This window comes from Sarcophilus harrisii, chromosome 5, assembly GCF_902635505.1.
Source record: "Sarcophilus harrisii chromosome 5, mSarHar1.11, whole genome shotgun sequence".
Lineage (NCBI taxonomy): Eukaryota > Metazoa > Chordata > Mammalia > Dasyuromorphia > Dasyuridae > Sarcophilus > Sarcophilus harrisii.
Window position 1 is genome coordinate 38,012,461 of NC_045430.1, and position 576,716 is coordinate 38,589,176.

Below are 576,716 nucleotides of genomic sequence, written 5' to 3' on the forward strand. Positions count from 1 at the left end.
ATAAAAGATTCATTTTATTCATCTATCCATTCATTTTAAAAGCATTCATTTATTAAGCACATACTAGGTAAAAGGCACTATACTAGGTACTAACTAAACAAAGACATAAATGAAGTAACCCTGCCCTCAAGGATCTTCCCTTCTTTTGGGACAGGGATTCTTAATCTGGGGCCCATGGACCTGAATCAGGGATCAATTTCAGGGAGGCCAGGAATTTGGATGGGAAAAAAAAATCTCTTCTTTTTTTTTTTTCATTAACCTCTAGCTCAAATTTGGAATTTCCTCCAATTATTAATATAGGTGGCAAATATTTTAAAAATAAGGTAGGTAGGGGTGCAGTGGATAGAGCACCAGCCCTGAAGTCAGGAGGACCTGAGTTCAAATCTGATCTCAGACTTCCTAGCTGTGTAACCCTGGGCAAGTCACTTAACCCCATATTGCCTCAGAAAAAATAATTAAATAAATGAATAAATAAATAAAGTAGGTAGATGGCAAAGTGGAGACTTTAGTTCAAATCCAATCTCAGATACAGCTGTGTGACCTCAAGAAAGTCCTTCAATCTCTATCTGCCTTAGTTTCCTCATCTGTAAAATTGGAACAATAATAGCACCTACCTCCCAGAGCTATTGTGAAGACAAAAATGTGATTATATTTGCAAAAGTGCTCCACAAACCTTATATTCCTATGAAAATTAAAACTATTGAAAAGGAGTCTATACTTTCATCAGGATGCCAGAGAGGTTCTTGACTGTATAAAGAATTGTACTAGAGAAAACAACATGTGTTTTCAGATGGGGTATACACTAGCAAGTGTGGGAATCAGGAAAGGTTTTGTATAGCAGAAAGAGAGTGTGTGCTCTAATAAGAACAATCTTTGCTTTAGAGTGGGTGGACTAGGTTAATATAGTTCAGAATTAAGTTTGAATTTTACCCAAGAGGCATTAAGGATCAATTGAAGGTTCTAGAGCTGGGGCAAAACAGGATCAAAGGTGTGAGGAAGGAAGCAAATCTTTTTTCTAGTTTATTTTTTTTTAATGATCCTGTTTCTGCAAGAATGAGCAAAAGTAAAATCTCTAGCATCTGCTGAACATTCTGCTGTAGCTCACAGTCCTGGGTGGAAATGACCAAGTTGGAAAAGACAGTATGTTCATTTTTCTACCTTCTGTTTGAAAATAAACTTCCTAGATCATTGAATCACAAGATCTCAGTGAGGTGGGCCATATTCAGAGGATACCTATATCTAGTAAAGCCTCATAGTTGGCTGTCCCCAAACCCACCTATAACATTGTTAGGGAGTAATTGATCTTCTAAAATAAAATTCCAATTATGCACCCACTTGACCCCCTCACTCAGCCAACCCTGGCCTGGCGATTTCTACCAAATTTCAATTTTTTGTAATTGTCCAAGAAGGATCCCGCTTCCTGGGGTGTGGAATGCGACATCATATGGGAAAGCCTATGCTAAGAGAATCACCGTGATGCTTTCTCCATAAAGAGATTTGAGGGAACCAAATTTTTGAAGCCAAAAAACTGAGAGTTTTATTTTGTCTGGCGGCATTACAGATTTTCCATCAATGGATGAGCAGAGCCCAGACTTTGCCAGCTCTAAAAATTTTGTGAATCTCAGATTCTTCCTCTGGTACAGCTAGAGTTGAAAATGCTATAGCTAAGGTCAGTTTCTAGTGGGGGGAAAAAGAATGAATGACAAGTAAAGGTGAGAGAAGATAAATTGAAAGGATTAAAGGAAAGGGGCAAAAAGGGTAGATAAATGTACAGAGGCTCCTTCCATAAGCAGGCAGCTTTAAAAAGAAAAAGTGATTCATGATGTTGAGGATGTCAACACTGTGTGGACCCCATCAAATTGGCAAAGATAGCAAAAGATGAAAATGGTAATTGGTAGAGAAGCTATTAATGCACTGTTGGAAGGGTTGTGAATTGGGCCAACATTTCTGAAAAATGTTTTGGAATCATACTAGAAAAGTGTTTCATCCAATAGTATAACTACCAGACATATTCTCAGTTAGGTAATATAGAGTTGTGGTCCTGAAGTCAGGAAAACCTCAGTTCAAATCCTGATTCAGACAATTACTAGCTGTGTGAAGCTAGGCAAGTTAGTCTCCAATTGCCTCAATTTCCTCATTGGTAAAATAGAGATTGGGAAAGTTAAGTATTATAGTGGATAGAGTGTTGCACTTGGCATTAGGAAAACTCATCTTTCAAGTTCAAATCTGGATTTAGACATTTACTAGCTGTGTGATCTTGGGCAAGTTACTTCACCCTGTTTGCCTCAGTTTCCTCATTTGCAAAATGAGCTGGAGAAGAAAAGGCAACCACTTCCAATATTTTTGCCAAGAAAACCCAGAAGAGGTTACAAAGAGTCAGGCTTAACTGAAAAATAATTGCAAAACAAAAATAGAGACAATAATAGTCCTTCCCTCCCAGTTATTTGAAAAATCAAATGAGATAATAAATAAAAAGATAACTGGCATCTACCTCAAGGAAGTCAAAGGAAAATGTCATGTGTGTGTATATGTATACACACATATGTATATGTGTGTATATATATATATGAATATGCATATATATATATATATATAAAACTTACATAGTGGCACTTCTTGTTGTAGCAAACAATTGGAAATAAAATGGAGGCCACTGAGAGACTGGTGAAGAAAATCATAGTGCCATTAAAAAAATAATGCATATGAGAAATCTGGGAAGACTTCTATGGGTTGCTGTAAAATGAAATGAAGAATAAAATGTATAAAATAAATAACAAAAACATTATGAAAGAATACAGCATTGAAAAACTGAAGAACTCTGAGCAATTCAATGACCAACCGTGATTCTTGAGAATCAGAGGTGAAACATGCTCTCCATCTCCTGACAGAAAGATGATGGACTCAGGTTATAGAATGAAATGGACATTTTTAGACATGGCCAAGAAGGGAATTTATTTCTCTTGATCATGTTTGTTTATTCACTTATTATTCAGTTGAGGAAAGGAAAGAAGAAATGCTTGTTATTTCGAGAAATGAAAAGAAATTGCTAAAATAAAATAAATAATGAATATGAAGACTTCAGAGAAACTTATGAAGACTTGTCTATGAACTGATAACAGAAACAAGTAGAACCTAGAGAACAATTTGTCCAATGACCACAATGAAAATACAGTAGAAGGCATCAGAATTCTAATCAGTATCATAAACAATTAGGATTTGTTGATAAGGTTTTCTGAAATACTCTCTTCTACCATCTTTAATGTTTTGTTTTAGTCACTGGCTCTCTGAATAGGGAGGAGGTAAGGAAGATCTTTGAAATCAAAGTAATAACAAAAAAGATATAAACTTACATAATGACATAAAATTAAAACAACTTTAGAAGAGCATCAATACAACATTCATTTAAAACAAAAACACACTGTGTAGATCTACAATCCTTGAGTACCTTTCCTGTGAAGGGGAAGGAGTGAATGCTGACTTCTTTCTACCAAGTTAAACTAATCACCTGAAATTACATCACTATGCAGATTAATTTTTTTTTTCACATTCAGCATCTTTTCAATTTCCTTAGTTGTTTCTGCCCCTCTGATAGCAGAGACAGAGGATGGAGAAATAAATTCCTCCCAAAAGCTCAAAACTTTGCAAATTAAATCTCCAGTTTCCATCAGCAGCCCTGCACAGAGCATCATGCCCCCTCATGCAGAGCCAGGCTCCCATTCCAAAATTCCCAGTTTTCTGCTTTCTTTTGTGTGTTGTATTCCCCTATTCAATTGTAAGCTCCTAGAAGGCAGAGACTATCTTGCTTCTCTTCTTTGTATCCCTGCCACTTCACACTGTGCCTGACACATTTGTTGTTATTCAGTTGTGTAATGGATCCCATTTGGAATTTTTTTGGCAAAGATAACAGGACGGTTTTGTTATCATCTTCTCCTGGAACAGTAATTGTTCAATAAATGTTTCTCGATTTATATTGATTTTAGTGATTTGATAAGGCAGTGTGACTGTGACAGGATCAATCAACTGAAGGTCAGATGATGGTATTCAAGTCTGAACTTTGCTCTGTCTGTGTGACCTTAGGTAAATAGTTCTGCCTCTGATCTCATGTATCTTGAGATGACCTCAGAAATTCCCTCTCACATCTTATGCCCTAACCATGGCTGCAAATCATCCTCCAGGACTGAAAGCACTTCTCTCTGGGCCATTTCAATGGATTAGTTTTCTGGGGAAGGACAGGGTAGAATAAGACAAAAAGAGCCAGTCCAGAGAAGTTAGCAGTATGTGGAACTGTCTGGAGCCTGTCTATAGCACAGCCTACATCAAAAAGCAGCTGATATATCCAGCAACCTTGGAGATATCCCTTTCTTTATCTTATCTGCTACTATTCATTTAAAGAATAGAGTCATTATTAATTCAGGGTCCCTGGGTTCTGGCAGCTCGGGTCTTTTGAGGTATTTAAACCTACCTGCCAGGAGCCAGTTAGCTAGAGAGATGGGGTCTGGGAATACTTTGACAAGGATTCTCATGGGGGTGATAGGAAGGATATATAATAAGAATAATGACAACAATAGACATTTATACAGCCCTAAAACTTAGCAAAACCCTTTATAGATATTATCTTATTTGAGCCTCAAACTGAAAAGGCAAATCTCTTTATAGAGGAAGAATGAATGATAAGACAAGCGGGAGAAAATCATGTGTTTCTAGTTAGAAGGGATCTTAGAGGTTATCTAGTTGTCATTTTAGAGAAGGGGATATGGAAGCCTGTAGAATTATATATAAAGAATTTAAGAGCCTTTCTAGCCCAATCCCCTCATTTTACAAGTGAGGAAACTAAGGTAGTAAATGGAAGAGCTGGGATCTGAACTCAGGTTAATTAATCAGTCAATAAGCTATTCTTAAGCTCCTACTATGTGATAGGCACTGTGCTAGGTACTGGGGATACATATAAAAAAATTAAATAGTCCCTGATGTCAAGGCACTTAGCATTTTATATATATATAATATAATCCTATATATTATATATTATGTTATATATATAAAATAAATTCAAGTTAATCAAAAGGACATCTATTACAATATGGGATGGGAATAGAAAGGGCTTCATGTAAAAGGTGGTGTTTGGGCTAGGTTTGAAGGAAATGAGGAATTCTAAGATGTGGAGGAGAGAAAGGAACACATTCCAGACTTGGAAGACACCCCATAATCAATCTAAAAGTACTAGAAAAGGGTGGAAAAGGTGTTTATGTATTTTCTGGACATTTCCAGCCCTGTTGTCTCCATTCCTGCTATTACTTCCCCTCCCTTCTCAATAGGAAATTGGATGTGAGTCCTTGACCCAATCTGGAGTTTGATATGCCAGTTTGGGATTTATCTTGTTCAATTTCAGGACTCCACAGATTTCTGGGATACCTCCAGTCAGGCTACCTCTTGTGTCCCCTCTCGCCACTCTCCACCCCACTCTATTTCCATCTCCCCTCTATTAGTTGTTTTCCCACATTAAGTCCTGTTCAGTTTTACTTGACAAATTACTTTACAAATTTTTTACAATTTACTTTTCAAATTACTTGTATTTGTATCTCTAGTGCTTAGCAAACTGCTGGCACTAAGAGCTTAATAAATATTCTATTTATCTATCTGTCTATTTCCTTTTCTCTATCCATCCATTTATCTATCTCTCTATCTCAATCTACCTATCATCCATCTCTTTTTCTCTATCTAATCATCCACCTCTCCATGGATCACAGAGTCAAGTCTTGATTGGAGTGTGAAGTGGATTTAAGTAAGGTGCACAGTCATCTGCCTCCCTCTCTTTTCCAGGATCATCAAAGTACAAGATAAAAGTCAGGAGGACTGGCAATGGCCCCAGATGTAGTAAACGACTTTAGTGTCTTCCCTGTCTGACCAAGCTTTAAGTGCTCTACAATCTCTGCTTCAGCAACCTTTATGGCCTTTGGAACAAATTGTTCTCAGCTGCTCTTTCTACTGGGGGAAATCTTCCATACTTGGGGTAAACATCCCTCTGTCAGTCTCTCATTGACAGATTTGATAACTGGCAACTGCCCTCACCCTGGTTTAGCCTGTCTGCCAAAATTAGTTCCACTGGAGTGTGACCCCTGTGTGTGCTCCAGCTTCTTGGAGCTACAGCTAAGGGTTAGGTGACAGATGGACACCAAAGGTAGATGAACATGTCTGAAAAGAGCAAGAGGTGCAAGTCCTTCCTGAAAACCCCATACTCCTCAATTCACTCGTATATCATTGGTCTAAAACTTCAAGGTGTCTCAAGAATCAATTTAATGCAAATAATTCATTTTATGTAAGTAGAAACTGAGTTTGGGGGCATCAATGTGACTCGCTTAAGATTATAGAAGTAGTAAAACATCACAGGTAGATTTGAACCAGGCTCTCTAGCTCCAGACTCAATACTCTTTTCATTGTACTATGGATAGAAAATTATTTTATGCCAGATCATATTTGACCAGATAGATTATAGAAGGGTATAGGATGATGGTCGATTTTCCATAATTTGTTTTTGACTACTGACCAATCAATATCATAGATGGTAGAGTTAGAGTTGGGATGAACCTTAGAGGCCATCTGCTCCAATTTCCTCCTTTTACAGAGTAGGAAACTGAGGCCCAAAGGGATAAAGTGACATTTGCTCAAGGTCATACAGATGGTAAGTAGCAGAAGTGAGATTTAAATCATTAATTCAAAATTCAGTGTTCTTTCCCTTGTCACACATTAACTCTCAAGTGACAAATAATAGTACTTTTTTGACAGCCTCTGGGAATGTCCTAAATGCAGGTTGGCAGAAAAGGCTCTGTTACCTCCTCCTATGACCCAATCCACCTTATTTATCTCCCCTGATTTGGCAATGCTGCTGGTTTGCTGTTCTTCAGGTTTTCAGTTTCCAAGGAGATAATAATTTTGGTACAGTTGGAGAGAACAGAACGAGAGTGGCTCCAACTTGACACTATATGCCCTGCTTGGAAAGTCTAGCCTTAGAGAGCTAATTTGTACAGCGCTGTCTATCTCCAGGAGACTTTTGGAATGCTACAGGGCTCAGCAACCTACACAGATAAACTAACAAGGCACAGCTTCCTCCCGGAAAGCTGAGCTAAGTCTCTTTTTCAGATTGAAGGAGAAAATGGTCGTTTTGATAGCAAAAGTTTCTCTTTTTCGACACTGTGCTTCTTTAATTCCCATCCTACAAGACAATGAGCATTTATTTCTTTTGGAAATTTTGATTCTTCAGAGATTGTAGCATCCTACCATTCACATCCTTCAGGGGAAGAATATTGGTGTTTGGGGGAAGTCTATACACAATAGTGCCCTAACTTCTCTGACCTTCTTTAAGTCTCAGCTTGAATGATACCTTTTGAAAGAGGTATTTCCCAGTCCTATCCACTGCTACCGCCTTTCCTCTGAGATTGCCTTCAATTTATCAAGAATATATCTTGTATGCACAAAGTTTTTGCATATTATTTCCCCCATTAGAATGTAAGCTCTTTGAGGTTAGGGAATGATTTTTCTTATCTTTGTATTCACAGAGCTTAGCACAGAGCTTGGTGCATAAGTAAGTGCCCAATCAATATTTTTAAAAACTTAGAACAGAACAGGAATATGAGTGACCATAAATAGCTATGAATAGATTGAATCATCATTTGGAGAAAGCTTTCAGTTCTCATATTGGATATGATGGCCAAATCATCGGGTGCATCCAACAGGAAAGGTACTTCACTCCAGGTGACCTCTTATTTAGTATAACCCAAATTACAGGTGATTTTTTTTTACTCTAAGAATAAATGTCAAAAATAATTCAGTCCCATCTTGAGTGGGTGGAGAAGAAGCACTGAATTAATTTGGACATGTCAAAAATGTGGTTTTTTGATTTTTGAAGCTGATTGTTGTGTTCAACTTGTCTCACTATCTACTCAAATTTATTGAATGATTTTTCCATCTTATCTACTTTCAATCATCTTTTCCTCATCAGCTAACTCAAATGGAGGGAGGGGGTTGGCCAATTTCTTTTTCCTGTCAGTCAAGAAAAGATGATTAGAGTCTAAATTAGGGTTCTGATGTTATAGGAATAAAAAAAAAATACATGGATTTGAGTGATGTTGTAGAAATGGAAAGGATTTCAATATAGCTGCTGCCTAGTCAGAAAAAGAAGTTTTAAGAAGTACAGAAGATAAAACAATCAGTAAGCATTTTATTATGCACCTACCATACAAAGGACATTGTACTAGAGCACTGGGGATACCCAGACACAATGGAAACTGTCCCTGCCCTCAAAAAACTTACATTTTATCAGAGAGAAATAATATATACAGATAAGTACATATAAAACATATACAGAGTAAAAGAAAGACAAGGTAACCTGTATATACAGAAGGTAATTTATATTTGTAACATATATACAAAATACAACAAATCAACCAATAACCCTTTTTTAAAGTATTCTTAACAAATGAGATAGCACACATATGCTGGAGTTAAGATCTGAGTTCAAATTGGATCACAGATACTGCCTGTGAAATCCCAGGCAAGTCACTTAACCTCTATTTAAGTTTCTTTAGTTTATAAACTCAGTTTCCTTATTTGTAAAGTGAAAATAATAGCACTTACCCCTAGGCTATGATGATCAAATGTGATGATATATATAAAGCTCTAGGCAAATCTTAAAGCATTATTTTATAAATGCTAGCTATTATAAATAACTAGCCATAGGTCAATCAATTAATAGGCATTTATTAAGCATCTATTATGCACAAAGCACAGGGAATATAGCCAACAATCCTTGCCCTCCATGAACTTACTTTGCATTTTCCTTTTTTCTTTTTTTTTTAATTTTAAAGCTTTTTATTTTCAAACATATGCATAGTTTTCAGCATTCACCCTTGCAAAACTTTGTGTTTATTTTCTCCTTTGCTTCCCCCTACCCTCTTCCCTAGATGGCAAGTAATTCAATATATGTAAAACACGTGCAATTCTTCTCTACATATTTCCACAATTGTCATGTTGTATAAGAAAAAATCAGATCAAAAAGGAAAAAATGAGTAAGAAAAATGCAAGCAAACAACAACAAAAAAGTGAAAATACTATGCTATGATTTACACTCAATCCCCACATCCTCTCTCTGGGTGCAGATGGCTCTTTCCACCACAAAATCATTGAAACTACCCTAAATCAATTCGCTGTTAAAAAAGAGTCACCTCCATCAGAATTGATCATCGTATAATGTTGTTGTACAATGTTCTCTTGGTTCTACTCACATCACTTAGCATCAGTTCATGTAAGTCTCTCCAGGACTTTCTGAAATCATCCCACTGATCATTTCTTGTAGAACAATAATATTCCATAATATTCATTGTATTTTCCTTTTTAAAAATATTTTATTTTTTCCAAATACATATAAAAATAATTTTTTAGCACTTTTAAAAAATTTCCTTAAATTTTCTTTTACTTCCTCCCTCACTGAGGAGGCAAGCAATTTGATATAGGTTATACATTGTATTTGGAAGACAGAAAATGTATACATATTAAGTATAGATAGACCAAATGGTATATATAGTAAGGCCTGAGTTCAAACTGGCTATGATATTTTACTGCCTCTGTAAGTCACTTAACCCTTGTTTCCTGCACACAGGGAATAACAGCACCTGCCTCCCAGCATAGTTGTGAGGATCAAATGAGATAATGAGTATAAAGAACATACCATTAGTACCCAGCACATATCAAGCATTATATAAATGTTAGCTTTTATTTAGATATAAATAAACTATTAATATTTAGGAAGGAAAAATTAGGAAAATGCCAAAAGGTCCCTTTAAATTCTACAATACTGCAATGAAGGCCTAGTGGTCCTCATCTTGTTTCTAATTTTTTCTGGACCTTATCAGTAAACCACTGAATATACCAAGTACTATCTACTCCAGTTGAGTATGATTGTTGATAGTCTGGTAAACTCGGATGATTTTCATGCTCTTAACAGAATTGATATGTCCATATCCTGAAGATTTTCTCATGCTTTGTACATTGAAGATAAAACTGCTCAGATCGGGAGTAAACTGCCTGTTTCCGTGGTAGCAGGACTGTGTCTGGAAGATAAATCTATAGCATCCTTTTTGGGATCCAGCCAGTAGTGCTCCAGGAAGTTCTGAATGTGCTATAAGTAACAACCAAAGAGATGGGCTCTTCTTTCTCATGTACAGTGCAGGCCATGGGGAGAGATTGAAGATTCTCTAATGCTGATGGACCTCAGTGGATCTTTGGAAGATTTGTAGGGAATCATTTCTTTGAATGATTATCTCATTTTGATTCTAGTTTTTCACATTCATATTTTTCAGATGTGTACTTAAATCCTGAAGATGGAGCTTGAGTACACAAGAAACAAGAAAGGAATAAACTTAGAAGGGAATATAACTATTTGCACACACTATGAGTAGATAAAGATGTATACTGGAATAGCTAAATTAATTCAACTGTCCTCTTCTTCATGAAAAAAAAACAAACAAAAAACAAAACTATCTAGCCATTCGCGCTTTTGAGACTGCTGAGTGGTGCAGCAGACAGAGTGCTGGACCTGGAGTTAGGAAGATTCACCTTTCCGAATTCATAGCTGACCTTATTAGCTACCTACTAGCTTTCTGGTCCTGGAAAAGTCACTTTATTTTGATTGCCTCAGTTTCCTCATCCTGTAAAATGAGCTGAAAAAGGAAATGGTATCTTTGCCAAGAAAACCCCAAATGGAGGTAATGAAGAGTTGGACACAACTGAAAAATGACTGAACAGGGATTCAATTATCAGCCCATAATTTTCAAATCTACTCATTGAGCTAGGTGGTACAGGGGATAGAATATTGCCCCTGTAAATAAGAGGCTGTTCAGTTGCAACAGACTCTCTCTGAAGATAGTGGAATGGTTTGCCATTTCCTTCTCCAGCTCATTTTACAGATGAGGAATTGAGTCAAGCCCTGAATTCAAATTCAGCCTCACACAGACCCTAAGATCCCATTTGCCTCTGTTTTCCCATCTGTAAAATGAGTCTGAGAAGAAAATGGCAAATCAGTCTGGTATCTTTACCAAGAAAACACCAACTGAGGGTCCAGTGGATAAAGTACTGGCCCTGCAGTCAGGAAGCCCTGTGTTTAAATCCAGCCTTAGATACTTAACACTGATTAGTTGTGTGACTTTGGACAAGTCACTTGACCCCAATTGTCTTGCCACCATCAAAAATGAAATCATGAAAAATTGGATATGACTGAAAGTGACTTAACAAAAATTCTAGCATTCACAGTTCCCTGAGAAGGATGCACTCTTAGCACAGAGACTGGATCAGACCAGATCTGAGACTGGAACTTACAAATGAAGAAACTTTTAATTAACACAATGCAGGTCATCATTTTTTCTTTACACAGAACCTTAGAGAAGTACCCAGATGGAAATAAAAGGTTAGCACAATGGGTAGAACCTAGTAAGAGCCTGAGGGGGGTTAGTGAGTAGAGAACTGACCTCAGCGCCAGGAAAACACACCTTTAAAAATGAGTAAAACCTAGAAAAAATATTACATCATGAGGGAAGGGAGGATGTCACGCTACAGTCAATAAAAACAAAACAAAACAAACAAAAAACCCTGGTGTTTTGGGTTGGCAGCATTTTTCGGATATTGTTTTTAAAATGAGGTGGCGATGAAGTGTAGAGTAATAATAATCCTGTACTATGGAGTGTGTTTAATCCAAATAGCTCCCAAGATGGTCTGCTTACACATTGTAGCTGTTTCATAGGATTTAAAGGAATTATTTAGTTGCCGGAGAAGTGCGACTCTCCCCCAAAAGGAATTTAACTGTTGTTTCCCAGCATATAACAATGCTACCATAGTGGTTAAGTAACAGCGAGCGGAGATTATTGCATCCAATTCATCACTCACAGTGAAAATTGGGCAAAAGGATGCTTGCTCCTCTGCGATGGGTGCTCTGTGGTCTGGCGGATTTTCTCTTGGTGATTCTCCTTCCAAAAGCTCACTTTTTTTTTTTTTTTTTTAACTTTTCTTGGGGGGTGGAAGGAAGAAAGGAAGCTATATATGTAACTAGTTGGCAGATAAAGAAACTCATTTGCCTACAGTCTCTCAATGGCTCTGAGGTGAAATCCAAAGCATGAGAAATAGTAACCTTGGTCTAAATAAGGCTTTCCTCTTCTGCTTTGGCCCCAGCCCAGCCCCCCCAATCCCGGCTTCCCCAGACACTATTTCCACACTTTGGAGGTTTTGTCTGGCATCTGATATGAGCTGGTTTTCATTTTCACCAGCAGGACAGAGAGGGTGTTGTTATCTGTTTTCAGATGAGAAAGTGAGGAATGGAAGTCTGGGAAATCTCCAAGATAGAGCACCTCTTGCTTCTCCCCTTAACCAATATTTGACACCTTTTTTTTCCCCCTCTCCAAACTAGCATAAAAGCCTTTCCTGTTGGGATATTTACCTTTTCCTACTCTTTTTCCCCCTGCTGTCTATCTCTCCAATGTTACCTTATGCATTTTCTAAATACCTCTATACAGTGTGTCCCCTGTTAGAATGTAAGCTCACTGAGGCCGGAGATATTTTGCTTTTTGTCTTTGTATTCCCATCATCTACTGCTGTATATGACACAGAATAGGTGTTTGTTTTCTTGACCGGTACAAGGAACTCAGGAAAGGAGGCTGGCATTGAATTCAAAGGACCTGTGTTCCAAGTCCCATTCTCCTACTCAAAACTCGTGACTTTGTCATGTTCCTTCTCTGCATGTCACTTTTCTCATCTGAAAAACAAAGATATTACATGTCAAGAGTTCTAAACCTTGGGTTTGTGAATGTTTATAGAGATAGATATAGATATAATTTGATCAGTTTCAATAGAATTGATTTCTTTTGAAATTCTATGTATTTTATGCATTCCCAAATGTTCTTAGAAGGGGTTCATAGGCTGCAACAGATTGCCAAAGGATTTCATGACATACAAAAGAATATCCCCTCCCCCATTTTTGAGGTTCCTTCTCGATCTAAATTTATAGTTTTATGAATATGATAATCCAAATGGGTTATTGACCAACACTTCATCCTTGAAGACAATGCTGCTTTTTGAAATGCTGTTACCTGAACTCCTCTAATTTGGGAAAAGAAAAAAGGGATGGGTCTAGACAAGAGAGCAACTGGGAATTCCATATGTGAAAGGTTTAAATTTTTCCCACACATGACTCCTTTTTGCTTGAGAAATGTTTGTGACCCTGAGTAAATTATAAACCTAATATGTTTATAAAATAGGTATACAAATAAAACATTTACTGTTAATAAATCATAATTTTGTGACTCCCCCCATTGTTACAAGACTCCATATGGGATCTTAACCTACAGTTTAAGAAGCTGGGGCTTAGATGATGCACAGAGCAGGATGATCATGATGGTACAACACCTTGAATTCATGTTATACAAGGATCAGTTGAAGAAACTAGTGATATATATATATATATATAGCCAGAAGGCTGTTTTAAAGTATATGAAGGGATGACACCTAGAAGAGTATTAGACTGCTCAGTTTGGTTCCTGAGGGCTGAACTTGGAGCAAGTGGGAGTTAAAAGACACAGTTAGAGCAGTCCCCAAAGTGGAATAGTCTATCTGGGAGGTCGTGGGCTCCCATTCCTTAGAATCCTTTCGAGTTTTTGAGCAAAGTCTGGATGACCTTTTGTCTAGCATATGGTAGAGGCAATTCTGGTTTTTTTGGTTTGGACTGAATGTAGTCTTTGAATTCCTTCCCAAATTTAAAGTTTTGTGATTCAGTAATATCTGGTGTTTTATTCCTAAGGTAAGTTTGCCTTTGGAGATATGTATTCACACTAACTTTTGTTTTTATTGAGTTGTTCTAGTTATGCCCAAATCTTTTTGGTAAAGATACTGGAGGAGTTCGCCATTTCATTCTCCACTTCCTTTTGCAGATGAGGAAATTGAGGCAAACAGGATAAAACGATTTGTTCAATATAGTAGATGTCTGAGGCTAGATTTGAACTCATGTTCTCTTGAAGACTTGGCTCTATCCACTGTGCCCCTAACTGAAGCTTATCATTAATTAAAATCCCTAAGTCTTTTTACAATCTGAACTGCCATTGGGTCATATTCTTTGCCTGGTGATTTTTTTTTTTAAACCTATGTTCACACTTTTACATTTATTCCTTTTACATTTAATCTAGGTTCAACCTATTGAATCTATTGAGACCTTTTTGGAAATCAGTTTTGCCATCGAATTTCCTAGTTACAGGTCCACCTGAAATCGGATAAGCACGTTGGCTATTTCTTCCTTCAAAATTTATTTAGACTTCCACAAACATTTACTGAGCACCAAGTCACTGATTTCAAAACATGTTGAACAAGATTGAGGATGCAAACCCTTAGCATTTTAGCAGAGGCTCTTTCTTATTTGATGAGAGTCTACCTTCCTGTTGCCATACCTTGCTGCATAACCTGAGGTTATCCCTCAAACATCCCATTCTTAGCTCTCTCTCTTAGCTCCCTTTGAGGCTTTGGAAACTTTCCAGATCCTGCCAGTTATTCATTCTTTCCCTTTGTTCCCACAAGACTTTACATTGATTTATCTGAGTTCAATAGAATAGAAGATGCTTGAGGGTTGAAACTGTTCCATTGTTGCCCTGTATGGTACAAATGAGGTGTTTAAATTCTTGCTGTTGGTGAAGCTGCCCCTCTAGGATGACTTCAAACCATCAATCAGTACTCTTTTGAGTATGGTTACTCAACCAGTTCCATATTTCTGAGGTTTACAGGGGAGAGGAAACTTAAGCTGGGTGGTGCAGAGGGCTAGACCCAGAATCAGGATGACAGGGACAAACTATTTAATTGCTCTACATCTCCTTAGGTTTCCATATATATAAAACAGAGGGTACAGCACAAATGAGACAAAGTATTTTGTAAACACAGGCAGCCAGGTATCAGAATGGAGAGATACCCTGGGCCAGTAGTCAGGAAGACTCATCTTCATGAATTCAGATCAGTCTCACACACTTACTAGATATGGGATCCTGGGCAAAATCACCTTAAGTGCTCTTTACCTCAACTTCCTTATCTAAACAATGGGTATAATAATAGCACCTATCTCCCAGTAGAGAGGATCAAATGAGATAATAATTGTAAAGTGTTTAGCACAGTGTCTGGCACATAGTGGGTGCTATATACAGCTTAACTATTTAGTAAAGCACTAAATAAATGTCTATTATTATTGAGGGGGAGGGAGAAGGGGAAATAGGAGCAGAAAGAATAGGAAGAGAAGGAGGAAGAGGAGAAAGAGGGAGAGAGGAGAAAGAAAAGGAGAGGAAAGGGAAGAGAAGAGGGAGGGAGAAGGGAAGGAAGAATAGAAGAAGAAAGGGAATAGATGGGGAGTGTGAGAAGGAGAGAGAGAAAGAGAAACCGGAGACAGAGAGAGAGAGACAGTAAAAGAGAGAGAGAGAGAGAGAGAGAGAATGAGAATTTGTTGAATGAATGAAATGCAAATGAGCCTGGAATGAAGGTGATCCTCTCCAGGATGTCTTCAGGCCTGGAGGCCTCCCCTGGTGGTGCTCACTGCCTGGCAGGTACCAATTGGCATTTCTACTCAGCTGGGGAGAGGGGTGGGCAAGAGTGCTATTGGTTGCAGAAAAAGCATTTAAACATTTGTATGCCCCCTGCCAGGCCCCCTCCTGAGGTATCATCATTAACTGATGCTGGTTACCTGGCATGAAGCTGTTTTAATGGGCTCAGGAAACTAGCTCCTGGTGGCCTTTGAAACTGTATAATTGATCTCCTTTCTCACCATTTGGGCAAAATGACAAGAGGGAGTGTCAAGTCAAAGGAAAGCTATGAAAACAATTAACCTGATGGGAAATGGGCTAGCAAGAGCAAGTAGAGGAAGTCTGAGGTTCAGTGGAAAGAATCCTCTTGGACTTTTCCACTGGTTTGCAGCATGATTACATGCAAGTCATTTCCCCAATTTCATCACCTGAAACATGACAGCCCTGGATTATATGTGATCAAAGATCTCTTTCAGGTCCAATCATCTACAATTCTGTGAAATGAGGATAAATATCCCACAGACAAAGAAGGATGGGGTAAGGGATACTTGCCATATGCAGATAAGGAAAGGGAGAGGGTGAAGGGAAGTGTGTAATAGAATGCAGTTGTACCTCCAAAAATAGCATTAATGAGGAATTCAAAGGAGCTTGGGAAGAAATGTATGAACTGATACAGAATGAAGCGAACAGAACCTGACGAATGGGTCACCAGGAATTGTGTGTAAATAAAAATGATTTAGATAGATACAGAATAACCAACATTTTTCAAGTATAGTTCTTCAATTCCTTCTAGACAGGGATAGTAGCATAAATCAGTTCATTACAGAGTTTTAGAACTGGGGAGACACCTTAAGCAGTAAATTGAAGCATGGACTCGGAATCAGGAAGATCTGGTTTCAAAACCAGGCTCTGACTGGCTGTGACCATTTCCTGTCTCCAGCAGGCATCAATTGTAACCACTAATCATGGCCCTGGGTGGCATTTCCATGGGGCTTAAGGGTTTGCAAAGTGCTTTATGTACATGTTAGCTCATTTGATCTTGTGAGGTAGGTGACTCTATTATCTCCATTTTACAGATAAGAAAACTGAGTACCGGAGATGGGATTTAAATTGGTCTTCCCCAAGACCAATTTTTTACTTCCCTCTTCTTGATAAGGTGGTGGGGGCCTACGGATGAAGGACGTTTTACACCCTATCTCCCGGCTGTGTTGGTTAATTTTGCCTAACTGATTTTCCTTCTGTTACAAAGAACGAATCAGTGAGGGGAAAGGTTTATGATGTGAAAACTAAAGACATCTATAACACTTTTGAAACTAAAAATTTGGAGTGGCGGTCTGGGATCCCTAAGAAGGCAGGAGAGGAGATTATTTTAAAATGTAGCAGGTGGGATTTATGTTGAACAGAAAGAAGCTGCGTTGCTAAGAGAATTACAGGCTCTTTTTATATGCTGGAAGTCTCTCAGAGTCCAGGGCGGCCCTTCACAAAAGGATGGGCTAAGCAGAGGAGTTCCTTTCCAGAGTATGGGACCAGACCTAAGAGAAGGCATTCCTCTTTCCCATTGCCACTTCTTCCCGGGTGCCTGACTTTAACATCCCTACTCCCCAGAAACGCAGAAAAGCCCTTCCCTGATACACCGCAGCCATCTCCCGCTCTCAGAGCTCCCCCCAGACCTCCAGCTTGCCTGCTTCCAGCTGCCTCCCTCGCCACACCTGTCAGCCACCCTTGTGTCCTTCTTGGCTAGAGCCCGATCTGAACCCTCCGGCCGGGTGCCCTCCCCCTTTCCCTCGCTCCCTCTCCATGGCCTCGCTCCCCTCGGAAACAAAACCCGGGCGTTGGAATAGGGCAGCGAGCGCGTTGACAAGCTGCGAAGGAACCAACGCGGATGCCAGGGTTGTGAGCCCGGAGCCCCCGGGCGTGTGAAGTAGAGGCGACCGGGGCGGCAGCGGCGGCAGCAGCAGCAGCAGCCACAGCTCAGCTTTGTTATGAAAAGATGAAAGAGGCCACCTACACAGTAACCCAAATCACTAGACCTCCCCCTCCCTATCTCGCCGAATCAAGAGGGGAGGGCGATGGGCGTGGAGCTGGGAGGGAGGAGGAAGAGGATGGGGAAGGGGGCCGGGGGCATCCCACTTTCACAATGGCTCCGTAAAGTGCGCGACCGCTCCAAACCTCTCCAGCCCACCCCTCCCCGCGGGCCTTTCTCCCCTCCACCCTTCCCCTCCCTTCCCCTCCCCTTCTTCTCCTCCTCCTTCTCCTCCTCTTCCTCCTCCTCCTCCTCCTCCTCCTCCCTCCGAGCGCCAGCGCTGAAAAGAGGAACTCTACGGCTAAGGAGAGAGAGGAGGGAACCAAGGGGAGCGCGCACGGCTAGTGTTGCTGCTGCCGCCGAAGCTGCCTGCACGGGCTCCCGAGCCGCCGCCGCCGCCGCCGCTTCTCTCCCTCCTCTCCGGCGAGACGCGAGCATGGGGCGGCCACAGGAGCTGGAGCCGCCGCCGCCGCCGCCGTCACCCCCGCCGCCCCCCGCGCGCACTTGAGCCGTCTCCACCATCGCCACCGCCCGGGGGCCGCCCAAGCCCCATGGAGGTCTCCGGGAGGAAGGGGCCGGCGCGCCCCCGCCGCCCGGCCGCCCGGCCCCGGCCGCCCCTGCCCCTGCTGCTGCCCCTGGCCGCGCTGCTGCTGGCCCCGCGGGCGCCCGCCCTGGCCGCGCCGGAGGGAGCGCCCCCGTGGCGCTCGGAGCAAGCCATCGGGGCCCTGGCGGCCAGCCGCAAGCACGGCGTGTTCGTGGCCAGCGGCAGCTGCCTGCACCAGCTGGACCACACGCTCCAGAGGCAGCTCTCCCGCCTGCACCAGGAGGACCAGCCCGGCAACTGTTCGGAGCCCGTGGCGCTGCCGCCCCCCGCGCGGCCCCGGCCGGCCAGCAGCTTCAGCAAGCTGCTGCTGCCCTACCGCGAGGGGGCGGACGGCGGCCGCGACGGGGGGCTGCTGCTCACCGGCTGGACTTTCAACCGGGGCGGCTGCGAGGTGCGGCCCCTGACCAGCCTCAACCTCACCAAGCTGCTCAGCCGGCCCGAAGTGGTGTCGTGCCACCCGCGGGGCTCGACGGCCGGCGTGGTGTACCAGGCGCCCGAGGACCAGCGCTGGTACCTGGCGGTGGCGGCCACCTACGTGCTGCCCGAGCCCGAGGACCGCCCCCGGTGCGGCCCGGCGGCGTCGGACCTGAACACGGCCATCACGCTGCAGGACACGGAGAAGTTGTTCACCGAGGAGGACGGGCAGCTGAAGCTGCAGCCGGGGGCCGGCACCCTGCACTTCGTGGACGCCTTCCTCTGGAACGGCAGCGTCTATTTCCCCTACTACCCCTACAACTACACGAGCGGCGCCGCCCCCCGCGCCTCAGCCATGGCCCGCATCGCGCAAAGCACCCGAGTGGACTTCCAGGGCCAGGTGGCCTTGGACTGCAACCGCGGCCACCCCGACGGCCGCCGCCTGCTACTCTCCTCCAGTCTGCTGGAGCCCCTCGGCCTCTGGGCCGGGGTCTTCAGCGCTGCCGTCGGACCGGAGCCCGACGCCCGGCGCTCGCCAGCCACCACGGCGCTCTGCCTCTTTCGGATGAGCGAGATCCAGGCGAGAGCGCGGACCTGCAGCTCGGACTTCCTAATCCCGGAAAACCAGAACTGTGTAAGTGCGGGGCTGGCGGGCGGGCGGGCGCGCGCCTCGGTGCTGGGGTGCGCGAATGCGCGTGTGCGCGAGCCAGCAAGAAGGAGAGGGAGACTTTAATTGAAAACAACTAGCCACCAGATTTCTGCATCCACCTGCCTGCCAACCGGGGCTACCTTTTCAGAGGGCTCCATGCCCATCCCAAAGAGCCCAGGGGCTTAAAAAAAAAGCAAGGAAAGAGCGAGCAGCTTGGGACCAGAAATCCTATGAGATCCTGCTCAGTTGCATTTCCCTAGCATTGGGAGCTGGCTGTAATGCCCGCCTGAGGATGGCTCTCTCCAATTCCGAGAGAGGAGAGAGGGCACACCCTTCCTACCTAATTTTTTAGCCTCATCTTCTCCCCCCCCCCACCCCCCCACCCCTTTTAGATGTAGACTCTGCTGCCTTTTTGAGAAGGGAAATGGGATTTGATCCTGGTCATTCTTTTCTCCTCCCGTCCAAGCTTCCATTCATTCATCTCCTTTCCCCTTCGCTTCGGACTAGTTACCAGAACACTGCCCTGAGGTGGGAGGGCTTTGGAAGCAAATGGCATGCATGTCACGCCCAAGCCCTGTGGGGACTGCTGGTCGTATTTATGAAGCTCTGATCCCCGGGGAATCCTTGGATTTCTTATTTGGTCCCAGGGTATTCGGACTGAAAAGTTCCTGCCGGGTGCTGAACCTCTTCTGAACGCTTATTCTAATGGGACGATGAAATAGGGAGTTGACGGGGGAGGAGGAAGAGGAGGAGGAGGAGGAGGAGGTCAATGTCTTCGGAGAGGTCCGCTCACCTTCTTGAGTACACGGGAGACTCGAGGGACACTCAGTGTCAGAATATTTCTCAGTAGTTTTTGGATGCCACAGGCAGTGGGGCCCCTAGCTGGAGGGCAGCCTGGAGTTGGCCTTGCGGAGAAAGAGAGGAGGAGAAAAAGGGGTGTTCTGCAACATGTGTATCTTGAGTCCCCGGTTTGAAGACTGATGTCTCCCTGGGATTACACTACCCTTGTGGCAAAATACAGATTGATAACTGATTCAGCCTTGGGCTCCAAATGTAGACACTGCCTTCAGCTCTCAAGATTGGCATTTCTTTGACTGGGGAAATCGAGTAGCAGTTCAAGAGCTGTTGGTGGATGGGGATTACTAGAACCTTTGAATGCTTCCAGGGTAGCAGAGTTTTTTTGTCCACAACCAGCTGGCATTATCTCCTCTGCCGACAGATCCTGAGAGGGTAGCATGCTGAGAGCTGATGCTCTTATATAACTGGCCAGAAATCAAAGACCAGAATTGGAAGGCTACAGGTGTTTCCATTGTTTTGATATAAAATGAATCTGGAAGGAAGGGGAAAACTGGTCTGTTTGAAAAGATCTCACTTCATCCACTCTGGGTCTTAGTTTCTGCATCTGTAAAAGGGGATTGGGAAGCCTGGTCGATCTCTAAAGATCCATCCTATCTCTACAATTCTCGAAGTATGTAGCCTGTTGATACAGAAAGATGGCTGGGTTTAGTGTCAACAGACTGGAGTATAAAAATTATGGTTCTGCCTACCTGTTTTTTGGGGCAAACTGATTTCCTTCTTTGGGTCTCAGTATACATGAAAATTGATGAAGTTGGACTAGCTAAAGTTCCTTTCACCTCTTTATGTCTGAACCTATATTTGTGGTGTTGGCAGGGTGTAAAATTGATTGTCTTAATTTTTTGAGGAGGATTGTTCTTTGTCAGAGATGATACAGCAGAAAGAAGAGCACTAGTTCTGGAATTAGGAGACCTGGATTCAAATCTCACTTCAGATATAATTACTACCTGGGTGTGACCCAGAGTTTCCTCCTCTCCCAAAGAGTTGGATTGTCTCTGAGATTCCTCTAAGCTCTTGATATGTGATCCTATAAACTCCTAAGAGCGAGTGATAATTAGCTTTGTTTTCCTGATGGGGGAAACTGAGGCAGAAAGAAATCAAACTCAAATGTCTCAGTAACTCTTGTATCAGAATAAAAAACAAGTCCTCTGATGTCCAGATCTGTGTCTCTAAGCAACGATTCTGGGGCATGCAGCCCCCTTCACTTAGTTTCTAGATTTTGTTTTTTGTTTTGTTTTGTTTTGCTTCTAATTAAGTACGTGCATTGGGCTTTAAATGGCCATGTCTTGGTTTCACAAGCATAATTAATATTGAATACCGTGTTAGGTCTTCACGCTGTCTAGGTTGGCAGAAGATCTGCTTGTCTATTTCTCTCCGATGATTCGGGACCCTTAAAATATTGCTTGATATTAAGGCTCAGGCAGACTTGGTCTCTAGGGTTAATTACATAGCAGCTTAGAAAGCCCCCAGCAGATTACAACTCTGGATGTCCAATTCTTGCCATCTGACAGCTGTGTAGACTTGTGGAGCCAAAACATTTCTCCTGGCTGCATTTTCCCCACCCACTGGGTTCTAGATGACTTCCTTAGTGCCCTTCCAGACTTAGCAGGTGTCTTGGATGCTCTTGAAATTAGGAAAAAATCCCTACAAAAACTTGAACTGAGTCAAGTGTTCCTGTTTAAAGGGGTAGGGTGGGGTGGAGGTGAGATGGGTGGGAGTAGGAAGATGAAGCTACTTACCTCCATACATTCTCTAGCTTTTTATTTCATTTTGTCTTTGTACCATACTCCTCTCTTCCCCCTCTCCCCCCCATCTCCTCCCCGCCCCCGCCCCTCCCCCCCCAGTCCCCAGCATTTAGTAGTCACTTAATAAATGCCTATTGATTAAACAGGAGAGTCATCTTTCTGAAATTGCACCAGGAATCAGGACAACTTTCTCAAATGCTGGTTAAAATCTGAATCAGGGGGAGGGAATTGTTTAAATGGGGCCCTTCAGGCCTTTTGCCTTAGCTTGTTACTGTTATTATTTGTGAAACACTTCCCCGTTTCTCCAATCAGAAGGTTCTTGTATAAAAGACAGGTTCTCCACCCGGTGAGCTTGTCATCCAAGTTAAATAATATATTCTCATTCAAACAATAGCATCCAACTGCTGCACAGGTGGGGGCGGAGGATTTTTTTTTAATCTTCATTTAGGTAAATTTCTCACTGATAAGTTGCCTTTAAAAGCCTTAATGGAATTGAATTTCCAGAGGAATTTGAATGAAAAGTGGTTTTTCTTGAAGAAGGTGTGTGTGTGTGTGTGTGTGTGTGTGTTTAAAGGACAAGGCAGTAGGCACAGGTGGGATCAAAACGGGACCCACTGTAATGGAGTCCCCTTTTTTACTTGTTATTCTAACAAGTGACATTTTTGATCCTCTTTGCCCTGGATTTTATTTTCCTGTACCAATACATTTGGGAAAAGCATATTTAATTAATAGGTGACTCAAGCATGAGGCTTGAAGCATGATAGATGGAAGCTAAATAGATTCCAGCAGCCATCCGTCTTCAGAACAGGCATCAGAATCAGAGCAGTAATTCATTGGCATGGAGTGAGTAGATTTACTGGGTTCTTTCTTGTGCCCTTGATGGCTATCTAACCACAGTTTATGATAGGTTTTGCTGATTTTTTTTTTTTTTTGGTTGTTTATTTGCTTTCTTCTTATCTCAAGATTAATGGTTTCCCTTCTAATACCGAGAATTCGTTGACCAACTGCCCTGCTTTGAGGGAACCCAACCTTGTTTCCTACCCCTAGATCATTGTACCTACAGCTATCTACTATGCCTGGAATATACTTGGTCTCTCCCTGTCTGTCGTCCCTTCTCCCTTTCTGTTTCTTTTCCCTCTTCCCCCTTTCCTTTTTCTCATCTTTTTCCTCTTTCTTCATCTCCTTTTTCCCCTCCTTCCATTCCTTTTTCCCTTCTTCCTCCCCTCCTTTTCCCTCTTTTTTCCCCCTCTGTCCCATCTCCCCCTCCCTTTTCCCTCTCCCTTTTTTTTTCTTTCTCTTCTTTTTCTCCCTCCAAAATTTGGAACCCCTTACTTTCCTTCAAGACTTCACTCATGTATATTTTGTCTTGACTTCTTATATATATATCCCCAACTTATATCCAGCAAAATGTGAGCTCTCTGAGGACAAGGACTGCTTTCATTTTTTTATTTCTGACGCCTCTAAGCCTAATATGGGTCCTGGCACCTAAAGTGGGCTATTTCATGAATGCTTGGGAAAAGGAATTTATCTAATGTGGACCAGAAGGTCTCCTTCTCAGGTACTAATGTAATGTCAAAGGGCTTTTTGTTCAGCACCCTTGAAGACATATGAGCTCCATGGTTTCCACAAGGACGATGGCACCGGGATACTTCTTGGCTTTGTTTGTTAGTCTCTGATGGAGAATCTTAGTTCCCAGGGAGATGAGGAATGCTAAACTTGCAGTTACAGGACTGAGTTCAAGATTCAGCCCAGCCAGACTCCTTGAGAAAGTAATTTAACCTGTCTGATCCTCTTGCCCATCTTTAAAAAGGGGAGATGGTGCTTAATGACCTCCAAAGTCCTCCTAACTCTAAGATCTCTGTTCTTATTAGCTGGAAACTGCATTTAGATATTTGGGAAGGGAATATAAAGACAAAAAGAAACTGTCTCCGCTCTCGAAGAACTTAGAACCATTGTTCCCTAGGCTTGAATTGAGATGATGTATTTGATGGGAAAGACCACTAAACACACCACATAGATCATCTCATCCACTTTCCCAGAGCCTTTAATGAGACCTGTATTCTCAGAGCAGGGATCTTAGCTTTGGCAAGATCATTCACATTTCTGACAAGGTGAGAGGCAGGTCATGGAGTGGAAAGGGGCTGGATTTGGAGATCAGATTCCTACAGTATCTTACTATAGTCTTATGACCTTTTATATGTTACTTCACCTATTGAGCCTCAGTTTCTCCATCTGTAAAATGAAAAGGTTGGACTAGATGGCTTCTAAGTTATCTCTCAACTCCCATCTCTGATCCTTTGATGGCCTCCTTTGAGCTCTAGAATTATTATTCTATATGCATGTGTGTGTGTGTATATATATATATATATATATATATATATATCATACTTATATTTACATATAAATACATATAGACGCACTTATGTTAGTATCTTTGGAATGGGCATAGAGGTCAAGTGACATACTCAAACTTAATGATAGTTGCAAAGAATGAAACCTAGATGGTCAGATTCCAAAATTATTGTACTTTGCCATGTCCATCCCATCCTCCCAACATATATACTACCTTTCAGATGAAATGTCTAAAATCAAGCAGCTGACAAGCTAGGATGTTAGTGTAATCCATCCAGTATCTTCTGCCTCCATTTCTATTATTTTCCATTCTATACTCTGGGAACTTTTTTTTTTTTGGCTGAGGCAATTGGGGTTAAGTGACTTGCCCAGGGTCACACAGCCAGGAAGTATTAAGTGTCTGAGACAGTGTTTGAACTCAGGTCCTTTTGACTTCAGGGCTGATGCTCTATCCACTACACCATTTAGTTGCTCCGGGAACTTCTTGATAGAAGTCTATGTAGAAAGAACTCTGGCTCTAGAGTCAAAGATCTGGGGGTTGACATTACTTGTGTGATCCTGGGCAAGAATTTTAAGCTTTCTGGGCCTTACCCTCTCCATCCTTCAGTTTCTCCTTCTGTAAAATGATGAAGGTGGATGAGATGAGCTCAAAAGTCTCTTCCAGATCTGTCATTCTCTCTTGCTATTTCAGTGAATCCATAATCTCAGTGGCTCTTTTGGCTCCACTTGTGGCTCATAATCTAGCTATGTTTATTTGTGTGTGTGTGTGTGTGTGTGTGTTCTCTAGTCCTATACATGGCATGGCATAAAAGGTGACTGGGGTTCTCTAAGACAGAGGCAGGGGAACAAAAGCTTTGGCGACTGTTGCCAAGACAGAAAGGCTAGTCTGGCTCTCACTGAAGGGCTAGTCTAGGTAAGTTAGTTCAGAGACATCATCACCTGGATATGGACCTTTTTGTTTGTTTGTTTGCCACAGTGACTCGTAAAGTCCATCTCTATTAGCAGGAGCACCAGTGCCAGCGGCAGCATAAATCTTTGAAAACTTGAATGCTATACATATATATGTCTCCATATGCATCATATATATTCCCCTCACATACTACCAATTAGAGATTCACTTGGGTTAACAAGCTCTTCAGATGAAAACCCACGGAAAATGAAAATTTCACCGGGATGAATGTAAAGTTAAGGGAAAAAAAGTTGTACAAGTGGAGAGTGGGAAGACCCAGAGGAGACTGCACTTTCCAACAATCAGTCAATCAACCAGAATTTATTATTAACTTAACTATGTACCCAGGTACCATGCTGGGCTGTAGAGTTCCAAATACAAGAAAGGCCCTTCTAGGAAGTTACATTTTACTGGGAGGAAACAGCTCTTACATGTAAGAGTAAATATAATGTATTCTCAGAGTAATTACAAGGTAGGGAAAATACTAATAATTGGGGAAATCAGGGAAGGTCTCTAGGAGGAAGTGGTAAGATTCCATAAGCATTGATTTTGTTTGTAAATATGGAGAGTTAGAAGCTGCCTTCTTGTAACATGGCATTCATTCATTCATTCATTCATTCAGCAAATTTCTATTCTGTATGCCAGAAATCTATTACTATGTGCAATGTTACAACTTGTTACAACAATATTACAACTATGCAATGACTTCAGGTTTTCTCTGTTATAAAGGAGGGTTCAACCTGGAGGGGACAAAGAATGATTGATATAATGATAAAGGGCATCAATAAAATGTACTAAAAATTAAAAATACAGAGGCAGCTAGTTGGTATAGTGGATAGAGCACCAGCCCTGAAGTCAGGAGGACCCGAGTTCAAATCTGCCCTCAGACACTTAATACTTCCTAGCTGTGTGACCCTGGGCAAATCACTTAATCCCAATTGCCCCAGCAAAAATAAATAAACAATCAAACAAATAAATAAATAATGCAATAATCCCTTTCCTCAAGGAGCTTACCTTTTACTGATGAAGAGACAATATGCATGTAGAGAATTAAATAGAAAGTGCTAAGGAGGGAGTGTAGCAAATGGAAGGGATAAGAAGGAGAGGATGTTTTGAAGGAAGGTACATTTTTTAAGTTGGTGAGGAGAAGTGTAGGGGCAATTATATGGCACAGTGGATAGAACACTAGTCCTGGAGTCAGAAGGATCTGAATTCAAATCTGTGCTCAGACACTTAATGCTTACTGGCCATGTGACACTGGGCCTTGAAAGGAATCCCAATTGCCTTGAAAGGAGGGGAGTACAGAACTATGGGGCACTACCTAGTCAAATATGGGAAAATAGGAAATGAATGAAAAAATATTTATTGAGCACTTAACTATAATCCAAGTACCGTGCAAGGAATGACAAGAAGTTTGGTTTAGCTGGATTGTAAAGTGCACAAAAGAGAATAATATAAGTCTGGAAAGCTAGACTCTGGAGGGAAGCTAGGAAAGGCTTTAAATGCTAGCTTATGAGCATTTTAATGGCTCACCAGCTTTATGGAAGCCAACGGTGGATGTGTCACAGCTGCCAAGAACACTAGCTCGGTCTTGGGTGACATTATTAGAAGCCAAATGTCCTGATCTCTGGACATAAGAATCCCACTGTGTACAGCCAGGGGCAGACACATCTGGAACACTGGGCCATATTTTAAAAGGGACGTTAATAAATTGCAATGACTCCAAGTTTTCTCTGTTATAAATGAGGGTTCAACCTGGAGGGGGTAAGGAATGATTGATATAATGATAAAGGGCATCAATAAAGTATATTAAAAATTAAAGTAACAAAAAATTCATGACTTAAAGTGGAATGTTCCCCCTGGGAAGGGTATCACAGCAACCCTGTAAAATAGAGAATTAGAAATAAGGGGAAACAATTATAAGTCTCCCCAGTCAAATGTGTCTGCTTAGCATTTTTGAGGACTGCTGGTGCTATAGGTTACCTGACTGCCCTGTGCAGATCTCTGGTATACTCATCATTAGTCAATCAATAAACATTTGTTGAATGCCTACTATGTGCCAAGTCCTGTGATATAGAAATATAAGGAAAAAGCAAAAGATATTACCTGTTCTTGGAGGCAACCTTTGGAGGAGATAACATGCCAAACATACAAATAGGCTACTTACAGGATAAAGCAATAACAGGACCGACTCTAGAATTATGGGGCATCAGGAAAGATTTCTCTTGTAGATAGTTGGGATTTTAAATGGGATTTGAAGAGAATCGGGGAAGCCAAGAGAAAATAATCTAGGCATAGGGGGACAGCCCAGAGTCAAGAAAATGAAATGTCTTGTTCAGGATATAGCCAGGAGGCCAGTGTTGCTGGATCTAAGAATATGCAGTAGAATATAAGGCTTAAGAAGATTGGAAAGGTCATTCAATGTAATGGTTAGGGTACAAAAGTTACTAGAAACTTAGATCTGGAAGAGAGGTCAGCTCAATCGCATTGTATTACAGAGGAGGTCACTGAGGCATGGATTGGTGAAGTGACTTCGTCCAAATTCACACAGGTTGCTAAGGAGTTGACCTTAGGAACTTTTTTTAAAAAAGTTAAACAGGGTTAAGTGACTTGCCCAGGGTCACACAGCTAGTGAGTACTTGAGGTTGAATTTGCACTCAAGTTCTTCTGACTCCAGAGCCAGTACTTTATTCGTTGTGCCACATAATTGTCTCTGAACTTGGGAATCTTATAGCTTGGAATTCAGTGGTTGTTCCAATTTGCTTTGCCATCTGGGTTAAAGTCCTATTTTAAATATTTATTAGCTGTGAGACTGAATTTCCTTTGAGTCTCAGTTAAAATTTTGTTTTTTTATTTTTATACTGTAGATGTAATTTTATCAATGTAGATCAATCATGGCTGAGAAGGATACTCCTATCAATGTAGACTGAGAGAGTTTCTAAACCATTGAGAAAATGAATAATGGGGTCACCAAGGCAGTCTGTCAGAGGTGATATTTGAACTCAGAACTTCTTGCTTCTAAGGTCAGCTATCTACCCAGGCTGCCTTTCACGAGATACAGTTTCCTTGTCAGTAAAATGGAGGCTATTCTAACTCTGGCTGATGGGATCATTGGAAAATTAGGTGGGATAGTTTTTTTTTTTTTTTTTTTAAAGCACTACCTTTTAAAAAATTAAAATAAAAAATAAAAGTATTACCTTAATTAAATGTTAGTCATTATTGTTAAATATTAGATATTGTCATTGTCATCATCATTCTACTATTGTCAAACAATGTCCTGTATCTCATACTTGGTCTTGGCACCCTTGATTCTCTCAAGGCTAGATTGTACAGTGGGAAGAACACTGGGCTTGGAGTCATAGGGTTTGGATTTGAGTCCATGATGCTGACACTCCATGTAATGATAGGCAAAGTCATTTCAGCTCTCCAAGTCTTAGTTTCCTCATTTCTAGGAAGACATATGGATTTTGGGAACACAAGACATAAGAACAGAAACAATAATGTTCTTCATCAGATTGTTCATAGGATTATAACTTCCCTTAGAGAAGAGACTCAGAGTCTATGTAGTTTAATCCCCTTCCTTGACATATGAAGCAGCTCAAATTGAGGCAGGGGCTGTGACACATCCAAGATAGCACAGGTAATAAGCATCAGAGTTGGTATTTGAACCCAAGTCCTCAGTGCTCTTTCTGGCATAGGTGAGAATCAAATGAGATGATGTATGTTGTTTTGTGAACCAGATAGTGCAATAAAAATGTGAGTTATAGTGTTCTTTTTTCATTTTTTTTTCATATAAGAAGTATCTATTAAGTACTTACTGTATAGTAGGGTTAGAGATAAAGAGACCAAAGAGTTCCTTCCCTCAAGGAATTTATATTTGATTCAGTACAACCAGCATTTATTAAACATCTACTATGTGTAGGCACTGGACATAGAGAACGAAAAAAAAATTTTTTTTTTCTGTTCTCAAAGAGCTAACATGTATGGAGTGAAGGGCAGAGGATGTACATAGAGAAGTGAATACAAAGTATATGTAATATAACTACAAAGTAATTTCCAATGGAAACTTGGGGGAGTAGTTGGAAAAGATCTTACCCTCCCTTTTTAGGGAAACTCCTATCTTTCCAGTTACTGAGAGATACAGAGGAAGAGAGTGAGCAGAAACAAAATCCAGCCACAGCTACAACAAAAACTAGGAGGGCAAAATCTTGTTATTCAACTAAAAATGGTGATTTCAGTTGTAGGAATGTAACATCATCAAATGAGATGTGCCCATGGGGACACAATGAAGGAAATAATGAGGAAATGTCTTCAGAACCAGTTCAAGCAAAGTGTAAATAACTATTCAAAATGAACTGCCAAAGAGATTCAAAGCAAAAGTAGAAATAAAGTTGAGCTAGATTTGTTTTTGGGTGGAAAAAAGACCCAGAAAATCCCCTTAGTGTCTGGAAATCCTGGGTTGGAAGGATCCAGTGTTTTGGTGCCTGGTTCCCCATCACCTAAAGTCTAGGCCACTGGAGTTGTCATCAGTATTGAACATTGTGGGATGGGTTTAGGGAATAACATTCTATATTCCTTTTTGGAAGAAGAGGTTGGGGCAGGGAGGTGTGGGAACAGACCTTCATTGGCAAAGAATCATGGGCTCTCAGCCCAGTATTTCTTTCCTGATTAGATCCTCTGTTTGTTTTATTCTACAAGCATTGATTAAAGTCCTATTGTATTAAAGGAACTGTGATAGGCTTTAGGAGTATAGAGTCAAGAACAAAACAATCTGAGAACCAAAAATTTAATTCTAAGAGACCTTACGGGTCATCTAGTTTAATTTTCTCAGTGTAATTTCAAAGATGAGGTAATTAAGGTATAAAGGGGCTAACTAATTTGTCCAGAGTCAGACAGATCAGGGCTTCTTACATTTTTTTCCATTTGTGATCCCATTTTGCCAGAGATTTTATGCAGTCCAGGATACATAAAAGCAGATCAAATGTTTGCTGTTAATAATTCATAGATTTATTTTAAAACAATTCTTTGGTATACATATAACTTTACCACTTATTAAAGATAAAAGCATATTTGCATACTAATGAGATGAAGGTTTATTTTTATATAAAGAATTAAATCAGCAAAATATTTGATACTTTTTACTGTTGCCAAATTTTTTTATGATCCCCACAATCAATTATGTGACTCCCTGTAGGGTCGAAACCCACAGTTTAAGAAGCTTTGAGATAGACCATAGATTTAGAGCCTGAAGAAGCCAAGTCCAAACCCCTTATTTTAGAAAGTGGGGAAAATGAGGCACAGAGTGATTACATGAGTTTTCCTGCACTTGGATCAGGCTGGTATCAGGATAGGATTTAAGTCAGATCTTTCTGTCTCCAGAAGCAATGGACCATACATACAGTATTGTCTATGGGGTTTTCTTGGCAAAGACTGTAGTTGTTTGCCATTTCCTTCTCCAGCTCATTTTGCAAATGAGGAAACTGAAGCAAACAGAACTAAGTGAGTTGCCCAGGATCACACAGATAATAAGTATCTGAGGCTGGATTTGAACTTAGGTCTTCCAGACTCCAGATCCAGCACTCTATGTACTGGCTAACTCTAATGTACTAATACCAAGCTGATAATGGAGCTGGAATTTGGATCTTGGTCTTCAAAATCAACATTCTTTTCTGTGTGCCAGGCTGAAAAGGGGGAAGGAAGAGAAGGGAAAGGTAGAAATTATCTTTTGCCTCTTTTTGTATCTCTAACACTTAGTACAGTGCCTGGCATAAGGGGTGCTTATTAATTGTTTATTGAATTGAATTGAACTTATACACAGATAAGTGAATGCAAAACAAAGATTAATACCAAATTCTCCTCTACCTCACCCCTCTTTTTTACTCTTTTGTTCTTTATTTTCCTCCCTTCCCCCACCTTGGACTTGGCTAAGTTGTGCCTTTACCATGGAACAGAATCTTGGAGCTGGAAATGACTTTCAAGATTGTTTTATCCAATCTCCTCTACCCTCTCTCCCAATTTTAGATCATTTGCTCCAACTCTCTATTTAACAGGTTGTAGGAATCATAGATTCAGAGTCAGAAAGGACTTTCCCCCCATTTTGTAGATGGGGAAACTGAGGCACAAAGCCTAATTTGCCTAAGATCATCCCACCTTCTTCTGTGATCAAATTTCACTTTCTGCAGTTTTCACCAAAGAATAATTTTGTACAAGTTAGATTTTTCTTGATCTTGACTGTTTTTGCCCCATTAAAAAAAGTCCTCAATTTCACAAACATCATCTCAAATGAGACCTTGCTCTGAAGATTGTAGAAAAACTGAATCTTTCCAGGATGTGCAGCCTGTTTTTTTTAGCTCTTTCTTCATCTTCTCTCTCTCTCTCTCTCTCTCTCTCTCTCTCTCTCTCTCTCTCTCTCTCTCTTTCTCTCTCTCTTTCTCTGTCTCTCTTTCTCTGTCTCTCTCTCTCTCTGTCTCTCTCTCTCTCTGTCTCTCTGTCTTTCTCTCTCACACACACATATGTGTGTCTGAATTGTGTCCCTGAAACTTGGTGATTAGATATGATGGAGAGAGGATGAATAGGACCTCTAAAAGAACCAAGAATACTTCAGATGTGGAGAAGTTTCAAAAAGCCAAATCAAGATTGGATTTTGTCTCTAAAGGACAGCTGACAAAAGCATCATTAGGAGGCATTAGCCTGGTTAGGCACCAAAGGCCAAGCAAAGATGGGCATTCAGAAATAAATTATACATAATAAACTGGCCAGGAGAGGCTGAGAGCTGCCTGCCTGATTATGTCCTAAGGGGGCAGAGAAGGGTGATGTGGAAAATAGACCATAAGGGAGAAAGAATATTTCTTTGGACACAGGGGGTGTTCTTGGCCTTTTTGCTCAGCTCCACAGGTGTTAAGTATCCCTTTATGCTGGAGGTTTCCCTGAAGTCAGCCTTTTTTTTTTCCTTTTCTTTCTTCTTTCTTTCTTTCTTTTTTTTTTTTTTTTTTTTTTTTTTTTTTCCAAAATAAGCAAAGAAAGTAATTCCTGGCTAGAGGTCTCTACTCATTCTTTCAAACTTGCCCCACATCCTCCCTTTCTTACACATGCCGAATGGACTTCAGGATTTTATTGATCACCATTCATGGCTCCTAAAGGTTATCTCAGATCTGCTTTTTATATTTCCATCCGCTTGGGTAATTTGGTAATAAATGCTTGTTGATTGATTGACTCTCCTAGATGACAACCTTAGGGGCTCTCTCCTACTGACAGGCACTATTCTCATGCATGGACAGTGCCATAGACGGCAATGCTTGTCTCTTCTATCAAGATCCTGATTAACAAACATATTGGAGAAAATGTTAGGCTGCAGAAAGCTGGACTAGTGGTGATTTGTTAGGGAGAGGTCCAAATTTTACAGTTGAAACGAATCTCAAAGACTAGTTCAATCCTTACATTATAAAGATGAAGACCTAGAAGAGACTGGCCTAATCACACAGAATTAAGCCAAAGAGTAGGGTATTTAACCCAGTTTAACTCATCAGTGGTAGCAGTTTTTTTTTCCTTCTCTTGTCTCCCTCTCTCTATTCTCTCTCTTCTTCTCTCTTTCCTGTCTAGCTCCTTTTTCTCTTTTCCCTCCATAGTATTTCATCTGATGATGTTATAATTTCTCAGGAATTTATTAAGTTGTTCTGGAGAACAGCTAGGTAATGAAGTGGATAAAGCTCTGAAAGTCAGGAGGACCTCAGTTCAAATCTGGCTTCAGGCATTTACTAGCTGTGTGACCCTGGAAAAGTCACTCAAGTTTGCCTCAATTTCCTTATCCATAAAATGAGCTGGAAAAGAAAGTGGCAAACCACTTCAGTATCCCAAAATGGGTCATAAAGGGTCTGACAGGACTGAAACAACTCAACAACCACTTCTGCCAAACCTCTTATCTCCCACCTACAACTGCCTATTGAACACCATCCTCCTAGTCCCTCAGGTTACAATCTGGGTGTCATTCTTGATTCCTCACTCTCGGCAGCCCCTCTAATATCTATCTGTTGTCAAGTCCTGTTAATTTTATCTTTGAGGATATGAACAGACAATTTTCAGATGATGAAATTGAAACTATTACCACTCATATGAAAGAGTGTTCCAAATCACTATTAATCAGAGAAATATAAATTAAGACAACTCTCAGACACCACTACACACCTGTCAGATTGGCTAAGATGACAGGAAAAAATAATGATGAATGTTGGAGGGGATGTGGGAAAACTGGGACATTGATGCATTGTTGGTGAAGTTGTGAATGAATCCAACCATTCTGGAGAGAGCAATCTGGAATTATGCCCCAAAAGTTATCAAACTGTGCATACCCTTTGATCCAGCAGTGTTTCCACTGGGCTTATATCCCAAAGAGATATTAAAGGAGGGGAAGGGACCTGTATGTGCCAAAATGTTTGTGACAGCCCTGTTTGTAGTGGCTAGAAACTGGAAAATGAATGGATGCCCATCAATTGGAGAATGGTTGGGTAAATTGTGGTATATGAATGTTATGGAATATTATTGTTCTGTAAGAAATGACCAGCAGGATGAATACAGAGAGGTTTGGAGAGACTTACATGAACTGATGCTGACTGAAATGAGCAGAACCAAGAGATCATTATATACGTCAACAACAATACTGTATGAAGATGTAATCTGATGGAAGTGGATTTCTTTGACAAAGAGACCTAACTCAGTTTCAATTGATCAATGATGGACAGAAGCAGCTACACCCAAAGAAAGATCACTGGGAAATGAATGTAAACTGTTTGCATTTTTGTTTTTCTTCCTGGGTTATTTTTACCTTCTGAATCCAATTCGCCCAGTGCAACAAGAGAACTGTTTGGTTCTGCACACATATATTGCATCTAGGATATACTGCAACATATTCAACATATATAGGACTGCTTGCCATCTAGGGGAGGGGGTGGAGGGAGAGAGGGGAAAAATCAGAACAGAAGTGAATGCAAGGGATAATGTTGTAAAAAATTACCCTGGCTTGGGTTCTGTCAATAAAAAGTTATTATAATAAAAAAAAATTATCTTTGAAATATCTCATATTTATCCTGCCCTTTTATCTTGACATGGCCATTACCCTCATGAAAGCCCTCATCACCTTATGCCTGGACTATTACCATAATCTGCTAGTTGTTTCAAGCCTCTTTCTTCCCACTCCAGTTCATCCTCCATTCAGCTGCCAAAGTGATCTTCCTAAAACTCAGGACTAATGAGTCTCAGTCTCTCTCCCTTTCCCCTCTTCTCCTCTCCCCTCTTCCTTCTCTCCTCTTGCATCTTTCCTCTCCTCTTTTCCTTCTTCCCTCTTCCTTTTCCATTCTATCCTCTTCCTTTCTCCCTTCTGTTCTCTTCTCTCTTTCCTCCCCCTCCCCCCTTCTCTCTCCTTTCTCTCACATACATACACCTAACCACACATACCTTCCCTCAACTCAGTAAAAGACATCCATCACCTCCAAGATCAATATAAAATTGTCTGTTTTAATGTTCAAAGCCCTTCATAACTTGGCCCCCTCTACCTTTCCTATCTCCTTATACCTTACCCCTACTCCTACTTTTATGTCATTTTTGATCCATTAGATTATAAACTTTTTAAGAGCAGGGATTATCTTTTGCCTCTTTTTTTTTCCTGTATCTCCATCACTTTACACTGTGCCTGCCACATAGTAGGTACTCAATAAATGTCTATTAATTGATTGACCCCTTGATACTGATCTTCTTGTTGTCCTTCCCACAAGCACAGAATCTCCTGACAATGCATTTTCACCAATCATTCCTCCTCATATCCATTCAGCTACAATTCTACCTTCTACAGAAAACTTTTCCTGATCCCCCTTAAAAATTGAGTGCATTCCAATTTATCTTGTATATCATGTGTTTTTTACATACTTTTTAAAAATGTTGTCTCCCACTCTGAGATACTACTATATACCTCAGATGAGAGAAAAAAATAATGACGAATATTGGAGGGGATGTGGGAAAACTGGGACACTAAGATATTGTTGGTGGAACTGTGAGTGTATCCAGCCATTCTGGAGAGCAATTTGAAACTATGCTCAAAAAGTTATCAAACTGTTCATACCCTTTGATCCAGCAGTGTTTCTATTGGGTTTATATCCTAAAGAGATCTTAAAGGAAGGAAAGAGACCTGGATGTACAAAAATGTTTGTGGCAGCCCTCTTTCTAGTGGCTAGAAACTGGAAACTGAATGGATGCCCACCAATTAGAAAATGGTAGAATAAGTTATGGTATATGAATGTAATGTAATATTATTGTTCTATATGAAATGATCAGCAGGATGATTTTAGAGAGACCTGGAAAGACTTACATGAACTTTCCAACAATGAGATGATTGAGGTCAGTTCCAGTGATCTTGTCATGAAGAGAGTCATCTACACCCAGAGAATTTTGGGGAACTGAGAATTGATCACAACATAGCACTTTCACACTTTTTGTTGTTGTTTGCTTCCATTTTGCTTTCTTATTTTTTTTCCTTTTTGATCTGATTTTTCTTGTGCAGCAAGAGAATTGTATAAATATGTATACATACATTGGATTTAATACATATTTTGACATGTTTAACATATATTGAATTACCTACCATCTAGGGAAGGGGGGTGGAGGAAAGGAGGGGAAAATTTGGAACACAAGGTTTTGCAAAGATCAATGTTGAAAAATTATCCATGCATGTGTTTTGAAAATAAAAAGCTTTAATAAAAAAAAAAAAATTAGATTATAAGCTCCTTTTAGGACAGGGATTGTCTCTTGTTAATTGTATCTGCATCACTTGTAGTGCCTGGCACGTAGTAGGCACTTAATAAACATTATTGAATAAGTGACACGAATAGACTCTTACCCTAACTTGGTGAAATTAGAAGTTGGAAGGAAGGGAAATGAATCTAACAATCCCTGTTTTTCTAACCCCCAGAAAGGTGATATGAACAAGGACTCTTCACTAGGGACTTAGATTTCCTGTTTGTTGCATTATCAAAGAAGTATTTTTTCCCCCAAGAGGCAATGTAGTTTACTGGTATGATCAGAATATTAGAAATCTAAATTTGAGAAACCTTAAAGGTCATCTCATTTAAACTCTTCTTATTTTACAAATGAGGAAACAGGGTTGCAGAGTTCAAATGACTTGTCAAAGGCTGAACATGGTAAGAAGTGATAGGGCTGGGATTTGAACTAAGCATCTCTGACTCTAAAGCCGTCGCATTTGGGTTTGAATCATAATTCAGTCAGTTGGCAAGATCATTTGTGTCATCTTGGAGCAGTCATTTCACTTGTCTGGGTCCCAGTGGGAATGGCCATTAATGGCCCAGTCCTGGGAGCAGCACCTCAAAGCTTGTGGGACTGGGTCTTCATTTGCTAGTTCTTCCTCCCTCTCTCCTTCCCTCAATCCTTTCCCTACCCCCCCGCCCCCTCCCCGGTCCTTTGCTCTCATAAGAGGAGGACTTTAAATCCTAGGATCCTATATTCTCATCATGTCTGCTCTTCACTAAGGCCTGAATCTTACTCTTCTCTTTTCTCTGAGGATTTTCTTTTTCAAATGCTGAGAGGGTCTGCTGGAATCACCAGGGCAACATCAACATTACAGGAGAAGCATGAATCTGTAGTTTATAGGTTCTGGCTGGAACGGAAAAGTCACTTTCACAGTGAAAATGGCAAATTGTGCAGGAAAAGACACAAAGTGGGGGAATTGTGTGTCACCTGACATTCCATACCAATGAATATTACACGTGGGATTGAGATTGTATTTCACAAAGGCCTTAATAACTTTGGCTTCACTAGGAGATGGAAGGTCTCCCAGAGATTTCCTTTCTTTGCTTTTGGAGGAAGGGGTGGTAAAAGCTAGAAAACATTCCCAAACTAAACTTGGAGCTACTGCTTCTGAATTTGGGATGGTACTAGAAGTTAGGGCGCTTTTTAGGGTTATGGTGCTGGCAGGGATTTGGAACTGTTCCTGACTCGTGATCTTTAACTGATAGAGAGCAGAAGTGTCAAATGGAGGACTAGTAAAATTCCGACTATGTGGTTCTGATCTGATTTTAATGTATTGATGTATTAATTTTAAAAAAGAAGTAGATAAATGTGTGGTCTTCTAAGTCAATATATAGCCCACAGGGATCCTTATGTTTGGTTTAATGGCCCCTGTTTCAATTTGAGGTTGACACAATGGTGTAGACTATCCTAGGAAGCATAAATAGCCTTATCTACTTGGAGTCAAGAATATCTGGTTCAAATCTTATCTCTGATACTTAATTTCTAGAGACACACACACACACACACACACACAGAGTTATAGACACAGAGAGACGGACAGACACAGACACGGACAGGTGGACGGAGACAGAGACACAGACATGGACACAGACAGGCAGACAGAGACCCGGACACGGACAGGTGGACAGACAGACAGGCAGAGACAGAGACAGACAGACAGGCAGAGAGAGGCTGACACAGACACAGAGACTAATAGACATACTTTTGATATTTAATGTGTACATAGAGGCAGAGGTAGATCTAAAATCCTCAGTTTCCTCATCTGTTAAAAAGAGAATTGGATTCAATGATCTCTAAGTTCCTTTCCAGTTCTAAATCTCTGATCCAATGATCTGATTTTGCTGTTCCTCATCTAATGATGAGCTTGGTTTTAATGGACACCATACTTACAGGGCGATTGATCCTAAGCCTATTTTAGACACAGCAATTATTGAGAAATACAATGAAGCAAGAGGGCATGAGGATGGGTGAGAAGCTAATTCTGACCCATTTCTTTCCCCCGTTAGCCTCTGGGTTCTTTCTTATTAAGAGACATTTTTCACATGCACCCTATCAGATGGCAATAAAATCTTTCCATAATGACATATTTCTTAGATCTCTATTGATCATTCAGCATCCTTTAGCATCTTTTTTCTTCCTTCTATGCCTCTGGGTAGAAGAATATAAAGGCTCTTTAAGAAGATAGAGGTATTAGAAATGTTTCATTCTGGTGGTAGACACCATGTCTAATTCTACATGTTTAACTCTCTGGGGTGTTCGCATATTTAATTTTTAAAAGTACCCATGGTCTGAGGATCATGAGTTCATAATGATCATAAATAGACTAATCCGGGTCTATTTTAAAGTGGTTTTTTTTTTTAAATTGCAAAGGTCATAAGACTTTTCTTTTACTGTTCATAGTCATGAGGCTGCCTTATCTCAACAGGAATCTCTTGTTCCTTACCTCAGACCTACAGAGATTTTTAAAAACATTTCAGTTATAATAGGATAGTGCTTCTTCTTCAATTGCACAGAAAGTATCTTTTAAAAGGGAAAAAAGTCTCTAATGTGTTTTCTGAAAGTTTTCCTAAAGCTGAGTTTACTATGGCATATATTATGCAAATGAGCCAAGCTTTTAGATTTTTTTTTTTTGAAAAAGCAATCCTGGCACACTGGAAGGCTCTTCACTCAATGGCTTCTTCCCTTTCCCTTTTTTATCTCTCCCCACTTTATCTTTCCCCTTTTTATTTCCCTCTTTGTCTCTTCCCCCTTTTTATTGCCCCTTTTACTCTATTCCTAGCTCCCATCCCCTTATCTTATCTCTTTTTCTCTTTCCCCATTTTATCTTCCCCTTTCCCTGTCTTCTGCTATCTCCACTACCTCATCATCCCTCTCATCTCTCTTTCTGTTTTCTTTTACCCCTCTTTATCTGTTTCTTTCTCCCCCTTTCTTCTCCCTCTTCTTCCTCTCTTTTGTTCCCCTTTTCTCTTATTTTCTTTCTTCTTCCTCTCTTTTTCCCTACCCTCTCATCTTTCTTCCTTTCCCTACATACCTACCTTTCTCTTTTTGTCCCTTTTTTCTTTGTATCTTCTCTCTCACTTCCTTATTTGCCCTTTATTCTTCTCTGCCTAGTTCTCACCTTTTCTCTTTTTGATTCCTCTCTTCTCTTTGCCTCTCTCTTTTTATCTCTCTCTTTCTCTCCTCTTCTCTTATTCTTTGTTTTTCTTTTCTCTCTTCTCTTTCTCATTCTTTCTTGTTTCTTCCTCCTCTTCCTTTTTCCTCCTTTTTCTTCTTCCTCTTCCTTCTTCTTTCTTCTTTCTTTCACCCTCCTGTTTTCTACCCCCCCCCCCCCCCCCCTCTAACTTCAATAGGGAATTGATAGGCAACACTTTAAAGGCTTCAAAAAATCAATTTGGTTCATGAATCCATTTAGTTTAGATGTTAATGAAACTTGGTGGGTTTAAAAATAATGAATATTTAATAAGATAGAAATTGAAAGACAAACAGTGTTAGTAGCTACCAAGTATGGTGAATAGGGTTTAACTTCATCTTCTCACCTCACCCCCCAGAAAGAGGGGGTTCTTACCAATTGATGTCAAAGTTGATGTCAGAGTTCATTGCCTGTTGTATTAGTGGCTTGAAACCTACTTTTGGAAACCTCATTGTAGTTAGAAACTGTATAAAGTGAGAGTTCCAATTGTATTGACTATCTACTATCTTCACCAGATCTTTCTGGCCTGAAATCTCCCAGAGATGTGTGCTATAAACTCATTTTCCTGCAGTCGAAGGCAGGAATGACTTTGGCAGTGATATTAAATACTTTTTTCAAAGCAGTACATCTATTCTAACTTTGAAAAAAATAAGCAAACAGATGTGAATATCATATTTAGTGTATTTGTATTCAGTATATCCAAATGCCACCAATTTGTACTGTTTTCCATTTTCTCCTAAATTGCACTGTCTACAAGATCACATCACCCCATCCCATTAGCCTGGTATCATAGAAAAAGTCTGGGGTTGGAGGTTGGGGTTCTAGTTTCAAATCCTGGCTTTGCTCATTAACAAGTGAACAATAACTGTACCTCCCTGGAAGGATTATTGAGAGTATCAAATAAATTAATCTGGGTAGTGGTTATTGTTTATTTTTGAAGAAGAATAAAATGACATCAAATGTGTTGGGATCAAAGTACAGTGTGTCCAGCTGTGACTGATCAGACCAATAGTACAGATAACATTTGGAGTGGAGATGATTCTAAATTTGGGTCGAGCACTTGGTCTGATTCTCCATTAATGGAAATAATGAATCCCCTCAAGTGAGCACATGTATTCAAATTCACACTATTTGAAGTTATAATTATGTAAAATGTGGTGCTTGGTTCCTACCCAATGGAAATATGCAATGCAAATTAGAATGAAGCCACCTCTTCAGCTTCTTTATTCACACTAATTGGGATTTAGCTAGATAAACAGGAATATTATTATCATTATTATGATTATCTCTTCACCCTATGTTGCTGGATTTTATAGAGAAATGATGCTGAGGCTGGTTCCTATTTTGCTATGATTCTTTGATATTGTTGTTGTTATTGTTATTTTGTGACCTCTGAGATAGGATGATTTGGGATCAAGTTCCACATCTTAAATATCTATTCACATATAATGACTGTGTGACCCTAGGTGTGTCATGATATCTGAGAGCTCCAGATTGCTACCCATCTGCATAGATAGTGAGTGTCCCTGTCAGGAATCACATATTGGGAGCACTGAAATGAAAATATTAATATTAATAGATGATGGTGATTCTATGACTATATAAAGTGGTTTCTTACATTGACACCCCCATAAAGTTCCCTTTATATATACTCCCTGGAACCTCCCTTAATTCCATGCATATTCATTCCTTTCCTTTATCATCACAATCTAGGAAAATGGCTCATACCTTGTGGAATGGCCCTTCACTGGGACAGAGTTCTTAACATAGTAGCCTTAATATATAGCTCAAATCTTGGGAAAAAGTGAGAGGTTTGGAGCTGCTGGCAATAGCATATGACTCAATTTCTTCCCTCCCAATTCAACACTGTGTGTTCTCCCCCTCTCTCTTCTGCTGGCAGTCAAGTAGAACTTGGCTTTCCATCCTAGCATTGGAATCGCTAAGTGGATGGGCCCTTCTCCCACTGTTGGCAATCAATACATGCTAATATAGTAGTAAACAAATGGTTTGCTTTAGGATCTGCCTGTGTGGTGATTTTGTAGGTGAAGACTGGACTGCAATGACCATTTTCATGTTCCTTTCTGGAAAACAGGCAAGCTGCCAAGAATTGAGAGCCCTCCTGGGAGGTGATGAGTAGCATTTTGGAAGTTTGATTAACAAAACATTTAGAAATTTACTGTTGTTTTTTGTCTTTTTTGTTTTGTTTTGTTTTGAATGTCTCCGTGTATAGGAGAAAGACGCAGAACCAAATGCAGTCCAGCCAATTGAGTCCTCAACATTAATTCATTCGGATTTGACGTCTGTTTATGGTACCGTAGTCCTGAATAGGACAGTTCTTTTCTTGGGAACCGGAGATGGACAGTTACTCAAGGTTGGTACTCAGTGATTCCTTTGCCTCTTATTTAACTGACATGGTTTTTTTGTTTGTTTGGTTGTTTTTTTTTTTTTTTTTTGGGGGGGGGGGGTTAGTATTATATCATTGTTTCTCCAAAAATAAGTGGATTGTTTTCCCAGATTATATAGAACGAATAGTGGGAAAGAAGTTCATAAAAATCTCAATGTGCCAATTCCAATAAGTATGCAATAAGGCAGGGCCTTTTCCCCTGAGGAGTTCTAAGATATTTTCACTTCATTACTCACACAATCCCTGTGTGAGGTAAATGGGGGACTAGTCCCAACTCTTGTCACTGACTCACAATTTTCTAAGTCTTTTAACCTTTCCCTTTCATCTTCTAGATAATGGAGATGTATAATGTACCTGAATTATCTTTCCCTCATAGGAATGATAGATTATAGAGCTTTAACAGAAGAAGAATCAGGTGATCCTTCTCTTCCACCCACTCTCTCCCTATGGAGGGTGGATTTTACAACCCCTTTTCCTAAAACACACCAAAAAGCTTCTATGGATCTCACGAGTCTCAAAAACCCTGCAAAATGTTAACTCTGATGGATTTAATTTTCTTAATGTTCAGAATGGAAATATACAGGGGCAGATGTGCTGTGGTGGACAGAGGGCTCCCTCAGCCTTTACTTTCATATATTTCAACTTTATGAACTCAGACAAAGTCACTTGGTCCCTCTTTGAAAGTATAAGTAACTGATGAGGGGTCCATGTGTTTGGGGGAGGCAGGGCTTACAGTGGAGCTTCCCAGAATGGTGGGAAGAATGGTGATTAAAAAAAAAGTATATTCATATGCTTAATATATTTATATACACACATATACATATATATGTACATGTATGTATGTATAATGTTTGTTCTATGACAAGTTTGAGAAATTGACTAAAACACATAATTAGGTACTCGTATGTGTTTTCATAATCAGAATTCATACAGACATCATTGGAAACACCAAATATCTATTCCATGTGAGTCACAGGGGCATAAGAAGCCAGGAATGATAGCCAGATTTTTGCTTTCTAGTTCAGTACTCCTAAAGTCCCAATGTGGACTGTCATTTTACTCTAAACTTGTAACTTTTAGTTTCGAATTCTCCTTTGGCTATTGTCACATCCCATTGCTTCCCTGACATTAGATTCTAAGCTTGTTAAGGACAAAGACTATGCCTTATTGCCTCTTAACTCTCCAATTTATAGAAGGTGCTTGATTGGGTATATATAATGGGCATTATGTACATATAATGGCTGTAAGTATTATAGGAGTTATAAGAGACTAAAGAGGTCAAAAAAGGACCCAGGGGCAGATGGAGCTATATCAGTATCCCTAGTACCTAGTACACTGTATTTTGGAATATTGAGACTTGATCTATTTTGTTGAACTGAATTTAACTCAGTGTTTTGAATGTCAATTTTCAAAACTAATCTACTTCTATAGAATATAAGCTTCCTGAGGGCAGGGATTCTTTCATCTTTTTGTGTTCAGCACCTAACGTCAGTGTCTGAAAGCACTTAGGGAGTCACTTGAAGCTTGCAAAACATGTTAACTCAATTTTATCATAGAAGACTTTTCTTTTTTGATCTTTTTTAAAATAATATTTTATTTTTCCAAATACATGCAAAGAATGTTTTCAACATTTGTCTTTGCAAATCCTTGTGTTCCAAAATTTTCCTCCCTCTCTCCTCCCTCCCCCTAAGACAGTAAGGAATCCAGTATAGGTTAAACATGTGCAATTCTTCTAAACAGGTTTACATATTCATCATGTATCAGATCAAAAGGGAAAAAATGTGAAAAAGGAAAAAAACCAAGCAAACAACAACAAAAGGTTGAAAATACTATGCTTTGATCCATATTCAGTCTCCATAGTTCTCTCTCTCTATGTGGATGGCATTTTCCATTACACTTCTGTTGGAACTGCCTTGAATCACCTCATTGAAAAGAGCCAAGTCTCTCTTGATGATGATCAAGCCAGTTGATCATCACATAATCTTGTGTTTTGCTGTGCTCATTTCACTTAGCATCAGTTCACATAAGTCAGGCTTTTCTGAAATGAGCCTATTCCATTACATACTTATTCAACCATTTCCTGACTTATGGGCATCCACAGGATTTTCAATTCCTTGCCACTACAAAAAGGGCTGTACATTTTTGCACATTTGGGTCTTTTTTCCCATAGAGGACTCTTTGTAAGTCCTGGTTGATTGATTTTAGGGAAATCATTTTACTTTTCTGAGACTTAGTTTCCTTATATGTATGAGGGAATTGCTGCCTTAGATTATCTCTAAATTAGGAGTTTAATTTACCTCTAACACTCTTCCAACTTTAAAATTCTATGATTTTTATACCCAGCTATGTCAATTCCCTGCTCCAACCAGACCATTTCCTGAATGAAGAAACCTTCATTTTCGTTTGTATATCTTTGCTCATAAAGGCTGAGCTACCTTCCTCCTCTCTGCCTAAATAACCTCCCAACCTGTTCAGCTTCAGTGCTACCTTCTCACTCTAATCCTAGGTGATAGTTCCTACCCTGCAGTTCTACTTCTGGCTGGGCCACTTATTTTAGACTCATACTATCTCGTGCTGCTCCAGAAGACAAAAACAATTGTTTCCCCAGACTACTCAGTAATAGCTATAATGGAAGTAGCACTCTATTCATCTTCCTATCTCTCTCTTTGGCCTTTTTTCAAAATGAAGGACAAACAATCACAATCTCTAAGTGTCTGAGACAGTCCTATGGAGTTCTTAACAAATATTTATTGATTTATCTTTGGCTTGTTTTGAGGAAGACTCATTAATATGGGTAGAATTTGTGTTATATTCAGACACAAGTTTTGGATTCAAATTCTGTTTCTTCAAACTTAGTAGCTGTGTGACTTACCTTACCTCTCTGATCCTCCTTTCCTTCTACAAAAATGTATGGGTTTATAGATTCATAGGGATTCATAAGATTATAAATTTAGACTATAAACCATCTTATAATCCAGTCTCCTTGTTTTGCAGATGAGGAACTAACACCCAGAGAGGTCAAGTGACTTTCCTAATGTCACACAGATAAAATGTGGCAAAGTTGGATTCTGAATTCATATCTAGTATATTTTCTACTACACATCTACCAGGATGACTTCTGAGGTTCTTCTTATTTTGATCTGTGACACTCTGGTCTGTGGTTACTCCCTTGGTCAAGGCCAATTACATCACTTCCTTATATGGTTTCCAAGAGCTGTTATGACCAAATTCTTATCTGCTTCTGGTCAGCTTGCTGATGAGCCTTCCAGACTTAGCCAGGCTGGTCCTCAAACATCAGCTACACTCTTACATAGTACATCACTGGCTCTTTCTAGTCTGGCAGGGCTATTAAAAGAATAATCTAATAATATGAAGAATCATAGTTAGGAACAAGTTTTTATTGCTGCTCAATTTAGCATGAAATCTCTTTATAATTTTTTCACACCTGCCAGAGTTGGTTCTCTGATGACTTAGCTTTCAAAAAACCTAGGGTCACCACCATTCCATGGTGAAGGATCAGAAAAAGTGTTTTTTTTTGGTTAGTTTAGCAGTATATTGTTATTATTTCTGTGGTACTAGAGTCATTCCTAAAGGGCTTGTAAGTAATAAAGAACTGAATTCAAATACTGTGTAGAACTGAGTTCAAATATGTGTCAAATAGGGCCAATAATAGCCATGTGAAACTCATGTGGGTTCCTCTGTATACAATGCTTTGTAGAAACACCATGTGAATTTTAATTTTTACTAATATCATCACTGTCAGCATTATCAATTTCCCCATGACAAAGCGGTGATAACAATTTGTAGCCAACTTTGATCCATGAAATGGGCAAAGGAAATCTCTTTAAACCATCTTCAGGCTTCTGCAACAACTGCATTTTAAAATTTGAGCACTTGCGATCTAGTCTTTTGATGACATGCTCTTTAAAGTTCCAATTTCAAAGTCAGAAATCCATACCCCACTAACCATTACCAAAGTTCAAATTCTGATGCCTCATGATATGGATGGGACTCTGAATATCCTGAGGCTCTCCATTTAGACCACAAGGTCCTGCCAGATTAAAAAGGCTTTGAAATCAGAACACATGACAGCTGGCATCTGTCTCCTAAAGGAAACAAGGCTGGTTGAGTTCAGAGAGGCTCATGACTGGATTGGACATCAATTGATAGATTTTTTTTTCCTTTTAGCCTCAACAACTCTCAATATTGTCTACAAAGTTGTAGAAGGATTACAATCAGTATTGGTGGAGGAGTATAACAGTGGAAAAAATAATGAAAATAAAGAATACACAGTAGAGAAAAGTATAAAAAATTGCTAAATTTGGAGTCAGAAGTTATTGTTTAATCATGTCCTACTCTTCAATACTCCATTTGGGATTTTCTTGGCAAAGATGCTGGAGTGGTGGGCCATTTCTTCCTTCAGCTCATTTTGACAGATGAAGAAACAATGAAGTGACTTGCCCAGGATCACACAACTAATAAGTGTCAGAGACTGGATTTGAACTCAGGAAGATGAATCTTCCTAATTTCAGGCCCACCTTTTATCTACTTTGTCACTTTGCAGCCCTATGGAGTAAGAAGATCTAATTTCAGGTCCTATCTCTTTCAGTTATCAATTGTGTGATGTAAAATAAGAAATTTGTGCTAGATAATAATAATAATAATAATAATAATAATAATAATAACTATTAGCATTTTTATCAAGTCTTAAGACTTTCAAAATGCTTTGGAAATATCTCATTTTGTTTTCATAAGAACCTTGGGAAATAAGTATTATTATTATTATTACCCATGTTTTACAGGTGAGAAGTTGAGGCTGGAGGAAAGTCACTTGCCTAGGGTCACATGGCTAGGAAGTGTCTAAAGCAGACACTTGGGGTTTTCCTTATTCCAATTCATTCAGCTACCGAACTGTCTAAATGCCTTCTGAAATAAATCCTAAGGGCTTTGGAGAAACAATCCAATGAAGAACATTTTGACAGTTTCCCCAAGCCTATCCACTTGTTAAAGATTGAATTTGAAGTTAACAAATGCTCCACCAAAAATACAGTAAAACATAGTAATACCTAGAGCTCTGACTCTTGGTTTTCCTGGGGAGTGAGAGAGGTGGAACTTAGGCATTCTTCTGAGTTGCTGCAAAGGGGAATTAAGGAAGCAGATAGACTGATTTAAGTTTCTTAAAATACATCCCCTCATTGTTCTATAAGAAATGATGATCAGATGGATTTCAGAAAAACCTAGAAAGACTTACATGAATTGATGCTGAATGAAATGAACAGAACCAGGAGAACATTATACACAGTAATAAGAAGATTGTGTTCTGATCAACTATGATCGACTTAGCTCTTTTTAACAATACCTTGATTCAAGAAAATTCTAAGGGGCTCATAATAGAAGATGCTGAACACATCTAGAGACAGAACTATGGCATCTGAATGCAGATCCAAACATACTATTTTCCCCATTTTTTTCTTTCTTGTCTTTTTTTCCCTTTCATTCTGTTTCTTCTTTCATAACATGACTAATATGGAAATATTTAATGTGATTGTACATATATAATATATAATCTGTATCAGATTATTTGCTGTCTTGGGGGGTCGGGGAGGGAAGGGAGGAAGGGAAAAAAATTTGGAAGTCAAAATCTTACAAAGATGAATGTTGAAATAAGCATCTTTACATGTAATTGGGAAAAAATGAAATATTATTAAGTTTTTAAAAAAAGAAAGACAAAAAAAAAGCCCTCTGTTCTCTTCATTGAATACTATTAGAGGTTACTTTGGGTTCTATCACTGAGGATATCCCATTAGGGACATTTTATCAAGATTTAAGATGTAATTCAGTTCTGTGTCTTTTCCTGGCTTATCTGAGGCATATTTATTGCTTTTGCACACCGGAGGAGAATTGGACCATGGACACATACAGACACTGCCAGTCTCCTAGCCAAGCTCTTCTACCAAGAGGGATATGATTGACCGATTTATAATCTCACAGCTGGGCAAAGGAGACAAAGCATGAACTGGGAGGTGTTCCAGAATGGAAAGATGAATGGAGGGGGTGGTACAAAGTTAGGAGATTGATGAAGTTATGGTTAGCACAGCCCAGAGATTGGAGAATTCCAGGGATGACTGCTTAAGGCTGAGCAGGAGCTTCCCATTGTCCTACTTAGAGACAGAGTTTTCCTTTGAGACCATATGTCCCCATTGTTAGTCCATCCACAATTCTTTGCAGTGATGGAAATCTCTCTACAACAGGAAGTCTTCTTCTTTGGTTAGTTATCATCCCCATCCCCAAATCTCCAATTCTTGTTTTTCAGATTTCTTTTATGTGTTGAACTTTTTGTATTAGACCATAATGTTTAGAGGACAGGAACTGTCTTTTTTTTTACTTATACTTGTCTTCTGAGGTTTTATTCATTTTGTTCCATTGTTTTTCAGTTGTGTCTGACTGTTTGTGAGCCCTTTTAGGATTTTGCTGGCAAAGACTAGAGTGTTTTGCCATTTCCTCCTCTAGTTCATTTTACAGATGAGGAAATTGAGGCAATAGTTAAGTACCTTGCCCAGTTATACAACCAGTAAGTGTCTGAGGCCAAATTTGAACTCATAATGATGACCCTAAGCCCAAAACAAGTAATAAATCTTTGCCTTAACTTTCACTGTGCATGGATCTCTTTAAAAGTCTGGTGAAGGCTCCAACCTTTCTCAAAGAATTTTGTGAAAACATTTTTTGCATGATTTCATATCTAGAATTGATAATAATGTCAGGTGAGAATAATAGAAAATAATAAAATTGCTTGCCTTCTCAATGACATGGGGAAGGATTGAAGAGAGGAAAAGGATTAGGAATTCAAAATTTTAAAAAATTGATGTCAAAAATAAGTAATTAAAAAAAATAAAATACAGAAATTTAAAAAGGAAATAATTCATGCTAAAATATAGTTACCAAAATATTTGAAAATACAAAACCTCAACAATAAACTACCCAGATCCCAGGTTTAGAACCCCCACAGTTTAGAAGCCCAGTCAGAAGGATAAACCTGCAATTCTAAACTAAGATTCTCTCTCCCTCCTAATGCCCTTCTCCCTTTTCCTAAGTTACTCACAAACCATCATTTCTTTAAAAAAAAGAGTTATGTCTAATAGCCTGAGGATTTTAGGGAAGCTTCTCTGGGTTTAGAGAAATGACTTCTCAAGGTTTGGGGTAGTAGGGCTTATGGGAAGTTTTTTTCCCCCAAGTCTTCTGCAATGTTTACAGATGAGGCAATTTCCAGGTTTGACCTCTAGAGCCTAAAAACATCTCAGAACTGACCAAAAATGAAGTAGGAGTGAGTTCCTCTCCCTAAAAGCTGTTCACATTTTGGATGACCATTTACTTGTTGGTTATGTGCTGCTGCCTCTAACACTTTGAATGAAGGTTGAGGTAGATGTCCTTTCAATATTCTTTCTAAAATTATATATCTATCAAGTGATTTAGTAATTCCTCCTTGTCTTTTCAAACTCCTTTTCAGAAATTCAGTCAATCAGCAAACATTTTATTAAAGATTTATTATATGACAGGCACTGTGCTAAGTAGTGACAATACAAAGAAAGACAAAAAACATGGACTCTGATTTTGAGGAGCTCAGATTCTGATGGAGGTAATATGTGTACAAGATAAGTTGGAAGAAATCTCAGAGAAAAGGCACTCTCAATTAGGGGAAAGAAATCTCAGAGAAAAGGCATTTTCAATAAGGAGGATCAGGAAAGCCTTCTTTTAAAAGATGGGGTTTTAACTGAGGCAGCAAAACTGTAGGAAGAATATATTTTACTAAAACTGTTAGCAAGGAGCAACTATATAATCATAGACAAATTACTTAAAGCTCTGAGCATCAATATCCTCATGCATACCATGGATCTATTCATACCTTCAGTGCCCACCTTTAGGATTGTTAGTTTGAAATGAGCTAATAGATGTATCCAAGGGAACCTTTCTCTTTTCTGACTGTCTCAACCTTTATTACTACTAGAAAAAAAAGAACCTCAAAGTACTGGAATGATAGGGAAAAAGAGAAGAAAACTTGGGATTATCCACAAATTAGATAATTGTTTTCTAAATGATCAAAAAGCTGACTGTACTTGCTCATATGGGAGTCTCTGCTTCTTTGAATCAGTGACTGGAAAGAGTTTTCACCCAACTTCTGTTCTCCCAACCTCAAACTCTGACTTTCCTTTAATATAAAACATGATAGAGTATTGATAAAATTTGGTGGCCACTTACAAAGTATTAGATTTTTGAATTAGAGCTGAGATATCAGATGACTTTTTCACTTGTAAGTGGGTGGGAAAGGCTACTGTCTCCGACAATATTATCTTTAAAACCTGATTCAAGGAAAGAAAGGAAGTTATAATGTTAAGAGTTTTCTCTTTGCTAGTTTCTGCCTTTATTATTGCTCACTCTATATGTGACAATTCTGTGGGCTACCACAGTTTTAGAGGTAGAAGAAACTGTAGGTGTTATGTAAACTAAAGCACTTGGGGTGGTTCCATCAATTGGGCAAATGTATTAAATGTTTATAATGTTCATTTAGGATACTGTGCTGGGCACTAGGAACGAGATGAAATAAAACAGTCATTGATGAAAAAAAAAACCCAATAATAACAACTAAGTAACAACAATAATAACAGTAACAACAGTTAAGATTGATAAAACCCTTTACTATGTGTGAGGCATTGTGCTAAGAGTGTTATGCTTTTTCATCTCTTTTTATCCTTATAACAACTCTGGGAAGTAGATGCCATTATTATCCCCATTTTACAGATGAGGAAACTGAGGCAAGCAGAAGTTAAATGGTAATAATTGTAATATCCAACATTTATTTTTTAATAGTACCTTATTTTTTCCCATATGTACATAAAGTCAATTTTTAGCATTCGTTTTTACAATATTTTGAGTTCCAAAATTTACAAAATTTTGAGTTTGCACATAGAGGTTAAATGACCTGCTCAGTCATCCAGTTGCCTGAATCTGGATTTAAAATCGGGTATTCTTGATTTTAAGCCTTGGTACTCTATCCCCCAGCATCTTAAAAGCATGGGATCAAGACCCCATATGGAGTCTTTGTAACTGAATGTGGGAGTTGCACAATTATGTTTATTATCAGTAAATGTTTGATTTGTATGCCTTTTTTTTAGACACTGTATACCCAGGGGCTCTGAAGAAAAGGAGGGAGTAGAAAAAGTTGAAGAAGCCCTGTGGTCTATCCACTAAGCTGCCTAGCTTAAAGAGTTTACATAATGCTCTTGAATGAATATTTCCAACCTGGGGTATGAGAAGCTTATCACAGGGGGTACTGTGTTATCTCTATTATCTTCTTGAAATTAATCATTCTCTTTATTTAATTTCATTTGTACATTTGTACAGTAAATTCTAGAATTTATTTCTATTCATGTTGAATAAAAGAACATGGGAAACATTAAAGAAAATAAAGAGGAACCAAAAAAACCCAGAAAGACTGGGAATCCCTGCTGTAGAGGAAGACTGGGTTAACTAGCTCTTATCCCCCCAACACCTAAGTAAGATCCCCTAGAGCAGGGCTTCCTAAACTTTTTCCATTTGTAACCCTGGGCAAATAGATATATAAAATATGTATACAAATCAAACATTTACTGATAATAAATCATAATTACACCATCCTCACATTCAATTACATGACCCCTATGGAGTCCCAACTTACAGTTTAAGAAGCTTTGTCCAAGAGTAGCTATTATGGACTAATCTTCTAAGATGGCCATTGTCATGAATTCCCCCAGAGGGAGATTATTAGGTGAGACAGGTGAGTCCCGCATTCACACACCTGATTGTCAGACCTAGGATAAGAACTCAGGTGTTTTGGCCACCTTCTCAGGTTCTGTCGGTACTGCGCCACTCCCTCTCCCCATCCTGTCTCTCTTTCCCTTACTGCACGTCTGGTCTGCCTCTCTCCTGGTTACTTCCTCTTTGACTTCCTTTTTGTGCAGGAATGCACACTATAATTTTTCAATTGTCAGCGTCTCTACTGAGATCAGCAGAAAAGCGGGACTGACTGTATTCAGCTCTTAGGAATTCCTGTTGCATGGGCTACAAGTCAGACTTTCAAACTGTGTTTGGGAGAAAAACCCACCAAATTCTTCACAAACCAGTAAAACCCGTCTTGTGGGCCAGAGAGGCCTCTGAGCTGATTCTGCTGCATTCTGAAAAGTGATTCACTTTCCAGGGCTGAAAGAAGCCTAGAGTCTTTTCTAAACAGTAAGAGCTGGTAATTGATGCTATGTTTGGAAATTTGCTCCTCTGATACAGGCCCATTAACCTTGACCTTTCTTATTAGCACAGCAGATAAAAAGTCAGGTGAGTTTGGAGAAGCCTTCTTAATGAACTCTATAATCAATCAACCTTTGATCTGAGTATTTCTGGGGTCTTAGAACATGTCTTTCCATTTATAAATCCTATCTCCCTTCCCCATTTCCCATTGAAAATAATAATAGAAACTGAGGCTCAAGAGGCTTTTACTAGAGTTTGTTGAAGACTACTTAAGCAAGTAAATAGGAAAGGTCACTGGAATTATATTCTTTAAAAGGAAAATTTGTTTTATTTTAAAGGCAGACAACCTATGTACCCGTGTGATTGTAGAGTCATAGATCATTGTAGTATAGTAGAAAGGGTTCTGGTCCTAGGTTCAAATCCAACTCTGCTGCTAACTGGGTAATTTCTATGACTCCTAGAACCTCACTGAGTTTCAGTTTCCCCATATGTAAAATGAGAGTTGGATTAGATGACCTCCAAGGTCCTTTCCAGCTCCAAGTCTACAATCTCTGATTAAGAAACTTGAACCAAAACACTGATTTAAATATATTAAAGTTATTTCTCCCTGACCATTTCCCCAAAGCCAATGTATTGATAAGTAGGGGTAGCACTGTGAATGGGAAAGAAAATTGTACTTGAAAGTATAGAGATCTGGGTTCAAATTTTAGCTTTTCTGTGACCCTGAGTATGCTACTTAATTTCTATAGAACTGGCTTAATTTGCTCAGCCCTTATCACTAGATTCATAAGACCATAGAAGCAGAGCTGAATGTGACCATTTAGCTCATTCCTTTCATTTTACAGATGAAGACACAGAGGAACAGAGTTAAGTGACTTATCCCAGGACCCAGATTATGCCTGCATGATGATTTATCAGAGAGATAGCATGGTATAGTGTTAAGTATCTTCATCTGTAAAATGGGTCTATTCATAACTACAGTATTTACTTTTTAGGGCTGTTAGGTTGAAATGAGTGAATATCTTTATGTCAATAAATGTGTCCTGAAAGGGTCAGAAGATCTTACCTTCTTGTCCTTCTTCTTCTCTTTGGTCTGATTCACTTTTGTTACTAGAATTAAAAAAGAACCTCAAGAGAGAAGAAAAAAAAAAAGAAAACTTGATGGGCTTTAGAATTAGGAGACCTGGCTTCTACTCATAAGATCATAAATTTAGGTTAAGAAGTGACCATCTCTAGCTAGATCCTGATTAGCACAGCTAAGGAACTTCCCCTGAAATGGTTGCATGCGTTATTTGAATTCTTACTGCCTATTCTATGGGGCTTGAACTATTTTTATTGTTGTTGTTGATCTGTTTTTCAATATTGTCATGACTTCATGGGGTTTTCTTGGCAAAGATACTGGAGTAGTTTTGCGATTTTCTTCTCCAGCTCATTTTATAAATGAGAAAACTGAGGCAAACAGTGCTAAGTGACTTGCCCAGGTTCACAAAGCTAGTGAGGCTGGATTTAAACTCAGATCCTTCTGACTCCAGGCCTCCTGCTCTACTTCCTGTGCCTATTTTATATAATTATTATAACTATAAATGGCACAAATTCAAATACATGGAACTACTTTAGAGATTTGATTATAGTTTCATTATTTGTACTAAGTAGGACCTAGCTTCATTTTTCAGTTTATAGACTGGGACAGGGAGACTGGGGAAGACTGGGAAAATAAAACTTAGTCAAGATCACTCTGATGGTAAGCATTAGAGGCGATATTTGAACCCACTTCCTCTGACTAGAGGTAATGCTGTCTTAGCAGTACCTGGGTTTATATTTAGAACTACAAGCTTTCATTATAATTTCAATTATGAGTACAGTTATTTATACAAGTCTCTCAAGCTTCTCTTCTCCATTTATTGCCTTGATTTATCCATTCCTAAGGGAAAATTTAAACACAATTTCAGGGAGACTTCTTTTCCTTCTGCATCAAGACAGAGTACTAAACTATTTAACATTCAAGAGATCTGCCAAGATCTGCCTCAAATTCCACTAATCTGCTAAAATCTGTCTTTGATTGGCTTTTATAACATTGAAGGAAAGATTGGAGAAATTGAAGAAATCATCATTCCTAAAACACAGAAATGACTTTTTGCCCCTCACCTGAAGTTTCTAGAAAATTGGTTACAGAGCCAAGAGTGGAACCTGAGATCTGGGGGAGATGGGAGTAGCTCAGGATTAAGGGAGAAAGTGAGAGATGGCAGAAATAACTTGGTGATTTATAGCATCCAGATATGGAGGTTTATAAATAACAGATTATTTAGAGAGTGCTCTGAAGACCACCTTTCCTTCCACAAAACTCCAGTTTACTCTCACTAAAGATTTGCGCCACCCCCGCCCCCCCTAATTTAAATAGACTCTACATCACTCTACTTACAGAACCTAGAATCTTATGATTCATCTCATTTCTCTCTCTGCAGGTTTAAATTGATTTAAGTGATTACAGTCATATAACAATCATGAGTGGTTTACCTGAATTTTTATATTTTGTGTATATTTTTTTGCCTACCCCTCGGAGTACCCTCATAATGCTTGAATTCAGTTATCTTGCTTCTAATGGTGATGGATTTGTTTTTTGAGTGAGAGTCTTAAGCAGTATCTCCTAGGAAAGTGATCAAAAAGAGATGGCCAGTGAGTGAGATATAAGAAGTGAGATCTGGTGTGGTATAGCACAGCTTCCCAGACTGCTCAGCTTCTTCTTCCCAACGATATTAATGAAGAAAGAAAGAACAGTGTTTTTTATTTTTTTCTCTCCCTTATTTTCCTCATCCTGGTGACATTCTTGTGGTAATAGTTTCCTTGTTCTGATGACATGTAGCATGGAGTCTTTACTTGGTGACGTTTAAGACTTTTACCAAAGGTGGTTTCTTTGCATGCAACAAGTCTTGTGATCATGACAGAGGGGACTATATGGCTTTAGGAAGGATAATATTTAGGGGGGGGGAAAAGCTACCTCCCTCCCAGCTTGATTTTAATGCCAAGAGAACTTGGATTCTGGTCTAGATGTAGCAATAAAAGATCAAATGACTGAGAACAAAAGTTTGATCTTCTGAGCATATAGATTTCATTGTTGTTGTTCATCCTTCATTCTCAAAGGGGACCAATGACATCATGAAGGTGATGTCTTGACTTGCAAGTGAATTGTGTTTAAGTGAGACAGAGCTATATAAAGTCATTTGCCTCATTCTCTTCTCCAGACTCATTGAAGTCCAGTGTCAAGACAGAATCAAGATGACTGGCAGTGGCCCAGGATGTAATGGGTTATCTTGACTTTTTAATATTAAAGTCTTTCTTAGGTTTCAGTTTGTCTAAGGCAAGGCCCATTCGGTTTATTAAGCAATGCATGCCAGTTGACTAACAAAAGCTTAGGCTTCAATCCCTAAATACAAGGAGAGAGAGACTTTTATGCATAAAAATAATTAATCAAATAAGGCCAGTTAATTAAAAGGGAAAAATACATTAGACAATCTGATTACTAATTGAAAGAAAGATTAGGGACTTTCTAAATTGAGAAAGGGAGAGTGAACAGTGTAATTCCCTGAATTCAGAAAAAAAAGATGTTCCACTTCTGTGTCTAAACAATCAAAGCAATGTGGAAACAATAACTGATCACTGTGGAGCCAGTTTTCAGATAAGACATGTTAGTTGAGATTTACAGATGTGAGAAAAGTTCTTGCATCAATCATTGGGTCTGGTTAGCACACTTCTGTTTGCTATTTTTGGTTAGCACAACACAGGTCCTTCCTTAAGATACTTGAAGTGGCAAGCAAAGGTGGTCCAGCTTTCCAGCCATGTAGAATTAGGTTTAAACAGTGTGCTAAAGTTTTCTCCCAATTCCCCCAATTGAATGAAGTTTTCTTACAAGACAGAAATTGAAGTAGATTCATAATAGAATAGAAACTAAGTTAGCTCAAGAATTAAGTCACAGGATGGAGTCAAATATGGTTCAGTTCTCACAACTTAACTTTGCTGTTCTAATCCCTCAGTTCCTCATAGGTTCTATTCATTAATAGATCATAGGATGATTCGTAGTGAGTTGGAGTCTTAGTGATCATCAGGTCCAATCTGCTCATTTTACAGATGAGGCAACTGAGTCTCAGTGATATTTAGTGACTCGCCTACCATCCAATAGCTAGTAAGTATCTAGGGTAAGATTTGACACTGTATCATCCTGAATTCAAGTCCAACATTCTTTATATTATACTATGCTCTCTCTTCAGCAAATCATGTAATCCATCTGGGACTCATTTCTCTTGGGTGTAGTAGAGTTGAAAGAAACATAAGACCCTAACCCTAGAGAAGTGATTCTTAATCTTTTTTGTGTGTGTCCTGGGGTCCTTTGGCAATCTCAGAATAATTTTTATTTAACTGCTTATCATAACTGAAGGAAGTGCTAAGTTAGCCATTATTGAAAATAATGTGGAATAATGTAATTCCCCCTCATTCAAGTTCATGGACCCCCTGAAATCTATCCAAGGATCTCTAGATATACTAATAAGAAAAGTTAAGGTTAATGGCTGTATACCAAAAAGCAAATTTTCAAAAAATATAAATTACTAGCTCTTATCATTTAGACTTCTTTGCCCAGATTAAGAGCCCCTGATTAGAAACAAAAGGAATTTTAGAGGACATATTTTACAGTTGAGGAAACTGACGCCCCGAATAGTAACATGATTCTCCCCAGATCACTTCATCTCTCTGGGACACAATTTCTTCACTTTAAACAAAAGGGATGGTTTAAATGGGCCTTTGAGGCCCCTATAATTCTAAACCTGAGCCCAACTTGACTTCTGTGATCAAGAAATAAATCTGTATTCTGTATATAGAAGAGCCTGGCCTAGTTTAGTTAATTTTTTTTTTATTTTTTTAAAAAAAAATTGTTTTAAAAAAATTAAAAAATTTAAAAAATACTATTTTCTATTTATTTTTAATACATATTGCTTTATGAATCATGTTGGGAGAGAAAAATCAGAACAAAGGGGAAAACCATGGGAGAGGAAAACAAAAAGCAAAAAAAAGAAGTGAATATAGCCTGTGTTGATTTACATTCTATCTCCATAGTTCCTTTTCTGGGTGCAGATGGCATTTTCTGTCCAAAGTCTATTGCAATTGCTTTGGATCACTGCACCACTGAGAAAAACCAAGTCTTTCATAGTTGATCATCGCACAGTCTTGCTTTTATTGTGTACAATGTACCCCTGGTTCTGCTTGTTTCACTCAGCATCAGTTCTTGTAAATCTTTACTACTTGGTGTAGTTAAGAGCAAATCTTGAGGTTCCATCTGGGAGGAAGTGCAGTGCCTCAGAATCAAACCCAAGACCCTGCCCACAGAAGCATGTGTGTCAGCTGAGGCTGTTTGCTGTGGTTCAGAATTCAGATTTATCTGCTGCTGTTAATCTCCCTTTTCTGCTGCCATGGACTACATTCATTTCAGAGGTCCCACCTGCCTAATCCACCTCCAGAAGGAATTTTCTCTGACATTGTTTGCCTCCACTTTGAACTTGACAATAGGGAGAGTGGGGAGTTCTTTTGTGGAAAGACTCTTTAAGTCTTTCTTGGGGAGAGGGAGGGAAGTCAGCAGGACTTGATGTGGATTGTGAATAGAATTACAGTATTGAAAGAGAAACATTTCCTTCTGATGTGATTTGAGGTCTTTCTAAATCAAGTATTTTGATTGGCTGATTTATATAAATTTATTGGTTTTCTGTTTGCTTCTCTCCAGTGGAATATAAGCTGCTTGAGAACAAGGAATGTTTTATTTTTGTCTCTGTGTCTCCAGTGCGTAGCACATTTCAGGTGCTTAATAAGTGTTCATTTTTAAATCAATTTATTATGAAAATCTAAGCTCTCAAAAATTGATTTATTAGGGGATATGAGAGAAATATGCAAATGTTTTCTGTGCAAACCCTATGTAATAAAAGAGAAGGAAAGGGAGTAAAAGCATTTTATCCTATGGTTCCTGCCCAGGCGGAGTTTATGGTTTACTAGGAGATAAAGAAAGGAATACATAAATGTCTTCCATAAAGCTTTATGTGATAAGGAAAAGGGAGTAAGCATTTATTTAACACCTATTGGGTACAAGTGCTAAGCACTTAACAAATATTATCCTGTGTCTCTGTCTACAGGGATTCGTGGTTTATTAGGGAATACAAGAGAAACGTATGTCTTCTGTACAAGCTTTATGTAGTCTTAGAAGAGAGAGGAATGAACATTTATTAAGCACCTTTTATGTGCCAGGCACTTTGCTAAGCACTTTACCAATATCTTATTTGATAAGTACCACAAAGGGCCCAGAAAGCTCTTTTACTATATAATATGAGACAACTCGCTGTGTAGACCAGGGGTCCTCAAACTACGGCCTTCGGGCCAGATGCAGCAGCTGAGGACGTTTATCCCCCTCACCTAGGACTATGAAGTTTCTTTATTTAAAGGCCCACAAAACAAAGTTTTTGTTTTTACTATAGTCCGGCCCTCCAACAGTCTGAGGGACAGTGAACTGGCCCCCAAAAAAGTTTGAGGACCCCTGGGTAGGCTTTAATTTCCACTTCAGGAATATGAGAGAGTGGAATTCAGAACAGTGGAGAAAATGGTAGATCTGAATTCAAGGAGCCTGGATTAAAATTTTGGCTCTGTATACTTACCATTAGATTGTAAGGTCCTTGAGGAGCATGATTATCTTTTTGCCCCTTTTTGTATTCTCCCAACACTGAGCAGAGTACCTTGTATGTAGTGTAGGTACTTAGTAAATGTTGATTGATTATGACCTATGTGGCACAGGGCAAGTTGTTTTGCCTCCCTAGGGCTTCTTCCAAGATCTCCAATATTCTTCCATATCTGAATCCTATCTAAGCTACAGTTATCAGCTGGAGAGATCAGGGAAAAGGCAGCAGCATCTAAGACAAGAATCCACAGTATTAAGAAAGCTTTCCTTATATCTATTTTAAATTCCTTAGGCAGTAAAGGAAGCCCATTTTTTGTCCTGTCCTTGGTGGAGCTGGGAACTGGCTACATAACCCAACTAAGGAACTAAAATCAAAAAATGCTAAAAACTTGCTTCCAAATTTGCCAGGTTAGACCTAGAACCTGCAGTGTTCATTAAAATAGGAATAGCATTATTCCTATTTTCCTATCCTTCATTAATAGGTAGTTCATTAAAAAAAAATGACAAGACCTTGATGTTGGCAACACCCTACCATATACTCTGTGACTTGGACACAAAATTGTGGGTGATTTTCTGCCAGTAATCCAAGATCCAGGGAGGATTCTGGGTCTTCTTTGCTAATGTATTCTGTGGTCATCACTAACCTGAACTGATCACAAAGATGCAAGCTCTCATTTATAGAGATAAAGAAAAAGGGAGGTCTAAAGTGGTTGTATCTTTTCCCAAGATAACACAAGCACATTCAAACCCAGTCCTATTCTCTTTCCAATATACAACTTGCAATCTTATTAGAAATTTTCTTGGGGTAGAGTCACAGCCAGCATGTGTCAGAGGAAGGGATCCAATTCAGATCTTCTTGACTTTGAGGCTAGTTCTCTATTTATTGTGAAACTCTGCCTTTTCTGTCAGTGCTGTTCCTTCTGAGTGAAAGTGGTTAAAAAAAAAAAAAAATTAATTCAGCTCCACAACAGAATGGCAAGATGTCTTTAAACTCAATTGGGGGGGGGGGGGGAGAAAATGGGATGGATTCTTTCAAATCAATACCTCTGGTATCATGAATCACTCAGAAATATGATTGTGAGTTCTACCTGAGCTGTCTCATTTCAGAAGCAACCACCGCCTTTCTTCCCCTTGTCCGTAGCAACAGAATTTGAGCAACACTTGAGAATTTTTCTCTCAACCTCTTCCCCCCCCCCCTTTTTTTTGGCTGGCAGACATTCTGTTCTCCTAAACATCTATTTTCCATAATGATAGCTCCTCTTGCATGGAGCTATTTGAATCTCAGCTGATTAATCAAGCTTATAAATTAGAAATAGAAAAAAAAGAAGAATATCCTCAAGTCCATGTTTCTGTTACTGCCTGCCTATTCATCTGTAAATATCACTTACTTGATTGTATCTAGGGATTTATATAGAATATTTTTATATATCCTTGAGATATGGGGCTTTCCCTCTTTCCTGGGGAACCTAACTGCTAATTGTTCCTATTTTATTTGTTTTTGTTTTTGTTTTTTTTTTTTTTGGTTTGGGGGTGGAGCGTGTGATTTCATCAGAGTAGAGACTCCAGGTCTATAAGTCTTTCACTTTAGAATTGAAAGGAAATTTAGAGGTCAGTCATCTAGTTAGTGATTGGGAAACTGAGACCCCCTATGACTTTTTCCAAATTCACACAGGTAAGTAACACTCTTAGGAAGTTGCCAGGGACACTGCATTATACCATATTGTCTCCTTAACTGTTTTGTGAGGTGGTGATGTAGCATATTTCTATCGAGTTAATGAGATTTATAGGGTGTTCTGCTATTGAATTTGGAAGCAGGGCCAGGTAATCGAACAGAGAGTTTCAAATAACACATCCATTTGGTTTCTTTTTAAATACTAATGAAGGGAAACCTAATGATTGGTTGTGGGGAAGAAAGATGGTAGGAAGCAGACCCTTCTGGGGAGCAGGAGCCAGCCAAAGGAATATGTCAATAGGAACCAAACAGTTCAACAGCCAGTGAGACAGTAGCAGCTTCCCAAATGACAATAGGACCTCAGCAGATACAGTCATCAGAACTAATTACAAGGTGCTCTTAGGAGAATAACTGTGGAAAAGATTATAAGTCCGAATCGATTTTGCTGATATACCCAATTATTACTGGCGAAGATATCTATGAGAGTGAGATGATTCAGGGCAATTCCAAAAGACTTGTGATGGAGAGAGCCATCTGTACCCAGAGAGGACTGTGAGGGCCGAGTGTAGATCACAACATAGTATTTTCATCTTTTTTGGTTGTTCTTGTTGTTGTTTGCTGGTTTGTTTGTTTTTTTCCTCTCGTTTCTCCTTTTTGATCTGATTTTTCTTGGGCAACATGACAAATGGGTAAATATGTTTAGAAGAATTGCACATGCCTACCAGTATTGGATTACTTGCTGTCTAGGGGAGGGGAAAAATATGGAACACAAGGTTTTTGCAAGGGTGAATGTTGAAAACTATCCTTGTATATATTTTGAAAAATAAAAAGCCATTATTAAAAAAAAGAAGAAAATATCTATGAGAAGTATATGGTATGACAGGTAGGGAGCTGACATTAAATTAGGAAGACCTGGATTCAAGTTTCACCTCTGTTAGTTCTGACTGTGTTATCCTAGACAGGTCACTTATTACCCCCCAAGCAACTGGCTAAAACTTTGTTAGTGAAAAATTTCTGATTTGTATTAGTGGAGAGAGTTTCTGTACCATGAATTACCACGTCATTCTGAACACCTGGATCCCAAAATACAACAAGGTGAGAAGGAAGGATGGCACAGAGAATCGGCCTGGAGATCAGAAAGATACCCTGCCCCCCCACTTCAAGGAAGCTGCATGGTATAGGGCAGGGGTCCTCAAACTACTCCTGCGAGCCAGATGCGGCAGCTGAGGACGATTATCCCCCTCACCCAGGACTATGAAGTTTCTTTATTAAAGGCCCACAAAACAAAGTTTTTGTTTTTATTATAGTCTGACCCTCCAACAGTCTGGGGAAAGTGAACTGGCCCCCTATTTAAAAAGTTTGAGGACCCCTGGTATAGGGGATAGAGCACCAGCTTGGAATCGGGAGGACCTGAGTTCAAATACAACCTTAGATACTTACTAACTTGTGTGACCTGGGCAAGTCACTTAATCCTGTTTGTTCAGTTTCCCCATCTATTAAATGAGCTAGAGAAGGAAATGGCAAACCACTCCATTATCTTTGCTACAAAAAACTAAAAACAAAGAGTTGGGCACGACTGAAGCAACTGAACAAAATTTAAAATTAGTGTTTGCTTCAATCATGCATCTAGGCAACAGATATTATCCTGAGAGAGGTTCTACAGGTTTCTGTGGACTGCCAAAAGGTCTCTGTGACCCAAACAATATTAAGGACTGCTGCTCTAAATGCTATAAATTATAGATAAATTGTCAAGCTGCTTCAATGAAGGGAATTTCTCTACCAGCAATTCCCAAGGAACTCCTAGGACTGAACCAAAATACCTGTACAGATAGACACACACATGCTTATATGTGTGTAATATATATGTGCATATATATGTACTGTGCATGTGGATATATGTGTGTATACATGTCTATGTTTATGTGTGTATAAATGTGTGTGTGTGTGTGTGTGTGTGTGTGTATAATCAGTGTGAGAGGCAGCAAGTGTCTAGGTTGAAATTCCATTCTGCTGCTTTCTCACAATCCATTGATCAGTTTGGCTTTTTGTGGAGAGACATCCTTGGCTACCCCCCATTCCATGGAGAGATCTGATCCCACCATCTTTCTTCTCCACAACTAATGACTCTGTTTCCTTGGTTAGTCTTTGGGGAAAAAAGCAAATGGATGGAGCCTAAGCAAATCCCTGAACCTCTTAGCCTTCCAGGCAAGCAACTGCCTAAGACTAAGTTTCAGAATAGATGCACCCATCTATGAGTTCCTATAACTCAGGAATGAATTTTGCCTTTCTGTGCATCCTCAGCTTATCACAATACCTGGAATATTTTATTTGTTATTCAATTATTTTAGTTGTATGCAACTCTTCATGACCCCTTTTGGGGGATTTTCTTGACAGAAATACTGGAGAGCTTTGCTATTTCCTTCTCCAGCTCATTTTACAGATGAGGAAACTGAGGCAAACAGGGTGAAGTGACTTACTCAGGGTCACAGCTAATAAGTGTCTGAGGCGGATTTGAACTCAGGAAGATGAGTCTCTGTATACTATGAGAGCCACCTATCTGCCCTTTCTGGAATACAGTAAACACTTAATAAATGCTTAGTGGCTGATGATAATAGTAGATGATAGTAATTAGACCCACAGTTGAAGAAGATAACTGGTCGTTGTTTCCTCTGGGAGAAGGTAAGGTCCATGAGGGCAGGAACAGCTTCAATTTGGTCTGTATGACTGCAATATCTGACACAATTTCTGGCATGTATTAAATGCTTCCTAAGTATATTAAATGCTTGTTAACTGACTGATCTACATTGCTGAAAGGATTTCTTTCCATCAGTTGCTTAGACCAGTGAAATCACAAATCTAGATCAGAAAAAAAATCAGTATATAGTATATGTGCCTGCATATGATATATCTGTATACATGCACATATGCGTATCTATATCTATTTCATGTTCCTTCACATTTTAAAAATATGTATTTTTTTTAAATCAAAGTTGTTTTTTTTTTTTCTTTTCAAATTTAAAAATGGATATAGAATAATTGAAGAAACACAGACCATCTTATAGGACTGTCCTTCTCCAGTTTGGTGCTAATGAGCTGTCATCCATAGCTCCTGATAGCGAACCCTGAGGGTTGGCCTGAATACAGAATAGTGTACAAGGAACCTTCACGTGGAAAAATCAGCCAAAAAAATAGCATTTAAAAAGCCGATCGGCACGCATGTGCGTGCATTATTTCAGGGCCATGGGCACGAAAAGACCCTTCTGCTTATTATTATTACCATTGTTGAAAATCAAGAAATGAAAAAGCTGTCTAAGCAATGTATTACTGTAGCACATAGCAAGAAATTGAAAGGAGCGTCGTTTTAGGATTACAAGCACTGGTTTTGTCATCTTCCTGTTCAAAGAATTTAATAGAAATCTCATTTCTCTTGTTAAAAAAAATAGGTTATTCTTGGTGAGAATTTGACTTCCAATTGCCCCGAAGTTATCTATGAAATTAAAGAAGAAACACCTGTTTTCCACAAACTTGTTCCTGACCCAGAGAATAATACCTACATCTACCTGGCATCTGGAAAAGAGGTAGGTAGAAATACCCACCCGAGCTCCTGACTTCTAAATAAAATTGTTTAATTGATGTCGTTTTCCAGCAGCAAAGCATTCCCTTTGAACCGCACAGTTTAAATAGTGCTTGGAGACTGAATAGGCCTGCACCAATGCACAGGAATCAAATTTTAAAATCTTACTGTCAGTAAGTAACTAGGAAATATTACCTATTTAGACATTTTTATTATTAGCTATATTTTCAGAGCCATGGTTTTCAAAGGTGGGGGTGTACTTGCAAATGGGTGCACGAGGAGGGTAACTGAATTTGCCATTCTTGCTGGATTTAGCACTTTTAATAATACCTGTATGACTGACCTCCCAGGGCAGTGGTGGCAACATGATTAAATTAGATTATGTTTGTCAAGGGCTTTGAAGAATATTCAAGCGCTTTATAAATGTCGGCTGTTGTTATTATTATTGTCTCCAAGACGGATGGCTACATGGGTTTAGTGATCTACCCTATAGGGCATTCCTGTGAATTAGGTGTTGGAGATGAATGGCAGACCAGAGACTCATGCACCACGCTGGAATACAAGTTATTTGTTTTGTTTTGTTGGAAATAAAATGTGTGTCATGTTTTACTTTGCTATTTAGGTCACTTGGTTATTTTAGTAATCTCACCCTTCTGCATGCACAAATTTATGAGGTAACTTGATAACGGTGGAAAGAATACAGAACTTGTAATTGTTGGATCTGAGTTCAAATACATCTCTGCTACTTTCTATTAGTGTGACAGTAGGCAAGTCACTTGAATGCTCTGTGCCTCAGTTTCTTCAACTGTCAAAGGAGGAGGTTGAATTAGATGACCTCTAAATTCTATCTCTGCAGTATTTTATGTGTACAGAAAGATTTGAAGTTGAGAAAGCACTCTGACCTCGGTGAGCTCAGGAGGGTGATTTGATAATACTGCTATCCAATTATTTTGGGGGGGCTGAGGCAATTGGGATTAAGTGACTTGCCCAGGGTCACACAGCCAGGAAGTGTTAAGTGTCTGAGATCAAATTTGAACTCAGGTCCTCCTGACTTCAGGGCTGGTCTCTATCTGCTATACCAACTAGTTGCTATAAGATGCTATAGCATCTTTTTTGGGAAAGACTCTAGAACTCCAGTCTCTAGATCACAGTAGCCTCAAGATGAGATAATTATGGATCATCCTCTCTTTATCTGCCCTTCTTGCTATGGGAGCAAAGAGATGAAGGCCTGGGGTCATTTCTGAGAATGCTGTGGGGATGGTCTGCTTTGTGGTTCCCTTCTCAATGTCTCCATTATTTTAGTCTCCACAGTATCACTTCCATTGACTTCTAAATTCCCATTGATCATGTGAAAAATAGGAAACCTGATATTAAGAATCCTATAGCTGTATTTCTTAGCAAACCTCCTTATTGCTGAGGAATTTCAAAAGTTAAACTCATACACATTTCTTTTATGGGTTCCACAGCAGACAAGCTGGTGAGTTTTTGCCATCACGATGGTTATAATTCCAAGCTATTGTCATCTTCACTTCTAGATTAGAAGAATTCGTGTGGCCAACTGTAACAATCATCAGTCCTGTACAGCGTGTCTAAGAGCGATGGATCCCCACTGTGGTTGGTGTGAATCTCTCCAAAGGTATTTCCTGGATTCTTTCTTACTTCTCATTTTAGAAAACAAAAATCTGACAGTAGTTAGTATGTAACTCCCTAAGCCCTGGGCATATAAGTAAAAAGAGTCCCTGTATTTTCAGTCAAATAGGGATGGGAGTCATTTATAATAATCATCAATGTCATTTCTGCCATGTTTGTCTTGGGCTACTCCAGATTACCTGAGTTTTGGGGACCTGAAATTATTTTTGCCTTTCTCCTTCAGATCATCCATCAGGGCTCCTTGAAAGAGAGACAAGAACCTTCAAAAAGAATGAGGATAGAGGCCCTTGGACATTTTAGACAAGTCATGAACATTGGAATTATTCCTTTAGCCCTGTCGGAGTAATGGCAATAAATATATATATGAAGAGTAGATTATGGGGAAGGAGTTGTCCAGATAGTGAAATATTTGAGCAGGTAGTTTTCCTGTGCTTGTAGATGGTTTGGAGATGAAGCATTTATGATTTATGGTCTGGGGCCTTATCGTAGGTTGAGGTGAATTTTCCCTAAATCACTTTTTCAACAACTATTTATTTTTAATTTTTAATAGCTATTTTCTAAATACATGCAAAGATAGTTTTCAACATTCATCCTTACAAAACCTTGCATTCCAAATTTGTCTCTCTTCTTTCTCCCCAACCCCGTCCCCTAGATAGCAAGTAATCCAATATAGGTTAAACAGCAACAACTATTTATTAAGGTTTTACTATGTTCTAGGTTGAGACTGCAAAGACAGAAAAGGAAAGAGTAAACAAGTATTTTATATTTTGTTGGGGAAGTTAATCCACTCACTCATCTACCAATCAGAAGAATTTAGCCCCTTTCCCAGGAAAAGGGAAGGAAATAAGCATTTCTTAAGCATCTACTATGTACTAGGTATTGTGCTAAGCACTTTATAAATACCATCTCATTTGATACCATATGATATAGGAGGTGTTATTATCCGCATTTGGGGAAACAGAGGTGGACAGAGATTAAGTGACTTGCCAAGTCACACAACTAGGGACCCTTCCTGATTCCAGGCTCAGCACTCTATCTGCTGCTTTCTGTCTAATTGTTTAGAGTCCCAAAACAAAACCCTTCAGGCTATGAGTAATCATTGAGCATCTCTGGGGAACCAAAAGTACCTACTGTGTGCTAGGAATGAAACAAGAAGCTTACATTCTAATGAAGGATGTACCTATATAAGTACATACAGAATAACAGAATAAGAATAAATATAAAAAATTTTTTTAAAAAGAATAAATATAAGTAAAAATAAGTAAGTGCTCCTAGAACTAATTGAATTGTTATGTCAACTTAATTCTGAGAAGCTTTAATAACCAATATCATTTTTGCCATGTTGTTTGCCTGAGTTTTAGGGACTCGGTCATATGTTTGCTTCCCTTCACTTTGGACCCATTTTTAAGAGGGAGGGAGAGAAGAAAGAGAGAAGAGAGAAAGGTTGGGAGACAGAGAGAGAGAGGGAGGAAAAGAAAAGGAAGAGAGAAAGCTGGAGGGAGAAGGAGGGGGGGGACAGGGAAAAAAAGGGGGAAAAGGAAAGGGAGAGGGAGAAGGAGAGAAGGGGGGAGGAGGAGAGAGAATCAGAGACAGACACAAGGAGACAAAGAGAGACAAAGAAAGAGAGAAAATAAAAAAGTGTTCAAAAAGAATAGAGACCTTTGAACAAATCATCAGCATTGAATTTATTCTTTTAGCTTTGTGGGAGTAATGTTGCTACTGCTGGTGTCATCTTGTGATTAGGCCCAGGATGGGGCTGACATCCTGTCTCTGTCCTTAGGCATGAGATGCGTGTTCTTTGTCTTGAGTGATGATGGTCTTTAGGGCCCACCCGAGCTCCATGGCGACTTGTAGCTACTTTCCCCTGCCATGGCAGTTCCTTGCATCGCTGGGACTGGCCTGGTTGGATCCGCCGTTGCCATGGTAACCCAGTTCTCTAGTTCTTGCTATAGAACCAAGGAGTAAAGACATTGACATAGCTCAAACAAGGAAGGGAGGGGGGCGCAATCCCTGTCAGTTTGGCGCTTTCAAGTTTGTAAAGGTTTGGGGGGGAGCGGAGATAAAGCCGTACGGACCTAGAAAAATGCAAGGCTCAAGGGAAAGCACCCAGGGGTGGGGAGGAGGATGAGAAAGAGAAATGGAAGACATGGAGGAGGAAGGATGGGTGGGCAAAGATGGAAATAAAGGTAGGAAGGATAGTTCACAAAGTCCAAAATGAACAAAAGAGAAAGAATCCTAAAGGTTTATTGCAAGAAGTTGAAACCGGGGTTCAGCATCCCAGTAATTGCCCTTATCACGGGGCTGTTCTTCTTCCCAGGGCTGTGTTAGCAAGAACTATTGGCAGAGAAAAGAAGCCCAGCCTGGGAGCTTCTCATGAATAATTGTAATTGGGTAGGAACATTTTCTTCTTCTCGGCTCGTGTCTCTCGCCCAAGACCAGGGTTTGAAAAATTAACTGATCATGAAAACGCATTTCATTTGTGCCAGCCCCGCCAAGCACCTTGGCGCCGAGTTTTTGGATCTGTTCCCCCTGTGGCTCATTTTTTTGTCGTTTTTCTTTTTTTTTGCCTGGGTTTGTGTACTAGGGGTGGAGATTTAGGGGACTGGGGGGATATCAGTCTCAGGGGGATCTCACGGCTGGAGGTTGTGTTTTCTGTTACTAGGTCCTAGAAAGGAACTATATCTGTCCCCCATTTGCCCAAGGGGAGAGGAGACAACTTTTTTTTTTCTTTTAAAAGCCCTGAAAGACCTGTCAGAGGTCTTTTGTTCTAGTAGAAAAGATTTGGTAATGACACCCTCAGGGAGCAGCTTTCCTTTCCAGACCATAGGCCCAAGAGGAGTTTTTAAAATGTCCAGTGTAGTCCTGATTGGCTTTAAAAGGAAAAAAAAAATTACAAGAAAAGGTAGAGTGATTGTTTGAGAGACTAGTCTTTCTATTGAGTGTGTGAGTCTCTGTGTGTGTGTGTGTGTGTGTGTGTGTGTGTGTGTGTGTATATGAGAGAGAGAGACAGACATAGACAGAGAAAGATAGAAATGAGAGAGATGGAGAGAAATCAGAAAGAAATGAGAAAGAGAAAAAGAAATGAGAAAGGGAGAGAGAAAGAAAGAGAAGGAGGGAGGGAGGGAAATGGGGTAGTAAAGGCTGGAGATAAGCAAAGGAAGAGTAATGGGATGGGGTGAGGAGAGAGGTGGGGGTGGAGTTTTCAGGAGAGAGTGGGTTGGGATTGAGGAAGCGAATGAGAATATGAATGAATGAGGACCTTTAGGTAGGTTAAATCATCTGACAAGAGGTCAGAACAAATTATTTTTAACCTCCCCTTTTGTTACTAGGCTAGATAAAAACAGAGGCAGAGGGCAGGGTTCCCTCTCTTCTTTATGTCTAATTATTTTTAAATGATTTAATAAAGTGGACTTAGATCTTATTGTATGATATTTTATGGTTTTGACTATTGCAAAATGTTGCCAGGATAACACCTCTCTCTATATTAAATGTAAGGGTTGCTCTGTTGTGATCCAAAAGAAACTTCCTAAGTGTGAGATCTGATGCTGGAGTCATCTCCTTAACTATATTATAAGGGGGCATTTGGACATGGGGTGGGGGGGTGGGGTTTCTATTTTAGTAATTATGTCTTTTAGCCTTTATTAATTATGTACTTTGTACCAGACACTGTGGGTACAAAAGGGAAAGGCAAGTTCAAATCTGGCCTCAGATGCTTAACACTTCCTAGCTGTGTGACCCTGGGCAAGTCACTTAACACCCCCCCTCCCCCCCGAAAAGCTTATATTCTTATAAGGGAAGCAACTTGAAGATCCTGTGTATGGTATAAGTATAAGATATTCTTAGTAAGTAATAGAAGGTAATTTTAGGATGAAGGTATTTGGAGTGGGGAAGGGGAGGGAAGTGAATGGAGAAAGACCTCCTGTAGAAGGTGGGATTTGGACTGAGTGAGGAAGAAGCACTTTCCAATCATGGGGTGCTTCCATTGTTAAGGCAGAGAGACACAGTGTCTTGTGTGAGGAGCTACAAAAAGGCCACGAGGAGGGAATGTACCCTGACAGATTTTTAAAGGGCAAATAGAAGATTTTATATTTAATCCTTTAGGGAATAAGGAAGAAGTTGTATTTTGATTTGGAGTTTGGTTGGGAGAGGGTGATATGTTCAGATCCACACTTTCAGGAAATCAATTTGGCAGCTGAGCAAAAAGGATGAATTAGACCGTGAGACCAAACACCAGGTTAATGCAGGTATGAGGTGATAAGGGCCTGTACCAAACTGGTGGAAATACTGGAGGAGAGAATAGGAAAATATTTGAGGGATGTTAGGAAGGTTAGAATCAACCAGATTTGAAAACAGATGGGAGGTATATTTGGGTTTTGTGAAAGTGAGGAGCTAAGAGTAACAACAATGAGGTTGTGAGTTTGGGTGATTGGGAAGATGGTACCTACTCCAGCAATAGAGGGACATTAGGAAGAGGGGAAGCTTGGTTGAGGAGGAGGATGAATTTGAGAATACCTGAACTCCAGCTCTAAGCATCCTCCCAGCCGCCCCCACAATCATTATTGGCTTCCAGATTTCTCCAAATGACCCCGCTCCTAGCACTAGTTAAGATTAGGTATTCCAAAAGGAGATGTTTTCTTAGAACCAAGGAGCCATCCCACTGTGTTTATTTTAAATGTCACAGATTTATTTAGAAAAAATAATTTATTTTCTCGAGGGAGGAGGTTTGTAGTTCTAAGCCTACGTGTTTGGAAAGAAGAATGGGAAAGAAGGGTTGCTTTTGATCAGGTTGAAAAATGGGCATCCTATATAAACAGATAAAGGCAGTTAGGTAAACAATGAGCATGGAGATGTCTGGGGTTTTTATTGTTGAAACTTGAAAATCAACTTCAGATGAATTTGTGTGGGTGGAAAGTATGTGTGTATATCTGGTTACCCATTAAGTTTTTATTAGGTACTTACTCTGAACAAGGCCTTGGGGATACAAAGACAAAGTGAAAAATCTCCTGCCTTCAGCACACTTACATTCTAGGAGAAAAACACAATATTTTTGAGTCTGATCTTGAGTATCTTCCAATTCAGTATCTTATGAGTCTATTTACAGATAGTCTATTTTACTCTTTATCTCTCTTTTCCCTGTCCCCCCTTCCCCTCTCTGTTTCTTTCTGCCTCTCCTCTCCCCCATTATCTGCTATTTATTATTAAAAAGAAATTTCCTAATTCTTATCCCTAGAATTCTAAGCCAGATAAATATATATTAGTCCTGGCAATGGAGGCTTCCTTCTGCACCTAGTCTCCCACCTCTCTATTAAGAGGAAGTATATTTCACTACCAATGTTGAAGATGGCCTATTTCCTAGATCAGCTTTCTGATGTCTTTCAAATACACAATCATTCCAATGAGGAAATTGCTAAGATTCAGTTCAACAGCCATGTTTTAAGTACCTATTATGTGCTGTTATTGCCAGTTTATAATCAGGTTGCATTCCTGAAGCCCCCATATAAGGTGGTTGCTTGGATCTCAGAATGGGCTTTCCCATTCTTGTCACTCCATGAGAGACTATTTAATTCCTAATTATTACAGCATACTTCCCATTCCTTAGGCCACTGGGTTGAAAAAGAATGAATGAGTCCTTTAGAATAGGGCTTCTTAAATTTTTTCTACTGGTGATCCTTTTCGCCTATTTATTTTTACAAGTCAGCAATTTTATTTTTTTTATAGCTTTTTATTTACAAGATATATGCATGAGTAATTTTTCAGCATTGATAATTGTAAAACCTTCTGTTCCAACTTTTCCCCTCCTTCTCCCCACCCCTTCCCCCAGATGGCAGGTAGACCAATGCATGTTAAATATGTTAAATATAATATATGTATACATGTCCATACAGTTATTTTGCTGCACAAGAAGAATCGGACTTTGAAATAATATAAAATTAACCTGTGAAGGAAATCAAAATGCAAATGGACAAAAACAGAGGGATTGGGAATTGTATGTAGTAAGTAGTTCGTGGTCATCTCCCAGAGTTCTTTCACTGGGTGTAGCTGGTTCTATTCATTATTGAACAAATGGAGCTGATTTGCTTTATCTCATTGTTGAAGAGAGTCACGTCCATCAGAATTGATCATCATATGGTATTGTTGTTGAAGATACCTAATGCATTTTTACTCAACCCTAGGTATACATTTGTAACCCTTCTCATAATAAATCATAATTTCACAACCCCTACATTGTTATAAGACCCCATATGGGGTCATGACCCACAATTTAAGAAGCTGGGGTCTAGAACAGAAATGGGGGCCACTAAACCACACATGAGACTCCTCATAGGCCACATATTTGATTGTTTTGAAATATAATATCTGTTTTATTGTATTTTATTTTGTTAACCATTTCCCAATTACATCCACACTTGGGAATGTTGTGTATTTCATATTTGATACTCTACTTTAGAAACAATTAATATATTAACATGTATTAGATGCTTACTATATACCAGGTACCATGAGGGTGCAAAAAGAGGCAGATGATAATTGCTACCCACCATGAGTTCACAATCTAATTAATTAGAAGACTGCTACCATTTTGTTTTGAACTTTTGGTGTGTGTGTGTGTATATATATATATATACACACACACACAAATTTGTGATAGATTTGATTCCTATCAAGTAATGTTTTCATTTATCTTTTTTTCCAAAGAGCATTTATCAATACCCTTTGTTTTTTATGTACTGTTAAATCGAGATAAGCTGTAGAGAAACCTTCTGTGACTATGGATGTATTGTACCCTCCCCTCATGTAGTTTTCCTATTCTGTCCAGAGAAGGGAAGATATTTCATCATATATTCTCTGGGACCACATTTCTTACAGTCACTCAGAGTTTAGCTTCCTTTTTATGTTATCATTACTTAAATTATTGCAGTCTTTGTGTATGTTATTCTCCTGATTCTATTTATTATACTCTCCATCCATTTGTATAAATTTTTCCAAGTTTCAAAGTATTTTTCATATTCATTATTTCCTATTGTACAACAATCTTCCATTATATCCACATACAAAAGTCTGATGAGCCAATCCTCAGTTGATGGACACTTATTATATTTTCTAGTTCTTTCCTGCCACATACACAAATCCAAAAAAAGAAGCTATATATTCATAAAATTCTTCCAGTTGTTCTTATATACCCAACTGAAATTACTTTGTATTGACATTCATGTACATATTGTTTTCCCTAGTAAAGGGATTTTTAACTCTTTTGGGACATGGCACTTTTGAATCATGGCACTGTGAAATGTATAGAATTTTCAAAATAGTAATAATAGCTAGCATTTCTGCAAGGCTGTAAGTAGTAACTACTACTACTGATGATGATGATGATGATAGCTAGCATTTATAGAGTGTTTACTCTGTGCCAGATCATGAGCCTAAGCACTTAAGTGTTGTCTCATTTTGTACTCACAACAACCCTGGAAGGTTGGTGCCATTGTTTTCCTTATTTTACAGATGAGGAAACTGAGGAAGATAAAGATGAAGGGACCAGTGTCCAGGATCACACAATTAGAGAAATGTCTGAAGCCATATTTTAACTCAGATCTTCTTGATTCCAGCTCTACTATTCAATAATAATAATAATAATAATAATAATAACTAACATTTATATAGTACTTACTATGAGCCAGATACTGTGCTGAGTGTTTTACAATTATTATCTCATTTCCTCTATTGATATCCCTGTATTACATTTGAGGAAACTGAGATAAGTAGAGATTAAATGAGTTGTCCATGGTCATTTAGGTAGTAGGTGTTTGAGGCTATATTTAAATTCTCCTGATCCCAGACTTAGTGTTCTAGATGCTGTACCACTAGTTGCCACTTATTTATATCTTATTTCTAAAATATATTTCATCTACCTCCCTATCATATGTATGTATATTTATATGTGTATATGTGTATTATATACATCCATGTAGGTGTGTTTATTCATATATATGTGTGTATGTAAATCCTTACTGACTCTACCATGTGTCAGGTCAAAATTTGGCTGAATATCAGAGAAAAAAGAGACTTCTCTTTTAGATTTCCTTTATATTCTGGGCCTAATCCTTGATCGAAATTTGGTGCTTGTAGAATTGCAATATTTTGTGACCCAACTATTCCTAGCTGCCCAGTAATGGACACAGTTGGGGTTTTCTTTGGGAAAGTTTGGGAAGCTGTACTGGTCTGAGCATCCCTTTGGACCTGCTAAAGGTCCAGAAGCAGGTGGGATGCTAGCCTGCGTGGTCGAGACTGATATGTACATAGAAAGTGGGAAGGAGCTGTTGCTGTCAGGACCCCTGCTGCTTCCCTTTTCATTTTACCAATCTCCAGAGGATAATCCGAAAGTCCAGGGGTCAGCAGGCAAGGAGTTGAGATAAGCTGCAATGTCAACAGCCTTCCAGCGAGAATCAGAAAGCAAATACAGGGACATCAGAAGGTCATAAACAAGAAGACTTGACATTAATAAGGAAAGGTGAAGGAAGGCATTAGTCTCAGTGCTTCAGCGTTACCATTTGGACCGCCATTCTAGGAAACAGGATGAGGGGATGGATGCATTTGGGTTATCCTGCATCTTCTCGAGCGGATGTGGTTCTCATCAGCTTCTGGCCAGGTCTGAGTCTGAGCCCCTTAAATCCAGCCTGGTGAGACTAAATACCTATGCTCAGCTTAGCTCCTGCTGGGAGGGAGATTCCTAGAACTGGGTCCTCCACCATTTTTCTTTTAACTTTTGAGACAGTTGCTGTCTGGAGTTAGAGAACCAAGGTCAAATCTCAACCTTGGTTGCTTGCTACCTTGGGCAATTCACATCTCAGACCTCAGTTTCCTCATCTGTAAATGAGAAGATTGGATTAAGTGATGTTCACAGTCCCTTCCCACTGAAATCTATGACCCTGTGATCCACCGGGAGTATTTTTTCATTGGAGCAAAAGCAAAACAAAACTCAAGGGAAGGCAGCTGTGGTATAAAATAGATGCCATTATTCTGCCACCAGCAGAAGAGTTGATCTAGCCAAGTCAAAGCCTGCTCCTCATGGAAGGTAGGAGACAGATTTTGAGGCAAGTTTCCTCATTTTTACTACACTGAGATGTGAAAGACAGTCAACAATACTCGATGGAACAAGGAGGAAGTGTGCCCCTCTGGATGTCAGCACCCAGTGTCAAAGCCCTACTAGTTATGACTCCAAGTGCTTGGATGTTCATTAAAGCAGTGTTCATGGGCCTCCAGGATATTTGACTTACCCCAGAAATTGCTGAAAGAACCCCACACATTTTAGTGGAGGAAAAGAGTTCTGGCCAAACAAAATTTCACAGTCACCCTTAACTGCCCATGGCACGGTTCCTGCTACAGCCAGGAAGAAGGCAGTTGGTGTAATCCTTCCAAACGACTTCTCTACATATATTGTCTTTTAAATTGATGTCCTCTGAGTTTGAACAAATACCATTAGTAATGCCCCTCTTAGTAAATATATGTTTTAATGGAATGGATTTTTTTAAAATGACCTTATCTTAGGCAGAGTGTACTTCCATAAGCACATATTGATTTTGCTTTTAAAAATTCCTTAAATGTTTTTGCTTGTCTTTGTGACCTCTCATTTGTTCTGTACCCAACCCAGTGCCACTTGCAAACAGATTACCTGGAAATTCATTCTAAGACACTTAATGGGCTTACCATGCTTTCCTAACTTGCACCTAGGCAAAATTATTCACTTTTGTAAAAAGAATGCTTCCCAGAAGGTTTTATTTGGGTTTAGCAAGTTGAAACAAAAATACCAACTTTTGGAAGACCCGATGCTCATTAAAAAAAAACAAAAACGACCCCCAAATGGCAGACAAACTCCAGATCATCTCCATGTTAATGGATTGGTTGGGGGAGAGGGGTGGTGATGGAATAGGTAGGAATGGGATCTATGTTTGCTTTATTCATTTGTATGGAAAACATAAGCTTTATGCTTTCCACAAACTATTTTGTCTTTTCTGATTTCAATATAAGCTCCCTGAGGGCAGGAACTTTTTTGGTTTTTGTATTTCTATCTGAGTGCTTGGCACATTGTGAGTACCTAATCGGTAAATGAGCATGTAGATAGTGCAGTGGATTAAGAGCCAACCTTGGGGTCAGGAGGATATAAATTTAAATTTGCCTCCGACACTTAATAGCTGTGTGACTCTGGGCAAGTCACTTAACCCTGTTTACCTCAGTTTCTTCATCTGTCAAATGAGCTGGAGAAGGAAATGGCAACTCATTCCAGTATCTTTGCCAAACTGGGTCACAAAGTTGGACACGACTGAAAAGATTTGACAACAATCATTAAATGTTTATTAAGTAGCATGAGGGATATGAAAAAGAGTGAGTGCTTTTTTCATTCATTCAGACTTGAATTCAAATTTCACCTTTATCATTTGTTTCCAGTTTGATTGGGAAGAAGTTGGTTCACTTCTTGGGATCAGTTTCCTCAAAGCAATGGGGTCAGACTAGGTGATCTGCAAGATCATAGGGATTCTATAATTAAGGCTTCCTTTCCAAAATGCCAAAACTATTTCACCTGTCATTACCCATGGGATGGGGGGGAGGTACAGTGGACATTGTGCTAAATTTGGGATGGGAGTACTTGGGATCAAATCCTGACTCTGCCACTTAGTACTAATGTGATGTGGGTCGAGTTGCAAATCAGAAACTGTCAAAAAAAAAAAAAATCTCATCTACTAGAACCAGTTAGACCAATCATCTCTCTCCAGAATTCCATCTCTCCATCTTCCCTGGGAATGTGTAGTCGGGATGTCATAACCCTCCCCCACACACACAAACAGCAGCAAATACAGTGAAGACCAAAATTGAGATTATTCTTAGACAGAGACATCCTGTCTCTCTTTTCTTTAGAAAGAAGGACCTTGGCAGTTGTCCCAAGGTATATATCTTCTCTTTAACCAGTCCCTCCTCCTAGTACAAAGGCTTCAAGGTTGTCTGTTAGAGAGGAAAGAATAAGGGGGAAGGGACAGGAGTTATAATTTTTCTACAGCGGGTGTTGCTGGCCCCCATTGGATTCCTGTCCATGTCTGTCTCTCTAGCCTAACTTAGCCAGGTAACTCATTAGATCTCATTACAAAAATGAATAATCTATTCTATGAACAGAATTAGTTTAACTTGTGATTTTGGCTTCACACAGACAGATTAAGCTGATATCCTGTCTCTTGAAGTAAGCCATAGGATTTTAGAACTGGACTGCCCATCTAGTTTAATTCATAGATGAAAAAGAATCCCTCTCAGTAGCATACCCACCTCTCCCATGACCCCTCTGGGAAAACTCTTAATTATTATACTTTTCCTTGACATTAAGTTAGTATTTCCTATTCTACTGATCAGTCAACAAGTGTCTGTTATATGTTAGATACTGTTCTAGGTGCTGAGGTTCATTTAAAGAGTTTCCATCCATTAGGGAGAAATAACCTTTATATATAAGCAACTTATAACTTCTACCCATGGAAGTTCCTTTTCCCGTTTTATACCCTTGGGGCCAACTCTCAGAATCTTCTCTTTTCTAATGTGATCATTCCCAATTCCTTCAGGTTTCAGAGGTTGCAGAAAGTAGCAGAAAAACAAGCATATCGATCCGGTTGCCTGGTGAATTTGGACCATGTAGATTAATATTCTAGCTAACTGAAATCCCAGAGTCCTTCCTCCTGAAGAAAACATGCTAGTGTTTTGGACCCTGAATTATCCAGCTTATTGTATCATATGCAAACTTAGAAAGTACCTGTGATGTCTTCAGAATAGGGATCTCCAGGTATCAGCTTTTCACCAATATAGGTCACACAGGGTAATGCATTTGTGACTTAGTGATTAAGGTTAAGTCTTTGGGATTTCCCTAAGGACTGGCGAGTGGAAACTCGCCACTGCAACTATTAAGTGGGATTGGAATGGGGGCCTTCACCATGATGTCTCTCAACTCTCCATATATTACCTCCATTTCTTTTCTCTTAAGCTCTGGGAAGACCTAAGTATTATTTTCAGATTTAATATAGTATGAGTCTTTGCTAGTTGTCTCATGTTTGGAGGTTCAAGAGACCTGAGAGACCATCTCATCCAGTATCTTCATTTTATTGATCAGGAAACCGACTAAATGACAGGAGTTTAACTGATTTATCTAGTAGGAAATGAAAGGATGTGAATTCATAATCTACTGCCACTGTGCTGAGTTGAGTATGCTTTCCATTGCTCTCTACTGGAATCCCTTCTAAATCTTCCTTGTATAGGATAACATTAGAAAAAGTTTGAGATCTGTTTTTTCTGAGTTTTTCCAGCTAGGTTTTATTTTTATTATGACTTTTATAAGTATTGGTATTTCCCTTTTCTGTCTACAGACTCCTTCAATTTGATGGCTGATCAATCATTGTGAATTCCTATTTCATAAACTGAATAGAGAGGGGCATTTGTCCTTTCAAAGGACTGACTTCATTACCAGCTTTGAATTTGGAAGAAATTGTTATATTTTGCCTTGCTTAGGACCTTAAGACATAAAACATTCATTTCAAATATCTAAATAAATGTCCTTGGAGATATTACACGTCCTAGCAAGGCTCTGAGAAAGATGCTACTGTTGTTGCTTTCCTTATGTTGGGGGTTTTTTTTGGTGACAAAGTTTTCTGATATTACTATGATCTGGTCACCATAACCCACCTCCACCCCCACTCCCCACCTACTTACCTGCTATTCATTCATCATATTCCTTGAGAAACCATCCGCTGTACTTGAGCAATTAGATTAGAGGAGGTTGATGAAATTCAAGCAGGAAATAGCAGTTTCTTTTCTGAATTTGGAGTTTCCATTTCAAGCTTGAGTAAGTAGAGCCCAGAGGTCCTTATCTGATGGAGGCCTCGGTCCTATGAGCCACAGATCTTAAAAGACCTTTAGTACACATTTTCTGGTGTGTGACATCCAGTTTTCTGACCCATGTGAGCATCTAGCTTTCCTTCATGTTGGCAGAAAAAAAGATTAATAATTCAAGAGGAGCCCAGCTTAAAAATAGTTATCTAGACATGCAGCAAAGATGTAGTAAAATACTTTTACAAATAGAAACATTAATCTAAATTGGTGACCAACTTATCAGCTGAGCACTAACACCCCTAAGGAAAAAAAGGAAAATGAAATGCTGTCATGGAAAGTGGGGGGATGAAGCCCAGATGTCCAAGAAGTAAGCTGATTTATGTACAAACCTACCTGGCATCTCAAAGAGATGCCTCAGAAATGTTCATGGAGTCTCTTTTAGAAAAGCCATTTCCCTTGGGGATGACCTGCCTAATATACTTGCAAATATGGAAATGCATTGTAAACTTTATCGGCTCAAAGAGGGAATTGGAAGGGAGCTTAGAGGTCATGTAATCCAGTTTCCTCATTTTACAGGTGAAGAAACAGAGGTGAAAAGAGATTTAAGTGACTTGTCCAAAGTTAACCAGGTATTAATAAAGCTGGGATTTGAAGCCAGGTCATAGACCTTTCCAGTAGACCATGTTTTCTCTGCCTTGTGATTAGCTGATCTTCAGCTATCTCCCAATACTCAGTATTTTTCAATAATCCTCAGCCCCATAGACCACTTATCCTATGCTAAAGCCCTTATTTGTCACACTTTTTCCTTTTTCACTCTAGTGAATTTTGGTTTGTTGTTGTAGTTGGATAATTTTTTCAGTCATGTCCAACTTAAATGAACCCCATTTGGGGTTTACAGATGAGGAAACTGAGGTAAACAGGGTGAAGTGATTTTCCTAGGATCACACAACTAGGAAGTATCTGGTGTCGTATTTGAACAAAGGAAGATGAGTGTTCTTCACTCCAGACTTAATGTTCTTTTCACTGGGGCTCCACCTAGCTTCCCTATGAAATTCGGTTTAAATATATATTAATAAGATGGAAACAATAGGTGATCCATTGGCATCCAAGATGAGCTTAATGGAGTCCATCAGTATACTGAATTGGAGAGATCGCTGGATTTGAATTCAGAGGGAAAACAGTTCAAATCCTAACCCTAATCATGTCCACCTGTGCAGCATTAGGCATTAATGGTCCCAGTTTACCAGTCTGATAAATGAGCGCTTTTTCTAACTTAAATCTAAAATTTAAGTATTGTGGAATGAACTGATTTTTTTGCTTAAAAAAAATCATTCTTGAGTGAAGTAGAGCTCAAAAACAATTCGATGATCTTTTGATAATTCCTTATGACAATTTAATTCATCATCTTTTATTAAATGACTACTATGTGCCAGGTGCTGTGCTGAGCTCTAGGAATACAAAGGCAAATAGTAAAAATAGTCCTAAATTATTGCTAACTGAATTGGATCACCCATAAAAAAAAAACAAAAAAACAAAAACAGTAAGAGATAGTATGTTATGGATGACTTTGAAGTCAGAGTACCCACGTATCAATGGAGAAAGATCTGAGTTCAAATCCAGTCTCAGACATTTATTGCCCATGTAAATATCATGTAACCTTTGTCTGCCTTAGTTTCTTCAACTGCAAAATGGGGATCATAGTAGTGCCTACTGCCCAGGGTTGTTGCGAGCATCAAATGAGATATTTCTATGCACTTAACACAGTGTCTGGCACATAAATGCTTGTTGTTATTATAAGGCTAGCCATGATGTGTCTAAATCCCACTTCCAAAACTGACTCCCTGTGTAATCTTGGCCAAGGCATGTGGTCTCCCTAGGTTTCCTCCTCTGTAAAATGAGGTGTTTTTCATGATGTCCTCTGACATAGTTATGGCTTCTGTGTGGGATCTTGGGCAAATCGCTTCATTGCTACGGGCCTCAGTTTCCCCATCTGTAAATGAGTACATTGGATTAGGTGGCCTGTGAGGTCCCTTCTAGCTCTAGCTGACCATATAAGGCAGTGGTTCTCAAAGCATGGTCTAGAGAATCCTGGGGATCTCTGAAACCTTTTAGAGTGTCTACAAATTCAAAAATAGTTTTTATTTGCAATATGGTAAATATCTATAAATATAATCCAGATAAACAAAACCGCTTTGGAGAGATCCTCAATAATTTTTAATAGGATAAAAATAGTGAAAACAAAAGTTTGAGAACCACTGATATAAGGCATTGCAAAAGTCTTAGTGCACCTGAGAAAGATGCTACAGCTATTGTTGCTTAACCTACACTAAGACTTTTGGGACACTTTTTCATAAAGTCGCTGATTTGTTCAGCTGATTATAACACTCTACAAGTGATACTAATCCAGCTGTCAAGTAGTTGAGTATGTTGAATAATGTGCTCCATGGTTACAGATTATAGGCTTGATCTTGGCCAGCTGCCTTGGGAAAGCATGCTACTACTCACCCAAAGGGATCTGGATAAGAACATGTATATATATCAGTCCCAATCCAAGACAATTCCTGGGGGAAAAATATTCAGTTATTCCCTGGGATGGCCTGGTTGTGCTAGGTGCCTTTACTTTGGAAAGATTAATAGTATTTAATAGTCTTGAAGTTTGGAAAACATTCCATTGCCAGTCCTGTGGTCAGCCTCAGGTATTGCCTCAGAATTGAGATGCTTGTTAGAAATGGTTAACCACTGAAAATCTTATTTCTCAACATCCTCCGCCTCACTTCAGCTTTTTGGGAAAGTCCAATGTTATAACCACTGTCCTTTCGCTATAGAGCATAAACATTAGTGTTTGAAACGCTGTATTTGATTACTAACACTGACATTCGTTGCCTTATGAACTTAGTAGACCCATAAATGATACCTTGTGCTGTTCTAATGTGGCTCCCCAGAACACTGAGATGAGAAATGTTCCCCAGTTCCCAGTTCCCAGTGGAGCTTCCATACTGTCTACCAGAGCATCTAGTAGATGAAGTCCTTCAGAGCGCTCTAGTTCTACCTCTGGTTACTGTGTATGTGTATGTATGCATATGTGTGTAATGATGGGTATATGAGGTCCTTTCAAGTCTCTCCAGGTTCTGGTATCCCTTCTTAGATAGATATATACAGATATCTTAGATAGATATAGCACATATCTATCATATGTAGATACATATATGTATGTATGTATATGCATGTGTACTTCTATTTGCATGTATATATTATGCTATCTTATTAATAATAATAATAGCATCTATATACCATGTTAAAGTTAGTGAAGTTAATAAAAATGCTTTACAAGTATTTTCTCATTTTATCTTCACAACAATATTCCTGCATATTCCTTGAGGACAGGGATTGTTTGAATTTGTACTTAACATGGTGTTTAGTATATGATATATATTCATTAAATGCTTGTTGATTGTTTGATGGAATAGTAAGAGAAATGTTTTTGGTGCCTCCATCTTTCCCTATTTTTTTTTTTTTACCTCAGAATGATGTTGTCATCAAGAGTGATTATGTTTCCAGGCTTTCCAAAGCACACATTTATAACAGTGCTTTTCAAAATATATACATACACACACATATATATGTATGTGTGTGTGTGTGTGTGTAAATGGAAAAAAGAACAGAAATCAGCAACAACAATTACCATTAATCAGTTATTATAATAAGGAGACTAAGTTACCTTGGCCAGCAAACACTGAATCTGTTTGACTACCAAAAAGATTTTTTTAAATATACAAAGAAGAATGGTAGAATATATATATATATATATGTATGTATACACACACACACACACACACACACACACACACACATATGCATGCAACACCAGCAGCTAAGTGGCGCAATGAATTGAGCACCAGATCTGAAATCAGGAAAACCTTGATTTCAAATCCAGCCTCAGACACTTATTAGCTGCACGGGGGTCTTGGGCAAGTCACTTAACCCTGCTTGCTTCAGTTTCCTTATCTGTAAAATGAGCTAGAGAAGGAAATGGCAGACCATTCCAGTAAATGGTCAAAAAAAACCTCAAATGGGGTGACAATTGGACACAACTGAAAATGAATGAACACCAACAAATATGCAATACAACATATTTGTGTGAAAAATATATGCATGTAATATACATATGTATATGTATGCATATGTACTATATATTATATCTATCCAAATATTTTATATAATTATGTATATGAGTTATGTATCTGTGTATAGTATTTCCATTACCCAGAGTACATAGGATTGGCAGATGTCAATAGTCAAAATTTACCTCTCTGTGGGGAGGATCTAGATGAATGAGAGAATATATTCTAGTTTGAGTAGTTCCATTACCTTATGAATTTTGTAGAAAGAAGGAGGTGCATTATGTGGAGGGAGAAGCTTAGGAACTTAATCAGTATTTATCAGATTGTTTCTGTAGGAACATGTACTCCAAGGTCCAGTGATTGGCTTCCAGAGAAACTTTTAGAACATAAATGATTCATTAAGTTAGGGACTTCCTGGAATATTAACTTCCAGTTAGGTGATGGTGTTGCAGTGAGTTGCAACAAAGATTAGCTACATCCTGGTCTACACAAGAAAAAAAAAATCTACTCCTAGCATGAAGTTGATGACTTCTTGGTAGGAGGAGAAGATCATTTCACAGGTTGGTGACAGTTGACCACCATCCTCATTCTCTGGTATTTTCTTTTTCAGCATTGGGCTTAGTATGGAATAGTTTCTCCTAGAATATTCATGACTATTAAGGGGGACTTTGTCTTTCTGTGTCCTGGCCAAATGGGGAAAGAATTAATATCAGCTATCTGTATGGTAGGAAGTGATCCAGGCCTGGGACGTAATCAGTCTAATTTGTGCTTTAAGAAAAGCTAAGTGAGTTTGAGCCCCCAAACATTATCTTCATGCTATTCTAACTTAATTGATAGCTGGTGTCGAAGACAAGACATAATCACTCTGTCCAGATTTAATCACATGGCTATTTTTAAAAAAATGTGTTGGACAGCATGTGGTAAGGCAGAAGGAAGCAAAAATCTCTTGAGAGTTTATCTTTTTCCCTTCAGTTCTTTTCTAAGTTCTGTATCATATATCCTATTGCCATTTTGTGGCCAGTGATAGGTCACCCACTTCTTTGGTTTCTACAAGCAAGTCTTAAGCCCTCAAGAAAAAAATACAAGCGTTGAATTCTTATATTTGTTTTGATATGCTGTTAACATGTAACTTTGGAGGCTATATGGATAATTAACAATAACAACAGTGACTCACATCTATGTTGTTCAATCATTTCAGGCGTGTCTTCATGGCCCCATTTGGATTTTTCTTGGCAGAAATATTGGAGTGGTTTGCTACTTGGCAGAAATACTGGAACGGTTTGCCATTTCTTTCTCTAACTCATTTTACAGATGAGGAAACTGAGGCACATAGGGTTAAATGACTTGGATCACCTAGCTTATTAAGTGACTGAGACTGGATTTGAACTCATGATGAGATGAATCTTTCTGATTTCAAGCCCAATGCTTTACCCATTGCACCATTTAGTTGCCAACTCACATCTACAGAGCATTTCAAATATTACAGAGTGCTTTTCTTTTAACAATTCTGAGAATGGAGCCATGATATTAAGTCATACGCCATCAACAACAAAAGACCAAGGATATATACAGTGGAAAGGAACAGGAAATTCATTAGAGATTTCTTTATGTTTGATCAAAGCTTATTGTTTTCTATTCTGTACTGCACAGGTTATAGGATAGGTGCTTAACAAATGCTTATGGAACCTAATTGGAATGAATTGAACTTCCTAGAAATCTATTATTACCAATTTACTATTGAACTGGACTGGACTTGGGAATTCATTGGTATAAAGACAGGACCTGAAATTTCATTGATTTAGTAATAGGAACATGGACAGGATCTAGGATTTCAGGAACAGATATATGGACTGGAATTGGGAGTTCATTGGTATGGGGATAGGACCTGGGATTTCATTGATCTAGTAACAGGGATATGGACTGGACTTGGGATTTCACTGGTATAGGGAATAGCTAGAATGGAGGTGATACAGGTATTGTGTGATGAAATATGCAAATGAGGCCTCAGAAAAAGGTCTTGGTGGATGCTGGTGATAATCTCTTCATAATCTTTTGGTGGATAAAAATAATAAGCTTTTATAGAATAAGGATTAGTAGGTTAAAAAATGGGGATAATGTTGATGATGTAGGGTCTGGATCTGTAATTTTATTGTTTCCAGGAAATTCTTGGGTTAGGAAATGCTTTGTCAAGGAAATTGATACTTTCTCTGAAATTTAGAGGCCTAGAGAGTTGTCAAGACTCTAGAACACTGAGAGAGTAAGTGATTTACCTCATGTTACAGTCAGTATGTTTCTGAGGTGGTATTTGAATACGTGTCTTTTTGACTTTCTGAGTTAAATATGATTGAATCCAGTCACTTTATTTTGTCAATATGGAAATTGAAAGACAGAAGTTGAGGAACTTGCCCATCCTTCAACTAGTAAGATCTCCTGGTGTCCAGTCACAGCTAAGATCAGAAATACTCATTATTAGATTTTGCAAGAGTGCAGCTAGAGTGTGTAACTGAGGGAATGCTGGGCAGGGAGTCTGACTCTGGATTGCCTCAGTTTCCTCATGTGTAAAATGAGCTGACGGAAATGGCAAACCAGTATCTCTGCCAAGAAAACCCCAAATGGGGTTGTGAAGAGTCAACAAAACAACAACAAAAATGTATTTTCTGGCCATAGCAGCTTTCTCAGACCATTTTGAATTTGTAGTGGGATTCTACTTGATTCTCATAGAGGAAATACTTAAACCAACATAATCATAGGTCCCCGAACGACGGACGTGTTGGTACTCATAATGAAGGAGCAGCCTTTCTTGAGCTCAGAAGTGATTATCCTCCATAATTCAAGTATAAACAAAAAATTCCAATTCATGCATTTCTTCATAATTTTCCAGGCGTCATTTTCTGCATCCTGTTTTTAGCCATAATGTGCCCATCTGAGTGTGTCCTCTATGTCTGGGTATACACTGTAGCGTACCTTTCTAACACCAATATCTGGGAATGGCCATCTTTATTATAGCATTTATGTTGTTATCTTTCAGGGGATACAATTGGACCTGGGCTAAGCTTGAAACTGTGATAACAAGACTTTAATAAGGGACTATCAAGAACTCCTGTGACCTAGTCCAGTATTCTCTTCTAATATAAACATTTCCTTAGAATCATATAATTTTGGAGTTAGAAAGGGGGCTTGAAATGTTCTGCTCCAATATTTTCATTTTATAAATGAGGTAGCTGAAACCCACAAAAGGGAAATAACCTGACCAGTGTCAACTCATTAGATAGAATTGAAATGAGAACACAGATTTCCTAGTTCCTAGTGTCTTTTCCTAAATTTGTCCAGAAAAATTTAATTTATGTGTGTGGGTTTGTGTGTGTATACATAGACATATATTTATATGTCTATGTATACACACACATAGATAGGACTGGATCTGTTATTTTATTGATATGAAATGGATAACTATATCTAGTATATGAATATATATTATTAATATATATACATCTTTTTTATGGAGAACTCACACATGGCAAGAGCTCACAAGATGCTCAGAAAAAGCAATACAAGGACACTGTCAAGATCTGTCTTAAGAACTTTAGAATTGATTTTATGACATGAGAGACACTGGCATAGGACTGCCCAGCATGGCGTACCCTCCCCAGAGAAGGAGCTGTGCTCTATGAACAAAGCAGAATTGATGTAGCTTAGAAAAAACACAAGATGCACAAAATTAGAAAGTCCATCCCAAATGTTCCAACCTGTGGCAGAGCATTCTGAGCTCTGATCAGCCACAGTTGGACACATTGTAACTCAATATAGGACATACTGTAACTCGACTCTAACACAGTGATGTCCTTTGAAAAGAACCAAAATGGTAACAACCAACCATATGTATACATATAGCTATATATATATATATCTGTGCATATATACATAGAACAGAAAGAAGGGAAGAAACATTTATAGAGCACCTACTGTGTGCCAGACACTGTGCTTTTCAAATATTTTCTTAGCTGATACTTAAAACAAGCCTGAAGAGTAGGTATTATTATGAATACCCATTTTACAGTTGAGGAAACTAAGGCAGACTGAAGGTTTTTTTTTTTTAAGTTTCTTGCTTAGGGTCACATAGCTAGTAAGTACCTGTGCTCTGATTTGAATTCAGATCTTCCCAGTCAGACCCAGTGCTCTATCCACTGAACCACCTAGCTCAACACATTTGTATATTATGGGCAATTTACAACTTCATGTTGACCTAATGTAAATACAAAGCACTCCTACAGAGCAATAGAATCATTTTATTTGGACTCTGAAAGACTTCAGAAGCCATCTGGTCCAACCTCTTCATTTGACAGATGGGTCAACAGAGGCCCAAAGAGTAGCCTTTCCCAAGATCACAGACATAGTAAATGATAGAACCTGGATTCAAATTCAAGTTCACTAGTTCTAAATCCAACTTTCTTTCTACCGTGCCATGTGGTCTCCAAGGAGGTAAAAAGATGGTAGGGTCATCTTGCATTAGAAGAAGTTGAGCCAGCAGAATTCTGATTAAGTGACTTGCTGAGTAACAGAATTTCTTTTGAACCAGAGACATTAGAGAACTATGTGATTTAATATATAGTATTTCTAAGTCTACAATACCCCTAAAGCAAGCCATATCAGAGTTTTTATGTACAAATACATTTGGATGTGGAGTGGGGAGGGGAGTAGAGGGGACAGAGAGGGAGAGGGGGAGAGAGAGAATATACACACAGCTATATTGAGGTAGTGAGTAGGAGGTACAGGATTCAAACCCAAACCTTTGACTTCAAATCTAGCATTCTCTCCACTGTATTTTGTAGAATTTGCTTGTAATTGGCCAGATGAACCTGTTTTAGCATTTAAAAAAACAATGAATTTTAATTAAAGGTCACCTTTGAGTTAAATAGTGGGTTCTAAAACAATTAAATTAACTGCTTTAATATTCTTATTGATTTCACAATGAGCTTTTAACCAATAAATAAAAGTATCCTCTAATTTGAGCTTAAAAAAATGATGCTACTCATTTCTGAGCTAAGTACTTTTTGAGGCAAAGCAATATAGTGGAAAGAATATTGAACTTGGAATCAATTTGCCACTAGCTGTGTGACCCTGGGCAAATTACATGATCTCCCCGAGCTATGATAGCCTTGTTGACAAAATAGGAATCTTCGTGTTTTGAGTGTTTTTTGCTTTCTGCCTCACTTGGATCATAATTTTGAGAAATCTTTGCAAACCCTAAAGTACCCTATCAATGCTGGTTGGTGTTAATAATAATTATAAATGCCACTTAAGTCCTGCTCCAAAGCCACACTGACATGCTGTGGAAGTGAGCCTGAGTTCTTATAGAAAAACATAATTAATTTTTTTTTTTCAGTGAACAAAAACCTATTTCCTTTTCTTCCTCCCTCTCCTCCTTTGGGGGAAAGGGGGAGATGGAGCAAAGCAAATCCTTGGAACAACTATTCATAGTCAAGCACTACAGATTCATGCATTGGCCTTGGACCAAAATGTAGGTTCTATTCCCTAAGACCATCACCTATGTAGAATTGAAAAAGTTGGGAGTACAGTCTCGTGTGAATTTTATACCTGTTATCCGAGGAGTGACAGAGCTAACTTCAGAGACTACCACCAGATTAGCTATGGTGGTTCTTGAAAACTGCCTATTGAGATATAGAGGTCGCAATCTGTGTTGATGGAGGGTTTACTGACATGTATAATTATAGATCCATAAAGTATTGAAGCAATAATAATTAACTTCGAGTTTCTTAAACCTTCTGTCAAACATGACTGCATTTGAGCAGGTATTTTCATGACATTTGGGAATAGGCCAGTATGACCTTCCAGATCCATTGACCTTTTCTCAATCCTTTTATGTCTTGACCTCTGTGCAGCCTTTGACACTGTCGATCACCTTTTTGCCTTCCTTTACTCCCTCTCTCCAGGCTTTCATGACACTACTTTCTCTTACTTCTCCTCCTACACACACAGGAAAATCAAATTTAGTTGGAGGTTGCTTTGTGTCACTGTGTGTAGAGTGATGAGGGCCATTTATGGTCTATTGGATGGAGTATTTATGGAAATTCTTAGTGAGATGTTCTCGGTTCCAGGGTTGAAGCTACTGTTTACCAGGTGATTTTGGGCAAGTCCAATTCTTAGAGATTCACTGATTCACTTTTCTCATCTGTTTAAAAAAAAAAAAAAAAAAGATAATGATACTTATTTGAAAGGCAGCTAGATGGAAGGAGAATTGACCTCAGAGTCAAGAAGGATCTCTGGCTCATGCTAGCTGCTTGGCACTTTGCCAAGCTGTCTTGTTGGGCAAGTAACTGCCCCTCTGGCACTGAACTGCCTTGTAGTACTAGATAAGGGTGCTAGACTAGAGTCAGGTGCCTATCTTAGGTAGGCAAGTGCTGGGATGCTGGACAAAAAAATAGGCTGCAGATTCATTTCTGAAATTTTTATGGCTGAACATCTGCCAGAGGTTGTGTATGAGAATCCAGGGTCCCTTTCATATACCAGGATCTGAGGATGGGTGGGAAGAGCTGAGGGAAGGCAAAGTGAGGATGGGACTAGGTGGAGTCACCCTTAGTTTTCCCCAGATCTACATTCAGTTTTCATTTTAATGTTTTATTTTTCTTGAGCTAAGAACCTTGGATATATATACAGGCTACCTTGAGCTTGAGCTGACAATTATGACAGAACTCTTTTTTAATTGTTTTTTTTCTGGTTATACATGTAAATTAAAAATTTTAAATACACATTTCTTTATGAATCATGTTGGGAGAGAAAAATCAGAACAAAAGGGAAAAACCACAAGAGGGAAAAAAACCGGAAGAAAAAGGGGGAAAAAAAGTGAATACAGCATGTGTTGATTTACCTTCAGTCTCCAGATGACAGAGCTCTGTAAGCTATATAGAACAGTGGTCTGCAAGTCAGAAGACTTGAGTGTGAATTCTGACAAATTCACTGTATAATCATTTTATGATTCTGAACTTGTTTCCCCAGCAGCTAAATGGGGATAATTGTTTACAAGGTGGTTATGAAGATTAAATAAGATAATATATGCACTTTGTAAACTTTAATGCATGATATGATTGCAGTTCAACTGATATTTAATAATCCCTTATTGCAGACAAGATACTAGTGACCCAAGGGTGAAAAATGATAAACTCAACTTGAGCTGCTTTTTTAGTAGCAGGAGAAATATGAAATCTCCATCAATAAGGGTGATAGAAGATAGGTAGTACTGATCACCACAGAGAACTGGCTTGGATTCAAGTCCTGCCTTTGGATATGGTGTGATTTTGGGCAAGTCCCTTCATCTAAGGAAAATTTCCTTAGGGGTACTTCTAATACCAAAGAGATTTGAAATAATAGATATTAGATAGAACCCTTGTTCTACACTTGGACTCAAAAAACCAAATTTATATCCTGCATCAGACGATAGTTTTAAAGCACTACACACAATGAATGGCATATAATAAGTGTTTAATAAATGCTCATTTTCTCCCCCCTTCCAACTGCCAAAGGATCATATGAAATAAAATATTGTACACTCACGTACACACACATACACTCTAATGAAAATCACAAATTGGGACCAGCAACACAATTCTAAGGTAAAATGTTATTAAGACCAAAAAAAAAAAAAACCCAAGATGAAGAGCTCTAGGAAAATTTGAGGAGGGCGCGGCAAACTATTAAGTTATTAATAGCTAATTTTACTTGCTAAAATGTGGGTGCAATAAAATACTCAAGAAATTTGAATAAGTGTGGGTAGCACGCTGTCATGATGAGTTTCTCATCTGCAGTTTTTGAGAAGTAATAAGATACTGTTAATGGTAGACCATCTGGTAAGACAATCTTGGTGCCATGGTGAGCTGTAATAGAATTTCTCCTCCAGCATCTATAGTAGCCAAACATTTTGGGTGGGGTTTTTAAGGAAAAACGTTAGCTTTCAGGTGAATATTAAGGATGAAGATTTCAGAACTGGAGAGAATAATTTTGGAGCAAGTCATCATTTGTCAGGGGACCTGGGTGGAGTGATTGTGTCACAGTTCCTTCTTTTTGCAAAGTTGGGGTGAAGTTGAGTTTTTTTTTTTTTTTTTTAAGAGGAATTTAAAAACCTCAAATATTAGCATAAAATGAGAAACTTTTAGTGTTGGCTGTCTATAATGCACTCCAAGAAGGTGACTTAATGCTTTCAGCCTCTCTCTCTGGTCCTGGAATACTAAAATATATCTCCCTGGCTTTGGTAAAAGTCATTCGTTTTGTAGGGAAGCAGGCAGAAATTAGGTGGTGGTGCTTCTAACTCCTAGCAAAACAAGGCTGAAAGGGCCTATGTCATCTACTTAGAAAACTTTGTAGAATCTGGAAGACTTATCTTCATGAGTTCAAGTCTGGTCTTAAACATTTGTTAGCTTTGTGAGTTCACCTTGTTTGCCTCAATTTCCTCAAGTGTAAAATGAGCTGGAGAAGGAAATGGCAAACCCCACTAGTGATCTTTGCCACGAAAACCCCAAATAAGATCACAAAGAGTGAGATCTAACTGAAATGATTGAACAACCACAAAAAAAATTGGTCATTAATTAACAAGCATTTATCAAACACTTAAGCAAAGAAAGGCAAAAGCTGCTCCTGCCCCCAAGCAGCTTATATTATAATTTTAGGAGGATTAGGAGGATAAATAACTAGATCCATATAAGATACATATAAAGGAGATTCATGTGCTGTGTGTATATGATCCTGGGCAAGTCATTTGCCTACCCTGAATCTCAGTTTTTTTTCCTCAGCAATGGGGCTAGCCATTTTGATAGTATCTGCCTTCCAGGATTTTTGTGAAATTCATAGGATTTAGAGAATGATGGTACTTTGACCAATAGAATGAAAACTTGAAGAACATCTTTCTCTTTTTCTTTGTATTTGTATTCCAAACTTGTGAAACAGTGCCTGGCATGTAGTCAAACCTTAAGAAGCATTTCATCTCTCTTGATCTATCTCTCAGGGTCCTCTAAGATTAATTTCCCACAAGAGATTGGACTAAATGACCTCGAAGGTTTCTTCCAGCTGTAGATCTTTGACTTTCATTTTACAGATGAATGAACTGAGTCCCAGGGGAGTTATGTGATTTGCTCATGGTTTTAGAAATAACAAGTTACAAGTAGTAAATAGCAAAGATAAAATTCAAATATAGATCTTCTAATTCCAAACACAATGCCTTTTCCAATGTAGCATGAAATAAGCTAATCAATGGGCAATTGACAAGCATTTATTTTTTTAAGTTCAATTTTATTTTATTTTCACTCAAATTCTTGGCCCTTTCACATTTCCTTTCTCCGACTGAGAATTCAAGAAAAACAAAACCCTTTACAAACTCCTGACTTAGCTGTGTTTCCCAACATCTCACTTCCAATATGCCTTCTGAGTCCATTGTTACTTTTTTATCTGAAGATGGTCATCATCGTTCATGATTTCTCTAGAATTGTAGTTGACCATCATATTGGTCAGAATTTTTAGTTGTTTGTACTTGCAATATTGCTGTTATTGTATAAAGTGTTCTGGTTCTGCTCACTTCACTTTGTATCAGTACATGCAAGTCTTCTCAGAACTCTCTGAAACTATCTCCATTCTTTCTTTTTTTTTTTTTTTTAAAATAATAGCTTTTAATTTTCAAAATACATGCAAAAAGATAGTTTTCTTTCTTTCTTTTTTTTTTTAATAGCCTTTTATTTACAGGATATATACATGGGTAACTTTACAGCATTAACAATTGCCAAACCTCTTGTTCCAATTTTTCACCTCTTGCCCCCCCACCCCCTCCCCTAAATGGCAGGATGGCCAGTAGATGTTAAATACATTAAAATATAAATTAGATACACAATAAGTATACATGACCAAAACATTATTTTGCTGTACAAAAAGAATCAGACTCTGAATTATTGTACAATTAGCTTGTGAAGGAAATCAAAAATGCAGGTGTGCATAAATATAGGGATTGGGAATTCAATGTAATGGCTTTTAGTCATCTCCCAGAGTTCTTTCTCTGGGTGTAGCTGGTTCAGTTCATTACTGCTCCATTGGAAATAATTTGGTTGATCTCATTGCTGAGGATGGCCAGGTCCATCAGAACTGGTCATCATATAGTATTGTTGTTGAAGTATATAATGATCTCCTGGTCCTGCTCATTTCACTCAGCATCAGTTCGTGTAAGTCTCTCCAGGCCTTTCTGAAATCATCCTGTTGGTCATTTCTTACAGAACAGTAATATTCCATAATTTTCATATACCACAATTTATTCAGCCATTCTCCAACTGATGGACATCCATTCAGTTTCCAGTTTCTAGCCACTACAAAAAGGGCTGCCACAAACATTCGTGCACATACAGGTCCCTTTCCCTTCAAAAAGATAGTTTTCAACATTTACCCCTGCTAAACCTTGTGTTCTAAATTTTTTTCCCTTTTTTCCTCCACCCTTTCTTTTACATACCAAGCAATCCAGTAAATGTTAAACATGTACAATTCTTCTATGCACATTTCCATATTTATTATGCTGCACAACAAAAATCAGATGAAAAAGGTAAAAATAATGAGAAAGAAAGAAAAAAAAAAGTAAGAAAACAACAACAAAAATGATGCAAATATGTTGTGATTCACAGTCAGTCCCTATAGTTCTCCTTCTAGATGCAGATGGTTTTCTCTATCACAAGTCTATTGGAATTGACCTGAATCTAAAAATTGATGTTGAAAAAAGAGCCACGTCCATCACAGTTGATCATTGTATAATCTTCTTGTTGTTGTGTACAATGTTCTCTTAATTCTACTCACTTCACTTAGCATCAGTTCACGTAGGTCTCTCAAGGTCTCTGAAATCCTGCTGATTATTTCTTACAGAACAATAATATTCCATAACATTCATGTACCACACTTACTCAGCCATTCTCTAACTGATGGCATTCACTCAGTTTCCACTTCCTTTCCACAACAAAAAGGGCTGCCAGAAACATTTTTGCACAGTCCTTTTCACTTTTTTATGATCTCTTTGAGGTAAGGCCCAGTAGAGAAACTGCTAGATCAAAGGGTATGCACAGTTCAATCATTTCTTAAGCACTTGCTGTATGTACTAAGTACCAAGACTTGAAGATAAAACTACTGAAGGATTCCAGGTGTGGAAGAATGTGGTTGAATAGATCACATTTATTCTCATACCTAAAGTTTTTCTGAAGTGCTTTGTCTAGCACCCCTTTACATGTAAAAGTATTTTGGAGGTCCCTGGGTCATCCCATCAAGATTCCAGTCTTTCAGAAAGGAATCAGAGCACACATCCGGGTTCCTGGGAGATGCCACATTACTGTATAATTGTCAGCTACTATTATTATTCTATGAAATACAAATGAAGACTTAGTCCTGACCCTCCAGCAGCTTACAAACTCATCGAGGAGACAAAACGAGAAAAGCTGCTATAAGAAATAAAAGTCACACATCTATAATAAGATGGCCTTTTGGGGTTCCTTCCAACCCCAAGATCCCACCAAAGAGCAGAGCCTCAGTAGTTCATTGAATAGAAAGAAATTGGCAGGGTCCTCTTTTCTTTCCATAATTAGCAAATTGTGATATTTTTAAAAATGGGTCATATATATATATATATATATATATATATATATATATATATAGTGCTTAAAAGAGATTAGCTCATTTGATCCCCAAAGCAACTCTGTGACTTAGAGAACTATTCTTATCCTCATTTTATACATGAGGAAATAAAAGCTGAAAGAAGTTATAGGATTTGTCCAGCTAGTTAAGTGCTTGAGGTAAGATTTGAATCTAGGACTTTTGACTCAAAGTCCAGTAAATCACATGATTTTTCTACATGTCATATTGTTTAGTCTAAGAGAACCAAAAGATTCATAGTGGAAAATGCCATCCACATTCAGCGAGAGAACTATAGAGTCTGACTGTAGATTGAAGCATACTTTTGTCACTTTTTTTTTCCTTGTGGGTTTTCCCCTTTGATCTGATTCTTCTTTCACAATATGACTAATGTGGAAATGTTTAATATGATTGTAGGTGTATAACTTATATCAGATCGCTTGCCTTCTTGGAGAAGAAGGAGGGCAGGGAGGAAGAAAAAAATTTAGAACTCAATCTTATAAAAGTGAACATTGAAAACTATCTTTTTTTTTTTTTTTAAAATAACTTTTTATTGCCAGAACCCATGCCAGGGTAATTTTTTTACAACATTATCCCTTGCACTCACTTCTGTTCCGATTTTTCCCCTTCCTCCCTCCACCCCCTCCCCCAGATGGCAAGCAGTCCTATACATGTTAAAGAGGTTACAGTATATCCTAGATACAATGTATGTGTGCAGAACCAAACAGTTCTCTTGTTGCTCAGGGAGAATTGGATTCAGAAGGTAAAAATAACCCGGGAAGAAAAACAAAAATGCAAGCAATTTACATTCATTTCCCAGTGTTTTTTCTTTGGGTGTAACTGCTTCTGTCCATCCTTGAAACTGAGTTAAATCTTCTCTTTGTCAAAGAAATCCACTTCCTTCAGAATACATCCTCATACAGTATTGTTGTTGAGGTATATAATGATCTCCTGGTTCTGCTCATTTCACTCAGCATCAGTTCATGTAAGTCTCTCCAAGCCTCACTGTATTCATCCTGCTGGTCAATTCTTACAGAACAATAATATTCCATAACATTCATATACCACAATTTACTCAACCATTCTCCAATTGATGGGCAACCATTCATGTTGAAAACTATCTTTACAAATAATTGGAAAAAGTAAAATACTCTTAAATGTGTGTTGGGAGTGAAGGAAAATTTTCACTGTCATATTGTTTGCATGAATGAGTTTATAACTTGTTATTTGGTAATAATTAGGTTTTGGCTATCCAGGACCCATTTAGGACACTGACAATGATTCTCAGTCTAGTATTCTAACCACTAAAACCTTGCTACCTCTCAGCCTAAAAGACAGTTTCAGTGAAATAGTTTATGCTTGTGATTTCAGTGGTCTTCCATTTTAAGATTCCCAGGATCCAATTTGGATACCTGACACAATGCTTATACTTAAATATAGCTGAATTGTGCCTAAAATCTAGTAATGTATATACAATTGTGTATGTTTGTGTATTTTTGTATATTATATGTATATGTATACATATGTAGGTATGTTGTGTGTATGTTTGTGTGTGTATATATATCTATATCTATATTTATAATCAATGTGAATGTTATTTTTGGTAAATTGCTTTTTTACTCTGCTGTTAGGAGGGGTGGCTTTCTGAGTAGAGGAGAAGAGAATGCATAAAACCAAGATAATATATATTTTTAAATTGACCTTTCTATTGTAAAAGTTTTCTTTCAAGGGTAAACAGAGGGCCTCCTAGAAAACCACAAAGCCTCTATGTGAAAGGCTCAGATAGCAGTTTAAAGGACACATACTCACTTCAGGCACAGGAAAAGGAAGCTGCATTAGTACCATCTCCCCTTCTATCCTGAAGTCCTAGTTCCTTTGCTGCAGGGACTCCCTGACATTGAGAAGGAGTTTAATTTGAACTTAACATCCGTGACGGACTACTGAGCCATCGGGGGTCAGATAGATTTATGGCCTTGGAGAAGTGCTGATGAATGACTCTGAGCTGGGCTGTTGAGGAAGGGACCGACCAAAGCCGTGGAAGGGCCTAATACATGGGTGCCAGAAAGCTGTAGGTAACCCCATAAAGCTTAGTGTAGACTGAAACTTGCCTACTTCCTGTTCTTTTACCATGTTCAAAGTAGCTCCTTCCCCCAGCTATAACAAAGATTTCAAAATGCTTTTTTAAAAAAAAAAAAAAAAAACCAAACCTGTGTAAAGTAACACATCTGTTTTAATGTATGTCATTTTTAAACCTTAAGTAATCCCCAGTGCTGAATATTATTAATTATGAGACTGCTTCTCAAAAGCTTGATTTTTTTTTTTTTTTTTTTAAACCACTGGCAGGTCTACTTATTCTCTCTTTATTTTTTCCTTAAAACACAACTCTAGAAGCTATAACTTGGAGGGTCTATATAATAACTAATCTCAGCTTCAGAGGACTGTGAAAAAACTCCCTTCCTTTTCTCAGTAGAAAGGTGTGAACTACAGGTTGGAGTGAGGGATACACAGTCAGATGATGTAAGGGTTGCAAAATGTAGGGACAGTTAGGAGGTTCCTATGTCATCCCTCATGTTCCTCGATCCAGCTTTATAACATAATGGAGCAAATTAGTGGTTTTACTGACCATTCTTGTCCCAACAATTCTGTGTGATAGACGGCACCATTTTGCAGATGGGGAAACATGTTACAAGTAATTAAACTAATAAAGTTGATCAGCATAGGAAGCAGGATTTGAACCCATCAAATTCAGCATTAATCTAATATCCTGTGTAGGGTGCTATACCCATAGTCTCCCATTTCTTCAAAGAAAAGGGAAGAGTTTTTTTTCTCATTTCTTTGGGACCAAACTGAGGTTTTCTAAGCTGCTACAGAGCACTACAATCTATGAAAACTCCTGTGTAATTATAGTGACCCATCCTGGCCAGGAAGAAGAGAGAGGAGAATTTATCTCCCTCTGTTCTAGCTCTGCATATACTTGAGACATACTTGAGTGGGCTAGAATGCTAGTATTGGAGGTAACTGAGTTTTAATCCTGCCTTAGACATTTCCTACCTATATAAGTCTCAGTTTGCTCATTTGTAAAAGAGGTATATGCACTAAGTTGTGCAATTCAAGTGAGATAACATCTATAACGTATTTTGCAAACTTTAAAGTGCTATTTAAGTATCTTCACCACATCATACTGTGCTTTCTCATGTGTCCGTTTATTCTGTATAACTGTACGTGGGCATGCATTTATTTAGCACCTACTGTATATGGAACATATGAGAAGAGAGCATTTAGGACCAAGCTGCTGAGTCCATGCTGGATATGGAAATACAAAGACAAATGAAAACTCTCTCTTCCCTCAAGGGGTTTAAATTCTAATTCTTTGTTATAAGGAAGTGTTTTTGTAGGGGGAGGGAATGAAGGAGGGATGCAGTAGGAAATATAGTAATCAGAAGTGACATTAATATTAAAAACAACATACACAACAAAAAATTCAGTGAAACATGGAAAAAAAAAAAAAACAAAAGCTTTAATTTTAAAAAGAAGCTTAAATTATAATAATCATATTGGTCCCAAAAAGAGACACATGAAGGTACCTCTCCTCCTGTCTGCAGAATTGTGGATGTGGAACACTCCATAAAATGGTAGATTTTTAATGTTTTGGATTTGTTGAATTCTATTTCCCTTCATCTAGGAGATGGAGGTAAAGGGAAGAGATGCTTTGGGAACTAGCATAAATATATTTTTAAAAAACAAGTATCATTTAATCAGTTAAAAAAAAAAGATTTATGGATCTGCTCCATTCTCTCTTGATCATTGTGTTGTTTTTGTTCAGATGGATGTCATGCTGGTTCAGGGCTATTAGAAAACCATGTGGGCCTCAGGCTCTGTCCTTCTTGTTAGGTTAGGCCGTCCATCTGGTAAAGCAGGGGCTCTCGAATTAGCATGCCCCAGAGTGACCCAATCAGCCAGGCAAGCTGGTGATCTCTCAGCCCCGCTGTGTATCATCTGTTGGTCAAAGTTGTTGGCACTGACCCTGGTTTCAAGACTTACCAGGGGGAAAAGGGATGGAGAGTCCAAGGAATTGGGAGCACAGCTCTGGCCTGTGTTCTACTTACTCTTCTTGAAACAATTCAATGTTTGTCTCTGCAGACTTGATATAACAAGTGGTTAGGGAACACCTTATCGAGACTTTGGCCAGACTGTGCCCTTGAAATATTTTTATTTAATTCTTTGCTGTAGCCTCTAAAATATTTTGTCTTGTTTTTTTTTAACCACAAAAATAAAAGGCATAAACACAGGTCAACTGAATTTAGAAAAAGATTTTGGAAGCTTAGAAATTTCACAAAAGACTAAAGCTCTCTTTGAATTTGTTTCTTCATGTTTCTTAAAGTGACCTCTTTTGTAGAATACATACTCACTTATGGACTTGGGCTGTGTTTTGTTGTAGCTCAATTTGAGGGACTGTTTGGGAGCCGAGATATTGAATTGCTAGGTACATGCTTGCTCTGCCACTGGGCAGCAATGAAAAGCGGCCCAGTCAGCCAGCTAGCTTTCTTGATGGATGCTTTTAATGTTTTTAGCATTACATCCCTATTCTGGAAAAAATCAATAAATTCCAGCCTGGTATTCTGCACTGAGTCAATCAATCAACAAGCATTTATTAAGCACCAACTCTGTGCCAGGAAGATTAAAAAGCCTGACTAATGCTGAGGGGGTATCTTTTGTTGTTGTTGTTAAGGTGTACTTTTCAAGATGATTGTAAACGGGTCGGCAATACTAACACCTGGCTGGACATTTCATCCCCAAAGTGTCATAACATCCAGATCTCTCGAAGCAGCTACAGTCAGGTAAGAGAAAAGACATATATGTCTTGACATGCATCTTTGAATTCTTTTATGACTTCTGCACTTCCCTCTCAGCACGTGGAAAACATACATTATCCCCCAAACAAGCATTATGGGAGCCCAATGTGAACGTGAGCTGCATTGTAAGAGATGAGGAGGCATTTATTTTCATGTCATAGGTTTAAAGCTGGAAAGGACCTCTGGGATGTTCAAGTCCAACATCCCTTCCCCCATTTTTTACCCTTCTAGTAAAAGGTGAGATTCAGATGCTCAATTCAGAGCATGAATTCAAGGAATATCCCAGGGCTGGAACTTCATCTAGCTGCAGATCCAAAATTCCTCTTTATCACGGTGTTACTGGGTATGGGGTATGTGGGAGAGGAGGAGCATAAGTTTGAGTTTTCTTTCAAAAATAAAACCTCATGATACCTTTTATTTTGACTGAGGCAGGATTAGAATTCAGTTCTTCATCAGTATTTCCTAATATTTCTCTCCCTTAAGAAATCTTTCCAGGGACAGCTAGGTGACACAGTGGATAGAGCACCAGGTGCTATTTAATAATACATGCAAAAATAGTTTTCAACGTTCACCTTTGCAACACCTAGTGTTCCAAATTTTTCTCCCTTTCCTCCCCCCTCCCTAAGAGAATAAGCAATATGATACAGGTTAAATATGTGCCATAGTTCTAAACATATTTCCATACTTATCATGCTGAGCAAAGAAATAGATCATATGAAAAGAAAAAAAAAACATAAGAGGGGAAAGCAAGTTATAAAATATTTTTTATTTTTTGAATTGTATTTAAAAGCAAAACCAGGAAAATCCTTAAACATAACTCGTTATATTAGGTACATGAAAAAGAATTAGATCCAAAACCTGATGCCCCATGTCAAAAAGAGTCAAATTATTTGCCTGCTCCCTGGTCACTTTCTGTGACTGATTTCTACTGTTGGCATGGAATCGACACAGTCACTTGGCAAGAAGTCTCTGAGCCTTTCCCCATTGAGTTGCAAAATCCCTGGACCTGGGGGGAGACAGAAACTCTCCTGCCCTCTGTCAGGCTAGGAGATATATACTGGCCAAAGGCTGAAGCAGACACCCATTGGACCTGTCTGTCCCCCTCACTGCGAGTGACACAGAAACAAGAAAATCTTCTGGCCTCTCCCTTTTCCTTTGTACTTCTCAATTTCCAGAAACCAGAACTGCGTCACGATTTTAACATTTCATAAAGGGGAGCCATATAGTTTAATAAGTGCTAAATAATGAAACAGTTCAAGCTTTTTCAGTTACAGCCAAGCCAGAGTGTGTCATTTTAGACTGCTGTTCTCTGGGGTCAGTGCCCAAACACTTCCATGAGGAGGTTTTGGGGGCTCCCCTGAGGTGTTAGTGTCCCTTCTGTCCCATTTCTTGCTGAAATAAACATAATCACAGAATTTCAGAATTTAAAGGGACCTCAAAGGTCATCATTTTGTATTGAGTCATGAAAGTTTAGATTTAGCTAGAAACTTTAAAGTCTACCTCATTTTATTTTTTAAAAAAATTTTAATCTTTTTTTTATCCATTCACTCATTCATTTATTTTAGGAATTCTAATTTTTTTTGGGGGGGGGGGACACAAGCTATGTTATTTTTTTAAATGACATTTTATTTTTCCAAATACATGCAAAGATAGTTTTCAGCATTCACCTTCCCAATACCTTATGTTCCAAATTTTTCTCCTTCTCCTCCCTCCTCTCTAAGAAAGCAAGCAATATGATATAGGTTAAACATGTGCAATTATGCTAAACATAGTTCTATAGTTGTCATGCTGAGCAAAGAAATAAATCTGATAAAAAGAAAAAAAAAAACATGAGAGGAAAAAACAAGTAAACAAACAAGAACACAAAAAAAGAAGTCTATCTTATTTTTTAGAGGGAGGGAAGAAGTGACTTGCCCAATGAATGGCATAGATCTGATGTAGAGTTTCCCTCACTCCAAAAGTGGTGCTCTTTCCACTGTATATATTAGTGTTTGCTTTTCTTTGTACATGAGATCAGAGACATGAGAACTAAAGTGGACCTGGGAAGTCATCAAGTCCACTCTTCCCCATCATTTTGACAGGTGAGGAAATTGAGTCTAAGAGAAATATAGCACTAGAGCTGGAAGAAGTATAGTGGTCATTATGTTGAAATCTCTTCTTTTACAAATGAGGAAATTGAGCCCCAGAAGTGGTTTGGCTAAGGTCACATTGTAAGTAGCAGAATTCAGGTCTTCTCATTCCAAATTCATTGCTTTTTGCACAATATCACAGTTTGATATAGAATGGACTTATCAGAGGGCAATCATAAAGCATTAACTCTGCCCTTTTATCCCAACCATTTAATTTTTCATTTCTCTTACCCTTCCCACCCCACTATACCCCATCAGTACCTTTCCTCCATCATCTCTACTTATCCCACTTTCTCCCTAAAGCCCCTCTCCTTCCTGCACCCCATCATGTAGTAATTTTTCATGTACATCCATAGAATTACATCCCTTGGAATTTAAGCTCCTATTATCTTCATAGCCCCAAAGCCTTATACCATGACTGGCTCATAACAGGAGCTTAATAAGTGTTTGGTTGGTGTAATAGATAGGGTGACAGATTCAGAATTATGAAAACTTGAGTTCAAATCCTGCTTGAGGCTGATAACAGGCATTTATTAGTCACATAATGTGACTCAATTTCTCCTCCAACTTTAGTTTAGCCACCATTTGTAAATCACAGGAGGCTAAGTACCTTTGAAGGGAGTGGGGAATGATGGAATCATAGCACTTAATTGATGGATTCCCAGCACAGATATTGAATTCACTGAGTATAATAACAGGAAATGGATGCCTCCCACACTTCTTGTTAAATGATTCTTTTTCCCAGCTCTTCCCTTGCTCTTGAAATTCCCACCTACGTGCATGGATTTTACCTGTCATGTTGACCTGAAGCTTTAAATGCTTTAGCAATTTTAGAATTGTCCAGGTAATAACCTTCATAGACCTAATGGCCTTCTTTTCCCCTTGGACACTTCATTGTAAATAGAGTTGATCCATTTGTCTTATTCCCCTTACCTTCTCTGGGTGTGTGAAATGTCTTTTCCCATAAATTTTCCAGATTACAAAGGTTATATTGAGGATGAAAATATTAAATGATAATAAGTGGCTTTCTGATTTCATTTCTTTTAAACAACAACAAAAGGCTTCAGTGTCCATGTCGGGAAGCTTCTCCACAAAACATTCATGGTGTTCAGTGAAGAACTCGGGTACTAACAAGGAACTTTGCAGGGCTAAAACCCAGCCCCATGGGACCTGTTCGTGTAATATAAATACCTCCAAAACAAAGGAGAAAGGTATGCTTGTTATTTTAAACAGTTCAGTTGACCTCCATGAGTGCTGAATCCTTCTCTAGAATCCTTTTATAATAAACAATACTAAAGGTGAGTTGGAATTGCCTGGAGAATTAGAGTTAGAGAAAAGTCTAAGGTCATTGTGGGATCTAGGGTGAGAACAAGGGTTACCATAGAATTCAGTAAAAGGAAGTGGGACTGGATAGTCTTAGCACTTTTGTGTCAGGATTTCACACATACAAAACTAAGAGGTACCTTAAAATTGTCAAGGGGACATAGGGAATATTTAGTAAATAGCTATTATTAACCTCTGTTGTTTTGATCTCAGTCCCCTCATCCCTCCCTAGCCTGGTGCCTTTTCCTTATGCTCTGACATATCAGTGTCCTTCCTAAAAAATTCCAGTTTAGTCTGACCAAGGTCAGTAATGGGAACAAAGTTAAAAAGGGTTGAAGAAAAAGAAAGCACCACGATAGCAATTTCTGGGAGACATTTATCCTCTGGGTTTTATCTGCACAAGCAAAATGAAGAAGAGAGACCTTCTAACCAATTCTCTGATGTAGATAATAGTGACCAGAAGAAAAAAAAAAAGTCTGTTTCTCGATAGTTAGATTCAGGGTGTTTTGTCTTGTTTTGTTGTTCATGGTTTAGATCTGGGGAAATGTATGGGCTTGGATTACTTGGAAAATGACCTTTGTTCCCTGTGCTTTGATTTAACATAGATAGTATTCTACTTACTTTTCTCATAAATATTGGAGATAATGTTTACTGTGATCTCTTTTTAGTGGGCATTCTGCATTAAAAATAACTCAAGTTAAGTAAAACATATGATCCCTAGACACCGTAAGCCAACTGTTTAAAAATTAACTAAATGTTTCTAAGCCAAGGGTTCTTAACCTTTCTTGTGCTCTGGACCTCTTGGCAGACTGGGGAAGCCTATGAACCTCTCAGAATCAATTTTTAATGCACAAAATAAAATATAAAGAATTACAAAGAAAATCCAGTTTACTGAAATAAAATTGTCAAGATATTATACAAATTCATGTATCTCAATTTAAGTCTTTGTTCTAGGTCCTTTAATGATGGCTCTCCTCTTTTTGTAATTTCATTCTTTTCCATTAGACCCTATCTTACATTATTTCTATCAGTCAAGAAAACATGACCTTCATTGCTTGCATTTAGTTTTTGAATTTCCATCTCCAACCTTTTGTCCATGTGATTTTTCTTAAATAAAATGATTGTTCCCCTTTCATATTAAACCACATACCTCTCTTCTTCCTTTCAAGCACTGGCATTTCTTTCATGAAATTCTTCCAGATAAGCTCCACCTAATCCTGACTTCCAATCATTTCAGTAACCCCTCAATATTCATATACTCCTTTTGTTATAGAAAATTATGTCTGTTTTTATGTAAATCTCCTATTAGGCATATCTCTCCCTTTATGGGAAGCCCCCTTAAGGGCAGGGGCTATTCCTATGTGGGAGCCAGTGTGTTTTATTCTCTCCACCCTGTATAATTTAGTATATATTTTGTGTTTGTTTATTTGTATACATACCATATTACCACAGTAAAATGTAAGCTTCCTGAGGGGAGGAACTATATTTTTTTATCTGTTTACTTTTGGGGTTTTTTGCTTGTTTGGTTTTGACTTTGTATTCGTAGGACCCAGCACAATGACTGGCACATTTCTTAAATGTCGAATCCAGTGTCTTGATTCCAGAGTCTTTACCTGAACATTGGACATTCACGAGTGCAACTAAATTCATCTTGTTTTGCCCTGTGAACATGTTGATGAAATTTGGCCCAAGTTACATAAAGTCCCGCAGAAATATGAGTGACAGCATGACAGAGTAGGAAGAGAGCCCATCAAAAACTGTTTCTTAAGCACTTAATTTGTGCCATGCATTAGGAAACAAAGTTAAAAGATAGTCCCCAATCTTCAGGAATTCAAAGCCTACAATAAGCAAACAGTTATGTACAAATACTTTGTACATCCCAGAGATGTCTGAATCCCAGGGATCTCTGAAACCTTTTTGGAGGGTCTGCAAATTCAAAATTAGTTTTTATTTCTTATGTGGTAAATATCTACAAATATAATCCACATAAACAAAACTCTTTGGACAGATCCTCAATAATTTGTAATAATATAAAGATATTGAAACAAAAAGTTTGAGAACCACTGTTGTAGGCAACCCTGTAAGACAGGCTGGTGAGAAACTGTTTACCTAAATCAGTAGAGAGTTTCCTTCCCAGGAAGCCCTCCATGCCAGTAAGATCACAGGTGCAGTCCCTAGATGTCCTCTCTCCAAGCAGCTATGAAAGGATGCAGGAACGATAAAGAAGTGTAATAGTCTTAATTTTTTTTTAAATTGGTTGGTTTTGATTTATCAGCAATATAATCTTTCTTAAATTGCTTCTTTGGGGGCTTCCTTCTTATCAGCGGGGTTTCAGAAGAAAATGGAAAAGCATTCATCAGTGGTTTGATGACAGCTGACTCAAGGAACTTGATGGATTTGAACCTATTAATGCCTGTTTTGCACTCACATGTCAACAATTCAGTCTCTGCATTAGGTCAGCATTTCCCAAGTTGCAGCTGTGCTGAGGCCCCTAGTGTTCTACGTGATATGGGAGGGGTTCTCTAGGGAAAGTTCACAGCTGCTGATCCTTGCCCCTCACCCCTGAAATATTGAATATGAAATTGGTTATGTACAAAAATATGGATGTCCCAGATTTAGGGGTAGGGCATTGCATTCGATTTTATTTCCTCTTTCTTTTTTTACCCTAAAATTCCCCTGATCTCTTTGCTTCTTTAATCTGAGTATATGCTGTATCCCCACGGTCCCTGAATCAGTGTTTTCAGACTCATCCATAGATTTCAAGCCATCAAAAGCTCCCATGGCCAAATTACTGTGTCAATTTGGCAAAAAAAAAAAAAAAAAAAAAATCAGTCAATCAACTAGTATTCAAGAATTTACTATGTGCCAGCCACTGTGCTAAAAGTACTAAAGCTTCAAAGCAAAGCAAAACCATCTCCCTTGATCTCCAAGAGACCAGATTTTAATAAGAGAGAGAAGATAAAGGAGTAGGTGAATGATAGCCTCAGAGAGGGAAATGCTAAGAAAAGATGCCCAAAGTGCCTTTAGTTCAGGGCTATTCTTGTTCTGGGTCTGGCTCTGCCAACACTGGCTCCAAACTGATAGTCATCCCAGTAGGAGTCAAGAGATAGAAGTGGATTTTAAAATGACTTCTTCCAGTGGACTGTCTATCCAAACTGGACTTGGAAACTACACTGAGCTCAAATGTGTGTGGTGATACCTGAGAGAGAGAAACAGACAGACAGACAGAGAGAAGGAAGGGAGGGGGAGAGGAGCAATAGTAGAGACCCAGAGATAGAGAAAGAGAGAAACAGAAAAACAGAAATAGATACACAGAGAGCGACAGGGAGAAAGGAAGAGAGAGAGATAGAGAGAAGGGAGGGAGGGGGAGAGGAACACTCGTAGACAGAGACACGGAGATAGAGAGGGAGAGAAACAGAAAAACAGAAATAGATACAGAGAGCTACAGGGAGAGAGGAAGACAGAGGCAGAGACAGAGAGAAGGAAGGGAGGGGGAGAGGAGCAATAGTAGACAGAGATACAGAGATAAACAGAGAGGGAGAGAAATAGAAATAGATACACAGAGAGCTATAGGGAGAGAGGAAGAGAGAGATCGAGAGAAGGAGAGAAGGAAGGGAGGAGGAGAGGAACAATAGTAGACAGAGATACAGAGATAGAGAGGGAGATACACAAATAAATACACCGAGACAGAGAGAGAGAGAAGGAAGGGAGAAGGAGAGAAAGAGACAGAGAGGGAAGGAAGGGGGAGAGAAATAGAAATAGGCACATAGAGAGAGACAGAGAGACCAGAGAAAAGAAACAGAGAAAGACAGATAGACAGAAAGAGAAGGGAGAGGGAAAGAAAGAGAGGGGGAGGGAAAGGAGAAGGAGGGAGGGAGGGAAGAAGGGAGGGAGGGAGATCTAGCAACATCTGGAAAGTCTATATCCTGACATTGGGAAGGTACAAAGGGATTTTTTTTTAAACATTTGCAACTGTCTTTGAATCTATCACTTAATTTTTTATTCCCCTCCTTTCTCTAGATCTCTTAGCTATCACTGTATCCTACACTTCGGATGCCTGGAATTTAACAGAAAGATTCAACTTCACCAACTGCTCATCTTTAAGAGAGTAAGTGTCATTTTAAAAAATTAAATATTCCTCCATACTAATGAAATCAATCCAGTTTAAGGAAGCTACCATTCAGGTGCCTACTGTGTGTAAGGTAGGGTGGTGTGGAGGAAACAGAGATGGTCTCAGAGTCAGGAAGACTGGATTCATGACCTCCCTCTGATGTTTCCTGACTATGTTACTCTGGATAAGTCATTTTCCAAGATCCTGAAACAAATCTCTGAGACTCTTAGGTTGAAGAAAGATATTGATCTGCACAGATATAAGGATTTCACTGAATAATGAAATTATAGATTCAGATATTCTCTCAAATATGGGAGAGAGTGCTGGATGTGGAACCAGAAATTCAGATCCAGCCATTGAAACTTAACTAGCCATGTGATCTGGACATATATAACCCTTAGCCTCTCTGGTCTTTAGTTTCCTCATCTTAAAGGGGAATTGAAGGGATTGGGGCTAGACATTATCTCTAAGATCTTTCTTTCTAGAACTATGATCCTATGATCCTTTCTGAGACTTAGCCAACTCTCTAAAGATTGAAACTGAGACCAGTAAGCAGACTGGTTTAAGGAATTCCCATATTGTCCAAATCATTGATCCTTGACATTCTTTTTCTAGTAAAGAAAATTCCAAGCTGATGGCTTACAATGGCAGGGACATGTCCTTGATGATTTTTTCAAATGTAATTTTTTTAACAAGTGTGGTGTAGTCAAAGAGAACTAAGGAATCAAGATTTGGGTTCAACCTCTGTCTCCAGCAATGTGACCCTGAGAAAGTTACTTAATTTTTCTGTACCCTAAATACCATCACTTAGCATTTTGTTAGTTCATAGAGGTAGTATAATATATATGACTTTCAGAAGTGTTTTTTGGCCTTACACTTATAATTCTTATAAAGCTCTTTGCAAATTTTAAAGCACTATATAAATGCTAAATACAATAATAATAATCGCTATTATTATAATATGTGAGGTATGTTGGTATGAGGAACTCTTTTCCACAACTCAAATTCAATTTTTTTAATGAATAAAAATCAGTTTTCTCTCCCTCTGTTCCCACTTTTGAAAAGGAAAACAAAAACCCAAAATCTTTATTTTAAAAAAAATCTTTTTAATTAAGAAGTTTATCATTATATATTTTAATAATAAATGAAATCAATAAATTACTAATAAAATCAATGAAATGTAAACTTTAGACTATTTTCAATCAATAAAAATCCTCTCTACTTTCTACCTCCTCACCATTGAGAAAGAAAAAAAATCTTTCTCAATCTACATTCTGAATCCATCACCTCAGTAGTTAAGTAACATGTTTCATTATGGTTCTCTGGAAAAACTATTGGTCATCGTATTGTTCAGAGTTTCTAAGATTTTCAAAGTTAAAACAAAACCCCTGTTGTTACAATATACAATATAATCATCAAGCAAAACAAATTCTGATTTTGACAATGCCCTTTCCCCCAAAGATGTCTCAGATTACAAATTGACTATGGCTTAGTAGATAAATATTTAGGAATTGGTTGAGTCTTTGAGAGATCATATCACTTGCCCAGTATTACATGACTCATTTTTTGTCAGAAGAGATATTCAAATTTAGGTTTTCCTTTGTTCAACCTCAGCGATCCTCCAACTCCCTTTGCTACCTTAGGCTGCCTCTAAACAAAGAGATCAGGAACTAAATTATACAGCCTATTCTCACCTCATTTTCATTTTAATAAATGAGTATGTGCAGACAAGAAATGAATGATTGCATTTTAATATAACAGAGCACTTTGGTTAAAGGACCATCAGAGTAATATACTTTCCATCATTTAAGACAGAACTTTAACTCCTGTATAATAAAAGCTGTATTGCTGGGCACTTCAAGGATTGCAGAAGTTGAGAGGGAGCATGGATCACCATCTTCACCTACTTTTACAGATTAATGGCCAGGAACATTAAGTGAAGACCTGGGTCTCTTGTACTTACTAACCATAGCATCCTAGGCAAGCCATGTAATCGGGTCCCCTAGAGTTGGACCAGTAATTTTCAAGCACTGAAGTGTTTTTTGGACAAATTAGCTCAGACTTTGGTCACACAGCTAACTTCATAGAAGGAAGGAGGAAAGAATAAGCGAGAGAGAGGGTAAGAAGGAAAAAGAGGGGTGGGGGAAGAGGGGGAAAAAAGGGAAAAAGGAAAGGGGAAGAGGGATTATTCATTCATTTCTTAACCAGTTACTCAATGTCTGGCAAAGATAAACATGAAAGATCTGTCTGCAAGGAGCTTATATTCTATTGTGTTCTTCCTCTTGTCACTACTACTCTGGAGGAAAGAGAAGTAGACCATTTCTCTTGAGGGAAAGACAAGAGGAGGAACTTCACATGGGGAGAGGAAGAATGGGGAAAACTGTGGCTTCACTAAACTGGGGTCAAAGGCACTTTTCTTAGCTATAGAAGGAGTAGTAAGGGGGGGTGGGCAGGGAAAAATAAATTTTTGCTAAGGTTGAGGATGGCAGTTGCCATTTGGATACATGTCCTAGCTTCCTAATTTTCCAGCTGGAACTCAGGATTCATTTTCTCTTGCAAATGATAGAACACGATAGTGCTCTCAAGCTCCATAGACCATTTGCTTTATGGGCTAAATGGTCTTCTGTGGCCTGGCCCAAGAATTTTACTAGTGGTTTCTAGGGACAAAGGCCTTCCAAATTGGGGATGGAAGGAACTGTATGAGGGTAAGGTCAGTGTTAACACTCTTTGGAAAAGAAAAATAATAAAAATGATGTTATAATTTATTATAATGATAAATACATGATAAATAATATCTCACTAATAATAAAAACACTAGGTTAAAGGTTCTTATGAGGTGAATAAATCTAGTGGGAAACATTTAGAAAACTAAATTTACCAGTACTTTAGTCAAGTAGAAGCCAGCTTCAGAAATACTAAAAAATAGATGGAGATTTAAAAAATACCATTTGTTTAAACATGTAGGAAGCTATTGGGAATGCTGAGGAATAGCTGAATAGAATATTAAAGCTGGAAGAATTATGACTGTAGAACTGGAAAAAACCTCAAAGGCTACTGAGTCCTAGCCTCTTAATAACTAAGGACCCCAGAGGTGAAATGAGGTCATATGCTCATACATCCGGAGCTAGAAAGGATCTTCTATTTGAAAAGGCTAACCTACTCATTGAAAAATGAACAGACTGTGGCCCAGAGAAGTTAAATGATTTTCTTACAGGTAGAAACTATTAGAGTTAGAATTTGAACCTACATCTGATTCCTGAGCTCATACTGAACTCTAGATTTACAATGAAATTCTGCATTATCTAGTCCTGCCAATCCCTTAGAGCAGGAGTTCTATATTACTATAATTTTACATTTATTATTTGATTTTCCCCCAGTTATACATAAAATGATTTTTAACATTTATTTTTAAAACTCTGAGTTCAGATTCTCTTCTTTCTTCCTTCCCTACTTCTCCACATTGAGAAGATATAAAGTTAAACAAAACATTTCCATAAAAATCATGTTGTGAAGGAAAACATAGATTTCCCTCCCCCTTCAAAAAAACCCTCAAGAAAAATAAAGCAAAAAAAAAAAAAAAAAAGTATACTTCAATCTGCATTCAGATACACTCAGTTCCTTCTCTGTATGGACAGCATCTTTCATCACAAGTCTTTCAGAGTTGTTTTGGTTCATTACATTGTTGAGAATGGCAAAGTCATTCCCAGCTGATCATCCCACAACATTGGTTTTAGTTTGTACACAGTCTTTTTACTTTGCATCAGCTCATGGAAGTCTTTTCAGGTTTTTCTAAGAGCATGCTATAGAATAGAATACTTGATCAATTTTATATTTTGATAGGCTGGTGAAGCTCTTGGACCTCTTTTCAGAATCATGTGTTTTTGTTGTTGTTGTTGTTGTTTGATTTTAGTGGTATTTAATTGTTCCAAATACATGCAAAGATAGTTTTCAACATTCATCTTTGCAAAACCTTATGTTCCACATTTTTCTCTCCCTCCTCTTCCCTTCCCTGCTCCCCAAGACAGCAAGAAATCTGATACAGATTAAACATGTGCAATTCTTTTAAACACATTTCTATGTTTGTCATGACAAAAAAGAAAAAAAAAACAGATCAAAGGGTAAAAAAAAATTAGTCTCAGTTTCCCCATATTTAAATTAAAGTTGATAATAATGCTTGCAGTACCTTTCTTGAGTTCTAAAAACCAAGTGTGATCATGTTTGTTAGATGTTTAACAAATTTTAAAGTCTATATACATATCAAGGTTTTTTATTATTATGATTATTATTATTAAGCAGATGATTCCCTAATGTACTTTTTAATTACCTTGCCAAAACCCATGCATGTTAAAATGTTATTAATTAATGTTCCTTATTATTATTATGCATACTTCCTTAGTCAGAATATCTTACTAACCATCCTCCCCATTTCCCTACTGTCACAAGAAAGCAAATTTTCACACCGTAACTGCTGTGTTGCAAAACACAAGAAATATCAGTTAGGTAACAATATACCTCAAGCAAGTTCTGTTTTGTGTTGAGGACCTGGGAGCACAGGGAGGAAGCTGAAAGGGGAAGAAACTCCCTGGGATGATGAAATCATAGCTTCAGAGCAAAAAAGAACATCACAGGTCAAATCCAATGCTCTTACTTTGGTTCAAGTTTTTTATGCTCGACCTGTGTGGAACATTCTGATTAGCCACAGTTGGACACTATAATTTTTTTTTTTTAATTATAGCTTTTTATTGACAAAACATATGTGTAGGTAATTTTTCTTTTTTTTTCCATTTTTTTTATTATAGCTTTTTATTTACAAGATATATGCATGGGTAATTTTACAGCATTGACAATTGCAAAATCCTTTGTTCCAATTTTTCCCCTCCTTCCCTCCACTCCCTTCCCCAGATGGCAGGTTGACCAATACATGTTAAATATGTTGAAGTATAAGTTAAATACAATATATGTATATATGTCCATACAGTTATTTTGCTGTACAAAAAGAATTGGACTTTGAAATATGGTACAATTAATCTGTGAAGGAAATAAAAAATGCAGGCAGACAAAAATAAAGGGATTGGGAATTCTATGTAGTGGTTCATAGTCATCTCCCAGAGTTCTTTCGCTCGGCATAGCTGGTTCAATTCATTATTGCTCCATTGGAACTGATTTGGTTCATCCCATTGTTGAAGATGGCCACATCTATCAGAACTGGTCATTATATAGTATTGTTGTTGAAGTATATAATGATCTCCTGGTCCTGCTCATTTCACTCAGCATCAGTTCATGTAAGTCTCTCCAGGCCTTTGTGAAATCATCCTGCTGGTCATTTCTTACCGAACAATAATAATATGGGTAATTTTTCAACATTGACCCTTGCAAAAACTTCTTTTCCAACTTTTCCCCTCCTTCCCTCCACCTCCTCCCCTAGATGGCAGATAGTCCCATACATGTTAAATATATTAAAGTATATGTTAAATACAATATATGTATACATATTTATACAGTTGCCTTGCTACACAAGAAAAATTGGATTTAGAAAGAAGGTAAAAATAGCCTGGGAAGAAAAACAAAAATGCAAGCAAACAATAACAAAGAGATACTATAATTTGATTCTAATCTCGTAATGCATTTTGGTCCTCTTGGACAAAAACCAACTAACTCATTTTAGAACTGAGTGCTGGTGACTTGCTCATGCTCACATGGGCAGATTGGAGATTTGAATCCAGGTCCTCTGACTCTAGGTCAAGAGCTCTTTGAATATACAAATAGCTTCTGTAAGCCCTGGTCAAATCACCATTCTCTTCTTCATTGGAGTATAGATAGAGCTATATATATGGTATAAGTATATATGAGAGAGATATCTATATATGAGGCAGAAAAAGCCTCAGAAGCCTTCCAATCCAGTCCTTTTAGAAAGTATCCAAAGTAGGATTTAAATACAGATCCTCATTCCACAGTGCTGCTGTATCACTTTGGGAATGTTGTGGAAAAGAGGCTTGTCACATAAATGTCTTGAACTTAATATTCTACTCCTGTCATCAAAGGTTTTTCTCCCCTTAATATTCATGAAAGTCCTAAAAGAACCTTTTTCTCTTGGGGTTCATGTTATATATCCCAGAGAAACAAAACTCTGTCATGAAATTTAGACGTTAATCCTATTCTCCATGTTGCCAGATGCCCAGTCTGTGTTGCCGCGACCTGTGCTTGGTGTGAAAATGAGAAAAAATGCATCCATCCTTTCACAGCTTGTGACCCTTTGGATTACAAGAAAAACCAGGTATCTTGTTTGTTATAATTGGTAGAGTGGCAAGGTTTCTTTAGAAAATATACGTTCAAATATTTAAACTGAAAGAAGATCCATAAGAAAACCAAAACCAAAACACTATAATGGATGGAATGGCCAAATTTGGCCTTGGAGAAAGGGTGAGAATCTTTGCAGAGATGGGAATATGTGGGTGTGGAATACCTCATGGAAGATCAGTTTGTTGGTTGGGTTTTTTCTGTTTCTTTGTTGATTTTTGTTACACTTGAGAGCTTACTGGATAGGGAGGAGAAAGAGATGTATTCAGAAATGAAGGTGATATAAAAACAAAAAGTATCAATAAAAACAATGAAATTTTAATCATGTTTCATATGTACATATACATGGTGTGTGTATATATATATATATATATATATATATACATATACTTATTTTTCATAATTATAGAACATGAGAATATTCATAGATATATGTATAATATTGTGTGTGTGTGTATATAGATATAGATATGTGCGCATATACATGAGAACATAGTCTCTAAAAGAAAATTGAAAGTAGAAAGCTGTAGACGTACCTCAAAAATGGTGCAAATTCCAGGTGCTGCTTAAAAATAGCATCATAAATCTTTAGTTAGGAGATACCTTCATTTTACAGATAAAGTAACTGAGGCACAAGATGAAAGAATAAGAAAATGTTAATTAACTTCTCTATAGGCTTTATATAAATCTCTTAAGTTGTAGAGAAAATGCTAAACTGTATTAGTAGAGAGGGGTCCCCATACCAGTGAAATTATAGATCCAGATTCTATTCTAATTATATGTGCGTATGCTTACATACATGAATTCACACACACCAGTCAGTCAGCAGACATTTAATAAACACTTAGTGTGAGCTAGACTCATAGGTGTTTGTGATCACTGCAGCCCTATCCTATCTTACTTATCACAGACCTAATCAGTTATTAGTCTTTCTTGACATTTAAAGAATACTTTGAAATTTTTTTCAGAATGTCTGTCAAGCATCCAGAAAATCACCTCTTTCAAGAACAGGAGCATATCGGACCAAGAAGAATGTAAAAATAAACCAGAACTCACAGGTTAGAGCATATGATATGGGCAAATTAAAAAAAATTTTTTTTTTAATTTTAATAGAATTTATTTTTTCAAATATATGTAAAAATGTTTTTAATATTCATTTTTGTAAGACTTTGTGTTCCAAATTTTCCTTGCTCCTTCCCTTCTTTCCCCACTCCCCAAGACAGCAAGTACTGTGATATAGGTTAAATAATTAGGTTAAATATGTCCTTTTAAACATTTCCATATTTCTCATGTTGTACAAGAAAAATCAGAGCAAAAGAAAAAAAACACCAAAACCAAAACCAAACAAATAAAAAAGGTGAAATACTATGCTTTGATCCACATTCATTCTCCATAGTTCTCTCTCTGGATGCAAATAGCATTTTCCATCCCAAATCTATTGGAATTGCCTTGGATCACCTCATTGTTAAAAAGAGCCAAGTCCATCATAATTGATCATCACATAATCTTGTTACTGTGTACAATGTTCTCTTGGCTCTACTCACTTACACTTAGCATCAGTTTGTGTAAGTCTTGCTAGGCTTTTCTAAAATCATCCTGCTCATCATCATAATAATATGCCATAACTTATTCAGCCATTCCCCAGCCGATGGGCATCCACTCAGATCCCAGTTCCTTGATGAGTAAATTTTAAAAAAACACCAAAAAAAACCATTAGAAGCTAATATCATTGCAGTTATTCCAAGTTTTCCATCCTACCAAAATTGTTTTTTGTCTTCTATGGGTTTTAAACTAGTTTTAAAAAAAAATTAATTGGCTCAATATATCAAAGGCTCCAAACTCCGTGAAAGAAATTAGAACTCCTTAATTGTGAAAAATGGTAGTCAGTTTTGAAAAGGTGACCTTGTGATCGACTTTGGGAGTACTTCCATAGAGAAATATAAGTTTTGGATGGTTGGGTCAACCACAGCTGGCAAATACTACATTTTTGAAAGGTTCATTTTGCCCTCTGTGGATTGGTGAGAATGATGCACTTAAAATGAGATGTTCACTCAGCTTTGCTGACCTTTTTTCTTTATTTAAATAAAGTCAATGAAATCAATAATGGAGATCCCAGCAATAAGAAATATGCCATAAAATATGTCTCTCTTTATCCCTCTTTTTCTCCCCTTCCTTCTGATTTCTTTACTTCTATCTCTTCCCTTTGTTCCCCTCTCTCCCGCCCTCCTTCTCTTTCTCCTTTATCTATCTCTATCGTCTATCTGTATGTATGTGTTTCCCTCTGTCTGTCTCTCTCTTTCTCTCTCCATTTCCCTCTTCTTTTTCCTCCTCCCTAGAAAGCTGTTAGAATTTTCAAGACCTTGAAATTCCTTGACTTCCTTTGTTCTTTGTAATGTTTCAGAAGGCCTTAGCCCAGAGAAATATCACTACACCCTTTTATTTAAGAAAGCCAGCTCTTCACCAAGCACGCGGAATTCCTGAGAAACTCTCATCAATGTCAGTAACTTAATCGGGGAGCTAGCTCGCTGAGAACTTTTTCCTAGTTTTGAATTTTTTGACCTTATCAGAAGTGGAGAGGACATGTGACCCTGGTTAGCTCATCTGTAGCTATTTAAAGGTGGATTACAAATTAATAAAATGTACATTCCTGGTTATTTGAAGAAGGAGGAGGAGAAAGGGGGTGGAGGGGGGTGGCAGTGACAGTGGAGGAAGGAGAAGAGGAGGAGAAGGATTTGGATACAGTTGAAAATACAAGGACTCTAGAGTCTGAGGATCTGGTTTCAAATCCTTTCTGTTATTGGCTGTGATCTTTGGATAATTACTTCACTTTAGGCCCCTATGTCCTAGTCTGTAAAAGGAAGGAATTGGACTAGATAATTTCTGAGAACTTTTTCCCCCCTGAAATCTAAATCTATTAGCCAATGAGGTTTGTACCTCAGTGTCTCCAGGAAACTCCTGAAGCCTATAAATTATTTGTAGCACCCATCTGCCTTGGCTGGGATCTTCCTGATCTAATGTGGCCACAGACTTGGATCAAAAAAAGTCAAACCAAAACAAAAGTAGTTGAATCATGTGAATCAAATGATTAAAGACTTTTAGGACCAGCACTATTTCTATTTTCCAAACTTTTAAGGTTTATCTCTCTTTCCCTTTCTTCCTCTCTCCTCCCTTTCCTCCCTTTCCCTCTTTCTCTGTCTCTCTCTGTGTCTCTCCTTTCCTCTTACTCTCTCTGTCTGTTTATGTATCTATATCTCTTTATCTTGCTCTCTCTGGCTCTCTGTGTATGTGTATATATGTACACACATGCGTGCATACACAACTACATATATACAGAGACAAAGAGAGGTTTAGTCCTGGAAGGGCCCTTGGCCACCAACTGGTTCAAATTCTTCTTTTTATTTGTGAGGAAATTGAGATTGAAAGAGGTGAACTAATCTGCCCAAGGTCACATAAATAGTAAATAGGAGAGTCCAGGATTCGAACATAGGTCTTCTGACTACGTATCTCTTACCTCTTCCCTCCCCTACACCATTCTGCCTGTCTGGGGGAAACAGGACCCACAAGATATCATGCTTTCTCTTCAGGGGCTTTGTATTTGTGTATGGGGTCTCCTACAACCCTCTAGTTCTTCCCTGTTCTCCTCCCCTTTTCTGTTTTTTTTTCCTATTTCTGATGCTAAGCTAAGCTCTCAAAAACATTGCTTTGAAGAAGTAGTTTTTCTTCCTCTTGTCAATAAATGGATGGGCCAGTCTTCCTGCTAATTGCATTACTACTAAGAGGAGCTCCATTTCATCTCTAAGTGCTCCTGAAGATACATCCAGAGCACCTGGGAGAAACCTGATCTACCTAGTTAGCTCTGAAGGCTTTTCTGAGAGGGAGTGGACCACTTGGGAGGCAGAAGCTTATATACAATAGGGCCTTAGAGGTTTGTCCTTTCTAAACAAAAACAACAACAAATGAGTCCTCGCTGCTTTCTTGGGTCCCTATAGTTTGGCTTCCTGGCCCAGTGCCATCTTTTGCACCATTACTCTATCATAGGTTATGAAATCTCCAAAACCTTCCAGGCTCCCGAAGCAAAAAGTACAAAGTAGGGACTGGTTGGAGCTACCTCTTTGGGGATTACCTAGTTTTGTGTGGAAGCCTAAAGAAAAGGAACAGAAGCTTTGGATCTCATCAAAGACCCCTCAAAAATATTGATTTAGATAGCTCAGTGACTGGAGTGCTGTACCTGGAGTTAGGAAGACTTGAATTCAAATCTCGATTAACACATTTGATAGGTATTTGTTCTTGGGCAAACCATTTAATTACTATTGGCTGCCCTCAGTTCCCTTCTCTATAAAATGTGATAATAATAACACCTCTCAAGGTCAATTTTGAGGATCAAATGAGATTATATTTGTTTTTTTTTTTTTTTTAATGAATAATAGCTTTTTATTTTCAAAATATATACAGATAGTTTTCAGCATTCACTTACAAAACCTTGTGTTTTTCTCCCTCTTTTCTCCTCACCCCTCCCTTAGATAGGAAGGAATCTAATATATGTTAAACATGTACAATTTTTCTATACATATTTCTACAATTATCACGCTGCACAAGAAAAATCAGATCAAAAAGGGGAAAAAAAGAGAAAATAAAAAGCAAGTAAACAACAACAAAAGGTAAAAATGCTATGTTGTGATTCACAACATAGTTCCTGTAGTCCTCTTTCTGAATACAGATGGCTCTCTCTATCACATATCTATTGGAATTGGCCTGAATTACCTTATTGTTGAAAAGAGCCAAGTCCATCAGAATTGATCATTGTATAGTCTTGCCATTGCTGTGTACAATGATCTCCTGGTTCTGCTCATTTCATTCAGTATCAGTTCATATAAGTCTCTTCAGGCCTTTCTGAAATTATCCTGCTGATCATTTTTTATAGAATAATAATATTCCATAATATTCATACACGTATTCAACCATTCCCCAACTAATGGGTATCCACTCAGTTTCCAGTTCTTTGCCACTTTAAAAAGGACATGAGATCATATTTGTAAAGTGTCTTGTAAACTGTAAAACACTATATATATGTTAGCTATTATTATTATTAATATTGTAATTATTCTAACAATTAAAGAGGACTAACTATGGACAAAAAGCTGCAGAGAATCAGATTGTCAATCAGTGTCATTTCTGACACATTGTTCATATTGTCCACTTGTGTCCAGTCCTTATATCTCTGTGAACCATGCTGTCCATAGGTTTTTCTTGGTAAATATCCTGGAGTATAATATTCTTCTCCAGTAGATAAATGCAAACAGAGATTAAATGACTCACCCATGATCACATAGCTAGTCAATGTCTGAGACTGGATTTGAACTCGGATTGTCCCAACTCCAGGTCCAGTGACTATTCACTGAGCCACCTAACAACCTCCTTTCTGGCACATAGTAGGTGCTTATTGACCGACTATAAACAGTAGAAAGAATACTGGATTAGTTTCACAGAATTATAGAATTTAAGAATTAGAAGTGACCTCACTGCCCATTTGTCCCAACCTACACATAAAAGGAATCCTCCCCATAATATATACAACAAATACTTGTCTAGTTCTTGTTTGAAGACCTCTTAGGAAGGTGATCTTGCCTTCCATCAAGGCAACCCATTTGCCTTTTGACTAGCTCCATTACTGAGTTTTTCCTGACATCTGGCCTCAGTTGGCATTCAAAGCCCTTCATAAACCATCTCTCCAGTCTTCCTACTTATTACTTCCCTACACATAATTTTCAATCTAGTGATTGCAGCCTCCTGGCTGTTCCATGAACAAGATTTTCCATCTTTCATTCCTGGGCATTTTCTCAGGCTATCTCCCTTTCTGAGCTTCCTTTAAGTCCCAACTAAAATCCCATCTTTTAGAAGAAACCTTCTCCATTTCCTCTTTAATTTCAGTGAATTTCCTCTTGTAATTATTTCTTATTTGTCTGTACATAGCTTGCTTTGAATATATTTGTTTTGTATGGTGTCTCCCCCATTAGATTCTAAGTTCCTTGAGTTTAGAGACTCTCTATTACCTCTTGGTAAACTCGGCTCTTTAGCATAGTATGTGGTACACAATAAGTGCTTAATAAATGCTTATTGAATAAATGAATTGGCTGCCTTATGTGCCTGAAATCACTTAATTTCCCTGGGCCTCAGTTTCCCAATGCTTGGGTTGGACCAGAAGCCTAAGAGTTTCCTTCCAGCTCTACATCTATGAACTCGTCTCTGAGTTATCATTCCCCTCCAGGCCTTCCACAGACATTCGCTGCTGTAAAGGCGTCTGCTTGTCAAGCTGGGAAGCCAAAACTAGGAAATGTAATTCAATCAACAAGCATTTCTCTATTAATTGTTTGCTATATGACAGGCACTGTGCTAAGCCTCTGAAAATATAAGACAAAAATGAAACAATTTCTGTCCTCCTGAGGTTATATTCTATTGGATAATGCAAATTAGAATGTAACAAGTACATTAAGAGATGCAAAATTCTGAGACGGGTTTGTAGGAAGAAGAGATCATTTCAGCGGCGGGCACATGCTGTGGGAAATTATGGTAGTGAGTTGGAAGACATTTGGGAAATCAGAAATCTCAGGGAGGACTATGGTACTTGACTTGGCTTTTATAGGATGAAAGTATTTCAGCAGGAGATGGAATCACAAAGGAATGGGAAGTGGAAGGGAAGCATGAAGGGAAGGTACAGTTTTCCTGGGGCTGTTAAATTAATCAATCGGTTATTATGAACTTGAGTGACAGAGTGAATAGTTAGAGAAAAAGTTGGAATCAGATTCTTAAGGTCCCCGCAGGCCAGCATCAGGATTTCATTCAGTAGATCAGTGGTCTTTGGAGAGGGGGAGGGAGGAAGAGAGATTCAGACTTGTAATTATTGGTATCTCTTAGTGTGAAAATGCCCTAATTCTCACTCATTTTTGAGAATAATCTGAACTACTTTTTAAAGTACCACTCTATATTCCCCAACATTCTACCCTTTCCTTCCTCATTTTAGTCTTTGTTCACTGGGCCCCTAGAACATGCTTCCCTTGTATTTTAAGTGGAAATTTAAGTGGCTTGTCAAGCTCATGGAGGTAGGAGGTATCTCAGGTAAGAATCCAATTTCTAGTCTGCCAAAAATGGACCTCTATTTTCTTGGGCACGTCATTTTCCCATTACTCACCAGGCCATGTTACCTCTCAAATCACCTCTCAAATCATTTCCTTTGAGAAGAAACAAGTTTGTGATTGGAGAGATCCTTAGTGCTATTGAAGCTCATCATGGCTTTAACAGTTCTATCAATTCATTTGAAAAGGATTTATTAAGGACCTACTTAATATGCCCACATTTTTGGAATTTTTTTGAACTCGGTTCCTCCTGACTCTAGGGTTAGTGCTCTATCCATTGCACCATCTAGCTGCCCCCAAACCTTTTCTTTTTATAGTTGAGGAAATTGAGACTAAGCAAGGGTTAGTGCATTGGTGAGAGCTGAACCAGAAGTCAGAAAGATTAAAATTCAAAACCAGTCTCAAATACGTAACTAATTTAATCTCTGCCTCAGTTTCTCCATCTGCAAAATGAGGATAACTTCCCAGTTATTTATATATACTATATATACAATTATATAATACAAATTATATAAAATAAATAAGAGTAAAAATATATAAATTATATATATGTGTAAATAACACATATAGTAGACATTTTAACTTTATATAAGAATACATTATAAATATAAAATAAATTTAAAATATGACATTTATTTATATATAAAATGTTTTATATAAAATGTATTTGAAATACATTTTTCTACATTTTATAGTACATTTCAGATATATTTTTATAAAAAATATATCTGAAATATAAAATATATTTTATGTGAATATATTATTTGTTATCATTTACACATACATATATTGTCTAAATACATTTCTTATATCTATTTTAAATAAATACTTAATATATTTAAATATATTTATATGTTGAAAACTGTCTTTACATATATTTGGGAAAATCAAATACTATTAAAACAAAATAAATACAAATTTATATATATATATATAAAGTGTGTTTTTATATATAAATGTATTTAAAGCATATTTATAAATAGTATATCTTACATATAAATGTTTTATAGTAATAATTTAAAATAGATACATACTTATAAACAGATATGCTTTTATATATTTTTATATAAAGTGTGTATGGGTGTAATGTGTTTTGCAGATCTTAAAGCACTAGTCTGATTCAGCTACCTTAAATGCTGGCTATTGATATTGCCCAAGGTCATAATTGATAAAATTATGCATTTAGAACTGGAATAGATCTTAGAGGCCAAGAGATCCAACTCCTTCACTTTACCAGAGTTTCAGGGCACTTTAAGTGACTTGCCCAAAGATAGCAAGTATTGTTGGAAGGGTCTAGAATTGGGGTTTGCACTTGAATGTTTTTAGGTGATAAATTAGTTTTTATTTTGGTATGGAACACTACAGGATATGATGGGTGAATGGAGTCCAGCAAAAGACCATGTCTCTGATGGCAATCCAATATCTAAGTGGGTCCTACTGAGGAACAAACTGACCCTGTAGAATTATCTTTCACCGACAGTACTATCTTGTACAAACAGAGCTATTCCATACTGACGCCCACTGTTGCCTTCTGTAATTTGGAACTATAGATGTCAACTCTAGAGGCTATCTTGTATAAACAGGAAGACCATGACCATCAATTGATTTACTGATGTATAATATCAGCATAGTTAACATATCTTGTTTTGGATCCTTTCCCATAAAAGGGAATTGTTAATTCATTCGGATTTGTGTCCCCTTATTAAACTGTCATAATAAAGTTTTTGCCCCCTCACCTGGAGATGGTTTGATTCTGGGAGTTCATTCCCCACTTTGTGACTTCTTATACCTTATTATGACTTCTTGTTGGACCTCACCTGTTACTACAGTTCTGTAGGCTGATTAATTTTCACACTGACCATGATCACAGGCTGCACTCTCACCTGCTGTGAACCCAGTCCAAAAATCATGAGATCTATCTCTAAGGACAGGATAGCAGTGGGTCTAGACCAGCCCATCATTTGATCATGGAAAAGCTTCAACATGTGTGACCTCTTGTTGATGAAGCAACATCATTATTTTCACGTGGGAAATAGAACTCATTTTGTTCAGTTGCAGAATTAGTAGCGCTGATAGGACCTTGTATTTTGTGTATGTGTGTATTTATATAAACGTGTGTATGTACACAAATGTATTGTATATATATATATATATATGATTACCCTAATGCCTTGTATTTTATATATTTATTTTTATACACACACACACACACACACAAATATATATATGTATGTATGTATTATTTCCCTTGAGGGAATATAAGCTCCTTGAAGCCAGGGCCTGGTTCCTTTTGGCTTTTTATCCCTGGTGACCTTTGCAGACATGAGCGTCTGATAAATTCTTGCTAACTGATTGCTTACTTATTTCTCTGTGTACTTGTTGTTTTACTTGATAGTCTATAAGGTTCCCGAGGACTTACTGAGTAATGATATTAAGAAGCACAAGCAATCTCTGGCTAGTCTGATGGTGGACTTGGTCATCTGGTGCTAACCATTATAACTTGTTGTTATTTTTTGATTCCTGCGGTATGATGACTTTATCCTCCCAAAACTGATGTGCTTCAATTTCCTGTTCTCACCAGTAAGTTTTAGAGATTTGTGATAAGGCTGTGTGATATTCAGATTCACACCTCTAATACTTATTGAGTGTCTCTGGTTTATAAAAGTGTTCCCTCTTCAAAAAATCCCCAATTTTTAAAAACTTAATAGCAGTTTTTTCAATTACATGTAAAGATAAGTTTTCAACATTAATATATGTAATATTTTATGTTCCAAATTTTTCTTCTCCCTTCTATCCTCTTATTTCTCCCCAAGAGAGCAAGCAATCATCTTAAATATATTTCCATATTAGTCATGTTGTGAAGAACAATCATTTAAAAAAGGGGGAAAACTTTGAGAAAGAAAAAAAAAAAACAAAATAAAAGTGAAAATAGTATGCTTCGATCTTCATTCACTCTCCATAGTTCTTTCTCTGGATAGGGATGGCATTTTTCATCACTATTCTATTGGAATTGCCTTGTAGCACTGTATTACTAAGAAGAGTTAAGTCTGTCATAGTTGTTGATACATTGTTGTATTTACTGTATACAATATTCTGGTTCTGCTCACTTCACTAGGCATCAATTCATATAAGAATTTCCAGGTTTTTCTAATATCAGCCTTCTCCTCATTTCTTAGGGAATGATAGTATTCCATTACATTCATATCCTACAATTCCAAAGAATTCCGATTCTCTGTCACTGGTAAAAGAGCTGCTGCAAACATTTTTGTACATGTCAACCTTAATCCCAAACTCTTTATTTATATGTTTGTATCATAGAATTTTCTCCCTCTGAAAATTGTGATAAAGAAAAACAAAAAGCAGAAATATCTGATGCAATGATTGAATTTGATAGTGTAGACTGTGAACTCTGTGCTATGAATCCCTATCCCTTTGCTGTAGCATTATTTGAAAAGTTTTTGTATTGGATATTTCCATTTCTTCACCATCCATTGTGTTTGTAATACAGCTTTGTTATGACTCCTTAGTCACTAAATACCTATTAATTGTAAAATCCAGTGACTCTGTTTCCCCATCAAACTTTCATTCTCTTATATTCCTCCTATTTTCAACAGACTTTGTCACTTCTGATTCTTTTCCTTTGACTTCAGAAGGGCCATATTGAATTCCTCCTAGCCTCTTCTTTACCTCTTAATGTGGGTGATGCTCTAAGGTCTTCCTTTGGTCTTCTCTTCCATTTACACTGTTTCCCCATAAAATGCTTTTACCTTTTTATGGAGACCTTGCATATCTGTATGTGTAACACAGTTCCAGATTCACATCTGAAGCCATCTTTGTGGCCTCTTGACATTTTCAAATCCACACAACTACAGCCAAGCTCAGTTATGGCATGATGGACTGGAGGCATGAAAACCAGGATTCATATCCTATCTCTGATAATATGTGTATGTTCCCACCTTGGGCCTCAGTGTCCTTATTTGTAAAATGAGAAGGTTGAGCTAGATGGTCTCACTCTACATGTGTGATTCTATGACCATTTCCCTCTTATACTTCTGTCTGTCTGATATCACCAACAACTCTTTTTTTCTTTCACTTTGCTCATCTCACCTTTCCTGAAGGTTTCTATTTCTATAGCATCTTTTAATGAGCCCATGGAGGGTGAGCTTAAAACCTGACATTTTTATTCAATTACAAAAAGTCATTATTTTACCTACTTTGTTATAGCCCTTAGAACATTAAATATAAATGAATAATTTATGATAAACAAGACAATGGCTTGATTCAAGACTATTTCTATTTGATGGCAGCTAGATGGTTCAATCTAGGCCAGGCCTGGAAACAGAAAAACTCATCTTCCTAAATTCAAATCTGGCTTCAGACACTAGCTGTGTGATCCTTGTCAAGTCATTTAACCCTGTTTGCCTCAGTTTCCTCATCTGTAAAGTGAGCTGGAGAAGGAAATAGTAAACAACTTCAGGAACATTGTAAATCTGAATTCTAAAAAAAAAAGAATGATACAAATAATGATAGCTCACATTTATATTCTGCTTTAAGGCAAATGAACAAGATGAAATGTTGGTCTGGAGAGGACTTATTTATATAGTGCTTTAAGGTCTTCACACTCATTTACTTTTCTCACCAACTTTGTGTTGCTAACTGTGTGACTCTGAGTGATTAAGTCACTTAACCTCTGTGACTCAGTTTCCTCTCCTGTTAAATGAGGGGATTGCCTCCCCTAATGATCTCAAAGGACTCTTCTAGCTCTAAATCTACATTTAGATCATTTCTAATTTGGTCATTAATTGTCCATTTTTACCATTTGATCATTCCTAGTTTTACAATGCCCCACCTTTGAATTAATTTTGTGCCATCTTTTCCTCAGGCATAATGATTTTTTGGTACTTGATTATCATATTGCCAGTTTCTTTCAAAACCTGTTTTACTATTGATCTACCATTTCTATTGACCATTGCCACATAAACTTTCATTTGTAAATTTCATGAGCATGTTACTTCTTTCTGTTTCCTGGTTATTAGTGAAGATGTTAAATAATTCTAAAACCTCCTGCTAACCCCCCAGGTCCCCTCAGGATACTTCCCTTTAATTAGTTTAGGCACCTTTAATCTTCATAATGTCCTCTGGATTGAGATTTCCAGCTGGTTTGAAATTCATGTGACTTTTTATCTAGCCCAGTTTGAACTAATTTCACAAGTCACAATCTGTGAGACATTCTATTAAATGTTGACTGATGTCCAAGCTTTCAAAGTGATTTTTTTTAAGTTCAGCTTTATTTTTCTCCTAAATCAGATTAACTTAGTCCAATTTGGTCTTAACAAACCAGAGCTGCTGATTGCTCACAGTCTCATTGTTCTATGAGATGTTAGCAACAAGTTCCTTTAGTAATGTTATTGTTATGCATTGTATTAATGTCAGATTTCACAAAGGGTGCTGTTCTTGCTAGAAATAGACTAGTTTAAAAATGTTATTTGTTGGTCTTGTTGCTATTTTCTTGTACTTTTATGTTTCAGTTTCTCAAAGGGAAAAAAACCAGCTCATTTATTTGTGATTCAATAACTCATCTAATTAACTCACTTTTAAAAGGCACCTTCTTATTTAAGTTGTATTAACCGTGTGGCTTAAGTTCTGCAAAAAGCCATAGTATACTGTGGCTTTGCAAAACACACTTTCCATTGCACTACCATTTAAAAATAATTTTCTCGCACCATTAAAATAAAATTGCCAAGGAAACGGTCGACTTTATGGTTAGCTTCTGGCTAGTGAGTAGCTGTAACTGTCACACAAAGGAGCATTTTGATATATGGAAATTCCTGAGCAACAAGATGAGGGAAAACCTCCCTGACACATTGCAAGAGAGGTTCTCTCTGTAGCTACCGTGATCACTTTTCTTCAATTCTGTTAAATCACTTTTACATGTGAGGCTTTTATCCCTCACTACATTTCCTCCAGTTGGGTTGTGAATTTTGAGGACATAACGGGGAAAAAAAAAAACCTGCCTTTTAGAACTGGGCTGTTGGGTGTCAGAATTCTTTTGTAAAAGAAAAAAAAATTGGTTTGTCTGGTTTCTTCGACTTCCTGTTTGTGGAGAGGTTTTCTTCATGTTTTCTTTTTTTCCTTTTGCTGCTAAAGTGTAAGCTGGTCATGCTTCTAATAATTGTTAGAAATTAGATCTGACCTATCTTGGTTTTTTCCCTGTTTCTTGTGTATTTTCGATGTTTGGTAGCTCTTTAACACAGTTATTATGATTTAGAAAAGGTCTTAGGAGCAAACCAGGAGGAAGCTAATCTAAGACCTTTTCAAGAGATAGGGAGGCAAACCATCTGCTTGTATGAGATAGGTAGGCCTGGATTTACTTGCCTCCCTAAAAGGCTCAGGAAAATTCTAAACAATAAGATCCTTTAAAAAAAATAGCCTTCTGAAGCAACTAGGCAACCTTTTTCTCAGGAAACATAATAGCTGAGAGGACAGACATAGTAGGTACTCTAAGGTGTTTTCTCCAAGTACTTGTTGCTGAAATAATTCATCTTTAAGGCGTTATGCATTGAAGATGAATATTGCAGGGGAGGACAAGCTATGTCTTTACTTAGGCTTTACCTAAGGTCAAAATCAGTAATACAAATAAATATGGGGTGGGAAAGGACTGGCTAGGACCAAAAGACTTGGGGATGATAGTATTGCCTGATCTAAGAGAGTGTTTTGTTTCCTGAAGAAAATGGTGCAACTGGGAAACCAGTGAATTTTGAGTCAGAAGATGTAGGTTCAAATTGCATATTACTTTTGTGGCTTTGAGGCAAGTCATTTTAGCTCTCGTGACTCAGTTTCCTCATATGCAAAATTGAGAACATTGGAGTAGATAAATTCTGAAGTCCATTTTAATTCCAAATCTATGACCCTATGAAGCCTGGAAGGCAATGGTGATTTCTAAAGAAATAGAATGAATATTTTTGTTGACTTGAATTTAGCATACAGAAGATCAAAAAATAGGCCTTCTGCTACATTCAGCATTAGTAAGGTCTTTATGAGAGTATTGTGTCCAGTTAATGTGTCTGCACATATATGCATGTATGTGTGTGTAAAAGATATGAAGAAACTAAAAAGGGTCTAGTATGGTGTAGGGGAAATTAAATTTGAAGTTGGAAGATGGCCAGATATTCAGGCAAAAACAGCTAGGTGGTGCAATCAGTAGAGTACCAGGTCTGGAATCAGGAAGACTCATTTTTCCTGTATTATTCAAATTTTGTTAACAGGATCGCAAAGAGTATGATATGACTGAACAACAAAATCTTCAGCAAGTTAGGAGACCTCTGGACCTCAGTTTCCCCATCTGTAAAGATGAGGTCTACAGTTCTAATCTTAGGATCTCAAAAACAATCAAAGTATTAGAGGTCTGGGGGAAAAGCCTTACTATGGAAAAAGGTTAAGGGATTTATTGATAATCTAAAGAAGAAAAGGTTGAAGGATTATGTGATTATTTTCTTCAGGTAGACAAAGGACCTTTTGCTAGGAGTGGGAAGAATGCTGATTAGTTATTATCTGTGTACTCAGCCTGAGAATTTGAGCTTGAATGGAACTCATAAAAACTCATAAAAATCAGAGTTGGAAAGAATCTTAGAAGTCATCAGGCATAATCAATACTGGGGGGGACAAGTTATAAGATAAGCTATGATTGAAAGGAAACCCACCATCTGATTGAAGCATTATTAAGAGTTTTTAAAGTCAGTGGACTGGAACTCAATTCTTTTTTTTTTTTTTTTTTATGTTCAAAATTTAATGTTTAATTTCTTTTTTTTTTCTTTTCTTTTTTTTATTTAATAGCCTTTTATTTACAGGATATATACATGGGTAACTTTACAGCATTAACAATTGCCAAACCTCTTGTTCCAATTTTTCACCTCTTACCCCCCCCAGCCCCTCCCCTAGATGGCAGGATGACCAGTAGATGTTAAATATATTAAAATATAACTTAGATACACAATAAGTATACATGACCAAAACATTATTTTGCTGTACAAAAAGAATCAGACTCTGAATTATTGTACAATTAGCTTGTGAAGGAAATCAAAAATGCATGTGTGCATAAATATAGGGATTGGGAATTTAATGTAATGGTTTTTAGTCATCTCCCAGAGTTCTTTTTCTGGGCATAGCTAGTTCAGTTCATTACTGCTCCATTAGAAATGATTTGGTTGATCTCGTTGCTGAGGATGGCCTGATCCATCAGAACTGGTCATCATCTAGTATTGTTGTTGAAGTATATAATGATCTCCTGGTCCTGCTCATTTCACTCAGCATCAGTTCCCGTCAGTCTCTCCAGGCCTTAATGGCAGGATGCTGTTGGTCATTTCTTACAGAACAGTAATATTCCATAATTTTCATATACCACAATTTATTCAGCCATTCTCCAACTGATGGACATCCATTCAGTTTCCAGTTTTTAGCCACTACAAAAAGGGCTACCACAAACATTCGTGCACATACAGGTCCCTTTCCCTTCTTTATAATCTCTTTGGGATATAATCCCAGTAGTAACACTGCTGGATCAAAGGGTATGCACAGTTTGATAACTTTTTGAGCATAGTTCCAAACTACTTTCCAAAATGGTTGGATTCGTTCACAACTCCACCAACAATGCATCAATGTCCCAGTTTTCCCGCATCCCCTCCAACAGTCATCTGGAACTCAATTCTTGATTCCGCTATTTATTAATAAGTATTATGATTGTTCCGTTGTTTTCAGTCATATGCTGAAAACAACTTGGGGTTTTCTTGGCAAAAATACTGGAGTTATTTGTCATTGTCTTCTCCAATTCATTTTACAGATGAGGAAACTGAGGCAAAAAGAAAGAAGTGACTTGCCTAGGATCACACAATGACCTAGTGTCTGAGGCCAAATCTGAAACTGGTTCTTCTTGAGTTAATAATAATAGGGCAGTTAGGTAGTGCTATGGATCGAATACTAGGTTTGGAGTCATGAAGAGCTGAGTTTAAATCCAACCGCAGAAACTATATCCTTACTTAGACTTTATCTAGGATCAAAATCAGTAATATAAATAAATACAGGATGAGAAAGGACTGGCTACGACCAAAAGACCAAGGCTTGGAGATTGTAGCAGATCCTAACCTAATCGTGAGTCAACAAATACAGTACTACATTAGAAGAAATCAGTATGATACTGTGTGTTTTGTGACCCTAGGCAGATCACTTATTCCTGTTTGCCTCAGTTTCCTTATCTGTAAAATGAGCTGTAGAAGAAAATGGTAAATCCCTCTAGTATCTAGCTATGTGACCCTGTGCAAGTCACTTTACTCTGTTTGCCTCAGTTTCCTCATCTGTAAAATGATTTGTAGAAGAAAACGACAAATCCCTTAGTATCTAGCTGTGTGATTCTAGTCACTTTACTCCATTTGCCTCAGTTTCCTCATCTGTAAAATGAGCTGTAGAGTGCAAATCACTTTAGTATCTAGCTGTGTGACCCAGTGCAAGTCACTTTATCTATTTACCTCAGTTTCCTCATCTGTAAAATGAGTTGTAGAAGAAAATGGCAAATCCCTTAGTATCTAGCTTTGTGACCCTGTGCAAATCACTTTACCCTGTTTGCCTCAGTTTCCTGATCTGTAAAATGAGCTGTAGAAGGAAATGGCAAACCACTCTGGTGTCTTTGCCAAGAAAACCCTAATTGGGGTTACAAAGAGTCAGGCATGACTGAAATGACTGAACAACAGCTTCCTGATTCCAGGTCTGGCACTCTATCCATTGCACCACCCACACCTCCCCATTATTTCTGAAAAAGCCCAACGTCACTGACCACATCCCAGACCGAAGCCAGTCTTCTGACTGACCATTGTCTTGCCATTGAAATTTGCTGACTCTAGAGGAAAGAGTGAGGCTGATGACTTTGCTCAGTTCTGCCTTGCTGTGTATCTAATTCACAAGCAAATCAAGACCTCATCCTTGTTAAGTCATTGGTCCTTTTTGAAAACAAAGGAATAACAATAGAGCAAATCATTTCATCTCTGAGCAAACTGAGGAGGGGGAAGGGACTAGATAACCTGTAATGAGTCTTCTAGCTTTAAATTACAATCCTGTGATCTCTGAACATAGCCCATCCTACCTTGGGATCTTTATAAAGTTGGACAGAAAGGAAAACTAATAGTGGTATATGGATACAAAGGGTCTGATTTCCAATTCCTGTGTTGACATTGAGCAAGAGATTAGGTCTCTTCAGGCCCCATTTTCCTCATCTGTAAAATGAGTGTTGTACTGGGTGACTTATGTACTGTTTCCCAGTCCTAGAGCCATGATCTTATAAATCTAAAAAAATGCTAGCTGGGCATTGATACCAAATGAGATATTCCTTGAAGTCTCAGTGAAAATCCCACTTTCAGTGAAAATCCCACTTTCTGTAAGAAGATTTTCTCCATTCCCCTTAATTCTAGTGCTTTCCCCTTTGAGACTCCCTTCAGTTAATCCTGTCTATATCTTATATCTACAAATACAAAAGTTTATGTATCATAAGAAAATAGTCATCTACTCTGGTTTGTTATAGATATTCATCTGCTTGATATTAAATGGTTAGTCCTTGACTTAGATTCTTCCATTGTCTGATTCTATGATTTACTGCTATTCTTTCTTAAAAAGTATTGTTCTTTGAAGAATTAATTTTGGGGAGGAGGTAATTTTCTTTTTAAATTTAGAGGCACTGGTAGAACCAGTGATCTAGCTGTCTTAAGGAACTAAGTTCAAATCTCAATTCCACCATTTACTAACCTTGGGTTGAATCAAATTGGAAGGACCTTAGAAGTTATTTAGTACAAAACTTCTTAAATTGTGAGTTGTGGCCCTTTATGCGGTCATGTAACTGAATGTAGGGATCATGAAACTGAATGTAGAGATCATGAAATTATGATTTATTATCAGTAAATGTTTGATTTGTATACCTATTTTATGTACCTATATATCTGGTATTGTATAAAAATTTCTTGGACAAAAAAGAGTCACAAATGGAAAAAGTTTAAGAAGTCCTAATCAAATCCAATCACTTCATTTTAGAGATGAGCAAACTGAGACCCAGGAAAGTGAGGTGAATTCTTCCCAGAGCCTCCATTTTTGATGAAGGGACCCTAATTGGCCATCCCTCATTCTCTCCTTAAAAATACCTCATTGCTCCCCTTTTCATCTCTTCTTTTATGTTTTCTCCCCCCATTAGAATGTAAGTTTCTTGAAGGGATAGACTATTTTAGTTTGTACTTGTATTTGTGTCCCTAGCATTTAGCACTGTACCCGATACAAAGTGAGTGCTTCATAAATGCTTGTTGAATCCCTCATTCAAGGGACTGACCAATTTGCCCAAGATCTTACATGTAGGAAGTATCCGAGGTCCCATTGGAAGCCATGTCTCTTTGAATGAAAAGTTCTTTTCCCATCACATTGAGCTGGCATATGTACAAGGGTGTTGGAAACTCTCCAGTGCTCTGCAAGCATAAGGCATGATCATTTAGAATTATGATAATTATGTATGTTGTGAAGCCTATGGCAGCTGGCTTCCTTTGGCTTCCATCCGTTGCCGTGTTTATTTTGTGAATCTCCAAAGGCATCGAGGTAGAAAGCGTTTTTGAGATTATTGTAACGTCAAAGTCTTCAGCTCTGTTTTGTCTCTTTTGAGACATAAACTAATTGGTCTGACCTAATGCTTTTGTGAGTTGAGAGACAGATGAATCTTAAGCCCTGTTCCTACTGAATTCACTGAATTTGGTGAGGTGTCTACGTTTATTGGCTAAATATGGCAGTATCCTGACGATTTCTTCAAAGGACAGTTATGTTATTTTCTATTATTAATCTTGCATTTGCTGATCTTGGATTTCCTGCAGGTCTTCTCCATCCAGTCCATAATGCCACAGAAAGTATCGACCCTGGGGAAAAGTGATTTGATTGTCATTGGAACCAACTTTACACAAGCATCTAATATCTCCATGATACTAAAAGGAACCAGCACTTGTGACCAAGATGTGTGAGTCGATTGTTGTTCAATTGTGTCCAACTCTCTGTGACCTCATCAGGGGTTTTCTTGGCAAAGATACCCAGAGTAGTTTGCTATTTCTTTCTCCAATTAGAGTGCAATTTAAAAAAATCTCCATAGATCCAAGTGATTTCTAAGCCCTATATCTTACCTTATTATTATTTGGGAAAATAAATATTCAATATAATAAAATCCCAGTGCCATGAAATAATTCTACTGTTGTAATTCATTGTGAGAGGATGTGAGCTGCGAAGCCAAAGGAAAAGCTCCCAAAGATTGTATATAAAGCAAATATATAAAAATATATTTATATATTTATTATTATATTATATATCATACTCACACACTCTTATATATATAAAGCAAAAAAAAAAAAAAAAAGAACAATTCATACTCTCAAGGAACTTGAAGTCTTCAAGAGGGAAACAACATGTTTATGTACCAATAAGATATAGACCGGATTAACTGAAGGGGACTCTCAGAAGGAAAGGCACTAGAATTAAGGGGAATGGAAAAAGTCTTCTTGTAGAAAGTGGGATTTTTGCAGAGACTTCAAGGAAGCCTCCAGGGAGACAGTGATGAGAAGCAATGTAATTGTAGGCACAGAGACAAGCAGTGTTGGAAGGTAGAGGGCTAGCGTCATGTAAGTCATAGAATGAGTGGAGGGGAGAAGGGTGAGAGCAGATTGTAGGAGTGGGAAGGGTTCAGGTCATGAAGGGCTTTAGAAGACAAACAGGATTTGCTCCTAGAGGTGATAGGGAGTTACTGGAGTTTATTGAAGAGGGGGTTAGGTGACCTGGTCAGAGCTGTGCTTGAGGAAGATCATTTTGGCAGCTGTTTGGGAGAGACTTAAGAAGAACCCTCCAGGAATCGAGTACAAGAATCTAGTTGTGGAGAAATCACAGCCTATTTAAGGCATCATTTTAGCTCTAGGGGCATCTCAGAAGCTATCTAGTCCACCCCCCTCATTTTATAGGTGAAGCTCAGGGAGTTAAGAAGCATGTTTAAGTTCATACAAGTAGAATGTTGCAGAGAAGGGATTTGAATCCAGATTTTCAAACTCTAGATCCACTAACCTTTCCACTGCTTCACTTGACCTTTGAAACCAACCTTTTATCCATTTTGCTTCATACAAAAATATACATCAATATGAAGATACACATATTTTCTTTTTCTGGTCTGTCTTACCTCCTTTTCCCCCTCTTTCCTTTTTGCCTTCTTTCTCTATTCACCCCTTATATCTCTCTCCTTCCTTCCTGCTGGCTCCTCTCCTTTTCCTTACCTCCCCCTGCTCTTTTCCCTTCTACCCTTTTCTCCTCTTCACTCCTATCTTCTTTTCTTCCCCCTTCATCCCCACTGCCCCTCTCCTCTACTGCCTCCTCTGCTCCCTCCCTCCTTCTCTCTCTGTCTCTGTTTCTATCCGTCTGTCTTTATCTTGGTCTTCTCTCTTTTTCTCTCTCTCTCTGTCCATCCTTCTCTTCCCCTCTTCCCACTCCCTCCTTCTAACTTCCCTCCCTCTTTCCTCTTCTCCTTTCCCTTTCCGCTGACTCCTCATTCCCCCTCTCTTTCGCTGCTTCCTTTTCTCCCTCTCCTTTTCCCTCCCTCCTCTCTCTCTATGTTTGTCTCTCTGCCTCTCTTCTCTTCTCCTCCTTTCCTTATTTCCAATCTCCCTCCTTCTTCTCTCTTCTTTCCTTTTCCTCTGACTCCTCACTTCTCTCCCTCTTCCTGTCTGTTTCTCTTTCTATTTCTTTGCCTCTCTGTTTCTGTCTGTCTCTCCCCTTCCTCCTTCTTCTTTCCCTTTCTTCTGACTCCCCACTTTCCTCCTCTTTCACTGCCTCCTTTTTTGCTTTCCACCTTCCTCTTTTCTCATCCTTCCCCTTCTGCTCTCTCTTCCCCTTCCTTTCCCCCTCCTCTTTCCCCTCTCTTCCCCACTCCCTCTCTTTTCTTCTGCCTCCTTTCCTTCATCTCTCCTTTTCTCCATTCCTCTCATTACCCAGTAATTTCTGGAAAATTTTATAACAAAATGTGGCTATATTTGTGTTTTATTCAAAATTGAATACTTAATCAGTTCTTATTGTAAAAATGACAGGACCTGTGTCATCTCTTCAGTCCAGGAATCCCTAGATGAGGAAGATCCTCTCCCAGTGCAGGTTGACACTTAGTCTGCAGCCCAGAGTCCTTGAGAAATGCCTTTTCCGGATCATTTGGGCAATAAGTGTCAGGGACTGGACTTGAGTCCAGATTTTGCTGGCTTGGGGGCCACTCACTATTCACTCTTCCCTTGACCTGTGCAATGGCAGTTTTAACTCCTCCAAGACATGCATATGATCATTTTCCTTGCCAGCTTCATTCACTGAGCTTTCTGTTGTAATCCATTTGCTACACACACAATTAACATTCCATTCTGAATCAGTGAATTTGGTGTCTGTGTTCTTGGTGAAGTCAACTGTTTCTCACTGGCCTTATTCCTGTGTTTTTGCCATTTTCTAAAATTAGCTGCTTGCTGTGCTTATCTTCACTGCAATGTCATTTTCATAGCTTTTATTCAGATTAAATACCTTATTATTATATTCCTCCCCCCCTCCCATTCCCACCCCAGTTTCTTAATGTAAGTGAAACTGTGAAGTTAGCCACCTGTGTTTGCACAGAAAGGTGATCAGCTCTCTGGAAACAATATGTGTTTTTCAGGGAGTCAGGCTATTTCTGACTGATTATGCCAGCATTTCAATTCTGAATGTGTCTTGATGCGCCAGAGTTATTAAATTAAATGGCTAAGAGATCCCTATCTGAGGAACATCTCGGTAACCACATCTGTGGCAGGAAGCCCAAGGTCACTGGCAGCAAAGGTCATGTTCCCTTAACGGTAGAACATTGTTTGATTGCTTTAACCCGAATTATCATCCTGTCATTCCTAAAGGACAAGGACGTGTGCTGGGAAGGAATGAGATTATGAAGAACCATCTGTTGTCACATGGCTCTCTTATAGTTAGCCATTAATTTGGGATTTTAACATTCTATCAGTTTTATAATGTCTCAGTTAGAGGCTCAGAAAGGATCCGATAGGCCAGCTAGTCTAATTTCTTCACTTGACAAATGAGGAAACTGAGACTCAGAGAGTGAATGTGAAGGATTTGTGGAAGGTTCCCTAGAGCCGTAAGATTCACAGCCCAATTTGGCCCCCAATCCCACTGATTTACGCTCATGAGCACCATAGTGGTCTCCCTTGCTAATAATTTTCTCCTTGAATAACTCATTAATTTTATAATGACTATGACTAGTTTTGGAGCTAGAAGGATCCTTCTTTAAAAGCTAAGTCATCATAGAATCATAAATTTAGAGCTGAAAGGAATCTTGGAGACTATTCAGTCCAAAACTATCATTCTACTGATACAGGAACTGGAGAATAATTAAGTGACTTGCCCAGAGTCACACAGCTAGCAACTGTTTGAGACAGAACATCCGGTGCTTATTTGCTGGCCCACCTAGCTACTTCTTGCCCAAAGATGAAGGCGAGGCAGCCAAGGACCAGGGAGATTGATTTACCTTAACAGGTGCACAGGTGAGAAGTGACAGAGTCAAAATTTGAACTGAGTCTTCAGTCTTCCATTTTTTTTTTTTTTTTTTTTTGTAGTTGTTTTTTCCCTCATCACAAGAGTTTTCAGAAAGAAAACACTCATGTGATTTTGAGATAGTGCTAACCCAGAATGTGATTTAGGTGTTTCCTGAATTTATTCTTGTTCCTTAATAATGCATGCATACTTCAAATAGGAATAATAGATTGTTGCTGTGTATCAAAACCGTGCCAGGCGTTATGCAAATACAGCCAGATCTTAATTTTTTATGCTGGCTAGAGTCTCTTTTTAGACACAAGTTTTAATCCAAAGTTTCCCAAAAAGACAGAAGCTGTGGGGTGCCTCCCTGTGGATCTTTGCCTGATCCTCAAGGCTGCTTCACTTTCTGGCCAAAGGAACTCTCCCACGGCCACGTCCAAGTTGCAGGATTTCTGATTTTGGCTGATTTTGGGGCAGAGATCAAGAATGTGTTAGAGATCATTGAGTCTAGCCCCTCTTTTCAGCATTGAGGAAACAGATTACCTGGAAAGTCAGGTGATTTTCCTCTAAGATAGGTTTTGCTTTGGCAATCTGGTGAAGCTTATGGACTCCTTATATATTCATAGGATTACAAAGAAATGAATATATTGAAAAAAAGATGCATTTTCCCTCCATCTGTGATCCATGGACTCCTTGAAATCTGTGCATTGATCAGTATTGTGGTTGAAGGCTTTCAATAGTCATAGACCAAAGATTTTTGGCTGTTTTCATTTCATAGATTCTTTTGGCATTCTGGTGAAGTTTATCGATTCTTTCTCAGAATATTGTTTTTTAAATACATAAAACAAAATCTGTGAGATTGATGAGATTAGATTCAGGAACCAAAATGATGAGATAAGCGTTCCTGGTGGTCAGGGAGTTAAATGATGAGGTTAGTGGCAGGTTCAGGGTTCAGGGAACCAAATGAAGAGTTTGGCTCTCCTAAATCCCCTTAGGATCCGTTGCAAGGTAGGGAGTTGTGGGAACCCGCTTTTGGTGGCACAGAGGTCCTTTGTAAAGGAATTTATGAACCCGAAAAGCTAGACTGATAAAAAGAAGTTTATTACTGGCATTGGGAAGTCGGCCTTTGCTATGAATGAACAGAAAGGCTGAATTCCTTAGTGGCAAGGTCCTGGCAGAGAAGTAAAGTTTCTAGTAGAGAAATCCTGACAGAGGTATAAAGTCTTGTTAGGGAAATAGGTGAGGGAGCTAAAAAAAGGGTAACACTGGAAGAGAATATTATTTCAGCAGGCAGAGTTTTTCCTTGGCATGGTATGGTTAGGTCCTCTGCAAGGAATGAGTTTAAAATTGACTCTTTTTATAATAAAAGCCTTGGCTACAACCAAAGCCTGCTCCCAAAGGGTCTGGTCAGCTTGAGCTGGAATTGAATGGAATTGAATGAGTCTTTCTTCAATTCAATAGGGTTGGAATTCTCCAGCTCCAGACTCAAGTACCCTCACCTAGAGAAATCACTTTATTTGATTCCCTGGAACGGTCTCTCACAGAGGCAGGATTCAAGGAGAATTTTTTCTTCAAGGAGTTCAAGTGCTTTACCTCATGGCTCATTCCCAAAGTCAGAGAGAGAGAAAGAGAAAGAGTTTTGGGGCTCCTCTCATCAAGATTACAAAGGAAATCAACTTTATGGAATCAGTTATCAAAGTTAAAAAACAAATTCTCAGACTCCACGTTAAGAACACTTGCTCTGAGGTCGAAGATGGTAAATCTGGAAAATTTCCAATTAAAAAGCTGGAATTTTAACCCTGGTCATTTGACTATACATTCTTTCTTTCTAACTTTGCCATGTTTCTGAGTTTGCTTTTTGGTTTACTGTGAGGTTTCTAGTGTCACTTCTGGAGCTGGATCTCCAGAGCAGTGAAGGAAAGGGTTCCATCCACTTACCTGAAATATTTGGTGACCTTCTCTCCCAGAGACTCTTGTTGTACCATGTTCTGGTCAAAGGTACATCTGTAGCATTGTATTTAATTCTGAATACACCATTTTATAAAAGACATTGACAACCTAAAGGGGACAGATACGATGGTGAGGGTTCATAAAACCTATGCCATCCATAGAACTGGGTATGTTGAGCTGTTAGGGGATATATATATATATATATATGCTTTTTATATTTATGTAAATATAAATATAATAACTTTTTTGTATTTGAAGGGGCTGTATAGGCAAGTCAAGATAACAAGCATTTATTAAGTCTACCTGTGTGCCAGGAACTATGCTAAGTGCTGAGCATACAAACAGGAAATTCCTGCCCTCAAGGAGCTTATATTCTAATGGAGAAAAACAACATAGAAAAGGAAGCCAAAAAAGAAGGAAAAGGAGAGATTTGCACCCTCAAGGCTATGGTGGAGAAAATCCAAACAGTAATAAATAAAGTGTGTAGAGAAATGTGAACAGAGTTAACCTAAGTACTTTGCTTGAAAGTAGTTGTGGGAGGAACCACTTACTCAGGAGGGGCTCCAGGAGTGGAATATGTTTTCAGAGTGTTGTGGCAAGTGAAAGATGAAATCACCGAGGAAACAAAAATTTGAGCTTCAGAACTTATTGATTTATTAAGCAATGCTTGCTGATTATCCAACAAACTGGTCCCATACCTCCTCAGCTTAGTCCTGGACCTTGAATACAGGGGAAGACATATCTTTGTGCTTTAAAAATAATTAATCAAATAAAATGAATTAATTAAAAGGAAACAGAACAACAGTAGGTAATCTCATGTAACTGGATAAAAAGATTAGGGACTCTTAAGTTGGGAAGGGGAAAGTGAAGAGGTATAATTACCTGAATTCAGAAAAACAGGTGTCCCACTACTCCCCAAGTGTCTGTAAACAGTTAAAGAAACAGAGAAACAATAACTGATTGATCAGTATGGGGCCACTTTTTAGATAAGACATGTGTTGCTTGAGATGTATAATTGTGAGTTTCTGGTCAATATAATCCACGTCCTTAGTTAAGGGTCTCTTAAGTAGCTGACAAAAGTGGTCTAGCTTCCCAGGGCTAAGTTCAGTACAATAATGTTTTCTCCTAATTCCCACAACTGAATTAAGTTTCCTCATAGGAAACAATTTGGACTGGACCCAAAGTTGAATAGAAACTAAGCTAGCTCTAGAATTGAGTCACAAGAAGGAGAGTCAGTGTGGTTTACTTAATTCCCACAGTTCACCACTTGCTGTCCTAATTCTCCTCAATTCTTTCAGTGTAAAGGCTACTGTGGCATGGTGAATAAAAGTCTGGAAAGTCAGGACTAGATCTGAGGGAAAAAGAAAGCTGAAGTTAGTTCTGCTTTGCCCCAGAAAGCAGAAATTGGAGCAGTGGGTTGAAGTGGGTAAGGAGGAAGAAGGAAGATAAGGAAGGTCAGGCTTTCTCAAAGTAGAAAGAGATGACCTGGGAGGTCCATCCTTCCTGGTATCTCCAGTGAAGACTGGGTGATCTTTCATTGAGAATAAAGTAGAAAACAATAAAATCAGAAGATCTGTTTTTAATTCTTATCTCTGGTACTTGTAAGTTCTATGATCTTAGTTAATCACTCAACATGTCTGGTCCTTAATTTCCTCAGCTGAGGAAAATTCATTCCAGAAAATGAATGAGTGGTCCTACAGTGCCTCTTGAGATCCCTTGCTACTAGCTTGCCTTCAAAGACAGTAAAATCAACTCCCTTTCAGTCTTTCCATCAGTTCCTGTGGATTTAGCAATCTTCCTTATGTATATGTCTCCCAAATCTACATATCTGGAGGTGATAACTGTCCTGAACCCCAGTCCTTTATCTCTCATTACCTGCTAGACATCTCTACCCAGAAATCTCATGATTACTCCATCCAAAGCAAAACTTATTATTTTCCCTTTGAAACCCAGTTTTCCTTCTTTCTAGTTTCCCTGTTTCTCTTGAGGGCACTCTTGCTGTTTTGATCACCTATAATCACAACCTCCCTTCTCCTTGATTTTTTTATTCTCCCTTCCTCTCTCACTTCCCTGTCTCAGCACCTATCACAGTGCCTGTCACAAAGCAGGAGCTTAGGATGCTCATTGAATGCTTGCGTAGGTTTTTTCCTCTTGTCTTTCTCCTATAATAGAGATTCTTATGCCAGGTGAGAGGAGAGGAGGAGGAGGAGGGGGAGGAGGAGAAAAGAGGCTTCAGGTAATCCAGAAACTGATTATAAGCCCTTTGAATAAGAGCCACTTGGATGTAGGTGTTTCCTTAGTAAATCCTGGGTTAGTATGATTCTGATGGATTTAAGACAGCTATAGGTAATCAGCCATGGTCAAATAATGACTTTATTTAAGAGTCCTTTTACCCATCTCTTCTAGAATACATGTTCATCAGGTGCTGAACGACACACACATGAAATTCTCTCTCCCATCAAGTCGGAAGGAAATGAAGGATGTTTGTATTCAGTTTGATGATGGGGACTGCTTTCCTGCGGGGACACTGTCTTTTGTTGCATTGCCTTCGTGTTCCTTTATTTTCCCAGCCACCACGTGGGTCAGGTAACTGCTTGAATCTCAGGACCATTGTCTTTTTTTTTCTTTTTCTTTTTTTCTTGCTGTCGCTAATAGACAAAAGCATGGCAGTAAAAAAAGCCATCAGTTTCACCAACTTGAATTTGGGTGGAGAGAAGCCAGAATGAAAACCTTTCAAAGATTCCCCTAACAGAAGGAAGGGAAATTCCAAATCGAGTCTAAAATACCCCAATTTAAACGCTGCTTGACAAATACAGTAAATAAGCAGAAAACCTCCTTGTGGTTAAATTAGAATCTAGACACAGGTGTGAAAGTTTAAACCTATTGCTCTCTCTTCACAGTGCATCTAATTTTCAAAGTAATTCCTGGGTTCAGCTACAAATTAAGATCTCCTTGAACTCCTCTCCAGTGTTCCTATTGCTCAGCGTTAGGTGTGAAGTGGATTCAGGAGGTGGTTGTCCTTTATTTGCTCAGAAACCATTCCCAAAGGCAAATCACTAAGATAGTGTCATATTGCAAGGTAAAACTACTGAGCCTGACTTGTTTGCACAGTAATGGCCGGACTGCCTCTGAGACCCTTCCCTCAGAGTCCTGTGCCACTGATAGATAAGGTAAATAGACTGGCTGGATTTCCGATGGAAGGCTCCCTGTTTCAAACCTATGTCACTGGCCTTGCTGTCAACAGGGACTCCATCCAATTGAGCTAACATGCCCAGACTTCTGTCCCAATGAATGAATGTTTCTTAATCCATATCAACAGAGTTTTAGGGGAAATCTCTATCTAACAGAGAACTAACTGTCTATTTTGCATAGTACAGAGACTTTGATTTGGATATAATCTCACAAATGTAAAGTAGACTCAGAGTTCCAATTAAATCTGTCCCCAGGTTTGACAATTGCCTTGTTAGCTTGGGGGGGTAAATGAGGAAAGGAAGAAGTTTAAATATGAAATATGACGTATCCTAACTGGTCAATAATTTCTTTGTTCATTTTTTTCAGTGGCGGTCAAAATATAACCATAGAAGGCCGGAATTTCGATGTAATTGATAATTTAATTATTTCCCACGAAGGGAAAGATTTCAGTGTAAGTCATAAAAATAAATCGTATGATTATTTTTATCTTTTTATCACTTTGTTACTGTGAAAACTAAAATTGATTTTGTTATTATTGCTCAGTTGTTTTCAATTGTGTCCAACCCTTCACACCCTCATTTGGGGTTTTCTTGACAAAGACATTAGAGTGCTTTGCCATTTCCTTTGGCTGCTCGCTTTACAGATGAGGAAACTGAGGCAAATAGTGTGAAATGATTTGTCCAGAGTCCCACAGCTAATAAGTGTCTGAGGTCATATTTTAACTCTGGTCCTCTTGACTCCAGGGCTGGGCACTCTATCAGTTGCTGCTCATAAAATTCATTTAGGAAACATATTGTTTTATGCTTTCTTTTTTCTATCCAGATTCATGTTGTCATTACTATGTCCTTGACAAGAAAATTCCTCTCTTATAGGTACCTGCATGTAGGTACCTGCTCAGTAACTTAGCTCTATGTTAAGTGACCTATCCAGGATCATCTAAACAGTGTGTTTCAAAGACAAGAGTTGAATATGGGTCTCTCTGACAACGACACAAGCTCTTTATCTCCTATGCTATGTGCTTAATTATGATTATTTTTTAAATTGAGTCAGTGTGACATAGTGAGGAGAGTGTTAGATTTGGAGTGGTAAAGACCTTTGTTCAGAGAGCACATCTCTGTGTCATCCTGGGTAAATCACTTCATCCAGTTGAGTTTCAAGCAGTTTGCTAAGATCCAGAATGAAGACCATCTTAGTGACCCTGTAGTTGACAGATGCAGGAACTATGAACCCGAAAGAGGAAGGGTCTTGTCGAAAATTGCTCCCACAGGACGGCAAGGAGGCAGGTTTTTAAGCCAGATCCTCTGCCTCCAGAGCTGGAGTTCTTTTTACCAGATCTATTGCTTCCCATTCATCTAATGAATTATAGATTTGCCCCACTGACAGATACATAGCATATTCTCATCCTGATGAAATCACAGATGATTAAATAATTTTACATGTGATATGTTGAATGGCATGTCATGGAATAGTCTAAAATGATATTAATCTGTATTTGCCCATTACAGCATTTTAGGTGCTCAAAGATTTCTTTCTTTTATTCAGTCCTCAGCACCCCCATGAGAAAGGAAAGGATAGTTATTAATATATCCATCTTACTGATAAGACCCAAGAAGTACACTCATGTAGCTGCCATCTTTTTTCATTTCCTTATCCTTTATATTCTTTACTTGGTTTCTTTCTGCCCTCTCCCCTTTTTCCTAAGCCAGCTTTCTACCCTGGTCAAATCCAAATTGGAATACTGTGTTTAGAAATTACATTTTTAAAATAAATAGATTTTGTTTTTTTCCAATTACATGTAAAAACAAAATTTTAAGTTTTGAGTTTTAAATTTTATCCTGCCTACCCTACTCTCCTCCATCCTGAAGTCATAAGCAATTGGATGTAAGTTATACATTAGCAGTCATGTAAAAGATTTTCATACTAATCATGTGAGACACTACTTTTTTTTTTTAAAGAAAGCTTTTTCTTTACTTTTTTCTCAATTACATATAAAAACAGTTTTTAACATTCTTTTTTAAAATTTTGAGTTCCAAATTCCTTCCCTCTCTTCTCTCCTTTCTTCCATCTTTGAGAAGGCAAGCATTTTGATATCGATTATACATGTGCAGTCATGCAAAATATATTTCCATATTAGTATGTTGCAAAAGAGAAAACGGACCAAAAAAACCCACAAAAACAATTAAGAAAGCTTAATTTTCATTCAGCCTCCATCAGTTCTTTCTCACCTATCAGAGATGGATAGTATTTTACATTATTAGTCCTTTGAAATTGTTTTGGATCATCATGTTGCTGAAAATAGCCAAGTCATTCACAGTTGATCATCATACAATAGTGCTGTTACTATATACAGTGTCCTCCTGGTTCTGCTCACTTCATTCTTCATCAGTTTATCTTTCAATTAAATCTTCCTAGGTTTTTTTGAACCCATTCTGCATATTGTTTCTTGTAGCGTAATAAAAATCCATCACAACCATACACCACAGCTTGTTCAACCATTCCCCAATTGATGAACATCCCCTCAAATTTCCAGTTCTTTGCCACCACAAAAAGAACTGCTATAAATATTTTTTATATATAGGTCCTTTTCCATTTTCTTTGATCTCTTTGGGATACAGTAGGGTGAGTAAATGATATTTCTGAGTCAAATGGTATGCATAGTGTATACCCTTTGGCTGTATAGTTCCAACAGTCCATTATGTCCTAATTTTTCCACAATGCCTCCAAAATTTTCATTTTACTTTGCCTATCATATTAATCAGTCTGATAGGTATGTGGTAGTAAGTACCTCAGAGTTAGACACCATGTTTCACGAAGGACATTGACACAATAGAGAGTGTCAAGGAGGGCCAACAGCATGATAAGTAGTATAAAGATTAAACAAAGGGACTGGGGACAATTAGCCTTGGTGAGGATATTCTTGATATTTGGAAGACTTTCACGTACAAGAAGCATTAAACTTTTTCTTAGCTACTTTCAAGCAAACTAGGAACAATGGATCAAAAGTGACCAAGAGGCAGATTTGGACTTGATGTAAAGAGAACTAGAGCTATCCAAAAGTTTCTTGAGAGGTCTTGAGTTCTCCAGAAGTAGATATCTTTAAGCAAAGGCTAACTAACCACTTGCTGGGGAGGATATAGAGGGAATTCTGAAACAAGGATGGGTTGATCAAAGTCAGCGGTGTCAAACTCAGTAGAAATGGGGCCCACTAAACTGTTAAGAAGGGTCCCTGTGGGTCACATTTAAGATTTTTAAAATGTACTATTATCAATGTATTTTGTTGTTGTTGTTGTTGTTGTTAAATATTTCCCAATTACATTTTAATCTCCTTTGAGTCACACTCAGAGAGCCATCTTTTGGACATTTCTGGCCTAGGCAACCTCTGAGGTCCTTTTCAGCTCTGTGATTCTAAATGCTTGATAAGCCCATTGCCACCTAGATGAAGCCAAAAACCCTCCATAACTCCAGAAGCTCTTAATTATAGTCCTTGCAAGTCTGGACCCCCACCATTTCCAGCTGCTGTGATCCCTCCTTCACTTTCCCAATGACATTAGCCATGTACCCTTCAAATTATCTTCCATGTACTTTAGAATTTAACCAGTTCTACATGGCCCAAGTATCATCAGTGATTTTGGTGTGTGGTTTTGGGACCTCCTGGATTTATCATTTTGTTGGTCTTCACCCAGTGGGAGGAAATTCATCTTAGCTCTGACCTTTCTATTCTTACCTTTCTCTTCTGCCCTTTTCTAAATCAGAGAAAATTTGAGTTTATAGATTTAGAACTGGACAGACCTTAAAGGTCATTTAACCCAATTGTCTCATTTTTTAGAGAAGGAAAGCACTGCCCAGAGGTGTGGTCAGTGGTTAATAAGTTAGCAAAGTTTGGATTTGAAGATATGTTCTTTGCCCGATCTCTCTGATTCCACATCCAGCTCTCTTTCCACTCTGAAGAACCATTGAAAACCCAACCCCAATCCCTAGCCTAGTCAGGAAAGACTTGAGAAAAGTTGATGTGACCTCCATGTGTTACCTCTCTCAACTCAGGGGCCCACAAATAGAAGGTTTACCTTGGAGCTCCCATGTGGGTCTATTCCCATATATGACAACATGTTGTTTTGTTTAAGGTTGGATTGGTTCTTTTTTTTTTTTCTTTTTTGAAGCTAATAAGTATCTGAGACTGGATCTGAATTCAGATCCTCCTAACTTCAGGACAGGTTCTCTATATACTGTTCTGATACCATTCACTGGTTGCTAGAGGGGTCATGTAGGTATGGTTTAAAATCAAAAGGAAAGTTAGGATTAGAAATAGCCCTGAAGGGGCAGCTAGATGGTACAGTTGTCATATATGGGAATAGAGTTAGCCGAGATCCCAAATCCTTTCTACAAATGAACAAAAGTGCTTAATAAATATTTTTTGTTGGACAAGAAATTGGGACCCAGAAAAGAGCCTTCGAATGTTAACTTATTTAAGATCACACAAAAAACTGAAGTTTTTCTAATACTCAATCTTTCCTTTTTAAATTAGTTTTTTAATCAACAAAAAATCATTTTTCTTCTTTCCCTTTCCCCATTAGAGAAAGACAATCCTTGTAACAAACATACATAATCAAGTAAATTAGATTTCCATCTTAATGTTTGTTGCTGAGTGATTTTTAGTTGTGACCAACTCTTTGTGACCCCATTTGGGGTTTTCTTGGAGTGCTTTGCCATTTCCTTCTCTAGCTCATTTGACAGATAAGGAAACTGAGGCAAGCAGGGTTACATGACTAGCCCAGAATCAAACAACTAGTAAGTTGTACTCAGGTATCTGACTCCAGGTCTGATGCTCTGCCCTGTGTACCGCTTAGCTGCCCAGTTTCCATGTTGGCAAGTTAAAAAATATATACCTCATTCTGCATTGTGAGTCATCAGTTCTCTGCCAGAAGGTGATAGTGCATTTGATTCTCAACCATTTGGAGTCCTTGTTGGTCATTGACTCGGTCTTTTCAATACCCTGTGCTGTATCTCCATCCCTTAGTTATTAGAATCAGGAAAACTGAGCTTTTTGCTTCTGTATCCAGAAGTTAGTAGGTAAAAGAAATAAAGAAAACATAAATCCCTAAAATTAAAATATCCCAGGAGTTGGGAGCAGGAATACAGGGTAGGGATACATACCTTAGGCATAATAAGACTGACAGTTCTTACATGGACAGTATAGTTTGTCATGCAGTCCTTTCTACCTGGCTGCGCCCATTCTGATGTTCCAGCTACTCAGGGCTTGTGACATCTATGAACATATCCATCAGCAGGCTGACAGTGTGTGAAATCTGTACTTGTGCAGAGTGTAATGCACTTACAGGCTCAGAAGACTTGCTCAGTGCACTGCTGCCCTCCCCGGGCCAAGGTCTTCATTAGGGTGTTGAGAGGTAGGAAGACATTAGAGAAATTCAGACAAGTTCTGATAAAGTAGATATGCAGATCAGTGCCGTGCCATTTGGGGTTTAAAAACTTTCAATAAAGTCCATTTTCTAAGGGGACTTTAGCAATGGAAGTTTCCAAAAAGGAACTTATAAGTTCACAGAGAGGGGAAGAGAGGGAGGGAGAGAAAAGATTTGGAACTCAACATTTTTTAAAAAGTTACAAATTGTCTTTAATTTGAACAAGAAATTTCAGTTAAAGGTGTTTTTGCATGTCATTGGGGAAAATAAAGTATTAAAAAATCATCTTTAAATGTAACTGGTGACAAAATAAAATATTTTTAAAAAGAAAGGGTGCATCCAATTGCATCAAGGTTTTTCAGGCATTCTTTATATCTCCACAACTGGTGGCACAGTGGATTGCAGGGCCTGCAATCAAGAGGAACTTAGTTCAAATCTAACCTTGGATACTTCCTAGCTGCATGATTCTAGACAAGTCACCTCACCAATTTGCCTCAGTTTCCTCATCTGTAAAATGAGGATAATAACAGGGGACTGTTAGTGAGAATCAAATGAGATGATATTTATAAAATACTAGTAGGTGCAATATGTTTAAATACATATATACATATTTAATGTGTATTATTTATGCTAAATGTTACTTACTATTCTACAGACTCTTATAAAATTGACTTGACTTGCTCAAGTTCACAAATATTACAGTAAGAATGAGAACAAGTAGCAGAGAAGTGGGGGGAGGTTGTATATATATGTGTGTGGGGAGGGGTATATATGTAATGTATATGTATGTATGTTATATATACAGACACAGAGAGAAGTGCTGTCACTTTATTTGGAGGAATTATTGATCATTTGTTTAATTTAAAAGTCTAACAAAAAGCATTTGCCAAATGCCTGCTGTGTGACAGATATAACAAAGACAAAGTGAAGTAGTCCTTGCCCTCAGTGGGCTTTCATTGGAAAGAAAGTCCAATTCAGGAAGGAAAGCAAGGAAGGAGGACAACAGTATTTCTAGAAATAACTGTCAATGTATAACCTATATCAACTTGCTTAGAGGTTCACAGAGGAAGAGAGGGAGGGAGAGAAAATTTAGAATTCAAAATTTTTTAAGAAGTTAAAAATGTTTTTTAGTTTGAACAAAGAAGTTCAGTTAAAATCGTTTTTGCATGTTGTTGGGAAAAATAAAGTATTAAAATTAAATTTCTAAAAAATAATCTTTACATTTAATTGGGGACAAAATAACATATTTTTAAAAAGAAATGGCTGTCAGATAATAACCAAAGGGATCAATAAAACATTTACAAATATTTATAAGTGAAAGATTTGAAGTTGCTTAGGAATAAGAGCTGTATTTTCCAAATGTCTGTACGTAGGCTAATATAAATCGTTGGCTATTCTGAGTGCTCAGGAAGTGATGCTTTTAGCTTGAGAAATAAGCAAGTACTAAACTTTGTTACAGCTGGTGGAAATTAGGGTTCTTTTTTTTTTTTAAAGACTTGCCCAACAAAACCCAGCTACTTCTCCCCAAAAGAGAAACAAAATGCTTTTTTGGCACAGTCAACTTTCCAGATAACCCCATTTTTCCCTGCAAAGTCAGTCCTGACTCAGCCCTTCCATCTGCTCTTGCCATTGACTTTGCTGATCTGCTTGTACTTAGTGAATCATAGAGTCTCAGCCTTGGAAAGAATTTCATTGGTCTTGGACCCAACCATGAATCCTGTCTGCTGCACTGTACTTTTGTATCCCCAATACATGATTTAGCCATTCGCTACTTGAAGAGCTCGCTTAAAAGAAATTCCCAATTCCCTGAAGTCTTTGACCCTAGGTACATAGACTGAGAACCCAAAGGAACCTTTACAGATCCATCTTGTCTATCCCTCACACCTCGTTGTATGACCTTGAGTAAGATTATATAACAAGTTCTTCCAATGCATCTGGGGCCATCGCTAGTCATCTTGATCTATATCCTGCCAAATAGTTCCAGGGGAGAAAGTGAGGCAGGTGACCTTGCACATCCCTTCCTCTCTTAAATCCAATTACATCATCTCCCTCATATCCTGGTCCTCTTTGAGAGCAAAAGACATAAAACAACCAAAGTCATATGCCCATTTTTCTCTTGGTAAGTTGTATTTATTAAGAAATTTTTCATAGTGTTGAGTGCGAATTGAATGAATCTGTCTTCTTGTTAACTTTTACCCTACCTTCTGGGGCCACGAAGAACTTCTAATCTAATCCCACTTTTACATTAGAACTAAAAAAAAAAAAAAGCTACAGTAAACCCCCCAATCTTTTAAATACTTGAAAAAGTTTATTAAACAATACCTTCATCTTCCCCATGTCATCTTCTCTGTGTTTACTAGGTCCCAGCTAAAATTTCATATTCTACAGGAAGCTTTTTATAATCCCTCTTAATTCTAGTACCCCCTTTCCGCTAATCACTTTTTGAAAAATCCTGTCCATAGCTTTTTGGTACATAATTTTGCTTGTTGTCTTTCTCACTAGAATGTGACAGCATAGAAAGCGACAGTCTTTTTTCCTTTCTTTGTAAACCCAGTAATTAGCACAGTGCCTAGCAAATAGTAGGTGCTTAATTAATGCTTATTAACTGTCAATGTTAAAATCTCCATTCTTCCCACTGTTGGTTTTTTTTTAATTTCCCCGCTAAAAACAATTTTTTTGACAAAGTCAGCATGTAAAATGTTGTACATACATTTGCATTTAGCCAAATGGCATTCCTATAAGAGGAATTAATTATAAAATTGTAAATTGAATCCATATGTTGCAATTAGAAGAAATTAAAAAAGAGTAGCCATCTCATGACTGATAGAACTATTCTACAGGACTGCAACAGGTTTAATGGCATGGGTTATGATAAAGACTAATAGATGGAGTTCTAGACTTCACTCAGAGCTTTTGTCACTTAAGGTAGATGTTGGTCCTTCCATGGTTATATTTGAGCATCTTCATTCCACTTTGGAAAGAGATCAAAAAACTTCACCAGTTTCCCTCATTGTAAACTTATAAGTTAGTGGTCATGCCTTCCAATTCCTTCCCCTCTTTTGTTTGGGTACTGTTTCACCTACTTCCCTTATTCAGAATCTGCTCACTCACCACAAGCTCTCCACATTTGACTTATCCTGTCTCTCCTTTCACTGGTAGAGAAGCTTTGAAGAGAAAGTTAGCAACGTCTTACAGCCTTCATTCTTTCTCCACTTTGGTCTTGTTGCAGAGTGACTTAGCAGTCATAGCTCAGGGCTTCAAGTAAAGAAAGATTAGCCCCAACGGTATCTATTCTCTATTTCAGGTCACTGAAAGAACAATTGAGAGACCTGCCTCTGACATTTGCTATCTGAATGGATTTGGGCACATCACTTAAATTAGCCACTAAGTCACTGATTCTCCAACTTTATGGTCTCAGGATCCTGTTAACTCTTATCAATGAGTCCCAAAAGGCTTTTGTTTAAGCAGGCAATATTTGTTGATATTTACTGTATTCAAAATTAAAACATCTAAGTTTATTCTGAAAGTAGTTTTGACCTCATGAACTTCCTCAAAGAATTATCTCCCTGAAGCCTGCTTTGTGACTCATTGCATAAGCAGATTGTAATTCAAGTTGAGGAAGGAGTTTTCATACCAGGAGTTCCTATGCTGCTGAAATTGTGACCCTTTCTTCTTGTTTTAAAAATCTCTCACATGAACTGGTTAACTCAGAGTGCAGATTGAAGCATACTTTTTTTCGTTTTTATTTACTTGCCCACCCCCAACATTGCTAATATAGAATTTTTTTTTATATTGCTAATATAAGACTTCACACATATAAATTGTGTTTGCTTGTTGCTTGCCTTCTCAGTACTAGGCTTGGGACTAGAGGGAGAGAACTTGGATCTCAAAATTTTAAAAAATGTTTAAATATATTTAAAATCAGAGAGAGTGCTGAAATCTGTTTCCTTGTTAACTTTTACCCTACTGCCTTCTGGGGCCAAGAAGAACTTTTAGTCTAATCCTGCTTTTACATTAAAATTAAAAAAAAGAGGGGGAAAGAAAAAGAGAGGGAGGGAAGGAGGAAGGAAGGAGGGAGAGGAAGAAGGAAAGGGACCAAGACAGGGACAGAGAGAGGGAAAGAAGGAGGGAGGGAGATGGAAGGAAGAAAAGACAGAGGGAAGAATGAGAATGAAAGAAAAAAAAGGAAAGGAAAGAAAGAAACAGGGAAGGGAAAAGGGAAGGAAGAAAGAGAGGGGAAAAGGAGGGTGAGAAAGAGAGAAAATAAATCTTATTATCCACTAGGATGGTCTACTTAGTTATCTGCATACTTTGATGTGCTAGTATTGTTTTACATAAAACAGTTACCCCAAAACCAGATCATGTAGAGGCTGTAAAACATGCTGTGTGTGCTTTCTTTAGTTTCCAATATGCTTTCCATTCTCTTCAACCTTAAAAAAGCAAGCTTTCTCCTTTTACTATTAGTCTCTTCCCCCCATAAACAGCCTTTTGCTCTGTTGTGGTTAACAACCTCTGCTAAAGCTTCTCAGAGGAGTCACTGAGGGTGACTTAACTGACAGCAAGGGAGCCAGGTGTCTTTCCATCCCTACTGTTTTCACATTAGCCTTGGTTTCACTAGCTATTACATTTGATCTTCAAAGATTTTCAGGATCCTTTGGCCCAATGATATCAAAGACAAAAAGGAAGGAAGGGGGCACATTGATTTGTTTTCTTTTTTTTAAATAATAGTTTTTTATTTTCAAAATATATGCAAAGATAGTTTTTAACACTCACCTTGCAATACCTTGTGTTCCAAATTTTTCTCCCTTCCTCCCTCTATCCCCTCCCCAGACAGTGAGTAATTCAATATATGTTAAATATGTATAATTCTTCTATATATATTTCCACATTTATCATGCTGTACCATAAAAATCAGATCAAAAAGGGGAAAATGAGAAAGAAAAGAAGCAAGCAAACAACAACAAAAAAGGTGCAAATACTATATTGTGATCCACATTCAGTTCCCATAGACCTTTCTCTGGATGCAGATGACTCTCTCCATCAGAAGTCTACTGGAATTGTCCTGAATCACTTCGTTGTTGAAAAGAGCTCTGATTGACTTAGTTTTAAAGTGGGATATTAATTATATTTTATTGTATTATTATTGATTTTGTTAAATATTTCCCAAATCTAGTTTGGACTTGGACTCAAACTTTGGGTTCAGGGAGTCCTTCATTTAACCTTCCTCTTGGAGTCTCCTCCCTCTCTAATTTATGTGATCTTACTTTTTACTCTAGAGGTGTACCATCATCTCAAACTACTTTGAGCATATCACTATTCAGTGAGCTTACCAATTTATTTAGGTTCTTTTTTTCCCCCTGCAGGTCTATGGATATTGTACAGAGACACAATGCAACTTTTTGGCTCCCAATTTAAAGTCTTCCAAAGGCCGTCCAAATGTTAATTTGAAAATGAAAGTACAGGATGTTCTTGTAGACTGCAAGACTTTGCAGTATCTCGATGACCCCCGATTTATTGGCTATCGTGTAGAATTTTTGGGGTTGAAAGAATTGGAAGTAAAAATCCAAGTAAGTTTGTTTCATGTACCAGATGGGGAGTAAATAACTTTTTATGAATTGGATTTTTGTCTTTAATGTGTTCATGCTTCATAAGGTCATAAATTTGGAGCTAGAAGGAAATCAGAGGTTGTCTAGTCTATATCCTCGTTGTACAGATTGGGAAACTAAGGCCTAAAGAAGTGAAGGTTAGAACTGGAAAGAAGATCAAAGGTCATCCATTCCAACATCCATATAAATTGGGGACCTGAGGCTCAGGTCTAAAAGTGAGATACAGGATTTGAACTCAAATCCTCTGCCTCCAGAGCCAGGGAAAATTTTCACTACATTACATTGCCCTCTCAATGTAGTAAACAACAGAGCTGAGATAATTTTTTTTTCCTGTTTTCATAATTTTCATGGCAGAAAGAAAATGACAACTTCAACATTTCCAAACATGACATTGAGATGACTCTTTTCTATGGAGAAAATAATCAGCGAAACTGCAGCTTTGAAAATATTACCAGGGGTCAAGATCTTACCACCATTCTTTGCAAAATTAAAGTAGTTTCAACCCAAGATAACATTATTGCTTCGTCTAAGAAAGTTCGGGTAAGTCGGCATAACATGCTTATTCATGACTTACTGTCCCTCTTTTCCTTTCCCCCAAGTCCAGTGAAAAGCCAAATTGACATTCTACGCATGATATAACATCATTCCTTGAGGTTTGGAAGGGACCGTGGAATCTCATCATTTTGCAGATGAGGAAACTGATTTTCGGAAAGACGAAGTAACATGAAGGTTTTTAGATTTTCCTTTTAAATTTAAAATATATTTTTTAAATGCTTCTACAAACTCATGCAGCTGCCAGATTCCCCTCAGATGAATCTGTTAGAGTGTCAAGTTCTGAGCTCACCATTGTATACAATACTAATGAGCCTTGATATCTTTTGTTCTCCTTATACATTCGTATTGTAGCATCTGGGAACAAACACAATATTCAGACTCTTTCCCAGACTTGGGTGAGAGCACTCCTTGAGCAAAAGAAAAAGGATGTGTTTTCAGGGCACCTTGAGTTGAAAATTGTCCAGAGAGATTTTCCTTGAGCTGCTCTGATCAGAATGCTCTGGATTTTGCTCCCTTGTCTTTTCCAAGACATCCATCAGTACCATTTTTTTAATGTTTTGTATGAAAATGAAGCAAGATGCAGGAAAGAAACCTGTACCTTATCATATACTTAACAGAATTTCCTATCACAGGAAGCTCAGTACTAGTCAATAATTGTTAGCTTTTTTTAAGTGAATTGAGATCATTGGATCAAATGCTTGTATCAGCCCCATATGAAGCTCAAGCAATCAATTTATTAACATTTATTAAGCACTAGGTACAATGCTAGATTTGAGGGATAAAAAGACAAAAAGTGCACTTCTGCTCTTAGTCTCTGAGGGGAAATGGCATGTATTTATAAAAATGTATACAAATCAGAAGCTTATCAAAGCTTATGGTTGCAGTGGGACTTTTGGGATGCCCCAGATGAGGTCACTATTATGAGCTACTATTTTCTGGAGGGATCGAGTCATGCTTCTTCATGCACAAGGATGCATTTGAGCTGAGCTTTAAAGGAAACTCAAGATTCTTAAGAGACAGAGATGAGAAGTGCACTTTAGAAGAGAGGGAACTGCCGATGGAAAATCATGAACATGAGAGATGGACTTCCATATATGAGAAGCTGTAAGAAGTCTAGCCCTATAAGATCCATTAAGGGAGTAATAAATAACAAGCCTGCACAATAAGTTAGGGCCAGATTGTTGAGAGTTTTAAATGTTAAAGGAATTGATGTTTGATTCTGGAACTACTGAGATAAATTAGAGGAAGTGAGATCATATGATATAACATAATGCTATATATGACTTACATCATAGGCATTTGATAAATGTTTATGCCCTTCCTTTTGCTCTTTCCCTTCTTAGAGCTAAGAATGGGCCACTGTAGCTGGAGGAGAGGGACTGGCCATAGCAGTGATTTTTTTTTTTTTTTTTTTTTTTTTTTTTGAGTTTTAAGAATGAGAATTTTCATATAAACCAATGAAAAAAACAGGTTCATTTTTATGGAGTTTCATTTTACAAAATTCTAACTTGTAGAATCAGGATTTTAGAGCTAGAGATCTGGCCAATCTCTTCATTGCTTAAGGCCAATGGAGGATCCAGAATTCGATTTTAGGATCCTTGCCTCCCATTCCCCTTTGGTATGTTGGGGGATGCCTGTGATGTTATGGTCTATGAACACAAACATGGTACCCTCCTATTCCTAGAATAATGCAATCTTTTGTTGTGTCAGGTCAAATTGGGAAACTTGGAGCTCTATGTTGAACAGGAATCCGTCCCATCTACCTGGTATTTTCTCATTGTTCTTCCCGTCCTCTTGGTAACTGTCATTTTTGGTAAGTACCAACATTTTTATTAAAAGGAATTTCGGAATTCCCTCCCTCCTGAGCTCTTCTTCCAGAGTTCCTGGGCTTCCTTCAAGTCTCAATTAAAATGTTAACTTACAGGATGCCTTTCCTGCTTCCTCTCCTCTATTCCTGTTCCTCTGTTGTTTACCTCCAATTTATCTTATTTGTATCTTGTTATTACATAATTGTTTACACACACAAAAAAAAAGGAAAGAAGAAATGCTGAGCCAATTATGTGTGTTAGTGTAAAACTCTTTGTATATATAAAAACATACTTTTTTGTCTTACTAAAATGTTGATCAGATTGATGTAAGTAATATAAAATAGGAATACCCATTTCTTTAGGGTTCTCTAAGAAAAGTGAATAGATTACAGGAAGAGATATTGATATTCCTTGATATGGAGAACTCTTACATAAACAAAATAAAGAGAATATGACTCTGTAGTGAGAGAACCTGAATTCAAATCCTGCTTCCATCAACTATCTGTGTGACCTTAGATAAGCTATTATTTCTCTAGACTTCAGTCTACAATATAGAATAATAGTCTCGGGTTCAGTGACTTCTGTGGTCCATCCCAGCTTCAAATCTATAATCTCATAATCACCAATTTTTAAAAGTTGAAAATAAAAAAGATGGATCAGTGTCTTTATGAACATATTCTTTTTTGTTGTTGTTCCCATTTATTCTTTAATTTTAGCTCCAATTTATTTTTTATTTTAAATAATAGCTTTTAATTTTTTAAATGTATGCAAAGATAGTTTTCAACATTTCACCCTTTCAAAACCATGTGTTTTAAGTTTTTCTCCCTCTTCCTCACACTCCCTCCCCTACATGGCAAGCAATGCAATATATGTTAAACATGCGCAATTCTTCTATACATATTTCCACAACTATCATGCTATATAATAAAAATCAGATCACAAAGAAAAAAAAATGAGAAATGTAAATAACAACCAAAAAAAATACAAATACTATGTTGTGATCCAAATTCACTCCTCACAGTTTTCTTTGTGGATGGAGATGGCTTTCTCCACTTGGGAACATTTTCTAAAAAATGTTTTTCAGCTAAAAAAATGGAGTTATAAACACTGTTGCTCAGAATTTGAGGGTTTTTTGTTTTTTTTTTTGGATAATCTTTCATTTGCACTTTCTAGGAATTTATCTTGATGTATTTCCTGTTCAACACTGATTGTTTGATGGAGCCATGATTTTGTTGGGATTGATATTCTCTCAATTGTTGCATCTCAATTTCCATTATCTGTGCACTTTTTATGTTTTTCTTTAAATTCTTCAAAGATTATTCACCCAATATACTGTAGGATCTGCTAGGGGCTCTTCTGAAATAATCTTGAAGAATTCACAGTCCTCTTCTTCAGAGAATAGTAACATGGTATATTTGGGTCTGTCACTCCCTGTATGATTTTGGATACTTTCAGTCTCCTAATCTATAAAATGGGAAGATTGGATTCAGTGTTCTCCACGATCCCTTCCACTTCTGGGTGTTTGATCCCCTGACTTTAGTAGAGAGTATTTATTTATTATCAAGAAGATGAGTCCATTCTTCTTGCTCTCCAGTGAAATAGTCATCTACTCTGTGAATTTTTTGTTTCACTTCTCGTTTCGATTTGATACAACCCAAATCTGTTTTGTGCAAGGCACCAGAATAGGTGCTTAAAGAGACAAAGGTGCAACCACACACAAAAAATTTAGAGAATTTAGAGCAGAGGGATCATAGACCTCTGAGTGGAAGGGATCTCAGAAATCATGCAATTCAGAGAAAGTGAGACTTTAGAGCAGGGGTCCTCAAACTTTAAATAGGGGGCCAGTTCACTGTCCCTCAGACTGTTGGAGGGCCGGACTATAGTAAAAACAGAAACTTTGTTTTGTGGGCCTTTAAATAAAGAAACTTTATAGCCCTGGATGAGGGGGATAATCGTCCTCAGCTGCTGCATCTGGCCCATGGCCGTAGTTTGAGGACCCCTGCTTTAGAGAGATGAGATCACTTTGCCAAGAGAACACTTAGGTGGCTGGGATTTGAACCAAGGACTTGAAACCCAGCATTTTCTCCATGGCTCAGACTCGAGGATCATGGTATGATGTGCCCTGGGTCAGACACATAATGAGCAGGTGAACTAAGATTTCATTAATTAAATTAAGCATTTCTTAGTGATGAAGAATATGACATATTTCTTTACATTTTGAGCAGTTCAAGTAAAACAAGGGGCTGTGATGGGTGGGTTCCCTTCCCACTTTCACACTGATGTTATTAATTTCTTCACTTTTGCCCGTGCTTCTGACAAGCTGGGATAAATATACCTCCAATGATACAGATAGCAACATGCCCTCACTTCCTCATCCTGTATGATTTCTGTCCATGGAATTAATGCATTTCTTCCCAGGCCACCTCCCATATCTCTTCCAGACTAACTCACCTGGGTCCATTTTGCCTTGGATTTAAAACACCTGCCCTGCCTGTCTCCCAGGGAGGTTGTCAGCATGGAAAGAGATAACAGATGTATGAAAGTGTTTAGGAAACTATAAGCCATGTATTTTAATGCTCGGTTGGGTCTGAGTTCTTCTTGGCATGAGTCCTTGTCCAGGACACTCATACATTCATTCAACAAATATGTCTGCAGAGTGCTATAGATGGATGGCAAAGCCTCCCTGTCCTGTCTGACTCTTGGCCTTCTTCAGTAGCTCTTCCATCAAGGGACCCACCCAGTATAGTGAGAGGCCTTCCCCCTAGTTGTAAATATTAGGGATTATTATTTCCATATAAAAATTTCTGTGATTCTTTGGACTTTCTCCAAGTTTTCCATATCTCTTATCTACATGACATCTAAAGCCTTGTAACTGGATATAGATTAGTATGGAAATAAGTAGATTAATTCATAAAAGCTAAATTCAATTAACAATTAGGCAGTGAAATCACCAAGCATTTATTAAGTTTTCTTTTTGCTAGGCACTATGCTAAGCATGGGTGATACCAAGAAAAATCAAAACAGTTCCTGCCTTAAGGAGCTTGTATTTGAATACTATAATTCCATTTTGATTCCAAGTTCTTTCTTTCTTGTTTGTTTGTCTCCCTCTCTCTTTCATTCCCTCCCTCCCTTCCTCTTTCTTTCCCTCTCTCCCTTCCTTCCTTCCCTCTCTCTCTACCTCCTTCCCTCCCTCCCTTCCTTCTTTTCCTCCTTCCTGTCCTCCCTTCCTTCCTTCCTTCCCGTTCTCCCTTCCTTCCTTCCTTCCCTCCCTCCCTCCTTTCCTTCCCTTTGTTCCTTCTTCCCTTCTTTCCTCTCTCCCTCCCTCCCTTCTTTCCTTCCTTCCTTCCTCCCTCCCTCCTTCCTTCCTTGCTCTGTCCCTCCCTCTCTTTTTCTTCATTTCTATTGTTAGGCTTCCCTGTTTGATGCTGGTTATAGTCTATACTCATTTCCATTTTGTGATTCATTGTCCTCATCCCCTTCTCTCTCCAACTCATGAATATCTGCTTCTTTCCTGTGTCATATTTGTGAAGATTATTTATGTTTCCGAAGTGACCTGTGCAGAGACTGACAATTAATCTTCATCGGCTTATCTCCATCTGTTTCACCACTTATCAAGGTCCTTTTAAAAATTTGAATCCCCTTCTGGTAACTCTGCACAACTTGTTGCCATCAGGAGATTTAATTACTCTAATTCTTGATTTTTGACAAGCCACATGGTGCTAGGGAGAGCATGCCAGACTTGGAAAAGGAGGAAGACCTGAGTTCAAATATTCCTTCTGATATTTACTAGTTATATGACCGTGGGCAGGTCACTTGTGTGAACATTAGGCAGCTTTCTGTGATTTAGCTGCTAAGGGATTTATATTGATATCATTGCAGTGACTAGAGAAATCAAGAAAGGCTCTAAAGGTGTTGGTCACCTCCTTGTGATCAACTTAAAGGGGCAAATGAACAAAATATCAAGAGAAAACAAGGGCGTCCCTCTCTGTTCCTGCCCCTAGCACACTGATCCCTTTGGTGAATTTATGGGAGAACATGCAGTGATGGGATGTTATACATTTCAGTGACAGGGGTCACACAGGTAGCTCTAGGGAATATGGACTGTACTTGAAATCAAGAAGACCTGGGTAAAAATTCCATGCACTAATTGTTACCAATTTTTTTATCTATGAAATGATTTCTAAATCCCCTTCAAAGTCCAGACCTGTAAAACACTCATCAAAATGCTAAATAAGATAGCAGTAGGTAGAGCACCAGCCCTGAAGTCAGGAGGACCTGAGTTCAACTCTGGCCTCAGACACTTAACACTTCGTAGTTGTGTGATCCTGAGCAAGTCACTTAACCCCAGTTGCCTCAGCAAGAAAAAAAAGAAAACTAACTAGTACTCAGACTGATCCTTACAAAATGTCACTCAATAGCCCATTCTCATCTCCACTTGGAGCTAGAAAGGGCCTTGGGAGAGCTCAACTTGTCCAAACCAACATTTTACAGGCTAAGAGATTCCATGACTTGGCCAAGGTCACACAGATAATCCTAGGTCTGGGATTCAATCTTAGGACTTCAAGCTTTTAAGTCAGCATTCTTTCCATTTGTTTCAGAAAGCAGTAAATTCTATCAGCTTCCTATCTAAGACATCTAGTCCTGTTGTGAAGAGCCCCATCGGCTGTTTACATGTGCTCCACACCACATTTTCCTAGCTTGGCTAAAATAAAATGATACACAGGGGAATAAATTATACTTGAGTCATCATGTATATTTGAAACATATGTGTGCATATTTTTATTTTATTTTTTTTTTGAATAATTTCTGAGACTATAAAATAAAAGTTTTTTCTTTAGGGTTCTCTAACAGAGGTCAGTGGATTACAGATGGGACTATACATGGTAATTTTGTTGATTTAGAGAACTCCTAGATGAGGAAATTCTCTCCACCAATGGAGGTTAGCACTTTCCGTGGGACTTGACTAAGGTCACAATCCATGTTGCAGATCAGACTTTTACCCAAATATTCTTGGTCTCTTCTCCTATACCACACTGCTTCTCAAAAAAAAAAGAAAGCCTTTTAGAAGAGGAAAGGCTCTACTCTGGTAGAACTGTGGTTTCATCCATGGGGCTGATGAGGACATCACAACTCATTCATGGACCCCTTCTCCATGTCCTTCTAGAGGGGCTCCCTTCAATGAGCTGGATGCCTTCTTTGCCCTGTATTACTATTGTAAGGATAATGACACGTCTCATTCTTGCCTTGTGACTAACTCCTCGTCTCCTTTTTAAAAATTCTGATGACATCTTATATGTTACTTCTCCATCATTCCTTATTTGTAATGGTTTGCCTCCAGCTCCCAGGCGTCATGTGGTTCCCGGTGCCCTTTGTTTGATATTCACTTTTGATTTTTTTTGAGACTATAATGTTGTCACGTGATTGCCAGGCAACTATAAAACAACAGGTACATAGATGATGGGATAAAAAAGATGGACCTGCAATTATACTCTCTAGCAATGTTTTTCAGTGTCTAATAGTTTCGAGTTGTACCTTTGAAAATGTAACTAGAATTTGAAATATGATTGTTATTATTCACAAAAAATTGAAGGAATTTTCAATATAATCTGTTTAATTTTATTTTCCTAGGTGGTCCTTAAAAGAGTTTTGAGGAGGAGTAAAGAAATGTTAAATTGCTAGAATCTTGAAAGGGACTGGCCCTTTTTCTTACATTAGAAAGTTCCTCCATTAGAATGTTAAATTATACTAGTTATGGTGGCACATGCCTGTGATCTCTATTACTGGGGAGCCTCAAGCTGGTGAATCGTTTGAAATCAAGAGTAATGAGCTACAGTGGGCTAAATCAAAGCTTCTTAAATTGTGGGTTGTGACCACATATGGGGTCACATAACTGAATGTGGGGGTTGTGAAATTATGATTGATTGTCAGCAAATGTTGGATTTGTGTAACTATTTTGTAAATTTTTATTTTAAATATATTTTATATTATATGTATGTATATCTATTTTATAAAAATATAAAATTTATAAAATATAAAAATTTCTCAGGTAAAAAGGAATCACAAGTGAAAAAAGTTTGAAAAATCATGAGTTAAGTAATTGAGTTTCCACACTAAACCCAACATCAGTAGGGTGAGGGGCTGGGAACATCAGACCATCATGCTAACTGATCCAGGTCAGTCTATAAGTGGCTGCAGAGAAGAGGCAAGTGTTCCATCTGAACACACAAAAAGAGTGTGTCCGTACCTTAGCAGAGTGCCTGATACATTGCAACCACTTAATTGACTGATAACAAAAAATGTTGAACTTTAACCATAGAAGATTTTTTCAAGTTTACCTTCCAGGGTTCCCTCTCCAGGGGAATCTTAAGTCTCTCAATTGTAAAGTGCTTACTTAGCATAGTACATGACATATGGGCACCATATAAAATTGCTTATTCTCTTTTTAATTTTTAATTTTTATTTTTGGCTGAGGCAGTTGGGATTAAGTGATTTGCCCAGGGTTACACAGCTAGGAAGTGAGACCAGATTTGAATTCAGGTCCTCCTGACTTCAAGGCTGGTGCTCTATCCACTGCACCACCTAACTATGCCCTCTTTTTAATTTTTTAAATAAAGATTCATTCATGTTAATAATATAAGATTTTTTTCAAGTTTACTTTCTAGGGTTCCCTCTTAGGGGAATCTTAAGTCTCTTTAAAATACTTATTACTTAGCATAGTACATGACCCATGGGCACCATATAAAATGCTTATTTTCTTTCTAAATAAATATTCATTCATGGTAACAAGCATTTATTAAGCACCTACTGTGTGCAAGGCACTAAGAATAGATGATATAAACAAAATAGTCCTTGCCCTAAAGCAACTTATACTCGGTGGGAACTTAGGGGGGAAAAAACAACAAAAATTCTCGTCATCTACATCATTCTTTGTTCTTTCCTCATTCTATAGGAGTTATATGTTTTTCATAAAACCACAAACTATTAAGTCTATCAGGGACCATAGAATCCATCAGATGAGGAAACTGAGGCCCCCAAATCCCCATTCAAACAGGAATTGCCTAAGTGTTTGAATCCCACATTCAAGGTTTCTTTTCTTTTGTTTTTTAAATAGTTGCAGTTGTTGTCACCAGGTATAAATCCAAGGAACTGAGTCGCAAGCAGAGCCAACAGCTGGAACTCCTGGAAAGCGAGCTCCGGAAAGAGATCCGTGATGGTAGGTTCATCTCTTCTTTTCCAAAAGGTAGTCTTCCATTTCTGACCCAGAGACAGATGCAGAAATGATTTAAATTTTTACATGGAGTCAGAATCCAGCACAGCGGTGTTTGGGGCCCGCTACCCCCGTAATTATCTCATGCTTTTCTTTAACAAGCACCGAGGTCGTGGTTAGCATTAGATGGAACAGCTCCAAGAGCGTGTCTCCTGTTTGTTGAGTTTTAATATATGGCTCTTGGGATTCTGTTTTTGCAGGATTTGCTGAGCTGCAGATGGATAAATTGGATGTGGTGGATAGCTTTGGCACTGTTCCCTTTCTGGACTACAAACACTTTGCTCTGAGAACTTTCTTCCCTGAGGTAAAGGAACATTGATCAGGGTTTGAAAGGCTGAGTCTGGAATAGTAACGAGGAGGGACATTGCTAATGTAAAGTTCCTAGTGGTTTTTTCCATAGGAGGCTTCAGATAATGTGTTTTGTTTGGAAGAAGGGCATAGGTTGAATTGAACTAGGAGACATGGTTATTAAATGCATGTTAGGCAGCCAAATGGTAAAGGTATGAGAGATCTGGAGTTAGGAAAGTCTGAGTTCAAATGTGATCTCAGATACTTCTAGCTGTATGACCTTGCACAAGTCATTTAATCTCTATTTCCCTCAGTTTCCTCATCTGTAAAATCAAGATAATAATAGTAACTATCTCTCGGTTCTATTTTTATTTATATTTATATATATCTCTAATTTATATTTTAATATATTTAACATCTACTGGTCATCCTGCCATCTAGGGAAGGGGGTAAGAGGTGAAAATTGGAACAAGAGGTTTGGCAATTGTTAATGCTGTAAAGTTACCCATGTATATATCCTGTAAATAAAAGGCTATTAAATAAAAAAAAATAAAAAAAAAAAGAAAACAGAAGAAAAAAAAATATATATATATATCATACACACACACACACACACACACACACACACACACACACACATATTTATTTATAAAGAGCTCAGCACTACATAAATCACTTTTCTGTTGTTGAGCCATGTCTGACTCTTCATGACTCCATTTGGGATTTTCTTGGCAAAGGTACTGGAATGGTTCACCAGCTCATTTTACAGACAAGGAGACTGAGGCAAACAGGGTGAAGTGACTTGCCCAGCTCACACAGCTAGTAAATGTCTAAATTCAGATTTAAACTCACAAAGATGAATCTTCCTGACTCCGGGCCCACTGCCCTGTCAAAGTGAATGCAAGCCCCCATGGGCTGATCCTCAGAAACATCCTTTTATCTGCTCTAACACTCAGCCCATGCCAGACGAGAACTTGTCAAACGCTCTTAAGCCAGCCTTGGCCAGAAGCCTAGACATGTGCAGTAAGCACTTTTTAACTTCACTATAATTCTAGATTTGGGCAATAGGATCTATGAGGCAAGCTTCCAGAGGCTGGGCTGCCTCCATAAACCACCCGTGTTAGGTTTTTCTAATGATGGATCTTTGGATGAAAAAGGATACCAGTAACCCTTCAGCCTTTTGCTTCTGCTCAGGGTTTTTTTTTTTTTTTTTTTTTTTTTTTTTCCCCCCTCTAGTTTATTAATTTTTCCACTTAATTTTCTAACATGTCACCTCACACTTGCCATAGAGGGTGACGTAGGACTCCCACTAGTCATCTCTGTGCCCCAAATTGTGTCTCATGCCTGGAATGCTCCATTCCTAACTTCCCTTAAAGCTGAGCTCAAGTGACAATTCCACAGGGAAGCAAATCTTGGGACTTCTTCCATCCACTTCAGGCTCTAGTACCCTTTCGTTGACAAATTACTTTAGTGTTTTCATTTTTCTGTTCCATGTGAATTCTCCACAGTAGAATGAAATCACTTTGAAGGGAAGGACTTTTTATGCCTTTGATTCTCTTCCCTGTGTCTAGCATATGTTAGGTCCTTAATAAATGCTTCTTGAAAGAAGGAATAATTTTTAAAAAATACTTTGGAGACCACTGGGTGACTCTAGATGGAGTCAGGAAGACCTGAGTTCAGATATGACTTCAGACACTTATTAACTGTGTGACTCTAAGCAAGTCACTTAACTTTGATTACATTGCCCCATCCCACCCCCCAAAAAAATATCTTTGACAGACTAGAACAGTGGTGTCAGAACTGAAATAGAAAGGAGAAGACCTCCTATGGGACACATCTTGACTTAGTTTGAAACATCATATTTTAATTTATTTTGTTAATTATTTCCCAATTAAATTTTAATTTGGTTCAGAGAATGTTTTTGACATGTCTGGGCTAGGCTATCAGGCAGGGGAAGAGAGAGCTAGATTTATGGACCTGTCTCTTGCCACCCTCTTCTTCTCTCCTCCCTTCCCTTCCTTCCCCTTCTTTTCCAGATGACAGAATGTAAACTCTTTGAAGACAGGGATTACTGCTGCTTTTTTTTTTTTTTTTTTTTTTTTGAGGGAAGTATTCTCAGTTTCTAGCATGGTACATGACAAATATTAACCACTTAATAAACGCAAATGACTTTAGGAATGACTGAAAGCCTTCTCCTGGGATTGCACCTTCATCACACTCTCAAATATCTGAGGTCCCTGTTAAGAATTCAATAGCAATAGAATGATAGAGTTTCCTGTCCTCCCCAGGAAGCCTTTTGATTTGTGCTGCTAATGAGAATGCTTTAGGTCCTATTCCGTGACCCCAGTAATATATTTGCCTAGGTTTTCCCTAATTTAGTCACCTAAAAGCAAGATGAAGAAATGACTATGGAGGCAATCTGACCTGCAGGAAAGCTTATTAGTTCAGAGGGCGCGGGGATGGAGTCACATACTAGTGATTAGGGGGAACAGGAAGAGATGTAAGAAAGTGAGCTGATTTAACAGAGGGCAGTGCATAATCCTGGAGTCCCCTGGGAACAACATAAAAAATAGAAGCCAGTCTAGCTCATTAAGGAAGAACACCAAGAAACAGCATACATTTGTTAAGGGGAAATCAGGAAAGCCATAGCAAAAGACAGAGACAGAGAAACAGAGAGAGAGAGAGACAGAAATGGGGGATGGGGTGAAGGGGAGAGAGGAAGGAGGGAAGGAGGAAGAAGAGAGAGACAGAGAGAGACAGAAATGGGGGATGGGATGTAGGGGAGAGGAAGGAGGGAAGGAGAAATAAGGGAGAGACAAAGACAGAGAAACAGAGAGAGACAGAAATGGGGGGTGAGGTGGAGAGGAGAGGAAGGAGGGAAGGAGAAATAAAGGAGAGATAGAGAAACAGAGAGAGACAGAAATGGGGGGGGTGGAGAGGAGAGGAAGGAGAAAGAAGGGAGAGAGATAAACAGAGACAGAGATGGAGGAAGGGGGAAGAAAAGAAAGGGAAGGGAGAAAGATGAAAGAGAGAAAAGGAGGAAGAGAAGAGACAGACAAGTGAGAGAAGGGGAGAGGAGAAGGAAGGAAGAATGGAGGAGAGAAGAAGGGAGGGGGAGGGAACACACTATAGCTAACAATATAAAGGAAGGCCACATGATGTGCTAGAAATAGCCCTGGGTCTAGACTAGCCCCTGAGGTGATCAGAAACTGGCTCCTGAGCTTTTGAAGTTTTGAAGTTTTAAGGCATATGAGGCCAAAAGACCAAAGTGAAGGAGGAGGGCAAGCCCAGCAGGAGCAGCAGCCTGGAAAGCCAGAGATGGGAGATGATTGACCATAGTGTGTGAGGGACAATAAGCAGGACAGTTTGGCTAGACTGTGAAGGGTGTGAAAGGGAGTAACTTGGGAAAAATCTAAAAAGGTTGGCTTAGACCTGGTGAGGAAGGTTCTCAAAGACCCTCTAAACCACAGAGTTTGTGTTTGATCCTGAAGCTAATAAAGAAGCATCGTGGTGAAGTCGGGTAGCATTTATTAATCACCTACTGCATGCCAGGCACTGTGCTAAACACCAGGGATGCAAAGAAAGGTCAAAAATAAAACTTAAAAAACAGCTCTTGCTTTTAAGGAGCTCTCTGTCTAACAGGGGAGATGATATTTTTGAGTTATTTCCGTTATGTCTAACTTTGTGACCCCATTGGAGGTTTTCTTGGCAAAGATACCAGAAGGGTTTGCCATTTCCTTCTCCAGCTCATTTGATAGGTGAGGAATACTGAGGCAAACGGAGTAAAGTGACTTGCCCAGAATCGCACAGCTAGTGAGGCCAGATTTTAACTCCGACCTTCCTGATTCCACCCAGCACTCTATTTACTGTGACACCTATCTGCTTCCCCAATGGGAGAGAACACATGCAAATAAGCTATATACATTTATTATTTAAGATGCATTCTTTCTTTCTCTCTCCTCCTCCTCCTCTTCCTCCTTCTTCTCCTTCCCTCCTTCCCTTCTTCCCTTTCTCTCTCTCCTCTTCTTCCTCCTTCCTCTCTCTCTCTCTCTCTCTCTCTCTCTGTCTCTCCATTACATACATATATTTTTATATATAATACATACACACATATTCTCTATATGCAGGATAAATTGGAGTTTACCTCAGTGGGAAGGCACTAGTGTTAAGGAATATTGGGGAAAGTTTCTTGCAAAAGGTGCGATTTGTACTGAGACATGAAGGACACCAGGAGAGAGAGATAAAGGGAAAGAGAGAGTTCTAGGCATAAAGTGTAAAGGGCTGGCTCCCTGTTGTGTCTGAGGAACAGTAAGGATGCCAGGGTCACTGGATTGCAGCCCACATGAAGAAGGGTTAAGGGGTAAGAAGATTAGAAAGGCAAGAAGTGACCAGAAGCTTTCAAAGCTAGACAGACAATATGATATTAGCTCCTGGAAGCTGTGGGGAGCCACTGGGGTTGATTGAGTTGGAAGATGACTGCTCTGCTGTAGGAAGATCATTTCAGCAGCTGTGTAAAGGAGGGATGGGGCAGCTAGGTTGGCACCATAGTGGATAGACTTGGAATTAGGAAGACTCATCTTCCTCAGTTCAAATCCAGCCTCAGTCATTTCCTAGCTTTGTGACCCTGAGTAAGTCACTTCACTTTGTTTGCTTCAGTTTCCTTATCTGTAAGATGAACTGGAAAAGAAAATGGCAAATCATCCAGTGTCTTTGCAATGAAAAGTCACTCAATAACAACAACAATCAGCTTTGTGAGAGGTTCCTGAGATTTCGGTACCAAGACTTTTTTTTTTTTTTCAAAAGGTCAGAAGTCTCAAGGAAGTTCACAATTCACAGTGGCTTACACCCATTCAGCACTAGATTTGAGAATTTTCAACCTGGGGGTCCAGTAAACCATAGCTCCCTCTGCCTGAGCTGCCAAACGATTCCATTTTCAGTTGTGTTATTTCAAATTCTATTTTCTTTTGTTTGTTCTGTTGAAAATTGGAGAAGAATCGAGAGGTGGGTCAGGCTTCCTGCAAGAGCTCGGGTCAACAGACTCAGCACATGGGAAGTTCAAAATTCACGTTTGAAATTCACATTTGGACTTCCTTCTTTGAAACCAAGAATTTGCTTTTTACTCTCTAGCTGCATAAAGTCAGTTCAGCAGATAAAATAGTAATAGGACTAAGAAAATTCAAATCGAGCTTCAATTTTTACTTAGAATTATGGGAGACAATGGCCCAAGTATTCTGAGTACTTCTGCAAATCCCCTTTGTGCCATCTAATTTAGGAGCATGTAAACAAAAATGGCCCAGGAGAACTTGACTTAAAAGTCATACTGGAAATAAAACATACTGGAAACTGGAAACAAACAATTTTTTTATCATCCTAATAAAAGAAAACTAGATGTTTGAGCTAAATTCAGCTTCAAAAAGGTTATTCTTAAAATCCCCGCCCCCCCCAATTTTCTTATTTGTTTCTTTTCCAATGTTTTTTTTTAAAGCTATTAGTTGGGGTTTTGATTCATTTCCCAAAGAAAATGTATTTCGTAATTAATTTTCACAGGATGATAGATTCAGAGTTTAAAGGACCCCTCAGAATTCATTTCAGTAAACATTTACTAAATGCTTACTGTGTGTCAGGCACTGTGCTATAAGCACATAAGGCATAGAAAAAGAGGGAAAAGGTAATCTCTTCCTTTAAGGAGCTTACAATCTAATGGAAAAAACAACAAGCAAATATGTGTACAAGGCAAGCTATATTGTTGTTGTTCAGTTGTTTTAGTCATGTCAGACTATGGGGCTTTCTTGGAAGAAATGTCATTTCCTTCTTCAGCTTATTTTACAAATGAGGAAACTGAGATAAACAGGGTTAAATGACTACTTGCCCAGAGAAGTACTAATAGTACTAGTACTAAAAATACTAGTAGTATCAGCTGTCTGAGTGTCTGAGGCTGGAATTGAATTTAGGAACATGAATCTTCTTGATTTCAAGACCAATGTTCTATCCCCTGGGCTACAGAGCTACCCTATCCTCTCATTTTACAGTGGTGTGATTTGCACAGAATCAGTAATAGTGAGTGTGAGAACTAGAATTTTAACCCAGGTCTTCTCCCTTCAGAACTGTCAAAATTTCCCCTATATCATACACTCTCTTATGTAGGATTGAAGATAAATCTATTTGTTTTTATGTAAGGAGTAAAGTAATTTATTTTGAAACAAGTGATGGGGTGGATAATGAAGACACCAAAACTTGAGTTCAAATTTGTCCTTGTACAGATCCTTGCTTGATTTGGGGCAGGAAAAAAATCTCTTAGTGGTCCCTGGTAAATCTCTAAAACTAAAGTTAAGGAGAAAATACTGATCTGTGTGGGTAGAAGTAGTTGCTCACTCCTTACACCTACTCTAGGAAATCATACCTTCATTCAAAAAAAAAGGATGAGTCAAACTCTGATTGTGGCTTTTGTGTCTGTTGCAAATCAGTTGGTAAAGATCATTGGATCGAGGAGGGGAGGGGAGGAAGAGAAGAAGAGAATTTAGAAATGTTAAAAAAATAGTGTTTAAAAATTGTTTTTGCATTGTAATTAGGGAAGATATTAAATGAAAAAAAATAAATTACGTTTCTTAAAAAAAAAAAATAAAACATAGGTTCATTGATTTGGAATTGAAAGAGACCCCATAGGCTATCTAGTGCAACCTATTCATTTTATAGTTGAAGAAATGAAAGCTTAGAGAGATGAAAGGTCACATAGGTAGCAAGTTATCCAGTTGAGATGCACATCTAAGTCCTGTGATTACAAATACTAATCTTTCCATTTTTCTACAGAAGAGAAACTTTGGGGATCCACTTGAGGTTCACATAGTTATTAATCTATTTTTGAATACTGACTATTGCTGTTACTAACTACAATGCACAAAATGAACATTGCCTAGGGTGGGATCTGAGCTGATTTTTTTAGGAGATATAGATGAAACAGTATGTAAATGTGAGCGATTAGCAGTGATAAATAATATTTTTTATCTGTATGATCTCAACCCTCGGTGTCCGTAGCTATAGTTTAGAGTTATCTTATTGCTTCAAAAAATAAATTAAAAGATGAAGGAATGAATGGATGAATAAATAAATGAGAATAATGAAGTGGCTCTTCTTCCAATTGGAATATTCAATTGTGTCCCATGAATCCTGAATAATTATTTATTATGCATTGTAAGGGTTTACGGAAAATATAAGCCTTTAGGCCGTTAAGATTAGCAAATAGTGTTACTCCTTTATTAAAATTGAGTTTGGTATAATAAAACGGAGTTTTCATTTCCTTTGCATCTCATGAATAATACAAGTATCTTCTTCTCCTCAGTCAGGTGGCTTTACCCACATCTTCACCGAAGACATGCATGTAAGTATCTTAAGTTTTCATTTTTAGCCTGGAGACTGGCATGTATCTAGGTAGCATAGCACCCTCCCTTCCCTCATCATTATCATTATCATCATTATTAGCTTAGAATTGATTTGTTGTCTTTTTTCGGTACAATAAATTCAATATTAAATTAGCAATTCATTGATTGTCTAATCCCACTGTGAATATTCTGTTTAGTTTTTATTTCCCCCAAAAAAGAGATAAATAAATTTGTGTGTTCCAGAGCCGAGACCCAGGAGATAAGAATGAAAGCCTCATTGCTTTAGATGCATTAATCTGCAACAAAAGTTTCCTTGTTACTGTCATTCATACTCTTGAAAAACAGAAGAGTTTTTCCGTGAAAGACAGGTATGTGAGTACCAACCCACCTTGATGTGTCATTCATGCTTCATGGGATCGTAGATTTAGTTTATTGCTTTCGGTTACAAGTGGGAATACTGAGGTCCAGAGAGATGAAGTGAATTGTTCAAACTCAGAAGTGGATGAGCTGAAATTTGAATCCTGTGCTTTTTTTCATCCCCTTATACTACAATAACTCTCAAAAGAATTATGATTTCATCAACAGGGATACTCCCTCTGCCAATGTAGATGTGGCCCCTTCCATGTCTAAGGGCTAGAATTCTTAATTTATAATCTAAAGATTCCCCCCATGAATAAATTTCAAAGAGTCCATGAATGTGGATGGGAAAAAGAAATAACATTTTTCCTCTCATTAACCTTTGTTTTAATGGTATTTTATGCATTTAAAAACATTCTCAGAAGGGGCCCATAGGTTTCACCAAATGCCAAGGGGGTCCAAAGCATCATAAAATAAAATAAAATAAAATGAAATAAATCCCCTCAGCCTGAGAGATATTGTGAGCTGCTGTGGCCTAAACAGTTAATCTGTTGGGTGAGTCTTGTGGTGATAAATCTTTCCAAATGTAGCTAGGGGTGGTCTTTGGGCAACATTCTGTCTCTGGGCATCTTTCCAACTTCATCAAATCCATTCAGTCTGAAGACCAGCCAAAGTGATCTCACACATGGCACCTCATCCCCGAGCCCTTACGCTGACTGTTCCCCAGGCCTGGGATGTCCCCTCTCCCCCTTTTCTGTCCCCGGGAATCTTCGGTTTCCCTCAATGCTCTGCTCACTTGCTGTTATCTGCAGGAAGCCTTCCCTCCCCACCCCTGGTGGCTAGTATTTCCCGTCTATACCAAGGGGAACCTGTATGTTGATTTTGCCTTATTTGTGTATTGTACATACGAACATGTCTCCCTTTTTAGAATGTCAGCATCTTTTTTTTTTTTTTTTTAATAGCCTTTTATTTACAGGCTATATACAGCATTGACAATTGCCAAATCTCTTGTTCCAATTGTTACTGTCCCCCCTCCATCCCCCCTCATCTAATTCTCATCTAACTAAAAAAGGTAGAGGAATCCCTGAACCAATGAGATTAATTATAGGACACAAAGCATCGTGTAACCTTGATTCTAACTCCATTTGGACGATGTGACTTAGAGGATAAAAGCACTAGATCTGGAATCAGAAGGTCCCAAGTTCAAATCCAGTCTCAGACACTCGCTCTGCCCCAAATCACTTCTGTCTGCCTCAGTTTCCCAACTATAGAATGCCTTCATAATAGGATTGTTGTGAAAGTCAAGTAAGATCGATCGATTTTCAAACCTTTGAGCATTATATAAATGCCAGGTATCATTATCTATCATTATCATCCTCATCACTACATCACTTACACAACCTCATGTGCCCTTTAAAGCACCCTATTACAACACCATGAAAAGGCACGAGTCTTTCTTCAAAAAGCAGAAGTAGTGTTTTCTAGGGTTTTTTTTTAAAAGAGTTGCATGACTTATAAATAGATGGGTCTGTGATGACATCAGGGTGGGATTCTTTTTTTCACTCTCTCTTATCTGCATCTGTCCACAAATCTTCCAGAGAGATTTCCCCCTCTCCCAGAGCTGGGGAGATTTCCTTTTGGTTAACAAACTGTCTTAAAAAGTACAGTGTCACACTTGGTCTATCTCTGCATTACTTGTGTTTCAATCGGTGACCTGTCTTCCCCCTTTGTTTTTCCTAATGTCATACATAGTCTTGCACCTGTCATCATCATTTTTGACATCAATACTTCAAAGATATATGATTTCATAGGCTATTCTTTTACACAAATCTGTTCATATTTGTATTTAATGAGTATTAGTTTTACCTGGTGTTATGTCAAGCTTAAGTGACTTATTACACATTATTCCGTGTTTATAGAATTTGATTTTGAGCCAAAATGACCCCCTTTGCCCATGTTCCCCCCCCCCCCCCCCCATGTCTTTGCATCAGGGAAAGTTCCTTATGCTTGAAATGCCTTCTGTGTCACCTCGGCCTCTTCATCCAGAGCTCAGCATCTATAGGAAGCTTTTCTAAGCCACTGAATTCTTCATCATATTTTCTCTCCTCCAGTGATCAAATAGATGGTTAAAGGGTGGATTTGTTTAGTTGGTTATGCTAATGTTTACAAGAGAGGACTTTCTTTTTTTAAAAAATCATTGGGGAGAATTGGGCATGATGGCAGGCAATAGTGATGCAAAAAGAAAGAAGGAAAACAGTGATAAACATTTCAGGGAAGCATTTTAAAGTGCCCAGAAGAGAACAGGAGGTGGTTCAGACAAGAAGACCAGCATTAGGATTTATGTGCTGAATTGATATTTTATATAAACACACATACATTGTGTGTGTATGTGTGTGTGTGTATAAATCAAGATTCATTGTTTCACAATGGTTCAGACTCACACAAAAAAGATTTTTAAAGTATCAGTTGAATACTTTGTGTCTTTTTGGACAGAATATAAACTCTTTGAGGGTAGAGGACTTTTTTATTTTCCTTAGCACCTATCATGGAAGGCACTTAATAAATGTTTACTGGATGGTGGAGGGAGTACACAATATGCATTTATATATTACCTATGGTGTGCTACACACTGTGTTAAGCACTTTACAAATTTTGTCTCATTTAATCCTTCCAATGACCCTGCAAGGTAGTTGCTGTTATTAACCCTGTTTTATAATCGAGGCAGATAGTAGTTAAGTAACTTGCCCAGAGTCACACAACTAGAAAGTAGCTAACGTCAAATTTGAACTCGGGTTTCTTGACTTTGGGCACAGTGCTCTACACACACTGCGTTGCCACCTAGCTTCCTCTGAATTGCACTTGATTAAATTGGATTGACTTGACCACTTTTGAGTTCTCTGTCCACTGGTGTATGTGACCATCCTTCTAAAACTTAATAAACAATCACAGTGGTTCACATTTATAGAGAGCTTTGAAGTTTGTATAGTATTTGCCTATATAATCTCATTTGACCCTCACAACAAGCCTGGACAGTATTGTTATTGTCCCCCTTTTACAGATAAGGAAACTGCCCCAGGGTTATACTATTGTGCATGTGAGGCAATATTCATGCTCAGGTTTTCTTGCCACTATCTTATCCCCTTTCCTTCAACCAAAATAAAATCACTCGGTGTCCAGTATCAAAAATGAGCCTTTATTGGTCCAGGGCTTGGCCAATACTTGATATCTTTCTATAAACTTTGTATAAACTATCAGAACTTGTGACCACCTAACACAGAACACTGGATAAAACCTGGAGTCAGGAATTCTCATCTAACTAAGTTCAAATTCAGTCTCAGATACTTCTTAGAGGTGTGACTCTGGTCACTTCACCCTGCTTGCCTCAGTTTCCCTATCTGTAAAATGAATTGAAGAAGGAAATGACAAACTGATCCAGTTGCCAAGAAAACCCCAAATGGAGTGAAACATGACTGAAGTTCCTGAACAACAAACACCCCACAGTCACTTCCCCAGCATGATAAGGCCCTGGAGTAGAAAGGAATTCATTAATTTACTCAGTTCTTCTCAAACCTACTGTGCACTATAGACTGTACTGGTCACTGGGCAAACCAAGACCTCAATAAAAATGGATCCTGTGGATTCATTCATCTAGGAAACTCCCTCTACTAACGCCAGTCAGCACTTTCTATTTAACTTAGTCATATGACATTTGTCTGAGAAATTAAAGGAGTTGTTCAGAGGTCACACAGTCTCTGTGTGTCAAAAGTGATCCTAGAACCCCAGTTTTCCTTTGACTTCAAAGTGGGCTCTTTACTGCACCCCACTAAATATATTCAGAATTAATACAAAGTAAGTGTGGAGGAGCAGAATCAGGAAAGGTCTTGAGTGGGGGGAAAGTAGTTCCTGATGGTGCTTTGAAGAAAGCTTAGAATTATATAAAGTCAGAGCTGGGAGTGCAAAGGAGAAAAGAACCTCTTTCCAGGCCGTAGTCTACCTTCAGGGTGTTAGCAACATTGGGTTAAGTAACAGTTGGTGGGGCGTCTGTGCCCAGAAAGTGAGAGCTGTCCTGGGCTGTTATGGCAAGAGTCCACACCTCATGAGGTGGCCAGAGTTCTCCCCCAAAGAATTGTGTGAAATCCAGAGCTGGAGTCATGTGGGTCCCTTACTCAATCTGTCTCCCAGTGGGCTCTCATCCACTGACTCCTCGCTGTCTCTTTCTCATCCAGGTGTCTGTTTGCTTCATTCCTGACCATTGCCCTCCAGACCAAGCTCGTCTATCTGACCAGCATCCTCGAGGTCCTCACGCGAGACCTGATGGAGCAATCGAGTAACATGCAGCCCAAGCTGATGCTCCGACGGACCGAGTCTGTTGTGGAAAAGCTCCTCACAAATTGGATGTCTGTTTGCCTCTCTGGCTTTCTCCGGGTAAGTGCCTCATCTTTCTGCAGTGTCAGAGGTAAGACAATCTTGGGTCTTATTTTTAGCAGACATTGACTTCTTTTGCAGTACAGACCCTGAGTACTCCATAGTGTCAAAACAACAGCTTTTCTGCCTTGGCCCTCATCCCGAGCATAGAGATGCCTGGGGGGAAAAAAAAGCAGCTAGTAGAACGAATATCTTGTGAATATTATTCATTTCCCCAGACATAATTTCTTTATGAAGAAAGACATTAAGATATTTTAGATGTACCTTGCCTCTATCAATTAAAATTAATTAAGTCCCTTCAGTTTCCTAGTCATCCTAAAAAGTACAGCATAAGAGAGAGAATAGCTAAAATATTAAAGAGAATGTACTTAAAAATAGCTGGAAGCATTTGAAAGAGAGCCATTTACATAAAAACAAAGGATGTGCTAATTACAAATAATATCTAACTGATCCTTAAAACAGGTTCCCCTAAGGACTCTCATTTGCCTAGTTAGAGTTGTTGTATGGACATATAGATAGAAGGAAATTGTATTTCTCAAACCATTCGTCACTTCCAGTTGTCCACTTAATTCAGCTATGTTTTCCCTTTGTTTTATCTTTGGTAAATAAAATAAAAGAAAGATGTCAAAAGTGATATTTGTGTGACAGGAAAGTTATTATTCTCCTTTAATTTCATTCTGTATCCATTTCAAGAAGAAAAACTGTGTATTTATAGCCAGTCCTAGAACTTAATTGAACCTTGAACAGGATGTATTGCTATGCCACTAATTTTCAACAATAGTATTTAAGTACAAGACTGAGATGTGGGTCTAAATAGAGGGTGGCATCCACAGCTGTGCTTACTTTAATGTTTAATGCTGCCTTGAAAGAAGACATATGATGTTTTCCTACCAATCCATCTTGCCCCCAAGCAATACCTGGGTAGAGAGGCTAATTAAATCAGCCTTCCCCTCCCCTTATTTATCTGATACTTAAAAACTAGTTGGATTCCTGATATCTTCATCCTTGTCTTCCTCAGCCCTATAATCATTATCTCAACAATAAGGACAATCCCCCATTTGAAACTTTCCCTCCTTTATGATAATCATCTTTTTTCTTCCCTAAATCCTCCATTCATCCTTGTCCTTCCATTAACCCTCCTTTATTTACCTGATGTACTTGAGTTCTTATTGGAGTTTGTTTAATATTTCATGGGTTCCCTTGCAAACCTTCAGGTATTCAGCATCTAACTGTTATCTGTCACCCTCATTACATAACCAGCCTTCTCCTTCTCTGATCAATAATATCTTTTACATCACTTGGTGTATATGGTTAAATGTGGTAGTACATTCCACCCTGCTTATGCTCACCATCCTTCCTTGGCCCTTTGGGGTACCTTTAATTCAATTTAATTTATTTGGCTTAAACATATGGTTTCATTGATATAAGGAACTCCCAATGAGAAAATGCTCTGCCCATATAGAGGGGCCCCTTCCTTTTGGTTTGCATTCTTGGAGAGTTGTCCTAAAGCTGCTGTTCTCAAAAAGCCAAGGAGTCTCTAACTCCCTTTCATGAAATCTGCAAAATTGTGCTATCAAAAGATTTTAATTTCTAATATGGTTAAAAACATCAATAGTTATAATCCATATAAACAGAAGCTTTTTGTGATTGGTGGAGAGGAGTGTTCCTCAATAAAGAAGCCCTGAGACCAAAAAGTTTGAGACCCATTGCTCTAGCAACTTGTTAAATTCAATTCAAAGAGCATTTATCAAGCACGTGCCATGTGTTAGTCACGGTTTCCAGTACTAAGTGACTTAAGGGAAGTTACTTCACCTCTGTTTGCCTCAGTTGTCTCAACTGTAAAATGGGAATAATAATAATAGTTCCCACCTTGTAAGGTTTTTGTGAGGATCAACTAAAATTATATTTGTAAAAGTACTTGACGTAGTGTCTGGCACACAGTAGGTATTACATAAATATTTATTTTTCTACCTTCTACCCATCAAAGATACAAAGACAAAACCTGAACATTCCCTTCCCTCAAGGAGCTTAAACCCTATAGGGCACACTAAAATAAAGTCTTTGGAATTTTAATTAATCTCAATAATAAAAAATCATCAAAGTGATTTCTTAGGCAAGTCATTTATCCTTTTTATGTTGAGAAATTCTCAAACTGAAATTGGAACCCCTAAAAAGAAACATAAAGAGATGTCTTTGACTCTGGCTAGATAATTGGATTCTCATTGCCTGAGAAGACAGGTATAGAGACAGGAATAAGTATTCCATGTTTGGGGAATAGTAAGGGAGCCATCTTGGAAGACACAGGAATTATGCTGGGGACTAGTGGGAGATGAGGTTAGAAATGATTTGTTTAATTGAAGACTGCTTTAATCATTCACAAAAGAGATGATGTTTATCGAGCTTGGCAAATTGGTCAATTAGTTTTGTTTTATTCTTATTTCTGAAGCTAATTGTCATATTATTTAGTGTTTGAGTTGTTTGGTTTTTTTTTTTTTTTTTAATATCATTACTATCTTGAGGTCTAGATAGTCTAAACTTTCGAGGATCCATGATTTGGGATGGAAATGGGTATTATACAAAATTAGTTGTTAGATTAGTCCTCAAGGGCAGACTGCCATCAGATCATTTTTTTAAAGCCTATCCAGTTTATCAGAAACTTGTGGACCCCTGGTTTTGAATCACTTGAAAGTAATATTATGGTAAGGCAATAGTATGGGATTTTGTTGGAAGATGAACCCCTAATAAGGACAGTTAAATAAGCATACCATTTGTAGGTAGTTAACAGCTTGTCTGAAGAAGACCTGAGGATATTAGTGAATCACAAGCCCTAAACTAATTAACAATCAAGTAAAGCAATCAAGAAAACGAATGTGATTAGAGGCTGCAGTTGAGCAATGTTTTGTCCAGGACATAGGAAGGAGGTCACAGTCCTTTTGGGCTCTTCCTGAGTCAGGTTACTGCTATAGTATTATATTTAGCTCTGGGTAACAGTTTTTTCAGAAGGATATTGATTAAATTGGAGAATGTCCAAAAAAAGGCAACTCTCTGGACACTGATGTAATCTCCTATTCATGTCATTGGTTGAAAGAATTTTTAAGTTGAAAGAGAGATGTGGGAAAGGGCAATACATGATAGCTATCTTAAAATCAAGGAGTAACACATAGAAGAATTCAACTTATTCTGCTTGGCCCAAGAGGGGAGGACCAAGAGTAATGATGGAAGTACACAGATTTAGATTTAATTGATTTAGAGTTAATTTTTTTTTCTAACACTTAGAACTATCCCATAGCAGGATGAGTTGCCAGGAGGAGGCTATTCCTCATACATAACGTTTTCAGAAAAAGACAAATGGACATTTTTTGGGTGGTCCAGTTGGAAAAACACTGCATTTGGATTCAGATGAGATTTATTTGCTTCCTGGCTGTGTGTCACCTAACCTCTTTTGACCTCGGTTTATAGATCTGTAAAAGGAGAGAGTTGGGCCAAATGGCAACTCGAGTCCCTTCTAGCTCTGTGTCCTATGATGTGAAGAGAATTCTTGTTGAAGTGTATTTTCACCTCATTGGCTTCTCGAGTCCCTTCCAGCTCGGCGATTCTTTGGTTCTCTGGAAATTTAGCTGAGAATAAAAACCTATATACAAGCACGATGGGTCCATTGGTTGCTATTGGACATTAACCATCTGATAAACTTTAGATGAAGAAGTTTATTCAGATGTCATAACCAGAGGGATAATATGGTACCATGAGAAGAGGCCTAGATCCTTGGGATGCAACCCTGGCCTTCCATTCATTAGCTATGGGGTACAGGATAATTTTCTGAATCTCATTATCTTCATGTATAAAATGGGAATAATAATACACCAAACACCTTATAGGATTATTTTGTGGAAAGTGCTCTATAATGTATATTATTTGTAAATAGCTAATCTCTAAAATGTGACTCTTAGCTCTCCATTTTTTTTGAAGGGGGGGGGGTTCAGAGTTGTGATTTAATTGGAACAAGGAAGTCCCATTAAAGAAACTCCCTCTACCAATGCAAATTTCTAATTCTTCTGTGACTGAAAGATTTGAATAGTTTCTCAGGGCATCAAGAAGTGATTTTCCCAGAGTTGTTCAGTTATGGCCAATGCTCTGTGTTATCACCAACACTCTGTGATCCTTTCTGTGAGGTTTTCTGGGTGAAGATACTGTAGTGATTTGCCATTTCCTTTTTCAGTGGATTGGGGCAAATAGTTTACGTGACTTGCCCAAGATCATACAGCTAGTGTCAGAGGCAACATTTAAATCCAAATCTTGCTGTAAATCCAAGGACCGCTCTCTGTTCTCTAGGCTGTGACACTTCATTCACATCGTTTTTCTATAGACTTAAAATTCTCAAGAGAATTTGTGATCTTATCAATGTACATCTATCCTCCCTCCAGTGATGTACACAGAAACTCATCTGCCACGTCCTCACAAAAATCCTCACTGGGGCGGGGAGACAGAGCACCTGTCACCAGGCTGGGTGCCTTCCTTGCTTTCTTTTGACATTTTGAGGAATGAGTATCCCACCAATGGAAAATCTGGCTACCTCTCAGTTATTTCTCATTCTCGCCAAAGGACCAGCCTGTCTTCTTTCTTAATTTCTTAATATGCAGAAGTATACGCTTCTGTACTATTTATGTATGCACCCATGCATGTATGTCTATGTACAAAATAAATGTATGTGTACATAACACATAAAATATCCACATGTATATTGTGCACAAAAATAGGAATCCGTGTGCACACAAATAGGTGGAAATATGTCATGGTATGTATTTCCATGCATGTGCAAATAATATAATTATAAATGTTTTGTGTTTATGTGTGTACAAAATAACTATATATGCATGCAACATAAGTATGTGTTATATGTAATATAAATATATGTACAATCACATAAAATATGCATTATGTATATTCTGCACAGAAATAGGAATGCATGTGCGCACTAATAGGTAGAACTATGTCATGGTGTATTTCCATGCATGTGCAAATGACATAATTATGTTTTTATTTGTGTATATGCAATATAACTATATGTGCATGAAACATAAGTATGTGTTATACACAATATAAATATTTGTACATACATATAAAATATGCAGCATGTTTATTGTGCACAGAAATAGGAACAGGAATAGGTAAAATGCACAACTATATAAATGCTATGTGTTTGTGTATATGCAGTATAAATATTTGTGCATGCAACGTGTGTTATATACAATAAAAATATATGTGTACATACAGATAAAATATACCACATGAATATTGCGTCCAGAAATGGGAACACATCTACACAAAGAGGTAGAAGTATGTCATGTATATATGTTCATGTTTATGTAAACAATATAAATATTTACTTGTATATGCATAATATGTGATTGTATGTTTAGACACAATATGTGTATGTGCATGTAAATATAGATTACAAGCATGTGCCATATACATGCACATACATGTGCTCTCATTTACATGGCTACCTCTACATACAAAATGTGCACTGTATAATATAGTTAAGTGTATAGACATGTATACCTGTGCACATTTATACACAATGGTGCACAGAGCCAGTGTCATATGCACAAATATATATATATATATTTGGTATTGTGCTTGGTGGCTGGGGAGAAAGCTCAGAGTTACCATCAGTAGATCTGGGTTCAAATCCTCCCTTAGATACTTGGAACCCGATATCTTTGAGAAGGAAGGACCAACAACAATGACCTGTGGATCCTCACTTCCCTATCTCTAAAATGAGGGTCCTGTCTGAGATCCCATGATCTCACAGTTTGGGTCCTTGGACTACATGAAACCACAAGTCTTCCCTCTGCTAGAATTGGAGGTAGGGATGCTCACATATGTCACTGGGAATCCCTGCTCCGTTTCCCCGTCCTGGCTGCTGTTCACAAAACCCTTGCCCCTCGACCACATGCTGCATCCCGCTGAAAACTAATCGTGCTGTCTCTTGTGCCATTCCTTCCCAAGGAGACTGTTGGAGAGCCCTTCTATTTGTTGGTGACAACCCTAAACCAGAAAATAAACAAAGGCCCAGTGGACGTCATCACCTCCAAAGCCCTGTACACTCTTAATGAGGATTGGCTCCTGTGGCAAGTGCCTGAATTCAGCACTGTGGTATGTTTGCTGTTACTCTTTCCTTCCAAATGCATGAGTGTTTACCAGTAAAGGCAAGAGGAGAGGGGGGACCTGGTCAGGAAAGAGAGAGGGAAAGCCATATCAAAATGATATAATTCCCGCTGTGAGAGGACTCATCCATTTCGTTAATTAAAAACAATAGTTGATAAAATATTAACGCCATGTTCAAATAATAGATTTTAATTACTTGGGTGCAGGGAGTGTCTTAATGACGCCTGGGGCAGTCATCAATTTCCAAAGATTTTAATATCAGGATGGCTTATGGCTCTCCGCGTTGTCAGAGAAGCTGCAAAGTGTTCCCTATTCAATTCTTGTAATTGCAATCAGGATTTCTCAGACCGTTCTTCTCGGGGAGACAATGTGTGAAGATGCGCCACAGCTGAATCGGAACGGGGGGCTTATTTTAGAAAGATAACATGAGATTAATTCAGCTCGAGTTTCCTGCGCCACACGACACGCGTACTTTATTTCCTTGGATTAGTTACAAATGTTTGGTGTCGTGCACTTAATATACCGTGATTTCATCACTATTTTTGGAGTGATGCCGTAAATAATGAGTGGCGTCGGCTCGGCTCGCTGTTTGGGGGATTTCACGTGGTGGAAGAGGAGGAGGAGGAAAAGGAAAGGAAAGAAAAGAGAAGGACCCTCCCCCCCACCCCTTCCCTGTGGCCTTTCCCACACAGAGAGAGGTTGGTTACATTTGGGCAATGATGAGGACCTTGGAGGGAGCCCAGGCCTGAAGTCACTCCAAGTTCATTTAAGAATTCTCTCCCTTTTTCCATGAAGGCAGATTGGAGGAAGAGATGACTCTGTCTTTGGGGGGCGGGGTGGGGAATTATGAGCGCTTCCAGCTGCAAGATGTACATCCATACAGTGGCTCTGGGCCTCTTCCCAACTTCTTGAGTGAGGGCTGGGAGGAGGGAGAAGAGCAGAAAAATGACAGTGAGTTTTTGGTATTGCTCATTTGTGTTGCTGATTCTCTTGTGGCTTTGCCTGGGACGGCAAGCATGGCGACGTTGTCTTGGACGAATGCACCCGTTAATTGGAGAAGGCACCATGTTGGCTTGGACTGTGTTTTGGCTATGCTTTCTGTCTGTTATGGATGAAACTCCCCATATCTGCTGTTATGGGTGATCAGTCACTAGTACCACGTGGGACTGGCCTTTCCTGGAAGGAGAACGCTTTGCTGACGCATGTGGCACAGGAGATGCTGGGTATTATCTTCCTCTAAAGTGGCCCTGGTCTGCAGCCTGCCTCCTAAGGCTGATTTCATTCTAATATAATCCCAGATGGAATCTATAAATCCTGCATAATTGAATGACATTGCATGGTAATGCTCGATTCCTGTAGCATCCATAAAAGAAACCTGGGATCAGAGATTTAGAAGCAGGAGGGGGCCTTGGAGGCCATTGAGTTCCGACCCTCTTTAGTTTACAGGTGCCTGTCCCGGGGCACAGAAAGGTTGTTTGACTTCTCCTGGATCACACAGCTAGTGGCGGAGGATTTGAATGTAGGTCTTCCCTGTTCAAAGTCCAGTACATAGAGAATCTCTGGCTGAAGAGTACCTTAGAGGTCATGCAATCTAGCAAAAATTGGAGGCGATTCTCTGATAAGGTAGGATGCCTACTCCCTCATAAAATAGCATTCCACTTTTGAATAACACTGACTGTTAGGAATTTTCTCTTACTGTGGAGCTGACATCTTCCTGGCTGCAATTTCTACCCATCATACCAGAAAAACAAGGATAGAGTCAGTCAGCCCTGAACAAGCTATGTTGCCAGGGAGTGGAGACCCCAAAACAGATCCTGTCCTCAAGAAGCTTATGTGCTAATGGGGGAGACAATCTGTGTATGGCACATTCAAGGTACTTGCAGAGTCATTGGAAGAGAAGGCTGGGCACCAGGAATGGAATAAGAGGCCCCTTGAGCTAGAAATCAATGATGCACTGTCTTAGTTAGCTCACTGGAGCCTTGCACAATCCTTAGAACTGTGTAGAATGGTGATTATTTACTCTTTTTAAACTTTAGTGAGGAAGCCCAGGTCCACAGAGATTCAGTGATTTGACCCCTCTGCTCACACAGCATGTAAGTGTGAAGGCCGGTTTTCCAGAGGTTTGCCTTGACTCCCCCAGGAGGCTTTCCCGGAGAGCATCTCCCGAGTACTCCTTGTACCCATTCCCATTGGTACCTACTCTTGTTGAGTGTTGTTCAACATTCAGATGAAGAACTAAGGAAGTAGATTTACATGTATTTACTTGACTCTGGGCTGGTTTGATTCCAAGCCCCTAAAAATTCCCCAAAGAAAATTGATTTGAAAGTAAAAATAGGTTGGGGGAATCCAGCAATGTTTTGGTTTCATCAAAAACATTAGACCAGAAGAAGGAAGGTGTGAAAAGAACAGTTGAGGTTGGGGGAAGGGAGGCAGAGAGAGGGTTATTTGTTGGTTTGCAAGAGTATTTTTGAGGTTCACATCTGGGTTTTTTTTTAAGCTGGGTTTGGTTTTTTTTTTAAAGGTTTTTCATCAGAGCAGATTTTTTTTCTCCCTTTCATTAAAAAGTATTGTTTATTTCACGGTCAATTAAGGTCAGATGTTTTTGATTTGTTAACACTGGGTTCATGAGTTATTTGATGTTGAAGAAATTTATGAAGACTTCTTATTTCCTTATGGGCCCTGGGGAGGGAAGCTAATGGATAATGACCATTTCAGAAATCCACAAGAATCCTTCCCTTCAAAGAGGAATTTGTCTGTAGAGAAAACAGAGATTTGTGAACTAGAAAAGAGACAGGCCTCTCGTTTATTATGTGGGCCCCAGCTTTTAAAATTACTTTCTGTTTCGAATGCATTTTATTGACCATGGACCGGGCTTTCTTTTGTGGTGGATTATACTAGAAATCGTTGAAAAGTCATATGACTCGGTCAGGTTTTGTGTGGTATTAGCAGAAGGTCAAGAGAAACTCCTAAAAATTGCATTTCTCCTGTAGGAAATTCTTCATACTGTCTCTGTCTTATTTCCCTTCCCTCTTTCCTCCTCTCCTTCATCATTCTGCACAGGGCTCGGAATTAGCTTAGCCTCAGTTTCCACGTGTGTCAAAGGAGGGGATTGGATGTGACAGCCTCTGAGGGCCACCCCCACCCTCCCAGCCTCTGAATCTGTGCTCTGTGTCTGGTTTTCAAAGGCTCCTGTGGTTGTCTGTGCAAATGTCAGAGGCTGATAGAGGCTCATGTTGCATCTGGGCGCACCCAAGAAAGAAATTATCTCAAGGAAGGGGAAGGAAAAAAGAATCATCAGAAAGCAAGAGGAAGTCATATTAGTGATCTGAAACGGCAGAGCTGGGACGGCAGAGCAGGGTTAAATTAAGAAGTCAGAGTCAGGATTGCCAGGAAGGGAGGCAGGCCCATGTGACAGAGTAACAAGGAGGCTTCACACCTCTAAGATTAGGACTGCTCCAGAGGAGCAGCTTCAGGCCTCCTGCCCCTGCTGTATCCACGGGTCACTGCTGACAAGCACGTCCTGGTCCTGGATCATCATTGTAAAGAGGCAGACGGAAGGGAGAGAGACAAAGAGACACAGACACAGAGATAGAAAGAGAGAGCGCTAGTGAGAGACAGAGACACAAGACACACAGAGCTAATGAGAGACAAAGAGACAGAAAGAGACCCAGAAAGAGAGAGCTAGTGAGAAACAGAGACAGAGACAGAGAGAGACAAAGAGACAGAGACACAGAGACAGAAAGAGACACACACACACAGAGGGAGAACTAGTGAGAGACAGAGACACGAGACACACAAGAGATAGTGAGAGACAAAGATAAAGAGAGACAAAAAGAGACCCAGAAAGAGAAAGCTAGTGAGAAACAGACAGAGACAGACAGACAGACAGAGAGAGAGAGACAGAGACAGAGACCCAGAGAGAGAGCTAGTGAGAGACACAGACAAAGAAAGACAGAAAGAGACCCAGAGAGAGAAAGCTAGTGAGAGACAGTGAGGGACACAGACACAGAGACACAGACAGAGCTAGTGAGAGACAGAGACAAAGAGATAGAGATAGACAGAGATATAGAAACAGGAAAAAAAAAACCAGAGAGCTAGTGAGAGACAGACAAAGAGAGAGAGAGAGAGAGAGAGAAAGACAGAGAGAGACAGAGGGAGGGAGGGACAGAGACACAGAGACAGAAAGATAGATGGAAATAGAAAGAGATAGAGAGAAGAGAAAGAAAAAGGGGAGGAGGGGAGGGACAGATAGACATAGAGATAGGGAGACAGAGAGTCGACCTTCCCTCAAACTAAACAATCAGGTCCTAGATTTCAGACTGGCAGAGCCTCAGACACCTCAGGTCCAAGCAGCTCATTTACAGAAGAAAATATTTCTTCAGAGAGGTGATATTTGACTTAAGCTGGGTCCTATGGCAGGGTTTTGTGAGCCCAGCACTCTACCTCCTGTGCTACCCAGATCACACTCAAAATAACAATCACAAGAAGTAATAGGAGTTAAAATATAGTCTTTATAATAGCTAGCATTTATCTAGAGGGTATCAAAAATCTCAGTGTAATTTTAAAGTTTAGTGGTGTAAAGCTGTACTAGGACTTTTGGGACACCCTGGATATCCCTTGAAGGTTATACCACACCTCATGGGTGTTATCTCATTTGACCTGTACAACTCATGAGGCAGGTGTTATTATCCCCATTTTACAGATGAGGAAACAGCCTGAGATATATGAAGTGACTTATTCAGGGTCATACAGCCAATATATTCCTGAGGTAAGATTTGAATTTGGTTCCTTCCTGACAAGTTCAACACTATCCCCTGTGCCATGTAGGTAGATAAAAGCAGCAGCATCCTTGGAGATGTATACCCCAAAAGGAGTTTTAGGATCATAGACTTAGAACTGGGAGGGACTCTAGAAGGTCATGTAGTCCATTTCTTCATTCTCCTGAAGAAGAAACTAAGTCATGGAGAAATAAGATTGCTTATTAGCTGTGGGTACCAGATGCCCTGGAGTTGGAATCTGAAGGTGAGAACATAGAATGGTAACATTCCTAATGTAAATCTGGAAGGGACTGTGTGGTTCAATCATTTTTCAGTCACATCTGACTCTTTGTGCCCCCATCTGGGATTTTCTTGGCAAAGATCCTGGGGTAGTTTGCCATTTCCTTCTCCAATTCATTTTACAGATGAGGAAACTGAGGCAAATGATTTGCCCAGGACCACACAGCTAGTAAGTGTCTGAAGCTGCATTTGAACTCAGATCTTCCTCACTTCAGGCCCAGTGCTCTAGATACCATTTAGTCCAACCTCCTCATTTTACAGAAATCTGGGGGCCAGAAGTAAGTGACCTGCCAACGGCACAGAGGTAGTAAGTGGCAAAGATAGGATTTGATTCCAGATCTGTTGTTCATTTCCTTACCCTGTTCTTCAAGCATCCCTAAGTTATGTTTAACAAGGGGAAATATTTTCAGGACAAAATACTTTCTGAAAGTTAAAGGAAGGGAATAAGCATTTATAAAACACCTACTATGTTCCAGACACAGTGAGAAGCACTCAAAATAACCCTAAGAGGTGGGTGCTTTTATTATTCCCCTTTTACAAACATGGAAACTTGAGACAGATAGAGATGAAGTGACTTGCTTAGGGTCACACAACTCATAAGGAAGGGTCTGAGGCATTTTAACTCAGGTCCTCCTGATCCAGCTCAGGGTACCATCTAGTTGTCTTGGAGAAAAGATGAGGAAACCGTCCCTCCTTCTAGTGGAGAGGTGGGGGGACTATGGTGTACAATACTGCATGCCCTCTCAGATGCAGTCACTGAATTTCTTATTCCTGGGTAATGTCATTTTTACAAGAAAGGCTCATTTTGAGAGGTTGTGGCAAGGAACTGGTATATCTGGAAATAACTCATGTGAAAACAAAAGGAATCAATAAAACATGTTAAAAATAAGTCGGGGGAAAATTTAAAGGGCTGTGTAAAAACACAGTTCCTCTGGCTTCCCTTCACGCTTTCTGATCTTTCCCTCTCTCTCTTTCTCTCACACTCAAAGCACTAAATGTGAACAGGAGCAAAGAAATGCATTGACGATCATTAGTCCCGTTTCCTTTTCCTTGTCTTCTGATGGATTTCATTTTGTTAATTTAGACTCATCAGTTCATGATTGGATAGCTAGGTAGCACAGTGAATAGAGCACTCAGCCTGGAGTCTGGAAGTCTCATCTCCCTGAGTTCAAATCCAGCCTGGAATCAGGGAGAATTGAATTCAAATCCAGCCTCAGATACTGATTAGCTGTGCGACTCTGAGGGGTAAATCACTTCACCCTATTTTCCTCAGTTTCCTCAACTGTCAAACGAGCTGGAGAAGGAAATGGAAAACGACTCCAGTGTCTTTGCCAAGAAAACCCCAAATAGGGTCATGGAGAGTCAAATATGACTGAAAAACAATTCATGCTTGACTTTGAGCTGCCGAAGGAGGTTTTTTCCCTTCCTGGCACTTTGGGGTGCTAGGGCTGAGGAGCCTAGTTGTGTGGAAGTATGCTATCTGGGGAAAAGGAAATTGTTTCAGTTCACAACCAAGATGAGAAAAATCCAATAACCCAGAGCAAGTTCATTTAATTAGCGAGTCAACTTCTAGTTGTAATCAAAGTTAAGAGATCAATTTCTTTTTAGCACTTGAAGCGAGGAAGTAAGTTGGCATCATCCTCTGGTGGAGCTGGTGTGGAGAGCTCCTGTACCATGGGGAGCAATCTTTCAACAAACACGCTGACCTTATTTAACTCATTATGAGAAAGGCCTTAACGTAGTTAGAAAGTCTTGAAAATTACTTATGGGACCTGATGCAAAGCCCACAGTGACCCATAAATGATTTATTTAAGGTTTCTGCCTTTTTTTCCCTCTTGGAGTAGGCAGAAGAATTAAGTGTGGTGGACAGAGTGCAAAATTTGGCATCAACCCCGATTGGAAACCCAGTCCTGCTGCTGATTAACCTTGTAACATTGAACAAATCACTCTTTCTCTTTGGGTCACAGCTTCCTCATCTGAAACATGAGATAGCTTCTAAAACCTCCTGTAGTTCTGAATGTAGGCTTCCAGCGAGGGGGTGCCATATTGGATAGAATGATATCAAGAAAACTCATCATCCCGATTTCAAATCTGGCTTTAGACATTCACTGACTGTATGATCCTGGGCATGTCACTTAACCCTGCCTTTCTCAGTTTCCTCATCTGTAAAATAAACTGGAAAAGGAAACGACAAACTCCTCCCAATATCCCCGCCAAGAAAACAACAGATGAGGTTACAAAGAGTCAGATATGACTCAACAACAATAATTTCCTGACTGAGACTGGCTCTGTATCCAGTAGCCCCTCTCAAGGTTGTGGAGGCTTTTGCTGTTTGTATTTTCATTATGATCCCATCAAGTCCAGCTGGAACCCCCTGGAGCAGTAACCAGAAGTCTGTCACCTTTCTAGCCACCCAGCGTTCCCCACCACTGCTTCCAAATCCTTCCTTTGCCCTGATTTTATCCTTCCTAACGATTCATTTTTTTCTAGTAATTAAGCAACCCATTGTCCCGATTAAGTCATTCTGTGATGCTCCCATTACATCCTTTCCTGATGTTTGTACTTCAGCAGTCTGGTTTTTAATACCCCTTGCTATTGTGTAGAAACAGTAAAGTTAATTAACAATCCTCCAGGTTCCCCTTCCTGCTTCTCTTATAACATCGTTTGCAAATTATTTTCATTATGACTTAGGATAAAACTGAAACTAAGTCTGACTTCAGAACTGCTATTTGCAACTTCACAGCAAAGAAATGAAACCATTTTCTCTTTCTTCTCTTTGCTCTCCTTTTTAAAATTTTTCATTCTTATTAAAAAATGAAGGTTCATTAACCAGTGCAGATATTTCAATATATAATTTTTATTGTGTGTTTTTTTTTGAACAATTTTTAAACAAATTATTTCCATCTTGATGGTGAGGAGTGGAAATGAGATATTAAATGAAATTGAAGTTTTTAATGATTCTTATTCAAAACCTTTCCTCCCACCACATAGAATTTAAGAAGTAAAATTATGTAGTTGCTTCAATACAAAGTCATCTAATTTTCTCCTTTCTGACTGAAAGGAGGGCTGTATATTCTTCTACTTTGGATTTAGAGTCTTATTTGAGTTCCAAACTTGGAAAGTTACACCCAAACCCTTAGTGATATACTGAGAGTTACAATATAATCCCTCTGCAAAGCAGTCTGGGAATGGGAACAAACTTGTTTCCTATTCTAATCTTCCTTGATTTGTTAGCATAGTAGCACCTTTAAAAGTGATGCAAAATGGGTAAGGGGGAAAAAGAAGGAGGCAAGCTGAGTTAGAAATGTTTAGGGGTGATATCACATGTCTACTATTTCTTCCTCCACAAAATGGGGGTGGGAATACCAGCTGGAGATGCTGGTCAAGACAAAAATTTTCTTTCTTTTTTCTTTCTTAAAATGTCTTTTTGTTATTCTGAACCCCATACACACCAACTCTTCTGTATAAAGAATGTAAAAGGATTTCATATAAAACCATAAATCTACTACATTGAACTTGTTTCTTGTTTCTTTTCTTTTTTTTACACTACACTACACTACACTACATATACAATACACTAGCCCTGGAGTCAGGAGGAACTGAGTTCAAATCCAATCTCAGACATTTATTACTTGATAAGTAATCACTTAATTATTACATAATAATAAGTAATTATTGTACTTGTGTAATTGTTACTAATTATTATATAATAAGTAATTAATAATTATAACACACCTGTGTATTATATAGATAGATAGATAGATATAGATATATATATATAGATATATACATGTATATATATCTGTGCTACCCACCTGCACTGAGCCTCTTTTCTTCACTTGAAAAATGAGGGATTAAGCCATTAACTGCCCCATGGGCATTGCTAGGAGGGCTTTAATGAGGCTGTATACAAATTGAAGTTTCTAAACTGGAAGAGGGAGATAGTTTAGTGTAACTGTATAATTTTACAGGCGGGTAAACTGAGTCAAAGAGAAGTAACCCTTGCTTGCCGTAAGGTCACACAGCTAAGAAGTGTTTGAGGTAGGATTTGAACCCAATTTGTCAAACCCAGAATTCAATCCACTGCACCATTCAGCTGACTGAACAAGAGACAACTGACAAAGGATCCCTGGATGTAAGCAGTGGTTCAGTGGGAAAGAATGATATGAAGTTTGTGGATTTGGGTTTGAATTTTGTCACTTCCACTTACTGTGTCTTCAGACAGGTCACATAACTCCCAAGTCTCAGGTTTTTCATTGTTAAATTTTAATTTTAAATGAGGGTATTGGGCTAGAAGACACCCCTGTCTAGCTCTAAAGCTAGAGCCTTTAAAAAAAAAAAAAGCCACATGTTTAACCTATATCAGATAGCTTGCTATCTTAGGGGGAGGAAGAAGGAGAAAAGAGAGGGAGAAAAACTTGGAACACAAAGTTTTGCACAGATGAATGTTGAAAACTATTTTTGCATGTGTTTGGAGGAATAAAATATTATTGAAATTTTTAAAAAGGGAAAAAAAAGTTGTGGCAGGAAAGATTTACATGAATTGATGCTGAGTGAAGCAAGCAGAACCAGGAAAACGTTTTACACAGCAACAGCAAGATTATGTCATAATCAGATATGATAGACATAGCTCTTCTCAGCAATTCAATGATCCAAAGCAATTCCAATAAGTTTTGGTTGGAAAATGCCATCCACATCCAGAGAGAAAGAACTATGGAGACTGAATGCAGATTGAAGCATAGCATTTTCACCTTACTTTTTCTTTCTGTTTTTTTTTTTCTCGGGGTTTTCCCCTTTTGTTCTGATTTTTCTGTCCCAGCATGAGTCATATGAAAATGTTTAAAAAATAAATATATGCACAACCTAAAATTAAAAACCAGTTTTTTTAAAAGTGCTATGTTAGAGAGAGGACAGTGGGGACTGAGTGTGGATCACAACGTAGCATTTTCACTCTTTTTGTTGTTTGTTTGCTTTTTGTTTTCTTTCTCATTTTTTCCTTTTTGATTTCATTTTTCTTGTGCAGCAAGATAATTATATAAATATGTATGCCTATATTGGTTTTACATATATTTTAACATGTTTAATATATATTAGATTACTTGCCATCTAGGGAAGGGGGAAAAAGGGGAGAGGAATTGGAACAGAAGGTTTTGCAAGGATCAATGTTGAAATATTATCCATGAATATGTTTTTTGTGGTTGTTGTTTATTTTTGTTTTTGTTTTTGCTGAGACAATTGGGGTTAAATGACTTGTCCAGGGTCACACAGCTAGGACGTATGCATATGTTTTGAAAATAAAAAAGCTTTAATTAAAAAAAATAATAATAATAGTAAATGAAATAAATAAATAAATGAAAACTGCTGGGTTTGGAGTTGGGAGGTCTGTTTTCCAGTCTCAACTCCTCTTCCTACTCCCTATGTAGCTTTTGTTCTCCCCCAATTCTTATCCACATCTCAATATTTTATTGAGATCAGTCTGTTCTCATGCTATCCATTCTTGGTCTCAGTTTCCTTATCTGTAAAATAGTGAGTTTAGTCTAGCCAGCCTTAGAAGGCCATTCTATGTCTGTGATCTTTTAAGGGGGGAAAAAAAGGCATCCAAAATTTATCTGAAACCAACAAACCCAAATAAACACCCATGATCTTGTTTCTGTTCTCTTGAGAGAGAAAAAAAATTTCCCAAAACTGTTTACATCTCTTACAAGCACGTCATTGTCCTGTGCACTGAAGTAAGTTTTGAAATATATATTTATTCATTTTTTTGGTGTCAAGTGTCAAAACCTTAATTAATGGTAGCAATGTTCAGAAAGACTTTCAGAATGAAGTTGACAGGTTTAGCAAGATACACATAGGTACTCTAGAAAAGGCAGAGAGAGGATGCAAAAGAAATAGAAACAATTCCATACCTGCAAAGAATTTGTAATTTAGCTCATTGTCTTCCCCGCAGTACGAGAAAGGAATGATGATGGGCATGATCATAAGCAAGTCACTTTTGTCTGGACCTCACTTTTCTCATCTGTGAGATCAAGTTTGGCTTAGATCAGAGGGCCTTCACCTTCGCTGTGACCTGTGAAGCCTAGGGAGTATTTTCAGATTCCAGTTTTTAAATAATTGAAACAAATGCTTACTTTTAGAGAAACATTAGTGAGAGTGAGATGTAAGTTTTTTGTTTTTTTTTCCTCATCTTTGTTCACAAAACCTCTGGAATCCATCTATGAACCCAGGGTTAAAGATGCCTGGTTTAGATGGTTTATAACAGAGGCTGCAGCTGACAGTCTTAATCAGGGTGAAATTGAGATATTTTAAACAAAAGTAAATAAACATGCAATTGTTGTTCTGTCATTTTCGGTCGTGTCTACTCTTTGTGACAGCATTTGGAGTTTTCTTGGCAAGGATATTGGAGTGTTTCACTATTTTCTTCTGTAGCTCATTTTACAGATGAGGAAACTGAGGTAAAGTTAAAGTGACTTGCTCAGGATCACCCAGCTAGTAAGTGCCAGATTTTAACTCCAGTATTCCTAACTCCAGTTCAGTGTTCTAAACATTATACCTGCCTGCTCTTTTCCCCGCCCCTCCAATAAAATATATCATAAATAATGCTAATTTGTGGCTTTCTATGTCAGTATATGACCCACAGGGATCTCTGTTGGATACCACCAATAAATGAATAAATATACATTTCAAGGCTCACTTCAGTGCACGGGACAATGATGTGCTTATAAGGGATGTAACAGTTTTGGGAAATCAAAGGGAAATCCCTTTGATCCATATTGGTGCTGTTTGCTTGATTCACAATGGAAAGAGTGCTAGTTCTGAAGACAAGGATCTGTGTTCAAATTTCACCTTTAAGATTTGCTACCTGAAGGTAATTGTATAACTATGTATACATATATTGGATTTAACATATATTTTAACATATTTAACATGTAATGGACTACTTGCCATCTAGGGAAGGGGGTGAGGGGAAGGAGGGGAAAACTTGAAACAGAAGGTTTTTCAAGGGTCAATGTTGAAAAATTTTCCATGCATATATTTTGTAAATAAAAAGCTTTAATAAAATAAAAAAATTAACATTAAAAAAGGAAGAAACAAATAAAAGATTTGCTACCTTAGAAAAGTAACCTCACCTGTGTAGCCTTTATACTTTCAAACTTATTCCACCCATCCATATTTTTGTATCAGTTCTCCAGTCTGTTCTCACTCTCTCTCTCGTGTCTCAGTTTTTTCATCTGTAAAATTAAGGTGGCCTTCTAAGGCCCTTTTCTGTTCTGTCCCTGTGAGGATGGCAAAGAGTGAAGCTCATATAAGACTAAGATTTATAAAGCTCTTGACCTGCATTATCCCTTTGACAACGACAGAAGAGATTGAGACTCAGTTATCTTAAGTAGTCCAATGTGTCACAGCTAGAACAGGCACAGCCAGGCTTCAAGCCCAAATCTCCCAACTGTAATTCCAGCGCACTGTTGCCTCCATGGTCATCTGCTTCTTTCTTTCTTCAGTTATATTGATTCCACTCTCTCCTTTACCCTTCTGGTTTCACAAAACTGAAACTGCCAAGTTGGATAGGGGAACAGAAAATAAAACAGAACAACAACAAAAAAAAATCCCTAGAAAAAGTGATGAACTTTAAATAGGAGACAAATGACCTTCATTTAGACCTTATAACATTAAAAACAATTTTTTTCTATTAATCATCAACAGTCACCCAAAAAAAAAATCTTGAGAAGGATGAGGAAAAGGGGAAGAGGATCCTAGGGGGAAACACATGAGCTTTTCTACCACATATGGTGCATTTAGAACATATATACATGCACGTATTGAAAAAGATGCATGGTAAATTTTTCTCTATATGTGTAAAGTGTATATGTGTATGTATTTAACCAAATAGCAATAAAGTCGTCTACTTTTAATCCCTTCTGCATTTCCCTTCTCTTTTCTCCATGCATCTTTTCAAATGATTTACTGTGAGGTAACTCAGATATTCCTGATTCCAGGTTCAGTGCTCTAAACATTATACATCTACCTGCCCTCCCCAAAATAAAATATACCATAAATAATGTTAATTTGTGGTTTTCTATATTAAAATGTATCCCACTGGGATCCTTGTTTGATACCACAAAAAATGAATAAAGATGTTTTTTCAAATATTATGAATAGTCTACCAAGAAGTGGACAGTACATTTCATCATCGATCATGAGACAGCTAGACATCATGGCACAATGGTTAGAATCCTGGACCTGGAATCAGGAAGATCTAAATTCAAATTCTGCCTCAGATATTTACTAGCTATGTGACTCACTCAAGTCACTCAAATTCTGTCTGCCTCAGTTTCCTCCTCTGTAAAATGGATATAATAATAGCATCTACCTCCTAGGGTGGTTATGAGGATTAAAAGAGATAATAATTATAAATTTCTTTGCAAACCTTAAAACACTATAGATATTCATTATTATATGACTTTGGAAGTCATAGTTGGTCAATTCTTTGGTTCCCTTTCTGTGCTCTTTCAGAGTTAATTTTCTTCCCAGTTCTGTGTTTATTGTATATGTTATTCTTCTGATTCTGTTCTTTTCACCAATTCATATGAATATTTTTATATTTCTTTAAATTTTTCATATTTCTTACTTCTAATGTGCAAAACTTTTTCATTACCATAAAATAGCACATTTTGTTCAGCCATCTCCTCATATTTTCCCATTTCTTTGAGTCAACAAAAAGTGCAGCTTTATATTCTTGTACACAGGCCCTTTCGTTCCCTTTGTTCTTGACCTCTTTAGAGATGTTTTTGTTGTTCAGTTATGTCTGACTCTTCATGATCTCATTTGGGGTTTTCTTGATAAAGATGCTGGTGTGATTTGCCATTTTTTTCTCCAGCTCATTTTACAGATAATGAAACAAAGGCAATATTGCCTTGCTCAGGGTTAAGCAGCTAATAAGTGTCAAGTAACTGAGGTCATAGTTGAACTCAGATCTTCCTGACTCTATCCACTGTGCCATCTAATCATCCTTTATAGAAGTACATAACTAGGGGCAGGCAGGTGGTACAATGGGTAGGACACAGGCTCTGGGAAAGAGGGCAACTTATTTAACCCCAATTGCTTTAAAAAAAAAAAAAAAGCTAATAGTTCTCAGTGGGTCAACACTGTTGAGTGACTTTAGGGATATAGTTGCATCTTGCTTTCCAGATTGGTTGAGCGAATTCACATCTCGAGCAAATTCACATCTCCAGCAACAGAGCATGTTTGTGTGATATTGGGCCCACAGCTCCTCCTACAATTGTCACTTTCATCTTCAGTCCTCTTTGACAGTCTGGTGGGTGTGAGCTGTTTTGATCTGCATTTCTCTTATTAGAGGTTTGGATCATTTTGTCATATGGTTGCCAATTGCTTATATTGCTTCATTTAAGAACTGCCTGTTCATAGCCTTAGAGAACATATATTAGGGAATGGTTTTTGTTCTTATATATTTGTATTGATTCTTTATGTTGGATATTAAACCTTTATCAGAAAAATTTGCAAGATTTTTTTTCCAAATTAAATATACCTTTTTTGACTTAAACTGCACTTATTTTGCTTATAGAGAAATTTTTAAAATTGTACCATTTTATTTTCTTTGATCATCTCTGTCTCTGCATAAGAATTCTTGTGTAAGCTCTTTTGTTTTTAGGTCATATATCCATCTAAATATCATATTTGTGGGTATATGGCTTAAGGTAATGTTGTTAACCTAAGTTTTGCCAGACTGCTTTCTAATCTTACCAGTTAATTTTATTAAATATGGAATCCTTATCCCAGTAGCTAGTGCCTCTGGGTTTGTGGAACATTGAATGTTCTTCTAAATCTTGTGTATTTAATCTTTCTCTGTTGATCAACCTTTTTTTTTTTTTTTTAACCAGAGACAAATTATTTTGAAAATTTCTACATTTATAATTAGCTTTGAAATCTGGGACTTTTAGACCCTGTTAATACTTTCTCCCCTCCCCTTTATATTCTCTGAAATTCTTGTCCTTTTGTTTCATATGATGAATTTTATTATTATTTTTCTAATTCTTTAAAATAACCCTTGGTAAGTTGATTTGTTGACACTACGTCTGTTAATTTCTTTTTTTAAATCAGCACTTGATTCTTCTTTTATTTCTATTAAAAAGTAATTGTTTTAATTTTAATCCCGACTATGTCTTGATAGGTGATGATAAAAAAAAACCCTGCATACTTTATATATTGTGTAGTTAATTTGCTTTGATTTCTTTTTGTTGGGTTAATTTTCTTGGGCTAATGACTTTTGTGGATTTATTTTCTATTCTTCGACTTTACTGATCTTGTTCTTTTTTTGTCTTACTCAATTTTTAACAAACTCTCTAGTGTTCTCTAAGTAAACTGTCATGTCATCTCCTAGCAAGCATTATTTTGTTTCCTCTTTGACTGTGAAAATAAGCAAATGTAGTTTCTTATCTTATTGCAATAGCTAGCATTTCTAAAAATATATTAAATAATAGTGGTAACAATGGCCATTATGACTTTGCCCCTGAGCTTACTGGAAATGCTTCTACAATGTCTCCTTAGATTAATTTTTAATTTTTGATAATTACTCTTAAATAACTATCTTCCAAAAAATTAAATGAGCTTAAAACAGGAAAATTAAAAGTGTAGTTCCTTTTTAACTTAAAAGAAAGAGCTATAACTATGGTTAATGATTTCATTTCTCTGGGTCTTGATCTCATTGTCTTTAAATTGAGGAGACTAGACTAATAACCTCTAAGTTCCCTTTTTTCTTCAAAATTATGATCCTTATTTGTTCCTATGTTATTGTAAGTTCACTCATGTTTTAATTAGATCTATGTTGTCTGAACTATTCTAGATTCTTAATTGTTAGCAGGCAAAGATCCCACAATCAGAGTTGGGCTTTGGGGGGCACTAAATAGAAGACATTTCTTAAGATCATTGAATCTTAAATCCAGTGGAAGGGATCTCAGACTATCTAGTCTACTTCTTCACTTTGAATAGGATTTTCTTCTACGTCATTACCATTACCAGTATTTGCTTTGGAGACCTCAAACGAGGGGAGAAATTCCATCATCTTGATTTCACTTCTACCTTTGGACACCTCAGTTGTGAACAAGGTTTTTTTCCTAATGTCAAATATAAACAAGCCTCATTACAATCTGCACCCAGTGTTCCTGGTTCTGTCCTTTGGGACCAAGCAGAGCAAGTCTTATCTCTTCTTTTTCTTCTTTTCCTTCCTTGTTAGGTTGTGAGCTGTTCAAGGTGCTTCTCAAGGAGTTCATAATCTAATGTATACCTAATATATAATATGCTCATATACCTTATCTTTTGCCTTTTTTTTTGTATCCCTAACACTTAGCACTGTGTCTGACGCATAGCAGACACATGATAAACATTTATTGATAAGACAAATGTTTGCAATTTTTGCTAATAGATCCATTTTATAAAATGGACTTTGTAGACAGTACTGTACATAGAGCAGTGGGAGAGAAATAATTTCTTCACCTTCTCTTCCTTGGACAAATCCATAGAGGCTCCTCCTGAAATTTTTATGCATTTATAGTCATTTAGGAGCTTTTGGATGGCTTTGTGAGTTGGGCTTCAGGTTATAAACATGCTCCATGAGGATACAGTGTTCAAACTTTTTGGTTTTCTGATCTCTTTAGAGCTGTTGTTGTTGCTAAGCCATTTTTTCAATCATGTCTGACTCTCAGTGACCTTAGTTGAGGGTTTTCTTGACAAACATGCTGGAGTGAATAATTGGCCATTTCCTTCTCCAGCTCATTTGACAGATGATGAAACTTGAGGGAAACAGGGTGAAGGGACTTGCCCAGAGTCACATAGCTAGTAAGTGTTTGATGCCAGATTTGAACTCAAAAAAAGGGTTCTTCCTGATTCTAAGCCCAGTGATCTATCCATTGCCTCACCTACTTGCACTGTCTTCAGAGCAGATGGCACAAAATCCTTGTTCTCATCATCCAGCTCACCTAAAGCATGTGAACATTGCCTGTCCTTTTTCCTTTTCCAGTACCATTCAGTGAGAGAGGATGCTTTTTCGACATCAGGCATTAGAGCAGACAGTAACAGGCTTCCAGATGATTAACTCATTTTTAATCGGCTTGCAGCTCTGCTAACAACTTGGCTATTGCTTTGATCTCATATGGGGTCAAGCCAAAACTTCTTCCTTCCACATTGCTGGATGCAGACATCTTCTGAGGCCTTAGGTTATTGGCAATAGAGCAGAAAAAGAAAAGCCACAAGGATAGATTTTAGGAAAGCTACCATGTCACCACAGGTGTCTTTTTTGTTAAATACCTGTTCACTAATGTGACACAAAGTGGACATTTAATAAGTTTATGATGGAAAATGTGTAAATGATATCCAATGCCCTTCCTTAGTAATAGTAACTTATACAGCTTAACTTGTATAACTGAGATAGGAAGCAGTATCCTAGACCTAGAATCATTTCTGATGCATCTGGATTGTGGGCTCTAGAGAAGCATAAAATGTGACCCTGGATCTATCCAGATACCTAGAAACATTTCCACTTAGCACAATGCTATTGCCTCCTGATTTTTCCCTCCCTTTCCCCCTTCATTTCTTCTTCTCTCCTTCCTTTCCTTTCTCATTTACTCTGTCCCTCCATTCTTCTTTGCTTTCCTCTCTCTCTTCCTTTCCCCCTATTTCTTTATTTCTCCCTTCCTGTCTACCATCCCTCCTTTTCTCCTCCTTTTTCTGCCTCCCATCCTCTTAATTTGCCATCTCTTCTCCCTCCCTTCCTTCCTCCTTTTCTCTTTGCCTCCCTTTTTTCCTCTCCATTTTTTCTTTACTTTCTTCTTTTTCCTTCCACTGCACATAACTTACCTCATCCTCATTCACCACCTTATATAATCCTTTTCCATCCAGGATGTCTCAGCACTCCTCCTATTGTGTGGCTATCTCAAATGCCCTAGAAGAAATGGCCTGAGAGAATCAGGATACCCCTTATATAGGAAGTTCAACTTTGAAGGAGGTTACACTTAGAAGAATGTACTCATTACATGGGCAAAAGCCTGAGCAAAGGTATTGAGATGGCAGGTGTAATATCTTGTAAGAAAAAGAGACGATGGGGTTGTTTGATTCAAGTATTTGTTATTGTTCAGTTTTCAGTTATGTCCAACTTTTCATGACCCTATTTGGTGTTTTCTTGCAAAGATACTGGAGAGGTTTGCCATTTCCTTCTCCAGTTCATTTTGCAGATGAGGGAACTGAGGCAAACAGGGTCAAAGTGACTTGCCTAAGATTACACAGTTAGGAATTTTCTGAATCTGGGAAAATGATTGCCCAATTATAGAGTGTATAAAATAGAGTAATCTGTACTAAGCCTCGGAAGGTAGGCCAGAGCCAGACTGTGAGGGTTTTTATATAGCAAAGAGAAGAATGAATACTTTTATCTTCGATGCAGCCCCTGGAGCTTTTTGAGTCCAGGAAGTGTTTTGATTAGATCTCTTCTTTAGGAGACTTTGTGCTGCAGGGATGGAATTGGTGCTAGGAGACATTGGAGACCAGGAAACCATGAGAGTCCAAGGGAGAGGTGATGAGAGCTTGTGTGACTGGGGAGAAAGGGACATATATACAAATTATCCTGGAAGTAGAATCAAGGACAAAATTGGGTAACTCCTAGGATCATAGATTTTTTTTTTAGCTAAAAAAGAATTTTAGTGATATTTTGTTTGATATCCCTGCCCCCACTTCTGTTTTACTGACAAAGAAACTGAAACCTAGAGATACTAAGTAGCTTGCTAGGTTTGTCCAAATAATAAGTATCTGAAGCAGCACTTGAACCCTGGCCTTCCTGAATCCAAGTCCAGTGTTCTATACATGATGCCCTGCTGCCCCCCCAAGACAAAGGAGGAGAGGATTGAGGCATCAGGGATGAAGGGGAACCTTCACCAGGGCAACTCAGAGGATGCTGGTACCCTTTGAAGAAATAGAGAGAGATAATGAATTCTATTTTGGCCATGCTGAATTGGAAGTGCTTATTAAGTATCTATTCACTCTATTACTGGGAAAATTGAGTTAGACAGAAAACTGTCTTCTGAGGACAGTCTGAGATAGCATTGAGCTGGACAGATGTATAAAGGTGAGGCAGACAGCAGATGGTCATTTATTTTGTTTTCTTTTTCTTTAGAAAAATTTCTAATTTAACAAAATAGAAAAAAAAAAAAAAAGGAAATAGAACCTAAAAATGAATAGAACCTAAATATGAAACTCTGAGTCTCTTTTCCACATGGCTTGCTTATCTTTAATTTTTGTATTATCCAAATAGCAACTTTTTGTTCAAATATTTTCCACATATCTGACACTTTCTTTTTCAAAGTGGCCAATAATCATAGTTGACATTGAAATGATACCTTTTATCATCTAAACATAAAGCAACCTAAAAATCTGGTCTCTCAATGTAAAAACTGAAAGGTGGATGATAGCAATTATGTTCTTGCAGTGACATTGAAAGAGATGAATGAAGATATGGAAGTAAAAACTGCTCATTCCCTCTGATGTTCCATTTTGGGGGTGACTTGTATTATTGGGCCAAAAAGCATTCTTAAATAGTTATAGTGGAAAGGCAGCAGAGCTTTCAAGTTATTTAGTATAATCTCTTTATTTTATAGATAGGAAACAGATTCATAAAGCTTAAGTCTCTCTTGACTAAGGTTGTCTTGACAAGTGAAAGCAAAATTGACTAAAGCTAAAGAGTCCTCATGGGGACCCATTGGAGCTTGTTGAGGTAGGGAACCAGCTGATATGTCCTGTGCTTTAGAATGATCATCTTGGCAATAGTGATTGCCTATCATTATGTTTCTTTGTTTCATGAATTGCTATGGCCAAGAAATTCATCACTAATGGCCACCTACCTAATGAGCCTTCCCATGCAGGAGGCTCCTTACCAGTAGGTGGTCTAGTCTGATATCGAAAAGAGACGCAGTCTGTACCTAGGACTTTCAGTTTGCTAAAACCCGCAGGAGCTTGGATTCATTCAGCATTTCCTTTGAGAATCCAAGGTCACTTCCATACTATAATGAAACTTGGAGTAAGGTTCTTGTTCAAGGGAACATTCTCCAGAGGGATTTTTATCTTTTTATTCTTAAGGATAGAGATTATCTGATCATATTTGTAGGCAGAAAATGAATAGATTGAATAACAGATTGGACTAGATTGAAGAAATGATCAGCAAGGAAGGCATAGACTATAAATTGACATTAATGGGGAGGAGCCATGTCATTCTCAGATTAGAGTAAAGAAAAAAGAGCTGAAAAAAGAGATTTCAAGAAATGGCAGATGGGGATGAGGAGAACATTCACAGTGAATGGCCTTGATTTCTTTAAAGGTCAATTTATTAATCAATAAACATTATTTAGGGCCTTTTATATGTGCCAAGGACAGTGCTAAGTATTGGAGGAGGAAGTCAAGTCATCTTCTGAGCATGAAGGAGGGAGCACTTATTAAGTGCTGGGTGTATACTGAGTACTTTCTAGGTTCTGGGATCATAGAAAGGGAAATGAGATTCTCCCTGCTCTTGAGGAGCTTACATAATTACATATATTTATATGTGTACATATAATACTTATATGTATATGTACATATAATTATATAAACTTATGTCTACATATACATAACTATAGATTTACCTGTATATACTTAAATAATATAATATATAGATTATGTATAATATCTATGCAGATACCCTATATATGTCATATAGATAAGTTTGTTGTTATTCAGTCATTTTTTAGTTATATCTAACTCTTTATGACCATATTTAGGATTTTTTTTTGGCAAAGATACTGAAGTGCTTTGCCATTTCCTTCTCATACGTACACATATATGTGTACATACTTACATATATACTTATAGCCACATATTTATTAATTGTGTGTGTGTGTGTGATATGTGTGTAGATAGTGGTACTGAAGTATCCATCAGACATGTATAAAATAATTGCCAAGCAGAGTCTGGGTCCAGTAGAACTTTGAGAACCTGGATTTTCAATAGAGCCAGCCAGCCAATTGGACATGTTTTTCTGTCTTTCTTTAGTAGATCATGAATAGGAACAGAAAGGGTAAACAGAGTTAAGAATGAAGAGGTAAAAAGTTGAAGGACCAGTGTTTTAAGGGTGCAAGACTAGGTCTTATTGAGATGCTAAATTGTCCCAAGAATGTTAAATGGGGAAAGTAAAACCCCCCAAATATCTAATGAGGGGGGAGTCAGCATGCCTGGATGAAGATGAAGAGCAATATAAATTTATAAAAATGTGAAACGAAGTGGGAGGGTGAAGTGGTGCCACATAGAATCCAAGCAGGAGTCCACCCTCTTCTTTAGTTTTCATCTTGTCCTCAAAAAGCAATTTTTAAAAAATCCCTTTTTCCTAGTCCTTAGCATTTCTTTATCTTTGTTTTATTTTCTATTCACTGCAGGTTCTGAGCTTTAGTGTTTGCTATTATTATTCTTACAGGGCTGCGCTACCCTCCTATATTCATCCTCTGAGCCCTGCCCCTTGACCTCCATCCTTTATATGTCTTCTTTTTAATCTAAGATGGTTGATGAGTTTCCCCAGTAACGACACACATCGTTTATCTCTCTTGGTTGTAGGAAGACAGACTAATTTCTCCGGTTATTTCTTCTTGAAAGAAAGTACTTATTGAGTACCTACTAAATACAGGAACTTTTACTACAGGAGATGGAATAGGCCTAGTACCTGTTTCTCAATAAGTTTATATTCTAGTTGGGGAGGAGGGATTTTAGGGTATGGAAAAGGAAATACTAATTCAAATGTATTTGGATTGCTTCTTGGGTATTATTATTATAATAAATGTATTAGGATATTAGGATATAAATGTATTAGGATAAGCTCTGTGAAGGCTTCATAGAAAATCTTGTGGGATCTTGGTCAAGTCAGAAGCTTTCTGGACCTCAGTTTCCTCAACTATGAAATATGGGGATTAGACTAGATGATGTTCTCTTCCATCTTAAATCCATAATCCTATGATGATTCAGTAGAGGAAAAGGGGGTAAGAAATGCTAAAAAAAAAAAAAAAAAAAAAATTCATGTAACTTTTAGACCACTTTTACATATGAATTGAACTATTGGGAGGAAAGGAGATATATTGTGGTTCAGTCACGACCCCACTTGGGGTTTTCTGAGGCAAACAGGGTTAAATGACTTGCTTAGAGTCTGAAGCTAGATTTGAACACAGATCTGCTTGACTCCAGACTTAGTGCTCTATCCACTGTGCCATCTAACTGTTATAAGGAAGAGTCAAAAGATGTGGCAATAATTCATGGGGGAAAGACCTGAATTCTAAAGGATTTAAAGTTCAGTTAGCCAATAGTGTGATGTTGGGTTTTGATAGTTGAAGATAAATCCCCTGAACACTTTATTTTACTATGTGATGCTCTACTGTCTTGGGACATTTCCCTTAACTGGGGTGTCAATATCACAGACATGAAGAGTCAGACTGGATTGCAAAGACTGAACAACAACAGCCTCATTCTAAAGTCCCAATACAAGAGCTCAGTCTGAAAGCAAACCAACACTGCCATTAACAGTTAAAGTGGTTTTCCCCAGAAACTTTTGCTAATTTGTTGATTAATCAATGGATAAATTTGAGGTCAGTCTTCTCTCATTTATTAAGAACCTCTTATGTGCCAGGTACCTTGTTAAGTGTGCCCTGGGGATCCAAAGAAAGCCAAAAGGCAGTCTCTATTCTCAGAGAGCTCTATGTCTAATGAGCATAGCTGTATACAAACAAGCTACCGACAGGATACATTGGGATTAGAATCAGAGGGAAGACTCTAAGATTAAGGAGATAGGACTTTAGCTGAGACTTGAAATGTTCCATGAGGTGAAAAGAAGGAGGTCAAGAGTATTTTGGAGATTATAGGCAGCCAGTGAAAGTGCTTGATGTTGGAAATGAAGTATTTTGTGCAAGGAACAGAAAGAGGGCAATGTCACTGGATCATTAAGTATTTGGAGGGGAGTAAGAAGACTAGAAAGGGGTATGGAGGGGAATGGTGGAAGGGATTCAGATGATGAAGAACTTTGGAAACAAAACATAGGATTTTATATTTGATCTTGAAGGTAGAGTTTACTGGATTGGGCGATGGAGTAATATTGTTAAATCTGCTTTTTAGAAAAATCAGTTTGACAGCTGAGTGAAGAATGGGTTGCAGTGGAAGATGCTTGAGGAAAGAAGATCAACCAGCAGGCTATTGAGATAGTCCAGGGTGAAAGGATGAGGGCCTGCATCAGGATTATGGCAATGTTGACGGAAAAGGGGGGGGCACATATGAGAGAAATTGTAAAGGTAGATACAGCAGACTGTGGCAACAGATTGGATGTTGGGAGTAGAGGTTGAGAGAGAATGAGTAGGTGAAGACAACCCAAGATTATGAGTCTGGGTGACTGGGGAGATGGACAAAAAGTGAGATTTAGGAGAGAGAGAAAGGTTTTGGGGGAAATATAGTGAATTCGGTTTTGGACCAGTTGAATTTCAGATATCTATCTACAAGCCATCCAATTCAATATGTCTAACATCTGGACAGAAAGACATTTAAAAATTGCCATTGGAGAGATGAGACTGGAAATCAGGAGAAAATTTAGGACTAGACAAGTAGATCTGAGACTCAACTGCATAAAAACTCATGGGAGATAATGAGATGACCAACAGAAAGATATATATATGAAGACCGAGTTAGCACCCTGGATACCTTAGAATCAGCTGGAGTCAGGATAAGCAAAAGTCCTTGGTCTTTAGGGGTAGAAGTGAATTGGATGGACGCAGAATCTCCAGGAGCTCTCCTCTTCGTCCCCCACCCAAAAGTGACTCTGGCTAGTCTTACTCCACCCCCCTAGTCCCTCCTACAATTCTCTGTATACACCAATTATTGAGCCAGCACAGAATAGTGTGGAGGGCCATTTTCCAAGCATATACTTATAGAGTATTGTCCAATCGGTAATTAGCCTTAAGTGCTCGGTTGTCCATCCTCAGTGCATCAACTCAAGAGTTTCAGCCCTTTACATCTCCCCCTTTCTTTTGTTTTAGAACACGGGATTACACCATCCCTGACTTCTCAGGGAGGTGACAACCCCAAAAAGGAGGTGATCACTCCCTCCCTGACTTCTCAGGAAGGGAGGTGAAAAGCACCAGTGGGAAGTGGGGATTGCTAGTGGGTTTCTAGGCTGAAGGTCTTATTAGAAACAGGTATGCAGAAACCCATCAGCATGGGAGCAAGCACACAGCAATAAAGTAAAGGCTATTAGTGATGACTCTCCCCACAGCTAGTGCAGGCTCAATGTGGTGCAACAAACATGAATTGTACATGCAAGTAGTGATATAATTATCAAAGAATATGAATCAACATGGTGTTGTAAAAGATTTCCAGAAGTCCTAGAAGGAGGGTGTGTAAACAATAGTCACACATACGCCTTCTTCAGCAGCCAAGAGATAGTCCAAGACCAATTTATTGTCCATTGCTTCACGTGTCAAGGAATCCAATGATCCCCGTAAGTTTTTGAAGTCCTGGAAGTCTTTTTATGTGTTAGGGAATTCAATGATTCTAGCAGATTTTGAAGTCCTGCAACAGTCTTATCATTTCACAGAAAATCTAATGATTCCTGAGGGTTTTCAAGTTCTACAACAGTCTTATCATGTCTCAAAGAATCCAATGATTCCTGAGGGTTTTTAAGTCCTACAACAATCTTTTTATGTCTCGGGGATTCCAATGATTCCTGAGGGTTTTCAAGTTCTACAACAGTCTTATCATGTCTCAAAGAATCCAATGATTCCTGAGGGTTTTCAAGTCCTACAACAATCTTTTTGTATCTCGGAGATTCCAATGATTACTGAGGGTTTTGAAATCCAACAATTTTTGATGTCCATGAGTCAAACGCTATAACTTTCAGGTTCTTTCAGTGGTGGGCATTGAATTCAGTGACAGAATCACCTGAAGTTTCTTGGGTCTTCTCCTTTGTTTCAAGCGTCTGCTCCGTCTCTCTCTGATGGACAAGGTGAATACAGCTCGTTGGAAGTCATCTGATTCCTTCTCCACCTGTAGAGATACAAAGCAAACCCTCTCCCCCAAGCAGTGAACCTATCTGGTCCCATCCATTCACCACTTTCTGGGTCCCTCCACATCACCTGGTGATTTTCTAAAGATATTGGAGCGGCTCACACTGGACATTGCCCTTCCGGTGGGTTATAAAACCTGTCTGCTGGAGCCAGTGCATCTTTGTCAAAAATCAAGAAGTTAATAGTATAAAGAGCTAGATTTAGAAGTTACTTGTGGCTCCCCCTTTCTTTTGTTTTTGGAGGAGCGTCTTAATGTCTCTGTTTCTCCTCTCTACTATTGTCTGTCCTTGAGGATTAAAGGGTATGACAGTAGTGTGTAAAATCTTACAGTGTGCACAAAAGTGTGCAGAATGTTTAGAAGTATATGCAGGTCCATTGTCTGTTTTTATTGCTTGTGGTACACCCAAAATTGCAAATTCTTGGATAAGGAATTAAGTGACCACTTGGGCTGTCTCTTTTGCTGCTGGAATTGCAAAAGTGAATCCTGAAAAAGTGTCTACCACAACATGGATAAAACATAGACAACCAAAAGATTTATAATGGGTCACATCCATTTGCCAGATTTCATTGGATTTCAAACCACGAGGGTTCTTCCCTGGAGGGAGTATAGGAGCGTGGAAAGGAATGCAAGCTGTACAGGCTTTTACTATGCTCCTAGCTTCCTCTTTTGTTATCTCAAATTGCAAGCTTAAAGCTTGAGCAGTCTGGTGATATTTAAAATGAGATTCTTGGGCTTCTTGAAATAAAGGAGTATTGGCCAACTTGGTTAGAAGGCTATCTGCCTTTGAATTACCATCCAAAATAAGACCTGGAAGTCCACTATGAGAGTAGACATGCAAGATATAAATCTTACCTGGATGCTTTCTCACTTGCTCTTGAAGTTCCTTAAAGAGCTGATATGTATTAGAGGCTACAAATTTTATTTGGGCTGTGGCAATTCTTTGTACCACACCTACTGAATAGGCCGAATCAGATATTATATTTATATCTCCTGGATAAGAAGTAAGAGCTAAAATGACTGCATACAATTCATTCTGCTGAGTGGACTGAAAAGGAGTTCTGACTACTCTCTTTATAGTTAAGTCACGAGAGTATACAACACAAATATTATGTTTAGATGTATCTGTAAAGATAGTTAGTTGGTCCTTTAAGAGGAAATTTAGAAACCTTTTCTTCAAGAATCCATTGCCAATTATGTAATAGTCTGGTTATCTTTAATGGAGACCCATGTGCAAAATTTGGAGCCATGGCTAATAATATTTGCCACTCTGGGATGGTTTCACAGCACACATTAATTTGTGCGTTAGTATAAAATGTGTATATCTTGTTAAGTCTTATCCCAGATAATTGTACTGCTCGTTTAATGGCCTTTAATAAAATTCTATCCACAAGTCCTGGGTAAGGAGTAAGGCTTTGTTCTGGTTGTGCTGGGAGGTTCGCCCACTCTATCACACTGTCTCCTTAATGAAGGACTGCTGTATGTGCCTCTTGTGGAGCAAAAACTAATATTTCCAAGGGTTTTTGAGTGACTCTTTCAACCACATTGGATAAAGCCAGTTCAGCTTCTCTCAAAGCCTCTTGAGCTTTTTTTGTAAGCTGGCATGCTGAGTTTAAAGCACCATCTCCCCTTAAAATGTCATATAATGGTTGTAATTGATAGGTAGTCAAGCCTAACACTGGACGCATCCATTGGATATCTCCTATCAATTAATGAAAGTCATTAAAGGTGTTTAGCTTCTCTGTTCTTAAGGAAAGTTTTTGTACTGTAAGTACCTTAGGATATACTTCATATCCTAAATATTGAAAAGGAGCATGTCTTTGAATTTTTTCTGGAGCTATTTGTAGTTCCTTAGTGTTTCTATGGTCTTTTGTAGACATGCTTCTAACATTTGTTCCTCAGGTGCACATCCCAATATATCATCCATGTAATGTAATAACATTACTTTGGAAATGCTTTTCTTACTGAAGTAAAAGCAGCAGCAACATACATTTGACACATAGTAGGGCTGTTTTTCATTCCTGTGGCAAAACTGTCCATTTGTATCTTTCATAAGGCTCAGTTAAGTTAACACTGGGCACTGAAAAGGTAAATCTTTTCATATCCTTCTTATCTAGAGGGATAGAATAGAAACAATCCTTAATGTCTATAACCCAAAGAAGCCACTCTCTAGGTAATTGAGTAGGAGATGGAAGCCCAGGCTGAAGAGTTCCCATAGGTTCTATCTGTTCATTTATCTTTCTTACATCAGTCAACATCCTCCATTTTCCAGGTTTTTTTCTTAGAACAAATACTGGGGAATTCCAAGGACTTAGAGAAGATTGTAAGTGTCCTTGGTCAAATTGTTCCTGTACTATATCTAATAAGGCCTGAATTTTATTGCTACCTAAGGGTCACTGTTCTATCCACAATGATGTATCGGATAAGAACAGGTGAAAGTGTTGGCAGGCCTTCAACAGCAGCCCTGCCTAAAAAACCAAAGTATTCATTTTAAATCCTAATTGTTGAAAAATTCTCCACAGATTGATGGGGATTTTTTCAACTATAAAAGGAGTAAAAACTTGTTTCACCTTCAAAAGTCCATCTCAAAGGGATAGCATTAACTTTAGCTGCTATTGATCCTCCTACGCCAGACATGTAGGTGTCTGCCTTAATCTTTGGCCAGTAACTGGGCCAGTTGGCACCTCTAATGACTGTACAATCTGCACCTGTGTCTACCAATCCTAATGGTATGCCATTTATATAGATAGATCAGTCAGCTGTCATAGCTGTTGTCCAGTATATTCCTGGATTTTGTTTCTTGGAGTCAGAATCTGGGCGACTATCATCAGATTACATATTAGGAGTCTGTATTAGTAAACCTGATGCTACTACTTCTCCTGGCTGATACGTCACACATTGTCTACCTGTATTAGTGACTGGCATATTATCTACACATTCCCCAGTTTCCCACATCAGTGTATGGATGCACTGTTTTGTACGTACTTTCAGGAGGTGAAATGGTCAAGCCTACTGTGCCTAGAGATAAGGGAGAGGAACAGAACTCAACTTTCCAGGGGGTAGCTCAGTTGTCCCAGCTGCATACAACTCTATTCTCCCCAACTGTAATCCCTTTCTCCCATCAGATGGCTTCCTGGCTGATTGCTCATGTCTGGGTACTGGACTTCTAGGCACTCTCTGGGTGTAGCATTGGCTGTCATCATGCCCCAAGTATTTTTTGTCTTGGGCCCTGGGGCTGGGCTCCTCATCTCCTCATCCCTGAATCAGTCTACATTCTGATGCCCAGTGGAAGCCTCTGTTGCATTTTGGACATGGGGTTTTGGGTCTTGTTCTCCCACCCTGTTTTCTCAATCCATGTCTATGCCAACATTGAGCTTTCAGATGCCCTATATTACCACATTGAAAGCATTGACAAATCTCTTTGGAAGTCTATTGCCAAAAGGGACCTTATCTACCCATGTTGGGATCTTGGGAAGTCTGCATCATATCCTGGCTATAAAAGGTATTTGTGCCCACTGTGGCACAGCATCTTGTGATCTCCTCTAAAGGAGCATCTTTGTGTAGTCCCAGTATAATTCTTCTACAAACCTCATTAGCATTTTCTTTAGCAAGCTGCCTTTTCATAATGTCTCTTACTGAATTACAGGATGTTTCCTTGGAAATTGAATCAGGACCTTTATCACTGTAGTATTCACATAGTTGATCTCCTACTAGTTTCCAGTTATTTGTCCCTACATCTTCTTCCTTTAAGAACCAAGGGGATGTGCGTTCTAATGTACCCAAGAGTCCATCAATCTGCTCCCAAATTACAATTAAGTCTTGTCCCTTGATCATCTTAAGTATGCTTCTATAGTGCCCCCTCTGGATGGGGGTGGGGGTGGGGCTGGTGCTGGGGGAGAATCTTTTCCTAATATTTGCCCCCTTTCAGCTAGAAAAGGTTACTAGTTTAGCCCTTAACAAAGTAAGTTCCCTGTTTGTCTATTAAAATACTCGCCCTATTTCCTGGTCACTGGGGACTTCTTCAGTGAAATTAGGGTCCTTGGTCCACATGTTGGGCACCAAATGTGAAGACCCAGTTAGTACCCTGTATATCTTAGAATCAGCTGGAGTCAGGATAAGCAAAAGTCTTTGGTCTTTATTCTTGGTCTTTAGGGGTAGAAGTGAACAGGATGGACGCAGGATCTCTATGACCTCTCCTCTTTGTCTCCCGCCCAAAAGTGACTCTGGCTAGTCTTACTCCACCCCCTAGTCCCTCCTACAATTCTCTGTATACACCAATTATTGAGCCAGCACAGAAGAGTGGGAAGGGCCATTTTCCAAGCATTTGCTAATAGAGTATTGTCCAATCTGTAGTTAGCCTATAATGCTCGGTTGTCTGACCTCAATGCATCAACTCAAGAGTTTCAGCCCTTTACATATATAGAGAGAAGAAGGCCGAGGAAAGAGCTGTAGGGGATTCCTACTGCTAGTGCTCATGGTGGATGAAGAGTTCTCAGATCAGAAAGGTAGAGAAAAATAAGGAAAAAGCAGCGTCATGAAAATCCAAAGGGAAGAGAGTTTTCAAGGAACAAAAGGTGATCTACAGGATCAATGGCTGCAGAGGGGTCAGGAGGGACAGAGAAAAAGCCACTGTGTTTAGCCATTAAGAGATCACCAGTAACTTTGGAGAGAAGGCCATTTTATTTGAATGAGGAAGTCAGAAACCAAACTTTAGAGGATGAAGAAGAATTCAAGTAAAGGCACCTGTTGTATAGGATCTTCTCAAGGAGTTTAGCCACAAAAGAGAGGAAGAGATAGCAGGAATGGACCTATTAAGCAAAGGGTTTTTGAGAATGGAGGAGATAGAAGCAATTTTGTAGGCAGTGGATAAGTGGCCAAGAGATAGGGAGAGTTTGAATATTAATGAGAGCAAGAAGATAATGCAATCTGCTGCCCCAAATGGGATAGAATGGGATCACTTGTGCATGCAGAAGGATTTGCCTTGGCAAGAAGTCTTCTTCAGGTGGGACAGGAGAAGGCAATGGCAGCAATCATCTGTTATATGCTTTCTCAGAATGTCCTCAATTGTTTCAGCGAAATATGCTCAAGGCTCTCAGGTAGAAGGGATGTGGATGGGGGAATCATAGAAAACTTTAGGGTAGATGAAAATGTTTGGAAATATCAGTGTGGTGAGTAGTAAATCAGTTTTGGTTTTATACCAAAAGGGTTGCCGATTCTGTACCATAATTTGTAATTGATCTAATCCACATGGCTTCATGATTCATTCCAACTTTATTCAATCACTGAGTAGGAACAAAGGCAGAAGTTTATGGTGGAAATGATTCAGGGCTGGGATTTGGGAGGATCTTTCATGGACTAAAAAAGGCAAAGAGAGAACCACTTCAACAAGGTGTGAAGATGGGAAGAGTGATAATATTATGACCTCAGAACTGAGGAGGTCGGGATTATTGTGAGGACAAAGAACAGGGTTTGGAGTTGAAAGTCCGAGACAGAGGTGGAATGTTAACAGATTATGATTAAGTAAAGTAATTTCAGACATTATGAATATCTATGGGTGATAGTAAAATGAAGAACACAGCTATTCCTGTGTACCTGTAGTAGGGTGAATGAATGGGTCATGGAAAATGAGAGATTAAGAGGTTAGGGTATTTGAAGTAGTATCACTATATTGAAATCCTCTAGTTTGAGGGTGGAGTAAGGAAAGAAAGCTGGTCTGCAAACCAACTACTGAATTCATTGAGGAAGTAGAAGGTACTATAGAATAGAACCTAATTCAGCTTTTTCCACTCATGACCCCTTTTTTGCCCAAGAAAATTTTAAGCAGCCCTGGATATATAGTTGTTTAAAATAGGTCTACAAATCAAACATTTACTGATAATAAATTGTAATTTCATAACCCTCACATTCAGTTACATGACTCCATATGGGGTTGTGACCCACAGTTTAAGAAGCTTTGCTATAGTAGTCATCAACTCCAGCCCCTTCATTTTACAGATAAGGAAACAGACCCTAATGAAAAGAAGTTTGGCCATGATCCCACAAGTAGTAATGGCAGATTAGGATTCAAACTCACATTGATAGATAGTGTGGTATAGTGGCTAGAACTCTGGGCTTAGAGTCAAGAAGTCTTCTTGAAGACTCTAATATTTACAGGCTTAATGAATGAGGATGTCTTTGTATCTATGTAACATGACAGAGCTGGACTCACAGATGGAAGCATCCCTTCCAGCTCCAAGGCTCTGTCTGATCTTTTGGTTCCATTTAGTTGTCTTTCTTTTTGTATTGCAAACCTTCTCCCACTCCCCCACCTATTTTGATAGATTTATGCTTTGAGGAATTGCTATTTGAACTCTAAGTGTTAGTAGCATAAAAATGAACATAAATCAATTTGTGTCTGAATTTACTCTCAAAACTCCCTGGGGACTTGAAGAAATGTCATCCCTCCCTCCTTTTTCCCCCTACTCAGTAAGCTGCAGAAACTCTACATTATTTTACATCCTATTATGATTTTTTTTTTGGTCTGATTTTTGAAGAGGACACTTATTGCCTAAGAAGGCATGGATGATCTAAGACAATCATGCCCATTAGGAACTAACAGAATGTTGTTATTTTTAAAATAGCTTTAAGACCATTTAAAGGAGCTCTGATCACTAGGGCTCTGTCCTGAATAGGGGATTTATACTCCTTTTTATCTTTGGGAAGCCCTTCGAGAGAGCTGTGCAATCATTACTTCCAATCTGTCCAAAGGGAGACCAAGTCTCTGAAATTGGAAGAGACATTCATGAAGCCAGTTTTTTTTTTTTTTTTTTTTTTTTTTAAAGATAACTAACATAGCTCAGGACTACAGAGTCTCGTGTTGGTGTCTAATGTCGGATGCCATTATAGGGCCTGGTAGTTGTCCTTATTTAATTGACGAAAGCTCTTGAGCTGTATGACTAGCAGTCTCTGAAGGGATGGGGAGATCACAAGACTGTACTTGGGGGAGAGAGGAAGGAACTATTTCAGAGAGGTTTGAGGGTCCTCCACCACAGTGGTGCTCAAACTTTTGTTCTCAATGTCTTTATACTATTAAAAATTGTTGAGGATTTGTCCAATATTTGTGCAGAAATATTGTTTATGGGGGCTAGATTTATAGATATTTGCCATATTTGAAACAAAAACTAATTTTGAGTTAGAAAAATATTTAGAGAACCACTCCCTCTCCCCACCTCCCCCCCCACCCCCAGGATTCTCTAGACCACTCTTTGAGAACCACTTGTCTATCATAGGAAACCTAATGTCTGAAACTAGTAGATTTATAGATTTCTAAGCCAAAGGGAATGCTTTGTTCTTCTGTGTCAGTATTGCTCCATTAATGGGTTAGCTCAAGTTTTGGGGCTCAAAAAACTATAATCCATACATGACTAAGTTTGGGTACAAGGACAGAATTTGTTGTTCTGTTGTTTCAGTCATGTTCAGTTCTCTGTGACCCATTTGTCACATTTGGGATTTTCTTGACAAAGATACTGCAGTCGTTTTCTTCTCTAGCTCATTTTACAGATGAGGAAATGGGGGAGGGAACAGGTTGAAGTGACTTACCTAGATTCACACAGCTAGATACTAGAGTGGTTGGCCATTTCCTTCTCTATCTCATTTTATAGATGTGGAAACTGAGAAAAACAGGGTGAAGTGTCTTAAGAGTCACACAGATGTTAAGTGTCCGAGGCCAGATTTGAACTCAGGAAGATATTTTCCGGACTCCAGGCCAGATGCTCAATCCACCACCCCCTTAGTAATTAAGTGACTTAACTTCTTTGGGACTCAGTTTCCTCATCTGTGAAAGGAAAGGGTTTAGACTTAATGACCTTTGGCATACCTTCCAAGTCTACCTGTGAAGATTCTTTTTGGACTAAAAGATCTTTATAATTCCTTCTAGCTCTAGAATTCTGATAGGATTATTATAAAATATTCTTTATCTATTTACCAAACCAATTTCCCCTCAGGACCTCCATGAGATAAATTCTTGTTTGTCTAGTTCTACTGCCCAGAGATGTAATGAAGATAAAATGAGATAAAGAAAGGGCTTTGCAAATCTACTTCAGGTTGCTTTTTTCTCTGTAAGAATTTAAAGTACATTTTTTTTTCTTTTTGACTAGACCTGTGATCTTAGTGGCATAGGAAATTCCATGTGAGGAAACTCCCTCCACCATTATAGGTTGATGCCCTCTCAGTGTCTTACAGTCTCAAAGAGTTGTGATGTTCACAAGGTCACCAGCTAGGATCTGTCAATCTGTTGTGTTGTTTAGGTGTTTCAGTCACGTCTGACTCTTTATAACCCCATTGGTGTTTTTTGACAGAAATACGGGAGTGGTTTGCCATTAATTTCTCCCCATCTCATTTTACAGATGAGGAAAACTGAGGCAAATAGGGTTAAATAGTTGGCCCAGGGTCATATAGCTAGTCTGAGCCTAGAGAAACAGTTCCTGCCCTTGAGGAACTTACATTCTAATGGGGGAGAGGAAGCAATATAAGCATATACAGTTTGTCCCAAATCTTTGGGTAGTTTTAAGTTTAACAGGCAATCTTATATCCTTTTAACACTGGCTTTTACATTTGATCTTGGAGGTAATAGGGAGCCATTGAAATTTATTATCTCCAATTTATCCTATATGTCTTTTTACACAAAATGTTTGCATGTTATTTGCCTAATTCCACTTCTCCTACTTTACCCCTCTTCCTTCTAGGATTTCATTAAGGTAAGGGAGTATTTTTTTCCTTCTGTTTTTGCCTTTCTTTATATCCCCAGAACTTAGCATAGTAATAAATAGGTAATAAGTGCTTGTTGACTGATTATTGAATAGGGAAGTAATACAATCATAGAATAAGGATCCTTAAGAGTTTCCATGGGACCTCCTTCAAATGCTGTGAAAACAAGTCTTACTGGCACAGTGCATAGAGTGCCAGGCCCAGAGCCAGAAAGACTCATCTCCCTGAGTTCAAATCCAGCCTTCTAGCTTGGGTGACCCTAGGAAAATCATTTAACCCTGCTTGCCTCAGTTTCCTAATCTGTAAAATGAACTGGAAAAAACAATAATAAACGACCAGTATCTTTGCCACAAAAACCTCAGATGAGAGTCAGACATGACTGAAAACAACTGAACAAAACAGAAATCTATTATGATCAGTACATGTTAAAATGTTAAAACAAAAACAAAAAACTAAGCTTCCTGCTTGCTCAGTACAGTGACTTCCCAGCCTTTCTGGTCATTCAACTCAACCCTCTTAAGGGAAATATGTGGCCATATTCACTTTAAGAAAAGGAAGATGGGGAAGACCAAAAAGTAGTTGCTAGCTTTCCCAGATTTACTGTGAAAATAGTTCCCTCACAGCCCCTTTTTGAGGTTGATATAATTTTCAGATATTTATGTTGGCATATTTTCCTTTCAAATAGGATTGTTCTGCAAAGATTTTACTTTTTATTTTTTTTTTTATTTTTTTGGTTTTGTTTTCTTACTTTTATCCCTGAAAAGAACAAATTATAGGAAGAAAGATTAATAGTAATGCAGTGTGATATAATGTTTGCTAATAGGCTGTCAAAGGTATTGCTGGGAATTACAAAGGTTTGTTTCGCTTATGAATTCAATTATCCAATAGGCTTTGAAATATGGTATTTGCATCCTTTCAGGCACTCAATGCTGTGTTTGAAAAAATCCCAGAGAATGAGAGCACTGATGTCTGTCGGAGTATTGCTGTCAACGTCCTAGACTGTGATACTATAGGACAAGCCAAGGAGAAGATCTTCCAAGCATTTTTAAGCAAGAATGGCTCTCTCTATGGGCTCCAGATCAATGAAATTGGCCTGGGTAAGACAGTGGTGGGGGAACAGAAGTATCTTATCCTTTTCCTCTCTTATTTCCAAGGCTTCTTTTCCTAGACATGTATTATTGTGGAGAAGGCAAAAATAAGCTTATTATTTCTTTTGGAGGCAAGTGGGATGAAGAGGAGATTTTTGAATTACATATTCTCTATAATATCAGGTTCTTAAGGATCTTTTAGGCACCAACATGTTACATTTGTTTTACATTGAAAATATTAATGGTAAGAGCCTAGTGCAGTCTCTAGTTATTTTGTATATGTATCTTTGATGGGTCTGTTGTGACACTGGGGGCTGAGCCATCATTAGCAGCATCTTAACTCTCCCCAGTTAGCACCAGTGTGTTGGAGAAAGGCATTCTCTGTTCTGTCCTCCTCACCCCACCCATCTTTTTTTTTTTAGGGGGGTGGGGAGTAATCATATACAGCATTAAGTATCTTCTCTGCCTTCCTCCTACATAAAGTAGCATCTGGTGTGAATTCATTTTGGGCTCTTATTGGTACACTGAAATCAAGAACATATGCGTGAGCAAAGTAACCGGGACCTGCTTCCCTCAAATGTTCATAAACATTTTTAAGTTCGACACTGTGGTAATCTCCCAAAGACTGCCAGAGGATTTTCAAGGGGATAATGGATAATGGGATAGAGAGAAAAGAAGGCTAAGAAATCACAGCCACAAGTAGGTAACAAGTTTCATTTCTTCTTCAGATACAGCTACAGTGCTTTGCTAAGCATACAATATAGAAAGGAAGGAAGGCAGACAGGCAGGCAGGAAGGAAGAAAGGAGAGAGGGAGGAAGGGAGGGAAGGAAGGAAGGAAGAGAGGGAGGGAGAGAGGAGGGAGGGAAGATGGGAGAGAGGGTGGAAAGAAGGGAAGGAAGAAAAGAAAAAAAAGAAAAACCCTAGTAGAATCTCCAAGTTAAATCACAGACAAGGATTAAGCCTAATCATAGGGGCTACTAGATAGCATAGACAGCTTGAGCAAATCCATAAAGAACAGTATTCATTTGTAGGTCCCAACTGAAAAGAGAGCAAGGTAGACAAAAACCATTTGACAGTGAGAGAGGCAACACAATTTACACACACACACACAGATAGATAGATAGATAGATAGATAGATGGATAGTTGGATAAATATACATAGTAGAAACAGAGATACATATACATACATACATATATACATAAAATATTATACCTGGCCTCAAAATCAATGAGTCACTTATTAAGTGCCCCCTATATATGCCAGGCACTGTGACATAAAAATACAAACAAGAACAAAGACAATCCCTTTGCTTAAGAAACTTACAATCTTTATGGGAAGATAATCCATAAAAGTCACACATTCCCAGTCAAGTATTCAGTTCAAACCCTGACTCTGACACATACTGGCTATGATTCTGGACAATTCACTTAATTCTCTGTACTTCAGTTTTGTTATCTGTCAGTTGATGAAGTTGGATTCCAGTGGTCCCATAGGTCCCTTCCATCCCTAAACCCATGATACTTTAATCCTTTGATTTAGCCCTTCCATGCTTTGGGCAACCCTATGACTCTAAATTGCAGAAGATATATCAATCTGCACTGGAAGAGGGAGTTATCCCAATTGGAGTTTCCTCTAACTTTTCTTTCATAGATTCCTAATCTTTTAGAATTGGAGAGGATTTTGGACATCATGTGGTCCAGTGCTTTCATTTTATAGGTGAGGAAACTCAAACTAGAGAAGCTAACCAACCCTAACCTTAATTTTGAGGTCACATAGCTAGCTGGTATTATGGTGAATCCTAGAAGTTAGGTCACCTGACTCTCCCATCTGTGTTCTTTTCATGATTTGATTTATGTGTCAGAGTCTCTGGCTAGAACATGGCTCACAAGAGTCTAAGATCCATAGGATCATAGGATTTAAGACTGGGGAGAACACCTGATCCAGTCTTTTCATTTCACAGCTGAAGAAACTGAAACTCAGACAGGTGAACCCACATGTGGTATAAGTGATGGAACCAAGACTGGAACCATTCTTCCGATTTCAGTACCATGTTCTTTCCCAAGAGAGCCTACTTTTTTGACTGGGGTGGGGAGGGAAGAAGATGGGGTATTATTGTCAGATTCTAGTGAGAAAGCCCTCTTTTCTTGTGTGGATTAGCACTTTCTCTGTAACATTGTTGTCTAAGACAGCAGAGATAGATGGACTTGAATGCATGCTTTCCTGACTCAGGGTCCTTCCCTGTCCACTACCTCCAGCTGCTTCTAAGTGTCCACTTAGCATTGCAAAAAGGAAAAAAAATGTTATTAGGGCCTCAAGGTACATTCTGATTCTTCCTCATTCAGTCAGCTTACAATGGTCCCACAAGGAACCATGGGAGAGATTGTGGATGACTTCGTGCAATCCATCTATATAGCATCAGCAAACAGACTTGCAAACAGTCTGTTGTGTATCATAGTGCACATTTTTCTGCCATGCCTGAAATAAATAAGGAAGACTCACCTTCCTGAGTTGCATTCTGACCTCACATACTTCCTAGCCATGTGACCCTGGGCGAGTCACTTAATTCTATTTGCCTCAGTTTCCTCATCTATAAAATGAGCTGGAGAAGGAAATAACTACTCAAGTATTTTTATCAAGACAACTCCAAATGGGTTCACGGAGTGAAACATGACTGAACAACAAAAAACTCACAGCTCCTGTACTATACTATATCATACTGTACAATATTGTACTATAAACATAATAGTCAGTACTATTATCTTTATACCTTCATCAATGAATGAATGTAAAATACTTTTTAAGCCCTTGCTATGTGCTAAATGATGAGCTAAGTGCCAAGAAAATAAGAAAAAAAAGATCATCATTAATTTCAAGAAACTTTTTTTTTTTTTTAACTTCCTGAAACATTCAACTAAAATGAGCATTTCCACATGCATTATGGAACAGAAAAGAATTGTACAGGGACTGTGAATGACTTTATACAAGTGCTCACATGCTCATAAGATGCAACAGCTCATTTAAAAGAGCAATGATCATGGGCAATCACTAGTTAGATGAATTAGGGCAATCAATTGACCACCCTTTCCAGGAGTGATGGCACATGCTTAGCATATGCCAATATTTTTGTTCTCCTAATGTGGGGTCATAGATGCATGCATGTAGAACTGAATTCCTTTCCATAAGCTGTCTAGTCCACATTCCTCATTTTACAGATGAGAAAACTAAGATAGCAGTGGGCAGGAAAAGAACCTGGACTTTGGGCTCAATGTCTAGATCAGACATTGTATCCTAGTCTCTGTGGGATGTCTAATAAAGTCATTCTCAGAGTGATGTCTTTAAATGCATAAAACAAAAGATATCCAATTACAAAAGAAACCAACTATAATGAAAATAAAGGTCACTTGTTCCCAGTTAAGTTATTGGATCTTTGGGAGTGCTTGGATCTTATGTTAAGACCCAGTTTTCTTTCCACTATATTACAGTAGAAGTATGGTCAGAATGGGAAAGGTCACCATTGGTCAGTGTGAACAAATTTTTGCAAACCTGTTAATATTCTAAAACTCTGATTGAGTTCCTCTTTAAAAGAAAAAAAGGCAATGAATCCAGTGCCGTTCTCCATAAATCACACTCCAGTTTAGTTTCAACACCATGGTTTTTTTCATGGATGGTCTCAGGGATTGAATTGAAGGGATAGGATAGTACATAGGGACATTCCCCAGGTCTTGGTCTGCTTCAAAGAGTCCCAAGGCCTGTAATACCTTCCCTCTTCACAGAAGAGTTATATTCCCCATCACAAAATTTGGTAAATATCATCTCAAAAGGGAGAATTTTAAGAACTCTTTTGTGCCAGTCCAGCTAACTCTCCTGTCTTCAAATGAATGTTTTTCACATTTTTGTTTCAGTTTTATTTGATCATAAATAAAACTCTTGAAGTTGAGAGGGTAATGTTTCACGTGAATGGTTCTTTTCATTTAGAATCTTGAAAAGAAGAGGGAAAAATGATTTTTGTATCTTTCAGAGCTTCAACTGGGTACACGGCAGAAAGAACTTTTAGACATAGATAGCTCTTCTGTGATTCTGGAGGATGGAATAACCAAGCTAAATACCATCGGCCATTATGAGGTAAGAACAATGCTGGCATTTGGGCACCAGAAGCATCCTCTGTTCATTGTCCCATCTGATTTTCTCTACAACCTGGGGAATTAGCAGTGCGAGTATTAGGTTTCTTATATTTTCTTACATTACAAATTACAGATTACACATAGAAAAACTGAGACACAGATTTAGAGCTGAAAGGGAGTTACACACACACACACACACACACACACACACACATACACACACTTTCATTTTCTTTCAACCCCAGTCCCTTTCCTCTCCTTCAGTACTGATCTTGAGAATTCTTCCTACCATGTTCTAGGTACTGTTCTAAACTCTGGGAGATACAAAGACAAGATCATTTGTGTCTCTGTCTTAAGGCATTTATATTCTTTTTCTTTTAATTATTTTTATCATTACAAATTTCACAGATATCAATAAACATGAATATTTTTTCATACAAAAAATGAAAGAAAGGAAAGTGCACATAAACTATGAATTTCTATTACATACAGCTTATTTTTAAAATTAACACTAATTATTAATTGGTACTTCAAAACTTCCCTGTGTAACCCCTGGGTTCTTTTTCTTCTTTTCATCAATGTCCTTTCTATTTCTATCACTTTCCTATTCCCAGTATATGCAAAAACAAAAAAAATCCCAAAAAACCAAAACCTTTCCTTGTAACAAGTTAGTCAAGCAAAAGCAATCTACCCATTGGCCATAGGTAAAATTTTGTTGGAAAATGGATTATTTCTCACCTCTCCATCAAGAGATGGATGTTTGCTTCATCATCACTCTTAGAGTTATAGTTGATCAGAATTCTTAAGCCCTTTATGGTTGTTTTTCTTTACAATGTTATTATAAATTGTTCTCTTGATTCTCTTCACTTCACTCTGTATCTTTTTCATACACATAATTGCAGGTTTCTCTTCCATCATTTCTTACAGCACCATAATATTCCATTGTATTCATACACCATAACTTGTAATGTCATTTGCCAATTGGCAGGAACACTCTGTTTCCAGTTCTTTGCTACAACAGAAAGGACCTCTATAAATTTGTTTGTATTTATGAGTCCTTTTCTTCCTTTTTTGATCTCTTTAGGGGCAGGATGGGGGTGCTAGTTTAGTCACTTTTGGGCTGAAATTCCTAATTGGCTTCCAGAATAGTTGGAATAATTTACAAGCAAAGAATTTATATTCTAAAAGAAATGGAAGAGACATCTCAGATAACTATCATAAAGAAGATAGAATGTTAGTGCTGGGAGGAACAGTAAAGATCATCTTTAAAGTCCAAAGCCCTCATTTTTTTCCACTTAGTAGTATTTTATTTTTTCCAATTACATTTAAATAGAGTTTTCAGTAATCTGATGTTATATTTGTACAATAATATTAAACACACTTCCACATTAGTCATGTTATGAAAGAAGAATCAGAACAAAAGGGGAAAAACCATGAGAAAAAAAGCGAAAATAAAAATGAAAATATCCTGCTTTGATCTGCATTCAGATTCACTCCATAGTTCTTTTTCGGGATGTCAACCCCTTCATTTTTACAGATAAAGGAACTGAGGCCTAGAGAGAGGAGAATGGCTTTTCTTGTGGTGACACTAATAATTAGTAGCAGAACCAAGACCAGAATCCAGGTTTTTCTGCTTCCCTAAGCCCCATGATTCCCTGTAGGTTTTTCTGCCACTTTCATTTACATTTGGGAGAAAGTATTTTTGTAGTTTACATCATCAAGTTATTCATTTAATGAATTTTTATTTTATATATATATATATATATATATATATATATATATATATATATATATTACATAATATATATATATTATGTAATATATATAAATATTATATATAATATATACGTACTTATGTGTATGTATATATGTATGTGTGTATTTTTTTTTTAAATCAAAGTGGTAGCTTGATAAATTGTTCTTCTTGACTCAAGGTTGGCAGCCATCGAACTTGCACTTTTAAGAGACAATTCTGTTGGCAATTACAATATATATAATTATAATTATGCACATAGTAAATTATGTTTTTATATTACACGTAAATTATATGTATTATATATTTTTATATTTATTTATATTATTTATTATATATTCTATAATTATATTTTTATTTATGTATTTATATATTCTCTCTCTCCTCCCCTCAACTTTTCTAGATATTTGAGTTGTTTTTTGAAATAGACACCTTTTTGTCAGTGGATTATAATTGCTTCACAGACTGGCTTATCTGGCTAAGAAACTGGTTGCCATGTTTGGCTGCCTTTTCCTAAGTCATAGATTCTAAGTCAGATGTTACTGTAGATGGTATTTCCTTTGGATGTCAGATAGAGGGGACAGAGAGAGTGAGGGATTTGAGCACTTGGCGAGGGTCGTGCAACATCCAGGTGAAGTTTTGTTGTTCAGCTTCCTTCAGAGTCTGCTTTTGTCCCTGGGGCCCAGGCAGCAGGCTGGTAAGTCCAGAAGTCAAGAGGCCCGGCCCTCTGAGAAATGCTTTTCTCCTTTATTTTTGATTGATTTGTTTGACCTGTGCAGCTGTGACAGTGAGGATGGTGCCAGCATCAGTGAGTCTCCTTGCTTGGCACAGTAACGATGTCCTAATGGGCGCAGGCACTGTAGGAAAGAGGCCGATTCCACTTATTTTCGTTAATTGAGAAAGACAGAACAAGCGACTGGAGCGGGGAAAATGAACTGTTAGAGCTGTCAGCAAGGCAAGGGTAAGACTTGTCAGGGGAGATAGAGAATCAGTCTTCACTGGAGACAGCGGCCATGCTAGACACCTATCTGCTTAAAGATGATAATGAAATTAATCCTGCCTCCAGCCACTTCCCGTCCAAATGATTTATTGGCTTTATACCAGAGTATTGCCGCATAGTAGTAATAAATGACAAGACTAGAACTCGAGGGCTTAAGAGTTCTCCTTCGGTTTTTAAAATCCATGCTGGAGAAACTCAGAGCTCGAAGGAAGCCTCAGAGGTCACCGAGTGGCCCGTTCTTCCACGCTAGACCAGACCGAAGCTATCACAAACAGATGAGGGATTTGCCATTTCTTCATTTCAGATTTTGTTTGTTTTGTTTCCCAGTTGACAAGTATTTTATTTTCTCTCTCTCCCACTTAATGCCCACTGGAAAAAAGGGACAAAAGCAAAAGCAAAAGCAAAACCTTATAACAAATATGCATATAGTCAAGCAAAACAAATTCCCATATTGGTCATATCCAAGACTGTCTCATTTTGCTTGTTGGCCCATTGTCTCTTCCAGGAGTTGAGGGGGGTAGGGGATACAAGTAGTGTGTTTCAACATTGTCCTCTGGAAAATCTACACTATTCCTTAAAAATTCCATAGTGAATTTAACAACTTCTTACAGTCTCTTTCCATATCTCCTAATATGGTAGAACAATACTTATATATTTAGTATACTTTCAACAATGTTAGATTGTTTGGGAAAAAAATTATATTTGAAACTACTATTACTACTATTTTTACTATTGCTACTGCTACTGCTACTGTTACTGCTACTGCTGCTGCTGCTACTGTTACTGCTACTGCCATTACTATTTGTATTGTACTTTAAAGTTTTCAATGTACATTATATATGATAAAACCTCCTCTTTGAGGATAAAGATTGTTTCATTTTGTATTTCTAGTTTCTGGCATAGTGCTTTGCCTATAGTGGATACTTAATTAATAACTGATCAACAAATCCATTTCAGATGCTTAATATTATGGTTGATTTTGGGGGAAAACTGCTTAGCCTCTCACGTTGGTCGTCATTAGGCAGCGTGATAGCTTGAGAGCTCAAGCACTAACCTAGGATCTGTACTACACCTGTAGCTAATCAGTCATCCAACATATCTTTATTAAATATCTAATGTCTTTAAAGAATTGCACTAGATGCTGGGATATAGAGAATTTACATAAGATATAGTCCTTGTCTTCATGGAAGTGGGAGTCATTTGAGTTTCACAACCCCATTTTACAGCTGGAGGAACAGACTCAGTGAGGCTAAGTATCTTGCCAGTGAAATAACAGCTTCTGGTGTGTTCTGGTAATTTCTCTTTCCTCCCCTCCATTTTTTAGAATCCCAGCTTTCTTTACGATGCAGCTCTATGCTGCAGGAGGCTTCTCCCAGATCCTAGTGCTTTCCATCTACTTTGTATGTATCTTGTATGTAACCAATTATGTCCCTGTTGTTTCTTGGCGAGCAGGGCTTCTTTCTTTCTGTTCCTAGTACTTAGTATAGTGCCTGGAAAATAGTGTTTAATACATGTTGATTGATTCGTTGATTGATTGGTGAGTATAGGAGTTTGGGAAAGGGCATAAATCAAGTTCCTCAGCATTCAGAAATCAAATTTTACCAGTCCCTCCAGAATTGATTGGTGCATCTCAAACCAAACTCATAAAGAGATCGATTTATGAGAATGCAAATTTATTCATTTGTAAGGGCAGACATAGGAGATAATATGACCAGTCATTTTTAAATGGTATTATTTCCTTCCTGAGGGGTAGCCTGCTCAGGAAGTTAGATTAATTGGACAGTTTTTTGAGCAAAAGGAGTGAGCTATTTATTCTTAAAAAATATATACATACGTACTTATGTGTGTGTATATATATATATATATATATATATATATATATATATATGTATGTGTGTATTTTTTTTTTTTTAAATCAAAGTGGTAGCTTGATAAATTGTTCTTCTTGACTCAAGGATGGCAGCCATCGAACTTGCACTTTTAAGAGACAATTCTGTTGGCAAATATGCTGCCCCTCTGTCCCCATAAACCACAGAAATGTCTTGGAAATGTCAGTATTTCAGCCAATCTAACTGTAAGCATTTCCATAAAAATAGATCCAGGGCATGAAATATGGATGATCAGTGACTGAAGAAGCATCCAAACTCCTCACCCATTTTAACCCAGTCTGTGGCTCTCTATGTAGTGAGGGGGGTGTGGGGATGGTTACTAATCGCTTTGAATTTTCAAGTTATAAAGCTTTAGAACAGAGGCTCAGGGGCACTAATGCAAAGATCAAGGGCTAATCTCCTGAGCTTTCTGAGCATAGTTTTTGTCCTTTGGGATAGATGATGCATAAGGTCCCTTCTAGGTCCACATCTAAGGTTCTATGAACCCCCTTCCTTCCTAAGCTGTCACTTTTGGCTAGCTCTTATTATTGAGAAATCTTTCCCTTTTGTTTGAATTTGTCATATTCAGCATTCAAAAAACATTTTTTACCCTATAAAGAAATAACAGCATTTGAGGCTTTTTTTTTTTTTTTTTTTTTACCTCTTTTGCGGGGGGTGATTTTTATTTGTTCATTTGTTTTGGTCTAGAGCTGTGATATTGGTACAGTACTTAACACAGTGCTTGGTACATCATAGGTACTTCTTGTTGTTCAGTGGTTTTTCAGTGTTATCTGACTCTTTGTCATCCCATTTGGGGTTTTCTTGACAGAGATTCGCCAATTTTTTTTTCTAGATCATTTTGCCAATGAGAACACTGAGGTAAAGAGATGAAGTGACTTGCTTAGGATTACACAGCCAGTAAGTGTCTGAGGTCTAGTCTGGATTTAGATCTTCCCAATTTCAGGCCCAACATCTGTCCACTGAGCTACATAACTGCTTTCAGTAGGCACTTAGTAAATGCTTGTTTCCATTCTAATTCTGTACCATCTGAATTGAATTATTGACATGATTCATTTGAAACATCATGGTACAATGAAAAGAGTGTTAATTTTGGAGTCAGAGGCTCTGGATTCAAATCCTGGCCCTGCTCTTTACTACTTTGTGACCTTGAGCAAGGGAGTAGACATTTCTGGGCAGTTCCTTAGGCATTTGGACAGAATATTAGGAAAAGCAATCGGAAAATACAAAATCTATGGTATCCTTGTGGTAGCTAGGTGGTAAGATACTGCACAGAGTGCCCACTATGGAGTTAGGAAGTCTCATTTTTTTAAATTAAAACCTGACTTCAGACACTTCCTAGCTGTGTGACTCTGGACAAGTCATTTAACTGTTTTCCTCAGTTTCCCCATCTATAAAATGAGTTGGAGAAGGAAATGGCAAACTAGCCAGTATCTTTGCCAAGAAAACTCCCAATGGGGTCATGAAAAGTTGGTTACGACTGAAACAACTGATCAACAACAACTAAATAGGAATAATAATACCTACCTATAGGCAGTTGTGAGGTTCAAATCAAATCATGTATGTTATAGCACTTGGCAAAACTTAAAATGCTATATAAACATTAGCTATCATTACTGTTGCTGTGGTCAGTGCTATGGACTTGGCCTAATTAGAATGAACACTGGAGTTGGAGTGAGAAAGGTCCAGTTTTGAACTTTGTTTCAGATTCTAGCTTTATGACTCTGAGCAAATCACTTAACCCTGTTTGCCTTCAGTTTCCTTGTCTGTAAAATGAGCTAGAGAAGGAAAATGGAAAACTATTCCAATATATTTGCCAAAAAAAAAAATCAAATTCCAAATGAAGTCACAAAGAAATGACTGAACATTGTGGTCCCCTAAAGTGTGGAAGAGGGTGGCTGTGATGTTATAGACTAGATTTAGCTTCTGGGACTCCCAATTTATATTTATATAATTGTCCATATAGCAGCTAGTAATCATCTTATCCATGGCCCTTAACATGATTTAATCCCAGCAAAGGGGCACAAGCTATCTATATGCTGTTTCAGTCTTGAGAGGATGTTACTCGGCTTGCAGCCACTGAGGGGTTAAACTTACAGACTGCCTTACAAACACATTAAGGGAGCAGCATTTCTCTTCACTATAATTAAATCCTCCCCAAACTGCTTCTTTCTTTGACTTTTGCTTCATGTGGGCTGTTCCTATGAAACGGACTGATGCCTGAGCAGCCCAATGGGTGCATGATCAATTTCTCAAGAGAAATCCGCCCCTTGAGTACATAACAGTTTCTTTTGGAATCCATCCTTTTTCTCCATCTTTACTTCTAAGGTCACCTTTCATCCAATAACAGCTAAACCCTTTTCTTGAGCAGTATTCGTGTTATGCAGGCAGCAAGAGGAGAGATATTTTTTCAGGGAATAAAAATTACAACCTAAAACCACTTCAGTCATTTTGTTATAAAGTTGTGTGATGTGGAGAAAAATTTGGCTATCATTTATTTCAACTATGACTGAAAAATCTTCCTTGCTTCAGGTTTGCAAAAGTCATTGCTATTCACAGCTATTCCTCACAGTGTCATGGAACCTTGAGAATTGGAAGGGCCCCTAGAGACCATTGAAAACAGTTGTTCTTAACCTGTTTTTTTCACTTACACATCTCAACAGTGGTCAAGTGAAGCCTCTGGAACCATTCTCAGAATAATTTTTAAAATACATAAGTGGTCATCTATCTATCTCTAAAACAAAGAACCAGAAAAAATTTAGGTTTCCACCTCTTTCCTCAGACTATTAGGCAATACTTCCTTCACAAAGGTGGTAATTTGGTGAGATCTTCATGACTCAAAGAAGAATTATATGTCATTTCCCTTTTCTGGGACTCAGTTTCTCTTGTTGTAAAATGAGAGGATTGGATTAGATCCCCTTTGAGGTCCCTTCAGTTAATCAGTAGACATTTATTAAGTATTAACTATATGCCATATACTATACAGGACATTGAGGATATATACAAAGACAAAACTGAAACAGTCCCTTGCCCTCAATAAGGTTAAATTCTATCAAGAAAGACAATGTGAAATCCACATAAGTAGGTTCAAAGATCTTAATCTATAAAAATAAAGCTCTGCCACTCCAGAGCTCATTTTAGACAAAGAAGAGTGAAGGAAAGGAGATGTATGGACCAAGCATCTTCAGTGTTTTGCCTTGTTTTGGAAATCCTTTTGGACGTTCCGTCTTGGGTGTCTCAAGAGTCAAGTTTATATGATGTGATGTGATATGCCTGCTGTGACAGGTCTGTGCCAACTAGCCCTGAGCTCCCTTCACTGAAGGACCAAGCAAGGTCATGATCCTGAAGCCTTGGGAGCAGAGCAGAGGGATTTTAATGGAGTTTCTTGGGCTTTAGATTCCAATCTTGGAGACAGAGTTGGGTTGTGGCTGAAAGGCAAGAGGGCAAGCAAGGAGAAAAGCGCCTGTGACACAAAATAATAATTCTATATAATTCCCTTTTAGCACATTTGCCAAATTAGAGATTGTGATGTTTGAATTTTTATAGAGGTTTTTCCATTTTCTTAATTATTTGAGGGGGAGAAAAAGGCACATGGCAAATTCAATTCACCCTCACAATTCAAACAGAATGATTTCAATACAATTTATAGAGCAAATCAACAGTGGATGTTTTTCTATTTATTTAGTGTTTTATATTTCCCCAAATACATGTAAAAAAACCAATTTTCAATGTTAATTTTCAAAACTAAGTTCCAAATTCTCTCATTATTAACAAACCTCATCCATTATTAAAAAGCCAAGCAATTTGATATAGGTCATACCTGTGTTGTCATGCAAAACATTTCCATAACAATGGATGTTTTTCAAGAAAATTATTATTTGTGGAACTGTCATGTTAGATCTAATAGAACCATAGAGGATCTATAATTCAAACCTTTTACTTTTTACATGTGAGGGAAATTGAGATCCAAAGAGATCAAGAACTTAGCCCATTGTCACAGATTGTAGTAAGTAGGAATTTGATTTGGGATACCAGCTGAACCTGGGAGCCTTAGTGATTTATTCAGATCCATTCAGTGTATGGGAGAAGCTGAATTTGAAACTAGGCCTTGGCGATTCCAAAGCTGACTTTATGTCCTCCTGTGCTCTGGTGCCTTTGTCTCAGTAGATTTTAAAAGTGTCACTTGATTTATTGATTTATGGATTTCTCTCTCTCTAGATGCTTATGATTTGTAATTCTGTTGCTTAGAAGGCTGTGAGGGTCCTTACCATCCCCCTTTCCTCTCTGCTACCCCATACCAAAGTGTCCAGTTGGTCAAAGAAAAATAATTATCTCTTTTTTTCATCCAATCCTCGAGTGTTATGAGAAGCTGGAAGGAATTTAATTTAAAGTTAACATGGGGACCTGTTTTGCCCTCAGTTGGAGAAATTTGTCTCTGCCACAGATTCAGCCAGTGACATTAACCTTTCTTAGATTTAATTTAGTTTCCATCCCGAGCACAGAGGCCCATCAGAAGCAACCTGCTTCCCGATTAATGAGGTTTTTGGACTTCCTCATACAAATCACATAGAGCCATGTTTTTAATTTTTGTGATTTTATAGATGTTTCTAAAAGCTTTTCTCTTTTCAACTTTTGCAGCAGCATGAAGAAAACAGAAATATATTTTAAAAACACACACACACACACAAACACATCTGTACAGGAACAATTTTTTTTTTTGTCTTCACAATGGAGTTAAAGTGTCTTATGGGAAAAGAAAAAATGCACCAGCCCCAGAGCAGCTGTGAAACGCTTCACAAGATAAGATTAGGCTTGTCTTTAAAACAACCACCACCACACATACGCATATACACACATACCCTCTACTAATAAAATACATTTACACTTGCTCATAAGAGATAATTTCAGAGTAAAAATCTCTTGGACGCCAGCCCCATCTTTCTGCACAATATCTTGGAGCCTGAGATCAGTGCCAACCGTTGGCTTTGTTGCCAGCTTCTGAAAAGACACTTGAACTTCTGGCAAAGATCCCTATCGGAGGGGCCCGTCCCTTGTTTTTGTGATTATAGAGTAAGGGTGCTTGCTTTTGACAAAACACAGAATCTGACAGCAGTGGCGTATTGGCGCAACACTCAACAGGGTCCGTTGGGGATTCATTCTTTGACAATTACCCACAATGATTCACTCGTTTCTTTTAAAAAAAAAAAAAAGAAGAAGAAGAAGAAGATTTTTTTTTTTTTACTGGCATAGGAATAGAGCGTATTGAATTCTCCATAAAAAATGGAGAAGAAATTTTGTAAAACTCTGCAGATATTCCCTTAAATTCAGTTTGATTTGAAGTTTTGTTAAAGTGAAGTAGGTAGGAGCTTCGGATGGTCATGGATGGGAGAGCACCACCAAATGGAATTGATTTTCATTTAAATTGGAATGAGTATTGATGAGACAGGTAAATAACATTCCTTGGAGGAAAGAGATGTGGAGAATTTGGTTAAGGGGACTAGAACATGGTGTTCAGTCATAGGCAGGGTATTGTCTCACCGTACTCTGACCTTTTTGGACTTCTCACTTGGTGTATTCTGTTCAGTTGTGGATAAGTTAGAGTGTCCAGAAGAGGGCAACTAGTACCATGAGGGGACTTGAATTCATATGTTATATGAAAATGACCACAATTTGCCAAGAATAGTGAATACTCACGGAGGACACGAGAGGTGTCTCCAGGTATCTGAGGGGCTTTCATGTGAGGGAGGATAAGACCTTAATCCAGAATGGTGAAAAGAAGTTGTAAAGAGACAAAACCTTGGAAAAAACTACTGTTTTGTTATTCAGCTGTATTCAATTCTTCATGACCCTATTTGGGGTTTTCTTGGCAGATACTGTGGCTTGCCATTTCTCTCCAGCTCATTTCACAGATGAGAAAACTGAGGCAAACCAGGTTAAGTGACTTAGCCAGAATCTCATACACACACGCCCCCAGCTCTTAAGTGTCTGAGGCTAGATTTGAACTCAGGAAAGTTAATTTTCAGCTGGGCACTCCATGCACCATGGTCTGCCCCAGAATTGTAACCAAGAGTCAACCGATATCCCTGCCTCTATCTTCTATAGCCCCCACTGTCACCCCACAGAAAGTAGACCTAAGTAGCACATTGATGGAATCTTGTGGTTCGTGGATAAAATTCAGTAAAAGAGCTTCAGAAACAAAGTGGAGTACATCGTGGACTGACTGGTTTGGATTCTGAAAGCATAGAATTCACCTGATAATAGAAGTTACCCAGGTGGCAATCATGCTAATCAAAGTAACTAGATTTAAAATCAAGGAGATTATATACTGCAGGGGGGTTGGGGGTGAGGGTGGGGGAAGCCTCATAGAGTAACCAGATTTTAATCCAAGTTCAGGAGCCAACTCCTTACCATATGGTTTCTGGGTGAAACTGGCATCTGTGTACGAGCCAGCAGCCATAAGGACCAGAAAGTAGCTCCAAGAGGAAGGGGAGATTTCATTTCTACCCAACAAAGGCTTGTTTTTCCACTACCTAGCCTGTTGACACTTTCGTAGCACTTAATTAAGAGTCCAACTTGAAGTAATTGAGTTTTGCCAAGACATGGAATATTTCTTTTCTCTTCCATTCATATATGCTGCCTAGAAGCCCTAGCCTTTTTGAAATTTCTATTACAGAATTCTAGCAACTTTAAATGCAATTTTCAGCCACCACAGCTTTTCTTAAGCCTCAGATATCATACAGCTGTTGCCCCTTTAGACTGAAATTGTTCACCCTTTATTTTTTCTTTATTTGTGTAAGGACCACCCGTCTCAGAATCTTGTTTTTAAATTTCTCAATAAAATACATAGCATTAAGAAGGAACCCCATTGTACTGGATTGAAAATGCCATTTCTTTTGTCTCTCCAGTATATGGACTCCCTGAAAATCTGTGGGACCCCAAGTTAAGAACCCTGCTTTAGATGTAGGTAGATAACTTCATATAAGAATGAAGAAAGAGGTATTTTTTCCCATAATTTTTTTTTAAAGGTAGATAACTATTTGTCTAGGATGATTTAGAAATAGCCTTACCTCACAGAAGAAAAGTAATCCAATTCATATTGGGTCATATGTTCAATAAGCATCTGGCTTGCAAATGTATCACCAAATTGAACCTGCCTTCCAGGAATCCCCTGGCCCTGGCTTCTTCTTAGGGCCCATTTAGCTCTAGGATTCTCAGATTTTCTTCCAGAATGTATATACTAAGCCATCTTTTATCTTTTTGCTTTCAGATTTCAAATGGATCTACTATCAGTGTCTTCAAGAAGCTATCAAACTTTACATCAGGTAACAGAGGCCGTTGGGTTCCTTTCTGATTTCAAGAAATAACTGTTCTCACCAGTCCCACGTGGACTGTCCCCAGAGAGAGGGTTCTGCTGTTACTGTGCAAGTCTGTGAATCTCTAGGCAGGTCACATGGGCTTCTTTCTGCATCCAAGAAAATCTGGGAAATGAGACCAAAAGAAAAACTGAAATTATAACTCAATTTAAAATGAAAAGATAGTTATAGTAGTAATAGCAGCAGCAATAATAGTAGCATCAACAATAATAGTAGTAGTAGTAGTAGTAGTAGTGGAGTTATAGCAGCAACAGTAGTAATAATGGTAGTAGTAGTAGTAGTAGTAGTAGTAGTAGTAGTAGTAGTAGTAGTAGTAGTAACAGCAGCAGTTAAAGGAGGAGTAGCAATAACATTTGTAGGAGTAATGGGGGGAAGTATGAGTACTACCACCATTACTTCTACTATTACTATACTACCACAACAATTATTGCTACTGCTACTACTATCACTTTTATTGAGTCTTTATATGATGCTTTAAGGTTTGCAAAGTACTTTATATATTACATATCATATAGATCCTCTCAACAATCCTGCAAAGTATTATTATCTACATTTTATAGATCAGGAAACTGAGGCAGAGAAAGGTTAAATAAAGAGCTATTAAATGTCTCAAAAGGATTTAAATTCAAACCCTCCTTACTCCATTCAACACTTCATCTGTTGCAATTTCCTTCCAGAAATTGCCAAGGAAAATAGCTCTCACCTCCTTTCCTCTTCTTTCTTCCTTTCCTCCTATTTTCTCTTTCTTTTTTCTGGTTTCCTCCTCCCTCTTCACTCTTCTCCCTCTTCTTCTTTCCCTTCTTTTCTCCTCTCCTCCCCTATTCTTCCTTTATCTCTCTCCCCTTATTTCTTCACCTTTCCCTCTTCTTTTTCCTCTACTCATCTTTTTTTCTTCTTCCTCCTTCTCCTCCCACTCTCTCCCTTCTCCTTTCCCTTCATTCATTTCTTTTCCCCTTCCTCTTCTTTTTATTTTCTTTCTCTTAGGAAAAAACAGACAAACAGATCTATGATTTCATTGAGATAGGGAGCTCCCAGTGGGGATGCTCCTTCTACTACTGCAGCTCAGAATTTCATTTTCAATCCATGGCTTAAGTGTTGCCTGGAGCTCTGAGAGTTTAAGGGTTTTGCTCAGGGAAACATAGCCAGAATGAATCAGAAGCAGGTCTTTAACCCAAACTCTTTCTGATTTTGAAGGTGATCAGCTCACTAGCCTCCATGGCACCTCTTTGAGAATCATTATCAATATTATCCAATTTGCTATAATTTCATTGATTCTGGGAACTCCCAATGAAAGCATTCCTTCTACAAAGGCTGGTCATCATTTAAACAGTTACTTGTTTCCAGAGAGGGAACTTGTCCAGACTCACACAGTGACCGGCAGGACTTAGTGGCCATCTCTAATCACTTTGCTATACTGCTTCATCAGGGCCATCCTCAAGCTGAAATCTCAGATCTAGCTTCCCTTCAACTGGTATCCCAAATCAAATTCCTACTTACTACAATCTGTGACAATGGGCTAAATTCTTGATCTCTTTGGATCTCAATTTCCCTCACATGTAAAAACTAAAAGGTTTGGATTAGAGATCCTCTATGGTTCTATTAGATCTAACATGACAGTTCCACAAATAATAATTTTCTTGAAAAACATCCACTGTTATGGAAATGTTTTGCATGACAACACAGGTATGACCTATATCAATTTGCTTGGCTTTTTAATAATGGGTGAGGTTTTTTAATAATGAGAGAGAATTTGGAACTCAGTTTTGAAAATTAACATTGAAAATTGGTTTTTTTACATGTATTTGGGGAAATATAAAACACTAAAAAATGTAGTTGATGAATTATCTGTGCTTACTCTTGAATCAGATACCTCTTTTTCATTTATTTAAAAAAAAGTGGTATATTTTTTCACTTTTTTAAAAATAGCTTTTTATTTTCAAAATACATGCACAGATAGTTTTCAACATTGAACCTTACAAAAACTTGTTTTCCAAAATTTTCTCCCTTCCTCCCCTCCACCTCCTCTCCTAGATGGCAAGTAATCCAATATAGGTTATATATGTACAGTTCTTCTAAACATATTTCCATATTTATCATACTGCACAAGAAAAATCAGATCAAAAAGGAAAAAAGAAAGGAAAAAGCAAAAAAAAAAAAACAAAAAAACCCAACAATAACAAAAAAAGTGCAAATACTATATTGTGATCCACATTCAGTCCCCACAGTCCCCTTTCTGAATGCAGATGGCTCTCTCCATCTATGGGAATTGGCCTGAATCATCTCCTTGTTGAAAAGAGCCACAACCATCATTGTTGATCATCACATAATCTTGTTGCTGTGTACAATGTTCTCTTGATTCTATACACTTCTGAGTATTTTTTTCCCCAAGTATTGTTTGTTTTGTTTTTAAGAGGATGCTGGAAGTTATTCTAGTGGTCAGAGTAGGAAGAATGCAGATAATTTTAGAGGCCCCTTGACTTCTGAATAAACCAGATAATCTCCTTGGGCAGTTGTGGGATTTCCACTTGGGAAAATACAATAGTATTTGTGAGATTCCCAAGAAATGGAATGCGCCACTCTCTCCCACCACCCTATATCTCTGCTCTCCTGCACTCAGGCCGGAAGGCTCCATGTGACCACAAGATTCAGCTTCTTCAGAATCCTCTAGGTCATAAGCAATGATTCTAACTAGACCTCTATTCATTCACATAATGAAGAAACTTTCCACGGTGCCAAGGGTGGGACTTAAGCCCAGGTGTTCCTGACTCTGTGGCCAGCTTGCTGTTCACCTTGCCACATTGGAGTGAGGGGGAAGAAACCTTGGTTTAGTCCCAACCCCTCATTTTAGAGATGAACAAGCATGCTTAAGAAAATTAAGGGACTTGCCTATGGCTAACACCGCTAGTAAGTGTCTAAGGAAAGATTTGAACTCAGATCTTCCCCAATACAATGCTAACACACTCAGTCTACACTCCTCCCCGATTTTTTTCCCCTTTAGAGCCGGTATATTCCATCTAAGACTCATCTGTCCCCTACAAAATGCAGTTTGTTGGATTTTCTTCTTAATAAAATCCTCAATTATTTAAGTCCTATGGATATACTTCAGATATTCTGTCTTTTTTTCACTAAAAACAGCCTTAAAATGCAGGTCCTAGAAAGGGGAGGGAAATCATACCTATATATTGGATCATTGCAAATATGTAGACTTCCAAACCAGGGCTGTCTCATATATTGGGTTCTTTAGGGAGAATTAAAGGAGCTGCTGATACAGTGGGAAAAGTCACTGACTTGAGTGAGAGGAGCTGGATTCAAATCTGTTATTTTCAACTTTTATGAGCTCAGGCAAATCACTTAAAGCCTAAAATGAAGACGTGGGATTAGATTAGGGGTGTCGAAGTCAGATAGAAACAAATCCCTGTGGGCCTTGTATTGACTTAGAAAACCCACAGATTAACATTATCTAATCATATATTTTATTTTGTTAAACATTTTCTAATTATATTTGAATCAGGCGACGTTGGGCAGTTGTATGGGTTGCTTGCATTCTGGACACACCATCTCAGTATTGAATGGCCTCTGAGGTCACTCTATTAGCTCTAAATCTGTGATCCCATGACTAAGTTTGTTCATGGGCACATAATATGAGGAGAAAAGGAAGGTCATTTTTTGGCAGCATCTCTTCTGAGGACTTAAAAGTTCATAAAGACATTTAGCTACATTCAGGAAACCTTCCTCTAATGAATTTCCATGAAACTTTTCTGGAAAATAGGGCAGCTGGTAGGGGGTGCACTGCTAGGCTGGAGTTGGGAAGATCTGAGTTCAAATCTTGACTCAGCCATGGCCATAAATTAGCTAGGTGACATCTAGGCAAGTCATTTAACTTTGCTTGCCTCAGGTTCCCCATCTGTAAAATGAACTGGAGAAGGAAATGACAAACCACTCCAGTATTTTTGCCAAGAAAACTCCAAATTGGGTCGCAGAGTCAGACATGACTGAAAATGAGCAAGTACAATATAAATGTTAGCTATTAGTATTAAGTCTCCTACAAGGAGTATTAATTCATTTCTAAGTTCAGTATGAATTAACCTGCATTAATTTACCCGAGTTAAGCATAGAGAAAGACAAGAATGTTGGAGAAGACTGCCCACACAGTGACACACAAAGTTTTATTGCATTTTTAGAAGGAAAAAAAGCCTTTTATGTGCCTGAAAAGAGTTTTGATGCACTTGGAAAACTGTTCGTATGGAATATTATGGACACCTAGAATGATCAGGTCTTCTGTTTGTAATGGTTGGTTACTTCTGAGCTAGCCTATTGGTCAGTAACTTTATTTAATGATTTGTTTTCTTTCTTTCTTTGTTGCCTTTCAGATGTGGAATACTCCGAACATCACTGTCATTTGGTGAGTTGATGAATTATCTGTGCTTACTCTTGGATCAGATACCTCTTTTTCATTTATTTAAAAAAAAATATTGAAGGGCTTGCCATGTGCTGGTAGCTGATGGAAAGATAAACTATTCCAGGTGGTATAAAAAAGAATGCTGGATTTGTGGTTATGGATGGTTGGCTTTGAATTTTTGTTCTGCCAGTCAGCTAGCTGTGTGACTTAGTCATTTTCACCTTCATGAACTTCTGAAAAAAGTGTAGTTTGGGCTAAATTAGAGGTTCTCCTTTTTTGTGTCCTGGACCCCTTTGGTAATCTGATAAAGTCTATGAATCCCTTCTCAGAGAAATGTTTTAAAATGTATAAAATAAAATATATAAAATTACAGAGGAAGCCCAACTCTACATTTGTGATCCAGACAATTCTCAAACATGGTTCCTGCTAGGTCTGTTAGCTTATAAACTCCATAAGGATAGGAATCATGTTTTTTTTTTTTAATATTTTATTTTTCCCCAGTTAACATGTAAAATAATTTTTTAATTTGTTTTTAAAACGTTGAGTACCAGATTCTCTCCCTCTCTCCTTCCCCACCACTAACCAACCACACTTGAGAAAGCACAGGTGAAATAAAATCTTGCTCTTTTAAACTTCCTGTTTCTTTAATGCCTAGACAGCCTTCTGTATATAATAGGTATTTAATAAGCATTTTTTCTTGTTTTTGCTTTCAAAAGAAGATCAAAAAATCAGAGAAATTATAAGGGACCTAGAGATCTACTAATTCACTCCCCTGCCATTTTACAGATGGGGAAACAGACCCCTAGAGATCTGTAGAGATCTTAGAAGAAACCTTGGGGCTCATCCAGTCCAATTTCCCTGTATTCAGATAAGGAAGTTGAAACTCAAATGACATGTCCACGGGCACGAAGGTACCAAGAGGCAGAGCTGAGATTCAAACTCGGGCCTATAATCATCAAATGGTCTGTTTGAAGGCCTCCTTGGAGCATGAATTCACTTTCATACTTAACAAGCTATTCCATTTGGGGATAGCTTTAATTATTGGAAAGCTTTTCCTTCTGTCAAATCTAAATTTGTCCCTCTGCAATTTCTATTCTCTGATCTGAATTCTCCCTCAGGCCAGACAGAATGAAACTTATCAATCAGGGCAGCCTCTCAAAGATTTGCAGACAACTACCACATCCTCTTAATACAATTCATCTAGGACTAAAGATACAAAAATAAGAACAAAAGTCTTTTTGTTCTTGAGAAGCTTACATTCTAACTTGGAGGATAAGGCCTGAACACAAATAAAATAAATAGTTCTATACAAAATATTTTAAGTACTACAGAGCTCAAATAAGGCCTTTTGTTAGAGGTGGTACTTGAGTTGAGCGACAAAAGGGAGCTAAAGGATCCTTAGAATTGGAGCTGAAGAAGGGGAAAAAAATCACTAGAGTCTTACCAAAGCTCAGCTTCCTCAGGTTTCTATGAATCCTCTTGTGCCCCAAATCCAAGGCTCTTCACCATTCATGTTTGCTCCCTTCTGACCCTTTGCCAATTTCCCACGTCCTTCCTAAAATGTAGTAGTACCCAGAGCCAAGCCCGATGTAGTCTGACCACTGACCACTGATTCAGTGCCTACTGTGTGTCAGGCATTGTGCTAAAGATCATGGTTACAAAGGAAGACAAAAGATAATCCCTGCTTTTTAAAGCTAATCAGGAATCGGGGTGGGGGGGGAGGAAAACATGCATACAACTATGTATAGACAAGCTACATGCATGATAAATTAGACATTTAACAGAAGGCACTAGAATCAAGAGGGAATGGGAAAGGCTAGATTTTAGCTGGGATTTGAAGGAAGCTAAGCAGTGGACATGAAATGGTAAAGAGCTCCAGACATGGAAGATAGAAAAAATATCCAGCTTTGGGAGGGCAAAAGTGGGCCTTTTCACCTGCAAGATACAATCAATACCTATTTTACTATAGCCTAAGATTACATTGGCTTTCTTGGCTGCCATATTGCTCTCGTCACTCATTTAGTTTGCAGCCCATTAAATCCCCTAAATCTTTTGTAAGATGAAATACTATCTGGTGATATTTCTTCCATCTTGTATTCTGGCAGTTTGTTTTTTAAACCTAAGCGTAAATTTTTGCGCTTTTTTTTTTTTTTTTTTTTTTATGAAATTTCATTTTGCAGCCTAGGTCCATTTTCCTAGGACTTGATTCTGTCATTTAGTATATTAGTCAGTCTTACAGGTTTGTCTTATTTGCAGATTTGATGAGCATACCATCAATGCTTTTAACCAAGCTACTTCTAAAAATACAAAACAACATAGGGTTATAGTTCCTTTACTAACTACATTGGAGATATCCTTCCAAGAAGGCATCAAATCATTAATGATTTCATTGTGGGTTTCCCCATGCAACCTGTTCCAAATCTACTGAATTATGTAATTTTATCCAAATCTTTTCATCTTCCCCACAAGAATACATGAGAAACTTGATCAAACTCTGGGTGAAATCTAGAAAGATTATATCTAAAACATTCTCATCCCTATCACAAAAGGAAAGAAGGTTTAATATGGTGTGCTTTCTCTTTTTGTCAGTCATGTTACTTGTGATTGCTGCTGCTTTCTCTAAACGTTCACTAACAGTCCCTTTAAATACATTCTAGAATTTTGCCAAAAATCAAAGACAGGCTCACTGGCCAATAGCTCACATACTTCTTTCTTTTCCCTTTTTTGAGGATCAGGAGAACATTTGCTTTGTATAATCCCGCCGTTCCTCTCCAGTTCACCATGGTCCCTCATAGATCATTGACAATGGCTCAGCAATCCCATCTGCCAATTTTCGGTACCCTGGGATGTGGTTCATCGAGGCTAAGTGATTTGAACTCAGCAAGGGCAGCTTACTTTCTCTTATCTTGGTTATTAGCCATTTTTCTTCTGTTCTTTCTAATCCAAAGATTATTCTCCCTGGGAGAAGAAACAGAAGCAAAATAAAGATTGAACAGCTCTCAGTCATCAGCTATAATCCTTCCATCCATCTATCCTGAACAGTGCTCCTATTCCTTTTTGTAGCTGCCTTTTTTTCTCACTATAACAAAAATCTCTCATCTTTTATGTTGAGTTTTCCTTGTGAGCTTCAGTTTACTGTATACTCTTTAGTACTTTTCCAGCAAGGTGATGTTATGCATTTATTCTTATCCTCTGCTAATTGGCGTTTCTGAGAAGATTGATGTTTCTGTTTTCATTTACTTGACGAGTTCCCTATGCAACCACATCATTCTCTATATGTAACTTTTTCTTTCCCTCTTTGGGGTTTCCTTTTTGTGTCTTTGGAATTTCATTTTTGAAAGTTTTTTTATATTTCCTAGGGTGACATTCTCTATAGAATTTTGGTTCATGGGATCCCACTTACCTTTTTATTGAATTCTGTGAAATCTACTTTCTCCTAATTCCTTGGATACCTATTAGACAAGGATCAAGTCCTAGGAAAATGGACCTAGGCTACAAAATGAAATTTCATAGGAAAAAAAAAAGGCAAAAATTTACGCTTAGGTTTAAAAAACAAACAAACTGCCAGAATACAAGATGGAAGGAATTAGACAATTCCCAGATTATCATTTCTTTTCTAGGGAGCATAAGTATCATTATTCCTTCTTTTTTGTCACAGCAAAGAATTGAAACAAAGTAGATGCCCATTGATTAGGAAATGGCTAAACAACTGATGAATGTAATGGTCTATTCCTGGGTCTTGAGAAACAATGAATATGATGAATACAGGGAAACACTGAGAGAATTATATGAATAATAAAGTAAGCAAAACCAAGAAAATGATATGTACAGCAACTGCTGGTAATATAAAATGGGAAAAAAAAAACACATAAACAATGGAAACTGAATGCTGTGCATTTATGTTTACACTAGTCCCCAAAGGGAGTTCTCCCCTCCCACCTTCTTATTCCTGTCCCTTTCCTACAGCCATACATTTTTTGGAGACAAGGAGACTTTGGGAATGGAAGCCTACATTTAATGTCAGACTTTTTTTTTTTTACTGGGCTGGCTGGTTAATTGCTCACCTGCTTTTTTTCTCAGTTTCTCATTTTATTTTTTGTTAAGTAATTCTGTGGATTGGAGAGTGGAGAGGGATCAGCTGGGAACTATAGATAATATAAAGACAAACAGCATTATTATGTTTATTTTTTATTTTAAAGAGTGAATGGCCACTTGGGTTTAATCCTTCTAGTCTTTTTTCTGTAGATTTTACCAGACTCAGAAGCATTCCAAGATGTCCAAGGCAAGAGACACCGAGGGAAGCACAAGTTTAAAGTAAAGGAAATGTATTTAACAAAGCTGCTGTCAACCAAGGTATATTAAGCATCCTGGGAGTGCTTTTACTTCTACCAAGGGGCTTATGATGTATTTGACTTAATTTCCACTGATGTGTGAAAATATTACAAATCCCTAGCAACTTAGAGCAAAGCAAGATGAAAGCTAAAATTGTATATATTGCTTTTTTCTTATTTCCCTTTAAAAACAAATCAATTGCAGAAATAACCAATTCATACAATAGTGTATTAAAATGGGATTTTCCTATTGTTCCCTGGTCCATCCCCTACAGTTTGCAGCATTTTTTTGTTTTTTATTTTTGTTTTTTTTTTTTAGTTTGATGATCTAATTATCCTTCTTTGTTAACTGATTCTTTTGGATGAGAAACAAAACTCCTTCCTTGTACTCAAAACAAGAAAGCAGTAGAAGGGTCAGCAGATATAAACCTGGATTCTGAGGCTGCCTTTAAAAAAACATGAAATTAAGAATTCTGTTCACATCATGGATAGTGCTGGATGTGAAAACTGGTAGGATGCCAAATCTGTAGCCAATTCAACTTATCTGGCTTTTGGTAGAATGAACAGACATGCTGGATTATTTTCCTTCTAAAATAAGCCTAGAAAAATATTATTATCTATATTGGGCCCAGTGGCTATAAACTTAGTGACCATGCTGTTCCAGATTACAGAACTGGATTTGTTTAGACCCAGTAGATTTGGTTAGTGCACAGAGAACAGCAGTAGTCTTTGCTGTCTTGAATAGTTATGTCCTCTGTAGCTTTTGTATAGTACTCACATGCTTCAGAAAGACACATTAAGGCCCCAGACTGAGAATAGATGCAACAAGAGGAGAAACTGTCAGACTTTCCCATTCCCACTTGACTTTTTCCCACCTGGATATCATTAATGAGGACCAAGCATCCTTCCAATAAGGTTGTCATCTCAGTTGGGCACTTGTCTTTATCTGGAAAGTCTTAAGTCCTCCCACTTTGCAATTGGCTAAACAATTTTGCTGTTAAGCAGGGGCTTATTATTTTGCTCAAACCGGATCTGAATCCAGAGCCCCCACATGCCAGAATTTTGTCCTTCCAGCTGTGGATCTTGTCTACTTTGATTCCCTTTTCCTTCAGAATCTGTTTCTTCATTTTGTCCAGTATGGATTTTGCAGATGACTTATGTTGCTTCACAGAGAACAATCTGGTCTCCTCCCTTCTTTCAGGTGGCCATTCACTCTGTCTTGGAAAAACTTTTCCGAAGCATCTGGAGTTTGCCCAACAGCAAAGCCCCGTTTGCCATCAAATACTTCTTTGATTTTTTGGATGCCCAGGCTGAGAATAAAAAAATTACAGATCCTGATGTTGTACATATTTGGAAAACAAACAGGTAAGCAGAGATGGGGAAGAATGTGTGGCTTCACTGACTTTCTGGTTTATAAAAACCTTGGAGAGCATATTAATGAGAAGAAAGGACAGAGGAGGTTAATAGAATATTTAGCCATCTGACAGCACATTTGAAACTTCTTTATCAAAGTCTTGAAAACAATAAAAATACCCTCTGTAATTTCTTTCTTAGGATTCCTGAAAATCAAATAAAGATAGAGAAAGCTTGTAATCTTGAAAGGACATTTTCTTCCTCACTCCCTCTAGGATAAAGACTCTTCCAGGTTGGACAGGAAAGCAGTCCATCATTCTAGTTCAGGTGTCACTTCCCCCATGAAATGAAACCTTCTGTACCATCTCCTTGTCCCCCAGCCACCATGGACTGCCCCTGCTTTGTAATCCCATAGAACTGGGTAGGACCTTTATTGCACAGTTAAGATATCCTGCCGTGGTGATAGACTGACTTCATCTCATTATTTTAGTGGCCACCCCCTTTATGGGAAGAAACCAGAATGGTATGACTGGTAAAAGATGCAGAATCTAGATTCTAATTCTGGTTCTGCCTTTCATTTACTGTGCCATCTTAGGCAAATCTGTAGATAGCACAGAGGGTACAGTGCTGGGCCTGGAGTCAAGAAAACCTGAGTTCAGATCTAGCCTTAGAGACATAATAGGGACAAGTCACTTAACCTCAGTTTTATTATCTATAAAATAATCCCAGGATTGCAAAAATAAAATGTGTAAAGACCTTTGCCAAGCTTAAAATGTTATGTGTTATTAATTCTTCTTCTTATAAAATAAATCAATTCTTACATTTGATCTTTATCACAACCCTTTAAATTAGATCCACTAAGTAATCTACATTTTGTAGGTGACAAACCAGCAAAAAGAAACTATAATCTGGTTCCTTGCACATAGTAGGTGCTTGATAAAATTTATAGACCGACTTTGTGACTTGCCCATTGCCACATAGCTGGCTTCTAAGTGTTAGAGGTGGAATTTGAAGATCTCTCCTACCTCCAAGTCTTAAACACTCTCCTTCTTTACCTTCTCCAAAACTCATTTCTCTTATCTGTAAAATAAGTAGATTTGATTAAATAAGGTCCTTTCCCATCTTAAACATGGGATCCTAAGATCTTTTGATCCACATTTTTTCCTTGAGGGGGGGAGGGGGGAGGGGGGGGAAGGAGGGAAAGAGTCATACTCTTAGTTGTTTAGTCTATTCCAAAGCTGCAGATTTGGTCTCCTCCCAATCGGCATTCCCACAGCTTTGCCTTTCCTTTCCATAAGAATTTAGACTCTAGTTGCCTTTCACCTGCATTAATGCAAAAGAGTCCTAATGAGTCTCTTGGTCTTCAATCTGTTTCCTTTTTAATCCAAATAATTGCCAAATAATTCATATTTATTATTGCAAAATATTACATTTATAATTTTTTATTTTGTACAAATTTATTAAACACTTAAAGACATTTTATGCAAATGATGTAGACTTTGAAATCAGTTATTTTTTATATTAATGCAAATCAGATAAATCAGTCAGTCCATCAATAGACTATTTTAGTATGTCCTGAGGATACAAGGACATTTATTGTATCTACTATGTGCATTGTGAAAGGCGAAAAGCAGGTTCTGTTTTCAAGAAGCTAACGATATTAATGAGGGAGACAACAAGCAAATACATTGCAGGAACTGATTGTCTTTTGACACTCCTGATTCCACTAATGAAGTACCAATCTTTCCCTGTCCAGAACCCCATCCAGTAATTACTGTGTATCTTTCTTATGACATCTGTCCTCTTATTTGTTTTGTATCTTATTCTGTCTTCTACTAGAAAATAAGCTCTTTCTTAGCGGGGTGGGGGGTGGGGTGTCTCTTACTTATCTTTACTTTTTTTTAATGAAAGAAATTAAATCAACACAATTGATCCATTGAAAAAGTCATGTATAATGTGGACCTCCCGACTCACAAAAAGGTTGGTTGGGGGATGTCATTTGAATCATGCTTAATAATTATGCTTATTCACTTGATTTTCTGATGTGTACTTGGTCTTTCTACTTATAGTGTTGTAATTTATGTATTTTCTTGGCTCTGCTTACTTCACTCTGCATCAGTTAGTATAAATCTTTCCATGTTTCTATGTATCCCATGCATCATTTCTTAGAGCACAGTAGTATTGTTACATCCACATGCCACAATTTGTTTGACCATCCCCCAATCAATGGACATCTACTTTGTTTCCAATTCTTTACTATCCCCCAGAGTCCTGCTGTAAATATGTTGTTATCTATGGGGACTTTCTTCTCATCAGTGGCTTTCTTGAGGTATAATCCCAGTAAAGGAATATTTTAGTCATTTTATTAATAATTTCAAATTGCTTTCCAAAATGGTCGTATCATTTCACCACTACATTAACAGTGTAGTAATGTACCTAACACAATCCTACAACTTCCCCAACATTGAGCATTGCCTTTTTTGGTCACCTTTGCCAATCTGAAGAATGAGAGGTGAAATCTCAGGCTTACTTTGATTGGCATTTCTTATTACTGATGGTTTGGACTATTCTTTCTTGTGCCTGTGAATACTTTGTAATTCTTCTTTTGACGATTATTTGTTTTTATCCTTTGAGTGTTCATCCACTAAGGAATGGCTGTCTTATGAATATTTATAAATTGTTTTTATGTTTTGAATATCAAACACTTAAAGAAATTTGATACAAATGATGTGGACTTGGAAACTAGCTTATTCTCTTCCCTTATCAGGAAGGACCCCATCTGGCTATTGGCCATAACCAAGTCCTAGGCTGTCCTGTTTGGATACAGACAGAATTATCAGCCTCCATTGTCTATCCCTCCAACTTCTGAGCATCTTTAAACAACCTTTGAGGTGTTGATTAACATTTCTTTAGAGAGGTCTGGAATCTGGTCTGTCTGCTGGATTCCACCTGGATCCTTCTTGATCCCTCCCCTCTGGGCTACCAAACTCCATCCTGGTTCTTCCCTTACTTCATAGATCCTGCCTCTGCTTCAAAACTTTAAAAGTTGTGTACCCTGAAATGCAAACCACATTCATGACGTTGTACTGTATTTGCTTGACCCTTAAAGCTATCCTTTTGTAACCTTTGATAGATAACTGACTTGATTTCTTCAGGTCAACTGAATTGCAACCAAATCTCTATTATACTATTTTTATAATATGCTTGACAATTATGCTTTCCTAAATCTTTTCTTCTCCCACATCTATTACATATTACCATTCTTGCTGCCTATTTTGCCTCATTACAAAGATTTTTCCCATTCTCCCACTTCCTTTATCTTAGGTACATTAATTTTGTCGCTACAGAAGCTTTTCATTTTCCTGTAATCAGAATTAAATCTTTTGTTATTGTCTCTATCTCTTCCCATAGTTGAGAGAATTCATTTTCTAATGTTTTTATAATATGATCTTTATATATCCATTTTGGAATATTGGGTAAGGTATTAAAATGTTTACTCCCTTTGCTTCTACAAAGTGCTAAGTACCTCGTAGATGTCATCTCACTGAATCCTCACAACTACTCTGAAGGGAGATCTAGTTTTTAGTAGCCTACACCTGATATTCAAGGAGGTGGTGGTGCTGGGGAAGTGAGTGGGTCATGGTGACACAGCTGGTGAATGACGAGTCAGAATCTGAACCCAGAATCTGACTCCTAGTCCAGTGCTTTTCCAGTGAAAATATTATAATCTGCAAAGTTCCTGTGATTTCATAGTGTGGAAATCCCTCTACAACTAGTATTGCCAAATGCAACAGTTACCTGATTCCCCCCCTAACCCCCATTTTACAGATAAGGAAATGGGCAAGCAGAGTCTTTTGTCCAGGGTCACACAGCTAATAAATGTCTACGGCTGGTTTGAACTCTGTTCCTGAATCCGGGCCTAATTACTCTCCTCACTGGGACACCCAGCCTCAGTTTCCAAATTTGTGAAGCAGAGATAGTTCATAAGTTGTTGTGAGAACCAAATGAAGAGAAAGTACATAAGACTCTTTGTATACTTTAAAGTGCTTTAGAAATATATATGCATTATTTTTGATTTTATAAGCTGTGTACTAATAGGCTGATTGGGATACTCTCTAAGACGCTTAAGTTACAGGTAAATTGCATTTGGCAGTGATGACAGATAGAAGAAATCACAGGTTCCTGATGGCTGTGTCACCATGGCCAAATCACTCCCCCACCTTCACTTCCTATCTCCTTGAGTGTCAGTTTTTCTCTTCATTAAGATGGAGTGAGGGGGAGAGGAAATCTTTGCATTAACTACCCTCACAAGGTCATTCATTGTGAAGAATGACTGTATCAACCTTAAAGTAAATTATTGTCATTTCGGAGAGGATGCTGTCTTGCCGGTTTCACATTTCAAGTTGTCTCCCTATACCTCTTCCAAATAGGTCTATACCTCAACCCACTAAGTCTTAGGAAATCGTAGTCATCAGCCTTTGGGTTATATTATAGGTTTGAAGTTGGAAGTGACCTTAGAAGTTATCTAGCCCAACCCTTTTGATTTACAGGTGAGGAAACTGAGATCCGGTGAGGTAAAGTGTTTTGTCTGGGATCATTCTGGTATTAAGTTGCAGGCTTTGGACTCAGGTCCTCTGCCTCCAAATGGCACACATTTTCCACTGCATTATGGTGCTTTGAATAGGTATTCTTATTATTCCAATAAAAAGGTAAAAATATCAGTTTCTGGAATATGATATACATATCATGAGTCTCTGGGGAATTAACCTATTGACAAAGAAAATCTCCTGTTTTATGGAACAGTCTTCCTCTTCGTTTCTGGGTTAATATCCTGAAGAACCCTCAGTTCGTCTTTGATATCAAGAAGACGCCACACATAGACAGCTGTCTGTCAGTAATTGCCCAGGCTTTCATGGACGCATTTTCTCTTGCGGAACAGCAACTGGGGAAGGTGAGACATAGCTTGCTATTTCCTGTATTTATACTGTAATCTATGAGTTTGAAGCAGTCTGCCTTTCTTGTAAACATTTTAAACCATCTAAAAAGAGACCATCTGGATAGTATTCATTCCATTTATATTCAAAATTGCCTGTGGATTATTATTTACACCTTGGTTTGTTGTTGCTAAAATAATACAATTATATATGAACATATTGTCTACTCCAACCCCCACTCTTTGCCCCAACCCCCACCTCTCCATATAGTGTAAGATCCTTGAGAGTAGGGATTGTTTGATTTTTATTTTTGTATCTCTTGCACGTAGTAGCTGTTAGTATATACTTGTTGATTGACAATGAAAACCAAAGTAGCAGAAGGTGTGGTTTTGTCCCCTTATTTGGAAGCTCTATATTTGGGGGAGAAAACAGAGGTAGGCGGGAACCATCCAACCTTAGAGATTTTCTTACTTTCTGGGAAAATTATACATTAAAAGCATTTTAAGATGTTAATAAAGAGAAATCTCTGAAATTCACATAATCCTGTTGGGTATAAATATCAACAAAGGATGTCCATTTGAATATAACCCAATGATTTCTTGATGAAAATAATTTTCCTAGGATTTCTATTTACCATCAGCTTTCCAGATTAGTAACACATTATGAATACTGTTTTTCTGACTTCCTCCTTTGATCAAAAGCACAAAGTAAGAAAGCTTACCAACATAAGAGGAAAAAACAGACTTTGGAGAAAGTACCTTGCATGACATCTGAGGGCCCTAAAGTATTTGAACTTCCTAAGCAACAGCTGTGGTTGAATTTTCTGAAAATGTTTATAGGAGGCTTTGGCTCATCTCTAATCACATTTTTGGAGTGTCTGGAATGGAGTCAACTGCTGGGATGCTAGTTGATTCATTTTAATATGCCGACAGGAAGATACTAATGAGAACAATTAATACAGTTCTATTGGTTAGATTCTTGGTAAACTTTATCTTCAACATAGCTCACTCAATTTCCTGGGATCTGAATTTGAACCACAGTGATAGGCTATTTGTATCATTATTTATTTATTCAATAAACATTTACGGGAACTGGGCAAGCACTGATGATGCAAAGACTAAAATGAAGCAGTCTCTTCCCTCAAAGAGTTTACTTTCTGTTGGTGGGGCTGGGAGAACTGCAGAGGTACAAATAAACAAATATAAAAGACATATGTTGTAATTTCTCAGAGGGTGCCAATCTTTGGGGTGGTCAGAATAGACTTTGTGTAATAAGTAGAGTTTAGTTCGGCCTTGAAGGAAGCTGGGGATTTTAAGAGGTAGAAGTGAGGAATACTGGCGTGTAGGACAGCCTGTGCAAAAGGACAGACACCGGAGATGAAATATCATATTTGAGGAGCAGTAAGTAGGTCACTTTGGTTGGCACACAGAATGTGTAAGACAGGGAAATGAGTAATCAGCCTGGAAAAGTAGGGCAGACCAGACGTTGAAGGTCTTTAAATGCCAAGTAAGAATAATTAATCTGCATGGACTAGAAATGGCCTTGAAGTCAATAATACTTGGCTTTAGATCCACCTTTAATGTTCACTGGAAGCTAGGTGGTGCAGTAGATAGAGATGCTGGACCTATAGTCAGAAAGACCTGAATTCAAATCAGAACCCGGACACTTAATAGCTGTGTGACTCTGGACAAGCCACTTAACCTGGATTGCCTCTGTTTCCTTATTTGTAAAATGAGCTGGAGAAGGAAATGGCAAACACTGCCAAGAAAACCTCAAATGTTCTCACACGGTCAAATACAGCTGAAAAAACCTGAAAGCTTCATTTGAAAATGAGCCCAATAAAAGACAAAAAAGGTAGGCATTTAACAGAAGTGGAAGAGATTAAGAAGATGTGGCAGAAATACACAGAAGAACTATGCAAGAAAGATCTGAACACCCTGATAATCATGATGGTTTGGTTACTGCTCTGGAGCCAGATGTCCTGGAGAATGAAGTTAAGGAGATCTCAGGAAGCCTTGCTAACAATAACGCTAGTGGTATGAAGAAATGAATGAGCTATTTGAAATCCCCAAAGGTGGTGCTGTTAAAGTGTTGCACTCGGTATGCCAGCAAATCTGGAAAACTCAGCAGTGGCCACAGGATTAGAAGAGATCAGTTTATATTCTAATCCTAAAGAAGGGCAATGGCGTTACCAAACAGTTGTGTACGTTTCACATTGTCTGAAAGGTAGCCTTCCACGATATGTGAACCAACAATGACCAGAGAAACAGGCTGGCTTCCAAAGAGGCAGAGAAACTAGAGACCAAATTGCCAATATTCACTGGGTTACAGAAAAAGCAAGGATCTACTTCTGTTTCATTGACTACATTGACATTGTTCCTTTGGCTATATGCATCACAATAAAATGTCCTCAAAGAGATGGGAGTACCAGAGCATCTGACTTGTTTCTCACTTGGTCCCCAAAGCAACAGTTTTAAACATGGAAGATGGACTGATTTAAGATCGGGAAGGGAGTATGATAAGGTTAAATATTGTCACCTTATTTATTTAACTTAAATGTGAAGTGCACATTTGCACTTCTGCGTGGACTAGAAATGGTCTTGAAGTCAATAATGCTTGGCTTTAGATCCACCTTTAATGTGGAAAATGTCAGACTGGCTGAATCAAAAAGTCAGAATTAAGGCTGCCAGGAGAGCTATTAGCAATCTCAGATAGGCAGATGTTAGTTGGCAGAAAGTAAAGAAGAAATGACCCTCTTAAGCTGGTTTGAAGCTTTGACATCACATAATCACACAAAATCACTAAGATCATGGCAACTGGTCCCACCTCTTCCTGGCAAATGGAGGGAGAAGAAATGGTAGTAGGGCCAGACTTTATATTCTTGGGCTGGTACCTGCAGCCATGAAAGACTCGGAAGGAAAGTGATGGCCAGTCTGGATGCAATACTAAATCAACTTGCCAACAAAACTCTGTATAGTCTAAGCCATGGTTTTTCCAAGAGCAATGTTGGGTTGTGATAGTTGGCTAAAAGGAAAGCCGAGTGCCACAGAATCGATGCTTTCAAATTGTGGGGTTGGAGATTTTTGGGAGTCCTTGGACAGGAAGAAGGTCACATCAGTCCATACTTAAGAATTTAATTCAGGCTATTTGTTGGAAGGTCAAATACTGAAGATGAAGCTTGAATATTTTGGCCACATGATGAGAGGGTGGGTGTCATTAGAAAAGACTTTGATACTGGGAGACTGAAGGCAAAAATAAAAGGGGACAGCAGAGGATGAGATGGATAGATAATGTCTTAGAAACAACAAACCTGAGCTTGGATAGACTTTAAGAGAAAGTAGAAGGGGCCAGCTAGGTTGCGCAGTGGTTGTTAGAGCACCAGCCCTGAAATCAGAGGACCTGAGTTCAAATTTGATCTCAGACACTTAACACTTCCTGGCTGTGGGACCCTGGGCAAGTCACTTAACCCCAACTGCCTCAGCAAAAAAAAAAAAAGAGAGAGAGAGAGATGGTGGAAGACAGAAAGACCTGATGTGCTTCAGTCCACAAAGCATCAGATGTGACTGAATGACTGAAGAATCCCAAAAAGGTAGCACAACAGTATGGGGCCTGGAGTCAGAAAGACCTGAATTTAAATCAAGAGACTAATTGTGTGACTCTAGGCAAGTCATTTAACACTGTTTTCCTCATCTGTAAAATGAGCTGGAGAAGGAAATAAACTATTCCAATATTTTTTGGGGGAGTGAGGCAATTTCAGGGTCCCCCAAACAATTCTCAAATACTGAATGATAGATGAGCCCGTGATCTGCCTTGGATGGGGAATTTCCCTGCCAAGAGGATCACAGATAAAGAGCATTAAACAATCTTGTCTAGTCCAAGGATCTTAAAACTTCCAATGGGAAAATGTAGGCCTAGATAGGTAGAGTCATTTGTTGAAAATTACACAAGTATCATCATGACTCATTTGGGACTAAAAGGGATCTCAGGGGACATCAGTCAGTCAGTAAGCTTTTATGAAGCCCCCTACTGTGTGACAGGGACTGGGTTCAATGCTGGGAATAGAATGAAGAGGCAAAAGAGGGTCCCTGCCCTCTGGGAGCTTACTGTCTAATAAGGGAGACAAGAAGTAAACAAATGTCCAATATACAGGAAAAATAGGAAATAATTAAAGAGGGAAGGCCCTCGAATTAGGAGGGATTGGGAAAGCCTTCCTGTAGAAGATGGGATTTTAGCTGGGATATAAAGGAAGCCAGGAAAGGCAACTGGCATCAACGAGGCTGGACCACATTCCAGATGGAGCGTCTAATTGGTGATAACCTCCTTTTTACAAGACTTTACTTTTTTTTACTCAAATTACACAAATTGTAAGCACCAGAGACAGAACTGGGTATTGCACTACCTCTTTACATTGATTAGATTTCTCACTTTGATAAAATTACAAGTCCACACCACTGTTTCTATTTTATGCGCTGCTCTTTTGGCTCTGCTTTTTTTTTTATGTGACTTGGGATTTTATAGCTGCTATATAAGTCTTACCAGACAAGATATTCACAGCAACAATGTGAAATTTGTAGGCTAATCAGTGACACCAAGAGTACCATTCCTTGTGGAAATTTAAGTTCTGGAACTCGATGAAATGACCATCCTCATTTCTCTGCTCCTGTCCCTTAAGAAAAAAAAAAAGAAGTAGAATAATCTTAAATAGCTAATGCCAATTATCAATTATTCACTGATTCCATGATAATATAAAGAACCCACTCACTTTCATGACAATCAAGTCTACAATCAAATCCTTCACAAGTACCGAAATGCACTGATGGGTGAGGATGGGAGCAAATGTTTTAATTTCAGGCTTTTACTACCATTAGTAATGAATTATGATTGAAATGAGGCCCATTGTTACAGTAACTCAAAATCATGTAAAATAATCATTTGCGTTCTTTTATGAGAGGAAGGCAGACTATATTAGCATTTATTTCACCTGAAAATGAGTCACAAAGTGATGTCAATCAGTCATTGTAGTTCAATGCCATCTGTATGCTGGCCACAATGACTAGATGCTAAGGTTTGGAGACAACTTGGAATAAACGTGTGCTGTTTAAAACTAGTTATCACTCTTTACTTTTCTTTTCTTTTTTTTTTTTTTTTTTTTTAAAGGAGGCACCAACTAATAAACTTCTTTATGCCAAGGATATTCCAAACTATAAAGAGGAAGTGAAAGCTTATTATAAAGCAATCAGGGATTTGCCTCCATTGTCGTCTTTGGAAATGGAAGAATTTTTAACTCAGGAATCTAAGGTATGACTAGAAAGCCAAAGCAGGCTGATATTTGTTGAATTCCTTTTTTTTAAAGTTGTTTTTTGGTGTGTTTTTTGCCTTTTTTATTTTTTTGACTCTCAACCTTTTTTGTTTAATCTTCCTTTAAGAAACATGAAAATGAATTTAATGAAGAAGTGGCCTTGACAGAAATCTACAAATACATCGTAAAATATTTTGATGAGGTAAGTTTTCTAATTAGAATAATCATTTCTCTCTTCTACCTAAGGATGTTTGGGATTTAGATTGGGCTTTGTTACTGATCTGGGCTGAAGTTTCAAGAGTCATGAATTGGGTGGATCCTGGCACAAAATAATGGAATTCTCCCAATCCTGACCCCTGCTTATAGACTTAATTTCAGTAGGGGGAGGGGGAATAGAAAAGGAAAGAGCATATTTATTAAACATCTACTGTGTGTACTTTGCTAAGGGCTTTACAATTATTTCAAAAAGTCAACTTTTCCCATTTCATGTGACTTGATGTTAAATGGGGCTGGCTGACTTGTACTTAATCATAAATTAGCACTAACCGCTTTAGTAATAGCTGGTTGTATTGCCTAGGTTTGGTACTCAGTGATGAAATGATGTCCATTTCTTTTTCAATACAAAAAGAAAGATTATTTCAGTAAGCCATTCTCCACCATTAATTAATTCCCGTTGATCTGGGTTTTTCTTTTGGAATTCATGCAGAAGCATTCATGAAGTACAGAGTCTCCAAATATATGTTAATCCCCCCCTTCCCTCATTCCCCCCACTCAGTCATGCTGGGCCAGGCTATCCATGTCAGTGGTGAGAATAGCTCACCCTTTCCATTTTCTACTTTGAAGACCCAAGTGAAGCAATAAGGTAGGGTAGAGGTGATGAGTTCCTTCCACATGATTCAGCATCCTTGTTTTCAAGGGGCAGGGGTGAATAGGGTAGAACTGGGGAAGGGGAGGGTGGAGACCTGTTATTCTCCGATCAGGGTGCCTGACCCTCCCTCTCGAGACCCCTTCTTCCCGTCCCCTCCCTTCCCCTTCCCCCCGGCCTGCTGCATTGGATGGAGGTGAAACAGCTTCCTGCATGTTGGCTGCCTCGGTTGCTTGTGGTGCTTGGAATGGCTATGATCATAATGCACATAATCCGGCCAGTGAGAGGCTGGCCTCCTATCTGGAAGTAAATAAACGGTATTTCATGGGAACTGCTATTTCCAGCAGAAGTGTTGTTGATCCTGTGATAATGACTTAGTAAAAAAAAAAAACAACTTGCAGAATGAGTATGTAAATGACCGAGGCAAACGTTGGCATCTGTTTCATGCAGATTTATTTATTTTTTTTACCCACTCATGGCATTGGGAATGCACAAAGGAGGGAGTTGTAATGCTTAAAGCCACATCATCCAAAATAACTGTTCTAATTGTCAACAGATTCTAAATAAACTAGAAAGAGAGCGAGGGCTAGAAGATGCCCAGAAGCAGCTTTTACGCGTAAAAGTCCTATTTGATGAGAAGAAGAAATGCAAGTGGGTGTGAACATCACGTTGTGGCCTGGCTTTCAGATGGTGAAATTCTTCCGACAGCTTGGAACAAAATGGTGGCTCGAGCTTCGTTGGCGCCTTTAACAAAAATCTTTGCACATAGATTCCTGGAATCTTTTGTAGGAGACCAAGGCACATGCACAACTCTTAAGAGAAGCTGACCAGCCATTGTGCCTGTTGTAAATACTGTGGAGACCCTTGTGTAAATATAGATGTCGTGGTGGTTGTAAACAGCCTCCTCGTTTACAGAGCATACAGGGCCAGTAAGCAAGTGTCAGTATTATTGTAACTACAGTTTCCACTTAAGCACAATGATTCAATGGTTTTGTCTCAAAACTACAGCTATGTAGCACTTGTGATGACACTGAAATCCAGTAGTGAAAGGATGCCGCCAATGCCAAACGCAAAATGTGAAAAGTGGAGGGATCTCCTGTCCACGATGAGCTGTGGGTGGCGGGATATTGGGGCAACCTTGAGGACTTGCAGTGTCGACGCTCGTCCCCAGTAGTTCTTGGAAAAGGTGACTGCAAAATGTGGTGGTGTGTACACTTAGCATTTGTGTGTGTGTTTTTTAAACCAAAAACTTAACAGTGTGGCAACATTGTTGAAAGGGCTCGTGTTTTTCAGTAGTCACCAACTGCATTCCATCAAACTCACCTGTATTTCACCAGTGGCCTAAAGCAAGTGCTTTAGTTTGTTTGGATGCAGTCGCCATTGGCCGTGGTGCTGTGTTCCTGCCTTGTGTTGCATACTTGTTTTTATTCAAAAGTACCAAACGTACTCGATGGTGAACGTGTTTGCTGATAAAACTTGCGTGTTCATTTTTTTAAAAAACCCTCCTTGTTATCATTTATTATTTCTGTGTACAAACAGCACAAGAATTCGATCAGAGCTCTTTTGGGTAAAGTGTCTCCAGTGTCCATCTTGCCATCTCCAAACTATCACTTCCCCACATCCTCCTTGCTTTAGGTCTCAGGTGAAATCAATGGGTATTAACACCTGTAAGTGTGTGGTAAGATGATGATACATTTTACATTACATTACATGAAATTGCTGTACACACTGAAGTATTATATCTATATAATGGCCCAAGGCCTGAAAGGTTTTAGTATACAGCTTGGTATCTTTGTCTTATTATGTATTTTTAAAAAGTATTCCTCAAAGGAAAAAGTCCAAAAAAAAAAAAAAATACCCATTTTCATTCATGCCTTCGTTCAAATGATCCCTTTTCTAGTGATACTGTAATCTTTTATTGCTGGTTTTGTATCCTGGATTTTTGCTGCTCATGACCAAGTTCAATACCACTGTGTTTCCCTTATTTGCAGAAGAAATAAATTGTCATCACTGTCAACCTTTCTTGTGGCACCTCACCCTTTGGGCTGAGGTTCAGAATTCCCAGTTCCAGCCTATGAAATATTTCTACAAGTCAAGGATCTCATGCCCCTTTTAGAAGCACTTGCCAACACTGTAGTTAACATCAGGTTTAAAATTTGCATTTTATCTAAGATGAATGCAAGTGTCTCTCCTCCCGATCACTATCTGGTGGAGAGAGAAGGGTCAACACCCAAACAATGAGCAAGGAGAATAGTAAATGCCCTAAATAGGCACTTTTCCTGATTCCCATAGCTTTTGACCATTGCCTGTCCTGTGGACACACCTCAAAGATACTACCAAAAAGTCTCCCCTATAGGTGTAAAAGGTAAGAGGATGGGCCCCCAAATAAAGCTGCTACCTTTTGAAAGAAACATGGAGTTTTTGAACGAAAGAGTAGGTTTGGCAATCAATTGTAGAAGAAAGAACTTCCCAAAAGATGGCCCTTCTTTAGGGTGTAGAAGACTACAGAAAGGGTGAGAACTCAAATGATCAGCTGTGGCTTTATCATAGTATTTGCTGAATAATACTTGTTAGGGTTCCCCCCCCAAACCCCTTGGCACACAAGTATTGCGAGGGTTGGGTTACCAGCTAACTCTTCCAGTGACTGTGCTGGTGGGAACTTTGGGCAAATTGTTTACCTCTTTGTGCCTCAATTTCTGGAAAATCTTTCTAAGCTACCTCACAGAGGTGGTGTGAAGACTCACTGATGTTTGTAAAGTGCTCGTCGATTCTCCCATGGAAAGCATGATCTAAAGCAACATTTTGGAGCACACTAGCCCAAGGCAGTGAATGGCCTGATCAGACGTGCTGAAGACAATCAGTAACTGAGTCCATATTAAACAGCAGCCAGAGAAACAACTGTCAAACAATTTCTATTGTTAACTTTATTTTCTGATTTGGGGTGGTCAATTTATTTATAAGCTTTTTTTTTCCTAACACTAGTGTCTACAGCAGCATTTTATGATTAATTCTGTTACTTTTTCAGTATTAGAATTTAAAATCAATTTCTTGTATACATGATTGAAGCTGTTCTTGGAGATGAATGTTTTAAATGTGTATATCCAAAATAAACACTTTGATGTATCAAATGTTATTCATTTGCCATGTAAATTTACTTTTATCATGTCTTTCTAACTTTTTAAGTTATTTTATGGAAATATTAAGAGAATTGTGAACAGAAGATAGTAAGGAAGTTTAGTTCTTATTAAGTGGACCCCTAGCTAATTAAATTCCTGGACTTTGATATTTACTTTCTCTCAAATAATCACAATTCATATTTTTGTGGCACTTTTAGGAAGACTTCTTAATAATTAATAATCCATTTTGTTTTGTAGAGTTAAGATTTCATTATCTGGAATGAAATTATTCCAGTTTTTCCCTAATGATGTTCTATAAAAAGTTGGGGCTTCATAAAAGACACCATAGTATGAAGTGAAAAGACCCTTGGAACTGGAATCAGGAACATACTATACAACCTTGAGGAAGAGTGAATTCACCTCCCTGGGTCTTAGGTATACAACATGAAAGTAATTGGGTTACTTCATAAGACTACCTCGAAGATTAATCAATCAATTAATTAATTAAATAATATGTATGGCAAGTGCTATGCAAACAATAAAATGTGCAAATGTGAACAGGAAGGGAGAGTGACAATTTGGTTTGAAATTTTCAAAACAATGTGTATAAATACAAGAAAGGGACAATTCTAAAACTTTTCAATGTAAACAAACATGCAGTAATTCAGTTTCAGCACCAGTTTTGTCACCTGCTTCCCAGATGACTTAGGGCAAAATTATGTCCCCTTTATCTGGCCCCCAATTTCCTCCTCTGTATAATGGTGAAAGTGGACTAGTGGTGGCCTCTTGAGTTCTTTACTAGGATTCTACGACAAGCCTAAAAGCAGCATGAAGTTCTAGCTCTGCCTTCTGAGACTGAAGAGAGAACAAATTTTACCCTCTCCATGTAACAGGGCTTCCAATATTTGAACACAGCTGTCACATCTTTATTCCTCCTCGATTTCCCCCCTACTCCAACTTCATCTCTGTTCCAGTAGCCCAAATCTTCTACCTGATCTCATGTCATGGATTGAAGGCCCTTTATCATGATGGTACCCTTTCTCATTTTCCTGCTAAACATATCTGTTATACAATCAGTGTCAAATTAAAAATGAGGCAATACATTATGACAAAAATATTTATTAAACTTTTAAAATATGTGCATTTGATAAAAGCAGACATTCATAATGAACAACAGAAGTGCCTTTTAAGAAAAAATGTTTAGTTATAATCGAAATTGGGATTATTTTTATCAGGCCTTCTGATTAACGATTGTCTCCAAGACAATAGGGAATCAGGTTTCAGAAAGAATGTACTCAATCAAGAGTAAAAATTAAGAAAATAACTTTAAACTTTGATATCCCATATCAGTTCCTTTTAAAATGTATGTGTTTATACTTCTTAAAGGGTTATAAGTAACATCCTAACAAATTATTGAAAACGATTCTTTTAATAAAGCTGCTTGTTTTTAGTGTATACTTAAGCAACACGGCACATAGTCGGTACTTTTTCCAATTATAGGCAAAATGTTCCTTTTGGCAAATGGGAATCAAGCCTCTAAAATTCCACAAATGTGACGGTTTCCATTTTTATTGAGTCACTGATTTGGTGGGACTAATGTTGCAACGTCATTCTCCAGGAGGCCCGAGCTCTTCCAGCTGCTTTCTCTGAGTGGTTTCCAGTTCTTCCAATCTTTTCCGAAGGAGACACAGTTCTCTTTGATGCTCCTCTTCCTTAGAACCGGGGAGAAACACACCAGAGTGGAGAATTAGCACCCTTTCCTGGCTCCACCACAGGCCATGCTGCTTTCTTTCTTTACCCAGTTTGACCTCCAGTAAGAGGATGGGCACATCTGCCTATATCAGTCTATCGGGGTTAGCAACCCCCATTCCTGGCTCCTCTTTTGCCTCCCACTGTAAGCCCAAGCAAGCCTCATCTTCTGGAGCTACAAATTTCAGCAGGGAGCTAATTAAGAAATAAGAAAGTACTTCCATATCACATCTGTATTCATACAACTCCCTTCAAAGGACCTTAGTTTGCATAACAATTTATAAACAAAGCATATATTTCACTGAAACCAATGAAAGTTTGGAGCTTTGAATTGTCAACATTCAAAACTCTGAAACCTTTTAGTCTAGTGCTAGTCTTATATCACTTAGGTAAGGTCTCTCCTTTCTACTACCTCTTTTGGGGACACTTCACTCCCAGAAGGCAAGCATGCAAGACTCCAATCACTGTATTTTAGGGCCATATAAATTGCCATAAAATAGGTGGTTTGAAAGGGGAGAAGATCTGGAGGCATAAAGGAGAGTTGTGGATTTTTCAAAGGTCTTGATTATCAACTATATAGTCAGAATTTAATTGTAGAAAATTAAATCAGTAAAACGATACTCATCTAATTATTTTTTCCTACATAAACCAAACAAAATCTGAAAATATTCTTACCGGAAGGTGAGGGGGGAAAGATGTTTCCACGCCAGAAGGCAAGGGTGGTGACAAGAAATTAACAGAATTGAATGATGTTGCTGGGGGCATGTTGGGAACCAAGATTAAAGTTCGAAATTCATTATGTCTTCTCTGTATATCCTTCAATCGTTTTTGGAGCTTAGTATAGTCTTCATATGGCACATTTTGTCTTTAAAAGAGAAGAGTCACATTGTTCCCCTGAAATACATCCACACTTCAATATGCTCTGAATTGGAGAATGTTTATGGGCCTACTCTTTTTAAATAAACAATGCTACAAATAGGCTACAGAGTTACTCTATAATGTAGATCATCAAGCTGAGGGCTTAGTAATAATTAGCTCAGTTCTTCAAAAATCCTCATTTTATCAGAATAGGTGATTTCTTGTGGTCCTAGTCCCCCAAATTTATTAATTAGTGGCCTCTTTGCTCAGGCTTTGCTGTCATAGTTGGCCTTCAAAACTCCAGTTCACCTTTGCAACACCTAAGGCCTAGGAATAAGACTTTGGTAAGTTGGTAGTTTTCGTTTTGTTTAGTTTTGGTTTTTCTTTTCTTTTTTTTTTTTTTTTTGCTGAAGCAATTGGGATTAAGTGAATTGCCCAGGATCACCCAGCTAGGAAGTGTTAAGAGACCAGATTTGAACTCAGGTCCTCTTGATTTCAGGGTTGGTGCTGAGGATTTTACTTTTCAATGTCACTGGATTAATTGTATTTTAAAGTAATTCTGTTGTTACTTGAAATCTCCCAAAATCTTTTTGAATCAAAATAATAAATTGCTTCTTACAACTTACAAAAGATGTAAATTGCAAATGCTAAATTTAAGAAAACAGTTTTTCAATTTAGGGCTGATAATTTGCTCAAGTGATGCCATTTATTTCTAGCAAGGACAAAGAACAACGAAGAGATGGAAGGAGAAGGTAAGGAAGAGGCATCACTTGTTGGGTTTTTATAGCCTGTTAGCATATTTGTTCAAAATTTGAACAAATTTGTTCATATGCTGTTCAATAAATATCAGCTCCCCAAAGCACAAATACTTGTGCTTAAGTACCCCACACATAAACCTTTCTTTTCCTCTGCTACTGCTAACTAGTGTCTAAATGGATGTGGAGCACAGAAAAGATCTACTTTCTTTTATGAAAGGAATTTGATGCTCTCTATTATGTATGGTCTACAATATGGTCTAAGTCCTCAGATCCTTTTTAGATTAAAGGACTCTTGATTCTTCAGAGTGAATGCTGCTGACACCATTTTCCTGGTATGAATAAAGCTGGAAGACTTAGCATCCTTGTCCCATGGTCCCCAGCTTACAAACCACCACCAGCTGGTATTTGGAGGGCTCTGTTTCTCAGAAGAAACTTGTGGTAACCAGCTTCCACAGGCCACTGCTGTGGTTTCCCAGAACCCACAGCCACTACATAACAAGGAAGTTTATAGGTAAAGGGTCTCAGAAGAAATCAAAGGTTAACAACACAAGTAAATTTCAACATACAAAAGAAGTATTGTATTTTTTTTACCTATTTAAAACCTGATTTTCTATTTCCAATTCTTCATTTTTTGCTTCTAGAAGTTCTACTTTTTCTTGCAGTTTCTTCATTTTGTTTTCATAAAGGGATTTTCTCTATAAATATAAAGATGTCTCCATTTAATGCATATAATAGGAATTCACAATCTCCTTTTTAGTTCAAATGTTCTCCTCTCCACCTTGCCAAAGTCCCACGATGCCTTTAGTTACCTTCTTTGAATGCTTTTAAAGATGAGAAGATTTTATTGAAATGACAAAGATATCAACCGTTTCCTTCTCATCCTTGACTGACCTGACAAACATTATAAATACTACATCAGAAAAACTGGTATCACTAACAAAATTGCATGTAACCAAAGAAAATTGTATTTAGATGGTATTAATTTTGTTTTGTGAAAGGTCATTCCCCTTTCCCTTCTTCCTTCCACCTATCTCAGTGCCTCATTTAGAAATCACAACCCGTGACTTTTCTCATCCAAAACCAAGCATCTCTTCACTAGGAAGGGCCTTTAAGACCTGGCCTTCTACAGGTCCTGGAGAACCATCTCAAGACTGCATCCAAGGGAAGAAGTTTTAATTGGTCAGCAAATACCTTAAGATCTTGGGACCAACATGGCTTGCATATCCCAGGTACTTAATAATGTTTACTGAAGTTGATTGAATCTGACTACAACTGGAACTTCATTGAAAAGGCATTTTCCAAAAATCTGAGACAAAAAAGTCAAAAACTTAAAAAAACCATCTTTTCAAAGGACTATTAACTTTTCAAAAAATACGAGATAATTTAACAGCCAGACCTGACTTTATTTTTAAAAATATTTCTGAAAATTAACTTTAATTCATGTAACCTTATTTAAAATTACATATAAGGAATAATCTCTTTTAATGAAAGAGCTAACTAGGTAATTTCTTTAAATAAAGGAATAATCACTGCTACAATTGCAAATATTCCATTTTGTAAAATTGTGGCACATGTCTAATGTCGATGTGGAGAAAGATTATTACAAAAATAAGATTGTTCATTTCTATTAATTGCAGCCTCTAAGTTTTCTGCTGCATTTCAGAAAAATGAATCACTGAATATGGCATTAGTTCTTTTAGGACTCATCTAGATATGTGGCCCATTAAAGCACTCCATTTATTCTCTTTTTTTTTTTTTTTTGAATGATGGATACTAGCATATTAAGTAATTAGCAACATCATCCATTAACAATCATTTGAAAAGAGCCCGGACCCTCTGCTGGGTGCTCAAGATGTGAGAAGTCAGACCAACAAAGATGTGATGGGTCCTTCAAAAGATTAAAAAACAACCCAATCTAAGGTAGCATGCTGAATGACATGAATACTAGGGGAGGTCAGAAGTGCACATGAACTGACTTTGCAAAAGTGGGAAATAGATAGACCTTAACAGAAGGGCAGCAATGAGACACTTGGAGAAGATGAGCATAATTCCAGGATGGGGATAAGCTTAGGTTGCCAGAATGATGAAGGGATCCTGCGGATCTATAGGAACACTGAAAGAGTACACCCAACCCCGTACATTTATGGATGAGGAAATGGAGACTCAGAGGTTAGTTACTGGCACCAGCATTAAGAAGAGTCAAGATTTGAAACCAGGTCCTATTCAAACAGTGTTTTTTCTATTCTACTGCAATTGCTTCTAAGGGAGCAGAGTTTTTTAGGGCTTAAAAGAAAAGCACAATACCCTTTGATCCAGCAGTGTTACTACTGGGATTATATCCCAAAGAGATTATAAAGAAGGAAAGGGACCTGTATGTGCACGAATGTTTGTCGCAGCCCTTTTTGTAGTGGCTAGAAACTGGAAACTGAATGGATGTCCATCAGTTGGAGAATGGCTGAATAAATTGTGGTATATGAAAATTATGGAATATTACTGTTCTGTAAGAAATGACCAACAGGATGATTTCAGAAAGGCCTGAGAGACTTACACGCAACTGATGCTGAGTGAAATGAGCAGGACCAGGAGATCATTATATACTTCAACAACAATACTATATGATGACCAGTTCTGATGGACCTGGCCATCCTCAGCAACAGATCAACCAAATCATTTCCAATGGAGCAGTAATGAACTGAACTAGCTATGCCCAGAAAAAGAACTCTGGGAGATGACTAAAACCATTACATTAAATTCCTAATCCCTATATTTAAGCACACATGCATTTTGATTTCCTTCACAAGCTAATTGTACAATAATTCAGAGTCTGATTCTTTTGTACAGCAAAATAATGTTTTGGTCATGTATACTTATTGTGTATCTAATTTATATTTTAATATATTTAACATCTACTGGTCATCCTGCCATCTAGGGAGGGGTGGGGGGTAAGAGGTGAAAAATTGGAACAAGAGGTTTGGCAATTGTTAATGCTGTAAAGTTACCCATGTATATATCCTGTAAATAAAAGGCTATTAAATAAATAAATAAATAAATAAATAAAAAAGAAATGACCAACAGGATAATTTCAGAAAGGCCTGGAGAGACTTACATGAACTGATGCTGAGTGAAATGAGCAGGACCAGGAGATCATTATATACTTCAACAACAATACTATATGATGACCAGTTCTGATGGATCAGGCCATCCTCAGCAACGAGATCAACCAAATCATTTCTAATGGAGCAGTAATGAACTGAACTAGCTATGCCCAGAAAAAGAACTCTGGGAGATGACTAAAACCATTACATTGAATTCTCCAATCCCTATATTTATGCACACCTGCATTTTTGATTTCCTTCACAAGCTAATTGTACAATATTTCAGAGTCTGATTCTTTTTCTACAGCAAAATAACGTTTTGGTCGGGTATACTTATTGTGTATTTAATTTTTATTTTAATATATTTAACATCTACTGGTCATCCTGCCATCTAGGGGGGGGGTAAGAGGTGAAAAATTGGAACAAGAGGTTTGGCAATTGTTAATGCTGTAAAATTACCCATGTATATATCATGTAAATAAAAGGCTATTAAATAAAAATTAAAAAAAAAAAAAAAAAAAAAGCACAGCAAAAAATGGAGAGCATTCCAGGCATGGGAGAGAGCCAGAGAGAATGTGCAGAGGCAAAAGATGGAGTATCTTGTTCATGGAAAAACAAAGAGGCCAGTGTCACTGGCTGAAGAATATGTGTTGAGGAGTTAACATGTAAAAAAACTGGGAGGTAGCAGGGAGCTAGGTTATAAAGGGCTTTGAATGCCAAAGGGAACATTAAAAAAAAAAAAAAGATTCTGGAAAGGATAGAGAACCACTGGAGTTTACTGACTAGAGGAGTGACTAGGGTCAGACTTGTGTTTTAGGAAAAGCTCATTTGGTGGCTGAGTGGGGAGTCCAGTGTGAGGCAATGAGGGCCAATGCCAGACTAGAGGCAATGTCAGAGGAGACAAGGAGGCAGATTCAGGAGATGTTACAAAGGCAAAATTGACAAACCTTGGGGACAGCAAGGTTATGGGGAGTGAGAGATAGTGAGGAGTCCAGGACAAATCTCAGGAGGATGCTGTTGCCTTCTGCAGTAATAGGTAAAATAGGATGGCAGTGGGTTTAGGGGAAAGATAACAAGATCTATTTTGTACACACTGATGTTGAAGATATCTACTGGACATCCAGTTTGAGATATCTGATAAGCAGTTGGAGGTGTGAGAATGGAGGTCAGCAGAGGACAGGGTCAGATTAAAAATCATCAGCATAGATGGAAATTAAAACCAGGGGAGCTGATGAGATTACCAAGTGAAATAGTTTAGGAGAAGGGGACTTTGGAAAGAACCCAGGGGGACAGCTGCTGATTGAAAGCGTGATAAGAAGGATCCAGCAAAGACAAGAGAGAGAATGGAGGGTGGGATAGGAGGAGAACCAGGAGAGAGGGGTGTCCCAAAAAACTAGAGAGAAAAGAATAGTATGGAGGAGAAGGGTCAAGGACAATGAGGACTGAATAAAGGTCACTAGAACAGTTCAGTGGAACAATGAGGTCAGACTGTCAGAGGGACTCAAACACATGTCATCTAATTCAATAATCAGTTGGCCATGAGTTGGAAAGCCTTTGGTAGTTATCCAACCCAGTGATTTAGAAACTGAGTTTGGGGAAGGAAGATAAGGCTCATGGGGATTATCTCCACTATAACTCCACTACTCCTCTATCCATGACCGTGCACCTGCTCCCCAGATGACCTCTGCTGGTCGTGCAAGCTCCCCTCCAGGGAGGGGGGGTTTGCCCATGCAAACCCCCCTCCCTGCCCCCATGGTTACCTCCTGGTAGGCAGAGGTGCTACCTGACAGGGCTCTGCCCTCTGCAGAAATGGCTGGGAAGTAAGACATACCTTTTGCTTCTAAAGCAGTGAGACTGAGCTGTGCTGGACGGGCTACAATCTGCACTGTCCATCTCATTATGTTATTTTTTTCCTTTCAAATCCACCCCTTTAAATCTCCCAAGTTGTCAATATTCTCTTTACTCTTGCCTCTTACCCTCCACTGATACTGCTCTTTCCAAACTTGCCAGTGAACTCAACTGCCTCATCTGTAAGCCCTTCCTCAATCTCCATCCTTGCCAGACTCTCCAGCATGACACTATTGACCATGCTCTCCCAGATTAGTCTCTTACTTCTCTGGACTGCTGAAAAGCATATGTTTATCATCTCTAAGAAATCCTATCTGACTACTTTAAAAAACTTGGAAACAGAATTTTCCTCATCTTTTTAACCATCTTCCAAAAGGGTTTCCACTTTCTTCTGAAAGTGGGTTTCAAACTCATTTATCAAAAAATACAAGACCTTTCATATAGATTGTTTATAAGAACAAATGATTGACATCAAGTAAGACAGAAATTTACTAGCTGGGATTCAGCAATAACTTTTGAATTATTGGAGGATGGAGTTGAAAAATGAGTATTGTAATTTAGTGAGCAGAGCCAAAGATACACTTCTTCTTTTTAAATGTTTGCAAGTTTGTGAAATATCTTTTTCAGCTGACAAAGTATTAAAACCAAGTTATAAAGATAAGCTAAATTTAGAAGCAGATGCTTGAATTGCTAGAACACAAAGTGTTTACCAAGATCTTTGAAAAAGAATAAAACATCTTTAATCACATTACTCTCCCTAAAAATACCATTATTTGAATGAGAGCAAAAAGGTCTTCTGTACCATTAATAAATAAAATTTTAAATATTCCTATTTTTTCAGATGCAAACTTGAAAACATTTTATTGAAAGGAATGTATGATGAAAAATATTTAGAGATTACTAAACTATTCCAAACCCATAAACAGATGAGGAAACTGAGGCCCAGAGAGTTTAAACTCTGGCTTCCAAAGAATGGCAGTGACACACATACGATTTGTTTTGGTGACCTAAGTCACTATTGGATCTCACTTTTGCCTCAGAATCACACAACCTCAAACCAACTGAATAAAAAAAGAAGTTTCTATCAAAGATACTTTAAAGGAAAACTTCCTTAAAAGAAGTAATACCAGATCTCTTCATGTCAAATGGTGGATACAATTTGCTTTCCTACCCCATTCTAGAGCTTAAACTAGTAAAAAGAAATTGTCTGATGAAGTCATCCTGGACCACAGAAAATCTAGATCTCACTTGTACCACACACAGCCACTATGATAAGACAGCAAAGAGACATAAGACAAGTACATAGGCAAACAACAGATTCTTATATTCAGATGAAAAACCACCTCTACTCATTATTTCACTGTTATGAGAACATTTCTTTGCCTGAAGAAAAAAAGGGCAAAAAGTCTGAAAGTGTGATGGGAATTCACTGGACTCTTGAGCCATCCTGAGCAGTGGCCCCAGTGACCACACAGGCACCTCTCAAGTTCAGAACAACTGCTGATGCCTAAACAGTGTATCCTGTGTTAATTCAGAACACTTGGGAAGGGAATAACCAATGGAACGAGCTTTGTGGCATCAGTTTCCTGATAAGGGGCACAAGAGCACTGGGCCTGGAGTCTGGGGCAGACTCTTACAAGCGTGTGACCCTGTACGATTTATGGTACCCTGCTTGCCTCGGTTTCCTTCTCTGTAAAATGAATCAGAGAGGGGAATGAAGAGCCACATAATGCCAAGAAAACCCCAAACACAGTCCCAAAGAGCTGGGCACAACTGAACCACGGAGTCCCCGACACCAATAATAAGCAGCCACTTGCCTTTTTCTGAGCAAGTGCAGCTCGCTGCAGTTTCTCTTTGGCCTGGCTATATTTCTCTTCTTTTTCTTTGATGCACTCTTGGAGATTATGCTTCTCTTCCAACCATTCTATCCGCTTCCCTTCCAAGGAACTGTCAAAAATAAATTTGAAAGAAAAAAAATTTTTTTTAAAGAATTTATATCCCTAAACCACCTAAGATCACATTATATTATAACAGCCAACTCACTACTAAGTTTCACCACAGAATCACTGACCATGGAAGCTGGGGAGGCTCTCAGGGGTACCTAGTCCAATTGTCTTTTGGGCAGTTTGGCCAAGGCAAGCCCAAAGAGGTGAACAGAGCTGCTTGGGCCTCCGGTTCTGAGGCTAGGGAGGGGGGAATGAGATAAACCCAGCAATCAGGAAGAACTGGTTCCAATCCTGGCTCTGACTTTTCCTCTGGGACCTCTCCAAGGTTTCCTCATCTAAGGATATTAAAGTCACTCTGTGATAGCACCAGTTCTCTCCTAAGGAAATCTCCCTCCATCCTCAAGGGCTCTGGTTCTTAGTCTCCCTGAGCTCACCAGGAGGTCCAGCAGGGCGTTCTTCATGGAGCCACCCCTGGGCCTTCCTGTTCACTCGCCCCCACTGCGCCCCAACATGATTGGTCCTCTTCTCTGTCCATCAACCAGCCCTTGGATGTCAGCTTCCATTCTTGTTCCTCTTCAGTGTGTGCCTCTAAGCTGCTTCCTGCATGGGCACATGCACATGCAGGCACCCAACACACATGCATGCACACACGTGCACACATCCATTATACACTTCTCCACTGCCCTTGGGCTGATGTTTCTTTTCATACCTTCAGGGACAGTTATTCATAACTCATGACCACACAGCAAAAACACAGAAGGCTCAGGTTAAAAACTCTGGGTAGCAACCTCTGCACTGAAGCCTGTTCTCAAACAGCTCAACTCTGTGCCTAAATCACAGTCTGCAGAGCATCTCCCCCCAAGACTGCTGGGCAGATCAAATGCGGTCATGTGTGTCAGAGTCGTTGCCTGCCTCGCCATCATTACTTACACCACACACAACACACTTGCTCTCTTGATAATGTCGCCCATGGTAACTAGACACTGATGAGATCTGTGAAACCGACCCTCAACTCTCCGCGTATGCCTCAGTTTCTCCAACCCTAGGGCAAGGCCTGGGATGCATGATTTCCACCTTCTCTGAAAACTTAGAGTAAGGAAAAAAAGATTTCCTTCCAAGGGTGAGATGCCCTCCAATAAATTTTCTAGCCAACATCCTTGCTCTTCCCATCATGGACTCACTTCTCTCAGAGCATGCTTCAAGTGACCCTTCTGACATCATTTCTGCTGCTCACTTGTCAGAGCCAATGGTTTGCTTAGGTCAAGCAAGAGCTTTCACCACAGAGCTTCTCATTTGGCCCCTTGATCTTTGTATGAACAAGTTCAAGTATGAAAGGACACTAACAATTGCCTGAAAATTACTTTTATAATGGCTACTAGCTGTTTGCTATCTGCTAACATGGAAATGATTTTATTTTTGGTAATATTTTCTGGTGTCCATCATGTCCAGTATTTCACATCTTTTTTTTTTTTTTTTTTAAATAAAGTATTTAGTGAAGTGAGCAGAACCAAGAGAATAATCTGTAGACTTAAAACAACATTGTAAAGATTATGGAATCACTATGGATTCAAGCTGAACTATATCATTCACTCACAGATGGAGAGCGCCCAGACTCAGAGTGAAACAGTCTCAATCTTAGTCACTCTCTCTCCCCATTTTCATGTCTGTGCATATGCATCATGTGCACCCCTATCTATATACAACAAAAACCAGGACTGCTGAGAAATGTGTTGTGCTCCATTCAGAAGGGAACCTACTTTTCAGCCTCTAGCTGAGTCTTTTCTGCCTGAGTCCGTGCACTCCGGTATTCCTGTTTCAGCCTTTCCACTGTCTCCTTCAGCAACCGGTTAGAATCCACCAACTCAGTCTCTGACTGTGTGAGGGAGGTAACTTGGATCTGTAAATTACTGATTTGCTTTAAAAGAAAAAGCAATGGGAAGAAAAACAGAAAAACATCAGATATAAGCCAGAAAGGACCTGGATGTTCTCACACACACACACACACACACACACACAATGTACCCACTCAAAGGTGCTGTCAATGGCTCAAACCACAGGCTACAATCACCAGGAACAGTTTTGATGGCCAGCGTCTGCCTAGCACCCACTTTCTACCCCGTGGGTTCCATTTCTCAGTCTGCTAAGTCTTTGTCCTCTATCGTCCTCACAATGAAGCAGGATGGTTGAGAAGAGAAAACAAAATTCAACCATTACCATATTCTTGTAGTACAATTGTTCCCTGACTTTGAAAATACCATATCAGGTCTTGAGTTCAGGAAAATAGAAAATCATTCACAGTAAAAGTAATGAATAACAGGGATTCCATTAACTCCATCTGACTAAGGTGGTTAGTTCACACAGTGACTATGGTGACTATGATGATTATGTATATACCAAGAAACACAACTCCCAAAACTATTCCTAGAATGCTATTAGACTAAATCTTTTAACAAAGTATCTTCCCTCCACCACCAAAAACCTACTTGGATACCTACATTGATCAAATTAACTGAATATTTATTATTTATCAGAATATATATAAAGTTTCCTTCAAAATCATAAAACATTCAATTTTATTGCTCCATGAAATATTATTATTAATAAAAGCATTTTAGTGAGAGGAAAATTATTTTTGTTTTTAAAATAGACAAAATTTTAAATGCTTTTTAAAACTTATCTTTATCTCACCTTGGTAAATTTCTATGTTTTGCACATATCATATAATCTACAAACAAGTATATTAGCAGGATAAAACTAGGATTTATGATTGTGATTTCATTGTTGTAGGAAGCTTCCAAGTAAAGAAATTTCCTCCACCAAAGCAATGAAGTACCTTCTCCGCAAATCAGAGTCTTATAGAGTTACCTAGAGCAATGAGAACGTGATGTGTCCAGAGTCATGAAACCTAGACATGTTAGAACTGGAATTTGAAGTCCACTCTTTTTTCCTTTCACAATCATTTCTCTTCCCCTATGCCCAGTGCTTCTCTATACTTGTATAGAGTGTATGTATATATGTATATATATGTAAATAGAAACATATAAGCACACATGTGGTGTATATGTATGTAAACATAATTTACAAATGTTGCTCTGTCATTTTAGTCATGTTTGTCTCTTTTTTTCTTGGCAAAGATACTGGAGTGCCATTTCCTTCTTCAGCTCATTCTACACATGAGAAAACTGAGGCAAACAGGATTAAGTAATATCTAGAAAGTATCTGAGACCAGATTTGAATTCAGGTCTTCCTGACTCAGACATGGTACTTTCTCCACTGGTCTACCTTGTTGTTCTTCAATTTATAAAAAGATATCTATATCTATCTATCTATATACATCTATATCTATCTATAGATAGATATAGATGTATATAGATAGATATTTATAGATAGATAGATATAAAGTATGTATGTATATAGATGGTATGCTCGAATTTTTTTTTTTTTTTTCTGAAGGTGTGTGCATGTTCAGCAAACAAAATGTCTATGGAACACTTGAAATGGTCTCTGCTCTCTCCTCTTTCCTGGAATGGAGAGTTATAAGTTTATTTTAGCCATATTTGCAAATATTCTGCATGATAGCTAAATGAACAGGCAGTTTTTAAAAATCCTCACCAGCCACAGGCTGATAAAACTAAAAGTGATAACTCCTCTGCAACTACTCAATTGTGATTCAGAAATCATCACTACATTGGAACGAAATGTGGCTAAGCATATACAAAGTTCCAAGCAGGATTCCAAAAAGAGCTACTCTTCCCTTTTGCTTTAAGGCTCTGTATACCCTCATACAAATCTGTTGATTTTTGCCTAAAAATTCTTAATGATAAAATCAACATTTCTGAAATCTCCCTCCTTCCCTCCCTCTTCCTTCATTTCTCTCTCTCTCTCAGGGCAACAACAACTTTCCAAACTAAAACTGACTTTCGAGATTGAACTCAGTGACATATTAGTAACTCCAGTGATGGGATTTTTACAATGCTGAAATCATAAAATCTAAAAAAAAAAGGTGCTCAAATCTCTTTGAGAACAGGGGCTGTCTTTTGCCTCTTTTTGCATCCATAACCCTCAGTGTAGCATGTATTAAGTGCTTAATACCTGCTTACTAACTTAACTGAGACTGTCTGATTGAATCAGATCTTTAAATAAGCAGTTAAATGTTAACCAATACTAAGTTCTTACCAGTTTAAGATCAGCATTTTCAGTTTTTTCTTTTTCTACATTCTCATTAGCAATAATCTGCTGCTGAAGCTTCATTCTAAAAATTTGACAATGTAACAAAGTATGTTAATAATTTTTAATGTAATGCTAGGTTTTTAGTAAAGGTTGAATATACTGAAAGGTTATTCCCTCTTTATGGAAAGACCATCCTGCCCAGTCATTGCACTGTACTCTATACACCCTGCTAGGCTCTGCCATCTGGGGTCTCAATCCCCAAGGTGCTGCCTAGTACAAGAGTAGGAAAGGACATTTTAGAACTTTTGGTCAAAATGTCAGCATCAGAGGAGAGAGAGGAAAGGAAAGTGAGGATCCTGCATCAGGGGAGAAAGAGGGCAGCACATATACAGAAGTATCTCTATGGACAGACCAGGTTTAAATGTTTCTACCTTTTTCCTCCTCAAACTCAAAGCATTTATTTTCTAGGCCATTTATTGGACCTAGTGTTGCTATGAAAGAGTGAAGAATCGTAAATAGTACTGGACTTATAACCAGGAAGATTTGAGTTCAAATTATGTCTCTAGCACTTGCTAAATCTAGTGGTGGGAAATTCATTTAACCTGAAAATTCTCTAAAATTTATCTACTAAGTCACAGCTGTGGGCTGCATTTGATGGTAATGGAGTGAAGTAACTTGGGAATGAAATAAGCATTAGAGTGTGACCATGGCTCCAGGACACTATAGAGGCAATAGCCTCAAAGTTGAAGGATCCCTATTTCAGGCAATTCTCAACAGAGTGCAAACATAGGCTATGCTAGTCAGCATGAAGGTGAAGATCTAGCTAAAAATAAGAATGAAAGGAGAGAGAGAAAGACAAACAGAAGAAAATAGGATGAAGGGAAATACACAGAAATCATAACTGTGAAAAAAATTTTATTGCAAGGTTTTTTGATAAAGGCCTCATCTCTCAAATATATGAGAACTGAGTCAAATTTATAAGAATTCAAGTCATTCCCCAACATACTTATTTTATCCCTTATTTTCTCATGGAATCACTAAATTCAGTTTAGTTCATTCTGATTTTCAAAGACTAATACACTAAAGTAGCTTTGTACTTCTTGTGTCTAGTCAAAAAAAAAATTGCAATCTGGGAGGAGAAAAAACCTCAGGATTTCTGGACAAAACAGAAACAACTGCTATTTACATTCACTCTGAGCCAACCATGGCTTAACGGTCCACGGGTCCTCAACTTTTTAAATGGGGGGCCAGTTCACTATCCCTCAGACTGTTGGAGGGCCGGACTATAGTAAAAACAAAAACTTGGTTTTGTGGGCCTTTAAATAAAGAAACTTCATAGCCCTGGGTGAGGGAGATAATCATCCTCAACTGCCGCATCTGGCCCGTGGCTGTAGTTTGAGGACCCCTGGTCCTTAACCAATGACTAAGTGGAGCCTGACCTGAGATTTATTGTTGGCCCAAGCAACTTCTACTTATCTAATAATTACGATAGGGTCTCATTCTTTGAACTTCTATCCCTAAAGCACCAAAGAAGTTTAGTAAATACTTGTTGATTAATTGACAAATGCATCTTTCTATTGTTATATGAAAATTATTTATTCCCTTAAACTGGAAATATATTCCTTTATATTACTAAAGAATTCAACAATCTTGTTTTCCACTAATTTCTAGCTAGCTTCTCTTAAATTATCAGAAATTCCACATCAGTGATGTCTGAATTATGTTATTGTATTATTTTTTTTTAAACCACATAATAAAAAAAGACAGCACACACAACAGAGATACAGCTAACCTTCCAAGTCTGAAATAGCAAGGGATATAATACATGATTAATGGGATGGGAAAATAATCCTTAATGAAGCAAAGTTAAAAGAATGGGAGTTATTTTGCTTAGAAAAGAGAAAACTAAGGGTCAAATTCATTATTGTATGATAGAGGTTTGGAAATATTGGGCAGTAAATCAATATGTCTGCAAAAGACTCAACAAGAGTAACTGGAAGATTTAATTATAGTAGGGTAGAGCTTAAGTGAACAAGGAATTGGCTTTTTAAACAACCAAGAGATAAAACCTTGAAGCAAAATCCTTAAAAGAATGTCCATATTCGCTTCCCAAAAATTTTAAAGAAAACAACATACAGTCACATAGATGGCCTGGTTTGACATCAATGCTCCTACAAGTGGAGGCTGTATTAAATATCTCCAGGTTCCTTCTAGAATTGTCATTCTAGACTCACTAGCTTAATTCTAATAATCAATCTTCCTACTCAAGAACCTCACTTCCAAAAGTCTATCATACTCTTTTTATTAAATGAATGGGGTACCTCAAAAGAGGATTATGCTACCTTAACATATCCAAGTGAGAAGAGTCACTAGAAAGAAGAGTCACTTTGGAATAAAGAAATTATATGGACAAAGATGTCACCTAATACTCTGCAGCTCCCTTTTGGTTGACTCTTCCGCCATCTGTGAAGCCCGCAATTTCTCTTCAAACTGATCCTTTTCAGATTGCCTCCAGACATCTTGTTCCACTTTAGCTTTCTCTAAATCTGCTAATTTGTTTTCAAGTTCTAGCCTAAAAACCGACAGATGATAATTATGTTAAAAGAACCACAATAAGGATAAGATGGCAACAAAATGTTTCCATTTACATGGGGAATTAAAACAAAACAAGACATTTAAGCCCTTACTTTTCATCTTGCAAGGCTGCTAGTTTCTGGTAACCTTCTTCTTTGGCAGCTTGTATTTTCCGTACTAATTCACGATCCTTTTCTAATAAAAGCATTTTGTGGCGTTCAATGGTTGATTTGAGGATTTCATTGTCTGATTGCAGTACTAGTTGGTTGGTTTTTAAAGAAGGAAAAAAGGATGAATTGTCTTCATCATTACCATTAAGTTAAAAATTGGATTTAACAGGCATTCACAGATGTTGGTTAAAAAAAAAAAAATACAACTTTGCAAACTAACAGTAAAAACTATCTTTCTGAACACATAATTTCAATTTCAATAAGCTCGTTAAAAGTACCAACAAATTTTCCATAGCATAAGAAAACTCAAGGAGAAAAAAATCTTAGGAATTAATTTGTGTTAACTGTTAAAACCAAAAATAAAGACCTATCTTTCACCTTCATCTCAAAGTTTTATTAAGGGGATTTTCATTATGAAAAGACCTTTTGTTACAAAATAATTTCACCCATAAAGACCCAAACTGCAAGACAAAAGATAAAGAGTAAATTTTCATCAGGTTTGATTTTAAAAAAGATCTATTTCTTGCCTAATGACTCTATGATGAGAGAAAATAGGTAACACTGGCTCACTGTCCTGATGGTTGTATTCGAATTAATGCAGAGCAACACTTTAGACAAGGTCTAAAGCACCCTGGGAAGATGAATATAATCCTCAGGCTAAAATGGGAGATTACTCTCCAATCAAACGTAGCACCCAAGATAAATTATACTCTTAACTGACACAGCAAAGAGGCAGAGTAAAGCAGGAAGTTGCAGAGCTCTCCCCAAAACTGTTCCAAATTACTTTAAATAATGGCTCTACACAAATTTTAGAACATCAGAACACACAAAAAGCTAGAGTAACATTTTCCATTTCAGCAGGAAAGGTCCATGGCACCAGGGTGGGAGTCCAGAGCATAGTCCTGGTGCAGGTCACATGGCCCCAGCATCAGCCAACAGGCTTTGAGGCCTCTGAATCAGTAGACCTCTCAGTCCAAAGACTAAAGACAATCTGGAAGGACAGCAGGAAACGTTTCTGTGATTAGGGTGAGAGCTTTGGGAAACAAACAAACCAGCAGTGGTGGCTTCTGGAAGCCTTAGCTCATAAAAGGTCTCTTTATTAGCACTGAGGAAGGACTCTCTTGCTTTAAACACAATAGAACTTAGTTACAGTGCAGCAGGGATCCCAAAAAAGAGTGCTTCTGGTCAGGTCCCTAGAAGGACCTCTGAAAACGGCTTGGAACAGTGCACCCCCCCACCCTGGAAACAGAGCCCTACTTTAATAAAGAGTTTAAAAGGCCAAGAAATGAGCAGAAAACAAAAAAAGATTCTGACCATACAAAATTATTAAGGTTGGCAGCCCTTTTTGTAGCGGCTAAAAACTGGAAACTGAATGGATGTCCATCAGTTGGAGAATGGCTGAATAAATTGTGGTATATGACTATTATGGAGTATTACTGTTCTGTAAGAAATGACCAACAGGATGATTTCAGAAAGGCCTGGAGGGACTTACACGAACTGATGCTGAGTGAAATGAGCAGGACCAGGAGATCATTATATACTTCAACAACAATACTATATGATGACCAGTTCTGATGGACCAGGCCATCCTCAGCAACGAGATCAACCAAATCATTTCCAATGGAGCAGTAATGAACTGAACCATCTACGCCCAGAGAAAGAACTTTGGGAGATGACTAAAAACCATTACATTGAATTCCCAATCCCTATATTTATGCCCACCTGCATTTTTGATTTCCTTCACAAGCCAATTGTACAATATTTCAGAGTCTGATTCTTTTTGTACAGCAAAATAACGTTTTGGTCATGTATACTTATTGTGTATCTAATTTATATTTTAATATATTTAACATCTACTGGTCATCCTGCCATCTAGGGGAGGGGGTGGGGGGTAAGAGGTGAAAAAATGGAACAAGAGGTTTGGCAATTGTTAATGCTGTAAAGTTACCCATGCATATATCCTGTATATAAAAGGCTATTAAATAAAAAACAAAAAAAAGTAAAAAAAAAATTATTAAGGTGACAAGAAGAGCAAGACATACTCAGTAAAAGATAACAAAGTCAAAGTTTCTATAGACAAAACCTCTAAGAATAAAAAAAAATTGGGCCCAGGTCATGGAAGAACTCAAAAGATAATTGAAAACCAAGTAAGAGAGACAGAGGAAAAAATGTAGAAGAGAATTGAGAGTGGTTATAAAAGGAAATGCAAAAAGCTAATGAGGAAAAACATTTTAAAAAGCAAAATTGGCCAAATGGGAAAGGAGGTGCACCAGCTCATTAAGGAAAATAATTCTTGGAAAATTAGAATTGTCACAATATAACATTCTCACTTTTTTTGTTATTTGCTTGCATTTTGTTTTCTTACTCATTTTCTTTCCTTTTTGATCTGATTTTTCTTATGCAGCAAGATAATTACATAAATAGTTCACATATATTGGATTTAACATATATTTTAACATATATAACATATATTAGATTATTTGCCATCTAGGGGAGGGAGTGGGGTGAAAGAGAAAATCTGGAACACAAGGCTATGCAAGAGTCAGTGTTGAAAAATTATCCGTCCATATTTTTGAAAATAATAAGCTTTAATAGGAGAGAAACAGAGAGAGAGAACTGAAAAAAAAAATCTATAAGCATAAGACATGATTACTGCATCATTTATACCAAGGGAGGGATTACACAAATTAATGAACTTAATAATACATCAAAGTTTTAGAATAACAGTAAATAGACATCTTAGTTTAGATAAGGGCAAGCAATCTCTTAATGATGAATGCTACTAGTAATTTATGATTATTTATAATATATCTGGGACCAGAGAGGCAAACAAACAAACAAACAAACAAAACTAGAGAGGAAGAAAAGCAAAAAAAGAGAAAATAGTGGTATATGTGAATAGGAATACTGGAAGTAAAAAAAAATGGAGAGGGAAGAGAAAGAAAAAAAACATGTAATGTTATAGATTGTCATTAACAATTATTTTACTGTAATGTCCTTCTCCATGTTCTATTTTCATTACCAATAAAATGAGTTGACATTAAAAAAAAAAAAAGGAAATTAGAATTGAACAAATGGAAGCTAATGACTTTATGAGAAATCAAGATACAATATAACAAAATCAAAAGAATGAAAAAATATAAAACAATGTAAAATATCTCACTGAAAAAAGTCCTCACTGACTTGGAAAATAGATCCAGGAGAAATAATTTTAAAATGATTGGTCTACCTGAAAGCATGAACCAGAAAAAAAGAGTGTGGACATCATCTTTCAAGAAATTATTAAGGAAAAACTGTCCTTCTAATCTAGAAGCAGAGGGTAAAATAGAAATTGAAAGAATCCATCAAAAACCTTCTGAAAAGGATTCCAAAAAGAAAACTCTCAGGAATATTATAGACAAATTCTGGAACTCTCAGGTCAAGAAGAAAATACTGCAAGCATCTAGAAAAAAACAATTCAAGTATAGTGAAGTCACAGTTAGGATCACACAAGTATTTAGCAGCTCATCATTAAAGGGCTTGGAATATGATATTCCACAGAGCAATGGAGCTAGGATTATAATTAAGAATCACCTACCCAGCAAAACTGAATATAAATTCTTCAGGGGAAAAGGTGAATATTCAGTGAAATAAAGAACTTTCAAGTATTCATGATGAAAAGACTAGAGTTGAGTAGAAAATTTGATTTTCAAATAAATACAGGACTCTGGTTCTTCTAAGCTAGCTCTAGTACCACCTGGAGGACAAGGTAGCCCATAGCAATCTCACCATATTTAGATTGCCAAGATTTTTGACTTTAGGGGAAGAAAATATTAATGGAGGTGGATAGTGAGCAAAATGCCATTTATTTCAATAAATTTGATTTGATATATCATATTTACCAATAAATGGGGCCAAGGAGCATCTCATTTACTATAGAGAAATTCAGGAGCACTTAAAAGTTCTATCATAGTCCTTAAGTATGAAATCCAGTCTTTGCATGGGGAAAAAGAGAGAGAGAGAGAGATCATGGAATAGTGACGATAGGAAAAAAAAGGTCATATGACCATAGCCTCAAAATAAGTTTAAGACAATAAAAACCAATAAGACAACAGAAAGAATAGATTTATAATCAAAACATATAGATGTTATAATTTAATACAAAAACCAATATGAAGTATTATAAAACTGAATTTTGGTATAGATAAAAATAAAGTGACAATCTGAATGTTCTAGGTCTATAAGCTAATTAAGCTGGAAACTTCATTTAGCTTCTATAAATAACAGCAAAAATCATAAGAAATACTTACCATCCACTTGACTTTGAATTTTGTTTCTTTCTCTTTCTACTTCACTTTTAGTTCTTGCTGCTTCCAGTTTAATATCTGCTATTTCTAATTTGTTTGAATGTTTAAGTTCTTCAACCTGTTGGTAATTTGAAAGTAAAATTATTATTATTTTTTTTTTTTTATTGATGAGGGCACATACACATACTCTCTCACTAGCTGTTAATGAGATTATGCTTTGCCTAACAAGCTATTACATTTGTTTCTGGCACAATTTCACACTCAGTACCATGTTAGAAAGTCACCTAAATGAATTTACCCAGGTCCTAAGATCCAAGAATCTATATTTTAAAGCTCAAGAGAATCCAAAAAATTTCATTACCACACAAAGCCATGGCTTAATGATACTCATTGTGAACTATTAATCTCTATCCTAAATCCCTGCAGATTAAACAGTTAATAAACACTATGTGTTCTATTTTATCAACATTCTTTGTATAACAAAGACATAATAATGAAGTTCATTATTGAGTCATTCCTCAATCATCACTTTTCTACACAAAATAATACAAGATTCAATATCTTTTACTTCTTTAATCTTCTTCACTTTTCCAAGTATTTCATGATGTTCAGTTAAATCAGTAATGTATATAGATGCACTATCACCTTAGATTTATACAGTGTATGTATGTGTGTGTGTGTATGTGTATGTGTGTACATGAGAAAGCTTCTTGCTGAGTAAGGACTTAACAAACATCATAAAGTTAATATGTGATGAAGCAAGAATTTTAACTTAATCCTTTTAAGTCCAGTGTTGTCTCTATTAAACCCCTAAATTCTCAAATATTCAATAAAGGTTATAAAACCTCAGATTCTCTGTCTTTAATCGAATCCCTTATATATTTGAAATGTCAAAGGGAGTGAGGAGTACCAAGAGAACACTAAGTACACCTTATCATCAGAGATCAAATTCATCTTTCTAAGATCAAGTGGGGCTCTATAAACCAATCAGCAAAGGAGTCTTAAAGATAAGGAGGGACAGTACTAGAGATAGTAGAACCTCATTGGAGAAAAGGGATTCCCCGCCACCAATACTTTGTTGCTCCAAGAAAAAAAAAGCTAAATAAAATGGTGGCTTAAAGGAAACAATTGAAAAGGTATGAAGGATCCATTGAGTAATTGTGGTTATTTCTAAAAGTGCCAGGTATAACATCAAATAAACTGATGGTTTAAAAAAAAAACTCACAAAAAAGCAGCTCACTGACGTCCATATTAGTATTCAGCAAAGCTGACTTCCTGAACAAGGGCAGGCTACCCAGATTTCCTATACCTACTCTGGCAAAAATCTGAAATTTGCACCAAACAAAATGATCAAGAAATCCAATGAGAAACTAGAGTAACTTCTTCTATTCCTGAAATACAACAAACATCAGCTAGAAATCCATGGATAAGAGGGAAAAAAGTCACTGAAAAACTGGTGTTTACCCAGGCAAATGAATATACTGCATCCCAGCATGAGTGGACTCAGGTCAGGGACGCAAGCAGCCTAGAGGATTCTATGTCCAGAAGCAGCCAAAAAGAAACCCTGACCCCACCTCCTGCCCTCAGGATGTAAAGTCAATGTCTTGCCTTCTGCTTTCCCTCAGCTATAATCCTTCTAATGTCTTCTTTCCCATCAACAGACTGATGGACTAAAGCAATTTACAGTTATACATTCTACCTCCTTCTGTATAACTTGACAGGCAGGAGGAAGAGTTGACTGGCTTCACATTAGATTTTTAAAGAGAGTATGTTCATTTTACATTTAAATGAATTATTGAAAATTACTGCACAAAACAAACTGAGCAGTACAGAGGGAAAAATCTGGTCCCTAAGGCTACAAGGGATGCTTTTATAGAGGAAAAAAATAGTAAGAAGTTAAGATTTTAAATAATACTTCAAAAACATTGTTCACAGCTTTCTTTACATTTTCCAATTTTAAGAAATGATTGTTTGCAATGCAAAGGAACACCTGGGGGTGTTTGATCTGTAAGTCAATAAAATTTGGGTAAACATTTGTTGGATGTTAATATAGATCTTGTATCCTTGTGATTAGAAATAACTTACCAAATGTGATCCTATGTAATTCATTCTATAGAAGGAAACATTAAGTTCTCAATCAAGGTCTGATTCTGGGGAAAATGTTTGCTTGCTCTAAAGGAAGTCCATTATGAACTTAATGTATGTGCATATAATGAGTCTTTTTCTACTAAATAGTGAGAGTATATTTTATTATCTAATCCTTTTTGTAATCAGATAAGCACTTTTTTTTGCCTGATGGCTTATTGACCTTAAGGGTATAGCAAGTGTTCCCTCCTTATAATTCTCATTCTGGATCACAGGAAGACTGAACTCACCATATTAGTGGATTTATCAGCCAACTGAACTAACAGTTAAGACTACCATCTGAATATGAGTGACCAGAATAATACATTTCTGAATTCCTGAGTAATTATTTCTAGCTATCATTACCATTCATTTCTTGAATTTGTGCATTATATTGAGCTTATACTATAATCCCTAGGAAAAGAGTCTTGGATTTTGCCATTCTTTAAATTCATTAAAGTTCTATTCATATTACTTAAATCTCTAAAGATACCTGACCATTTGACATAATTTTATAATAGTTTGATTGGCATGGCACTAAACTAAAAGAATTAATAAGTGATATTGCTGCATTTGTACATTGGCAATTAATATTTCTTCAACTATTTTGGGTTGTCTTTGTTTCTATGAAGGGTATCACAGAGCTGTATTCATATAGTTTCTATGCATGACTTCAGTAAATAGACTCCCAAGTATTTTGTGTATGCTGTACATAATGGAATTCTTCAATTTTTTTTTTCTGCTGGATTTTGATGGTGCTATTTAAAAATGGTGATATTGTACAGAGATTTACTTTTTATAAATTTGATAAACTTATTTCAATTAATTTTAGTTGACTTGAGCAAATTCATGCTTCCTTAGACAACCTTATTCAACACCCTCTCTTCACTCTATCCCCTCCCCTCCACCAAGGGCTCACCATATTTATCCTGAACTTTGTGTAAACACCCAACTAGCAAAGCCCACTCCCAATTTAAAACTTTCAAGCTCAAGAAACTGATTATCAGCACTGAACCAGCCCAGCTGCTGTTGCTTGGAAACCTCTTCCACTCTAAAACTTAAAAAAAATTAGTAAAAAAGTAAAGAGGACTCTAACAATTGACAGCTTTTATGGGGAAAGAGAAGAACAGATTTCAAACCCTGAGGAGACTAAAGGCAGATTGTCTCCAGATGAAACTTCAAAAGGTGATGAAACCTGATCCCCATCATACAAGGCTCTCCTGGAAGAACTTATAAAGGATCTTTAAAGAGATCTACAAGAAAAACGGGAAAAGGAAATAAAAGCCTTGCAAGAGAGTTTGGAAAAGGCAACACAAAATAGACATAGTGAAATGGAAAAAGCATATAACTCATTAAAAGACAGATTTGATAAACAGGAAAAAGAAAGCAACTCCAAGAAAAAACAGAATTTGTGAAATGGGAAAAAAAATTCCATAGAACAAAACAACTCATTCAAAAATTCAACTGGACAAATACAAAAAGAAATTAAAAAAAAAGTAAATGAAGAAAATAACAGACTAAAATTCAGAATTGAACAAATGGAAACAAATGACTCAATTAGGCAACAAGAATCAGTCAAGCAAAACAAAAAAAAACTGAAAAATTTGAAAAAATGTAAAATACCTAATGGGGAAAACAACCGACCTGGAAAACAGATTTAGGAGAGACAATCTAAGGATTATTGGACTCCCTGAAATACATGATGAAAAAAAGAGCCCAGACACTATTTTTCAGGAAATCATCAAAGAGAACTGCCCAGATGTCATACAAATAGAAGGTAAAATAGACATTGAAAGAATTCATCAATCACTTACAGAAAGAGACCTCAAAATTAAAACTCCAAGAACTATTGTGGCTAAATTCCTATCAGACCAAGGAACAAATAAATACTACAAGCAGTCAGAAAAAACCAATTCAAATACCAAGGAACCACAATAAGGATCACTCAGGATCTAGCAGTTTCCACATTAAAGGATCAAAGGGCCTGGAATGTGACATTCTAAAAGGCAAAGGAACCTGGTATGCAGCCAAGAATAATTTCCCCAGCCAAGCTGAGCATTTTCTTCCAAGGAAGAAGATGGACATTCAATGAAATAAGTAAATTCCATTTATTTCTGATAAAAAAACCCCAGAGCTAAACAAAAAGTTTGATCTCCAAATATAGGACTCAAGAGAAACATAAAAAGGTAAAAAGCACTCTTGAGAACCGTATTTTTGTTATAGGTATCCATAAAGAGAACATGTGTAACTTGTTTTACTGTTATAATATAAAAAAGGTTCTAGAGGTGGAAAGGAAATTGTACCAGAAAAAGGGAAAGTGTAGGTAAAAAGAGGGAAATTATATCTCACTAAGAGGCAAAGGAAACCTATTATATCTGAGGGCTTCAAGAAGGGAGGGGGATGAACAAAGTGTGAATCTTACTCTCATCAGAACTGGCTCAAAGAAAAAATATTAGACATATTCGGTTTGTAGAGAAACTTCCACCTCATTGAAAAGTGGAAGGGGAAAAGTGAAAAGGAAAGGGGTAGGATAAATAGTAGGGGATACAGAAATTGAAAGGGAAAAGTTTAAGAAGAGGGAAGGGACTCTAAGGGGAGGGAGGGATGCTAAAGAGGGAAGGCCGCATGAGGAAAGTGGTGCTAATAAGGTTAACACTGGGGAGGGGGGTAAGGGAGAAAAGAAAGAGAGAAGAATAATCTGGGGTTAACAAGATGGCAGGAAACACAGAATTAGTAGTTTTAACTATAAATGAATGGAGTAAACTCCCCCATAAAACGGAAGCAGATAGCAGTCTGGATTAAAAGCCAGAATCCTACAATATGTTGTTTACAGGAAATACACTTGAAGCAGGTTAATACACAAAGAGTAAAAGGCTGGAGCAGAATCTACTATGCTTCAGGTGAAGTCAAAAAAGCAGGGGTAGCCATCCTGATCTCAGATCAAGCAAAAGCAAAAATTAATCTAATTAAAAGAGATAAGGAAAGGCACTATATCTTGCTAAAGGGCAGCATAGATAATGAAGCAATATCAATATTAAACATATGCACCAAGTGGTGTAGCATCTAAATTCCTAAAGGAGAAGTTAAGAGAGCTGCAAGAAGAAATAGATAGCAAAACTATAATAGTGGGAGATCTCAACCTTATATTCTCAGAACTAGATAAATCAAACCATAAAATAATTAAGAAAGAAGTTAAAGAGGTAAATAGAATACTAGAAAAGTTAGGTATGATAGATCTTTGGAGAAAACTAAATGAAGACAGAAAGGAATACACTTTCTTCTTGGCAGTTCATGGAACCTGTACAAAAACTGATGATATATTAGGACACAAAGACTTCAAATTGAAATGCATCAAGGCAGAAATAGTAAATGCATCCTTTTCAGATCACAATGCAATAAAAGTTACATTCAATAAAAAGCCAGAGGAAAACAGATTAAAAAAGTAATTAGAAACTAAATAATCTCATCCTAAAGAATGAATGGATGAAACAACAAATCATAGAAACAATTAATTATTTCACCCAAGAGAATGACAATAACGAGACAACATACCAAAATGTGTGGGATATAGCCAAAATAGTAATAAGGGGAAATTTTATATCTCTAGAGGCCTACTTGCATAAAATAGTGAAAATCAATGAATTACACTTGCAACTAAAAAAGCTAGAAAAAGAGAAAATTAAACTCCTCCCCCCCAATCAAACACTAAACTTGAAAGTCTAAAAATAAAAGGAGAGATTAATAAAATTGAAAGTAAAAAAACTATTGAATTAATAAATAAAACTAAGAGTTGGTTCTATGAAAAAACCAACAAAATAGATAAAGCCTTGGTAAATTTGATTAGAAAAAGGAAAGAGGAAAATAAAAATGTTAGTCTTAAAAATGAAAAGGGAGAACTTTCTACTAATGAAGAGGAAACTAGATAATGGGAGTTACTTTGCCCAATTTTATGCCAATAAATTTGATAACTTAAATGAAATGGATGAATACCTTCAAAAATATAGGTAACCCAGATTAACAGAGGAAGAAGTAAATTGCTTAAATAGTCCCATTTTAGAAAAAGAAATAGAACAAGCTATTAATCAACTCCCTAAGAAAAAGTCCTCAGGACCAGATAGATTTACATGTGAATTCTACCAAACATTTAAAGAACAATTAACTCCAATGCTATATAAACCATTTGAAAAAATAGGGAATGAAGTACTACCAAATTCCTTTTATGACACAGATATGTTACTGATACCTAAACCAGGTAGGACGAAAACAGAAAAAGAAAATTATAGACCAATCTCCCTAATGAACATTGAGGCAAAAATCTTAAATAAAGCATTAGCAAAAAGACTACAGAAAATCATCCCCAGGATAATCCCCAAGTAGGATTTATACTAAGAATCAGCCAATATAGACCAATATTAGGAAAACTATTAACGTAATTGACCATATCAATAACCAAATTAATAAAAATCATATGATCATCTCAATAGATGCAGAAAAGGCATTTGATAAAGTCCAATACCCATTCCTATTAAAAAACACTAGAGAGTATAGGAATAAATGGATTTTTTCTTTAAAAAGTCAATAGCATCTATTTAAAACCACCAGTAAGCATCATATATAATGGTGATAAACTGGAACTATTCCCAATAAAATCAGGAGTGAAACAAGTTGCCCACTATCACCATTATTATTCAATATTGTGTTAGAAATGCTAGCTTTGGCAATAAGAGATGAAAAAGAGAATAAAAGAATTAGAGTAGGTAATGAGGAAATCTTTATCACTCTTTGTAGATGATATGATGTTATACTTAGAAAACACCCAAGATACTACTAAAAAGCTATTAGAAATAATCCACACCTTTAGCAAAGTTGCAGGGTACAAAAAAAATCCACATAAATCATCAGCATTTTTATACATCACTAACAAATCCAACAGCAAGAGATACAAAGAGAAATTCCATTTAAACTAATTGTCGATAGCATAAAATATTTGGGAAACTATCTACCAAAGGAAAGTCAGGAAGTATATGAGCAAAACCACAAAACACTTTCCACACAAATGAAGTCAGATCTAAATAATTGGAAAAATATTGGATAGGTCGAGTGGATATAATAAAGATACAATACTACCTAAACTAATCTATTTATTTAGTGCTATACCAATCAGACTCCCAAGAAATTATTTTAATGACCTAGCAAAAAATAACAACAAAATTCATCTGGAAGAACAAAAGGTCAAGAAGTTCAAGAGAACTAATGAAAAAAAAAAAAAAATCAAATGAAGGTGGCCTAGCTGTACCTGATCTAAAACTATATTATAAAGCAGCGGTCACCAAAACCATTTGGTATTGGCTAAGAAATAGACTAGTTGATCATTGGAATAAGTTAGGTTCACAGGACAAAATAGTCAATAACTATAGCAATGTAGTGTTTGATAAACCCCAACTTTTGGGATAAGAATGCACTATTTGACAAAAACTGCTGGTATGGCAGAAACTAGGCATTGACCCACACTTAACACCATACACCAAGATAAGATCAAAATGGGTTCATGATCTAGACATAAAGAATGAGATTATAAATAAATTAGAAAAACATAGGATAGTTTACCTCTCAGACCTGTGGAGGAGGAAAGAATTTGTGACCAAAAAAGAACTAGAGATCATTATTGATCACAAAATAGAAAATTTTGATTATATCAAATTAAAAAGGTTTTATACAAACAAAACTAATGCAGACAAGATTAGAAGGGAAGCAATAAACTGGTTTACAGTTAAAGGTTCTGCTAAAGTCCTCATTTCCAAAATATATAGAAAACTGACTCTAATTTACAAGAAATCAAACCATTCTCTAATTGATAAATGGTCAAAGGATATGAACAATTTTCAGATGATGAAATTGAAATTATTTCTACCCATATGAAAAGGTGTTCAAAATCATTATTGATCAGAGAAATGCAAATTAAGACAACTCTGAGATACCACTACACACCTCTCAGAGTGGCTAAAGTGACAGGAAAAGATAACGATGATTGTTAGCGGGGATGTAGGGAAACTGGGACACTGATACATTGTTGGGGGAGTTGTGAACAGATCCAAGCATTCTGGAGAGCAGTTTGGAACTATGCTCAAAAAGCTATCAAACTGTGCATACCCTTTGATCCAGCAGTGTTACTATTGGGCTTATATCCCAAAGAGATGTTAAAAAAAGGAAAGGGACCTGTATGTGCAAAAATGTTTATGGCACCCCTTTTTGTAGTGGCTAGAAACTGGAAATTGAATGGATGTCCATCAATTGGAGAATGGCTGTGTAAATTGTGGTATATGAATATTATGGAATATTATTGTTCTGTAAGAAATGACCAGCAGGATGATTTCAGAGAGGCCTGGAGAGACTTACATGAACTGATGCTAAGTGAAATGAGTAAAAATAGGAAAACATTATACACTCAACAACAATAACCATATGGGCATCAATTCTGATGTAAGTGGCTATCTTCAACAATGAGAGGATCCAAAGCAGTTCCAATTGATCAGTAATGAACAGAACCAGTACACCCAGTGAAATAACACTGGGAAATGAGTGTGGACCACAACATAGCATTTACACTCTGTTATTGTTTGTTTGCTTTTTTGTTTTTCTTCTTAGGTTATTTTTACCTTCTTTCTAAATCCAATTTTTCTTGTGTAGCAAGACAACTGTATAAATATGTATACATATTTAACATTTATTTTAGCATGTTTAACATACATGAGGACTGCCTGCCACCTAGGGGAGGGGATGGAGGGAAGGAGGGGAAAAGTTGGAACAGAAGCTTTTGCAAGGGTCAATGCTGAAAAATTACCCATGCATATGTTCTGTCAATAAAAAGCTATAAATAAAAAAAAAAAAATTAAACTTATTTATCCTCTTAAAAACAGATCCATGGAAAATTACCTCTGGTAGAATATAAAGGAGAACTATATTTAGCCATGTGATATTTAATACTTTTGTCAGTGACTTGAAAGAAGCCAAAGATGACATATTTATCAAATCTGAAGATTATATAGAACTGAGAGAGATTTTAACATTTTGGATGATAGGGCAAAGATGCAAAAAGATCTCAAAAGGTACCTATAAAGATAAAAGATTTAATATAAATAAAGGTGAAGTCCATACTTGGGTTCAAATACTTAACTGCACACATACATGATTGAGAAGTGGAAGGTAATAACCAACAGTTCTTCAGCAAGTTGTATGTAACAGAAATACATGGTTTCACATATAATCTTTTTGTCATACTTTGTATATGGAAATTCTCACTTGTGTGTTTGTTAAGTCTATAATAAAAAGCAAATAGTACCTTGCAAAAAAAAAAAAAAAAAAGCTAAAAATGTTACCAAACTGTATGACTCAATACTATAGCAAACCAAAATTGCTAATAAGTCTTAGAATGTATTACAGAGATGGAGAATAAAAAAACAAGATAAGTTAACAGTACTGCTATACTCTGCTTTGTCAGACTACCCCTGTGTTCAGTGCTATGTACCACATGTGAGGAAAAACATTTAACAATCTGGAGCATGTCCAGAGAAGGATGATACCTAAGATAGGAAGGAACTAGAAAAAATGCTACATGAGGATCACTTTAAGAAATTAAGGATATTTATATAAAGAAAAGACTTGTGAGTGGGTCAGAAAAGAAATGTGGAGACTGAAGATATGATAGTTGCACAGAGTCATCTTTGATACAATTAAAAGAAAATTTTCCTAATAGTGAAAGATATAAAAATGTTGAATGAGCTAACTTTTAGATGACAAGAACACAGATTTAGAACTTTGTGGCATCTTAGATCATCTAGTCCAGTGGTGTCAAGTGCAAATAAAAATAGGGACCTTTAAACCACATATAAGTATCCCTTGGGGTTATATATTGACTTCAAAAAAATTCACATTTAAACGTTATCTCTGTTCTTTTGTGTTTTTATTTATTTCAGTAAATATTTCTCAATTATATTTTTATCTGATCCTGGAGTATTGTGGACAGAATGTTTCTGCTGTTTTGACACCTCTGATCTAGTAATTTTGCAGACAAGCTAATTGAAGCTAAAATTATTTTTGTAAAGGCTACAGGAGAGCTGGGATTCAAATACACCCTCTAAATAAAATCCAGCATTTTCTCACTGTACTATGTTTGTATTGGATGTGGCAGAGAGGATTTTTCTTTATATATAGGCCCTTCTAATTCTGTAATTCTATACTGTTATCACCATATGTTTAATTTCTGTTTATTCTTTTAAGTTTCAGGTACATATGTCTAATCTTATCTTTGTACTATTTATATTATTCACATATTTGTTTGGAGATTATTTTGAGGAGAAAAATGTCTCACAAAAAGACACTTTTTTTTTTATATCTCAAAGCATATTTTACAAATAAGTATAAAACCTTTTTCTGAAAATTGCTCACAAGGTACTTAAGCCATTATATATCAATTGAAAGAACAAAAATACACGTGCAGAATGTATAACGTAGTTGGAGTTTGCTTACAACATACTCTATACTGTCTACTTACAAAGATCACTTTCCAATTCTACAGAAGCAAAAGAATTTTTATTGCCTTTGCAACTTTACAGAACAACTCAAAGACAGGTGAACAATTTTTTCTTCAGTCTAAAAAAAATCTACTTAAAGTATATTTTAGAATGAACAAGAGCTCTTACTTTACTGGTCAATTCAATGATTTCTCTTTCAGCCTTGTGCAGCTTACTAATTAAGAGGGTGTTTTCCTCATTTGTTGATTGCAGTTCTTTTTCTATGCGATCATACTGAAGCTTGGCTGACTGTTTTTCTGCCTTTAGTTAAAACAAAATGATATTTTAAGGGTTAGTATTTCATAACTGATATGAAATATAACAAATCCAATGAAAGAATGTGTGCTGGTGAATACAAACAACAAATACCAAAATGAGATAACAAATGTGTCAAAATTGCAAAAGCTTTTCTCACCAAATGTACACGCACACATATATACATACGCATATATATATGAAATATAAACAACAGAAATCAAGAAGTAAAACTTCCATATTACACTAAAATAGTATCATATTGATGCAAATCCCAACCATCCAAAATATATTCATTAACTAGTCTATGTTGGAAATCAATATAAATCTAAATAAATGTTTCTAAGACCAACTATCTTAGGTCCTTACTGAGACACTTTTACTTTTACTTTACAATGCGTCCTAATAAGCTTTTTTAATCTGGTTTGGAATCCCACAGCAGACTAGAAGCAGCAAATTAGAAAGGTGGTAGCAAGAGAAGGTGGCAAGAAACTGAAATCCAGAAGAAAGGGTAAAGTATAAAAAGCAGACAAAAAGCAAAGCAGCCTGGTTTTATATTCTGTTTTCCTATAAAGGCAAAGAGACCTAAATATCTCCAAAGTAACTGAGGACAGTTTCTGACAAGTTGGCTGTTTTATGCCCTGGAAATAACTTCTAGTTTTACAGCTTACAAAGCAGTGAGCAAGCAACTCCACAAGGGTAGGCAAGGGTAGGTAAGTTGTTCAAGCATCCATTTCAGAATTAAGGAAATTGAACTTCAGAAGAGGTAAATGACTTGCCAGTGGTCTGGTTCTACCATCTACCTTTTGACTTCAAGTCCAATGCTTTTTTCATTAAAATGAATACAAAGAATACCCTCAATTCATCAAAAAATGGCTGGATTATTGGAAAGTCTAAAGGAAGGAGAACTGAATGTGTTCTTCAGATATAAGCTAGTTCTTTTATTTTAGAGATGAAAACAATCCAGAGACAGAAAGTCACTTTCTTAAGGTGGGAGCAAATGAAACAGGACTAGAACCCTTATGTTTTATATGTTCTATTTAAGAAGGCAGTAACATGTTTTAGAAATATTTTCACAGATAATAAGTTAAAAAATACTGGATCCTATAAAGGGCAAGCTTCATTCAGACATATTGAAAATTAACTTTGTTACCATATTTCATTTCTAATAAATGCTTCAAATAGTAGCTAATGAAATATTTCCAGTTAACTAAAATTAGCAAATGGTAAAATATATATCCAACAAACTAATTTACATTATAAAGCAATGTCACCTTTGTTCCTATTCATAGCTAAAAAAAATGAGAGGGGAATGAAAGATTTGCAGGAATCATATTCTGAAGGAAGGACCCAGACTTGTTTTATATCTTCCAGCTCAGTACCTGTTATACAGTTATCTGCCTAATTAACACAGTTTGTTGAACTGTTTGCTATCCCATTGAATGACAGACTTAAGCCCTGGCATACAACATGCTCTCCTAAGTAAAGGGGCCTTTCATCTTTCCAGACCCTTAAGGCCTGTCACCATTTCAGTATGCAGCCTTCCACTGGAAGCTCAAATGACATCTATTCCTAAACTCTACTGCTACAGAATAAAAGCCCAGGAGCAAAACCAGGTATGAACAAAAATGGGGCATTCCTCAGGGAATGCAGTCTTTGTTGCCAGATTGCAATGAGAATGGAGATATGGGAGTAAATTCCATTCAATTCATAAGGATAACAATTTTTACAATAACAATATGGTACAATTTGGAAAAACTAAGAACTGTGATTTATGTAATGACCAATCATGATTCCAAAGGACTGATGATGCAGCTTGTAAACATCATATTCTGAAAGAGGTGAGAAACTCATTGGATGCAAAAGTACATACATGATGTTTAAACACTGTCAATGTGGGGCTTTGTTTTTTGCTTGACTAAGAATATGTTATCAAAGTTTTGTTTTATCTCCAAAGTGTTTTGTAGCACTGGGAGGGAGATAAAAGAGACTGTTAGTAGAAAAAGTAAAATTGTTCTATATCAAGTATTTTATTTAAACACTTACTTAGCACCTAGACATTCAAAGCAACATCTCTATATCCTGGGGTTAAAACATATACACAGATGGCTATGTTAGAAGGAAATCTGAGAAGAGATCTGGGGATGAGAGAAGATTTCTTAAAAAAATGGCACCTGAAAAGATCTTTCAAGGAAGCAAAGGATTCTGAGGGCTAGAGATGAAGAGTTAATGTGTTGTAGACAAGGGGAAGGACTTACACATATACAATGGGAAGCAGAGGTCAAATTTTGAAAATATCAAGGAGTCCAATTTGGCTGATACTAATGTATCAGATTTGTGAGAGAGTGTGAAATAAGGGTGGAAAATTAAATGGTAAGCAAATGGTATATTGCCTGACTGAGATGCTTTTGTGTTCTCATAATAGAGATAAAGAATCAACAAGTCTCTGAGTTGACATGATCTAATCTGTCCTTTAGGAAGATGATGAAAGATAGAGTAGAGAGAAGAGAAAAAGAGAAACTGTACAGAATGAACTCACATAGAGATCTTGAAAAGACTGAGAATTTCAGCAGTTTCTTCTAGATCCACAGTGGGCAAATATTCAATAGCAATAAATTGGTGATCTTACCAATTTGCTAGCAAAGCAACCCCAAATTTAAAATTTCTTTAAAACAGAATAGAAACTGGTGACTATGAGTTAAAATCACCCACCCACGTTTTTAGTCCCATCACTTTTCACAAACACTACATCTATTCTGGGTTTAAAAATATTTTAGATAGTCCAGATGACATCAAACCAATAATGTGTAAATGCTTGATTTGCAGTGAACACCATCGAGTGGTAAAACAAACAGAATGGAATCTGTATGAATAGACTCCTTGCTAGCAGCAATTACCTGGCTCTGGAAACACAGAAAGGATTGGCTGAAGGCAGATAAGTGAAAGGTCAACTTTTACTTATTTTGGCCAAAAGTTGTTTGTAAGATGGAAATATAGTGCTTCTACTGAACCAGGACTTTCCATTTTAAAGTATCTGAGATATTCATCATAAGTCAACAACTGGATGGAATGGAATTTCTCTATTATTTAAGAAAACTTCTTTTTTATGGGCATCAATTAATTAGTAAATCATCTCTTCTGGTTTAGCAAATATACTCTGTGGCAAGAGAAACACATTCACCTCAGAGGGGCACCTTGTTGATTCACAAAGAGTCAACAATATTTAACAATGAAAAGCTGCTGTCTTTGAATCAGGAAGTTCTCTCTGATCTAAACAAAACAGGCACACTTGGGAATCCACAACTGCGTCAGCATAGATCTGTGAGTCTACCACATACGTGTGTTCTAGAAAGCAAGACATTTTCGAGAGCGTTTTAAGCATATATGATATAACCTACAGGGAAATAATTAAAATCAACTTACCTCCAGGGACCTGATGGTAGCCTGCATCTCAGCCAGCTGGCGCCCCTGAATTCTTTGGATATTTTCAGCCTGAATGCCACGGTTTTCTTTCTCTGCTCGTAATTCTGTTATTTCGGCCTCCAAGCCTTTCAATTTCTGACACAATTGGATCTTTTCTCCAACAAGTTTCTCCATTCGTTTGCTCTCTCTTGTGGGATCAGAGTTAAGGAGTTGGTCATATATCTCTTTTTTATCTTTTTCAAGTCTTTCAATCTGAGAAGATAAGCACTTAATTAGAATTAATTTACCTTTAAGTTATTCACTTTTCAATATAATATACTTTAGGGAGTTGGAAACAGAATTAAACACTGCATTAAAAATATAAAGATCAGGTACTATCAAAAAGTTGAAAGAAATCAAAGGTTATTGGTTCAGAGCTTAGAAGGAAACTATCATTTATTTCCACTCCCTCATTTCCTAGATTATAAAACCACCAAGAGGTAAAGAACTTGCCCAAGTCACATAGGCTTACATGGTCATGAGAGCCATGTGGCAACTGATTGGACAAAGGGAACAAGACAGGCCAAGTATAGGTTGTAAACCTTATGGTTTACATGGTTAAACTGGATTGAGTAGTTTTGGAGTCAAGAAAAATTGGGTTTAGCTATTTCTCTGGTACAGTGGTATCTGAAAATGGGCTACTTCCTTACTCTCATCTTTAACCCAAGTCATTAACCCCATAGTTTCTCAGGCAACTCTCTTAAGACTACAGGTTGCAGAGTAGTGTTTGATTAGTATCGCAAATTGTCTACAATGGTGAAGTAATGGATTCAGATTACCCATCACATCCTAAAAAAACCTTCATTAAAGGTTCTGTGAGGCTCAAACAAGGTTATATGTGTATATATATATATATATATATATATATATATATATATGGCATTTTGCAAACATTAAAAGATCTATATAATGTCAATAGTTGTGGTGGTGGTCATGATGATGACACTAAATCCCCACAAGTAAAATGTAAGCAGTTTGAGGGTTGGGAGTATTTCATTTTTTGTCCTGGTATCCTATCTGGCACAAAACGGGTATTTAGTAAATGTTTCTTCAACAAAAAACCATTTTGGGTTAAATTTAGGCCTCATTTCCCTTCAAATCTGGCTCTTCCAAAGTTTTAGATATCAATAATGATATCTAATAATATTACTAATTATTGCTAATAATAATAAGATAAGAAAGGGGAAAATAAAAAAAAGAACAAATCTCGGAATTAAACATCTTTATTTGAATGGAAAGACGTATTTTTTTAAAACTAAGAAAAGTTATATTTGATGCAAGAATTTTGTACAAAATTGTATATCTTATCTGAATTCCTCTTCTGATGTCTCACTATACCTTGAATTATTTTTCAACATGTGAATTATTTTACATGTGTTGTCCAAGGACAAACCTTGCTAAATTTGATGAGACTCATCACCAGAAAAAAAGAAATTTTCACTCCTGGGAATTCACAGAGTTTGCAAGATATAAAGAGGCTATGGTTTCCATCAGTTGAGACAGAATCCTCAAAAATCAAGGCTTCCTGAAATATTGGATGTATTCTTGTTTTTCAGTGTGTTTGTGAGGGGGAGGGTATTCTTTCCTTTCAAAGAGATTTCCTTTAGATATCTTTTTAAGAGATGGCAGGAAAAGAATTCTAAACAAATGTAGAAAGTCACAGAAATAAAAGAAAATTCCAATTACATGAGTTTGAAGTTTGCATGAACAAAATTATTATAGATAACATAAGAAGTGAAACTGCCAATTTTGAGGGAAAAATCTTTGCCCTAAACATCATTAATATTTAAGCTATACCAGAAATTTACAAAAATGTTTAGGACCAAGTTATCCTCCAATGAATATGTGGTAAAACAATATGAATTAAAAGTTCTCAAAAGAATTTCAAACCAAAAGATTACTCCTAATTATTAGCAATAAGAGAAATGAAAATCAAAACAACTCCAGAGAGTTTACCTCATACTCAGAAAATTAACAAAGATGACAAAAGATGGGAAATCAGTATTTGAGAAGTTGTGGAGAGACAAATGCACTAAAACAACTATTTTACTAAAAAAGCAGTTAAAATGGCTGGAAAATAATTTGAAATTATATTAAGTCTTTGACCTAGGCAGCCCACTTTTACATAAATACCCCAAGAATGTAAAAAATAGAAAAGAAAAAAAGTCCTCATTTATGTAAAAATGCTAATAAAAGCACTTTTTTGTGTGAAAAGAAAACATTAGAAATTAGGGTTAAGAGTTGGAGTTGGATTATGCAAACCAGACTTATTCACAAAAAAGACAGGAAAAAAATGAACCCTTCTCCCACTCTCATCACTGAAGAGCTGATAGATAATGTGTTTGAAATAACCCATATATTATTAGACTGACTTTAGTTATATAGAACATATTTCTTTTTCGTTTTAATAGGGAATCACAAATGCGGTAGAAAAGTTGAGAAGCAGAGCAAGGAAGAAATGTATTAAGAAATAAAAGATGTAAAAATCAAAAGATAAAAAGTTAAGCCTTTCATAATCTATCAAAAAATCAAAATATTATATTGCAAAATACTAAATCCAACAATAGAGTTATATAATGAAAAGGTGATTGAGCTACTAGTTAGGAAATCTAGATTTCTTGTTTAGTCATAAAGGTTGAGATAGTTACCTCTAAAAAAAGAAAAAAATGTGTATTAACTAAAATGAAAATCATAGATGAGAGTGAAAAACTGATACCAGTTCTGAAATGTTGTCAACATCTACTCTAGTCAATTCTTAGGTATATAAGTCACTTTGGAGAAATTTTAAGGTAATGTTTTACAAGTTATTTAAGAGAAGGGAATATACTAAGAGAATTAAAAAAAAAAAAAGTTTTACAGATGATAGATATTAACACCACAAAAAAAAGAGGTAATTCAGAGAACATCAATAACTACTGCTTCACATGTCTCATTTCTCATCTTTATGTAATACATGCACACAGAAGACATCCTTGATGAAAATACAAGAAGTAAATATGTAGATTTTTCCAAACAATTCTCTATGGACGACCACATCTTTGGTCACACAATTGCAAAAGGTATTGTTTCTACCTACACTACAAAAAAAAAGCAAAAGGCTTTCAGCAAGCAAGAAGTCTCTTGTGCATATGTTAAAATTAAAGATAACCTGATAAATACAAAAAGAGAGATAAGACTATTACACAAGAATGATTGATTACTGATATAAATATTAGGGTATCAATAAAGCAGGGAGATGTACTCTTACCAAAACCATTCACCATTGTCCAGAATGTGTACTTTATGTACTTAGATCTTGAAACTTTTTCCACTTGAACTCCTTTTCATCTAAGAAATTTTTACATGACCCCAGGTACATAGGTACATAAAATAGACATACAAATCAAAACATTTACTGATAATAAATCATAATTTTGCAATCTTCATATTCAGGAAGAGACCCCATAGTTAAAGAAGCTGGGCTCTAGATATTCCTGTTTATACATGTCATTCTGCTGACTACACACTAAGTCACTTGAAAATTTAATAAGTATGTCATCTATTACCTTTGATTGATTAAAAAAAAATTAAATAATACAGGGAGCCACTTGTAAGTTGCCAATGAATCATTAATGACCATTCTTTGGGGCCAGACATTCAACATTTTCCAGCTATAACTATACTATCATCTAGCCCATAATTTTCCATCTTTTTCACAGGTATAACCCAGGAAACCTTTTCAATTTTATTTTGGTAAATTTTGGGCAAATTAAATACATAGCATCCTCCAGATCTACCAATCTAATAACAGCCAATAAAATAGAATGAGATTAATCTGGCAAGCCCTTTGGTCACTAGTTCCTTTTCCAGACGTTTCTTAATGATTCTATTAAAAATACATTTTTAGAATGTGTTTGTTAATATATCAAGCTCTCTGGCCTATAGTTTGCAGAATCACTCTCTTCTCATTTAAGAAGAAAGTGGAACCACTAATTTTTCACTAGTCCACCAATACTTCTCTATAATTATCTCATTTTATTGTTAAATCAATCTTGTGGGGTTAGTCTTTCTCATTCTACAAATGAGAAAACTAAGGTGGGACACAGATAATATCCTAACCCCTCACACCATGAAAAATAGACTAAATTTTCCCTAAAGGATATTTAAACTATCCTCGGGACTTAATTGGCTCAGGCTCAGGTTGTTGACATCACTTCCTGGTTGCCTGAGTAGTACTCTAGTCACTCATTGATGCTTGGCTGGTGAGAAATGATGGGCAACTAAGGCAATCTTCATTCAGCTAAAATCAACTCAAGGTATCTTCATTATTTATTCTTTTTATTGCCTCCTGCTATGGCTATGTAGATTTCCTTTTGTCAACTGTGGAAGGATCTACAAGTGTCTCATCTTGTTTCAATATTGACCTAAAGTACTAGACTTCTGATCTAAGTCAGGCCCAGCCTTGAACATGAGGCTTAAAGAGGATAAGAGGCAGAATGAGAACTAGAATCTAGATCATCTGATTCAAGATTTGGAGCTATTTCCACCACATTACAATAGGTAAAGGAGACTCTGATAGCTTCATGACAATGCCATTTGCAGAAGGTTGCAGACCATAACATAAGCAACATATTCCTGATGCTAATATCAAAAAAATATATATTTAATAATCATTTTGCCATGTGAAGGATTATCTTTTATTTATTCCCTGATCTATGTGTTTGCTACATAAAAGTCAAGGACAGGCAATTGCAACAAAGGAACATTCAAAAGACTTGACCAATCTTGGCTCCCCTCTCCTTCAGAATTCCGCATCGCTGCTACCTCTCCTAAGCTTATACCTCCTCATTGACCACCTTCTTTTTTTTCTGGTTCTACTTACATTCTGCATTCAGTGAAATCATTTCTGTCCAAGGCATCCTAATAGTGTTTCTTCATCGTAACATAAAATTATGCCCCTAGGTAGGGCAGAACAACTATTCTGAGTGCTACGTGAGTCAATGACCTAGCCCCCACAATAGTCAAGTCCTGCCCTGACATTGTCAACTTAAGACAAGCTGGTGAACCTTTCTAATCCTGCTCCCTTATATATAAAATGAGGGAACTGGTTTAGATGGTCTTTAGTTCTAGATTAGACCTAAAGTTCTAAATCTTTCTTATCAATAAGTAGTTTCAGACACTAACATGTTATTAATAGAATAAAATATATAAGTGAGTCATGCCTATTAATTCATCATAAAAAAGAATAAGATAAACTGATTTTTACACTTTTTTTCCCCTCATACTATCAAGGGAAATGTCCCTCATGAATTTCTCTGAAAGCCAATAACAAATTATTAAAAGCATTCTCCCCTAAGAAATAAAAAATTAAAAGGCTAACATAATTACATATAAACACATATGTATACACAGATATATATATCTTCTATCAGCTACATATAAGTAAACATTTACAAAAGCTGTATTTGATTTTCAGAAATACTGTTTTAAAAAATGTTCTAAATGTTTTTTAAAAAATTAAAATGTTCTTCCAAAGCAACAAACTCAAGCCCAATAAAATGTACTCACTTGAATTCAAGAAAAACAAAATTTAACACTATATATGAATCCTTAGCCCAAATATACACATATCCTGATGACCTAAGGTTAGAAAGAAGCAATTATTTTTAGATGCACATTAATTATTATCTAATAGCTTAAACTGTATTTTAGAAGCATTAGCTGGGTTTGGAAAATTGCATTAGTGGGGCTCTGCTTTGAAGTCTTTCTTGGTGCTATTACTTTCTGGAAACATAATCATATCATAAAACTCAGGTGTTGAAGGATAGATGATGTAGGATAGATGATGAAGGATAGATGATGAACATAGGAAGTAACAGAATGTAGTTAAGAAAAGGAAATTAAAACAAACCCACAATTATTACTAACAATCAAATGGTCAGAAGACAGAATATGACTTAAGCCTTATCTGAAATTCCTAGAATCCCAGCTTCCATTAATTATGGTTTCAAAGCACCCTAATGGATTATCTTCCAGAACTTTTATTAATTACAATTCTCAGTACTTTCACAAGAGATTCCAATTATGGAAATTAAGGATACTACTGGCCCCTAACCAATTTCAAGTAATATACACATCAAATTTTATCTTTCCATGGTGAAAGAATTAACCACCAGATTTCAGAATCAGGCTTTTTTTCTCTTTCAAAAAAACAAAAACAAAAAACCCAAAACAGATTGTTTAACACAAACATAAGCATTTATAAGATCTCCAGATTTTAAAATATATATTAATCAGAATACCGATATACTCAGCAGCAACTCAACATTTTAAATCTCACTTTTATGTGGTATAAATATACATTCACCTCCTCCATATCTAAAGTACTAACTACTTCCACCTCCTTCTCCCTCTCCCTCATTTTCAAAGGAAGATCAATCCCCTCTATCTGTACCCTTGATCTCATCCTGTTCTCCATCAATTATCTTTTCTTTCATGCATCTTCAATCCTACCCCTCCCAAAGGCGCCTTTCTCATCCATGTGCAAATATGATTAGGTTTCTCAAACTCAAGAGAAAAATTTCCTCTGTCCTAACTGCTTAGACTACTTTGCCCCCTCTGTTTAAAAAAAAAAAAAGTCCTCTAAGTCTCTTTCCTACAATCCTGCTTGCATACCTCTTTAATGAAACTGCCTTCTCAAAGGTCACATGATTGCCAATCTGCCACTTTTCTCAAGCCAACAGGTCCTTGATGTCTCTACAAAACCGGACATCTTTCCCATGTTTTGTCCTGCACTGGGGCTTGAAGGGATCCTTCTGTCCACATCACCAGCATTTCTCTTGTTCTGCCTCCTTAATGTCAGCTTTCCCCAAGGCTCTCTCTTTAGTCCTCATATGCTCGTCACTTACCCATGCTTCCTTAGCAATCTCATCTATTCACATAGCTTCAAATAGTATTACCACAAATATGAGCTCCCAGGAAAATGTAGGGAAGGAAGTCTTTAGTGAAATGTCCCAGAAATGATTCAGTGGCTCCATTCCATTTACTATTTCTCTGGCTTGGATAAAGGTATAGATTACATGCTTACCTAATTTGCTGATAACCCAAAGCCTAGAGGAATAGCTAAGTTATTAGAAGATGGACTTCAGATCCACAATACATTGTGACAGGCTGAAATGATGGACCGAAGCTCAGATGATAAGATTTAATAGGCAAAAGCTTAAAGTCTTATACAGGTATGAAAAAAAAAATCGCCTTCACAAGTATAAGGGGGAGATACAGAGCATTGCATCTGAAAAACATTTGGAGTTTTGGTAGACTACAAGCTTAACATAGAACCATTGTGACACAGGACCCCAAAAAGTTAATGTGATATAAGGCTGCATCAAGAGGCAGAGGCCAAGGTCAGAGAGAAGACAATCCCACTGTGTGCAGCCTTCATCAGATCACATGTGGGGTACTGCCAGCAGGTCTGGTGTCCTACTACAGGAAGGACCCTGACAAGTTGGACCTTGGACAGTGCCCAGAGGAAGGCAAAAATATGAGTCAGTTAAAGGAACTGGAAATGCTAAACCTGGAAAGACGACAACTTCAGGCATATAAGATAACTGTCTTCAAGTGTCTGAAAGGCTCTCATGCTGCTTTGCATCAGAAGCAAAACTAGAAGTGACAGGTACATTTTGGTTCAATAGAAGGAAAATCTTACGAATGACTAGTGTTACATAAAAGGTGACCTTCGGGGGGGGGGGGGCAGAGAGGGCATGGGTTCAGAGAGAGAAGGGGCCTCAAGAGCTCATCTAGTCCAAGTTTCTTATATTAAATGGGGCAACTAAGGCTCAGTACTTAAATGACCTGCCACAGGACTCCCATGGAGTGAGCAGGAGAGATGGGATTTGGACTCAGAACTTCTGGCTCCAAACTCAATTTCCCTTCTATTTCAAATTCTGATCATTTCGGCTTTTTTTTTTTTTTTTTTTTAATATTTTTCCCAATAACACCCCCGCCTCACCAATAAGTAGGGGTGATATCTTGGTTACTGACTTAAGCCTGTATCCAGTCAGGGCTGGATATGGATTTTTGGCTTAGACCTGTGATTTCCTAAGAGTAGAGAACTTGCAATGTGGATGCAGATCAGCAACTTTTTTTATAGAGTAGGAAAAAATGGCTCAAAGCATCAAGATTAAAGTAGCTGAGTGAAGAAGCTGGAGAGGAACCTACTACTGTCTCCAAATCCAGCATTCTTTCTACTGAAACACATGGTTTAGCAAGTTCCTCCTTTTTTTAAAAACTGTTTTTATTGACTTTTCTGTTTCTTACATCATCATATTCATGCTTCCCTTTTCCCCTTGTAGAAAGCCAGCTCATATGGCAAATAGTAAGTTCCCCTTCCTAGATCTCAAGAAAATATGCAATTGTTTTATAAAGGAGATTCTTCTTCAGTCTAGGAGGGATTCCATGACTGATTCTGTATCTTTGTGTTTACCTCTCTTCTGACCAACACAAGTCTTTACAATCATGTCCACCTCCAACCCAAAATGCAAAATCCAAATTTAACTATTCTCCAAAGCCTTTATCCTTCCTAATTTATTGATATTCCCTCATTTTCACATTCAAGTAATGCCAAGATCTAGTGATTCTGCTTTAGTCTTCTCATATCAAATCCCTCCCATCTAGGCTCAGTGCCACCACAAAAGTAGAAACCTTTATCACCTTACACCTGGAATTCTGAGTATTACAAGCCCCTTTTTTCTTCCCTTTCCAATCTGTTTTTCATATCATGACTATCTTGAGCAGATGGTCATGTTTCTGTGTAAAATTCTTCAATTATTTCTCATTCATCTAGATTGGGGGTGAGGAGAAAGAGAAGGGATGACTGGAACCGTGATTGACTGGGGTAGAGAATTCCTCTTGGGAAAAGTCTTTATAGCAGAATAGCAACTCCCACCCTGAGCAAGCTGCCTGAGGTACCACAAGGTAATGCTATTTAATCAGAATCATGCAGTCTTTATTGGCCAGACCTGGCATTCCTTAATATGTACTGAAGCTCCATCTTGGCCCGGTAGTCAGCTACTGCAAGCTCAAGTCACTTTACCTTTGTAATCACATGTTAAGAGTATATTGTAACATATTCTACTCACCAGCCAAATAACATTCCCTTGGATTCTTCCTATCCTGTCCTAGTTCCATTCCTTTGTGCACAGTAAAGAACAGAAATAACAGGTCCCAACAATCTTATCAAAATCCTACCTATTCATTATCTAACTCAAATGCCATTTCTTAACCTTTCTTGATGCAGTGAACTCAAATCATTTTTTAAAAGACACAGAAGACAGACACATGGGCAGATAATGGACAATAACTACAAAAGCATGGCAACAGTCCTCTAAAAGTTATCTCTGGCATATTAACACTCAGCAAAATGAGCTGAGGCTGACGAAGATAACAAAGAAGCTTCTTTGGGTTTTGTTCAGCTATGCTGAAAAAAAGAGGGGGTTCAAAGAAGGGAAAAGACCTCTGCTTATGGTAGATGCTTATCGTGATGATTGCTTCACGGGGAAGGCAGAGCTGCTGAACTCTTGTTTGTTTTCTCTTAATGATCTTTGTACCGAAAAGAATAAGAAAAATTAGGAGCTGATATCTATAATCAGTTGAGCAGATATTAAAAGAATAACTACCTATCTTTAATATGTTTGAGTCAACTGACCTACATAAGACTTATGACTACTAAACCACTGTGTGTGATTTCTGAAGGCCTGTGGAGAATGAGATTCACACAGGATTAAGGGAGACACAATGTCCAGATTTTTTAAAAGAGAGCAAAGGGAAGGAACTTTTCAAATTATAGCAAAGTGTACTTAACTTCAATTCCTGGGGAAAATACTACACTATATTACTAAAAGTGTGGTAATTAAAGATCTAGAAAAGGATCCAATAATCACAAAAAGTTACCATATATCTGAAGAAGAGGTCATAGACATTTGTTTTTGGGCCAAAATTACTAACTTGGTAAACTAGAAATCTTTTACATGCAGTTCATATAGATTTTAGCAAAGCATGTTATTCTTGTTGAAAAGACAAGAGACAGGCTAGATGAATTTGGAATGAATTAAATGCCTGGACCCAAAGAGTAACTATTAATGGTTCCATGTCATCTTAGTAGGCAGTCTCCAACAAATGGTCCAGGTGTATCTAACAGTAGCTTCCTCATACTGTTTATCATTTTTATCAAAAGCTATCTGTGAAATGTGTATATATTACAAAATGGGAAAGGAAGCTTAACACACAATGACAGCCAGAATTTAAAAACATCTGAAATCATAAAAAAGATGAAACCATCAAATCATATCTAATATGAAGAAATTTAAAGGAGATAAATTTAAAGTGTTACCACCAAGCTGCCATAATGGATAGAGTGCTAGAACTAAAATCTACAAAAACAGAGTTCAAATCTGCCCTTAGATTTAGGTCTTACTAGCTTAGTGACCTTAGGCAAGTCACTTAAACTCTGCTTGTTTCCTCACCTTTAAAACAGGATTACAGAATCTACCCCTCAAGGTTTTTGTGAAAGGAAAACTAGCTATTTCTAAAATGTTTTTGCAAATTATAAAGTACAATATAATGCTAACTTTGATGATAAGGCTGTACAATCTGAAGAACTTCAAGTTTTAATGGATTCTAAACTAAAGAGTTAGCAGTAAACAAAGATGAGATCTCTAAGCTATATCAAGAGAATTCTAACAGAAATAAGAAAGGAGGACTGGTACAAGAGGAGTAGTACTTTGATCTAAGCACATTTGGAATACAATACCCAATTCTGGATATCACATTTTAGAAAGGACACTGATAAGGTAAAGAATCAAGTATGAAATTGAAACTATTTCTCCTTATATGAAAGGATGTTCCAAATCACTATTGATCAAGAGAAATGCAAATTAAGACAACTCTGAGATACCACTACACATCTGTCAGACTGGCTAAGATGATAGGAAAAAATAATGACGACTGTTGAAGGGGATGTGGGAAAACTGGGACACTGATGTATTGTTGGTGGAGTTGTGAATGGATCCAACCATTCTGGAGAGCAACTATGCTCAAAGAGTTATCAAACTGTGCATACCCTTTGATCCAACAGTGTTTCTACGGGGATTATTATATCTCAAAGAGATCCTAAAGGAGGGAAAGGGACCCACATGTGCAAAAATGTTTGTGGCAGCCCTTTTCATAGTGGCTAGAAATTGGAAATTGAATGGATAACCATCAATTGGAAAATGGCTGAGTAAATTGTGGTATATGAATGTTATGGAATATTATTGTTCTGTAAGAAATGATCAGCAGGATGAATACAGAGAGGCCTGGAGAGACTTCCATGAACTGATGCTAAGTGAAATGAGCAGAAACAGGAGATCATCATACACTTCAACAACAATATTATATGATGATCAAATCTGATGGACGTGGCTCTCTTCAACAATGAGATGATCCAAATCAGGTCCAATTGATCAGTGATGAATAGAACCAGCTAAACCCAGAGAAAGAACACTGGGAAATGTATGTGGACTGCTTACATTTTTGTTTTTCTTCCTAGGTTAGGTTTGGGGAAGCTAGGTGGCACAGTGGATAGAACACCAGTCCTGAAGTCAGGAGGACCCGAGTTCAAATCTAGGCTTAGACACCTACCTGTGTGACCCTAACCAAGTCACTTAATCCCAATTGTCTCAGCAAAAAAAATAAAATAAATAAAAATAATAGATTTAATTCCTGGTGATATGCAACCAAAATATATTATAAAATTTATTTAAAAACAATAGCTTGCAAAAACATAGGAATTCTAGAATATTTTAAAAATCTATTGTATTTAAAATCATTTTCATAATTTTAGAAGTTGGGTGGAATAGATTTCTAAATCTGATTTTTCTTGTGCAACAAGAGAACTGTATAAATATGTACACATATATTGTATTTAAGATATACTTTAACATGTTTAACATGCATGAGACTGCCTACCATCTAGGGGATGGGGTGGAGGGAAGAAAGGGAAAAGCTGGAACAGAATTGATTACAAGGGACAATGTTGAAAAATTACCCATGCATATGTTTTGTCAATAAAAAGTTAATTTTTAAAAAATCAAAAGCTTCAAGTTCATGCTTTAAGAAGCAGCACGGTACAATGATAAGAGCTCTAAAATCAGTGGGCCTTGCTTCAAATCCAGACACTTGCTACTTTCATCTCTATGACCAGTCAAGTTATTGAACTTCATACTCCCTTGCAAGCCTGAGTTTATGAATCCACAGTCCTATGGAAATCGGTGGGGAGAAGGAAATGTTTAGCCTGAAGTTAGTGGGAGAGGGTAGGAGAGGCATGGTAGCTGTTTTGAGAATGGTCATATAGAGGAATAAATAAACTGGTTCTACTTTGCTCCAGGTTCTATGCCAGAAGCAAATTTAGGTATCCCCATCAGATCGTATGGTTCTTGCAGGCAGGCATGATCTTTTGCTTCTTTTTCTATCCCCAGCACTTGGTACAGTGCTTGTCATGAGGCAGGCACTTAATGTTTACTGACTTATTGGATATGTTAAAAAAAAAAAAAAAAAGTTTTCTAACATCTTAGACATCTCCAAAAGTGGAGCAATGCTTAAGTGGTGGAAGGCCTTTCTCACTGGAGGTCATCTAGCAGGGGCTGGATAGGTACTTGCTACGTAAGTTAGAGAGGATTCTATTTCAGGTCTAAGTTGTATTAGAGCAAGGGTAGGGAACATTTCTTCTGCTATGGGCCATCTGGATATTCACATCATCATTCACAGAACATACAGAATTACTAACTTAAAGCAGTGGAAGGTTGCTGTACTCAGCTTTTAGCTCATCATCTGCCCACAAGTTGCCTTGGCAGAGCCAGACCAAATGATTTTGTGAGCCCTCTAATGCCCACAGGCCAGAGAGACACTGATGTCTTTTCCAATTCTGTGCTGCTGTGAGAAAGTATCCTATCCCTACCTGATGAGAGAAATGATCCTTTTTGGTTAACTCCTCATAAAGTGTATTTCCTTCACTGAAATTCACTTATCTTGTTAAACATACTATAACCATTTCTATGTTGCTCTGTTTTCTATATTTTGTATCCCCTAGTCCCTGGCAAAATAAGCTCCTAAAGTAAGCATTTGCAAATTATTACTTCTCCACTAAAGTTCTACTCCAGTGGCTCACTGTTGTATGGAAATGAACCTGAGTTTCTCAAGGGCTACAGCAATGGAATGGAATCCCTGACAGGTCCTGCCCAGCCAGAAAGGTTTCATGTAAGCACTGGCTGCCTGTCATTCAGAGACCAGCATGGGTCAGTTCAGAGAGGCTCATTGTCTTAAGACTATCATAACCCTACAGTGATGGACTAAATATAATCAAGGGCAGGACTAGAGAAACACAAAAAGGCTTAGCTCCAAATAGCCTACAAAGTAATATATTTTTCAATCATATCCATTACCTGAGGCCATTCACTGAATCACAAGAGGCTAATGAACCTTATACTGATGAAATCACAGATTCTGATAAATTAACAAATTACTATTTTCCATTTAAAAACTGCCTTTTCACTTTGCAGGATTTTCTTTTTTTGAAAACCTATTATAAAACCTTACACATTCTAAGTCCCTTCCTGTGGTCAACTGTTGTCACCAGCACCATCATCATCAGTTATTATTAATCACATCACATTTACAAAGTATTTTACGTATATGATCTAATCTGATCTTCCTAAAAGCCAGGTGAGATAGCTCATAATTAGCAGTATCTTATCACAAGTCACACTGCTAATGAATGGCAGAGTTGAAATGGAAACTTAGGCCTTCTGATCACTAGTTTAGTAATTTTCACTAGAGTTAACAATAACAACAAACGATATTGGTTAAGTGCTAGGTTACTGAGATAAAATATATTAATGAAGCATAGTTTCTGCTTTGAGGACAATTAATAACATAGGAAATACAGTTTTCCATGCCAATTTGAATCAGAGTCCTTAAAAGCATAGGATAATAGATATAATCATAAAATATAAAAGTAGATATATTCTGGTTCCCACATTGTTGTTTGGGTCAGCTAGATGGAGCAGCGGATAGTGCTGAGCCTGGAGTCAAGAAAACTTGAATTCAAACCCAACCTGAGACATGGTTTACTAGCTCTGTGAATGTGGACAGGTTACTTCACCTTGTTTGCCTGTTTCCTCATCTGTAAAATGGAAAATGACAAACCACTCCAGTATTTTTGGCCAAAAAAAAACCCCAACAACAAAAAAAACAGGGTCATGAAGTGTTGGTCACAACTAAAAATGACTATAAATAAAATAAAATTTTTAAAATACATATTTGTGTACTGTAGGTTAAAGTATTTTAAGGAAGAATATACTATTTAAAATGTTAGTGGGATGCTAAAGGGATCAATCTTGACTTAAAAATTCAAACATTTTGTGATAAATAATAAGCATAATGCTGAAAAACCTAAAAAGATAATCAAACTGTAGATTCTTTAAAAAATAACACACTCAAATTCTGGTACGTCATTTGTAAAGAATGAAATAAGCAGAACCAGAAAAAAAATATATATGATATAAATGACAAGAACATTAACAAAAACCAAAAATGGTGTGCATTATGACAAAGTAGAAAATTGTGGATAATGTTAAACTTGATGTGCTAGTCAGTTATGCTGCCCTGATTTTTATTTCATTTTTGCTCTAGAAGAGGAGTAAGAAATATTTTAAGGTGTCATAAAAACAAAAGATGTCTATCACTAACTTTTAAAGCTTTATCTGTTCCATTATCACATCTGTATTAAGGAGGGCCTTAATATATATGTAAATTGCTCTCAAAGATCTCTTATAGATTATAGAAAAAAAGGATACAGATTAAGTTACTCATACCTTCTTTCTCACCTTTTTGTGAAGTAAAAGCGATCATAAATTTTATACATTCTAGATATTTACCTGCCTTTCAAATAACCATGTCGAATAATTGCATCAATTGTAGCACTGATACCTTCTATGCATCCTAGATCTAATTAGAATATATTTGATGTAATTAGAATGTGGTCTCATTAGAATGTAAGATTCTTGAGGACAGAAACTATATTTTTATCTTTCTATCCTGTCATTAGCATATTGTCTGGCAGTTAGTATTTACTTAATAAATGCTTGTTGACTGACTTGATCTAGTCGAGTTATTTTTTGTATCTTCCTTTTGGTTTTATTTTCATCTGCTCACGTAGCACATTAAGGTAGTGATGTTATGTATAGGACTGCTTGCCATCTGGGGGGGGGGGGGGGGGGGGGGGGGGGGGGGGGGGGGGGGGGGGGGGGGGGGGGGGGGGGGGGGGGGGGGGGGGGGGGGGGGGGGGGGGGGGGGGGGAAAAATCGGAACAGAAGTGAGTGCAAGGGATAATGTTGTAAAAAATTACCCTGGCATGGGCTCTGTCAATAAAAAGTTATAATTATAAAAAAAATAAAAAATAAATTAACCAAAGACAAAAAAAATTACCAAAACAAAACAAAACAAAAAAAGGTAGTGATGTTAAATATTATAGCTTTACTGTCAACAATGGAGAGAATAGTTTTTTAAAAGTCTGGGCAGTTATTTTCCATTTTCCATCCATTTTTTGTTCTTTCAACTTCCATCCTTAAATGTTTTCAAGATAATCTGGTTATCTGATTCTTCCATAGGTAGTAGGAATGTTGCTGATTTTGTGTAAGCAGCAGGTGAGACATTAATGAGTCATGAAGCACGTCTGGCTGCCTATCTACACATTGCTCATGTGGAGTCCTGTCTGACCTACCAACCTCCCCCTGACATCCATCACCATACCAAAGTTTTTTTGCCCCTACAGCCTCATTCTTCCTTCTTTTTTTTCCTGGTTATCCCCACACAACATTCTACTAGACTCTATCACTAGACAAGGTGCTAGAGGAGAAGGTCTCAAAGTATACTCTGGGGACCTGAAAATCCCTGAGAACCTTAGATAGAGTTGAGGGACTCAAGGTCAAAACTACTTTTATAATAATACTAACATTTTATTTTAGAATACAGTGACAAAATATAGATATGACCCATAAAAATATTAATAATAAAGCTCAAGACAGGGAATCTAAAAAAAAATTCAGATTATAAGGAATTCTAAGATAAGAAAGCTTGAGAATTACTGCCTGGGTGAATTAAGACATCCTTTAAGGGAGCAAAAACTTAATCTGCCTTTCCCCCCTTGTCATCTCAATTTTGAGGCTCTGCCTGAAGAGAAGAAATGCAATCAGAAGTTTCCCCTGTGCCCTTGCTGACTTCTAAGGAATGCCTTCCTGGTCTTACTGGCTAGCTGCTGTGCTGATTCTGGAGAGAAGAGGAAGTGATTCTGGAGACAGGGAGTAGTAGTTATCTTGATTTTGTATCCTTTAAAATTTTTCAATTTCCTATTAATAAAGTTGGTTTCAATAAAATTTTATTATCACACATTGCCTTACTATAGTTTAAACTTTGAACCTGAATTATTAGATGAGCCTAGAATTAGACTGGTCCACAACACAATAATTTCTGTAAACTTAATTTGTCCTCTAGTGTTTCTCCTTGATTTATGAAGAAATGCTGCTTATAATTTTCCACTACCATATTCTATAACATTTTAAAAATAAATATTTTCATTATTAAATCAATGGTCATCAAACATGAACATTTCCATGTATAAAAGACAAAAAGACTATGTATGAAATCAAGAATATGCTATGTATATTAATTTTTAAATACATTATCAACTTAACATTTAGTACTAATGTTGCCCTCTGTGTCCCCTTCCGAATTTCATTCTGCTCTCTTCTACAATTTTTTGTTTTAACTAATGCTTTCTCTTTTTTTTGTCCCATTATCATTATCCCCTATTCCAATGACAACATTCTTCTCCCCCAGAAAAAGTCCTCCCTTGTAACAAATATAGTCAAGGCAAAAAAAAAAAAAAAAAAAGTGCTCTATCAGTATCATCTGAAAATGAAAGCTCATTCTGTCTTTCATAATCCATCTTTGCCAAGAAGTTGATCATCAATCAGTTTTTTTGAGGTATGATTGATTGTGACAATGGTTAGAATTGCTGCTCTTCACAATACTTGAGTCAATATATAAATTGTTCTATTTTTGCTTACTTTCCTTAACTCAATTATATTAAGTCTTTCCAGGTTTCTCCCATATCATTCCAAACTAGTAATACCACTGGCTGAAAATCCCTTTGCTTGGCAAAGGAGATTAAGTGTTTGCTGACATTATTGAGAATAGGAGGTCTTAACATGAAGTCCATGGAGTTTTTTGTTAATTTGAATACTATATTTCAATATAATTAGTTTCCTTTGAAATATTATGCATTTTATTTTATACATTAAAAAATATATTATTTTGAGAATGGTCACCAAATTACCAAAAGTGTCTACAACACAAAAAAAGTTAAAAATCCTGAAGCCTTTTGGCTTCTTCATTATAGTAGTAACTATTTTGTATCAGGTTGGTATAGAATGATTGTCAATATCAATGTCTGTTCTTTTAACCATTTTCCTTTTCAAAACTTCAACAATCAGTTGACATGAATCTTGATAGAAATGTCATAATTGTTCAATATCATAATAGCTTCCTTATTTTTTATTTTTATTCAATATTGATTTTAAACTCTGATCCAACAAGTTAGTCATCTACCTTTATTTATAAATCACTTTCATATATCATTAATCAATCATCCTCAACCCATCAAGACATGGTCAGTTTGATTCTCTATGTTGGCAATCAGTATTTTCCATAGCCAGAACCCTGTGAATTGTGTCAGGACTATTTTCTTCAAGAAAAGGAAGCATAAAGTCTTGAGATACAGGTTAAGATAAGCAAGGAATCAATAGTACAGCAACCCAATTTCCACACATATATTCCAGGAAAAATAAAGATCCCCAAATCACATAATGACTAGAAACCATTGTGACTATCTTTGTCCAGCCCAGGCTGATAAAAGAGGACACTCAAAAGCCTCCAGACTAAAGGTATCAAAGTGAAGAGCAGGCACACCAAGAATTCTGCAGCTGACAGTCACCAAGCCCCATAGGCAGTTAATCCCCCAGGAGGGGAACAAAGTAATCTGTTTTCAGAGGGTCAGGGCTCTGGAAGCTTAAAGCCAAAGAACCAAACTCCTTTGATAACTACAAAGAGCTCTGTGTCCAAGGGACCCTTAGACACATTTAGTATAGCGAAGGGTAGTACAGGGGAGAGCCAGCAACAGGACTTCAGACAATACAAATTGAAAACAGAGGACAATCATACCAATCCAGCGTGTAAGAATGGGTGAAGTCTGGCCTTGATAAGAAATGTCAATCCAGAAAGAAAAATTCAAAATATGAATACCAAAAATAAGACACCAACAATAAAACAAAATATCACCAGACTAAAAACAGAATCACGAGACTACCAGAAAACCAAGGCCAAAGAGAAAAGTGGGGATATTGTATTGTTTTACAAATGAAAACTGCTCGGAACTAACAGAATCAGAAGAGCAAAGTGAAAATGTACTCTACTAAGTACCTCCTGAAATAATCTGAAATGAAAAATTACCATGAAAATCACAGCCAAAACCTTGTCATTCCTGATCAAGAAGAAGCTCCTGGGGCAAAGAAAAAGTATTTTAAGAAGACAGTTCAAGAACACACAAGCAGTTACCACTATAAAGCATAGGACAGTTTGGAATATGGTCTTCTAAAAGGCGAAACCTAAAGGCTTACATCCAAGAACAACTAAATAAAATTCCAAAGGAAAAAAAAATGGATGAGGATCTGAAGCATTCCTGATGAAAAGACCAAAACTTCACAGAATCTCTGAAACACAAACACCCAGAAAAGTAATCACACTAAGCAAATAAAAGGGACTATATAAAAGAAGGAAGTATCCACAATCTAATGGGGGAGAAGAAACAAGTGTTTGCTGAGAACATGAACCTCCAGCAGAATGGTTTCCTTCTATTTTGATAATCTTAAGTGAAGAAATAAAAGGGAGGGAGAAATGATGATATCTGGGAAGGAAGGAGAAGGCAGGGGATACAACTTATTTTACATTCATGATTAAAAAAAAAATACATCTATGAAAGAAGAGGTAAAGGAAATAGGGGTCATAAGAATCTCACTTTTGTGAGAACTAAACAAAGAGACCTGCAATTTACTTATGTGTACTTTAATAAACACACAAAAACAGGAGTATAATTTAAGAAAAATCATATTGAAGAGAGAAACAAGTAGAGATGGTACACAAGAAAGAGTAAAATGAGAGAGGGATTAATCTCAAACAAAAAAAATCTAACTTTTAAGAGTAGATTATTAAGGGAAAGAGGGTAAAAACCTGTGATTAGGATTTGGATGAGATAAAAAAAAAGTGAAAGAATCTAGGACAGGAACAATCGTTCATTACCACAACAAAAGGGGGATGAACTCACCAATAAAACCAAAAAGCAGCAAAAGGGATTAAAAAGAAATTGTGGGAAGATAGTACCTGTAGAAATATAGAAGGAGCCAAAAAAGCACAGATGTCTCAAACACCCCAAGGAAACTTAAAAATGGACCAGAAGGAACAATATTAAAGAATATCAAAGAGACAACAGCTAAATCTCCAATCATCCATTTTCCAAGACTATATAAAAGTTCTGAATGGAAACAAAGCCCTGTAATCAGAAGATGAAGTATATATAAACCTAGAGCAGGAGACAAGGTGAGACCAAAGAGCAGACAGCACAAGAGGCAAGACCAGACTAGCACCCAGTCAGTACAGTATCAGACAGCAGTATACATCAAGTTTTAAGGTCACACCAGCACCTGGGACCTCAGCTTCTAGACCAGGCATCATAGCATCCAGGCAGCCCATGCATAGCCACAACAGAAGAAAGGGCAAGCATAACACATAAGAAGAAATGCTTCAATTGGGAAAATCTAAATTTTTTTTTAAATTGTGTTCAATCTATGCCCAAAGGGCTATCAAACTGTGCATACCCTTTGATACAGCAGTGACTCCACTGGACTTGTATTCCAAAAAGATAATAAGGGCCAGCTAGGTGGCACAGTGGATAGAGCACTAGCCCTTAAGTTAGGAGGACCAGAGTTCAGACCTAGTCTCAGACACTTACTTCCTAGCTGTGACCCTGGGCAAGTCATTTAACCCCAAATGCCTCAGGGAGAAAAAAAAAAGCCAAAGAGATCATAAAAAAACGAAAAGGACTCATAAATTCAAAAAATGTTTGTGGCAGCCCTTTTTGTAGTAGCAAGAAACTGGAAACTAAGTGGATGCCTACCAGTTGGAGAATGGCTGAAAAAGTTATAGTATATGAATGTTTTGGAATATTATTGTTCTATAAGAAACGACTAGCAGGGCAGCTAGGTGGTACAGTGGATAGAGCACCAGCTCTGAAGTCAGGAGGACCCGAGTTCAAATTTGGTCTCAGACACTTAACACTTCCTAGCTGTGTGACCCTGGGCAAGTCACTTAACTCCAACTGCCTCAGCACAAAAGAAAGAAAGAAATGACCAGCAGGATGATTTCAGAGAGGCTTGGAGAAGACTTCCATAAACTGATGTTAAATGAAATGACCAGAACGAGGAGATCATTATACACAGCAACAAGAAGATTATGTGATAATCAACTTTGCTTGACGTGGCTCTTTCCAACAAGGAAGTGAATCAATGCAATTCTAATAGGTTTGTGATGGAGAGAGCCATCCCCAGCCAAAGAGAGAATCGTGGGAACTAAATGTGGATCAAAGTATAGTGTTTTCACCTTTTTATTTTGGGTGGTGGTGGTGTTTGTTTGCTTTTTCCTCCCTTTTATGATCTAATTTTTCTTGTGCAATATGACAAATATGTAAATATGTTTAGAAGAATTGGAAGTTTAACCCATAATGGATTGCTTGCTGTTATGGAAAGAAGCAGGGAGAGGGAGAAAAATTTGAAACACGAGGTTTTGCAAAGGTGAATGTTAAAAACTATCTTTGCATGTATTTGGAAAAAAAGCTATTTAAAAAAAAAAAAAACCCAAATCATCAATATTTATAAATTTATAAATTTAAAAAAATACATTTATAAAACAAACCCAGGATCCAAACAATAAAAATTTCATGTTTTCACCAAGTACACAACTTGGGGCTCCAATTTATTACTGATAAAAAGTCATATTTCTCTCTGACATTAAAGTTTGCAAAATTCTCTATAAGCATAATATAACTTGAACTTCATAACAGAGAGGAAGGGACTACAAATATAACTTCCCATTTTGGGGAGAGGGAATGTGGATGAGGAAATTGAAGCTCAGAAATGGCAAGAAATGTGTCCAGAATTCATTTACTGGAACAACCTTAATCTTATTTTTATAACCTTAGTCTTAGTTTTATTTGAAATACAATTAATCATAGAATATTACTGAATAAATTCTCAAAAAAAAATTTGTTTCCAGTATGTTTATATCTAAAATCCAAGGTTCATAATTCTTTTTCCACAAAGAGTAATAACATTAAAAATAAAAAAAAAAGGGGGGGGGGGGGGCAAAGTGTTAACTCTGGTGAATGTAATAAACAATCATGACCATAGAGGATTTAGAAGGAAGCATATTGCCTCTAGGCTGATAAGTTTCAAGGAAGAAAAGGAGACAGATGTTTTGCTTAATTATATTTATTACAAAGATTGTGCTATTTTTTTTTTTTAATAGAGGGAAGAGGAGAATTTGGGAAAGAAGTTTGAAAATGAATTCTATTTTTAAAAAGGGAGGCCATGCAGGCCTGACAATTATTTTGTATTTTTTTTTATGAGCAGCAATGACCAAAGCCTCTCTGATACTAAGATGGCTGGTTTTTAAGAAAGAAGACACACAGTCTGTTGCTGGAATCATACTGCTATTTTTATATATCTAAATTAGGAATTGTTTTTAGTGTATATTAATGTATGTTAATGGAAGGAAAAGTTTGCAAGTATCACTTTAATGGTTTCTTAAAAAAAAAACTAAATTTATAATAAGACCAATTTTTAATAAGTCTATCATTCCTGATACAATGAAAAAAACACCCCAAAAAACAACAATGTCAAAAATTAAAAGATACAGAATTTTTACCTGCTTGCTAATGAAAAATTAGTTAAGACCGTCAAAGTAAATGGTACTTATCTAAATAATTAAATCTAAAAGTGGGATTTTTCTCATTTTCTATTACAGTTTTATTTCAACAATACAATGTAAAGTCCTAGGGGGGAGGGTGCAGATCACTTCACTTGTATCCCCAGGACTTAGAACAGTATCTTGAATTCAATTCAGTTCTTCTGTCATGTCTCACTCTTTATGACCCCCATTTGGGGTTTTCTTGACAGAGATACTAGAATGGTTTGCCATTTCCTTCTCAAGCTCCTTTTACAGATGGAAAAAACTGAAGGGCACTTAATCTCTGCTGAAACACAAATTAAATTTGTTTAACTGAAAAAAAATTAACTATACTTTTGTATTTTTAAGTAGATACCAAAAAAGGAAGAAGTTTAATCTTTCTGAACATTGAAAATCTAATGAATTAACAGAACAATAGTTTTCAAAAAATAAAGAATACAAAACTAATTTTATAAATGTGAAAGCATTCAGAAAAAAGCCTTACCTCTTCCCAAAATAACTAAAGAAATGAATAAATGGCCAGTAAAATATACCCACCTCAGATTCATATTTTATTTTTTCTTCTTCTAAAATTCGCAGATGTTCCTCTTTCTGATGTTCAAATTCTGATTTGAGGAAAGTATATACATATCGAAGTTTATTATATTCAGCTCTATATTTTTCTACCTCCTAAAGAAGACAGAAAATAATGTTAAAGAACATGTACTAAATATTTATTTGGTATTCAAGAGAAATATCACACTTCTGCTAGAAAAAAAGTTTATTAAAAAAAAAAAACAAAGACTACCCCCACAAAATAAGAATGAGATTTCCCATTTTCAGTACATTTCTGAAAAGATGCATATTCAGTAAAATAGTGTTTCTTCATTGGATTTCATGAGAACATGGAATACATCCATTTATAAAACATTCTGATCTTTGAACTTCATGAAACATCACGTCAGAATATGGGAAACTATTCTAAAATAAGTATGTAACAAGAATTATTTGCAGTGTTATAAATCTGATCAAATAAAAATATGATCAAGAAAATAATCTAAAGTGGAAAAAAATGAATGAAAAGTAACGCAGGCTATTTTAGGAAATTTAGCAAAATTTAGCAAAAATCACATAAAAAATTATAAGAGTTTAATTGAACTAAACACTTCATCCTGAAAAGTCAGTCATTCAAATCCAGCTAAACCCTATGCCTAAGGCTTCTGAGTTGTTCAGATCTTCCCAACACTTTATGAAAATTGCTTGTTGTTAGAATTAATAAACTAATCTTAGTTATAAAACAGCAGAGATGCAGGAGAGCCATCAACTCAAAAACGTATGAGAAAAGGAATTAATGAAAATGCAAATCTCCAGAAAAACAAACCCAATGGGATCAGATTCTCTAGGTTTAGAGCCAGTTTATAAGCTACACAAGGAAAAAAAAACAACAAAAAAACTCATTACTCGTTAGTTCTGTTTTCGTCTGGACCAAAATTGATCTTTTCCAACTTGATCCTTAGTCTCTAGGTTTGGCTCTTAATGATTTTAGGCTGTTTCTAAATATTAAATCCACTCTAACAGGTAGAATTTTTGTCACTATTAAAGAGTATTCAAGAGAATATACTCTTAAGCTCTAAAGGCAATTTCAAAACATGGAGTTTTGAAGTCACTGAACAATTTTAAGCAACAGTAGTAGCAGTGGAATAATACATTGTCCCTAGGTGATTAATTTGAAGAAAACAAAATTCATTTAGATTCTTGGATACATGGTTCTGGAATGTCTGTCACATATCTTATGTATTGAAGTTTTCTCTATACATCATCTTACAAAGTTATAGTAAATATTCATTTTGTGAGATTATTTCATAGTCACACCCTTAAATACTAAATTCTGTCTAATTTTTTAATTACTTTACAATCATAATAAATGTTCACTTTGTTAAGATTACATGGAAGGCAAGCTCCTTGTACTGAAAATCACCTTTCCACAGTAACATGTCACCATGAAAATAACTGAGTTTTGATACCACTTTACTTACTTCATCTAGATTCCGAAAACGTTCTCTCATTGGAGTTTCTAATTCTTCTTGTATTTGGGTTTTTAGCAATTCCAGCTTTTGAGGTGTTAAAGCCTATATGGAAAAAGTCTAAATATTACATCAGGAAAACTGAAATTGTTCTTACCAAATTTCAAATTCACCAAATCATGAACCATAAGGGCTAGATATATCATTAAGAAATCATTGAGTCTAGTACCCTCTTTTCAAATATGTAAACTAGGAGTAACCACATTTTACATAAAATTTGTCAGAATGGATCTATAAGTTGTTATAGTATTGCTAATTTTATTCTAATCATAGCATCAACAGTGAGGAAATTTGACAACATGGTACATTAAGCACTCTAATTTCAATCTCAGAGCTGACAAAAAATTCAACGGACATGGCTTGATAACAATCAGTCACTGATGTTCAAGTAGTTACTTGGAACAACATGGAAAAAGATGGCAATTAAGGCTACCATAGAAAACAAGGAAGTTCATATTTCATTATTTTCTGATGGAAATTCAGTATATATAATTCTAAATAATAGTCTTTTGGATTAACTTCAACTGAACTAAAAAAGCTAGTTCTTTTAAAGGATTGGCGAAAAATTCTACTTTTCTCAATCATACTACTGAAATATCCATAAAAGAGAATAACATAATTTGATCATTCACAAGCACATATGAAGTGCCTCAATATTTAATTAGGTATGTCTTTTGTTCCATTTTACTCAGTTATTTCTGACCTGCTTATAACGATCAACAGAAAAAAAGAGTCACAGGATCTATGAGCACAGAATTATTTTAAATTGTAAGAGTAGAGAACAAGGATATGGAAGGAACAATGCCATCCTTCAAAAGGATTGTGATCTAGTTGAAAAATTAAGCAGAGTACACAAATAACTCTGAAATGTGGCAGTATAAAGAGCACTGGATTAGAATCAAAAGTCCCAGTCTCTGCTACTTGTTTGAATTTGAAATCATTCCATCTCAGTTATTTCTCATTTGGAAACAATAGAACTGGATTGGAAGGCATTCTCTTCCAGGTCTAAACTCGACCATCCTAGGAAAAGTGTTACTGAAGAAATATTGACCAAAAAGTAAACATGGACATCAGGGGCCAACTCAAAGAGAACTCAAAGTTTTGAATAGTGGTGTCATCCTAAAATTGAGCTCAGAAAATGCAATAGGCTTAAAGAGAAAAGCTTAGTTACAGACAACCTAATTTGAAAGTGATAGTCTAGATGCAGGGGTCCTCAAACTTTTTAAATAGGGGGCCAGCTCACTGTGCCTCAGACTGTTGGAGGGCCAGACTACAGTAAAAACATAAACTTTGTTTTGTGGGCCTTTAAATAAAGAAACTTCATAATCCTGGGTGAGGGGGATAAACGTTCTTAGCTGCTGCATCTGGCCAGCGGGCCGTAGTTTGAGGACCCCTGGACTCTAGAGACACAGCTTGAAGAAGCAAGTCTGGAGCATAGAAGTAAGCTCAGCTCTGAATATAGAGATTTGTGATTCATCTGCATAGAAATAGTAGTTAAAATTATAAGAATGAAAAAGTACAGAGATTGAAGAGGACCAACTACAAAACTTTTGGTAGTAATCACCTTAAGAAGTCAAAATGATTGTGTGAAATTAGCACAAGAGATGGAATAAGAAGAGTGAGGTAATGTAGAAAAGTGAACCAGAAAAATGATGAGAACTCTAAAGGAAGGAAATTTAAAATATCCAGTATAAAAGAAGGGGGATCAATAGCATAAAATCTTTTTTCTTTCTTTCTTTTTTGTAAGGCAAAGTGACTTGCCCAGGGTCACAAAGCTGATAAATGTCAAGTATTTAAAGCTGGATTTGGACTTGGGTCCTCCTGAGGGCTGTTTTATAGCCATTGTACCATCTGGCTACCTCAATAGGGTAAAATCTTAAAAAAAGTCAAGAAGTATGGGATTAGGGGGGAAAAAGGTAATCAAGTAGTTAAATGTGACAGTAGGGGGGAGAGATAAGGAAAAAGTAAAATTTCTAGATGCTGAGGAGTAGAAGCACTGCATGTAGACGGTCTTTCTAGAAGTTTAGCAGTAAAGGTGAAGAGAAATGAGATGATAGTTGGATTGGGGAGAAGAGTCAAGGGATTTTTTTTTTTCCCAGATTGAAAAGACCTATGCAAGTATTTAGGGAAATAGGCAATAGTCAGTGCAGAGAGCCTGGATATGCATGGGAAAGAAAAAATAAAATGATGGAAAGTCAGAAGGAAAGCCTAGGAATGCTTCCTCTTTGGTAAAGAGAGAGAAGCAGCAAAGACAGGATGAAGACAGATGGCAATTTAGGATAATGGAGGCCGTGGAAGAATATATGTCTGAATACACAAGGTAAAACCCACATCACACAGGAGGTGGTTACTGTAGATTTATGGAGATTTGTCCTTTCTTTCGAAAAGGACCAATAACACCACAAAGCAAAATCTTGAGTTGTGTATGAATTGGGGTTGTCCAAAGTCATCAGACTCACTCTCTCTTCCAGAGAAATTCACTGGCAATGGCAGGGATGCAATGGATGACCTCAGTGCCTTAAATGTCTGACCAAGCCAAAAGTAAGGAATGGGAAAATAGGTGAGGATTGGAAGGGAGAAAAAAGGATTTTAAATAACTGTGACAAAGAGTGACCTTGAGAATCACTAAGTTTAAAAGAGAAGTTGAGCTGTGAGAGCCCAATCAAGGTTATAAATTATAAATTTGCAGTGGCTGAAAAGAGTTCAATTTCATAAGTAACACTGGGCATCCTAGGAACAGGAATGGAAAAAACTGAGTATAATTGCCATACAATTATAAATCTGGAGCAGGAGGTCACATTAAAGGTCAAATACTGTAACACTCCTTTTAGAGAAAAGGAAAGGGAGTGAGGCCCAGAGAAGTTAAATAACTTTTCTAGTTATACTGTCAGTGTCAAGATTGAACTGTCTCAGAGTCAGTTTTCTTTCTAAGGCTAAGCATAGCTACTCAGGAAGAGTGACCATCAGCTACAAGGACTTGAGTGATACTGACTAGAATAATATTAAAGTGACAAGCTAAGTAGTCAATGTTGAATGCTGAGGATAGCAAATCCACTAAGAGAAGTAGACTGGAAAGAAGAGCCAGAGACCCATGAACACAAGGATGAAATGAAACTTTATCTAAAGTGTGGGGAACTTTGAGTCAGAGTAGAATCTCAATGTTCAGGAACTCAAGAGAAAGTATAACTCCTAGAGAGGGAAACATCCCAAGGGTGACCAAGTCAGTGTATGCCTGAAAAAGAAAATCATCAGAGTTGATAAAGGAACTGTGGGCACAACTCTGAGGGCTTTTTACAGTTTCAATTACTGCCTCTACTTTCTTGCAACTCTCTTCCTAACGACTAACTTCAGAACCCACCATTTTCCAAAGAAAGTAGTCTCCAAAGGAACAATGGCCTTTTCTCAATACTCATCCTCCTTGACCTCTCTGCAGTTTCTGTCACTATCAATCACCCTTTTCCTTCTAAGTTTTCATGACATTCATCTCTCCTCCACTCTCTTACTTTTTTTTTGCTGGACCTTCAACCAGATTGTGTCCAATAACTGTGAATGTGCCCCACAACTCCCTTAATACTGTTTCACTCAATGATCTCATCTGCTCCCATGGATTTAAACATCATCTTTAAACCATCATAGAAAAATCAAACCTACTTATTCAGCTCTTACTTCCAGTTTCTCATATCTAAAGTCCTATTAAACATACTATGTCCTGCAGACATCTTAAATTCAACATGCCCAAAATTAAACTTATTTATCCCCCCAAAAAACTTTCAAATTTGGAACCTCCTTCTTATTGTTGAGGACTCCACCATTCTCATAATCATCTAGGGTCACAGCTAGGTGTCATCCTCAATTCCACCATAACTAATCTGTTACCAAATTTGGTCAACTGTACCTATGTGACATCTCTCATACATGCCCCCTTCTCACTTATGACACTGCCATCACCTCAGCTTAGGTCCTCTCAAATGAAGACCTGAACTCTTTATTTATTTTGCTGGGGCAATTGGGGTTAAATGACTTGTCCAGAGTCACACAGCTAGGAAGTGTTAAGTGTCTGAGCCCAGATTTGAACTCAGGTGCTCCTGACTTCAGAGCTGGTATTATCCATTGCGCCACCTAGCTGCCCCAACCCGAACTTTTTATGACAGTAACTTTCTGGTTGGTCTCCCTGTCTCTATCTCTTCTACTCCAATCCATTCTCTACTCAGCTGCCTAACTGATCTTCCTAAAATAGAGGTATGACCACAGTATTCAATAAACTCCAGTAAATCTTCTGATTGGCATTTAAAGACTCTCCTAACCTCTATTCCTTCACACTATTCCCAATTTTCTGACACCGCATCTCCCCCAACCTGACCCTCATCCCCCTCCAAATTTCCATGTATTCTGCAATTCAGTGACATTGCTTTCTTGCTGTACTTCATCTCTCAACTCCTGGGATTTTTACCTCCTGTTGCCCATGCCCGGAATGCTCTTCCTCCTCATCTGCTGATTGGCTTTCATGGTTTCTTTCAAGTCTCAGTTAGAAGCTCACCTATAAAAAGACTTAATGCTAGTGCCTTCCCTCTTTTAATTACTTCTAATTTATCCTGGGTATACCTTATTTGTATGTAGTTGTTTTAATGTTGTCTCACCCCCTAGACCTTGAGCTCCTTAAGAGCAAGGACTATTTTTTGCCTTTATTTGAATCCCCAGATCTTCGCACACAGTAAACAATAAATACATGTTGATAGTTCAAGTTTTTCATTTATTTCTCAGCTACAAACACCCCAAACATCAATTTCTATTAAACAAACATATATTTTGCATAAGGACAAAGACGATTCCTATATTTTCATATATTTCCAAATGTCTCTAACATAGAATAAAAGCTCCTTGAAGACAGGGCCTATTTTATTTATGTGATTGAATTTTCCCAGAGCCTGGAATGTAATATATGTTCATAAAACACATGATGACTAATGAAGGCATTAATTATTCACATTTACATAATACTTTTAAAACAGATCATCATAATCCTTTAAGTGCTCTCATCCCCACTATACAAATGAGCAAAATGAGGCCTAAAAAATGTTAAGTGGTTTGCCAAGAGTCACACATTTAGTAAAAATTTATTTCTGGTTTCAAATCCAGGTCTTTCTAATTCCAAGTTTAGAATGATTATAATAGGGTGAAAGCAAAGAATGAGATCCAGGCACTAACATCATAGAGAAAGAAAGATGAAGGCAGTTCATCAATGAGGCCAGGAAGAAGACAGCATGAAGAGACGTGTACTTCAAAACAGAAATAGTTACTAAAGAAAATACAGATTATACTGGGATATTCTGGAAGTGACAAGAGATTCAAGGAATATGTTGACTCCGCCTTCTATTGCTTTTTAGTCAGATAAAATGGCCTTCGGGAAAACTGAAAAGGATGTCATATCCTCAAGAGAGCCAGTTATTATTATTATTATATTATTATATATAGTATAGTGTATATACACACACACACACACACACACACACACACATATATATATATATATATATATATATATACACACACATACACTATTAAAGGGAAGACCGACTTAAAAGTAATGTTGAAAAGATCAAGGATATAAAGGAAATTTGAAGATAGAACTTTTAACACATTCATTTCAACACACATAAATGACTGAATGCAAAGAATTGAGGCTTCAACTATATCGTTATAGTCCTAAGTCAGTATAATAAAATATAGACTAAGTTGATATTTATACTAATTTAAACAAGATCTGGCTATAGTTTAGCCTTTGTATTATAATTAAAAATTTTCTAGACAAATGATCTAAACAAGCTATAAAAAGGAATATTAGTGTAAAAAAAAAAACAAATCATCTCTTAAAAAAATTTAATGGTAATTAGCATATTTATGCAAATTACAAATATTTTATATATTCATCAAAGTTGTTCCCAAAAGGACAACTACTTGACAATATTTTTCAGCTTGGTTCCTCTTCATCTACAATTAGAAAATAATAAAACTTCATTTATCTTACAACACTTTTGCTTCAGAATTTTCATTAATTCATACCAGCTGTTCTCTGAATTTGGAAGGAGTTTGTCTTTGTTTTTTAGTAAAAGCCTGTAATTGCACAAATGCAGAGAACCCTAGTGAAGCTCCTTCCACAAATCTGCATGGACAACTTATTGGTAACTTGCCCTCATGAGAGCTGCAGAAGTAGTGGGATGCTATAGTCACAAATTTAGCAAATATAAACAACAAGATTTAAAGACAAGTCTTCCTGACATGGACAACCAACTTGTAACAGTTTCTCCTGAGAAGTTTTAGTAAATCAAAAATGTTATAAGAGCAATTTATAAAATGCATAAGTTCGATGATCATTCCTAAATTATAATTGTGATTTTGAAAAAGATTAAAAATGCAAGTCTCAAAGGAATTTGTGACCAAAGAATAACTAGAGATCATTATGGATCACAAAATAGAAAATTTTGATTATATCAGATTGAAAAGCTTTTGTACAAATAAAACTAATGCAGACAAGATTAGAAGGGAAACAATAAACTGGGAAAACATTTTTACAGTCAAAGGTTCTGATAAAGGACTCATTTCCAAAATATATAGAGAATTAACTCTAATTTATAAGAAATCAAACCATTCTCCAATTGATAAATGGTCAAAGGATATGAAGACAATTTTCAGATGAAGAAATTGAAATCATTTCTAGCCACATGAAAATGTGCTCCAAGTCATTATTAATCAGAGAAATTAAGACAACTCTGAGACACCACTACATACCTGTCAGATTGGCTAGGATGACAGGGAAAGATAATACTGAATGTTAGAAGGGATGTGGGAAAACTGGGACAATGATACATTGTTGGTAGAAATGTGAATACATTCAGCCATTCTGAAGAGCAATTTGGAACTATGCTCAAAAAGCTATCAAACTGTGCATACCCTTTGATCCAGCAGTGTTACTACTGGGCTTATATCCCAAAGAGATCTTAAAGAAGGAAAAAGGACTTGAATGTGCAAAAATGTTTGTGGCAGCGCTCTTTGTAGAGGCCAAAAACTGGAAACTGAGTGGATGCCCATCAACTGGAGAATGGCTAAATAAATCGTGGCATACGAATATTATGGAATATTATTGTTCTGTAAAAAATGACCAGCAGGAGGATTTCAGAAAGGCCTGGAGAGACTTACATGAACTGATGATGAGTGAAATGAGCAGGACCAGGAGATCATTATATACTTCAACAACAATACTATATGATGATCAATTCTGATGGATGTGGCTCTCTTCAACAATAAGATGAACCAAATCAGTTCCATTTGTTCAATAATGAATAGAACCAGCTATACCCAGTGAAAAAACTCTGGGAAATGAGTGTTAACCACTACATAGCATTTCTAATACCTCTGTTTTTGTCTGCTTGAATTTTTGATTTCCTTCAGAGGTTAATTTTAATCTTATTTCAAAGTCTGATTCTTTTTGTGCAGCAAAATAACTATATGGATATGTGTGTGTGTATATATATATATATATATATAGTATTTAACATATACTTTGACATATTTAACATGTATTGGTCTATCTGCCTTTTGGGGGAGGGAGTGGGGAGAAAGAAGGGAAAAATTAGAACAAAAGGTTTGGCAATTGTCAATGATGAAAAAAATTACCCATGCATGTACCTTGCAAATAAAAAGCTATATAAATTTTAAAAAATGCAAGCCTCAATTATACTGCCTAAAGATGTGCAAGTGAATCAAGTGCAGAATCAAGGCCCATTATACTATGAAATTTTTTTTAAACAAATTATTATACTTGCAAAGCTACCACATACCTACCATATGCTACTTTTATATATACCATTTTGCTTTTTAGGAAAAAATTAACTATTTGTAGCAAATTATCTCAAATCTGTTTTCTCACCTGCATTTTCCAATTTTCTAATTCTTTAGTTTTCTCTAGTAATTCTTTTCTTAGTTCACCAAGAAGCAGTTGAAATTTTTCCTGAAGAGTTTGTTTTTCATTTAAGAGTTCCTTGAGTTCATTTTGTGACTTTCTGTACTCCTCCTGTAACCTGATTTTTAAAAAGCAAGAAGAAAAGACTCGAGAGTCAATGTCATTTTCCACTGGCTTTCTAATGGCATTGCTTTATGTTAAGGCAAACCAACATTACATAAGGAAATGGTCTAGTAATATTTTTTCTTCACTGTATTTCACTTAATTTCTAAGCCCAATAATTATTTCTAAAGGAATTTCACTTAGGGAAAGCATGTATGATTACCTGTATTAAAACAGATCTTTTTTCTTTTTAGCTTTTTTTTCCCATGAAAAGGTGAAGAAAAAAAAAGACAAGACACACCTGATTGTAAGCATCATCTAGCACAAAACAAAGCTAAGGGTCACTATTTTAATAAATTAAAGATAATTTTTCAAAAACTTTAACCTAAGAATAAGAAAATACTCAACTGAGAAAAAATTTTTTGCATCAAATAACTCTGATAAGCATCTGACATCCAAGATATATATATATATATATACTGTATTAAAACAAGAGCCATTCCCTAATGGATAGTCAAATTATGAAAACTCATAGTTCCCAAAAGAACTGCAAATGTTTAATGACCATATAAGACTGCGACAAATCATTATTTAGAAAAATGCTAATCAAAATAGATCTTAAAGTTTTACCATCCCCCTAGCAAACTTGCAAAGATGGCAAAAGAAACAGTACTAGAAGCACTTTGGAAAGACAGGAACACTATTACACAGCTGGCAAAGCTGCAAATTGGTCTAATCAGTCTAGAAAACAATTTGGAATTATGTTAAGGAAGTGACTAAAATTAAAATGTCCATACCACTTTGTTTCTGAGATGAATCCTATATACACTAAAGTATTAATTACAGCTCCTTATGTAGTAGCAAAGAAATGGAAACAAAGTAGATGCCTATTAACTGGGGAATGGCTACAAAAATTGTAGTATATAAATGCAGTGGAGTATTACTATACCATAAGAAACTATGTACCTTGAAGAATTCAGAAAAACCTAGGAAGATATCTAGGAACTGATGCAAAGTGAAATTAAGTAGATCCAGGAAGACAGCATGTATTATAACAATGTAAATAGCAAGAATAAAAACAACTAAATGCTGTAAAATCATAATAACCAAAGTTTGGTTCAAGAAAACTGAAAAAAACAAAGCTCCTTCACTGCAACTGAAGTGGCTGACAAAGGGTGGGAAATAGATATATTTTTATATACGGTCAGATATTGTCAAAGTATGATCATTTTTGATAAATTGCTTTTCTTTCTTTCTGTTTTTATATCTTTGTTACAAGGCTTAGCCTGTTGGGATAAAGGGAAGGGGAAGGGTAGATATATTTGGAAATAAATGTGACATATAGACAAAGAATAATAATAAAAATCTTATCCTAGAAAATAAGATAATTTTACTTTTAGTTTCAATTATTACTTTAACAAAATAATATGAATTTCCAAGCAAATACTTTTAACAGGTTAAAAGGTTAAAAGAAAATAATTAAAATTTGAAAGCAATTTACCTTGAGTGTTCAGTTTTCAAAAACTGGTAATTATTTTTATGATGTTCACATCGAAATTTTTCATCAATTAACAATTTCTGGACCTCTGCATATGTGTGTGGCAGCCCAGTTTCTCCATCAGGAGGAAAAATGTTGGCAAAAGCATCCATCTTGGTTAGTGAGTTGACAACCATATAAAAACAAAATTTGGCTTAGCCTAACACCTTCAGTATTCTTTCCGGAAATATTTCCCACTACTTTCTCTCTCTGGCAAAATCCCAGATGGCCAAATGATACCTGCACAGACAAATACACTTAATTTAGAACTTTATACTTAAACTTACACTTACACTTAAACATTCAAAGTTTCTTCAGTATTATACTACTTAATAATTTTTCCTTTATAAAATTACCCCCTCCATATCTTCTTTTTTACCATTTATAGAAAAATAAACTATTAATGTCTCTATTCAAAAGAAAGCATGCCCAAGATTTAGAGGAAGAGAAGGTGATATTCAAACAAACATACAATCCTTTTCTTAGGAAAAAAGTACAAGACTTATCATGTATAAAAAGGGGGACTTTTCACAAAGGAGAGGAGTTTTGGGGCACACAATCAAGGGAAGTACTATTTATTTTCTTTTAGGGAGTATTTTTTGTTTATATACATATATATATTACACACACACACACACACACACACACAATGTTGTCAAAATTGAGGCATTACATTTATAATTTTCAAGTTATAAAAGATCACTTTTTTTTTTAAAAGCAAAGGGGATCATCGATCATAGCAAAATGAAAAGGTGAAAATTTTCAACAAATTCATGTGTAATTTTACAATTTTTACTTTAGTCAACCTCATCTATAAACAGATGAAAAGCTTGTTTTATCCAAGTATATTTGGATAAATTTGAATATTAACTTTTTAGTACCATTGGAAGGTAGAATGTCTTTAAAAATAAGGTTTCGTGTAATAATTTCTTTTGTTTTCATGTAACACTATAAAGTTTAATTTCATACCACAAAAAGAAGTACCAGCAAACTACAAATCATCTGAAATGCATCTGAAAAACATTTAAGAACTTAAATGTTCCCTGAGATTACATTTATTTTTTGTAACAATAGACAATAATTGCCGTTTAATATATTACATAATTTTAATTTTAGATTATTTTACTTATCATGACTGCCAATTTTTCATTAATACAACCCAGCACTGAACATTAATTAAATACTTTAGAAATCATTTCAGTTGTCAAATAAGAACAGGGAAGTCCTATTTCTCCAAAAGACAGTGATAGATTTTGGGGGTGGCCAAAACAACCCAACTATGAGAGGTATAGTAGCAAGAGGTGCTAATAACTCTTCTATCCACAATAAAGTGGCTTGAAAATGTAGTCAATAGCATATGTCTGAAGAGACTTAAGTATGGGGGAATTTTGCATTCTTCACAGGAAAAGAGAGTTCCATTTATTGCAGAGACCACCATGACTCTAGTTAAATACAAAGCTATTTTAACTGCCATCAAGATATGCTCAGAATTCCCAGAAGTACTTCATGAATAGCTTAGATCATTTCTTCTTTCTTTTTTCTACATCCACTCAGAGGTACAGGAATCTCTTATTATGTAATATGGTTCCCTCTTGTTTTCATGGGACTCCTCTAAGTTGCATAATGACCTGAATCTAAATAGTAGCTAAAACTTCTTGTTCTACACTCCAATTTCAATAGGTATAAGTTATTGAGAAAAAATAATTTTAAAAGCCCCTAAAGTCCTAAGTTAGAAATCAAGAATTTTAGTAATAAGCAATTTGTATAATACGATTTAGCCAAATTAGAACGCTACTCAAAATAAAAATAGGATATGGACAACAGAAATTACATTGATATCAACTATATTAATTTCATCAAGCAGTTAAACCAATATACTTTGATACACAAGGAGATCAAGAATCCACAAAATACTTTAATCAGCAAACATTTAATTAATTTATTGAACAGAGGGGGAAAATCTCAAAGGGAGGAGAGGGAGAGAAAGAAGAAAAAAAAGCAGAAGAGAAAGAAGAAAAGGGAAAGAGAAAGGGAAAAGAGAAGAGAGGAGAGAGAATATTTTGGATTTGGGGGAAAGAAGATGAGTAGAAAAAGAAGGGTAATTTGGACTTATGATTTCATAGAAATCATAAACTCCCTATCACAATGAAGATTAGTAGTTTACTGGTCACTCATAATCATGAGAATTAGAACTGCTCAAGAAACTAACACACCCAGGTTAGGTACCTGGGTGATAAGAGTTCAGAATATGGCAGAGGCAGAAAGTGAAGCCAGACTCTTTCTAACTCCACAGTTGGTCTTCTATGACAATCAACTGCCTTTGCTTCTTAATGCAAGTAGTAGTATCTCCAAATCACAGAAACAGAAACAGGGAGAACACACTTTTCCAAAGTCTCCTGCCTGGGTCATAAGAAAGAGAAGAGTCCTTATTTGCAAGAGAAGAAATTACACTAAAAACACAATTGATTTCTTTATAAAACTTAAAGTTATATAAACAATTATTTTATACTCTTTAGGTAAAATTGGGTTTTTTTATTAAAATGGCAAAAGGACACTTTACTATAAAAAATTAGATCTTAAAAACTGAAAATATTCAATTAAAATTTTCTTAGTTTTTCTTTAATCCATTTAACATTTTTCCAAACACCAATTTCCTTTAGTAAACAGTTTTATCCTAAGCCATCTTTTTTTCCCCTAAGACTGCCGTTAGCCTGTCCAATCCAACAATTAATCCTCCATCCTGTTTGAAATATATATGTTCTCAAAAATGAGCTCAACTTAGTTTAGTTTTTCATAAAATTGTGTTTTAATAGAGTCTAGAAAAAAAAAAGTCCTTTAAGTCCACTTTACTCTTTCCTCCCATGTTAAACTTGTATCCAACTTTTCAAATGTATCTTTTGAACACCTGGAATATCAATATTATCTTTTCTAATGCACATATTTACCACCATCCAATTATTGAGATAAATCATAAAATCTGCCAGTAATTTTAAGAGACAAAGCTGCTTCATTATTTTTAAACAAATGCCAATGAGAAAAAAAATCATAGATATTATTCATTTTAGTAAATAAAAGTCTAACTTAGATGAAGATTTTAAAATCTATGCTTTATAAACCATTAAACCCCAGAGATTTATATAAATCGCACTACTAAAATACGATAGTCAAAGTGAATGCAATATTTTTTCAAACAAAATAGACATTCTAGTAAAGATATGAAATTAATCTTTGAGTAGCTTTTAACTTCATTGTTTTTAACTTCAAAATAGAAGTTGTTCTTATGAGATAGGAACCCCCCCCCCCCCAAAAAAAAAGACTTAATTAAATTGGTACCTTTCCCCATTTAGCCTGGATTTATGGAAACACTGCCTTTGTGGCTATTAGGTTTTGTCAACTACAAATGCTTTACCAATGTCTTTCATTTTTTTTAGAATGTCTTTCTCCTCCATTAGTAATAAACCACACCATACACCATCACAATCAATAAGTATACTGACATTCTTTCCCATATCTCAATCAATTTCTCCTGTATCTAAGAAAAGACCTTAGGACTTTACTCTCCTTACTCTAACTAGGCCACACAGAGTATGTGTAATGGTACCAGAAATTGCCATTATTTTCTTAGACAAAATGTCCTTACTCTACCACAAAAATGTCAAGTTTAAGGCTTCAAGTTGTATAAACTAAATTAATGCTCTTAATTTTCAAATCTAAAAATTTTAAATTTTTAAAAAGAATTTGTCCCTAAAAATAAGAATAGCAAAGTATTAATGACTATATTAAAATGAAATGTTCCCTGTCACCAAGAGAAGAAATGTACAACAAAACACATCTGAGATTTCACCTTAGACCCAGGAGACTGACAAAGAAAACAAAGGGTGGGATAGGCAGTGTTGAAGGAGTTGTGAAAGAAAACAAAAACAACAGGCATAACCATACACATATAATTGTTTTCAAGTGGTCCAACTACTTTGGAAAGCAATCTGGAATTTTCACAGAAAGTGACTTAAATATCCATATATCACATATATAAAATAAATACTAAGTAATTGGGAGAGGGGTCTGGAAAGTTCTGGGGCAGGGAAAGATAAGCAAAAGCTCACTCACTACATACAGGTAACCATAGTACTTGAGTTAAATTTTGAAGGAAAAACGTGATTTTAAGAGGTAGAAATGAGGGAGTACATTCCAAGCAAAGGGGGGTGGGATGGGGGAGGAGGGCAGGCAAAAGGCAGAGAGAGATTTAAGATAAGAGTGTCAGATATAAGGAATAGCAAGAAGTAAAATTTGGCAGAACAGTAGACTTCAGGAAAAAGCTCAAGGTATGCTAAGACTGGAAATGGAAAGGTAGGCTGGGGCCAGTTGTGAAGAGTTTTAAGTATCAAAAAAGTAATATTTGATCCTAGACACCATTTATAAAATCACTGGAGTATACTGAGTAGGGAAATGACATGGTCAGATCGGTGTTTATAGGAATATCACTTTGGCAGATATGTAGAGAATAGACTGGAAAAACAAGGAGATAAATTAGGATGCTACAGCAATAATCTACACTAGAAGTGCTGAGGGCATGCATTTGGGGAAGTAAGAGAAAGAATGAGAATGATAGGAGAGATATAGTAGAGGATAAATGAGTCACCAAATCATGCCTTTATTAAAGGCTTGTTATATGCAAAATACCTTGCTAAAATCTGGGAATACAAATAAGGAAGACAAATTTTACTCCCTTGGAACTCTCATCTAAGGGGGCAGGGGTATACAACACTTAGGGAAATTTTCACCTATAAGTCATATGGAGATGTCTCTTCTTTAATATCCTTTCCACTGATAAAATCCTATTCCTTTTTCATGTTAAGCCCTATGACAGAGCCAAGGACTTGGTGGCAAGAACTTTCCTCTTTGCATCTCAGTCCCTACAGGAGCCGTCACCAGGACACATCTCCACAAAACTTGTTTCCCAGGAAGATGGCCAAGGGCACTAGCTTCGAAGCATTGCCATTTCCAAAGCTTTTGGACTGTCTCAAAGTCCAAGGAATGCTACTCTGGGAAGTTCTATTAAGAACTAATCAAGGAGGAGAGTAAAGGGACTGACTTGCTACAGTGGGGGCATAATTGGGATTAGATATAAATTTGTAGCAGACCCAATCAAATTTTGTAATTCTCTCCAACTCAAGATTTAAAAACCTTCATAATCTGGCTCCAATTTAACTTTCCAAACTTCTTATTATTCGGCACTCTAAAGAGTGTTTAAACTGAAGTTCAACCAAATCAGTTTTCTTGCTGTCCCCTCACATAATACACCATATTTCCAATCTTTGTGGTTTTGTACAAAATCATTTCTATTCCTGAAATGCATTCTCTCCCACATCTCTGCCTTTTAGGATTTCTTCAAAGTTTATCTCCAGTATCTTCTTTAAGTCTTATTTACCTCCTAATTCTCTCAACTGCCAATCTCCTTCCACCTCCAATCATATTGCATTAATTTTGCATATACTTGGATATGTGTTTTCTCACCCAAGAAACTACAAGTTTCTTGAGAGCAGGGAACATTTCATTTTTGTCTTTGTCGTTGGATATGAAATAAATCCCTGGCATACTGTTGGTACTTAATGTTTATAGATTGATTCCTTAAATAATACATCAAACATTCAATGCCTATATAGCATAACATCAAAACATCTCAAGTTGGCTTTCAGAGCCTTCCACACTATTTTACTTTTCCAGCCTTACTTCCCACTATCCTTCTATTATCTTCTACTTTTCTCAAACTAGATGCTCACTATCCTTTAATTATAATTCACTTTTCTGCTTCCATGTTTTAATTCACAGGAGTCTGTTTAGGTTTTTTTTTGTTGTTGTTTTTTTTAGGAAAAGGCTAATCATGAAACAATTAGCAACAGAATATAATATCAATATAGTCAATCAGAAATTGTTCTCTATTTCCACGAACAAAGAATATGAATAGAGATTTGAATAGAGCAGGAGGATTTTAGACTAGACATTTGAAAGAACTTCCTGACTTAAAGTAAGAGTTATGAGTTGCATTACCAAGAGAAGTTACAGAACCTTTTTCCTCTAGGGATACTAAAGAACTGAAAACCATTTGCCTGAAATGACTTACAGGATTGGTTCAAATCCTGCCTGCCTGGAAGCACAGGAATTTAATTAAATGTCTTCACAAGGTCAAAGTCAACTACATGGCTTTTTTTTTTTAAAGAAGTTTATGAAAAGTAATACCAGGACTCCCCACAGAAATTTATATAGATAGATATATGGATTGTACAAAAAGGATCATTTTCCACTTTCAGGTATATCATTTGAGTGAATACTATTCTAAAATGACTTAAGAAAGCATTATTAGGTTTTTTGTTATTTAGTCATTTCAGTTGTGTCTGCCTCTCCATGACCCATTATGAGGTTTCCTTAGCAAAAATATGTAACTGGTTTGCCATTACTTTCTCTAACTGAAGGCAAATTAGAATAAGTGACTTGATCAGAGTCTAGTAAGCGGCAGAAGCCACAAGCCAGTACTCTATCCACTATGGCACCATCTAGCTAGCTTAACGAAATGGTCCCAGTCTTATAAGAATAGTTAACTTCAAAAACATTTGACACTGAGTGTTAGAATAATAATATAATATGGGCTAATTAAAGGAAAAAGACAAACTGAAGTTTTAAGTTATTTAATTTCTAGTTATTTAATATCTAGGTCCTTTTACTGTTCAAAGTCTGCTGTAGCTTTCTTGTCCAAACCCCTTATAGTACTGTATTTACTTTTTGTCCTAAGTCTGTCCAAAATCACTGCCTGTCATTCTCTATTATCTCCAGATCCACCGTTTCAATACTTACCCAATCCAGTTCTTGAGGTCTTAATTCTTTGAATATCACTCTATATTATCACTCTATCTTTGACCAACCTCAAATTTGATAATCAGAAGTCTTAAATTTTCTTTCCTTTTCATCTCTTAGATTTTCTCTCCAACCTCTTTACAATGATTTGTCCAGGTCTATACAACTAGTGTTTAAGACTAAATAAGAACTCAGGTCTTCCTGACTCTAGGGCCAATACTCCATCCACTGCCTAAGCAGTGTTAAGAGGTACCTCTACCAAAGGAAAACTTTGCAGCTTTCAACTCAACTGATACTGACACTGCTGTGCTCCCTCCTTCCTTTTTTCTCCTCATTTCTCTCTGCCACAATACAGGATAGTCAAAGAATGGGGGAACAAAGGGAATGACTTGTGTGGCTCTTCACTAAGCCCAAGAGAAAGATTTAAGTATTCAACTGGGGCTATTTCTGTTTCACTTTGGAAGTCACTTGGGGAGGAGCCCTTACAGAATTGTTACAGTCCAACAAAGGAGGAAGCTGAGACACTTTTCTCCCCAATTACATGGTAAAACAACTTTAACTTTTCTCCTAAGTTCTGAAATCCAAAATTTATTTCTTCTTGACTCCTTCATGAGAAGTTACGCAGCAATACAATATAGATTATACATATGCATCATATAAAACATTTCAATATTAGTCATTTTGTACAAGAAAATTCAAACAAGACAAAGAAAAGAGACATGGAGAGAGAGAGAGAAAGAAAGGAGAGGAAGAGGAAGGGAGAGAAGGAAAGTAGATAGAAAGGGAGGGGAGGAGAAGAAAGGGGAGGAAAGGAGGAAGGGAAGAAAGGAAGGAAGGAGGGGAGAGAGAAGGTAGGGAGGAAAAAAGGGAGAGAGGGAGAAAGGGAAGGGAAGGAGAGAGGGAGGGAAAGAAAGAAGGAAGGAAGGAAGGAAAGAAAGGAGAAAATAAAGAGAAAATAATATTCTTTAGTGTATATTGTCAGTATTGGTTCTTTCTCTGGAGGCAGACAGTATGCTTCACTATTAGTTCTTTGGACTAGTGTCTTGGATCACTGTATTGATCAGAAGAGCTAAGTCATTCACAATTCATCATACAATATTGTTGTTCTCTGTAGAAGACTCTCCTTGTTCTGTTCACTTCAATTTGCATCAGTTTTTTTCTGATTTTCTGAAATCATCCTGCTTCTTATTTTTTTGTATCACAGTAATATTCCATCAAAATCATATACCACAGCTTGTTTAGCCATTCCCTAATTAATGGACATTCTCTCCATTTCTAATTCTTAGCCACCACAAAAAGAACTGCTATAAATATTTTCGTACAAATAGATCCTTTTCACCTCATTTCTAAAATAGAGAAAACTGATTCACATTTATAATAATTAAGTTATTCCCCAATTGATAAATGGTCAAAAGATATTATGATCAACGATAATTATCAAAGAAATTAAAGCCATTTCTAGTTATGAAAAAAATGCTCTAAATCATTATTGATTAAAGAAATGCAAATGAAGATAACTCTGAAGTACTACTTCACATCTCTCAGATTTGCTAAGATGACAAGATAATGATAAATGCTGGAGGAGGAAAACTGGGATACATGCCTTGTTGGTGGAGTTGTGAACTGATTCAATCATTCTGGAAAGCAATTTGGAACTATGTCCAAGGGGCTGTAAAACTATGTATATGTTTTGATGCAGCAAGTGTCTCTATTGGGTCTGTATCCAAAGAGATCATAAAAAAGGGAAAAAAACCTACATTTGCAAAAATATTGGTATCAGTCCTTTTTGTAGTGGCAAGGAATTGGAAACTGAATACATATCCATAAGTTGGGTAATTAGCTGAATAAGTTATGGTACATGAATATAATGGCATATTATTGTTGTATAAAAAATGATGGACTGGTTTCAGAAAAGCTTAGAAAGACTTACATGAACTGATGCTGAATAAAGTAAGCAGAACTAAGAGAACATTTCACAAAGTAGCAGCAAGATTATGTGATGATCAACTGTGATGGAGTTGGCTCTCCTCAGCAATGTGATGATCCAAGACTATTCCAATAGACTTGGGATAGAAAATGTCATCTGCATCCAAAGAGAGAACTATGGAGACAAAAAGTATTTTCACCTTTTTATTTTTTTGTTTGCTTCTTTTTCTCTTTTTTTTTCACCATTTGATCAATTTTTTCTTTCATAATAGGAGAAATAAAAAAATATGTTTAGAAGAATTGCACATGTTTAATGTATATCAGATTGCTTGCTATCTTGGGGGAGAGAAAGAAAAATTTGGAAGAAAAGGTTTTGCAAAGGTAAATGTTGAAAACTATCTTTGCATGTATTTGGAAAAATAAAATACTATTAAAAAGAATTTTAAAAATAGATTCTTTTCTTTTTTAAAAAAAATTACTCTGGGATACCAACTCAGAAATGGTATTACTGGATTACAGGGGATGCACAGTTTTATAACCATTTAGACAAGGTTTCAAAATTGCTGTCCAGAATGGTTGACTTCATAATTCGACCAAAAGTTTTCCCATATCCCCTCCAACATTTATTATTTTTCTTTTTTTTTTTAATCACATCAGTCAATCTTAGAGGTATGAAGTGATATCTAATTGATTTAATTAAAATCATTTAATTGAAAATGTTTTGGAGCATTTTTTTCATATCACTATCAATTACTTTGATTTCTTTGTCTGAAAACTGCCTGTTCGTAACCTTTAACTATTTATCAGTTGGGGAATGATTTGTATAAACCTTACTCAGTTTTTTGAGAAATGAGAAGGTTGAGACAATTTGAGATTCAGAAAGTGAACAATAGGGGAAAAATAAAGAGAAAATATTGAAATTACTAGCGATCCCTGGAAGAAAAAAACTCAATTAAAGTCCTTGAATACAAGCAGACAAACCAATGGGAAAGATAACTAAAAGCAAAAGGAATAGTGTAAATATGGTCTTCAGATCAGATAAGAAAATTCAGACATATATGAATGAGGAAAGGCTTAAATAATATATATTAAATAATATAGTTAAGAAAGATGAATTAATACTTGATAAGGCAGAGGCTTCTACATATTCCCAAAAAACTATGGTACCATAACAGGCTGTTCCAGATGTTAAAAGAGAAATAAGAATTATGAAAACAGAATTTCTGACCTGCACAACAGAAACAACTGATAGAACAGAAAAACTTTAATCCAGGTAGCAAGTTTTTCTAAAGAAACAAAAGAAAGTATAACTGAATGGGAATATAAATACATGGAAATAAATGATAATTTAGAAGAAGAAATGCAAAAACAAAGAACATTAAAAGAAAGCATGATCTAGCATTTCCAATCCCTCTATTTTTCTCCACTTGCATTTTTTATTTCCTTCTCAGGTTAATTTTACCTTATTTCTAAGTCCAATTTTTCTTGTGCAGCAATATAACTATGGATATGTATACATATATTGTATTTAACATATACTTTAACATTTAACATGTATTGGTATACCTGCCGTCTGGAGTAGAGGGTGGGGGGAAGGAGGGGAAAAGTTGCAAACCAGAAAATTTTGCAAGGGTCAATACTAAAAAATTACCCATGCATATATCTTGTAAAATGAAATAAAATAAAATTCTACTTATCATGTACATTATAGGACCGTTACATAATAAATAATTATTTTATTTATATAATATAATAAAAATTGAAATAAAAAATGAAATAAAATTTCATAATAAATATCCAACAAATGCTTACTGACAAAAAAAAAAAAGCATGATCTCTATGTAAGCAAAACATATTGATCTCAAAGACATGAACAAAGAGCATTCCCAAAAGCTTAGTGCAATTTAAAACTACTAAAATTTTAATAGATACATAGCTTCACAATCTTAGAACTGGAAGAACCTTACAAATCATCTAATCCAAAGCCTTTCTTTTATAGAAGAGAAAACTGAAGACCAAAGAAGTTAAGTTACTTACTAGGGATCATAAAAGTAATAAGTAGCAGCATAGGGATTTGGGATCACATCCTCTGACTCCAAATACAACATAAACACCAAGTATTTTTTGTGATTATAATAGCTAACATTTATAAAATACCTTAAAGTTAAGAAAATACTTTTATCCAATTTTATACCCACCACAACCCTAATTATAAATATTATTATTTCCATTTTACAGATAAGGGAACTGAAGCAGGAAGAAGTTAAGGGTGACACAGTCAGTAAGTATCTGAAGCTGTATTTGAACTCAACTACAGGAATCTCTGATTAAAAGGGCTGGAGACCTGAAAACTTAGGTCTCCAGCCCTTTTAATCAGTCTAATACACTATTCAGATTAATATTCCTTAAATATAACTCCAATCATATTATTCCCTCAACCCAAAAAACTTTAATGTAATGATTTTCTACTATCTATAGAAAGGCTAACATTCAAAACTATATTATTTAATATGTATTACTTAAGCCTTTCCTCCAACTAATTCTCTATACATACTATCAATCAATGAGTATTCAGATGCCTATTCTATTCTTCTACACATAGCTAAAACTACAGGCTCTAGCTAAACTCAGACATCCAATTCCTTATTTTCACTCCTCCACATGTTTTTTAATGTTTTCCTTCCATCTTCCTTTACTTCCTCTACCTATCTATCCTTCAAAATCCAGTGTAAATGCTATGTCCTTCATGAAGTCCTTTTTGATCTTCCAAACTAGACAGGACTTCTCTGATCTTCCAGAACCTTCATTTCATATCCTACCTTAACACTACAGTTATTTGTGTACTTATCTAATTTCCCAACTATGGAATGTAAGATCCTTTAAAGGCAGAAATCTATATTTTTCTAATTTCTATATTTCCCCCATTATATGCAGTATAATGCCCCGCACAATGCAAATACTCAATAAATATTTCCATTTAATAGCACTGTGATACTTGACTTTAGACTAAAACAAGCCTCTCTAAAACTAACAAACACATATCCATCACTCCTGGAATACATATCATTTTCTGAGATACGCGAAATTCTTAAAAGAGGTTATAACTGATCAGAGGATTTAAAATAGAATGATAATTAAAATGTACATCATTTATAGTACAACAATATAATTAAAAAGAAAGGGCTGGTTCCTTTTAGCTCTATAGTCTAATATCCTATAATTATGCTGATGTTTTAGGAAATCAATATTGCTAATCACAATGAACTTAATAGAAGCTAGAGGTGATTGAGATACAGTTTAAAGAAAGTCTTGGTACACTGGTGCCTTCTTAGTTCCTCTCTACTTTTCTTTCCAACCAGTATCTTCTTAGAAACAATCCACACAGGCAGAGATGTAGTTCTTTTTCTAGTCCCAGTACTTTTCTTTACTAGTTTTGTTTCTACAGGGACCCATACATAGCATTTTCTTTTTCATGGGAGTCTGTATTTCTGAAGCAACGATACAATGTCTGCCCAAAAGTATGGTAATGCAAAATATTCTAAGAGCACAGCTGCTGATGCTCATGGAAAGCTTCCAAAACACATTCCATTAAAAAACACATGCTACGTCTTTGCACATTTCAAAACACTGCTTTAAATACTACATGACAGAAAAGTGAGTACTTCTTATCTAAAGACATATTAATAATCCAGTTATAGACTCCCCTGGGCATTACTTTATTTGTAAATAGGAAAGCAGGAAAAGGAAAAAATTGAACATTATGGGGGAAGGATGAGGAAGGGAGGCAGAGAGAAGCAAGATCATTCTAGATTAGTCTTCAATTAGTCCACTGCAAATGACTTGGGCATCACTAAACTTGACATCATGCCACAACCCTTGAAATATCCTGGAAGCATGTAATTCCATAACCTGGTAAAATGCCAGGTACCTATAACTGTGAAAAGAATGAGGAAGACAAGGAAAGAGAAAGGGAAAAGGACACATATTAAAATGGTTAGTAGGAAGACGGTAAGAGAAGGAGAAAAAACAAAACACATTAAAATGGCTAACAATTAACCAACTGATCATGAATTAAAATGTTATTCAGTTCCTATAACTGAACTGTCTAGTTTCAGTATTTTTACTTTTATGAAAGAAATATGGAATTAAAGGTGTAATTACAATTCAATCTAAAGTATATGAAATAAACTATTAAAGTCTGAGAACAGTTGTCATCTGACAGCCCAAGATGAAGGTAGTCCAAGCTGTCCTACATACCAGGCTAATGTGTCTTAGGTCTTTACCAGCATGAGGAATTTTCCTCAAAGTTCCTGAAAACTGAGGGCGTGAAGACTTTTCTGACTACAATGTTCTTCCTCCTGTAATGGAAGTGGCTCCAGAACTTTTTTTAGCAGGCAAGAACAGTAAAACTTTGATTACCAAGAAGTATTGAAAAATCAGTTGTTCTATTTAATTAAATTTTATGGTAAACTCAGGGTTAGTCAGAAAGCCCTTTTTGTCTTAACTCTTATGGCTAAAATCTAAAATGTTCCCTTCTTTTCCTCATTAAGTAACAGATAATAAACAGTACGGAATCTTTCCTGCTAAGTCAGGAATTTGGGATAGTGTGCCAGATGACTGACCATTCTCAACACCAGTTCTTCATGGACAATACCGGGCTGGATTCATTATTTCAACAAATACTGAACACATAACTATCAATTTCTTTAACACATTACCCAAGGCACTATAGAGGGAAAAAAAAAGAAGAAAAACAGAAGTAGTCCCTGCCTTCAGGAAACTTATAATCCAATAGAGGAATGGCCATAATCAAGGGTTCTTCATCATTTTGTGTGTCATAGACTTCAATGAGGAAGTGACAAAATAGGTGTATGACACTAGTTGCCAATAACTCATAGAAGCATTCTTGTAATAATAAAAGACCTGATAATTATTAATAACAACAACAATAAAAGACCATAAAGTGGATGCCCTTTAAATGGGGAATGGCTAAATAAATTGTGGTTTATGGATGCAACTGAATATTACTATACCATAAAAAAACCAACAAATATAATGAATATTGAGAAACATGGATTTACCTGAACTGATGCAGAATTAAGTAAGCAGAGCAAGAAAAAAAAATCTATTCTACTACAACAAATGTAAATCAAGAAACCATCACAAAAATTAATTTGAAAAAATTACAAAGAACAAACATGTCTCCAAAGAAGAAATATATATATATATATATATATATATATATATATATAATCCTATTCTTGAAGAGACAGGTCACCCAAAGGAGTGATACACTGAATCTATTTTCAGGCTTTTCAAATGTACTGATGATTTTAATGAATTTTCCCTTCTTTTTCATTTAAAAAAAAATTCTTTGTTTTACATGACTCCTCTCTGGGAAGTAGAAAGGATAACTAAAGAACAGGTTCAATATATGTACTAGGACAATTTAGAGAAACATGAAAAAACATGAGGTAATGGAAAATGATGAAAAAGAACCAGAAGAAGCATTTATACAATAACAGCAGCAACGTCAATGTCAACTTTTGAATGCGACAAAATGCTGGTGCAATCAAAGTTAAAATATTTATCTTTTCTTTTACTTAATCAACTGTTTCAAGGGAATGCATTTTATGGGAATGGAATGAGTTACCTGGATGCTTGTTTAGAAATGAAGATTTGGGGTTCAAATAAAATGTGCTAATGATTTTTTTAAAAGGTCTCAGAGAAAAATTTTCAGAATTTGAGATGAGTCAGTTGCAAATAATTATGAACTCCAACATGTGTCTATGTTTGCATGTGGCTGATATGGATTTGAAAAAAAAAAATAGTCTAACTCTTGCTTTGCCTACTTTGTAGGGTCACTCTAAGGAAAGCCCTAAATATTATATAAATGTCAGCTATTATTGCTATCATTATCACTGAGATAAGTTTTCAATGTAAACTTTAAAACCAAGGTGTCAGAATGTTTAAGTCAAGAATTGTCAGAAAAGAAAAGAAACAGAGGAAGCATGAGCAAGGTACTGAATGTGTACTGCCCTGGGTTATAATTTGGAGGGTTTTTTTTATTTTTTATTTTGTTGTGATTTGCTTCTTCCCCTACTAAAAGTAGAATACAAGAGGGAAAATCCAATTAATCAAGAGTTCAATTTAAGTTTTACTATAACTTCCATAAAAACATTCTTCCTGTCTTCCTTAAAATTTGCCAAGGGGAGAAAAAACTACAAAAATTCCATGCTCTAGATAAGGAGAATGCAAATAAAGACTTACTTCAAGTAATAAGTTTAAAAGTCTATGTGATCTAGCAACAGCAAGATTATATGATGATCAATTCTGATGGATGTGGCTTTTCTCAACAGTGTGACAATTCAGGCCAGTTCCAATGAACTTGTGATGATGAGAGTCATCTACACCAGAGAGAGGGCTATGGGAACCAAGTATGGATCACAACACAGCATTTTCACTTCTTTTGTTGTTGTTTGCTTTAATTTTATTTTCTTTCTCATTTTTTTCCTTTTTGATCTGATTCTTCTTGTACATCAAGATAATTGTATAAATCCGTATGCCTTTTTTGGATTTATATATCTTTACTATGAAAAAAAATAAAATCAAATCAAAGTCTATATGATTAATCAAGTATTCACCACTACATGTAAAACACTGTGAGAAATACAAAATCTCTAGTAAATTTAATTAAGATTTCCTCTACCCCAAGCAATGAAGAGTCTTCTTTGTGGTAGCATGTACTGTGGTAGAAAAGGAATTCCTCAGTCTTCTTAATGGCCCTGGAAGATCTTATGAGATATGCTTAAATGAAATGCCAAAAATGTAACAAGGAGTCAGTCCTTATCTCCAAGACTTTATAGCCATGCCCATGAAATGAGGAATAGTAAAACAAATTGGGCTACATGAATTGTAATAGAATGCTAAACTGTGCTACCAGAAATGAAAAACCTGGCAAGACCTAAATGAACTGATACAGTAAAGTTAACAGAATAGCATAAAAATATCACAGCAATGTAAAAAGAAAGAGCCACCCATATATAGTATCAAAAGTGAATGCAAAGGGATAGAGCCAACATGGCAAAAGGCAGGGACTCACCTGAGTTTCCCAAATTGTGTCTAAACAACTGGAAATGTATGCCTAAAATTAATTATGGAGTAGCAATTATGGAGCACAAAATTACAGGGTGAAACAATTTTACACTCTAAGACAATTTAGAATATGAGCAGGAAAAGTGTGTTTCACTGGAATAAGAATAGAGCACAATCAAGCACAGGCTCCACTCTGGCAAGCCAATAGTAGGCCTTGGCGGGAAACAACTGAATCTGTGTTGTCAGCTTTGGAATCTATAGCTCTTAGCTCACAAGGGGTTCAGACAACTGCTCAAAAAGAGATTATAAAAGACCTTCTGCTGGCACTGGGAATAGAAGGACTATGGTGTCCTACTCATATGTGAAACCATGTTGCAGCACTGAGTCAAAGTCCCAGGCTGAGGAGGAGCACTAAGATACTACAGCATGTGATCACAGGAGAGCAGAAACTCTGATCACAATTCTAGGATGGAAAAGAGTACGTGTAGTCATTCATAGATCAGAGCACAAGCCAAGATAGTAGTGACCACACCTCTCTTAGATCATAATATCTTGGAAGATACTAGCTATGAAAATCAAGAAACAGGCAGGAAAAAATGAGCAAACAGAAACAATTAAAAAAAAAAAATCTGAACATAGAAAATTACTATGGTGAAAAAGATCCAAACACAAACTTAGAAAAAGGCAACAAAGTCAAAAGTGCTATATTCAAAACCTCAAAGAAAAATGTAAATTGGTCTCAGACCAATAAAGAATTCCTAGAAGAACTCAAAAAAAATTTTTTTTAATTCAAATAAGAACGGTTTAAAAAAAAAATGGGAAAAGAAATGAGTGACACAAGAAAATTATTTAAAAGAATCAACACCTTAGTAAAGACATCAAAAAATACTAAAGAAAATTACATCTTAAAAACAGAATAGGCCAAATGATAAAGAGGCACTGAAAAACTCCTTAAAAAACAAAATTGGCCAAACCAGGGGGAGAGGGGGAGGGGAAATATATACACACACACACACACACACACACACAAATTCACTGAAGAAAATAATTCCTTAAAAATTAGATTCAGGAAGCAGCTAAGTAGCGCAGTGGACAGAACACCAGCCTTGATGTCAGGACTTCAAATCTGGTCTCAGACATGTAACACTTCCTAGTGTGTGACCATGGGCAACTCACTTAACCCCAACTGCCTCAGGGAAAAAAAATATTAGATTCAGGCAAATTAAAACTCATGTATCCATGAGACATCAAGAAAAAGTAAAATAAAATCAAAAGAATTTAAAAAATTGAAGAAAACGTGAAATATCCTACTAGAAAAACAACTGGTCTGGAAAATAGATCCAAGAGAGGGATACATTAAGAATTATTGGAACTAAAAGCCCTGAAAAAAAAAAAGGGACTATACATCATCTTTCAAGAAATTATCAAAGAAAACTGACTTGATATCCAAGAATCAAAGGATAAAACAGAAACCGAAAGAATCCATCAATCAATTCCTGAAACAGATCCCAAATTGAGAATTCCCAGGAAAATTTAAGCTGAATTCCAGAGTTTCCCAGGTTAAGGGGAAAAAAATATTCCAAGCAGCCAAAAATAAACAACTCAAATATTGTAGAGTCACAATCAAAATAGGACTTGGATATTCCAGATGGCAAAGATTACAACCAAGAATCAACTACCCAGCAAAACTGAGGGTAGAGAGAGGAAATGAACATGTTATGAAATAGAGGACTTTCAAGCATTCCTGATTAAAACCAAAACTGAATAGAAAACTTGATTTTCAAATTCAAGACTGAGAGAAACATAAAAAGCTAAAACAGCAAAGAGAAATCATAAAGAATTCAATAAGATTTAACTGTTTATATTCCTACACGGGAAGCTAATACTTGAAACTCCTAACTTTCTCATTATTAGGGCAGTTTTAGGAGTGTACATAGTCAAAGAGTACAGATGTGAGTTAACTATAATGGGATATCAAAAAATAATTAAAATAATAATAATAAAGTAAATAATATTTATGCCTCTCATAGGACAAAGGGAAAGGGAGAGGTAGAATAGTAATTATCTGACAAAAAAAAAAGAGGCGTAAAAGAGCTTTTACAATGGAGGGAAAAATGGGGAAGCACAACTCTTGAAACTTATTCTCATCAGACCTGGCTAAAAAGGTGAATACCATGCACACTCAGGTAGGGAAATTATCTACATGGATAGTAAGAAGGATAAGAAAAGGGGGTGAGGGTGGGGCACGTAAAAAGTGAATTTAGGGAGGTGGTGATCAGAAGTAAAGGATGGAGGAGGGAAAGAATGAAATGAAAGAGAATAGGGCAGCTAGTTGGTATAGTAGAAAGAGCACCAGCCCTGAAGTCAAAAGAACTTGAGTTCAAATCTGGTCTTAGCCACTTAACACTTCCTGGCTGTGTTATCCTGGGCAAGTCACTTACGCCTGATTGCCTCAGTGAGGGGAGGGGAGGGGAGGGGAGAGGAGGGAAGGGTACGATGGAGGTAATCATAACAACAGTAAATATAACTTTGAATGTAATTAGGATGGATTCACCTATAAAACAGAAGAGTAAATTACATGATTTAGACATAAAAGATGATACCATGAGCATAAATAAGGGAACATGGAACAGTGTATCTTTTTACATCATGAATAAGGGAAGAATTTGTGACCAAACAAAAGACAGAAAACATTAAAACATTAAAATGGATTAATTTTGATTACATTAAATTAAAAAGAATTTGCACAAACAAAAGCAAGAAAGTTAAGATTGGAAAGAAAGCAGAAACGGGGTGGAAGTTTTATAAAAATTTTCTCTCATAAAAGTCTCATTTCTCAAATATATAAAGAACTCAGTCAAATTTATAAGAATACAAATCATTCCCCAATTGGTAAATGATCAAAGAATGTGAACAGGCAGTTTTCAGATGAAGAAATCAAATGAAAAAATGCTCTAAATCATCACTGATTAGAGAAATGCAAATTAAAACAACTCTGAAATATATGACAGAAAAGAAAAATGATAAATACTGGTGACGATGTGGGAAAATTGGAACACTGATGCTTGGTAGAGTTGCAAAGTATTCCAAACATTCTGCAGGGCTTTGGAACTATGTCTAAAGTACTATAAAATTTTGCATATCTTTGAACCAGCAATTCCACTACTAGGTCTACATCCCAAAGAGATAGAAAAGAAAAAGGATCTATATATTCAAAAATATTTATAGCAGGTCCTTTTTGTGGTGACAAAGAATTGGAAATTGAGAGAAAGATCATCAATTAAGGAATGGCTGGACAAATTGTGATAGATGACTGTGAAAGAACAGTATTGTACCATGAGAAATCAATAAGCAACCTGGTCTCAGAAAAACTTGGGAAGATTTACATAAACTGATACAAAGTGAATTGAACAAAACCAAGAAAACCCTGTACATAGTAATAATATTGCATAACGATGAACAGTGAATGACTTAGCTATTCTCAGCAAACAATGATCTAAGATAATTCCAAAGAATTTAGATGAAAAATGCCATCTACCTCCAGGAAAAATGATAACTTCTCAATGCAGATTAAAACATACTTTTAATTTTTTTAAATTTTTCTTAAGGTTTTTTGAGGGGCTTGTATTTTTTTTCACAACATGACTAACAAAAATATTTTACATCACTGCACATTTATAACCTATATCAAATTGCTTACTTTCTCAATGAGGGGGAAGGGAAGAAGATGAGAAAAAGAACTAAAAAAAAATTTTAAGGTAAAAAATTGTTTCTATACATAACTGGAAAAAAATTTAAATGTGACTAAAAACAAGTAAAAATTAAAATTTAGTATGGTTCAAAAGAAAAATATATGAGGACAATTCTACCTCAAATGTGGTAAATTGTACCCATTTTCATACTTTTTTCATGTATTAGTTATACTGTTTTTTTTTCCTTTAAAAAAAAAAGCTATTTGTTATATGTGGGAAAGGGATAAGAAGAGATACTGAAACACACTATGGTAATGTAAATTTTAAAAAAATGTTTTTAAAGACTCCATGGCCAAAACTGTAAAACCAATTAGATATCTGCTTTATTGTTCTTTCTACACAACTTTTTCATTTCTCATAGCTATGGATCAGTATATGCTATTTCTGCTAAAAGGATTCTCCCTTCTCTTACTAATAAAATTTTCCTTTCAAAAGCCTCTTATAACTGGCTTCAAGCAATTTTGTTCTCTCCTCTAATTTGTACCCCATCCTCTACTTTGTACCTCATTGCATGAACATGCTAATTCTGTGTCATGCTGAAGAAATGCCTCAATTTCTTAGGTTTTTTTTTTGTTGTTTTGGGGGGATTTTTTACATTTTTAGTCAACTCTCTATAACCTCCAGTCAAAGAAAATAACAAAATCAGAGATATTCCAAAGGAGAAAGGTGCTTATTAAAAGTGCTATTTGGCTTTGGAACCAAGATATGAATTTTCATCTACAGAAATTTTCTGCCTTCCTAGTTGTTTTGTTTATCTTTCAGAACATACTGAATATTGTACATCTTAAAACCATATTAAAAGCTAAAATAGAATTCAAAAATTAGATAATCCATAAATGTATAACTAAGTTGATAATACATAACACATATGGAACTAATACACATACAAGATCAAGAGGTGTTCCTGAATAGGGTCAATGAATGTAAACAAACACTCAAAATATTTTAACAACATATTATACCAAATCACTAATAATAAGAGAAATGCAAATGAAAACAACTACAAAGTTTCACTTTATACCCAGTTAAGTGGCCAAGAAAGTCAGTGTTGGAGAGGTTTTGTAAAAAATAGGCACCCTAGTACATTGATGGTGAACCTGGGAATTGGTCCAATCATTGCCAAAAGCAATGTGAAATTAAACTAAGAAATGTGGCCAAAAAAAATAAAACAAATCAAATGTACCACTTTCCACCTATTATACTGTAATATGACAGAAGGAATGAGACATGTCTAGAAAGAGATGTGGAAAAATTGGGACACTAAAAGACTTTTGGTGCATTGTGTTGGGAACTGATTTAACCATTCTGGAGAGCCATTTGCTCAAGGGCTATTAAAACTGCATTCCCTTTGACCTAGTAGTACCACTACGAGGTTTGTGTCTCAAAGATATTGTTTTAAAAGGAGAAAGACGATATATATATATAAAATATTTATAACAGGTTTTTTTTATGGTGGCCAAAAAATTGGAAATTGAGGAAAAAGCCATAAATTAAGGAATGATGGAATAATGTGGCATATGATTGTGATGAAATATTACTATGCTGTAAAAAATGACAAGCAGGATGGTCTCAGAAAGATTTACATGAACTGATGCAAAAATAAAGTGAGCAGAACCAGTAACAGCAATATGGTATCATGAAGAATTGTAAATGACTTTGCTATTCTCAGCAATACAATGATCTGTTAAAACACTTCCAAAGGATTTAAACTGAAAAAGGCTATCTGCCTCCAGAGAAAGAACTCGTGGAGTCTGCAGATTTAAGCATATATATATTTATTTTTAAAATTTTCATGAGAATATTTTTTGATCTGTATTTTCTTTTACAACATGGCTAACATGGAAATATGTTTTCCATGACTGCTCATATATAATCTATATAAAACTGTCTTCTCAATGATGGAAGAAAAGGAGAGAAAGAGAGAATTTAGGACTCCAAAAAAACCCCCACAAATGTTAAAAGATTGTTTTTACATGCAATTAGAAATATATATTCACATATATACATATATATTAGAATTTTTTAAGTAGATAAAATGTCGTTTTTGACCCAGAAAATCAAGGAGGTCAAAGATAGAAAGGTCTCATATAAATTAAAATATTTCATTAATATATTAATTATATAGAATAAAAATTTAAATAAATAATAAAAAAATAAAGCATTTTTTATAATAGCAAAGAGCCAGAAACAAAGTAGATATTCTTTGGTTGGTGAATGGCTAATGTTGACACATGAACAAATACACAATATTATTGTGCCCTAAGAAAGAATGACTATGAACAATGAGCAACCATGGATTCAATTTCTCTCTCTGTTGATGATTCTTTTTTTTTTTTTTTTTTTTTTTTGGTTCAGCCCTGACTTTCATGTGAAAGTCTCTTATTTCCAACTATGTTTTTGACATTTTGTCCTAGATATCAGTGGATATCTGATACCTTACATGGTCATAAATGAATTCATTACCTCTGCTCCTAAAATCTCCTATATTCTAAACTTCCCTATTCCTGTTGAAGTCAACACAATTCTCTGAGTTACTGAGGCTCACAACCAAAATGTTAACCTTCACTTCTCTTTCATGTTCAAAATCAGTCTGTTGCCAACAAGTCTTATCAACTTTGTAAACAACTTATCACCACATAGCTAGACAGTACTGCAATTGCCTGTTCATTGAGCTCTCTGCCTCATCTTTCCCTACCAGAGACCATCCCTCCTCAGTTGTCAAATTAATCTTCCTGAAGCTCATGTTTGACAATGTCATCCCTAACCTAAATCAATAAACTCAGTGGCATCCTATCACCTCCAGGATTAAAAAAACAAACAACCTACCTCTCTGGCATCCAGAACCTTTCATAACTGCCCCTCCTCAACTTTTCCAGTCCTCTTCTACATTCTATCTAAGAACTTTGTGATCTGTTGACAATGATCTCCTTGCTGTTCCCTGAAACAGACTCTCTGCTCATAACTCAAGGATTTGTACTTCCTGTCCATGTCTGGAATATAGTCTACTTCTTCATGTCTGATTCTAGACTTCCATTAAGTCCAGTTAAAATATCACCTCCTACAAAAAGTATTTTCTGATCCCCTTGTTAGTAGTCCCTTCCTTCTGTTGATAATGTCCAATTTATTCTATAGATACCTTGTTTATACATAGTTATTTAAATGCTGGATTCTCCATTAGAACATGAACAGGGACTGTTTTTTGCCTTTCTTCATGTTCTCAGCATTTATCACAATGCCAGGTAATAGTAGATGTTCAATAAAAACTTATGGGCTGACTAATAAAAAGTACATAACAAAATATATTAAGAATAAATACAAGTTTGTTTGTTTTTTTAATAGGAAAAAGGGATTATTGACAGCTCGAGGGATAAAAAAGTGCTTCACTTAGAAAATGGCACTTAAACCATTTTAGAAAAAACAAGATATTCTAAGAGGCAGAAGTGAAATAGGATTTGGCTGTGGCCATATGATTACAAAAACTTGGGTTCAATTCGCAACCCTGATATATGCTGATTCTTTGAGCCCACCAGATTCATTTAAAGTGTGAATTTAAGGGACCAACTCTTAAGACTCAAAGTTGTGCTGCCATTGTGGATCTGCTTTGTCGAGTAAGTAAGTCTCCTCTTGAGTTTATATACCAATGAAATCAAAGGCCCAATCCAAAAAACCTTATTTTAACAAATGGTAAATGCCATCACAGCAAACCATATCACCAGTAACAAAGAAGTTAGGTACATAAGGATCTTGGAAATGGAACAGTGATATCTAAAATTTCCCCTCTCAAGGATTAAGATGTAAAAATAAGGATTTTGTTTCTTAACTGTCCACCTGCTGCTACTCCTCCTCATTCTTTCATTCAAACAATCATCTCTATAGCAACTAACTGTTAAGAAATTTGTGGGGTGGGAAGCATATGGTTTTTACAAAATATGGGAAGCCAAGGATATGAGCTACTTCATTTTTTAGTCTATTACCAGGGATCACTGTTCAATCTACTAAATAAATGAGACAAGTGGAAATAACTTAAAGGGGAGATGGCACAAAAATGAGGGGAAATAGTATAAATTAAAAAGCAAAATGGAAAATTTATATAACATATGTATATGTTAACACTAACTTTTTTAGGTTACAATGACATCTGGTGGTAAGATTTTTAAATCTAAACTAAAATATCTGGAAACCATTTTATTGTTACTCATGAAATCACACATAGAAGTTTTGAAAATATGAAAGACCAGAATCACACATTGTGACACGAAAGGTTTTGCAATATTCAATTCATATTGTCAGGTAAGCAATTTAGAAAATTTGGGCAAAAGAATCAGATTTGAAAAGAAAGCACTGGTGACATGGCAACCACATTTTTATCTGTTGAGCTTTCTTCTTTAAAATTCCTTCAATTTAACTGAAGCTTTCATTCAAGCACTTTATATAAACGTCTTAAGTATGTAAAAGCCTGTTGTAAACCAAAAAGTGAAATATACAAAAAAAGTAGTAATATCACCAATTATGGTTTGTTTTTTTTTTTAATTTCCTTAAAAATCCAGGGTAACTTTGTTTCCTCCCAAATGATTCAAAAAGAAAATGTTCTTATGACTCTAAATATATCTTAAGGTGAAATGGTAGTTCTAACAATAACAGTGATTATAATTTTATGCTACTACTTCCTTAGCTAATTAAAAAAGCTTTCAAAATGAGAAACCTAAAAAAATCAATTAAAAGGATTCCTAATTATCTTTTCATTCATTTAACAAGTATTTAATCTGTATTTATAGCTGTATGAAAGAATGTGAGGCATAAAAAGACATTGTAGTATCTGTCCTTTTAACTATATTTGACATCAGTGACCAATCACACCACATAAAAACTCACCATTTCTATCACTTCCACTAACATGACATCTTCCTCCTTCCTTAATGATTGTTCTTTCACTGGCCCTTTGTCTTACTCCTATCTCCTCAGATGGAAAATTCTAGTTCTTTAGCTCTTCTGTCTCAATACACCAAACTCAAAAAACTCATACATTCTTACCTCAACTAAGATTTCCTCTTCTTCAAGATTTCCATTTCTTCAAATGACTAAATCTCCATTTAGTCCTGATACATCTAGCTACCTAGGATGTCCTTACACTGAAGCTTTACCTGTGAAAACTGAATCAAGTTAATTTCATAACTCATGCCATATCCTACAAATCTTCCCCCTTAAATGTATGAATGTTCCTTCCAGTTCATAAACTTGCAAGTTTATAATTAATTTTGACTCCCCCTCCTTTTCATTATCCCATTCTTCATATTAACAAGTTATTAATTCTGCAAATTATCTCTCTAATGTTTCTTGGATATAATCAATCCTTCTATATTTTTGCAAATAGTATCCGTATTTTAGACCTTCATACTTGGATTATTATAATTTCTACTCTCTTCATTATTGAGAATGCCATACACCACTACCAAAACAATATTTTTTACTGTTTTCAATATGTCAATATTATCCTGATCAATAAGGAGAAAGGAAAGAGAATAAGCATTTACTAAATTCCTATATGTACCAGGAATTGTGCAAAGCACTTTATAAATATTATCTCATTTGATAATTATCATGACCTTGAGAATTAGATACTATTATTACCCTCATTTTACAATTGAGAAAACCAAGGCAGATAGAAGTTAAGTGACTAGGAAATGGCTGCATATGAATTCAGATCACCTAGTAGCCAAGAACTTATAGTAGTTCCCTCTTGCAACTCTCTCAAATACAATCTCCTTAGCCAAGCATTCAAGACTCTGCATTAACTTATTAACAAACTTATTCAAGTATTTCCTTACACCACAGCATACCCCATCTTCCCCAGTTTTACTCTGCTGATGCTCATACATATCCTACTCATGTACATCTATCATAATGTTCTCTCTATTGGGAATACTCTCTTACTTCTCTCCTATACCTTGAGGATAAGGATCAAAACTCACCTCCTACAAGAAAGCTTTTCCATGTAACCCCCAAAATTAATCAATCAACCAGCATGTATTAAATTAAGCACTTACTACATACATGAAGCTGTACCAGGTACTGGGAGATTCAAAGACAAAAACACAAAAGCCTCTGCCTTCAAAGAGCTGGCTTCCTGTAGGGAATTACAAATGAAGTAGACAAAAAAACAGGTATGTTCTCTCGGGGAGAAAACGTAAACAGATATAAAATATAGAGTAAATATAAAGTCGCTGATTAGTTGTACAACTAGTAATTGGAGGTATTAGAAAGACTCCACATAGAAAATGGGCTGAAAGAAGCTAAGAATACTGAAAGGCAGAAGTAACAAGGGAGTGAATCTCAAAGAGGGAGACACACGAGCCAAAAGAAGAGAGGGGAGATGGAGTAGACTATGTAGCCTAATGTCTAGCAGAGCAGGCAGCTAAACACACAAGGGAACAAACATTTTCATAGGCTGAATGGAACTTCAAGTTCTATGTCAGAAAGTTTTAAGACTCATTTTCAGTATGAAGTCACATCGGATTTTTAATAAATACTTGCTTGAAGAATTTCCCAATATTTCCCATATTAATACAAATAATAATAATTTTAAAAGCTAAACAGAATATAAAAGAATTCCTTGAATAAGGAAGGGAGCTACATGGTCAGGACTGGGCTTTAAGAAATCACTTTGTCAACTATACATGGAGAATGGAAGCTGGAGACAGGGACATAAATGGACTACTGAATGGACATGTACTCATTTTCCAATTCTTTGCTACTATCAAAAGAAAAATTGGAAAATGAGTAGGTGCCTATCATTTGGGGAATGACTGAACAAGTTGTGATACATGATGATAATGGAATATTATTGTTCTATAAAAAATGATGAACAAGGTGATTTTAGAAAGGTCTAGACAGATTTACATGAATTGATATGGAGCGAAACAATCACAACCAGGAATATATCATACACAATGACAGCAAGAAATGTGCAATGATCAACTATGAAAGACTTGGTTCTTCTCAATGGTTCAAAAGTAATGTGATCCAAAGCAATCCCAATAGACTTTGGACAGAAAATGCCATCTGCATCCAGAAAAAGAGATATGGAGACTGAAATCAACAGATGCTATGTTCACTTCTTTTTCTGTTTTTTTTTTTTTTTTTAATCTTTCCCATGGTTTTTCCCGTTTGCTCTAATTTTTCTCTCCCAACATGATTCATAAAGCAATGTGGGTGGGCCAGTTAGTTGGAACAATGGATAAAGCACTAACCCTGAAGTCAGTAGGTCCTGAGTTCAAATCTGGCTTAGACATTTAACACGTCTTAGTTGTGTGACCCTGCGCAAGTCACTTAACCCCAATTGCCTCAACAAAACAATTAAATAAACAAACAAACAAATAAATAAAGCAATGTGTGTTAAAAAATAAAGTTTTCAATTTTGATTTATTATTATTTTTAAATGTAGAAAAAACATTTAAAAATAATAAATCAAAATTTTAAAAAAAACAAAACTATTGAATGACAACCATTTGCTTACCCTGAGTAAGACAAGTGTTTACAGAGTGGGCAGATTAACATACACCTCTAATTCCAGTTTCCAGAGGAGGCTAGACATTTCTAATTTGGGGAGCTCCAAGCTAAAGGCCTGTGTGAAATCCTACATCACTGTGATGAGCCCACTGGAAAAGGAAAACCCAGGTAGCCTAAGGCAAATTAATATTAGTTGCACATAGAACAAGTCAAAGGTCCCAAGTCAGTAATTAGTGAAAGCTGGCCTGTGAGTAGTACTTGCCTTTACACTCTGGGTGAGATGGGAGGACCCAAGAAAGGAAAGAAAGGAAGGAAGGAAATTAAAAAGAAATGGGTATAGGATACACAGGCAGAAACCCAGTTAGAATCCAAGGACTGACACCAGTTACTAGCCTGAGTGAGCTTAGTAAGGTTATTTCTCTTTACTGAGGACCATTTTTCTCCTCTACAAAGCATTTTGTACTTCTATTTCATAGAATCACTGAAGGAAAAGTACATTAAAACCTTAAAATTCTGAAGAAACATGAAGCATAACTGTGTTTCCTAATACATGCTAGACATGACATCTTCCCCTTATCTTTTCATTCTCTGATGCCATAGACTATCTCTTTTTATCATTTCAACCATCTCGTCCTACATACACACAGCTGCCAATGTGACACTCCTAAAGCACAAGTCTGACCCTGTTACTTCTCTACTCAAAAAACTCCAGTAGCTCCCTATTACTTTTAGGGTCAAATATAAATATAGCTATTTGGCATTTATAGCTTTTCAAAATCTAATGCCAATATATATATATATATATATTTTTTTTTTTTCAAATTTTAAAAATATTACAGGCCTCCAGATATTCAGCCACCTTGCTGTTCTTGATATACAGTCCCCCATGTCTTTCCTCTGAGCATGGTCAGTATGGGCATGGCATACTGACATAGTGACTCCTCTTCACCTCCACATCTTAGAATACATATTTCCTTTAAAAACTTGCTCTAGTCTCTCATCTTCTACAGGGGGCATTCCCCTTCTACCCAAATAAACTTATATGTATACATAGGTATACACATGCTGGGTCTCCTGACAGAATATAAGTTCTTTGAGGACAGGTTCTGTTTCTACTTCTAGTGTCTAGTACAGAGAAGGCATTCAATAAATGTCTATTGGCTGATAGAATCTATTTCTTTGGTCTGTCTGTAATTAATTCACTTAAGAAAATTCATTTAATAATAGTAGAGAGCCTGAAAATTTTCCAACCTTCTCCCATCATCTTCGCAGAATTCTCCCTAGGGGAAAACTTTTCACCCAAATTAAAAGCACTACACACTATCCTCAAAAGGAATACTCTTGTGATAGACAAAAATTAATTTCTATCTTATAGATGGTATAAGAGCGAATCCACTAAAGAGAAGGTGCTTCCACACACATCACCCTCCCTTTCATACTTTTGTGTAAGATGTCATCTGTACTTTTAAAAGGATGATCAATAAATATTTGTTTCTCCCAAAGCTAACATAGTGATCTAAATATAGACCACAATATTCCCCTAATTTTGACATGAATAAAACCTGAGAGCAGCTTGAAATCACACTCTCAAAACCACATACAAAATTTAAGTCTCACCTCTCTGGAAGGAGAAATATTAACATCCCACACAAACTCTGCTGTTGCTGCTGCTGCTAAGGAAGGGAGATGGATTCCTTCAGTTTTCATCCCCCAAACAACAGCCTGTATCTGGTTACTGCAGAGTCACTTACCATAAAGACCATCTACTCTTTCTCCCTACAAATATTTCCAATGTCCCTTCATAACTACAGAACAATCCTTTTGTTCTTTCCTAAGTGTTTTCATCATATTTCCCATGGCAGTTGTTTCAAACCTCTTCTTTCAAGTCTACACCATTCTTTCTTCACAGAGCAGAGGCCCTCACTGTTTACTTTACCAAAAGGGGGGGAAGGGGGAAGCCATCTATCATCAAGTTTCTGTTCACCACAGAACCAAAAGAACACTGAACACAGAAACAACAAGATTATGTGGTAATCAGTTCTGATGGCCATGGCTCTTTTCAATAGTGAGGTGATTCAGGTCAATTCCAATAGACTTGTGATGTAGAGAGCCATCTGCATTCAGAAAGAGAACTGTGGGGACTGAATGTGGATCACAACATAGTATTTTCACTTTTTTTTTGTTGTTTGCTTACTTTTTGTTTTCTCTTTTCCTTTTTCATCCGATTTTTCTTGTAAAACAACTTAATGTGCATCACAACATAGTATTTTCACTTTTTTTGTTTGCTTACTTTTTGTTTTCTCTTCTTTTTTCTTGTAAAACATGATAAATATGGAAATATATATAAAAGAACTGTACATATGTTATTTGCTGTCTAGGGAAAGGAGAAAAATTTAGAACACAAGATTTTGCAAGGGTGAATGTTGAAAACTATCTTTGTATGTATTTTGAAAACAGAAAGCTATTATTCAATAAAAAAAAAATTAAGTTCCTGTTCGCCCCTAAAAACCTTTCTACAATGTCCTTGATTCAATCTTCCTCTGCTATAATCTCTAATAAAAAGGATAAACGAGTTTAGCCACTTACCCTACAGATGGATTTCAGAAAATTATAATTTTTCTGAACCTCAGTTTCCTCATCTGTCAAATGGGGAATGCTGGACTAGCTGGCCTCTAAGGTCTCTAAATTTATGGTCTTTTAATCCTTCCCAAAATCAATCCCTCTGTTTGTGCATCTGATCCCAATCTTATCTAGCCCCTCCAGTTTTCCCCTTCTACCATTCTTTCTTTTTTTCATCTTCAACCTCTTCTCCTTCTCTATTTGCTCTATCCCTGAAGCCTAACTGAGTCTCATAAGTCCTTACAAGCTTCCACCTGACTCTGCCATACCTTCAAAGTACAGTCATATCTAAGCTCTTATTTCACCTAGCACTTACTTCTCCACATCTTATAATCTATTTTCAGAGTCAATTAACCCATTAAAATGAAACTACTCATTCCAAGATAAGTAGCAGTCCCTATTAAGTCTTTAACCTCATGGACATGGCTACAGATCTGAATAAGACTGGTCTTACTGTCTAATAGGAGATACAGGCCATCCCTTGGTTCTGTGATGATATTCTCTCCTATGGATTGAGAGCTTTCCTCCATCTTCTTCCCATTTAGAATCTGTTCTGGGCCCTCCTGTTTATCAATTTCCTCACTTGGTAGTCTCAATTCTCATGGGTTCTAAAACCATCTTTATACAAACAACTCCCGTATCTATATATCCAGTCCTGCTCTTTCAGGCTCTTATCATCAATTTCTTGTTAGATAGTTAATCTTGAATTTTCCTAATGCAACTAAATTTCCATATGTTTTTCTCCAAGTCCCAACCCAATCTTTTTCCTACCTTATTTCTGTTGAAGGCATCAGTCTCAAAGTTATCCTCTATCCACACTGGCATGAAACCTGGTCTTGTCCTTTCTACCTCCACAACACTGTTCCCATCTGCCCTATTCTTTGTACTTTGAGCCCCTGTCCTAGCTCAGACCTAGTGCATCATGTTTCCAGCCTCATTTCTCACCATCCCAAGCCACTCAACTCACATTCCTAAAGTGCAGCTCTGAGTATGTCACCCCTTTATTCAAAGTGTAGTATCTCCCTAATACTTTCTAGGAGCAAAGAGAAATTCCTCTGATATCATTCAAAGCTCTTCATAGCCCAGTGCCACAATTGCTTCAGTCTCTTCTCCATGCAAATCATAAAATGAAAACCATAAGGCTTATGGGTCAAATGAGATTTAGGGGCACGACAGTCAAAACTTTGTCAGCGACATATTAAAAAAAAAAAAAAAAACTGATTTTCTTAAAGCATGCCCACAGCATGCCCCTGAACAAGACTTCTCTTCAGTGGATCCCTCCCTCTAGCCTTTAAGATAAAATATAAACACCTTACTTTGGCATTTAAATTCCTTCACATTCTTCCTACCTTTCACAACTGATTTCACATTAACTTCTAGTCAGTCAACAGACATTTATCAAGCCTCTACTGTGTGCCAGGGCCTGTGCTAAATGCTGGGGATGAAAAAAAAAAAGCAAAATAATCCTTGCTTCTAAGGAGTTCACATTCTATTGGGGGAGACAACATGAACACTGAATTTGCAAGATTTATGCTGTAAATAGAAGGTAATGCCTACAACTAGAGGGAGATTGGGGCAGTCGCTAGTCCCATTTGCAGTCATAGAGCAAGGGAACTGGTCCCTTTAAAAGGCACTCAATAACATTACAAAGTATTCAAAGTTAGACACAGCATCTTAGACTCCCAAATATGAAAACTGAGACCAAGAGAGGCAGTATGACAGAGATGGGATCTGATCCCAGGTCTCTTCACTCCATATGCCATATACTCCATCCTAATGCCTCGACAGCATTTACTTCTGACAAGAAACAGACTGTCTAGAAGTATCAAAGATGATTCAGTGTTGGTCTAGCCCCATGTCTTTGGTGCATGGAAGCACCAGAATGGAATCAAGTGGTACAGAAAGTCTTCTCTCCCAAACTGCCCCTGCTCTGTTTCAGGAGGACTAGCAGGACCTGGGTTTCTGTCCTCAAGCAGACACTTATTAATAATTATTCAATATTTGATGCTGTTTTATTATTGGAAAAAGGAGGTAGATAATAATAAGTATTTAACTATATCCATTCAATTTATAGCAAGGTTGTTAGAAGGAATAAAAACATTTATTGTCTACTATGTGCGAAGTACTAGGAAACTAAGGACAAAAAGCAAACTTCCCACTCTCACTGGGATGGGACTGTATGAGAAATGTCAGCTCTACAATCTCTACAATTGATTTATGAGCTCTACTCTCTCTCGCCCTACCCTTTCTGGTATAGGATCATCAAATGATGGGGTGAGAACAGAGTAAGGAGAAGGGAAGGCATCAGAAAAGTCATGATATGGGACCCAATTTTGGGTGCTATGTATTTTGCCAAAGTCCCAATTTCTCCACTATAAAAATGATACCTTACTCAGCTACATGAAATCATTATTGATATATAAAAATGTTTGTTAGCACCAATACTAGCAGGTTCCATATGGAAAGACAACAGGAGCCAAACTGGGAGCTGAACAAAGGGGAAAAATGATAAACATTCATAAAATCTTAAAGGAAAAAGCCTAGGGAGCCTGAGCAAAAGTGGAGGGAAAAGCTTCTGGGAAACTGAAGCTTAACGGTTACCAAAGATCCCAAGTCAAGGTCCTTGTTATTCTGTAATGCCTACATTCCTGTCAAATGGGGCACTCCTGGCAGCAGACATTGTTTCTTGGCCTTCTTTGAATCCCCATCATTTAGTATAGAAAGCCCACAGTCAGCATGTAATAAATGACTGTCACCCAACTACCTGCATCCTCCTAGAAGCTGGCATCCGCACAGCTGCCTCTCAGCATTTTTTGGCACACATCATGCTTCAGGTGTGTAAGGCACCCTCATCTCCCACCTCAGAACTCCTCCTATATTCCAGATTCAGATCAAGGTCACCTCTGACACAGAACCCCTGTGTGACATGATCCTCCTAGTTATTTAGTGTTCCTCTCCTTTCTCAAATTACTATAAAATTTACTATGTAAATTACTATTTATCTTTCTAACACGTTTGTGTGTCTTAATATTCCCAGCAGCGAGGGCAATAACCTGGCACATAATAGGCCAAATGTTTAGTTCAAAGACATTTCATTTTAAAGGTACAATACATGTTTAGCAATTGATGTACTTCCAGCATACAAAAACTAGAAAACCTTTCCTATTATACCTGCTCTTCCTGCTAATAATGCATCTATTTCTCAGCTTTTCTGTCCCCACTACAGTTCCAGGGAGTCTTAGTGCTGCAAGTCCTTTACATTTGGAACTTACACATCTGTTCTCTACTTTCTATTTTACTTCTAACTACTCTAGTTCTGTCATTACTTCAAGATCTTTGATCTAAAGTTCATATCAATTTTTATTCCTTCAGTCCTAAACACTCTTGCCAAGATTAATTTTTTTAAAGCAAAACTCTGATCATGTCTTTGTCTTTTGTGAATTGAGAAAGTATTCTGTTTTGGAGGGTAATAATAATAACAAAAAAAACCTGTTCCATATGAATTATCTTTCCCTTCTCCTCTTTGGAATCACAGAAAGGACCTATCTAATTCATCAGTGATTAACTATGGACTATGAGTTAGACACCAAAAGCCTACCCAAAATTATGGAGATTACTAACTGCTCAAGAGTATTACAAAATATTATGAAAAACCCATAAATGTAATCCAAACACCTAGATGAATCCGAATCATCCTGTTCTGCAGCAGAATATGCTGTTCTTATTATGATAGGCCAGAAAAGTGGCAGCATCTTCCGGTAGAGACTTCATGGGAGGCAAGGTGAGCCCAGATCCTAGAGTATAACTTAATAAGTTCAGATACACAAACAGTCCATACTGGATAGTCTTCTTTTAATACACATTTTTCAATAATTATACTCCTTAACATTTCTGATTATTATTATTTTCCCCTCTAAATTAACCTCAGAAAATACATTCTTGTGGTCTGGAGTTGCAGCAGTAGAGGAAACGAGAGGAAAAGGAAGAACATATTAGAAACACACACCAAGGAAAGTCTTATGTGAACTGATACAAAGTGAAGTAAGCAAAATCAGGAGAATACTGTACACAGTAAGATGTAACTACACTGATCTACTGATCAAAGATAATGATCTGAGACAATTCCAAAGGATCCATGATGAAAAATGGTCTCAATCACCAGAGAGAAAACTGATGAATCCTGTTGCAAATAGAAGCATACTTTTTTCTATTTGTTTTTCTTGTTATGTTTTCTTTTGCAAAATGGCTAATATAGAAATATATTTTGTACTTCACGTGTATAATTGATATTACATAGCCTGTCTTTTCAAGAGATGGGGGAAGGAGTGAACAGGCAGTAGAGAATTTGAAACTTAATTTTTTTTTTTAAAAGCAAGTTAAAATTCTTTTAAGTATGGGAAATATTTAACAAAATAAATAAGAACATATATGTATGTTTTTATTGGTATATATGTATGTATACATAAATATACACATGTACACATATTTAAAGTGGACACCAATGACAGCAGTAGCACAATCAGAAAAAGTAGTCAGAAATTAACCTGAGAAGTCAAGCTAGCTCCTAAAGACCAAAAAGGTTTGTGGGAGGGTTCAACGACCTGTATGCTAGACAGATTAAGATTGGTTCTGAGAAAACCTGAGTTTTCCTAAAGGCACTATGATAGCATGCAGCATCACCACCCAGCCAGCATTCTATTAAAAAACTAAAAACTTTCAAAAATTCCTCAGTCTCCCAAATAAAACACAACTTTCCCCTGGCATTCAATACTCCCAAACTCTCCTTTCAGCCTAATGTCCCATTATTCTTCCTTACAAATTCTATCTTCCTGACAAACTATTCTGGCCATTTCCTAAGCCAATGCATTCTTCCTCCTTCTTGCTATTGTTTGTGCTATTCCATCTCTCTCCCCCATCCAAGTCAAAACTGCATTAATTCCTTAGAACTCAGTTCAAATGCCACTGGCAGCTTTTACCTGGCTGTGTGAAAACACTCAGAACCTAGGAGCCCTGCTCTTCCTGCCTATAGACTTCTCAAGAAGGCAGAGTATGACAATCTGGCCCTTTTTAAAAAAAATACAAATCCTTCTCTCTGCCCACAGCCAGAAGTAAAAATTTCCTTTCTCTACAATTCCATAGCATTTTGTATGTACTTCTCTATTTAGTGTATTCTATCTTTGAATTATAGTCACTTGTAAATATCTTCTCTCCTAAAATTTCAATGCCCAGCTCATTGTCCTGTACGCAAAAATATGTTAAAAAGTCCCACATTTATATAGTGCTCTGAAATCTGCAAAGCACATTTTGCTCTGCCATTCGATTTTCACCAGTGTTCTGCTAGGAAGGTGCTTCTTTTAATTCCCCTTTTACAGATAAGAAAATGGAGGTAAGAAAAAAATTTAAGTTAGCTGCCCAAATCACAATGTATTCAAGTTAGGAACTGAAGTAGGATCTTCTTAACAAAACCAAGAATTCTGTATGAGAAATACTGCTGAACAACAAAAACTGCTGGGAAAACTGGAAATTAGTATGGCAGAAATTAGGCATGGACCCACACTTAACACCGTATACCAAGATAAGATCAAAATGGGTCCATGATTTAGGAATAAAGAACGAGATTATAAATAAATGAGAGGAACATAGGATAGTTTACCTCCCAGACTTGTGGAGGAGGAAGAAATCCGTGAGCAAAGATGAACTAGAGATCATTATTGATCACAAAATAGAAAATTTTGATTATATCAAATTAAAAAGCCTTTGTACAAACAAAACTAATGCAAACAAGATTAGAAGGGAAGAAACAAACTGGGAAAACATCTTCACAGTTAAAGGTAAAGGCTTCATTTCCAAAAATATGTAGAGAATTGACTCTAATTTATAAGAAATCAAGCCATTCTCCAATTGATAAATGGTCAAAGGATATGAACAGACAATTTTCAGATGATGAAATTGAAACTATTTCCACTTATATGAAAGTGTTCTAAATCACTATTGAGCAGAGAAATGAAAATTAAGACAACTCTTGAGATACTACTACACACCTGTCAGATTGCCTAGATGACAGGAAAAAATAATGATAAATGTTGGAGGGGATGCGGAAAAACTGAGACACATGCATTGTTGGTGGAGTTGTGAACAAATCCAACCATTCTGGAGAGCAATCTGGAATTATGCCCAAAAAGTTATCAAACTGTGCATACCCTTTGATCCAGCAGTGCTACTATTAGGCTTATACCCCAAAGAGATATTAAAGAAGGGAAAGGGACCTGTAAGTGCCAAAATGTTTATAACAGGCCTGTTTGTAGTGGCTAGAAACTAGAAAATGAATGGATGTCCATCAATTGGAGAATGGTTGGGTAAATTGTGGTATATGAATGTTATGGAATATTATTGTTCTGTAAGAAATGACCAGCAGGATAAATACAGAGAGGCTTGGAGAGACTTACACGAACTGATGCTAAGTGAAATGACCAGAACCAGGAGATCGTTATATACTTCAACAACAATACTTCAGGAGGATGTATTCTGACAGAAGTGTATTTCTTCGACAAAGAGAAGATCTAACTCAGTTTCAATTGATCAATGATGGACAGAAGCAGCTACACCCAAAGAAAGAACACTGGAAAATGAATGTAAATTGTTTGCATTTTTGTTTTTCTCCCCGGGTTATTTTTACCTTCTGAATCCAATTCTTCCTGTGCAACAAGAAAACTGTTTGGTTCTGCACACATATATTGTATCTAGGATATACTGTGACATATTTAACATGTATAGAACTGCTTGCCATCTGGGGGAGGGGGTAGAGGGAAGGAAGGATAAAGTCAGAACAGAAGTGAGTGCAAGGGATAATGTTGTAAGGAAATTTTTTTCAAAAAAAGAAATACTGCTGAATAAATAAAGGAATGTTATATCACCGAGTTCTGTTATTTTTCATAACAGAAGGGAATTTATTCTGGCAGTTTATATTGCACAAAGTGAACCAAGGTTTGCAATATCCAATCTGAGTTGATTCATGAATTAAGGTAGGTTTTTCTGATCCTGAATGTCTTGTAGATGTCACAGAGCTTTAAATCAGGGAGATCCATTCAATTTGACAAGTAAAGAATTTGCTAAGTGTGCACATACCAGGAAGGATACAAAATCTTCAAAGAATTAATACTAATGAAGCAACCTAAAAACATAAAAGAAACTATATGCTGAAGGAATACAAAAGGAATATTACAGACCTTAAGTGATACAAAAGATCAGAAGTGCAGAGATCCATAAAAGCTCAAGTTTTTTAAGAAAAATTTCATTAAACAGATAAAATTGGAAGGATAATAGGATTTGGGCAGTGAAGATAATGCTATGCATATTAGACAACCTATCTTATTTGTAAGTGCAGATTTCTGCAGAGATTTGTATAGTGAAGCTTTCTTTACCTTTATATAATGCTATGCATTAAATACTGAACAACATTTAGAGGATTTTTTTTAAGGTAATCTAAGTACTTTATCAATAAACTTTATATACTTTAATGAAAAAGTATATAAGTTTTAGTTTTTAATAATTTTATGGTCAGTTCATAGTCCTATGATATTTGGCCAAAATCTAGGATATATGTCTGAAAAAGCAACATGACTCAATCCTACATAGTTCCTATTATAACAGACTGTTGAACTGAGGTTTTTCCTTAATGTAGAACATAATTTCAATGTCTAGTGTTTTAATCCACCTCAACAACTATGTTGTCTCCAATCAAAGCAATTTCTTACTCTTAAGATTACATATGCATACCTATCTATTTATATACATGAGTACAATTGCATAAATGCACATGTAGGTATGTATACATATATAAGTTGGCCTTCAACTTCATGAAAATCTGGGATTTCATCATGTTATCCACAAGTCCAGACTTGGGATGAGAACTCCTGGCACCATCACCATTCTGTTGTACTTATATCTTGAAAGCACCAGTTTGCTTCTTCCTACCTGTCATTGACATCACACCTAGACCCTCAAACCAAAGGCTGATGACATCTGTCAGAGGCTTCTTGGGTTGTACTATTCAACTGGAATTGGACAAAGAATTAAATGAAAAAAATTCTGCTTACTGATCAAAGCCTTCAGAATTGAGATGCAATGCCCTACACACTTTCATTAAAAGGGAGACCATTTAGGTGCCACACATCCAAGTTTTTTTCAAGTGTGTCAAATGTTAAGTGTCTGATTCTTAAAATTTACTTCACTGGCTTTTGCTCAAACTTTCTGAATGCAGGTTAGATGAGCAACCTTTATTTGAACCCTTCCCTTAATAAGTTCTTTGCATACAGTGTAATTAGTTTTCCACTCATAAAATTTAATTATCAAAGTACATTTACTACTTTTGCCTTGAATTTAGTGACTTGTGTTCCAACAATGTCCTAGGCCTCTCGTTTAGTCAAAAAGTTAAAAAAGATGATTCATTTCACAGCATTGGTTATTAAAATCTACCTTGTTAAAAAGAGAAAGCAAAGAAGGAGAAAGGACTCATGAGACAAATCCCTCAAGTACACTGTTACTGTGTTAAATAGTTGCTATGTAATACTGCTGATTTGTTACTGAGCAATAAGAAGCTGCAGGCTAAGAAACTGACATAAAACTAAAGTATGAAGCAATCAAAATAAAGTTTCAGAAATATTGTCAAGTTATTTTATATTAAAAAAAAAAAAACCCTCACACCATCTGATACATTCCTTTAAAAAAAAAAAATTAGCATTAGCTGCAAAACCATGCTTCTGAGTAAAATTTTAGAATTTGCTTCTCTGAAAATTTTTAAGAAAAAGCTGTTAGAAGATGGAGGGGAAGGTTTGGAGAGAGAGGATTTTAGATATACCACTTGCTGGAATAGAAATGTTCTCCATGATCCATTACATTCTTCGACATGATGATCTATATTTATTCATAATTCATGAGTCATATAGTAATTGAGTTTACGGGTTTTCCTATCCTTTAAGCTTGCTTTTCTGCCTCAGGCTAAACAAAATCATTACTAAATTTAATAGTTATAATTTCCTCAATGACAATAGCCTAGTATTAAGAAATACAGGCAATCTGAGCAGACTTTAAACTTAAGGTGGCCAGTATTACAATATAAACATTAATATATATGAAATAAATTCTTAATTAACTTTATGATAAAATCTAAAAATAAACAAAATCTGATATCTAATAACATTGCTATTTAAGTTATGATCACAGAGGAAAATAAAAAAGAGAAAATTCGTAAGCTTCTGGGTTCACTGTTTAAAAATATATATATTTATTTTTCATTTTTTGATGTTACAAAACAATAACTAATGAAGGTGAGAGAATGATCAAATTCCCAAACCTAATCAACGTGGTACAGTATTCCTGAAGTAATCTTCATAGGGGTTATTACCATGGGAAGGTCTCACATTTTTTTATACTTTCTAGGAACAGGAAATTTTCCTCCCCCTTTGAACAAATTCCCTACCTTTATGAGCTCTTCTTTTTCCTTATTTCTGACTTTTCCTCATTTACGATTTTCACTCTCAACTTTAATATACTAAAAGGAGAAGAGAGGCAAGGAAAGGAGGGATGAAAAATAGGGAAGGAAAAAGAAATCTGTGGACATTCACATTTATCATTATCCAACATTTATTTGCTATATAAGGCACTGAAGATACAAAAAGATTGAATACATGTTCACTGTCCTCAAGAACTGCACAATCTAGTCAGGGAAGCAGGACCTGGACATAAAAATATAAATAACTTTACAAAGCAACTTATGCCAGTTAATTGACCTGGGTAACTCCTGGATGGTGCAACAGACATATTTCCGCTGGGCTGGATTTAGAAAGGCAGGAAAAAAGGAGAAAGTATTCCAGGTTTAAGGAAGAGTTTGAATAAGAAAAGCCAAGGAGATAGAAAGCACAGACAGGGTACACAATGAATGAGTCCATTTGGTGGGAGTGCAGTTCATGTTAGAATAATGTGACTGGAGACACGGAATGACAATTGAGTAGGGTTTGGAATGTGAAACTAAGGACTCTGAATTTTATTCAGTAGTAACCATTTAACATGTTTGTATCTGCATGTATGTGTATACACCCATTATAAACACATGTACACATAAATATATATATATATATACACATATATATACATATATATTTGTATCAGTGTGTGTTTAGCTCCATTTCATACATTATACATACTCAAATTAATGTTTAAGAAATTTAAGAATAGTAACCATGGCACCTAACCCATTCTGGAAAATTTACAAGGATAATTACGATGAAATTAAAATACCTTTTAAAATACAAAGCAGAATGTAGAAAAGAGGTTCTTAATTGCTTTTATGTCTTTGACTTCTCTGGTAGAGTCTGGTGATGCTCCAGACCCCTTTTCAAAATGAAGTTTTTAAATGTATAAAATAAAATACATAGAATTACAAAGGAAAGCAATTACATAATATATTTTATTAAAAAGTTTACAATTTACAAACAAGTGTATAAGCAAGTTAGAACCTTGTCTCCAGAGCCACAGGATTACAGGATATCAGAGCTGTAGGGATATCAAAGTATCTCTTCTATTACTTCTCCTTCCATCCCTCATACACACATTTTACAGATGAGGGAATGCCTGGCTATAGAAATTAAAATGACTTGACCGAGATCACAGTCAACATCAGAACACAAGTTTTCTCGCTCAAATCCACTATTCTTTCTATAAAACCCCAATTTACTCTGCAGGGGTTAGGCAGATTCATTTCAGAATTCCTTCAACCCTAAAGGAAAGCTGGAAAGAAATAACAATGACCCCTATAGAACACTCCCAAACTCCCTTTCTACTATAAAAAACTGGATCAAAGTAATAAGAAAACTCAGAAAGATTAAGTCTGACAAATAATTCCTGCAATTATTTTTAACTTTTCTGTTTTGCTCCAAGTTATTTTACATTTCTGGTGCCTTGAATCTCCCCCAAAAGATGAGTTTTGATTCCTTAAAGACTGGGTTGTCCACTGTAGCTCTTCTAGACCTTTTCCTTCCCTGCTAATCCCTCCTTTCTAGTTGTTACTAACCACATGACCCTGGTCCAATTGCCCTTTCTGGATCTGTTTCATCATTTGAAAAATGGAAATAATATCTACGCTGCTTACTGCATAAGATCATTGTGAGTACTAAATTAAGATTATTTACATGACAGCTTTAAAAAATGATCAACAACACAAGGTGCTATATCAATGCAAGGTGTTATTAAGATTTTCAGGAAATTAAGGAAGAGGCTATAATGATTATCTACACTGAATTCATTATCAGGGCTATCCCACTCTCCGAATATACTGTATAAATAAATTGTTTTCAACAAAATTCAATTCAACAAGCATTTATTAAATAAGGTGCTGGGCACAGGCATAAAACTAAAATAAAATAGCACTGCCCACAGATTTTAGTCTACTGAATGTAATCATACTTTGATCTGTTTATTATTCTGTATAGACCAGAATAGTAGTTTTTTTTGGGGGGGAGATGTTCCTAAAGATCAGTTGTCATCCTTTATGTAATTAGAAAGGGAAAAACCCAATATAATCCACTCTAAGCCTTATCTTCTTTCTTAAGATCAAATAATAAGTCAAAATCTAAGTATGCCTCACTAGAACAAGTTGGTGCCATTCCTTAAAAACTCAACAAGTATAAAACTATCTCAAAATTGTGCTTGGATCAAATCCCACCACCAGAGAAATGTAGAGATCAATACAATCACCTAAAAACTAACTCAATATACTCCCAGAACTGAACACTGTAGTAGCTAGGTTTCTTCGAATCCAAAAACTAATCGCAGGTAAAATATTTCATTTTAAAAATTAAATTGCAGCACATTACGCTTGTTTACAGATAATGTTGCTAGGCAACACTGTCTAAACAATTTGAAAACCTAGTTGCTAAGTTTTATTCAAATACTTTGTATGCACAAAACCAAACATATTTGTGAATCATACAAAAAATGAACGTCATTAAAAACACTACACAAAATCTGCACTCTCCCAACGCTAATAATCTCTACCTGAAAATTTGGTATTTTATTGTCTTTAAAATAAGGTTTCATTCACTATATGAAAGTTTTCTGACAGCTGACATTTTAAAAAGAGCAGGTCATTTAAATCATTTAAACTAGAAAATGGTAAGCTAGAAGTTTAGCAAAATAGTAACATCAACCACAGCAGGGGAATTAACTTCAAAACTTTTAACAAGTCTCTCAATGGGGTTACAACATGACAGAAAGTATTAAGGTCATAAATGGCATTAAGGAAAAGTTGCTATGTATTTTTCTATCACAGACCCATTCTTGGATCTATCTGACTACACAATCAAGAATATTCCTTTCTGACATTGCGCCTATGTCCATAACAGGATGCAATCAATTTAACCTGCATTTATTAACAACCTATAATGTACGTGGCACAGTGATGAGCAATGGGGATATAAAGGCAAAAAAGGAAATAGTCCTGACTCTTCAGGAACATAAATTCTATTGTATCATAGTCTCATAGATTTAGATCAAGAAAGACAATCTTTTTTTTTAAAGACAATCTAGTCCACTTCTCGCAATTTACAGAGGAGAAAACTAATCCAAGAGGGGGTGAAGTTATATGGCTAATTAAATTCATCTACTACTTTCTAGGTACTGTGGGAGGCTTGGGATCACAACATCAAAACAAACATTTCCTACCTTTAAGTCTAGTACCATAAACTTTACTAAACTTAATTAAGCCAGCAGAACCACAACCATTCTTTTGAATATAAATGTCGGTTTCTTTCCACGACACCACACTACAGAAGGAGCCCGTAATTTGGAGTCAGATGCTGATTCGAATCCACTTATTTCTGCCCTAGCCTAGGTGCCCAGAAAGTGCGGGGCTTGGAAGTCACCAAGACCAGAAACTTACAAACTCTGATTCCGGGCAAAGCTCAGTCTCCGCTCCCTCCCGCGTATAACGAGGGCATCGGGCTAAATCATCTCCTTTTAAGGTTGGTTTCTTCTAAGATCTAAATCTGAGAGCTTATGATCCCCAATTGTTGACCCTCATCTGCAAAACTGAACGGGTCTGGGTTATATTGTAAGGTCCCTTCTAGCGCTCGATTTAAGAGAAATTTTCTTAACGTCTCGGCCTCAATTTCCCTGCTCGTTCTCGATTTCAGTTAATTTTCTTCGATTTTACATTGAGATGAGTCTCCAGGACCCCCGTGGTCCTTCCTGGGTCTAGATGTACATTACTGCGTTTCTGGCCCCGTCCCAGCCTCAGTTTCCCCGCCGGTAAGGATTCCCTCCCGGCTGTGCCCGACAGGAGTCAAGGCGAGCTTCCGTTCTTCCATCCCACACCTTGAGTGTTCTCAGAGGCCAAGGTCCCCAGCGAGGGGCTACGTGCAGGGAGGGGAACAAGGCCACCCGTGAGGTGACTTGGGGCGCACGCGAGTCCGTGACCCTTCCCCCTCCCCCAGCCCGGTTACCTACCACGGCTCCTCTACGGTCCCTTCAGAGTACGCAAACACACTGGGCGGGGGAGGAAAGCATGCGGGCTGCGGACATCGCCGGCCGGCATGCCCGCAGCTCCAGCCCGGGGTCTCCGCGGGGGTTACTGCTCCGAATCATGGACGTTAAACTGACATCCCACACGGGACATTCGAGGACGCGCGGGCTCCGCGGGGCGGGCCCGGTGGAGTGACAGCGCTGACGCGCACGCGCAAGCGCACGCGCAGAAGGTCTCGGAGAGATCACCCCGCCCCCTATCCATTCCCTCCTCGTGTACTCCCCACTCCCGGGCCCAGGGAGCTCGCAGTGTCCCCCTTCCCCGCCAGTCTGAATAGCCGAAGCCGCCTCGACAGCGCGCGAAGACCTCCGTCTCAGAAGGGCCTGGCTGCCTCTCTAGGCCGGCTACTTGCTCGGACTCGGCCGGGACAGCCCGGGCGCTCCCCTAAGCCGGCTAGGACTGCACACCGATTCCCCAGCTGGGTTTTCTGCGCTCTTCGCTATCTGATTGGAGGACGGGGAGGGGGAGGAAGTCCCGCCTCGTGTAATGACGTCAGGGGGAGGAGCAACGCGAGGCGCGATTTCAAACCTGAAGCGGTGGGAACAATCCTAAAGCGGTTGGAGGGTGATGAGGAGGCGTCCGGGAGGCGGGAAGTGGTGGAGGGAAAAGAAAGAAGGCAATTTCAGAGGGAGGCTCTAGGAAAAGATGAGCTTGAGGTCCAAGGAGAAGTTGACCCTCTCATTCGCGCCTCTCACAGCCTTCACTAGGGCACCTTTTTGTCTGAAGGACCCTCAGCCCCTGAAGTCATAGAGCAAAGGGAAGAAGGGAACGGGCATTTATTAGGCACATACTCTGTGCCAGCCTAGCCTCACAAAAACCCTCAATAGGGATGGGCGCTTTCATTCTTAATTTTTTTTTTTCATAATAACAATAACGATAGCCAACATTTATCTGTACTGTTTACTATACGGCGGACATTGGGCTGAGCATTTTACAATCACTATCTCATTTGATTCCCACATCACCCATGTCTCTGAGAGGTGGGTGCTATTATTCCCATTTTAAAATGATAATTATTTTAATAAATAATAATAAATAATGTAATAATAATTATTAACTAAATAATTATAATTAATTATAGAATTAAAAATTAGTTTTTAATAATGAATAAAAAATTTTAAATTTCATAATTAATTATTATTAATAATAAAATAATATAAATAAAAACAATAATTTTATAATAGCACATTATTAATAACTGTAATAATAAATAATTTAATAATTATTTGATAATTAATACTATAATAAAATAATAATTATAAAATAAATTAGATAATAAATATATATAATATATGACATATAATATATTATATACATAATATATAATAATATAATAAATATAAAGTAAAATAAATAAAAATAAAAACACTAAGCCTGTTTTAATAATAGTGATATTAAATAGCACCTAATGTATCCCAGGCATTGGGCTAAGCATTTTGCAATCACTATCTCATTTGATTCTCCCAATAGTCATGTCTCTGAGAGGTGGGTGCTATTATTCCCATTTTAAAAATAATATTTTTAATAAATAAAATAAAATACTAAATAAAATTAAGAAAAATAAAAACACTAAGCCTGTTTTAATAATAGTAATATTAAATAGAATCTAATGTATGCCAGGCATTGGGCTAAGCATTTTACAATCACTATCTCATTTGATTCTCCCATTAGTCATGTCTATGAGAAGTGGGTGCTATTATTCCCATTTTTAAAATAATATTTTTAATAAATAAAATAAAATACAAAATAAAATTTTAAAAAATAAAAATAAAAACACTAAGCCTGTTTTAATAATAGTAATATTAAATAGCACCTAATAGGCCAGGCATTTTACAATAACTGTCTCATTTGATTCTCCCAATAATCATGTCTCTGAGAGGTGAGTGCTATTATTACCATTTTAAAAATAATATTTGTAATGAATAAAATACTAAATAAAATTTAAAAAAATAAAAATAAAAACACTAACCTTGTTTTAATAATAGTGATATTAAATAGCACCTGATATATGCCAGGCATTGGGCGAAGCATTTTACAATCACTGTCTCATTTGATTCTCCCAATAGTCATGTCTCTGAGAGGTGGGTGCTGCTATTCCCATTTTAAAAATAATATTTTTAATAAATAAAATAAAATACTAAATAAAATAAAAAAAAATAAAAATAAAAACACTAAGCCTGTTTTAATAATAGTAATATTAAATAGCACCTAATGTATGCCAGGCATTGGGCTAAGCATTTTACAATCACTATCTCATTTGATTCTCCCATTAGTCATGTCTCTGGGAGGTGAGTGCTATTATTCCCATTTTAAAAATAATATTTTTAATAAATAAAATAAAATACTAAATAAAATTTTAAAAAATAAAAATAAAAACACTAAGCCTGTTTTAATAATAGTAATATTAAATAGCACCTAATAGGCCAGGCATTGGGCTAAGCATTTTACAATCACTGTCTCATTTGATTCTCCCAATAGTCATGTCTCTGAGAGGTGGGTGCTATTATTCCCATTTTAAAAATAATATTTTTAATAAATAAAATAAAATACTAAATAAAATTAATAAAAATAAAAACACTAAGCCTGTTTTAATAATAGTAATATTAAATAGCACCTAATATATGCCAGGCATTGGGCTAAGCATTTTACAATCACTGTCTCATTTGATTCTCCCAATAGTCATGTCTCTGAGAGGTGGGTGCTATTATTCCCATTTTAAAAATAATATTTTTAATAAATAAAATAAAATACTAAATAAAATTAAAAAAATAAAAATAAAAACACTAAGCCTGTTTTAATAATAGTAATATTAAATAGCACCTAATATATGCCAGGCATTGGGCTAAGCATTTTACAATCACTGTCTCATTTGATTCTCCCAATAATCATGTCTCTGAGAGGTGAGTGCTATTATTCCCATTTTAAAAATAATATTTTTAATAAATAAAATACTAAATAAAATTTAAAAAAATAAAAATAAAAACACTAAGCCTGTTTTAATAATAGTAATATTAAATAGCACCTAATATATGCCAGGCATTGGGCTAAGCATTTTACAATCACTGTCTCATTTGATTCTCCCAATAGTCATGTCTCTGAGAGGTGGGTGCTATTATTCCCATTTTAAAAATAATATTTTTAATAAATAAAATAAAATACTAAATAAAATAAAAAAAAATAAAAATAAAAACACTAAGCCTGTTTTAATAATAGTAATATTAAATAGCACCTAATATATGCCAGGCATTGGGCTAAGCATTTTACAATCACTGTCTCATTTGATTCTCCCAATAATCATGTCTCAGAGGTGGGTGCTATTATTCCCATTTTAAAAATAATATTTTTAATAAATAAAATAAAAAATAAAAATAAAAATGCAGATTCTTTTAATAATAGTAATATTAAATAGCAGCTAATATATGCCAGTCATTGGGCTAAGCATTTTACAATCACTGTCTCATTTGATTCTCCGAATAGTCATGTCTCTGAGAGGTGGGTGCTATTATTCCCATTTTAAAAATAATATTTTAAATAAATAAAATAAAATACTAAATAAAATAAAAAAAATAAGAATAAAAACACTAAGCATGTTTTAATACTAGTAATATTAAATAGCACCTAATGTATGCCAGGCATTAGGCTAAGCATTTTACAAAAATTAAATAGCACCTAATGTATGCCAGGCATTAGGCTAAGCATTTTACAAACACTCTCATTTGATTCTCCCAATAGTCATGTCTCTGAGAGGTGGGTGCTATTATTCCCATTTTAAAAATAATATTTTTAATAAATAAAATAAAAAACTAAATAAAATTTAAAAAAATAAAAACACTAAGCCTGTTTTAATAATAGTAATATTAAATAGCACCTAATGTATGCCAGTCATTGGGCTAAGCATTTTATAATCACTCTCATTTGATTCTCCCAATAGTCATGTCTTTGAGAGGTGGGTGCTATTATTCCCATTTTAAAAATAATATTTTTAATAAAATAAAATACTAAATAAAATACAAAAAAATAAAAACACTAAGTCTGTTTTAATAATAGTAATATTAAATAGCACCTAATATATGCCAGGCATTGGGCTAAGCATTATACAATCACTGTCTCATTTGATTCTCCCAATAGTCATGTCTCTGAGAGGTGGGTGCTATTATTCCCATTTTAAAAATAATGATATTTTTTAAAAATAAAATAAAATAATAAAAAAGTAAAAACACTAAGCCTGTTTTAATAATAGTAATATTAAATGGCACCTAATATATGCCAGGCATTGGGCTAAGCATTTTACAATGACTATCTCATTTGATTCTCCCAATAGTCATGTCTCTGAGAGGTGGGTGCTATTAATCCCATTTTAAAAATAATATTTTAATAAATAAAATACTAAATAAAATTTAAAAAAATAAAAATAAAAACACTAAGCTTGTTTTAATAATAGTGATATTAAATAGCACGTAATATATGCCAGGCATTGGGCTAAGCATTTACAATCACTATCTCATTTGAATCTCCCAATAGTCATGTCTCTGAGAGGTGGGTGTTATTATTCCCATTTTAAATATAATATTTTTAATAAATAAAATAAAATACTAAATAAAATTAAAAAAATAAGAATAAAAACACTAAGCATGTTTTAATACTAGTAATATTAAATAGCACCTAATGTATGACAGGCATTGGGCTAAGCATTTTACAATCACTCTCATTTGATTCTCCCAATAGTCATGTCTCTGAGAGGTGGGTGCGTTTATTCCCATTTTAAAAATAATAATATTTTTAATAAATAATATAAAATAATAAAAACACTGAGCTTGCTTTAATAATAGTGATATTAAATAGCACCTAATGTATGACAGGCATTGGGCTAAGCATTTTACAATCACTCTCATTTGATTCTCCCAATAGTCATGTCTCTGAGAGGTGGGTGCGTTTATTCCCATTTTAAAAATAATAATATTTTTAATAAATAATATAAAATAATAAAAACACTGAGCCTGTTTTAATAATAGTAATATTAAATAGCACCTAATAGGCCAGGCATTGGACTAAGCATTTTACAATCACTGTCTCATTTGATTCTCCCAATAGTCATGTCTCTGAGAGGTGGGTGCTATTATTCCCATTTTAAAAATAATAATATTTTTAATAAATAAAATAAAATACTAAATAAAATTTAAAAAAATAAAAATAAAAACACTAAGCCTGTTTTAATAATAGTAATATTAAATAGCACCTAATAGGCCAGGCATTGGACTAAGCATTTTACATTCACTATCTCATTTGATTCTCCCAATAGTCATAGCTCTGAGAGGTGGGTGCTATTATTCCCATTTTAAAATAATATATTTAATAAATAAAATAATAAAAAATAAAAATAAAAACAGTAAGCTTGCTTTAATAATAGTGATATTAAATAGCACCTAATGTATGCCAGGCATTGGGTTAAGCATTTTACAATCACTCTCATTTGATTCTCCCAATAGTCATGTCTCTGAGAGGTGGGTGCTATTATTCCCATTTTAAAAATAATATTTTTAATAAATAATATGAAATGATAAAATAATAAAATAATAAAAACACTAAGCCTGTTTTAATAATAGTAATATTAACTAGTACCTAATAGGCCAGGCATTGGAATAAGCATTTTACAATCACTATCTCATTTTATTCTCCCAATAGTCATGTCTCTGAGAGGTGGGTGCTATTATTCCCGTTTTAAAAATAATAATATTTTTAATAAATAATATAAAATACTAAAGAAAATAAAAAAGAATAAAAACACTAAGCCTGTTTTAATAATAGTAATATTAAATAGCACCTAATATATGCCAGGCATTTGGCTAAGCATTTTACAATCACTATCTCATTTGATTCTCCCATTAGTCTTGTCTCTGGGAATTGAGTGCTATTATTTCCATATTAAAAATAATATTTTTAATAAATAAAATAAAATACTAAATAAAATTTGAAAAAACACAAAAAAAACCCACTAAGCCTGTTTTAATAATAGTAATATTGAATAGCACCTAATATATGCCAGGCATTGGGCTAAGCATTTTACAATCACTGTCTCATTTGATTCTCCCAATAATCATATCTCAGAGATGGGTGGTATTATTCCAATTTTAAAAATAATATTTTTAATAAATAAAATACTGTAGAAAATTTAAAAAATAAAAACACTAAGCCTGTTTTAATAATAGTAATATTAAATAGCACCTAATATATGCCAGGCTTTGGGCTAACCATTTTACAATCACTATGTCATTTGATTCTCCCATTAGTTATGCCTCTGGGAGTTGAGTGCTATTATTCCCATTTTAAAAATAATATTTTTAATAAATAAAATAAAATACTAAATAAAATAAAAAAAATAAAAATAAAAACACTAAGCCTGTTTTAATAATAGTAATATTAAATAGCACCTAATATATGCCAGGCTTTGGGCTAAGCATTTTACAATCACTCTCTTTTGATTCTCGCAATAGTCATGTCTCTGAGAGGTGGGTGGTATTATTCCCAATGTAAAAATAATATTTTTAATAAATAAAATAATAAAAAATAAAAATAAAAGCACTAAGCTTCTTTTAATAATAGTGATATTAAATAGCACCTAATATATGCCAGGTATTGGGCTAAGCATTTTACAATCACTATCTCATTTGATTCTCCCATTAGTCATGTCTCTGGGAGGTGAGTGCTATTATTCCCATTTTAAAAATAATAATATTTTTAATAAATAAAATAAAATACTAAATAAAATTTTAAAAAATAAAAATAAAAACACTAAGCCTGTTTTAATAATTGTAATATTAAATAGCACCTAATAGGCCAGGCCTTGGACTAAGCATTTTACAATCACTATCTCATTTGATTCTCCCAATAGTCATGTCTCTGAGAGGTAGGTGCTATTATTCCCATTTTAAAATAATATTTTTAATAAATAAAATAATAAAAAAAACCACTAAGCTTGTTTTAATAATAGTGATATTAAATGGCACCTAATATATGCCAGGCATTGGGCTAAGCATTTTACAATCACTATCTCATTTGATTCTCCCAATAGTCATGTCTCTGAGAGGTGGGTGTTATTATTCCTATTTTAAAAATAATATTTTTAATAAATAAAATAAAATACCAAATAAAATAAAAAAATAAGAATAAAAACACTAAGCATGTTTTAATACTAGTAATATTAAATAGCACCTAATATATGCCAGGCATTGGGTTAAGCATTTTACAATCACTCTCATTTGATCCTCCCAGTAGTCATGTCTGTGAGAGGTGGGTGCTATTATTCCCATTTTAAAAATAATAATATTTTTAATAAATAAAATAAAACAATAAAAAAATAAAAACACTAAGCCTGTTTTAATAATAGTAATATTAAATAGCACCTAATAGATGCTAGGCATTGGGCTAAGAATTTTACAATCACTGTCTCATTTGATTCTCCGAATAATCATGTCTGAAATATGGGTGCTATTATTCCCATTTTAAAAATAATATTTTTAATAAATAAAATACTGAATAAAATTTAAAAAATAAAAATAAAAACACTAAGCCTGTTTTAATAATAGTAATATTAAATAGCATCTAATATATGCCAGGCATTGGGCTAAGCATTATACAATCACTGTTTCATTTGATTCTCCCAATAATCATGTTTCTGAGAGGTGGGTGCTATTATTCCCATTTTAAAAATAATAATATTTTTAATAAATAAAATAAAAAACTAAATAAAATTAAAAAAAATAAAAACACTAAGCCTGTTTTAATACTAGTAATATTAAATAGCACCTAATGTATGCCATTTATTGGGCTAAGCATTTTATAATCACTCTCATTTGATTCTCCCAATAGTTATGTCTTTGAGAGGTGGGTGCTATTATTCCCATTTAAAAAATAATATTTTTAATAAATAAAATAAAATAATAAAAAAATAAAAACACTAAGCCTTTTTTAATAATAGTAATATTAAATAGCACCTAATATATGCCAGGCATTGGGCTAAGCATTATACAATCACTGTCTCATTTGATTCTCCCAATAATCATGTCTCTGAGAGGTGGGTGCTATTATTCCCATTTTAAACATAATAATATTTTTAATAAATAAAATAAAATACTAAATAAAATTGAAAAAAATAAAAACACTAAGTCTATTTTAATAATAGTAATATTAAATAGCACCTAATGTATGCCAGGCATTGGACTAAGCATTTTACAATCACTATCTCATTTGATTTTCCCATTAGTCATGTCTCTGGGAGGTGAGTGCTATTATTCCCATTTAAAAAATAATAATATTTTTAATACATAAAATAAAACAATAAAAAAATAAAAACACTAAGCCTGTTTTAATAATAGTAATATTAAATAGCACCTAATAGATGCCAGGCATTGGGCTAAGCATTTTACAATCACTGTCTCATTTGATTCTCCCAATAATCATGTCTGAAATATGGGTGCTATTATTCCCATTTTAAAAATAATATTTTTAATAAATAAAATACTGAATAAAATTTAAAAAATAAAAATAAAAACACTAAGCCTGTTTTAATAATAGTAATATTAAATAGCACCTAATATATGCCAGGCATTGGGCTAAGCATTATACAATCACTGTCTCATTTGATTCTCCCAATAATCATGTCTCTGAGAGGTGGGTGCTATTATTCCCATTTTAAAAATAATACTATTTTTAATAAATAAAATAAAAAACTAAATAAAATTTAAAAAAATAAAAACACTAAGTTTGTTTTAATACTAGTAATATTAAATAGCACCTAATGTATGCCATTTATTGGGCTAAGCATTTTATAATCACTCTCATTTGATTCTCCCAATAGTTATGTCTTTGAGAGGTGGGTGCTATTATTCCCATTTAAAAAATAATATTTTTAATAAATAAAATAAAATAATAAAAAATAAAAACAGTAAGCCTTTTTTAATAAGACTAATATTAAATAGCACCTAATATATGCCAGGCATTGGGCTAAGCATTTTACAATAACTATCTCATTTGATTCTCCCATTAGTCGTGTCTCTGGGAGGTGAGTGCTATTATTCCCATTTTAAAAATAATAATATTTTTAATAAATAAAATAAAATACTAAATAAAATTTAAAAAAATAAAAATAAAAACACTAAGCCTGTTTTAATAATAGTAATATTAAATAGCACCTAATATATGCCAGGCATTGGGCTAAGCATTTTACAATCACTCTCATTTGATTCTCCCAATAGTCATGTCTCTGAGAGGTGGGTGCTATTATTCCCATTTTAAAAATAATATTTTTAATAAATAAAATAAAAAAAAATAAAAATAAAAACACTAAGCTTCTTTTAATAATAGTAATATTAAATAGCACCTAATATATGCCAGGCATTGGGCTAAGCATTTTACAATCACTGGCTCATATGATTTTCCCAATGTCTCTGAGAGGTGAGTGCTATTATTCCCATTTTAATAATAATATTTTTAATAAATAAAATAATATACCAAATAAAATAAAAAAATAAGAACAAAAACACTAAGCTTGTTTTAATAATAGTAATATTTAATAGCACCTAATATATGCCAGGCATTGGCTAAGCATTTTACAATCACTATCTCATTTGATTTCCAATAGGCATGTCTCGATGGGTCTATTATTCCCATTTTAAAAATAATAATATTTTAATAAATAAAATAAAATATAAATAAAATTAAAAAAATAGAAAACTAAGTCTATTTTAATAATAGTTTATTAAATAGCACCTAATTATCCAGGATTGGGCTAAGCATTTTACAATCACTCTCATTTGATTCTCCCAATAGTCATGTCTCTGAGAGGTGGGTGCTATTATTCCCATTTTAAAATAATAATATTTTTAAAAATAAAAATAAAATAATAAAAAATAAAAACATAAGCCTGTTTTAATAATAGTAATATTAAATAGCACCTAATATATGCCAGGCATTGGGCTAAGCATTATACAATCACTGTCTCATTTGATTCTCCCAATAATCATGTTTCTGAGAGGTGGGTGCTATTATTCCCATTTAAAAAATAATATTTTTAATAAATAAAATAAAAAATTAATAAAATTAAAAAAATAAAAACACTAAGTTTGTTTTAATACTAGTAATATTAAATACCACCTAATATATTTAGGAATTGGGCTAAGCATTTTAAATCACTTCCATTTGATTCTCCCAATAATCATGTCTCGAGAGGTGGGTGCTATTATTCCCATTTTAAAATAATAATATTTTTAATAAATAAAATAAAATATAAAAAAAAAAAACAGTGTTTTTTAAAGACTAATATTAAATAGCACCTAATATATGCCAGGCATTGGGCTAAGCATTTTCAATAACTGTCTCATTTGATTCTCCCATTAGTCTGTCTCTGGGAGGTGGTGCTATTATTCCCATTTTAAAAATAATAATATTTTTAATAAATAAAATAAAATACTAAATAAAATTTAAAAATAAAAATAAAACACTAATGTTTTAATAATTTAATATTAAATAATAATATATGCAGGCTTTGGGTAACATTTACAATCACTTCTTTTGATTCTATATCATGTATCTGAGAGGTGGGTGGTATTATTCAATTAAAATAATATTTTTAATAAATAAATAATAAAAAAAAATAAAAACACTAAGCCTGTTTTAATAATAGTAATATTAAATAGCACCTAATATATGCCAGGCATTGGGCTAAGCATTTTACAATCACTGTCTCATTTGATTCTCCCAATAGTCATGTCTCTGAGAGGTGAGTGCTATTATTCCCATTTTAATAATAATATTTTTAATAAATAAAATAATATACTAAATAAAATAAAAAAATAAGAACAAAAACACTAAGCTTGTTTTAATAATAGTAATATTTAATAGCACCTAATATATGCCAGGCATTGGGCTAAGCATTTTACAATCACTATCTCATTTGATTCTCCCAATAGGCATGTCTCTGAGGTGGGTGCTATTATTCCCATTTTAAAAATAATAATATTTTTAATAAATAAAATAAAATACTAAATAAAATTTAAAAAATAGAAACACTAAGTCTATTTTAATAATAGTATTATTAAATAGCACCTAATGTATGCCAGGCATTGGGCTAAGCATTTTACAATCACTGTCATTTGATTCTCCGAATAGACATGTCTCTGAGAGGTGGGTACTATTATTCCCATTTAAAAAATAATAATATTTTTTAAAAATAAAATAAAATAATAAAAAAATAAAAACACTAAGCCTGTTTTAATAATAGTAATATTAAATAGCACCTAATATATGCCAGGCATTGGGCTAAGCATATTACAATCACTATCTCATTTGATTTTCCCATTAGTCATGTCTCTGGGTGGTGAGTGCTATTATTCCCATTTTAAAAATAATAATATTTTTAATAAATAAAATAGTAAACAAAATTTAAAACAATAAAAATAAAAACACTAAGCCTGTTTTAATAATAGTAATATTAAATAGCACCTAATACATGCCAGGCATTGGACTAAGCATTTTACAATCACTATCTCATTTGATTCTCCCAATAGTCATGTCTCTGAGAGGTGGGTGCTATTATTCCCATTTTAAAAATAATATTTTAAATAAATAAAATAAAATACTAAGTAAAATTTAAAAAAATAAAAACACTAAGCATGTTTTAATAATAGAAATATTAAATGGCACCTAATGTATGCTAGGCATTGTGCTAAGCATTTTACAATCACTGTCTCATTTGATTCTCCCCATAGTCATGTCTCTGAGGTGGGTGCTATTATTCCCATTTTAAAAATAATAATATTTTTAATAAATAAAATAAAATACTAAATAAAATTTAAAAAAACAAAAATAAAAACACTAAGCCTGTTTTAATAATAGTAATATTAAATAGCACCTAATACATGCCAGGCATTGGACTAAGCATTTTACAATCACTATCTCATTTGATTCTCCCAATAGTCATGTCTCTGAGAGGTAGGTGCTTTTATTCCCATTTTAAAATAATATTTTTAATAAATAAAATAATAAAAAATAAAAATAAAAACACTAAGCTTGTTTTAATAATAGTGATATTAAATAGCACCTAATATATGCCAGGCATTGGGCTAAGCATTTTACAATCATTATCTCATTGGTTCTTCCAATAATCATGTCTCTGAGAGGTGGGTGCTATTTTTCCCATTTTAAAAATAATAATATTTTTAATAAATAAAATAAAATACTAAGTAAAATTAAAAAAAATAAAAATAAAAACACTAAGCCTGTTTTAATAATAGTAATATTAAATAGCACCTAATATATGCCAGGCATTGGGCTAAGCTTTTTACAATCACTATCTCATTTGATTCTCCCAATAATCGTGTCTCTTAGAGGTGGGTGCTATTATTCCCATTTTAAAAATAATATTTTTAATAAATAAAATACTAAATCAAATTAAAAAAATAAAAATAAAAACACTAAGCCTGTTTTAACAATAGTAATATTAAATAGCACCTTATATATGCCAGGCATTGGGCTAAGCGTTTTACAATCACTTTCATTTGATTCTCCCAATAGTCATGTCTCCGAGAGGTGGGTGCTATTATTCCCATTTTAAAAATAATATTTTTTATAAATAAAATAAAATACTAAATAAAGTTAAAAAAAATAAAAACACTAAGCCTGTTTTAATACTAGTAATATTAAATAGCACCTAATATATGCCATGCATTGGGCTAAGTATTTTACAATCACTATCTCATTTGATTCTCCCTATAGTCATGTCTCTGAGAGATAGGTGCTGTTATTCCCATTTTTAAAATAATAATATTTTAATGAAATAATAAATAAAATTAAATAAATAAAATAAAAACACTAAGCCTGTTTTAATAATAGTGATATTAAATAGCACCTAATATATTCCACGCATTGGGCTAAGCATTTATAATCACTATCTCAGTTGATTCTCCCAATAGTAATGTCTGTGAGAGGTGGGTGTTATTATTCCCATTTTTAAAATAATATTTATTAAACACCTAATGATGCGATTTAGGAGCCAAATGATGCGTTGTGGCTTTAGCACCAAGTGCTGAGATGGTAGGCACTAAATATTGGGGTTCAGTCCTGTGAAAAAGTCACAATGGCCAGTCTCTTTGCTGAAAAGTAGGTTTATTTAGGTGAAGAGATGACAGAAAAAAATGAAGAAAATTAATACATACCAGGAGTGGTAATTATGAAATAGAATCCGGAGAGCCTATGGGCAGTAAAGTTTTAACAATTAATGATGGAAAAGACAAATTAGTATTATCTTAGAGAAAAGAAACATCCCATGAGGTTGAAGTATGTATTATTAGAGTAGTTTAGCACCCTAAAAGAGTTAGTTAGTTTAGAGGCTTGATGAGAGATAAATGGAGAAATACCATATGGCATAGGGGGAAGGAGGAGAAGAAAGATCATGGGTTAAAGTACCTGGTTGGACTGACAAAAGGGGTTCAGCATAGATGATGTAAGCCATGGACAGATTTATAGGGCAAATTAACCCCAAAGGCTTGGCATAACTCAAATTTCTAACGATGGGGTTGCCCACGATCTCCACAGAGGAGAGGACTGCCCATCTGTGGCCTTCCCTGCTTTCCCCAGAGAATAATTCCATCAGTACCCCAGTCTTTACCCACAGCACCCAACTACTCAGGCCCTCATCACTAAAGTGTGTCAAGTACTTTACAATTATTATCTCATTTCATCCTCACAATAACCCTGGATGGTAGGTGCTATTATTGTTGGTATTTTAATAATAATAACATTTTGTGCTATCTGCTGTAGCAGTGCTAAGCACTGGGATACCCAGAAAGATTAAAAACAATGAGCTTACACTGTAGTGACATCACCAAGGAAAAAATGATTGATAGAATGCTGATGTGATCTGAGCAGCAGATGGACCATAACATTGCCATGGAGCCTTCCATGTTACTCCAGAAACTTTGTTTCAGTTGCCCTCTGGGCTGCTTCAAGAGACTGGGGGAGAGAGAGAGATTGAAGGTGAGTTAGGGTTAGGGGACATTTCACAGTAAGTTGCTAGGATCATGATTGTTTTCATTCTGTGCTAAGAAACTTGAAATATCAAAGAAAGGAGAATTATACTTAATTCCCCTAGAGGCAGTACAGGGCACTGCATACAATAGGACTCTTGATTCCCTCCTATAATTTTTATTGCTTACACCTTAATTAGATATGCTTACTATTTGGTATGTGTATTATCTCTTGTTCTAACCCATGAGAGAGTTTGCATGAGATGAGATTTAAGGCCATGTGGTAAATAGTGTATTACTTAGAGATCCACATTGAACCTCTAGGTAACAAATGATGCTTTATGTGAAAACTTATAAAAACTTAGTCAAAATTATCAGATGAAGAAATTGAAACTATTTGTAGTCATATGAAAAGGTGTCCCAATCACTCTTGATCAGAGAAATGCAAATTAAGACAACTCTGAGATACTACTACACACCTGTCAGATTGGCAAAGATGACAGGAAAAAATAACGATGAATGTTAAAGAGGATGTGGGAATTGTTGGTGGAGTTGTGAATGGATCCAACCATTCTAGAGAGCCATTTGGAACTACACTCAAAAAGATATCAAACTGTGCATACCCTTTGATCCAGCAGTGTTACTACTGTGCTTATACCCCAAAGAGATCTTAAAGAAGGGAAAGGGACCTGTATGTGCACGAATGTTTGTGGCAGCCCTTTTTGTAGTGGCCAGAAACTGGAAATTGAATGGATGCCCATCAATTGGAGAATGGCTGAATAAGTTGTGGTATATGAATGATATGGAATATTATTGTTCTGTAAGAAATGACCAACAGGATGATTTCAAAAAGGCCTGGAGAGACTTACATGAACTGATGCTGAGTGAAATGAGCAGGACCAGGAGATCATTATACACTTCAATAATACTATATGAGGATCAATTCTGATGGACGTGGCTCTCGTGAACAATGAGATGAACCAAATCAGTTCCAATTGTTCAGTAATGAAGAGAATCAGCTACACCCAGTGAAAGAACTATAGGAAATGAGTGTGAACCACAACATAGCATTTCCACTCCTTCTGTTTTTGTCTGCATTTTTATTTTCTTTTTCAGGTTATTTTTACCTTATTTCTAAGTCTGATTTTTTCTTGTCAAGCAAAATAACTATGAATATGTATACATATATTGTGTTTAACATATACTTTAACATATTTAACATGTATTGATCTACCTGCCATCTAGATGGGAAGGGGGTAGGGGAGAAGGGAAAAGTTGGAACAGAAGGTTTTGCAAGGGTCAATGCTGAAATATTACCTATGAATATATCTTGTAAATAAAAAGCTATAATTAAAAAAAAAAAGAAAAAACTCAAGTCAAAGGACCTGGGTTTTTCATTGAATTTAGAACTAGAAAGGAGATCATCTATTCTAACAATATGAAGAAACTGAGATACACAGCAATTAAATGAGTTACCCTGTCACATAAGTAGTAAATAGCCAAGTTAGAATTGGATTATAATAATGATAATAATAGCTGAGAGCTGTTTGAGATTGACATAAGATAGCTAAGTGGCTTATTGGACAGTGTGCTGGGCTTGGAATTGGGAAGATTAATCTTCTAGAGTTCAAATCTGACTTCAAACACTTGCTAGCTGTGTGACTGTTCAAGTCACTTAACTGTTCCTCATTTGTAAAATGAGCTGAAGAAGGAAATGGCAAACCTTTCCAGTATCTTTGCCCAGAAAACCCCTAATAGAGTCAAACATAACTGAAAAATGACTGAATGAATAAGATTTACAAAGTACTTTACCATTACTTCATATGGTCTTCACAACAACCTTGGGAGATAGATGCTGTGAATTACATCCCCATGCTGCCTCTAAGGACACCAAATGACTGGGTAAATATAGTATTTTAGTACTAGTATTTTCATATTCTATCCCCTATGAAAACATTCTCTAAAGGTTAAATGAGATGTTTGTAAACCACTTTGTGACTTCCATTTATATAAATTTAATATGTAAATTTATTCACATTGTATACTTCATGCAGGTGCTCAATAAATAGCTAAAGAAGTCAATAACAAAACTAAGACTTAATAATTCCAGGGGTATTTCCTTTTTTAGTGGTAGGAACGTTAGAATAATGAGCACTGAGGAGGGTTGTATTGCTGGGAGGAAGTATTTCTGAAAATGGTCATCTACTTTTCTAATGCATCAATGCCAAATTCATAGTAAAAATTTTAATTTGTTCAATTGGATTGACAACCTCTTCCAAAAACCCCCTAGGGCCCACCATGTCTGTCATCTCACATCAAGTCATTGCTATCTCCAGGATTATTATGGGAAATTAAAAATGGCCAGCCAATCAGCACATTCTGTCATGGTCTTTGTGTGCTCCCATTTATCTCTAATACATCCTAATTGTACCTTGTTTTTCTGCATGTTATCTCCCCTGTCCCCCTCCCCAATCTCAGCCTGTGAGCTCTCTGAGACCAGGGACAGTCTTTTGCCTTTGTTCCTATTACCAGTGCTTAGCATGATGATTAGTAAATGCTTGTTGACTGACTATTCTAATCCCAACTGCAATGTCCTGTCTCTTAACTAACATGGCCTCATTTTATCATTTCACACAGTTTTGATTCTCCATGTCTGCTAGAGTCATCATGGGACTCAAGCCCAGGAAGAAAACAAATTAGCAGGATAACTTGAAAAGGAAGGAATAGATAAATAAAAGAACCAGTGAATTCGTTCCTCACTTGTACTATGTACAAAGCCTGTGCTAAGCCCTGGGGATACAAATAAAAAAGCCCTTGCTGTCCAGGAGCACACATTCCAATGGGGCCATACTACATAGAAAAGATTTTGATTGAAGGTGAGATGGAAAAGTCTGGTGATTCTTAGGACAGTGCCTCTTCTTTCATATCATTTCCACTGATAAGTTCTATCAGTTTATGATACTGAATCATTTGACAATGCCAAAGATTTTGGTGGCAAGAGCTTTCTTTTCTTGGTGGTGACATCTCCACAGGGGTCTGCTTCTGCTTCTGATAGGGTACTAAAAGAGCCCAGGTCCTTGATTGCTTCTTGGGCCATCTGGAGAGGCATTGACAGGAGAGAGAACCCGAATTACTGTGCACAACCTGGAAACCAAACTATTCCCTGAGGGAATCAGGGGGGAGCTCTGACAGAATTATCTGGTCTTTAAGTGGGCCGCCTGTTATGTAGACTTTAAGTTACCCTTAAGTGGACTTTTACTGCAGCAAGCCCTTGTTAAATTCCTCACATTGACAAAATTATCAGGACTCCAGTTATTGTATCCAATTAGAAGGCCAACTAACTTATAATGTCAACACCTGAGGTTATTTTTCTCCTGTAAAAGAATCTAGTACCTGGCTTCTTCTCTGCCTTCTTTTGGGATTAGTCAAAGTGTCACAGTGTCCTTAAGGTTAGCCTATCACATGGCTAACTCCTTTTTGGAATTTAGCCCAGCAGTCAATGTATAAACCCCCCCCCCCACTAACTTATTTGAGAATTTAGCCCACCTTATGGCATCAATTGTTTATCAGAAACAGCCCCCTTGTTAATGGCAAATTCCACTAAGGAACTTAACTCATATTTTTCCCCTTGTTAATTTAATAGCTAAACAAAATCCCTTTTGGAAATTAGCCCTCTACCACAGCATACTAAAATCTTAGCCTTTTGCTTTGGAGCTGGTCTCAGACTACGAAGTCTTGTGAGACACCTCAGGACAACAGTGCTCTTCAACATTTGGTGGCCCATATGGAAGACTCCTGGAAACTCAATATATTTTGGGGGGTCCAGCGCTTTTGCATCCCTGTATCCTATCCCTTCCTTGAATGATGGCTGCAAAGGATTGACTGGAAGTAGGCCCCATAGTCTGACACTCTCCTTAAGGGTGCCTTACTGCTTCAGCAAGGTCAGCTTGCCGTGGCCCATAATTGAGAAGACAGGCGATCCAGTGTCACTTCCGTTTTGAAATAAGACCTTGCTTTCCATGTTAGAGGAATCAGAGAGTATAATCCTACAATTAGTTTTCCTAAAATTTCTTAAATCTATATGCAAAGTTACCACCATAGTCTATGACCTCATTTCCTCACGTCCAAACATGAGAGTCTTCGCTTTTTTGTGGTGGATCCCTTTGGCAGGCTAGTGAAGCCCATAGACCCATTCTCAAACTTAAATGGATCAAAGAAAATATCTATATATTGCAAAGGAAACCAATTATGCTGAAAGTTATTTATCCATATATGTGTCTGTGAATATGCATATATGTATATGAATATACATATGAGTATGTATATATGTATAAATATACAAGCCTTATTTAGCTCTTCTTTCTGTCTTGTCAATCACTCAGTTCATAGACACCCTCTCCCTCTCCATTAAGAACTATTCAAAATTTGCTACACAAATCCTGTAATATAGGCATGTGGATCTAATAATTGCCTTCTAAGTCCACCTTTCTTGTTTGCACCTTTGAGCTTTGGTCTCCAGGGACTTTTCCCTCTCATCTCTACCCTAAGATGATATGGTGTTGTAGGTAGAGCCTTGGATGTGGTATCAAGAAGGCCTATGTGACTTCAGGCAAGTCTCTTAATCTTTCTGAGCTTCAGTTGCCTTATCTATAAAATGGGAATGAGAATTATAGTGCTTACTTGGGCAGATCTACTGAGATGAACATGCTTTGCCAAGCTTGACGTCTCCTTTAAATGTGACTGTGGTTCCCACTTAGCCACATACACCTTGTACGAGTCTCAAGTCCCAAGTTCTCTGCCAAGCTGTTTCTGACCCTTCCAGCTTACAATGACAGTCTCCTTCTCTGAATTTATACCATCTGCTTTATTCATTTGCATATATATATATATACTACCTATAATATTGTACTAATTTTTTGCCTTGCTTGTTAGTTAACTTCTTAGGCATATATATCTTCACCAGATTGCAGTTATTTTGGTGCAGGTCCTTGCTTCCCACATATTCCACCTAAGTAGAATTTTGTACACATGCTGATATTGGAATTTAGAGTGGGAAAGAATCTGAGGGGTCATCCAGCTCAGATGATTCATTCTGTAGGCAAGAAAATGGAGCCCCAGAGAGGTGAAGATCATACAGGTAAGAAGTAGCTAGGATTCATAGTGAATGCTGAAGGATGCCAGATGAAGATCCCAATGGGGCACATTCCCTGGTGACATCTCAGCCCTTTTCCCTCCATTCACCTAGGACTTCAAGTTCCATACCAGGTCTTGTTTTTGCCTCTTACTTGCTTTTTTTTTTTTTTTTAACATTATTGTCTTTCACTGGTGCCTACCAGCAGTGACTAAAAAACAAAATACTCCAGGTGTAATTTTGTGGGATAGGGAGGGATGGAGAGATGGCAGGGTTAAGATTTATGAGGAAAAGAATGAGAAAGTGGATCAAATCAGGCCCCGATCTTTAGTTTCATTTCTAAAAAACAATGAGTTAGGTTAAATTATCCCAAAAAGACATTTAGGTAGTGAAGTGGATAGAGTGCCAGGTTTTGAGACAGACAGACCTGAGTTCCAGTCTCAGATGTTTTGTTACTGTGAAATCACTTTATCTGTTTGTGCTTTAGTTTCTTCAGTTGTAAAATGAAGATAATAGCACCTCTCTTTTCGGGTTGTTGGGGGATCAAATGAGATAATTTGTAATAATGTACTGCTTAGTACAGTACCTAACCGAGAGCCTACGCTATATAAATGTTAGCTAAAGATATTAGTAGTATTATTTGGGGGTCAGTTTTCAGCTCTAAAATGTCATCCTCTTGATGTCACTCCCAACTACCAACCACCAATGAATCTTGCCTACATAATAAAAAAGAAAATCCTTTAAGAAAAATAGACATCTGACCAAGTCTAATACTACAAACAATAATGTGAATGTACCATCCCTCACTATTCCTGGAAAGAGGACTGGCTCTGGATTCAGTGGACCTGAGTTCAAATCTCACCTCTGATGATTACCGCTAGTCTGAACTAGGGCAATTCATTTAACCTACTGGTGCCTCAGCTAGAAGGCCTCTAAGGTCCTTTTTAATGGTAGGTCTTTATTTTCAGAAATGAGGATTTATCAATCAGCATGTATTAAGTATCTGTAATGCACTATGCTAGGCACTGGGTGAGAGTGTGTTTTTGTGTGTGTATGTAAAAAAACAACTATCCCTATTTACTTTTTTTTTTTTTTTGTCTTCATCCTAAGGGATTTATTTATTTATTTTTTTAATTTAATAGCCTTTTATTTACAGGATATATACATGGGTAACTTTACAGCATTAACAATTGCCAAACCTCTTGTTCCAATTTTTCACCTCTTACCCCCACCCTCTCCCTAAATGGCAGGATGACCAGTAGATGTTAAATATATTAAAATATAACTTAGATACATAATAAGTATACATGACCAAAACATTATTTTGCTGTACAAAAAGAATCAGACTCTGAATTATTGTACAATTAGCTTGTGAAGGAAATCAAAAATGCAGGTGTGCATAAATATAGGGATTGGGAATTCAATGTAATGGTTTTAGTCATCTCCCAGAGTTCTTTTTCTGGGTATAGCTAGTTCAGTTCATTACTGCTCCATTAGAAATGATTTGGTTGATCTCGTTGCTGAGGATGGCCTGATCCATCAGAACTGGTCATCATCTAGTATTGTTGTTGAAGTATATAATGATCTCCTGGTCCTGCTCATTTCACTCAGCATCAGTTCGTGTAAGTCTCTCCAGGCCTTTCTGAAATCATCCTGTTGGTCATTTCTTACAGAACAGTAATATTCCATAATTTTCATATACCACAATTTATTCAGCCATTCTCCAACTGATGGACATCCATTCAGTTTCCAGTTTCTAGCCACTACAAAAAGGGCTGCCACAAACATTCGTGCACATACAGGTCCCTTTCCCTTCCTTATAATCTCTTTGGGATATAATCCCAGTAGTAACACTGCTGGATCAAAGGGTATGCACAGTTTGATAACTTTTTGAGCATACAACTATCCCTATTTACAAGCTTACATTCTAATGAGGGATACAAGTATACATAAAAATATATACAACACAAATGTAAAATAAGTATATATATATATATATATATAGATATGGATATATAATACAAGAGGGCCTTTTAGAGAAAAGACATGCAGCAGGAAAGGCCCCATTCAGAAGGTGGAACTTGAAAGGCCCTCTGTGAGAGAGTGCCTTACAGGTACAGAGGATGGCTACTGTTGTCATGGAGATGAGAGGAGATGGTGGTAGTTAGGAGTGACAGCAAGAGGATGAAATTTTAGAACTGAAACTGACCTGAAATAATACTAATATCAGTAGCTAACATGTATATATTGTCTCTTCTGGGTAGAATGGAGAACAAGGCAGTTTAACTGAAAGGAAGTATTTCAGAGGAGACGTAATATCTGTTAAAGTAGAAAAAGGGATTGGATCCAGGATGGGTAGGGCTCTAAGAGAAAAACAGAAGAATTTATAGTTTATCCTAGAGGCTTTAGAGGCATATGTGTAGATCTGCTCTTAAGGAAAATTACTTTGATAGTTGTGTATGGAAAAAACCAAAGCGGGAGAAGATGAGGCTAGGAGACAAATTAAGAAGCTGTTGAGATAATCTAGGTAAGGTATCTGTGTGAGGAGGGAAAAGGATTCTAATTGAGAGGTGTTGCAGTAATAGAAATAGCAAGGTTTAGCAACTGACTGGATATAATGGGTAAGGAAGAAGAAGAGGTTGAGAATATTAGAGAGAGAGAGAGAGAGAGAGAGAGAGAGAGAGAGAGAGAGAGAGAGAGAGAGTGTGTGTGTGTGTGTGTGTGGACAGAGGAAGAAAGGAATATCTGTGTGTGTCTAACTTCTCTTTGGTCCAAGTAATGAGGCACTTTTCTTGAGTGACATCCCTGAGACCTAAATATTAGTTGTAAGGTGGTGTGACTTGTGAGTTGAGACTAGCTTCAGTTTATTGGATCCACTTTGAGAAGTGATTTTGAGAGAAGCAGATCAAGAGAGAGATGGGTCAGAAGAAGGCAACATATATCAATCAATCAACACTTATTAACTGCCTGTGTATCTGGCACTCTTAAGTACTAGGGATACAAAAAGATACCTTCCAGGAGCTTACACAATCATGCTATATTTGATAATATAACACATAGTCCATAACTACTGACTTATTCTCAATCATAGTCATCATTGTGCATATTCTCTTGGTTTTTCAAATAAGTCTTTCCATGTTCCTTTAATTCCTCAAAGGTATAATTTCTTAACAATATAATGATATTCCATTATATCCATATGCCATAATTTGTTTAGCTATCCTTCAGTCTATGAATGCCCTGTTTGTTTCCAGTTCCTTCTACAAAGTGTACTTTTTACTTCCTGAGGCTTATATATAGTACTAGAATTTCAGGATCAAAAGATATAAATTGGTTATTTTTACAAAAATTTTCCTTTTAACTTCCAATGAATTGATGCTGAGTGAAATGAGCAGAAGTAGGAGAATATTGTTTACAGTAACAGCAAGATAATGTGTTCAACTATGATAGATTTAGTTTTTCATAGCAATGTGGTGATCAAAGACAATTCCAATAGATTTGGGATGGTAAATGCCATCCTTATCCAAAGAGAGACTAAATGTAGATAAAAGCATAATATTTTCATCTTTTTTGTTGTTGTTTGCTTGCTTTCTTTTTTTTTTCTCATGATTTTTCCCTTTTAGTCTGACATATACAGAAATATATTTTAAAATGTTGTACATGCATAACCTATATCAGATTGTTTGCTAACTTGGGGGAAGATGAAAATAAGGGAGGGAGGGAGAAAAAAATTTAGAACAAAATATTAAAAAATGAATGTTGAAAATTATCTATACATGTATTTGGAAAAATAAAATACAATTGAGAAAAAAACTATCATTTTTTAAATTCTGAACTTAATATCAGGTAAAATGAACATTTCCACATACACAGAACAGAGAGTATTATACATGAATATGTGAATTTCTAAAATATACAGCTATTTTTCCTTTAAGATATATAATAAATTTAAGATATAACTGTCTTTTTTCCTTTTTTATAATAGCTTTTTATTTTTCAAAATACATGCAAAGATAATTTTCAACATTCACCCTTGCAAAACTTTGTGATGCAAAATTTTCTCCCTCCATCCCCTAGAGAGCAAGTAATCCAATATAGATTATACATGTGCAATTCTTTTAAATATATTTCCACATTTATCATGCTGTGCAAGAAAAATCAGATAAAAAGGGGGGCAATGAGGAAAAAAACAAACAAGCAAACAAACAGCAACCACAAAAGGTGAAAATACTATGCTGTGATCCACATTCAGTCTCCATACTCTCTGGAAGCAGATAGCACTTTCCATCACAAGTATATTGGAATTGCCTTCAATCATACCTTTGTTGAAAAGAACCAAGTCCATAAGATAATAACTTTTCAAGTTGTCCTGTTTGTCAGGGATTCATTCTGACCTTCCTTCTGGTCGCTTTTGTGTTTTTCATAAATCTGTTTTAGTGTCCTTTTTTGGCAGCCCTATCCCTAGAACCTACTTACTCCCTGTTCTTCTTGTAGCTCTGTTGTTAATAAGATTAGAATCATAAAGCTTGAGCTGCTTGGATAGGTCAAGTGAATATAGTAAAGATGACAACACTACTTAAACTAATCTATTTATTTAGTGCTATACCAATCAGACTCTTAAGAAACTATTTTAATGACTTAGAAAAAAAATAACAAAATTCATCTGGAAGAACAAAAGGTCAAGACTTTCAAGGGAACTAATGAAAAAAAAAATCAAATGAAGGTGGCCTAGCTGTACCAGTTCTAAAACTATATTATAAAGCAGCGGTCCCCAAAACCATTTAGTATTGGCTAAGAAATAGACTAGTTGATCAGTAGAGGAGATTAAGTTCACAGGACAAAATAATCACTATAGCAATCTAGTGTTTAACAAACCCAAAGACCCCAGCTTTTAGGATAAGAATTTACTATTTGACAAAAATTGCTGGAAAAATTGGAAATTAGTATGGCAGAAACTAGGCACTAACCAGCACTTAACACCGTACACCAAGATAAGGTCAAAATGGATCCATGATCTAGACATAAAGAATGAGATTATAAATAAATTAGAAGAACATAGGATAGTTTACCTCTCAGACCTGTGGAGGAGGAAGGAATTTGTGACCAAAGAAGAACTGGAGATCATTATTGATCACAAAATAGAAAATTTTGATTATATCAAGTTAAAAAGTTTTTGTACAAACAAAACTAAAGCAGACAAGATTAGAAGGGCAATAAACTGAAAAACATTTTTACAGTCAAAGGTTCTGATAAAGGACTTATTTCCAAAATATATGGAGAATTGACTTTAATATAAAAGAAATCAAGCCATTCTCCAATTGATAAATGGTCAAAGGATATGAACAGACATTTTTCAGATGAAGAAATTGAAACTATTTCTAGTTATATGAAAAGGTGCTCCAAATTATTATTCATCAGAAAAATTCAAATTGGGATAACTCTGAGATACCACTACACATCTCTCAGATTGGCTAAGATGACAGGAAAAAATAATAACAAATGTTGGAGGGGATGTGGGAAAACTGGGACACTGGTACATTATTGGTGGAATTGTGAACACATCCAACCATTCTGGAGAACAATTTGGAACTATGCTCAAAAAGTTATCAAACTGTAAATACCCTTTTGATCCAGCAGTGTTACTACTGGGCTTATATCCCAAAGAGATCTTAAAGGAGGGGAAGGGGCCCATATGTGCAAAAATGTTTATGGTAACCCTTTAGTGTCTAGAAACTGGAAGTTGAATGGATGCCTTTCAATTGAAGAATAGCTGAATAAATTGTGGTATATGAATGTTTTGGAATACTATTGTTTAGTAAGAAATGATCAGCAGGATGATTTCAGAGAGGCTTGGAGAGACTTACATGAACTGATGCTGAAGTGAAATGAGCAGAACTAGGAGATCATTATACACTTGAACCACAATACTATGTTACCACAATCAAATCTGATGGAAGTTGCTCTCTTCAATGAGGCGATCCAAATCAGTTCCAATTGTTAAGTAATGAAGAGAACCAGTTACACCCAGTGAAAGAACTGTGGGAAATGAGTGTGGACCACAACATAGCATTTCCACTCTATCTGTTATTGTCTGTTTGCATTTTCATTTTCCTTCTCAGGTTATTTTTGCATTCTTTCTAAATCTGATTTTTCTTGGGCAACAAGATAATCATATAAATATGTATACATGTATCGTATTTAACATACACTATAACATATTTAACATGTATTGGACTGCCTGCCATCTAGGGGAAGGGGTGGGGAGAAGGAGGGGAAAAGTTGGAACTAAAGGTTTCACAAGGGTCAATGATGAAAAATTACCCATGCCTATGTTTTGTGAATAAAAAGCTATAAATTTTTTTAAAAAATTAAAACAAATAAAGTTTGAGCTGGTTTTCACCACATGAATTAGTTATTAGAAAAACAAATTTATGAAGTTGTACTAAATTGTACTGAGTGTTGTCACTGGCAGATTTTAGTAAAATTACTTAGGATCTTCTGCAAATGACTTGGAACTAAAGAAGCAAATCTATTTAGGAGGAGCCCCTTTCAGAGCTGTCCTGAGAACAAAGTCTAATTCCTGAATGCCTTAGAGAAATTCTTTGCAAGGACCAGACAGCTACATGGCATACATGGAACCCAAGATGAAATGTGCTGATTAAATGGACATTGGGAGTGGGTTACTACTAGGACACAAAGAAATTTGATGTTAATTAATATTTCTGATCATTACTGTATTACCCTTGCTTTATTTCATGGTATTTATATTTGCTGAGTTTTCTTGAGTCCCTTAGTGAATCTCTCTTTTTGAAAAAAAAGTCCATCGTGAACACTCCAAATTGTTTGAATCTTTCACTTTAAATTGAAACATGAGTCCATCTTCTTCCAAATTAAGGACAGATTTATTCTCACTGTGACTCAGGGAGAGGCTTAATCTATCTTTTTGTTCACACATTAACTGGTCAGGAGAAATTGAGACAAACCTACATAATGTGTGGGACAGGTGCTAGATTTCCTTCCTCAAATTAGCTAATTAGAGATATATTCAGGCACAAAGAGAAAGTATTTATTTAGTCCCTGCAGGAAGAGGCCCAGCACACCTGGGAGGTATCTCAGGGCCCAACATATGCCCAGCCTGATAAGCCAGAAGCAGTAAAGCTGGTTAAATAGCAGAAAACCCACGTCTTTTCATTGGATAGTCTAAAGAGAAGTAACATCATTGACCAATGGTCACCAAAGTTGTCTGCTTCTTGTGGGTCATGGCACTTCCTATCACTGACCTTGACTTTAGAGACCTCTAGGCCTAGAGATCATGTGACTTCTTACAAACCGGGCCCAAGACCTAATCTTCGAGCTCTACAGATGCTGCCTTCCAGTTTTGGAATATTTCTTCCTTTATTTATAAAAATGATGTCAGTCTCCATTTCAGGTTTTAGCTTGTTAAGGAAGCTGACACCTTATTGGCAAATTTTCCTTTGCTAATAAATTGATCATGTTGTGCTTCAAATTTATTTTCATTTCAGTGGCACTTTCATCCCTAGTTTCATTATCTATAATATGGAAATAATGATTGCACCTCCTTCATGGGTTTCTGTAATCAAATGAAATAGCATATATATTAACTTTGTAAATAAGTGATCAGTGGTATTAATGGAGGAGAAAACATTTAATTACCATATACATACAAGAGATACAGAGGGATAGTGTTTTTGCCCTTTTTTGTGTCCCTTGCACTTAGCAATGAGCCTGGCATATAGTAGGCACCTGATAAATTCTTGCTACATGATTGACATTCAGATAATTCTTATAATTCTTGCATCATAGACACAATATAGTTTTCAGAATAATCACTAACATACCCCTAAAATGGTAAGAAATAGATGATTTAATTTATGAGACAAACTTTCATTAACACTAGATCAATAGCCCCTGAGTATGTCATCTGAAAAATGGATGACCACATGACATATAAACCAGATGATAAAAGATTGGGACTCAACTCTACCTAGAAATCCTTCTAAAGATTCCATTAACACCAAAGTTGCTGAATAGTTTCAGGAAAGCAATTGACAAATGCTCTTAGAATATCCATACCCATTTGCAAGATATAATAGAAGAGGTTCATGTCTACATTCTGGATATTTGAGGTTGCCAGAAGCCTGATCTCCAGATATATACCAATTCAAAAGCAGGGGAATATAGTGTGGTGTGTGAACAACAATGTATTCTCTACACAAAATGTATAGAGTACATAACATGGAATACTTTACCTTCCTACACTATAATGAGAACATGTAATTCCTAAAGTTCATTGATGTAGAGCTCAGTGGAACCTTAAAAGCCAACTAATCCTACCTCAGCATTTTATGGATGAAGAAAATGAGACTGAGGAAGGTCTAAGTACCTTGTCCAGTGTCACAAAAATAAGTGATAAATACCTCTGAACCCCAGTCCTCCAGCTCCAAAGGAAGCATTCTTTCCAAGCTTCCTGTTTCAAGAAATTTCCAAGAGTAAAGGAATATTATTTAGTTCTTTTATCATATAAAATATGTACATACATACACCCTACCTAATAAACCCCCAGATATTTAAAACTTCAATGCATCCATTTCAACAACATCTCTGTAATAAAATCTCCTAGCCAAATATTAAAACTAAATGATCAAACTATGATTTCTTTTAAGAACTGCATGCATATTTACCCAAGGAAAAAATGTCACCATTATTCTCTAATTAGTGGGAAGAGCAAATAATTAAAGGAACATAAGGAACACTGAGATCCAAAAGAAAAACTCAATAAAATTGACTTTTAAAAAGCTGGATTTTATGCCAACTTTCTAGGAGATTATAGAAACAGAAGAATAAAAGTAGCAATACTGTTGTAATAATTCCTATGTCAGAATGTCAGATGAGTTAAGTATTTGCCCAGCCATGCATCAGAATTATTCTTTTACTGCTGCTTATCCCATAGTGTGTACAATAGTTTCATTCTTACCTTTGATAAAAGGGCAAAAGCACTTAGAATCTATAAGATCACCAAGGAAACTGGTTGCTCTGATCTTTCCTTTACTTCTCAGGAATGGAACATTCTATTTTGAATAGCATATTCTCTATTATTTCAGTATGTTCATCACTGCCATAAAATGGGTTGGCCCCTGTGGCAAAACTTTGCAAATGGCCACTTCCTTCTTCTATCCCCTCTTCTTGCCCTCTCCTCAAAGTAAATTAGAGAATAGATGCTCTCATTTCCACTGCCAGTTGTCATAGCAACACTTCAGCCCAGCAGAAGGAACTATCCCCAAACTCTTCTTCCTCTTCCTATTCATCCTTTTGTTTTCACATTTCAAACCCTGACCCAGAGAGGAGAAATAAATCAGAAAGTGTAAATGTTCCATGAAAGGATATTTTTAGGACCTTCTATCAGAAAATATAGAAAGTCATCATTATTGAACTTCTTAGCCAATGCAAGTAGTATTATCTTTCCTTTTTATTCTCAAAAATTGAATTGAAATACACATCAGTATGTATCTAATATTTGTGTGTTTGCATGTCTTATATGTGTACACATATGTATGAACAAAATTTTGTGTTTATATACATACACTGTGTATATGTGCTTATATGAATACACATATATGAACATACTTATATTCTGTACATGCATATATTTTCATATATGGAATTATATTTTCATATATGTAATTTCTCCTCTATAAAATGGGACTTGGTCTAGATGAGTCCCTGCCATATTTTGCTCTGTGTTCCTGTGACCCTTGATATTGTCCTCTTCACCCCAGGGTACAAGTCTGATTCCTCTGCCTGCATATCAGGTCCTTTCTACAAGTGGGTTTCTAACTTCAACAGAAATAGAGCATTTTCATCTTTTCTAGATTTTCCAGCTATTGATTTCTTTCCAATTCCAACCTGACCACCGAGTCTTTATGATACATAAGAGGAATGTTATAATAGCTTCTCTGTTGGGAAATCTTAAGATTGAGCTTGAGATGGAGGGAAAAAATATGGTCACCATCTATTCTGAGCAGGTTTCTTTTCCCCTTTTAGCTACTATTTAGGGGAGTTTTGAAAGCAAGAAATAGCGGTACTACAGAGCCATCTGCATTTCATCAACAATAGAGAATTAAGCTGCCAGAAGAAGACCACAATATTCCCCTTTCTTGTCAAATCCCACAGTGGATAATAGAGCAAAGACACATTTTCCCCAGCCTACTGCTTTTCACTCTTCACTTTCCACTTGTAGTGTAATCCATGGGGATTAAATATAAGAGAATATAATACAGTTGCATATTTTGTAGTGATTGCATTTTCTCATAGAGTACCAATTTCTGATTTAGTCACCTTCCCAAAGGGCTTCAGTCCCAAGTATCTCACTTCATTTCTGGCACCAACAAGTAGCATGGCAGGCTTTAGAAGCAAAATTGGTGTAATTTGCATGTTAACTTCAGTAGGTTGGCTCATGATCCTTTTAAAATGTCAATGATATTAACATTAAAACACTTTAGCTTTCAACACTTAAAAAATTTGCAATGCCAATGTTTTTGTTTAGTATTTTAACAATTCTTGTTCCCAGGAATCTTTTCCATCCTCAGAGCAATTTACATTATTAATTAGCAAAAAAGAAGAGGAGAAAATAGTAGGCAATGATAATGAATTTTACTCTTGGCTTAGAACTGGCTTGCTATGATTTTAAGCAGAGCTTTGTGTCTTTTTTACATTTCAATATCTCCATTTTAAAACATGAATAAAATATGAACAATATGCTTAATGTGCTTTGAGATCATAGTAAGTATATAATGAGTAATACTTGGACTGATACAATGAATCATTATGATTCTTTTAGAGTATTGACTAAGACGTTCCAGGAACACTAGATCTGAATTTGATAATTTATTAAACATATATTAGTTTGAAAAACATGATCTACAATTCAGACTTGTAGAAGTTACCTTGCCCATTCCCCTGCTTAAAGACTGGACTATGTTTGAGGCCAAATATTTTTTCAGGGGTATTCAGCAAAAGAAAAAAAAAGGAACAAAGAAGAGAAGGAGGAAGTAAAGGAGGAAATTAATCTTTATTAAGTGCCTACTATGTGCCAATCACTGTGCAAAGGACTTTTACAAATATTATTTTATTAGATCTTTGAATAAACAGTCCTTATTTGCTAATTTATCTGCTATTTTCTTATGTGAAATCTTAATCCTCTTCTCTCTGGCCTAATTTTCAAACACAACCCATTTCCAATCTGTTAAGATTCTAATATGATTTAAAATCTTGAGACATGGTAGCAGAAAGCCACCAAGTAGAAAACTAAAGCTAGGAGTAATAAAAGAGAATCTGGATTTGAATCAAAGTTCCTCTACTTAGTACTTGTGGGTAGCTGACCACTTATGTAACCATGGAAAACAAGCCATAGCAGTGGCTAGACAGTAATTCGTCTGGAAAAGGTCCAAAAATTTTATCAAACTGCAAGCTCAGTGTGAGTCAACAGTGGAACATGACAGCCAGAAAAAGCTCAATCAATTGTAGGATCCATCAGAAGAGGCAAAATACTCATGATATAGGACATGGTGACCCTTCCCACATACCACACCTTAAATACACTTAAATACTTAAATACTATGTTGGCTTCCCCTCTCAACAACAGCATGGACAAGGTGAGGAGCACCCCTATACAAAGATCTATTAAAGATAATGCCTGAGAGTTGGGCAGGGAAAGATGATAGCTGTCCTGGAGTATTTGAGAGGCTCACTTACAGAAGAGTAGGGCTGTTCTGCTTGGATCCAGAGGGCAGAACCAGCTGGAGAAGAACTGCAAGAGAACCTTTTGGCCCAATATAAGGCAAACCTTCCTAGCAGTTTGAGTTGAACTGGGCCAGTAGGCCACATGCATTTATAAAATGCCTCCTTGTGCCAGCACTGTGCTAAAATAGGAGTTTACAAAGAAAGGCAGGGGAGCTATCTCTGCCCTCTGCAGTCTAAGTTGGAGGTAGTTATTTTCTCTCTAACTTTTAAAGAGCTGCATGAAGGGGCTGGATGGACTACTATGTTCTAAATATGTTCTAAAGGGAATTCTTGGTCATGTATGCATTGAACTTGCTAGTCAAGACATCACTTTCTGTGAATGTTGAAGACTATCTTTGCATGTATTTGGGGACATAAAATATTATGAATTGAAAAAAGACATCACCTTCCTGATGTCACTGGCCCTCATTGAGAATAAATAAACAAATCCAACAATGGATTGAATTACATAGTCTCTCAGGTCCCTTATCCTATTCTGACAGATCTTGATTCTTTGTAGAATCACTTCATTTCTTGGAACCTCAATTTCCTAATCTGTGTAAAAAAAAAAGTCAGTCTAGATTTCTGAAATACATTCCAGCTCTAATTCTAGAGGAACAGAGAAATAGTGCACTGGAATCAGAAAGACCTAAATTCAGATCCAGCTCTCAGCTACTCCCTGTGTGACCTTGTCTGCCTTGGTTTCCTTATCTGTAAAATGAAGATAATAATAATGACAATAGCACCTGCCACTCAGGATCGTTTCAAGAATCAAATGAGATGATAGGTAAAGCACTTTGAAAACCTTAAAGTGCTATAAAAACTCTAGCTATAATAGCTTATAATCTTCAGGCGGGATCTCTTTGGTGCAGGACTTTCAGGAAAAAAATAGATCAGATAAGTTGGCAGTTAATTTACAATAGTTCTATGAAATAAGTAAGAACAGACTTATAAAATGAATATCAAAGAATCACATAATTGAAATTGGCAAGAGCATCCCCGGTCATGCCATCCAACCACTGTTGAATGAATATTCTCTCTACAACATCATCAGGTGCTTGTCCAGACACCGCTTGAAGACTTCCAATGATGTGTCCCTTCCACTCCCTTCCTCAAGCAGGAGAGTCTGTCTTACTTGGGTATATCTCTAGCTGTTAGGAAGATTTTGTTTTGGGGTTGTTTTTTTCTTAATTCAAACCAAAAACTTGCCTTTTTGCACTTCCATCCATTGTGCTTAGTTTTGTGTTCTATGATCAAGTAGAACAAAACTATCCAACATTTAATAAGCTGGCTAGCAATACTCCATAATATGTCCAGGATAAGATTAAAATATCATTAGGAAATATTTAACAGAACAAGTAAAAATACAATAAAACATAAGATTATATTTTAAAACTAAGTCAACATATGAACCACAAGGATCTTTATGGATGTGTTAGTGACCCCTGTTTCTATTTGAGTCTGACCTCACTGGGTGATCCTTCATAGAGTCGCCCTGATTTCTGCAAGTTCTTCCTTTTCCAGGTTCACATCTCCAGTACCTTCAATTGATCTTTGGATGGCATGGTCCACAGGCCCCTCATATCATCCTCATCTATAACCAATCTCTCTATCATCATGCTCTAGGAAGAGACCCCTATTGAAAACTCACCCGCAATTATTACTTGTCTCTTCTTCCTCCTATCAATGCTGAATCACATTCCTCTCCTCTTGCAGCTGTGCATCCTCTTCATAGGGTCCAGTTTTTCATACTTTGGAAGAGTCTCACATCCATTACTTAGTTACATGGACTCATTGATGCTTTTCCCTTCCTTTATATCACATCCTTCTGCCCTCCAACCTCCCTACACAGCTGAGGTTCCCTCCATCTTCTCTTATTTAAAAGTAAGGTTCCCTAAGTTCAAATCCATATTCTCTCCAATGCCCTATGGTGCCTTTAATTTCTAAAACACCATCTTCCCTCTGAGGAATAGAAGTTAATTGATGTTGCTTGCTGTAGAATAAATGCATAGATACATAGAAAGCTCTTGTCTTCATCCCCTTTTTAGAATCTGTGTGAGAAGTTTATTGCTGAATCACTTCCATTTGAATTGTCTTAGGAAGATTCTGAAGATCAACTGGCAGAATAAGATACCAGACACTGAGGTCCTTTCTTGAACTAAAATGCCAAGCATTCCAACTCTGCTGTGAAGAGCACAACGCTGTTGGACTGGCTAAGTTGTTTGAATGCCAAATATATGCTTGCTAAAAAAAATTTTTATGGAGAACTTACACAGGTCAAGTGCTCACAAGATAGTCAGAAAAAGCTATAGAAGGATACCCTCAAGCTATCTCTTAAGAACTTTAGAATTGATTGTATGACATGGGAGACACTGGCACAGGACCACCCAGCATGGTATGTGTGCCCTTATCAGAGAAGGTGTCATGCTCTATGAGCAAAGCAAAATTAGCCCAAAAGAAGTGTCAGTTGTGCAAAATTAGAGACGTTCCCCCAAATGTTCATAGGGACTATTTGTGTCCACCCTGTGGCAGATCATTCTTGGATTTTATTAGTCTGATTAGCCACAGTCAAACAGGCTGCAAATCATCTCCAATATAGTGATGTCATTTTGGTCCTCTTCAAGTATGAAGGACAACAACCAACCAGCTTCTTCCCTAAAAAAAACCGAGCAAACTTCCATATGCACAATCCCAAAGGAGAAGGATAATCTTAAAATCTTTGAACCTTACTCCAAAAGAACACCACAAAGTGATGGACAGATAAGTCAGAGCCAGAACAACTCTAGGAAATCTTGACTTAATTTTATTTTATTTTATTTGTCTCAGAAGATTACTGAAAGTAATCTTTACTTTGAATACTTATTTTTTCTCCACTATTACCAAAGTTTGGCCAGGGGGCTGATTGCCCTCTCCCACTGGTTCTGAGCTCATTTGTAGACTTAGTTGAGTTTGGGGAAACGCCTCATCCCTAATGAGAAGGATCAGACTCTTTCCTTTTTGGTTCTTTCTTTCCCCACCCTGGAATTCAGGGATGGATTTTGGGGAGTGGGAAATCACTTAAAGCTCAGCTTGCTTCATGTCTCAGATCTTTCCAAAAGGGAGTAGAAAAATATTCTGTTCTTACTTCATCTCTTTCCTCCATCCCATTATGGCTAGACCCCGTTAGGAGTGGATGGGTGATAGAAAGACCCATCACTGCCCTCCCTATTTCTTTTCTTTTACCCCACCCCAGTATCTGAGTCACCTGAATTCCACTGGGGCTGCTTGACCACTCTTTTGAAAAGATATGAGTTACTAATTCTGTTCCTTCCCATGAGATGAAGGGCCACCAAACCTTAACATTTGCCTTCCTTCTACATCCTTCAGACCCCCAATCCCAGACACTGTCATCTGAACTATCAATGCCAACTATAAATTGGGAACTTTGTCATCTTCCCTGCTACTGAATCCTGAGGTCTTCCAAACCTATCCATCTGCTCTGTAGCTGAATTCTCTTAATAATGTGTCGTTTCCCCTAGTTACAGTTAAGAGCTCCTTGGGATCAGAAACTGTCTTGTTTTTCTATATGGGTCTCTATAGCTTAATATAGTGTCTGGCTCACAGGAACACTTAATACATGTCTTTTCTTTCATTCACTCATTCATTCACAGTGTTTTCAACATATATTCTTTGCTAATTCCTCCTTCTTTGCTATCAATTCCATTTTCTCTCTGTAGCCTCTGTTCAATCTATGAACTTTGACTTTATCCAACATGAAGCATTATTATTTTGGATGATGATTTGATTGAGGACCTCATTTATCTAAGAATATTCTTCTTTCAGGCTCAGTTAATTGCCTTTAATTACTTGCTCTCTCATTCTAAGAAGCTGGAAACTTTACCATAGCTCTGAAAGGTAGACAGTACATGTTTTATTTTCCACATTTCACAGATGAGGAAACATATCTCATACAACTAATATATATGGTAACCAGGAATTTGGACTCCCAAATACTATGATAGGTTTTTCTACTACATTAGCTATACCAATCAAAACTTTTGAGTAAAAATGAATCCTCAACATCCCAGTAGGCCACAAAGAATAACATGAAAGCAAACTAAATCCTTGCTTAATTCCTACTTTTGTCATAATTATTTTAGTTGAAAACGTGGGAAGACATGGATAAGATGATGAAAATGAACATGTGTATTCATTTGTAAAATTGGCTATTGTCTCGTTTCTATTTGCAGATATTTAGTTGGTAACACTAGAGAAGCTCCTTGATTTTTTTAATTGTCTTTGAAATACATTGCATTATGACAAATTGATGAATTAGGTAGCATACAGCCAATTTACACAAAACAGGAGATACTATTATAATGCAATTGACTCTTTTTAAAAAATCTTTGGTAAAGTCGATCATTACTCATGTTGCATTTGCCTTTATCCCATCCTCAGAGTTTGTTATTGTATGTCCATGTGCTGAAAAATGGTCCAATTAGACATACATTGATTAAGATTATAAGGAAGGAATTGAGCCATTGCTCTGTTAACTTATCCTTTTGAAATTCGGCCATAAAATCAAGGTTCATGGTAGTTTCATTTGAGGTCAACCACTGGTGACGATGAAAGTGTTTGCTTCTTTCCAAGGTTTGACTTTTAAGAGGCATTCATGGAGACATCTAATCTCAGACAACCTGATCAAGAGTCCAGCTACAACAAAGGCTACATCTGAAATCCATATGGGATTTACTGGGGATTTACTTACAGCAACACTCCCTGTAAAACCCAAAAAAGTACAGAAAAAAGTTCCCATATCAGGAAAATTCAGTAATGGCAAGAAGAGAAATGAAAGAAGGTGTCTCAAGGTAATTCTTACAGAAAACAATAATTGAAAATGGATTCACCTGGCATGTTTCCCCCTCTACTTCAAACCTTTGTTTTCCCCTATGACCTTTCTCAGACTGAGATTCTCAAAACTGGTGCAATTTTAATCTGTGCTTGGTGTCTTCTTCCCCATTTCCCTCAACCTGTGCACTTGTCCAGCACCTGCCCTGTAAATCACATGGTTATTATAATTTTAGTCACCCAGGTCTTAAATTTAGTCAATTGAGAGTATTCTGGGGGATGGACTACAATACCTGGTAGAAAGAGTAGAGGCCTGTGAATCCAGAGGTTCAAGAGAAAGGAAAGGTAGGAATTATAGAATAGTACAGATCCTGGGGCATTAGAAAAAAAATAGGATCTGATCAAAAGTAATTGATATAGCCCAAAAGAAAAGTCAGTCAGTCAGTGGAAGAGTGGAGACAAGCATAGAGAAGACAACCAAGTGAAACGGCTTGAAGAACCCCTTTGAGCAATGAGTCTTGGGTAACACTGCCCAGATCCTTTCAGGATCATACCTCCTCACCCTGAGGCCAGTCTAGAGACAAGTCAAGGTGAGTAACAGGCCAATTATAATAGCCATTTGCAGCCTCTGAAGCAATGGCACAATTCTAAAGGAAAGAGATTTGATCCAATCTTGGGGAGCTGAGAAAAAAGAGGACAGATAGAAAGGTCTGAATAGCCCTGAGTCCTCGAAACATTGGCAGTAAGTACATTTTCAACAAGGATACTATAGAAAAACCAGCAGACTGATTGATTAAAGCAGACAATAGCTGAGGAAGAGAATGAACAAGCTTTCAAAGGAAAGATCCATCTAAGTAAGACAAGTACTTTGCAGCAAAAGAAATTGAGTCAGAATCTCCTGGGAAAGATTGGAAATTGCACAACAAATTTTGGAAAGCCCCTGAAATGACAATGGAGCAATTCCAGGAGCCTCAGGAGTGTTTTAGAAGAGCAATCAAATAATTAAATGAAGATCTCTAAGAAATAAGAATAGAAATCTTAGTTCTTAAGGAAGAACCTAAAGAATTTAGATCCAAAGTCAAAAATACACTTCAAAACATTAGATTTCTTTGGAAAAGAAAACAATGTTCTGGAACTGGAGGCCTTATGTTCAAACCACATCTCTAACACTATTTGTATGATGTTGGTTGGGCAAGTCACTTTACATAAATCAGCCTCAGTTTTCTTATATGCGTAAAATGAATTTGAACCAAATTTGAACCAAAATAACTAAAAATTCAAGAAAATGGAAAATTTTAAGATATTCTGTTAGTGGAACCCAGCGATAAATATACTATGCAATAATGAACTTACCAGACAGCAAAAAGTTAAAAACTTTCAAGTAGAAATTAAAGAATGAAATTATTATTTGGCTATCACTAGCTAAGTTATGAATATCAAGTGGAAGAATACACTTGTTTGGTTTTCTTCTTTAAAACATCAAATATTATCTAAGTATATGGCAAAGAAGGACCACTAGTGGATTAACAAAACTAAGGAATAAAAAATATAATGGATCAAAATCAGCATAGTATGTAGAGGAAAATCTTATTCTTTCATTAATAAATGAACAACCTTTCAGATTGGGAGAGAAGAGATGAAATCTGCCATAAGGGTGGCAGACAATAAATGGCCCAGATGAGCACCATCCTTGGGTACTGAAAGAACTGGCAAATATAAATGCTGAGGCATCAGCAGTGATCCTTAAAAGATCATTGAGAAAATCACTAAAACAACAACAAAAAAAGGCATAACAAATCAACCTTCAGATTTTTGTTTCACACCCAGAAAACTGACAAAGATGACCCCCACGTCAAAAAATTCAAATATTGAAGAGATTGAAAAAAGATAGTCACATTTATGTATAATTGATAGAGCTCTAAATTAATCCCACCATTCTGTAAAGCAATTTGGGATTTTTCAAAGGGAGTGACTAAAACGTCCTTTGATTGAGAAATTGTATGGCTAGATAAATGCTTTAAGGTGGTCAGTATTAAAAGAGAAAAGCCTTATTTACACAAAAATAACTAAAACAGCACCTTTTGTGGAAAAGTAGATGCCCACTAATTGGTCCATAACTAAATAAATTGTGCATGAATTTAATGGACGGTGTTATGAGAGGTGATGAATATAATGGAGAGAGAAGCATGGGAAGACATATAAAATGATATAAGGTGAAGGTAGTAGAAACAGGAAAACTATGCATAATAACTATAACAATGTTAATAAGAAGAAATAACTCAAACAGAAATTTGCAAAATTATAATGAGCAAGGATGGTATATGTGGCTCACAATAAACATTTATTTATTGGAATACAGTTATTTGTGTTTGGCACTAGATGAATGATCATTTTCAAAGTGAACCATCATTCTTGGTTCCATGTCATCTTCAAGGAAATTTTCTGGTAGAATGACTCGGAGGTCTATCAATGGACTTGTTCCATTTAAAAATTTCATTAAGACTTTGATGGAAATATAGATGGCAAATTGATAGAATCTGTAAATGGTGTAAAATCAGGCAGGATTTCTAACACATTGGATGACAAGATCCAGAAAGATTTAATGAGATTAATACAATAAATAAGATTAAATTTTCTAGATATAGATGTAGAATCCTAAACTTAGAGAGGAAAATCGTTTGCAACATAGGAAAATGTCATGCCATAAACTATCCCCATAAACAGCAATGCATATGAAAAACATCTAGATCTTTATATGTATTTGGAAAAATAAAACACTTTTTAAAAATGTAGAAGTTTAGATGAACTTCAAGTTTAATGTGAGTCAAATGTGTGATGTGATACAATATAGTGAACAAAATAATTGATTTGGTTCAGGGATTTGGATTTAGGTCCCAGCTCTATAGATTGCTGATTGTAGATTGTAGATTCATTAACCATAGCAAGTCACTTATTTCCTTCAGTCTCAGTTTTCCTACTCTGAAAAATAAGGAACTGGATGATCTCTATTGCTATCCATTTCAGTTGTGTATATTTGTGACGCTGGTGTTCTCTTGGCAAAGATTTGCCATTTCCTTCTCCAGCTTATTTTACAGGTGAGGAAACTGAGGCAAATAGTTCAGGACTTGTTCAGGATCATACAACTACTAAGTGTCTGAGATCATATTTGAACTCTGGTCTTACTGACTCCAGGCCAAATGCTCTATTCATTGCACCAAATTGTTGCTACAAATCTAAATCTATGATTCTTTGATGAGAGCCAAAATAGTTAAGGCCATTTTGGGCTCAATACTACACAGAACACACAGAAGCTGTGAGTTTTTTTATATTGTCTGGAACATATCTAGAGTACTGAGTTCTGTATTGGAATACTTCATTAAAAAAATTTTATGCACTGGAGAGGATCCCAAAAAAGGTGAACAAGACAGTAAGAAGTTTTGATACTTTTGTCATATTTAAATATCTGTTGAAGAACTAGGGGCATTAAAGCTTGAGAAGACAGACAGGACATTTGTGGTCTTCAAGTGCTTAAAGGGTCATGTTAAAGAAAAAGGTTTAGCTTTGTTTTGCTAATCAAATGAGATTACATATAGAAAGCACTTTGTGAACTTTAAAATGCCGTGTAAATGCTAGCGACAGTGAGAAGGAAGCTGTTTGGTCGACAGAATCAGACCTAGGAGAAATGCATGGAAGTTGCAGAGAGGCAGATTGAGGCTCAATGTGCAGAGAAATTTCCTACTGGTTAGATCTATCCAAAAGGGAACCAAACTGCCTAAAAGTGATTCATGGGTTTATCCTTGCTGACTCTTTGCTGGGGATTCCTCTTTGCATGACCACTGAACATCCTTCTGACTGTTATATTCCCACTGTAAGAATATAGCAAGTGCCCAGGTTTCTGTGCCCATTGACAACCAGAAGAGCAGATGTTTAAATTAGGATGACATTGAATTTCAATTCTATTTGATCCAATAAAAGCAGTGGGAGATAGTGGATAAAAGTGCTAAACTTGGATCTAGGAAGACCTGGATTCAAATCCTCCTCTGACACTGGTTTACCTGTATGAGCTTGGGCAGATCATATGGTACCTCTCCTGGCCTCAGTTTCTCATTAAAAAATTAGAGGATTGGATTTGCTTAGCAGTTGACCCAGTGCCTAGGACCTTATTAAATGTTTATGAAATGGGTGGCTAATATCTAAGAAATTTGTGTAGTGAAACTTCCAAGTGTGGAACCTTTGCACCAAAATAGATCAGCACTACCTGCAACTTACGTCACCTATGAGTCTTAGAGAGTTGCCTGGAACCATCAAGAAGGCAAATAACATGCCCATTGTTAGGTATGCTGACAGCAGAACTTGAACTCGGATCTTCCTCATTCCAATGCTGTTTAAAACCTATGTCATAAATTTGAGAAATGTAAGAAAGAGACCACTGCTTGAAAAATCTCTCCCCTAGGCAGGGGACACAAGATCAGAAAAATGTCACTAACAGAGACTTCTTTCTCCGTGCTTTGTGCTTTTAAAATTAAAATTCTCTATTAAATTAGTTGAGATCACCCATAAAAATTAGTAAACTCAATTTTAAAAAAAGCTAGCATTTATACATCACTTTAAGATTTGCAAAGCCCTTTATTTCATTTAATCCTCACAACAACTTTGAGAGGTGGGTGCTATTATTATCTCCACTTTACAGATGGGGAAACTGAAGTCAACATAGGTGAAGCGATTGCCTGGGGTCACACAGTAAGTGTCTAAGATCAGATTTGACTCCAGGTTCAGCCCTATCCCACTATACCAGTACTAGGTTTTTACTGACTTAGCAGATCACGTTCCTTTTTTATAAGAAGCTGATGAGAATTATGGGTACCTGGAGATACAAGGAAGAGGAGAATGCAAACTGGCAAATTGGGAGCTAGAAGCTGGAAGACAAATACTATCTATGTCACATTTACCCCCCCAGGATCAACTATGCCGGGTATGCTGAGGGATTCCAAGGCCATTTGGGTCCAAGCAGGTGTCTTTTTTCTTAGATTGCATTCTCCTGGAAGGCATGGAACAAATCTACACAATTTTCTTGATAGAGCACCTAGCCCAAATGGGAAATTCAGCACTTAATAAATCAATAAGTCAACAATAAGGATAGTGATTACAAAACTTCAGTCATACAGATAAGGCTGCTGTATGCCCAGAGTTCTAGCAATGAAGCAGATGATTCCTAATATGGAGGAGTATGCAGGGCTGGATAAATGATACTGCAGTGTTTCACCAGACACCATAAACGTGTGGATAGGCCTGGTTACAATAAGCACCAAGAGCAGGTTTGAAAAGGAAAAGAAAGAAAAGCAATATAAAATTTTAACATACAAGTCCAGGAAGGTGGGGAGGGTGGCAGGGGCACTTAAATATGAGATTCTCACTATCTGTGCCTGAACATACATCCCTTCTCTCTTGCCCCACACATAAATGCACACTTAGCCAGAATGTCCTCCTCCATTAGGGCAGTGGCCTGAATTTGTTCCCCTTTGAAAAAAATATGCTATTATAAAGAAAAACAAAAAAAGAAGGCTGCTTTTGTTCATCCTGCTCATGTTCCTCCCACTGGAAACTTGGACTCTGATCCCTGGGCTCTGAAATGTGAGTTTTCACCTTATCTTGAACATAACCCGCTCTCCAAGTAGCTACTCTCTCTAAACAAATCCCACAACCCCCGCTCTACCCAAGCATCCCATCATTTTCTAGTTTTCTCTGTATTTTTTTTTTCCATTAGACAGTAAACTTCAGGGCAGGGACTGCTTGCTTATATTTATATCCCCAATGTCTTGTATATAGTAAGTACATAATAAATGCCTTTTCTAAACTAACTTAATCCATCCCCTTTCTTTCCTAGAGCCCCTCTTTCTTCCTCCCCACACAAGTAAGCCATCAACTCATATGCTTGTTTGTGAGGAAAAAACAAAACCTGACCTCTGTCCAAGGAAGAATCTTGCTATTTGCTGTATGGCTCCTGAGCAAACATTTGGGTCCTTGGGCTCTTACTTTCTCTCAATGCACATAGTAAACATTTTTACAGGGAAATCGCCAAAAACCACAGGGAAGAATTATGATAAGAACTAAACCCTTCTTCCTATGGGGGCTTGTTCGCTTTCAAGGGCAAACACCCAATGTCATCAGAAGAGTTTACAGAATAGATTTAATAGAGAAAGCATCCTCAGCACAGGACTCATGTCCTGTTTGAGGTTTACTCATCTCTCAGAGGAAAAAAGAGCACATGGGTGTTCTTGTTCTATTTCAGCAGATCTGTGTTTGTGAATTCAGTTTGCATATCCTCAATCATAAGCATTATTAGACTAAGTGTTTGCACCTGTTTCCTTCCAAGACATTATCAATAGGCCCTATAGCAGAAAGGAGTTCTATTTTTATATTGCAGGAAAAAGTACATGTTTGGTATGTGGCAAAAAACGTTTTGAATGGTGATCTTAAAACCTCAGAAAATTGCTGCAGAGAAAAGTCATTAGGGCATTGACTGAAGGGTTTAGAAATCTTCTATCTTAGAGATAAGAGAATCCATAAAAGAGTATATATGTAAAAATATATATGTATTCATAGATATATATATACATATATTTGTATATATATATCATTCTTATTGATGAATAGAATTGATTATTTGTTATTAATATTCAAGGTCATCCCTCAGTAGAAGAAATAGTATAAAAAGTTGGACAAATTGTGCTGAATTCTGCCTCACACCTGTCATACAGGCACATGCACAGGTGTGCATAAACATGCACATATTCCTTCCTTCCCCATCATGGTATTATAGATGAAATAGACAGACAGGTAGATAGATAGATAGATAGATAAAGTCTGGTTATATTGAATATGAAAGGCAGTCAAGAGGAAAAGATATACTACTATCTTCCTTCTTGTAAGATATAGATTACATTCTAAGAGGATCTTGGTGTAGACCAAGTTTTTCCTCAAATCTTTTGGACCAGGGTTAAGAACAGAACATTAAGAAGACTGGCCATGAGAAATCCCAGGACAAAGTCAGCCTTAGGAATCTGATTGAGCACTTGCTCAATTAATTATGTTTGACTTCTTATCAATCAATGGACCTGAAGTAACTGGGAAGCTTGCCAAGTCTACTTTTAGGCAATGTGATGGGAAGATTGGTGGGAATTATTCATTTATTTAAAGCTCAATCTGAGATAACAGTGTGGTGCGATGATCAAGAAAGCTCATTCAGCCTTGGACTACATTAAGAGTCATAGTATATAGTGTGGTCAGAGCATGCTTAGAATATTGTGTTCAGTATGGGTACTACATTTGAGAAAGAAAATAAATCTGAAGAAAATTCAGAAAAGGAGAGCCAGGAGTTCAAAGCATATGAACATAGGAAAGTTTAGCCTGAAGAGGAAGAAAATATACAAAGGCAAATGATACTAGTCTTTCAATATCTAAGGGCTGTTACATGGAAAAGATGTTAGATTTGTCCCCCTAGTCCCAAGGTTAGTAACAACATCCTACTTAGATTCTTGCCCCACAGAATACGTTAGTTTCTCACTAAAATGAAAATGAGACCTCAATGGTCCAGGAGACTAAAATTCAATCCACTGATGTAATTTTCTAGTTGCCAATGGCTTAAAAATCCAGTTCACAAGTAGTTGGGGCTCCTTAGATTTAAATTTTCTGCTGTTATATGAGTCAGCACATTTTCCTGACTGGGTATGTCGCTGAGGACTTTGTCCCAGGATTTCTCCTGGCCATTCTCCTGGCCTATTCCTAATCCTGGTCCAGATGATCTGAGGAAAAACTGGATCTATTCTGGCATCCTCTGAGTGAATGATTTATATTTTACAAGAAGGGAGGTAACTGAATGCTGTATACTTGTCAAATATGTTTTTTTGTGCTATCATTAATAAGATGGACTATGAATGGCTTATTTAATTTCATTCCTGAGCCTGGACCATCAGACTGATATAAGAGAGATCTGGCCAAGAATAGCCCTATGTGGACCTAGTAATTATAAGAAGCAAAGAGGAAAATTCAGACTTTATGTAAGAATTTGGGAGATATAGCAGGCCTGGTAGGAGTATCATGGAGGAAGAAAGGAGGAGGAAGGAGAAAGAGGAGAAAAAATAGGAGGAAAAGGAAGAGAAGAAGGAAGAAGAGAAAAAGAAGAGGAGGAAGAAAATTTTTTCTAAATACACAGAAGTGAGCAGAAGTAAATTCAGAAGAAAACACAGTTCAGATGAGCAGGGAAACATATTGAATTTATTATATACTTAAAAAAGAAAAGCAAGCTGTGCATAGTAGACATTCACAGTTTCATGTGCAATCCTCATTTTTAAAAATAATTTTTATTGATATCTTCTGTCATTACATCACCTAAAATTTTTCCAGTATCCCTCCCTCTCCCCTGAGAGCAATTAATATGTAACAAAGAATATTTTTAAAGAAGAAAAAAAGAGGATGAGAAAAACAAGCAAAATCAATCAATACATCAAAAAACATCTTAAAATGTATCCAATATTCTGAATCCTGGGACCTCTGCAAAGGAGTGGGAGGGAGGTACCTTCTCATATCTCTTCTTTGGAGCCATACTTATTCTTTGTGTTAGTTGTTTTGTGGTGGTTCTTTCTGTTTACAATGCAATTGTTTTCTCAGCTATATTCAAATCTTTATTATCTGTTGCTTATTTATTTTATGTTGGTTAAGAACCAAATAAAAAGATTTTCTAAAATTCCATAACATTCCAGATGTGGACTAATTGGCCATTGTTCAGACTACCATGCTTCTTTTAATGAAGCTAAAGGTTCCATTAGCTTTTTTTTTCTTTGACTATTATGTCACACAACTGTTGTTTCATTTTGAGCTTATGCCCCTGATGTTTTTTTACCTGAACTCTTGTCAAGACATAACTTCCCTATCTTGTACTTATGCATAGAATTGGGAGAACTTTCATAGAATTGGAAGGATTTCAAAAGTTGTTAGGTCTGAGGCCCAGTGAGGTTGTGACTGACCCAAGGCCCCTTGGGGGTAATTACCAAAGGCTAGATTTTGAACCCAATTCCTCTGACTAAAGAGCAAGTGCTCTTTCTACTATACTACATGCTTATGTCGATCTCTATTCCACTTCATTTTACTAGATTAAACTCATTGCAGTAGCTTACTGAGATCCTGCCGCTGTTATCTTGCAAACTATTCCTTCCATCTTAGGATCATCTTCAAGTCATATCTATAAACCACTCAGGTGACTGAAAAAATGTTTAACCTAGCAGTACTGAAGACACATCTTTTGGGGCAATTCATTGAAGACTCCCCTCCAAGGTGACATTAATCCCATTAGTCCACTTTGAATTCAACTGGATCCGAAGCCATCATATTTTACTATAACTCACCTCACTTTTCCAAATCTCAGTCATGAAGAAAGAGCTGGAGATGTTTTGTTAAGTCCAATTATGCAGCTAAGTGACAATGGACTTGGAGTCAAGAAAACCTGAGCCTCAGATATTAACTGTGTGACCCTGGGAGGTAAATTATTTAACTTCTTTCTGCCTCAGTTTCCTCATCAGTAAAATGAGGATAATTATTATTTGACACTTATGTTCTAGGGCTGTTATGAGGATAAACTGAATTGATATTTATCAAGCATTATATAATTGCTAGCTATTATTCTCTTCTACCATTTTAATAGCTCTGTCAAAAAAAAAAGAAATGAAGTTATTCTGATCTGTTTTGATAAAGCTACATTGTGATCACTTTGTAAATACCCCTAGACCATCTTTTAAAATATACAATTTAGAATTTTGTTAGGAATCAAAGTCAAATTCACTGATCTAGAGTTTGGAGGTCCTATTCCTTTTCCCATTTATAAAACGTAGACATCATTCATCAGTTTTCAGATTTGCTGTACAATTCCTGTTTTCCATTAATTTTCAAAGATGGTTCATGATTTAGCTGTTACACATATTAGTTTTTTGGGGACCATGGGATGTAATTCATCTGGCTTTGATACTTTCAGCTCACTGAAGGCAGCCTGCTACTTTCTTACCTTTAGCTCTATTATCCATTTTTCTTTTCATTTGGGCCAATAAGAGGATCTATTTCCTTGAAAGAAACAAAATAAAAGTTGAGTATCTCTAACTTCAGTTCAACTCAACTATCTTTATTATCCATTCTTTCCATCAACTATTTTTCACATTAAACCACAGTCTCAGACTTTCTTTCCTCTTGCCTCACCAATATATTTTTAAATCCCTTTCTATCTGAGGTTATCTGAAAAATTCATTAGCTCTGAACCTGAGCTCAGAGTCTCTATTCTTTCTTTAAAATACATTTCTTTGAATATCTTTTATTTTTATATACTTTGAGTTTCCTAAGGTGCCCTCTTCCTCCACCTTCTCTCCCATAAAGCAATATCATATAACATATAAAAGACAGGGGAAAGAAATATTTCAGCAAAATTAATAACATATCAAAAAATGTCTGATATTATATGCTATGATCCACACACTCTTCTTGATTCTATTCTACATTCATTCTGTTAATGGCCTTTCATTCCATTCTTCTAAATTTAAGTTGGTCAATCAGCTTCTTATGGATCCAGGTTGGTCTTTCTTCCATTTTCTTCCTCATTAGAATAATTTGTTTTTGTGTCTTTGGCAGCATTATTCCTATTATTTTCTTCTTGAGAACTTCCTGTTCCTCTTGAAGTAACTTCCATTATAGAATTTTAGTCCATGAGATCATATCCCTTTCCTGCTTTGAAATCTTCTCTCCCAAAATTTAGGGTATATTTATCATACCATTCATGGTTTCCATCTCTTTTTCCATTACAAACTCAGCAATAAACTGGTCCCTTCTTTCCTTAGCTCCCAAAATTTCCTCTTCAGCAACCAGTTGCTTTTCTTTTTTTTTTTAATTTGTTCAGAATGAGATCCAAAATAACAATTTTCCTCCAACTATTGAAGAATGAAATCATCATTAAAGCAACTTAAAAAAAACTTAGCTGTACTCTTTGTGGTAGCAAGAATTGGAAACAAAACAGATACCCATTGATTAAAGAACAACTAAACAAATTGTGGTACGTGAATATAAGGGAACATTTCTGTGCTTTAAGAAATGACATATATGATGAATACAAAGAAGCCCAGAAAGATTTATGTGAAGTGATACAAAGTGAAATAAGCAGAGGTAAGAAGGGAACATGCACACTAACTACAATAGTGGAAATTGAAAAGAGCAACCAACACAGAACTGAAAGTGAATTTGCAGAACAGGATGGTCCCAAGGAAGAGGTAGAAGAAGGCATTCCCCCCTACTTCTTTGCAGAAGGAGGGGGTACACAGAAGTGGAATAATGGATATATTGTCAGGACTTATTTTCTGATGATTATAGATGAATTTTTCTGTTTTTAAAAATCTCTGTTATCTAATTTGGCTCTGTGGGAGAGGGTAAAGGGTGGGGTACAGAGAAAAAAATCAGGCCCTATAAATATCAATTCAATTTTATCTTTAAAAATTTATCAACTGCTTTGCTTTGAGCAGGTTGAGAACTCTTAACTAATGCTCGAGGGAAAGCTTTCCATCATCACTATGGATATCACTCTCCCATGCCAGATTTGTGAAGTTTTCCAAGATCCTCATTATTCTCTCTTTTAGACCAAATGTTTTTATACTATACTGCTACCATAATACTGTTTCTATTTCTCTTTATATGGCTTTTTACCCAAATGCTTTTCATGAATCTCCATCCTTCCCCCTAAGTTGATGAATTTCATCATATGAGTAAATTCTCTTATATATAATTATATATGTGATATACAATTATATTTTATTATATATAATTACACACATATATGTATGTATAATTCTATTAGCCATGTCTCTACCTCCTCTTACTCTGTCCCTTGAATAAAGTCCATCTTTCCAAGCCATATTTTAGTTATCAGTCCTATTATGCTTTAGTGATACTTAACAAAGTTAAATTTATCTCATTATATTAAAATATCTAGCTCATCTCTTATTTTTCTCCATAGTTTGTGCATTTGTAAATGTATATAGAGATTTTTGAGATCATGAGTTCTATTCCTGGTTCTTATTGAATATTATCTTCTGTGAATTATTGGTGTTTTGTACTGATATGTTTCTTTCAATGTTGCATCTACTATTTTCTAGGGTAGCTAATATGACATATAGAAGGTTTACTGTAATATACACAGGCCCAGAGATGTGTCTGAGTCTTTTGTCCGATCCTCATATATTTGTTGTGTGCTATCATTGACTTCCATCTGATGGACAAAGTACTTCCACTATTCCTAAATTGATTATGAACTCCTCTATACCATTTATTTATTTTTGAATGATTGATTAAATGTATGTCAGGGTCTTTTGTGTTTACATTAATTGGGAGTAGGGATTCTATCCCCATCCTTACACTTATATCTTAAGCGAAGGCCCAGAAATATGCATTCTATATTCAGGCACCATTTTTTAAACCAATTATTCATTCTCAAATACACATCTCTTCTGAGATTTCTACCTTCAATCAGCAACAATAATGAAAACACCACCTGTGCCTCCAAGCATTTTAGCTTCTTGCCTGGGATCTTATTAATCCCCAGGAAATCTTTCTAGGTTTCTTTTGGATCTGTCATTTGTCCCTTTGTAATTTGCAGAAGTGAGTACTAGTGCTTGTCAGGTTTGACAGATATCAGAATGCTCTCCATGTCATCCTACATCCATTTTCCAAGAAAACAGCAGGTCTTATCTATAATTCATTTCAGATTGACGTGAAGTCTCTTTGGCCCTCCTTAGCAAGGAGTCACCAACGACTTCTACTTGTCTCTATGAGTACTTGATGAAGTTTCTCTTGCTGATAGCTATCCATTCCTAGAAGCAAAAAAGGCTGTTTGCTTCTCTAAAGACCTATCTCAGCTCTCTCCAAGAAGAGACTAATGCCTTTGATTTATTTTCAGATGTTCAATTGTCTTTTTAAATTTTTCTCATGCCATGCCTTTCTACCCTCCAACATTTAAATTAGATTAGGATTATTCTCTAGCCTTATTCTATGAAGCACATCAATTCTAAACCCCTGGGAGACAATCAATTTACAGTCATTAAGATCTAGGTTTGGATATTTGCTGATCCTGATACTAGCTACGTGATCTCAGACAAGTCAAAATCTCCCTGGACTTCAATTGCTTCATCTTTAAATGAGAGGCCTAATTAAAGTGATCTATAAAGTCCTTTTCAGCTCTAAATCTATGATCTGACAGGCTTCTCTATTAGGTTTCTGAAGCTTTCCATAATTTGGCTTCATCCAGCTCCTCTAGCCTGTTTGTCATTGCTTCCAATATAGATAATTCTACCTGCTCTTTTCATCGTTATTCAAGAACTCCCTATTCCCACGTCCCTGACCTTGATCATGCTGTTTATTGAATTACAAAATCTCAGGAGTGGAAGAAATTAGGGACCTGAACACAATTTTGAGCTGGAAGGGATATTAAATGTTATTTAGTCCTACTCTCTCATTGTACACACAAAGGAACTCAGGGCTCAGGCAAAACTGAGGTTTTGTGCCCTTTGATTTGCTTGAGCACAGTCAGGTAAGAAATAGCCAAGGAAAGATTCAAATCCAGGTTCTACAAATCTCATACTGAGGACTTCATTCCATCAAGATTCTTCCTACCATATATCTCTGACAACTGGTCATTCTGTCTTCACTTGAAAACTTTTTTGTGATGGAGGTCACTTGCTAAGTGTGATCCTTCTACTTTCATATAGCCACAATTATTAGGAAATCTTTCTATATGTTTAGCTGAAATCCATTTTTCTGAAACTTCCTTCCACTTTCCCAAGTCCTGGCCTCCCTCCCAAGCTCAGTTCAAGTTCCATCATCTCCAAAAGCCATCTTCTTCCAAATTCTATGATTCACACTTCCTTCTTCATCACCAGTTTTTAGCACATAATTTTTCAAATAAGTTTCCTTGAATATGTCTTAGTTTTTATGTTAGATACTAAATTATCTGAAGGATCATGAGATCATAGGTGGAAGTGACTTTAGAATCCAACTCCCTCATTCTTTTTTTTTTTTTTTTTTTAAATTAAAGCCTTTTATTTACAAAACATATGCATGGGTAATTTTTCAACCCTGACCCTTGCAAAACCTTCTGCTCCAAATTTTCTCCTCCTTCCCGTCCCCCTCCCCTAGCTGGCAGATAGTCCAATACATGTTAGATATGTTAAAATATATGTTAAATCCAATATATGTATACATATTTATATAATTATCTTGCTGCAGATCAAGAAGAAGGAAAAAAAATTGAGAAAGAAAACAAAATGCAAGCAAACAACAACAGAGAGAGTGAGAATGCTATATTGTGTTCCACATTCAGTTCCCACGGTTCTCTCTCTGGTTGTAGATGGCTCTCTTCATTACTGAACAAATGGAGCTGATTTGAATCATCTCATTGTTGAAGAGAGCCATGTCCACTAGAATTGATCATTGAATAGTCTTGTTGTTGTGTACAATGATCTCCTGGTTCTGCTCATTTCACTCAGTATCAGTTCATGTAAGTCTCTCTAGGCCTCTCTGAAATCATCTGCTGGTCGTTTCTTACAGAACAATAATATTCTATAATATTCATATACCATCGTTTATCCAGCCATTCTCCAAGTGATGAGCATCCATTCATTTTCCAGTTTCTGGCCACTACATAAAGGGTTGCTACAAACACTTTTGCACATGTGGGTCCCTTTCCCTTCTTTAATATTTCTTTGGGATATAAGCCCAGTAGTAACACTGCTGGATCAAAGGGTGTGCACAGTTTTTTTTTTTTTTTTTTAACTTTTTGAGTATAGTTCCAGAATGGCTGGATCTGTTCAAAATTCCAACAATGCATCAGTGCCCCAGTTTTCTCACATCCCCTCCAACATTGGTCATTATCGTTTCCTGTCATTTTAGCCAATCTAAGCGGTGTGTAGTGGTATCTCAGAGTTGTCTTTAATTTGCATTTCTCTGATCAATAGTGATTTGGAGCACCTTTTCATATGATTAGAAATAGTATCAATTTCTTCATCTGAAATTTTTCTGTTCATTTCCTTTGACCATTTATCAATCAGAAAATGGTTTGAACTATTATAAATTTGAGTCAATTCTCTATATATTTTAGAAATGAAGCCTTTATCAGAACCTTTGAATATAAAAATGTTTTCCCAGTTTGTTGCTTCCCTTCTAATCTTGTCTTCATTAGTTTTATTTGTACAAAAACTTTTTAACTTAATATAATCAAAATTATCTATTTTGTGATCAATAATGATCTCTAGTTCTTTGGTCTCAAATTCCTTCCACCTCTACAGATCTGAGTTCCCTTATTCTTTAGATAAATAACTGAAGCTTGACCAAAGTCTTACAGGTAACAAGTAGCTTGGGGCAGCAAGGTGATGGAATGGATGGAACACCAAGCCAGAAGTCAGGAAGACTCATCTTCCTGAGTTAAAAATATGGCCTCAAATACATCTATGCTTAACTGCAGTTTGCTTGGGAGAACTAAGGAGGAGGTAAGAGGGAAAAAAGAATAAAGTAAAAAATGCATAGCAGAGAACAAAAGAAAACTAAAAGGAAGCAAAGATATGCAGTTATGAATATGTGTTCTATTAGTATAAACACTTTCTTGAAATAGAAATTTATTGTTTCATATTTTGAATTCTCCCTAATGTTCTTCCGGGACAATGTTGTTGATTTTTTTCTACCTTTATTTTTTTCTATTTTGCATTTAAATTTTAAATAAATGGTTTTAAAATAAAGCATTTGTTAAATAACATTTAAATAAACAAATAACTTTATAAAATATGTATTAAAGTTTTAAAATTAAAAATAGACATTTATTAGCTATGTAGCCCTGGGCAAGTCACTTAACCCTCTTTGCTTCAATTTCCTCATCTATAAAATGAGTAAGAGAAGGAAATGGCAAACCATTGGAATAACTTTGTCAAGAAAACCACAAATGGAGATGGGAATAGTTGAACATGACCAAAAATGACTGAACACCCATAAAAGCAGAAATAGTATTTGAGCTCACTCTAAATCCTCCATAATTTTGCAAATAACACTCACAGTAACATAGTAATCACATCTATCTATTCTTTTACAATGCCTGAGGATTTCTTCTGGGTCAAGGGACTTGGATTCAGCAAAGGAAATGTGACAAAGACTGCCTTTCATTTTTTCTGTATCTTCCCCAATCTCCAGCATAGTTTTGTACTTTGGGAACAGAATAAGCATTCCATAGACATTTGCTGAATTATCTGATGACCCATTAACTTTCCCTCAAAATAACTACTTAGGTGTTCCATAGGACTCAATCTGGTACAGCGGATGATTATTTGCACACCCCTCCCACTCCCCAGTGTTATCTTTCACGATAAAAACTGCTAGTGGTTTTCTGGTGGTCCATGGGCTGGTGGGTGTGTACAAAGGGCTCAAAAAGAGGCTAGGGAAGGAAGCTCAGAAAACCTCAAACTTGAAGTAGCAATGAATACCTAACCTGACCAGCAACCACCTGAGAAATCATTAAAGAGAGGACAGGAAAGAAAGAAAGTAGAGGAGGAGGAGGAGAGAGAGAGAGAGAGAAAGAGAGAGAGAGAGAGAGAGAGAGAGAGAGAGAGAGAGAGAGAGAGAGAAACAAAGAGAGAGACAGAGAGAAACAGAAACAGAGACTGAGAGACAGAGACAGAGAAACAAAAAGAGAAACAGAGAGAGACAGTGAGAGATACAGAGACAGAGAGAAAGACAGAGACAGAGAGATAGAAACAGAGACAGACAGAGACAGAAAGACAGAGAAAGAGAGAGACAGAGACAGAGACAGAGAAACAAAGAGCTCGATACAGAGAAACGGAGAGAGAGAGAAGAAGGGAGAAAAGGAGAGAGAGAGACAGAGAGAGAGAGAGAGAGAGAGAGAGAGAGAGAGAGAGAGAGAGAGAAGAAGAAGAAGAAGAAGAAGAAGGAGGAGGAGGAGGAGGAGGAGGAGGAGGAGGAGGAGGAGGAGGAGGAGGAGGAGGGAGAGGAGGAGGAGGAGGAGAGAAGAAAGCCCAGTATTACTATGCGGCCTGCTTGTTTTCCTGGGTGCATGTGGCTGTGCACATCCTGGAGGGAACACAGAGTCGCACGCCTCCATGGCCCCCCGCTTGCTTTTTGCTCTCTCTCGACCTGCACTCCTGTACCTTTCAGGAACCGCTCACAGTAATTTAGCTGAGAGCACCTGCAGGACTGAGCCTCCCCACCAGAGATCAGAGCTCACAATTCTGGATCCCCAGTAAGTCGGGACATAGCGCACGGCAACCCCTAGAGGCTGCTGTAACCCCAGCAATGGGAGAGGTGATTGTGGGTGAGCTTATAACCACAAGAACACATCCCGGCCCAAATGGTTGGATGGCTGCTCTGCCCCGCCGGCCGATCCCAGCCGAACCCAGCCAGTTCACAGTTCTGCCCCTGGGAGGGGCTCACTGCTGCCGGGAAAAGACACTTGACCTTGAACTCTGCGGATTGCAAAGAACCTCAGCATGTGTCACATTAAAAAAAAAAAAGGACACGACAAAAGGAAAGATAAAATTTCTTATGAGTATTCGGCCAGGGTTTCTCTCTCAGAAACCATTTCTTCAGAAATAAATATTCAGAAATATTTAAAGCAAAGAGGAGGGATGTCTCCTTCGTAGGCCAAACAAACAAACAAACAAACGCAGCCAATTGTGGGCAGCTTTGGAAGAAGGGACTGGCTGCTGGCCTTTAGACTCTAGTAGGAAGTTAGTAATGAATCCATCAACATGCATTGGTCAAGGTACTATAGCAGAGAGAAAGGCCCCTGAGACTCAAATATTTTGGATACTCTGAGAAATTTGGGGGCTGTAAAAACAAAAAAAAAATCAGTAAACATTTACTTCAATATTTTTAAAATTTTAAAGTTACCAAGAAGGAATTGTTCTGATTTGATCCCAGACAATAGTTTGTTGAAAGGAGTTCAAAATGTAAAGACAATCAACGTTAGTACTGACGATTCTAAGAGTCCCCACAGGTACCTTCGGTTAACAATTAGCAGGTGACATACCTGTCTGTCACATGTTTCTGTGGTTTATCAGCACCATATGGCAGGAAACAATATTGGATTTGGAATCAGAGGACCTGGGTAGGAATCTTAGCTCTCTATGAATCTTAGTCTCTTAGTGACAGGGGTTAAGTCACATCTCATCGCTAGGTCTCAATTTCCTCAACTATAAAATACAGGGATGGGTTAAGTGACCTCCATGATCATCCCCCAGCTCTAAATCTATGAGAGGATTGAATTTGGTGTCAAAGGGAATGATTTAAAATCCCCATTTCTGCTACTTCCTACCTGTGCAAACTTGAACCTTGACCTTGGGTCATTGATTCTACCTCCCTGTGTAGTCTTTCACATTCCTCATCTGTAAAAGGAGGAAATTGAATTAAATCCTACACTTAGAACTGACGAGAACTTCCATGATCATATAGTCAAAACTTCTCATTTTATGGGTGAGAAAAAGGAAACCTAGAGGTGATTATTTGCATGTTTTCTCCCCCATGATTGAGCGCTGCTCAAGGAGAAAAGATTGTCTTTTACCATTCTTTGTATCCCTAGAGCTTAGCATAATGCTGATATATTAACATTAAAACAATATTTATTAATGGACAGAACTGGCTCAAAGTCACACAGGTTAAATGACAGCCAAAATTTGACCCCAGGGACTCTTTAAATTTAGATTACACTAATCTGAATTCACTACACTAATTCAGATTGCACCATTCTTCCTCTATGATCATCCTTTATCAGTTTTACATTACATGATCCTAAATATTGGCTTAGGATAAAAATTCTTGACTTAAGGGCTTATGGAGGGAAAATGTCCTCCCCATAGAGTTTCACTGTCAAGGAGCAAGCCCATAACATATCTCATGAATGGCTGACTAGCCTGGAGGCAGTCTCAGAGAGAGGAAACTAGCATATTTGGGAGGAATTAAAGGGTCTCACAGGATGTCATAGGTACCAAGCGCTAATTTGTATGTTTCATTAAAAAATCACAAATATTGAAAACTATCTTTGCATGTATTTGGAAAAATAAAATATTATTTTAAAAAGAAAGAAAGAAAAGTCACAAGTACAGAAATATTAGGAACTTTTAGTTCACAGCTAGAGAACATTTCCCTAGATTCATATAACTACAAAGCTGCAGGGGACCTCAGGGGTCAGAGTCCCTCCTAAACTTGGAGAACTTTCTCTAACATAAAACCCACAATTGATCAGACAGTCTTTGTTTGAATCCTGATAGTGAAAAGAAATCATGACTTCCAAAGGCAGTTCAGTGTACATCTGGACAATTCTACCTCCCCCAGGAGTGTGCTAGTAAAAAAATTTTAACAACCACCTCTCCAAAGAGCTACATACATTTTTTTTTTGGGGGGGGGGGGAGGCAATCAGGATTATGGTAATTTGTCCAACTCTCACAGTTAGTAAGGGTCAGGTTCTCCTGACTTTAAGGCTGATACTCTATCCACTGCCCTAACTGACCCTTACACTTTAAAGTTTAATCTGTATTAATATTTTCTCCATCTCTTTAGTTTAGGCAATCAACAAAACTAATCAAGTCCTGATTTGTAACATTTACCAATTTTCCAAGGTATAAACACTCACATTGAAAATTTAACTATCACGAACCTAGGCTCTGCTTCTTAGGTATTTTTTTTCCTGACATCTAATATAAATCTGCATTTCTGTAAATTTTATCCAATCATCTTAATTCTGTTTTCCAGGGTCAAGCAGAAGAGACCTCATCAAGGAGTGTTTTGATGTTGAAAAATTAGTGATTTTGTTGTCAGTAGAAAGGGGTTTCAAATTCCATTTCTGTTATTATCTGTGTGACATCAGGAGAGTTACTCTATAAAAGGAGGAAATTGGATTGAGTGTTGATATCCCATATTCCTTCCAATTATTAATCTTTGATCCTGAAATGAATGTTGAAAACTATTTTTATGTATAAGTGGAAAATAAGTACTATTACATAAAAATAAACCTATGATCCTTTCCTGTATGATGGCCCTTCCCTTCAAATACTTGATGAAAGCTATCCTTTTCCTCCCAAGTCTTCTCTTCTTCAGTATTTTTTTTAACTATTTGCTTTTTCCAGGATGTATTGAGTTGACCTGATCTTGTACACTTTTTCTCTTTCAGAACTCAATCTTAACCCTACTGTTGTAACTTTCGTGAAGTTGAAAAAAAAAACCACACATTTAGATAGTTTTTCTATTATCTAATTTAATTTTTATTAAATTAATTAATTTAATTTAATTAAGTTTTTGGTATATATATATATATATATATATATATATATATATATATATATACACACACACACACACCACATTTTATGCAGGAGTTGGCAATCAGAGCATAAAGGGGAATAGAAAAAAGGCTGCCTGTCTGCCTCTAGATCTATTTCCCACAGAGTCCAAGATTCTCTCCACTGGAAAGAAGGAACCCTCAAAGCTATGTTAAATACTGTGACTACTTCCTTACTCTAGGACTATTCCAATAGCCTTCTAACGAATCTTCCTGTCTCAAGTCTCTTCACTCCAACCTATCCTCTCCTTAACTTCCAAAGTGATTTTTCTAAAGTCAAATGACTATATCATCTTTCCTACTCAGTACACTCCAGGAGCTCCTTGTTCCCTCCAAGATCAAATACAAAATCCTATTTTAATTAATTAATTAAAGTTTTGTTAATTCACTGATTGAATTAACGACTTGGCCCCCTTCATACTTTTCCAGTGTTCTTTCACCTTGCTCCCCTCCACTCACTCTACTATTCATTTATACTGACCTTCTTGCTGTATGTCATACAAGATGTTTCCCTGGTCCGTTTACATGGTTGTCCCCCTTCTCTCCTCTGCCTCCTGGTTCCTTCAGCATTCTTCAAAGCCACCTTCTCAGGAATCCTTTCTCAATCTCTTCCACTGCTAACTGCTTTTCCACTGAGATTTTTCTATCTACACTGAATATATCCTGAATATACATATTTTTTTGCATATTCTCTTCCCTATTAGATTCTAAGTTTTTTGAGATCAGGGCTTGTTTTTGTATCTTCCCCTTTTTGTTTACTTATTGCTTAGATGTTTTTTGAATGAATAAGTGAATTACTAATTAACAAACTGTCAAGAAAAAAAAAAAAGAAAGTAGAGTAAAACTATGGGTAAGAACAGTTGGCTGCCTTCAAGCCAGACCTCCAAGGAGCCTGCTGATTTTTTTAATGAGATTATCAAGATCACTGTGGTCTAATTCTCAGATTTGCCAAATCAGGAGCTTTGTTATTAGTTTGCCCAAGGAAGATCAGTTCCTGAAAAATTGATTCCCTTAGACTGAACTCAGAGAAATCTGATGAATGAAATTTAGCATTCTGGAACTCTTACTGGCAAATGATAATTTTCAAGTGGATTGTAAGTGTCATGTCAATCATTCATACCACTCTTTTTTCCAAAAGGGGAGCCTATTTGGAAAACCAATTGAGGGAGGCAGCAAGATGCAATGAATAAAATGCCATCCTCAGAGTAAGGAAGACCTATTTCTGATAAATACAGGCTGTGTGACTACAGGGGAAACAACACTGAACTTGGATGTCTTGTGAAATGAATTACAATCCTGCCTCTGAGAGATACTGGTTTCCTCCGAGAGATATCCTCTGAGATTCCCTCCAGTTTTAGATCTATGATCTTATTTGGGACTTTGGACAAGTTATTTCATCTCTGGGACTCAGTTTCTCCATCTGTTACATGGGGGTTCTGGAAGTCTCTTTAAATCTATAAACTTGTGACTTTGCTGAGACCAAAAATAGTCTTATTGATGCCATTATAAAAAAAAAAAAAAGTGATGTGGAATGAGTTTTCTCTGGTTTAGCACACTTTTGTCAGTCAGACAACTTTTGTTGGATAATTTCTCAGTCCCTGACTGATTCCTCTCCTTTTGCTATAGTAGTTTTGCAGGACCACTGTGCTTCTATTAACATTTGTCATTAATCACATTATCATCCCTCTTCATCTGAACAAGCTTCCACTTCATGCTATAATTCTGTATTGATGGATCCCAGTTTCACCAGTAAAATGCCCTTAAGTTTCTGGTTATACGACTTGCTTAACCACAACTAATGTTCTTGTGATTTCATGATAGTCATGTGCTTCTGGTAAGGAAATTCCTTTATCCATGCATATTAACATGGTCTTTACAATTTAGTCTTAGAGAGGTGCCTGGGACACTGAGAGCTCAGCAACTGGCCTAGAATCATTACCCAGATTTAAGAATCAAGATTTGAATCCAGATCTTACTGATTCTTTTTTTTTCATAATTTCTTTTTTTAATTTTTCTTTTTTATTTAATAGCCTTTTATTTACAGGTTATATGCATGGGTAACTTTACAGCATTAACAATTGCCAAACCTCTTGTTCCAATTTTTCACCTCTTACCCCCACCCCCTCCCCCAGATGGCAGGATGACCAGTAGATGTTAAATATATTAAAATATAAATTAGATACACAATAAGTATACATGACCAAACCGTTATTTTGCTGTACAAAAAGAATCAGACTCTGAAATATTGTACAATTAGCTTGTGAAGGAAATCAAAAATGCAGGTGGGCATAAATATAGGGATTGGGAATTCAATGTAATGGTTTGATCTTACTGATTCTTAAACCAGATCTTTCTATCCCCTACAGCTAATGTAGATAATAATAGTCATATCTTATATTTACTTATAACAAAATCAACAACTTAATTTGCATCTAATAATAAATTTTCTATGTAGGGTTTTAAGGTCTGTCAAGTCCTTTGGCAATTAATTTTCCCAGGAGTTAAGTAGTATAAGTTATAGGCGTAGGATTGTAAGATCTTAGGTCCACACATGTGTAAAAATGTTTGTGGCAGCCTATTTTTGTAGTGGCAAAAAACTGAATGGATGCCCATCAGTTGGAGAATGGCTGAATAAGTTATGGTGTGTGAATGTTACAGAATATTATTGTTCTATAAGAAATGACCACCAAGATGATTTTAGAAAGGCCTGGAGAGACTTACATGAACTGATGCTGAGTGAAGTAAGAACCAGGAGATCATTGTACAATGGCAATAAAAAGACTATACAATGATCAATTCTGATGGACTTGGCTCTCTTCAACAATGAAATGATTCAAAGGAATTCCAAAATATTTGTGATGGAAAGAGCCATCTGTATCCAGAGAGAGTCTATGGAGACTGAATGTGGATCAGAGTATAGTATTTTCACTTTGTGTTGTTTGTTTGCTTTTTTATTTCTCACGTTTTTTTTTTTTTTTCACTTCTGATTTGATTTTTTTTGCACAGTATGACAAATATGGAAATATGTTTTTTTATTTTTATTTAATAGCCTTTTATTTACAGGTTATATGTATGGGTAACTTTACAGCATTAACAACTGCCAAACCTCTTGTTCCAATTTTTCACCTCTTACCCCCCACCCCCTCCCCCAGATGGCAGGATGATATGGAAATATGTTTAAAAGAATTGCACATGTTTAATCTAATCAGATTGCTTGCTGTCTTGGGGAGGGGGAAGAGGGGAAAGAGGGAGAAAAATTTGGAATGCAAAGGTGTTCATTCAAGGCTGAATGTTGAAAATTATTTTTGCATGTATTTGGAAAATAAAATACTATAATAAAAAAAAACCCAGATAAAATAAAATGAAAAAAGATTTTAGGTCCAGAACTAGAAAGGACCTCAAGAAACATCAAGTCCAACCATCTCTTTTTACAGATAAAGAAAGTGAGGTCTGGGGAAATTATATATCCTATAAAGGGGTCATAGGATCACACATTCAGAGCTGAAAGGAATCTCATAATATGTCATCTAAGACAGTAGTGTCAAACCCAATTGAAACAAGCCCCAAGACCCTACATATCTTTCTGGCCTTCTGGATTTTGATTATTGATTTTTTTTTTAAATCACATATTGACACTTTATGTGTTCTATAGTTTTGTTTTGTTTTTTAAATTTTATTAAGTGTTCTCCGATTTCATTTTAATCCTGTTCAGACTGCACTTGGATTGTTGCTTAGGAAATGGCTCAAACTCTGTATTTAAAACTTCTTATCTAGATTAATTTTTTCATTTTGCAATTGAGAAACCTGAGGTCAAGGAGGTTAACTGGCATATTTTAAATCACAGATAATAAATGTCAGAGGTGGGATCTGAAATTTGCTTTTCTGATTCCAATCCCCAAAGCAGAACTCTGCTTTTCTGATTCCAAATCCAAATCCCACTAAACCACAAGTCCCATTTTATAGATAAAGGAACAGAGTTCAAGAAGTATAAAATGAATTAGTCATGCAGTGAGTGATTGGTAGTCCTTTTCCCAACCTCATTCATAGATATTAGTGTCTATCCTGCTTGCTCTGGGGCCTGGGGCAATTCTACTCCTCAATTGCATATGGTAGAACATGTTGGTATTTAAAACCATATGGAGGATTCTTGCATTTGAATCAGGATGACTGGTAACTGGAGGTCAGACCAATCCCTCCAAATTCAGATGTCAGTTCAGATAACCGACCACAAAGAACTTTGTGGACTTCATGACACACCAAAAAGGGATGAGTACCTGCTTGCAAAAACCCCTATAGAATTCTGGTTTCTTTCTTCCATCCAGGACAATCAGTTTTTAGGCAATCAGTGACTTGAGATGGAGAGAATGGCCTTTGATAAATAACCATGTCTAATGATTTTTCTCTTGTCAGCCAAGCTTTCATCAATTTGAAAGTCAGGTGAGTGAACAAGTTTTCTGCCAATTAGACTAGAAGGCTAAATTCCTTTCCTAGGCTCAGAAGGCAGATAGGTAGCAGGTGCCATGCAGTACAGATGGCTAATCACTAGGGACTCAACGGTTGCCAAGGTAAAAAGCTGAGCCATCTTCAACCAAGCCAACTGCCTAAAGACAATAACCATTACATGCTGTGCCAATCTCATAAACTGAGGATGGAGATTCTCCTAATTGGCTTCTCCTTCCTCCAAGACTATAAATCTATTAGGCTCAGGACTGCTTGAAGAGGTCCATCCTTTCTGATTCATCATGGCCTTTTGTCCTCACCCCTGCCTGAACAGCAGAACAATTGGTAGATGTTCAAATATGGAAATAATTTTCTTGTAAATGAGTTTATTTTTTTCTTTTAATACTGGATTGCTTGCAGAATCAGACAGTGCAAGACAAATGCCCCTAGGATTTACTGTCCATTCATTTTAATCTCATAATGTTGTTTATATCTTATTAAATCACAGATGCTAAATCAAGGTTCTTCTCATAGCTCTATATATGGTAGCAATGATCAGTAGCAATTGATCATCTAAATATCATTTTCTCCTAGCTATTCTATATATGATACAACCTCTGAGATAGCTTTGTTCTGTTGTTAATGATGATAATAATAACAGGTAGATAATAATAGCACCTATTTTGCACCAGGTACTATGCTAAAAGATTTATGAATATTATTCCACTTGATCCTCACAACCATCTTGGGAAGTAGATATTATTATTCTTTTTTTGTTGTTGAGGAAACTAAGGCAGACTGCTGTTACATGAACTCACCTATGGTAACCCAATTGGTGAGATCTTGAAGTCAGTGGATAGAGCAATGGGCCTGAGGTCAGCAAGACCTGTCTCTTACGTGAAGGAAAAGGTATAAAAGACATTTCCCGGGTGACATATAAGCAGAAGAGGAGTTAAAGGCTCACCCATCAAGACTTTGCCTGTCAGATTCCTATTTCTCCTTCATCATGAAATTAAAATGCTATCTTTACAATTAGATAGTCAACCAACTTTTATTAAACACCTGCTCGGTGCTAATCCACTGTACTAAGCAATGAAGATTGTTGATTTTGTCCTTTTTTCTCGAGGACCAATGACATCAGAAAGGGGATATCATGACTTGCAAGAGAATTGGATTTAAGTGAGGCAGGGTTGTGCAAAGTCCTCAGCCTCAGTCTCTCCCGAGAGTCATCTAAATCCAGCAGCAAGACATAGTTCAGGATGGCTGGAGATGACCTTGGCCTTTTTAAGCTAAGGTCTTTCCTATCTGTTGGTCTGAGACAACATCCATCCAGTGATTTAAGGTTACATAAGAAATGAAGCAAAAGATGACTTTTACTTACTCAAAATAAAATCAACCCTCAGCATTTCAGGACAGAACAGAAACAATGACTATTTACTCTCACTCTTAGCCATTAAAACCCAAATAATAACCAAATGAGGCTTGGACAAGAATCTATTATTCGTCAATCAGTGAGAGTCAGAGTGATTTGTGTTTAAGGAATAACCAAGTAGCTTCATTTGAATTCCAATGGGAGGAAGGAGGAAGGTAAAAAAGGAAAAAGGGAAAGAAAGTTGGAGGGAGGGAAGGGAAGAAAGAAGGAAGGAAGGAAGGAAGGGAGGAAGGGAGGAAGGGAGGAAGGGAGGAAGGGAGGAAGGGAGGAAGGAAGTAGGAAAGTAGTAGCTTTGCCCAGTGGAGCAGCTACTACTATTCACAGATTGTTGTTTGTTCTTCTTTCTCGAAAAGGACCAATGATATCAGGAAGGTGATGTCATGACTTGCAAGTAAATTGGATTTAAGTGAGGCTGGTCTGTGCAAAGTCAGCAACCTCCAGACCCATCATCAGGCTTGAGGCAGAAAGGTCGATTAGCAAGAAAAGAGCTAGAAGAATTTTCTCATTGTTTCTCCTAACTACATCTTGCTCCTGGGCACAGATGACTGGAAATGACCCTGGGTACATTGGGATATCTTGGACTTTTTAAACCAACTTATTTTTTTTCCTCTATTTTTTATTGAAGCTTTTTATTTTCAAAACATATGCAAAGATAATTTTTCATCATCGACCTATGCAAAAACTTTGTGTTTCAATTTCTCCCCCTTTCTCCCATCCCTCCCCTAGATGGCAAGTAATCCAATATATGTTAAGCATGGCAAAAAATTCTATTTAAGCTAATTTATTAAGCAGCTACTGTGCACCAGATACTGTGCTAAGCAATAAAGATACAATGCAAAGCAAAGAACAGTTCCTGATGTCAAGGAGCTCATTGTGGGAAAAAACATACAAAAAACTATGTACAAACAAAATACAAATAAGATTGTTTGGTTCCATTCCAACCAACTTGGAATGGTTCTCTCTCCTTTCCCCACATCCCACCCCATCCTTCCACTTTTAGGATAGAGAAAAATAAGAGAAATCTACAAGTATTTAGTCAAAGAAACAATATGCAAGGATCATCGTAGGCTACATTATACATTCAGCTTAATTTGCCATGCTTTCTAGATTTGCATCTATAGTCTTAACCGATAACTTCAAGATCCTTCAAAAGCAACAAAGATGCAGAATCACTGAATCTGAGGGTCAAAAGGGATCTGAGTGGTCTAATCCAATACTTAAACAGGAGTTCCCACTTTTAGTTATCCAAGTGCTCATTTAGCTTCTGCTTGAAGATCTCCAAGAAGCAGGAGCTCCCCATCTCTTGAAGCAGCCCATAAAAGTTGATTGATTGATTAAACTTCCGGGCAGCTCAGGCTTTTCCTGACCTCAGTCTAAATTGGCCTTTTTTAAAACTTTCTACCCATTGTTCCAGATTTGCCTTTTCAAATTAAACAATAATGTTAATCCCTCCCTTTCACTTGGCAGCCCTTGGAGAAACTTGGAAACTGCCATCAGGTTTCCTCTGAGTCTCCTCTACGTCAAACATATTTATTTAAGTTTAATTATATTTATTATTATATTTGTTTCCCTTGAAATCCCAGACTTTGAGCATTTAAGACAGAAATCTGATTATAGGATGCACACAAAACAGGAGTTCTTAATGTGGAGTTCATGGACCCCAGGGAATATATTTCAAGGACTCCATAATTTGGATGAAAAGAAAATGTTTTTATTTCAACATAATTAGTTTCTTTTATAATACTATGAATCTTATTTTATACACTTAAAAGCATTATTTTAAAAACATATTCTAAGATGAAGTTCATGGGCTTCAGCAGATTGCCAAAGAGATCTATGACATAAAGCATTAAAAAACATCTAATGTAAAGGGTAAAAAGGATAATTTTATGCTGAAGTTTTGGAGGTTGGAAAATGAGAAGGAAGATTTGCAGTCTGTTTGCTCTGGGGCAGTCTTTTCACTGTCCACTCCCTAACTTGCCTCATCTTTTTTGCTTTCCCCTTCTCTGGTCCTCCCACTATAGAAATTACAGTCTATTCCACAGAGATGGAACAAAAAGCTTTCACAGTATTCTGATAACACAACAGTGAATAATTGATTAATATCTTAAAGCACCTATTATGTATTAGGCACTGTGTGGAGGGCTGAGTAAACAAAAAAGAAGTAAAAGACAGTTCCTGTCTTTCAGGAACTTACCATTTAATGGGGAAGACAATATGAAAACAAATATCTATAAAATGGGACATAGAGTAAACAAGAAATAAAAGAGGTAAAGCACTGGAATTAAGAGGGGTTAGGAAAGGCTTCCCATACAAGTTGGATTTTACTTGGAAATAACTTTTTGTCAGCCCCACTTTCTTTTTTTAAACAGAATCTCAAGGTGCTGGAAGGATATTGGCATCTCCATCTGGAAGGGAAGCTACAGAGGTAACAGGATACAAGGAAAAGATCACTGGATTTGGGAGTTGGAAGACCTTGCTTTAAATCTTGCCACTGTCACTTTGATGACCGAGTGACTCGGTGACCGACTGAGTTACTAACTCAGTTTCTTCATCTATAAAATGATGGTTACACTCTATGTCTGTTGAAGGTTCTTTGTAGCTCAGAATGTATGATCCTATGACATTGGAATTTGGAGAACAATTATTTTTGGTTCTGGCTCAAGATAGCCCAGAATGAAAATAGCATTTGCAAAATGTGGAAGCCATTAAAAACCTAATGTTGAAAACTTTATGCATATGTTTTGAAAATAAAAAGCTTAAAAAAAATCCAAGTCTTAAATAAAGTCAGTTGTAAATGTGAGTAACGTAGGCTTGGAAAAACAATAAGGAAATTCATCTTTCTCTTTTCTTGCTAACTAGTCCTTCTGTTTCAAGTCTCTCCTCACTTGCAAAGTGATTCTCCTAAAAGTGTAGTTCTAGCCATATTATATCTTGTATATTTAGCTCCAGGATCAAATATACAATTTTCTGTTTCATTATTAAAGCCCCTCTCCTTCCTACCTTTCTAGTATTCTTTTATTTATTTCACTCTCCTCCATATTTTCTAGAAATCAGGGACACTAGCCTCCTTACACCTTTCTCAAACAAAATATCTCTTGCTCCCATGTCTGGAATCCTCTGTTCTCTCATCTCTGTCTTTTGACTTTTCTCAAGACCCCGCTCATGTCCCACTTTTCATAGAAAGTCTTTTTCAGTTCCTCTTTCCCCCCACACAACCGCTAATGCCTTCTCCCTCTGTGTACCTTCCATCTAGTAATCTATATGTATCTCCTTCATACCTAGTTACTTACACCTTTTCTCCCTCATTAGAATAAAAGCTTTTGGAGGGAAGGGACTTTTGTTAATGCCTTTCTTTGTATCTTTAGTGCTTGGCTTAGTGCCTGGATATAATAGGCGATTCATAAATGTTCACTATTTAAGATGAGAAAGATTATGAGGGCAAAGCATTGCATATCCTGTCAGCCTCCCTCAATGTATCCATTAGTTTTGCTAAAGTGATTCTGACAGGTATACTATTCCACACTCACAATCCTTCACCTCTCCAAGAGACATATCAATTAGTCTTGAGTAATGTTTTATCTCTTACAAGGGAAAGGTAGGAAGGTGGATGAATAGCTGGTGATGATTGATGTAAAAAAAAAAAAAGGCATCAATAAAGCTTTTATTTTTTTAAAAAAAATTGAACTCTTTATTAAACATCCAAACTGACATCAATTACATTTATTTAAAAAAATAAATGGCACCTGTTTTTGAGTTCAGTTATGACCACATACCATGAGGTGAAAATATACTAAGACTTTACAGATTTATTTTTTCACATTGGTTGACATAAAACTTTACAGCGTGCTACACAAAATGGCAATTTGGCGGTGGACAGATCAGACTTGACAGCCAGGTTAAGAGCTACCTTCACCCTCAATGACTACGACCTATGCTAGCATTCTCTGAGATATAAACAGTGCTTTTTGTTGAAACATTTCTCTCAAACACATACAAAAGAAAACCAAACTGCACATGCTTTAAATAAATAAAATTTGTAACAAATAAATCAGGTCTATGTACATACAGTATTTCCAAACATCTTAGAACAGATAGCATTTGGTTGATTTGAGGAAATTGGCTGTTTTTGTTCTTAAAGGGGGTTGCCAGTCAGTCTCTTTGTTAATTGCAATGTTTGTTTCTTTAGGTTTTTAAGTGTTTTAGGATGTAGGCAGCCCAGTTCCCTTTTTTTCCTAATTTAAATCTGCAGGCTGTTAATCCCTCAGAGTGGGAACTAAGCCACCATTTGAAGCCATCTCTCCAGTAAAAACACTGCATTTTAAATTCATCATGTTTGGGCTTTAATGTTAGCTAAGGAAACACACATGATACAGTCTCCAACTTATTGGAAGAACCTTGCACAAAGTTATCCAGGGTGGCTGGGCTCCGAGGCTGGGCCTATTAAATTCTCAAGTCTAGCACTGTAGACTAGAACCTAACAATCTTGGGTAATGATGTTTTTCTGAGAAAATGCATTCAGAGACTCCAGGATGCCAGGCACATACTTTCCCCCAACAAATCTATGGCAAAGGCATGTAGAGCCCTTTCCAAACCATGGCTGGTGGTTCCATGGCTTAAAAGTCCAAGGGGGTATGGTAGAGAATGGGGTCAGAGAATTCATCTTTGTCTTTGGCTGACTGCCAATTGTCTTCCCCCCCTTTTAAACTCAATCCACAATTTATTGGGATGTCCTGCTTCCCCCCTTTCATTGTCAAGGATTAAAGGGTTAACTTTATAACTCACTCATAAATGCATCCCACCCTACTCTTACCTCTTCCCACCTTCTCATTTTCCCCACTTGGATTCTAAAGACAAATCACAGGTCAGTGCAATGAGAGCCTCTGGAATCCCAGATCTAATAAAATCAGATTAGATATTATTGGTAGCACTGGGTATCAAAGGAGGATTTGAAGGAAAGGGGATAATCAGACTAAAGGATCACTTTACTAGGTAAAAGAGGCAGGTGGTCTCATGATGCTGTCCCTTATCCCTGGCAGTAATTCTCCTCTCCAACCCTTCCCTGGCCTGAGGTGAAAAGTGAGAATAATGGGGTTGGAGGCAATAATTGTAGAGGTCTGGCTGGTTCAGGGAGCTTGGGGTTGGAACCGAGAATATAGGGAAGGATATGATCAGGTGTAGTACATGGTTCCCTATAGTCCTCTTCTAGGCAAGTTCCAGGAAGAGCCTTTCCACTTACATTATTGACTACCTATAATATTATACACATATGCACAATTGTGTGTTACATCCTAAAAGTCTCTAAAGCAAGAAAACAGTGAGTTGTTTTTTTTTTTTTTTTTTGACTCATTATAAAAATGCTTCCATCTGATGTTAGGAATTAATTATTTCAGAAACAAACCCAAAGGACACAGAGGTAATTGATGACCAGAGGGAAGCCAGTCCCATTCAATACTATTGAGCTTATAGAGACAAGACTGGGGCACATCAATAGAAGCCTGGGTACCAGAGACCAAAGGAATGAATTGTAAGAGCAGCTGGGTGAAAATGTCACTCATGTGGTGATGCACAGGGACAAGTTAATGAAGGGCAGTGTGGATGGGGCTCTTACCAATCTCAGGGAAGGCAGGAGAAATCCAGGGAGTGGAATTATGACCAAAAAATGAGAAGGACAGAAGTCTTGATCTTTCAGCTGAGCTCAATCTAACACCTCATTAGGGTGGCAATAATACAACATGAGACAGATTCTCTAAAGTTAACAGTGCTTGAAGATGGCAAGTCACCTCCTCCAAGTCTTTGGTTATTGGCTCAACTTGAACTAAGGAACCTTTTAAAGGCAATCTGTGGGGAAGTATATTTAATGATCAAGAAAATCAGAAAAGCCCACCAAATATAAAAAGCTTCCTCCTGTCTAGGGCTCAACACCACATGGACTCTTTCAGTGATCCTTGTGTTAGGTAACACACACACAAAAAAACTGGCTCTCCTATGCTTAAGAATTTTAAAAATCCTATCTTCATGGGTACATGGGGATGGCAGGGGACAATGGGGGATAAAAGGTTAGTTGGCTTATGTGTAAATTTGAGGAAATTCCTCAACATTTAAAATGTATAGTCACTTAAAAAACATACAATATTTTCCTGATAGGTCTGTGTTTTGTGTTTCTACTATGAAAAAAAATATGCAGATTTTAAATCTGAAGGGCTCATCTATTATTATCATTAATGTTTTCAATCTACAGTACACCATCATTCTTCCCATTAAATGGGGATGTAATAGCGTGCCAAGAGAAAAATCTTATTCGGTTGTTTTTTCCCCCTAACAAAACAAATCAGAGGAAGCAGATGAAAAGTACACTTTGCCCCCGCAAACTGTACCAATGGCTGCTGGTTCGTAACTTTTAATGAGATTTCAGAAAAACTCTTCTCTATTGTTAGATTCATTAAAACAAAGAGTGTCAATTATATGGGAGCTGGTCAAATAAATTTAAATCAACATTCATCAATAAAGAATTGTTTTAGGATATTACCCATTACATAAGTTTCAGGATATTGTCAATCACAGATGTTTCAGGATGTCACACCTCTCGAATTGGCTTCCCTCCCTAGTCCCAGAAATTGCAATGTTACCAAATAACATCCCAATGAAACCTCATTTATTCCATTCCAAATATATACTGATTCATACCAGAGTGAGAAGATTCACTCTTCTGAAGAGGCTTAGCAGTGAAAAGTGAATGAAATAGCTGAATTTCAAGAATAAGCAATAAACGGGGAATGAGGAGGGGGCAAATATTAATCCCCAAGGGGGAAAAATTGGGTTTTAATCATTCTTTTCAAATGAAAAGAAATGGCAACACAAAATATTACATAATAAAGACATCCCCTGCTCAACCCCTGAGTATTTTTCAGGGCCTCTCTCTGAGAGTAGACTCGGGATCCTGGTTGTAATATCAATCAATGCAACAATTTGTTTATCCCTGTTCATAGATACAGGTGAATACTAATCATTAAAAACAGACATGGAAAGGAAACTGGAATGCCCCTTGGAAACTTCTCTCCAAGAACCCAAGACCCTCCCACTTAATCCTGGTTTGTTGAGTCATTTGTTGTTTCAAACAAATGCACCAAATGAGAGATTAGGTTGGGTATATTTTTTTAAGCTTGACACAAAATCGCAGTCATACCTATTTTTTCCCCAAATGCTTACCCCCTATTCCATGAAACCACAGTTCATACAATCACATTAAATAAGAGATTTCCCTAAGAGCAGCTATTTAAAAAATATTGCACTTTGTTCGAATCCAGGTTATTAAAAACAATGCTTCCTGAAAACAAACAAAAATTCATCGATGTTTCAACAGTTCTTCATATTAAAAGTGAACACACATTTCTGTACACCTGAAGGAAGGTGTGTTTTGAATAACATGGAGCCAAGTGGAAAATTTCTACTTATATAGACTTTCCATTTTCAAATATTTAAGAAAGCATTTGTTCCTCTTTACTCAGAGGCTAAAAAATTTCATACAAGTTGGAATTTTAAAAAATGCTTTAACTTCAACACCGTTTTCCATAAGACTACCAAAGAGAGATGGCATCTCTAGTTCCCTAGTCTCCTAACTTCCTGAGAGGACCTTATCAATATTGTGGGTGATTTCATTATCCACTTCAATCACCCTCCAATCAACGACCCACCCTGATGTGACATCTTGCTCTCTAGTTGACCAAGAAATCATGTTGAATGAATGAATGAAATCATGTCTTGCTTCCTATAGCAACATAACATCCTTCCTATGTCTGGCATATGCTTTGAGATTTTCCACAGAGAAAGACAGAAAGGGGACCACATTTTCTTGAAAGGTTGAATGTCCTATAGAAACAGGTCAGGTTACTCCTTATAGGGCCCAATACAAAATACAAATGACTTCTAGACCAATTGCTAATCAAGAGCCATACAGAAATATTTGGCACATTCTAGAGCAAAAATCAGTCACTGGTCTGTTAAGATAAGTCAAGTGGAATGATTAAATCCACTCATAAATCCTACCATTTTGCAATTTCAAGGAGAATAGATCCTCATTAAACCCTAAAGCGAGGCTCCTTGTAAGTTGGGAGCCTTTTCAATGTCCCCATGACAAGTCTAGTGAATCACGATGGACACAGGGGTCCCTAATTGGCAGCTAAGTGGATTGGATACCTTTGTAGAAAAGAATCCTTTGATTTTTCTAGTCCCCGTGGCTCATCTTTCACCAAGTCAAACTCTCTTGTTTTTTCCACAATGGAGGAAAGGGTTTGCTGAGACACCCAATTTCAAAAGGTGGATTTTGAAATCCACTTTTACCTTCCTGACATTTCCCATGCACCAAGTCTTCCTGACCCAGCCCAAAACTTAAATACAACAAAAAGTTAAATTAAAAAACATAAAATAAAACAACCTGACACCCCCCCCCCCCCTTCTTATGCTGTGCTGGTTTTGCAGAATGGAAATCTGTTCCAATTAAGGCAGCAAGTAGTGAGGGGAGAATTTGACAAGAAGACGGGCTAACCATGGACAGTGATTAAGTAGGCAACTGCTATCAAGTTAGAGAATTGTAATTATTTACAGGTTACAGCTTGAGTCCTCTTGAATCTGTCATCACTGTGCATGACAACTGCTTTGAAAAATTTGGTAGTTAGTATACGTGGAAAAGGTTTGCTATCTTGAAAGAAAGGGAAGCCAGAATGAATAGATTCATCTCGGTATTATTACCCTCTCGATAGCACACAGAATATGATCCCAGTTTTTACAAAATATCGCAAGAAGCGTGACCGCAAAGAAAGTGCCGAGGATATGTAAGCGGCTCTTCATCATGGGGGCAACAAACTTGGCAATGGTGGACACGCACACGAGAATGACCGTCATGAAGGCCAGGATCACGTTGATACACTTGCCCAGGAGGACTTTGGCGTTCACAGTGTCGGTCTGCAGGGCTTGCTGCTCTTGCTGATGAAGCTCGAGCTTGGAGATGCGGGTCTGGCAGGATTCCAAGGCTTCCTGTGAGCAGGGGGAAAAAAGAGAGACGTATAGGATTCAACAGGGGTTCACCTGAGTGAGGAAGACAGGAAGACTTATCTTCCTGAGTTCATATTACCTGTGTGGCCCTGGGAAGGCCATTTCACCTTGTTGCCTCAGTTTCCTCATCTGTCAAATGACCTGGAGAAGGAAATGGCAGACCATTCCAGTGTCTTTGCCAAGAATGAGACACAACAGAAAATGACTGAATGGCAATCTTTGAACTATAAAATGAGGAGTGTTGGCTTGTAAACTCACTCTTACGTTTTGACATCCTTTGGCACATTAAGTCTCAGTCTGTTAAAGTAAAAGTTAAGATCTACTGAATTTTACAATTTTTATTTTTTTCTAAATCTGTAACTATGTTTTACAAGCTTTTAACCAATCTTGGTACCAGAAGCCAGATGACCAAAAACTATTCCCTTCTATGTGCCATGGATGATGAATGTTACAAAATCCATAGAGTTGCCAGTCACTCAATGGCTTTTCTTTGCTGTAAAACCATGGTCCTGGACGGTGATAGAGATAGTTGTTATAGGAAAGTGATTGTTATGTAAAAAAATTTCAGTTTCATATACAGTCTCTTTTTTTGTGTGTATAATTGTCTCTTCCATTCAGTTGTAAGCTCCTTGAGGGAAAGAACCACCTCTTGCCTTTCTTGGTATCCAAAACGCTTAGCACAGTTCCTGGCACAAAATAAGTGCTTATTGACTGTTTGGTGTATGTGAAGTACAAAATTTAAAAAACCTACTGTTGAGGGTTCAAAGCTTCTACCGTGTGAGTTTCTCAATTTAAAGAAAAAATTTCAAGCTCCAATTGTATACATTTCTAATTTGAGGGGAAAGTCATTCATACATTTTAATGATGTTAGTCTAACGAAGAAGACAGAAAGAAAAAGAAAAAAGAAACCAAGCTTTTAGCTCATTTTGTCCAATAAGATCAAATGAGAGATATATGTGAAAGGACTTTGCAAGTTTTTTTAATTTTCTGGAAATGTAGCAGATCTGTCTGTCAATATTATGCTTGAAAGAGCACTTTATGAAACCTAACAGTGCTACATAAACATGAAGAGTAATGATTATTATTGCTTGAAAGAGCAATCACAATAACAGTGTTTGGTGAGAGCTTTCTTATTAGAAAAACACTTTACAAATATTCCCATTGTAACCTTACAACAACACCGGGAGGTAGATTTTACCATCTCCCCCATTTCACAGAGGAGAAATCTGTGGCAAACAGAAGAAAAGTGACTTACCCAGGATCACACAGCCCAGGATCTGAAGCCAGGTCTTCCAAACTCTAGAGCTAGTGTTCTATCCCTAACTATCTTGCCTGGACCAGGATGATCTACCTAGGATATGGGGATCATTTGAGGAAGCATAGTATAATGGATGTTGCTAGAGATTCAAATCCTGTCTCAGATGCTTAGTAGCTAAGAGATCTTAACCCTCCTGAACTTCACTTTCTTCTACTGTAAAATCAAGGGGCTGAATTTCATAGCTTTTAAGGTTCCTTTCTGCTCATGCTCTATGAGTCTGTACTATCTGCCAATAACTATTCCTTGTAATGGAATATCCTTGGTGACGATAATAGATTTTCAGAATCAGTCCACAGACTAATTAATTGTCTTGTTTACCTCAGTTTCCTCATCTGCAAAATGAGCTGTTCAAGGAAATGGCAAATCATTCCACTATCTTTGCCAAGAAAATTTCAAATGGATCAACACAATTGAAAATTGAACAACAATGACAAAGCTCATGGAGTGTATTGCATATCCAGATATTACAGAGGAAATGGTTGATGTACAACCCTCTGCCCCTAAGAGAGGTGAAAAAATGAAGGTAAAAACCTTTAGTTGTCTAGGAAGGCCCCTGACCAATTATTATTCATTCAACAAACATTTGTTTCCCTGTTTATTGACCCAGTAGCCCCTTGAGGGTAGGGACCATGTTTTTGCACCTGTATCCTCAAAGCTGGGGATTACAGTAAGCACTCTATAAATGCTGGCTAACTGAAAAGCCTGTTGTGATGTTCAATATTGTCTCTCCTAATATGCATTTACTTAAAAGACAGAGGGGGGGAAGAGAGGGAGAAAAAGACAGAGTCACAGAGACAGAGAGGTAGCTAGCTAATAGCTCCAATATTCATTATAATTTTCTATTAAGTATGTATATTGGAGACCAAGGAATGGAGTTAACACATTGCCATGGCAACTCTCATTATACCAGATGATCAAAGTTAAAGCATCTTCATTTCTTCTCATATAAAGAATACAAGGGTCTTCTCTTAGCATGCTATAAAATTAGTATAACAGAAATTAAGAGTTCCTATAATATTCCCCAACTTTGGACCTCTAGTGACTTCAGTCCTAACTAGGTCACAGAATTCAGGAAGAACAGAAGAGCTTTGTCCAAGGCAGCTATAAGGAGGAGGAGGGAGAAGAATAAGAGTCCTGAGCCTGGAGTTAGGAAGATCCAGATTCAAATTCTGCCTTAGACACTTAACTAGTTGTGAGACAAAGAGTAAGGAACTGAGTCTCTCTTTTGGTCTCAGTTTCTTCTTCTGTTTTTCTCCCCGAGACAATTGGGATTAAGTGACTTGCCCAGAATCACACAGCTAGGAAGTGTTAAATGTCTGAGGTCAAATTTGAACTCGGGTCCTCCTGACTTCAGGGCTGATGCTCTATCCACTGTACCACCTGCCTGCCCCTGTTTCTTTATCCGTTAAACAAACAAACCAACCAAAAATAAAATGGGAGTAGATTTGTGATCCTCTAAACTTCAGAACCACAGTTTCCTCTTCTGCTAAATGAGAGCAATAATACATGCCTGTTTAACTCTCTGCAAACCTTAAAGGGCCATGGATCTGTGAATTAGTGTTGTTTCTTTGCATTATTTTTAGATGATTTTCATTGAGGGTTCAGAATAAATCTATTTCCTTAAAAACCTTTTATTTAGCTGGAGGTTGACCTGTTCCTTCAGCCCATGGCCATTTGACACAGTGCAGAGGCAAGGACTGAGACTCCGAATCTGCACCATGACTAAGACTTTGCTGAGTAAGACCCCTGACAGCTTCACTACCCACCAACATGACAAAAGCACATGCTTAGTCATTTCCTTGGCAAGAATTTTTCCCCCTTCTGTAGTTCAAAAGGAGATCAGGAATAAAAGCTTAAATTGAGTTTTCTGAATCTCCTGGGGGCCTTTGCCCCCTCCTTCTCTGCTTTTCACTTTTCCCCAAAATAATTTCTAGGTGATCAGAAAAAAAAGGGGGGGAAGAAGGAAGTAATCCAAGCACCAACAAAAACCTGACACAGACAACAAAAGGCCGCCACTTTTGGAAGCAAAATGACATCATACTGGACCCTTATAATTTACCTGTTAAAATGTGAATGATTAAGTGGCCCAGTGTGATAGAAACAGCACTCGTAGCTAAGAGCATGGCCAGAAATGCCCCATAATTTGTCAGTTAGCCTGGCTTGGGAAGTCAATGCTTTCCACCTTTTCTGTAATTGTGCAAAGTTCCGAGGTTTGGGGATGATCAGCCAGGCAGCTGAAACACCAGCTCACACCATTCCTGGTAAAATAGCCGACCCCGAATTTCAGTTTGTGGAAAGCTACCACTGTGGCTGTTGCTCCTTGTTCACTGGAATCTTAGAGTAAGAGCCTCTGAATTGAGTCTCTCCACTTCAAAAGTCTAGGCCCTTTTCCAATCCATCCTAACTCCTCCCTCCACCTTCATGCTGTGTCCCCATGCATTTCTGTCTTCCCTTTCATGTTAAAGAATCCTTTGGCTTGTTTCAAATGCCATTTTCTTTCTTCTACTAGAATTGAAGCACTTAACTTAGGCTCTGGGAACTTAAAAAAAATACATTCTGATGATTATATTTCAATATAATTGGTCTCCATAGTAGTCCTTTCTATCTAATTTCATATTTTTAATTAATATAATTCTGAGAAAGCTCTTCACCAGACTCTCAAAAGGGGTCATGACTAAAAGGGTGAAGAGCCCTACAGGGATCCCACATCTCCTCCATCATTTTGTATCTACCAATATTTCTACATATTGTTTCTCTTGGCTAGACTCTAAATTCTGTGAGGGTAAAGATTATTTTTAATTTTTTTCTTTATATCCCCAAGAACATGAATGCACAGTAAATGCTTTGTTCAGTCATATCCAATTCTCCATGATCCCATTTTGGGGATTTCTTGGCAAAGATATTGGAGTGGTTTGTCATTGCCTTCGCCAGCTCATTTTACAGATGGGGAAACTGAGGCAAACAACGTTATGTAACACTAAATCCAGATAGGCTATGCCTTGGGTGGAAGCAGGAGTATGTTGGTAAATGTTTAGTGTCTGGCTTTCTGAGAACAGAGGCCATATTTTGAACCTGTTTTATAGTTTAATCTGTATTACTAACATTATCTCCATCATTTTATTAAGTCTAGACAATTACCAGAACAATAAATTAAGCCCTAATTTATAGTATTTGCTGATTCCCATGGTTGGGTTTGTTTTTCAATTTTCAATTAATCCTTTTTTTTTTTAAAAAAGAAAAATAAACTCATATTCAATGGCTCAAAGTTAAATTCTGGAACAACTAAGCAAAATTTGGCAAAAGATTTACCCTTCAGGCCACTGCCCTAAGAAATATACTCTTTTGGTTGGTTCTCAAGGGTCTACTCATAGTGAAAATTTAATCCTTGATTGGTGTGAGCTTGCTCTAGCATATCTCTGGGTGGAAGTATTAGGAAGATGAGAGAATAACCATTATATCACTACAGAATCACAGAACCATAGTCAAAAGGTCCTCAGAGCCCTTTTAATCCAACTCTTTCATTTTACAGATGAGGCCCAGGAAAGTTAAGTGATTGGGTCACACATGTAACACATACCATCTGGGATGTGAACCCAAGATCTCTCATTCAAAAGACACTATTCTTTCTTGAGATATTTACATTTCAGAGAAGGGGAAAAAAAACCTCTTTCTATAAGCCAGAACTTTTAGGATCATAAATGTGTATAATTATTTTTCAGTGAACACCTCTGTATTTTTTCCCCTTTATTTTAAGGGTATGGCTTATTTTTAGACCAATATAAAGCCAGAAGTCTCTGGTTCAAAATGTCAAGGATAGGAAACTGTCTTGCCCTGTGATTCTAATGTGAAGCCGATTCTTGGTGCCTTGTGCTCAAGCAAGATCCTACCTCTCTAGAAATTTCATGGCTCCCACCTGCCTTGGGGTCTGCCAGTGTGTGGACTGCTCAATCATGTGGGCTGTCCTAGTATGCAGACACATTTACCTGTAACACAGAGCCTTCACTACCCAGTAGGCACAGCCCAGGTGTATTGTTTCCTTACTGTACCCTATCCTGGTCTGGTAATGTCAGCTAACGCCCTAATTATATGCTTCCCTTGTTTCTCTTGCCCCAACTCCACCCTTGCCCCCATCCTCCCACCCTCATATGTCTTAAGCCTCAACCTATGAAAGTTAAAACACACCCATAATAAAAAAAAAGTCTGAGTCTTTTGACAATTTTAACACCAACAATTTAAACAATTTTAAACACTAACCTCAAAGGTAGGGGAAACAAGCAATTAGTCAACAAGCATTTCTTGAGCTCCGACTATGTACGAGTTACTACACTAGAGATACATACTCCAAAGTCAAATAATTTGGGTTCTCAAGGAATTCAAATTCTATCAGATGAGGGAAGCTTATTCTTGGAAATGGAAGCATTTAGTCTAGTTTGGTCTAGAAAAGCTCTAAGATTTCTTCTGGTCCTAATAGTCTATGATGTGTGTGTGTGTGTGTGTGTGTGTATATGCAAGCATGGAGGGCCTTGAATATTAGTCAATGAAGTTTGGGCTTTACCCTGCAGGTAATAATAGGGAAGTACTGAAAGTCTGTGAAAGGGGAGGGGGATGCAAGGGATATGGTCCAATGGTGGCTTGAGGAAAAGGGACCAGGGACATCTTCCTAGGTGAAGGCCAGTGAGGATCCAGCATGAAGGGAAGGAGAAAATGAAGGAAGGCAAAGATGTTAAGTCACAGAATCACAGAATTAGAGTTGGAAGCAATCCTCATGAGGATACTTGCCCAGGATCACACAGCTAATGTGTCAGAAGTGAGATTTCAACCCAAGCTTCCTCATCTTCAAGCCCAGGGTCCTCTCCCACCCTTTCACACAAGAGGTAACAGAGATTGGTGGCCTTCAATGGAGAGGTTCAGGAGGCAGTTTTGAGGGGTCTCTAGAACTCAGGAAAGAGGCCAGGATAAAATCGATAGATTATGGATACAGAGGTGATGGGGAAAGCTGTGGCATAGGTGAGATTTCCAGGGGATTAAGTGTAGAGAGAGGAATAAGATCAAGGACACACTTTTGAGGACCTATACTATCTGTAACATGGAGATAAAACTATGAACATGTTTCGGAACCACCAGGTGTAAATGCTCTAAAGTAAGTAAGCTTCCTCTTTGAAAAAATTTCATAGCACCATAATGAGACCTGTTTTCTATTTGGAAACATTATCCATTTGTCAGTGAGCATTTATAAATTACTTACTATGTACCAGATATTAGGAATAGAAATATAAAAACAAAACCAGTGGCTGCCCTCACAGAAAGCTCACATTCTGATGGAAAGATTAGTTTAAATATGGCAATTAATCCTATTCGGTCCAATCCAACAAGTATTTATTAACTGCCTACTATGTGCGAGATATAAATAGGTTTTTAAAAACTACAAAACAGCACCTGCCCTCAGAGGGTTTTTATTCTGTGAAAAGATTATATGTTGATTAAATCTAATTCAGTCTAGTCCAGCAAGTCCAATATTTATAAATTTTCTCCTATGTTCTAGGTATTAGGGTTATAAAGACAAAAAGATTACTATCCCTAGCCTAAAAATCTTACAGTCTATATCAAGACTTGCTCTACTTACTACCAATCTAAATTTTATCCATTCATGTCCTATCTTCTCCATCTCTAGCTCATGTTACTTTTTCTGAACTCCCAAGAACTTTTAAGAAATACCCTCAGGGCAGCTAGGTGGTGCAGTGGATAGAGCTCCAGTTCTTTAGTCAGAAGGAGGTAAATTCAACTCTGATCTCAGATACTTAACGCTTCCTAGTTGTGTGACCCTGGACAAGTCATTTAACTCCAAATGCCTCAGCAAAAAAAAAAAAGAAAAAGAAAAAGAAAAAGAAAGAAAAGAAAAGAAAGAAAGAAAAAAATAAAAGAAACACTTTCTTTTGAATTGTTATTTCTGGTTCCATACCACAATTTGTCAAATAACCATAAGGACAAACATACTACATGCCATGTTGTATTTGATACTGGAGACACAAAGAAAAAAAAATTCTAAAATGAAATAATTTTTGCTTTCAAGGAGATATTACATTTAGCATCATTTGATAAGTATTCTAAATGTGCACCAGTCTCTTTTCCCCAACTAGAGAACAAGCTTCTTAACGGCAAGAATTATGTCATCTCTTTCCTCAAATTTATATTCCCTCAAAATATTTTATCTTCCCTGAATGGATGGAAATTCCTTGAAGGTAGGGACTAATTCATTTTTATTTTTTCAATGCCTAGAAGAGGGCTGAGAATATAGTAGGTACATTATAAATAATTCTTATGTCAGTGATCCTTTGTTTTATAGCTATACTAATAGAACCCTGTATACACAGTAAATGTTTAATAGATATTTGTTTTACCTGATCAGAGCATTCTAAGAAAAAATGAATCTTTACTTCCTGTTTGGAAAGGGAGAGAGGAAATATGTGTTGACTGAAGGTAGAGGTTTGGAAATTGTGGTCCCGTAACTATACTCCTTAGGGTTATAAAAGAAAAAGAAAAAGTGAAAAAGAATTCACTTTCTCCAAGTAAATTAAAGCTTGTGCCTATATCTGAATTAAGGAAGAAGTGAAAGGCTGAAGTGAACCATCCTTCCTTCCTCTCTGCAGAAAAATTGGAGAGGGGGGGTAGTGACAGTGGATGCAGAATGTTGCATCTTCTGACATATAGACAATTCACTGGTTTTGTTCAAATGTTTTGCTAGGAAGGTTTTCAATATGAGGAGGGGAAGAGGCAATATCCAGAATTAACTATCATGATAAAACAAAAAGCATCAGACTAATTAAAATAAGGGTTTTACCTGAACATCTTGAGACCTTTCATAAGCCTGGTAAGCCACCTTCTCTTCTATGCTGGCAAGTTCTTGCTTCAGGTTGGTGGTCTCATGCTGGTGAAGATCCGTCAAGTCATGAAGCTGATCTTCTAGCCTCTCATACCTTTGCAAAATAAAGAAACCAAGTGTCAATATACCTTTTCTGGAAAGGTCTCCATGTAGTATAATTATGAAGCCAAATAGTGGTCTTTTAAAAATTCCACCTGAGGAAAGCAGAAAACTGGAAACCATTTTTACAGCCAGTGTTTCTACTAAAGATGTCATTTCTCAAATATATAAGTGAATTGCGTCAAATTTATAAGAATACAAGTCATTCTCCAAGTGATAAATGATCAAAGGATATGAATAGGCAGTTTTCAGAGGGAGATATTAAAGCTATTTATAGTCATATGAAAAAATGCAAATTATGCAAATGCAATTCTGAGGTACCATCTCACACTTATTCAGATTGGTCAATATGCCAGAAAAGGAAAATGATAATGTTGGAGAAGATGTCAGAAAACTGAAACATTAATGCATTGTTGGTGGAGTTGTGAACTGGTCCAACCATTCTGGAGAATAATTTGGAACCGTGCCTGAAGGGCTGTAAAGCTGTGCACACCCCTTTAATTTAGCAATACACAAAGAGATCATAAAAAAGGGAAAAGGACCCCTATTACATCTTTTTGTGGTGGCAAAGAATTGGAAATTGAGGGAATGCCAATCAACAGGAGAACAGTTGAACAAGCTGTGGTGTATGGATGTAATGGAATACTATAAATGATGAGGAAGAGGATTTCCAAAAAACCTGGACACACTTATATAAACTGATGCTGAGTAAAGTAAGCAAAACCAAGAGAACATTGTACACAGTTATAGCAACACTATGCAGTTATCAGCTATGATTGATTTAGTTCTTTTCAGCAATACAGTGATCCAAGACAATTCCAAAAGACTCATAATGGAAAATGTTATCCTAATCTAGAAAAAGAACCATGGAGTGTGAATGAATATTGAAGCATACTATTTCCAATTTTTTTTTGTTTTTTTTCTTGCTTGTGGTTTTCTCCTTTTGTTCTGATTTTCTTTAACAACATGACTAATGAGGAAATATGTTTCACATGATTATATATCATGTGATATATAATCTATATATATATGTATAACCTATATCATATATATATATATATATATGAATAACCTATATATGTAATCTATATATAAGTATAACCTATATCAAATTGTTTGTTGTCTTGGGGAAGGTGGAGGGAAGAGAGGAAGAGAGAAAAATATGGAACTCAAAATCTTACAAAAATAAATTTTGAAAATTATCTTTATATGCAATTGGAAAAAATATTAAGTGAAAAAAGTTAAATGAATAATTAAAAATTCCACTCTAGTTATTTTTTTTAATCCCTTTCCCAGTCATGCTTCTCTCCTGATGGAGACAGATTTTTCCTTTAACAAATGAAAAGATGAAATGGAAAAGAGGGAGACAGAGAGACTTATCTACAAAAAAAGAAGTCTAACCAGAACATCAGATCATGTTCTGGTTAAGACTTGTTTTCCTAAAATGGGACAACCATGTTTGATTACACAGAATCCAAGTTCTGAAGGTTAGAAGATGAGTGTTCTGGTGTCTCTTTGTCCTAACTCCAAAGACTTTTTCATTTACTGGCTTTTTCTGTCAGATTCTTCACACCCCACTAAAAATCTCATCAGGAGAATCTCTTTCTGCTCAAATGCCAAGTGGCCATAATGAAGACAAGAAGAGATTTCATCAGCTAATGCATTTTGCCAAGGCTCAGTATGAATAGAAGAATGCCTTGGGATGTATTTCAGAATAATAAAAAGGCTACATCCTGGTGGCACCCATCTTGAATGGATGCCTATCCCTTTCTTTGCTCTGCCACTTGTGAAAAGGAGTTTCACAGTTATGGATTTCACATACTATAAAGCCCCAAATTCCCAAATAGAACAATCTCAAAACCAAGTCCCTGGACCACTCTGATCTCTTGCAAAATGGGGACCAGAAACCTTTCTAAAGGGTTACTGAGAATCTTAGAAAAGATAAAGTATATAAAATTACAATCTGAGTAGATTTCAATTGTTGTATTACCGTTGAATTTAATCTGGACTTTGGTCTCAAGATCACTGGAAACCACTCTAAGGTTTTATAGTATCCCTTCCCAATCTGAAATAAACTGGAGTTTGGACCAAAGAGAAATACAGATTGTCACAAAAGACAAACTGCTCATCCCAATATATGGAAAGTTTCAAGGTCTCACAAATTCTGGTGCTAATTTTTTTTTTTTTTTTTTTTTGATAGGGGAGGACAGACAATAGCTGTGATTTCATTGGTATGAAGAATTCCCAGGTTGGTAACTCTTTTCACAGCAGATCAGCATTTTAAAAGAATACTGTATTCTCTTTAGAATACTGAATTCTTTATATCTATTCATATGTAATGTAAAAGAATAGCCTCAAGGCATGAGGAGTTAAATAACTTGCCAGATGTCACACAGTAAGTAGATATCAGAAAGGAGAATTTTAATTTGTTTTCCTGATTCCAAAGACAGACCTAGAATCTACTGAAGCCATTGATGCCCAAAACATCAAGTATATTTTTCAAACTTTAGATCATAATTTTTCATATTTAGATCAGAAGATTCTTGAGAGGAGGAACTATCTTTTGCCTCTTTTGTATCTGTAGTGTTTAGTAGAGTACTTAATAGGGGCTTAACAAATATCTATTGATTATATATTGATTGATGCTCTGGAAAATCAAACCAAACCAGATGTATGTCTGGGGATATACATGCTCAAGTGCCCAAAGACACATATGTGATGAACAGTTTGTTTATATCAGAATTTTTTTAAAGAACAAAAATAGCTCCTAAAACTAAAATTAATCCCCATTCTTGGGGATTAGAAGATTCACCTTGTAGATTAATCACAGTGAAGTATGATAAAAGGGAGTTAGGACAGTCTTGGTTTAACTACCCATCATGACCTATTTTAACCTAAATCTCAGTTTCCTCAACCATAAAATATGAATAATACTTGTACCTTTCAGTTTATAGATAGATGTGAGACTGAAATGATATTCTATGGAAATAATTATAGATAATATAGATAATGAAATATTCTCTGATATATGGAAAATGCTTTGCAAATTCTAAGATACTATATAAAGTCAGTTATTCTTATTATGGTTAATTTTGATTTTTATCTGAATGTGTATTTTAACCAGTGTAGGGAACTCTCATTATGAAAATTCCATCTGCCAACAGTAACTAGTAATTCACTGATAATTTATGGTCTCAGAAAGTTGTCTGGAATAATGAGAGGTTAAGTGATCATTTGGCTAGTAAGGGTCAGCACCAGAATCTCAACCCAGATCTTCCTGCCTAGCAAACCTATTAAGATTGATATCATGTCAGATTTGTAAGAAATGAGATGGCTCAATGGGTAAAAGCCAGCTATGGAGTAATGAAGACTCGATACATGGTAGGTGACTCTGAATAAATAAGTTATTTAATCTACCAGCGCTCCCCAGGTAATTATGAAGACTTTGTTGGAAACCATTTGCCAACTAGTACCAATTGGTAGTTTCCTCATTGTGAAAGAATCACTTCCCCATCCCCTCAAGATTTTTACTATTATCCCCTATCAGTAGAATGCAAACTTGAGAAAAGGGATTTTTTTGTTTGTTTGTTTTTTACGGGGAGAGGGAAAATCCCTAGGGACATCTCATTGCCTAGCATAGTGGTCCTCAAAGTGTAGTCCAAAGAATTGTTGGGGTCTCTGAAACCCTTTCAGAGGGTCTACAAATTCAAAATTATTTTTTATTTCTAATATAGTAAATAGCTATAAATATAACCCATGTGAGCAAAAACTCTTTGAACAGATCAATAGTTTGTTTTTTTTTTTTAACAAACTGATAGTGAGTTTGTTAAGATGAAGATACTGAGAACAAAAGTTTGAGAACCACTGGCCTAGCACAAAACAGGTGTTTGCTAAATACCTGGTGAATTTAATTACTTTAATTTATTTTTAAAAATTTATTTTTGTTACATTATTTAATATTAAAAACATTTTTTTGCTAGCATTTAAGATCTGTCAAGTTATAGAGTACCTTATTTGGTCCTCATAACAATCTGTACCATTATGACTCCCATTTTGTCAATGAGGAAAAAATTTTTACAGTGACTTTGGGAAAGAAATGAAAAATTATAGGATCATAGATATAAAGTTAGAAGACCCTTTAGAAGTCATCTAGTCTACAGGAGGAAACTGAGGCTGTGAGAATCATAAGAGTATATGAGCTAATCATCCCTCATGATTCCATAAAGCATCAAGTCCAAAGTAAGACTGAGAATCAGTATTAGAAGGAGGATTTGAACTTATACATCTAAATCCAAAGTCAGTGCTTTTTCCACTGTAGTACCACTAAAGATGCATGATCTATCTAGGAGATGTGTGTGTGTGTGTGTGTGTGTGTGTGTGTGTGTATATATATATATATATATATATATATATATATATATATACATAGAGAGAGAGAGAGAGAGAGAGTGAGAGAGTGAGAGATTAATGTAAAATTTTGGGCATATTAAAACCTATTTTAAAATTTAATAAATTTTATTAAATTAAAATTTAATGAATTTTAAATAAAAAAAATATTAAAAATATTTTAAACATTTTTAAAAGTAAAATTTTAAATATTTTAAACATATTTAAAAACAGTTTTGCTAATCTAGGACCTTAAGCTTTGCAGATTTAGATATAATGCTTACATTATATCACATTATATACAAATGTATATACAAATATATAATTACATCATATATTTATGACACATCATAATGTAATATAATAATATAATGCTTATATAATACATAGTTTATATATGTATATATAAATTAATGTAAGATTTTGGACATATTTAAAACCTATTTTAAAATTTAATGAATTTTACTATTAAATTAAAAATTAATGAATTTTAAATTTAAATAAAATTTTAAAATATTTAAACCTATTTTTAAAAGTAAAATTTTAAATATTTTAAAAACATTTAAAAAGTTATGCTAACCTAGAACCTATTAACCTAATTAAACCTTGCAGTTTTTAGAGACACATAGCACACACACACACATCCACCTGTGTATTGCTGCTGTCACAAACTGAAGGACATTCTTAGAGACGGGCCATCCAGAAAAGGACCATCCCCATATATCCATGGAAACCATCCCCACCGGGACATCCTGTAACAAGAACAGGCCCTTTGTGGTCACATAAGCTCGCCTTGTGAATCTATCCCTCTGCTTCTGCCAGAACAGAGCGTGCCTAAGGCCAGGATAATACCTGTATCGTTCCTCTTGCAAGGTCTGAGAAATGAAGCTGTATTCTCTTTTGAACTGCCCCTTTAGAGATTCAATGTCCTCTGCCAGTTGAGTCTGGGTCTCCTTAATCTCCCGTAGCTCCTCCAAGATCATGGCCAGCTTCCCTTGGCTGCTTAGAGTATTCGTGCCCCCGGTCCCGAAGGACTGGTTGCCGTTACTGTCCGCAGAGCCTGACGTGCCACTGGAACACTCATCGTCACTCCCGTATTTGGGCTTGGTCACAATGGTGGCACTGCCCCCATAGGCTCTCGAGCTGGCCTCGGGCCTGAACTCTTCCAAGGAGCTCTTCATGTGGGCGATGTTATCTGCACTGCCAAATTTGTTGCGGATCAGATTGGCAAACTCCCTGGACTTGTTGAAAACAAACACCGGCGGAGTCAGGGAGACCCCCGGCACCCCCGACTTCCCACTCTCCATCCCGTGGCCGGCCGGCCGAGATTTACTGTGGCCATCTTTCAGGTTGTCCCTGGCATTGTCCTTTGAGGTGCGAGAGGTGCCGTTCTGTTCAATTTCCCGGAGCTTCCTGTGGTACTGCTCCAGTTTCTTCTGGAGCTGGGCGATGGAATGGGCCGACTTCTGGTTCTTTTTCTCAAAGACCTGCTTGATGCGTCCAGCCTGCTGCTTGTCCGCACTGTTCACAAGCTTGAGGTACTCGGCCACATTCCCATCGCGGGACGTCTGCTCGATCCTGATCTGTTCAGTCACTTTAAGAATCTTTTGTCTCAAGCTGTCCGCCGTGAGCTTGACCTTGTGAAAGTCCAAGATGCCATCAGGGACATCAAAGTTGAGATTGGTGTCAGATCCCCCACGGCGAATGTTGAGAGGAAGGCTCAGAGTATTCATGTCATGCCTTTCCACCTGAAAGAATCAAAATAAAGAATATTTATTACTAAACTAAAATATTTTATATTATTAATATTATTCAATTTAATGGAATAATTAAATTAATAAAAACCCTATAAAATATCCCATAAGATACTTTAAAAATAAATAATTTTGATATGAAAGAAAAATGAAATATTAAAAAAAAAAACAAATTGTTCTTGTTTCCTTTCTTCCTCCACATCTTAAAGTTATAAAACCACAAAGAAATTGTACATATTCTTTTTTTCCTCCTTTATCAAGGGGCAAAATTTATTATAATCGTAACGCCATTACAAAAGCAAGCTAATTTTTTTCCCTGAAGCAATTGGGGCTAAATGATTTGTCCAGGGTCACACAGCTAGATGTATTAAGTGTTTGAGGCCAGATTTGAACTCAGGGCCAGTGCTCTATCCATTGTGCCATCTAGCTGTCCCCAGCAGACTGAATTTCTAAAGGAAATTAGCAGAGAAACAGAAGCAAGGAGACACATTTATCCAGCTTCTATCATAGAAAGGACATAATTTTTGAAATCAGAGCTGTGGTATTCTAAATGGTCAATAATGAAGAGAGTAAGAGTTGCTAGCTACCATTAAGAACTCACTTCAGGGTAGCCTGACTCTGCCTTCATCAAGGTGTGTTCACTGAATGATTCACTGTCTCTCTGTCTAATCAGGGAACAGCTACTGGTCTTGACAGAAGAAAGCTGTGAATGAGAATGAGGTCACCATTTAGTCTGGGGCTTTTCCAGGTGCCCAGGTAACTTGGATCTCTGCCCTACCCACTCTGACACCCACTGATATGAGTCAAACTAAAGAGTCGCTTTAAAGGGTGGAGAGAAGAAAGAAAGAAAGAAAAAAACCATTTGGATTCAAGTTCCCAGGACCATCAATCCATAAAGTTTGTTTTCTGTAATGGACTCTGTAAACAAAGTGGTGAAGTAATGGGATGAAGTTAGGTTAATTAGGATAATTGAGTAATACAAAGGCACTCTTGCAAACTGAAATAAGAGAAAACTCAAGAGGCATTTCCTGTCCAGAGCAACAAGAATGAAAACACTATTTCTGTAGTGGGTGATTTACTTCCGACATGCATTAGATCTTAGGATCTCACTTTACAGATGGGGAAACTGAGGCTGAGAGACATGAAAAGGTATTGAGTATCAGAGGTATGGATCCAAGCACTAGAAATGCTATGGGCTACTTTATTCCCTGAATACTTGAAGAGTTAAAGTCTGAAGGGAAAGACTGAGTATCCCAAAAAAGGTGATTTTTAGTCCCACAGAAATAAATAACTATAGACAGAAGTGTTGGAATTGCCCAAAAATACACAACTTTTCTAGATCTCAGTTCCCTTGCCTATAAATGAGGACATTGGATTCGGTGACTTTTTAGGTCATCTTTCCAGTATGAAATATTTGCTCCTCAACCACATTTTATTGACCTATAAATCTTTAATAACGATGGGGCAATTAGGTCTTTGCTACAAGGTGCCAACATGAGGGTGGAGTATATATTCCTCTTCTGACAATGTTTCTCTACCAACCATCCCTGTGTCTCACATTTCTCTACTGGCCCAAAGCCATGAGTCCTCAGTCACTCTGACATCACCTGCCTTTAGGATCATGTCTCTTCCTCCCATGTTTATCTTCCTCCACCTGCTGCTTCCCAAACTATTTCAAAGGGTTGGGTAGTTGGAGAAGTGAGGGTGGTCCTGCTGCCAGTTGTGTTAGGAAGGAAACAGACTAGACTCTCTGGAGGGCACATGCTGTCACCCCCTCAAGGAATCATTCCTGAATTTGTCCTAGACATCTTAATCACTGGATGTGTGCCCTGCATACCAGGTACTATTAGTGAATTTCAGCAAGAATCTCCAAAGAAAAAAGACAACAAAATTTAAGAGGGATCTTATTTTGAAATAGAAATCCCTTAAATCAAATTAAGAATTACCCTCACACACAGGTTCAAAAGGAATCTAAGAAGAGCTAATACATTTAAATGCAATGGATTACCTTTTGTCAAGGGGCTTGTGAATGGACCTAGCATTTAAATGTGGCATTAACATAATTATCGTGGTTAATGTGGAAATAAACGTTTTGCATGACTTCACATGTATAACTGAAATCATATTGGCTTGCCTTCTCAACGGGTGGAAGGGATAGAATTTGGAACTCCATTTTTTTTTTAAAATTAATGTTAGTGTAAATAGAAGAGAAAAGAAAAAAAGTAATATGAGCATCAGTTTTTCAAGTTTTGGGGTTTCACTGGCTTTTAATATTCAGTCTTAAAATGTCTTAAAATATTTCAAAGCACCTTAAAAATACTGTTTCATATTGAAGAGACATATTGGCAGCTCAGATGACAGAGAAGTTGGATAATGATCTCTCTTCCCACATACCATGGATTTTTCCATGGATATGAAGCATAGTTCTGCTGGCAAGACTTAGGTGGAAGGCAAGAAGAACAACAAGACAAAGGATGACCAGAATGAAAAATGGAACATATATGGGAATATTGAAGCATTGGGATAGGACAAGAAGACAGATCTAATCAAACAAGATAATCATGATCTTATTATTAAGAATAAGGGAATAAATATAATAATATAATATAAAATAAATAATAAAAATTAAAGAAAATAAATCTTTTAAAAATAAGCCTTTATATAGCAGCCAGTGTGGTGCTTAATAAGGAAGGAAAAAGGAATAAGCATTTATATAGCACCTACTATATGCTAGGTCTTTTCTTCATTGTCTTCTCCTATGAGATTATAAGCTTCTTGAGAGCAGGGCCTGTCTTTTATTTTATTTATATCCTGAGCACTTAGCACAGTACCTGGCATATAGTAGGTGCATAATAAATCTTTATTGACTGACTGCAAATCTAGTCTGTTTGATCCAAGCTGACCTAGGCCTTTGATTAGGGCCAGTTTCTTTATCTATAAAAACAAAGTATTAGACTTATGATTCATAGCTTCAAGAAGGCAGACTAGGTATAAACCTAGTCATAGGTTCCCTGCCCCATTAGCCAAGTCTGGTTAATTCTTCCTCCACAGCCCCTCTTTCTCTTCTCTCCTTTCCCATGGCCATCACCTTAGTTCCATTCCTGATTACTACAATAGCTTAATTGATCTCCTTGCTTCCACTCTCTCCTGACTCCAATCTACCCTTCGCACACCTGCCAAATTGATATTCCTAAAGCACATCTTCCTGAGTTCAAATCTGCCCTCAGATACTCACTAGATGTGTGACCCTACTAAAGTCACGTAACCCCCTTTGCCTCAGTTTCCTCATCTGTAAAATAAGCTGGAACAAGAAATGGGGTACTCCAATATCTTTGCTAAGAAACTCCCAAAAGAGGTCACCGATAATCAGACATGACTGAAAAATGATTCAACTACAGCAATAAAAGCACCAGTGGCTGGTTCTCTGCTGCTTTAGGAATAAAAGGCAATCAACGTTTCACACTCAAGCTCCAATCTTCCAGGCTTAATTCACACAACCTCCCCTCCCCTACTCTCTAGTCTAGCTGGGATGATATACCTGATGTTTTCAGGCCTGGAAATACCATCTCTTGCCTCTGTGTCCTGCAGGGGCACCATGGGTACAATGCCTCCTCTTCCCATTTTGGAAATCCCAGACTCCTTTCAAGGGGTCCTTTCTGATCAAGTCACCTTTAATGACTATTATCATATGCATTTGGCAGATAAAGATACTAGGGCCAAGAAGAGTTAAGCATCCTTTGCTAGACTCCCCTCATCATTCTTGTGACTTCCTCAACTCAACTATAGCCAACCACTTCCCCCTTAATTGAATGTAAGTGTTTTCAGGGAAGAATATCTTTCTTGCATTTAAATCCACAGTACGGGGCCCATCATTTATTTATTCATTCATTTGACCTGAGTTACAAAGCAGTTAAAGATTTTATTTGAACCCAAACCATCCAAATTCTAACCTCAACTCTCTAACCACTCTATGATTCTGCTTCTCTGCTCTGAACAAGAGCAGGTGCAAAATGTCCTGCCAATGCCATCTGACTCTTCCATCCTAAGACGGCAAATGCATAAAGAAAGAAACAGTCCATTCCTAGTCATCTCTTCCTCCCATCACCCCTGCTGCATTCACTCTGCAAAGTCCCAAGTTTGCATGCACACTTCCTGAAATGCTGCTTAGTCACCCTAGCCGGAGCCAGGGACACCTCACTCAGATGCCAGCCACAGTTCATTCTGGAGCTCTTTCCTCTACCTGGCTCTTTCCCAGAATGGGATGGGCTTTTCAGAGAGCCCAACATATTTACTCACCAAAGACTGAAATGCAAATAAACAGAAGATAATTCTCTTACAGACATCTCTCCGTTAAAATAAACTTTTGCTGGAAGCCTGAATCTCCATTCTGTAACTGCTGAATTTCAAGGCAGAGTCAAAATAATTTGGTTAATTTTAGCTCCAAGATCCAAGGCTCAGGAAGGGAAGAAGGTATCTGCTTCTTCCAGGAGTCAGATCTCACTGCCCATTGCTTGCTATTAAAAGCACTAATCCTGTCAATCTCATTTCTCCAGGCCTCTGGATTCCTTCTCCCTTCAGTTTTCTCTCTGCACTCACTCCACAGGCCCCCCTAGCTTAGGCCTTCATCACCACTCTGGCTTAACTCAAGCTTCTTAACTGGTCTCCCTGAATCCTCTCTCCTTTCTCCAGTCTCTCCTCCATACAGCTGTCTGATTCATATTCCTAAAGCAGTCCTGCCTTGTATCAATTAAATACTGTCAAAAACTCCATCTGGGTTACAGAATAAAATACAGACTCCGCTTGAAAGCTCTTCACCACAGGGCTCAAGACTACTTTATGGGTTCTATGAGATAACATAGGATATGTGTGCATAAATATATGTATGTATATATATATATATATATATATATATATATATATGTGCATAAAGATATAGAGTATGTAGGTGTATATATACATGTAGATATAAATATAGGGTATATAAACATTTATATGATATACATATTTGTATAATATAATTTTAAATTTATTAATTTATATAATACAATATTAGGTATATAAGTATTAGTATAATTAGTATAACAGTTTAGTATTAGTATAATATATTAGTTGTATGTGTGTATATATATATATATATTTATACGTATATATATATATATGTACACACATATATAAAGTGTGTACATAAAGGAGAGATTTTACTTGTTTGTGCACATGTTGTAGACTCTCCCTGTCACCTTGCAAGAAAGCTCCTTGAGTATATGAATGTTATGGAATATTACTGTTCTGTAAGAAATGACCAGCAGGATGATTTCTGAGAGGCTTGGAGAGACTTGCATGAACTGATGCTGAGTGAAATGAGCAGGATCAGGATATCATTATATACTTTAACAACAATACTATATGATGATCAATTCTGATGGACGTGGCCCTCTTCAACAATAAGATGAACCAAATCAGTTCCATTTGTTCAATAATGAAGAGAACCAGCTACACCCAGTGAAAGAACTCTGGGAAATGAGTGTGAACCACAACATAGCATTTCCACTCCCTCAGTTTTTGTCTGCTTGCATTTTTGATTTCCTTCTCAGGTTAATTTTATCTTATTTTTAAGTCCGATTCTTCTTGTGCAGCAAAATAACTGTATGAATATGTATACATATATTGTATTTAACATATACTTTAATATATTTAACATGTATTAGTCAACCTGCCATTTAGAGGAGAGGTGGGGGGAAGGAGGGGACAAGTTGGAATAGAAGGTTTTGCAAGGGTCAGTGCTGAAAAATTACCCATGCATACATCTTGTAAATAAAAAGCTATAATAATAATAAAAAAAGAAAGCTCCTTGAGGGCAGGACCTGTCTCTTTTTGGTATTCGCATCCTTAAGACTGGCCCTAAGATCTAGAAATAGATTTGGGGTTGGGGGAGAGCATTCTATGACCTCAGATGGAGAAAAAATACATCTTTATTTCAGTATGATGAGTTCTCTTGGTAATCCTATGTATTTTATTTTATGAATTTATAAAATACAATTCGGAAGAATTGTACATATTAAACCTATATTGGATTGCTTGCTCTTGGGGAGGGGAAGGGGAAAGAGGGAGAAAAATTTGGAACACAAGCTTTTACAAAGATAAATGTTGAAAACTATCTTTGCATGTATTTGGAAAAATAAAATACTATTAAAAATTAAAAACATATGATTTAGAATAGGGGTTCAGAGGATTCACCAGATGGCTAATGGAGATTCATGACAAAAAATAAAGGCTGAGAACTGCCCTGGCAAGATATGTTATAACTGCTTGTTGATTGCCTGACCTAGAGCAATCACTACTCCTTTTTCAGGCTTTTCTAGGACCTTCTTAGGTACATGGTATCGGAATTAGGAATCAGGAGACTTGGGAGTCTACTCCCAATTCTGTCACTTACTCTGAGGTAAAGTTGCTTCTCTTGGCTGGGCTCCCATTTCCTCCTCCATGAAAATGGCAGAGGGGAGAGGTCATGGGGGTGTCATATTAATTCTCTTTAATTCTCTGGGTTTTAAAAGTCTATGAAGTTTTACTTAAATAGAAACAAATTATTTGATCTAAAATGGTGGCCATTTCTAATGTTCGCCCTTGTTCAGCTCAGCTTGGCAGAACAGAGAACCCCAAAACTCCACTGGCTGGCTGTGCTTTTTAGCAGAGGCAGAATGATCAATAAAACTTACATTCTTGGGGTCATCGATTTAAAATCAGGAAGGGATTTTCGAGATCACTGAGTGCAAGCTACTCATTTAAGAGATGTAGATACAAGCTCAGAGATGAACTGTATCATCCAACATCAGAAAGATGAGGGACAAAAGTGGGATTTGAACTGCAGGGCTGATTCCAGTTGGTACTTTACTCTCACTGGAAAGGCAGTATGGTATTGGGTAGATTTGGGGTCAAGAAAATCCAAGATCAAATCTCTACTGTGACACTGATCACTCCCAGACTGCCATCTCTTATAACAAAGAATTTTAAAACGAAAACCTACACTCAAAAATCTTACAAAAATGAATGTTGAAAATTATCTTTACATATAATTAGGAAAGATACTATTAAAGGGAGAGGGGAAGAAAACATAAAAAGAGAAAAAATATATTAATAAAACCAATTGGTATATCAAACAAATTAAGAAATCTGCAATATTCCACATCTATGGACCTTATTCCTCTTCAAAGAAATTGGGGAATTGTTTTCTCATCCCTTTGCTTTGGAGTCAAACCTGTTTTTTGTAATTTGGCAGGATTCATTTTTATATCATTTTATTGTAGAAAATCCTTTTTTATATATTTGCTATTACTATCTCCATTTTATAGATGAAAAAACTGAGGCTGAGAAAGCACTTTGAATGTACAGAAAAGGATCGTAGAAGAATCTTCAGATGCCAATGACTTTAATTCCCCACTTTTTTACAGATGAAGAAACAGGCCCAAAGAACCAAAATCACTGTCAAATTATAAAGAACAGGTTTGGTCCCAAAGAAAAGCTATGAGAAAACAGTTCCCCAACTTTTTTGCAGAGGAGTAATGTCCACAAATGTGGAATATTGCAGATTTCTGAATTTGCTTGATATACCAATTAGTTTTCCTAATACTTTTCTCTTCTTTTTATGATTTGTTAACTTAATAGAATTTTAGTTTTTCCAATTATATGTCAAGATAGTTTTCAACATTCATCTTTGTAAGATTTTGAATTCATGTTTTCTTCTAAAAATTCTTTGTTATAAGAGATGGCAATCTAGGAGTATGGAGGGATAAAGGGTATAGTTTACCCAATGTAGAATGGCTTGTGTTCTTATAAATTTGAGTCAATTCTCTCTATATTTTAGATAGTTTATCCAATGTTAAGACAAAAAACATAGACAAAAATTTTTTTTTCTTGAATGTTGATTTTTTTTTTTTTTTTTGGCAAGGCAAATGGGGTTAAGTGACTTGCCCAGAGTCATATAGCTAGTAAGTGTTAAGTGTCTGAAGCCACATTTGAACTCAAGTCCTGAATTCACAGCCAGTGCTCTATCCATTGTGCAATCTAGCTGCTTCAAAAATTTCTTTAAAAAAAAAAAAAAAAAAAGGAAAAGCTTTGTCTCAAAGATATGAGAAAACACCTTTGTAGAGGTAAAAAGTTCATGACAGTAGAGCATTTCATATCATATCAAATATTCTTAATGTATTGATTTGTTTGCTTATTTTTGGCTCTTCCTCCTCTTTCATATTTTAAAAGTTTGTTAGATGGGCTGACTTTCTGAGAACAGGTGAGAAATGATCTAAGAGGAAACTTAAGCAATGTAAAAACAAAAGATAACAATAAAAATTTAATTTTCAAAACTCTTTAAATAAGGAAAGAAAAGCCTGGAAAACATTTCCATCACAAGGCCTCATTCAATCAACCAACCAACAAATATTAATGACATGTCTTGGGTTTGTTCAACACTGGAAGGATAAGGAACAAAAATGATAAACAGGGGTAGGCAAAGGAATTAATAATTACAAACTTTTGTACTCAGGGAAAATACCTTGAGTAACTAGTAACAATAACAGAGCTAGCAAGAGTACCAGGAAACCAGGAGGCTCTGAGTTCAGCCATGGATATAAGTTGGCTGTGTGATCTTAGCCAAGTCATTAGCCTCTCAACACTCCCAGACAACTCTCTAGAAATTTAAATTGCACATCAGTTGCCATAATGTTACTGGTAGTGGGATCTTCCTCATCTGAGAGTTCCTATGCTAGTGAAATCTCTGGTCTAGTCTTTATCCCTATCTTCATTTTTTAACTAATGGGCTTTTATCTAAGTGCTACAAAGGCTGGGTTAACCTGCTATATAAAAAGTCCCTGCTCTCAAAGTACTTCTAAAGCTAACTGGGGAGACAATTTTAGAGAATAATGAAGTGCTATATCCAGTGGGATTTGTGGTTTCTACGAATGCATGATTAGAAAATTCAGAGTTGAAAGGGGCATGAGAAATTATTTAGTCTGATCGGCTCATCTTATAGCACCTACAGAGGTAAAGCAAGGTCACAGAGGAAATGAGAAGCAGGGCCAAGATTTAGAACTTAGATTCATTCACCAGTTCCAAGTCTAGCTCTCTTATTGGTTTTGTGACCAAGGCACCCTTCATCTAGAAAACAGGAATAATGCTATTTGTGTTACCAGCCTAGAAGGGATGCTCTAAGTATTTGAATGAGATCATTGATGTCAATTACATCAATTTATAATCACTTAGCATAGTGCCTGACACTTAGAAGGTGCTTAATAAACATTTATTCCCTTCCGTTTCTGCACAGTGCTTGACATCTAGAAAGTGCTTAATAAATGCTTGTTCCCTTCCCCCTTGGCACAGTGCCTGACACCTAGAAGGTGCTTAATAAATGCTTATTCCCTTCCTCGTTGGCACAGTGCCTGATACCTAGAAGGTGCTTAATAAATGCTTATTCCCTTCCCCCTTGGCACAGTGCCTGATACATATAAGGTGCTTAATAAATGCTTGTTCCCTTTCCTCTCTGCATGGTGCCTGATACCTAGAAGGGGTTTAATAAATTCTTGTTCCCTTTTCCTCTGGACGTATTGTGCTGGCTCAATGGGCAAGGATAGAATACTTGACATAGGCGGGATTTAGATAAGAAAACAGGAAAGGGAGCCTTGAAAAGGTCTACAAGTACATTTATGGTGAGGGATGTGGAGAGGAAAAGGTCTGGGCACTTTACAGGTAGGTGAAGAGCCCCTAGGTGTAAAAACAAAAAAACCAAAAACAAAAAATATTTTCTTGGGCAGATGCCAAGTAAAAAGTCCCCTTATGGAGCTCCTTCACAAACAGGAAGGTACAAAGTGTTTCATAGTTCAGAAGTGGCCCATCTACAGACAGTTTTGGTGCCCAAGAACGTCAAGTAGCTTTGAGGAAACCATGGAAAACTGCTTTTCAAAGATATCCTGAAAATACCCCACCCAGCTCCTCCATGCCATCCCTACTCCAGTCCCCTCCGAGCACCCGCCCCTAACACGATGGCACTTTAAGACAAGCCTTGGGTCACGGGAAAAGAATGTTTGGGATTTTTCTCTTGTTTATATAAAGCTCAGCATCCTGCCTAGTTATACCCAAAATAGTTTTTAAATGCCTCTTCATGGTGCTTGATACAAAAATGACTTAGGAGACACAAGAGGCAGCTGGGATGGTGGAAAGAACACTGGCTTTGGAGTTAGTGGACCTAGGCCTGAGCTAGGTTTTGCCAGGGATAAAACACTATATTTGGACCCAGGATGACCCTGATTGTGATCCTGGGCAATCCCTTATGCTTTGTCTATCTCAGTCTCCTCAACTGTAAACTGGGGGTGATAACAATAGCATCTACCTCCAGGGGTTGTTATGAGGATTAAATGAAGTAATATTTGTCAAGCCCTTAGCTATGTACCTGGTTACATAATAGACGATTAATAAATGGTTCTTTTCTCATTTGTAAAATGAAAAGGAATAGATGGCCTCTCAGGTCCCCTCCAGCTCCCATAGGTCGATGAATTGTCTTTTCTGTTTTCTAAACATTGATTGGAGTACCAATAGAAGGAGCATAAAAATGAATAGGCTGATAAGGTTGAGGTGGCTTAATAAGATCAAGTACTTCTGACATAGTGTAATTCCATTTTCTACATTGCGCAAGACGGGAGAGCGGTACATCCAGTTCTCTCACATGGTATGTTTCCAAATGACTCAACTGGAGCATCCAAGACATTTCACCCAAAGGGTCTCCACTTAATGTCTATTGGTCAAGTACCATTTTAGCACAATGAGAGGTCTACTTTGTTTGGGCAAAGAGGATTTCCTTGGACTTGGCCCTACTCTGCTGTAGTACATTCTGAACCTGTAAAGAGATTAATTCTGCACAGTACAGGAATTGAGTCACTGTTTTCTCTATAATAATACCATTTCTTTCCTCTTCCTACTTGTGTGAAGGACGGCAATAAAGGAAATCACGGTCTCTAAAACTCCATTTCTTGGAAGCAGATATAATGATGATGATGATGATGATAATTATTCATCCATGAGGATCTGTGGTCACTTGGATAAGGTCAGTCAGTCTTTTCTATGAAAAAAATCTCTCCCCAGAGAAATTCCCAATTAATGATGTCAAGAAGAAGAGGTCAAAGGGAAGACAAACCTTCAAACGCCGTCCCCCTCCTTCTTCCAGTGTCATAAAGCAAAAGTCTTTATGAATTGTTGACTGTTCCCTTAAATGACTAACAACAACACCAATAGTATTTATATAGTGCTTTGTGGACAAGGAAATGGCAAACCACTCCAGTACCTTTGCCAAGAAAATCCCAAATGGGGTCACGAAAAGTGGGGCATGACTTAATAATAACTGAACAAAAGTATTTTAAAGTTTACAAAGCATTTAAAAATAATATCAAATCTTCCCTTCAACAGTCTTGGAAGGTAGGTTTACTTATCCCCATTTTATGGATGAGGAAACTGAGGCAAATGGAGTGTAAGTGACTGATCTTGGATCACATAGTTAGTACGTATATAGCTGGGATTTAAAATTAGGTTTTCTTTCTCTGCCTTGCTACTTCTTTTTAAAACCCTGATTCTAACTCCATATTCTAAAGCATCCCCCCACCTCCTTTGCACCCAATGTCATGACTCTGCTTCACAACCATGTTATGACAACTTCATTGGTTACTATGGTTATTATGTCCAGTTCTTCCATCGGCTCTATCCAAATTCTATTTAAAAATCTTGCCCTTCAGGGATCAAAGATGATAAAATGTCCCACTGATGTATGATCCCTACCCAGGGTCTATAAAAAGTCTTGTCCTTCTATGATCTCTCTAAAAACAAATTTTCTGAAGGCACATGCCTGAAGATATTATTCCTCTGTTCAAAAATCATCAGTGGCTCCTGATTATGTAGAAGATAAATCCAAACTCTAGGTTGGTACTGCCAATCTGAGGCAGTGAGGTGATGAAATTAATAGAGCACCAGACTTGGAAGTCAAGATGACCTGAGTTCAAATGTGGTCATACAATTTCTAGCTCTGTGATCCTGGACAAATTGCTTAAATATTCTCAGCCTCACTTTCCCCATCTGTAAAATGGGATAATAATAGCATCTACCTCACAGGATTGTTATGAAAAATCAAATGAGACAATATTTGTTAGAGCTTTGTAAACCTTAAAATAATAAAATGATCTTTTTCTTCTTCCTTCTTTTTCTCTTATCTTCTTTCTTCATTATTATTGTCCCCTCTTTTTTTCTTCTTTTTCTCATTTTCCTTCATCATCATTTTCTGCTAATTCCTTCATCAACTTTTTTACCCTCTTTCTTCTCCTCCTTCTTGTTCTTCTTTTCTTCTTCTTCTTCCTCTTCCTAATTTTCCAGTATAATCTCATATTACCTCTCTTCATGTATTAGCCAAATTGGACTTCTATATTTTCCAGAATATCATCCCACACTCTCATGCCTTTCCTAAATTCTCTCAGCTTTTCCTTTATATTTGGAAGGTTGATCTCTGCCTGTTGAAATCTCTCTTTCAAAGTTCTGAAGGAATGACATCTTTCCTTATTTCCTAGCTGAAAGTGATCTCTCCCTGCTCTTATCACTTTTGTAATACTTGCTTGTGTTCATTTGTTATACTTTAACTCCCTTTCAGGGGAATGTAAGCTTCTTGAGGGTAGGAATCATTTCATTTTTCTCTTTGTATCCTGAATATTCAACACAATATCAAAGGCCAACTCTTCAGGAGACAGAAACCTAAAGTCTGTATATAATGAATACTTTATTAATGAAGAAAGTCAGAAGGGTCCCAAAGTCAGAAGTAAAGCAAAACGGTTTCAAATATACCAAAATATTCCTACCAACAATTTTGGTGGGGAAAAACCTAACTCCAAAATAAAACAACCCCCCCCCCAAAAAAAAAAAAAAAACACTCTGAAAAAGGATTAGGGAATAACTAAATAAATTATTGCATAAGATTTGATTCTTATTTTGTCAGCAAACATGAAGAATTCTGAGAAAAAACTTGAAGATTCTATGTCTATGTTTAGATAGGTGATATCTGGTGGGAAAAAAACCAAAAGCATAAAGTTTAGAGGGAAAATCCTATCCCATCTTCCCCAAGGTAGTCAAACTTTAACTACTTCCATTCACTTCCTAGTAGCTCCCTTATTTTTTTTTTAAACTATATCACTTCTTTGGATAAAGAAATGGTATAGCAGAAAGAACAATGAATATGAAATCAGTAAAGGCATGGGTTCATTTTTGGCTTTGGCTTTTTATTAGTAATGAGACCATAGACAAGTGATTTAACCTTTCTAACCCTCACTCCCTCATTTGTAAAATGGGAATAATATATTTGCACCATTTACTTCATAAGAATTGCAAGAAATGAATGTTATAATGCATAGAAAGTACTTGGCAAATATTAATGTATTATATAAGTCAATATATAAATTATTCATTATTTTTTATCAGCTTAGGGAATTTGAAAGGCACAAGTCCCTTCCACTGAGACAGGTAACAATCCATCTAAAATTTAGTAGGTTGTTGCCTGACACACACAGAAATTAAGTGTCTCCAGAAGCAATATCAGAGTAAGTACCAGAGGCCAGATTTGAAACTGGATCTTCCTGACTTGGAGCCCAGAACTCTTCATAGAAGTTGTACTAATATTATTTATTATCATTGTATATTTCTGGGAGTCTCTGAAAATTAATTTGAAACATTTTCCTTGCTAGAATTGCAGAATTTTAAAATCAAAAGGGACCTCAGTGACTGTCTATTGTGACTTATACCTGAACAGGTATCTTCTCTGCAACATCCTTAGAAAGTGCTAGTCTAGCTTTTGGGCAAATACCTCCAATGAAGAAGAAACTATCCAGAAGTCAACTCTACTTTGAAATAATTTGAATTACTGGGAAGTTTCTCCTGATATCAAACCTAAATTTGCTGTTCTATGACTGACAACTTTGGTTTCTAGCTCTGTTATCTGGAAGGAGGCAGAACAGTCCTAAATTTTTTTTTTAATGCAATAGCACTTCAAACATTTGAAGAGAATTATCCTGTGCCTCTCTTATTCTTCTCTTGTATAATACCCCCAACCTCTTCAAGTAATTTTTAAAAAAATTAATTCCTTTTTTTTTAAATACTTATTTATTTTCATATAAATGAATAAAATTCTGAGTCTCAGATTTCCAATAATCTGATATTTTCTAATTTAAGCATACCCCCAAATAGAAAATGTATCCCAAGCACTAATGGAAACTTTAATTAACAAGACACTCCAATGAAATGCTAATTAGGTTTTATATGATGTCACAAGTAAGTGTCCTTGCAACTTTAAAGTTTTCATATTTTATTAAAATGAAGGGTATAATATTCTCCAAAACTATGTCAGTACAAAGCATAGAGCTGAAAGAACTATCAAAAGCTACTCCAATATTCTCATGTTACAGATTAAGAAATTTGGGCCACAGAGGATTAAAGTGACTTGGCGAAGAATTTTCAACCACCCTAGAAATCCCAATAGGTACCTAAAATCATAGATTTAAAAACTGGAATGACATAAGAAATCAACTAGGCCAATTTTCTTTTCATAGATTAAGAATCCGAGTGAAATGATTTGCCCAGATTACACAGATGGGTGGGCAGCTATATGCAGTATAGAAAATGCCAGACTAGGAGTCAGGAAAACTCATTTTCCTTAGTAAACTTCAGACACTCCGTAGTTGTGTGACTCTGGGCAAGTCACTGAGACTGTCTGTCTCAGTTTCCTTATCTGTCAAATGAGCTGAAGAAAGAAAGAAAAGGCAAATCACTTCAGGATCTCTATCAAGAAAATCCCAAATGGGGTCAATGAAGAGTTGGACACACCTGAAAAATTATTAAAGAACAAAAAAACAACACACAGATGGATAAGGAGAGGAGCTGTGGCTTGGTACAAGTCCTGTGGATACAAATTTAGCATTGCATAACATTACAGCTCTTTGGTTGCTATTTCTACTATCGATTAGATATAATAATAACTCACAGTGATAATACTTTAAATTAGCAGAAGCACTTCTCATGCATTAACATTTTTGATCTATAATCCTGTGACTTCTGTGAACAGAATGTGTCTGCTATGCAAGATCAGCCTAGCTAAAAAAGGTAGGACTCAAGAGCTTGGGAGACTTGGGTTCAAATGCCAACCTTGATGTTTACTAGTGTAATCACACACAAGTAATTTCATCTGAGTCTCAGGTTTTTAAAATCATAAATACATCTATAGTTAATATAAAATATAGAAATATACCTATAAGTATATTTATACTTAATATAAATATATATGCAAATTTAACTATAATAAATATATGGATAATTAATATAAAATACATATCCAAATTGCCTATAATTAACATAAATATACCTACAGTTAATATAAAATATCTAAATATATAATATATAAGTAGTACATCTATAATAAACATAAAATACACATCTAAATTTATCTATAATAAATAATGTCTATAAAATGAATAAATTGGACTAAATGGTCTCTAAGGTCTCTTTCAGCCCTAAATTTCAGTCCTAAGTATAGAGAGGCTCATTATCAATGGCTTCACATGAGAAAATGAATGAATTCTTTAGCCATAGTGACCTTAACCAAGTTTTTCTGAGCTAGACCTATGCTTTTTTCTTTTGAAATATCAACTTTTAATAATAGCTAATGCAAATTACTAAGCCTAGTAAACCACCAGAGATTATCGATTTACGATTACATTTTTATTTCCATAGAATTAAACTGTGTATAAAAATAAGGTTTGTCTAGTTATATAAAGTTAAAGTGAAATAAATAGACCTAGGCTTTCTTAATGAAGTCAAGGGTGTGGTAGAAATGGTGTTTGGATTTGGAATATGAGAACTTATTAATTAGGTCACTTGGGGCAAGCACATTATATTTCAGAGCCTCAGTTTCCTTGTGTGTAAAAAAGAGGGGGTTGGAATAGATGGTCTTGAAATGTCCTTCCAGGTCTCCATCTAAAATCTCAACCTATTTGTTTTATTAACGAAGATCAGTAACTCTCCCTGCACTTAACTGTTGTCTTAGAGAGTTGCCTAGGGAACAGAGAGGTTGATTTTCCCACAGTCACACATCCACTGAGTGTAGGAGGCAGAATTTGAACCTCTGGCTGGACTTTCTGGCTCCGAGACCACTTCTACCTACTATGTACCATATTTTGTGCTAAACATTTTTCAAATATTATTTCATTTGATCCATCTCTTAACAATAGCCTCCAGTCCAGTCCAGTCCCTACAGTGCTCTGGCACTATGACAGCACAACAGATGACGTGCAAAGGGCATGAAAAATTGCCTCATTTTCATGCCATCTACAGACAAATTTAGCTGTTGACACTGAAAATGTGAAGGTTTTTTGCTTCACAAAGAATGAGATGAAAAATTCCTAGAGGAGTTGTGCCTCCTCCATAAATATTCTGGTTGTAAAATAAGTAAGAAGGCAATGCAGCTAAGTGAAAGGATGGTCGTTTGTATAGATGTAAATAAAACCACAGCTTTGCTCCTTACTCATCTTGTGTTGTTTTTGGCCGTTTAGTCATTTTTCAGTTTTGTTCAATTCTTTATGACCCCATTTTGGGTCTTCTTGACAGAGACACTGGAATGATTTGTCATTTTTTTCTCCAGCTCATTTTACAGACAAAGAAACTGAGGCAAACAGGATTAAATGACTTGCCCAGAGTCACACAACTAGTTTCAATATTTAGCCAAAAGCATTAAAAAATATCATTTTGAGAAAGGTAGAGTGGCTCTCAGAGCAGGCAGTTCTGGATGCTTTTGGAAGAAGTCAGGGTCACAGACTATTTGTAGTCTCCATGTGACTTTGGCCAGGACACTTGTCTACAAGTCTCAGTGTCTTTATTTGTAAAATGAAGGCATTAGACATGATGATGTCTAAAATTCCTAGATCTAAAATCCTATGATCCAAGTCAGTTTTCTTAGTTGAGAGGCTTGAACCACATCGCCTCTCCAGGTTTCCTCTAGTTCTAAATGATCCTTTAGGATATCTCTTCTAGTACTGCCCTTGAAAAGCATAAGCCAACAGGCTATTATGAAGTTAATAATACTTTACGTACCAAGTTAGGGTATAAAAGAAGAAGTAGAAAAAATTCACTGAAGAACATCCAACCTATATCTAAGGTTATCCACCAATCACATGAAAATTGGATGTAGGGAAGACATGGGGAAAAATATCACTTGGACCCCGGGCCACCATTTTCCCATGTTTAAAATGGGGATGAGAGATGAGGAAATATTTGAATTGATGAACTCTTAGGTTTCCATCAATTTTAAACCTAGGACCCCATGTTAGAAAATATGGTTTGAGATTAAGAAATGAAAGAAGCCAGATATCTATTCATTACACAGAAGTCCCTGAGCTGTATTGCATGAATGCTTTATTAATGAAGAAAGCTGGAGGGCTCCCAGACTAAGTGAGCATCTACCAACATCAATATAAACTGGGAGAGGAAACAATGGTTGACTGATGACAGGGTCATCTATGAAACAGCAATCTGCATTCAGTCACACTGTTGACCCGTTAGAGCTGAGGTAAAAATAAAGGCCCAAATGACATGAATGATTAAAGGCAATTTCTTAAAATCAGGCCTATTCTAAACAAATCTACTTTTTAAAAAGTTTTTGATGCTGAAAAATAAGCAAAAGTAAATAAATATATTCATTCTAATTATTAGGATGGACACTTCTAAACATAATTGTATGAACCCTAGTCTGTTTTTCTTACTTTATTATGAGATGACTCTCCAAAAGGAACCCAGAAGGGGAAATATTTTTTTAAATAAAACAAGAAAAACTAAAGCAAGCCAGTATGATTACAGTGATTAAGGTTGGCTTAGAAGAACAGGGAAAATAAAATATTTCCCACCCTCCCTTAAATAATATTGTACTTGTTAATTGTTTGATAATTGCTGCCTTCAATGAGTTTACATTCTACATGACTTCAGCATATTGGATAGTTCCCATCAGTGGAAATACACAGACAAGAATCTCACACAACAAGGAAACATTCATTATTTAATCAAGTCCTCCAGTTCAATCACTGATTACATGCATGGTACTAACAACAGATGTATTTAATGCACTTGAACTTCTCTGGGATACAGCACAGACCAAACTAGGGACTTGCCAGACTAAGGCATCAGAACCCTAAGAATATTAATTATACACCCTCAACCACTTGGAACAATTCAAAAGGAACAAGTAATATTCATAAAGTGTCTATTATGTGCCATATTTTATGCTAAACACTTTTCAAATATTATTTCATTGTATTCTTATGATACCCTGGGAGATAAGTACTATTTTTATTCCTATTTTATAGTTGAGGAAACTGAGGGAAACAGATTAAAATGCTTTTCCCTGGGTCACACAACTAGGAAATATCTGAAGTTAAATTTGAACTCAAAATTTGAAGTCTTCTTGACTCCAGGCATACTATACTATCCACTTCACTAACTAGTTGCTTCTTCCCCTAGCAGATGAGCTAAAAACAAAAACTAAGCTTACTATGAATAACTAACCAATGAAAGCTCAATGTGACTGGTCAATAAATTGATCAATACTTTGTTCAGAGCAAGAAGAATTGAGTTTGAATCCAGCCTCAGACAATTACTAGCTGTGTGACTCTGGGTAAGTCATTTCCCTCAGTTTCCTTATGAGCTGGAAAAGGAAATGGCAAACCACTCCAGGATTTTTGCCAAGAAGACCCCAAATGGGATTATGAAGCCTCAGACAACAATTTACTAAGTGAGGAAGGATGTACTATACACAAGAAAAGATTCCCATGAGAAACAATTCAAATCATTTAAAAAAATACTCCAGTATTTAAAGCGTTAAGGCAATTAGCTAGCTTACCTCTTCCAAATATGATAGGAAACTGAAGGTGTTATCTTTGCTGAACAATGTCAATTTTGTTCCCTAATATTACTTCACAGAAAAGCAGTTGGGAGAAAATTTAGACGATAGTTATAATACAGTCAAAACCTGAGATATTAATCATTATTTTTAAAAAATGAATGAATCATGTTGCCAACAACCATCTGACCTTAGCTCCACTGTATTAAGCAAGAGAAATGTTCATTTTTATATGATTTGTTTTCTATTTTTAGTATAAGCTTATTATCATGAGTTCAGAATTTATACTGAAATAAAAAGCAACATCATCCTAGTTTATGGATTTTTGGCAAATAGGAGAAAGACATCACTGAATATCTTATTACTTTTAAAATCTATAGATATGACAAAATAAAAAGAGTGGTTTCGTTTTATGATTATTGGATCAAAGGGTGATGTCCCCTGTATTGCTGTTTAGCTGCTCTTCAGTCATGTCTGATTCTTTGTGACCTCTTTTTTTAAAAAAAATTTAAAGCAAAGATACTGGAATAGTTCACCATTTTATTCTGCAGCTCATTTTACAGATGAGGAAACTGAGGCAAACATAGTAAAGTGACTTGCCTAGAGTCACACTGGTAGATACTGGAGTAGTTTGCCATTTCCTTCTCGCTATTTTACAGACAAGGAAACTGAGGCAAACAAGGTAAAGTGAGTTGCCCAGAGTCACACAGCTAGGCTGAGGCCAGATTTGAATTGAGATCCTCTGATTTCAGGTCTGATTACCTATTCACTGCACCACCTAGTTGCTCTTAATGCTCTGTAATAATTTGCATATGGAACACTGAAATTCCTGAAATAAATCAAATGAAGTCTGAATTGATTTCATTTTGGAGGGAAAGGGAAAAAAGGGAAGAAAAGAAGGAGGAGGGATTTTGCCAAAAATACAATAACAGTTGCCTTCAAGTGTATAATGGAGAGAGGGCTGGTCCTAAAAATCAGTAAAACTGGAGTGCAAAGTTCCACCTGTGACATTTACTGTTCTGGGTCACCCTGGGCAAGTCAGCCAGGTTCGAGGTTGGCTCTCCACTCACAACTGCATGCTGTCTCAGGAGGATTTTATTAATTATATAGATTGACATGGGTCCTAGTAAATGGACAATTCATCACATTCCTAGCACTTGACAGCCCAGCTCAGAGAAACTTCAGGCTCATTTAACAGTTGGTGATGGAAGCCCACATTATCTCACCCCCCTCCTCTTCTATATTCTTTGATTGGGCCATTCTATTTGGATTAATTCCCAGTTCAAAGCAAATGCAGCTGAATACAGGGAAGGAACTAGCTCAACTCCCAGGATATTTGGCATAATTCTACTTCTGATCTAACTACTTAATTATTATCATGGGTTCCATTGAAAAAAGGCAGTTTTCAGAATGAAGCATCTTCCCTTCTTGCAATCTCAAGGTCAGCATCCCTGGCCATATCAAATTGAGGGAGGGGATGGTATGGATTTGGAGTCCAAGATTTAAATCCCAGCTTGCCATTTAATACCTGGATGACTTTAAACAAATCATTTAAGGTCTCTGAGACTCATATATAAACTGAAGGAGTTAAGATGAATGTTTCTAAGATCTCCTCTAGTTCTGTGATTCTATGAAAGTTGTTTTAATTTTGATGAGAAGCATTTCTTCTCCACAAAATAATTTTTTTAAAAAAGAATCTATAATAAAAAAGATCACTGGGCTAAAAAAAGAACAAGGAATTAGAATTAAATGTAATGCTCAATTAAGGTCCTGGAGAATAGCTAATCAATCAACAAACATTTATTAAAGATCTACTATGTGCAAAGCATTGTGTTAAGGAGAATAGCTAATCAGTCAACAACCATTTACTAATAAGCACCTACCATATGCATAGTATTGGGATGTAATCCCAATAGAAACACTGCTGGATCAAAGGGTGTGCACAGTTTGATAACTTTTTGAGCATAGTTCTAAATTGCTCTCCAGAATGATTGGATCCATCCACAGTTCCACCAACAATGTATCAGTGTCCCATTTTTTCCCCACATCCCCTCCAATATTGGTGGAAATGATAATGACCAATCTGACAGGTGTGTAGTGGTATCTCAGAGTTGTCTTAATTTGCATTTCTCTGATCAATAGTGATTTGGAGCACTTTTTCATGTGGATACAAATAATTTCAATTTCTTCATCTGAAAATTGTCTGTTCATATCCTTTGACCATTTATCAATTAGAGAATGACTTGAATTATTATAAATTTGAATCAATTCTCTATATATTTTAGAAATGAGGCCTTTATCAGAACCTATTTATATAAAAATGTTTTCCCAGTTTATTGCTTCTCTTCTAATCTTGGTTGCTTTAGTTTTGTTTGTACAAACAAACAAAATAAAATCAAAATTATTTTGTGATCAGTAATGATCTCTAGTTCTTCTTTGGTCACAAATTCTTTCCTCCTCCACAGATCTCAGAGGTAAACTATCCTATGTTCCTCTAATTTATTTATAATCTCATTCTTTATGCCTATATCATGAACCCATTTTGATCTTATCTTGGTGTACAGTGTTAGGTGTAGATCTATGCCTACTTTCTGCCATATTAGTTTCCAATTTTACCAGCAGTTTTTGTCAAATAGTGAATTCTTATCCCAAAAGCTGGGGTCTTTGGGTTTGTTAAATACTAGATTATTAAAGTTATTGACTGTTTTGTTTTCTGAACCCAATCTATTCCACTGATCAACTAGTCTATTTCTTAGCCAGTACCAGAAGTAGTAGTGGTTTTGATGACTGCTGCTTTATAATATAGTTTTACATCTGGTACAGCTAGGCTACCTTCATTTGCTTTTCTTTTCATTAATTCCTTTGAAATTCCTGACCTTTTGTTCTGCCAGATAAATTTTGTCGTTATTTTTTCTAGTTCAGTAAAATAAGTTTCTTGGGAGTTTGATTGGTATAGCACTAAATAAATAGATTAGTTTAGGGAGTATTGTCATCTTTATTATATTCGTTCGACCTATCCAAGAGCACTTAATATTTTTCCAATTGCTTAGATCTGACTTTATTTGTGTGGAAAGTGTTTTGTAGTTTTGCTCATATAGTTTCTGACCCTCCGTTGGCAGATAGATTCTCAAATATTTTATACTATCAACATTTTATTTTAAATGAAATTTCTCTTTCTATCTCTTGCTGTTGGATTTTCTTAGTGATGTATAAGAATGCTGATGATTTATGTGGATTTATTTTGTATCCTGCAACTTTGCTAAAGTTGTGGATTACTTCTAATAGTTTTTAGTTGATTCTCTAGGGTGTGACAGTTGATTTTGCTGAACCACTTTTCTTTGGTACAAGAGAAGGTTCAATGTTAGGAAGAGAAGGGATGTAGAGATAATTAGGCAAGGCAAAAATCATGAAGAAAAAAGTTTCAGAAAGAAAAACAAATGAAAATAATATTTTAAAGGGCAAAGCATTACGCATGCATGCTCACACACACACACAAACATTCAGAGTTCAGTTTTTTTTTTTAATATAATCTTAGAGAAGAGAAAGTAAAACAAGGCTTTTGATTAAGCATTTCTTAAAATAGTCAAGCCTGAACACTGATTCTTCTTGGCTTAACTAAAGAACAAACTTATTACTTTTCAGAAAATGAAATCCTTGCTATATGTAAATAAAATATCCCCTATTAGGGAACATAGAACCAGAGAGAAAAGTTTTGTTATCATTATTGATTAACAAGCATTTGCCTTCTCATGGGTCAGGGAGGGGCTAGAAGGAGGGTGAGAATAGAAACTCAATTTTTTAAAAAACAATGTTAAAAATAAATATATTCTTTTTTTAAAAAATACATGACCAAACTGTTATTTTGCTGTACAAAAAGAATCAGACTCTGAAATATTGTACAATTAGCCTGTGAAGGAAATAAAAAATGCAGGTGGGCAAAAATATAGGGATTGGGAATTCAATGTAATGGTTTTTAGTCATCTCCCAGAGTTCTTTCTCTGGGCGTAGCTGGTTCAGTTCATTACTGCTCCATTGGAAATGATTTGGTTGATCTCATTGCTGAGGATGACCAAGTCCATCAGAATTGGTCATCATATAGTATTGTTGTTGAAGTATATAATGATCTCTTGGCCCAAAAATAAATATATTCTTAAAAAATTCAATTAACAAGCATTTATTAATCGCCAACTCCTGTCTTAGACACTGAAGATAACAAGATAAAAGCCCTCCTCCCAAATCCCAACCCTCAAGAAGTTAACATTCACTAAAAGTCAACACACTATCTTTGTGATGTAGTTGTTCCTCTTCCACAACAAAGGACCAACAATAACAACAACAAGGATCTTATATCCTAAAAGCAAATATGACATGCATTTTTAAAAGCATATAAACTAAAGTACTTTCAAAATTACCACAGAGTCCCTCCATACTTTTTCACCAACTTGTTTTTGCCCAAATGTCTATAAAATCTGATCCCATTTACCCACTGTCTCTCACTTGTTGAAATCTGTATTTTTCCCCCCTTTCAAAGCTCAACCACCTTTTCGTTAACACTTTCTTAGATACTCTTAACTGAAGTGCAAGTCTGAGTAATGGCTTGGGTTGATGGGGTACCTTTTTTCTGCCAAGGACCATTTGGATTTTTATAACATCATTTATGGGCTATACAAAATTATCAATTTCTAGAACTCAAGCAGTAGGAGGCTGTTGTACCTAATTTTCAGCTCATCGTTGCCATAGCAAATGATTTCATGGGCCATATATGGCCCAGACATGCCCTACCCTTGGTCTAATAGAAGACTGTCAGATGAGAATAGCTGTGAGTTCATTCCTTTGGTTGAAACACAAGAGAATGTGTGAAGATGATGTGAAGGACCTTTTGTTGAAGCCAGATTTAGGGGTGGGTAAGTTATATCCCTGCATTTTATCCCATCATTATAATATACAGAAGGTTTCAGATTGGGTTTAGATGGTTAATCGAATTTGTGTCTTAGGAAGACTATTTTTACAGCTGAGTGAAGGATGGATCACAGACAAATGGAATGAGAGAAAGGATGAGATGTAGTTGAGAATTAAGGAGAGCCTTCCCTGGATGGGTAGCCTTAGAAGTAGGAAGATCTAAAAATGCTGAAAAGGAAAATTGTCAAGGAAAGCACACATAAGAGATAGAGAAGGGAGAAGAATCAAATATTATTAAGGTTTCAAAGTCTAGATCACCAAAAATGGAGAAGATTGCACCAACAGAAAAAGGGAAGGTTCGAGCAAAGGCTAGATTTGGGTTGGGAAATGAATTTAATTTTTAAGTGTTGCTGAAGTGTCTGAAACATGGACATTTGGATGGAACATCCAGCCTGATGTTGGAAATGGGAGACTAGCTCAGGAGGGAAACTGAGACTGGATGCAGAGCTCTGGGAAATATTGACATTAAGGTGATAGATGAAACTATAAAAGTGGATGAGACTGACAAAGGCCACACAAAAAACTTTCCAAGGTTGTTTTCTTTGTTCCAAGGAAGGATGCAGTGGGCAGAGAAGGATAAAAGGGAATAACCATGGTGTCAAAACAAGAGGCAACAGTAAGCTTTCTTTACAAGTTGCTAATTACTCTTAGGAAAATTAAAAGAATGTTGTTTGGGGGAATATATTAGTACCTGAGCTGACAGTAATAAAGGTCTTAGATCTTCCTTGCTAGCAGGTCAATACCTTCCCCTCCAAAATTCCCCCAAGTGAGTGTCATTAAAACCATAGCAATTTAGTGATAAGATACCAGGCACATCTTTAATTTGAAGAACCAATATTAAACATAAAATCCAACGATCCTAAGGGAAATCTTTTATGCAGGTTTTAAAAGGGCTACCTCAGGTCCTATAAAGCACTCAAGATTATGGATTGTATCTGAAATTACTAACATAAATATGTATTTTAGAAGTTTTCTTCCCCAAGGACTGCTCTTAGCAAAGGGTGTTTTATTAATGCTTGAGAGGTTGATGACTGTGTAACTCTGCCTCACTTAAATGTAAGTCAAGACATCACACTGTGATGTCACTGGTCCTCTACAAACAAGAAACAAAACAAATTATATTGTATTAAAAGTCCTACTAAATTGATGAAAATTGATTATTAAAGGTCCTACTAAACGCCACTTGATGAGAACACCAGGACAAAAATCCATTCATTTATCAAATATTGATTAAGGGCCTATGAAATAAAGAGAAAAGTCAAATGGTTCCTATCCTCAAAGAGCTTATATTCTATAAAGGGATATAATGGATACAGAGAAGGGACGGGAGGGAGAGGAAGCAAAGGAAATATCCAAAGCCCAACTTCTTAAATTGTGGTTCATGACCCCATATGAGGTCTCATAATTGAATGGAGGTCACAAAATTATGATTTATTATTAGTAAATTTTTAATTTGCAAATCATTTTATATACCTATATAAGCAGGGGCATGTAAAAATTGCTCGAGCAAAAAGAGGTTGCAAGTAGAAAAAATTTAAGAAGTCCTAATGTAAAAAAGGCTTCAATAAATCTGAGGCAGGATTATGTTTGGCGGGTGGTAGAAGGGGGAGGTAGGAGAGAGATCATTTGAGGTTTTATTGGAAGAGCTTAGCCTTGAAGGCACACTAATAAATAACATACCTAGAGCTGGAAGGGATTTCAGAAGCCTTATCTTTACAGATAAAGAAACTGAGGACCAGGAAGGGTAAGTGATGAGACAGCTATGCAGCATGGAACTCAGGAAGTTCCTGGAACTTCCTAAAACTTAGATACAGATTAGCTGTGTGGCCTTGGGAAAGCCATTTAATCTGTTTGTCTCAGTTTTCTCATCTGTAAAATGGGAATGATACTAGCACCTACTTTTCGGGGGTGTTTTTTTCCCCCTGAGGCAATTGGGGTTAAATCACACAACTAAGAAATGTTAAGTGTCTGAGGCTAGATTTGAACTTCTGACTTCAAGGCTGGTGCTCAATCCATTGCTCCACTTAGTTGCCCCTTCAGAGGTGTTTTGAGGATAAAATGAGATTTGCTCTGGTTACTACTGCCCATGGTCACATATAAAAAAAAGGCGAAGGTAACACCATCATCCTTAGTTTTATAGCTATTGACTGAAGTTGGGAAACTTTGGGTGGGTGATGAGAAGGAATAGAAAGAGGGGAAATACTGAGACAAATTCATGGGCTCATAGATTCAGAGCTGTCCAATGTCATTAAGAAGAGTTCACATTTACACTCAACTCCCGTTGAGTTGTAAACTCAACTAAGCTCCATGCCATTTTCCCTATGTCATTGTTTCTCTTTGGGAATGAAGGAAGAATAACAATTTTCCTTAGACTTCCAAGTCAAAACCTTGGGCTTTCTACCCTCATCTCCCCCACCTCCATCCCATTCCCCAATAGATCCCATGCTAGGAAAATGTTACATTTAGAAAATGACTTGGAAATTCTTTTAATATTTAACTTCATTACAGAAGTAAAATGCCTGTATTTATTCATACATTTTCTTCCTCTGTAGCCTAACCCATCAATTGAGGAGGAAATAAGGGGGTCTCTTTTTTGTTCTCATAGTTCTCTGTCTGAAGGGAGGAATCTGCTCAACAGCTGTCTTCTTCAAGCCCTCTCTTTTCAAGTTGGACTAAGAAAAATGGTCAAACCTTTCTGTTAGGATTCATGGCACTTTATATTAGAACTGACAGCAATATTTACCAGTCTGTCACTTAAAGAATTAGATACTGGTAGTTTTTTGTCTTGATTCTTGTATTTAAACCAAACAGTATAATGATCAACTGTGAATGACTTAACTCTTCTCAGGAATACAAGACAATTCCAAAAGACTTATGATGAAAAATGCTATCTGTCTCCTGAGAAAGGACTGATGGAGTTTGAATACAGAAAAAAGCATACTATTTTTCATTTTATTTAAGTCTCTGGCTTCTTTTATAATATAACTAATATAGAAATATGTTTTGCATGGTTGCTACCTTTCCATCTCAAAGAGGGGAATGGGGAGGAGGGAGAGAATTTGAAGTAATTTTTTTTTAAATGAATGTTAAAAATTGTCTTTACATGTAATTGGGAAATAAAATATTGGGGAAAAAAACCCAGGAAAATAAAATACATTAAAAAAAAGTGTCTAATAGGCTCTTCTCACAAATTTTTGCCACCATCAATAGTAGGTCAGTTCTTTAATTGGTTTTCCTTATGCAGGATGGATTTTGTAATAGTTCACATGCCTCTAATGCCTTTAAAGCTGACCAATGCATCAGTATTTATGAAGCATGCTAGAAATACGTTTTTTTTCTTTTAAAAAGTGGGGATGGGAAGATTTTGAGACCTCAGAATAGGTTAAGTGGTCTCATGATGTTAAGGGAAACATATAGAAAAACACAAGAAAATTCTGCTCGATACAATAATCGATGATGATTTCAGAGGACTGACTGTTGTGCAGTATGTGACATCCCTCTCAGCAGAAAGGTCATAAGAAGGGCTGGAGATCCTTCATTTTACAGATGGGGGAACTGAGGTCAACACAAGACACTAAGTCATGGTCAGAAGTGAAATCTGACTTCAAGTCTCTCTGACTCCAGGGCCTATGCTTTTATTTTATTTTATTTTTTAAAATTATAATAACTTTTTATTGACAGAACCCATGCCAGGGTAATTTTTTACAACATTATCCCTTGCACTCACTTCTGTTCCGATTTTTCCCTCCACCCCCTCCCCCAGATGGCAAGCAGTCCTATATATGTTGAATATACCGTAGTATATCCTAGAAACAATGTATGTATGCAGAACCAAACAGTTTTCTTGTTGCACAGGGAGAATTGGATTCAGAAGGTAAAAATAACCCAGGAAGAAAAACAAAAATGCAAACAGTTTACATTCATTTCCCAGTATTTTTTCTTTGGGTGTAGCTGCTTCTGTCCATCACTAATCAACTGAAACTGAATTAGGTCTCTTTGTCAAAGAAATCCACTTCCATCAGAATACATCTTCATACAGTATCATTGTTGAGGTATATAATGATCTCTTGGTTCTGCTCATTTCACTTAGCATCAGTTCATGTAAGTCTCACCCTCTGTATTTATCCTGCTGGTCATTTCTTACAGAACAATAATATTCCATAACATTCATATACCACTGAATATTATGGAATATTACTGTTCTGTAAGAAATGACCAACAGGATGATTTCAGAAAGGCCTGGAGAGACTTACACGAACTGGTGCTGAGTGAAATGAGCAGGACCAGGAGATCATTATATACTTCAACAACAATACTATATGATGACCACTTCTGATGGACCAGGCCATCCTCAGCAACGAGATCAACCAAATCATTTCTAATGGAGCAGTAATGAATTGAACTAGCTATGCCCAGAAAAAGAACTCTGGGAGATGACTAAAAACCATTACATTGAATTCCCAATCCCTATATTTATGCCCACCTGCATTTTTGATTTCCTTCACAAGCTAATCGTACAATATTTCAGAGTCCGATTCTTTTTGTACAGCAAAATAACGTTTTGGTCATGTATACTTATTGTGTATCTAAGTTATATTTTAATATATTTAACATCTACTGGTCATCCTGCCATCTAGGGGAGGGGGTGGGGGGGTAAGAGGTGAAAAATTGGAACAAGAGGTTTGGCAATTGTTAATGCTGTAAAGTTACCCATGTATATATCCTGTAAATAAAAGGCTATTAAATAAAAAAAAAATCTTTAATAAAAAAAAAGGAAAAAAAAAACAAACAAAAAAAAACATTCATATACCACAAGTTACCCAACCATTCTCCAATTGATGGGCATCCACTCAGTTTCTAGCTTCTGGCCACTACAAAAAGGGTTGCCACAAACATTTTGGCACATACTGGTCCCTTTCCCTTCTTTAGTATCTCCTTGGGGTATAAGCCCAGTAGTAACACTGCTGGATCAAAGGGTATGCACAGTTTGATAACTTTTTGGGCATAATTCCAGATTACTCTCCAGAATGGTTGGATTCGTTCACAACTCCACCAACAATATATCAGTGTCCCAGTTTTTCTGCATCCCCTCCAACATTCATCATTATTTTTTCCTGTCATCTTAGCCAATCTGACAGGTGTGTAGTGGTGTCTGAGAGTTGTCTTAATTTGCATTTCTCTGATTAATAATGATTTGGAACACTCATATGAGTGGTAATAGTTTCAATTTCGTCATCTGAAAATTGTCTGTTCATATCCTTTGACCATTTATCAATTGGAGAATGGCTTGATTTCTTATAAATAAGAGTCAATTCTCTATATATTTTGGAAATGAGGCCTTTATCAGAACCTTTAACTGTGAAGATGTTTTCCCAGTTTGTTGCTTCCCTTCTAATCTTGTTTGCATTAGTTTTGTTTGTACAGAAGCTTTTTAATTTACTGTAATCAAAATTTTCTATTTTGTGATCAATAATGGTCTCTAGTTCGTCTTTGGTCACAAATTTCTTCCTCCTCCACAGGTCTGAGAGATAAACTATCCTATGTTCCTCCAATTTTTTTATAATCTCGTTCTTTATGTCTAAATCATGGACCTATTTTGATCTTATCTTGGTATACGGTGTTAAATGTGGGTCTATGCCTAATTTCTGCCATACTAATTTCCAGTTATCCCAGCAGTTTTTGTCAAACAAGGCCTATGCTTTTAAAGGAATAATATTAATAATAATAATAACTGTTTTTTATATAGCACTTTAAGTTTTGCAGAATACTTAACACATTCACAATAACCCTGTAAAGTAGATGCTATTATTATTCCCATTTTACAAAAGAGGCTGAGAGTAGATAAGTATGCTGTGCTCAAGGTCCCACAGTTAAAAAGTTTCTGAAGCAGGATTTGAATTCAGGATTTACTGACACATACAACCCTCCCCCAAGTCCAAAATGCTATCCACTGGATGACCAAGCAATCTGAAAATACAGAATGAAGCACACATTGTCACACATGGCCAAAATATTGATGTTTCCCCAAGTGAGTTTTCTCTTCACAAAGAAGGCTCTCGCCATTGGGGGGGAGGGAAGAATTCATTAGAGAAGAAAAAATGGGTATGAATAACTAGTTTTTCAAAAATAGCTTGTTTCAACCATTAACTGGAAGGCAATTGGTTATCTCATTCCCTAAAAAGGAGCAAGTAAAGACTTTATATTTTAATGCCTTTATATGGTCTTGTAGGCAAAGCTGGGTTTTGAAGGTTTCAGGCTCAATATGCAAACTACAAAGTCCTACATCAATCTGGAGAGAATTCAAGAAGGGTACTTGGGGACAATAAAGATATCTGTAATCTAATGACCAACTGAGCAACATCTAGTCAAGTTTCATGTCCAGAGGACGGACTAAGGAGATGATACTTGTGTGTGTATGTGAGTGTTTTCCCCCTTAGCTACATTTTCTTTTATTTTTTAATTAAAGCTTTTTCTTTTCAAAACAAAAACATATGCATGGATAATTTTTCAACATTAATCCTTGCAAAACCTTGTGTTCCAATTTCCCCCTCTTTCCCCCTTTCCTAGATGGCAAGCAGTCCAATATATGTTAAACGTGGTAGAAATACATGTTAAATCCAAAATATGCATACCTATTTATACAATTATCTTCCTCAGCTACATTTTCTATAAATTGTGGGAGAGTTGCAACTAGTATCACCAGAAAGCCAGATATAGCATGCTAATAGAAGCCATAGGTTACTGATGGAAGAAAAGGAGAGAAGAATAAAAATGAAAACACCTATTTAGATCCAATAAATAAATCTGAGTAAACCCCTATAATTCTAGAACACTTAAGTAGTAATTACAGGTCCTTTGAAATTCTGAGTAGGCAGAATATTGATAGCTAGGCAAAAGTCTAGGGCAAATTCATGCTTAATTGAACTAGTTCCAATCATTCCTTCAGTTCATTTTATAGTTAGGTGTTGATGTAAATAATGAATTTCTGAAGTGGTTGAATAATTTGAGTTTGTAGGGCATATTTTCATTGGATTGGAAACAACTACTACATTTTACATGATAAAAACTTCAAATAGTGTGGATTTGAATATCACATCAGAAGATTGGGACCTCAGGTATATTATCAACTACATAATGTCCCCTGTTGATATTCTAAATAAAAATGTTTATTTATTTATTTTTTAACTGATACTTTTTTTTTTAACATCACAATCTTTTCTAAAGATATCCCTTCCCTCTTTCCCCTTTATCTACTTAGACTTTGATAAAGGCTAAAAAAGAAAAAGAGAAAAAAATTTCAGGAAACCCACCCCTCACAGTTAATTATATGCTCTATCCTACAGGCATATCCCGCCACTTCTATTATAAAGGGAGAGAGAGGGAGACTGAGAAATTTCTTTTCAAAAAGAAATGCTTGAATGAACACAGTAATGTAAATAACGAAATCCTCCAATAACCAATGCAAAGTAATTAAAAGATGGTATACTACCCACTACTGTTTATCCTCTTTGCTGATTAGTAGAACAATTCTTTTTTGAATAAACAGAAAATTTTGCCTTTTAATTTGATTTAAAGGATTAACAATCAAACATAATAGAAACAATTTTCAAAAAGAATGCTAAAAAGACAAGACAATCTAAAAAGAGTATTTGTATTTAGTTTAGAATACGGTTGGCACAGTATATTGAACATAAAACTGTAAAATATTGCAGAAAATACAGACAATCTGGTCATGGATGATAAAAAGTAGTATTCTTTTTTTCAAGTAACAATTTTTTAAATTAATCTGTCTTTTCAATTACCATTAAGCAAACGTTTTAAAACCTCACAAATCCCCCAATATATAAATACATAGTCCAACAAAACAAATTCTCACATTAGCCATATCTGCAAATGTTTTCAGTCATTTTTCAGTCTTGTCTAATTCTTTGTAACCCCATTTGGAGTTTTCTTGGCAAGAGATACTGAAGTGGATTGCCTTTTCCTTCTCCAGGAACTACAATTTCTTTGTAGTTGAGGAAACTGAGGAGAACAGGGTTAAGTGCCCAGCACCACAAAGATTTGAATTTAGGTCTTACTGACTCCAGGTTCCATGCTGAACACTGTACCACCTAGTTGCCCGCCTGAAAATATAAAGATACTGTAACATTCACAAGAAGATTACATGTTGTTCCGTGCTATAAATGCATCAATCTTTCCCTTTCCTCTACTCTTAATCAACTCTAAACACAGGAGCTGCAAAGTGACATTGGGGGAGAGGTAATGTGAGAAATGAAAAAGAAATGAGAAGAGAATCAGTGAAATACTGATACAGAATCAAATATTGGATGTTCTCTCTCTTTAAGAGAAAGGGTGCTTTCAAGCCAGCTGAAACTAGGCTGGAATTCTAATGGAGAATTAAGCCTGATCAGCAAGGAAGAGATAAACTATTCATCTGCAGGGTCCAAGAGTGAAAATCTATGATGCAAAACTCACACTGTGATATGGAGAGAATTTCTCTATGAATTTTAACTTTTTAAGAGAAAAAAATGGAGAGGGAGAATCCCTGGAGGTGAAGAAAAGGACTCTTTTCTTTATCTAATAAAACTAATAACAGACGCAAAATATGGCTTACCATCCAACAGGATTCTGGAGCTGACAGGTGATTAATCAGCAATCATTTATCAAACTCTCAATATGGGCCAGACAATATGATAGTAAGTATAGGAACACTTGATCTGGTTTACTTTAAACATTTTTCAGTCCACCTGCCTTGCTTAACTACCTTTTCAAAATGGCAGATTTCCATCTGGTCAAGATACTTTCGAATGTATAATGGAAAACATCAGAAAAATGGCTTTCAGTATCTAATAACCTGATTTCCACATCTCTGGACTGAAGTGCCACTGATTATTCCATTTTAGGCTGTAAAAATGAATTGTCCTGCTATCGATCTATGTGACTAATGAGGCTCTGATTGTCTGTAAATATCCATGCTGCTGTTTCCTAGAAAAACACTTGGTTGAAAGCTTTTCGTCTTAGATAAATATTCAGCCAATAATCAACAAGTATACCCTTCAATATGCATGAGTGACTTGGCTAGTGTTTCCATCGTATCTAATCGGTGGTGGTACAAGTGCATTTATTTTATTAAGGGAAAACATCCCATGACAGACCCATCTTCAGACTAAACAGATGGGAAGTGACAGGCAGAATTTGATAAAGACTAAAAGTGACTAGGAGAATTAAGGGGCTGCCATTTATTTCCCACCAATGTAAATGACTCTCAGCCATAAGTGCTTCTAGCTGTACTTTCAGCTTAAGACATAAAGATTAGCAGGGGAAAGGATTCTAATATTTTCCACTGTTATTGGATCCTAGTTCATTCATCTTGGATTCATCATTGATCCAGCTTCATGCCCCTGCTCTCTGGCTACCAGGTCCTCTCTCTTCATCAATAATATAGATATTTATTTATATATTATATAGAAATATATAATATAAACATATATTTTACATATATAATAAAACATTATATATATACACACACACACATATTTTCATGTTAAGAAATTTACTCATGAGCCTCTCCTCCTCATGGTAAGCTTTTCTAGTACAATCTAGATAGATGGACTCCAGACTGACTCTTACCAATGGAACCCTATCCCTTTCTGGGGAACTCTCTAGGAGTACTAGTGCCATCTCTCTGCTTTCCCCACCCCATTAACTGAGTTCTATGTATCCTTAATAGTCCAGTTTACCCTCTCCAGGAGGTGATACATTTCACCTCTTTAGAACTCAGTTTCTTTATCTGTAAAATTAATGGGGATGGGGTGAATCTAGATGGCTTTTAAGATTCCTTCCAGCTCTTAAGGTTATGATCCCCATAAGGTCTGCTTTAATTATGTCCCCGGTGCCCTCCTTCTCTAATTCATTCTCATTTGTCCAATTTTCCCTCTCATGTAGGAAATGTTGTCAACAGTCAAAGGAATCCATAGCTGAAGCTTGTCCAGAGAAACAAAACTGGGAGGAGGAAGGAGGTGATACCACGACATGAAAATGAATTGGATTTGAGTGAGGGAGGGCTGGGCAAGGTCACCTGCCTCACCTTCCCCCCCAGAGCCATCTGGGTCCACGGCACGATGATGAATCTGGATGCAGTAGAAGAATTTGACCTTTAAAGGTCTCAGTTTGATTGAGGCAAAACCTCAATTAAGGGTAGGTAAGAAATGAGGCAGACACTACTGAGTCTGTATCCCAAAGAGATCATAAAAAAGGGGAAAGAGCCAGGATCCCATCCAAAGATTCTCCAGATTGAGCAGTCTTCTTACTATCCTTCCTATTTCCTGCCCCAAGTCTTCCCTCTAGAGGTTTCCTTTACTATACTCATATTGTAAGGATGTTTGTAGCAGTTCTTTTGTAACTGCAAGGAACTGAAATTTCAGTGGTTCCCCATCAGGTGGGGAATGGCTAAATAAGTTACAATTTATTATTGTTCTACAAGAAATGATGAACAGGCTGATTTCAGAAAAGCCAGGAAAGACCTACATGAACCGATTATGTGATCATCAACTGTGATGGACGTGGCTCTTTTCAACAACATGGTGATTCAAGGCAATTCCAATAGACCTGGGATGGAAATGCTAATCACATTCAGAGAGAGAACTATGGACACTGAATGTGGATAGAAGCATAGTATTTTCACTTTTTTTTCCTTTCTCATGTTTTTGGTCATGAACACCATGAAAATATGGAAATATGTTTAAAAGGATTGCACATATTTAACCTATAACAGATTGCTTGCTGTCTTGGGAAGGGGGGGAAATAAAGGAAGAAGGGAGAAAATTTAGAACACAAAAGTTTTACAAAAATGAATGTTGAAAACTATACATATATTTTGAAAAATAAGATACTACTAAAAAAATTAAGAAAAAATGAATCAGAGAATGACTTTTTTTTTCGTTTAGTCCAAAGAGAAAAAATTCCAATCTGGGAGGGAAAGACCTTCAAGCCAAAAAAGAAATAATTTCTATTTACATTCCATTTGGATCAATAAGGACCCAGTGACCAATTGGGGTTAGGCCTGGGACCTAATGTTGGTTCATCAATGAGAATCAGATGGTTTTGGGTTTAAGGCATTAATCTTAAGAAAGAAATCTAGAGGGTAAACCCCAAGATATCTTAGGTAGCTTCAGTGATCAAAAAAAAATTATATTCCTTTGGACAGGGAACCCACAGGAGGGGGGAGGCAGGGAAGGAGCACCCTCAAATCCAGGCTTAAAAGGACTTGGATATGAGCATCTCATTGCTTGAACAAATTAAATGTCACTTATCATGTATTCAGACCTTAGCCAATGTCCAGTTTTTCTGAACTCTGACCTAGATCTCTTCTTCTAGTTGTCTTCTTCAAGAACTCAGAGAAATAAGATGCCCAGGAGCAACCCAGCTAGAGTCAGCCAGGATCCAATCCAAAGCTTTTCCAGATTGAGCAATTTTCTTACCATCCTTCTTGTCCCAAGCCTTTCCTCCACAGGTTCCCTCTAATATACCCAGTATATATCTTCTGTGTATATATCTTAGAATACAATGTAAACTCTCATAGGGAATTGGAAAATTTTTTTTTTGGCCATTCTTTGTATTCTCAGCCCCTAGCACAGTGCTAGGCCCATACTAATCAATTAATAAGTACTTGTTGATTGCCAAAAGGCCCAGGTTTAAAGTCTGTTCTGTCACTTGCCAGTTATGTGATCTTGTGATCTAAACTTCAGTTTCCTCATCAGTAAAATTAAATTAGACTAGAAGACCTTTAAGAACCCTTCCTGTGTTAAATTTTTGATCCTATTTAGCCACAAAGCAATAATTTTATTCGACAGACCTTATCCCATCTAACCCCCAATTCTGGACTCATCTTACAGTGAAAACTCCCACCCAAGCCCTACAGGTTGCAAAAGCAAGAATAAGGAGTGAGGATGAACGAATGTAATATAGACAGCATTTCTTTCCTCCTCCCACTGTGTTTATTGCATTTCTTTTCACTTGCTAATTTCACTCCAGAAAGGCTGTTTCATCCTCCAACCCCTGCAGACCTGGGAAAATGATTTTCTAAACGTGCTTATAGTAACAAATAACACCAAAATGAAAATATTTTGATGTCCCAGGGAGGCTCAGTGTAATGGGATTTTACTTACTTCACTTCAGTTCAATAAGCATTTGTTAATTTTTTTAGGCACAAGGTACACAAAATGAAAAAATATTGCCTTTATCTGTTTGACCATAAGACCCTATTTTAACGACGTCTAAGAAGCTTTTTTAAGATTCAAGATATCCACCATTTTTCTCTCAGAACATCAGTTATGAAACTGTTAATCATTTCTAATGATCACTTTGCTGTGGTTTCCCGTGCAAAATCCAATATACTTTTCAATATTCCTTGTTCCATTTTAGACTGGGCTGTGATTATGGGCAGGGGACTAGGAATGGGGTTCATTGGATAGGAGGCTATAACTAATGTTTTGATAAATATTCAGATTAAAATATGTTGTTTGTTCTTTTGAAGAGTATGTCTTAATAAATTCATTCTGTGTTTAAAAGAAACAAAATTTCCTCCTCAGTGCTTCAGTACAATATGGTAGTGACCCTGGAAGGCTTTAATTGTCAGTAATTAAAAGTCAGTAATAAATAAATAATAGTAATAAATAAATAAAAGTAATAAATAAAAAGTCAGTTTACAATGATGGCTTAGGGGTACTGAAGACTATACCAGCAGAGTACCCAGCTCTTGTTTCCACACCAGTCTGAGAAGTTTCTGAGTAAACCTTAGTGCTCGGCAATGAAAGATCCAACAATAAATTCAAGAGCCATCACTCCACTGGAATTGCTTTTTACAAAGTTATTAATGGTTTATTTTTTTAAAATAGCAGTAATTGCAATTACTGCCTCTAGTTTCTTCCCTTCTCCAACCCATCCTCCACATAGATGCCTAAAACACAACTTTTTACCTTGACAATATCTGATTTTAATTTGGGTAAGGATCACTGTTCCACATACTATCTTTTTAGTCTTATTAAATTACTCATTACTTCATATATACTCTTGATTCTAGCCAAAATGGACTATTAAGTGATCATTGCATACAACACATCAGTCTGTGCTTCAGGCCTAGTATACATTCCCTCTCCCCTTCTGCTTTTAAGAATCCTTCAGAGCTCCACCTTTTAGAGAAGTCTCCTTCATCCCCCCAGATGCTATGAGTCCCCCAACTTTATTTTGCATTTGCTTTTTTTTTTATCCATTGTATATACATTTTTCTTGAGGACAAAAAAAAAAAAATCAGCTTTCAAATCATAATATTTACAAGTCCAGTACTTAATACTTAACACATTAATAAACTGTGATATGACAACAATGGGGAAAGAGTACAACTTTGTTTATTTCTATATTTATTGAGAACCTTTTAATGCTTCTTTCTTTGAATTAATTCTCACTTAGATAGTTTTTTGGATTAAAATATTCTTTTATATCTATTCTTTAAAGATTTTGTTTTAATATAAATGCATATCTACTTGGTCAAAGGTTTCTGTATCTGTATCAGGCTTTGTCTTTAAAATGATTCATTGTTATTTGTTTTCTTGTTATTGAACCTTCATTGGGACCTTGGTATAAACACAACTTGAAAATAACAAATAATTTTGTTGGGTACATAAGGTACTCAGAAAATGAACTGTTTGTTATATAGAAAAAAATAAAATTGATTTGTGATGAATATAAGATACTGCTCTTTTTCATATGTGAATGAGCAGGAAAAGATTTTTTTTTCTATGAAACACTTAAAATTCAAGTGCAGAAAAGATAATAAAATGTGCAAGGCAATACAAATTGAGGATAGAGAAATGACTTGAGAATACTATGGTCCTTTAATTCATTTACATGTACCTGGTTTTAGAGTTTGAAAGGTTAACAATGATTCTCAAACTTTTGTTTTCAGTATCTTTATCCTATTAAAAATTATTGAGGATATCTCCAAAGTGTTTTTGTTTATCTGGATTATATTTATAGACATTTACCATACTGGAAATAAAAACTACTTTTGAATTTGTAGACCCTCTAAAAGGGTTTCAGAGATCCCCAGTTTTCTCTAAATCATATTTTGAGAACCACTGGATTAATACTTCCAATAGGTTAAATAATTGGATACTATGAAATAAGAATACTATGGAACAATTAAAGAAGGGTTATTGGTTTCAAAACTAAGAGAATTGTGGATTTTGTGAATTTTGCTTAATAAAAGAGAAGTGAGTCACTGACTACTAGTGAGCTTTGAATTGAATCACTAATCTTGTCAAAATACTACACTAGGGGAAGAAATAACAGCAATGGTTAATAAAACAACAGTAATTCAATAAGATGATGGCAGGAGGTAGTTAGGAAGGCAACAAGAAGAGTTAGTTGATGGAAAAGTTGCAGCTTCTGTATTTTTAAGTGGCTAATTAGGTGGGAAAAAGCTTAAAGTTCACTGGAAGAATTCTGATTTTGTGCTCCTAAGCCATCTATAGCTAAAGTGCTTTTTTGCAGAGATGAGGAACACTGCAGATAATGCCTATTTTTTTGATCTGTTGGTTACTGCTAGTTACTCTTCCCCTCTTCCCCCCCAATCACATCTTTACTCTAAGGAATAGCTTAGTAGGAGGGCAAGAAGATTACATATGAAAATATAGGTAATTTCAAAACAAAAGACATCAACACATATTCATTTTTAAAATATGATATAAGGATTTTAATTGCTTCTTCTTGTCCTATTTTGTGAGACTCATTATGTACTTTCTCTGAGTATGGCAGAGAAAATTATTTCCTTGTATAATGATCTGAATGACAATCCCCATGATAAATCTTTGACAAGCATTAGACACATCCTTGAAATAACATGGCATTGGAAAGACAAAAATCTGAGATTCCATCAATAAGCTTTTTTTAAAAAAAAACCAATAAAACATTCTTTTATTTCCTCCATGGAGCGATATTTTTGCTAATACCAGCACAAGCAAAAGAAAAAATTGAAGTGCTTAAGCACTTACCATATCCTTAATTCCAATTAGCTTGTCATCTTAATGAGACAATGTTTGGAAAGGGAATTCCCTGCTGAAGCAAAGAGCTCTTTACATCCAGTTTTCATGTACCAATAAAAAAAAAAAAGCAACCTTAAAAAAATCCAGTCTCATGAACCAGAAAGACCCAAACTGGAAAAAAAAAAATCACTTAAGTGAATACTACAATGGAAATTGTGTCAGAAGAATATTGTTTATTCATGTACTTTTCCCTCCCCTTCAGAAAACAACCCAACACTACAGACCCAAACCCCAGGATATCATTTCTGTTTGGAACACCTGTTTTCCGTGGATCATAACTCTGAGTTAATACCACTCAAACTGAAGGACTTCTCATGTATCATCCCAACCCAGTTTACCTCCTGGGTTGAAGAATAAACATGGAAAATTTTTTTTTAAACAGTGAAAGAATGAGCTGTGTCATCCTTTTCTGTGGGGACTAACTAGGATCAGAAGCCAACTGGGCAAAATTAAAGTGCTCGGTGCCATAACCCTGTCAAAGGAGTGCAAGAATCTGACAGGCTAAAACGTGGGTACAAAGTAAAGCACACTTACCCACTAAGATTTTTTCCAAGATTCAGATTTAGGTTTTGGAGATCACAAATGAATTTGTATCATTGATTTGCTTGATAACAGCTGTTATCAATGCTTTAAAGTTTGCAAAAATGAGAGTGGAGGGAATAAAGAAGAGATGGGAGAGGGGTGTAAAGGAGAAAGAAAGGAGGAAAGGAGAGAGGGGAAAGTGAGAGGTAGAGGGAAGATGAGGAGAGAGAAAAGAGACAATGGGAAATAGAGGAGAAGCAGAGAGAAAAAAGAGGAGGAAAAAAAAGGATAGAAAGAGGGGGAAGAAGAGAAGAGGAAGAGAGAAAAATAGAGGAGGAAGGAAAAAGGATAGGAAGAGGGGGAAGAAGAGAAGAGGCAGAGAGAAAAATAGAGGAGGAAGGAAAAAAAGGAGAAAGAAGGATAGGAAGAGAGGGAAGAAAGGAAAAGTAGAGGAAGAGAAGAAGGAGAAAAGCTGGGGAAAGCTAATAGAGTGTATACACAAAAACAGAGCTAGAGCCAGACTGATAAGCTCTTTCCCTGCTTCCTCCTGAGAAACAAATAGAAAGTTCAAACTTCAAGCTCAGGGTCAAAGGTTTGAACCTATATGTGGAAAGGCCTCAGTTCTTTGAGAAACCATAGTATTTAAAAAAAAAAAAAAAAAAAGAAACCATAGTATTTGTTCTTTGATTACTGGACTATTTTTGTCCAACAGAAAAACTATAACAAGCTTAGTCTTCTATTGTTAACAATAACTTTGCAAAATGGTCCTTACAATCATATTCCAAGAAACAGATTTATTGAATAGTGGACATTTTTTTAATTTAAAATTTCTTCCTTAAAGGAGTTGGAAAAGGACCCACATGTGCAAAAATGTTTGTAGCCCCTCTTTTTGTGGTAGCAAAGAATTGTTGTGCCTAACTATAAGCTCTTTTGGGGTTTTCTTGGCACAGATACTGGAATGGCATGCCATTTACTTCTCCAACTCATTTTACATATGAGGAAACTGAGGCAAAATGATTAAGTGATTTGCACAGGGTCACACAGCTACTGGATTTGAACTCATACCAATTCGTGGGTTCTCAAAATTCTAGTCTTAGGATCCCTTTATATTTCTAAAAATTACTTTTGTAACTATTGATATTATATTATCTTGTCTGAAACAGGTTTTAAAGTCAAGATCATCCTACTTTCAAGTTGAATCCTCTTAGATGGTGGCTTTATATTAGACATTTAAATTATTTTATTAAATTTTTAAAAAATTTGTTTTCAACATTCATTTTTGAAAAATGTTTTGTTCCAAATTTTCTCTTGTTTCCCATCTCACCTCCCACCCAGGGAGGATATAATATCAATTATACAAAACATCTTAAAATTGTGAAAATATCTTTGACCTCATGGAACCCAGTCTTCGGGGTTCTTTCTACGTTTCTACAAAATGAATGAGGTTTTATTCTCACCAGTACTGAGCTTAAAACTGTCAGTGAGAACAGGCTGTTTGAATTCAAGAAACATTTCTAGTAAATGCTGGCTACATGCAAGGCACAGAGATACCAACACAAAATAGATTCTGCCCTCAAGAAGTAGATTTATACGTAATAATAGCCCAAATCAAGATGTTTGGCAATGTTCTAAAAGCCAGCAAAACGCCTGGACATTTAATACCAAGGAGATGGGGGAGGACAGAGCTAAATACAAAAATTGACATATTTCCTGGGAGGAAAGACTGCTGTTTAATAAACCTAAGATCAAAGATTTAGAACAAGAATGACATTTTAGTAGTCATCATTTTATACATAGAGACAGAGGAAATTAGAGCCTCCTGTGGGAAAAGGTCTTTTCCAGGATCAGCCCCATGCTGCAGTGCCAAATACAGGTTTCTTGGGTCTAAAAGCATAAGTTCTACTTAAGTTTACTAAAAAACGAAGGGAGACTCAAGTCTAAAAAATACGTCATATACCTAAACTCCACAAAACATTCTGTCTCAAGACTCTCAGACCTACTTGGGCATTTCTGAGTAAGACGGACAGAAAAGGTTGGAGTGACTTACCCCTGCTAAAGCGTCAACTAGGGACAGATCCATAATGGAAATTCAAATTGGAGTCCTAATCCTATGCCCAGGCAACCAGCTCTCCTGTCTTTCCAATGAGAGGCAGGTGAATGAATCTGCAGGGAAGAGGGCAATTTGTTCAACTAAGGCAACTGGTGTGACTCACTCCATACTTAAGAGTATAAATACTTTATCTCTATGCATTATTTGTCTGAAAAAACAGCAGCTTCGTGCAATATAATCAGGCCTATTGAAGCAATGCCAGCTTAAAAAAAAAAAAAGTCACACCGTATATGAGATTATATCCTGTAAATTTGCTGGTCAAAAGTCTAGATTGCTCAGTGATCTCAAACATGCTGTTCCACCCCTTCTCATTTATAGGGGAGGAAACCCAAGCTCAGATAAGTGTCTTGGACAAAGGTCAAAACTGACGCAAAAAAGAATCTCTCCTTGTTTACTCTTTTGAAGTACTTGTCTCGGAAGGAATATTTGCTCAAGTAAAGTCTGGAGATTCTACTATTGTTTCTGCTATTCATTCATTCCTTTATCAGGACCTCCAATTGTCCTGATCCATATTCTGCCACTGGACCCAGATGGTTCTGGAGGAGAAAGAGAGACTGGTGACTATGCACAGCCCTCCCTTCCTCAAAACTAACTCATTTGCGTGTCATGACATCACTTTTCTGATATATGGCTCTCTTCGAAAATGAAAGACAAATATCAACAACAATATCAGCATTTACACTCCAGGTCACTAAGCTACCTCCATGATCAGGGATGAGATTCCTTCTCTTGGCTTCCCTGTACCACCAACATCCCCTCTGCCTTCAGGCTCTTGCCCCTCCATACCTAGATCAATATTAATATCACTAACTAGTAGCAGTGTTAGTCACTAGTAGTACAACTAAGTGAAAAATAGTCTTTTATTCTGAAAAATGGGGATGACCTACTATACAGGCCTGCAATAAAGATATCAATGAATCATTATGATATGAAGAGCAAAATATAGTCAAAAAAGACCATAGTTCACCATAGTTCACTCTTCTGGATTCAGAGTTGGAAGGATTATCTTTGGTCCAAAATCTACTTTTGATGGGATTTACTACTCTAGAAAATAAATGTCCAGAAGAATTGTACATGTTTAACCTATATTGAATTACTTGCTGTCTTGGGAAGGGAGGGAGAAAAATTTGGAACCAGGGTTTTCAAGGATGAATGTTGAAAACTATTTTTGCATGTATTTAGGGGGAAAAAAAATAATTATTATTCTGGAAAATATTTCCAAAAAATGTTCAGTCATAAATATCACCAAGCAGACTGTACCTTTAATCAAAGGTTATGCCAACACCATCCTCTGAAAGTAATGGTTCTTCTTACCCTCTTCACAATTCCCATCTCACTTAGTCATTCTAATTAATCATCTGTTTTTAGATCATTTTATTTAATGAGATTTTTACAAAAATTAGATTGCACAAAAGTATTTCAACAACCACAATAACAACTAGTATCCATGTAGTACTTCATGGTTTGCAAAGTGTTTTATAAATATTATAAATATTTTAAAAATATACCATGTTATATGGAAATATTTATAAATATAGAAATTATATTTTTCTCGATACAGAAACCTATTTTTATATTTTTGCTGTTCTTTAGTCATTTTCAGTTTTGCATGATTGTTGCCCCACTTTGGGGGAGTTTTCTTGGCAAAGATATATAAGTATTTTGCCATTTTCTTCTCCAGTTCATTTTACTGATGAGGTAACTGAGGCTAACAGAATGAAGTGACTTGTATGAGGCCAAATTTACACTCAAATCTTTTGACTGCAAGTCTGGAGTTCTAATCACTGAACCACCTAACTGCCTTTTGTATTTTTTAATAAATATAAATATTTTATACTTTGTAAATATTACCTCATATTATCCTGGAAGATAGATATTATTATTATCTCCATTTTATAGCTGAGGAAACTGGCAGTTAGAAGTTATGTGACTTGCCCAGAGTCTCACAGCTAGGTAAGTGTTTCAGGCTGGATTTTTTGACTCCAGGGCTAGTGCTCTATCTGAACGCAGAGTATCCTTAGAAATCTGCTCAAGCAGATTCTCATTTTGGCATTAGAGTTCCATAGCTGTTATAATTTTATGGCTGTCTCTCTGACCTGAAATATTTTAATAATTGGAAATTGGATTTCTTCCTATTTTTGCTATCAATGTATAATTATATATATATATATATATATATACATATATATATATATGTACACTTGCATTGCATATAAAATTTATTTATGATTTTTATTTATTTATATTTATATATTTTTAATTTATCAGTATACCATCAAATGAGCAGCTAGGTATTGCAGTGGATAGAATGAATGTCGGGCTTAGAATCTAGAAAGTCTGAATTCAAATGTGGCTATTATTAGCTATGTGAATTTGGGCAGGTTATTTAATTCTGTTTACCTCAGTTACCTCATCTGTAAAACGATCTGGAGAAGAAAATGGCAAAGCACTCCAGTCTTTTTGCCAAGAAAACCCCCAAAGGGCCACAAAGTATTGGACGCTACTGAAAAACAAGAAGGAATTTCTCATTAAAGTCCAGCTATAGTTCTCAGATAATGAACAATTTAAAAATGTTATAACTTAACATTTATGCTTGAGGTAAGGATCAGTTTGTTTAAAAACTTGAAAATTAATACTCATTAACACTTGTCCCCTTCTCCCATATTTTCAGTGAAAATATTTCCATTACAAAGCACAGAGGAAAATATGTACTCTTTCCAAAGAGCTGTCAAGCTGAAACTAAGAGGAAATTTAATAAGCATATCTGAAGTCTGCTAACTGGGTCCAAAAAATCAATTTAGGATGATAGATTTAGGGTTGGAATGGAATATAAAGACCATTAAGTCAGTCTTGATTTTACAGATCAAGAAATCAAGGCTGAGAGTGTATTAAGTGGTGTGTCCAGCACCATGCAGGCAATGAGTATCTAAAATGGAATTGAAATCCACGTCTTTCTCTCTCTCTCTCTCCAAGTTGAGTCCTTTTAGATGTCAGCTGGCCTAAAAAGAAATCATCTACGGCTGTTAGCAGACTTTGGGGATCAATGCATCAAGGTGACAAAGAACAAAGTGACAAGGCGACAAAAATTCGTGTGATCAAAGAGTTGCATTAAGCAGTTTCTAGGAATAAGGAGATAGTGATCCTGCTGGTAGGACCATATCCAGAGTTCTGGGTGCTCAACTTTAGGAGGGACACTGATCGTGTGGAAAGTTAATAAAGGAAGACAATGATGGTGAAGGGCTCCTGGCTTTATGAGTCTGACTGAAGGAACTAGAAAAAGGAAGCTTTGGGGGACCTGGGGGGATGGCCAGATATAACAACAATCTTCACTGGGAACATAAATTACATTCATTCTATTTGGTGTCCAAGGGCAGAACTAGGAACAAAGAGAAGAGACAAGTTGCAAAGAGATCAGCCTAGTTTTTAACATCAGTACAAACTTTCTAACAGTAACTAAGGAGAATGGGATGTCTTGGAAGGCTGTTGAGTTCCATCTGATTACAAGATAATGTGAAGGGAGGAGTCTTTTCAAGTATTCTGAACTCCCCTCCAGATTCTATCTATGATTCAACATTTTGATTTTCTCACTGATATTCGGGGTACCCTATGCCCCTCTGGACAAATCCCAAATTCTCCAACCCCAAATGCTTTGGAAGGCATCTCTCCCAAACTCTCCCTTTTTTCAATACTGGTTCAATTTTGGTTCCCATCAGGGAGAAAAGCCTCAATTAGTTAGGTGCTAATAATGTTCTTTAGCACCTCTCACCCTCAAGTGTTAATCTCTCTTTTAACAAGGAGGGAGTTAGGCAAGGATTTCCTATAATTAGAGGGCATAGCAGCAACAGCTATGTCACAGCTGAAACCGCCTGGCATAGATGCTTGCAAATAACTTTCCATCACAAGGCCAGGAGCCCAAACAAACAACACAGAGAGACTCTCCCATAGAAACGCCCTTGTCCTTATGAATAGAATGTAAACCTCGGGAGGGCAGGGACTATTTCACACTGTCCTTGAATTTTACTACCCACATTGCAGGAAGAGGAACAACCGTTTATTGAGTACCTACAGTGTGCTGAACACTTTACAAATAAATCGCATTTGATCCCCACCACAAATCTGGGAAGGAGGGGCGGTGCTATTATTATACTCATTTTACAGATGAGGAAACTGAAGTTGAGCAAAGTTAAACAACTTATCCATCATCACATAGTTAGCAAAAATCCCTAATCTCTAAGGTTTCTTCCAGCTCTACCCCAGGGGGACCCCATGAAAAACAATGTAAATGGAGGCAGTTATGTAGTACATTAGAGCACCAGTCCTAGATCTCAGTTCAAATGTGAGCTCAGACACTTAACACTTTCTAGCTGTGTGAGTTTGGGCAAATTACATAACCCCAACTGTCTTACAGAAAAACAAAACAAAACAACATAATTGTGTGGTTCAAAGTCCCTTCTGGGATGCTTTTGGTCTTTATTAATGCTAATGGTAAGGCCTTTTCCCAATTAAAGGAAGCAAATTGACTGACTAAAGTTTTTGTCTAAAATAATCAATGAATGTGCTGTTTCTATGGGGAATGTGGGATAGAAAGGAAGGCAGAGAGAGAATCTGGAACCCCAAGTTTTAAAAAATATAAAAAAAGTTATTTTATATGTAACTGAAAACAATTATATATATAATTTTATATTTGTGTGTATGTATATATATGCACATATATAAACACAAAATTATCAATAAATTCCATAACCCTAGGAGTTTATAAGGGTATACAACAACTAGAAAGCATCCACTCCAATTGGCTCTGTCCTGGCAAATTTCAGCAAAGCCATTCTGGGTGGATCCACATTAAACCTCCTCCTGGCTCAAGGATACTCTTCAGGAAGATACCTGTTCTAACACATAAAAGGAGGAGCCAAACAAATAAGGAGTTTATTTATCCTTCCAAGTCCTCTCCCTACAAAACCAAACTGAGTCTTCTGGCTTCTTCACCTTCCTGAGAACAGCTAGTTTAAGACTGGCTGTAATCAAGAAAATGGCATCAGATCACCAAAGTAAATCACAACAAACAACAAAAGTTTATTTAAGCTAAATGTGTGTGTTTTTTTTTTTTTAATGTGTTGATGGGAGCAGATCAGCCTCATATGGTTTGGAGCCATATTGTGAATGTCTTTAAAGATAAACAGGGGAATCTAGATTTTATTCCAGAGGTCATGAGGAGGCTTGGAGGTCATCTAACAACCTGACAGAAGTAAAATAGCCTGCCCATTGCACACAATGACATATCTTAGATTGAAATCCTAATCTCCCAAACCTTAGTCAAGGGACTGATTATTCCCCATTTCATCTTGTGATAATGAAGCCTGATCATGCCTTCACCCAATGGTTTGCCAAGGCTGATGATCACTTTTCTTATGGTGAAGAAGGTGGAGGGAAAGGGAAGGATTCCTCATTTGGTTGTCTTTCATTTCTACTGAGAGTACTCTGGTATTTGTGGTGATTTCATTGAAAAAAGGGTGTATATGAGGCCAGAATTGCATAAGAAAGAAGGAGAAACTCATTCTCCCCCTGAACTGGTATATGGTTCAAAGGATAGAGTAATCCATTGGCCACCAATAAGTCAAGCCACTATCAGGCCAGTTCTTATCTTTCCCTTTCACTCCCTATCAGAGAGAAACTGAAAACAATGGAGATCAGCTGCAGCTAGATAAGATCTGGCTCTTTTTGATTATGATGGGTGAAAAATAAAAGTGCAGAAGGCAAGTCCAAGTCCACAGCTCCAGTCCTTTGTTCCTCAAATATCACTAAAGTTGGGAAGGAATTGGGGGGTGGGGGTGGGGAATCATGCGCACAAGAATTATGGACATGGAAACAAGAGGGAATGCTGTGAAATTAGGGATGACCAAGCTTGGTCCACCCAAAAAGAGACTTCTCCTTGGTAGGGAATAGGGTTGTGGAATATTGTATTTAATGGTGATATGCTCATTAATTTTGGGGAATTTTTCTCTCCTTTATGCCATTTGTTGAGTCATTTCAGTTGTATGCTATTTTTTAAGGCCTCATTTGGGGTTTTCTTAGCAAAGATACTAAAGTGGTTTGCCACTGCCTTCTCCAGCTCATTTTACAGATAAGGAAACTGGGGCAAAGCGGGTAAAGTGACTTACTAGTAAAATCTGAGGACTCCACAAAAACGAGACTTCCTGACTCCAGGGCTAGGACCATTGCACACCTATAACAGCTCCTAATTGGAAGAGTGAAGGGATAATATTTTGGGAACTGTGGACAACATAAAGATGAAAGATAGAAAAGTATTTTATCAGGAAATGCTGCGAGATTATGTTTGATGGTCACAATGGTGCCAAAAATATGATGTAAGAAAGCACTTCCTCCAACTTTTGTTGCAGAAATGGAGAATTATGGAAATGAAACACTAACTAAGAATAGATTCTTTTGGTGCTGATGAACTTTGCTGAAGTTTTCTTTTCCCCTTTTTGTTCTTTGTACGAAGTGATAACTCTGATAAGAAATAGTAATATACTGGGGAAAGTAAATGACATAGAAATCAAAGATATCAATAAAATTTTAAAAATCAAAAGAAATAAAATATTTTTTTTCAGGGATTTTGTTATTGAGTTTATTTTTCCACCCAGAACAAACAATAGGGAACTGGGGGAAATGTTCTCATGGAAAGACATGATATCTTTAACATAGTCCACATGCCAGTCCAGACAGAAAATATTCAGTCATACAGGAAGAGATCTCAAAGATCAGCTAGTTCAGAGGTGTCGACCATTTGGTCCCTTTGGGACCACCCTGAGTATGGCTTGATCAGATTAAAACTCAACTGGGAAAAACTGAATGAAACACAATTAAACCAAACAATATTATATTTTAAAACTAAATCAATATGTGACCCCCAGGGATCCTTATGTATAAGTAGTACCCCATTTCTACTTGAGTTTGACACTACTATTCCTATTTTACAAATGAGGAAACAAACTGAGATTTTTAATTTATATTGATTATGTTGGTAATAAATGACTGATCTAGGATTTGAATGCATATTCTCTAACTTCAAATCTTTCATGTTTCCACTGTCACAATGAATTCAATATTTGTTCAATGACTGACAAATTTAGTTAATTTCTATAATATATAGAATATATAGAATTTATATATATATCTATACACATACACTTATATACATACATATAGAGAGAGAAAAAAGGAGGAAGAGGAGAAAAAGAAAAGGAAGAAAAAATAAGGAGAAAAAATAAGAGGAAGAAGAAAGAAAAAGAAAAAGGAGAAGAAAAAGAAGAAAGAAAAAAGAGAAAAAAAGGAAAAAGAGAAGAAAAAAGAAGGAGGAGGAGAGAAGAGGAAGAGGGGAAAAGGAGAGGGAGGGAGGGAGAGAGAGATAATGAGAGAAAATGTGTGTGTGTGTGTGTGTGTATATGCGCTTGTGTGTATGAGATAAGACATAGAAAGATGGGAAAGAAATCTTAGTTTTGCTTTAAAAAAAATGCCTAGAATCCAAATCTATTATTATTTCCCTAAAGGATCACCCAAAGTAGACCCTGTCTGTATAGAGAAGAATCTACTTGGGAAAGCACTCAGTTTGCTTTAAATCAGGGAGAGTTCAATCAAGTTATAATCAGCACTAATTGTTCCACCTACATATTCCTACAATTTACCAGCTGAAATCATCTCCCCAACAAAGTGCTGAATTCTTTACTACCTTGGAAATAGAGACGACCTCCAGTTAAATCCTCACCATCATTGGTTCATTTCTTACATCTCAAGACATATAAAACAAAGGAGGGAGACACGACTAGGTCTCACCTGGTTAGATGTTTTTTACTCTCTGATTTTTATCTGCTAGGAAGTCTAGACTCTTCTCCTCCAGCTAAGCTGCATCCCTTGGTTGCCATGAAACAGAGACATTAGCTTGTTATTATGATTTATCCACCAATCTAAAACACACCCTTGAGTGACCCAAGATAATCCCTTATCATTTTCTGTGTTTTAAAAAATGTTTTATTAATCCCTTTGGTTGTTCTTTTTTTTATATATTGAGTGTCCTGCCACTTCCTTAGGTTCCCTCCCTTGTAATATTATAACAACAAGCACCCAATCATTGTAAAAACAACTAAGCATCTGGCTATGAATACAACATTCAATATCCATAATTCTCCACTTCTATGTAGAAGGAAAGCAGATTTCATCACCTGTTTCTTCCTCTGCTTCCTCTGAAAACATTAGTTTTTCTCCATCCCTTCTCCTTGAAGGCATTTTAAAAAAATAATTCAGCAAGAAACAGAACACAGACACTGAAAATTAACAGAAGACCCCCCTTCTTCCTAAACCCTTACAATATTTGGTACCTAGTAAGTGCACCTATCTATACTTCTTGTTGTTAAGTTGTGTCCAACTCTTCACAATTCTATTTAGGATTTTCTTATTAGCACTGACACAGGAGTGGTTTGCTACTTCCTTCTCCAGCTCATTTTACAGATAGGGAAAGCGAGGCAAGCAAGTCACACAACTACTGTCTGAGGCCAGATTTGAACTCATTTATTTCTCCACTCTAATCTCATTGAACTATCGAGCTGTCCATCTATCCTTAGATGTTTCAAATCTGGTCTCAAACATTTATTGGGCAAATAACTTAATCTTGTTTGCTTTAATTTGCTCATCTATCAAATGAGCTGGAGAAGGAAATGGTAAACCACTCCAGTATCTCTGTTAAGAAAACCCCAAATAGGTCACAAAAAGTTACTAAATAATAACTAGATAGATGTTGAAATCTTTCCTTGGAGCCCAAAGTAAAGGTTTCAAAAACAAATCTTTTCAGGGTGAGATTTAAAAAAAAAAAGATTAATATTTTAAACGCTGAGAGAGGGGGCTGAGAGAATATTTTCAGGCACTCTTCCACAAGGTAGCTGAAATCTTTCCGAGCAGGCTACTCAAAATCTGAGGAGCTCTTTAGCAAACACGGGTAGGTTATCAGTCAGTCACCAATATGCAAAATTCATTTCAGCCAGTATTTCAAATTGGCCAAGAGCTTATTTTGCTTGACAATAAAGGAAGGTTTCTCTCTACCATATGGATACCCTTTGTAATCTGACAAATATCATATTAGCCTTTCAGAAAATCACTGGCAGAGAAAGCCACTTACCGTATGACTCCAAATTTTAGCCTTCGTAGAATCTCAGCATCCTACAGCAAAGGCAGCAGGACAGTTTCCACGAGGGATCAGACTAGTGGCTCTTGTCGCCAAACTGTTCTCTCCTCACTTAGGAGGGCTGCAATCTGCACCCTGCTCTTCCCCACTCCCATTTCCTAGATAATTGATGGTTCCTGAATCACCAAGCCTGCCTCCTGCAGATAAAAGCAACACTACCTTTCATGGTTGATAAAAGCACCTTCCTGAGAGCAGCAATGAGAGTCTCTTGAGCTAAATAAGACTTTAAGGCTGTCTGGGTCAAGCTGTATTTGGACATGAGTCTCCTCTAGCAGGTCCCTGGTGAGAAATCACAGAGCCATTATTGAAAGATCTCCCAGGGACAGCGAATTCATCACCCACCTCTCCCCACAAGGTGGATCATTCCATTTTTGGACAGTTCTGAAGGAAAGGTTGCTGGCTCTTCAGTGAGAGCCTCTGCATTGAAGTCATATCCATGCTATGTGGCCCACAAGCCCAGTGACACTGGGTAAATCTTTATCCCCCAGGTCCTCAGTTTCCTTATCTGTAAAATGGGAATAGAGCTAGAGAATCTTTCTACTTCTAAACCTATGATCTGGTGATCTATTTTTTTTAGAAAAGGGAACAGCTTGATATAATACTGACACTGGAGTTCAGATAAATTGTTCAAATCATGCCTCTGACTTGGACAAATAATTTGACTTCTTTTTGCCTCAGTTTCCCTATCTGTAAAATGAGGTGTTTGAGTTAGACCAACTTTTGTGATCATGTACCTCTAATGGTTTAAAAAAAAAAAAACTGAGCATGAAGCCCTAAAATATGTATATTTATTTATAAATTATGTCATGTCAGATTAAAGAGGGCTAGGGGAACATTTTCAAGCATTCTTCCACCTGGCTTTAATGAATGTGACCCAGTTTCCTCAGGGTCACATCACAAGTTATTTAATGTTTATGAATTTGTTTTATCTATAAAACAAGACGTTGGAGTCCATGGTCCCTAACATCCCTTCCAGGCCTTGAGATACAAGCCTAAAACTGTGTGACTCAATCTGATCTACATAAACAAGTCACTGTCCCAGAACACAGAATTTATCTTTTGAGAGGTACCTGTCAGTTAAAGGTAATTTGGGGGCATGGGACAGGGGACAGCATCTGTGTCTCAATATATGGGTAGGTTGTAACTACCCCATGGGATCAGTGGCAAGGCAGAAGGTGGGCATTTGGGAGCTTCAAAGCAGTGGGTGGATGAGGGATAGATAATTGGTGATGGGTAAACACATTTGTGTTGGCTCCCTCTGGTTGTTCCAAGAAGGGCGAGTTTGAACTCCTCTCTACTAATTGATTATATATATTTTTGGGCTCATACTTTGGGTCCCAACAGAGTGTACAGGCTGGACCCTGAAGCCCCTTTGTGTTAAAGCTTTAAAATCCTACAAAGTGCTTTCCTTTATAATCTTTGCAAATTTCACCTAAAAATGCTCCCTTCTGTTCTTTAGGGGCAAGTAAATCAGATCCAGTCCCCTTTCCCTTAATAGTTCTTCAAACACACACACACACACACACACACACACACACACACACACACACATACACACACACACACATACACACACACACACACACACACACCCCTGTTAAGGTTTCCCTTCTCTGGATCAAACCTCCCTGGTTCTTTGAATCAGTTTTCATATAACCTCAATATCATCCATCACCCTGGATACTCCAACTTTTATCAATAACTTTGTTAAAAAACAAAAGCCAGATTTCAACACAAGATTCCTTATATGGTCTGAGCAGGGCAAAGTATAGCAGGATGGTCAACTCCCTCAATCTGGACACCATACCTCACCCAGTTTGAGTCTGCTTTGACCTTCCCTTGGCAACATCACCCTATTGATTCATGCTGGGCTTGTAATCCATGAATCCTCCCAGATCTTTTTCAGTAAAGTTGCTGTCCAGTTCCACCATTCCCTCCTTCACTTTGTAATAATGAAGCTCAGTTTCTTTTTACACCTAAGGAGAAGACTTTACATTTGTACTAATTAAACTTAATCTAATTAGATCTGGTCTTAATCCTCTAAGGAGGAAAGGAAACAATTTTTAAGACTTATTGATCCATTCCTTTGGTGTTCATTTTCTGTCTGTATACTAGTACAAACATGAAGGGAAATACCAAGAGAACTAAAATGATAATTAAATTGATCCAAACTTGTCACATACTTAAAGAAATTGTCAATAGAGAAAAAATGTGAACAAAACTTGGGTAGTGGGCAACATTATGGTTAAATGGATAAAGCTTTCGACCTGAAGGCAGAAGATCAGGTTTAAACTCTTCTCTCACAATTATTATGTGGGTTATCATGGGCAAATTTTAGTGTTCTCATCTATAAAGTGGTAATGACACCTATACTGATTTCAAAGGGTCACTACATGGATCAAACCTTAATATAAGTTATCTAAATATTGTATGTTTTTATTTATTTTAGTATATACTGATGATAAAAAAGGCAGAGATTGAATGACTATTATTATATGTTATGGTTAGGATTCCATCCATGGTTGGACTTGGTGACCATTGCAGTTAATTATGATTCTATGATTTCATACTTAAATAAATTATTTCAGTAATATTTGGACTAAGAAAAAACAAAAACAAAACCACCACCACCACCAAGTGTGGTAAAAATGTAAGGAAAGAATTTAAGATTGTATATAATAGAAATTTGCAGCCTCATAGACAATCCTCTTATTTTTATTTTTTTGATTCTATAGTCTTTGGAGGAAAATTATTTACTTATTGAAAAGTATTAGAATTTTTTAAGAAAAGAATTTTTAAAGGACAAGGTACTCAGTATAGATTCAGAGAACTTTTTACAACAATTAAGTCATTCTCTCCTGAAAGTCAATTTGCCCCTAAGCATTTGCCTCTAGTTTCAGAGTGAGATCAGACCCCAGAAACTCCCTAATCCAACCCATACACCAATAGAAATCTCACAATAACACACAAAACAACTATTGATCTACCTTCTTCTTGAAGACTTCCAATAAGAGAATTTTTTCCAATTTTTAAAAATTTATGATATGATCTTGAATGTCCCTTCCAGTTCTAAATTTCTGGTCTTCTAATCTCCTAAATTGTATTTGTACTGACAAATTGTACTGACAAAAATTAAAAGGAAAAAAGGTAGCTTGATCCATAAGGCTGTACCTTATCTGACTATTATGGATCTCCACATTTCTATGTACAAAAGGAAGAGTTTGAAGGGCTTGATAAAGCGGAATCAATTTCACTGTGAATTTCATCAGGCATTTTAGGACATTCTGGTTCCCAAAGAAATGTGCTTTCTCTGCCCTCATCCCATCTTGTCATCCCAGGAGCTGCACTAGTCTGAACAACAGCATAGACCCCCAAGGTTCACAATCCATTCCATCCCAAGCCTCCTTAAGCTAACTTAAAACTCCTTACCTACTCATGGTGTTCCCTGGACCAGACATATTGTGCTCCCTCTAGAAGATGCTCGGGAATCTCCTTCTGCCATCAAAAAAGGATGCACAGATAGGGTTGGCTGGCATTTTCCTGGCCAGAAAGTGTCACAAACTCAGCCCTTCCATCCACTTTGGCTTTTGGGCAAATCTGTCAAAAATCCTCACTTAGAGGATCAGCAGAAATGCCTACTTTCCTTTCCTCAGTCTCTCAAAATTTATCTTCAAGATCAGTTCTCTGAAGATAAGGTTCTTATATTTCAGGAAGGATGCAAATTTGCACGGGGAAAATAAAATAACATCTTTATTTTCCATAATAATCTCTGCCTGAAATTTAACATTTCCTTCAATTATGAATGTAATAAACAAAAAAAAACTTACTCTGAGAAAAGTCCACAGATTTCTCCAGACTGCTTTTTATATTTTTTTCTTTTCTTTTACTTTATTTTTATAGTATTTTAAATAATATAGTTTGATATATGGAATGGTTCTTTTGGATTGGAGAAAGGCAGAGATATGGGGAAAAATTAGAAAAGACATAAACAATAGAAATCAATAAAAAATTATTTTTAAAAAAAAAAGACTGTTGAAATGTAAAATTCCCCTTAGTTATGATTTTAAGAAAAAAGTTGAGAAAGGAATCTATAGATTTCTCCAGATTATTTTTTAAAACTTTATTTATTTTAAACAATATTCTTTAAAATACAGGATGACTCTTTTTGGAGGGAGGAAAGGGAAAATAGAGAAAATTGGGGAAGATAAAAACAATAGAAATCAATAAAATTCATTTTAAAAAACATGACTGATGAACTTTAACATTTTCTACCATTATGAATTTTTCAAAATTAATTTTGAAAACAGATCCATAGATTTCTCTAGACTGCCTATTTTTTTCCTTTAAAAAATTGGCATGAAATGACTGTTTAGAAGAGAGGAAGAGATACAGAGAAAAAAATTAAGAGGATAAAAATAAAAGATATCAAAAATTATCTTAAAAACATGATTCTGCTGAAATTTAGTTTCTATAGTTATTAATTTAAAAATCTCCAGATTACTTTTTCCTTTAAAAAATATTCTTTGTTATATGGATAGTTCTTTGAGAAAGAGGATGGGGAAGAGCTACAGAAAAATAAGCAAGAGATGTAAAAAAATAATAGAAAAAAAATTTTGAGAAGGGGTCCACAAGCTATTAGTACAAAATTCTATGAAGCAACAAAAGGTCTATGAAGCAACAACAGCAACAATAACAAAAACGTAAGAATTCTTTGGTTGGTAAGAATTCCAAACCTTTCTTGGATACCCTAAATTCCAGTGGCCTCTCTTCCCAAATTTACATTGAATTTATACTCACACCAGTACCTACACTGGTTGTCTCCGAAGTTTTAATGTTTTATGCATACTTTTTGGTACATCTGTTTTAGCTATTAAAACTAAAAAGATCACTAAGATTTTCTGTGACAACCCATATATATGTGTGTATATATACATAGAAATGTGTATATATGTATATATACATAAATAGAATACATATGTGTGACACACATAGCATTAGTAGAAATAAGCAAAGCCAAGTACTAATTAGTGCAAATAAGGAATCCTTTGACACAGCTGCTTTATTTGAATACACATGGCATATTTCCATTAGGCAGGAAGCAATGACCATATTTTATATAATTATAATTGAACTGTATGGATCTATGTTTAGTCACTTTGTGGGATCCATTGTTGGGACATAACTATATGGAATCATTGCTTAATGAGGTACTTTGAATCTGGCAACTGGGAGTGGGAAAAGACAGGGAGGACGCTAAATGAGTAACAGCTTACTTTTTAGTTTCTTCATCCATAAAAAAAAAATTATTTGATCGTGCAACTTAAGACCTGAAAGAAACCTCATCCCTTTTAATTAAGGAATTTTAAGAAGAAAATATATACTATCCACCCTACAGCACTGTTGTATACATTCAATGAATTGGTACACATAAAAATATTTGTAATAACTCTAAATTGGCACAAACTATTATAAATCTACAGATATGACAATAAGAATAACTCTGTCCCCCTATAGAATATTCAATTTCCATTCTACACTAACCTCAAGTGAGGCATTAAATAAGGAGATGCATAGATGGCCAATGGTGGAGTCATAGATTAGAACCTCAAGTCTAATCCCTTGATTTTATAAAGAAGTGATACACAGAGAGTTTAGGTGATTTGTCTTAGCACTTATCTGATAGCGTCATAGGAACTGTCTTATGTTGTAAGCCTAGAAATTTAAAAAGATTTCCATCTTCTCTAGTTTCACATTGCTGCTATCCTACCTAGGGCAGGGGATAGTTATCACTCATGTGAACTATGACAATAATTTTGTGATGATGAATATTTGTTGAGAAAGAGTTTGTTTTTTCACTTTTACTTGATTCCTTCCCAGATCACCTTTCATACTATGATGGATGACTTATATTTTGTATTTATGTTGTATCTCTAGTCTTGATCTCTATCTTCCCATAGAACCCAAATGGCTCTGGAGGAAAAAGTGAGGCTGGTGACTTTGCACACATCTCTCTCCTTCCCATTTAAATCAAATTCACTTGCACATCCTGACATGCCTTCTGGAGATAGTGGTCCTCTCAAAAAACACTTGGGCTCTCCCAATAGAGTATAAGCTCCTTGAGGGCAAGAACCTTTTATTTGTTTGTTTGTTTGTTTTGGGGTCTTTGTAACAACAGAATCTAATTGAGTGCTTGATACCTAGTAGATAATTAGTGACCACTGGTCAATTTTTAAGAGGAGATCTGCCTAGACTTCCCCCTGTGGCTTTCTAAGCAAAAGTCAAAATATCTTGGAAGTGAGAAGCAGCTGGTATAGAGAGTTGGACCTAAAGTAAGAAAGAATTTCAAAACCTGCTATGAGATGCTGAAGCAAGATACTCAATAACTTTATGTCTCAGATTTGTCACCATCTACATCAGAACATTTACATAATACCTACTATATACCTGAAGTGCTAAGCACTTCTCAAATCTTATCTCATTTGATTCTCATAACAAGCCTGGAAATAAGAACTATTATTATTATTATTCCATTTTACAGTTGAGGAAACTGAGGTAGACAAACCCAAAGTCATACAGTTAGTAAGTGACTGAGACCAAATTTGAACTCAGATTTTCCTGATTTGCTGATAATGTTTTTTTTCCCCCTTTATAAAAATAAGGGGTCTGGATTCACTAAACTTTCTCCAAGGTCCCTTCCAGTTTTTAATCTATGATCCTATGAATTAAAGTTTACCTGGAATCTGGTAGAAGCCTACCATTCCATGCCCTCTATGCCAGCAAAATTAGTCAAAGGCACACATCCATGCTCCCTTTCTCAATCCTTCCAGTTGCTCTTAACCTCCGATAAAAAATTCAGTTCAGATGCCATCTCTGCCATGACACCATTCTTTATCCCATCTGGCATAAGTGAACTATCCCATCCTCCTGAGGTGTTATATAGCATTCTATTATGTATGTCCTATACTTGGGACTACAAAAACTGCATGAGGGCTGGGGGCCATGGCCTTATCTAAGGTTTCTCCCTTACCACACAGTAAATTTTTCTTAATAATAAAGATGTGCTCTAGAGAGAGGACTATGGAACTGAGTGTGGATCACAACATAAGATTTTCACTTTTTTTGTTGTTTTTTCTTTCTAATTTGTTTTCTTTCTCATTTTTTTCCTTTTTGATCTGATTTCTCTTGTGCAGCATGATAGCTGTGGAAATATGTATAGAAGAACTGCACATGTTTAACATATATTGGATTACTTGCCATCTAGGGGAGGAGGGAAGGGAAGGGAGGGAAAAAATTGGAACACAAGGTTTTTCAAGAATGAATGTTGAAAATTATACATATGTTTTGAAAATAAAAAGATATAATATTTTTTAAAAATAACAAAGATTTGCTGAATTAATTTTCTTAGCTACAGTTTGGAAGTGTTCATATTTCACAGATAACCTTATATTAATTACATTGAGCCACAGAAGTGTGCTCAGAGAAATCCCCAGGAATAGGAAAGAGATCAGTTTATGGGTACATGATGACTCTGTCCCTTAAATTTCAAGGCTGGCAACTAGAGTTATAATATAACTAAATATAAAATGTCAGGTAGGGTAGCTATCAATGACCTAATTATTATAAACTGTGCTATCGAAATGTCAGCTACTATAATTTTTTTTTTCATGCAATGTGGGTCAGGACCTGTGAATTTATCAATGTAGGAAATTCTGGATAAGTTATTTTCTTCTACTAATGCAGATGTTCCTTAGGATCAACTGGAACTGGCCAACGTGTTCTCAGGTTGAATCTAATCCCAGTGTTTTTTTTGTTTGTTTGTTTGTTTGTTTTTTGTTTTTTTTTCCTGAATCAAAAGTCATGGGCCCCATTTCAACTCTAACAAAAAAGATTTCTGGCTTTCTCTGAAAAATAGGCTTACGCAGCTAGATGGCCAGAGTAATGTCTAAAAATAAGCATCTGCTAATAGGTATAGAATCTAAAACTCTCCAACTAATGCAAACATCCAGTAATCAAACGAAGAATTCCCTCTCCAGCAGCCTTCTAAAACAGGTTTTATGTCTTCACAATAGTTGTCTAAATGTACTCTCCCTCCTTCAGATTTCTAGCTTTCTTCAATGTTCAGATCAAGAGTCATTTAAAAAAAGGAAGTCATTTCCCTAAGGAGGCTTAGTGTATGTTCTAAATTTAATTATATGTATAAAATTAGAATGTGAACTTGGAGTCAGAGATTGTGTGTGCCTTTCTTTGCATCCCCAGCACTTAGCATAGGACCTGGCACAAATCAGGTGCTTAATAAATACTTGCTGATTCTATTTAAACATAGCAGAATCAAAATTCTTAGAGGACAGGACCTATTTCCTTTGTGTGTCTGTTTCAGCAATGCTTAGTGTCACTGTAGGCATCAAATTATTGTGTTATAACTGACTACAGTTTAAGCACAGTGTTTGAGGAAGGAAGGAAGGAAGGGAAAGAGGGAGGGAAGGAGGGAGGGAAGGAAGGAGGGAGAAGAGAGAAGGGAAAAAGGAAAAAGAAAGAAAAAGAAAAGGAAGGAAGGAAGAAAAAAGGAAAGAAAGGAGAAAGGGACAAAGGAAGAAGGGAAAAGGGAAGGAAAGAGGGAGCAAAGAACGGAAATTGACACTAGAAGGAAGAGAATTTAAGAACATTTCAAAGGACCAATTGAAAGTGCAATTTTTAAAAAATCTATAAAGAAAATAGAAAAAATAGGACAAGATTTTTAGATCTGAATAAAACAAGAACAAAATCTGTTTTTCTCAATTAATTTTCCTAATCCAAATTCATTTCTTTCTCTCCTTTGGGGCATCCCTTATTGTTAATAAATTGGTCTGAAATTTGTCTTCCTGTAACTTCTCTCTAGTCCCTGCTTTAAGCTTTACTCGTTGAGTCCATGCAGAGTTAAGTCTGAGAATCCCACATTTTTATTTCTTTTTCTTAGAGGTCTCTGGGACAATTTGAACGGCAGGATTTTCCTTCCTTGCCCTTCCTTTCCCTTCCCTTTGTAATTAGAGAAAAAACTACTAGCAGGCACATATAGAATAAAGATGTAGATGCACAGGCCTAGGAGGAAGTGAGAGATGCAGGCTTCCACTTAAGGAAATAGATATGGTATCCACTGAAAGATGACTGTTATCAAGAGCTAATACATCTGGAAGATCTTGCTTACAGCACTGGCTGGACTAGCTGGAACAGGAGACTGGGTGAATGAGGCAAGAGGCAAGCAGCTTCTGAAATGGCAGAAGTTAAGATCTTCAGGCCATAAAGGAAGTAGTTTTAGGGCCAGATAAGGAGTTCTTTTCTTCTGGTAGTCTGGAGTGCAGAATAGTTTTCCTCAAGATGGGGGTGGTAGTAGTTTGGGAGAATGCTGCTGAATTCAACAAATAACTGGATATACTCAAGGGCCTGGTTGCAAGATAATGGTCAAATATTGAACAGCAATTTATCTAATTTGGCCCAGAAAGTAGAGTATAATAGCAGTGGGATGGGGGTAGGAAGGGCAAGACATAAGCCTAAACAGGCTGCAATCAGATTGTGGAGAGGTTTAAGATACAAAAAGAAGATCTTCTTGAAGAAGGAGGAAATTTTTAACTTTTTCTGAGTTTCAGAACACTTTAGCAGTCAGTCTGGAGAAGCCTATGGATCCTTTTCAGAATCATGTTTTTCTTTTTTTAAATTCTTAAAATAAAATTAAAAATACAAATATTACAAAGGAAATTAATACTGAAATATAACTATCAAAATACTGCACAACAACAACAACATTCATGGACATCATGATCATGGATATCGGGTTAAAAAAACTCTTGCCTTAAAGGGAAGGCTCATTGAGGAAAACTTGAGGTAATAATATAAAATTACACAACAATATCTAGGTTGCAAAGCATTTATACATATGATGCCTCATAATCATTCTATAAGATAGATACCAATAGTATTCTTAAACTATTTTATAGATGAGGAAAGTAAGACTTTTGAAAGGTTAAAAACATGCTATTTAGTCTCAAAGGCAGGATTTGAACTCAGAACTTCTTAACTCAATGTCCTATATTCTTTATTTACACTCCACCTCCTCATGAAGGTGTTCATTCATCTGGACAATAAAGCAAAAATTGGAAGACTGAATTAATAGATGGCTTTAGGGAGTAGTGAAAAGCCTGGCCCAGCTACAAGGGTTGAAGTTAGGCAGTATGGAGTAGTAGGGAAAGTGAGCTAGGAAGACCTTAATTCAAATGCTTCCTCCAACACTTCCTAGTTGTTTCTCTCTGGCTAAGTCCCTTAACTTCTTTGTGCCTCAGTTTCTCCATCTGTGAAAATAAACATAACAGTAGTGCCAATCTCCCAGAGTTGACATAAGGATAAAAGTAGTTTATTTTTGTAAAGTGTTTCACAAACCTTAAAGTGTTATAAAAATACTAATATTATTCTCATTAATTCCTCATCTGTACAATGAGAGGATTAATAGATTCCTTCTATGCTTATTTCTGGTTCTAAATGTTTGGCACTATTATCATTCCAAGATAGAGGTCTTGGTCTAAATATGGTCCCAGGAGGTAAGGGTTTCCCCTCTGAGACATTCTACTTACTCTGTATAAATCTAGTATATATCTAGCAACCATCTCCTTGCTTAGAAAGGAAGCTAGTTGAAGGCAAGATCTTATTTTTGCCATTCTTTGTATACCCAGTGCCCTTGGTATAGAATAAGTACTTAATGCTTAATGTCTGACTGATTGATAGAGTCTTGAGTTTGACAGACATATAGAGACACTGATTGCCAGGACACATATTCAGTGAGGTTGGAGAGCAGGGGAATTATTATAATCATGAACAGCCCCCCCCCCCATATCCTTGCTTTCTCAAGTCTTCTAGACTTAAAACAGAACCCAATTTTTAAAATTTCTATTCTTCTCCCCTTCCCCCTTTCTCTAAGGTTTCTTTTCAGCTCTATAATTGAGAGTATAATTACTTCTGGATGAACATTAAATGTTCTCCTCCAGAATCTACCTGACAAAAAGGTATAGGGAAATTATCAGACTATTTTACACAGCTAACATGGCCCTAGAGCACCACCGTAAATGTGCTCCGTTAGTCCGCAAGAGAGACTCATTTTTATCACCTCTCAAAAGGCACCTCGTTTAGGTTACAAAGAGCAGTAAACACACACCATCCTACTAGAGAACCTGCCGGTTGCCATGGCAATTAGCGATCCACGTGCCTTTCTCTTCTTCAGCAGCATCGCTCTTCTGTCTGAATTAAGCCAAAGAAGTTGACTGAGACGCTTAAAACACTGGATTTTCTTTTCACTGAGGGGAAAAAAAATCCAGAGGTTGGTATTGAAGGGATAATTCCAAGGTTTCTTAGCAAATATTTTTTAAATTTTATTTCAAGGTCCAGTATATCGACCAAGTAGTAAGAAGATTTAAAAGCCTATTTAAGGCTAAGTTTTTGGTCATTTGGCACAAAGATAATGCCCAGTCAGGTACATTCTGTAGATTGGTTTGACCCAGAGTAGAATAACTTAGGTGGACATGCATCCATAACAGGAGTACATTTAGAACTCAGCTCAAATCCTATTCCAGGAGTCTCTGGGAAAAGCAGCTGGGTCACTGCATAGAACTGCAGATTCTTTTGGAGTGACTTCAACTCTCACTTAGTCCCATTTACATGCAGACAAGGAATTCCTCCTATGGAATACCTGATGAGTCAATTTAAAGCCTTCAGTGAGAGGGACTCTGGTATCTTCTCCCAAGACAGTCTATTCTTTTGCCGAGTCCTGATTGCTACAAAGTTTTTCCTTATATTAACTGAATGAATATATCTCTTTCTATTTCCGTTAATTAAGATCCATTGTATTACATTCTGCCCAATTTTTAGCCTGCCAAGACCTTTTTTTTGAGGGGGAGGAGAGTAAAGATCCCAACACTGTCATCTATATTAATGTTCTTTTCTGTTTCAAATTATTAAGAAATTGGATAAACATATCACTTATACCTTCATCTAAATCACTGATATTGAACAGGATATGGCCAAGGAGAGATCTCTGGGATACTATACTATAAACCTCCTTCTAAGCTAACAGTGATTCTGATTCTTTGGGACACTAGAACTCTGATCAATGCAATTAATTATAAACCATGAGTCAAAACTATCCAAAAAGCAATGAACATGAAACTCATTTCCTATTATAAATGATGAATTGAAAATGTACAGAAACACATGCCAGTTTTAGAGATGGTTAATGTTGTCTTGCTTGGACTATGCATGAAGGACCTTATCATTTTTTAAAATTTGTTTAATGTTTAATAAGAAGGATAGATTAATTTTGAAAATGTTAATTAAACTGTTAAATTTTTTTAAAGGAAAAAATGATGACTTTTTAGAGGACTGGTTCTATTCATTCAGCCAACCCCATTTCTACCCTAATATATGAGCATCTGAACCATATTTCTCCATTTTTTCCCTCTATTCTCCGCAATTAATCAATCAAAAAACATTTATTCAATCTTTACTATGTGCTAAGCATTGAGCATAAAAGGAAAGGCAAAAATAGTCACTACCATTCATGGAACCTCTGTCCAAATATTCATTCAACAAGTATTTGTTGATTGATCATCTTCAATATTCAGGGAAGGCACTATGCTAAATTCTGGGGGAAAAAAGCAAAATTAAAAAAAAAACCGCTCTCAAAAAGTTTACCTTCTATTGGATATACCATTATTTTCACATTCCCCTGGTCTAAGCTGAGTGATGTTAGAAAAAGCATTGTGATTCTCTTTTATCTTGAATGTGCTCAAGGAATTCTGAAAAGAGGGCGTGGACCAAGAAGGTCTAGAAATGGCTCCTCCATCTGGCATTTCTATATTATGGTTAACCCCACTTTGGCTCTATTTTCTAGAGAAGGAAATAGACGGGTAAAGGAAAGGAAAAGAGAAGCCTATTTTTATTTGAGTAAGTTAGATAGCCCAGGAGCCTTATTTAAAGATACAAAACAACAGCGATCTATTAAATAATTGTTACTGCAAAGGTTCTTCAAACATGTTTTATTTAAAGTCTTATCCTTCACTGTGAGGAAGTATGTGGACTTGCCTCAGGAGGGGAGGGAAAGAAAAGGAAGGGTGATTCTATCATGTTAGAAAGAAAAATGTTCCAAAGACAAATGCACAGTAAGATATCCCTGAGAGATCACTTCATAATCAAATTGGATCTAAAAATGGAAAAAAAAATCTTTGTTGGAGGGCCCTTGAGAAGACAGCTCACTAAATCATTGTTGATGGTGCTGAGAATTCATTTAACCAATCAGCAAAATGACTGGGAATAAAGAGAAAGAAAAGTTATTCAAATTTTTCATGCCCTTTGACTGCCCAATACCAGGCTTTGATCCCAAGGTGGTTCTTGGGAATAGGAAAAGGTCCTTCTGTTCTCAGTGGTGTTCCATGTGCTGCCAACACATGAACTTAAGGAATGAATGGCCAAACAGATTCTGGTATAGAAATGTAGTAGACAATGGCTAAAAGTCTAAGGATGAAGTAATTTATTGAGTATAGATGGACTTCAACTTCCAAAGTGTCATGCAATGGGCTAGGATGATGGGTAAACCAGATTGGATTACATCTGGTGGGTTCTAGAAGCTAGTCCAGACTTTGTCCAAAATCAAATAGATCCCAAAGAGATCATTTAGTCCAAAGCTCTTAGTTTACAGATGAGAGAACTGAGATCTAGGGAAATTATGACTTGCTCTAAATTATATATTTAGTTAGTGGGATAGCCAAGCTAGAATAATCCAAGTTTCCCAACTTCCTTCCTTCCTTCCTTCCTTCCTTCCTTCCTTCCTTCCTTCCTTCCTTCCTTCCTCCTTCCCTTCCTTCCTTCCTTTCTTCCTTCCTTCCTCCCTCTCTTCCTCTTCCTTTCTTCCTTTCTCCATCTCTTCTTTCTTTCTTTCCTTCCTTCCTTCCTTCCTTCCTTCCTTCCTTCCTTCCTTCCTTCCTTCCTTCCTTCCTTCCTTCCTCCCTTCTTTCCTTCCTCCCTCCCTCCTTTCCTTTCTTCCTTTCATAAGAACATAAACATTTATTAAGTACCTATTATATCAAGGCTATGGAAGGGAAAGAATGTGGCAGAGAGGAAAAGAATGCCAGTCTCAGAAAGATCCCATATAGAAGGCTGACATATTCTTCAACTTCCTAAAAAAAAATTCTAATATTTCCAGAAAGTAGAACACCATTGGGCAGTCAGATGGTACAATGAATAGAGCACAGGGCCTGAAGTCAGGAAAACTTCTTTTCCTGAGTTCAAATCCAGTCTCAGTCACTTACTAACTGCATGATCCAGGCCAAGTCACCTAACCCAGTTTGCCTCAGTTTCCTCATCTGTCTAATGAGCTGGAGAAGGAAATGGCAAACCACTCTAGGATCTTTGCCAAGAAAACCCCAAATGGGGTCATGAAGAGTTAAATATAATTGAAAAAAAAAACCCACAGCAGCAACAACAATAAAGATCAGCATTAGTAGGGGGAGTTTCCTTAAAGGGAATTCCCTCCAGTAATGAAAATTACAGGACTAGAGGAACAGATCAGAGAATTGATCCTAAGGCAGAAACAGATCATACTTCACTTTCTACCCACTGAGTCATCCTAGTTTCTCTCTCACTTGGCCCCTTTTCTAAATTGAGTCCAGAGGAAGTGATAAGAGAACACCAAAGGAAGGATTTATGAAAGGTGATCCATCACCCAAGACAGGCTCCAACCATAAGCATTACTTTGTGCTTTCCATCCCACTGAACATATTTCTCCGACAACATCAGCAATTACTCACAAGAACAGGAAGTAAGTCCTCCTTCAAAGTGGAAATGTGTCACTGACATGCTTCGACTAGCTGAACATTTTCAGGAGCACAACAACAGAGGAGAGATGCAATCATGGAATCATAGATTTCTCCACCTCCTGGCTTCTTTTCGAGTGTCAGTTGAATGCTGCTGTCTGGAGTACCGAAAGCCTTTCCTAGTCCCCTTAATCACACTGCTTTCCTTCTGCTGATTATTCCACTTTATCTTGTCTATAGTTTACTTGTCCTTAGCTTGGCCCCATTGGACTATGAGCTCATTGAAGACAGGAATTTTCTTTTACCTTTCTTTATATCCTTAGTGTTTAACACAGTGTCTGGAACATAATAGGTGCTTGATAAATATTTATTAATTGACTGATGGATTTCTGAGGTGATCCAGTCCAGGCTTGTTTTTTTGTCTCATGCTTTTTTCCCCTTCTGATTTGATTTTTCTTGTGCAGCATGATGAATATGGAACAATGTTTGGAAGAATTGCACATGTTTAGCCTATGTTGCTAACTTGGGGATGGGGAAGGGGGAGAAAAATTTGGAACATGAGGTTTTGTAAGGGTGAATGTTGAAAACTAACTTTGCATGTATTTGGAAAAATAAAATAAAATAATGACACCCCAGACAGGATAAAGAATAGAGGTTTTCCACCAATGCTATTTGTTTTTCATCCTTCATTTTTGGAGAGAAACAGTATCATCACAGAGTGATGTCTTGCTTGGTGAGTAAACTAGATTTAAGAGAGGCAGAATTACTTTGCAAGTGAACACAAAGTCATCAGTCTCACTCTCTTTCCCAGAATCCAAGTGCAAGAAAAAAGTCAAGACAATTAGCCATGCCCTAGAATGATGACCTTGCTTCTTTGATGTCTTTTCTTGAAGCATTCTACAATACCTGCCTCATGGTCACTGGAATAAATTTAATAGCTAAAATAAAGAAGTCCTAAATCATTCAGAACAAGAGTTTTAAAGTGTTTAAAAATGAGACTTTTACAAAAGTAAAAAGGATTCTCAAAATCCCTTGCACAGTGAGTGGTTATCAAATGGCTGGGATTACTCACCAATATTCCTGCCTGAGTGGCTTCACAGGGGATGGCCAAGACCCTCCTGGATTAATGATTAGCAGAGAAACTCCAGAGTGATTGTGGTTTGAGGCAACTAAAGGCCACAGACTTTGGAGCTGGAAGGGATATTAGGTTTTCTAGTCCAACTCTCATGTTTATGGAGGAGGAAAATTAGGTTTGAAAAACTTATGTGAGGTTCCCTTGCAAAGTAACAGAACCAGGAGCTTATCTCAGATGTGAATTTCAAGGGCAATGCCTTTTCTGGTCAACCAGTCAACAAGTATTTTATTAATTATTACTCTGTGCCAGACTGGGAAAATGAAGAAGGGCAAATATACAATAGTTGCATTTTCTGAGAGAAAATATGCATACAACCCATGTCAAAGCCAAGTGTAGACTGGAGGTACTATTGGAGGGATTCCCATACTTATAAAATGACTTGCTAACAAAGAGTCAGAGGCAGGTCTGGAACTCAGGTCTCCTAGGCTCCAATTTTAGTGCTCTATTCATTATTCTGACCTTTATGCCCTCTGACTTCTGAGCAACTTTATAGTTTCCTTAAAACAAGCAAAACTTCGGAAAATGTTGATTCTATGATTCTGAATTTTAATTTCTCTACATACAATTTTATTCTACAGAAAACTTACCTCAACTTTAAATCAAACGTAAGAACAAAACAAACCCAAATTCAATGGATATCATAATGTCTGCTTGTTGGTCAAAGTCAAAATTGTTTTTGATATGTCAACTCATTCATGTGCACCTAAAACAATATGATTTTTTGAGCAGGACCAGGAGATCATTATATACTTCAACAACAATACTAGATGATGACCAGTTCTGATGGATCAGGTCATCCTCAGCAACAAGATCAACCAAATCATTTCTAATGGAGCAGTAATGAACTGAACTAGCTATACCCAGAAAAAGAACTCTGGGAGATGACTAAAACCATTACATTGAATTCTAATCCCTATATTTATGCACACCTGCATTTTTGATTTCCTTCACAAGCTAATTGTACAATAATTCAGAGTCTGATTCTTTTTGTACAGCAAAATAATGTTTTGGTCATGTATACTTATTGTGTATCTAAGTTATATTTTAATATATTTAACATCTACTGGTCATCCTGCCATTTAGGGAGGGGTGGGGGTAAGAGGTGAAAAATTGAATAAGAGGTTTGGCAATTGTTAATGCTGTAAAGTTACCCATGTATATATCCTGTAAATAAAAGGCTATTAAATAAAAAAAAGAAAAAAAAATTCAAAAGAAAAAAAAATAAAATGTTGATTATCTCCAAAAAAAAAAAAAAAAAACAATATGATTTTTAAGACTTATTTGCCAACCTGAAATATTAATTCCATTGCAAGCAAAATATCCTGAAGTTAGATTAAAAAAAAAAAAAAGAAGACTCTCAGGTGAAGCTAGATGGTGCAGTGGATAGAACACTAGTTTTAGAGTCAAAAGGACCTGAGTTCAAATCCAACTTCAGATACTTAAAACATACTAGCTTGTGTGATCCTGGAAATCACTTATCCCCAAATGCCTCACCAAACAAACAAAAGAAAGACTCTCTTAAAAGATTTCCATAGCAGTGTTTCATATATGGATGAGAAAAAAGCAAACCCTAAAAATAGAAATATCCAACAATTTTATTGTTCTTGAGTTCTGTTTTTTGCTGAGGCATGTGGGTTAAGTGACTTGCCCAGGTTCACACAGCTAGGAAGTGTTAAGTATCTGAGACAAGATTTGAACTCAGATCCTCCTGACTTCAGGGCTGGTGTTCTAGCCACTGAGCTACCTAACTGCTCCTTTTGAGTTGTTTTTAGTCTTGGCCAACTCTTTGTGACTCTATTTGGGGTTTTCTTGGCAAAGATACTACAGTGGTTTGCCAATTCCTTCTCTACTTTAAAAAGAGGGAAACATTTTAATTAATTATGGTACAGTACTGAGTGTTCCAAAAGTCTTAGTGTAGCTTTATAGTTTAGACTATTTTGGGACCCCTGAACTAAAAGGATAATATAAGCAAAAAAGACTATTAGCAAAGAAGAATATATTATAAATATGGAAAGAAGTTTATGAAATAATACAACAATTTTTTTTTAAAGCAATGTGATAGATGCTTTAAAAATATTTGGCAACTTTTTGTAGTGAGAAGGAATCAGAAATTGAGTGGATGCCCATAAGTTGGGGAATGGCTGAATAAGTTATAATACATGAATGTAATAGAATATTATTGTTTTATAAGAAATGATAAGCAGGATGATTTCTGAAAAGTCTGGAAAGACTTATGTGAACTGAAGCTGAGTGAAGTGAACAGAACCAAGAAAACATTGTATATAATAATAACAAAATTATGTGATGATGAACTATGATGGACGTGGCTTTTTCAAGGTGATTCAAGGCAATTCCAATATACTTGTGATAGAAAGAGCCATCCATATCCAGAAAGAGAACTATGGAGACTGAATGTGGTTTGAAGCTTATTTTCACCTTTTATGTTGTTGTTTGTTTGCTTGGTTTTTTTTTTTTTTTTTTTTGGTCATCATTTTTTCTCTTTTGATCTAATTTTTTCTTTTTGCTTAGCACGACAAATATGGAAAAATGTTTAGAAGAATTACACACATTTAACTCATGTCAGATTGCTTGCTATCCTGGGGAAGGAAAAAAGGGGAGGAGATGGAGAAAATTTGAAAACTGACTGTTGCAAAAGTCAAAGTTGCATGTATCTGGAAAAATTAAATACCGCAAAAAAAGCCCACAATCCAATATTAAAGTGAAAAAAATTAATACTTGGTGAGTTGAATAAGTTGCTGTGGTAAAACAAACAAACAAACAAACAAAACTCCTCAAACCTAAACAAGAAAAACCTCCTCACGTAGGAAACTTCAACTCAGTCAAGTGAACCCTTAGCTATTTCTCCCCACCTGATTTTCGAAGCTTTTCCAGATGAGATCTATGGGTTCCAAGAGCATCTCTACATCATGCTGAAACATCAGCCTTGAATGGACTCTTATGGAACAATTAAGTTTTGATCATTTTCCCCTCTTAATTCTTAGGAAAAAAACCAAACTATTTTTGGTACACCTCCCCCTTTCTACCCCCATCCCCTTGCCCAGAATAGTACCAAGAAAATGACAGGTGTTTATTTTTTTTAAACAAATTTTGATATTTCACCAGGCTTGGTGAAATAATTTGGGTTGCTAGGCTCATAAACTCTACTGACTTGAATTGGTGAAAAAGATATAAAATAGGCCACATTAACAATAATTAAATTTGAAAACAAGGCATATGTTAATACTCCAAGATATTTTTTTAAAGGAAATTCTATCTTATGACTCACCTCAATGATTAACTTTTAAGTTTGTTAGTAATTCTTTTTAGACTGCTTTATGAAAATCTTTAACAACTTTTCATTTAAATTAAGTCAACAAAATCATCAAGTACTCTTAACACTTTCACTCCTTTCAATTCATTCTTCACATAATTCCTGGTACTGATTTTCCATTCCCAGGATCATGGATCCCAGATTTATAGGTGGGCCCCTTCTTTTCTCTTACCATCAAGGAGACCCAGATGTCAATTATCAAGCATTATTAGACACCTACTATGTGGTAAGCTAATTAATATGCTAAGTAATAAGGATACAAACAGAACACTCTCAACAGAATACCTACTCTCATGAGGTTCACAGGTAGAGATAGCATTCTAATAACTAAGTACTATATGTATATATATATATATATATATATATACATACATACATACAGAATAAGAGATAAATCAACAGAGAGCCTTAGCACCAAGGGGAACTGGGTAAGATTTCTTGTAGACAGGGTGGAGAATGTTAGTCAGGCCTTGAAGGGAAAAGGGAGAATATTTGAGTTATAGGGCTTAGTACATGAAAATATCTAGAGTCGGAAGATGGAAGTTCTAGGAGCAACAAGGAGGCCAGCAATATCAGATTGAAGATTATATGGGGTTGGTGGTAAAAGTACAATAAGACTGGAAAGGAAGGAGCAGGTCTGGATGTGAAGGACTTTGAATAACAGAGGATTTTATAACTGATCCTGGAAACCACAGGGAGCCACTGGAATTTACTGGATGGGAGAGGTAACATGGTCAGATCTTCACTTTTAGGAAGATCAACTTGACAGCTGAGTCATCCTTGGCGTCATCCTTGTCTCCTCTGTTGCTCATCTCACATATCCAATCAATTGTCAACAGCTACTCTGTGCAATTACTAAGTAAAGTCTCTGCCCTCCTTATAATTCTATTGATTAAAACATAGACTAAGACAAAAATTGGCTATGATGGCCATTGGTAAAGGCAGAAATCAGGCTGACAAAATAATGAATGCACTTAATAAAATGCTTGCTGAATGAATCTCTGGAATAAGAAATGTGCAGGAGCATTGATTTGATAATAAAAAGGGGCTGAAGAAGTGGTCAACCCAAAGGAAAAGCAGCAAAATAATAAGACTCATTTGTCAAAAGATTTGCAAACCATAGATTGCCTCATGAAAACATGTTCCCAAATGCTTATAATAAGAGAAATGTGAATTAAATTAATTCTAAGGCTTCAAATCACTTCAGGCAAACTGGTAAAGAGGGGAACTCCATTTTGTTAGTGGGGACTATGGGAAGACAGGCACACTGTTGATGTTAATGGCATATGAATGTAATATTATGGTGCAATAAGAAATGATGAACAGGAGGTATTCAGGAAAACATGGAAAGATTTGTAGGAGTCGATGAAGACTGAAATCAACAGAACCAAAAGAATAACAGACCCAATGATAACAATACAAGTGAAAAGATAATTAAAAGGGAGTTGAATTCTGAATAATGTAAAAAATTATTGAAGGCCCTTAGCTAACAAAACAAACACATCACTTATGGAAATGAGGGAGATTTCTAGTACAGAATACTATATACCTTATAGGAAAGATTTGTGATTGTATGCTTTTGTTTTTAATACAGAAGATAGTCTGATGAGTGGGGGAAGAGTAAAGAATGACTTGCAACCTAAACAAAAGCTATCAATAAAATGTGCAATTTTTGAAAATGGGTTGTGATCCTTTCTGACTTTGAAAAGAAACAAATGTATGTAAATCTCTATAAATAATGTACAGCCCAATCCCCAAAGCTCATCTTAGCCAAATTAAAATGCTTTCAAAAATAGTAGTTTTGCTGTAGTGGTATAAGGCAGAACTTAAATTTTTTCCACTCACAACCTCTTTTCACCCAAGAAATTTTTACATGATCCTGGATATGTAGATATATAAAATAGGTATACATCAAAATATTTACTGATTATAAAACACAAATTTATTTTAGATAATTCTTTGATATACATATAATTTTATCTTTTAATAAAGATGAAAGGAAATTTGCATACTAATGAGGATATGCTTGTTTATTTTTACATAAGGAATTAAAAATCTTGGTGGAATTATTTGATAACCTTTTACTGTAGACAAATTATTCGTGACCCCCACATTCAGTTACATGACCCAATATGGGTTGTGACTCACAGTTTAAGAAACCTTTGCCCTATTCCACAGCCATAGTCCACAAATGATGCAGTGGAGGAAGGGTTAGGGAAAGAAAGAGGGAGGGAAGAGGAGAGGAAGGGAGGGAAAGGAAGGGAAGAAAAGGGAAGGGAAAGGAAGGGAAGGAAAAGGGAAGGGAAAGGAAGGGAAGGAAAGGGAAAGGAAAGGAAGGGGAGGAAAGGGAAGGGAAAGAAAGGGAAGGGAAGGAAAGGGAAAGGAAAGGAAGAGAAGGAAAGGGAAGAGAAAGGAAGGGAAGGAAAGGGAAAGGAAAGGAAGGGGAGGAAAGGGAAGGGAAAGAAAGGGAAGGAAAGGGAAGGGAAAGGAAGGGAAAAAGGGGAGAGAGAGAGAGAGAGAGAGAGAGAGAAAGAGATTTCTTTAAGAAAAAAGTGCTTAAATGAACTCTGTAATGTAAATAATGAAATCATATGCCATTAACATCATGAAAGATAGTCACATTCTTCACTGGCACTAGGCACAATAGAGAGATATAGGATGCAATGAATAGAGAGAGCTGGCCTTGGTATCAGGGGACCTTCTTCAGAAACTTACTAGCTTTGTCATACTAGGCAAATCATTAACCCTAAAAAACTAGGTGGAGCAGTAGATAAAACACTGAGACTGGAGTTAGGAGGACCTGAGTTCAAATCAGCCTCAGGCATTTATTAGTGGTGTGACTCTGGGCAAATCATTTACTCCAGTGTCTCTCAGTTTCCTCATGTGCAAAATCAACTAGAAAAGGAAATGGCAAACTACTCCAGTATTTTTGCCAAGAACACCTAAAACAAGATCACAGAAAGCCAGACCTGACTGAAATGATTTAACAACAATTATTTAATTTCTCCATGTCCTAGGCAACTCTTGAAGACTATAAATTTCAGAGAAGATGCTATCTTTAGCAAGATATCAAGGGAGAGAATGTTCACATTAAGTTCTTCACACAGAAGAAATCATAGATCTGACTACCAAAAAAGGGAAGAAGGAGGAAAGAGTTATTAATTCTTGTTAGCAAAGTAGGGAATGACAAGGTGACATAGCAGAGTAAGTACTGGTTGTGACTTCAGAAGACCTGGTTTCAAATCCTTCTTCTGATACTATGTCTGATTGTAGGTAAGTTAGTTTCATCCCCCTGGGCCTTAGTCTCCTAATATATAAAATGCAGATGGTTCAGAAGGCTTCTAAGTTTCCTCTCAGCTCCAGACCCTGGATCTCATGATTTTATAAAATAACCATTCACACTGGTTTATTCTTCTAAAGTCCCAACTAATCTCCCCCTCTTTTTTTTTTTAAACTGGAAGCTTTCCCCAATTTCTCTTAATTCTAGTCCTTTCTTTTTATTAATAATTTCCTATTTGTCCTGTGTAAAACTTGTTTTGTTTGAATGTTGTCTTTTTCAATAGATTGTGAGCTCCTTGGGGGGAAGAACAGTTTTTTGCCTCTTTCTCTGCTTAGCATAGTGTCCAACAAAGAGTAGATGCTTAATAGATATTGACTGATAATACTAAAAAAGTGTACAGCATCAGTTATGTTTCTATTGGGAATATCTCTTAGCTCTGCAACTTGCTACATGGGTGGCAATTATAATTTTTTTCTAAAGGAAAAGAAAAACATCCAGGGTGCCAGATGTAAGCATAATTTTCTCATACACCAAAAGAGTAGTGGTTTCCATAATGGATGCCAACAGTTCTAGAAGGGACTCACCATATTACAGATAATTAAACCACCCAGGGCCTGAAAAACAGCCTTCTCTCACCTTTACCTTTCTTGCCCACACATACAATCCTTTTCAAGCCCCAACAATTCTTGAAATAAGCTTTAGGGCAAGTCAGTCACTATTTCTAAATTATAATAAGTAGCAGATGAAGCCAATGTTGGCTCAGAAATAAGCATCCTTCTCTCTCTTCTGTCTTTAGCTCTCTCTTGCTTTCTCTTTCTCCTTTCTTAAGAATAACCCTTTTTCCAGATCAAAGTAGAGAAGGGCAACACCCTCCTTTAATAGAGTCTTGGACCATTTCTAAATGTTGACTGTCTGTCTGTCAATCAAATGACCTTCAACCTTCCTTACTCATGAGAAACTGGGTTGAAAGCATCACATCAAAACAAGTCCAGACATAGGCTCCTTGGGTGTCCCTTTCAACAGTTAGCACAGCTGAAAACACCACCCACTGTCTCCACAGCAAAGGCTCTTACAGTTCAATGGGCCCATAGACCACCTGCAAGCCAGAACACTAAAGGTCACCAAATAGAGAACTCTGAAGAAAAAAGGAAATGCGTTAACATCTGAGATAAGAAGATCTGGATTCGAAACCTAACCATCTATTATTTATGACCTGTTTGATTTTGACCAAGTCCCTTCCTTCTGACCTCAGTTTCTCCATTTGTAAAACTAAACACTTGAACTAGTTGATCCCAAAAGTTCCTTTTTAGATCTAAATCTATGATCTGCAGAAGCTGGTTATTGTACATAATGTCCCCAAAGTGTTGGAGCTGCTTGCTTGCAGTAAAACTTTGGAGATACTCTGTGTAAAAATTATATATATAGTGTGTGTGTATACAAATATATACATATATAAATCCTAAAAGAAACTTATTTATATTCATTCTTCTAAAGAGACTGAAATAAAAACTGAGAAATAATGAGAAAGCAATTACATGCTATGTATAAAGAAAGGAATGAAGTTCAGTTTAACATCCAGTTGAGAAGTGAAAGGTACAGGGACAAATTGCTTGCTCAGCAATTTGTCAGAGTCAGGAACTTAAGCTGGGTTGGGGAGGGACCATCTAAAGTAATCAATTCAACACACATTCATTAAACACCTACAATGTAGTAATGTAGTACGACATTGTAAAGCAAAATAGGCACCTGAGATTCAAAGCTAGTGAATCACTTCTTGTGCCCTCAAAAGACTTAAAGTCTTGTAGGGAAATATAAAACATCTGCACAGATAAATGAAGCAAGTTTATACACAAAGTGATTTTTCTGTTTGTTTGCCCCGGGTTTGTGATCTATCTCAGTGATGCAAGGGAACTCCCTATAAAGAGACTGCTTTCATGAAGGCAGATTTGCACTTGTTCTAAAATTTATAGTCTTACAAAGCTGCCTGGGGCACTGTGAAATTGACTTGCTCAGGATCAAACAGCCAACATGTGTCTGAAGAAAAATCTCTGCCAGGTCTCTTGGACATTAATAAGTCTTTTTTTTTTTTCCCCTAGGAGTCTCTTTGTAAACAGAAGAATTGCAGGAAGGAAGATCACTTAATTGGAGAAAGAATGCAGAAAAGTTTTGTACAGGAGGGGGTATCTAAACATTGATTCTATGAGGTGGGAGGAGAAGACAAAGGGAAATTACCTTGCTAAGGCACACAGGAGACAGAGAATGTCACATGCAGAGAATACCTACCAGATCAATTTGATCAGAAAAGAAACTGATTAAAGAGATAACAGGAAGTAGAACAAGATGGAAAAGTAGTGAGTCCTGTACAACCACTAAGACACAGAGAATTGGGAAGCAATAGTGTACTCGTCACTGGTTTGGTTAAATTGCATGAAGGCAAGGGTGCCATAATATTAATTAGTTACAAGGGACTGTATTGTAAGTACTAAAAATTTCTTATTTCTTGTGACCCACTGAGGATAAAGTGACTTGCACAAGTTCATGCAGCTAGAAAGGGGCTGAGGCCAGATTTGAATTCAGGAAGATGAATCTTCCTAACCCAGATGCTCTGGGGGCCGGTTAGATGGCTTCTAAGATTCTTTAAAATAAAATGAGATCTTTGTAAAACACTTGGTACAGAGCACTAAAGTAAAAAGGTAAATAAATAGTACACAGCAGGTATACTGCCTGACAGATAGTAGGTGCTATATAAATGCTCATTCTCTTCCCTTCAGCTCTAAATCTGTGAATATTTTCAATGTTCATAAAGCCCCTTTCAGATTTTCCCACAATATCACTATCCACATATGAAGAGGCCATTAATCTGCCTGAACTGGTAGTGATTATTATCAGTCCTGTATCACCTGAATCTCTGTAATATCAAAATTTTTCAACACTTATGGTCTCATTCGTTTTCTCAAGTGGGCTAATACCCCACAAAGCCAACTCCATAGCTGGTTGTGGCAATCCAGTGACAATATGTAACAGAATGCATTACCAATTGAAAGCACTATATAAATACCAGTTATTATTAGTAATTGTTTCTTCTATAAGATAATACATTACTTAAAGGCTGAGATAGTTAAATTACTTTTTATCATCCTCAATTCTTTGTAGTGTACTTGATAAAACAACAAATTCTCAATATAAAATGTTTGGAATATGTGTTAGTAATTAAAACTCAAATTAGTATCAATAAAACATTTATCTATTTTAGTCAACTGATTATCATTTAAGTACCTACTATGTTCCAAGTGCTTAAAAAAACCTATGCTGTCAGAGCATCTTTTATTTCTAGCTTCTTTACTAATCCAAAAATAACTAACAAGATAGAAAGGATAAGTTCTTCTCCAAGTGTCACCTCTCATCCACCAATGCAGAGAGAGAGAGACACTGCCTAGCTCATGGTGTGATTCCTTTTCTAATCTAATGAAGAAACTCTTCCATCTGATTCACTATTGGATGATTCACTGTTCTGTGTATTCTCAACAACTCCATCAACAACAAAGAGAAATACAATTAAGAAAAGCAGGATTTGCTAAGCAGTGGCTTGTATCTATGGGAAAATGCTAGGTAGGCATCTTCAGCACTGCCAGGTGGATTTCAAACCTGAACAGCAGTCCCAGAAATTGACAGTGAAGAGAACGCTACTTCCTATTCCTGGTGAATTTCACATTGACTTTTTAAAAATGGTCCCTACCAGAAAAAAAAGAATAAAGTAAAAATGCCCAGCACAGAACAAAAGAAAACCTACACAAAAGTAAAGATGAACAGTTATGAATATAATGTCTTCAATTATTACACATGCTTTCTTGAAATGGAAATTTATTGTTATATATTTTGAATCCTTGATGTTCTGCTGGGCACGTAAGTTTGTCTTTTTCTTTCTTTCTGTTTTCTGTTTTTTCTTATTTTGTGTTAAGTTTAAAAAAAAAATAAAAACATTTATTTTTTAATGTCCCCTATATTAGCAACAGGAACACAGACCTGAATTCTGACGTGGAGTTCCTTTCAGCCCCTTTCATTCTGCCAACATATCTATTTATACCAAGCATTCTTAATCTGTCATAGACCCTCTGGCAGTCTACAGATCCTTTTTTTCAGAATAATGATTTTAAATGCACGAAATAAAATACCTACATTGACAACGAAAATCAATTTAATTGAAAAACAGTTATCAAAATATAGGAGAGGGGGGAGTTTAGAGATTTCATATTAAGAATCCCCATTCTTGCTCTACTGTGCACATGGCAATATTTTCCCCCATTTTCAAATTTTGTATTTAAATTTAAAATAAAAATAGTTTTTTTTTTTTTTAAAAAAAAGGTACCCCTTTTCTATGCAATGACCATCAATCACCCAGAAGATACCTAGGGCTGAACCAGTTCCACCAAGATGAGTTCACAGCTACATACAGGTTTGACTACAGACGTGTAACAACAACTTCTCAATTAGTCTATTATGTAAGAAACGGTATCACCTGTTCAACCCACACACTTAAAAGGGAGAAGTTGGGCTACAATATTTAATACGATTGTTTACCTCTTTTTAGCAAAGTTAGATTGTCCTAATGTTTAAAATGCCCTCCCTTTTTACCTCTACTTCTCAGAATCCCTAGCTTCTTTCAAAGCTTGGCTCCAGTGACACTTCCATCCCAATTTCCCCAATGGTTAGAATGCCCTTTCCCAGATTAGGTGCTTGGTATATTTTGTATGAGCTTATCTGTATAATTGTTTTTCTCTTATAAAATGCAAGCCTCCTGAGGGCAGGGAGTTTCCTCTTTTTTAATTTTTGTTCTCCCAACCTCCAACACAGTACCTGGCAAGAAATGGGCTCTTAATGCTTAATGCTTGATGCTTGATGAAATGAAGCTAAAACATATTCCTGGTACACAGGACCATAGATTTGGGGCTAGAAAGGACTTCAAGGGCTACCTTGCTTGAACAACCCTTTGATTTTATAGATGAGGAAATTGAAGCACAGGGGGCTTAAGTGATCTTTTCTGAGTCACACCAATACTAAGAAGTAGAAACAACACTTGAAGTTGAGTCCCCAGATTTCACATCCAGAACTCTTTTCCAATCGCACCATTTATTTTAAGAGTTTCCCACTCAGGTTGCATGTAAGTAAATGGTAAGTTAGACCCAGCCACTGGCTTAGTGAACACAGCCTGTTCAAATCCAGCCTGTTAATTTCTACCTATGTGACCTTGGGCAAGTCACTTATGGATGCTCTGGAGAAGGAAATCCCATGAAAATCCTACATGTGGTCACAAAGATTCAGACACGACTGAAAAATAACTGAATAACGAGGTAAGCTGTGCTAACACATCCAGAAAATTGCTTTTGTGTCTAGACCTCAGTATTATCATCCTGGAAATGGGGATGACTCACTCCTATCCATTCCATCTGGCAGAAATATCATATGAACATAAATATGCTTATAGAAATACTGAAACCGATGGGCTAAGATGATAGGGAAAGATAATGATAAATGTTGAAAGGGAAATGGGAAAACTGGAACACTAATACATTGTTGGTGAACTTGTGAACTGATTCAACCATTCTGGAGAGCAATTTAGAACTATGCCCAAAGGTCTATAAAGTGTGTGTACCCTTTGATCCAGCAGTGTCTCTACTGGGCCTGTATCTCAAAGAAATCATAAAAAAAGGAAAAGGACTCATATGTGAAGAAATGTTTGTAGCAGTCCTTTTTGTGGTGACAAGGAACTAAAAACTGAATGGATGCCCATCAGTTGGAGAATGGCTGAATAAATTACGGTATATGAATGTTATGGAATATTATTGTTCTATAAGAAACGACCAGCAGGATGAGTTTAGAAAGACCTGGAGAGACTTACATGAACTGATGCTGAGTGAAGTGAATAGAACCAAGAGAACAATTGTACACGGCAACAAGAAGATTATGTGTCAACTGTGATAGACTTGGCTCTTTTCAACAAAGAAGTGATTTGGGCCAATTCCAAGTGCCATCCACATTCAGAGAGAGAACTATGGGGACTGAAAGTGGATCACAATATAGTATTTTCACCTTTTTTTGTTCTTTGCTTGCTTTTTCTTCTTTCTCATTCCCCCCCCACCTTGATCTAATTTTTCTTGTATAGCATGATAAATGTAGAAATATGTTTAGAAGAATTGCACATGTTTAAGCTGTATTGGATTACTTGCTGTTTAGGGGAGGTGAGAGGTGAGAATGGAGGGACAAAAATTTGGAATACAAGGTTTTACAATGTTGAAAAATATCTTTGCATGTATTTTGAAAAACAAAAAGCTATTTTTTTTTAAAGAAGCACTGAAATCTTTTTAGTTCAGGAAAAAAAAAAAAAACTTCAGGTAATGTTAATTTAATCTAAATGGAATTCAGCAAAAATTTAAAATGTGGAACAGTGGTAGATCTATGTTGGTAGAAAGAATTTCCTTGATAGAAGTTCTTGCCTATCTGGACATCTGGGCCTCCAGAGCAAGAATTAGGGGCAAGGCAGGAAGGATTAGACAGATGAGAAAAGAGAGAAACCCTTTTGCCTTTCTGCCCAATATCATATAACTAGGCAACAGAAGAATTTGGCCTAAATCTTTTGACACCTTGTCTATCCACCACCATGCTGCTATAGATTCACAATTTATAGACCTAATCATAGCTCCCTTCTCTGTAAACTTCCTGTTAACACCTGATGTCAATAACTAGAGAATGCAATCATTCCTTTGCATACATCAAGAAGACTTGAGGCACTATGTCTTGCTTAAGGATGAAATTACTTTCTTTGTAGTTTTAATATAATATTTTCCCAATTTCTGAATAGTTGATATTCAAACATCATTTATGTATTTTCTCACTTAAAGATACAATTACTTTTTTTGTGATTTTAATAGTATTTTGCCAGTTTCTTGATAACTGATATTCAAGCATCATATATGTAATAATTCCACATTTACCAGAACATTTGATTACATTTATTGACAACCAGGATTGCTAACTTACATTCACATGGCTTTTCTTATTGCCAGTTCCTCCCTGCCCCCTCCATAATATAGCCACACACAGAAAACCTGTTTTATTTAAATATCTCACGGTACATTGGCAGAAGGGATTTCCTCACTTCTTGGAAATTGCTTCTAGCAATGAAATCACAGGTCTAATTTTGTTCTCTTCAAGCAACCAAGTAACCAGTTCCACTTGTATCTCTCAATACACCAGGCAAAATGTATTCAATATGATATTTAGGAGGGATCAAAAGTGCTGTGAGTGAACTGACATGGGTAGAAATCCTTGAGAAAATGGAAACTTTGTAAGGCTTAGAGAGCATCAGAGTAGGGAAGCTGTGTTGGTTAAAAAAAAAAAAAAATAAGAGTCAAGTGACCAGCCCAAGATCTTATAAGCATAAATGAGAGAGACTAGACCCCCATGCCATCTGTCATCAAATCCAAGGCTCTATCCACTCTACGTAATCTGCCATTCCATTAAAACTAACCATATCAACAATCCAAGTAGATGTGCTGGGTGTGAAGTCAAAAGAATTTTGTTGTGGTTCCTACTTCTGACATTACATACATGTGATTATGGCCATATCACTTTAACCTCTCACAGTTCCTCATCTGAAAGGTAAAGGAAGGTTGGATTGGGGATGATCTTTGTCCCAAAACAAATTTATTATTAATGATATGGGTAGCACCTCAATTATTAGGACAAATTTTGTAATAAAAGTTTTTGTAATAAAAGAATTAATTGTGCAAGAGACCTAATGTCAAGGATGGATGGCCCAAATACTTCATTTCAACTTTGCAATGGGGCAATTAGATGGCGTCATAGCACATGGAGTGCCAGGCCTGGAGTTAGGAAGACTTATCTTCTTGAGTTCAAATCTGGCCTCAGACACTTACTAACTGTATGACCCAACGCAAATTATTTCACCCTGTTTGCCTCAGTTTCTTCATCTGTAAAATGAACTGGAGGGGGAAATGGCAAACCACTCTAGTATCTTTGCCAAGAAACCCAATAACTACCCCAAAAAAGGATCAAAAAGAGTTGGACACAACTGGACAACAACCTTTGCAATAGACTGAGAAGCAGCATGATTTAGGGCAGTGAATCTCAAGTTTAGATAAGAGGTAAAATTCTAGTTATTTCCCTCACTATCTGTGTCACTGTGGACAAGTGACTCTATTATAACTCAGTTTCCTCATATGTAAAATGAGATGGTTGGGCCAGATGGCTTCTAAGTCAAGAAAAGGAAAATAACAATAGAGACCCAACCACAGATAATGGAGACAAAACAAAGAGTGGAGGTGCAGATTAATCAGAAATAAAACTGAATGATGGAAGGCAAGATTTTAGAAGAATCTGACCATCAGAATGAGGCCCCTGAACTTGACCTGACAAGCAGCTGGGACCATTAGAGGCTCTTAGTCAGGAGAGTGGCATGATGGTGTTTCAACCAAGACCCATATAATGTTGGTCTGTCTGCAGATGGGCCGGAGATGGGTCATCATGATGGAAGTCAAAAAGGCTGATTAGGTTCTCTTATTACTAAAATCAGATTTAATAGGAAGTTTACTATATTAACGGGAAGGGACTGCAGATCAATCAAGAAATTATTGATGTCATCTAGATATGGAATAATCATGGCTGAGGGAAAGAAAGAAGAAATACTAGTAGAAAGATTTCAAAGAAAGAACCAGCAGGATTTTATGAATTTCTGAAGCTATTCTGTTTTATTTATCTTATATAATAATCTCACTTCCACTGACATCATAGTTATTTGTTTACAGGGCTAATTCTCACTCCCATTACATGATACACCCAGAGGTTCTTCAGGGATGGTGTCCTTTTTGACTTTCGTATACCCATTCCTTAGAAAGTAAGACATTTTAGAAATGTCTATATTATTGTAAATAATAATAATGTTAATAGCTTATACATTGAAGGTTTACAAGATGTTTTAAAAATATTATTGTTTCTGAGTCTCATAACAACCCTGAGGAGATTCTCTTAATATCCCCATTTTACAAAAGAAGAAACTGAGGCTGAAAGAGGGGTATGGGGTAACAGGTTGGAGGTCATACCTAGATTCTACTTTCACCACTGATGGGTAACACTGGGCAAATCACTATTTTTTCATTTTTGACTTAGCTTTACCATTAAAATGGAGGCAACATTGCTGCTGCAGTCTCATTTAACCTTAAAGATAGTAACAATGCAAAGTGAGACCAAAGGTCAAGTAGTTATTAATTGTCTGGAGAGAGAGGGAAGAAAGAACAATAAAATGAAACAGAATTTTCTATGATAATAATGGCCAGTTTTTGTCCAGAGAAGGAACTACGGGTGAAGAATAATGCATATAAAGTCAGATATGATGTTGGTTGGTTTTGCTGAACTTTTTCTCCCCCTCTTTTTAAAAAAAGTCTTTATTAAAAGAAATAGTTTGATGGGCCAGGGAAAAGAGAGAGACTCATTCAGAAATGAAGATGACACAAAAAATTAAAGTGTCAATTAAAAGAGAAATGAATCAGCTGGCAGAACAGGAGATGCAGAAAACAGTCTGCAATTACATGAAGGTTATAAGCCTAGGGGCTAGAAAAATGGCAATACTACTAACAGATACGAGGAATTTATTTTCATTCTGTCTGGACTCATTACACAAAAGTGTCAACTGAGGAGTTTGCTTATAATTAAGTCTCCTGCTGCATTCAAAATGAGGAGCACTAGACTGAAGGCAAGATCTAGATCCACTCGGCTACTCCCTAGCTGGATGACTTTGGACAGGTTCACAGAACTCTGAGCAAGGCCCTGGTCAATGTGTAGCTGTTTCCAACTAATCCCTGAATCTGTCAGCTTATTAATAAAAGTCGTTCCCTTCAGTGCCTAAAGGCAGACTACCAAAGAAATCTTGCTACTCGGCCATTTAATATCTTTAAAAACTGCCTAAGACACTGTTAGAGTACAAGTCATATCCAGGGTCACACAACTACTAGGAGTCAGAAGAGGGCCTGGAACCCCAGCCTTTCAGATTCAAGGAAAGCCCTTTATCCACTGCAGAAAGCCACCCATGTCAGTGATCTGACTTTGCCTCAGCTTTTCAGGAAAAGCACTTACAGTATGGAGGCAGGTACACAGCAGTAAGATTTCAGAAATACTCAAGATATGAAAGAACTAGATAGGATTCTAATTATGGATAAATGTGCCCTACTTAATAACAGAGGAATTCAACAAAATGGCATGGTATCATCTATTGCATAATTTCTGGGGCTTATAGAATTTATTTTAAAAGGTTAAGTGCTCTAGTCTTGTCAGTTAAGGACATTTGCAGAAACTGGGTAAAAATCTAAATTGTCTTGGGATCTGGCACATATTTAGTACTGATTTCTATACAAATGTGTCTAATAATAATAATAATACCCCTTATGTAGTGCCCACTATATGCCAGATACTATGCTAAGCATTTCACAACTATTATACCATTTGATTCTCAAAGCAAATGCTTGAAGTCAGGGATTTTGGGAGAGTTTAGGTCATCTTATTTTAAACATAAATTTCTAGTGCTCAAATGGCCCAGGGCTATATTAATCTCTTGAAAGCTGAGAGATAAAATAATTCCCATCCCATCGCCCACCTCAGGGAGATCTGTGTTATTTCCATTGTAACTACAATAAAGTATTAATTCTGAAACGACCAGATAAATAAGAACTGGATACATGCAAAATTATAAGCCATTCTTCTCATCCAGGAAGTTTAAATAAACATGAGACCTCATGTAAGTAAGAACACTGGGTATAGGGAAGGGGAAGGAAGCAAATGGCCAAACAGTTATAGCTCAGAATAATTCTTTTCCACCTCCACTCCTATTCTGCATGTGTGTAACAGTATGTCCCTAGGGATTGCTCCACCTTTTATGTGCCTGTCTGAAGAGAGGCATAGGGAGCCACAGATGAGCTTTTAGTGGAGGAATTACCTTTGAGTGGAGATAAGATCTTTTTCAGGAATTTCATTTTGATAGTTGAGTGGAGGATGGGTCAGAGAAGAAAGGGACATACATGATAACAGGGAGACCAGTCAGGAGACTATTGCAACTTTTCCTAATGAGAGGTAACAGGGACCTAAGTAAAATTAGAGGTTGTGAAAATGGAAAGAAAAACATGGAAGAGAGAAATGGTCTAGAACTAGAAATCAAAAAGATTTGAAAGCTGACTCTATTATAGACATTTATAATGTACAATGGGCAGCTGGGTGATACAGTGAACAGAGCTCCAGACTTGGAGTCAAGAAGACCCAAGTTCAAATCTGGCCTCAGAGAGTTACTAGCTGTGTGACCCCGGGTTTACACTTTACCCTGTTTGCCTCAGTTTCCTCATCTTCCAAATGAGCTGGAGAAGGAAATGGCAAATCACTCTAGTTTCTTTGCCAAGAAAACTCAAAATGGGTCATAAAGAGTGGGACATGACTGAAAAACAACAGAACAACAACAATGTACAAAATCCAAATCTAGGCCAAGGACAAAGGACAAATGCCAATCACCAGAGGCTCCAGACTGGGGGGAATATAGTAATTAGATACTTACTGTATCACAATAGCTTAATGAAAATTAATTGGTAAAGAAACTGCTAAGTTACCATAAGCAAACTTACTATAATTTTATCAAACAAAATCACCAAATTCATTATTATGCAAAACTTTTCATTGATCCCAGGCTCAATTCATCACAGAACTTCATTCATTTTATAGCTACTGAAACAGGAAGTTCAGTTTCCACTATTATACCCTCAGTTTTAATGAAAATTCCTGTTTGCCTCAAATTGATTTATTTTTGACCCAACCTCAGTTCTTTGAGGACACCAGGTACACTGCTCTTGGTTTTTTGAAAGCTCATTGGTATCCCATAGCCTAGGGAGAGATCACTAGTGAACTAAGCTGTGTAACTGCAATGATGATAGGACTGAAAAGTGATCCAGCCACTTTTAAAAACTCCAAAAGTCACTACACTGTACATATCCTAGGATACATCTTTTAGATCTGTCTATATGTGTGTACAGATGTATGCACACATATGTACCAGTATACACACAGATATAATACTTGCTATTTTAAATACTTTCCCCTGTCTTTGAACACACACATTTCCTCCAAAGAGGGCAAAGACAGAGGGATGGATGCACATATACAAAATATTTAAAGCAGCTCTTTTGGATGTAAAAAATAAATGGAAATAAAGTGGGTGCTCAAATATGGCATAAAGATAGAATAATACTGCATTATGAGAAATTGACAGATTCAGAAAAGCCTAGGAGTATACATGGATGCAAAGTAAAATGAGCAGAATCAGGAGAACAATAATGTAAAGGAAAACAATCTTGGTAAAGTTAAGAACTCTTGCTGATGCAAGGACCAATCACAACTCCTGAAGAGAGATCATGCGTCTCTCTTTTGGCAGAGTGACCAATCATTGCTTCAGAAAAATGATGAAGGGCGCATAAACAAGCAAGACAACAATGTACTATGAGGTTAAATTTAATATATACTTGACAAAATCATGGCTTCATACAGTTATCTTTTTCTTTTTTATATGCAGAAAAGTTCATGTTAATATAAAAGAATTCAGAATAACAAAAAGAAATTAAAAAAAAAGATAACTGATGATGAAACACAACTTGGCAGAAGGGCAAAAAACTAGAGGTACAGAATGAGTTATCTATTTTTAGACAAAGCCAACATGTTGATTTGTTAAGTGTAATTCTTACTCTACTTCTTTCAGGGTGAGGAGGTCTTAGTGAGTAATGATAGAAATTAGAAAAATAAAGAAAAGTATCAACAAAAATTTTAAAAAGTATTTTAAAAAGAGAGAAGGAAGTATAGAAGAGATTTGCAAACAGAATAGTTTTGTATAACAAAACTATATATAACAAAATATCATAACTTCTTATACAATTCTTTTTAGTTTTTCTTTGACTCATTTTGCCAATGTTTACAAATTTATAAGAAAGTTTATAACAATAAAGAAAAAAAATTTAAGTCCCTTCAACTACAAATCAGAACTGGGACACTACCTCTTCCATTTACCTAGCTATGTGGCAAGCTTCTGCATTTCTCTGTTTTTTCATCTGTAAAATGGATACAACAATAATACTATTCACTGCCCTACCTACTTCACAGGAATCATTATAGGAATCTGTAATGTTCTAGTTGTTTTCTGGAGGTCTTTGAACCAGCCTTTGTTTCAGTTGAGTAATCACCACAAGAATAGCCAGGGATAAAGTCCAAATTCTTTATTATCTCCTTCAAAATCTAGTTTCCTTGCCTGAGGCCTGGGCCAGCTTTCTTGAAGTCCTCCAGAATGTGTCTAGGTTTCTGTGGGGGAAGCAGGAGGACAACCCGGACAATCTCTGTCTTGAAGTCTGTCTCAGTCCAAGAGCTTGTGCTCCGGCCTCCAGTCTTCTGTCTTCTCCAAGCCTGTCTCTGAGTCCTTCTGAGTCTGTCTCTGAGCCCCTCTGAGTCTGTCTCTGGCTCTTCTGAATCTATCTCTGGCTCAGAGGGCCTTGGTCTTAGTGGAGAAATGAAGGAGGACAAGCCTGCCACCATGATGATGTGAAATGGAATGAATGAATCTGGCTGAGTTTGTCCCAGCTTATATATTCTATTATAATTACATCATCATAGGTGTGAATCTTGTAGAACAGGTGTCAATCTAATAGAATTATATTAAGTACTAAGTACATGTACTGAACTAGAGAACTATTAATCACCATGCTAAACTAGATAAACATTGTCTTATCAATTCCACCAAGTTAGCACCTTGTAAGAATCTTTGTTTCAAGTACAGAGTTCTGGTCCATAACAGGAATCAAGTAAGGCAATATATATATCAACACTATAGCCAAGCTATATCCAAATGAATTACCAGTAGTAAATGTGGTAAATATTAGGTATCACCAAGCTCATAAAGTTATAAAATAGGTGTTAAACAAGCATGACTTGAAAAGGAAAAAAATAAACTCTCCCCTATTTAACTTTTGTTGGTTTACAAAAACAGCTCTGAAAATGGGGTAACACCTGAAGGCATACAGCTAAAACTGAAAGCTTCTATCCAAGTAAAGTCCCACCTTTATGTCATTCCATCTAAACAGTCCCAGGTTACTCTTTGATACGTTTGTAAAGTGAGTTACCAGAAGGCTAAGAGTCACATTAGTCAGCTTTACACAGCTGAGCAAGGCTCTAAGGATGAAGACAATAGAACTGGCTTGTCATTCAGAACAACTCATTCTGTTACTTACAGAAATGGCATTAAGGAAATGTCCAAGAAAATCAGAGACTATATTTCTTCTTAAAGAACTCCTACACACAGGAAGTAGGCAAACATTTTCAGACATGGTCAATGGATTGATTTGTTTTACTTGATCTTATTAAGAGAGGGATGAAAGGGGGGAGGGGAGATACTGGAAAGCGTTGGTGTTTTTTTTTGTTTTGTTTTGTTTTTTGGTTTTTTTTTTTTAAGAAAAGAGCATCAATTCAATTTTTTTAAAGATAATTTTTCTTTTTTAAAAAAAAAATTTCTAGGTAGCTCAGCAAGTAGAGTGTTACACCAGGAGTCAGGAAAACACGCATTCAAATTTGGGGTCAGAAACTTAGCTCTATTTTCATCAATTTAGGGATAATAATATTATCTACCTCCCAGGGTTGTTGTGAGGATCAAATGAGATAATATTTGTGAATCACTTAGCACTTAATAGTTCTTGTTAAGTTGCATGTGACTCTTTATGACCCCATTTGGAGTTTTCCTGGCAAAGATATTGGAATAATTTGCTATATTTCCTTCTCCAGTTCATTTTACAGATGAGGAAACTGAGGTAAACTGGGTTAAGTAACTTGCAGAGAGTCAATCTGAGGCCAGACCCTCTACTCACTGTATTATCCAGCTGCCCACATCCTGACAAATGGGTGCTTAACATATGATTGTTTCCTTCCTTCCACAGTGCATAAAATGCTGGGCTCAGAATAGAAAGGACTTGAATTGGAATCCTCCCTCAGTCACTTACTGTCTGTGTGAAACCGAGTAGACCATTTAACCTTTATGGGCCTCAGCTGTTCATCTGTAAAATGGGGATAATAATAGCACCTACCTTCCAAGTTTATTGTGAGAATAAATGAAATGATATATGCAAAGCATTTTGCAGGCCTGAAAGCACTATATAAATACTAGCTATTATTATTAGAACATCTTTTAAAAAAATCAGAAATCTTCCTAATTTTCAAGAATTAAGCTAGCTATACAAAAGGCCAATCCAAATATACAAAACATCAATGAAGCATTTAAAAATTACACATAAGACAGCAGAAGGTAGTTCAGAAAGTGACAAAGAGAAATAGAAGTTCATGGTTTACTTTTTAAAAGGAGGAGAAGGAGAAGACGATGATAAGGAAGGAAGGAAGGAAGGAAGGAAGGAAGGAAGGAAGGAAGGAAGGAAGGAAGCAAGGAAGGAAGGAAGGAAGGAAGGAAGGAAGGAAGGAAAAAGAGGAGGAGGAAGAATAGGAAGAAGGAAAAAGAAAGAAAGGAGAAGGAGGAAGAATAGGAAGAAGGAAAAAGAAAGAAAGAAGGAGGAAGAAGAGTTTATTCTGATTTGAGGAAAAACACATTGTCCCTAGAGTCAAGAAGACCAGAGTTCCAATGCCAGCTCTGCTACTTAACCTGTGTGTTTTTGGTTAATCATATCCTCTAGAATGGAGGGTTTAGACAAAATGACTTCTAAGGTTCCCTCCCAGTTCTAAATTTCAGGTTTTTTCTCTACAGTTAAGGGTCTTTCAGGATCTTTTAAAAACTGCATCAAAGTTTTTAGCATCACTTTCATTTCCAAATGCATCCCCCCACTTACCCAAAGAGCCAACCCCTTATAACAAAGAATCAAAAACAAAAGAGGAAAATTAAATAAAAATAACTCAGTTCAGCAAAACTAACCAATAGCTTAACCCTGCTGACAACATATACAATGTTTCACAACCACAGTCCACCACTTCTGCAAAAAAAGAAGAGAGGTATATTTCCCTTCCTTCTTTTGAGTCAAACTTTATGTAAAGACTACAGGAAGGTGTGGAAAAACAAAGATTTTTTAAAAACAATTTTGCCAAATTTCAATGGACTTGGGATCTTTATATATAAATTTGGTGGCAATTTTAGAATTTTTTAATATTAATGTCTTAAGGAACTATGTGTTTAAAAAGGAGAAACTCCTAAAGGAATTAAGCAAGCAAAAATATGGAGTTGGACCCATTCCTATTAAAAACACTAGAGAGTATAGGAATACATGGACTTTTCCTCAAAATAGTCAGCAGCATCTATTTAAAACCATCAGCAAGTGTCATATATAATGAGGATAAACTAGTACCATTCCTAATAAGATAAGGGGTGAAATAAGATTGCCCACTATCACATTGCTATTCAAATGTATTAGAAGTGCTAGTCTTGGCAATAAGAGAAGAAAAAGAGATTAAAGGAATTAGCATAGGTAATGAGGAAACCAAATTATCACTCTTTGCAGATGATATGATGGTATACTTGGTGAATCCCAGAGAATCAACTAAAAAACTATTAGAAATAATCCACAACTTTAGCAAAGTTGCAGGATACAAAATAAATCCACATAAATCATTAGCATTCTTATACATCATTAACAAAATCCAACAGCAAGAGATACAAAGAGAAATTCCATTTAAAATAACTGTTGATAATATAAAATGTTTGGGAATTTATCTGCCAAGGGAAAGTCAAGAACTATATAAGCAAAACTTCCAAACACTTTCCAGTCAGATATAAGCAATTGGAAAAATATCAAGTGCTCACGGATAGGTCAGCAAATATAATAAAGATGACAATACTCCCTAAACTAATCTATTTATTTAGTGCTATACCACTTAAACTCCCAAGAAACTATTTTACTGAACTAGAAATAATAATAACAAAATTCATCTGGAAGAACAAAAGATCAAGAATTTCAAAGGAATTAATGAAGAGAAAAGCAAATGAAAGTGACTTAGTTGTATCAGATCTAAAACCATATTATAAAGCAGCAGTCCTCAAAACCATTTGGTACTGGCTAAGAAATAGAGAAGTTGATCAGTAGAATAGGTTAGGCTCATGGAACAAAATAGCCAATGACTATAATAATCTAGTATTTGATAAACCCAAAGGTCCTAGCTTTTGGGATAAGAATTCACTATTTGACAAAAACTGCTGGGAAAATTGGAAACTAGTATGGCAGAAAGTAGGCATAGACCCACACCTAACACCGTATACCAAGATAAGGTTGAAATGGGTTCATGATCTAGACATAAAGAATGATACTATAAACAAATTAGAAGAACATAGGATAGTTAACCTCTCAGATTTATGGAGGAAGGAATTTGTGACCAAAAAAGAACTAGAGATCATTATTGATCATAAAATAGATAATTTTGACCATATTAAGTTAAAAAGTTTTTGTAAAACAAAACTAATGCAGACAAGATTACAAGGGAAGCAATAAACTGGGAGAACATTTTTACATCCAAAAGATCTGATAAAGGCCTCATTTCTAAAATATATAGAGAACTGACTCAAATTTATAATAGTTCAAGCCATTCTCCAATTGATAAATGGTCAAAGGATAGGAACAGAAAATTTTCCGATGAAGAAGTTGAAACTATTTGTAGCCACATGAAAAGGTGATCCAAATCACTATTGATTAGAGAAATGCAAACTAAGACAACTCTGAGATACCACTACACAACTGTCAGATTGGCTAAGATAACAGGAAAAGATAATGAAGAATGTTGGAGGGGATGAGGGAAAACAGGGACACTGGTACATTGTTGGTAGAACTGTGAAAGGATCTAACCATAGTTTGGAACTCTGCTCAAAAAGTTATCAAACTATGCATACCCTTTGATCCAGCAGTGTTTCTGCTAGGATTATATCCCAAAGAGATCTTAAAGGAGGACAAGGGATTCACATGTGCAAAAATGTCTGTGGCAGTCCTTTTTGTAGTGGCAAGAAACTGGAAACTGAGTGGATGCCCATCAATTGGAGAAGGGCTGAATAAACTATGGTATATGAATGCTATGGAATATTATTGTTCTGTAAGAAATGACCAACAGGATGATTTCAGAGAGGCTTGGAGAGACCTACATGAACTGATGGAAAGTGAAATGAGCAGAACCAGGAGATCAATATATACGGTAACAAGACTATATGACGATCAATTCTGATGGAAGTGGCTCTCTTCAACATTGAAATGATTCAAAACAGTTCCACTTGTGCAGTGATGAAGAGAGCCATCTACACCCAGAAAGAGAAAAACATGGGAACAGAGTGTGGAATACAACATAGCATTCTCACTCTCTCTCTTGTTATTTGTTTGCATTTTGTTTTCTTTTCTCAGTTTTACTTTTTCCTTCCTTCTTGATCTGATTTTTCTTGTGCAACAAGATAACTGTATAAATATGTATGTATATATATTGGATCTAACATGTATTTCAACATATTTAACATGTATTGGACTACCTGCCAGGTAGGGGAGGGGGTGGGGGAAAGGAAGGGTAAATTTGCAACAAAAGGTTATGCAAGGGTCAATGCTGGAAAAATTACCCATGCAATATGCTTTGTAAATAAGAAGCTTAAAAAAAAAAAAAAAGATGGAGTTAGGGGAGGAGGTGTGGAAAGAACCTAGCCTAAGACTTATGCTACAAAATTTAGAGTTGTAAGGGACCTTAAAAGTTTTTTTTTCCCATGTTTTTTCTAAATCAACCAGCTCATCATTTCCTACGCCCCAATAATATTCCAATTCAATTACAATCTGTCTGAGAGATTGTCAATGAAAATTTCCCTTCCAATTTTCTGCATTCCTTCTATTCTTGGCTGTATGTTTCATTTATACAACATTTTAATTTAAAAATAATCATAATTATCCATTTTATACTTCAACAATGCTTTTACCTTATAATATGGTTTAAGGTATGACACTACTGAATCTGCTTCCTTTACATTTTTTCCCTCCTGGTTTCTTTGAAATTCCCAACTTTTTGTTCTTCCAAATGAAATCTTGTTATTATTTTTTCTAACTTAGATAATTTTTTTTGCAATTATTATCTTTTATGGGACTTTATAAGTGATCAAATCCAACTCCCTCATTTCCCAGATGGAGAAACTGAAGTTTCTGGGAAATGCCTTCTGGAAAGGCACATAGTTTGAAACCACAGGGCTGGAATTCAAACTCATGACCTCCAACACCCAAATGCTATAATCATTGGATCATAGAGTCACTCACCAGAGTTGGTAAGAGTCCTTTCAAGATCACCTAGTTCCCTCATTGTACAGATGAGGAAACTGAGGCTTAGAGAGTTAATTGACTTTGCCTAAAGACATGCAAATAAATAGTATGACAGAGGCAGTGTCTGAACTCTGAGCTCCATGGCCACTAAGTTTCTTCCAGCTCTAAATGTAGGATTCTATAACCCCAAAGGGAGCAGCTAGGTGGCAAAGTGAATAGGACCTTGGGCCTTAAGTCAGGAAGTCTGCTCTTCCTGAGTTCAAATCTGGCCTCAGACACTAGCTGGGTGACCCCGGGTACTTAACCTTGTTTGCTTCAGTTAATTCATCTATAAAATGAGCTGGATAAAGAAATGGCAAATCACTCCAAAATCTTTGCCAAGAAAAACCCAATGGTAAGATATAATGAACAGCAACATGACTCCAAATTCATTTGTCTTTCCAATGACTATGCTGTCTCTGCTCATCAAAGGTGAAATTAGCTAGTAATAGTTCAATTGATAATAAAATCCTCTGCTTTGACTTTTCTCCCCAAAATCTGCCCCCTCCACATGTCCAGTCTTCTTACTCTTGTTTTTTAAAATCACACTCCTACCTCCTACTACTAGACTATTCAGTGACACAATCTTCCTTTCTGTTCTAGCAATACACTCATCCCTGACTCTGGGCATCCTAACTGGCTGTCTATGCCTGAAGCTCTGTCCCTTCTCATCTTCACTTCCTGGCTTCAAGTCCCAGCTAAAATCCCCCCTTTTATAATCTCCCTTAATTCTAGTGCCCTTCCTCTGTGGATGACTTCCTATGTATCCCTTCTGTACATAGTTGTTTGAAAATTGTCCTCCTCATTAAATGAGCGACTTGAGGGCAGACAGAAACTCTGGTTTCTCTGTGTACCTAACCCTTAGCCCCAGTTCCTGGCACATAGTTTCTGAATATTTACTGACTTTTCAGTCAGCAAAACACACACAAAAAAGTCTTATCAAGACTGGGCTAATAATTCAATCCTGCAAGACTAGAATAAAAGGTCTCTGAGTAGTATCCACAGCTGGTAGACATGACTAGCTCACCAGTCACTCGATTAGGCTATGTATGGCTCAGCCAGGTGGGTAGAACAGAACATCAGGAAATTTCCCAGGTGAACTTTATACAGAGAAACTGGCACCAAGACCCTGGGGGTCAGGAATAAGTGGGCACTGTTTACAGAGCAAAGGGCAAAGGACTTAACCAAGCCAGCAGCGAATGCCAAGGTGGAGGAGGGAGGGTGTTGGCTGGAAGGCATTTCATGAAGAGGCAAGACGGAAAAAATCCGTCCATTTGTGACATCCAGAAAGATAGGGGGAGGTCAAGAAAATCAACGCATATTGCAAGGAGGAAGACTTGTTTTTTTCTTTGCTTGGAGAGATCAAATCATGCTGCTCTCTCAAGCTGGGCCCCTCATCTTTTATTCTAAAGCCTGAATTTCTCGTCTCTGCAGAAGCCTCAGAAGAGAGGAGCTATTTTCGCCCACAGCCAAAATCAGTAACAGCAAATTATACTGCAAACAATGAGAAGGGCGCTTGCTTCCCTAGGTTTTAAAGAGCAGGGAAGCAGCCGGTGGGGACTCAGACTCCACTCAAACCGAGCTACTCGGGGGGCGCCAGCGCAAGAGAGCCCGCAAAGCCAAAGCGGATCCGGCCAGCCCAGGATGTGTCTGTCGCTCACTCTCCAGATAACCCAAGGAAACTCCAACTGTAGGAATTGAGAAAGCGGGATATGGGGCTGGAGAAGGGAGGATCACCTTGTTATCTTCAATGTCCCAGTGACACACAACGCACCTCTCTCCTCCCCCAACACCACTACCATGGCCGGCACCCGCGGCCAGTCCGTGTATGCTGGGAACCCTCGCCGGCCTGGCAGCTCTCTGGAGGACAAGGCTACCCATCTGGGTCCCTCTTTTTCAGAAAGAGTCCAAGGGGTCCGGAAACTTAATATATATATATAATTTCCTTTTCAACTCTGTATATTTTATGGATTTAAAAACATTATTGTGAGAAGAGCCTCGGAGCTTCTCGGGACATTTCAGCCCTTAGGACAGTGTCTGGCACACAGTAGGTGCTTAATAAATGCTTGTCGACTAGAATTGACGCGATACGGGAAGGGCTTAATCTTGCACTCGAACCCTTTTTCCAACCCAGGTTGCGGGTTCAAGTTCAGGCGGCGGGTCCCAGGCAGCTGGGTCTTTTGGGTTCTTCCTCCCACCCCCCAACTCCGAGGTACCGAACGTAGTTGGGACGCGTTGCGGAGAAAGGAGGAACGGGAGGCGGGGGAGGAGGAACTCATTAAACGCAACTATTTCTAGGAACTGCTCAGGCGAGGAAGAAAGGAGTAAGCCAAGAGCCGGCTCCCTCCCCCGGCCCGAGCGGCCGGTGGTGACCGAGCCGGGACCGGGATCAGGGTCAGGTCTAGGTCCGTGCGCGCCCTCTGCTCTCCCGGTCCCCGGCGCCCTCCGGGTCGCCTCGATCGCTGGCCGCGCCAAGCTTACCCGGGTCCTGCAGCGTTGGTGCCGGCCCGGGTCAGAGTAAGTCCGGTCCACCGTGAGCGCCGTGTCGCTCCCAGGCATCCTGGCTCCGGGAGAAGGAGGTGGCGGCGGTGCTCGCTGCTCCCCAAGCCGCCGGCCACTGGCGGCTAACCCTGAGACACGCTCCGCGCCGCAGGCTCACTCCCAACTTTTCCCTTCGCCCGGCTCGGCCGGAGCTCGGCGCGGCTACCCTAGAGTGGTGCCCCGAGGTCTGGCCAGAGGCAGCTCACCCCAGCTTAACTCTTTGCTGAACTCGGCGGCGCCTCCGCAGGCTGGGTGCGGTAGAGCGGGCGGAGGAAAGCCAGTCTCCTCCCTCTTCCCTCCCCTCCCCTCTGCGGGGCTCCGGGCTCGGAGAGTCGGGTCCCCCGAGAGGGCGCGGGAAGCTCTGCTTTCCCTCTCCCTCTAGCTCTCAGCCCCAACCTCTAGGAAAACTTTTCTTTTCCCTCCCAAGGTTCCCTCTCCTCCCTTTAAAAAAAAAAAGGCGTCGCCTCTTTAGGTGTATTTATAAGTGCAGAACACGCGGCCCCTCCCTTCCCCCGCCCCACATCCAATCAGTTGCCAAATTTTGCCTCTTTCCACCTCTCCCCACATCCCCACCGCTCCTATTCTATTTATCAACTGCCCGAATTCTTGCCTTTCTTCTCTCGCTGATTGCTTCAATCTACTTCTGACCACTCTCCCTTCTAGGTTTTCCCCCTCCCTCAACTCTCCCTCCCCGCCTCCCTCCCCACACCCCAGCCGCCAGATTCCTCTTGCACAGGACTAAAAAACAAAACAAAACAAAACTTCAGACTCAGTATGAACTCAAGGAGAAAATGCACCTTCTTTAGGCTGGCATTCAAAGGTCTCCACAAACTGGCTCCCATCTACCGTTACACAATGAAATCACACTCCTCCCCCTCATAGAAAATATTGTTTCCTACTAGTTCCTAAACAGTTTCTATTCTTTTTTTTGTCTCTTTAAGCTTTCGTCTCTAAATCTGCAAGGTCCTCCTTTTTTTCAAGTGTCACCTGTTGAATTTATCAGTCTATTTCTTATGCTCTTTTTCTCTTTTCTTGACGTGACTATGTCTACACAGGAGAATTTATTGTGTTTTATTATTTATTAAGTGTTTATTATGTGGCTTAGTGGATAGAAAGCTGACCCAGGAGCTTCAAAGACCCCAAAACTATCTCTGATTTTTAATGGGTTGTGTGACGGGTGAAGTCACCTAATCTCTGGGGATTCAATCCTTTAAGGTATATATACATATATATATATATATATAATCAATATTATATAGCATATAATAGTAAACATATTCAATACTTATAAGGCAATCTAGCACTGTTTAGAGAGTATTTCCTCACCTGGGAGTTACTATACCAATAAACTCCCAGATCCAATCCCTAACCCTGTGTACAAGGTACAAGTGATAGAAACACACAAGAGAAAAAACTTGCTTTACTGTAAATACAAAGATAAGTATTTACACAAAGTAACAAGTAATTTCAAGAGGAAGACAGTATAAGCAGATGTTATACAGGAGGCAGAGAGATACAAAGAAAAGATCACTTGAACTAAACTTGGGTTCAAATCCTACCCCTGAGATCTGGCTACTTGTATGACCTGGGGCAAGTGATACAGTTTCTCTGGGGCTGTTTCCTCATCCACAAAATGGACCTGGATTTTAAAGTGTCTTCCATATGGCCTGTGGGGAGAAGGGCAAATTAAGAATGTCCTCATTGCACTGTGCTTTGAAAGAAGCTAAATTTGAGGAAGGATTCCATTCCAGGGACTGAAGCAAGAGATGGCATATGCCATAAGGAGAACAGCTGGCAGGCCTGTTTGACTATACCAAAGAGTGGCAGAAAGGGAAAAAATGTGAAATAAGACTGGGGAGGTAAGTAGAGGCTTTAATTATCAAGTTAAATAGATGATCCTAAACTACTAATTTAAGTATCCTAAAGTTGTCAGGAAACACTGAAATGAAGACTAATAACCCTCCTTGGAGAACTATAGGGAAAGTATAACATATAATAGGCCCATTCCCACATGAAGACTTTCTCAATCCCTTTCGTCAAATAATATTGCCTCCCTCCCTCCACCCCCTATTATCTGGCATTTCTTTTGTATATCTCATATATATACAAATTTTCTCCCCTTAACAGAATGTTACTTTCTTGAAATCTGGGACTATCTTTGTGTCTTTGTCCCCTATCTCTGATTTTTAATGGGTTGTGTGACGGGTGAAGTCACCTGATCTCTGGGGATTCAATCCTTTAAGGTATATGTACATATATATACATATATAATAATAATCAATATTATATAGCATATAATAGTAAACATATTCAATACTTATAAGGCAATCTAGCATTGTTTAGACAGTATTTCCTCACCTGGGAGTTACCTATACCAATAAGCTCCCAGATCCAATCCCTAACCCTGTGTACAAGGTACAAGTGATAGAAACACACAAGAGAAAAAACTTGAATTTTTTTTCCCCAGAGTATATAGTACCTGACACATAGAAAGTGCTTAATAAATGCCAGTTAACTGACTGCATCTCTAACATCTAGCACAAATCTGACATATAGTGGGCAATTAATAAATGCTTGCTGATTGGCTCTGTTACTAAGAATTAGGGTTCAGTGGAAGACACTGGAGTAGCAACACAAGGTTAGCCACACCAATTATCTCATTTTCCTCAGCAGTAAAATCAGGACTATAGTACTGTCGGGACATACATCACCAAAATGCTATGCGAAAAACATTTTGTAAGCCATGTACTATAATACTATAGTGAGCTCACTAAAAGAAATCCATCTGTTAGTTAGGAGTAGGAGTAACAGAACTGTACTTGGCTCAGAATCCAAAACCAACAGAAGATTTTTGAGATTCTTTTCGTTTAAGTGAACTCTTTTCTTACCCCAATCAAAGCTGTTGGTCATGGGGCTGCCTTTTATATATTTTTAAATATTTTAAGGAGCTGTGATTCTGTCAGCAGGGAGTACTCTCTCCACTGAGACAGATTGCAATCCCTCCATAACTTAGTAGAAAGTTTTCTGGAGTTGCAATAGCTGAAAAATGCATCATTCTGTGGCTAGCCTGGTAATGAACCTACTTAGGCTAGTTCTCAGGCAATAGGTATAAAATCTGCCATCAGGAATGTACGGAAACCTTTGATAACTTTGTTACACACACACCTCTCATATATACACATGCACATATGCACACACCCATAGAATCATACACACCATGTAAAAATCACAGGGTCCAGTTCCCTATAAGAAAATAGACAGAACTGATTACCATCTGGTTTTCCAGGAAGAAATAGTACTGAATGGAAAAACAGGTCTAGCACCTTTCACTGGAGAAAAACAGGGCTCTATTAGTTGCTTGGGGAGAGAGAATTCCCTCTGTGAAGATATAAAGTCTCAGAAAAAAAATACTCTGTCTCTTATTCCCCTAAATGCTTACTTCTCCCTAGAGAAATTAATGAGAATAATATTATAAAGTCATATATATATTATTATTAAAGAAGGATCTTTTGGCTAATCTTTTTTTTCAAGTTATTAAATTAGATTGCAGAAGTTGATTGATGTGTTTAATGGGTCTCAAAGCCCTGGACTGAAGTGTGAAAATGTGTCCAAAGTTTGTATTGTCACACTAGATAGGGTAGTGAGCCCAGGGATACTTAGCCCACTCTCACTTAAAACCAATTCACTTGCATGTTATGGCATCACTTCCTGGATGTCATGGTCCTCTTCCGGAAGGAAGGGCAAACCACTACTGGCTGGCAAAGTCCTAACTCCCCAACTTGGGGATTCTAACATGGATCCCTATCTAGATTATAAATTCAAATTCAGCTAACATGTATTTATTAAGCACACTACTATCAAATATTGAGCTAAGCACTGGGGATAAAAAGTTAGGCAAAAAATAAACGCCATCTCCCAAGGAACGCTCAATCTCCTGGAGGAAATGTTTCAATTATATGTTTGTATCCCCACTGTGGGACATGTAATAGGTTTTTAATAAATGCTTGTTGATTAAATGATTAAACCTGCCTATCCACTACTCCCCATCACATACTCACCATGTGAGTGATTCTCAATGGTTTCTTTTTTCCCACAAACTCCTTTCAACAACAAAAATTATGTGTTGAACTCTTAGATTAATTTAATATACTACTTGTAATATTCTTTACATTTATTCACTATAAATGCTTTACATTTATTTATTTATTATTCATAATATTCTTTATACTTTGGGATTCATTAGTTGTAATATTCTTTACTTTTATTTGTTTACTATTTATAGTATTCCTTACATTTACTGACTCACTATTTGTAGATTTTTTATATTTATTCACTATTTTTAGCATTCTTTACATTTATTTATTTGCTATTTGTAGTACTTTCATATTTACTAATTTTCATAATATTCCTTACATTTATTTATTTATCATTTGTAATATTCTTTATATTTATTCAGCATTTGTAGGATTCTTTACATTTATTTATTTATTACTTGTACTTTTTACATTCGTTTATGTATTTACTATTCACAATATTCTTTACTTGAATTTATTTATTGACTATTTGTAATATTTTTACATTTATTTGTTTATTATTCATAAGTCTATTTACTGTGTGTAATATTCTTTGCATTTATTTACTATTTGCAATATTTTATTTTTATTTATTTAGTATTCCTAATATCTTTATATCTTGTCACTATTTGTAATAATTCTACATTTATTTACTATTCATAATAGTCTATATTTCCTATTTCTAATATTTTTACATTCATTTACTATATAATACTTTAACTTTTACTTATTTACTATTCCTAATATTCTTTACATTTACTTATCATTCAGGATAATCTTTACATATATTTGTTTGCTATTTGTAATATTCTTTATATTTGTTAATTGAGTTCCTGTTATAATTTTTATTTCAAATCCCTGAGATCAGCTTCTCAAAAATGGGTACCATTCCAGTGCCAAGTCTTCCTCCTCACTGTCACAGTTCTCAATCTCTCTTTCTTTCTCTTTGGTCATTCTTTGCCCCATCTCACCATCTCCACCTGGATACTGTTGTCTTCTATGTACACCTCTTCCAGCCTTCCAGGCCCATATCTTTCAAGAATCAGTCTACCATATTGTCAAGTATTATACAGAAATGCAAAGAAGTAAATGGTGGGGTCCCCAGGAAATTAAGACACATGAAAAAAGAATTAAAAAAGCATGTCAGTTTATGTCAAGGGCCGTGTAATTGACATGAATTTATGATAGGAGGCATTAAAATAAATGCAAAATATATATCCAGTAAATACAAATAATTTGAAGAGATGGGGTCGAGGTCAGCTAAAGCCTAACAATTTTTGAAATTTCTAGAAATAAAAAATCCAGATCAGTCTCATATCTTCAAAATGTATAATCCAGTAAAGTCAGTTGTTTACCTTCCTCCCCACACCCATTTCTATTCTTATCATTATCATTTTGTCTTTTGTCTTTGTATTCTCAGCACACGGAGCTGTACCTTGCATAAAATTAGTATTTAATTAAATACAGGCCTCTCAGTACAGCAATCACAGTATTCTATAGGCACATTTTGAGTATTTGATAAAGGTTACTTCAGTTACATTGAATGCATTTACTAGCCTTTAACTACTAACAATAGCTAGCTACAGAAAGCTTGAAGCAAAACATTTTACATATTTCAACTCATTTGATTAATTACATCAAATATATGGATGCACTTATCTGCTATAAGACTTATGGGCAAGTCATTTAACCTTTCTGCTTCAGTTTCCTCCTCTGCAAATGCAGATTATAATTAATATCTATCTCCAAGAATTATTATAAAGATCAAACAGGATAATATTTGGAAAGCAGTAGACCCCGGTCTTCTTATTTTGTTGGAGAAGAAATTAAAAGAGACAGGGAAGAGAAAAGCTAATAAATGAACAAAAAGTCAAAACTAAAATTAAAAGACAGAAGTATTCATCTTTCTCATGTTAAAATATGATTTTGTATCAGAGAGCAATATATATTAGAATGAGAGGGAAAAGGGTATAGTAAGCATTTAAAAACAGGGACAGGGAAAGAAAGGTCAATAAATCTAGCTTTTTGAAATGAAATAAAGTAGCCCAGTATGAGAATTTACAAGTTAGCAAATTATACACCACAGTTTATAAGCTGGCTAGCTCACCATAAGTCCAGATTGTCCCTTAAAATGACCTGGTTACCAAAGTATTTAGAGCATTATTTTTCAAGATTCTGCCATATGTAGACTGACTTTTCTTTCCTTTTATTAAAAAAAAATTCCCCTAATTAGCAAACATTAATTTTTCTCTTCTACTTTCACTTGAAAAAAAGAAAAATAAAGCCTTTGAAAGATATATGTGTAGCAAAACCAAAGAAATTGATGCAATGGCCATGTCCAAAAAAGTATTTCTCATTCTGTGTCAAATTCATTACCCCTTTGTCAGAAGACAGGTAGTCTGAACTGTAGGCTACTACCTACTACCATTGCTTGTTTGAAATCGTGAAGTTATTTGTTTGTACAATATTGCTATTATTGTATTAATTATTCTCCTATTTCCGTGGGATATTTTTTTCTAGGGTTCTATCCAGTGGTATGTTGGTAAAAGTTTAGCAACCAACTTTTTAGAGGGAAAAAATGTTATGACAAACTTTTTAGTTTAATCAGCATTATTGACATTGTTTTTTTTTTTTATCATTTTCTTAAGTCTAAAAATCAACAAAATGGTAACTCAAGCCCTGATTTATAGTGTCCATCAATTTCAAGATATAAATTTAGTTTCTGAGTTCATACCATCTGGCTCCAGTCTCTCACCTTACCCCACACATCTAGTCCAGTTTCTCCTTTAAAGGAATTGAATCTAACCTTGAGACTTAACTGGGCCAGAGTTCTAAGATTCCAACTCATGATGAGGCTTTCTGGCCACTTAAAGTTATAAGAAAATCCAGCCTAAAAGGAATCAATGTCTGCTATGACTTAAAAAATGTGGCACCATGCCCTGTTCTCTTAGCCTGAACACTTCTACATAAATATAAGAATGGGTTTCATCTACCTCAATCAAAAGTGCTATATCCTTACTGAGGATCCTTTCCATGTCCCAGCAAATTAAATTTTCTTCCATTGACTGATGGTCCAGTCTACAAGTGTCTCATTTCATTCCAGTCCCAAACCTGAACTACTAGACTGATCTGCTGTATCCCTGACATAAGCCAATTTAAAATAAACCCTGTTGGCCTTTGAGAAGACGAGTTGATGGATGACCCCTGGTCTTCACTGGCAAGCATATAATGTTAAGAGATCCAGGAAAGCCCTTGAAGATTGACTGAATAGATCCTTCAAACCTCCCTTTGATGTTCATCATCTCCACCATGAGGAGACTGGACTAGCTGGTCTCTATGGGCCCTTTCTTTTCTTCTTTTTCTTTCTTTCTTTCTCTCTCTCTTTTCTTTTCTTCCTTACTTTTTCTTCTTTCTTCCCTCCTTCCTCCCCTTCTTCCTTCCTTCCCACTGTTCTTCAATCCTTCCTCCCTCCTTCTCTTCCTCTGTTCCTGGACCCATTTGGGAGTCTTGTGAATTTTAAACTATGTCTCATGATTCTATGATCCCAAGTTAAAGAATATTCCCAAACTCCACACAGAGTCTAACACTTTAGCAATCTTTCCATTTCTGATGGTACCTAGCACACAGTAGGCATTAATTAATATTTGGAATGTTTCCAAAACATTGATGAAAATGCTTAAAGGGCGCCGAAATCGGGCACTGTTGAGGACTGGCTGGAGGAACTAGGGATATTTAGAGTCTAAAAGACCTTTAAAAACAGGTGATCACTGGCTTCAAGTATTTGAAGGATTGTCATGGAGAAAGGCAGTTTTATTCTACTTTGCCCCAGGAACAGTGACCATAAAAAGATAAATTGAGACGATGTTGGAGAGAAAACATCCTAACCATTAGAGATATTCACATCTGCAATTAGGCAGTCTCTGGAGGTTATGATTACATATAATTGAAGGTCTTCGGTCAAATTCCTATTCAGGTATGGGTTATGCTACCTAGACCAGCCTTAACCCTAGGCCTAATCCCTGAGGCAGTTAGATAGTACAGTGTAGTACAGAAAGCTCAGCCTGGAGTCAGGAAGACTTGAATTCAAATAGGATTACATACATCTAAAAGTTGTGTCACCCGGGGACTCATTTAACCGGTGTCCATCTTGCCTTTTTTTTTTTTTTTTTTTTTTTTTTTTTTAAATCTGTAAAATGGGGAGAAGAGCACCTAATTTTCAGGGCTGTTGTGAGGATCAAATGAAAAAAATATTTGTAAAGTACTTAGTATGGAGGCCGGCACATAGTAAGTGCCTAATTCATGCTTTTTTCCCCCTCCCTCCTTCCTTTCCTCCTTTCTTTCTCTTTCTCCCCTTCTCTCTTTCTTCTTTCTTTTCCTTCTTTTCTCTTTTCTTCTTCTTTCTTTTTTCCTTCCTTCCTTTTTTTCCCTTTTCTTCTTTCTCTTTTCCTTCCTTCTTTTTCCCTCCTTCCTTCCTTTTCTTCCTTCCCTCCTTTTTTTTCCTTCTTCCCTTCTTCCCTTATTCTTTCCTTCCTTCCTTTCTTCCTACCTTCCTTCCTTTTTTTCTTCTTTTCATTCTGCTTTCCATTCCATCCTGCTTTTCTTTCTTTCTTTCTCTCTCTTTCTTTCTCTTTTTCCTCTTTCTTCCCTCCTTCCTTTCTATCCACTTTCCTTCAATCTTCCCTCCCTCCTTCTCTTCCTCTGTTCCTGGACTCATTTGAAAATCTTATGAATCGTATGGACCCCTTTTTCAGAATAATGTTTGCTAACTACATTCACAATTAAATAAAGTGGTATATTTCAGTTAGACGGTAGAAAAATACAGATGTATTTACTCCCCATCCAAGTTTACAGAAACCCTAAAATCCATCCATAAACCCCTGGACTAGTGAATATTACCTTTGAGATAATATTCTGTGATCAAACCATTTGTTCAGTCCTTTCGAAGTCTCCCCCCCTTCCCTTCCTGTCTCCATCCCCTGTTCCCCCAAGGATAATAGCTGTTAATGACTCTGGGGTTTCAAGATTTGCATCACTTTCTCCAGTTCCTGGGAAAACAGCAGCTGGCTATCAGCAAGTCGATGCCTAACAGCAGGAAGGAGGCAAACAAACAATTTCATTCTGCAGCAATGGCCCACACAGAGTCTAACACTTCAGCAATCTTTCCATTTTTGATGGTACCTGGCACACAGTAGGCATTAATTAATATATGGTGGTGATGCTGGAAGAATGGCAAAAGAGTTCCAATCTAGATTCAGGATGAAACAGCTGACTGGATCATGTACATTTTGCCAAAGGAGATCAGGGAGCCTTTCCCACCTAGTTTTTTTTATGCTCTCCTTCCTTCTCCACTGCAACAAAGCTAACCCCCTCCCTCCATACAAATAGTGTCTGAGATCATTGCTTAGAAGGTTACACATTCCAACTTCTATGTTACAGCAATTATCCATCTATTATTCTGTATCAATGAAAAACATTGAAACATTCTTGACTGCAAGCAGAGGGTCCCCCAAAGCATCTTTTTCAACCATCTTCTTGTTTCCGGAGCCCAGATTAATGGACCACCAACTTTCCTAATAAGCTGGGAGGTCACCACCTTCTAGAGAACTGTCTTCACTAGTACAGGTTATTATAGCCTGACTATGTCTGTGCTACCAGACTCTGATTCCTAATCCTTTGGCAAGTGAAAGGAAAAGGGAGAGATTTAGAATGTAAGATTAAAGTAGATTAGTGGGGGAGTCTCTGAACTGATGAATGATTTTTTTTTTTTTATCACAAAGTCCATTTGGGCTTTTGGCTTTGCATTTCTTGGTTAAGAAAATTATGCTGGGGGCAGTTAGATGGTGCAGTGGATAGAATACCGACCCCGGAATCAGGAGGACCCGAGTTCAAATCCAGCTGCAGACATAAAATACTTAGTAGTTGTGTGACTCTAAGCAAATCACTTAACCTCAATTGCCTTGCAAAAGAAAATAAAATTGTCAGGTTTCTTGATTTTAATGAATGAATGCTTAAGAATACATTAAGAGGAGGATACAAAATATAAAAATAAGTTCCTATTCTCAAAAAGCTTATATTCTAAGAGGAGAAAACAACATATATAAGAGAATGGGGGCCAGGAAAGGATCTTTTAGTCTGAGAAGTCACAGAGACTTGTGAGTAGCATCACAGAGAAATTAATATTCATCTATAAAATGATTTGAATATTTTCTTAGAGCTCCAAATGAAAAGGGCAGGAGAATATAGGGAGGCAGGTACAGAGATATAGGATGATGGTGTGTGTCTTCATATAGGTTCAGGACATGAGGGCACTAGTGTGGGGACTGGAAGGCTGGATCAGATCATATAGCCAGTAGGGACCTCTTAAGCCATCCGGTCTAAACCCTCTTATTTTATAACAGGAGAATCTGTTGCCCAGAGAGATGTAATTTGCCCAAAGCTCCTCAGTAGGGAGCACTAGAAGTGGGATTTGAACCCAGAACCCCTGATTCCAAATACTCTCTTTCTACTAGCTCAGAAGCTTGAAAGTGTAAACCTCCCATTCTTGAAGTAGCATATTCAAGATATTGTAGTCTCAAAAGATATCATAATCTTCAAAATGCTACCCAAGTAACACTTTCAACATGAAACTTTCCCTGATCCCTTGCCCCTTAATAGCTACTATCCTTCTTCCAGGAATTCATGGGAGCACATTTTCAGTGTGAGCATTCACTCTTCAGTAATAGACAAACCCACAAATCAAAGGTGTTTTTTTTTTTTGTTGTTGTTGTTGATTTATTGTCTATAAAATTAATAAAATGATGGAGAAAATATTAATAATAGATTAAATTTAAAAGCATTTGGTAAGAACATTTTTTGAGAGGGAGGCATATTGTACTCTTTTCCTTACCAGATTATGACATATAAATCGTATGGAAAGTCCATCAAAACATATACTTTGAGCAGATATTACGGATGGACCCTGAATGTAGTCTAAAATTCCATAGAAGGAGAAGAGTGGGCTGAATCACATAGGGAGATCCCAAGCTTCCAAAGTTCATCTTTTTGATTGTACTATTTGCTAATTGATGCAACAAGGCTGTGAATCATGGACTACAACCATCTCCCAAGAATCAAACTTTCAGTGTCCTAAGGGTCAATACTGTTTTCATCTTTGAATTCTTAAAAGCCTAGAATAATGACTGAAAACGTATATTTTTGTATGTATACATGCATGTATATGTATGTAGGCATATGTATATAAACATAAGCATCCTTGATAAATACTTTTAAAGCGAATGCATGAATAGCATGTGCACACATTATGTATTTACCTTTATTTATTTATTTAGCACAGTGCCTGATAAATGATAAACACTTAATAAATGTTGGCTGACCCTAACTTAGCTAACATCAAACTACATCATTGACACCACTTTTTCTTTGTTTTGGCCATCATTCATGTATGGAATGCCCACCTTCCTCACCTCAACATCAGAGAATCTTTGCCTTCAAAATGCAACTCATGAATCACTTTCTATATGAAACCTATTCTGATCTCCCTATCTTTCAAAGTTAGTATCTTTCCTATAGCAATTCATGGGAGCAAATTTTCAGTATGAGTGTTCATTCCTTAGTAATCAACAACCTATAAATCAAAATTGTTTTGTTGATTGTCTATAAATTTAAGAAAGTGATGAAGAAAATATTAATAACAGATTAAACCTAAAAGTGTTTGTGTGAACCATTTTTGAAGAGATGTCAAACATTTCCCAGCACCCTCTGCCTCCCTCTAAACTGCCTTGTATTCAGTGATTTATTGTATCCAATTCTCTTTTTATTTATTCTATTTATGCTTATTTATGCCCTTATCTCCCCCATTAGAGTATTAGCCCATTGCGAGTAGGGATTGTTTTATTCATTATACAATAATTGTTTCCTTAGTGCCTAGTATGGTACCAAATAATGAGCTCTTTGTAAATGCTTTTTGATTGATGAACTGACAAATAGGTCTAAGTAGAATATAGCTGATTATTCTGGAAGACTATGACATAACAGGTGGAATAAAAGACTTCATCAAGAATATAGGACCAGAACAGAAGCAGCCACATAGAAAGAAGAGATAACAAGCAGCCGTGTATTGAATTAGAATGTTACAAACCATCTGGTCCCTTCCTAATCACCACTTCTTTATATGTGTTTTCTCTGCTATTGGAATGTAAGATTTTTGAGGCCAGGAACTGCCCTTCCTTCCTTGTTCCTTCCTAACTTCCTTCTTTTTCTTCCTTCCTTTCCTATTTTCCTTCCTTCCTTCTTTCCTTCCTTCCTTCCTTCCTTCCTTCCTTCCTTCCTTCCTTCCTTCCTTCCTTCCTTCCTTCCTTCCTTCCTTTTTTCCTTCCTTCCTTCCTTCTTTCCTTTTTCCTTCCTTCCCTCCCTCCCTCCCTTCCTTCCTTCCTTCCTTCTTTCCTTTCTTCCTTCCTTCTTTCCTTCCTTTTTCTTCTTTTTTTTTCTTCTTTCTTTCCTTCCTTCTCTCTCTTTGTATATAAAGCTTTACTAGATTAAAACTACATTAAGACTTTTGGGACACAGTGTTAAGAGACCCAGAAAAAGATCTCTAGCTTATTAGGGAACTCTTCTATATGGTATGGTTGAAAGATGATAGACCAAAGTCACCCAGAACCAAAGGGTACAGATAGATTCAGAGCTCCAAAAGAGAACTCCAGTTCATTCACATGCCAAATCAGTTCAGTAGCCATGATCCTTCAAATATCTGTATATGAATGATAGGTTGCTAATTCCTGTTTTGGGGCTCCACTGTTCTTATGAAGGGGACTTCCATTAGATAACTAAAATACCCTCAGAGAATGATTTTTTAAAAATATCTATGCAAGGCAAAAGGCACCAGGAAGGATTTCTGAAGGAACTAATTCTTCCTTTATTAAAATAAATTTATGTTTCCCAGCATGTGTTTGACAGGATGAGACACATGGGCTTTGATTCAACAAGACTTTATTAATGTTTGTTTAATAGGATTAAATGCCTGCTCCATGGAAGGAGGCACTGGGCTCTAAAGTCTGGGCAAGGCACATATGCGATATGCCTTACTTAGGCTGCAAATGTTAGCATTGGCAGACCCTGAGGGATGTAATGCTCTCCTATGCGTGGGGAAACTGAGGCCAAAAAGAAAAGTTGCAAGATTCTAGATTAAGAGCTCGAAAGAACCTTAGAGGTCATGAAGTCTAATCCTTTCATTTTACATATGGGGAAACTGAGGTCCAGAGAGTTTCAGTGTTGCATGGTCACTGGCATAGCCAAGATCAGAACCCAGATTCTATGAATTTTTTAGGACTTATTTTATTTAAACTCACTTTTTTTTTCCACACTGTGGGTTTTTGGCAGAACCCAGGGTAGATTAAGCAACATGGTGTTATTTGGTATAATAGGGAATGGTTCTCCATATTTAGAAAATACCTGAATGAGAGGAGGTGGGTGAGGAGGGCAGACTAGAAGTGATAAGAAAAGAGAACAAAGTGGGGGTTTAGATGGGGGAGGACTCAGCAGGAGAAAGGGAAGATTCATAACACTCATGTTGGAGTTTCTAATTCCTGCCCAAAGTGCCATCCAGTCTTTAAATTTCACATTGGCTCTCAGAAAATCATAATTACAAACTGTTTTTTTTTTTTGGGGGGGGGGACCCAAAGCTGTGTTGAACAAAGTTATCACTCCTCATTAGCTTGTGAATTCCTTGAGATCAAGGACAGACAATTTTTATTATCTTTTTATTTGACCTTTCTTTGTATTTCCCAGGGCATAGCATAGTTCTTGGCATGGTATATGCTTAATCCATAGAAATTGACTCACTAGTGACAAACTTCATTTTGGGGAAGGTAGCAGAGTTGATGATGCAGCAGCTGGAATATACTCTTGGACAAATCATTTAACCTAGACTTTGGTTTCCCCATTTAACTATTTAGGCTAAAATCACCTACCTTACAGGACTGCTATGAGACTCAAATGAAGTAACGTGTATAAAACATTTGACAAAACATTAAATGACGCTAGAGAATATAAGCTATTATTAAAGTTATTATTATTAAATTCTCTAAGTCTCTATTTCTATTTCTTTTTAGACTTACATTATTATTAAAATTTTTATTTGTTTCATTTTTTTCATGCAATACTTTTTTTATTTTATTTTATTTTCGGACCCTATCTTCCATAGGACAGAGGCTGCTATTCTAGAGAGAGTGAGTAGACCTGTAACTTCATTGATATAGGGAACTTTCAGGCGAGAAAACTCTCTCTTCAGTCAGTCGGCCAATCAATCAACAAGCATTTATTATAGGCATTTATTGATGTGGCAAGCATTGTGTTAAGTAGCAAGGAAGATCACACACACACACACACACACACACACAGACAGAGAGACAGAAAGACAGACACACAAGGGGAGATAGAATAGACAGAGAGAAAAAAAGAGAGGAGAGAGAAAGGAGGGAGGGAGGGAGAGAGAGAGAGACAGACAGAGACAGAGAGAGAGGAAGTAGGAGAGAAAGAAGGAGGGAGAGGGAGGGGAGGAAAGAGAAAAGGCAAAAAAACCAAACAGAAAACAAAAAATTTACTTCCTTGCCCTAAGCAACACATATTCTACTGAAGTGAGTTGGCCCCTTTTAGAAATTTTATAGCCTTACAAAACTGCTTGGGGCATGGAGAGTTTAAATAACTTGTCCAGGGTCACATGGGTAGAATGTCAATCCAAGTCTTCTTGGCCTAATCAATATATCACAGTGACTCCCTCCTCTCAGATTGGCTTAGATATAGTTAGGATACAGATCCCTCAAGATGAGGAACCTACCACTAAAGTCACTTAAAGTCTTTTGCAGTTTCCTCATATGTAAAGCAAAGGGACTGGACTTTTTTTGGTTGTTGTTGTTTGATCATATGCGATTCTCTGTGACCCCATTCAGGGTTTTTTGGGTTTTTTTTGTTTTTGTCAGAGATATTAGAACAATTTGCTGTTTCTTATTTCACAGATGAGGAACTGAGGCAAACAGTTAAGTGACTTGTCCAGAGTCATACAGCTAGGCAATATTTGAGGCTGTTCTTGAACTCAGGGGCTCAACTGCAACTCCTCTATCCATTGCACTACCTAATTACCCCATAAATGCTATCTAGGTGCAAATTTCTCTGATAGACATTCTTATCTCTCTTCCATTGTCTTCTGAATCATATGTCTCCTGAGAAATGTCTCTCACATGCATTCATATTCTATATAAATATATCTTAAGATATTAAGTGATTTACTCAAAGCTACACCTCTATATATGCCAAAAGCAGATAGAGAATTTCAATCTTCCTGACTCCAAATCAGTCTTTCTCTTCATGACCCTACTCTGCTTCACTGTGACAAACACAATTATAATATCTAATATGCCAATCTCATCCCTGTAAGGTACCAAATTGTATGGGGATTTTCCCCCTGCAGGAAGCAGATGACATTTGCAAACTAGAAAATGTAGCAGAATTGAGAGAAATAATAACATACAGTAAGGAGAGGATGTTAAAGATTGATCCTCCTACTGCAAATACCTGCATTAGGGAAAAAGAGAACAAAAAATGAACCTGTCTTTACTTGTTGAAAAATCAGTCCTACATCAACATTTAAGCTAATCTTTAATCAATAAACATTTATTAAATATAAATGTTTCATATGATTGCACATATATAACCTGTATCAAATTCCTTATGGTGAAGGAGAAAGGGAGAAAATTTAGAAAATTTTTTAAAAAATGAATGTTAAAAAATTGTCTTTACATTTAATTGGAAAAAATACTATCCAAATCATTTATTAAGGACTTATTGTGGGCCAGATACTGTGTTAAGAGCTGGGGATACAAAAAGAGGCAAAAGGTAGTCCTTGCCCTCGAAAACTTACAATCTGATGGGAGAGATGATGAGCATAGAACAATATACAAAGCAAGCCTATAGGGTATCATCGGATGAGTCAGAAATTTTAGAAGTGAAATTCTGTGCCGATTGGTTAACTATATGGTAGGATGCTTCTCTAAAGTATTAGTCAAAGTGCCTTTAAAAGAGACCTACATCAGAGCTGAGATTGGAAGCCAACTGGCTCTCAAAGACCTTTCATGGCTTGACTATCTCCCCTCTCTGCTGACTTATATCCACAGCCCTGCTTACAGCAGCTTAGCTTGAGTCCCTTCTCCTAGAGCCCATTGGTATTTATGCGTTATCTCAGTTAAGCTCCCAATTTCATTCTCAGTGTGCATGGGAGCATGCTGGGTACCACAGCTCTGGACTGCATGTACCTGTCATAGGCAAGACGTGAAGTTCTCAGACTTGGAGGTTGGCCGGGAAATGAGGGCGGGGCCTTGAGACTGAACAATGCTTTCAAACATGTCATGGGAGCAGCAAATCCAATTGGCATCCAGGCGAGAGTGTTTCTTGCATTCACTTTATGTCTTGCCTTGTTTCCTACGGTCTAAAGGATTCTACCTGCTTGATCTCGACAATGATCTCATAATGCTCACATTGTGATGTTGGGAACATTTCCATAAAAGAGAAATCTGGCAGAGACATAGATGCAGTCACCCTGCTGAGACAGGTAGGAGGACAGGCTTAGCAGATAAAGGAAAAGAAGCTTTTTACACAAATGAATCCTTTCGCAGCATGATACACAGGAACATAAACCTGAAGATCTGGGTCCTTTGATGCTCGTAACCTTGGGCAGGGTGTCTAGGTGGCTTCCTAGTGGATAGAGCAGCAGGCCTGGAGTCAAAAAAGCCTGAACTCAAATCTGACTTCTGACACCATTTAACTGTGTGACCCTGGGTAAGTTCCATTTGCCTCAGTTTCCTCATCTGTCAAACGAGCTGGAACAAAATGGAAAGATATCTTTGCCAAAAAATAAAAATAGAATCATAGAGAGTCGAACACAGCTGAAAAATAACTGAAGTTTTTGGGTCTGCCACAACAATATTGATTATAAAGTTCTGCAGTGTCCTTTCACTATGGGCAAATAATAAAAGAAAAGAAAAAAATAAGGAATAACAGGAATTCAGAGATCAAAGGAACCTTAGAAGTCACCTGGCCTAATTCTCAGTTACTTGAGAGTCCTCTCTATACATTTCTTTTTTTAATTGATTTTATTTTTTAATTCACATTACTTTATCAATCATGTTGGGAGAGAAAAATTAGAACAAAAGGGAAAAACCACAGGAGAGAAAAAAAAACAGAAAAAAGAAGTGAACATAGCATGTGTTGATTTACATTCAATCTCTACAGTTGTTCTTCGAGATGCAGATGACATTTTCTATCCAAAGTTTATTGGGATTGCCTTGGATCACCGAACCACTGAGAAGAACCAAGGCTTTCACGGATGATCATTGCACATTCTTGCTATTACTGTGTACAGGGTATTTCTGGTTCTGCTTGTTTTGCTCAGCGTCAGTTCATGTAAATCTTTCCAAGTCTTTCTGAAATCAGCTTGTTCATCATTTTTTAGAGAACAATAATATTCCATTACCTTCACAACTTATTCAGCTATTTCCCAATTGATGGGCATCTTCTCATTTTCCAATTCTTTCCTATCACTAATATTTTTGCACATGTGGGTCCTTTTCCCTCCTTTATGATTTCCTTGGGATACAGACCCAGTAATGGCATTGCTGGATCAAAGGATATGCACAGTTTTATAAGCCCTTTGGGTGTAGTTCCTGTCTGCTCTCCAGAATAGTTGGCTTATTTCACAATTCCATCAATAATGCAATAGTGTCCCAGTTTTCCTACACCCATTCCAACATTTATCATTGTTTTTTCCTGTTAGCCAATCTGAGAGGTACGAGGTGATACCTCAGAGTTGTTTTAATTTGCATTTCTCCAATCAATAGTTATTTAGAGCATTTTTAATAAGATTATAGATGGCTTTAATTTCATCATTTGAAAATTGTTCATATCCTTTGCCCATTTAAAAATTTGGGAATGATTTGTATTCTTATAAATTTGACACAGTTTTTAAACATTTTAGAAATGATACCTTTATCAGAAACACTGGCTATAAACTTTTTCCTCAGCTTTGAACTTCCTTTTTAATCTTGTTTCTGTTGCTTTTGTTTATGCAAAACCTTTTTAATTTAATGAAATCAAGGTTGTCCATTTTGTACCTCACAATATTCTCTAGTTATTCTTTCCTCATTCATTTCTCCCTTCTTCAACAATCTGATAGGTAAATTATTCCTTGCTGTCCTAATTTGCTTATGGTATCACCCTTTGCCCAAATTGTATACCCATTTTAACCTTATTTTGGTATGGGGTATAAGATATAGGTCTATGTTAAGTTTTTGACATGTTATTTTCTAGTTTTCCCAGCAATTTTTGTGAAATAGAAAGTTCTTATCCCAGAAGCTAGAGTTTGGGGATTTATCAAATAGGAGACTGATAGAATCTACTATTGTATAATGTGTATCTAACCTATTTCACTGATCCACCACTCTTATTTCTTAGCCAGTACCAAATGGTTTTGATGACTGCTGCCTATAATATAGTTTTAGGTCTTGTACTGCTAAACTACCATTCTTTGTATTTTTTTTCATTACTTCTCTTGATATTCTTGACCTTTTGTTCTTCCAAATGAATTTTGTTATTATTTTTTCTAGTTCTATAAAATAGGGTTTTTTGGCAGTATGACTGGTATGGCACTGAACCAATTTAGGCAGAGTTGTTATTTTTATTATATTAGCTCACCTACTCAAGAGTAATTGATATTTTCCCAATTGTTTAGATCTTACTTAATTTGTGTGAGAAGTATTTTGTGATTGTTCTACAACATTTCTAACAAGTATCTCAGATGCCTTGGTGCACAGAAGTCTGAACTTCAAATCAGGAAGCCCTTTCTCTCTTCTACTCCACACTCAAACTGTTTTATGATACTATAATCAGATTTTTAGCAGATAGCTATTCAGACATCACTAGCAGTTCAGATCACAATATAAAATCTTCAAAACCAAAATATATGAGTGCCTCCCAAATGAACATTTTACTCCTTTGCTAGTAACTGCTCAGAGGATATGAGAAGTTATCAATTTCTGGAAGAACTTCATTGAAGACTAATAACATGACGAGGAATCTCCTTTAGGAGTCAATAAGTATCAGGATCAGGGGCAGCCAAGAAACCTCGAGACACTTCACTCACTGATCCTGTGGCCAGTGCACTTTCCATTCCTTGCATCCCAAAGTTGGGTGGAGAGCTGGTGGGTGGTGGGGTGTGAGTATATTGAGGGCTAAGAGGCTGACCCCTGAGGAATTTCAGCTGGTTACTGGCTAGATACTCCAGACCCTCTGTCGCTCAGGACAATCTGTAAATAATTGTTCTTCAACAATAGGGACACAGATTCAGAATCAGAAAGGACCTTGGAGGCCATCTGGTTCAACCCCCTCATTTTAGAGAGAAGGAAAGAGAGGCAAGAAAAAGGAAGAAAGTGACTTGTAAAGGTCCAGAACTGGACAGAAACTCAAAGGCTCGCCAGTCTAATTCCCTTCTCTTACAAATGAGGAGACTAGAGCCTATCACGGTGATGGGTTTCTATCCAAGTCACACAGGTTGTGTCAGAGACAGGATTCTTATCTGGGGCCTCTGACCCCAGAGGCAGCATCACTTCCAATTGTGCCAGAAGTTGTAACCTCAACAACCATAACAATCCAAATGGAAAGAATAACTACTAATACTCCCTCCATCCTCTGAAAGAGAACCAACTACTATGGAACTGAAAACTATTATATTGATTTAGCTGTAGAGAAGACAAGAGAAAATAAATTTCTCTCTCTTTGCAGAAGTGGAAGGACAATGAGTATGGAACATTGCATATTCCACTCAGACTCCCCTGATATGCTGGTTCTTCCAAACTAGTTTTTTTTTTTTTTTTAATTCATTCATTTATCTATTCATCTATTTTTTTATTAATTTCTTTTTCTTTTTTGTCATAAAGTATAGTAATGAAGAGTGGGAGGGATCAAGAATCAAAAGTGAAGAATAGAAAGGACCTTATATCCTGCTACTGGATCCCCAGGGCTCTGGAGGGGAAAGTGAGGCAGGTGACATTGAACAGCCCTCCTTCAGTGAAATCCAATTCATTTGCATGACAAGGCATTCCCTCCTCTGATGTAGGTCCTCTTTGAGATCAGGGGACAAATAACAAAAATGAAGAAAGGGAGTATGTGACTTACCCAATGTCATAATGCAGTGATAAGAGGTGGAATTTGAACCCACCCCCAAATCAGATGTCTAATACAGTGTTCTTTTTCATTCTTCCAAGAATAGAGCCAGAAATGAAAAGGATATCATCATTTTAAAAAAAGAATTCATAACCAGAGAGAACTTTTATGATTTGCATTCTATTTCCTGTGATTTCATGAAAGCTTGGAAACCCTGGATAAATCCCCAGCCAACTTGGTCACAGGAAATCACAAAATTTCAAAGTGCCTCTAAATATGTCCAGCAACAAATGGGGCCATTAAGGGCTTCTGTGCTAAGAGTGATCTTTAGATATGTTCATCAATATGGAAAGTAAGTGGAGGCTTCTCTCTGCTCCATCCTTGATCCACCAGTTCTTAACATTTTTCCCTTATTGACAAGACTGCAGGGAATGGAGTCCACTGCTTTTTTTTTTTCTGGAAAGAGCTACAAATGGCTGGCTCTTGGTGGGGAGGGTGTTGTCCTTCATTCTTCAAAAGGACCATGGTACTAGGAACCTGATGCCATGATATGTAAGTGAATTGGATTTGAGTGAGGGAGGACTGGGCAAGGTCACCTGCCTCCCTTTCTCCTCCAGAGCCATTTGGCAAGATATAGATCAAGATGACTGGAGATGGTCCTGGATGCAGTGAGGGACCTTGGCTCTTTGGATGAATGTGTGTTGAGAAGAAAAATCAGCAGTTGGCAGAAAGGCCCCATTCTTATCTTAGCTTCAGAAATGGAAGATGAGAGGCCTTGATCAGATATGAGGGAGACTTCTGCCCTGAGACCAGTCGAGGATGGATTTTTCTTTTTTTAAATTAATAACTTTTTAAAATACATGCAAAAATAGTTTTCAACATTTATCCTTGTTAAACCTCTGCTCCAAATTTTTCTGCCTTCCTTTCCCCCACACCCTCCCCTAGATGGCAAGTAATCCAATATATGTTAAATATGTACAATTCTTTACACATATTTCCACATTTATTATGCTACACAAGAAAAATCAGATCAAAAAGGGAAAAAATGAGAAAGAAAATAAAAAGCAAGCAAACAACAAAAAGGTGAAAATATTATGCAGTTCCCATAATCCTGGGATGTAGATAGCTTTCTCTATCATAAATCTCTTGGAATTGACCTGAATTACCTCATTGTTGAAAAAAGCCCAGTAGGATGGATATTTCTTAAAAAGCTCCAGCAATGCTACTCTCCCAACTTCCAGCTCGATGCAGTATCCTGATTGCTCTGCCTTTCTTCTAGATGCCCTTTCCATCCTCTACCACCTTCCCTTCTGTCCCTTTCTATCTGTCTCTCTTTCATTCACCCAAACCTAGAAAGGAACTAAGACAATCAGCCAGTCTATCTCCACTCAGCCTATAGTTAATTTATGAGAAGGAAACTAAGGTCTGAGAGAGGTTAAATGACTTTCTTAGAGTCACAAAGTAACTGAAGTTACTTTGTCTGAAGTAACTTCTGTCTGAAGTGTCTGAAGTGGGATTTGAACCCAGGTTTCCCTAATTTCAAACTCAGTGCTCAATTCATTCCACCACACTGCAGGCAGTATAATTTGTTGAACTTGAAAGTCATAAGACGACAGTTCTGAGTTTGAATCCAGATCCTCCTACATTTTTCTTAGTTTGAACTCAGGAAAATTGCATGGCTTCTCAGGGCTTTGGTCACCTTCTTTGTATGATAAAGAGGTTGGACAAAGAGCTGATCCCTGTCAGTTCGAGGGCTCATCTGTTATTTTTACTATTGGAATCAGGACCAATCTGATTGCAGTGGAAAGGCTGAAATGGGTGATATGGACTTGATGTCATAGAAGATTTGGGTTCAAATTTCACCATTAAAGACTTATTAGCTGTGTGACATTGGGCAAGTCATTTAACCACTCTGTACTTTAGTCTTCTGTGAAATGAGGGTTAGCCTCCATTGCCAGGGGTGCCTCTAGTTTATAACTCAATCTCCATGTTTGAACATTTTATTTTTTCAGTAGTAAGAGCTCTGGCTATTGTTTTCCCCTCCAAAAGTATCTTTTCTTAAGTGTAGGAAGGAAGATAAATTACAGTTAAATGACTGAGAAGGACAAGGAATACATGTTCTCTGCCCCAGCAAAGGCAGTATCGATATCTCTAATGGCATCATGCAAATTTAAATCAGAGCTTCTCAGAACTCCACTGCATTTACTGCAAAGGGTGGAATCAGGGGATTTAACCTGCTCCCATATTGGCTGCATAGCCTACATTTGCTTAGAGAGAGCATGAATTAATCAGAACTTAGAGAAAGGGATTTTAGTGAGGTGAAATTATTTAATATAATCTGAAAAGTTCTGTGACAAACATTCAAGGATCAGTTCACCAACTTGACAGAAAGAATGAAAATAAGCATTTATTAAGTGCCTACTATGTTCCACCCACTGTGCTAAGAAATTTACAAATACCATTTTTTTTTGGTTTACGTGACAACCCTGGGAAATAGATGCAATCATTGCTCCCATGTTAGAGCTGAAGAAACTGAGGCAAACAAGGTTAAGTGACTTGCCCAGTGTCATACAGCTAGTAAGCATCAGAGGCCAGATCTTCTTGACTCAGGCCCAGTACTCCTAGCTGCCCAGATTAATCAAGACAAGCATTTTTAAATCGTCTAGGAGAACAAAAGCTCACAGAAAACAAGGATTGTTGTTCATTTATTGGTATCCTTGGTGACCATCACAAGTCCTAGCATACAGGAGATGCTTAATAAATGAGTGCTTGTTGATCAGATATTTCTTGAATACTTACTATGCTCTCAAGACCTTTCATTAGATTGAGAGACAAAGAAATAATGAGACACATAGAGAAATGATAATGATGATTCTGATGGTGATGATGATGAATAATAGGTGGATAGGCATAGACAAGTAGAAAGATAAAAATGATAGCTGATAGCTAGAGAGAGAGAGAGACATAAGTAGAGAGATGATGGGGAGGTAGACAAAGGGAGATGGCAAATGAAAAATAGAGATGAAAAGAGAGAGGAGACAAAGGTAGATAGATACAAAGATGGTGGATAGATAGATGGATTGATGGAAGAATAGATGAATGGATAGATTGATAGAAAATCAGATGGATTGGTGGGTAGATGGATGGATGGATAGTTGGATGTATGGACTGATGAATGGATAGATTGGTTGATTGAGATGATAGCTAGGTAGGGAGAGACAGAAAAATGGAGAGATGGTAGATGATAGAAATATATTGATATAATAGATGATTGGCAATAGACAGGTGAATAGGTAGATAATTAGTCAACTAGATAGGATGGATAGATAGAAAGATGATAGATCAAGCATTTATTAATTGCCACGCTTTTCCACATTCTGACTCCAATGTACTTCTCCATTCTTATTTCCCATTAGTCTCTTTTGCTTAATTCTCCTTGCCATACTACCAAACTGCAAACTACAGATTACTGAAACGCTTAGGAATCAAGTCAGTCTCTGCCTTGCCAGATCATCTCTATCTTTCTACTTGTTAGTGCTTATGCACCCATCATTCATCATCATCAAAATCATCATTATCATCTCTTTCTGTGTCTCTCTGATTCTGTCTCTACTAACTGTGTGACCCCAGACAAGTTATTTAACCCTTATTGCCTCAGTCTCCTCATCTGTCAAATGAGCTGGAGAAAGAAATGTCAAACCACTTCAGTATCTCTGCCAAAAAAAAAAAAAAAATTCCAAATCCAGTCATGGAGTCAGAAAGTACTGAACAACAATGAAAGACTTTGAATAACACCCTGTATCTTTTCTTATGGAGATTTATGCACTACAAGTTCTGGTGGGGTTTTGGAGTTTTACCTAACTTAATGGAACAGTTTTTTTCTTTTTTTTCCCCCCTAAATAACTTACTTTTAAGATAGTTCTTCCTTAGTGGTCCACAATTTTAAGACAACTGATAAAATCTAAATTTGACCTTGGGCCAGGTTCAGTGGGCAGGGAAACAGGTTCCTTTAATTATTGAATAAGACTTGGTCCCTCATAAAGTAAAGTATTTCTGAAAGGAAAAAAAAAAATATCCCAGACCCCAGTGCTGCTGATCTGGATTGTAGAGTCCAAAGGTAACATATGGCTGAGCTCAAATACTCTTTGTTTAAAATCCTAACTCAGCTCCCTTTCAATTCTGTAGGTATATTCAGGACATTAAAGCTGCTTCTGGCAGCACTTTACATCACATTTGTACTCTAGCAGAAAGGCATATTTCCCAAAGAAAAGGAAGCATATATTTAAAAAGGAAGTCTGGGTCTTTCTGTACTATGTCTCTCCATTGGGGACAAATCTTTTGCCAGGACATGGAGGCTACCAAGTCAGTGAAAATGAGAAAAGCCATCTTTATTTTTAGAAGTCATTAAAAAAATATTCTCAGAGACCATAGCAACATAACACATGGGACATTTGGTGGTTGACATTAAAATAGGGATTCTCTTCTTTTTCCTCATTTCTTTTTTTACTTCTTCCCTATTTTCTTCCTCCTTCCCTCCCTCCCTCCCTTTCTTCCTTCCCTCCTTCCTTCCTTTCTTCCTTTCTTCTCCTTCCTTTCTCTTTTTTCTTTTCTTTTCTTCCTTTCTTGTTCCTTCTTCCTTCTTTGTCTTTCTTCCTTTCTTTCCTTTTCTTCCTTTCCTCCCCTTCTTCCTCTCTCTTTCATTCTCTCTCTCTCTGATAACTTGATAAAAATCATCGCATTGAGTGTGCATGCTTAATGAGTTAATAAATAGTAATTTCTCCTCAAAGGAAGATTTTCTTTGCTATTTTTGAAAATGAATTGTATGAAGAGGGAGGGGGAACATGTCAAGGAGGAACAGTCAATGGGAGGGCCAAAGAAGTCTGTTAAATTCATCATCCCAGCCAATTGGAGCAACATGGGAGAGACCTTATGCTTCAGGATAGGAAATAAAAGGCTCATTCCTGCATTTATAAGCAAGGAGCCACCCAGGGACAGTTCCAGGGTGGATTATCCATTTCTTAGAAAAACTAAATAAACCAGCTTACTTCAGAAACTCCAGAATCCTTTTTATCTTTGTAGCATATTTTTTAAAAAAGCCTTTTATTTTCAAAATATATGCAAAAATAGTTTTGAACATTCACCCTTGAAAAACCCTGTGTTCCAATTTTTTCCTCTTTTCTTCCCACCCCCTTCCTTACAGCAAGTAATTTAATATATATTAAACATGTGCAATTTTTCTATACATATCTTCATAGCTAGCATACTGCCCAAGAAAAATCAGATTAAAAATGGGAAAAAATAAAAAGCAAGCAAGAAATAACAAAAAAGTGAAAATACTATGTTGTGATCCACATTCAGTCTCCATAGTCCTTTGGGTGCAGATGGTTTTCTTCACAAGACCATTGGAAGTAGCCTGAATCATCTAACTGTTGAAAAGAGTCATGTTCATCAGAGTTGATCATTGCATAATCTTCTTGTAGCTGTGTACACTATTCTGTTGGTTCTACTTACTTCACTTATCATCAGTTCATGTAAGTCTTTCCAGGCCTCTCTGAAATCATCCTCCTGATCATTTTTAATAGAACAATAATATTCCATAACATTTATATACCATAACTTATTCAGCCATTCTCCAACTGATGGGCATCCACTCAGTTTCCAGTTCCTTGGCACTACCAAAAGGTCTCTGTAGCATATTCTAACAGCCAAATGGAGCCAGACCTTGAAAGGTTTTCAGTATTAAGCAGAGGAATTTGTATTTCACCTAAGGAGGGGGCAGTGGGGATGGTTAAAGCTCCTAGCACCAGGCTGTGAATATGCTCAGATCAAAATAGAGGTGCTGCATAAAAGTTTTTTTTTTTTTTTTTTTTTTTTTTTTTTTTTAAGAAACGCTTTTTGAAATCCAAATTGATGAATGATGAATTTAGTTTTTCACGTCTGGGGAAAAGGATTTGTCTTCATTCAGGACATACTTTAGTTGCCCAGAAATTTTGTGGGATTTCTGACATAATGGAACTAGGACTGAGTTTGAAGACAGAAGACTTGTATCCAAATCCTATTCTTATGTGATCATAGACCCTCCCCTGTTATGACCCTTAGTTGTTCTTGCTGTCTTCTAAATCAGTTATCCACCCCTCTATTTGTTTTTTTTTTTTTTTTTAATTTAATAGCCTTTTATTTACAGGATATATACATGGGTAACTTTACAGCATTAACAATTGCCAAACCTCTTGTTCCAATTTTTCACCTCTTACTCCCCCACCCCCTCCCCTAAATGTCAGGATGACCAGTAGATGTTAAAATATATTAAAATATAACTTAGATACACAATAAGTATACATGACCAAAACATTATTTTGCTGTACAAAAAGAATCAGACTCTGAATTATTGTACAATTAGCTTGTGAAGGAGATCAAAAACATGTGTGCATAAATATAGGGATTGGGAATTTAATGTAATGGTTTTTAGTCCTCTCCCAGAGTTATTTTTCTGGGCATAGCTAGCTCAGTTCATTACTGCTCTATTAGAAATGATTTCCACCCCTCTATTTGATCTTTAAAGCCCTTCACATTCTGACAACCCATCTTCTCAACTTTCTTAGCAATCAATGTTCATTCATCCAATAAATATTCATCAAGTGCTTACTTTGTGTCAATGCTAAGTACTGAGGATACAAAAAGAGGCAAAATATAGTCCCTGCCCTCAAGGAGCATACAATCTAAAGAGAGAGACAACCATCTATCACCAAACATCTATGAAGCACCTACTATGTACCAGGAACTGTGCTAAACACTAAGGATACAAAAAGAGGCCCAAAACAGGAGCCCTCAAGGATTTCTCTAGCATCCAGTCAGAGAGGCCCCCTTACTGTTCTTCACACATGTCACTCGTTCCATTTCCCAGCTTTTCATTGAACATCTCTTTTGCTTTGGAACACTGACTTCTTGTTCCTGCTTGTAGGAATCCCAAATTCTCCTCCACTTCTAGCACCACCTTTTAGTTGAGGCCTTTTCTGATTCCCCCAAGATGCTAGTGTCCCTCCCTCCCATCACCTTGTACACATTTTTAATCTATATATGTGCATGGGGTCTCCTCCATAAAGTAGCTTATATAGGGCTTGAAGGTTTGCACAATTTACAAAGGCCATCTCTTTTGATCTTCACAAGAACCCTGTGTTGTAGGTGTTGTTATTATCCCCATT

At 36.8% G+C, this 576,716-nt stretch overlaps 3 protein-coding genes and 1 long non-coding RNA gene across 9 annotated transcripts; 1 reads left to right on the forward strand and 3 right to left on the reverse strand.

Moving 5' to 3' along the window:
• Positions 1 to 18,064: 18,064 nt before the first annotated feature.
• On the forward strand, positions 18,065 to 255,077 carry PLXNC1 (plexin C1). Of its 2 annotated transcripts, XM_031940839.1 has the most exons (31): positions 18,066 to 19,256; positions 41,402 to 41,542; positions 63,666 to 63,800; positions 65,332 to 65,432; positions 98,804 to 98,912; positions 102,117 to 102,267; positions 106,400 to 106,487; positions 112,662 to 112,764; positions 113,756 to 113,845; positions 131,803 to 131,942; positions 139,859 to 140,038; positions 141,011 to 141,095; positions 151,422 to 151,625; positions 152,019 to 152,204; positions 153,930 to 154,032; positions 161,139 to 161,240; positions 161,495 to 161,598; positions 168,919 to 168,957; positions 169,202 to 169,326; positions 173,542 to 173,740; positions 179,750 to 179,896; positions 214,739 to 214,916; positions 218,928 to 219,031; positions 230,937 to 230,991; positions 235,413 to 235,444; positions 239,687 to 239,794; positions 240,974 to 241,137; positions 245,929 to 246,076; positions 251,217 to 251,357; positions 251,486 to 251,560; positions 252,780 to 255,077. In XM_031940839.1, exons 1-31 carry the CDS (start codon positions 18,156 to 18,158, stop codon positions 252,882 to 252,884), a joined length of 4,743 nt encoding a protein of 1,580 aa, XP_031796699.1. In that variant the 5' UTR covers positions 18,066 to 18,155; the 3' UTR covers positions 252,885 to 255,077. The 2 variants fall into 2 exon arrangements, with proteins under 2 accessions (XP_031796700.1, XP_031796699.1); XM_031940840.1 differs by lacking the exons at positions 214,739 to 214,916; positions 218,928 to 219,031 and having other exon boundaries at positions 18,065 to 19,256.
• On the reverse strand, positions 230,397 to 240,978 carry LOC116419657. The gene is made up of 3 exons (XR_004229925.1): positions 240,648 to 240,978; positions 238,148 to 238,399; positions 230,397 to 231,147 (listed from the first exon to the last, which is right to left on the reverse strand). It is a non-coding gene; the product is annotated as an uncharacterized LOC116419657 (long non-coding RNA).
• A 1,365-nt stretch (positions 255,078 to 256,442) lies between the features above and the next one.
• On the reverse strand, positions 256,443 to 368,487 carry CEP83 (centrosomal protein 83). 3 transcript variants are annotated; one of them, XM_031940841.1, is made up of 17 exons: positions 368,257 to 368,487; positions 364,235 to 364,306; positions 324,974 to 325,249; positions 323,338 to 323,488; positions 315,366 to 315,458; positions 313,888 to 314,019; positions 291,166 to 291,417; positions 287,617 to 287,748; positions 276,797 to 276,911; positions 272,451 to 272,595; positions 272,186 to 272,335; positions 269,770 to 269,845; positions 267,351 to 267,508; positions 265,465 to 265,594; positions 259,296 to 259,399; positions 257,764 to 257,953; positions 256,443 to 257,051 (listed from the first exon to the last, which is right to left on the reverse strand). In XM_031940841.1, the coding sequence occupies exons 3-17, from the start codon at positions 325,144 to 325,146 to the stop codon at positions 256,947 to 256,949; spliced, it is 2,106 nt and encodes a 701-aa protein (XP_031796701.1). In that variant the 5' UTR covers positions 325,147 to 325,249; positions 364,235 to 364,306; positions 368,257 to 368,487; the 3' UTR covers positions 256,443 to 256,946. The 3 variants fall into 3 exon arrangements, with proteins under 3 accessions (XP_031796701.1, XP_003771076.1, XP_012406015.1); XM_003771028.4 differs by lacking the exon at positions 364,235 to 364,306 and having other exon boundaries at positions 368,257 to 368,486; XM_012550561.3 differs by lacking the exons at positions 323,338 to 323,488; positions 324,974 to 325,249; positions 364,235 to 364,306 and having other exon boundaries at positions 368,257 to 368,486.
• Positions 368,488 to 435,678: 67,191 nt separating this feature from the next.
• On the reverse strand, positions 435,679 to 565,787 carry TMCC3 (transmembrane and coiled-coil domain family 3). Of its 3 annotated transcripts, XM_031938902.1 has the most exons (6): positions 565,614 to 565,787; positions 515,924 to 516,062; positions 454,479 to 454,580; positions 452,976 to 453,871; positions 447,597 to 447,732; positions 435,679 to 439,422 (listed from the first exon to the last, which is right to left on the reverse strand). In XM_031938902.1, the coding sequence occupies exons 1-6, from the start codon at positions 565,730 to 565,732 to the stop codon at positions 439,120 to 439,122; spliced, it is 1,695 nt and encodes a 564-aa protein (XP_031794762.1). In that variant the 5' UTR covers positions 565,733 to 565,787; the 3' UTR covers positions 435,679 to 439,119. The 3 variants fall into 3 exon arrangements, with proteins under 3 accessions (XP_031794762.1, XP_031794763.1, XP_003771077.1); XM_031938903.1 differs by lacking the exon at positions 454,479 to 454,580; XM_003771029.4 differs by lacking the exons at positions 454,479 to 454,580; positions 515,924 to 516,062; positions 565,614 to 565,787 and adding an exon at positions 549,179 to 549,671.
• Positions 565,788 to 576,716: the final 10,929 nt, after the last annotated feature.

What these genes read in the sequence shown, in the direction of transcription:
- PLXNC1 (XM_031940839.1), top strand. Translation starts at nt 18,156, where the DNA reads ATGGAGGTCTCCGGGAGGAAGGGGCCGGCGCGCCCCCGCCGCCCGGCC. An exon ending in AGTTTTTCCGTGAAAGACAG is followed by an intron (nt 169,327 to 173,541) that starts GTATGTGAGTAC and finishes TTTCTCATCCAG; the next exon opens with GTGTCTGTTTGCTTCATTCC. An exon ending in GCCTCTCTGGCTTTCTCCGG is followed by an intron (nt 173,741 to 179,749) that starts GTAAGTGCCTCA and finishes TTCCTTCCCAAG; the next exon opens with GAGACTGTTGGAGAGCCCTT.
- TMCC3 (XM_031938902.1), bottom strand. Translation starts at nt 565,732, where the DNA reads ATGCCAATTGGATTTGCTGCTCCCATGACATGTTTGAAAGCATTGTTC. An exon ending in TCACGTCTTGCCTATGACAG is followed by an intron (nt 516,063 to 565,613) that starts GTACATGCAGTC and finishes TTTTCCCCTCAG; the next exon opens with TGAAAAGAAAATCCAGTGTT. An exon ending in AAAGGTCTCAAGATGTTCAG is followed by an intron (nt 439,423 to 447,596) that starts GTAAAACCCTTA and finishes CCCTGCTCACAG; the next exon opens with GAAGCCTTGGAATCCTGCCA.
- CEP83 (XM_031940841.1), bottom strand. Translation starts at nt 325,146, where the DNA reads ATGGTTGTCAACTCACTAACCAAGATGGATGCTTTTGCCAACATTTTT. An exon ending in AATTCAAAGTCAAGTGGATG is followed by an intron (nt 272,596 to 276,796) that starts GTAAGTATTTCT and finishes CCAACCAACTAG; the next exon opens with TACTGCAATCAGACAATGAA. An exon ending in AGGGAGCTGCAGAGTATTAG is followed by an intron (nt 269,846 to 272,185) that starts GTGACATCTTTG and finishes TCAAATTTTTAG; the next exon opens with AATGAAGCTTCAGCAGCAGA.